This window comes from Leopardus geoffroyi, chromosome D2 (genome assembly GCF_018350155.1).
Source record: "Leopardus geoffroyi isolate Oge1 chromosome D2, O.geoffroyi_Oge1_pat1.0, whole genome shotgun sequence".
Lineage (NCBI taxonomy): Eukaryota > Metazoa > Chordata > Mammalia > Carnivora > Felidae > Leopardus > Leopardus geoffroyi.
In genome coordinates this window covers 45,273,885-45,850,600 of record NC_059334.1, presented here as the reverse complement: position 1 = coordinate 45,850,600, position 576,716 = coordinate 45,273,885, and the positions used below count along the sequence as shown (strand labels likewise).

The 576,716-nt window shown below is 45.2% G+C and overlaps 11 protein-coding genes, 5 long non-coding RNA genes and 3 pseudogenes across 37 annotated transcripts in view; 8 read left to right on the top strand and 11 right to left on the bottom strand.

The window, feature by feature from the left end:
* Positions 1-36,491: 36,491 nt before the first annotated feature.
* Positions 36,492-55,591, bottom strand: GPRIN2 (G protein regulated inducer of neurite outgrowth 2). Of its 2 annotated transcripts, none has more exons than XM_045437940.1 (2): positions 55,488-55,591; positions 36,492-40,999 (listed from the first exon to the last, which is right to left on the bottom strand). In XM_045437940.1, exon 2 carries the CDS (start codon positions 40,992-40,994, stop codon positions 39,627-39,629), a length of 1,368 nt encoding a protein of 455 aa, XP_045293896.1. In that variant the 5' UTR covers positions 40,995-40,999; positions 55,488-55,591; the 3' UTR covers positions 36,492-39,626. The 2 variants fall into 2 exon arrangements, with proteins under 2 accessions (XP_045293896.1, XP_045293895.1); XM_045437939.1 differs by lacking the exon at positions 55,488-55,591 and adding an exon at positions 46,568-46,741.
* A 12,403-nt stretch (positions 55,592-67,994) lies between these two features.
* Positions 67,995-87,060, top strand: LOC123576717 (synaptotagmin-15-like). Of its 5 annotated transcripts, XR_006701554.1 has the most exons (9): positions 67,995-68,091; positions 69,008-69,206; positions 69,703-69,845; positions 71,036-71,322; positions 72,853-73,023; positions 73,649-73,769; positions 74,723-74,902; positions 75,313-75,661; positions 86,948-87,060. XR_006701554.1 is itself a non-coding variant. In XM_045437938.1 (8 exons), exons 1-8 carry the CDS (start codon positions 68,085-68,087, stop codon positions 86,998-87,000), a joined length of 1,161 nt encoding a protein of 386 aa, XP_045293894.1. In that variant the 5' UTR covers positions 67,995-68,084; the 3' UTR covers positions 87,001-87,060. The 5 variants fall into 5 exon arrangements, 4 of the variants coding, with proteins under 4 accessions (XP_045293894.1, XP_045293890.1, XP_045293893.1 ...); XM_045437938.1 differs by lacking the exon at positions 75,313-75,661; XM_045437934.1 differs by lacking the exon at positions 86,948-87,060 and having other exon boundaries at positions 75,313-76,862.
* Positions 87,061-91,441: 4,381 nt separating this feature from the next.
* Positions 91,442-175,303, bottom strand: SHLD2 (shieldin complex subunit 2). Of its 7 annotated transcripts, XM_045437928.1 has the most exons (10): positions 174,892-174,980; positions 160,935-161,070; positions 125,929-127,464; positions 121,767-121,874; positions 115,567-115,761; positions 115,270-115,404; positions 108,559-108,765; positions 102,380-102,608; positions 94,254-94,369; positions 91,442-92,442 (listed from the first exon to the last, which is right to left on the bottom strand). In XM_045437928.1, the coding sequence occupies exons 2-10, from the start codon at positions 160,969-160,971 to the stop codon at positions 92,243-92,245; spliced, it is 2,763 nt and encodes a 920-aa protein (XP_045293884.1). In that variant the 5' UTR covers positions 160,972-161,070; positions 174,892-174,980; the 3' UTR covers positions 91,442-92,242. The 7 variants fall into 7 exon arrangements, with proteins under 7 accessions (XP_045293884.1, XP_045293881.1, XP_045293887.1 ...); XM_045437925.1 differs by lacking the exon at positions 160,935-161,070 and having other exon boundaries at positions 174,892-175,303; XM_045437931.1 differs by lacking the exons at positions 160,935-161,070; positions 174,892-174,980 and adding an exon at positions 151,640-151,689.
* LOC123576716 lies at positions 114,916-128,239 on the top strand. Its single transcript, XR_006701553.1, has 2 exons — positions 114,916-115,009; positions 127,828-128,239. It is a non-coding gene; the product is annotated as an uncharacterized LOC123576716 (long non-coding RNA).
* Positions 175,302-213,559, top strand: GLUD1 (glutamate dehydrogenase 1). Its single transcript, XM_045437933.1, has 13 exons — positions 175,302-175,767; positions 191,562-191,642; positions 192,153-192,208; positions 193,017-193,080; positions 198,249-198,343; positions 202,657-202,836; positions 203,568-203,705; positions 203,911-204,048; positions 204,718-204,798; positions 206,141-206,264; positions 207,035-207,126; positions 211,204-211,266; positions 212,137-213,559. The coding sequence occupies exons 1-13, from the start codon at positions 175,302-175,304 to the stop codon at positions 212,254-212,256; spliced, it is 1,698 nt and encodes a 565-aa protein (XP_045293889.1). The 3' UTR covers positions 212,257-213,559.
* Positions 213,560-222,902: 9,343 nt separating this feature from the next.
* On the bottom strand, positions 222,903-227,973 carry FAM25A (family with sequence similarity 25 member A). Its single transcript, XM_045437924.1, has 3 exons — positions 225,764-227,973; positions 224,035-224,097; positions 222,903-223,092 (listed from the first exon to the last, which is right to left on the bottom strand). Exons 1-3 carry the CDS (start codon positions 225,834-225,836, stop codon positions 222,959-222,961), a joined length of 270 nt encoding a protein of 89 aa, XP_045293880.1. The 5' UTR covers positions 225,837-227,973; the 3' UTR covers positions 222,903-222,958.
* Positions 227,974-234,814: 6,841 nt separating this feature from the next.
* ADIRF (adipogenesis regulatory factor) lies at positions 234,815-237,132 on the bottom strand. The gene is made up of 3 exons (XM_045437923.1): positions 236,989-237,132; positions 235,210-235,272; positions 234,815-235,007 (listed from the first exon to the last, which is right to left on the bottom strand). Exons 1-3 carry the CDS (start codon positions 237,047-237,049, stop codon positions 234,904-234,906), a joined length of 228 nt encoding a protein of 75 aa, XP_045293879.1. The 5' UTR covers positions 237,050-237,132; the 3' UTR covers positions 234,815-234,903.
* Positions 237,133-240,770: 3,638 nt separating this feature from the next.
* Positions 240,771-245,484, bottom strand: SNCG (synuclein gamma). 2 transcript variants are annotated; one of them, XM_045437921.1, is made up of 5 exons: positions 245,117-245,476; positions 244,241-244,282; positions 243,799-243,926; positions 241,304-241,375; positions 240,771-241,061 (listed from the first exon to the last, which is right to left on the bottom strand). In XM_045437921.1, exons 1-5 carry the CDS (start codon positions 245,235-245,237, stop codon positions 241,041-241,043), a joined length of 384 nt encoding a protein of 127 aa, XP_045293877.1. In that variant the 5' UTR covers positions 245,238-245,476; the 3' UTR covers positions 240,771-241,040. The 2 variants fall into 2 exon arrangements, with proteins under 2 accessions (XP_045293877.1, XP_045293878.1); XM_045437922.1 differs by lacking the exon at positions 244,241-244,282 and having other exon boundaries at positions 245,117-245,484.
* A 321-nt stretch (positions 245,485-245,805) lies between these two features.
* MMRN2 (multimerin 2) lies at positions 245,806-263,402 on the top strand. Its single transcript, XM_045437920.1, has 8 exons — positions 245,806-246,239; positions 246,348-246,590; positions 255,687-255,815; positions 255,908-256,014; positions 256,111-256,191; positions 256,946-257,098; positions 257,265-259,010; positions 262,175-263,402. The coding sequence occupies exons 2-8, from the start codon at positions 246,427-246,429 to the stop codon at positions 262,558-262,560; spliced, it is 2,766 nt and encodes a 921-aa protein (XP_045293876.1). The 5' UTR covers positions 245,806-246,239; positions 246,348-246,426; the 3' UTR covers positions 262,561-263,402.
* An 8,020-nt stretch (positions 263,403-271,422) lies between these two features.
* On the bottom strand, positions 271,423-411,683 carry BMPR1A (bone morphogenetic protein receptor type 1A). 2 transcript variants are annotated; one of them, XM_045437917.1, is made up of 13 exons: positions 411,581-411,683; positions 330,299-330,413; positions 303,816-304,034; positions 295,835-295,997; positions 294,920-295,022; positions 290,471-290,567; positions 290,209-290,308; positions 284,606-284,750; positions 280,292-280,484; positions 278,488-278,785; positions 276,374-276,549; positions 275,240-275,370; positions 271,423-275,155 (listed from the first exon to the last, which is right to left on the bottom strand). In XM_045437917.1, exons 3-13 carry the CDS (start codon positions 303,880-303,882, stop codon positions 275,030-275,032), a joined length of 1,599 nt encoding a protein of 532 aa, XP_045293873.1. In that variant the 5' UTR covers positions 303,883-304,034; positions 330,299-330,413; positions 411,581-411,683; the 3' UTR covers positions 271,423-275,029. The 2 variants fall into 2 exon arrangements, with proteins under 2 accessions (XP_045293873.1, XP_045293875.1); XM_045437919.1 differs by lacking the exon at positions 411,581-411,683 and adding an exon at positions 399,309-399,402.
* An 18,286-nt stretch (positions 411,684-429,969) lies between these two features.
* On the bottom strand, positions 429,970-494,330 carry LDB3 (LIM domain binding 3). Of its 9 annotated transcripts, XM_045437908.1 has the most exons (16): positions 493,768-493,895; positions 493,560-493,675; positions 482,715-482,866; positions 482,135-482,210; positions 476,285-476,307; positions 475,009-475,212; positions 472,691-472,705; positions 469,806-469,975; positions 469,274-469,310; positions 456,860-457,042; positions 453,427-453,569; positions 446,661-447,081; positions 444,810-444,990; positions 444,045-444,165; positions 438,367-438,482; positions 429,970-432,850 (listed from the first exon to the last, which is right to left on the bottom strand). In XM_045437908.1, the coding sequence occupies exons 2-16, from the start codon at positions 493,650-493,652 to the stop codon at positions 432,761-432,763; spliced, it is 2,025 nt and encodes a 674-aa protein (XP_045293864.1). In that variant the 5' UTR covers positions 493,653-493,675; positions 493,768-493,895; the 3' UTR covers positions 429,970-432,760. The 9 variants fall into 9 exon arrangements, with proteins under 9 accessions (XP_045293864.1, XP_045293868.1, XP_045293865.1 ...); XM_045437912.1 differs by lacking the exon at positions 456,860-457,042; XM_045437909.1 differs by lacking the exon at positions 472,691-472,705.
* On the top strand, positions 473,073-498,166 carry LOC123576708. Its single transcript, XR_006701552.1, has 3 exons — positions 473,073-473,188; positions 481,607-481,615; positions 498,154-498,166. It is a non-coding gene; the product is annotated as an uncharacterized LOC123576708 (long non-coding RNA).
* On the bottom strand, positions 495,959-507,578 carry OPN4 (opsin 4). Its single transcript, XM_045437916.1, has 10 exons — positions 506,629-507,578; positions 505,163-505,308; positions 503,741-503,874; positions 503,213-503,416; positions 502,400-502,571; positions 501,782-501,946; positions 500,741-500,848; positions 499,643-499,823; positions 498,664-498,807; positions 495,959-496,350 (listed from the first exon to the last, which is right to left on the bottom strand). The coding sequence occupies exons 1-10, from the start codon at positions 506,755-506,757 to the stop codon at positions 496,270-496,272; spliced, it is 1,464 nt and encodes a 487-aa protein (XP_045293872.1). The 5' UTR covers positions 506,758-507,578; the 3' UTR covers positions 495,959-496,269.
* Positions 498,709-505,136, top strand: LOC123576707. The gene is made up of 4 exons (XR_006701551.1): positions 498,709-498,835; positions 501,886-501,990; positions 502,393-502,559; positions 504,459-505,136. It is a non-coding gene; the product is annotated as an uncharacterized LOC123576707 (long non-coding RNA).
* A 24,223-nt stretch (positions 507,579-531,801) lies between the features above and the next one.
* Positions 531,802-532,155, top strand: LOC123577504 (annotated as a pseudogene).
* A 9,645-nt stretch (positions 532,156-541,800) lies between these two features.
* LOC123577299 lies at positions 541,801-542,552 on the bottom strand (annotated as a pseudogene).
* Positions 542,553-551,031: 8,479 nt separating this feature from the next.
* Positions 551,032-553,163, bottom strand: LOC123577503. The gene is made up of 3 exons (XR_006701884.1): positions 552,952-553,163; positions 551,943-552,103; positions 551,032-551,185 (listed from the first exon to the last, which is right to left on the bottom strand). It is a non-coding gene; the product is annotated as an uncharacterized LOC123577503 (long non-coding RNA).
* A 367-nt stretch (positions 553,164-553,530) lies between these two features.
* On the top strand, positions 553,531-554,748 carry LOC123577298 (annotated as a pseudogene).
* A 14,073-nt stretch (positions 554,749-568,821) lies between these two features.
* Positions 568,822-576,716, bottom strand: part of LOC123576703 — an 11,301-nt gene continuing 3,406 nt past the window's right edge. Inside the window, exon 2 of the long non-coding RNA XR_006701550.1 lies at positions 568,822-569,881. This is a non-coding gene — a long non-coding RNA (uncharacterized LOC123576703). The remainder of the gene's footprint in view (positions 569,882-576,716) is intronic.

The window sequence follows — 576,716 nt, the reverse complement described above, 5'->3', positions numbered from 1 at the left end:
GTAGATGACGCTTGTGGCCCCATCCCCCATCACTAAGTCACCAGTGTCTCCAAAGGAAGGCAGGTATGCATTTAATGGGACCTGATCATAATAGTGGCTTCCTGGAGTCTAAAGCCAGGAATATTGTCTATGCAGAAACTACCCAACTGGCAGGAAGCCCTAGAGACACCTGTTCTCTGTAGAGGCAAGAATTCAGATGCTGTCACCGAGCAGCTGTGTAGGCCTTGCTGGTGAGCCCTTTCAGGTAGGCTGCCACACGGCCGCATCTGAGAACCACTGCCCCGTGGGTCAGACAAGGGCCGAGGAGCTGAGACAGCAGGCCAGGCAGTGGCTCCTCTGATAGGGGGAGGGAGCGCCTCAGAGCAGAATTCCTAGTTAGACGGACACTAAGGGAGCTGGCAGTCAGACCCTGCGCCTCTGCTGGAGAAGGAAACAGCACCCTCTGGCGGCAGAGCTGGGCACCCAGCAGAGCGGGAGCATCTGAAGCTCCCCTCCGAGAAAGCGGAGGCCTCAAGCAAGAAGCTGGCCACTGTACCTCCCCTCTCGTGGGAGCCTGGGGCCAGGACCCCAGACTGGGAGGTCTGGCCGGCCGGGCAGGCTACATTCTGCAGTTTCTGAGGAAGGGGCTCGGTAAGGTTCTCCCTGTGCCACAAAAGTGGCTGGCTTTTGGTCTGACCTCCTAGACGTGGAGTCTCCTTAACAGCCTGGTGATGGACCTCACTTCCTGCTCCCTGAGGCATGTTCCACGTGAATCACCCTGGAGATGAGCGCCAGCACTAATCCATCAGGCGTGAATGGCCCTCAACAGTTTGCAGATTGACCCCTTGGTCCACTGCAAGCTCTCCTTGGTCTGATGAGAAAGCTGAGGGTCAGGAAGGTGGGGGAAGGATCCCCACTACTTCTTAGCTGGCAGTGCGCTGAGACTTGAAATCAGGCCCATTTCACTGTTACTGTCACCACCTTAAGACCCAGTGTGGCGGGTGGTCAAAAGCTGGGCGCAGGAGCCAACTCTCCAAGCCTCAAATTCTCTTCTGTAAAATGGAGCTAATAAAATCCACCTCTAGGGCTGTTGCTAGCGCAAACGAGATGAGATGTGACCGGCTCCTAGCACAGGAAACAAGCCCTAGAGATCTGTGGCTGCCGTTATTCCGCCCCGGGCTTCTGTGTGCTCGTCCACCTCCCTGAGCGCCACCCCCACCCCTCTCCAACCCAGCAGTCTTCAGACCCACACTCCCACCAGAATTAATCCGACATGGTGCTGACAGGCCCCATGCACATCCATGGGCAGCTTTTCACGCCAGTCTGTTTCTCCTTAAACCCTTCTAGGGTGTCTCCCCCAGACTCCTTCTCCACTCACTCTTCATTTTTAGAGAATTTCATGCATTTGACATATCCAGGCTTGTGTCGATGTTACGTCCACAGCCGGGACTCATGGGCTCACTTTTCACCTGGAAAACTCCCACTCGTTCTTGGAGACTGAGCCCATACGGCCAGGCCTCTGTGAAATGTTCCTGCCCCTCCACGCGCTCACTCTTTCTTTTTTAATTTTTTAAATGTCCTTTTTATTTATTTTGAAAGAGAGAGAGAGAGCACGCAAGCAGGGGAAGGGCAGAGGGAGAGGGAGACAGAGAATATGATAGTGCAGAGCCTGATGTGGGGCTCGAACTCGCGAACCGTGAGATCATGACCCGAGCTGAAATCAAGAGTCGGAGAGCCTTAGCCGACTGAGCCACCCAGGCGTCCCCACCGCGTGCTCATTCGAATGGCAAGCTGACACAGAGAGCTCCTGGGCAGCTGTCCTGCTTTGTTCCTGGAAGAGCTACAGCAAAAGAAAGCCACATCAGCTATCCAGGAAAATCTGCTTGTTTTCCCATTCTTGTGACAGAAAACCAAAGAATCCCATACATTTAGGAAATCAATAGCACAGAGGAGACAGGTCAAGATAAATAAACAAAATAACTGACCCCAAATAAAACTGAAGGAACTAGGGGACCAGAAAAGAACTTGAAGAGATCAAACACTTTCATTAATCCTTAGAGAGATTAAAAAAGTTGCTGGAGTTGTAAAACAGGAGCAGAGTGCCAGGAAACAAGAGCGATCTAGAAAGCAAGAAAGAACCGTTCGAAATGAACTATATGATGGCTGAAGTTAAAAAAAACAAAAACATTTTATTGGAAGGGATGGTTGGGACAAGGTAGGGAAATGTCTCATAATATGGAGCCAAAACCACAAAAAGATGGAAAACCTAAGAGCAAAAACAAGAGACATAGATGATTAATGCAGATGATCTATTATCCAATTAATAAAATTTCCAGAAGGGAGAACCAAGAAAACGAAAGCACAGCAGTGATAGACTCAGTGGGAAGCCGAATTCACTCCCAGATAGTCAAATGAAGAGACATTATTCGAAAAGTAACTTCTAGAGGTGTGGACAGGGGTAAGGGGAAATACAAGAAGTGGTGAGGCACTCGGAGGTTAGCAAAGGCAGTTACCACCCTCCAGCTAAAAGAATGAGGGGAAGAAAATCGTGTCATCAAAGCCAGGGGACTGTGGAAGAAAGGCCACCCAATGAGCTGCTGTAGTCTGGAAGCATGCCACTGTCGCCAGAGACTCAGCATTGACACAAAAGGAAGTAGGGCAGAAGTATACCAACTTGTCTCGGTCCACTTCTGGTCTCCTGTGGGTTCCTGCCATTGATCAAAGCCACCTGGAATCCAGCCTCTCTGGGCACAAAGAAGGCCAGAACCATGGTGGAGAATGGACCTGGGTGGAGTGTAAACAGAGAGTACCCAGCACAGGGAATTCTCAGTAATAAAAGAAACTTTCCCAGAGATGCAAATTGAAAAGATCTCCTGGGTGCTGCTCAAAAAAAAAATTGGGGGGGGGGGGGCGGGGGGACCTCTGGGTGGCTCAGTCTGTTGGGTGTCCGACTTCAGCTCAGGACATGATCTCCCGGTCTGTGGGTTCCAGCCCCACCGGTACTGTGCTGACAGCTCAGAGCCTGGAGCCTGCTTCAGATTCTGTGTGTGTGTCTCTCTCTCTCTCTGCCCCTCCCCTGCTCACCTTCTGTCTCCCTCTCTCTCTCAAAAATAAATAAATAAGCAATAAAAAAATTTTTTTAAATAATTTTGAAGCACATGTGTTGTTCTTCTTCCATTCCCTTCCCTTCCAAACACCCATATCCATATCCAACATTAGTTCCAAATGCCTGAGTGTAGTCCAAAAGCCATTAGGTGGGGCTGAGCAAGATGGTGTCCCATGAGGGAAGGTGAGGCCAGAGTTATGGAGACTGGTGGCCAAGAACAGGGAGTTGGAGCCCAAGCAGAGTGCAAAGATGCCCCCATGCCCCCAACCAAGGGACATGCCAGTGGGTGTTGGAACCTGGCAGGGGAGGAGTATATCTGCAGAGGGCAGGACAGCAGCCCCAACAGCCCAGCAGTGTGGGAGCCAAGCCCATGGAGAACGGCACCCCATGGAAGGGCCTGGCATAGGGTGTCAGAACAGGACAAAGAGAGTGTCCACGTGGGGAGGCGGGGAACCGGCAGCCCAACACAGGGCATCAGAGCTCAAATACAAGGTGAGAGAAGAGGACAGCCGGGGTGGAGTGCCAGAGCCCAAGTAGAGTGAAGTGCTGGTCGGAGGGAGTTCTGCTACGGGAGCCTGGCTCCACGCAGCGGGGTCAACCAAGTAAAGGAAGTGTATCAAAGATAACGGAGCCGGGTTTCTCACCGATGGAGAAGGTAGTTACAAACACAGAAGGGGAAGAATAGAATGAGCCCTGTGGCTTGAAATTAGAATTGAAGGTAGCATATCAACTCACGGCTTTCAACATACAGGTGGTCCCCAACTTATGATGGTTCATCTTAAACGAATTTTCAACCTTACGGTGGTGTGGAAGCCATACACATTCCGTAGAAACAGTACTTCAGATTCCGAATTTTGATCTTTTCCCGGGCTAGCAATATGTGGTACCGTACTCTCTTGTGATGCTGAGCGGTGGGCAGCTCCCGGTCCGTGACGCAATCACACAACTGAACAACTGATACCCAAACAGCCATTCTGTTTTCACTTTCCGCACAGTATCCAATGAATTACATGATATTCCCTTTATTATATCCCTTTATTATAAAATAGGCTTTGTGTCAGATGGTTTTGCCTAACTGTAGACAAATGTTAAGGGTTGTGAGCGTGTAAGCGTCGATGTTTGATTTAGGTGTTAGTTAAATGCATTTTCAATTTACGTTATTTTTTTAACGTTTACTTATTTTTGAGAGAGAGAAAGAGTGCGAGTGGGGAAGGGACAGAGAGAGAAGGAGACCCAGAATCTGAAGCAGGCTCCAGGCTCTGAGCTGTCTGACAGCCCACCAACTGCAAAATCATGACCTGAGTCGAAGTCAGACACTTAACCATCTGAGCCACCCAGGTGCCCCAATTTATGTTATTTTTAAATTACAGTGGGTTTATCAGGACATAGAACCATTGTAAGTCAAGGAAGATCTGTATATATAAACATGAATGTAGTTGTGAGATACACACACACACACACACACGCACGCACACACTCATCTCCTTGCTCTGTCCACTGACAGAGCCTTGGAGTGGTGACACCAATAACAATGAGCAGTCTTAGCACCCATACATGGCTTCCAATGTCATTCTCCATTAAAAGAATCCAAAGGACAGGGAACGTACAAGAGGAGCCCGAGAGATCCTTGGAAGCTAGAAAGTAACAGAGTGCTCTAAGAATGATGGGGCATGTTAAAAGGACCCAGAATCCAGCCGGAAGGGACCTTCACTGGCCAAATCTGGGACACTGTGAGCAGTAAAATAAATAACGATTGTGATAGATAATAGCCCATGGAATAAAATAGGAACCAATGAGTCCACTCCAATATAAATAATTAAATGAATAAAGTGAAAGTTTGATGAATGACAGGATATTTGCACGGCTTCAGTGTCCCTCAGCATAAAATGATCATTAATTGCAAAGAGAAAATTAGTTGCTTTTCAGTGGAGAAGCCCAGAAGACACCACCCTAATCAAAGTGATCAAAACAACCACCTCACTAATGCTACAAATTGAAATCATGTACCCACGATAGGATACAAAAAGAGCACATCATTGCCTATGATAGTCCTGCCAACGGTGCATAAAAATGACCCCAATCCTGAGGAAACATCAGACTGGCACAAAGCCAGGGATGGGCTACCAGTAACTGGCCTCGTAGTCTGGAACATGTCTCGACCATGAAACTCAAGGAAAGACTGTTCCAGACTAAAGGAGGCCAGATTCAGGAGACCTACATCTGAACACTTTGGGACCACTGATAGATAAAGCCTAGGGATGAGAGGGTAGTTATATGTCAATGCTAATCTCCTGAATCACAAGGGTTGTGTTTTGGTAAGTAGGAGAATGTCCTCCTCTGTAAGAAATATACAGGGGGCGTCCAGTTGGTTAAGCATCCCACGTTAGCTCAGGTCATGATCTTAGTCTGTGAGTTCAAGCCCCGCGTCGGGCTCTCTGCTGTCAGTGCAGAGCCCTCTTTGGATCCTTTGAACCCCTCTTTCTGCCCCACCCTCTCTCACACACCTGCGTGCTCTCTCTCTCTCTCAAAACTAAATAAACATTACAAAAAAAAGGGGGGGGGGGAGTCACCTGGGTGGCTCACTTGGTGGCTCAGTCAGTTAAGCGTCTGACTTGGGTTCAGGTCATGATCTCACGGCTCGTGAGTTCAAGCCCCACGTCGGGCTCTGTGCTGACAGCTCAGAGCCTGGAGCCTGCTTCGGATTCTGTGTCTCCCTCTCTCTCGGCCCCTTCCCAGCTCACACTCTGTTTCTTTCCCTCTCAAAAATAAATAAACATTAAAAAAATTTTAAAGAAATATTCAATAAAACCAATCTTTGCGGGAGATGCATCTTGACGCAGTTTACTTTCAAATGGTTCAGAATTTTTTTTTAATGTTCTTTATCCTCACTTGTAACTTTTCTCTAGGTTTTAGATTGTTTAAATCATATATTTTTAAAATAATAAAAGAATTTTGCACCTTCATGGAATAAGACAAAAATAAAAGTTGAAAGTAGTAACCTCTAAAAATAATGGGGGGGGGGGGAGTGTTAACATCAGTTATCTAAGCAATAGGAATATAGCCCATTTGTTTGTTGCCGTCTCTCTTTTAAAGAAGAATAATTGTAAGTATTGAAGAAAAGAATAAATCAAAGAAATGAAATAGCATTCCACAGCACAGAGGGTAAAGAAGCTTGGTAACAACCATCCCAGCCTCAGTTTCATCATCTGTAAAATGCAGCCAAGACTGGTTTCCAGCTCATGACAAGCTGGCAAGGATGCAAAGGTTTAAGGGAGGGGATACATTCAAAGCCACCTGAAAGGAAGATGTAAACGAGGGACCTCAAGGTCAGGCAGCCCCTAAGGCCTGGTTTTCCACAAAGTGCTTCAGGTAGCAGGCAGGGCTGCTAAAGAAAGCACATCTGCTGTGGGAGGTGGCTCCCTAGACCCTGCAGGATCACTCCTTCTTTGTTTGCCTTTGCTCCCTACTGAGGCCATAAAGAGGCTAGGCTGTAAATTAACCTATACTGGCCGCAGGAAAGAAAGATAAGGGATGTCAGCTGGCAGCCAACACCTTTCCTGTGACCCACCCCAGGCAGCTGGCCTTTCCCTGGCTTTCTCCAGGTCAGGCTGGATGTCCGCTGCCTTTTCCCTGCCTCTCCTTAGCAATGCTTCGCTCCTTCTCTACTCCATCTCCAAGAAAGGCAATGCGAGACATGCCCACCAGCCAGAGAGAAAGGAGGAAAAGGGCACAGTTGCCCCCTGTCGCTAAAGCTCCATTTCCCCAATACAATCCATGATCTTGAAGGTGACCAGCTCAGAACAGCATTTTTTCCTCCTTCGCAGAGATTAAGAAAAAGACGAGGGAAAAGGGACATCATTCCCCTAGAGGCTTATAGTCCTTGCCTTTTGCTACCCCAATGGACTTACTAGCCCACAGTGCATCGACTGCCCCTCTGTGGAAGACAGGGGAGAGATATCAAAGCAGTCCATCCTACACTGTTTACATCAGCCCCCCAATCCCCATCCCTGCCTTCTGGGACCTTCTGGGATTCATTCAAACAGTCCACAGTTATTTAACAAGTATTTTTAAGTAGTTCTACATGTGCTGTATGCTGGACATACAGTTAGCTCCCCAAGACATGTTACAAAAGGGATTTTGAGGGGCACCTGGGTGGCTCAGTCGGTTGAGCGTCCGACTTCAGCTCAGGTCACGATCTCGCGGTCCGTGAGTTCGAGCCCCGCATCGGGCTCTGGGCTGATGGCTCGGAGCCTGGAGCCTGCTTCTGATTCTGTGTCTCCCTCTCTCTCTGCCCCTCCCCCGTTCATGCTCTGTCTCTCTCTGTCTCAAAAATAAATAAACGTAAAAAAAAATTTAAAAAAAAGGGGGATTTTGATCCAGAAACTCCCAAAATGGATACAGATGGGATTTTAAGTATAATATCCACCAGATTACCATATGTCTTGGATGAAGAATCCACTCTCTCATCTGAAATTGTGCTCAGCTGTGCTGTCCTAACATGTTTACTTGATACAATGATGTATGGGTCAGCTATTGCTGAGTAACAAATAACCACAAAACTCTCAGTGGCATACAAACTACTACAGGTCACCTGGGGTTTAGCTGACCTAAGCTGGGCTCGATGGGGAAGCTCTGCTTTGGGCTGAAGGTCTGACAGGACTTGGCTCCTCACTGAGGTTAAGGCTCCTCCATCTGTGTTCATTCTGGGCCCTCAAGAGATGGGCAAGTTCAAAAGCTTCACTCATGGAGACCACAGAAGGGCAAGGGGATAAGCCCAACTATGCAAGTTCATCTCCAGCCCTATTTGAGTCACATTTGCTAACATCCTTTGGCCAAAGCAAGCTGCATGGCTGAGCACAAAGTCAGGGGGCAAGGAACTGTATTCCACCCACTCTAAAGCCAAAACAAGTCACAGAGCTGCCACCAACATTAACAGAACCAGGAACTCTTCTCATGAGATGTGGGGGGAAAGAGTAAAATATAGGAACAATAATTTATATCCCACCCAAACGAGAAGAGAACCATAATGCCAAAGATAAAATTCTTAATTGGGTTATACGTATAGAAATTCTCAGAAGCACATTTTTAATGGAAACTTATTTGAGGGGCACCTGGGTGGCTCAGTCAGTTAAGCATCTGACTCTTGATTTCAGCTCAGGTCATGATCTCATGGTTTGTGAGTTCGAGCCCCACGAGGGGCTCTGTACTGACGGCGCAGAACCTGCTTTGGGATTCTTTCTCTCTCCCTCTCTGTCTGCCCCTCACCTGCTCACTCTTGCTCTCTCTCTCAAAATAAGCAAATAAACTTTTTTTTTAAAGAAACTTTCATTTGAGATCATTATAGAGTCACATGCAGTTCTAAGATACAACACACAGATACCTGTGCCCTTTATCTCCATCCGTCATGGTGAAGCCACAGTGTAATACCACAGCCAGAATATCGCCATTGAAGCAGTCAAGGCACAGAATATTTCCACCACCACAAAGATCCCTCTGTTGACCTTTGATAGCCACACCCGCTTGTTCCCACCCTCTGCTCCCACCACCTCCTTAACCTCCGACAAGCACTATAGTTCTCCATGTCTATAATTGTGTCATTTCATGAATGCTATATAAATGGAATCATGCAACAGATAAGCTTTTAGGATTGGCTTTTTCATTCAGCATAATTCTCTGGAGATTCACCCAAGTTGTTGCACGTAGCCATAGTTTGTTTCTTTTTATTGCTGAGAAGTATTCCAGAGTAAGGATGTACCATATAACTAACCGTTGACTTGTTGAAGGACATGTGGGTTGGTACCAATAGTTTGGGTCTACTACAAATAAAGCCACTATAAACATTTGTGTTGCATTTTGGGGTGAAAATGTTTTTATTTCTGGGGTGAATGTACAGGAGTACAGTCCTGGTCCAAATAGTAGTTGCAAGTCTAGCTTGTTTGTTTGTTTGTTTGTTTGTTTATTTGTTTGTTAAGAAACTGCCAACCTGGGGGCACCTGGGTGGCTCAGTCGGTTAAGCCTCGGACTTCAGCCAGGTCATGATCTCGCGGTCCGTGAGTTCGAGTCCCGCGTCGGGCTCTGTGCTGACGGCTCAGAGCCTGGAGCCTGTTTCCGATTCTGTGTCTCCCTCTCTCTCAGACCCTCCCCCGTTCATGCTCTGTCTCTCTCTGTCTCAAAAATAAATAAATGTTAAAAAAATTAAAAAAAAAAAAAAAAAAAAAGAAACTGCCAACCTGTTTTCCAGAGTGGCTGTACCATTGTATGTTCCCACCAGCAATGCATGAGTAATCCAGTTTTTCCACATCCTTGCCAACATCTAACATTGACACTACTTTAAAAAAATTTTTTTTTAATGTTTATTTATTTTTGAGAGTGAGAGACAAAGTGTGAGAGGGAGAGGGACAGAGAGAGAGGGGGAGACACAGAATCTGAAGCAGGCTCCAGGCTCTGAACTGTCAGCACAGAGCCCAACGTCGGGCTCGAACTCACGGACTGTGAGATCATGACCTGAGCCAAAGTTGGATGCTCAACTGACTGAGCCACCCAGGAGCCCCAACACTACTTTTTTTTTATTTTGCATTTGTTTTTAACTCAAGTTTATATTAAATATGTATAGCCAGGAGAACTAGCAGAAAAAACTATTGCAACTCCCAGCAATAACACCGTAGGAAAACAAAACGTTGAGTGCTAACCTGGAAGGAAGGAAAGGAAGTGAGTCAATTACCTCTGGAGTGATTAACATTAGGTACAATTTTTGAATAACCACTGTCTCCTTTGGTGGTCATGTGTTACAAAATTGACTAAAATGTTTCAAAAGCCTTGAAGTGCATACCATTTGTAAGTTAAGAAATTACACTTTTGATGAGTAAAGACATGCTCAGTAGAAAAACAAGTAGATAACAAGGGACAACTTTATAACGAAGATAATTGTTATATCTTTATATTGAACATCAGGAAACACAGCAGGGAGGATCCATGACTTGTGATAAAGTTAGAGCAGAATAAAATTTCATTTGACTTGAGACCTTGCCATCAATCAGATTTGTCAGCAAAATGATTCTATGTTTTAGTTCACCAAGTCATAAATATACTACATCCTTCCATTTTCATGGTAGCACAGAGAAGGCAACTTACAATATATTGAAGTGATCTGCTTCATAGTTTCCCTTTAATTAAATATGACTCCCCTCTTAAAAAGAGTCTTGTGTTTCTGATCTCATATTTTTTCCTTTTTGAAAAAAGGGGGATTACTACTTCCTTTTTTTTTTTTTTTTTTTTTTTTTAGTTTTACTTATTTATTTTGAGAGAGCAGGCAGAGAAACAGAGAGAGAGGAGAGAGAGAATCCAAAGCAGGTTCTGTGCTGACAGCACAGATACAGCCCTGGTGGGGCTCAATCTCACAAACCCCGAGATCATGACCTAAGCCGAAATCAAGAGTCAGACGCTTAACTGACTGAGCCATCCTGGAGACTCCTATTATAGCCATTTTTAACATGTTTTTATTTTCCTCATCACTTCACCCCAATGTTGAGGTTATTTAGAATCTTTGTTCCAGATTATTATAATCATAAGCAATATAATCAATACGTTATACTGACAGTATCATCAATGATTTGGAATTACTGAGTTTTACTGGTAGCTTTATTCATATATTTCTTGTAATACATTATCTTTTTCTTGGGTTCATGCCTCATTTTGCTGAAGTACATCTTGCAGCAATTCTTTCAAATAAATTCACAGATAATAAGATCAGTGGTAAACAAAACTTTCTCCCTTCAGATATCCTTACTTCACCCTTGCACTTGACTTACCAGACTGGCTGGGTATAGAGAGCCTTATAAATTCAAAGCAGTTTTCCCCAGAATTTCAAATATACTGCCCCAAAACTTTTGTATTCAGTTTTGCCAAGTGAGAAAATTGACGTTAGTTTAATCCTCATTTCTTAAGTTTATTTATTAATTCCTTCCCCTTCTTGGGATGTTCTCTCTATCCTTTGTGTTTTGAAATTTCACAACAAAGATTTAAGTCAGCATTTCTTTCTCTTTTTCTTTCCTTTCATCCTGCTTGACCCTTAATGGGTCCTTAAATTTAGTCTTGCCTTTCTTCACGTCTTGGATATTTTCTTCCACTTTCTACTTGATTAATTCTCCCTTCCCCTCTCCCCAGGGGGACCAACAGCAAGGGAGCAGACCCTTAGCCCAGAAGGGGCCCAGCCCCTCCTCTTGCGTCCATTGGACAGAATTTAGTCACGTGGCCACATCTACCCGCTGTGAGTACTGGGAAACCGTCCAACCTGAGCTCTGGAAAAGGGGAGGCTGGAATGCGGTAGACCTCCAATGGTCTCTCTATGATGTTTGCCCTGGGTTCTGGAAATACTCCCTGTCTTGTTCTTCCAGCTAACTAACTCCCTCTTCACTACTGTGGCTAGGAGTCCCTCCCTTTCATTTTTTAAATGTACTTTGACAATCATATTTTTCATTGCCCAAACCTCATTACTTACTTTCAAAATAAAATTGCTTGCTCTCATTTAATGGGTTAGATAAACCCATCCCTCTTAAATATTTTTTTTCTTTTAAATCTCCTGCTTGCTCATTTAACTCGATTTCCTTGGTGTCTCTGTTCAATTGTCATTTTTTTCCCACAAATATTTGGAGGGTGTTGTTTGACGGCCCATCTTAGACTTAGACTAGAAGCCTGCAGTGAGCATTATCAGCTCTGTTGCCTGAAGGGAATGAAGGCGTCCTCCAGGGCTGGGGGCTTATAGAGAGTGTTGTTGGACTGGATGTGCCAACAGTTAGCCTTCTGGGGGGGGGGGTGCTCCCCACTCCTCCTGGGTGCTGCCCTCATGCTCCCACCCTAGTATCCACTGCCTGCGGTTCAGGGAGGGAGGTCAGAGCCAGCAGTCCAAACTCTGGTTCCCAGGCAGCCTGCCTGCTGCTGCTCTAGGGCCCGCTGTTCCCTCCATGAGTGTCCCCCAGCTGGAAGCCGCCCGACAGCCACTCTTGCCTCTCAGCTGTCCCCCATGACACACAGTGGGTGGTGATTTCTGCTACTCACCAAATCCCATGTTTCACAATTCAGGCAGCCCTCGTACGTTCTGGGCCGTCAAAGGTAATATGACATAATTACATCTGGGACATAGGTGACGAGTCCAGGATGCCCCTGATTCAATCTCATCCCCACCCCATCATAATGTTTAGACCAGCATTCCCACCGCCAGCCAGAGACCTTGGTAAATATTTGGTGCCATTTTGGTAAGAGGTCAGACAGAGGCAATGAAGACAGCTCCTTGGTATCAGCTTCACTAGGGTGCCAGTCAATGCACGACAATTGCCAGGAGCCCACCCACCCTCTGTGAGCCTAAAGCTCCAGTGGAAGAAATGTCCTATCGGGAGGAAAATGGTGACACTTTGCCTTTCTTCTGGAGATCACTGTCTCCACTCTTAAAGAGAGTATCTGAAAGGCTCCATTCATGTTAAACAATTTAGAAAAAACAATAGCTCAGAGAAGGTAACTCACTTGCTCAGCGTCATGTAGCTGCAATGAGACAGAACCCAGACTCAAACCTCAGCCTCTTCTGGTTCCTGAGGTAGTGCTCTCTCCACTCGCTCTGTCCTCTACGTTCAACATCCCATAACAAGACCACAGTGAACCACAGTGCTGGTCACACTCAGGCATCGTCCATCTGTGGTATCTCCTCCAGGGGTTCAGGCCGAGAATACATAACGACGGCCTCCATCTTGGGTCTGGAAGGTGCCAAGCGCTTCATACTGTATCTCTCACTTAATCTTCACATCATCCTGGGAGTTGATGTTATTACCCCCATTTTACAGGTGAGGAAACAGACTCAGTGAACAGAAGTGATGTGTCCAAGTGCGGTCAGTAAGCGACAGCCTGGAGCTATGGCACTTGGGCCCCCCCCCCCGCCCCGGTCGACAACGCCAATAGTGTGCAACCCCCTGCTGCCTGGACCTCTGCAAACAGCAGAAGCACCCTCCCCTCTCCAAGGTCACTGCTGTTGCTCTCTCTTCTCACCTGGCAGGGAAAATGCTTTGGAAACAGCCAGCATCTCTGCATCTGGCTGTGAGGAGGAAGAGGAGAAGGATGCCGGGAGGGACCCTCAGGGTGATACAAAGAGGAAAGACGGGAGCCCTTCACTCCCACCTACAAGCGTTGATCTCCATGCCCCTGGGGTGCTCCCTTTTCCTTCTCCCTCCCGCCCTTGGCAAGGCACCCTGGCGCTCCTGTCCAGCACCGCGCCCGGCACTGAGGACTCAGAGGGGAGAGGGGGCTCCTAGACGGCTCATCCTCTCAAGGCAGAGACCTAGTAATGAACGGTTCACTCTAGGAGGTTCTAAGTGCCCCAGGAGAGGGGCAGGAGGCCCTCTGGGAACAGGGCCAAGGTTGCTCACAGCCTGCAGAGGGGAGAGGCAGCCTCTGGGAGGAAGACACATTTGTGCAGGGCAGTTAACTCAAGTAGATGCAGGGGGACAACTGCTCAAAAGAGGGACAGCTAACGAGCAGTTAACCTATCTGTCAAATGAGCCTCCATGATATTCAAACCTGCAAACAAAATTCCTCCTGTTCTGCAGCTCTGTCAGCACGGACAGGTAAGAACTTCCTTCTGTCCTACACAAACCCTGGGAATACACCACGTCTGCCACGTTCTGTCACCGCAGCGGAGGGCGGCCCGGCCCCTGGCTTCAGTCGCTCCTCCCTCCCACTCTTGCTTCCTCTTTCCTCTCCCAAGCCCCAGTCCGCCTCACCGCACAAAGGCTTCTTTCCTGCATTCCTCTCATTTCCCCTATTAAGTAGCATTTTCTCTGCAAGTAAACTACACTCAGAGGAGCCAGGGGAAGACCAGTCTGACTCTCAGAATGTGTGTGTATAGAAACACTGAAATCCAGCCCCTCGCTCAGAAACCACAGCTTTGGGAGGGTCCCAAAGAGACTGCTCCAATCAATAGACGGTGATGTGCTTTAATCACCACCTAGGACTTTCCACCCCACATGATTTCTCCGCTGTGGCCATGAGCTCCTTGTGGGTGAGGCCTGCTCTGAGTCATTTCCAGGTGGCCAGGCACACAATAAATGTTTGCTGAATGAGTAGTTCACAAATAGGTCAATTGATTATTTTATGAATAAATGTTTTGGAAATAGAAGCTGTCATCAGCTTCTTCATGTTCTACTTTTTTATTTATTTCTTTTAATGTTTATTTATTTTTGAGAGAGAGAGACAGATCAAGAGCAGAGGAGGGGCAGGGAGAGGGGGAGACACAGAATCCAAAGCAGGCTCCAGGCTCTGACCTGTCAGCACAGAGCCCGACGCGGGGCTTGAACTCACAAACAGGGAGATCATGACCTGAGCCGAAGTTGGACACTTAACCGACTGAGGCACCCAGGCGCCCTGTCACATGGAAATTCAAACGCAGGGACTTTACTGATAAGTGACAGGTAAAGTGGACATTCCGAGGCCGGTGGTCACTATAACCATGGCTCTTCTGTGGAGCTGAGTGGCCGGATTCTTGGCAAAGCTGGCTCTGGAGTGTAAGAGCCCAGGGGCTTCCCTGGACAGAGCCAGGCTCCCACGGGCCAGCCCTGTGGACCCCAGTGCATTTACACCTCATGCTTTGCCTGCTTGCTCTGTGCCTTCGGACCTGTGCCCAGTGCCCCAGGCTTCCTTCCCTGTCCCGCCCCACCCAACACAAAGCCTCTCGTTTTTGAACTAGGCCCCACATGTTCTACTTTTAAACGACCTGCCCTTTAGTGTATCTGGTATATGGGCTTGCCTCTGCCTGATTCAGACTTTCGCTCACAGCTGTGGGAGGGGATGGGGGTGTTGAGTTCTACTTGGCCCACCCCATCCAGACTGAAGACCTCCACGTCTGTATAGCTGTATTTGTCCATTATTCCAGTGCTTTCTTTCTTTTCCCCTGGTTTTATTAAAATAATGGAAAACTCTGGGGGCGCCTGGGTGGCTCAGTTGGTTGAGTATCCAACTCTTGATTTTGGCTCAGGTCATAATCCAAGGGTCGTGGGATCGAGCCTCATGTCAACATGGAGCCTGCTTAGGATTCTCTCTCTCTCTCTCTCTCTCTCTCTCTCTCTCTCTCTCTCCCCCCCCCCCTCGGCCCCTCTACCCCACTCACAGTCTCTCTCTCTCTCTCTCTCTCAAATAAAAAGATTTTAATAAAATATTAAAAATAAATAAATAATAAAATAAAATAGTGGAAAACTCTAAATTAAAGTGCTCAGGACTCAGGAAGGATGCATTCAACTGAGATGAGAGTATAGGTCTTCAGGCATGCCAGAGCAGAAGTCCACAGGCCACACATGAAGGAAAAGAGTAAAATTAAAGTGTACGTATGAAATGCTAGCAATGCAGCCGGGAGTCCTGTATCCAGATGTGGAGGAAGAAGCAGGGACTGTACCATCGGTCATCTCTTCCTTACCTCCCTGAAAGGGTCCCCCTCACCCCCACACACATCGGTCTGTTCTAGGCCTCCACGCATTCCACTCCCTGCCCACTCCGTGTTTGAAGATTGCTCATGCCTAGGGAACACATTACACGTGGCTGGCTGTGGAGTACTGTATACATTCTTCAGTTACTCGGTAAACTCTTTGTTTCTGAGGAGCAAAGGTCATTGGCAGCCCAACCTCTGTCTGGACAAGCAGAAGGGCAGAGGCCGGAAGAGCCCAGGAAAATGGCCGTAGCGTGGAGTCCTGGCTCTGCCCCCAGGAGCTCGGGGATCTCGGGTGATATGTTCCAATTCTCCAAACCTAGGTTTTTTCCAGCCTACAAAATGATTACACAAATAACATCCTCTGTGGCTATTATAGGGATTAGATGAGATAACAAATGTGAAGCACTTTGGAACCCATAAAGTGTTGTATCAATATTAGTTGATCCTGCTGCTATTAGGGCTATCCTTCTATTAATAAATCGTCGCCAATAACATATTTATGGAGAATGAGCTTGCACCTCCATTGGGCCAGCCGTTCTCCAGGTATGGAAGCCAGAATGATCTCATGGGGAAGCTGGTCCTCAAACATCCCTGGGCGCTGAGTATGGTCTGAGCAGGCCTCTCCCAGAGGGCACACAGCTCTCTCACACTGCCCCCAGGCACGATGACCCCAAGAGCGGCCCTCAGAATCGGCAGCAGGCCTGGCCAGCTCAACCAGAGAGGGTCATGAGCTTTTCCATGGCCATTTCCCAGACTCCACTCTAGTGATTCTCATGTCTTGCACCCTGGCTATGCACTAAGACATGCGCACCGGTTTCTCCCAGCACCGACTTACTCACCGGTTATTAAATTATAGATTGCCACATGTTTACTGAGCACCTTTTCGACACCATGCACCACACCACCTGAGTACCTGCTGCACGTAAAACCCAGACAGGGGCGCCTGGGTGGCTCAGTCGGTTGAGCGTCCGACTTCGGCTCAGGTCATGATCTCGTGGTTTGTGAGTTCGAACCCTACATAGGGCTCTGTACTGACAGCTGGGAGCCTGGAGCCTGCTTCGGATTCTGTGTCCTCCCCTCTCTCTCCCCCTCCCCCACTCACGCTGTTTCTCTCCCTCTCTCCCTCTCTCTCTCTCTCTCTCAAAAATAAATAAAACATTAACAACAAAAAGTAAAAATAAAATCCAGACAGACATGGAACCAGATCACCTCTTGAACAATCATGACCTGTGCCTTGGTCTCTACAAATGAGGAGGAGAAGGTGACCTGAAGTTGGGAGGGTGGGGGGACTAACCTGGTCTTGGCGGGGTCTCTCTCTCAATTTCCTTATGTTTATCCTGTTCAGCATCCTGTGCATGCTTTTACTCTGAAGTCATGTCTTTCTTAAATTATAGAAGATTCTCAGTCATTCCCTCTTCTACTCCTCTGTCACTTCTGCCCTACCTGCCTCTTAAATTCTTTCCAATCTTTTCATCTCCTTGTACCTGTGAGTGGTTTTCACTAATTCTATCTTTGACTCTTTCATCTATTGATTTGATTAGCATGGCTTTTATACCCAGATTTCTAATCAGTTCTTTCCCAAAGCCAATCTGTTCTGGATTCATATCTTTCTGGCTTCCTTTTATCAGTTCCTGTTATTTTTTTTTTCAACATTTATTTATTTTTGGGACAGAGAGAGACAGAGCATGAATGGGGGGGGGGGGGGCCAGAGAGAGAGGGAGACACAGAATCGGAAACAGGCTCCAGGCTCTGAGCCATCAGCCCAGAGCCTGACGCGGGGCTCGAACTCATGGACCGCGAGATCGTGACCTGGCTGAAGTCGGACGCTTAACCGACTGCGCCACCCAGGCGCCCCAGTTCCTGTTATTTTTGTAAACACTCTCTCCTCTTTGAAGGTCTCAAAATGCTTTTTTTTTTTTTTTATTTTCCCCTATTTCCATTCCCCTGCAGTGAATTCATCTCCTCATTGTTGATTTTATTTCTCACTCTTCTTATGATTAGTTTTCCTGTGTGCTTTGGAATTTTAGTTGGCAATAGAAGTTCTGTTTTCTTTACTGTTCTCACTACATTCACCTCCCGTGCCCACACGCATCTTCCCAGATCTTCTCATTGCTCCCATCTGGCCTTCCAGAGTACTCATCCCCAAACCAACTTTTGCAATGGCAAGTTAGAGCTTCCAAAATGCCAATATTGGAGGACAAGGCTGATCCAGTCATTGGCCCAGGGCCTGGCCCAAGAGCTGTCTTCCCAGCTCTTCCTCTGGACCACTTGCCCTCTTACGGATGCAGGGTTTTCAAGCCTTAACCCCAAGTAGCAGTTCTAGTTTGTTCCAGACTCCCTGCACAGGTGGCTCCCAGTTCCTGACATCCCCACCACAAACAAGCTGCCTTTAGTTCCTGGTCCTGCCCATGTCAGAGCCCAGAGCCAGTAAATCCATGGTCTCACTGCTCATGCTGTGGAACCCCAGAGGACAGAAGCACTAACTGTCCAAGAGAGTCAAAAGGGGCAGAGGAGAGAAGACAGGTTAGTGTAAAGGTCCCTACTCTGAGCCATGACCAAAGAAGTTGTGACCTGTGGAATGGACCTATTAGAAGCCTATCAAGTGAAAAGACGTGAAAACCAGAAGTGCCTCTCCATCTTTGGATGGGGAAACAGCATGAGCTGTTTGACACTCCAGAGTTGGAAGTGGGAGGGTTCATACAGGCTCCTTAGCCAGTGATCTGCCCTGAGGCAGGAAGACAAGAAAAAAACTATACTTTGTGAAAGCGCCAGAAACGGACTGGTGACACTATGAGGCCAAACCACAGAACTGCACCCAGGAGGCTGCCCTTCTGCCAACCTGAGACCTCCCATCATCACCTGCCACATCATCTTGGGCAGGTCCCTTGTCCCAGGTATGTCATGACATCTGGGCTAGTCACCCAGGTCATTAAAATCTTTAACATGCATGTGTCATTGACCAGTTGACATTTGGATGAACACTTTTTCTGTAATACGTGTGGGCCAACCCCCATTTGGGACAGATCTGAAGGATACACAGAAGCTCTTTGGGTTTGGGATGGTGCATTTCAGGAAGACAGAACACCAGGATTTGGAGTACTGGACAAATGATGGGATCAGAGAGGAGCAGTGCGGGGTAATGGGCTGACACCAAAAAGGCAGACAAGATTCAGAATTCTAAGACTTATCCTGCATTGTTGAGAAGATATGGAGCCTTTTTAGCAGAGTAGTAACCAGACAATATTTACATCTTAGAAATAAAACTGCAAGGTGCGTGGGTGAGCTGTCAGAGGTGGGCGGTGAGAGGCAGGGCAGTTGCAACAGTCTAGATGAAAGTTGATGAGTTGGGGAGAGAAGGAAGAAAAGGAGGGAAGGGGAAGGAGAAGTAGGAAGAAGAGGAGGAGGAAGAGAAGGGAGGAGAGGAGAGACTTAGTAGGAAGTGTCTGATCCTACACCAACCCAAGCAGGAGACATTGTGTCTGCTTTCCCTTCCTAACCATGCCCTATTTCTCCCCATCATCTGTCTCTTGGCTCCTAGCCCAGCCCTCATCAGGAAGTGGCCTGTCACATGCCTCCCCCCAGAATCTGGATCTGGGTCACAGAGTCAGGGCTGGAAGGGGTTGGCTTTCTTCCAGCCACTCCTTCTAGCATCTTCACCCGCTGACGAGACCGCTCATGAATGAGGCCATTCCCCACATTGCCTTCCGTAGTGCCTTGGTTCAGACCCGGGGCCCAGTTGGCCCATCTCCCTGCTGAGTCTGTGAGCTAAATTCCTTCCTAAATTCATCAACATTTCCATGGCTTGAACTCAAAGTGGTCTAACAGACCCCATCCTTTATGTATATTATCCCCCTTAACTGTCACATCTTCACAAAGCGGGAACTGAAGCTGGAGAGAGCAAGTCGCTTGCCCAAGGACACCGCTGTCAGAGGGATGTCTGGGATTGTGAATTGCTGCATTACTCCTCCCTCTTCCTGATGCAGATGCTGAGGACAGCAAAGGCGGGGGGGGGGGGGGGGGGGTGCTTCAAGTGGTGATGTGATACTCCTGCTGCAGCCTAAGGTCGGGTTCCCCTCCAGGTCCTGATGTTGATTCAAAACCTAGGACAACTAGAGAGGCCCTGGTCAGCCTCCTCTCCATCACGCCCTTCCAGTCCTGTGCCCCTCCCCTCCCCCAGCCCAGCCAGCAGTCACTGAGGCCACGTATCTCCATCCCTCGGCTTTGCTTGAGTCCCCTGTCTAGGCTGCCCTCCCCACGTATCTGCCTGGAGGCCTCCTGGAGACACAACTTCTGTTTTCAGACTCCAGAGTGGGGAGGTAGATGCTACACGTGTGGCCTCCATCTGAGTTGGGATCCTGGTTCAGCCTCCATCCAGGGAATGCGGTCATGGTCACGTGACTTCACCTCTCTGAACCTCAACTGTCTCATCTGTAAAAGGAGAACAGCAAAAGCTCTCCTAAAGTGGTTTTAAGCTGCTGCAAAGTGCTCTGTATTTGCTAAGAACTACTGGCATCTGCAAAGTCCTGAGTCAGGGTTAACAGCTTTGGTGAGCATTCATTGTTTGCGCACCCTCCCCCCATCTGCCTGTGACTTCTTCGGAAATAGCAACCACGTTTGACTGACACTTGCGAGGCACACCCCAGATCTGCTCATTAAACAAATCAAGAAAGGCACGAATACATGATCAGAACTCTCTTTGCCAAACACATCACCAATGGAAGCACTGACAGCTATGCCCTTGGGAAAACTGATAGCAATATGGTGAGTTTCATCAGGCATAGGAACAAGTAGGCGTTGCTTCCTTCTGTGCTTTGGTGGGTGAAGAAAAAAACCAAGGCAGAGCAGGACAGTGAGGACCGCTCCAGTCCACAGCTCCCCATCAGGAGCCCTTCCTTCTCTCCTGACTAGAACTTTGGGAGCGTGCACTCTGAGAAGGTTCCAGGCTTCTCCTCCTCCCTAGCTGCTCCAGAGTGACCAGGCTCTGGGCTGACCCTCCCCCAGCTCCCACCTGTGGAGTTGTAACTGGCTCCCAACCAAGGTTGACTCTGAGGCGGGAGCATTGCCCAGGCTGGACCCTGACAGTCTCTGCCCTTGACCAAACTCTAGTCAGTCTCCCCTAAGCCCTCAGGGCCTGGACCTTGGCATGTGTCCTTGTCCGGCCTGCATTGCCCAGTTTCAGCCAAAAGCCTTGCCAAGTCAGCTCAGTGAGAATCCCCAACCCTTGATATCTGATCGCCCTCAATATCCGATCAAATTCTTGCTGCCCCGTGTTGCTATCTGCTCACCCTGGCCTGCCTTCAGCAGAATCCTGTCAGGTAGATTTAGTGGAACCCCCACCCTCACCCCTAAGGCTTCCCCTCCATAACTTTCCATCCACTGACCCCCACCCTGCTCCTTGGCAGTAAATTCACTTGTCCATGCTGTATTTGCAAGTGAGCTCACTTCTATTTACTAAGTTCTCTTATCCCCAATTGCAATAGTTCATGAATCAAATCTATCTTTTTAACTGCTGTCCAGCTCTGGTTTTCTCTAACAGCCCCCACAAGCCCTGCCCAGGAGGTCCTTCTGACAAAAGCACAACTCCCTCCTGGCGTGGGACACCCAGCTTATGGCCGGGGCAACTACGTTCCACTGAGGACCCAGGTGAAGGCAGCCCTACCCTGCGTACCAGGCACCTTGGTTCTTGCAGAAGGGGCTGGCCTCTCCATCAGGACAACTGAGCCATGTTCCCTACTTATCCAGTCACAAGTGCCCAGAGCAACACCCTCTTAGTGGCCCGCCTCCCACTCTGGCCCCATCTCCCAGCATCCATCCCTCCCCCAGGTGCCCAACAGCCCACATGTGCCTCCTTTTCACCCACCAGCCCACACCACCAACATGCTGCACCCTCACTGGCCCCCAAGACTTTGCATTTTCTAGGCTGTTACTCTGAAACTCTCCTCAGCCTGTTCCTTCAGTCTGCAAGCCTCCGTCTCCTCCTAAAAGTTCCCTTTAATCAGCAGGATCAGGACCTGCTTTCTATGGGTCACAGCCTCCCTGGCATTGTCAGAGCAGAGACACATTTCAGTGTTCATCAGGTGAGACTTGTCACCTTGTCTTCCTCTCTGGAAGTCACCCATGGATTCAAACACCAGCAGCCTCCCTTTACCCCTGAGTGCCACAACTGTAGCCAGAGCACCGTGGAAAAGCCATAAAATATGTTTACACAGAGATTCCCTCTCTGCAATCTCAATAACCCTGTACATTCCCAGCCGGTGGGAGGTTGCCACAGCCCGCAGGAGTCTGGACCTTCCTCTTAATCTTGGGGCTGTGACCATCACACCTGCTTCACCTAGGCATCCCACCTGAACAGGCCACCTGGATATCTCACCTAGACATCCCACCTGGGCTTGGCAGTCTTTTATGGAAAATGTTAGCCATTGCTGTCATTTGCAGGTGTCATTTGCATTGCAATGAAATGAGACCCCCTCTCATGCCTCCCATTTCTCTTTTCCCTCATCTAAATGATTAACCTCACAAACCAAGTGCCAGCAGGCCCAACCCCAAGCTGGCAAGGTGCCCGCTTCTGTGTCCTCCCAAACCCTGTTCACACCACATATATCACTCCTGCGTGTGATCAGTCACGTGCACAGCTGCCCACAGCTGTGAGACCATGCCTGACTCACCCCCAACGTCTTCAGCACCATCCCAGGGCCCAGCCACCAGAGGCACCGACAAACAGCTTTAAATAAGTAAAAGAATAACTTGAATGAACTTTTGCATAGTGCATCCATGCTCCCAGGCCTGACAACATAAAAACTCAGGGCCTGTCCCTGTGGAAAAATATCCATCTCCAGAGCTGAAAGTTGTGGGAGTTTCCTGTTGCTGCTGTAATAAAACTGTCACAGACTTAATGGCTTAAAACAGCACAAGTCCATTATCTTACAGTTCTTGAGGTCAGAATCTAAGATGGGTCTGCAGGGCTGCACCTCCATGAGGGGCTTGGGGGCACCCCAAGTTTCCTTGCCTTTCTCGTATCCCCTGGCTCCTGGCCCCTGGACCCATCTTCAACCCAGCAGTGCAGCATCTTCAAATCTCTGTTTCTCCCCCCTCTGTTTCTATCCTGGCATCTTCTCGCTCTGACCCTGACTCTCCTGCCTCCCTCTTACAAAGACCCTGGTGATCACATTGGACCCATCGGGATCATCCAGGATAATCTCCCCATTGTAAGATCTTTCACTGAACCACATCTGCAAAGTCCCTTTGCCAGGCATGGGAGGGGACCCTTCACGGAGTCCGGGGATTAGGAGATGAACACCTTCAGGGAGCCATTACTCAGTCTACCAGAAGTTCTGAGTCAGGAAGCCCTAAAGATGGCAAAGGAAGGTTGGCATGCTATCTTCTTGTGCTAGGAATGTCTTTGCATGGGGTTCCCTGCACCAGACTCTCCCCTCTGCCCCGACTCACCCACGCTCCTAGGAGGGAATGGGGGAAAAAGCCCCAAGGGACTTCTACTTGGCAGGTGTGTTCATACGTGTTGCCCTCAAAACCACTGTCTGAAGAACCTGCCAGGAGCTCCCCTGACACCCCACCTGGCCCAACCTCAGCTGGCTTGCCTGAAACCAGCCCCCATGCACCCCAATAGGCCACCCATCAGCACCTGGCCTCCTCAGTGAACATCATACCCAAGAGTAGAAGAGGTACCAAAATGCCAAGCAAGCATGGGTGCCCTCATTAAGGACCTGCCCCACCCAACCCCACATAGGATGCTTCCTCAACACCACAGTCCTAGGTTGTGCTTTCCAGCAGTCAGCATGGACTCCATTTTCCCCCCCCCCCAGACCCCATCTTCTGGGTGTTCTGGGCCTGAGAGCATCCATCATGGCCTGAAAGCCCCACCCGCAAGGGGTGTTCTGGCCTGAACCTGCTTTCCTGGCTTCTGGGAGCCCAAAACCAAGCCTGGCCACACCCTAGGAATAGCAGAGTCTGGAGCCCACAGAGACAGAACTTTGCTGAAGCCCGAGAACTTGGCTTTGAACCCAGCTCTAACTGGCATGTCACCTTGGGCAACTTGCTGAAGCTTTGAGGGGCTCAGTGTCCCTTTATCTAAAGTAGAAATAGTACGAGCTGCTGCTTTCTGGGCACTTATCATGTCTCAGGACAGCAGTCTCATTATTGCTAATCTGCCACTGCCTTCTTCTTGAGCTCGGGTCCTGGGTTTTGGAGGATCCCTGAGCACAGGGAGCCCAGCCATGTAGGAAGAGCTGAAGAGAGAGACGAGAAGGGGGAAGGAAAGGAGGGATGGGGGCCACTGGGGTCTCTGGCACAGAAACTTGATGGAGATTGGAGAGAAAGGATTTCACGTGGGTGGCAGAAGAGGGAGAAGAAATGGGCAAGTGGCAGGTGGTGAGGCAATTTCCATGGAGGGTACGGCATAACCCACTCGGGCCCCTACAGCATCTTCAGCGAAGCCAAGATTTCTCACCAGTGCTTTGGAGAGAGGAGCTCCTTCTGGAGACTGTGAGGAGAGGAAGAAGCTGATGCAGAGCCAGGCAGAAACTGCCCAGGGAGACATGGGGACCATGCCGCACTGGCTCCTTAATGTATCCTCAGCCCCTAGGAGGTACATGCATTTAGACCTATTTTACAGAATGGCAACTGAGGCTCACAGAGGCCCAGTGACTCATCCAGTTTTGCACAGCAGTTGCAGAAGTGGGGGAGGCAGGCAGGATCCAAGCCCAGGTCAATTGGGCTCCAAAGCCTATGTCCCCAGCCCTGCACGGTGCTGCCTGGCTGGACTGTTAGAAAAAATGTTTGTACAAACACATCTAGCAGGGCAGGTAAAAAGCTTGGGACCCAGGGATCCCTGCACCCAGCTCTGCCATTGCCTTGGGCCCCCACCTGCAAGTGTAAGGTCCCACCAGAATATATCCAGCCCTCAGGAGGCACCTCGGAGCCCCCAAACCAGCAGACACAGGACACCGGGGCCAGGTTGGGGACAACAGATCCTACGGTAGCCAGGGAGCTGTTTCAGAGGGTCGCCACACTACACCTGGACCACACCCTGGGCTAGACCCTGGTGATGGAAGTGAATGCTTTGTGGGGAGAGACAGTCAGAAAGCAGACAGTGACAAGAGGGCAAGAACCCGACTGAACTACAGGAGGGTAGGAAGCCCTTCCACCCAAGGTCACAGAAGAAACTCCACGGCAGCCCCTCCACCATTCCCTGAGAGAGGCAGCGGGAGCCCCTCAGGCAACATACTGGCACAGGGGTGCTTGAGCCCCCCATTCCCCCCAGCCTTTGGGGAACTGGGGACTGGCCTCAAGAAGCCTTCATGTCAGCGGTGAGACGACCCGTCCCGGAGAGGAAGTCAGAGGCGCCAGCAGACTGAGAGAGAACCCTGGACTACCCACCAGGGTTTACCGGTGCCAGGATCTCCAGGGAGATGGCTGAGCTCGACACGGTGTGGGCTCACAACCACTCGAATCACAGACCCCTGTGAACAGTCCCTGCCACCTCCATGTGCCAAGCATCAGGACCTACTCCTGCCCTCTGACCCCAGCACTCCCTCAGGCCTGGGCGTGGGACCCCAGATTTCAGCTGTGGGCGGCCTCTTGGCTGCTGGCAATGGTTCCACTGAAGCCCACAGGGGCCCCTTCGTCATGCTGACAGAAACACTGCCCGCCAACCTCTATCTTACCAGCAGAATCTTCCCCACCCACAGTCAGCTCTAACTGGGCCCCAGGACTCCATCTGAGGCTGGAGTCACTGATCCACTTTCCTACCAAGACCCTAGCTCCCCGGGGGGCCAGCCCCTTCCTCGCTGGTACCTGCCACCCCCATACCAAGGGCGGATCTTCCTGGCGGCCTGGTGTGGGCCCCGGCACCTCCACCCCAGGTTTGCTCCTTCTCCACCCCACTGCCAGAATGATCCTCCAAAGCCCAAACCTGACTGAGGTCCTCCTTTTCTTCATAGTCTTCGGTGACTCCCCATGTCCATGGAATGAAGCCCGGCATTCAAGACACCCCTGATCTGGCCCCTATCTACCTCCAAAGCTTCAGCCTCCAGAGATTCCTTATTCCACCTCCTGCACCCTGGCCCCACTAGACATCTCCCCGCTCCCTGGAATCCCCCGCATCGTCCGCACCTTTGCACATGCGATTCCTCAGCCTGGAATGTGTATTCTCCCCTCCCAACACACACCCCCAATCACCACCCATTCATTTTCTCTATGACCAACTCCCATTTATCTTTCAATGTCCTAGTCAAATGTCACCTCCTCTGAAACTTTCCCCAATAGCTTTAGAAATTTAGTGATTTTATGGGGCGCCTGGGTGGCGCAGTCGGTTAAGCGTCCGACTTCAGCCAGGTCACGATCTCGCGGTCCATGAGTTCGAGCCCCGCGTCAGGCTCTGGGCTGATGGCTCAGAGCCTGGAGCCTGTTTCCGATTCTGTGTCTCCCTCTCTCTCTGCCCCTCCCCCGTTCATGCTCTGTCTCTCTCTGTCCCAAAAATAAAATAAACATTGAAAAAAAAATTTAAAAAAAAAAAAAAAAGAAAAAAGAAATTTAGTGATTTTTCCCTCGCTCTGGGTTCCCACAGTACCCCGCTGGATTTACTGCTGTTGCCATGCTTTAGAGTACTGTTTCATTTTGTTTTCATTTCATCTCCTTCCTTACAAGACCTAAGACTTTCCCTGTCATATTACCAAAATATAGAGCATACTTGCTGAATGGATAAATGGAGAGCTGGGACAGATGGGACGGGATGGATGGTGGGGGGGTGGGTGGGTGGATGGGAGGACAGTCAATGATGGATGGTGGGTGGAGATATAGACGAATGGATAGAGGGATAATGGTAGTTAGATGGGGATGGGTGGTTAAGTGATGAAGGTGTATAAATAAATAAATATCTGGATTGTGGTGAATGATGAAAAATGGATAGGTAGGAAGATGTATAGATGAATGATTAATGGATGGATTGTGAATAAATTAACATGTGGAGAGATAATGGGTGGATGCATGGGTGGATGGCTGGCTGGCTGGATGGATTATTGATGGATGGGAAGGTGGTGAATGATGGGTAATGGAGATGCAAGTGGATGGATGAGAATATCCATGGATAAACTGAGTGGTTGGGAGAGAAAACAGCAATAACAAAGAGGGAGGAGACAACAGAGAAACTTTTGCTGGAGCCAGAGAATCCATCTATCGGTGCCAAGATCCCCAGGCTAAACGGAATGAAACTCAGCACTAAGGCTTGGTGTTAGACCAAACCCCACCTCGCAGCCAATAGTTCAGAAATGGACTGTAAGCATGCCGAGTACTCCCCGACACCTGTGAACAAAGTCAGAGAAGCTGCGCAAGACCTGTAGGTTGGAATGGTTTGTTTGTTTTGTTTTGTTTGGGATTACAAATCAGCTGGTAAGTGAATCCCAGCAGACAGGATTACATTGCCCATAACCCGACTAGGTCTGAAAGTGGGAGGTAGGGTTGGGGGTGGAAATGGCAAAAATGTCGGACCACAAATGCCCTGAGAAGAATGAGATTCCAAGTCCGGTGGCCCAGGGGGATAGATGGTCCCTGGCGGCACCCCGTGGGACGGGGAGTAGCAGGCCTTGCCCAGGAGCAATTCTGCAGGCCAGAGATGGCCGTGTAGGATGGCATGCCATAGCCCATGGGCTCAGAGAAGCTGCAGAGGGACAGAGGTGGCACTGAGGCTCTGCGGGGGCCACTACTCCTTGCACTTGGGAACTGGGGGTGGGACCATACCCCACATGGAGTCTGCAATGCGATGACACAAGGCCCCGGGGAGGGCCCTGGGCTGGGATGGAGAGTGGAGGCAGGACGTAACTGGGAGAGATATAGACTATGGACAGAAGCCAACTGTCAGGAGAAGAAACTGGTTGTGGTGGGTGGTCACTCCCGGTCCTCAGTCCCCTCACTGTCACCCACCACTCTCCTCCATCTGTGCCCCCAGCCTCTGGGTGTCTCTCTCTGACTTCCCATCAGGTACAAGCTGAACTGTGTCCCCCAAATTCATTTGCTGAAGTCCTAGCCCCCAGTACCTCAGAATGCACCCTTCTGTGGAGACAGGATCTTTACAGAGAAAATCAGGTTAAAGTGAGGTCATTAGGGTGGCTTCTAATCCAATTTGACTGGTGTCCTTACAAACGGGAAATCTGGGCTCGGAGACAGACATGCACAGAGGGAAGATGATGTGAGAACACAGGAAAAAGCCACCTACGAGCCAAGGAGAGAGGCCTGGAATAGATCCTTCCCTCCTGGTCCCCGATCGAACCAGCCCAGCTGACACTTTGATCTTTAACCTCTCACCTCCAAAACTGTGAGACAGTAAGCGTCTGTTGTTTAAAGCACTCAGTGTGGGGCGCCTGGGTGGCGCAGTCGGTTAAGCGTCCGACTTCAGCCAGGTCACGATCTCGCGGTCCGTGAGTTCGAGCCCCGCGTCAGGCTCTGGGCTGATGGCTCAGAGCCTGGAGCCTGTTTCCGATTCTGTGTCTCCCTCTCTCTCTGCCCCTCCCCCGTTCATGCTCTGTCTCTCTCTGTCCCAAAAATAAAATAAACGTTGAAAAAAAAAATTAAAAAAAAAAAAAAATAAAGCACTCAGTGTGTGGTGCTCAGTTACAGGAGCCCTAGCAGGGGGTGCACCATCTCTGCGCGTCTGTCTCTTTGCTCTCTGTTCCTCGTTCTGTCTCTACCTCATTGTCCTTCTTTAGGGTGGCTGACAATTTCAGGTTCCCAAGCCTATAGGGCTCTCCAGGCCATGGGTCTTGGAGGCGAAAACCAGGAAAACTGGGACAAATTAACCATCCTTTCTCCTCCTCACTGTCTCTGTTTCTCCCTCTTTTTCCCTTTCTCTCTCTTCCTTCTCTCCAGTTCTCTTTCTCTCCCTGTCTCTCTGTGAGATCTGCCTTGTTCTATTAATGCCTCTCATAAACATTTGTTCTACGCACAGTATCCAGGCCTGTGTGTGGTGTCTGGGATGATCAGTCAGGTGGGTGCACCTGGAAGGCAGCAAGCTGGCCAGGGCAGACGTCTTTATGCCCCGGTGACCGTAGCGCTGCTCAAAGTGGGCAGGGCCCCCAGTATGCCTGGACGGCCAACCCAGATCCCTGCCCAGGACAGGCCTCCTTCACGCCGCAACTCGTAAAATGCTCTCCAATGCTGGTATTAGCAAACACTGTCCCCAGTTGAAGGTGACAAGATGTGCCTGGTATCTTAAGCTGCTGCCACTGTTTGCAAGGCATGAGCTTGACATACCAAAAAGTGTTTATTGAATGAATGGATGAATGGGTCCATTAGCTCACTGGATTAATTAAGAATATGGGAATCTGGGTACTTTTTTCTCAATTTAGCTGTAAACCTAAAATTGCTCTCAACAATAAAGTCAATCAGAAGGCAAACAAAAATACTTGTAATACACGTAAAAGGAGCATGTTATTGATATACAAAGAGCTCTAACAAATCAATAAGGAAAAAAGAACCCAATGAAAATGGAAAACAGATATGAATAGGCAAATCACAAGCAGACTCAAATTGTCAGTAAATATATGACATAATAATAATAATACCGAACATTTACTTAGCCCTTGTTTTGAGCTAGGAACTCTGCTAGCAATTTATATGTATGACACCATTAAATCCTGAAAACCAACTAATAAGGCTAGTACCATTACTGTCCCCGTTTTACAGATGAGGAAACTGAGGTTCAGAGAAGTACAGCAATTTGCCCAACATCACGCAGCTTGAGAACACCGGAGAGGAATTCTCACCCAAGCAGCCTGGCTAAACACAACCTCACTCACAGTAAAGGAAGTGCAGATCAAAATAACCATTAAGATATTAGTTTTCCATTTATCAAATTAGCCAAAATATTAAAGTGTGGTAACATTCGAATTTGGCACAGGTATGAGAAAATAAGGATTTCCATGTGTTATTTGTACAATCTTTTTGGAGGACAGTTTGCCAATATCCATAGACATTTTGTATATACAATCTGATAAAAACTTCATCCAAAGATATTCTCACATATGGACACAAAACTATATATACAAGGAAATTTACTTTTCCATGGTTGTTATAAACACAAAAAATATGAGAAATGACATAAAGACCAGCAGAAGAGAACTGGAACAATATCAGTAATAATTCTTGTATTCTATGCAATACAATACACCCAAGAGAACGAAAGAGGTAGACTCTATTATACAGCAATATTACTAGTAAGATGTATTAATATTCTTTCATTTTCTAAATGTCTTATTTATTTATTTTCAGAGAGAGACAGAGAGTGTGAACCAAGGAGGGACAGAGAGAGAAAGACCCAGAAGCCAAAGCAGGCTCCAGGCTCTGAGCCATCAGCACGGAGCCCGATGCAGGGCTCAAGCCCACGAACCGTGAGATCATGATCTGAGCCAAAGTTAGATGCTCAACCGACTGAGCCCAGGCACCTCGCAAGATGCACTAATTTTTTTTTTTTTTCAACGTTTATTTATTTTTGGGACAGAGAGAGACAGAGCATGAACGGGGGAGGGGCAGAGAGAGAGGGAGACACAGAATCGGAAACAGGCTCCAGGCTCTGAGCCATCAGCCCAGAGCCCGACGCGGGGCTCGAACTCACAGACCGCGAGATCGTGACCTGGCTGAAGTCAGACGCTTAACCGACTGCGCCACCCAGGTGCCCCGATGCACTAAATTTTAAAATGAGTGCAGAATAGTATCAGAGTTGATCTCATTTGTATAAAATATTTAGAAGTCTGAACTTGTGACTACAGAGGAAATCTGGAAGATTCACTGAAATTACAGCGGGAACTACAAAGAGGGGCGAGAGGCAGATCTTCACTGTGCCCTTTACACTATTTGAAATTCTTATCATGAACATATACTGTTTCAAAGCAAAAAGCCAAGATCTGCATTGTTTGAAATTCTTATCATAAATATGTATTTCTTTCATTTTTAAAGAGTCAAATGAAAAGCCAGGCCTAGAGTCACACAGACTGGAGTTTGAATTCCAGCACTGTCAGTTGCTGGCATAAAACAGGGCAAGTTACTGGTCTTCTCCAAACCTCGGTTGTCATTGTGAAGGGAAGTAATCGTGAGCAGTGAAAAGATAATGTATGCAAAACATAGTCAGTGCTTCTGCCATTTGTTTAGTGTCAAACTGTGACAGCCTTCACTCATCTGCGAGCTATGAAAAGCTGACATTTTCAATCAATTGACTATGTGCACCAATAACCTTTTGTGGCAGATTTTTGGTTTCTTCCTTCCCATCATAATGCGATATCTGGAGGTGCAGCAACCATTTTGTGACCATGAGGACAGCCCTCATTAATACTGTAAAGATGACAGAGCAGAATTAAGAGAAGAACCTGAATCCTTGATGTCTTTATTGAGCCATGGAGACTACTCTAAAAGTGACTCAGTCAACTCTGAAATGAAGTTAAGAATTAAGTGGGAAATTGTGGCGCCTGCGTGGGTCAGTCAGTTAAGCGTCCAATTCTTGATTTTGGCTCAGGTCATGATCTCATGTTTGTGGGTTCGAGCCCCAAATCAGGCTCTGTGCTGACAGTGTAGAGCCTGCTTGAGATTCTCTCTCTCTTTCTCTCTCTCTCTGCCCCTCCCCTCCCTCCAAAAAATAAATAAACTTAAAAAAATTAAGTGGGAAATTAAACATCCTAATTGTTCAGATACCTTTGGTTCATAATTCAGTTACTTGCAGCCAAAAATGTCCTAAGGGAGATACCACCTTGGAGAGGTTGTGTGGGCATGGAATGAGATGGGAACACCTGCCTGGCACAGCCACTTCCCTTCTCTCCCTCCCACCCTCATGCCACCAAAGAAGAGAAGCACCTCCCCCTCAACTCCCTCTTTTAGTCCCAGGCACACCTCTCAGCCACACTTCACATGTGAGGTTCTCTCTCCAACCTCTCTCTTGGCTCGCATGACCTCTAACATGTTCAGCTGGCCTTGGGGACCACAGGGAGTCAGTGAAGACAAGGAATAACAGGAATAAAGGCTCTCAGGACAGCCCCCACCGCAACAAACTTTAGACCCCAGTCCCTCTCTAGCAGTCAACTCCAGCTCAGAAACCCCCTTCTCAGCCCGCTGCCCCCCATCCTCCCTCCGCCAACAAAGTCAGTGACTCATGAGGGAAGACACAATCCTGGCTGTCTACACCTGCTCCCCCCAAGGCCCAGGAAGAGGACCCCCCTTGGTGGGACCACCCCGCGTTTAAAGGCTCCAGGTAAATTTTAAGACAAAGGCAAGTCAAAGAAGGGTTATAAAAACACACCCAAGTTCAGGGTGGAATGACAAAGGGTCCCAGATCCAGCCCCCTTGGGGAGTATAACTCACAATTGGAATCCAAAACTTTGTAAAATGAGGCTGTATTCCCCTCAGGGCTTCTGGTGCCTCCCCACCTCCGCCTGGACTCCACTCCCTCCAGCTTCTTCATCGCTATCCTCCCGTCGGAAATCTTCAGCCCCCGTAATCCTGGAGCATCTGGAGGAGGAGAAGAGCCAGGAGCAGGGCGCAGGCACGGGGTGAGATGGCTGGAGGTAGCTTGAGGCTGCTGGGGAGGGGACAAAGTCATTGGTTCCCAGCCTGCGCCCCCAGGTGTCTCTGAAGGAGTGGCTCTGAGGCCACTAGGGGGCGACCGAGCTCCTCCCGCGGGCGGCACCTCTGGCTTTCCTTCCCCGCACTGGAGCCCTCACTCAGGTGGCTGGGTGCCCAGGGGACCTAAAGCTCTAGGAGAGGAGGGTGCCAGGCAGGGACAAGGCACAAAATGTAAGGGGATGGCAAAAGGCTCGGTAATCAAGATAAATAATGTTTTAGTGAATACTTTAAAATCAGAATAAATGCAAAAAAATAAATGACAAAATACCAAAAAGCCAAATAAAGGCAGGATCCCGCTTTGCACCTTCAGCAAGACTCAGGCAATGTTCCTGGTGCCTCCAGTAGTGCCCAGTTGCGTGTCCAAGCTCTCCTGGGCCCAGAGCCCTGCTGGTTCCTGCCCACTCCCTCCCCAGGCAAGGGGTGTGACCTGGTAGGAGTCTGAACCACACCCTGAGTTGCACCAGGGCAGAAGGGAGTTTAGGGGTTGGAAACTTCTCAGGAAACCCCTTCCCCTCTCCCTGAACTGCCTCAACTCTGAAGGGAAAGAAAATCAGACCGCATAGTCTTCCTCAAGGGACACAGGCTGGGCTTACAAAGGCCACAAAGCCTGAATACAAAATGGCACCCTTGCCCAACACCTCCCCGGATCTTGACTGCTAACAATAAGAAGAGGACAGAGGGAGGGCAAAGCAGAAGGTTACAGGTAAGGGTCCAAGGGGACATGGGTGAGGGGAACTCCAGTCCTCCCTGGCAGGGCTCCAGCACCCCAAATTTAGTTCCATGATGAGTCACAGAAAATACCAGACCCAACAGAGCTACCTACTTGGGCTTGCTCAGGCTTTCTCAGTGGGCATTTTCTCAGGTGCCTACTTGGTGTCAAAGACAGAAGTCTCATCCCCCTGTCCCCAGCCCTGGCTCCTAGACACAAACCAGTCCCACACAGGAGAGAGGCACAGAGATGGGACAGCACGCTGTGTCCCCAATGAGGCCCAGGACATGCCCCAATCTCCCAATCTAATTACAAGCCAAGCAAGAAGAGTCTGAAAGCACGAAAGAGGAGATGGCATGCCTAAAACTAGCAGATGGAGACCACACATCCGGTGTGCCCCTCAGGTGACCTAACCAGCCAGGAGCCAATAAGGGCCACCAAAACTGAAGATTGATGGGATACCAAAGCTTTGTATTCCTCCACTTACCCAGCAGGACAACTGATTTCCCTTTTGGAGGCAAAAAGGATGGAAACTTGACAATGTGATCCCTGGTTAGCCCAAGGAGGCCTCCTTCTCTAGGGAGATGCTCAGAAGCTCTTTGGCACGCTCAGATGTTTTGTTTTTTACCGAGACAGAGAACAGACAGGTGGATAGGAAGAGCCCAGACTTGTGAAAAGCAGCAATGCTGAAACCCAGACCCAGCCATGGCTGGGGGAGAAGTGGCCACGAGAAGAGCAAGCAGCTGCTTGCAGCAGGAGGATTAGGGCAAGGCAGACCCTTGGCAGCAGGGGCAAGGACTGCGGGACAGTGCAGAGACACAAGGCTTCTGGAGGGCACAGAAGACCAGATACAGAAGAGGAGAAGGGAAAGACTGAGATTAAAGAGAAACAGGGGATGGGGAGAAAAACACCAAGAGCAGAGCCTTCCCACTGGGCCCTGTCTGGACATCCGGGGAGGCACTGCACTCCCATGACCACATTCTTGGGTGCCCAGTGTCTCTTCTCAGGAGTGTTTCAGAAATGGAAAGCTCCAGGCCAGGACAGACTGGGTGAAGCATACATGGCTAAGAGCCACATACCTTAAAATGGGACACACTCACCAGCCCTGAGCCCCTCAGATGTGGACTGCCATGTTCGCTCAATTCCCACATTCCGTCCTATAAAGTGGGGCCATAAAACATGAATTCTAGGACACCCATTTGGGAGCACATGTTTCAGGGTACAGACCTGCCTCCTTGCTGAGCTACCCCACGCTTGGAGAGGGAGAAATGACGAATGAGTCATGGAGGGTCACCACGGAAGGGAGCAAAGGCAATGTTTGTTTACCCAACTCTTGGAGCAAGAGAGTCAGACCCTACCTGTCCACCTCCAGTCCAATGCAACTCTGATTTGGTTTGGTTTTCTTTAACCAACATCAACTTTCCTATTTTTCATGGCTTATTATCTTTATGTAACCACAGCAACAGAACTAGCCCCATGTCTATCCATTAGAGAGACCTCCACCCAGCTTCAGAAAGACTCTTATCATAAAGGGTGAGCAGCCCCACGGAAAGGCCCATTGAAGAAGGTGCTAGATAGAGGCCAGCTGTGATGAGTGTCATGCTCCTCACAGCCACTCCCCAGGAACCTCGAGGTGAGCCCTGATGTGCCTGGGGCGGGGGGTGGGGGGATGAAAAGGAGGTGTGCCAGCACACAGTGGGGTGGCTTCCCATCTCCAAAAAGGTTACAAGGGAGAGTCTGTGAATCTTAGCTTGCTGCAGATCTCAAACTTCTAGAACAGCTTGTTAAACAGAAGTAAGATGTTAGAAAGGGAAGCAGCGATCACCAGAACCAGAACCGGCTATGTGGACAGCGAGGACTCCGGTCAAGCCCCTATCCCCCTTCCTTGTTTGGATGCGAGGGTCCCTGGGCCGGGACTTGGGTCAGAAGAGTGCTACTGATGTTGAAGACCCAGATTTGCACAAATTCACCTTAAACGGACTTGCCCATGATGACTGTTGATTCACAGGGACCTGGGGACCAGTGCGGACCTATAAGATGACTCAGTGACAGGCCGTGGGCTCTGTGTGGCCCTGCTCTGCCTGACAAGTTGGTTGGAAACTGATAAAGGACTAGTCATAGCTTCAGATGACCAAACTAGGCCAGGCCAGAACGACAACCAAGAAGGAATTTAGCATCGGCAAACATAAAGCTCTGCAGTTGAGTGACCAAGGTCACTCAGCATGAACACAAAGGAGACAACTGTTTCCTCCGAGCTGCTCACGGAGAGAAGTTCTGGGCACTCTGCAGGCTGTGGACTCCATACACATCTACTGGGTGAGAGGGCTGCTCAGGGCACGAGTGCAACCGTTGATGAGTGTGCCCCCCAGACCCCACAGATACCCTTGGTTTCTGTGCACACCTCCCCTGGGATAAGGGGCCTACAATGCCATGCAGAGACCTTTCCCAGGGCTCCTGGAGCCTCATAGCCTGCCTGCCACAGCCAGGATGCCTGGAACTACCCACACACATGCACAGACCCCTGGCCCCCATGGCAGGCATGCCTCAGGTCTCCCCTACGGGACCTGGCCAAGGCCAGGACTCTACCTGAAATCACACCCTTCTTGACTTGCACTCCCCACTCCCTTTTCCTTAGTCAATCCAGAATCCTCATCCTAGCATGAGCTTCTGGGAGCCCAGCCCCAGACTAGCCTCCTCAGCATGGCTCCAGGAACCACAATTTCAGAAAGCCAAGGCCAGAGTACATGTGACCTAAGCAGGGTATGAAGCACAGGGTAAAGGACCTTGAAGGAGGCTCTAAATGAGGAATGGCCAAGATGGGACGTGGACCTTGATCAGAGCCAAGTTGGCCAGGCAAGAGCTAGCCCTTGACTGTGGCCATGGAGGTAGGCCAAAGGAACACTGGCACACGTGGTGAATGCCAGCTCGGTGCCAAGCGCTTTACGTGGGTTATTCCATGTAATCCTCAGAGCAAGCCAAAGAAGGAGGCACAATTATCATATCATTGTGAGGAAGTCGAGGATCAGTGAGGTCAGTAACTTGCCCAACATGGCTACGGGTGAGATCCGGGATTCAAACTCAAATTTTAGACCACTAAACTGTAGTGCCCACCCTCCCCCACAATGCCCAAAGTGCCAGGATCTGCACTGGGAAGGCCCCGTGCACCTGTCAAATAAGAATCCAGCACTTCTGGGGACAGAGACCCAATCCAGCTGACACAGGAGGTGATGTCACTGTGGGACAGGCCCATTCTCTGCTTTTCCAGCCCCACCCCGTATACACATTGTGACCTCAGGCGGGTAGTAGCCTATACTCTGGGAGCAACGCCTTCTCCCTTAGGGTGGACTAGTGATTCCCTGTGAAGGTATCAGCAGCCTGGGGCTTGACAAAAGATGCCTGCTCTGTGACCTGGCCACGCCCAGAGGTGATAAGCTCCCGGAAGCCGGGCTTCAGCTGTTGGGGGCCCGGAAGGCTGCCAGAAAGGAGAGAACAGTGGACAGAAGGGAGGAGTCCCTGGAGAAAAAAGAGGGGGGCTGCTGCCTGGACACGGAAGCTCAGAATCTAGGGCGTATGTTCTGAAGGACAAAATCTGTCAGAAAAAAACAAGACCAGCCAGGACCATGGACCCTTCCCTAGCAAAGCTCTGACCTCCAATACTTTATTCCAAATTCAAAACAAAACAAATGTACAAATAATGAAATCCATCACCTGCCAGAGCAGGGCCTGAAGGGGACCCAGAAAGTCTGGTCAGAAATCTGGAATCTGAAGGGAGATCTGTAAACTAAGCTGGTGGCCATGTCTTGAGACCCTAAACCACTGCTGGTCAGGCCCAGCCAGGGAGGGGCCACAGCAACGGGATGGGGGCCAGGTGGACCCACTGGCCGAGGCTGTGCAGTCTGGCTAGTGGAGCCACGGCCAGGACAGCAAGCTTAACCAGGAAGTTATGATGGGGTCCCCAGCCATGCACAGCCCCAAAGCTGGACACAGGCCAGACTGGATTCCAGCACCACGTTGCAAACATTTATCTTGGTCACGATGAGTTGGATGGAAGGACTGGCTAGGCCTTCCCACTTGGGGCCCAGCCCAGCCTGCCATCCTGGCCCACCAGGTACAGCCAGGAAGGGGTACTGATTGGCACACAGCAGCCAAACAGAGAATGAACTCAAGGGAATTTGCATGTGACAGAGAAAGTCTCTAAGAGTTTCAGCCAAATATCCTGGCATGTGGCCCTTCGCCTGCCTCTTCTTGTCCCAGGTAGTGGCCTCACCTCCTTTTGCTCAAACTGGAAACCAGCCTCCTAAAACTCTTCCTCCTTTCTGAAGCCACTGCAGGCCCTGTGTGCACCCGTGTGTGCACATGTGTGTGCGTGTATGTGCACGAATGCCCAACCCCCAGCTCCCTTTCCATCTCCCCGACAGGCCCCTCCTTGGCTCGCACACCTATATCCCCCTGGGCCCCAGCCTCCCACCTCTCCCACACTAATCTCTCCAATGGCAGCCAAAGGGATGTTTCCAAAATGAAATCTGGCCCCATCACCCTTTCCGCAGCTCCCCGAAGTCTGCTTCCTTAGTCACACAGGGACCCTCACCACGGGGACCCCTTGGCAGCCTCCCAACCCAACAAACACCCCAACCCAACGTGCATTGCAGTGACTCACCACTGCGCAGGCAGGACAGGGGCCTCCATGCCTCTGACCAGGCTGTCCTGTCTGCCTGGTACGCTCCTTCCCACTGCCACCTGTCTAGCCTGACTGTGTCAAGACCCCACTCAGTTGTGGCCTTGTGTGCTGGTGCCCTCCCCACTCCGTTTCATCACCTGTCACCTCATGGCCCCACAGCTGGGGCTCCCAGAGCCCTGGTGCAGCGCCAGGCACGTGGGCAGCCTGGTACGCACGTGTCATCGCCCAGAGTGTGATGGGCCTGCCTCGCAGAACACCCAGAGGCACAGACGCGCTGCGCAGTAGCCAGAGCCTACGCGTGCATGAAAACTTGCTTGTGCACATTTTCACCGCTCACCACGCCAAACCCCTCTGCCCCAGCCCCACCCTCAGAAGCAGTTCTGATGTGCTGTCATTTTTTTTTTTTTAAGCAGAGCAGGAAGGGTGCGTTTGGGGGTAAGAAAGCCCCACCTCAGGGCCATGGGAGGCATTCAGACCTCATGCATGCCTTCCTCACCTTGTTCCTTTGGCCCGTTAGAATGCCAGCCCTGCTTTCCAACTCAACCCACTTTTGGAGGAGTCATTTCCACCACAGTGAGTACAGGGTCCTTGAGGTAGGGAAAGCTAAGCCAGCTGCCAGGTCCCGGGTTCCTAAGTGCAGGAGGCCCAGGAACAGGGTCAGGTCATGGGCAGGGCTGCACATGGGCCCTTACTCCACCCTCCCAAGCCAGGGGACCCTGAGCAGCACACTGACCTGGCTCCCTCTTCAGGGCAGGCTGGCGGATTGTCCCAGGAGCTTAGGATCTTCAGCGCTAAGCCCCAAGATGAGAACACAGGCCCACTCCCAAACTCCACAGGTCTTGGGAGGTCCTTGGGCAATGAAGCCAGGCTGTGCCAAGCCTGTGTCCTGGGTTCCTCACCGCATGACCCCAGCCCCCCGTTCCTGTCCCACGTCAGCTCACATGGGCAGGGCTGGGAGGACAGGCTCACAGGCCTCCCAGCTCCCCACAGCCTCACAGCTCTGGCCATTTCCCACCAGGTGAAAAAACACCCCAGGCTCCTTCCCTCCTCCTATCCATTTCTGCCTTCTCTCCTTCCAAGAACCACACTGGCCAGGAATAAGTCCTTAAGCCAAAGGAATGAGGTGATAATGGTGTCGTTTCAGGCACTGCAACGTATTTGGGGACAAGTGGCCACCTTTTCTCCCCTTCCTGAGGCCAGCCCCTGACCCGATAACCAACAAGGAGGGCTGGCTCTTAGCAGCAGCCCCAGGCCCTTCTGGGATGCCCGGTGCCCTGGTACGGATGTAGACCCCGCCTCCCCAACCCTGTCAGCTCAGTGAGGGTGCAGACAGCCCATCTCATTCCCCAAGGATTCCACAGAACCTAGCACAGGATACGGACTCAATAAATCCTTCTGGTTCATGACTACACGGCACTGACCACCAATGTGCTGCGGGAAAGCAGCCCAGGCTTCAGCCAGCCCTGGCTCTGAATCTCAGCCCACCACCTCCAGCAGTCCAACGGGCATGTCAGCCATGGCCTTGCCAAATGCCTGTGGTTTCACCCATAAATCAGGGCAAAGAGGCAAAGACTCAACAAGGGAATGTGACAAGCACCGTGTGCGGCACATAGGAGGTCTTAAACAGTGTCGGTGGCCATCCCCAAAGACCCAGCCAGTCCCTGTGTCACATGGGGCCCCAACTTTCATGTCAGGAATTGGTTGTATCTGAGCCCTGCTTTAAAATACAGCCACCAAGAGTCCCAGGGGAAATCATGGCAGAGTTCTGAGGAGACACTAAACAGAACATCGAGAATTTTTACAGAAAAATCAGGATCACCCTTATGCACAGTGCTGAAAGTCTGTCCCAAAGTTCAGAGCCTGGATGTGCAGGGATGTGGCTGTCAGGAATGAAGCCCTTAAAAACCAGCCCAGCTGCAAGGAGCAGGAAGTCCCCAGGCTGCAGTCCTGTGCCCTGCGGTCAGCCAACAGCAGAGACACATCCACGGCTGCCAGGAGGTCCAAGGAGCCCGGGGCCCCCACTGTCCCTGGCCTGGGGCTGAGTCCACAGGCCCAGGATAGCTCTGAGGGCCACAGCTCCTCACTCGGGAGCTGCACTGGAGCAGCCGCAGCAGCTGGGGCGCCTCAAGGACTGCATGACAGCACGCAGAGGCCCCCTCCGGCCCTCCGCAGACAGGCTGTCCTCGCTGGTGGGTGCCCGCTGCAGCTGCTCAAACTGCATCTCCAGATGCTTCTGGATGGCCACGCCAAGTACCTCAGGGTCCACTGCAGCTCCATACACCTCCCAGGTCATGCCCTCAGCATCCCATCGCACATCCCGCACAGGGGATGGTGCCTCCTCCAGGTCGGACCCCAGAGTTACCTCCGGGAATGTGTGCAGGGCCACGGGGGCTTCCAGGGGTGGGCTGGTGGCCACAGCCTTGCAAACCGCCATGGGGGCTGCCTGTACACCAGCATCCTGGGCTGACAGAGAGGATGCCAACACAGGGGCCAAGTCACTGGCTGAGGTCATGGTCCATACATCCTTGGTCCTGGTACCAGGCTCTGTGACCAACCCGGTGGGACCCCAAGGGTGGGCACAGCAGTGGGAATGCCCAGGGAGCCCCCCAGGCAACCTGCACTGGAACCTCACCCCATGCTGAGCCTGCAGCCCAGACTCACTTACCGATGCCACTAGTTTGGGAAAGGCCAGGATCCCCGGGGCTGGCAGGGCATGACAGCAGCCACCGGTCCCCACCTCTCTTATATTGCAGAGGAGAGTTGCTGGGGACAGGGCATGGCAGGAGGTCGTGGCTGGCTGCCCAGTGGCTTTGGGCCCAGCCTGGGGGCTGCTGCTGTGGGTGGCTGTCCCTCCCAGGTCTAGTGGCGCCACCCACACCTGACTGTCTCCCAGTGTCCAGGCTGAGTTCGAAGTCCCTTCCTCTGGAGCCAGATCCCTCTCTAGGCCTGCAGGGGCCCGGCCTCCCTGGCCAGAAGTACTACTGGGCTGCAGCTGAGCCCTGTGGACCGGTGAGCTGCCAAGGGCCGAGCAGCTGAGGCTGGCTTTATGGGCACCACTGTGGCCCCGGGTCTGGGTGCTGCGCACCAGGTCCGAGTGGCTCCTCTGCATGGCAGCGGCACCGGGGGCCCTCAGGCGACCCAGTTCACCACCACCCACGGTAGACACATTGCCCACAGTGCTGCTCCGCCAGTGGCCCACAGCACGGGGCCGGGGGCTGGAGGCGTGCGTCTGCGCCGTGCTCTCAGCGTGGTGCTCCTCTTCCTCCGGGACCTGCGGACTGGCGCTGGCCTCGCCTGGCTGGGCCTGCCATACGGTGCTGCTGGCACTCTTGCGGAGCTCTGGTCTCTGCCCCTGGCCTTCCAACAGGCTGGAAGAGCTCCGGGACAGGGGCTGTGGGCAGGGACTCCGGGGAGGCCGGGCACCCTGGTCAGGGCGGCTGGTGCTCATGATGCCTGCAGGAGAGAGAGGGAGGGAAGGGAGTTGAATGGACTCCGCTCTGGGCTCACATGGTACAAGGCACACAGCGGGGCACAGCTTCAGCGCTAGCCTGGATGATGGCTCGGAGCCAGGAGCCAAACAGTGACAGGACACCAGACACTCCAAATCAAGATCATCACACATCATACACAATATGACACTGCAAATATCTAATAACCAGTACCAAGTGATTAGAACCAGCCCTAGGGTAGGGTCCTGGATTATGTGGAGGGAGGAGAATCCAGGGGAGAGGCCAAGGCTGCCAGGACACTGGGGGCGGGCGCTTTGGGACAATAACTCTTAGTCAACCAGCACAGGAGTATCGCAGTATTTTAATAACCAGTAAAGCTTGACTGGCAAATACTAGCTGGGTTCCTCCCAGAACTGTCCGTATCCATCTTGCTTTGGACTGGGGCCTCCCGGGTACAGAGTTGTCGTTCAAAAGAGGTTTGTGAGATAAATGAACAATGAATAGAGGGCACACAGAGGACAGGCCCTGGGTTCTCCCTTGGCCCCCTCCCCACCCTCTCAGGCCTAGCCTGGTTGGGCGATCATGTCTCTGGGACTGTCTTGGCAGCTGTGAAGGGGAAGGGGTTTTCTGACTCCCTTGTCTGGCTCCAGGGTAGGGAGAGACCCCACGCACCAGCCCTTTACACACAGGACACTTGGCAAATGCTCACTCATTCCACAGCCGTCTTCAGAGCACACACTGCATGCCCGGCCTTGGAGTTAGGGGACATGGAACTAAGATCCTGTGCCTCCAAGAATGTGGTCTGATATCACCAATCGGAAACGCCCTCCATCAAATTTAAATGCCCTCTTGCCAAGTGTGCTTGCACCCACCTTGCCTCCCTCCTTCCCTGCCTTTCCTGTCTCTTCCCAGCCACACAGACCCCTCTGGACCTGCTCACCGACTCTGGCCCTTCAACATCAGCACCTCCTCCCAGAGAAGCTCTCCCAGGCTGGGCCGGCCCCATCTCTGGTTGAGCACTGTCTCGCCTGGATGCAATAACCTGGCCACCCCACCAATCCGAAGCTGTCAAAGCAGGCCTGCGCCCTGTCCCCCTCTATCTGTCCAGCACCTAGCGCTGCCCTGACACACAGCTGGCCCTCAGAGAATGTCTGCCATGTGCCTGGCCGAGAGAACAAGAGAATACAAGAGTAAACCCACAGAGGAAAGTGCTGAGCACCAAAAACGGGGTCTGAGAAAGGGCATTTCCAGGACAGCTCACTTTGTGTGACGGATCAGGAAAGGCCTCCTGGAGGTCGGGCCTGGAGAGAGAGGAAGGAGAGGTGCCGGGAGAGGAGGAACAGGATGAGCAGAAGGCAGGAGGCACATGAGGGGAGCAGCGGGCTGAAGGCCGGGCAGGGCCCGAAGGGGGAGGAAGTGGGGTCAGGGCATGTGGGCCAGCCTGGCCCTGGCCGAAGCTGTGAATGAGGAATATCTCCCAGAGACTCCCTGCCAGGCAGGACCAGCTGCAGAAACAGGGTGGGGGAAGAAGCAACAGCCGCAGTTTGGGCAATCCCGGTCCTGCCCTCCCACCCCCGGGGCTGATAAGAACCGCCAGGAAACCAGCCACCTTGACCAGGGGAGCAAGGCCGCCTGAAAGGGAATTCGGAAAGGGCTCTCAGAAACTCCTTTTCTGTATAATGACAAACTTCTTCTGCCCCAGCACTCAGGAGACAGCTGCTGACTATTCAAGCCAACAGTGAGGATGCTTCTGGAGCTGCAGTCCCCTGAGAGCTCGAGGCCTGCTGTGGAGTCCAGTTCAGCACAGCTTCCGGGCCGATGGAAAGATCTGCACTGTCCGATTAGATCAGCACTGGCCACATGTGGCTACTGAGCACCTGACAGACGGCTAGTGTGACTGAGAAACTGGCCTTCTAATTTTACTTAAATTGAAACCATTTAAATGGAAATGGCCACATGTGCCTAATGACTACCATACTGGACCGTGCAGCTCTAGACACAGCTCCTGCCTGGACAGGAGTGTCCCATCCCTGCTGCTCCTTGGGGCTGAAGCCAGACTGGTCCCTGGAACAGCCAACAAAAGGATGAGTAGCCAAGAGAGGACTAGAACCCAGTCCCTATTCTCAAGGAGCTCTAAGATGGATGTATAAAGGGCAACAAAGCCATTAACCATCACAGTGATGATAATAACAGCTCCCAGTACCTACTCACCTTGTGCCAGGCATGTGCCACATCCTTTGACACACTGTCTCATTTAAGTGTCAGAGCAGGCTCATGAGATACATCAACCCCATTCTACAGATGAAGAGGCCAAAGCTTAGAGAGGTTTACTGACTTGCCCATAGGCACAGTGAGTGCTATGTCAGGAAGCAAACCCAGGAGTGCCTGAGGTTCTCTGTGCCCACTCTGAGCACGGTGCAGACCTCCACTGTGGCCATCTTTTTACTTGTCTGTTGCCCTGACTCAGCTGAAGCCCCAGCACCCAACACAGCATCTGGCACTTGCAGTGGCTTCCATGACATGCCAGTGGGACTGGCTGAGTCCCGACTCAGTCCATGACTGAATGAGTGGGAACAAAGCCTGGACCCCCACCCACCTGGAGTCAGGAGAGCAGGGGATATACCTGCTAGCTGGGAAAGCTGTGGTCACCAGCAGCTCCGGGCAGGCGACAAGCACCCAGCTACAGGTCCAAGAACACCAAGAAAGCCCTATCTGGACAGCCTACACAGCTGCTGGCTGAATCCCACCTACCCCAAACCCTCCTAGGGAGCAGGGCCATAAAGAGCCAGGCCAGGCCCTGCCCCCTGCCCTGAGGAAACAGGTGGGATGGGGCTGGGGATGCCCTCAGACCCCCCCAGGGGCTAGTGAGAAGCCACCAGTGACAAGGGTCCCACTGTCCCTGCCTCACCAGATGGCTGTCCAGTGACCAGGACTAGCCATGACCCAGAGAGAGCAGTGATCACAGAGACCCCAGTTGGGTGGGTATCTGTGGCTTCCCTTCCTCACCTCACCTCCACAAGTGGCAGGTGACAAATCTTAGGCCCAGAGCAGCTCAAAAATTTCAGAGAGCCCACAGCTGAACCCCAACAGGATATTTCTCCTTCCATCTGGCCTTCCCAGCTCTGAAGAAGGGAAGTACTCTGAGGAACGCCACTCAAGTCATCCCAGGGAAAGGAGGTTTCCCACACCCCCTATCACTAAGAACAGGGGCCTCCAGGGAGTGAGGGGAGCTGACCAAATGACCTTGGGAGTTGTGGGTAAGCAGGAGGGACAGGGGTCTGCTTCTAACGCTGACTCTTCCCCTTCCTGTGAAAGCACCCGCAGGTGCACACCTCCCTCCCTGAGCCTCAGTTCCCCAGTCTACAGAACGGAAGTAAGTCTCCACTGCAAGGTTGCTGTGAATCCTAATATGATGGAACAGCAATTGCTAATAATAACTTTCTCTTTCCTCCTCCCATCAGGAGTGGCCTGTGCTCAAGGTATCACAGAGACTAGTACTGGTGGACAGAAAGGCCTTTTTAGGAAGCCACTGAGACACCCAACAGGTTAGCCCAGTCTTGCTTTCCAACCCTTCCTGTCTTCGTCTCATCCTAGAACCCAGTCACCACCCGTGTCCCCAGGTCTCCATCACCATACGAAGCTTCCCAAGCCTTACTTTGGGAGGATACACATGCACATGCTTACACATGCATGCACGCAGACACACACATGTGGAAACACACAAGTGTGGAGTCTGCCTTCCAACTGGCTTGAGTGGCATGCCCACCTGCCTTACAAATCATCTAAAAGGCTCTGGGTTCACCCCCAAAGAGACCCTAGGAAGATGTTTTAGCACCAGGTAAATGACAGGTACGTGGAGGTAGCCAAGACCCCTGGTGTTCTTTGACACCTTATTGTTCTCTCTCCTGCCCCATTTGATGCCAAAGTTGCAATGTGGCCGTGCCTTGTGGCCAATACAGGACTCTCCTGGTGCCTCAGTTCTGCTGGTCAGTAAATGGAAGAACAGCCAGTTTCACATTCAGCAATCAACCAATGTTATTTTGAGTAAAATCTCCCAGTTCTGCAGAAACTTTCAAACTGGCCCAACCAAAGAAACTGTTAGGTTGACTTGGTCAGAGATTCTAGCTCCCACCATATCACCCAGGCCTTTTGGGGTGTGCCCAGGGGGACCACCAAAGCCACTGCAAACAGGCCTTGTCTCAGACCACACTGTGGCATCCATATACATCTCTTGTTAAGCGACAGGCATTTGGATGATGACTTCTGCTTCCAGCAAAACCAAAACCGGAAAAGCAAATCCAGGTGGTCAGGAGGGGAAACGGCTCCAATGTTAAAATATGGACTTTAACCCTCAGGGACCAGGTAGGGCACCACACAAAATCCTCATTGGATAGTGGGGGCATGGCAACCTCCAGCAGGTGGTCTGGTCCATCCCAGCGGCAAAAGGGGGCCTGACGGGACCACTCAAGGCCAAAGTTGGGCAATGCAGCAAGAAGCATTCCTGAGCTACCAAGTAGGACTGTTTGAAGGGGACAAAATCTGCTCACCACAGAGAAGACGAAGGGGCCTTAAGTACAAAATGCCCAGGTCACAAGTTGTGCCAGTAAAGGGTTCTGGGATAAATGTGAGGCAAAGGCCCAAAGGACCCCACTCTGCTCACTAGAGAGAGGCCAAGGCCCCCACCAGCCCCAGAGCTTTCTCCCCTGAGGAGGATTTGCCCACACTTCCCAAGTGGTGTCTGGGGTGGAGAAGGTAAGCCTCCAGGCCCAGGTGCCCCAAAACAAAGGCAGCCCGGGGAAGCTAGTGTCTCCCTACCTGCATGCTCCCAGGCACCCGTGCACCCATGCACCAGCATGGGCCGGAGCCCCACCCGTGGCCACATCAGAGGCCGACGCACAGGCCCGTTTACTGTGGGAGCCGGCAGGAAACAGCATCTCCACGGCTGCACGCCAACCGTGCAGGCCGCCTCTGGCTGTGGGGCCAAAGGCCTGAACACACCACACCATACACTCTCTCCCAGGACAGGGTTCCCTTCCCCGCCCCTCCACACCAAGCCCACCCGACTCGGGGAGAAGGTCCTCAACACAATCCCCCAAACTCGGCTACAGATCTTCCCAGGAGCTAAGGCAATGACTGAGGGAAGATGAAGCTGTGGGGCAATGGGGTAGGGATGGAGGGCAGAAGGAAGGAGAGGGAAGGGAGGTCTGGGGCTGGGGGCAGCAGGGAAGAGTGGAGAGGGGTGGGGGTGGAAAAGGGAGGAGGAATGGGAGGGGACGGCGACAGCAGCGGGGGTGGAGGCAGAAGACGACGGGGTCCTAGGCAGAGGGCTGGAAATGGGAGGATGGGCAGATGAGACGTGGAAGAGGGGATGGGATAGGCAATGAGAGGAGAGATGAGAGGAGGGACGCGGCCATGGGGGGCGCTGAGCACTAGGCGGGGCCTGGGATGCGGAGGGTCTGAGCGCACGACGAGGTGAGGAGTGGGGTTCTGGGGCGCAGGAAAGGAAGGCGCCGCCCATCCCACCACCCTCCCCTACCCCCCACCGCGGGCACGCACACAGCCGGCCTCTCACCCACTCGCCCGCCCGGAGCCGCGCAGGCCGGCGGAAGCGCTGCTCCTGCGGCCGCCACAGGTGCCCGGCGCAGCGGCCCAAGATGGAGCCGGAGCCGGACCCGGCCCGGGCCGAAGACGCCACCCGCCGCCGCCCGCCTGGCCCGCGGAACCAGCGTCAGGGTGGCGCCCGGGGGCGGCTAGGGGACCCGGGAGGAGGGGCGGAGGGGGGGCGGTGGCCCTGCTCACCTGGACCCGCCCCCGCGCTTCAACGCCCGCGTAGGCGTCCCGGCCCCGCCCCCTGCCCGCGGCCACGCCCCCGGACACGATCCACCCCGCCCCCACGGCCCCTCCGCTCCCCGCACTGCCCCTAGCCCACTGCGCCGGAGCCCCACCCCTCTGTCCACGAGCCCCCGGTCCTCCTTCCCGTGCTCAGGACATGTCCCCACTGTCCCGTCTCTGCGGCCCCGCCCCCACCACGATCCCTTCTTTTACCGGGCTGCCCAACAAACCCCCCCAAGATACCCATCTTCCCGACCTGCCCCCACCCTCCGAGTCTTATAGGCTTGGCTCCCCACAGCCCTCCAGCCCCTGACCCAGCCCCCAAGCCCAAGTACACTTCCTCATTGCCTCGCCCCCTCGATCCCTGTTTACCTTCACCACACCCCTCACCGAAGTCCATGGGTCCTCCGTCGACCCCCTTCCTCACGGCCCCGCCCCGTGTCCTTCGTTATCCTGGCCCCGCCCTTCACAAGTTTCCGGCCTCCGACCCCACCTTCGAGGCCCCATTGCTCCAGGGCCACCCACCCTCGGATACCAAGCCGGGTCCCCCATCGTCCCGCCGCTATGCACCCCGTTCTCCAAGACTGAACTCCACAGTCCCATCCTCCCAGATCCACATTCTCGGACTCCAAGACTGACCCCGGTCTTTTGAGCTCCGCCTGCACGGCCCCTCCACGCAGCCAGCCTTGTCCCCAGAGCCCACTGCCCAGCTCCCAGAAGCCCAGCCTGGTAGACTCCATTTCTAGAATTGCGTCCCTGGCCCCGTCCCCAAAGCCTGTATTTTCCCACCCTTTTCTCCCCGCCCGTGTCCCTATCCCCACCTTTGCCCCCCAACCCAACCTCACTCCAGGCATTCAGTCGCCAACCCGGCCGCCATGGACCCCAACAGCTGGCATGTGCAATGACCGTGAGTGAGAAGGTGAGTCAACCCCACCCAAGCCCACACCCCATCTTGCCGCTTCCTCTAGCTGGCAGTATGCCCTCCCACCGTCCCTCCCTCCCTCCCTCCCAACCTCTCTGCCCCGCTCCAGAAAGCGTCCAGGCCCTGGGAACACCTGGTTTTGCCTCCGTTCCCTCTATGTCCCCCAGTATCTGGCAGAGCTTGGGGTTCACAGACTCACAACAGGTAGCCCCCCACACAGGCCTGCCCATGACACCTTCAGCTCTTGAGCGGTTCCTGCCATGCACCCCCAGAGCCACACAGTAAGAAGAGTGTGACCTGTCTCAGGGTCCCCGTCTCTGAGAATTGGGTCCCAATGTTGTATCCAACTCCAGGAATCCCTGATTTGCTTGCCCAACCTCTTGCTGAGGGGGTCTGCATCCCTTTGGTCCAGTGCCCCCAGAAGCCAATGCCTCTCTGCCCCCCCTCCAGTTTGGGAAGACCCCGGACCCCAGCCTCACCTTTCCAGCCTCTCCCAGCCCTGCTCTGAGGCCAGAGCATCAGGGGAGGGTCAGCAGAAAGCCCCTCAGCCCCTGGATTGAGGTGGAGAGTAAAAGGCCAAGGCAGGAAGGTGCACCATTCACTACCCTTCCCCCAGCCCCTAGCCTGGCACCTAGTCCAGAACAGTGGTGTGCAGCTCTATGCAACAGGTGTGGCTGGTACCTCACACCCAGCTGCCCCCACCCCACGCCACCCCGGGTATATTCCCTGCATGTGAGACCCCTCCCAGCCTCAGTATCCCTGTTTGTAGTTCTGAACTGCCCCTCATCAGATTATCTCATAGACCAAAGGAGACAACGATACCACCCTGTCACACACAGCCTTTGGGCCCACAGGTCATACCCTCACACTTTTCCACCTGGCTTTTAACACAGGCATCCGTGCCTCCCCAGGCTCCTCCTCTCTGACCTGGAATCCTGCTGCTTAGGGCCTGGCTGGAAGCCTTGGCCCTACCTCCTCTGCCCTTCTCACCATGGTCAGTTACAGCTTCCAGTCAGGGCTCACTCACTGGTGGAGTCGGTGACATTCTGCTCAGGAAGACTCAGACTGCCCTAAGTGCCCCTTTCCAGTGGGGTCTTAGAGCATTGACCCAGAGTCTCGCACAGAGCTATGGAGGGGGCAGTAAGCACTGAGGGGTAACAGGAATGTCCAAGTGGAGGCCCCAGGCCCTGTCCTCCCACCACACACAGATGGGCAGAGGGATCTTGCCCAAAGGAGGCAAATGGGAGATTTGTTTGGTGAGGTCACCAACCCGCTCCTGCTCCCGCCTAGCAATTAGGGCACCTCCTTTCATATCTCAGGAATCTTACTCATATTCCCCATTTAGGGAAATAAGCTGAGCCCCAAGAAGGGATGAGCTGCCTGGGGTTACACTGAGAATTGGTGCCAGTCCCTGGGACTTCCTGCTCCCTGGTTATATGAGAGCCATCTGAGAACCTCAAGATGGATGTTTCAGGGAGGTGGCTCGGAGTTGGGTGTCCATCTGCAGATGCAATCTGGCTGGACCTGTCACCGGGGTCTCTGAGAATCACCCTGGCCTTGGCATCTTGTCCAGCTGGTCCTCTTCTTCCAATTGTGGCTTGGCCAAGAAGCTTCTCTGGCTGCAGTGGCTGCCCAGGGAGAGTCAGCCATGAATTGCAATCCTAACCGCCCCCACATATTCACTTGCTCTGCGATCCCACACCCAGGCAAAACTGTTCACCTTTCTGGGCATCGGTTTCCTCATCTGCACAGTGACAGTAATTGTACCTCCTCCCAGGGTTGTGGGAGAGACAGGGTTTGTGAAAGTATTCTGCAGAATGCTCTTGCTGTCGTCAATATTTATCAAGCTCCTCCTGTGTCAGGTTCAGGAGATAAAAAGCCAGGACTGCATGGTGTGGGACAGGAGTGGGGTTTGTTGACTGCTTTAGTGGAGAGGGGAGGCTCTGGTTTAGGACCCCATGGGCCAAGTGCCATTTCCTGAGATTTGGAATCTGGCCGAAGAGAAGCAAATATGGCGTACTCAGGAGTTCTGTGGGGGTATGGGCGACACCAGATGGAGAGGCGAGTTGCACATGAGGAACTGGAGTCTCCCAGAAGGTCTGGGCATCATGGGCACAGGGGTCCCTGAAGTCACAGGAGTGGGTAAGGTCTTCAGGAAGAGTGTAGCAAGAGCACCTAGGACCCAGCTATGAGTAACCAGGTAGCAAAGAACTGAGAAGCAGCAGCCAGAAAGGAAAGAGGGAAACTGGACACTGCTGTGACATGGGGCACTTAGAGCAAGCAGCTTCAGCAAGGTGCTGGAGGCAGAACCCAAGGAGTGCACTGAGGGAGGAGTCAGAGGGGAAAACTCTTTTCAGCAGGGCCATAAAAGGGAGAAGAAAAGAAAGGTACTACCTGGGAAGGGATATGGGGTCATGAGAGACATTTGGGGGACTTGGTTATGGGTTTTTTTTTTTCTGGTTTGCTTTTTATTTTTTTTAATTTTTTTTTTAATTTCTTTTTTTTTTTCAACGTTTATTTATTTTTGGGACAGAGAGAGACAGAGCATGAACGGGGGAGGGGCAGAGAGAGAGGGAGACACAGAATCAGAAACAGGCTCCAGGCTCCGAGCCATCAGCCCAGAGCCCGACGCGGGGCTCGAACTCACGGACCGCGAGATCGTGACCTGGCTGAAGTCTGACGCTTAACCGACTGCGCCATCCAGGCGCCCCTCTGGTTTGCTTTTTAATATGCTGCATCATGGAATAGGATTCCTTGATTCCAAGCAACACGGAACAACTCAGGCTAAGTTGGACACAAAGGGAAGGTGTTGGGAGACTGCAGGGAGCTCAGAATGGAATCTAATGTGGAGAGCTAGCCTTGGTCCTTTAGGATGGGAGCCAAGTGACTCCAGACCTCAACAACAGGAGCCATGCCACAGTCTTGCCCTGTCATCGCCACAGAAGGAAGGATTCTGATTGTTTGTCCTTTGCCTCTCAGCTCAAGATTCAAAGTCTCAGGGAAGCAGGAGCTCTTTTGGGCGAGCCATGGTCATATGCCTTCTGTCCTTGGACGATAGAGGAATACCTGTCTGAGTGTATCTCTAGGAGTACCTACAGCCTACCAGGATATTTTCCCCCAGAGGGCGCAATGGAGTCCAGGTCACCAGACAGACCCACTGCACGTTGTAACAAACTGAGCACGCTTGACAGTGGAGGGGGGGCAGGGTGGTGATGGTAAAGGAGCCATAAAGAGGGAGCAGATGAAGAGGTGGAAAGAGTGGGAGCCGCTGCTGGTATAAGGTCTCTATGTAACCGGAAAGCAAGCAGAAATGACAGGGGTAGTACCTAGGTAGGTTACTAGGCTTGGAAATCTAAGTTTGATGGTTTCCATCTTCTCTGTGAAAGAACAGGCAAGCTCTTGTTCTGAGACAGAAAGGGGAAGATGGAAAGATCGGAAGGGGTGAGAAGAGCAGAGGAGGTATGAAATAGTGATTGCAGAGGGGGGACGAGCCTCTGTGGGCCAAAGAAATGCAGTAGAAGATTGCCAGGCAGTATTGGGGCCCAAGCAAGATTCGTGACCAGCACTAATATCCCCCAGAAAGAATCATCAAAGAAAAACAAATCCTAATCAGGACTCACAGTTGTAAGGGTGAAAAAGGGAGTCGAAGACCACAGCATTTTGGAAGCTGGTGGCCAGAAGGATACAGCTGAGCCGGCTGGCCCTTCTGCCATCAGTGGTGGAGACGTTGGCTTACCAAGAGTCAGCTGAGTTCATATCCAAGTTACTTACTCCAACTGTACATGCTGTCATTATGCAATTACATAAATAATTAAATCTAATTCAATTAAATAGCACATGAATGGATGGACTATGCATAGAAGAAGAAAGTTCTGTTCCTGTGAAAACTAGGTTAAACGCTTTGGAAAGTGAGTCACAAAAACTGCTGTCAGTCGAGTGTGGGAAGGGCAACTTGAAACAGAACAGGAGGAAAACCATAACAATCTAGAAAATTCTTGAATCGGATTGCTTCCCAGGTGTCTTGAAGTTAACTGACTTGCCTATGAACCAATCATTTATTAGACCTGAACGCTGGATAAGAGGGCTAATACTGTATAGTTTAAGCAAATAAGAGAATTTTTTGAATACAGCTTCAGGCAATTGCTGAAGTCAAAGACTCAAATGATGTGGGCAGGGCCCTCCATCACCTGTTCCTTCCCCCTGATTCCCTCTGGATTAGATTCATTCCTTTTTTAAAATTTTTTTAAGTTTATTTATTTATTTAGAGAGAGAGAAAGACAGCACGAGCGAGGTAGGAGCAGAGAGAGAGAATCCCAAGCAGGCTCTGTACTGTCAGAACAGAGCCCAACGCAAGGTTCGAAACCACGAACTGCGAGATTTTGACCCGAGCTGAAATCCGTCGGACACTCACCCAACTGAGCCACCCAGGCACCCCACTCTGGGTTAGATTCATTCCTACATAGACTCTCTCCTCTTGTGAAACAAGAAAGCCAGCAGCCCCAAATCTATGTCCTCACATCTCTGGATCCACAAACCAAATCTTACTGACCCTGCCTGACAATCCCAGGCCAGAGGGAAAGAGCTCTTTGATTGGCCAGCCTGTGTCATGCACTCTTCCCAGGACAGTGGGGGCACTGTCCCACAACTGGCAGCCCCTCAAGGGTCACAGAGAGTGGTGGGCCGGCAAGATGCTGTTGCCAGACTACAGGGAAAGTGACACTGAGCTGTCCCACAGCGCAGATGATCACGGGCAGCAGGGTCTCTGGGAGTCTCAGAAAAGGGGCCACTGGGAGCCCAAATGTGTCAGTGTGTCTTCAATGCCTAAGGAAGGGAGAGCGTTGACTAAATTCAACAGTGTCTGTTTTTCAGACAAGAAAATCCCTAGAGTATGAGAGACTCCTGTACCCTTAAGATCCGTGAGTGAAAAGACTGTGTCTTTTTGTCTGACAAAAGAAACTGACTTCCCAGGACCTGTCATATAATAGATGCTGAAAGAAAGGGAGGGAGGGAAGAAGGAGGGGGGGAAGGAAGGGAGGGAGGGAGGAACTAGTTTACCAAGATATACCTATTACCTATTAATTACCACCTCAGTTTCATCCACAAACATTTTACTGAGTCCCTAGTAAGTGCCAGTCCTACATGATGAGCTGGGAAGGCAGGCTGTATCAGAGGTGCCTTGACCTCAGAGACTGTGTGATGGGGCATTCAGGGACAGCCCTGATAGACACACAGACAATTAGATCAGAGTGGTCAAAGGAGACAGATGGGGCTGGGGCACACAGAGAAGAGGCCCTGTGGTAGACATCTGTTACTTTTTAGCTCCCCACAGTCCGCAACCCCACTTCATTTAAGGGATCACCCACTACAGAGACTGCCAGTTGTCCCCCAGTACTCATTCTCCCCTTCTGTAGGCATAGAACTGCTCTAGCCGGGAACATGCCCGCCCAGAGCAGAGAGCACATTCGTCAGACACCGTGCAGCAAGGCATGCTGTGTGACTGACTGGGCTCTGTCCAGTGAGATGTTAGCAGAAGTGATGCATGAAGTTTCAGGGATGTGCCCCTCAGCAAGAATGTGCTTCGTTCTTTCTCTCTCCCCTGGTTGTCATGAAGTCAATATTGCTAGGCAACATCATGCAAGATTTGTGACCAGCAGTAATATCCCCCAGAAAGAACCATCAAGGAAAACCAAGTTTTAATTCTGACTTACAGTTGCAAGAGAGAAAAAAAGAGAGTCAAAGGCCACAGTATTCTGGATGCTGGTGGCAGGAGGATACAGTCTAGGTGGCCAGGACTTCTGTTCTCAGGAGTCAAGTCAACTGGGGTTAGGCCAGTTTGGACCATTCAGATGAGGGCAAGGCCCCAGAGACATCACTACAACAGGATAGAAGGGCCTAAATCTCAACACTATACAGTTGTCTATCAGCCCGGGACCATTTATGACCGAGCTTTGCATGAAAGAGAAATTAGCCTGTAGTCTATTTTAAGCTGCTGTTTGGAGTGAGGCTCTCCTACCAAAGGAAAGCCTATATACTAATTGAGACAGAATTTTGTGCCTGGAAGAGAGGTACACGAGGTAACAAAACTTCAAATGTGTTCTCAACACATAGATGTTGTAGGCTGGAAAGCTGGAAACCCTTGCTGTAACATGCTGAAGCAGCTGATTAACTGATTTCCCCGCGTACCCTGGAAAGTCGTCTGTAGCTGTAAGAACACGGTGGAATATTTTACAGTACTTGTGTCTGCTGCCTGCATCTTGCCACTCTCAGCAAAGCCCTACGTGAGCCAGAAGAAGTTGACCAGAGCTAGCCAGCATGCCGGCAGAGATGGGAGGGAATGCAGGGGGGCTAGGAGGAGCTCTCTTTCTATGACCACAACCTAAGTCGCAAAGTTTTCTGCAGTTGGAAACTCCAACTGCTTCTATACCCCAAACTGAAGCAGGTATAGAAGATGTTTTTGAAGAAGTAGCATTAGCAGGAGACAAGACTATGGACACTAGTCTTTGTCAAGCACTTTGAGTTAAGAGTTCTCAGCCTGACAATGACAGCCAGCTCCACGGCAAAGACCAGACCAAAGATGTTGCCTTCCAATCTAAGCTCAACGTCTTTGCTGATGCAAGTTCAGAGGGAGGTGGTCAGGTGTCTGCTAAATGAAAGACCAGAGCTTTTAGGCTTAAATCTTAAATGTGTGCCCATGAGAACAGCTGGGAGCAAACAGGCAGAAAGCCAACTAAGATTTTGAGGGACGTGTATTACCAAAGAAAGCATGAGCCTGGCCAGTACAAAGCCTTCATTGTTGACTCCATAAAACAACCAACCTCCACAGGGTAATGTATGGAACTGTTGAATTACTATATTCTACACCGAAATATAACACTGTATGTTAACTAAGTGGAATTAAAATAAAAACTATTAAAAAAAAAAAACCCAGCCACCAACTTCTTGCCACCAAACCCATACAAGGAGGAAGTGGGCTGCATAACCGTATAGCCCCAAGAGGTGTACATCTTCAATGCCAGCTTTGGATTTGGCCACAGATGGCAGTAGACAAAGAGGGGACCACCAGGGCCCAGAGGGACAGTCATAGAGAAAGGGCTGTCATTCAAGGAATTTGCTCTACTCCCTGCCCAATTTCTGCCCAGCAGCCAATGAGTGGCTTCAGTGGGTTCCCATTTTTCCTTCATCTGGACGGGGGTTCCTACTGTGTTACCCTATTCTTACCTGTTGTATATTGGGTATGATGGGACAGTTTGTATATGAGTTTACAGGACACTGCACTATGATGAACCATACCCATACCTGGCACTGTGTAGTCCATGCCCAGATGCTAGTCTAAGAGTTGTGTGCCTGCCCTGGATGCACTCGGGAGAGGGCATTCCAAACTTTGAAGAATGGGGGACACTGATATTTGGATGGCTAAAGGAATAGATTGCTATATAGACTGCTAACTGCCCCTAGTAGTCATGACCCCTCATTTGTTTAAAGAATCCCTGCCTTTTACCTGGCAACAGGAAATCCAGGGGGAAAAGCTATATTTGGCCAAGTAACTGACCAGTAGACCTGAAGTAGGGAGAGGTGATGTCTTTAACCAGAAGTGGGGGGGGGGGGGTGCCCTCCTCTTTTCTCTTTCCACTGGCTGGGTGGTAGAGATCGTGCAATATCTCAAACCACACAAATACACCATACTTGCGAGTACTGAATAAACAAGATAAGAAGAAATCTGGGCTCCCAGGCTGCTTACCTGCAGACAGGTGAGAGAGAAAGAAACTTCTGTCTTGCTTAAGCCAACCTTATGTGCAGTGTCTCTTCCAGCAGTTCAACCTATATTCTAAAAATTACTCACCCTCTCCTTTACGCCCATGTGCTTTGGGTGCGTCTCAGAAGAGGAGCATATGACTAGGCCCAAGCCAGTCACTGTATCACATTACTCTGGCTCCAGAGATCGTTCAGGATAAGCATGTGTCCCACTTAGAGCCAATGATGTGCCATAAAGAATTTCTCTGGGAGTCCGAAGAAACTCGCTCTTTTCCCTAAGGAGATGTGGGGACTGAAGCCACCACCTGACAAGGTAAAGATGTGAAGAAAAGCAATGTCCCAGGTGTATCATCTGAGCTTTGAATGCAGTTTAGGCTAAGACTGGTCTCATTCCCTGACTTCTCAACTAAGGAAGGCAATAATTATCCTTTTTATTTAAACTAGTTTGGGTTAAATTTCCATCCTTTTCTACCAAAAGTAGCCTCAGTGATAGTCTTCAGCCAAGCCTTGGAGTATTATGGAGGCAACATGGAAGGCAGCTACCTGAGTTCAGTCTTATAAGGGAAGTCAGAGACCACCTGAAGTTTGCTTGGGAAAACACGGATCCGTTATAAGAATACATCTGAGCTTTAATTGGGAAGTCTTTAGGAACTAGCAAGACAGATCCAGAAATATCCATTGTTGCATTGCTTTCTTCCTGGAGCCTGGGAGCACCATCTTCCTCCTGACTTTCCTCTGCTCCGTGCTCCCTGCCAACTAGTGCCCTCTACTGATGCAGAATTTCTGTTGCTTGAATACCTTGAATCACCAAGGCTCCAGCTCCTCCTGGTGGCATCTCTTAATGCATCCTTCGCACTCATCCCGCTAGCTGCCTCACTCCTGCCATTTCCCCCAACTCCCAGTTCAAACAAGAGAAAGCTGATAGACATAGGTCATCTTTCATGCCAAAGGAACACACAAGTCCTGGCCAGCTGATGGATTCAGCACCTAGGTCAGGGGCCTCCTCCCACCCAAAGGTCACATGGTCTAAAACATGTCCACCTATTGGTTGTTCTCCCTGCTAGGGCTATGGGCATGGCAGGTACCACTACTGATGTGTCTTGCATGTCTACACAGAAATATTGTATTAGCCAGTACTCTTTTGACTTTGAGAAGCAGGAACCCAACTCAAATTGGCTGAACCACCCAAAGAACATTGCTTGGGCTCTTGTAAGTCAAGAGTCCAAGGCAGTGAGTTTGGCTGGATCTAGGTGTAAGGGATGTCATCAGAACCTGGCACCTCACCATCTCTTTTAGCCAGACTTCCCATACATATTTGGCTCTCAGCAGCTCCTGGATTTTATCCTCACACCTATAAGTCTATGGAAAATAATTTAAAGAGTTGAGAATGATGCCAAGTTATTGTATTGCTATTATTGTTGTTATCCCTCCCTACAGTTCCCCCAAAATTCTAGGTTTGAGTTACAGTAAACTAATGTGAGTCACCACCCAGCTCTCAACCCATCACTGTAGCCTAAGGAATGTGAGGCTCTCTGACTGACCAGTTCCAGATCAAGTTGAACTCTGGAGTTAAGAAGTCAGCCCACCCTATCACATAGTCTGAGATTAGGTTGAATCGAGCACCAACTCTTAAAGCTTCCATTAGAGAGTGATACATGTCACTTCTGCTCATATTTCATTGGCCAAAGTTAATCATACATCCATGTCTAAGCCCAAGGGGGACTTCATACCACCTGCATGAAAAGAAGAAAGTCAGACACTGCACTAATGATAACCACTACCCAGTTTCTCTCTCTTCCTCCTTCCTAAAAGAGTCACAGTTTTGTCCAGGGTGACAGTGTGACCAGCTAACTGTACCTTTCTAGACTCCCTTGTAACTAGAGATAGCCATGTGACCTTGTTCTGACCAATGAGATGTAAAAGGGAACCACTGGGAAAGAAAGATGCCATGATGCCTCTGAGATGCGGTGGCCATGCTGTGAACATAAGGATGGAAGCCACATGATAAGGAAGGTGAAGGAAGGGGATGGGGGAGCCTGGAATCTTGATGAAATCTCTGAGCAGCTGCCTTGTCCCAGGCTGCTAGTCTGTGGGCTGCTTGTTACATAAGAACAATAAACCCATATCTCTTTGATCCACTGATAGCAGGGTTGTATGGGATCTGCATTCCTTACTCTTTACCCTTTCTGTGTTTGAAATTTCTCAACATTTCAGTTTTGTTCAGTTAAAGACTGTGTGTTCAGTCTTTAACATTCAGATGGTTCACGGTGCAGTGGAAAGAACATGGGCTTTGGATCAGTCAGTGAAGGCTTCAATTCTAGGGCCAGCCAATTTCCAGTTATGTGTCCTTGAATGGATAACTAAGGACATATAACTAGGCTCTTTGAGCCTTACTTTCCTCATCTGTAAAATGGGAATAAAAATCCTGTGACATAGGCATTTCCCTTACTTACCTCCCACTGTAAGACTGAAAAGATCAGATGCCCACTTTCTTGACCCCCTTGAAACCAGCTTGGCCATGTGTAGGTCTAGCCAATGATGTATAAGAGTCAACGTGCCGGGAGCTTTCTTATGAAAGGAGAGAAGTGAGTGAGGAAAGCAGCACTATTCCCACCCAATGTTCCTTTCCTTCTTTTCTGCCTTTGAACTTGGTGCTAGAGGACACCAAGTTTGGTACTGTGGTAACTATCTTGCAACTTTAAGGTGTACATGTTGAGATGGCAGAGCAGAAAGACACAAGGAGCCTGGGTCTTGGATGATAACCTTCAGCTGCCCAACCAAATCTGAAGCCATCTAACTACAAATTTCTTGTTAATACTACATTTCACCAGTCCTAAGACCCACATTCTCTTTTACATTTAACACCTCTGAAATCAAGTCACATCTTACAGCTGATTTGATAGTAAGGTATTGCTTCATAGTTTCTTTTTTTAATGTTTATTTTTGAGAGAGAGAGAGATAGAGTGAGAGCAGGGGAGGGGCAGAGAGAGAGGGAGACACAGAATCCGAAGCAGGCTCCAGGCTCTGAGCTGTCAGCACAGAGCCCGACGCGGGACTCAAACCCACGAACCGTGAGATCATGATGTGAGCCGACGTCAGAAGCTTAACTAACTGAGCCACCCATGCGCCCCAAGAATTGCTTCATAGTTTGACATCATTTTTTCTAATGCAAGGAAAGTGATACAATAGTGGTACATTTTACAATCAAAAGCATCTTAGAGTTAAGTATGATAATAAATCTCCTTATTGTTTAAGTCACATTAGGTCAGGTTTTATGTAAGCTGTAGCCAAAAGAATTCTTAACTGAGAAAAAAATGTCTACTATAGAGGGTGGTTGTGAAGAATGAATAAATAAAATAATCTAAGTAAAGTACTTGATGTAGATTATTTTAAAGGGATGGTATTTTTGTCAGGGGCTCAATATCTAGTTATATAAATTATTTTTTCTACCATGTCCAACTGTAAACACACACATACACACCTCTAAGAGAGGTATATATCCAAAAAATAAGTCCAAGGTAAGCACTGAGTTACAAATCTGGGCAACAGAGAACTCAAAGCAAGTGGCACTCTTGTATCATTTGAGACTTTTGATTATGAATGGTAGATATCTACTCAAACCTGTTTAAGTACAAATGTGAATTTGGTGACTCACCTAGGGGAAAAGTCTGGTCATGCTCTGGCTTCAGACACAGCCTGATTCATCTGTTACTAAGACCCAGTAATTCCCTTTCTTCCCTGGGCACCAACTGCCCTTAGCTGATGCTGATTCTGTTCTTAGTTAGGCTTTTTTTTTTTTTTTTTTTTGGTTAATAAAATTTTATTGACACAAACCACACCTATTCATTTACATATCGACTATGGTTGTCTTGCACTAGAATAATAAGAGTGGCAACTAAGATAACTTGTGGCTCTCAAAGCTTAAAATATACATTATCTGACTCTTTACATGTAAAAGCTTGCCAACCACTGTAATAAGTCATGGCATTCTGTTTGATTGTGCTCAGATCTATGAAAGACTTGCCTGCCATATTGGTACAGAAATTTAAGACAGCATCCCTTAGTACCACAACCAATTTTCTGAGGCTATTATAATTTGCAGTGGTAACTGCTTTTATATTTATTTGTTAGTCCTATCTGCCTTGGCTCACAGAAAGTACATAATAAATATTACCTTGATCTCAAGAAAATCTTATTAGGCTTACTTCTATCTACAGAATTAAGTTCAAAATTATTTCTGTGTCATACAAAGCTTTCCATGATTTGGGCCCAGACTTCTTTTCCAGTATCACCTACGGCTACTTTCATTCATATGGAGTCAGGCTCTTTTCTCATGCAAGGTTCCCTGGTGCAAGGCCCATGCAAGGCCCTCTGGGAGGCTTCTGGCCCAGCATTGTCAGGAAAACTGCCCCTGGTCAGTCCCTGTGTCTGTGTCTCCCTGGACCCATTACTACAGCAGGAGAAGGAGCTTCAGAGGAATCAAGGCAGAGGGATGAGTCAACCACACCTGAGCCATTGGCACTGACAGGAGAAAGGTGCTCTCCCAGAACACACTGGGGTACCATTCTACCAGAAGGACAAAGGATGCTGTGCTACAACAACCCCAGATGTCCTCCCCAAGCCCTCTTCTCTCTCTCCCCTAAGCCCACTACCACCACCCAGGCCTCAGCACTTTATCACTCCCTCGACAATGAAAGCTGATCCAGAGAAGACCAAAGTCAGCCAGTAAGGAGAAGTGGCAAGCCCATCCACCCCAGGGCCCCAACTTCAAGAACTGTGGAAGAGGAGATAGAGTATAGCCCTCCAGAAGTGAGCCCTGCTCAGCTCATCATTCTGGTTTCACTCTAGTAAACAAAAAGAGTGTGTTTCAGTCAACTTTTGCCGCTTACAGAATCTCTATGGCAATCATCCATGAGCGTTTGTATCTCCCGCCCATGTCTGTGGGATTGGCTGGGGTCAGCTGGTGTAGGGTTGGCCCATTGATTCCAGGCTCCCACTTGGGTTTGGATCCGCCCCACAGATCTTTCACTGGCCTGCAGCTACCTGGGGCATGCTCTCCTTACCACAGTGCCAGAAGCTCAAGAGGACAAGGCATTTCCAGCCTTGCATCATCTCTGCTAACATTCTATCGGCCCAAGCTCGTCCCATGGCTAAGCTCAAAGTCAAGTGGTAGGGAAGTATGCTTCCCCACCATGTTGCAGGGATGGGGAAGTGCAACACTAGTAACCAGGAAGAGAGGGCCTGCGACCAACAATTTACTTTTTTTTAAGTTTATTTATTTTGAGAAAGAGAGATGGGGGGAGGGGCAGAGAGAGAGAGAGGGAGAGACAGAATCCCAAGCAGGCTCCAAGCTGTCAGCGCGGAGCCCCACATAGGGCTCAATCTCATGAACCGTGAGATCAGGACCTGAGCCGAAATCAGGAGTCGGACGCTTAACTGACTGAGCTACCCAGGCACCCTGGGACCAAAAATTTAATCTGCCACACAAAGTCACCAAGGAACAGCCTTCCCCACAGGCTCAGCACTTTTAATTGATTTCCTTGTCATAGCGAAAGCCCAACTGCAAGCACTGAAGCCAAATAAAATGGCCTTGTCCATGATCACATGATCTCTCTGTGAGAAGGGAGGCGGGGGGGGAGGATATAGGAGAGCCCTAAACTCCACACGGAGGTCACACCTGGAACGGAGCAACGTCCAACAGAGGTTACCCCTCCCCCCCTCATTCTGTCCCTCAACAGTCTGGACCCAGGCTTCAGAAGGCCCAGCCCGGATAGTCATCATACCTGACAACTTGAGTTAGAGTTAAGTCTTCCTCCCTCCCACAGCAAAGGCCAGCTTCAGACAAGCCCCTGGTCTCTGACACAGCGGCATGGTCAGCACCTTCTCTCCTCCCGCACCTTGCCTACACGGACTCCTGAGGTCAGAGCACGTGGAGAGAGGAAAGGGAAGAAATATGGAAAGTTCTTTCTCGATGGTCCCATAAGATGGCTTTATACTTTCTGGATCTCAAAGAGGCTTACTGCCATCATGGGCACTTTCAAAAGTCTCTTATAGACCTTCCCCTGCCACTGCCACTCCCCACCCCGCCGTCCCCACCCCCAGCTCCAGCTGTAGTCCCTGATCCCAGCATATGAATCCGAAGCCACCTGCTCCCTCTTCAGCCCCTAGAAAGCTCACCTCCTCCTCCCCTCTGCTGTGGTCCCATCAGCTCCGGGCAGGCCTTGGGGCAGGGTCTGAGACAATGGCACGGTGGCTCTTTCGATCACATGGCTCACCTCTAGTCATGGGGAATGTGCCACACATTCCCCATCCTGACAAGTACCTGGATCAGGCTGATGGCAATTCCCCAGGCCCACACTCCCACCATGAGTGGCTGATCTGACCCCTAAGGTCAACAAGTCTTTGACCCGCCTCCCTCCCCCCCCCATCAGAGGGAGGGCACCTGCCTCCCAATACAGCAGCAACGCACCTGTCACTCTGCCTGCACCACCTCAAGCCAAAAGCCACAAAAGCCTGTGTGCATCAGCTGCCGGTCAGGCTCTTTTCTTTCAGACAGACTCCCTGGCAGGACTCAAGGCCCTCGGGAAGAGCCTCTGGCCCAACACTGTAGGAACACTGATGTTGCCACTCATTGGCCCTGGTCAGTCCCTGTGCCTGTGTCTCCCGAACCCATCACTGCAGTGGGAGAGGAAGCTTCAGAGGAATCCCAAATTTCTGGGGACGCAAACCAAGCTCTCAGAGTGGTCCTGTTCAGGTACACGTTCTCTGGGCTTGCGGGGGATATGTCTACCCACCCCGTCCCCCGTGCTGGGGGTCCCCTTCTCAGCTCCAACCTTTGCCAAAGTCCTGTCTCTCCCCTCCACTCGCTCAGCTTGTCTTTCCCCCAGTGGGACAGCTGGGTGGCTGGTTCTCAGCCACCTTTGAAAACCTGCATCTCTATCACCCCTCTTTGGAGTTGATAGCAAACTTCTTCGTATCTTTGCCAAAACATCAACTTAACACCTTGACACATCAAAATAAAAAAAAAAAATTTAAGTATTTCCCAACAGCCCCCTGAAAGATGTCCTCACGTGTCTCATTGGCTAGAACACTGCCATGGGGCCACCCGTAGCTGCAAAGATGGCTAATCGAGTCAGAACCTAGCAAAGGGGGCCGAGAGCACTGTGAATATGGCCCAGACCATTCAGATTCATCCCCGGGCCCCACTGTGTTGCTGCCCTGACAGAGTGTGGGTTCTGGTGTTATCAACAAAGCTGGAGGAGGTGGGGGTGGGCACCGAGGGCTGAGGAATAAATTCACTGCTGTTGGCCACAACAGCCCTGACTGATTAGACCCCGCCCCCGAGAGGCCAACAATCCTTGGGACAGCGGCAGGGCCAGAGGTGACAATTCAGAAATGACAAGCCTTGCCTCCATCCCTGCCTTCTGCATCGTCTGAGGGGCAATGCTGGTGGTCAGGAGACAGAGCAGCTGGTGTCAAGACTGGCCAGTCACTTCCTAGCTCGGTGGCCTCAGGCAACTCATCACCCCCGAGTCTCACTTTCCACCTGACTGAGATGGGAATGAGCCTCACAGACCTTGCCCACCCATTCGTGGCCTGCCTCCGTTAATGATTAATTACCACTCTTAATTGCAAGTGGCAGAAACCACCTCATACGGGCTTAAGAAAAAAAAAATTTTTTTTAATTTAATTTATTGAACCATCTGGGGAGAGATGGCCGCCAGGGTTCCAGGACCAGGGGTCAGACAGCATCATGAAACCTCCTACCCTACTCTGTGCTCCTGTGCTGGCTCTGGTCTCACACACCCTCCTCCACACAAGTGCTCCCAACCACCCCGGACTTAGCTCCTCCAGCTCCACGGGGCCTGCGAAGAAGGAAGTGTCCACAAATGCTGATTCCACAAAAATTCCAGAGTGAAACATCTCATTGCACCAGGGAATGAAGCACACTGGGTGGCCTGGCCTGGGTCATGTGCAAGGCCCCGGAACAAGGGTGAGCCGGTGATGTGGGCAAAGGGAAGAGACTGTCTTCCCTCAGCTACCATGTGAGCAAAGAGGGGAGAGGGTAGTTCCTGAGAGGAAAAGGCAGGCTATTGTTACCAGTAGAGAGAAAAGCTGCCAAGCAGGGGCAGGAAGGAGGGAGAACCGTGCAGGGCAGCAGAGAAAACTCCCAGGAGGCAGGAGTGAGCCAGGGGTTCTGGGCCCCATTCTAGGACTCCGAGTGGTTGTCCACAGGATGGGACATATTTGAAACAAGCATGGTGGAGTGGGGGACAAGGCAGGAGCTTGTGACCCGATATGGAAAGTTATTTCCTCCAATCTCCTCAAAAATAGGAAAGTAAGGCCAATGTAGTGGAACCAGAGAAAATCTATGATGCTGGTGTGGGGAGAACGCTTCCACACCTCACAGAGAGAGATCTGGGCTGACCAGGGTGGAATTTACATAACTGTGAGAAACACAGTCTTCCACATGCTTCTCGGAGTGGCCTTTATCCTGCTCTGGTCTCTCTCTCTGTTCCTAGGTGACAAGAGATGACACTTCCTCAGACGGGCCGATTCTTAAGGTTAATTGAAAGTGGCCTTTCTCTTGAATCATCCATTGCACTGAATTATTAATCACCTGCAGGCATTTGCAGGCCTTTAAACACTTGGACTTCCTGCAACCCTCCTTGGGAATGCTTTCACCAATTGAAATATGGCTTCCTTTTGGCCACGGCAAAGAGAAACCTAGTCTGCCACTGTTTCCAGATTTCCCAGCTCCCAGAGACCTAGGGAGGAGAAAGATCTGAAAACAGGAAGCAGGGCCACGGCTGCAGCTAGATCTGGAGGCCATTGTTATGTGAGCAGGCTCCAGGCCAGCAGGGCTCAGAGCCCCTGGGGGCCAGTGGAGAGAGGGGATACTGGCCATGGTGCCTGTGGCTTTTGGCCTAAGTTCACAGTCATCTCCACAGGAAGTAGTTTCCTGGGGCCTTGCTTGGGCCGCTCAGCTGGCCAGTGGGGGGAAAGGAATGAGGGGGTCCAGGAGCTGAGTCTAGCCTACCACTTACTGGGTAGTCCATGGAACCTCTTTGATGTGGTTTCCTCATCTGAAGCAGTGGCCCCAGCTCTGCAGGGCTGACACAATGGAGGCCTCAACGGGTCAGGTACGCTGAGCCTGCATTGTGATGCCCAAAACATAAGAAGCAGCAAAAAGGTGAGCTTCTCCCCTGACACTTGCTCTCATCTTCCTGTGGAGGAACAAAGACTCAAAATTCGGAGGGCTGGGTGCACACGTAAGGTGCTTGCAGGCCGAGCTAGCAACGTGAGTGCAGGACCCAGCAGCTGGTCTCCAGGGCAAGGGAAAGAGATCCTGGTGGGCCCTGAAGTGTGGGCCCACGGTGTGTGCGATGCACGGATAACACTGGCAGAAGCCAGAAGGCAGCTCATCCTGAGGGTGCAAGCCTTTCATCCATCATTCAGCACAGCTTGGCCCTGGAGGCAGATACTGGGATGCTGAGCTGAATAAGGCATGGCTCCCTGCCTTCATGAGGTCCTGGTCTGCTGGGGAGAGTGGGGTGGGGTAATCATCACAGGCTCTGAGCACTGCAGAGGGATGGCAGTGGGGAGGCATCCAGGTGGGTGAGACCAGGGAGGGGAGCCTGGAAGACATAAGCTGAGGAGAGGGTTTAGGGATGAGTCTGAAGAGCAGAGAGGAAGCTGGTGCAGTGCTCCAGGTTAGAGATGGCGGAGACCTGGGAGAAGGTTTTGGTGTTGATGGAGACGGACTGAGGAAGAAGAGCCGGCAGGAGCGAGCCACAGCTTGGAGGTAGGTGGTGAGGAAAGGAAACAGATAGGAAGCCAGAAGGCCTTGGAAAAGCACAGCATGGGGCTGGGGGGAAGATGGGCAGCTCCAGACCTGGCCAGAGTGGCCACAATGCATTCGCTTTTCCAGAAGTACCCACTCACACAGGTTGGGGCCAATCATGGAGGTGGTTGGGTGTGGATGGGTGCCATGCCCTGTCAGGGGTAACCAGGCCAGGCGAAGCAGCTAGGAAGAGGCTCATGGCAACTGGAAAGTTACCACGCAAGGGGGTATGTGGGCTTTGCTAGCTGCCTGGTCCTAGCCTTCGGGCCCACTGAGAGCTTTAAGCAGCAGGGGGAGAGAGAATGTAAACCATCCCTTCCCAGAGGGCTCCGTGGACACTCTGGCTCCAATGATGTCCATGTCCTCATTCTTGAAAGCTGGGAATGGGTTATCTTCCATGGCAAAGGGGACTTTGCAGAGGCCATTAAGGTAAAGATCTTGAGATGGGATAATTATCCTGGATTATCAGGGTGGACCCCACAAAATCACAAAGGTCCTTATAAGATGGAGGCAGGGGGGTGCCTGGGTGGCTCAGTTGGTTAAGCGTCCGACTTCAGCTCAGGTCATGGTCTCGCGGTCCGTGGGTTTGAGCCCCGCGTTGGGCTCTGGGCTGATGGCTCAGAGCCTGGAGCCTGCTTCAGATTCTGTGTCTCCCTCTCTCTCTGACCCTCCCCCGTTCATGCTCTGTCTCTCTCTCTGTCTCAAAAATATATAAACGTTAAAAAAAAAAAAAAAAAAAGATGGAGGCAGGAAAGTTGACGTGAACGTGACTTGGATTCAGAGAGGTTAGAAAATGCTGCTGCTGGCTTTGAAGATAAAGGAAGCAGCCACATATAGGCAGCCTCTAGAAGCTGGGAAAGGATGCGAAGTGGATTTGCCTCCAGCCTCCAGAAGGAATACAGCCCTGCAGACCCATTTCAGCCTTCTGACTTCAGACTGTAAGAGACTACATTTGTGTTTTTAGCCACTACATTTGTGGTCATCTGTTACAGCAGCAACAGAAAACTAACAGACATTCAACTCAGAGGTGAGGGCAAAGATGAGGAGGTTTTGAGGCAGACCCAGACTCCATTTTCTGAGATATCATCAGCCCAGCAGAAGCAAAGGTCAGAGTCCCAGGTCTCCAGAAACTCCAGCCGAAATGGTATGCAGGAGGGGGCAGGCTGGTGGAGGAAAATGCCCTGCCTCCACCAGGTTCCAGCAGACTCCCAGCAGGCTTCCGGGGTGGAGTGGAGAGACATGCCTTACTGGACAGAGATGCAGGGACCCACCTTCTCACCAGACCCCAGAAAGAAAAGAGCCACTCTTCCCCCTGCCCCTGAAAGATGAGGGGGACCCAGGCTCACCTCACCATCCCGCCTCGCCTCGGGTCAAGCATTGCTTGGGCAGGGTGGAACTCCACACTGACAGCCTGGTGGGCTGTCCGTCTTGTCTAGTCAGCCTCCTCCCTACCGGGATGGGCACAGATGCCAGGCTGGAGCAGGGCCCAGAGTGGGTCTTTGGTCAAAACCTTCAAGGCTGTAAAACAAGACGGTCCCTCCCCCCACCCCCACCTCACCAACACACACATATTCATCTCGGTCCCCATCTCCAGACGCCCCCTCAAGGTCTCAGATGCTCCCACCAGAGCACCCCTCAGGGACACTCCATGGGACGCGCCAAGAGGGTGCGCGTCCTCCAATGGGATGCACGCCGGGTGGAAGCTGGCAGAGGACCGGAGCCTCTGGTCAAGGCTCTGGCTGCCTTCACTAGTCCCGACTGACACTGCCCCGGCGGTCTGATAATAAGCATTTCAGTAATAGGGGCTGCGGGTGTCCAGGGGATCCAGGCGACGCCACCCTGAGTCAGATAATCACCATAGCGGTGGCTGGCACGCGCTGTGCACCACCCACTACCCCCCCCCCCCCGCCCCGCGCACCGTGGGGCCAAGTCACCTCCGTTCTAAGCCCTGTCCGTTACATACTTTAACCCCAGAAGGATTACTATTACTAACCCAATTGAAGACAGGGAGCCCAGAGCGCTGAAGGAAATTGTCCCCAGTGTCACAACTGGCTAGTGGGGAGCCGGGGTAGGAACCCAGGTGGTCCCGCTGCAGAACCCGGGCTGTCCAACGCCTCATTACTTTGTGTGCTGCCAGGGCGGACCTGTGAATTTCAGCCCCGCACCCCTCGCCCCCCGCGGTCAGGCAGGCGGCGTGGGGGCCCGGGACCGCGCGCGGAGAGTCCAACCTGGAAGCCCGGCAGGCCTCGGGAGCAGGAGTGGGCGCAGGCCCGGGGTCGGGGAGGAGGAGGGGGGAGGGATATGGGGGGAGCCGGGGAGGGAGCGGGGGGGCGCAGCCACAGCCTGCAGAGAATCGCGGAAGATGGAGTGGCACTCCTAGACCCGCGTGTCGCGTGTCCAGGCGGCCGGGCGTCAGACGCGGCGGCCAAGGCGTTGGCGCTGCCCTCCCGGAGCGGGGCGCCCTCGCACCCCACCCCGCCCCAGCCGCGCAACCCAGAGTCCTGCACTTTCCTGGCGCTCACCGGCGGCTCCCCCTTCGCCGGCGACCCGGGCCTGGCCGGGGCGGAGCTGCGGCCTCCGGGGGCGGGCTCCCTTCCCCCGCCGACTGCCGCCAGGACCCGACGAGGGACCGCCCCCGCGCCCGCCGACGGCACCGCCGCGCTTTAAAAGCCTGCCCCGCGGCGCGTGGAGGCGCGGAGACCAGTGCGCCCCAGCCCCGGCAGCCCGCCGAGCAGTGTCATGGCGGGTAAGTGCCCCTTCCCCACCCGCGCCCCCAGGGCGGCGTCGGGGGCCCTCGGCCCCCAATTCTCCCCGCCCCCCCTGCCCCGCTGGGGCGCCGCCCGCACCTGCCTGTGGCTCCTAGCGCGGGAAGAGGTGGAGAGGGAGGCCCGCTCCTCGAGGACCTTTGGGGGTCAGGAAGGTGGGGGGGAGTGTCTCCTTCTCACCACTCCCCTCGTCCAGACCCCAGAGCCCCGGAAGCCCCAGGTCCGCACGTGACCCGAAGGAGGCCCCTTCTTTGTCAGAGGAAGGCAGCAGGCGCCTGGGAGCGAGCGTCCCAGAGAGGGCGCTGAAACGGGAGTGGATCCTGCCAGGTCCCCGCAATTGTAGGGGTGCAGGCAGCAAAGGGTACTTGTGTCTCCGTTTCTCACGCCCACTGCCCTTTTCTTCATCAACACTCCCGTCGTCTCCAGCGGACTCCCCTAAGAGGGTTCATCTTGATAGAGGGTTGAACAAAGGATTGGGTTGTAGAGACAGTTACAGAATTCAAACGTGAGTCCGGCCTCTCAGCAGGTTCCAGGACCCCAAAGGATAGGGCTGGGAATGGAAACCAGGACATCACCCCTTCCTGGGCTTTCCTTACGTACATGATGCCCACACTCGGGTTTGCTCTCAAGCCTGAATAGGAGTCCAGGGAAGATAAAGGTTCTGGTAAGAGCAGATTTAATTTCTACTCAGAAGCACAAGAAAATGGTTCATTTCAGCCAGAATCTCAAGTCCAGGGCCAGCTGCTTTCCAAGGGAACAGGAAGCCTGCTTCTGTGTCGCTCCTGGGGTCCAACTCAGGGCATGTGGTTGCTGCCCAAATCCTGCCCCCAGCAGGTCCTGGTGTGAAGGGGAGTGGCTTTCTCCAGGCATCACAGTCCTAGTGGTCTTTGCCCCCAGAGCAGGTGGCCCTGGTAATCGGGGGCCTCGCTGGGGGGCTGCTGTTGCTACTGCTATTGATCTGGGTGAGCTGCTGTCTCTGGAAGAGGCTTTGTGCCATGTTCACCTATGAGGAGCTGCCAGGGACCACAGCTGCGTCCAGCACACAAGGGAACAAGCTCTGCCCGCCATATGCAGGACCCAGGACCCAGACAAGCAGGTAAGGCAGGGTGTGGGGCCAAGCAAGCCCCTGGCCTTGCTTAGGGCCCTCCCTGTGGCATTGCCCTTGGAGTAGGGTGGGAAAGGAAAGGTTGTTTATGGGGTGCCTCCTGTATGCGGTCATCATGCTGGGAGCGATCATGAAGAAACCCCAGAATTGTCACCACAAGCTATGAGGCAGGCATTATGAAGCTCGTTTTCCAGAATGAGCTTATTTCCTATAGGCTCAGAAGACATAAGTAACGGGTCCAGGGAACACAACCAGTAAGTAGCTGAGGCAGTGCTGGCCCCACTGGCTGCAGACAGGCAGAGGTATTGGCTGCGGGTGGGGGTGGGGGGCAGGCGGGGGCAGATGTGGGCCCAGAAAATGGTGCTCTTGCCTCCTCCTGGCTCCTGCTGGCTTTTCCTCCCCCAGCCTCTGACACTCAACCCCTATGGGCTGTGGGAGCCACACCTTCCACCTGCCACCAACATGTCATCTTCCCGCCTCGGGACAGGCCACCAGGTGTGCCATTCGTGGTGCCCCCTTCCTTCCAAGACCGAGACTGGGTACCCCTGAACAGTGAAGAGTGGGCTCAGGTCCCACGGGACCCCTGCCCAGCCCCGGAGCTCCTGCCCCACACCTCCAGCAGCAACCTTGGTGAGTGCTCCCGCCAGAGCCTGCCTGGGGTCGGGGTCTGCTCTGACCGGGGTGGAACCATTTGGTTTCATGGGCCTGACCCTGGAAAACAGCCTGGACCAGCAGCCCTCCAGTGATGCCCCCAATTACCAGGTCCACTTGTTCTGGGGGCAGAGACCACCAGGATTGTGGTGCCTGGGGAAAGCCCATACCACTGGCCTCCTGAGGGCAGAATTTAGGCAGCAGCCCCACCCCCTGGGTTGGACCCCAGGAGTGAAACAGAAGCAGGGGTGCTGCTGGCTGGGCTCTGCTGAGTCTCAGCAGTAAAGCCATTTCCCTTGGGATCCTAGTGCTCTGGGCAGAATCTTCTGGTTTCCCTTGGGAAGAGTGGCCCAGTGACCATTCTTTCCAGGTACTTGGGTTTACCAAATGCCTGCTGCCCCCTAGCCTGTACCAGATATGGCCTCATGTGCTATTGTGGAGTAAGACATCACCCTGCCTCTTTGGGGGGAGAGATCCTCACCCCATTTTGCACATTCATAAACAGAGGTTCAGAAGGCTAACAGTGCCTTGCCCAAGGTCACAGAGGCTGTAGGCAACAGAGGGATTGGAACCTTGGTATGCGGGTGCAGAACATTTGATGGGTTCTTTCCTAGACTGATTGGTTGGCTGATCCAGAGTTCAGAAGGGTGGGAGCTGGGTGCTCAGCTTTCTGCCCATACCTTTGCTCTGAACACCTTCCAAGATACCTTCCCAGGAACCACTCAGTTATCAGCGAGGCCCTTCTAATTTCAACGGGAATAGAAGAGGCAAAGTTTTATCACTGAGACATCCTCTGAACACCATGGACAGGGGCCAGGTCAGGTCCTGGGCACTATGAACCCCCTGCCCAACAAGCAGGCCCCGACCTAAGGGGCAGGGATTAAATGAACACTGTTCACTCTGCTGGGAGCCGCAGAGGGAAGCAGGCCTGGATATGCCCTGCCTTAGTGCTGGCAGGAGCTGTACTAGAGAGAGAGGTTGTGTTCAGTCTAGAGAAGGGCAGGGGGTGGATGTGGTCTGGAGAGGCCAGTGAACTGCCCACTGGAGGCTCAGCCAAGAAGAGACAAGCAGGGGGCAGGGGTGGTGAAGCCCAGAGCTCGCTGTCCTCCATGGCCTTGCCTTCCTCTGGCCTGGCAGACCACCCCGCCCCTGTGTCATTGAAAATACAGGCATGGTGGGGACCATCAACCCAGAGCTATACAAGTTTCTAGAGGACACGAGTGAGACGGACTTCCCTGAGGGTTGCCTGGGGCGGCTGTGGTTCTCCTTGGAATACCAGCAAGAAGCCGAGCGGCTGTTGGTGGGCTTGATCAAGGCGCGGAGGCTGCAAGGCCCCTCAGAGACCTGCAGCCCCCTGGTGAAGCTTCATCTGCTGCCCGACGAGCGGCGCTTCCTCCAGTCCAAGACCAAACGCAAGACCTCCAACCCACAGTTTGATGAGCACTTCATCTTCCAGGTAAGGCCTCTGGTGCAGACAGGGTCTGGCCTCCTGGGAAGGAGCAGACGTCGTGCAGGTGAGCTCCAGCCTTCTGTGCTAGCCAGGGCCCTGCAGCCCCCCAAGACCCCTGATGCCACCAGCTGTGCTTTCCCCTGCCTGCCCTGTCCTGACCGCTGATGATGGGGGTAGGGCAGAGACTAGGGAGGTGAGGGGGTAGAGGGCTGGGCTCCTTCTGGCCAGGCTGCCTGGATGAGAGAACGAGAAAACACATTCCTGGAGCACCTACTGAATGCCTCGCTCTGGCCCATGGGGCTCTGGAAAAGTGCTCCAAGGCTTTGGAGCACTGTGAGGTTTCTGGCAAGGTTATCTAAAGAAGGCAGAGGGCAAGCCCCCCCATGCCCCTTTGGGTGGGGGCAGGAACTTGCCTATCCCATCAGAGACCGGTGCAGGACCCTAGAGCCATCCTGCAGCAGGTGGTGCGTTTGCTGGCCTGTGGGCGGGCTGGCTCAGGGTCTGGAGGTGCGGAGGCTGTCTGGGCACTGAGCCAAGCTCACAGGTACCTGGGAGCCTGAGCAGGTGACTGGGGGCCCCTTATGGGAAACCAGCCATCAAGAGCTGCCTTGAAGCCTTGGGCAAACATTTTCAAGAGCGGACAGCAGGCTGGCTGGCAAGGTAAGGACAGTCCGGGCAGCATCCAGAAGAGGGTGATTGCTGAGCCAGAGCCCTGATTCTTGCCTTCTTCTGGGCCGAGAGCTGTAGCTGAGAGGAGGGGTGGCATGGGGCCCATCTCCCAGCCTCCTGCTGGGGGCCAAGTCTGTGGGAACTCACAGGTGACCTCGCCCTTCTCGGGGCATGAAGCCTTGTGACATGAAGGCATGTAGCCTTGCTGACCGGCCTGGCCACATGTCACGCTCACAAACTGATTTTTGTTTAACCATCACTCTCCTGCCCCGTCCCAACTTGATTCTGCCTCTTTGTGCTTTAATGGGGGAGGGGAAGGAGAAGAGGAAGAGAAGCAAATCAGTATTAATTGACCATCTGCCAAACATCAGACCCCGTGATTGTGTGGGGAACTCAAAGAGTAAGAACCACTATCCCCATTACAGATGAGGACACAGCCTCAGGGAGAGGGGTGCCCAACTCAGATGGCAGAGACGGGCAGGTTCCCTGGGCTCCGGTGTGAGACCTCCTATACATTTATGTGCAGGCAAATCACTTGGAGGTCCTGTTAAATGGGAGATTCCCTTCATGGGCCTGAGGTGGGGCCCAGGTCCTATATTTCTAGCAAAGTCCGGGCGAGTGGTGAACGCTGCTGGTCCTTGAAACACACCCTGCAAGGCAAGGCTGTGGCACACACTCCTGCTTCCCAGGGGTACTGGGCTCACTGCTGGAAAGGGCCCCCTGAGGATGCCTGGGTTTGGGGTGTGCAGGTCCCTGGTTGAGTCACCTGTCACCAAAAGCTCCTGCGTCCAGAACAGCACGCCATCCTATCCCATCCCCTGTCTCCACACCTGACCCCAGCGCAGACCCTCATCTCATCTCCTCCAGGTGTCCAGCAAGAGCATCACTCAAAGGGTACTCAGGTTCTCCGTGTACCACGTGGACAGACAGAGGAAGCACCAGCTCCTGGGCCAGGTGTTCTTCCCCCTGAAAAACGAGACCCTGGCAGGTGACTGCCGGCGTCTCATCTGGAGAGACCTGGAGGCTGAAAGCCTGGAGGTAAAGGTCAAGGTCACCAGGCATATACCACTGTGTGTCAGACTACCGTGGGCAGGTGTGACCCAGCACCTGTCGGCCAGCGACGGCCTTCAGCCTACTGCCCACTGCCCCTACCGGTGTGACTCAGGGTTCTGGGCCTGGGCCGCAAGTGCATGGGACAAGGGGGCAGAGTGGAGCCGCTCCTGGGCAGGGAAGAGCCGCCTGAGGTTCTCTTGCCCTGGAGATCAGAGACTTGTAAAAAGTCCACACTTAAATTCCCACCCAGATCAGACAGCTGTGAAAGGTGACACCCCAAATGGTCCAACCGAGGAAAATATTTACCCTCTATCTTCCTGACCCCCGAGAGGATGGTGGCAGCTTGGAATAGGCTTTGGAATCCCCTAGACCTGGGTCTGTGTCCGAAGCTCTGCCCCTCACTACCGTGTGATCTTCAGCAAGTCCCTTCAGCTGGCCAGACCTCAGTTTCCCCATCCAAGCCCAAATGAGGGTGGGCTTAAAGGAGAAAAGCGCCACACAGTACCAGTGCCTGACTGCCGGGACCAAGGAGGAAGGCACTGCCGGGAAGGCACCGTGGCTCCTCCGGCACCTGCTAACTGACCCGGATGCCTTCCTCTCGGCCTCCCAGCCTCCCTCTGAGTTTGGAGACCTGCAGTTCTGCCTCGGCTACAACGACTGCCTGCGCCGCCTGACCGTGGTCGTGCTGCGAGCCAAGGGCCTCCAGCTCCAGGAGGACACGAGTTTTGTCAGTAAGTTCTTCTCCCCCAGGCAGGTTCTGTCCTGTGAACTTGGGGCCGGGAGCTGGAGTCTGCCCCTTGCCCCTGGCCATGCAATTCCTGCCTGTGTCTGAGCCGCCACGGGAGTGCTCACCACCCTCTGTGGACAACTGTGATGTGGGAAACCACTTCCTTAGATTGAACCCACCTTAGATTGATCCCGCCTCTACCTCTGCCCTTCTGTGAAGGACTCCAGTTCCTCCAGGGCCAGACCTCGCACCCCCTTGCCCCCAGGGAGGGTTCCCCTGCACACAAGGCATGGCGCCCGGCTGGATGAAGAGGCATCCTGGGCCGACAGGCAGCATGGGGTGCTGCTTCCTCTAGCCCCCCCAGAACCCAGCAGCTGGAGGAGCGAAGGCCCTGCTCTGGCTCAGCATAATGTCCTGCCCTTATGTGTCCTCCCCGCCCCCCCCCCCCCCCAAGCAAGGTGGTGGCTGTCTGCCATTTGTGTGTCTCCGCATCTGGGTCACTGTAAGCAAGTTGTCATTCAGCCTTCCACTGTGGATCCAAAACCCATATGAGCCCCACTCCAAAAATTCAGCCCTCTGAAGCAGAAGGTGTTTAAGGGGCCCCAGGGAGCCTGAGCAGTCAGCAGGCAGAGAGGGCCCCCCTCCACCAAAGGGAGGGATGGGCGTGTGGTGCCAGGCCCTGGTAAACAAGGGCCAGCCGAGCTGTGGGCGCATTCAGGAGGCACAGAGGAAGGAAGAGGAAGGGAGCCCAGCGTTTCCTCTGGCGTGAGGCCATACGCTAATCAACCCTGGCTAATCAACCCTGTTTCCTCTCGTAACGCCCTCTGGCTATAGTGGCTGTGAGCAACGGGGGTCCTGGCGCCCAGGGTGGGCCGCGCCCTCCCAGCCAGACCTCCCACAGGCCAGAGGCTGGACCCCGCCCGCTCCTCCCGGCCCACGGTCTGCACTGCCCCGCAGGTGTGTGTGTCAAAGTGTCTCTGATGAACCACAACAAGTTTGTCAAGTGCAAGAAGACTTCGGCTGTCCTGGGCTCCGCCAACCCCGTGTACAGCGAGACTTTCAGCTTCAAGGCCGACCCCGCTGAGCTGGACACTGCCAGCCTCAGCCTGACCGTGCTGCAGGGCGCCGAAGGAGAGAGTAAGGCTGCCCCCCAACCCCGGCCGGGCTGTTGGGGACACGGGCAAAGGAGGAGCGTTCAGGCAGCGTGAAGGTGATGGAAGAGGGCTTCTTTCCGGAGGGACCCCTTTCTCCCTCAGCTCTTTGGCGTGAGGCTGGCTTAAGATGTCTCATGAGGAGGGTGAGAGGCAGAGTAGGTGACCCCATAGCATAGGGCTGGCTCTCCACCTGGGCTCCCTTTCCCATCTCCGACTCCAGAGCAAAGGCAGGGTCCTTTGGGGGCTGTCAGCTCCTGCTTAGAGAGGGAGGGGGCTTGCTCCACCCTTCGAAAGGAGGAGTAAGAGAGACAGAGAGAGAAGGCACGGGGGATGTTGCTAAAGTGATGTGGTTTCTGTGGTCCAGAGAGTGACGACGTTTTCCCTCCCCCGCAGAGAGCCACACGCTGGGCCGGGTGGTGGTGGGCCCCTACATGTATGCCCGGGGCAAGCAGCTGGAGCACTGGAACGAGATGTTCAGCAAGCCCAAGGAGCTGGTGAAGCGCTGGCATGCCCTCTGTCGCACCACTGAGCCCTGACCCGGCTCGCGCCCTCGGGTCTGCAGGGGGAGCCTGCTCTCCTCTCCCCTGTGGCACCCGCAGGCCTGGATGCTCCAGCCAGCATCTTGCTGGGCTGCCAGGCCGGCCGGAGCCAGGGCACTGTGAGTGCCACCACGCAGGAGAGAAGGGACGAGGGAGCCCCAGCCAGCTTGGCAGCATGGCTGGCTGCCACCCGCCAGCCTCAGGTACCCTCCCGACTCACTCCATCCTCCTCTCCCCGTGGGGCTGCCTGGGCTCCGAATCCCAGGCACCACAGTCCCGATTTGGACCGGAATCTCAGGCATTCAGAAGAAATACTCTATTCAGCGATAGCAGAGCTGTGTGTGCTCACTGGAAACTTAGGCTCCACCATCCCAGAAAGCTGATGGCATGTTGATGCTAAACCTATATGGGCTCTGGTTTCCCTGCCTTCCCCTTAGCAGAGAACACAGACTGCGCTGGGGGAATAATGGGGTGCAGGGGGCTCCCAAAGCACTGATTTCAGTTGGTCCACAATAAATAGCACAGTCTGAGAGTTGGGTTGGGCAGTTCAGTGTGGAACAGCCCCAGGATTCCTGGGCAGCACGGCGTGCCCACAGCTCAGGAGAGAAAGCTCTCAGGGATCAAGACTCGCTGGCTTTAGGACGTGGGAAATAACATTGGGAACAGCCCACCCAGGTACCAAGTGGCGGACGTGTTCTCAGCATCCTGTCCCTGTGCCAGGGAGGAGGCCTTCACCTGTGTTAGGTCCCTCCCAGGGCTGGGTCAGACCCTGGCCCACATCATGCCACATCTTGCCCATAATCCAAGCCTCACGCCCCTGGTCTTACAGGTGTTCTAGTGGCTTCTGTGGTCTCCCTGGTTGACAGCATTCAGTTCCTTGGGGCTCTCACTTTAGGCAGGAAATGGTGAAAGCATGCGGTCAAAAGTGTAGCCCGCAGGGCTGAGAGCTTTTCCCATAAACCTAAGTGATTTCATTATGGGGACTGTGTTGTGGCAGGTGTCTGTGTGAAGTTCATTAAAATGGAAGTCCCCACAAACCACCGTCATCCGATCCCCGTGAAGTTGTACTCAAGGTAATGAGCGGCCATCGCGTCTGTCTCTGTTAACAGGCAACCTGCATTTTCACCCAAATGCTGTTGAACTTGCGGGGTCAACACACCGTATTGTGAAAATGGAACAAACTTTAAACTCGTGTTGTCTCTTTTCTTATGCAGTGAAGCAACTTCAGCAAAAGAAAGTAGCCATCATTATTCTCCGTTTGTGCCTCTTTCACTTCGCTTCCGATCTGATCTCTGTCAATGCACAAAGACTCACTTTACCTGGCAGTGGTCCAAACAGAATATCTTGTTTACTTTTTCTCATTTATTGTACACACACATTCCAACAAAGCCCACACTCCCGTAATTTCTTTGTTTTTAGTTTTTTTTTTATGTTTTATTTTATTTTTGAGACAGTACAAGCGGGGGAGGCACAGAGAGAGGGGGACAAAGGATCTGAAGTGAGCTCTACACTCACTGCAGGACTGCAGCGAGCCGGATGTGGGGCTGGAACTCAGGAACTGCAAGATCATGGCCTGAGCCGAAGTTAGATGCTCAACCGACTGAGCCACCCAGGCACCCCTCCAGTAATTTCTAATAACATCATAGCACACACGTGATAGGGGTTCTCTATATGTTTGGATAGCAGGCTACTAAACTGGGACTATTTCCATTTCCCCTGGGGTCCTGAGACAAGAGGTGCCAGCCACCCTACCTTTCAAGGTGATGTTCACGCCTATCAGTGGCCTTTCCAGGGCCACTTGGAAAAGTTGTTAAGTATCCCCTTTGCAGGACAGAGTGAACTGGTGCAACTGACTCACAACTGAACATTCTCAATGGCAAGAGATCGGCAGGCTCTCTGGTCTGATGGGGAAGAAGAAGGGATTGCTGTATTGGGCTGGAATGTCTACAGACATGGTCAGGGCAAAAAACACACAAGTGCTTCCACTGGACGAGCGAGAGGTGACCTGAGTTGTCTCAATCCTGTCCTCCAGGTGATCCCTGCAGAATGAAGAAGGCCTTTGCATTTCCACAAAGCATTGTAGAATCAGCTTGTCAGTTTCCACACCAAAGAAATGCTAGAGTTTGACTGATTTCCATGGAGTATACAGACCAGTTTGGGGCCATTTTTTATCCCTACAATACTGAATCTTCAATCCATTAACATGGTATATCCCTCCGTTTCTTTTGGTCTTTTGCAAGTTTTCTTAAAACCATTTTGTGGTTTTCAGGAAAGTATTTTTGCGCATCTTTCACTAGATTCTTAGATGTTTTATATTTATGTTTGCTGGTATGTAGAGATTCTATTAACTTTAGTATGTGGACTGTTTCTATTGAGTGGTCTTACTAAAATAAATTGTAATACTTGGTAGATTCTTTGTATTTTCTTTGCATATAGCTATGACCTCTGCAAACGACAGTTGTGTTTCTTCCTTCACAATCGTTATGGCTTCTTTATCTCGTCAAACTGCAGTGATTGGGCAACTGGGCAAGAAAAAGAAACAAAACCAACCAGATTGTAAAGGAAGAAGTAAAACTATATTTGCAGATGACATGGTCTTGTCTATAGGGAATGCTAAGGAATTGTCAAAAACTGTTAGAGCTAATAAACGAGCTCAGCAAGGTTACAGGGTACAAGATGGAAACCCAAATTGCACTGGCTGGGACCTCCAGAGAGTGCTGGCTGCCAGTAGGGAGAGCATGCAGGTAGCCTTCTTAGTCTTAGCGAGGAAGCTTTCAATATTCACTACTATGTGGAATATTTGCTATTGGACCTTTAACCTACTCATGATTATGTGTTCTCAATTTGTTAAGTTTTTTTTATGGGGTACCTGAGTGGCTCAGTCGGTTAAGCATCTGACTCTTGATCTTGGCTCAGGTCATGATCTCATGGTTCATGGGATTGAGCCCTTGTCAGGCTCTGTGCACTGAGCTTGGAGCCTGCTTAGGACTCCCTCTCTCCCTCTGCTCCTCTCCCGTGGTCTCTCTCTCAAAATAAATAAATAAATAAAAATGTTTTTAAGTTTTTTAATCATAGCGTTGTTTTATCAAATACTTTCTCTGCATCTTTTCAGTTAATCATACTTTTCTCCTTTTTTTAAATGTGATGAATTGTACTGATTTCTGAATGTCAAACGAGGGGCACCTCGGTGGCTCAGCTGGTTACGCAACCAACTTCAGCTCAGGTCACAATCTCATGGTCCATGAGTTTGAGCCCCAAGTCAGGCTCTGTAATGATAGCTCAGAGCCTGGAGCCTGCTTCAGATTCTGTGTCTCCCTCTCTTTCTCTCTCTCTGCCCCTACCCTCCTTGCACTGTGTCTTTCTCTCTCTCAAAAATAAACATTAAAAAAAATTGAATTTCAAACCAAACTTACATTCTTGTAATAGAAGCCAGTGGTGTTTGTGTTCCTCTGTCTGTCTGTATGTCTGTGCGGACACACACACACACACACACACACACGGTAGTACTTGGACTTATTTCTTTAAAATCTAGATTTATTTGCTATTATGTTTTTAATTACTTTTTAATATCCTTACATACCAACATCATTTTTTAAATTATTTTTTTTAGGACTTTACATTTTTAGAGCAGTTTTAGGTTCACAGCAAAATTGAGGGGAAAATACAGAGATTTTTTTCATACACATCCATAGCCTCCTCCCATTATCACCATCCCTCACTAGAGTGGTACCTTTGTTACAACTGATGAACCTATATTGATACATCATAATCACCTAAGAAACACAGTTCACATCACGGTTTGCTCTTGATGATGCACATTCTATGGGTATGGACAATGGTGACATGTTATTACATTTTTAGGTGTTCTTGCAGTTATGTTCATAAGAGATTTTTCTATAATTTTTTTTATTGCAATGTCCTCACGCTTGAAACGAATCTGTATTCTGTGTGAGCAGGTGTCCTGTGTTATTCTTAGGTCAAGTTTATGAATCAGATTGGTCAAATCATCTATTTTTACTGATTTGGGGGGAGGAAGGTATATTTTCTATTCATTATGGAGAGAGGTTAAAGTCTCCCACTGTGATTGTGGATTTGTTTGTTTCTTCTTTTAGTTTTATCAATTTTTGTTTTGTATATTTTGAGGCTGTGTTATTAGGCTCATATTCATTTTCAGTTGTTTTTTTCTGGTGGATTAGGCCATATATTATTGTGAAACAGCTCTAACACTCCATTTTTCCCCATATTTTTCAACTTTCTTATGTTCTCATAATTATCTCTTGAATATAATCAAGTCTATCAACCTCTGTCTTTTGTGTATTTAGCTCATTTACATGTAATTACTGCTATTTATTCCCATTTGTCCTGTTTTGTTTTCTCTCCTTTGTTGCCTTCTTTTGTATTAATTCATATTGTAACTGCATTTTTTTTAATCTTAAAGTTTATTTACATATTTTGATGGGGGGAGGGCCAGAGTGAGAGGGAGAGAGAGAGAGAGAGAGAGAGAGAGAGAGAGAGAGAATCCCAAGCAGGCTCCTCACTGTCAGCACAGAGCCCAATGCGGGGCTCAATCTCATGAACCATGAGATCATGACCTGAGCCAAAATCAAGAGTTGGACACTTAACCCACTGAGCCACCCAGGTGCTCCTGCATTAATTCATTTTTTAATCCTGCCACTTCCCATCTGTATGTTGCTACTTACACAGTTCATTATTCCTTTAGTGGTTCCCCTAGAGATTACAACTTATATCTATTGTATATTATAGTCTAAGACAAATCTTACCTTTTAATCACTTCCCAGACAATGTTCTGATCTTAGAAAACTCAATCTCTGTTTCCCCCTGTTTTTTAATGGTATTGATATGATTCATTTTAATTCCACACATATTTTACACCTAGCAAGACATTACTATTATTGCTATGTTCAGTCAATATTCATTTATATTGACGCACATAGTTGTTCTTCCTTTTGCTTTTTATTCTTTCCTACATTTCTGGGATTCTACCCGAGATCATTTTCCTCCTACTTAAAGATTTCTTTTTAGTATTTCTTTTTGTGCAGATCTGCTCACAGCAAATTTTCTTAGTTTTGAATAGAAATGTCTATTTCAAATTCATTTTTAAAGGATTTTTTGTGGAAGTAGAATTCTAGGCTGACATTGTCTTTCTGTCAGCAGTTTAAAAATGGTATGCATTGTCTTCTTGCTTCCATCCTTTCTGTTGACAAGTGAGTTATCAGTGCTATTGTTTCTCCTCTGAAACTAATGTATCTCCCTCTCCTCCCCACCCTTGGCTGTTTTTAATATTTTCTGTTGCTGGTTTTCAGCAGCTTGAGTCTGGTGTGCCTACATGCAATTTTCTTTTTATTTACCCACCTTGGGAGTAATAAAGCTTCATCAGTTTTGGAAAATTCTCATCCCATATTTCTTCAAATATGATTTCTGCCCCATTCTTCCCCTCCTCTTCTTCTGAGACTCCAATTACACACATATTAGATCTTTCTGTCAGTTCCCACAGGACTCCTATGCACTCTGCTGTATTTTCCATTCTCTTTATGTCTCTGCTTCAGCTTAGAGTTTTTATACTGCCCTCCTACATTTCAATAAATTTTGTTCCACTCAGTCTAATTGTAGTTAACCTATATGCTGAGTACTTAATTTCGATTACTGCATTTTTCAGTTCTAAATTTCCATTTGATACTTTGTAATATATTCCAGTTCTTTGATGAAAGTCTCTAGTTTGTCAGTCACACCAATATCTGTGTCATTAGTGGGCCAGTTTTATTGTGTATGTTTTCTCCCTTTAGTCCTGTTACTTGGTATGCCTGGCAATATACTGTCAAATACTGACCATTATGAGAAATTATAGTAGCCCCAGGAGACATTATTCCTCCAGAGAGGGTTTACTGTATCCTCTGGCCGCCAGAATGGGGAGAGGTCACCTTAATCCAGTCCTGTAATGAACTCACTGGAGTCTGGGTTACAGTTTTTGTAAGGCTCTATCACCACCTCTGGTTTTCCCACATTTCTAGAGGGTAGTCTTCCAAGGGTACTATTTGGATCACTAAAGGAGACTCTGTTGTTGTTTTGTTTTGTTTTTTTTGTTGTTGTTGTTGTTTTTTTTTTCCAACGTTTAGTTATTTTTGGGACAGAGAGAGACAGAGCATGAGCAGGGGAGGGGCAGAGAGAGAGGGAGACACAGAATCGGAAACAAGGCTCCAGGCTCTGAGCGGTCAGCACAGAGCCCGATGCGGGGCTCGAACTCACGGACCGCGAGATCGTGACCTGGCTGAAGTCGGACGCTTAACCGACTGCGCCACCCAGGTGCCCCATAAAGGAGACTCTGTTGTATTCAGTGGGCCCCTCTTCCTTGGTGGGTCCTGAACTCTAGTTTTTATCTCCTTAGTATCATGCTATTTTCAGGGAAGGAAGGAAGGAAGGAAGGAAGGAAGGAAGGAAGGAAGAAGGGAGGGAGGGAGGAAGGAAGGGGAAAGGAAAGAAAGAGAGAGAGAACAAAAAGAAAGAGAAGAAAAGAGAAAAGAGAAGAAAAGAGAAAAAAGAAAAGAAAAGAAAAAAGAACAACAGGAAAGGAAAGGGGAAGGGGAAGGGGAAAGGGAAGGGAAAGGAAAGAAAAGGAAAGGACCTGCCATCTTTCATAGGCTTTCTGCATAAATTAATTCACAGCTTCATAATTCGGCAAATGCCTCAGAGTGGAAAACCGTTAAGTGTCAGAATTACTTTTCTACTTCCTTTCTATTCAACATCTTGGCCCCTTCTGTCCTAACTGCATTGGCGACCCCAATCTCCAATTTCTTGTCTCTCCAGCTCCAGACACTCAGCTGCCTGTTCTGTCTCATAGCCACAGCTCTCTGGCCAAATGCTCAGCCTCTTGACAGGAATCAGCACATTTCCTGAAGGAAAAAGTGGATCACAGAATGTCGGCTCACCTCCTTGTGTTTTCCTTCTTATGAGATCATGGCCTGTCAAATGCTTGTCAACTTAGCAGCTCCCCGGTAACTAACAAGAGGTTTTCTGTATTTTATTCAGCTTTTCTAGGGGTTCTTGCCATGAACATCGTTCTGTCTCAAGCAGAAAAGTAATTTTTTTCCTCAGAATTCCCTGAAAATGAATGTTCTTCAAAGACTGATTTTATACAGGGAATTTCATTACACAATTCATGGGAAGGCTGGTGTAGCTAAAAGGAGAGAAGCAGCTTGTATCAGTTAGCTGTTTTTGCAGTAATGGTGCATAACAAACAATCACAACATCTCAATGGTTTGTACAGGGAACTTGATTACACAGTTCCTGGGATGGCTGGTGAAGCCAAAAGGAGAAACGCCACTAATGTCCTCTGTTTCTGCAGTAATGGCGCATAACAAACAATCATGACATCTCAGTGTCGCACTAGAATGAGCATTTACTTCTCATACATCTATGGCCAGCTGAGTGTGAGCCAATCTAGATTAGGCAACTCACTTTCAAACAATAGGTCTGCCTGGCTCCAGGTCCTCACCCAGGCCTGCTCTGTGTTTGTTCATTCCGAGCACAAGTCCAAGGGGCAGCAGCTACCCAGGAGAGGGTTCTTTTCCTGGAGAAGGCAGAAGGGCAAACACATCTCTACCTTCTGCTTATGCTGTTACTTAATATCTTGTTGGCTGAGGCATGTTCAAAAGTTCAAAATCAAAGGGCACGGAGGCAAACTATGCCTTTTTATGAGAGGAACTGTAAGCAACATAGCCTTGGACATAGCTGCCAAGAGGGGTCAAGAATTGGGATGATAATTCAATGCACTTTGCTGATATGTTCTAGCAGTGGGGAACTCCAGGGGCCTGTGCTTGGCTGCACAGGTGCTCTCGGTGAAGGCGAGAATCTCAGATCCTCTATTTCGGCCGCTGTTGCCCACTCACTATCCTGTAGTGATTAGTGACGAGAATTTGCACAGCCATCTGCCAGTTACATTTTTTCTGATTTTTCACTGTAGCATTTTTTGCCCAAATTATTGCAGGAGCTTGGAGCATCTTGCTGGCCTAAGTTTCAGAGTCAAAGGAAGAAAAGGATGATTTTTACCCTCTTTCTGCTTTCTCTCTTTTTTTTTTTTTTAATTTTTTTTTCAACGTTTATTTATTTTTGGGACAGAGAGAGACAGAGCATGAACGGGGGAGAGGCAGAGAGAGAGGGAGACACAGAATCGGAAACAGGCTCCAGGCTCTGAGCCATCAGCCCAGAGCCTGACGCGGGGCTCGAACTCACGGACTGCGAGATCGTGACCTGGCTGAAGTCGGACGCTCAACCGACTGCGCCACCCAGGCGCCCCTCTCTTTTTTTTTTTAACGTTTATTTATTTTTGAGACAAAGAGAGACAGAGCATGAACGGGGGAGGGTCAGAGACAGAGAGGGAGACACAGAATCTGAAGCAGGCTCCAGGCTCTGAGCTGTCAGCACAGAGCCTGACGCAGGGCTTGAACTCATGAACCGCAAGATCATGACCTGAGCCGAAGTCGGACGCTTAACCGACTGAGCCACCCAGGCGCCCATTTCTTGTCTCACCCAATTATCTCATGTTTGGCAAACTCAACCTGGAACACTGTTCATAAGAGTGTCTGGGAAGTATAATTTCCAGACAATGTAATGAAGACCTTTAAAGGGGTTGGGGGTGGTGCTGTGTGCCATCCCACACTCTGGGGCAAACCTGGGTCAAGGGGACCTTAGGTGAGGGATCCACAGGGCAAGGAGGCTCTTGAAGTCCCCACGTGAGTACTGCAGCTCATAACCGTACCAGTCACGGAGAACCTCTCCTGCCCCTTCAGTGGCCTCCTGGCCGTGCCCCTTCCCTGCCCCTGCTAGGACAGCCAGGAGCCTCTGTTAGTAGGTTGGGGAAGGTGTGAAAGCACAAGATGGAGAAACAGGAAAACAGTGCTACCTGCCCATTTCCTGTGGCAGCCTCCTGCAGGCAGGAGCCAGGGTGAGGGGAGGAGGGAAGGGGAAGCTCAAACTTTAAATGAAGTTGGGAATTCAGACTACATGAGATTGGACATTTTAAGTGCTGAACACAGCCTGTTTGGTTTTTTTTTTTTAAGTAGAAGTTACAGGAAAAAATTATTGTTATCTAAGAGTGATCAAAAAAGTCATGGGCCTCACCCCAGATTTTTATCCAAAGGGCAGGGAGAAGCTACCTGCCAAGCAGGTTCAAATGGGTCACTGGGGAAAAAACAAAAAAAGGATGAAGTGGTTTGCAGATTACATCCCATAGTTTCAACATAATGGATATAAATAAATACACAAACAAACAAACAAACTTTAAAAACAAGGATAAATGCAAGCATCAGGGAGGGGTTGCCATTTCTCAGGGCCCTATAGCCAGGAAGTGGTGAAGCTGGTATTTCTATGAGATTCCAGTTGTCTGAAATGGTGTCACTGTTACACACTGCCAGAGAGACCCCAAAAAAGACCCAGGCAACACAAAGTGCCATCAAGTCCCACCGCTTGGGATGTGTCAAAGGACCTTTGTGTGCCTATTAGATAAGCCGTTTCTGTTTGTGCACCTTTAGCTGCTAGTGAGGCTGTGCATTTCTCCACCTTTCCTTTTTCTCCCTTTCCTCTTCCTCCCCTCCCCCCCTTTCTCTCCTCTCTCTCTTCCTCTCTTCTCTCTCCTTCCTTCCTCCTTTCTTCCCTCTCCCCCCTCTTTCCCTTCCATCTGTGTAAATTATGTGCTCATCTCCACTAATGTAAAGTATAATCCTGCAAGTGACCAGATTTGATTCTTGTCTTCCCTTTGTTTCGATAACATGCTCTTACCAGTTTGCGATTAACTAACCTGATGAGACAAATTTCCAGAAGGTGGAGAGAGGGCTGAAGCTCTGGTTTCGAGGTCAGGAGGGTCATGGGAACATGATTGACAGGCCAGACATGGGTTCAACGTGGCCTAAGAACCGCGAGCTCGGGCCGTGTGGCAGGCGCAGAGCGCCATCCAGTGTCCTCACACCCTTATCGTGACTGATGTACAGCTACTAGAACTAGCAAGAAAAGCGCTTGCCTCCCGCAGTGTGCCTCTCGCGCCCTCTACTGTTCAGCAGCGTACTCACTGCAGAGCATGTATTAAGTAAGGATGGGTGTGGAGTGGTTAGGGAATTGGTAACTGGTAAACCAGCCTCCCCAGACTCTTCCCTTGTGCCCCCGCCCAAACACACCTCTTCCGCCCCACCAAAATAACCACTAACTTAGTTTTTGTGGAAATCACTTCTTTGCTTTTACTACTTGACTACGCAGCCTTAAATGCTCCAGGTTTTTTTGTTTTGTTTTGTTACAAAATTTATATAAGGAATTGGAAAGGACGCATTCTTTTGTATTTGGCTTCTTTCGCTCCACATTATGTTTTGAATTCATGATGTATTTGGCGGGGGGGGGGGGGGGGGGGCATAAAATCAGAAGTAGAGTTGCCGGATCATAGGGTTTGCGTATCTTCCAATTTGGTAGGTAAAGCCAGACTGTTCTCCAAAGTCAATTCACATTCTCACCAACAGTGTGAGTTTCGCTCCCACATCCTTGCCAACACTTGGTATCCTTGGTATTGTCAGTTTTTTTATTTTAGTCATTCTTTTTAGTATGTAGAGGTACCTCATTGTGGATTTAATTTGTACTCTGCTGATGGCGAAGGAGGGTGGACATGTTTTATATGTTACTTTGTCATTCCGAGTCTCCTCCTTTATGAAGTGCTGACTCATGGATCTTACCTGCTTTTTCTACTGGGTTGTTTGTGGTTTTCTTATTGATTTGTAGGAATTCATTTTGATTAGATGTATTGCAAATTTTTTCTCCCATTCTGCTTTTTTTTTTAATTACTAATATATTTGTGGTTGATTTCCTCCCATTTTATGGCTTTCTTTTGATAAATAGAAGTTTTTAATTTTAATGTAGTGAAATTAAACAATTTTTTTTGAAAGAGAGAGAGAGAGCAGGGGAGGGGCAGACGGGGAGAGAGAGAGAGAGAGAGAGAGAGAGAGACAGAGAATCTCAAGCAGGCCCCAAGCCCAGTGCAGAGCCTGATGCAGAGCTCGATTTCACAGCCATGACATCATGACCTAGGCCAAAACTGAGAGGCAGTTGCTTAACTGACTGAGCAACCCAGGCCCCCCTTGAAGCCATCTTTTATATTGATGGTTTTTGGTCCTCTTTTTAAGAAGTCTTTCTGTAGGAGTGCTGACAATTCTGACTCCACCTCGGCCCTCCATCCTGTCCACACAATGACCTCTCTCGGGCTACGTATTCAGCCCTTTGGAGGTTAAAGTATGCCCCGACCAGAATGTGGGAAGACTTGTTCTGGTCCTCCCTGAAGTTGTTTAGAAAACTAACAGAGATAACAGAGTTTCTAACCACCTCCTCCCACCCCCACCCCCGCCCCTGCCTCATTCTGGCACAGATGATGGTACGAGGTCTGTTAAGTGTTAGACCCTTTGTCCTCACCACGGTGCTCTCTGCACATCCTCTCACTCTAGAAAATTTGTGGACTAAGGTCTGGACCTTGGGGAGAATCGCTGTGCGGCTCTGATCATCACCTACCCAATTCCCACATCAGTAAGTTACCCTGAATAAAACTGTGTAAACTGTATGGAGCTGCCTGTTTCATTTTCTGGTCTCAAAGCGCCTTCTCAGTTTAGATGATACTTTACTGCCCCTCCTCCACCTTCTAACCCTTTTCCTACCTTGAGAACATGAAGATATTCTTCTATACTATTTTCAAGAAGCTTTTATTATTTTTCCTTTCACATTTCGATATAGAATGTACCTGAAATAGATGTTTGTATAAGTTATAATTTGGGGTTCAATTTCTTTTTTTTTTTTTTCCATAAGGATACCAAATTATCCCAGCACCATGTATCGCAAAGACTATCCTTTTCCCCACTAGTCTGCGGTAGCACCTAGGGAATAAATCAAGCATCCATGTTATGTTTGGGTGTGTTTCTGGGCTCCTTCTGCTACATTAATGAATCTTTACCTTTATATTAATACCATCATGTCTTAATTACTCATTTTCAGTGCAGAGCCTGACACGGGGCTCTATCCCATGAAATGTGAGGTCATGACCTGAGCCAAAACCAAGAGTCAGATGCTTAACTGACTGAGCCACCCAGACACCCCTATGGTACCGTTTCCTAAGGTGATTTTTCACTTAATACACTGTACACACCAAAACCCTGGGTCTTTTTCATTGTTTTGCTTACTTTATTTTTGTTTGTTTTAGCTTTAAATTGTTTTTCCTGCCTATTCTTTTCTCAACAGCTTCATAGAGATATAATTCACAAACCATACAATTCACCCATGTAAAGTGTACAATTCAATGGTTTTTAGAATGTTTACATTCCTTTTTATTCTTCTCAACTAATTTGTAAATCAATTTATCAACTTCTATAAGCCATCCCTCAGGGACTTTGGTTAATACTGAATCAACTCTGCATATCAGATCTTTTCAAACAGCAGGAATATGGTATAATGTTTCATGGATTCTTATCTCCCTTTTATTTCCTTTATGGTTTATAAATCATTTCCTTTGAATACATAAACGTTTCTGGCTTTATCTGTAAGCATGATTATTTTTACTATATTTAGAACTATATATTATTGTTATGTAGTAGTATATTACTACATTTAAATTTTTTAAGTTCATGTTACATTTAATTAGTTTATGTTATATGTAATTCATATATTACCAATATATTTTTGGTTGGTTTCCTAAGATTATTTTTCTGTGTATTCATTCCAGCCATTTAAAATAGCGACATTTTGGGGCGCCTGGGTGGCGCAGTCGGTTAAGCGTCCGACTTCAGCCAGGTCACGATCTCGCGGTCCGTGAGTTCGAGCCCCGCGTCGGGCTCTGGGCTGATGGCTCAGAGCCTGGAGCCTGTTTCCGATTCTGTGTCTCCCTCTCTCTCTGCCCCTCCCCCATTCATGCTCTGTCTCTCTCTGTCCCAAAAATGAATAAACGTTGAAAAAAAAAAATTTAAAATAGCGACATTTTAATTTGTTCAAGACTTTCTGTTTCCCAAATACGCCATGCGATTTTATGCACAGCACCATTTTCGTGGTGAACATATCTCGTATTTACAGATGCAGGTTAAATATTTTCCCTCTGAAGCCTTCTTGGATCTTCCATTGCAGCAACACGTCTGTGTCTGCCTAGAACTCTCCTTCCATTAAGGAAAGGCTTCTTTCATCCTATGTGGTTCTAGCTCTCTCAAACCCAGTGTCCCACCCACCCCTGGTTACCGGGGGAGATTCAGAGTCCTTCCATGAAATTTGCTATGTGGATACTCACAAAAAGAAAGTCTCTCATTCTGTATTTTTTTTTTAACATTTATTTTTGAGAGACAGCGAGACATAGCATGAGTGGGGGAGGGGCAGAGGGGAAGTGAGAACACAGAATCCAAAGCAGGCTCCAGGCTCTGAGCTGTCAGCACAGAGCCTAATGTGGGGCTCCAACTTGCAGATCAGGAGACATGACGTGAGCAGAAGTCAGAAGCTTAACCGACTGAGCCATCCAGGCGCTCCTCTCATTCTGTAAAGAAGAAAGTTTGGGGCTTCCTACAGCCATCTTTTCTCCATGTGGATAGGTAGGAAAGACAGAAGGGGCACCTGGGTGGCTCAGTCAGTTAAGTGGTCAACTCTTGATTTCAGCTCAGGTCATGATCTCAGTTTGTGAGTTTGAGCCCCATATCAGGCTCTGAGCTGACAGTGTGGAGCCTGTTTGGGATTCTCTCTCTGCCCTCCTCGTCTCCCTCTCTCTCTCAAAATACATAAATAAACTTCAAAGTAAAAAAAGATAGGAAGGAAGAGACAAAAGAAGGGGAAGATGATAGGAGGGAAAAGACAGGAAAGGGAAAAGGAAATATGGGATGGGAGAGCAGGAGAGAACAGGGCAAGGAAAGAAACAATGGGAAAAACTGAAGGGAAGGAAAAGAAAGAATTAGTGGGTTGGGGCAACCAGATCACAAAATTTAAGCCAATGGATGCAACTGTGCTTTAAGCCAGTTATGTGAGCCAGTAAATCTTCCCCTTGTTTTTGCTCAAGCTAGTGTGAGTTGGGTTTTTATCATTTGCAACCAAGAGTCCAAATAAACCCATCCTTCTATGACTTCTTTTGCCTTTTCCACACTGATAAACTTTTGTTTAAATATTTCTTTTTTTTTTTTTTAATTTTTTGTTTTTCAACGTTTATTTATTTTTTTGGGGACAGAGAGAGACAGAGCATGAACGGGGGAGGGGCAGAGAGAGAGGGAGACACAGAATCAGAAACAGGCTCCAGGCTCTGAGCCATCAGCCCAGAGCCTGACGCGGGGCTCGAACTCACGGACCGCGAGATCGTGACCTGGCTGAAGTCGGACGCTTAACCGACTGCGCCACCCAGGCGCCCCAAATATTTCTTTTTTTTTTAGTTTTTTAATTTTTATTTTTGAGAGAGAGACAGAGCATGAGCAGGGGAGGGGCAGAGAGAGAGGGAGACACAGAATCCAAAGCAGGCTCCAGGCTTCAAGCTGTCAACACAGAGCCTGACACAGGGCTCGAACTCATGGACCGCGAGATCATGACCTGAGCTGAAGTTGATCGCTTAACCAACGGAGCCACCCAGGCACCCCCTGTTTAAATATTTCTTCACCAGCTTGCCTATGAACTCACTAAAAGCAGGCCTTCTTATTTGTCTTTAAATTCCCAGTGCCTTGACCACAGTGAATTCTCAGTAAAAGTCTGCAGGGTGAATCACGTGTCCAATTTTGTTACACCTCTTCAAGATCAGAAACCCCACCCCTTAAAATATACCGCAAGATATAAAAGGAGATTTAGCACAGATGTCACTAGTGTGGAGAAAGGTGAGTGCTTCTAACAGCTGTTGGAGAAGCTGTCGGTTAATACCAAGTACGAATGGTTCTCGAAGACGGGAGAACTGTCCCTCTCAGCTGGACTGTCCAAAGATGAAAAATTAGATTTGCCTAAAATGTCTACAATGGGGTTGCCAGATACAGATGCTAGATTGGCTGCCATTCTTAGGATACCCAAGTGAATGTTATAAACATTTATGGAGTAGGTTAAATACAACTACTTGTACATCTCAGGTAAGGAATATACCTGGGAGCTGTGGCTCCCCTGATCCCAATTAAATAGATGATAATTTCCTCAGGACATAAGGAAGTCATTTTCAGCTTAAATAAGGGTTCATGGAAATATGTGTTAACCCATGAACTATGTACCAAACTCTGTGAAGGCAGATTAGTGTGACCTGCTGTTCTTGGTGTCACTTGAAATGGCTTAAAGACTTCTTCCCAACAAGGTGTGAAGAGCCATCTACTCCAGGGAGCTATGCTTTGGTTGATAAAAGGATTAGGCCGCATCTTGAGGACAAAGTGGGGAAGGGCAAGTTTAAGAGAATAGTGCTCTCGGTGGGCTTACACTGACTGGGTGCATTTTATATCAGAACTCCGGCTTGGCTTCTACTGTGGTTATCACTGAAAGAGCATGGCTTAGAAGACATCAGCTCTGGGCTTGAGACTCATCCCCCATCACATGAATTATCCGGGAGAGCCAACTGTTTTGTTGTTTGAATTCCACTATCTCCAGGTACACACGGGGACAACTCCTTTTGTACCCAGCTTACTGGGTGCTGGATAAAACCTTAGCAATCATTTCATTTAATCCCTTTACTTCCCCAGGAATTAACTCACCAAGTAAAGTACCTGTTCCTCCCCTGCCCCCCTCCCCCTTTTTTTTTGGTCAAGGCTCCCTCCAAGGATTTGTTGAAAACTACTGACCTCCTCCACAGAAAGATGTGCTTCTGTATGTGTGCACTCTCTTACACACATTTTTCCATTTTATTTCTGGGAGGATCACAAAAGCCCTGAGGTTCATTTTTAGAAAAGCCAAATTAAAAAAAAAAAATCTAACAAACCCTGAATTAGAGAAAACAATTTCAATGAACCAAAAGAATTTTTAAAAGTACATGCACGGAAAAACAAACTGGTTCATTTAATTATGAATTTAGTTATTTTCCAGCAGTATTATCGCTCTACTAACCCTCAGCATACTGCAAACGTCCGGGTCGAGCACCATCTCCTCATCAGTGACGACCACTTGACACGAGCTCCTTCTACAACCGTGAGAGCACAAATGGGTGTTTGTTACTATGTCAGTTCAGTAAGGTGATCGGATCCTAGAGATGAACTAGCAACGCGGCTCTCTTCCGCCGTTTATAAAACGAGTTGAAGCAGGATCTTGTTGCCTTCATTTTCAAATGCTTCTTCTCAGACATGCTTGTCTTGAACTTGTCTAGACACAGGCTTAGGCAAACTAACCCATTATCATGTGTGGTTATAACCAAGGAAATCATTTCACATCGACAGTTTATTCAAGCAGGACTAAGGGAAAGCACGGAGAGTCTGTAAGCATGGCAGAAAAGCAACTCCCGAGGAAATGGCTTTCATCTGTGTCCTGTGGCCTTAGTATAGCTCTCGAATGGTGCAGGGACCCGTAGAGCGAACCTTTAATTCCCAGGACACTGCTGCATGTTGCCCTTATTACTAGAGCCCTCCTCTAGAAGCAGGAAAGGAAAAGGCCAAAAAACAGAAAACCTTGCAGAATTCTCTTTGAAAAAAACTCTCAATTTATATATTGAACACAATTCTCTTTATTAAATTTTTTTTTTTTTTTTTCAAAACCCAAGGAAAAGCCCTTGCCAGACATTCATTTCAAGACACAAATCATTCCAGCGGTCCTCCTTGAAGTACTTGCGATTTCCTCACGTGGCCTCAGAGAAGGGCACTGGGCACGGGCTTTGTGCCGTCCGGATAGACATCCAGGAGGGAGAACTCTTGCTGCAAGGGGAAGCTGTTTTCATCCAGCACAAAGAGGCTCTGCAGCTTCACCGCACAAGGCGCCCCTCCGCCTGCCAGCAGCGCGTGGAACAGGTCCGCGGCGACCATGCCGTACGTGACCTCTGACGAAGGGGCTGCGGAACGAGGAAACGCGCACAGCCTCAGCATCCCTTCCGGGCGACGGAAACGCACAGGGCTAAGGGTTCACTGTTCCCCTTGGTTTCTCAAGCCCCGAACCCACTTTACAGTTAGTTCTCTTTCTACCCCTTCTCCTTCTAGTCACGGGCGCTGAGGATACTCTAGAATTGATGACCCACAGTTCCTGCCGCTCACGGACAGATTGTTCAGACTGACGGCACTTCCTACTCGGCACAGCTAAGGGCTTCTTAAAACAACAGAGGAAAGAGCGGACATTAACATCTTCTTAAGTCAAGTCTGAGACAAAAAGAGTGTGTCCGGGTCAGAAAAGAACTCTTATTTATCCAGTCTACAGCCCTTATCATAGGTATAAATTTATATAACAGAACCCTGAAGCAGCTACGCAATGAGCATCAAATCTTCATAACACAAAAATACTGAAATTATAGATACAGCTATGTCACTCTATGTTTGCACTTGTCCTATAGGCTTCCTTTTATTTTTTTAGGACACCAAATCCAGTTATTGAGCGGGGTGCCTCCATACTAGACTGACCAGGCACACGTCAAGCTACACTCGCTCCCTGACCAACACCACCAGCCTTTCTTGGATCGGGTCTATAGACTCCTGGGCAGCCAATCACAAACTTTTGGAAGTGACAGAATTCTCTTAACGATACTTTTCTTTCTTTCTTTCTTCCTTTCTTTCTTTCTTTCTTTCTTTCTTTTTTTGTTTTTTGTTTGTTTTGTATTTTCACTTGGATAAGCTTAAAAGAAGTCAAGATTAGGGATCATTTGAATGGTCTGATGACCACTTTAGAACTGGTACCCACATGTTCCCTTAGGGTTACAATTTAATTAATGCCAGGAAGGACAACTTTGACTCTGTGGACAAAACAGACATATATTTGATCTGAGGATGATGGTGCTTCTGTGAGAAACGAAGACTAACTGGTATTGTGCCTAAAATGAAGGGACAAGACTGAAAATACAACAAACAACCTTGAGAGAAGGCCTGAGAGAGCCAAAAGAATGCAAGTTAATAAAGACAGTGACTAAAAAAAGAACAGAGAGCCTTCCAGTTAGGATGTGAAAAGCTGGAAAGAACATGGCTCCAACCTTAACAATTATTAGGAAAACTGAAGAAACTACAAAATCACAATTTATTGAGCCGCTAAGAAGGCAGAGGCAGTGAGACAGCCACACCCATCGAAGTGAGCGGGGACAGAACAGGAGTACAGGGGAGCTACAATTTTAACGACTTGCTAACAGCCAAGTGTAGGCCAGTGCACAGGCGAGGGGAGTCCGTACCCTCAACTGTGCTTCTCGTCCCTACCAGGTGCCCACAAGCCTGGACTGAGGGCAGGACAGAGAGAAAGCTTCCAACCTGGTGAGGCCAGAGAAGGGGAGAAGTGGCCACAAGGAAAACACAAACCACCCCCCACCCAGGACCCCTCTGCCCTCCTTTAAGGAACAAGAACCTTAAAGTGCTCCAGCAGGGACTGGCAAATCCTACTGCTCCAGTGCTGAAGATGGGAGAGGGGCGGGGAAGGTGAAAGAAAAATCCCCCCATTCCTGGGGGAGGAGCAGGAAACCGCCCAGGATCAAGACCATCAGGGGTGCCCTACTGCGGGGAGAGGGACAGGTCTTATCTTCCAACTGACGTCCCCTTTGTTTCCTTTTTACGTGGATAGAAAAAAGACCTTAATTTACAGCATAGTGTTCTTTCTGCTCCAGTATACTGTGGACACCCCTGAAATGAATGGTCTCACCAGCAGCAGCCCCTGGACGGCGTGTTGATACCTTACCGACAACTCTGCTGAGCCAGTCAGGAGAAATGTTGAGTAGCATCTTCTCAATCAGCTCTGATCCTACATGGACGCACACCTTATGTACTCCATCAGTGATGGTCATTAAAGCTGGCCTACAAAAGAGCAAATAACACACAACCCTCAACAAGGTTTGCAAATTAAAGAAATGCTTAAATACAAGGTCATTTTAAAGAGCACTGGGTTTTTATTCAGAGTCCATTTTAATTATTAAAATGACTCTAGGATGCTCTGAGACATCCTAGGAATAAGAGAAGGGCTTTTTGTTTTTTTAAGTTTCAAACAATAAATGGATAAATTTGATTTATTCCAGATTCATTTTAAGATTTCAGATACTAATATAAGAAAACATATTTTTACACCATTGTGTAAATTATTTTTAGAAATAAAGATAATCACACATTTCAAAAATCACAATTTCAAGTCATTTTTCCCAACTGGGCTCTTTCCTGTCAGAACCAAACTATTAACCAAACTGTTCTGCATGTCACTAAACAGGGAACAAGATAAATCATTTCCAGTGTGTCCTACAGCAGAATACTATGTGGGTGTTAAAAAGAATGAGGAAGGGTTATAAGTGCTATTAGGGAAGGAATGCCAGTCCTTAGATGGACTCTAAGGAACCAACGACATGAATAAAACAAAGTGAATATTATTCTATCTATGCATTTTTTTATTTATTTGAGAGAGAGAACATGAAGGTAGGAGTAGGGGAGTTGTCGTGGTGGGGGGAGGGAGGGAGGGAGGGAGGGAGGGAGAGAGAGAGAGAGAGAGAGAGAGAGAATCCCAAGCAGGATCCATGCTCAGCCTGGAGCCCAATGGAGGACTTGATCTCATGACCCTGAGATCATGACCTGAGCTGAAATCAAGAGTTGGATGCTCAGCCAACTGAGCCACCCAGATGCCCCATCTATGTATTTTTATTTTTTTTTTAATTTTTTAAAAATGTTTATTTAGGGGCGCCTGGGTGGCGCAGTCGGTTAAGCGTCCGACTTCAGCCAGGTCACGATCTCGCGGTCCGTGAGTTCGAGCCCCGCGTCGGGCTCTGGGCTGACGGCTCAGAGCCTGGAGCCTGTTTCCGATTCTGTGTCTCCCTCTCTCTCTGCCCCTCCCCCGTTCATGCTCTGTCTCTCTCTGTCCCAAAAATAAATAAACATTGAAAAAAAATAAAAAATAAAAAAAATAAAAATAAAAATGTTTATTTATTTTTGAGACAGAGAGAGACAGAGCATGAACGGGGGAGGGGCAGAGAGAGAGGGAGACACAGAATCTGAAACGGGCTCCAGGCTCTGAGCTGTCAGCACAGAGCCCGACGCGGGGCTCGAACTCACAGACCGTGAGATCATGACCTGAGCCGAAGTCAGACGCTTAACCGACTGAGCCACCCAGGCACCCCTGTATTTTTAAAGAAAGGACCAAAACCCATAAAATACCTAGGAATAAACCTAACCAAAGAGGTGAAAAATCTATACGCTGAAAACTACAGAAATTTTGTAAAATTGAAAAAGACAAAAAAAATGGAAATACATTCCATGCTCATGGATTGGAAGAACAAATATTGTTAAAATGTCAATACTACCCAGAACAATCTACATATTCAATACAATTCCTATCAAAATAATATCAGCATTCTTCACAGAGCTAGAACAAACAATCCTAAAATGTGTATGGAACCAGAAAAGACCCTGAATAGCCAAAGCAATCCTGAAAAAGAAAACCAAAGCTGGAGGCATCACAATCCTGAACTTCAAGATGTATTACAAAGCTGTAATCACCAAGACAGCATGGTACTGGCATAAAAACAGACACTTAGATCAATGGAACAGAATAGAGAACCCAGAAATGGACCCACAAACATATGGCCAACTAATCTTTGACAAAGCAGGGAAGAATATCCAATGGAATACAGTCTCTTCAGCAAAAGGTGTTGGGAAAACTGGACGGCGACATGCAAAAAATGAACCTGGACCACTTTCTTACACCATACACAAAAATAAACTCAAAATGGATGAAAGATCTAAACCTAACACAGGAAGCCATCAAAATCCTAGAGTTTTGAGAAAGCAAGCAAAAACCTCTTTGACCTCAGCTGTAGTAACTTCTTACTAAACACGTCTCCAGAAGCAAGGGAAACAAAAGCAAAACTGAATTCTGGAACCTTGTCAAGATAAAAAGCTTCTGCAGAGCGAAGGAAACAATCAGCAAAACTAAAAGGCAACCGACGGAATGGGAGAAGATATTTGCAAATGACATATCAGATAAAGGGCTAGTATCCAAAATCTATACAGAACTTATCAAACTCAACACCCAAAAAACAAATAATCCAGTGAAGAAATGGACAAAAGGCATGAATAGACACTTTTCCAAAGCAGACATCCAGATGGCTCACAGACCCGTGAAAAACTGCTCAATATCACTCATCATCACAGAAATGAAAATTAAAACCACCATGAGATACCACCTCACACCAGTCAGAATGGCTAAAATTAACAACTCGGGCAACAACAGACGTTGGCAAGCATGCAGAGAAAGAGGATATCTTTTGCACTGCTGGTGGGAATGCAAGCTTGTGCAGTCACTCTGGAAAACAGTATGGAGGTTCCTCAAAAAGTTACAAATAGAACTACCCTATGACTCAGCAATTGAACTACTAGGTATTTATCTAAGGGATACAGGGATGCTGTTTTGAAGGGGCACATGCACCCCAATGTTTATAGCAGCACTATCGACAATAGCCAAAGTATGCAAAGAGCCCAAATTTCCATCGATGGACGAATGGATAAAGAAGATGTGGTATCTGTATACAATGGAATATTATTCAGCGATCAAAAAGAATGAAATCTTGCCATTTGCAACAGCGTGGATGGAACTAGAGGGTATTGTGCTAAGCGAAATTAGTCAGAGAAAGGCAAATATTATATGACTTCACTTATATGTGGAATATAAGTTACAAAACAGACGAACATAAGGGAAGGGAAGCAAAAATAATATAAAAACAAGGAGGGGAGGAAACATAAGAGACTTAAATACAGAGAACAAACTGAGGGTTGCTGGAGTGGTTGTGGGGAGGGGATGGGCTAAATGGGTAAGGGGCATTAAAGGGGAACACCTGTTGGGATGAGCACTGGGTGTTATACATAGGGGATGAATCACTGGAATCTACTCCTGAAATCATTATTGCACTATCTGCTAACTAACCTAGATAGAAAAAAAAAAAAAAAAAGTGCTCATGTCCTTTAATAGAACGTTTCCTACAAGTACCCATAGGAAAATGGCAAAGGCCATGAGGACACAGAAAAAAAAAAAGCTTTGCAGGAAAGCAAAAGCAATAGCTCTTAAACCACCAACAATAAAAGTTCAACCTTACTTCTAACTTGTAATGAGAGAAATACAGTTAAAGGGCCACTGAGGTTCCATTTGCAACTACTAGACGGTCGAGGAGCATGATTCTTGTTGGCAAGGTTGTGGGGCGATGGGTACTCTCATACATTGTGCAGGAAGTATGGAATTGATCCAGTGTCGATGGAAGGCACTCTACCAGTATCTGCCAGCCCAGAAATTATCCTGCAGCCATACAATCACTCATAGGAGGGGCATTTGTCTCAGGACGTGCACTGCAATACTGTTAGCAGTTGCGTTACATTTGGACACATCACTGTCTACCCACAAGGCACCAATTAAATATATGCCGATCTATTCAGGTATGGAATATGAGGCAGCCAACTAAAAGTGTGAGGAAGCTCCCTAACTGCTGACATGCACTGATTTCCAAAGTGAAAATGATAAGATGGGGAGAGAGTGCTGTGTGTCGCAGGGGAGTGAAATCTGGGCAGGGACGCGCACAGCCTGTGTCTGGACGGAGGCCCAGGACACAGTGGGTGGGGGGAGGGAGGGAGGGGATACTGTCACAGTAAGGCTTTTGTATCTTTTAAACATTTCTATGTTGGTATTAGGAATGTCTTACACATTAAATTTTACATATTAAAAACAATTTTTAAAAATTAAAAAAAAAAAGAAAGGGATATACATGTGCTGGTGTTAGCAGAATAAATTACTAGACGAATATACAAAAAACTTTGACAAGCATGGAATCAGCACTGGTGGTGGACGGGGTGGGTGGGGAGGAACTTTCTGCTTTGTATCTTCCTCTACTGTTCGCATTTTTACCATGGCTATATTACCTCTTTTAAAAATAAATTGTAGGGGCACCTGGGTGGCTCAGTCGGTTAAGCGTCCGACTTCAGCTCAGGTCACGATCTCGCGGTCCGTGAGTTCGAGCCCCACGTCGGGCTCTGGGCTGATGGCTCAGAGCCTGGGGCCTGCTTCTGATTCTGTGTCTCCCTCTCTCTCTGCCCCTCCCCCGTTCATACTCTGTCTCTCTCTGTCTCAAAAATAAATAAACATTAAAAATAAATTGTAAAAAATAAATTGAGAACAGGTTTTAGAAACAGACTCATTAATATAGAGGAATTTAACATAACAGCTAAACCACACTCCTGATTTTCCCCCTTTACCCACGTGATGATTCTAGGTCTTCCCTCTTTTTCACTCTACTCTTTCCCCCATGCTGTCTTTCCTCCTTCATTCTTTATTTCAGCAAATACACACCCAACATCTACTATGTGCCAAGCACCATGCTAAGCACTGGGTGCTTGCTAGGAAACAAGACAAATCTGGCTCCCTCACATGAGGAGTGTAAGAGTTTAGAGGGGCGAAAAGACAGTAAGAATTTTGACAGTGATGCCAAGATGATTCAACAGGGAGAGAATAGTCTCTGCAACAAATCATGCCGGGACAACCGGATATCCACATGTGAAAAAATGAAGTTGGACCCCTTCCTTATAATCCTTACAACTCAAAATACACTATGGACCTATATGTAAGAGTCAAAACCATAAAATTCTTACAAGTATAGGAGTAAATCTCCATGATCTCAGCTTAAGAATGATAGCTTTCTTAGCTATGATACCATTTAAAAGCACAAGCAACAAAAAGAAAAACACATAATAAAAAAATGTTGGCAAGGATGTGCAGAACTTCATATACTCTTGGTGAGAATGTAAAACTGGGCAACACCTTTGGAAAACAGTTTGGAAGTTCCTCAAAAAGTTAAACATAGAGTTACCATACAACCCAACAATTCTAAAACGTACATTCACATGAAAATGTGTACACAAATGTTCACAACAGTACTATTTATAGCAGCCAAAGGTGGGGAGCAGTCCAAACGTTGAGTTGGGGGGGGTGCCTGCTAATGGAAGTGGGGCTACTGGGGGCAGGGACGATGAAAATGTCATAAAATTGGCCATGGTGACAGCCGCATAACTCCGTGAATACACTAAAACCATGGATTGTATATCTTGGATGAGTTCATTTGATGCTACGTGAGTTCTATCCAATAAAGACAATTTTTAGAAAAGACAGAACACAACTAGACAAGTACAAATTGCAATGTGCACACACCTGGTGCTGTAGCAGAAAGTAGAGGGATTAGGAAGGCCTCCTGATGAAGTACCATTTGAACAGAGATGTGAGGGAGCCAGACTGGTGGAATCAGGCAGAGGGAAGAACACGCAAGAAAGCCCACGGAGAAGAAGAACGAGTGTCCAAGAACTGCCCGAAGGCTGGGGTGGCTGGAACACAGTGAGCAGGGGGAGGCGTGGCAGCAGACAAGGTTGCGGGCGCGACACGGGCACAACAGTGTAAGGGGAAACTCCTGGAAGGTGTTTAAGTGAGGCAGCGATCACCCAGTCAGCTGCATAGAGAATGGGCTGGAGCGGGCAAAGGCAGAAGGAGACCAACTGAGAGACGATGCTGCTCTGACAGTTTGAGCAAGACATAGCAGCAGCTTGGACCAGGCCCACGTGCTGCTGGACCAGAACGCACTGACTTCCCTTTCTGGTTTCACAATCACTGGGGTTTCAGCAAGGCCAGGTGAAAAGGATGCCACGTGCTCTGCAATGTGTGGGATCCCCTCTACAATTGGAAAGTGTCCTGCCTGAAATGTCAATAGTGCCCCTGAGTCTGAGGAACAGGACTAAGATGCCAGCAGTGGAGACGGAAAAAAGCAAGTGAATTTGTGATACAGTTTTGGATGAAAATTTGTAGGACTTGCCAGTAGATCAGACATGAGAGGTAAGGAAAAAGAAATGATTTAAAGGTTATGTGCAGGTTTCTACGTTACGGGGGTAGACGGTGATGCCATTCACTGGGAAGTATAAAAATGGGAAGAATCCAGTTTGATACAGATGGGAAAAAATAAGAGAGTCAATCTCAGGCATTTTTAATGTGGGATACCTGACAAATATTCAAGTAGGGAATTCAGCATCTCAATACTTGAGCTTGGAGAAGAAAACCAGGGTAAAGATGCAAATGAAAGTCACCAGCACATAGAGAATCCTTTGAAGGCAAGTATGAGACTCAAACCATGGTACCTAATGTTTCCACTGGAAAAGCAGCTCCAAGTTGCAAGTAACCAACATAAAATGTGATTGATCCACTCACAGTATGGGACTGTCCTGCCATAGGAATGTTCATTAAGTATTTCATAAAAGACTTTTAAGTACAAGAAGTATGCTTGTATCAATCAATATAACCTCCACAGCACTAAGTATCAGGTGAACATACGTAGACACCTAATAACTGCCTAATTTACGGAGTCCTTGAAAAATAATCAGAGCTTTTTCTTCTTCAGTTTGCTGACTGAGTTATGTAGAGTCCTAAGTGATGACTTATGCGATGTTTTCTGAATCACGTATGTGATAATTTGAAAGAACCTGTCATTTAATATCTCAAAGTTTTCTTTTAATCTGGATCCTAAACCTAAGAACAATTTAAAGACTTTTAAATAAATTTTTTAAAAAACCCAACTCTTACTTTGTCTATCAACATTCGAGTAACACAAAGAATTAGCACTACCTCTTCAATGCAGTATCGTTTAGGATTAGACCTTATGTACCTCATACTAGATTATACCATAATCGGGCGATATTGATCTGTGAGGTCCTTCTCTTGAACAGTTATTCTTTAGACTGAATATTCAAAGTCTCTCTTCTCTTTAAGGGATATTTATTGGGTAATGTTTTTGTCCAATAAACAATATATTGATTAGGAACATTAAGAATGGCATAAAATAACACATATACTCTGTAAGGAGCCTTAACTGTTGCTAAGAAATCAATTTTAATTAATTATGTTTCTTATATACCATGCATCTTAATTTAATTTTCTTTCCCATACAAGCAACCTTCAGAGTAAGAGCAAAATGTACTTACTTATTTATAAGGTTTATAGATTAAGCTTCTGAAAATGTTCTTAATGTATACCATGATAACATGCTGAATACATGTGCATTTAGTTTTTAGATACTGCAGTGGTTAGAAATAGAAAAGAGCATAAGACACTGATGGCTATTCTGTAAAGCCATATAATTTACAAGATAAAAAGAAAAATATTATCCATGACTCTGAACATTTATTATTTGAAAAATGTGTTTTCCACTGAGCTGGTTTGCAATTTTACCAAAGAACATTTGCAATCCTTAATTTCTAATATAAAGTTGGAAAAACTGAGGCACAGAAAAGTTAAACATCTTATTAGCTTCCGTAACTCAGAGGTTAGATCATAGAATACTTTTAACTTTTAAATTCCAAGTATATGTTAAGGTAGGGAAATCAGTTTCTCATGAGCCATTTAGATCTTGGTTAAAAATATAAACCAAGTAAAACTTTTCTTCAATATAGCTGCTTGAAGACAATAAAAATCTCCCAATTACTGCTTTTAAAAATCCCTGTTATGATTACTGGATAATTTTTGCTTTCATAAATAACCATTTGTCATTCAAGGGAAAAAAATGTATTCTCTTGGATTTAGCTCTAGTTAGTTCGCATAGGGTGATGCGCGCTGAGGAGGGCACCTGTTGGGATGAGCACTGGGTGTTGTACGGAAACCAATTTGGCGATAAGTTTCATATATAAAAAAAAGAAACTTTAAAAAAAACCCAAAAAACCAAAAAAAGAAAGAATTGATATATACGATTTGTTGGTCATTTCCGGTCCTCTAATAATAAATATCTTCCGTCCCACTGGCTTGCCTGGCTGCCTCACCTGTAGTACAGCTTCTTCATCGTAAAGGGCAAGCAGCTGTAGCACTGTTTATAGATCTTATTCCCATCAGTTTCCAGTTCCGATCCGCACTTTGCACAGCCAGTATATACGATGTCAGGAAGGGAAGAGAGGATGCTCCTCAGGGAGCTGTGGTCATTCAGAGTTATCTTCTGAGCTGCTGTAACAGGTATCACTAGCTCTAAAATCTGGGCTTTGATTAGAATCACTCCTACAAGAGACCAACAAAAAGACGTATTTATAAATGATAGGACCAAAATTATAACTGCAGTTTACAAACATGGTTAATGATATGGTTGATTCAGTTGCTTTTACGTTGAAGGATATCCCTGAGGACTCGCTTTTGGTCTTCTCTTTTGTTCACTCTTTCCCTGGACAATCTCACCTGCTTGCAACTTCAGTGTTTACTCTGGGAAGTGAGGGGTGAGCTGCCGGTAACTAAAAGTGAAGATTTATTTGGAGAGTTTGGTTGCAGAGGTGGGTGTTTTCTTCCTCTCTGTTCTCTAGCATCATGCAAAATAAGGTCTATCCTTCTTTCAGGGGAAATTCCTTCAAACACTTGAAACCAGCTAATATACCCTCTTTCCCTGTCCTGTCTTTCTTCTGATCATTGCTAAAAGCCAAGTGGCAGGTCAGCTATTCTTTCAGTCTCTGCTTTATCCAAAATAATACACCACTAGCTTATCCTCTGTTTAAACTTTGTTTTTGTTTTTCAATTTCCTGCCCATCACCATCCATTCTCTGGGCATAGGTTACACAGCACATGAGCACCGAGAGTCTGCATTTACGAAATGTGTGACTCGCCAGGACATTGAGCATGTTCCTTGACTGCTCACTGGCTCACGCATTCACCTGTTAGACAAATACTGAGTATCTGGTATCTATCAGGCATTCCCTTTTTCTAATTCACTTTTGCCTTATTATATACTAGTGAGGTCTGTGAGTTCATCTGAGTTCATCTTCTCCCCTCCTCTCCAGATTCAGTTTAAAGCCTTTATTTAAGCCTTTGGATTTGTTCTTCTTCATCCTTTTAGCAGGGAGTATACTCCAGGTCAGGAACTCATCCTTCTGGCTACCTATGCTCTTTTTGGGTTATCTTCTTTAAGACTCCCACTAATGGTGACTTTCCTATTCCTAAGTCCTTCTGTTTGCTTTAGTCTTTTGGCACCCAAAGATTTTTCCAATCATGTTCTGTATCCCTACATGAATTGCAAGAATACGTAGTGGTCAGCATACTTAATAAACTACAGCAGACTCTACATCACACCTTTCCACAGACATGTTGAATCACTAAAACATTGATGAAAGAATTCAATAATTTTAGAAGAACACTAACATCACTCCTAACATTTTATAAATTTACACACCTCTATATAAGAATTAAAAGTTCATTATTAATGTAGCTTCTGTTTCAAGGGGGCTTATAGCCTGCTGGGTACTGACATTCTGCTGATGGAAGGACCAGATGCTGAGTAAGCATCTTCATTTCTTTATAAGGAGCCAGGCACAGCCTCACCCCATCCAGCTTCTGTGAAGTTTTGTTAAGAGAACAGACTTTCTTAGGAAATTGTCCCATGTTAAGCTCCCTTTCTCCCTCCTTTTATTTAACTGAAACATGTCAGGAAAAAACTGCTTGTACTTCTATATACTCTATCCATTTCTGTCTTAAAAACACATAAACAATGAGAGAAACAATGAATTTAGCCCTCATAAGTGAACACAAAGAGAAGGAAAAATGGCTAAAAGGACCACTCTGAACACAGCCTAACCAGGGACTGACTGTACAGCACAAAGTCTCTGCATGGTTTAACAACAGGGAGTCCATCTCCAGAGTTTGCAAGGACATGCCCAATCCTCAGCCTCAGCCCCCAAACCAAATCTCCAGAGCTGTGAGCACCTATTTTGTTAGTGTTTATGATAGTCATTTTTATTTTAAAATCTATTTCTATGTCTTCAATTCCAGCAGGGAGCTGCTCTGTGTAAGAGTAGATAATAGAGCTGACTTCTCCATGACACCAAGTTAAACGTAGCCCCTATTCTACCTGTGGCATACTTTCTTGCAGCAACCAGCTGCATAAGCCTATAGTGCTCTTGGAGGGCAGAGGAGGGGTGCATAAATATGAAGCAGTATAAAAATTTGCATATTCTATCATCTGTGTTCATCTTCCGGGAATGTTAACTTTTTAAGGTTTTACTTTTAAGTAATCTCTACACCCAACATGGTGCTCGAACTCATGACCCCAAGATCAAGGGTTGCATGCTCTACTGACTGAGGCAGCCAGGCGCCCCCAGGAATATTAATTTAAATTAACTGTTAGTATTGGGGTGCCTGGGTGGCTCAGTCAGTTACGCATCCGACTTCAGCTCAGGTCATGATCTCTCGGTTCATGAGTTTGAGCCCTGCATTGGGCTCTGTGCTGACAGCTCAGAGCCTGGGAGCCTGCTTTGAATTCTGTCTCTCCCTCTCTCTCTGCCCCTCGCCTGCTCACACTGTGTCTCTCTCAAAAATAAACATTAAAAATTAAAAAAAAATTAATTAACTGTTAGTATTAATAAATGTTGCAATGTAGAACTAGGCATATGGAGTTCTTCTCTAAGAATAAATCTCTGTATTCCATTAAAAGTTGGGTTTTTTTTGTTTTTTTTTTTTTTTTTTAATTTTTTTTTTCAACGTTTATTTATTTTTGGGACAGAGAGAGACACAGCATGAACGGGGGAGGGGCAGAGAGAGAGGGAGACACAGAATCGGAAACAGGCTCCAGGCTCTGAGCCATCAGCCCAGAGCCCGACGCGGGGCTCGAACTCACGGACCGCGAGATCGTGACCTGGCTGAAGTCGGACGCTTAACCGACTGCGCCACCCAGGCGCCCCTAAAAGTTGGGTTTTTTGAGAAGTGTTACTGTTTTTGTTTTCCACTTGCATTCTCCTTAGACTTATAATGGTCATATCTTGGAGAACATATATGCATACATATGTGAATTAACACTACACAAGTCAGAAAATTTTAATCTGGCATTTGCCAACGTAGAAAAAGGGACTGGATTTATGCTCCCATCTTATGATATAATAAAAAATAAATATTTAATCTTTGTCCCTAGTTCCTGGCACAGAGCTCTAAAAAATGCTTGGATCTCCAAGTGATAAGAGTGACTTCCGTATGCTAATAAGATGATGACGGGTGGCTGGGGGCCCATGGGCAGCTTCAGGTCTTGGTGGGGAAGGGGGCTGATGACCAGAAAGACCAAGGCATGGTTAGAGAGTTGGAACTTTCAGCTCCACCCCCCCAAACTCTGGGGAGTGGAAAGAGGTTGGAGATTGAATGAATCACAAACAGCCAGTGGTTTAATCAATCATGCCTACACAAGGAAACCTTGATAAAAACCCTTAAACAAAAGGGTTCAAGGAGCTTCTGGGTTAATGAACATGTTGAGGTACTGGGAGAACCTGAAAAGGGTGGAGGCTCTGTGCCCCTTCATCCATACTTTGCCCTGTGCATCTCTTCCATTTGGCTGTTCCTGAGTTGTATCCTTTATACCAAACCACTAAACGCAAATAAAGAGTGTTCCGGGGGCACCCGGGTGGCTCAGTTGATTAAGCGGCTGACTCTTGAGTTAGGCTCAGGTTATGATCTCACAGTTCAGTTTGTGAGATGGAGCCCTTGTGTCAGGCTCTGCATTGACAGCACCAGCACAGAGCCTGCTTGGTCTTCTCTCTCTCCCTCTCTCTCTCTGCCCCTCCTCTGCTCACGCGCATCCTGTCTCTCTCTCAAAATAATAATTTTTTTTTTTTAATGGATACATTGGAGTTCATCAAGATTCAAAACTTAGGGCCTTCAAAAGACCTGGTTAAAAGAACAAGTGAGAAGATAAGTGATAGACTAGGAGAACATCTTTGCAAAGCATATATCTAATAAATAATTTTTATTCAGAATATAAAGAACTCTCAAAATTCAATAATAAGAAAATAATCAGCCCTTGTTTTTTAAATGGGCACAAGATTTCAGTTGACACTTCATCAAAGAAGACATATGGATGGCAATGAAGTACATGAAAAGATGCTCAATATCATTAGCCAATAGGGAAATGCAAATTAAAACCACAACCACCTATCATTACCTAAATTAAAAAGAATGCTCATACCAAGCATTGACGTGGATGTGGGAAAAACAGAACTCCCACACACTGCTTGGTGGAAATGTAAAATGCTACAACTACTTTGGAAAACAGTTTGACGGTTTCTTAAAAAATTAAACACACATCTACCATACAATACAGCTATTTATTCAACTCCTAGGTACCTACCCACCAAAAAAGAAAGGACTATGTCCATCTAACACTTTATACATGAATGTTTATAGAAGCTTTACTTATAATATCCAAGAACTGGAAACAACCCAGATGTCCATCAGCAGATGAACAGACAAATCGCAGTGCATTCATACAACAGAATAAAAAGGAATGAATTAGTGATATGCACAAAAGCAGAGATACATCTCAAAAGAATTTGCTTAAAGATGCCAAACAAAACAGTGTACATAATATATGATTCCATGTATAAAAAATCATAGAAAAGTCAAACTAATCTCTGGTGATAGAAGGCAGATTGATTGCCTAGAAGGATCAGGGGGCAGGCATGCATGGAAGGGAGAGATTACAAAGGGGCAGACTGGTGATGGTTTAATGACTGTGGTGATGGTTTCATGGGGTTCGTGTCAAAACTCACCAGTGTGAATGTGTATACTTCAAATAAGGGCAGTTTACTGTATGAAAATTATGCCCTAAAAACTCAGTTAAAAACCTTTTTAAATCTGACACTCTGAGCCGTATTTGAAAAGCACTCTGATAGATCCTCTGCTCTGCCTATGATACAACTTACACGTTTCTGTGGATGTACCAAAAGGGGGTATAGCGTGCCAGCAAAAAGTCCCAGAAATAAACTTGAAAATCTTAGCATGTGATCTCTTAGGAGCTTCAACCCATTTCATTTTGGAACAGATTCTTTTTTATTAGAATTGTAAAAATAATCTTATTTCACTTAAACCACACCTAGCATTTAATAAAATCTAAAACCATCTATAAGAATTCAGAAAATTACTCATGCAAACGGGAGAATAAAATTAAAACTTACTATCAAGATCCAAAGTTCCTGAAATATTCTTAAAAACTTAACCTACAAAAGCACCAAAAATGGTAATCTTATATAAATTCTGAGAAAAAAAATTTGACCAAATATTTTCTTCTTCATTAGAAAATTTAAATTATGTAACAATAAACCTACAGATACATTCCATTTTTTTCAACCCTCATTTCCCCTCTAAAAACAATTGCTACAATAACCACTAGAAAACATTCTATTAGTTTCCAAGATTGATGATCACTGACATTTACTGATTGATTATCGGCATTTAGCAACCTTAAATATAGCCTTGAATGCCGTCTAATTTGTTATACCTTTAACTAGGAGTTAGCATACTTTTAGCATCATCTCTGTACTTAGGAAGCCAATGCAATTTATGAGAAGTATTTTCCACTTAACTTGTATCACTTTATCTAGTTATTTTCACTATTTGACTCTCTTTATTCTGAAGTGTATAACATATTGAACCTAAAGCACATTCCTTTTACTACTGCACTCTAATTACTTTAATGGTATTAACTTCATGGAAAGCGTGTACGTGAATAAAATCCGTTTCCAAAGCCATTCTTTCATGTAGTGTTTCTGAGGATTAATTTTATACCCATATATGCACACACACATACAAATACGTGAGTTCAGAAAGTACATTATATTTTACTAAGCAGTAAGCAAATTGCGTGGATTCTATATCAATGCTAAATTTTAACAACCATGTATGTACAGGTGGCAGCTTAGTAACTTGATAAAATGCTTATCTCAACAGTCACTCTGGTTAGGGTCATTTTTCTATTTCCGGTTTATTAAATGATGAATGGCTTGTATAAATATGCAAAAAATATTTTTAAGTAATTCTCTAATAATTACAACTTAACCTCAAAGGATTGGTAGGCAGAAAGCTCAGAAGATGCAAATATCTGGTTCGGCTATTTATGATGATCTGTGTTTCACTTTTATGTTCAATTGTACATTTTTCCCCACAAATGGCAGCTTAAACTAGCAGTGTCTTACATATATAGAGATCTTACCTGAACGCTTATCCTCTAAGTGTGTTGCCAAATCTGACATCTTCACAAAGGAGGGCATGCTTTTTTGGAATTTTGCTTTAAATTTAACCGCCCTTATATCATCATCAAACAGGCACTCACAGGATGACCAAGATGTTGTATGCAATTCTAAGCTTTCTAGGATGTAATTGCGCTGAACAAAAAGATATTTAAATTCCCAAATATAATCTTAAACAAACAAACAAACAAAAACAAAAAGTCACCAAAAAAGAAATAATCTAGGCTCAGAATCAAATTAAATAGATCAATCTGATTAAATCAGTTAAATGCAACATTTATCGCACTAAGGAATTTGGGTGTAAAGAGACAAAATGTGAACGCTGTTTTAAGGCAATAGGATAAAGATGCTGGAGATAATTTTAATAAAAATGTTTTCTAAAGATTTCCTGATCTCTTAAACAGTCATAATTTATCATAACCAACTGCTTTTCAGAGTAGCTATTTCCTGTTTTGGTATCTACAGGCAAAGATTTTTAAAAATAGTAAGGCATAGAAATGGACACATGTCTGCCATAAGTAATACCTCTCATTGATTTTCCAGCACCTTTGTTTTCTTATTTAGCTAATTTTTCCAGGACCAAAAAAAAAAAAAAAAAAAAAGCATTGAGAGACAATTGCATGTATTTTTAGCTCCATCAGTAATAATTTGAATACTTAAAACCACAGTAGCACAGAGCTCCTTCCCAAATAATCACATTCTATATTAATAAATTCAACTTTATAATAAAACAAAAAGATTTCTTAGCACTAAGTTTTCTTTTTTTTTTTTTTTTAATTTTTTTCAACGTTTATTTATTTTTGGGACAGAGAGAGACAGAGCATGAACGGGGGAGGGGCAGAGAGAGAGGGAGACACAGAATCGGAAACAGGCTCCAGGCTCTGAGCCATCAGCCCAGAGCCCGACGCGGGGCTCGAACTCACGGACCGCGAGATCGTGACCTGGCTGAAGTCGGAAGCTTAACTGACTGCGCCACCCAGGCGCCCCTTAGCACTAAGTTTTCTAATAATAACAGCTATTTTTATAAAACAGTATTTTTAGTTTCTTTCAGGCAATAAATGTAATTCACACCCCTCCCCAACACTGCCTTAGTTTTTTTCCTTAGTTTCTTTTGGAAAAATGGACAGTCTTAAAAACGGTAAATCTGTACAGACAGAGCATCGTTAGGAAGAGCTAAAGCATATATATTCCAAGTTATTGCTTAAAAACAATTGCTATTTTTAAAATGGTTTGCTTGTCTTATCATAAAATACATGCTTAGAAATCAGAGAAGCTAAATAAGCAAATAAATAACACCTGGAATCTCAACATCCCCAAATCAACACAGTTAACACTTCTGTGGACATCCAGTTGTTTTCAATGTGATTTTTACTTAATATGTTAAATATATTTTGTATGTCCTTAAGTATTATTCGATATTAATTTTTTTAATGTTTATTTACTTTTGAGAGAGAGAGAGAAACAGAGAGAGAGCAAGCAGGGGAGGGACAGAGACAGAAGGAGACACAGAATCCAAAGCAGGCTCCAGGATCCGAGTTGTCAGCACAGAGCCCAATGCAGGGCTCAAACCCATGAACCATGAGATCATGACCTAAGCTGAAGTCAGATGCCCAAATGACTGAGCCACCCAGGCATCCCATTATTTTATACTATTTTAAAATACTACATAATATGTCAATACTTTGGCACAGATATTCCAAAATCTTAAAAATTATTATAGCAATTCCCTATTTAAAGCATGTTGGTTGTTTTTTCAATTTTTTACTATTATAACAATACTGTGATAAATATATTTTTAGCTACATCTCTATAGCCATGAGAAATTCCTAGAAGTATAATCATTAGGCGAAACGTATTCCAAATTCTGAGATTTTCAAACACATTATCAGTTGTCCTCAAGAAAGGTTTTGCCAATTTACATTTCCAATAGTTTATGAGAGTAGCTGTTCCTCCACATATTCTCTAGCCATTTCTCAGGAGAAAAATCACGGGCTGTCATTATCTTATTTGTGTGCCTTCAATCACTAGTAAGTAAATTTTTTTCATATATTCATTGGCCGTTTTTATTTCTTCTTTGGGGGACTTTCTGTTCATATCTCTTGCCCATTTATCCTTACAGATATTTGTCTTTTGCTTATTGCATTATTTTCTGACAAAATGCAATATTTTTTTCTGGTTTTTCACTTTCTTTTTAATTTGGTATATGGTGTTTTTATGTACGGTTCTTGTTGCTGCATTTTTTTAACCTTCTAATCTTTTTTTTTTTTTTTAACGTTTATTTATTTTTGAGACAGAGAGAGACAGAGCATGAACGGGGGAGGGTCAATGAGAGGGAGACACAGAATCTAAAACAGGCTCCAAGCTCTGAGCTGTCAGCACAGAGCCCAACGCGGGGCTCAAACTCACGGACCGTGAGATCATGACCTGAGCCGAAGTCGGACGCTTAACCGCCCGAGCCATCCAGGCGCCCCATAGTGTTATTTATTTTTGAGAGAGAGAGAGAGACAGAGCATGAGTATGGGAGGGGCAAAGAGAGGGAGACACAGAATCCGAAGCAGACTCCAGGCTCTGAGCTGTCAGCACAGAGCCCGACGCGGGGCTCGAACTCACGGACCGCGAAATCATGACCTGAGCCGAAGTCAGCCGCTTAACCAACTGAGCCACCCAGGCGCCCCTAACCTTCTAATCTTTAGATACCAAATAAGTTTGCTTATATTTTCTTCTACTACTCACGGTTTCTTTTTTTAAAAGATATTTGAAACTTTAATGCATCTGGAATTTATTTTGGCACAAATATGAAGTATAAACTTAATTCTCCTTTTTCTCAAATTGTTAGCTCGATATTTCAAACATTACCTGCTCTTTTTCCAAAAGGAAAAAGTCTCCTTTATTTCTTAATTATAAATAAAATATATTTACTATAAAATATTTATACAATAAAAGAGCAGTAATAGATAAAATAAGATTGGCCAATGTTTTAATATAGTAGATAATTATCTGGGTACTGTAGCTCATTTTATTATTTTGTATATATTAAGTTTGAAGTTTTTACTAAAGGTTTAAAAAATAAATGTGGATTCACACATCCATATAATTCAAACTAGAGGCATAAAGAAAAAAAACACACATAGCATTTTAGTATCTCCAATTCTTTAGTATTTAGTATTTCCAATTCTTTTAATGTATACGCATACTTACATACCTGCTTTATTAAAATGGGATCCTACTGTACATGAAACTATATAATGTACTTATTTTTTTCCTTTTTCCATGTTTTTAATTGCCATTACTGCACCAATACGGCATATGCTTTATATACATATATATTTCATTTTCAATTTTATCATGTACTGTTTAAACTAAATATTAACATCATTTCCATCTCTCCAGGCTAATGAACATACATATCTTTGGTAGTGAATACCTTTCTGTGTCCACCCAGACCACAAATGACCTTCTCAACTGCTCCTTCACCCTCTGAAATAAGCTCAGGCATTCCTATTGTACTTCCCCACCCTGTCCCTGAGGCCACAGTTGATTGAATAGAATTCAATCCAGGCAATCAGATTTTCTGTGCTAGGAATTTGGAAATGGCACTGGTCTAGGTTAAAAGGAAAAGTAAGAGCAGGAGCTACAGAGTAACCATCTCCTGCTGCCTTCCCTATGGTTGAAAAGCAGAGGAAGTCTGCAAGGAGTGAATAAAGCAGACAGACAGAGAAGCTGCCTGGTACCCACAAAGCTTTTCAGCTCCCAGTCCCAAGAACCCCTGAACCCATCAGCGCTCTTGCTCTCTGCACCCTGAGACATTCATTCCTGTATACGTCAGATACATCCCCCTGAATTGTTGAAATTACCCAGAGAAGAGGTCCAGTTCTAACTACAAGCCCTCTGTGCCCAAGTTTAAATGTAATTTCTTAATACATTCCATGGATGGCAAAACCTCTGTGCACAGACATTTTCAAATGTGTGGGGTTTTTTTTTCTTATCATTTGAAATGAAGTTACTTCCTCCTCAAACTTGAGTCTCTTCTTAAAGACTGGGAATTTTGACTGGTTGCTTAATCTGTATTTTATTCTTAATTCATTTATTCATAAAGAAAACAGGGGCACGAGGGTGGCTCAGTCGGTTAAACATCTGACTTCAGCTCAGGTCATGATCTGGCGGTTTGTAGGTTCGGCCCCACGTCTGGGCTCTGTGCTGACAGCTCAGAGCCTGGAGCCTGCTTCGGATTCTGTGTCTCCCTCTCTCTCTGCCCCTCCCCGCTCACACTTTGTCTCTCTCTCTCTCTCTCTCTCTCTCTCTCTCAAAAATAAATAAACATTAAAAAAAGAAGAAAACATCTATGAGGGCAGGCACAGTGCTGTGTAATGAGCATACAGTGGTGAACAAGCATGGCAGGATGCTTGTATTCATAGAAATTTTAATCTATGGAGAAAATCAGTTTTCAAGCAAGCAAATAAGCTGGATAATCCTGATTGTGTTCAGTGGCACAAATGGCCTTCAAAGAGTTGATCTGATAGACAGTGGTTATGCATATGTGTGTGAGGCCCCTCTGAGAATATGAAATTGGGGTTGAGAAATGAAGGAGCCATCCACGCAGGGAGCTTCAGGGGAAAGCACTCTGGACAAAGGAAACATGTAAATTCAGGATCCAAGCCAGGAAAAAGATCAGCAAGTTCAAGTAACAGAGAGGAGTCATGTGCAGGTTGGACTAGTTAGTCTGAGGGAGACTGGTATTGAGACAATTTGTAATACATTTTTATATTGAATCATGAATTAAGGATGTGAATAGATTTCAAACTTCCATGCAGACCTAACTATGATTTTGCATGAAGTATAATCACAAATGTTGGGATCATTTGCATTACTCTGCCTATTTAGTAATATCACAAGAGTGATTTTACTATAATTTGTTACATTTTTAAAGTATTAGATTTCTATTAAATACTTTCAGGTGAATATTGCATTAGAATGGCATTCACTTCTGAATAGCTTATTTTATGTACCCACTTATCCCTAAGAAGTCCACACTCATTAGGACCTAGACTGTGATCAACACTTGCTACATATGAGGCATCCTAAATTCCCATGCATATTTCAAAAGAATGTGAATTTGGGATTTCTTATTATTCTTCCCCCAAAACATCACCTCTGTGATCTCCAGTATTCAGTAACAACTACCTGACGGTCATTTCTGATTATATCACCTACATGTGAGTTTGTTATTCTCAGGAACAAGTAAAACCAGTGCCCAGTGTGGAGGTTAATATACACAATGCCTCAAGAAGTCCTAAATGAATACATAAAATGCTAACAATTTCTGAAGGGAGAATCACTTACTTAGATGATCCTTCAAAATTGGTATTATCATATTTTAAAAAGAATAATCTTGAGGTATTGAGGTGGATATCATAACTTAAAAGTGATGGTAATGAATAAAGTATGCTAAATGAATGAATGAACAAAGAACAACTGTATCTTAATTCCTGGACTCACAAATTTTCAATATTAACCTAAATACCATAGAATTATCTAGAGACAACTGGAATGTCTCTTCTATTAACCAAAGAACTACTACTTTTCAAAGAATATCCACATTAAGCACAGAGCAGTGTGCTTGGCTACAGCTCCATTATCAATGGAATAACACCTTTGACCTACATTTTGTCCCACATGCACTAGACTCATGTTCCCAGCTCTGACATAATGGTCAATAATGATGGCTGGTCTACCACTGACACGTGTTTGTCGGATTTCTCAACTGAACAAATATTTGTTGCTGTTTGATCCTAACATGAAAGTCAAAAGTCAGACTTATCTCAAATCTTGGTTATGGGTTATTAATGATTAAAAGAGAGAATGTGACAGATCGTATCCTTAGATAATTATTTTGTAGGTAGAAGTTTGGGAAGAGGCATTAACTCTTTGGGGTAAAAAAAAAAAAAGTCACACACCTAATCAATCTGTAGATTAATTTAGCAGGATAAAATGACTGGTAAGCCACTAATTAAACTATCTCTGACTGTTACAACTAAAGAATCTCACAATATCAAAATGAAGATACATCATTTTCTTGAAACATCAATTCCATTTAATTAAATACATCATAAATTATTATTAAGTCCTGCTTTAAAGAAAACGGAATCGTGGGTCATATTTTAAACACGAACATTCTATGGATGGCTAATAGTCCGCACTTTTAGAACAACTGGTATAAAAGCCTGGAATGCACTCATTTATTAAACAGTAACATTGAGACTTGAAAGGGTTAATGCAGCTCCCCTAACATCTGCCTTATAACCAGGGAGAAGTTTATTTATCAGGGTACTTTGGCTGAATAAAAACTGTAGAAGCTTCTCCAGAATTCAATTTTAAAGAACATTTCCTGAAGGAGATAAGACCTTCGCTAAAAAGGTAAAGTAGTATACCTGGGAATAAGTAGAAGCTTTTATTCTACCACCGTTAATTATAGAGGACTTTTCAGATCACTAAACTGCTTACAGGAGGTATAAAATTATAACAGAAGAAATCTCAAGAAGAATAGTCAATTATGACCGCCTACTATTTCGAACACAGACCTTCTTAATCTCTTAAGAAGTTCCTCATCTGAAGCTCATAAGCATTAATCATTTACCTAACTATAAATAAATTAAATGTTTTTTTGGTGTATTTACCTTTTTTCCTTTGAAGTTGAGGGTACCAGGCTGCTCCAGGACCCCATAATACAAGCACATAATGTTGACCTTGGACCTGTTCCACTGTTAACATAACTTTCCTTTGCTTCTGTCCTCTATAACTGTATAATGCCTCTGGAAAAGAAATATTTTAGTTGGCATTACTCTCTCACAGGGGACGCCATACTCTAATGTCTCATGATAAATACAACCGTGATACCCAAATGATATCCTAAGAAAGTCTTGTATCTTAATTATTTTATAACCTAAAATTGAGAAGGAGCCCCCAGTGTTTACCTGTCAGTATAGTGATATCAACAACCCTCAGCACCGCGTGGACTAACATGTCCGGCTGCAGCTCCTCCAATTCTACAAATTCTATACTGCTCACTCTCTGAGGCTGCCTCTGAGGAAGATCTCGGAGATAGGAATGTTTTGAAGACACGTATGCCAGTAAGTCTTGAAGTACAGCATCACTGACTATCTTGGAATCTAAGAAAGAAAAACACACGCATGCAGAAAAGATGGCAAAATTATATTTTCTTGAAAACACAGTATTTTCTTAGAAATGCATTTTATCTTGTAAAGTGTGATTAAGTGTAAAAAACACGCTTTCATTTCTACAAATATGTAACTTATTCTTAAATGTTTAGATGCAAAACATAAGCCTGATTATTTTTAACCAACGGAATTAGAATTATTTACTATCTCCAGAAATAACTTGCCCTGTTCCCTTCTCGGTTCCATTTTTCTACCAATTAACTAAGACCAGTATTTCTTTTCTTTTTTTTTTTTTTTTACTCCTCCATTACCCTCTTACACCCAATCGGTCCCCTAATCCCTGCAGTCTGATTGGCTCACACCTTCCACGACCATCCCAACCACTGCTATTCTTCCTCAAGGCTCTCACATTTCTCACGTGAAATGCTCTTAAGGGTCACCTACCTGACCCTCCCTGAACACATCTTCCTTTTCCCCACTTCTATGCCTCTGTCCTTACGATTGTCCCTGGCTACAATGCTGCCATCCTCTCAACCTATCCAAATACCACACCGAATACACTATGGAGAGGCTCTCAGTGATTTCTTCCCCTGAACTTAGAGGGTTTTTATCTCCAGCTCCCGCGTGGCATGTGAGCGTGTGCTACACTGGCATATTCCCTTGATTATTAGAACAGTTATTCAGTTCTTTGGTCATTATGCCATTTACATGTTTTTCTCCTATGTTTAAATTATTTGTCTCAACGTTTCTCATTTTTTGAGATACATTTACATATAATAAAATGCACACATTGATAAGTTTGCTGATTAAAATTTAATTTCCTTGAAGGAAAGGGAGGTGTATTTGAATATATGGTGGATTGTTGATCAAAATACAATCTTAGCAAAAGGCACTTACGTACTTTTTTAGAAGGTTGGGTCTATTTGCCGATTTCAGTAGAAAAAAAAAAAAGTAATTCTTCTTTCCTTCTCCCTTTAACACCCTCCTCCTAATGTATTTCTTATGCCACACGAAAGCCTCATTATTCATTCACTCATCAGAAGACCATCCACTGTGTGCCAGGCATCATGCCAGGTTCTAGGGATACAAAGATATACCTTGTCTGTATACCTACCATTATACCTGCACAGAAGAATTATCAACCTAGAGACAGTCAATAACAAACACAGGGCTTAGAGTATAAGAGATACATGGAAGCATTCTAACAACATACAAAATCAACTGCCCAGGCAAGTGGAAAGAGGCTTTATTGAAGAAATATTTGAGCTGGGTTTTGGAAAAATGTCCTAGAGTTTTCTAGGTAATAATTGGAGGAGGGGGTATATCTCCAGGTAAAGAGAAAGGGGTCTGTATCCCTTTATGTATTATAGATGCCTCTGGCAGTCTGATGAAGTATAAATCCATTATCAGAATAATATTTGTATAATAGCCTTATTGAGATATAACTCACATGCATAAAATTATCTTTATCAGAATAGTATTTTTATAACAGCCTTGTTGAGATATAATTCACGTGCATAAAATTCACCTTTTTAAAGTGTATAATTCAGGGCACCTGGCTGACTCAGTCAGTAGAACATTCAACTCTAAACCTCAAGGTCGTGAGTTCAAACCCCATGTTGGGTGTGAAGTCTACTCAAAAATAAAATTTTAAAAAATGAAATGAAATGAAAAGAAAGAAAAGAAAAGAAAAGAAAAGAAAAGAAAAAAGAAAAGAAAAAAGAAAAGAAAAAATAATGGGGCACCTGGGTGGCTCAGTCAGTTAAGCATCCTACTTCAGCTCAGCTCATGATTTCACGGTTCATGGGTTCAAGCCCCAAATCGGGCTCTGTGCTGACAGCTCAGAGAATGATTCTGTCTCCCTCTCTGCCCCTCCCCACTCATGCTCTGTCTCTATCTCAAAACTGAATAAACGTTAAAAAGAATTTTTTTTTAAGGGGCACCTGGATGGTTCAGTCAGTTAAATACCTGACTTCGGTTCAGGTCATGATCTCACAGTTCATGGGTCCAAGCCCCTTGTCAGGCTCTGTGCTGACAGCTCAGAGCCTGGAGGCTGCTTCAGATTCTGTGTCTCCCTCTTTCTCTGCCCCTCCCCCGTTCATGCTCACTCTCTCTCTCTCTCTCAAAAATAAATAAATATTTTTTTAAAAAATTTTAATTTTTAAATAAAATATAATAATAAAAATAATTTAGTTCTACATAGTATTCCACTGTGGAAATGTAACACAATTTAATCAACCATTCTGCTATGTACAGGCATTCCAATTTTTCCCTCTTGCAATTACAAATACTGCCTCATGTTGTTATAATCGTATCTTTAGGACAGATTCCTACAAGTAGGCTTGCTGGGTTGAAAGCTGAGTACATACGTACTTTGTAATTTTGTATCACCAAATATCTCTCCAGAAACTGCAGCAATTCTCATTGCCTCCAGCAATGTGTCAGAGGGCCTGTTTTCCCACAGCCTCATCAACAGCATGTGTTATCATATTTTTAAATTTTTGCCAATCTGATAGTAAGAAATAAAATTTCTGTGTAGTTTTAATTTGAATGACTCATGTCTTTTTCCCATTTTCCTATCACTCAATTTGTAAGAGTTCTCCCTATACTAGGAATATTAGCCTTTCGTCTAGGTGTATGTTGCAAATATTCTCTCCAAGTCTGCCGATTGTCCTTTGGCTTTGTTAATGGTGCTTCTGGGTATGCAAAATTTTATTTTTCTACAGTCAAATTTATCTGTCTTTTTTTTCTTTAACTGCTTCCGAATTCTGAGAAATAATAAGAAAGTGTTCCCTACATCAAGATGATAGAGAAATTCATCCATGTTTCCTTCTAGTAACTGAATGGTTATATTTTTTATATTTAGATTTTTAATCCATTTGGAGTTTATTCTTCTATTTTGTGTGAGATACTGTTCTAATTTTGTCTTTTTTCGAAATGGCTACCCAGTTGCCTCACCACCATTTATTAAAAAGTTTACCTTTACCTCAGTGATCTCAGATAACATCTTTGTCATATACTAAATTATATGTATACAGGTCTAATTCTGATCTTCCTGTTCTATTCCACGGGTCCATTTGTCTATTTATGTACCAGTATCACACTGTTTTAATTATAGAGGCTTTACTGTTTAATGCCTGTCTCGTAAGCATGGTCCCTTATGCTTTTTCTTTCTGAATGTTTTCCTGGATATTCCTGCATGTTTGTTTTTCCATACGAAGGTTAGTATTAAGTTGTGTATGCCATAGCATGGCTTCCCAATATTGTTATTGAGACAGCCCTGAATTTATAAATTCACTTATGGAGACCGGATACCATTATAATGTTGAGTCACCTTATTCAGGAACAGGGAATGTTGTGCTTCCATTTCTTCTTGTCTTTCTTTCTTTCTGGAGTGTTTAAATTTTTTCCTTATATAGGCTTTGAAAATTTCTTGTTAAATGTATTCCGAAGTATCTTCTTTATTGCTTTCACCAATGACTTTTGCCCTACCATCATGTCCTCTGTTCAGTGTTTGTGTATGGAAGGCTAGTGGCGGTTTCAACATTAATTTTAGTATCCTGCTGCACCACTGAATTCCTTTATCGTTTGAATTGATTCTTTGGTTCCCTGGAGTGTTTCTGATATGTTATCAAAAGCATTTGCACGTATAGTTTTTACTCTTCTTCACCCATCCAGATACCTCTGCTTGTCTACTTGTATTGGTTGATAACTCCAGTATCATGATAACGAGCGAACGAGCAGCAGAAATAGTGTACATCCTTACCTTGTTCCAGATTTTAGTGGAAATGCCTCTAGTGTTTCTCCATTAAATAAGATACTGGCATTAGGACTAAATACATCTGTTTTAGTGACACAGTATCAACTGTATTGTAACTGTTACCACTGTATTGATATATTATATTTATTGATCCTGAAGGAGAAAGTATCCCTCAACTCCATTTCCTGGAGAGCTTCTTATGATAAAGGGGTGCTCAATTTTGTCAATATTTATGGAGATAATCATACAATTTTTCTTTCCATTAATATGGTATATGATAGTCATAGATCTTCTAATATTGAAACACATCTTTCCATTTCTGGAAAAAATCTCACTTGGTCATTATTTCTTTAAGGTAGTGTTAGATTTGGTTTACTAATATTTTGTTTAGACTTTGTATGCGTGTACAATACTAGTCTGTATTCTTATTTGTAATGTCTTTCTTTGGTTTAGGTGTCAGTGTCTTACTTTATAAAAGGAATTAGGAAGTTTCCTTCTTCAATATTCTAGAAGAATTTTCAGAGCACTGGAACTATCTGGTCTCTTGGTAGAATTCTCCTGTGAAACGATGTGAGCCTGGCAACATTTTTGTATAATTTTTAAACTAATTTTGAATAATTTTCTCTATTTCTTCTATAGAACTGGTCTAAGCTATATCTCAAATCCATCCATTTCTCATTATCTCTGCTGGCCACCCATTATCTCTCAACCTTGACTACTGCAGTAACTTCCTAACTCCCTAATTCAGCTCCATGAGCAGCCCTTCGCAGCCAGATCTATGGTATTCCCATCTCTGCCCTTTGTTAGTTTCCGTCATAGCATTCATGATCACCCTCATGTCTGTAGGTTCTTCCTTATCGGCCCACCACACAGGGACATCGGTGCCACGAAGGCTGGCACCAGGGGGACACTGTTCACCACTGTACCCCCAGTGCACAGTGCCTCAAACAACGTCAACACTTCATACATATAAACCGGGTAGGTGAAGAACTCAACTTTAGTTATTTTATGAGATCATGTCAGTGCTGATTGTCTGCTGACTAGTTTCCCTCAGAAACAGGGAAATCTTAACCCTTTCCAAACACCTTTGTTATTGTTCTAACTGTTGTTACTCTCTTCTACTTACCCTGCCTTCCTTTGAGAATACTTATTATTCACGGGTTGGAATATGCTGTACCTTCCATACATGCCACACAACTTTCTTGTTATTCTAATTAATCTCTTGTAAAATCAGTGTATTCTTATGTACTCATGGCTATCTTTCTACGACACTGTTTCAGTATTCCATCAGATACATTTCGCTTACTATTTCTCCATTAATATTTCTGTATTGTTATTATATATTACATGCAGGTTCAATACCTCATGGTTCAATATATTACATGCAGGTTCAATACCTCACATTTAATCTTCACAGCAACCCTATAAGCTACGTATGTATTTTAATTTCCATTTCACAGATGAGGAAACAAGGGTACAATGAGGTTAAGTAACTTGCTGGAAGACACAGACTGTGCAAGTGGTAGGGCCAGGATTCAAACCTTGCTCTGACTCCAGAGACTATAGCTACCAGTTTATACTGTCTCCCTTACTTTGTTTTCTTTTTTTTTTTTTTATTATTATTTCTTGGAGAAAAAGATAGCTTCTGGGCTCTTCAGTGCTGATTTTAAAGAAGAGAAAAATGGATGTCAGAGAAGGAAGGTAGTCTTTCCTTGCAGTGCTGGACTGAAGAACAAGGATTCGAACCACAACTGGCTGACTGGGAGGCCCAGGCTTTTCTCATGACCTCAAGGGTTCCTAACCAGAGGCTGGGCAACCCCACAGAGAACTTTAGCCTGGCAATAGAGAACTTTAGAGGTCCAGGGAACCATTTGGAGTTATGTGCAAAATTCTGTGTCTATTTACCTAAGTCTATTTTTCTGGAGAAAGGGAACATAGCTTCTCTAAGAGAGCTAGGACTCCCTAAAAGGTTAAGAACTACCACTATGTGGACACTCTAAGAAAAGTAAGAAAATGGAAACTGAACCCCAATATTTCTTAAAACAAATATGATTTACAACGTACGAGTTTATTTTTATAAATTCTATTTTCAGTCTTACTAAAGAAAATAAACCAATACTGTCCAGCTAACCTGTTTAGAAAACATTTCGTAAAATTACTATTTTAACTTTTTTTTTCTAATATGTATATATACTTTTGAATACTAAGAAATGATTACATTTAAAACGTGTCTTACATTCTTCAGACTGGACAGACGGGTAACTCCCAAGATTTAATAACTGACTGGTAAAAGTTGATTGTAGTACTGTCTCACCAACCCAATGATCTTCATGAACAGTAACATCTAGACAGGGGGAAACAAAAGTTCTGATCATGTCATAAATTCCTTCACACTGTGGTTAACTTGCCAATCATAGCAAAATATTATTAACATCTCTCACAGGCCAGGCAACTAAAGTTCAAGTGGGTTAAATCATCTGCCTAAAGCCACAAAATGATAAAATAGCAACAACAGAATTACTTCTGTATATTCGAACACTATCAATATGGAAGCTCATTGCTCCACAAAGAATGGTTTAATGGCTTTTGTTCATGTAAAAAAAAAAAAATGTTATAGTGTCTATTTTGAGAAATTAAAAGGAAATCATTTAGGGGCAGGAAGCAAAGTAATGGTTCCAAAACAGTAGTGTCTAACAGAGTAAATAATATTAGTATGCATTTACCCCTTCTGCCACAAACACATATGAATATACGACATCCTTAAAGGACTTGGATTATTTTCCCCTCAATAGCATGGTAATCTTCATCTACAGATGTTAAAAGTGAAAGGTTTTGGAGGTAAGGAACACTTTCCAATAGGAAAAAGAGAGCTCTATGATCTAAGATGGATACAGAAGAATCATAAAGTGGAACGAAATATACCAACAGGTAGAAACAATTTCAAGTAGAGCAAAACTGTAAGTTAGAGACAGAGACATATCAATCTCTGGAAGAATATAAACAGTGCATAAAAGAATATAAACAGTGCATAAAATGCTAGAGGTATAAAGATATCCTAATAGTAGCCAATTTTTGAGATAATAAGGAAGAAAAACAAGGATGCACACATTCCAAGTAGTCACTTCCAAATTTACACCCAGACCCTTTCCCCAGCTTCAAACCCACTTACCCATTTATCCACAACTGCCTCACGGGCATTCCTGACTGGATATTCTATTGGCTCTCCAAATTCAAAAATTGCTCAAACCTGCTTTTCTTCTCACATTACCCATCTCATTTGTTGGCACTGTGGAGCTAGCCAGGTAAATTAAAATGTGAAGTCATTCTGAACGTCTACCTCTCCCTCCCCACCTTCTGTCTCCAAACCCCCACCTGCTGAACACTGCCCCGTGAGTCTTCCCTCCGGCCCTTGACAGCACTGTTTTATATCATGCATTCCTTTCTCTCCTGGTAGGTCCCCTTCCCACCTCCAATCCATGTCCCCCAGGGCCAATGAGTAATTTTTCACGAACATTAATGTGATCCATTAACTAGTTTAAAAAACACTCAGCTCCCCTCTGCCTGGTCAGAAACAGCTAGGACAGCATTTTAGACTCTTCATAATCTGACCATCAGGATGCCTACTCTTCAGGAAGGAACAAATAAGAAATTTCAAGGACAGGCTTCGGAAAACTAGGTTGTAAAACCTATGTTGGGTTAGTGACTTGCTAATCACTGGTGACAGGGTGGAGTGGAATCAATGGCCCAGCCCTTGCCTCCTGGCTGTCCTGATTCCCTCTCACTTATATGCCCTAGAGCCTCTCCAATTTGTTCTTAAAAATCTGTGGTTTCCCACAGATAGGGCCCAAGGTCCTCTTTGAATTCTGGTCAGCAGTCTCCCGTAGACCATCCTTACTTACAGCATCTCTTCATTCTATTGCTGAAAGTCTAACAGCAAAAGGTCAACTGTGTTACTGAATGGAACGTGATCTAGAATACATCTGCTGTGGGAAAATTTTCAGTTTTGGGGTGTATATCAGTAGATAGTATGAGATATCCAACATAGAGATATAATAATGTACAATTGGATGCTGTTAATTAAAATAGGATTTTACCTACAAATTTCTATGTAAATATAATTTTACTACCTAATTAGGAAAGTATAGGTTTCTCTGTTTTCCATGAAGTTTCCATCTGTCCACACAAACAAAAGAAACTTATTCAGAAATTGATGAACTAGATTACTTTACTAAGGAAATAAGGTAAAAGAGGGGGAAAAAAAAAACCCTGATATTATTTTTAAAGGTGCTGATAGAAATCATCCAAATATCCTATAATGAGAAAATGGCTAAGTAAAGCAGTAAAGTCACTTAACAGGAGGTTACCTAGTTGCTAACAACCGTATGGACATTAGGGGAAAACACAGAGATGGCAGGTCTGAGTTTCCATCTGCCAGGAAAAGTCCTCCTATGGGGCCCACACAGTGACAGTAATTGCCTTGGTAAAATAACCAGTCCAGGGCTCAGCTCTCTCTTTATAGTCTGGGGAATCTGATTTTGTCAGCATCCCCAAAATAGATTTCAGCTCTGCAACATAAGCTCACATTAAACAGGTTCATGAGACAAACAAAAAAAAACCAGAACACAATTTTTTTTTTCCACTGAGGCATTAATTGCCACAGAAACAACATTGGCAGCCAATTCTCACCTTGTAGGCAGTTTCACACCTGGGAAGCCAGATCATAAGCAAAGGGCAGCTCAGTGAGCACTGAATCAGAACAGAGGGAGCTGGATGAACCGCCTTGCCAACAAATAAGATGACATTGCCAGTGGGACGGGACCGTGCTGGGCCTACGGGTTACAGCCCACGTTTATCTCCTTATTAGAGGCTGGACCTGATGTACAGCCTGATGCATCTAATGTACAATAGCCAAGGCTCTCATTCCCCCAGCAAGCCATTAGGTGGGAACCACTAATGATTGCCTTCATGTTTTCTTTTTCCAAGCTTCTAAGGCTCACCCACTCTTCTTCTCTACCACATTCTTTCTTTAGACACGTTATTGAGCTTAATCAGTTTCCTCCCAGTCTGGGACTCATCCTTAAAATGACTGGTATCTCCGGTCTAATACAATGTGTATTTATTTTCAATTAATGAAGAACCTGTAACACAATGTTAGATTTCTTATGTCAGAAAAAGAAGCACGGTAAAAACCGTTCCTTGGAAGGTATTATGCTAAGTGAAATAAGTCAGTCAGAGAAAGACAGATGTCATATATTTTCACTCATATGTGGAACTTGAGGAACTTAACAGAAGACCGGAGGGGAAGGGAAGAGGGGGAAAAAATAGCTACAAACAGAGAGGGAGGGAGGCAAACCCTAAGAGACTCTTAAATACAGAGGACAAACTGAGGGTTGATGGCGGGGGAGGGGGGAGGGCACCTGTTGGGATGAGCACTGGATGTTGTATGTAAGTGATGAATCATGAGAATCTACCCCCAAAACCAAGAGCACACTGTATACACTGTATGTTAGCCAATTTGACAATAAGTTATATTAAAAAAAAAAAAAAAGAATGTTCTTAATGATTACAAGTATATAGTAAGAGTATGGGTTCCAGAGTCTAGGTGAAATCCCGGCTTTGCCACTTCCTAGATGTGTGAAACTGGTGGCTTTACTTTTCTGGGTCTCGGTTTCCTCAAAGTAAAAAATGGGGATAATAATCCATACCTTTTTCATACAGTTGTTGTAATGAGTTGACATACATGCAAAGTTTAAAACACAAAATAAGTTCCCAATAAATATCAAGCATCCTCTGCGTACGTATACACATTCTAAGGAGCACAGGGAGAACAACGGGACGGTAACTCTCCGAAACATTACTGGTGGTTACGTGGGGCTGGTTTACTATCAAAAGGTCTTCCTTTCCACATTTCCAAATGTGATTAATCAATTTTAGTAATTAAAAACACAATAGAAAATCTGTCTCTGATCCCTCACTAAGAATGCAATGTGCACAGCATTATCAGGGAGTAAGGAGTAGAAACACTGTCCTTTCATAAGACTGCTAATATAAAGAAAAAGCTTAAAAATAAGACACACGTAGACAAAGCCATAAGAAAACAAAGAGCAAGCCTGATGATATGACCTGATTGCTAACAGAGCAAATGAAGGAGGGGTGCAACCAGGGAAGGCTTCGTAAAAGAGGAGTGGAAGGGAGGTTCAAAACAAAGCAGACTAGAGCACAGGCCCAGATACAGCAAAGCACAGGATACAGGGCAATGGTTAGGAGACCAAAGCAGATGCTGGAAGGGGCTGGACCACGCTGGCTCCCACAGAGGCAAACGGTAAAAAGGTGGGGTAAAAGTGGGAGTGCAGAAAAGCCTACAGCTTTAAGCTACCACCATCCCATGATGACCTTACCTGTGAGCAAAATTATATCTCCAAGAAACACTGTAAGTGCCCAAAATGCTGCAGTCCTCCACAGAACGACCTTCTTCTTAATTTCTGATTGGTCAGTTACCACAATCGTTGCTAAAGGCACTTGAGAGCCAGAATTTGGCCCAGATTTTATATTTATTTCTTTCACATGACATGGAGATAATACCATGACTAAACAATTATACTTCCGACCTTTAGAATCACAATTTTTTATTAATGATGTCTTTTTAATCCCCTTAAAACTAGACACATGCCTCTGGCCCACTGCTGCAGTAGGATCTCTTGCATCAGAAACCAACTTAATTTTCTTGGATGGTTGGAAGGCTTTAGACAGAGCTTTGGAATGGCCCAATTTATCTTCAGAGGTCCAACTTCTTTTAGTAGAACTTTTGTGGAAGGTATTTAGTTGGGAACACAGTATTCCTGAGCAATAGGACTCAATGCATACATCACTGGGGGGCACTTTGTCTTCAAAACTGAAAAGTTCCTGAGATCCTATATTTTCTTCAAGACCTTTATCAGGCTTCACGTGAGTGTCACCACTTTTTGTTTCAGGACAAACAGGACTGAAGAGTTCAAGGGAATGTGCTTGGTTTTGTCCACTTTCATCTCCTGCAAAATCATTATTAGGCTGAATCAAATTATCTTCAGTTATCCTTATTTCCCCATGACTTGCCTTTGGTTCAATCTCCACGCTTATGGGCCCTTTATTTCTAGAATTTTGTCCTTTATACTTCCTCTGAGATAGAAGAACAACCTGGCTGGCAGTCATTATACTAAGAAATTCAGTATCAGTAGATATTTTAAGGTCTGAGACCCTTCTAACAGGTTCAGACCTTGGCTTATCTTCCCTCTTCAAGGAAAAGAACCCTAGACACTGGTTTTGTCCCTCATAATGTCCGGTTGGCACACATTCTGTTTCAACAGCTCCCGGCCCTGTATGAATGTGTTCTGTACCACAGACCAAATCCAGTGCAGCGGCATGCTTATGATCTAACTGAAAGACATTTTTGTGGAAGTTTTGACCACATGTATTTGACTGATCTTTGTGCTGTTCATCTGTGATTTTCTTATTGTCACTGAAAAGCTTTGGATACTTTTCTCCTTCAGTTAAATGCTGAACTCTGCCCTTAAGTTCACGTATTTGCACATCAGAACTAGTTATATCACTCACCCCTAAGATGTGACTCTTCTGGGATTTTCCAGTCTCCATTTCAGAAATACAATGTGTAAAGTCTTCTTTCACATGAACAGATTCATTCATTGCCTTTGTTAAAAAATGACCACGAGGGAGATCTGGAGGGCCAACAGCTTCTAGGACTTGATAGTCTTCAAGAGTTTCGTGCATGCCTTTTTCATCCCTCGGATGTAAAGAACGGTGATTGTATAAAAGTTGAATTTTTTTCCAGGGGTCATCATCAGATATTAAAGAAGTTCGCTCCTGTGACATTGTCATGTTCAGTGGACCACCTGGGGCACCCCAAAAAATGTGGACTTGAGATCCTCCACTCATAGTTTCTGAAAAAAATTTAAATGAGTATTTTGTCAGATTTTTTATATATTAACTTATTATATGCCATCAAAAACATAATTAATAAAGGTTGTTTATTTTGGTATTCCATTAAATTACGAAAGGCACAAATATACAAGAAATCATAAAGGAAAATCAAAATAGCCAGAAAATATCCTCACATGAAGACTCTTTAATACATTAAAAGGGATACTTAAAAAAAGACTACAAAAAAAAATAAAGCTAAGTACACTGACATCAAATGGTGTTTAATTACATTTAAATAACAAGTTAGTAGAGAAGGAAAAATAAAGCATTGGCTTAATTGTACTACAATCACCTTTAAATTTCCTGTTTTCTTCACTCCATAGACTATCTCAGTAACTTTGGGGCCTCCTTCCTTCAACTGTGAACTTAGTTCCTGAGACCAAAATAGAAGGTTCAAACGGGAAGGGAGAGAAAATTAAAAAACTGAGGCTTGAGGCTGTCTTCAAGATGTAGAAGTGACTGTCATCTATGCTCACTCCAATCTGTTAGCATAATAATTACTTCTGTATTTTTAAATCTTCTCTGAAATACAAAGAATTAAGAGTAGTCATTTTGTAATACATGGATAAAAGAAACTCGTTATAATTTAAACTTTTTTCATTAACTGTGGCACCTGATATAAGTACATCTAAGAAAGCATCTTATTCATTAAGGTAAAAATGAAGAATTGTACCATGATTTACTTGATCATAACTGACTTTCAAAAGGAACTTATTAAAGAGATCCAGTCCTGGAGTTTGTTGAGAACTCTTTCACAGTGCTCCAGGGACAAAAAGACGGATAAGGCTCTTGGCCTAAGGGAACTGTCAGCCTGGTTTTAAAAAAACAAAATGGAGGGGTGCCTGGGTGGCCTAGTAGGTTGAGTGACTGAGGGTTCAACTCTTGATTTCAGCTCAGGTCATGATCCCAGGGTCGTGGGACTGGCCCGTGTCAGGCTCCACACTCAGTGTAGAGATTCTTGAGATTCTCTCTCTCCCTCTGCCCCTCTCCCCCACTCACACACTCTCTTTCTCTAAAATAAAAAAGTTAAAATAAAATTAAAAAACAAAAACAAAAAGGAGGGAAAAATAGTGAGTATAAACTAACATTCTCAAAATAATGTAATGGATACTATAGACTATAAACAGGAAACGACCATCAGCCAGGGAAGAACGCAGCTACGGAAAGCAAGCATTGTGGCTAAGAGCATTTAAACAAAGGAAACAGCATCAGTAACAGGCAGAGTTATGAAAAACCATGGTATGACTAAGGACTTTTGATTAGAGTATAGGGTCCTTTGTAAAAAGATAAGTTTTCAAATCGTGAAAAGTCCATATAGAAGTATGGAAGTATATAGGAAGGAGGAACCATCAAGAAATGACAACTATAATCTCCCGTCACTCTTATCCTTGAAGATTCACTCATTGTCACCTTTTCCAAATCTAATAATTTATCCAATTATAATTCTTATGATTTCAATATCAGTGTGGATGATCCCTGGCCTCTCGGCTCCTTGACCTCTTCTCCTCCATTGACTGTATTCTCCACCTTATCCCAGTTATCCATTCGTATAGTCATGTACCCTCCCATTATCAATAACTGCACACCCTTCCCTAAACTCAATTTTAAACATTCAACTCTCTGACTAGCTTCTCCCATCTTCCTACTCACCCCCTCTAAATGCACAACTCCAACAACTTTCTGAACGTGCGGGATCTACAACTGATCATACATACCACATTTTTACAGCTTCATTCTTCACTTCCCTCCTTAACCAGCTCAGCCACTATGGTCCATTATTATAATCACTCCCTAGCACACATCGCTAATTCTACTGCTCTCCTCACTAAGATATTTGCCCAGCTGAACTCAAACACTGGTTGAATCACCACCTACTCTGCACCTATAGCCCATGGGCTAGAAGTAACTAGGAAAAAAAAAAATTGCACCTTCATCTGAAAACTAGCCTCATTTTAAGTTCATTAGCACTAACTTCCAGGTGGTACCTAGGAATCTATCTTTCCCTATCTGCTCACTCACTAAGGAGCTCTTTCATACCTCTTCATTCTCTAAGTCTCCAGAATCTCTTCCCCAGTCCTCGAGTACAGCTGGTGACCATGCTACTACCGTCTTCATTTACAAGCTCTCAACAACATTCCTACCAACCCATCCCTGTCATGTTATATACTGTGCCCACCTTCCTGTTACTATGGATGGACCGTCCATGCTTCGATGCAAGGCCATCTCTTCCTCACTTAGACATTAGATCTTATTCCCTTGTGCTTCCTCAGGTTCCAATAATTCTCCCCTTCGCTCCTACGTTATTTTTTTTGCTCCGTACTGGAGCATCTCCATCCACATAGAAACATGCTACCATTCCTTCTCATGTTGTTATTCCTCGCCTTCTTTGCCGCTCCAACTGTTGCACCATTCTGCTCCCTTCTTCAGCAACATTCCTTGAGAGAATTGTCTATACTCCCTCTTCTCTTGTTCTCTCTTAAACCCACTCCTCTCAAGCTTTGGTCCAAACCACTCCACTAAAACAGCACATTTCGAGGCCCCCAATAACCTCCACATTGCCATGATGAGTCAACTCTCTATCTTCAGCTCACTCAAGCCCATCAGCAGCATTTGACACTGCTGACCATGCCTTCCTTCTTGAACACTCTATTAATTTGGCTTTAGGGATACTACATTCTCTTGGTGCCCACTCCACTCCATTCTATTTCGGCAGTTGCTCCTTCTTGATCTCCTCTGCTAGCTCCTCCTCATTGCCAAACTTCTTGCTCAGGGGCCTGTCCTTGGATCTCTCTCTATGCTCACTCTTGAAGTGACTTCACTCAGCCTCAGGCTCTGAATACCTTCTATACACGAATGACTATCACAAGTTTACCTCCATCACAACCTTTCCTCTGAACTCCTGACTCTTCAACCCACTTTCTACGTACTCCCCACCACCACAAAATGTCTAATAGTCAGCTGTGCAGAAAAGAGGTAACACAGTAAGGCCTGAGACTCCCGTCATTAAAGACGGCTTGCTTGCAAGGTGGGCCCAGGTTGGCATCTAGGAATTTAAATTCCAGGAGGGTTCCCACCATTCCTTGATAAGAATAGCTCAGCCTGCCTAAACTATCTATGTAAACAATGTTACAATGAGCTGGAAACATCAATGTGTGCGCTATGCAGATGGTAGCTACGTAACCAGCACTCCTTAGAGAAATGGCTGATTCCACGTCTGGAGCAGGAAGAGTACAAAAGAAACCTGAAATATCTCATCACACCAGGCAGCAGTAAAACTAGCAAAGACTACTAGGATGGTGTAAAAATAACTCAGGAGCCAACTTAAAGAGGTTCCCACTGGCCAAAGTTGAGCAACCAATAAGAATAATTACCATAATAGGTTGAAACACACCAAATCACCAAATATGTTTAAGCCCATGAGTTCACAAAGATAACTAAAACAAGCTCACTCAGTGATCACCTTGGAGGATATTGGTGACTAAGCAATTGTTTTAAAAGCTGGTGAGTGAAAAGAAACTTTATCCTTTCTTTACTAACAGTATTGTAAGATGACCAACTATTTAAAGAGAAGAAATCTCTCTTTACAGAGGTATCCTGCTAATAAACCAACAAATAAAAAAGAAATGACAGAAACACACCACTTTGCCACTCCTGATGAAGTAGCAGATTTTCTAGGCAATAAGCATAAGTGACTGCTAACATCGCAAGGTAGATGTCATAAGGGAGAATGGAGGGAATCTGTAGACTGACATCAATTATAATGTACAGACCTTATTCAGATTCTAACTTGAAGACACAAATGTAAAAATATCTGTATTACAAGACAGCTGGAGGAACTGAAACTCTAATGTTTAATAACATTAAGGGGTTATTGTTCGTTTTTAGTGAGATAACGATACCGAGGCTATGTATGAAAGAGTTACGTGCTAGAGACGCAGGAGTGTCTGCAGGCAAGACAGCGTGACATCTCAGATTCCTTTAGAACACTGGGAGGGAGAGGGAGGGTGGGTGTAGATGAAGCAAGATGGGCCGTGTGTCATCAGGATGACGAAACACACAGAGGCTCACTGCACTAATCACTCTCCTTTTATATGTTTCAAATATCCTGTAATACAAGTCTTCACTTCTGTGTTGGCTTTTTTTACTATTTTATTTTAGAGAGAGGAAGAGAGCATGCACATGGCATGTGCACAAGCAAACACAAGGCAGGGAAAGGGGCAGAGGTAGAGAGAGAGAGGATCCCAAGCAGGCTCCATGTTCAGCACAGAGCCCAATGCACGGGGCTCTATCCAACGACCCTGAGATCATGACCTGAGCCAAAATCAAGAGTAGGCCACTCAACCCAGGTGGCCCTCTTTGTTGTTGCTCTTAAGAAATACTGTTTCATACCCACAGGACTGCAAAAAGGTTTATGCAGAGATACCTAAGATTGGGGAACTCTCACACTGCTGGTAGAACAGGAAATTAGCATTCTACCAAATAATTCCACTTCCAAGTTTCTGCCCTGGAGAACTCTGGTCATATATACGTATACAAGACAACATGTATGAGAATGATCATGGGATACTTTATAAGCAAAAACAATTTGGAACCTAAAAGCCCTTGGAGAGGAGAATGGATACATCGTGGAATATCCAGAGAAAGATTACTGTACTATGTGGCAGTAAAAAGCAGTTACAGGTCAGCATGGATACATCTTACAAATATAATTTTAAATGAAGGAAACAATTTGAAAAATATGTAACTTTTGGTATCAATATATTGAATATTTTTTGTATTTTTTTTAAATTTGAGTATAGTTGACACACAATGTTACATTAGTTTCAGATGTGCAACTTAGTGATTTGACAAGTTTACACATTATGCTATGTTCACCACAAGTATAGCTACTCTCTGTATTGAATTACAATATATTCATTTTTAAATATGCCTGAGTACAAAACACCAAATTCAGGATTGTGGTTAACTTTGGGAGAGAAGAATGGGGATATAATAGGTAAAGAGTAAAGGGCTTGAACTGTTCTGAACACGTTTTTTTTTTTTGTTTGTTTTTTAGTGTGGTGTGGTTAAAGAGGTGTTCCTCATATTGTTCAAAAATATTTTAATATTAAAAAATCCTAGAAAGAAGAACATTGAGAAGCAATATTAAGGATGATTTTTAAATTTTTTCTATATCTTAAAAGTTTTATTGTGATGAATAATGAATATGCATTATTTTCATTCATTCATCAACAATTAAATCTTTTTTGCTTGGTAATTCAGGTTTTCCTTTTACAATCTTCAAACTGAATATGATGTTCCAATAGTTGTAGAACAAAGGACCCAAATCTAACATTGCAGAGTAAGAATTGAGCACAATGATGGCAGTTATTAATGCGTTAGCAGCTAAACAAAGATACACTGCAATTTTCAAGGTTCACAATAATGAATTATTACCATAGAAACAAAATTATAGTGTTTAGGTGTCAAGTTTTGACAAATAAAAGAGAAGTAAGCATCACTAATTACCATAACTACATATCCCACCCTTGTCTAATCCACAGAAAGAATAACCTGTGTAAGGAATAACTTATATGTTGGACCAATCAACAATTTACTACTTATATATCATTATCCAGATTGGCCACTAGGGGGCCCCCAAATAGCAGAGCAAAAACCTTCAAGTTGTGAAGATGTGTTCAAACCAAGCAGAAGGAGAAATAAAACAGACTGACAAGCAGGTGAGAACACTCATTTTCAAATAAAATGTATAAAATTACTATGATAATGACCTCCCTTCTCTTAAATCTTTGGGTTTCTCTCCAATGGTTTCTTCCCTTTAATCTCAAATCTTTAAAAAACAAAACAAAAAAGCAAACTTCTATTTTGTTTCTATGTTCTTATTTCCCATTTATTCTTCAACTCACTTAAATACAGCTCTTACTCCACGCATCTTGCTAGAACACTTTTTACTATGAAAACCAGTGCCCTCTAATAGCTAAATCCAAAGGTCAGTATTTGATCCTTATCTTACTACTACTTGAAACTGTAAGTCCCTCTTTCCTGAAACATTCTTTTTTTTTTTTATTCTGTGAGAGCATCAAATTGGAATTACTTTGTGCTTAAGAGACAGATAATTGTTGGTTTCTTCATTCAGTCATTCACATAACAAATACCTACTCAATACTATGTGCCAGACATTATGCTAAGTAGTGGGAACTCAGCGATAACAACAGGGAGTTTTAATAGTCTGATGAGAGAGATAAAATGACAATTCACAATAGTGACATTGAACTGCCATGGGATTAAATGCAGGGGTGTGCCTAGAAAGCAGAAGGTGGGGGCTACCAACCAAAATAGGACTGCCTATTATCTGCATTGGACTACAGTTAACGACAAAATTTTGAAACTAAATTTAAATAAATACAGAAAAAAAAAAAAGGAGTACAATACAGCCCCCAAGTCCCCTTGCCCCCACTCCAGCACAGGACCCAGGAAAGCAGCTTTAGTTGCCTTACCAAAGAGACACCAGCTACAGAACGTTTTTAATCTCCAGAACGTTTTTACAGATAGTTTAAGACACTCACTGCTTCTGTGTCCTTTCTTAACCTTTTCTCCTAAATGTCCTGCAAACGGACTTCTATTTCTTATCTCTGTTAAGACAACAGTGAAGTCCAAATTGTCAAATAAGCACTCACAGTACAGGACTACTCCAATCATAAAACTCTCTTTCCTTCGTTTCTAGAATGCTATGCTTTCCTGTTTCTTCTACCTCTCTGGTTCTTCTTTCTTTTTCCTTGGACCATCTTCTTTTCACCCCACACAACTCTGCAGAATTTCATCCAATCTCCTTCATTTAACTACTAAATATCCAATTATGCTTTACCAATCTATATTTAACCAACCACTCTCCCTATTATCAGACACATTTCTAGTTTCACTATATTTGACACAATCACAGTAGACAAAAAAAAAAAAAAAAAAAAAAAGCAACGTTCTATTTAGCTTTCTTGAAGGGAAAATCTGACTAAATGACCTTATATCTAGCCTGGATTACACAGTCCTTGGACTCAACTCTAGTATGGTTTATGGTTACAGGGCCATGAGGCCATAAGTCCCCAAGATTTAGAGCTCTATGTGCCCTGTAGACAGGGGAGGATGGGGAAGTGCACAGAGGTGACACAGGGCATCTTGAGAGTTCAGAAAAGATCTCCTGGGAAAAGAGATGTCTGAAATGAATCAGTTCTATAAAACACAAGTGTGGAACTTCCCACACACACACCAAAAAAAATGGACTAGAAAGTATGGTCCTGTTAATTTAAAAAACAGTAATTTTTTACAAAGTCTTTATACCTAAGGCTGCTGCTATGAAATCCAGTAATTTATAGGAGTTGTGAGTATGTGAACAGGGGAATGGGATGTGGGCATCCTAGGTGAGGGCAGGGGAAACAAAATATTTATCAAAGCAAAAATACACAGACTGGAGAGTTGTTATAGACAACTGATAAATTTCAATGATTCTAGGGTATGTTTTGGGTGCACTCAGAGGGTTAAAGCTCATTAAGATACCAGATGAAACTTGCAAGTACATATCCATTACCGTAGTTAATAATTACACAATTTCTCAATCTGCAGAAGGCCACTTCAGTCAGAAAGACCAATACAACCATAATCCTTTATCTTTAGAGTGGTCAGAGTCTGATGAATGGGTCAAAGATTTATAAAGCAGGATGAACTGTATCAGCAAGTTTTGTCTTTGCAGAACACTGCAAGTAAAAATACTTATTACAAAATATATGTGGTTTAAAGAGAGTGCTTTCTCCATCTTATTACCAACCTATAAACTTCAGTTATAATGCCTTTCTACGTCTATTTTACCAAAACCACTAAGCATCATAGATATTCAATAGCATCAAATGACAAAATGAAGAGTCAAGACAGGACTGTAATGAGAAACATGGGTTTTAGAGTAGGGTATATGGGTTACAACTCTATTCTATGACTTTGCTAAAAATGTAAACTTGAAATTGTAGAAGCTAGGTGATCATTACACAGGGTTCATCTTGCTACTTTTATATATATTTGAAAACATCCAAAACAAAAAGTTAAATTTCTTTATAGGTCACATGGGAATCAAGTTTCTTTACCTGTCAAATGAGAATAACATCAATCCCTGTCTTACAGTGTTGTTGTGGGATGGACACAGTACTCACTCAGTAAATGTTAGTCTTAAAACCTGGGCACTCTATACACACACACTTGGTAACACAAACAAAAACCAAGCCATTGTATTTCCTCCAAGGTTTTGTTTTTTTAATGTATATTTTTATATAGTTATAACTATAAAATTGAAATAAGTTCGTATTCTGTTTCCACGGTTTTATATGGCCACCATTGTATGTCAATCTATAATGTTCCTAATCATTTTTAATGCTAGCTTAATAATTCAGTGATGAATCTAATTTAGTTAACCATTAATCTCCAATTCATTAATTTGTTTCTAACTTGTCACTATTATAGTCATTGCTGCAATAAATGATTTGGGGCATTGACCATCACGTTTCAATTATTATCTTGTGGTAATCTTCCAGGTGCGGGATTATTGGGTCAAAGACATGTCCATTGTTACCGCTCTTAAAATGTATTATTGTGTCATTTGCAAAAGAACTGAACAGTTTATAAAGCCACACAGGACAGCTGAGGGTTCCAGCTTTATACAACTTTGTTAGCGTCTGAAAAAAATAATTGTACTAGTAAGGGTATTGTGAGGTAGTTTACTGCTGTTTCCTTTGCATTTCCCTAGATATATCTAAATAGAAAAAAATAGTAAATTTTAAATTATATTTGGATGACTATCCTTAATTTATGAGGAGCTATGCAAGCATGTGTGCACCCAGGCACACAAAGTAATAAGAAAATTAGATCAGAAGATGAGCAGATACATAGTACAGAAAAAAATACATGGTTAAAAACAATGAAAACTTTTGTCCTCCTAATAACATGAACGAAAAATGTATAAATTAATGAGAAAACATTACTACCTATCAAACTAGCAGGGATTCATTTAAAGGATACAAAGGTACAGGGAAATGACTTCTACTGACGGGTTTAAACTAGTAAAGCCTTTCTGGAGGACAACACGGCAATATATGTTAAAAGTCTTGGGGCGCCTGGGTGGCGCAGTCGGTTAAGCGTCCGACTTCAGCCAGGTCACGATCTCGCGGTCCGTGAGTTCGAGCCCCGCGTCGGGCTCTGGGCTGACGGCTCAGAGCCTGGAGCCTGCTTCCGATTCTGTGTCTCCCTCTCTCTCTGCCCCTCCCCCATTCATGCTCTGTCTCTCTCTGTCCCAAAAATAAATAAACGTTGAAAAAAAAAAAATTTAAAAAAAGTCTTAAAATTCTGCATCCCTTTGGCCCCACAATTGCACTCCGAGGAGTTTAACCCAAAGGGAAAAACATCAGATACACTCTCACATATTTAGCTACAAGGATATTCATAGCAGCATTGTGTAAAATGTTAAAAAGGAGAAAGTGAGAGGGTGTCTGGGTGACTCAGTAGGTTAAGCACCTGACTTCAGCTCAGGTCATGATCTCATGGTTCATGGGTTCGAGCCCCACGTTGAGCTCTGTGCTGACAGCTCAGAGCCTGGAGCCTGCTTTGGATTCTGTGTTTCCCTCTCTCTCTGTCCCCCACCCCCGTTTGCTCACTCGCTCTCTCTCTTTCCCTCTCTCTCTCTCCCTCTCTCAAAAACAAACATTAAAAAAATTTAAAAAAAAAAAAAGTGATGAAAATGTGCATCCATTGAGGTCTGTTAAATAAATTATGGCACAGCCATACAAAGGCAAACTCCACAGCCATACACAGTCATTAAAAATCACAAAGGGGGGTGCGCCTGAGTGGCTCAGTCGGTTAAGCATCTGACTTCAGCTCAGGTCACGATCTCATGGTTTGTGGATTCAAGACCTACATCGGGCTCTGTGCTGACACAGAGCTCCCTCAGAGCTTAGAGCCTACTTCAGATTCTGTGTCTTCCTCTCTCTCTGCCCCTCCCCTGCTCATGCTCTGTCTCTCTCTCTCTCAAAAATAAATAAACATTAAAAAAAAAAAAAATCATGAAGAGGGGGTGCCCAGCTCTTCAGTGGAAAAGCATGCAACTCTTGATCTCAGGGTTGTGAGTTCAAGCCCCACATTGGGTATATATTACTTCATGGGCCCAGTACACTTCTGCTGCGCCACTCTGCTCAGCACAGGTATAGATTACTTTAAATAAATTGAGGAACCTGGGTGGCTCAGTCGGTTAAGTGGACGACTTCGGCCCAGGTCATGATCTCATGGTTCATGATGAGTTCAAGCCCCGCATCGGGCTCTGTGCTGACAGCTCAGAGCTTGGAGCCTGCTTCAGATTCTGTGTCTCCCTCTCTCTGTGACCCTCTCCCTCTCTCTCTCCCTCTCAAAAATAAACATTAAAAAAAAATTTTAATAAATAAAATTTTTAAAAATCATGAACACATGTAATATCATATTTTTCCTTAGTATACTGATGTATAAAACAAGGAGACTATAGAAAATTGTATATGGAAGAATTTTATATTTAAAAAAAATTTTTTTGTTAATGTTTATTTGTTTTTGAGAGAGACAACATGAGCAGGGGAGGGACAGAGAGGGAGACACAGAATCAGAAGCAGGCTTCAGGCTCTGAGCTCTCAGCACAGAGCCCGACGCAGGGCTTGAACTCACGAACTATGAGATTATGACCTTAGTCAAATTCGGACACTTAACCTACTGACCTACCAGACACCCCTATATTTTAAAATACAGTACTCAATGTACCACCATGTACCTTGAAGTTAAAAACCATTTCCCCTCCTATGTCAGAAAAATATGTGTTCTCCATAGTAACTGATACAAGTGGTAGTAAAAAAAAAAAAAAAAAAAAAATAGCTTTTCTACACTTTAACCTCATTTAATTAATCCAATTTGTTACCTTATGTCATTGTGCTAAGAAGTGACATGGAGTACTAATAACCCATGTATTACGTACATTCATGCTGAACTCTACTCCAAACAATCATCAATAGCTACTAAATGCTAGTACCAGAATTTCCCATTTAAGATGACAGAACAGTACCATACTTTAGGTCACTTATGAAAGGTTAAAAGATACAGTATTTGTCCTAAAAACAAAAGCAGTTGAAGTTTAAAGCTATTACTCATTCTTTCTTTTTTTTTTTTTTTTTTAAAGCTATTACTCATTCTTGTAGCTAAACTAACAGCTACTAAAACAAACCTGTGAGCAGACAACTGATTCCCTAAATCTCCTTGCATAACCTTGACTTAATTTGCAACACTCTGGTCTTCAAGTGAGGCGTCCGTCATGGGCCCATAGCCACGGAAGGTCCACAGAGTGCAGGGAGCGTCCTTAGTCCTACGGCGACACTGCAGGACTTTCTCCTTCCCGCTCCCTGTTCCAGGCATTCACCCTTCTCCCGGTCAAGTCCAAGAATTTAAACAGGAAGCAAACCTTAATCTAGCTGCTTTTTTACCATAAGAATGTGGTGGCCAGACATTTGGCTTTGCCCAGAAGAGTCCTAGGTTAAGCATGCTATCCTGGTGTCCTGTTCAGTTTCCCTTTTCACTGGTTTAGAGATAAATTATACAGTCACCAAGTTAAGAACCACACAACTACATGAATAAATGCTCTAGCAGTGAAGAGTGTGCTTCCTGATACATTTTATCAGAAACATTTTAATAATAGGAACAATTTAAGGGAGAAAGGAAACATTCTGTTCAATTTTCCTTTATGACTTCTTAAGTAATGAAATACTAATGGAAATTAGGTTGAATAGTATCTAAAACTTATAATATGCATTTGAGAATGTCACAACAAAGAATTAAATGAGGTAGAGAAAAGAATTAATATGTTTGGTAACTAAGGGGAAAAAGGGGACTATGGCTGTCAAGTTCTGGGTAATGAAGCAGCAGACAATGGTACTAAAACTTCCGGATCCAGTCTTCCCACAAAACATCTCAGACAGCAAGACGTTAACTTGTCCAAGGCTCATGCTTTCTCAGGAATTCCAGTCGAATGAGAAATCCTAAATATACCCTAAAATATCACACTTCACATCCCCCTCCCCCACAGCAAAAGGACTAAACTCTGAGAAAGGAAATCACAATCTCATACACACAAGGTGGGTCCCAGGGGTCTGCCTGCCAACTCCTGTGCTTGCTATCATCTCCACCCACTCCCTAAAAATATGAAAAACAAAACAAAATCAAGGGAAAAAACAAAACAAAACAAAAAACAACTTTGCAACTTAAGCCATGACCTTGCTTTATAAAACGTCACACTCAGCAAATGGCAACTTCATCCTTCCAGTTCCTCAAGCCAAAGAGCCTGGCATCCTCACTGATTGCTTTCTTTTTCTCATAACTTCCAATTGGTCATCGAATGCTTTTAGCCCTCCCTTTAAAATTCATTCAGAATTTGGCCACTTTGCTCCACCTTCGCCTGCCACTGCCCTGGTTCAAACCACCATGGTCTGGATAATTGGCAATAATAGTCTAATTGGTTTCCCTTTTTCCCCTCCGGCTCACTCTGAACACATGCCCCGGGTCACACAATCCGAAGGTAGTGGAGCAGGGACTGGAATGCAGGAAGTAGGAGCCTATGTTCCTAACCACAGTTCTCGATGTCCCTTTTCTGTCTTCACACATCTGTGCACCTAGAATCCAAGCTAGGACCCTGCCATTGAATCATGAAATATCCTCACAAAGCACTGACTTATCTAAAGAGGTGTGAAAAAACAAAACTTCAGTATAAAGACGCTTCACTGTCAAAGGATTCCACTGGGAAAGTTCACTGTAACTTAATAATGAAGTAAATAATAAATGGCTTTTAAGAAAACATCTTTTTTTTTTTTATCCCTTCCTTCCTTCCTATCTGCCCCAATCCTCTCTCCCTGCCTCCCATCCCTTCCTCCCCCTACCCCCCACCTCTTCTATCTTCTCTCTCACTTTTTACTTTAACCACCTGGCAAGGAGATGATAAGCTTCCAAGAAATTAAATATTCAAAATTTTAAAACCTGTTGCTTAGCTGGTTGAAAAAAAGAGTTTCGGATGACAGAGCTACCTACCTGACCTAACCTTACACTTTCTCCCTTTTACCTTTAATATCCTTAAAGTATACCCCAGCACCCAAGCACACTTGCATTAATATTCTTCCCCCAGACTCTTGTTTATTATTTTTTAAAACCTGAAGTATAGTTAAACATTCAATAATAGGCACAGAACTTACAGGTTCTGTTCAGTGACTATTGACAAGTGTCTACACCCATGTAACCATCACCTGAAACAAGATATGGCACATTTGCATGGACCTCAGGAAGTTCTCTCCTGTCCTTTTTTTTTTTTTTTTTTTTCCCCAAGTAATCTCTGTACCCAACATGGGGCTCAAACTCATGACCTGAAGATCAATAGTCAGATGCTCTACTGACTAAGCCAGTCAGATGCCCCTTCCCTGTCCTTTTCTAAACAATTTCCCTCCCTCTCCAGTCTGTAATTATTTCCTGATCTCTATCAGTGTAGAATAGTTTTGTTTTTTCTTGGATTTCATATAAACCATATACTCTATGTTCATTAATGTCTAATTCCTTTCACTTCACACAATGGTTTTGAGATTCATCTGTGTTGCTGGGCCAATCTGTTGTTGGCTACTGTGAACACATCGCAATTTTTTTTCTCCATTTTGCTATAGACAGACATTTCAGTTGCTTTCAATTTTTTTAGCTATGGTGAATAAGGCTGCTATGAACAGTTTTGAATTCATAATTTCAAGGACATATTTTTCATTTCCCTTCATTAAATATCTAGGAGAACTGACAAATCATCAGACAGATATGTATTTAATTTCATCAGAAACTGCCAAACAGTTCTCCAAAGTAACTGTACCCTTTTGCACAACCACCAGCAATGTATGGTTCCAGTTGTATCACATCATCCCCAATGCTTAGTATACTTAGTCTTTCTTTTGTTAGTCATTCTAGACGGTGTGAAATGGTATCTCAGTGTGAGTTTACATTGCATTATTTCCCTGTTGACTAAGTGATGTTGATAGCCTTTGCAAATGTTTATTGGCCATTAGTATATTCTCCTTTGGGAAGTCTGTTCATGTCTTTTCCTCATTTTGTTACTGGACTATTCCTCTTTTGCTCATTTTGCTGTTGGGCTTTTGCAGTTCTTTATATGCCCCAAATACAAGTCCTTTGACACATAAAAGTGGTAGAAATTATTCTTCCATCACTGGACATTCTAATTGTTGGGTGTTGGCTTTTATGTGTTGGCTGTATTCCTTTAAAGAGCGATGGATTTAGTTTGGGTACACGGTTGAGTTACTTGCAATTCATTTGACACTTTCCTAACTTGCTTCTGAGCTTTGTTAGGGTAAGTTTAGATAGGGCTGCAGTCTATGGCTAATTTAACCCCACTCCAAGATTTCCAGCCAGTGTCCATGTATGAAACAGTCCCTCCCTTCATGCCAAGTAGAAACAGACACTATTCCAATCTCTGTGTGAGCTCCTGGAAGTGTTCGGTGTACTAAGTTCCAGTGTGGCTTTCTCCAGCATTATGTGGTTTCATACTGTGCATATGCAGATGAGTATTCAACAAAAGATTCTAAAGGACCCTTCTATAGATCTCCAGAGATCTCCTAGTTCTATGAATTTCTGTGTAGTACTCTCTACTCCAGTTTTTTTACCCCACAAATTCTAGTTGTCTTAACTTCTCTAATCTCTCCTGGGTTCCACTGGGGTTTCCTTACTCTGTGCTGCAATCTAGAAAGTGCCTACAGGCAGTATGCTGGGGCACCTATAGTGCTCATGTCACTTATTTCAAGGCTTGCCATCCTGCACTGACTGTTTTCCAATGTCTAAAAATACTTGTTTCGTATATTTTAATCCTGTTTTCTAGTTTACAATAGGAGGGCAATTTTCAAAGCAGTTGATCCTGCACAGGAAGATGTACCATTTTTATAATAACTCTGTGTTATTTTTTAGTGGTTGCTCTCCAGATTAAAATATGCACCTGCTGTAAGTTATTATGGTCTACCTACAAATAAAAGTGTACTAATTCAGTCTATGAAATTTATGACAGCATAATTCCATTTCCCTCTTGTGGCATCCTCATGGTATTATACTCTATTTCTATATAAGTTGTGAACCCCACATGTTAATATTTTTGCTTTAAATAGCCAATAGTCTGTGTGCATATATTATACATAGCCAATAGCCTATGTGTATACATTACCCAAAAAGGTACCAAAAAGTTTTTCTATGTATTTGTGCCATATTTACCATTTCTGCTGTTCTTTGTTGTTTTCTGTATACCCAAGGTTCCATCTGGTCTCTTTCATCTTTACCTCATAGAACATTTTTTAGCACTTTTTGGCAGTTCAGATCTATAGAGACAAATTCTTTCATCTTTGTTTTAAGTCTATTTATTTTGAGAGAGAGAGAGAGAGAGAGAGAGAGTACGCCATGGAGGCGCCATGCACGCCAGGGAGGTACAGAGAGAGAGAAAGAGAGGGGTTCCCAAGCAGGCTCCGCACTGTCAGTGCAAAACCCGACACGGGGCTCAATTCCACAAACTATGAGATCATGACTTCAGCTGAAATCAAGAGTCAGATGCTTAACCGACTGAGTCACCCAGATGACCCAAATTCTGTCACTTTTTAATCTGTGTGAAAATATCTTTGTGTTACCTTGATTTCTATAGATTATTTCTGCTCAACATAGAATTCTAGGTTGACAGGGTTTTTTTTTTTTTTTTTTTTTCCCCTTCAGCACATTTATGGCTATCATCCCATTGTCTTTAAGCCTCCAGTTTTCTTTTTTTTTTTTTAATTTTTTTTATGTTTTTACTTATTTTTGAGAGAGAGAGAGAGAGAGAGAGCGAGCGAGCAGGGGAGGAGCAGTGAAACTGGGAGACACAGAATCCAAAGCGGGTTCCAGGCTCTGAGCTGTCAGCACAGAGTCTCACACGGGGCATGAACCTACAGACTGCGAGATCATGACCTGAGCCAAAGTCAGATGCTCAACCAACTGAGCCACCCAGGTGCCCCGCCTCCAGTTTTTTTTGATGAGTAGTTAGCCATAACCCATACTGTTATTCCCATGTATATACTGTATCTTCTATTCGGCTGCTTGTGCAATCTGCTCTTTAGTTTTCAGTAGTTTGATTATGATGTGCGTAGGTCTGGAATTTTGTTGTTGTTGGGTTTGCTTTTGTTTTGTTTTGCATTTAGACTACTTAGGGCTTGCTGAACTTCTTGATTCTGTCAACTAAAGTATTTCATCAATTTTAGAAGTTCTTGACCATGGTCTCTTCAAATATGTCTTCTGCCACTTCTCTCTTCTTTCTAAGATTCCAGTTATACACACATTAGACTGACATTATCCCATAGGTGGAAGAGTTCTTTCCTCCCTCTCCCCAACTCTCTGTTCTCTTGTTTATCAATTTGGATATATTCCATCAACAAGTCTTCACATTCACTGATCCTTTCTTCTGATATGTTAAGAAGATATTAAGCCCATGTGACACATTCTTCACTTCTAATATTGTATTTTTCGTATCTGGAATTTTGTTAAGTTTATTTATTATTTATTTTTTATTTATTTTGAGAGAGAGATGGAGAGCAAGCAGAGGAGGAGCAGAGAGAGAGAGAGAAGGAGACACAGAATCCCAAGCAGACTCCTCACTGTCAACACAGAGCCTTATGTGGGGATTGAACCCATGAACCGTGAGATCATGAGCTGGACCAAAACCAAGAGTCGGATGCTTAACCAACTGAGCCACTCAGGTGCCCCTTCGTTTCTAGAATTTCTGTTTGGTTCCTTGGTAGAGTTTCCAAGACTCTGCTAAAAATCCCCATCTTTTCATGCATAATGTCCACCTTTACCATTAGATCCTCTAGCATTCTTTTTTTCATAGTTATCTTTAAATCCCTATCTGATAATTCCACCAGCTGGATTATCTTTGGGTCTCTTTCTACTGGCTATTTCCTCTCCTGATATTTGGCCACATTTTCTTGCCTTTTCTTGTGTCTTGTAATTTTTTATGATAAGACAGACATTCTGTATAAAAATACATTAATGATTGAGGTAAGTAATATTCTACTTCTAGAAAGAGACATTACCCTTCTGTCAGGCCACTAGAATGTCCTCATATGTAAGTAATCTGGGCCTGGGCTTGGATGCAGCATTAGATTGATACAGTCTACCACTGGCTTCAAATATTTAGAGGGTGGGAATCAGTACTTTCACTAGAGCAGGGCCTGGGATCCAAGCCCAGGTAGGATTTCAGAGATCTGCCTGTGCTTCACGGCTAAGCCATGGGCTTTCAAAACTGTGGGAGTGCTTTTATGTGTACACTGTGATTGAACAATTTAAGTAAACAGATGGCAGATGGTGTGAACCAGGTTTCTCACTACTGGAGTAAGAATTTACAGATAAACAAGGGGAGGAATTTAGAATGATCTATGTGGCAATGGATTTGAGTTGGATATGTCAATATGAACTCATTTGTATATATACAGATTAGTATACTTCCTGGCTCTGTCAGCTGAGAGGGCCTACAGGCACAACATCTCAGTAGCAACAAGCACATCTAACACCTAGATCTTGGTTTCTCCATTCTCCAATTAAAGCAACCAGGGCTCCTTGGAGAAAAGGCTGACTCTAGGACCGTGGCAGGAAATATAGAAGATAAACCTGGAGCATCAGCAGTGCCAAAAAGTAAAAAAAGTGGCCACACACACACACACACACACTGATGGGGGTATGTCAAAGAGGCATAGGAGCCAACTGAACCAGCTCCCAATGGCCAGAAGTGGAACAATTTCACCAACAAAACACAGTAGTATTGGATTATAACCTCAAGTATAAAATAAATATCCATGAGTCCATACTGTTAAAAGACTGATTGGACAAATAAATAAATGAGGGGAAAAGAGACAAATTTCCCACACAGGAGGACTCCAAATAATTTACACAGATACTCCACCCTTAAGGACAGGAAGCGTAACTACCCACTTCTTAAGTGTGGGCTTTGCACAAGTGACTTCCTTCCACAGAGTACAGCATGGAAAGAGAGGGAAAAGGAGAAACTTGAAAAACACTACCTCCATCACATGCTCAAGCTCAACATCAACGCCACTAAGTCATGTACCCTTACTACAATGTGTAATAAATGACAATTAATCTCTGTGGTCTTCCTCCCCAAAACCTAAAACCCCATCCTAATTATGAGAAAAATATGAGCCAAATACTAATAGAGGGAACATTCTACAAAATGCCTCAACAATACTCCTCAAAACTGTCAAGGTCATCAAAATCAAGGTTAAGTTGAGAAATTGCCACAGCCCAGAGGAATCTAAAGAAACATGAAAACTAAATGTAACGTGGAACCGTGGATGGGATCTTAGAACAGAAAGAGGACATTAGGTAAAGTCAAAGAACATATGAATAAAGTATGGATATTAGTTAAAAATAACGTATCAATATTAGTTCATTACTTATAGTACATATACCATACTACTATAGGTGTTAATAATAGGGGAAATTCAGTGTGGGGCATAAGGGAACTTTCTGTACTACCTTTGTGATTTTTCCATAAAACTAAAACTATTCCAAAAAATAAAGTTCATTTTAATTTTTTTTAAGTTTATTTATTTATTTTGAGAGAGAGAGAGAGAGAGCCAGAGAGCACAAGTGGGGAAGGTGCAGAGAAAAGGAGGCAGAATCCCAAGCAGGTTCCACACCATCAGCACAGAGCCTGATGCAGGGCTCGAACCCACAAACCATGAGATCAGGACCTGAGCCGAGATCAAGAGTCAGATGCTTAACCAACTGAGCCACCCAGGCACCTCTGAAGTTCATTTTAAAAAAAGAAAAAGACTGGGAACTCACTCTCTGCTTTAAGCATGACTGCCAGATTTTCCCATCTGTTAGGGAATTCTCTTTACTTTCCAGTCCCACACCTTGCTTTCCACAGCACACGTGATCTCTCTCAACCCTGTTCTTCCTCCCCAGCCTTCCTTTTGGAGGGCAGCTTCCAACGTTGTGTGAAAGCCTGGAATGAATTAGAGGAGTTTCTCTCACCTCTCCTGCCCCGTCCCCATTCCTTGGGGACTGGAAGCATCGAGTTTTCCATTAGAGTAGTTCCAGACTCTTGGGGGGAGGTCATCTCCAGCTGTTTCCCTGCTTTCAGCCCTCCTCCATAACTGAAAACCTGGGGTGCTTCTGGGGAGTTTCTCTCATCTCTCCAGGTCAACGCCCTGCTTGCTGAGGGTGGTTGCTGTGCACTAGGGGGGAGTTCTGTGGGCCTCGGGTAGGGTCTCTGTCAGCTCCACTTACTTGGTCCAGGGGTGTGGCTCATTACCCCTGAGCATTCAGGGAAGACCTGTAGGTGAGAGCTGGGGCCAGGTGCAGACTTGCCCTTTGGTATAAGAGCAGCCGGGGCTCCTCAGGATCCTAGCCCGTCCACACTAGCCCATCCACACCAGCCCGCACCAGCCCACCCTGCCAAAGTGTGGCTGGTTTCTCCTCTCCCCTCATCTGCTGCTGGAAGGTTCCTCCTCTGTGGGCTGTTCTATCCCAGAGCAGCGATGGGTTTCTTCTCTAGTGTGAAGCTTTCATTACTTTCTGGAGTTTGGTTCATTTAGGTTTCCTTGTATCTTCAATCTCTTCCAACTGAGCCAGCCAGGCACCTCCAAAATACAATGCTTTTTAAAAGAGACCTTGGGAGGGGCTCCTGGGTGGCTCAGTCAGTTAAGCGTCCGACTTCGGCTCAGGTCATGATCTCACAGTCCGTGAGTTCGAGCCCCGCGTTGGGCTCTGTGCTGACAGCTCAGAACCTGGAGCCTGTTTCAGATTCTGTGTCTCCCTCTCTCTCTGCCCCTCCCCTGTTCATGCTCTGTCTCTCTCTGTCTCAAAAATAAATAAAGATTAAAAAAATTTTTTTTTTAAATAAAATAAAAGAGACCTTAGGGGCGCCTGGGTGGCGCAGTCGGTTGAGCGTCCGACTTCAGCCAGGTCACGATCTCGCAGTCTGTGAGTTCGAGCCCCGCGTCGGGCTCTGGGCTGATGGCTCAGAGCCTGGAGCCTGTTTCCGATTCTGTGTCTCCCTCTCTCTCTGCCCCTCCCCGTTCATGCTCTGTCTCTCTCTGTCCCAAAAATAAATAAACGTTGAAAAAAAAAAAAAGAGACCTTGGGAATTAAACTTAGGGAAATTTATCAGAAAGAATAGAGAATAAAATAGATGATAATAAAAATAAATAAATAAATAAATAAATAAGGAAATTGGAAGTCCAGTCAAGATAATTTAATATCTGTATAGTAGAGGCTCTAGAGGAAAAAAAAGTCAATTAAATAATTCAAGAAAATGTCCCCAAGTTAACTAATGTAAGTTTGCTAACTGAAAATACAGAATGCCGTCTATGACCATACCACCCTGAATGCACCCGATCCCGTCTGAAAACACAAAATGCACAGCATAATGGATTACAAAAGTACACTTATACTAAAGCATATCTTTTTGAAATGTCAAAGCAGTAGAAACAAAGAGAAAACCCTACAAGCTTCCCAAGATGGAAAAATAGGTTACAATGGGTGAGGAGTTAATGATTTCAAACTTTCAACAGCCACAGTATAAGCTAGAAGACAGTGGAATAAAATCATCAAAATTCTGAAAGAAAATGATTCCAGTCTGACGATCATACACAGCCAAAATATTAATCAAGGTTGAGAGAAAAATTAAGGCCCTTTCAGACATGCAACGTATCGAGTAATATGTTCCTATTCCCTTTCTTCAGTGAAATGTGGGAGTGAACCGGGAAAAAAGACAACTCAGGAGAGAAGAAATAGAAGATCCAACACAAAAGAAAAGAGAACCCCTGGAATGATAGCTGGGCTCTCAGAAAACAGAAGCTACCCCACACCAGAGCACCTTGCCCTGGGAGGCATTTCTTCAAGATGACGATGCTAACAGAATAAATGATGTGAGAGAAAACAGAACTTTGGGCAACTGGTAGAAATTTCTGAGTTGAGTTAGTGATGATAATGACCCAGAAATTCCTATACACAAGTTATCCCCTCAACTGAAAAGTCAGGTAATGTCAGTATGTCAAAGATATTACTTAAAAACCCACAGGTAAATCCCAAATAGCTAAGAGTTGAGGATAGCTACCCCAGAGAAAGGGGAATGAAGGCGGGGACTGAGAATTCCTGTTTGAACAATCCCTGACAAACTATTTAACTTGCTGAACTGTATAAACTTGAAAAAATATATACATAGAATAATATGGAAGATGGGGAAAGAGTATAGAAAATCTACCTTGACAACTAAATCTGACCTCTGGAAACAAAGAAGTCTGACAAAATTGTCCCATAAAGTAAAAAATGACAAGAATGAACGAGTTTGGGTGGGGTGGGGGAAGAGTAAGAAAGAAGTAACATTACTTCCATGCTACCAAAACTCTGGTCCAATGCTCAGCATCAACAACAGAAATCCGTAAGTTTCTGGGCTCCATGTCCCTAGCCAGTAAAGTGGGTGTAACAGTATCTCTCACAGGACCACTGGTAGGCTTAAATCAAGATAATGCACATGAAGTGCTTATAGCGATGTTAGATATAAATATTATTAACACAGTTAATAATTCACTCTTCTTTAAATAACCGAAATTCTTTTTTGATATCAAATCAGCCAATTCAACTATCACAATACTGAAGAGTTTACTTGAAGAGTTACCTTGTCTACTCAAACATCAAGGCTTCCAACCCTTTCACAGATGTCTCCTAAACAAGAGGGAGGGAGATAAACTGACTATCCAAGAGAAAGAGAAATTGTTTTAAAAAATACTTATCACACTAAAACTACCCAGGTCACCATGCTTTATCTTACAGGTTTTCGTTGATTATGATCAATCATTCACTCACTAAGCAAGTCAGCAATTAGAATTGAAAACTTTGTACCAACTGTACATTAACGCAGTAATCCTGAGGCAAGAATTTTTCCATTTCAAAATAAGCAAAGTCTCCAACTTATGCACAGATTGTCTTCTCCAAGTTCAATTATACGCTGTTAAAAAGCTTGAGAAGCATTTTTCCAAAGAAACAAAATTATGAAATAAAGTTGAGACCCTGAGCAATCACCATAGTAACTCCATAAGTACCTAAAAACCATAGAAAAAGAAATAAAACCACTTCTTTTGTGCTCCCACAGCTAGTAAAAAAAAAAAAAAAAAAAAAAAAATAGCTCTTATTTGAGATTAGACATTATATGCCACATCTGGTTTCATTCATCTTTGTATCCTTTTAAACATAAACCATATAAAACAAAGTAGCCGCCTTCTCTCAGGAGCTTAAAATATTTACTTAATGAATGAATACCTAGAATTAAGAGTCCAGCTTGAACCATACTCTTTCCTATGGAGAAATGCATTACAATTTCCAACTGAAGGAACATCTTCCTTTATCCTGGCAACGAGCCCAGTTTGAACACCAAGAATAATACAGTGTCAGCAGATACTCCATCGACATAATAGTCATTCCTCCTTAGAAATCATATTTTGGTCAGAGATCACTCATATTATTGTTAAGTATATAAAAATCACTAAATTGGGTTTTCCAAATATAAAACTTGACCTTCAAAACTTCCCTGATTTCTTTCCCTTTTAATAGCAGCCATCAACATTTTATCTGGAAAGGTTTTTCCCCTAGTTTTATTGGGATTAATTGACATATAATACTGTATTAGTTTAAGGTATACAGCATAACAATTTATGTACATATAGTGCAAAATGATCATGATAATTCTAGTTAACACCCATCACCATACAGTTACAATTTTTTTTTTCATCACAAATGTGATGAGAACATTTAAGATCTATTCTTCTCTTAGCAACTTCCAAACATGCAATATAGTATTTTTTTTTTAAGAGAGAGAGCACACGTGAGCTGGGAAGGAACAGAGGGAGAGAGAATCTTAAGCAGGCTCCATGATGAGCACAGAGCCAGACACAGGCTCGCTAGATCTCACAACCCTGAGATCATGACCTGAGCTGAAATCAAGAGTTGGATGCTTAAGCGACTAAGCCACCCAAGGTGCCCCTCAATACGGTATTTTTAACTATAGTCACCATGTTGTACATTACACCCCCAGAACTAAGTTATAACTGGAAATTTGTACCTTTTGACCACCTTTACACATTTCCCCCATCCCCCACCTCTGGCAATCACAGATTGGTTCTGTGTCTGGGCCTTTGGTTTTTTAGATTCCACATGTAAATGAGATCATACACTATTTGTCTTTCACTTAGCATAATGCCTTCACGTTCCATTTTTTTTTTTTTTTTTTGCAAACAGCAAGATTTCCTTCTTTTTTATGACTGAATATTCCAATGTGTGTGTGTGTGTGTGTGTGTGTGTGTGTGACACATTTTCTTTATCCACTCAGCCACTGATGGACACTTAGGTTGTTTCCATGTCCTCAGTATTATAGATAATGCTGCAGTGAATAAGGGGGTACAGATGACTCTTTTAAGATAGTGATTTCATTTCTTTCAGATATATCCCCAGAAGCGGAATCACTGGATCAAATGGTCATCCTATTTTTAATTTTTTGAGGTAGACGTTTGATTTGCAGTTTCTGTACTACTTCAAGTTAGTACAGAAGCTTATCAACTGCAAACTTAATACCATGTTCCCCAAAAATACAAAAAAAAACACCCCATATTAAAAGAAACAATATTCAAACAAAAAGATCTGATTAAAACCCAGTATTTCTGTAGCTCAAATGGAACTACCTACTCTTTGATATTTCAGAAGCAAAATAAAGTTACCCAACACAAAAACAAATTATTTTAGGCACCAAAATAATTGCAAAAATAACTGAAAATTATAGGTTAAAATTCTAGAATTTAGTAAACAACATATCCAATATGGACAATGATACTGATTTTCATAGTTTAAAACCTGAGAGAAATTTACCTTAAAAAGAACTCCTTTAATTTTTCATTACTCTAAAAAAAAAAATTCAATCTCTATAATATACCCAAACAGGAATAAAGATTAATTTATCCTAGAGAGAGAGAGAGAGCTCACTTCAAGCTTTTTTGGAATGACTGATCATCACGTTTCTTCTTCCAAACACAAAATTCGTATAGATTGTCACCTTAAATGAGATAAAGCATAGAAACTGCTTAAGCTCCAATCTAGTATCATAAATTACTCCATCAATGTTATTTCTCTTGAGCACTCTTTCTACTCTAAAATTCTAAACCCCCAATAAAACCAACTTACTTTATTTCTTTATAATGCTTTCATCATATGTAAATGTATGAAGGCTATCTAAATATTTGTTAGAACAAATGTAGGAGGCTGAAGACTACTTGATGATGACTACTGACAACAACAGAAGCAGAGACACAGGTCATGTCATCAGCTGAGGAGACAAAAGCATCCCAGACCACCGACTACATGAACACAACTAAAGATTTTTAAGTGAGGTCTGTATGTGATATTTTTGAAAAATATTTGTACATCCAAGAAAATTTAATCATAATTAATTAAATCTATGTTGACTTTCGTTTCAAGAATGTTTTCTGTAAAAAGAGCAATGTACAATGTCTCTGCATTGGTAACCTATGTAATAAAACGTGAAACTCACTAAGGAAAAGCAGAGCAGGAACCATTAATGTATCACTTTTAGAGGTCTAACCTTATATGAAAAAAGTAAACATCATTAATTGCAAGCATATTCCAAACTTTTAGGAGAATTAAGTGGATTAAGAAATAAAGATTAAGAGGGCATAAAGAATTTGACACTCGTTCTATGATTTCAATATATTTTATAGGCAAATTGACACATCCATCTGGCTTGTCAGAAGGGCTGTCATAATATTCTCAGGTTAACATTTTAATAAACGTTTTTCTCATTTTTCCAAGTATCTTAGACAGCATTAAAAACTTCATAACACGATGTCACTGCTTTGGAAAAAGTCTGGTTGTTCCTCAAAAAGTTAAACATAGAGTTGCCATATGACCCAGTAATTCCATTCTAGCTATATACCAAGAAAAACTGAAAACATACGTCCACACAAAAACTTTCACAAATGTTCATAGTAGCATCATGCACAATAGCCAAAAAGTGGAAGCAACTCAAACATCCAACTGGATGGATAAATAAAATGTGGTATATCCATCCATACAATGGTGTGTTATTCCACCCTAAAAAGGAATGAAGAATTTGATATGTACCACAACAAAGACAAAACCTGAAAACCTGCAAAGTGAAAGAAACCAGACACACCAGGCAGTATATGGTACAACTCCATTTACATGAAATATTCAGAATAGGCAAAGCCATAGATATGTAAGTGGATTATTGGCTGCCACGAGCTGGCTGCCACGAGCTGGGAGAAAGGGGAAATGGGGAGCGACAGCTTCATGGGTACAGAGTTTCCTTTGGGGGTGATGAACAAGGTCTGGAACTAGATGTGGGGTGGCTGCACAAGACTGTGAACATCTTAACACCACTGAAACTTTTCATTATGTGAATTACATCTCAATTAAAACAAGAAACTCTATGTTACAAAAAATAGACATTGACATCCTATCAGAGAAACACAGATTATTTTGGCAGCCATTTAAAAACCTTATGGCTGCAGGGGTGCCTGAGTGGCTCAGTCAGTTAAGCATCCGACTTTGCCTCAGGTCATGGTCTCACCATTTGCTCCAAATGGAGCCATTTGCTTTATATACATTATTACTTATTTCAACCTCATGATACTTTACAAGACAGGTTAACTAACTTATCTAAGTTCACAACAGTAAGTTGTAAAGCCAGAATTGAAACCAAGGTCTGTTGGGCATACAACTGTTTTTGCCAAAACATTCTGAGTGTTGACTACAAAAGAATATATTTTCAGTTTAATTGGCAAACATTCATATTTTCTCCTGAACACGGTTTCCAAGTGGTTAGGAAATGAGAAAGAAAAAAGCAATTGAAAAGAACATTATTAAAGAGTAAAGTGAGGTGTCTGGAAAAACATGCAATGCATTCTGTGCCCACTATATGCCACATGTGTGCTGGCATGACCATTGAACTGTTACAACAATCCCGGGACATAAATACCAGTATTTCATTTTTTACATAAGAGGAAGCTGAAGCTTAGAAAGTTCAAGAAGGTCCAAGTTTAAAGACATCACAAGGCACAGAACTGGGATTAGAAATCAAATTCAGTTCATCAATACATATTTACTCGGTGCTTACTAGATTTCAGGGCTAGAAGAGGCACTTAGAATAGAATATTAGAGATCCCCCCACATACAGCTCAAACCAAACCCATTTTCTTTTCACTTGAGTGAGTCATTGTGAAATTGAAAAATCCCTGTAGATTTTTTCCTTTAATAGCTTTGTTTTAAATAATTATTCATGCTGGGGCACCTGGGTGGCTCAGTCAGTTGAGCATCCAACTTCGGCTCAAGTAATGATCTCACAGTTTGTGGGTTCGAGCCCCACATCAGGCTCTGTGCTGACAGCTTTCTTGGAGCCTGCAGGAGCCTGCTTCGGATTCTGTGTCTCCTCTCTCTTCCCCTCCCCCATTCACGCTTTGTCTCACTCTGTTTCTCAAAAATAAATGAATGTAAAAAAAATTTTTTTAATAATTATTCATGCTTTGGTTAGATGTGTTAAGTACTGCCCCCTCAACTCCAAAGCTGACTGCCAGGAAAACTGAACAAACCTCTAGTAGCAAATGTAAAAATAGAAGCAATTCTGTCCTACATGCATGATTTTGAACGTACTGCTGGATGGAGAAGACCACTTTGGAAAATATACTTCACGTGTTCTGAAAGATGAATTAAACCCTTTAGCATTCTATGAAGCTTCTAAAGGTCTATCAGATGTTAAGTGACAACAGTGAAATTTCAAAAAGAACAGGATAAGTCAGCACCAGAGCTGGTTTAACATTAATAATAAGTGATCTAATAAATAGGCCTATGTTTGCCCAGTCAGGCTTTGCTTATTATGTCAGTTGGAAAGCCGGAAGGAAACTGGTTTTAACTCCCATACAACCTGTATCAGGACAACATCACTTTATCAGAAATGGAGCTGATGTCAGCATAACATTGAGACAGTTCAAATTTAAAACTGACCTTTCTTTTCTAATTGTTTTTGCAATTCAATCATAGTATAGAATTGAGGGCAAGCAACATTTACTGAGAGCTTTCTATGTACCAGACATGACATGAATCTTATTTAATTCTCACAGCCACCATGCAAGATATTAACTTTGTCTTTTAGAGGAAGAAACAGAAGTTTTGAGAAGTGAAATAAGTTTTCTAAGGTCACACAGCTTTCAGAGAGGCAGAGCCAAAGCTCAAATTCAGATGTTAGTTATCATCATGTTCCAGAGCACTAAAAAGCTATCAGTTTCTTACCTTGTAAAGAAAATTTTATAAAAAAAAAAATAGTAATAGCAGAGAAAGCAGAGTAACATAGTGATTTGGATTATAAACTGATTTAGTACCTCAAAAGTAGTATAGGGTGATGTTGACCTATTAAAAATTCCTGGGAAGGTCACTGTGAAAGAGAATATAAAGTGCCTTAAAGTTAAAATAATAGTCTTTTAATAACATTTAAAATTAACAAATAAATATAATACTGAATACTATCAACAGAGAATTAAGTTAAAAAAGAAAAAAAGGAAAAGGAAAAGCTCTATTCTAAAACAATGGTGTTTAAGAGACTGGACCAGTGTAGGCTGGCTTAAGGTAGCACTTCCTGGTTAACCCCATGAAAAACCAATCCCTATAAAAATATGGAAAGATAATGAGATAACATAAAGATACGGAAAGAAATGCCAGACTTAACACTAGGCCAGTCTTCTTTCCAGTTACAAATAGTACAACATAGTGCTTAAAAGTCTTCTGGAGTCAGTCTCTCTGGGTTTGAGTCCTGGCTCTTCTACATACTAAGCCATGACAGTGACTTTGGGCATGTTATTTCACCAATCTGGACCTCAGTTTTCTCCTCTGTAAACAAAAGGAGGTAATTGCAGAAGACAGACTTGTTGTAAAGATTAATATATATGGGATTGTTAGAACAGAGCCTCAAAATACTAAGTACTCAATAAATGTGAAATTGTCAGTGGTAATATATCATTTCCCTGAGTCTTTACTAAGCTGCTGAAAATTGATGCTCATTATTAATCACCAAATGGGGAAGGGATATAGTATGCAGTTTCCTCTCAAAATTACTTGATGGAACCCACTTTTTCGCAGCCCATCAAAAAGACTGGTTAATGTTTTTTTTTTTAATTTTTTTTAATGGTTATTTATTTTTGAGAGAGAGAGAGAAAGTGAGCATGAGTGGGGGAGGGGCATGACACAGAATCTGAAGCAGGTTCCAGGCTCCAAACTGTCAGCACAGAGCCTGATGCGGGGTCACATCCACAAACCATGAGATCATGACCTGAGCCAAAGTGGGACACTTAACTGACTGAGCCACCCAGACACCCTGGTTAATGTCTTTAAAACAAAAAACAAAAACCATACTCTGAGAAATAATAGAGAGTTCCATCACTTAAATAAAATGTTAAAAAAAAAAAACCAAGAACAAAAACAAGATTGGTGCTTCCCAGTTGGTGAACACATCAAGGTGCTGGAAGGGTGACGTGTCCAGAATGGGAGTGGAAGTGCCGTTTCCCCCATGCCCTGCCCTACCTGTCTCTTCCATTTGGCTGTCCTTAAAAATAAACTAGTAATACCTCCTTACAGATTCCAGCACATGGATTCAGTGCCCAGAACCTATACATGTAGTGGAATGAAATACCATTTTATTTTCCATTCCATAGCCTGCATTGGCTTCAATCCGTTAAATACTGCCCCCTAAACTCCAAAGTTAACTGCCAGGAAAACTGAATAAACCTTCTGTAGCAAATGTAAAAATATAAGCAATTCTGTTCTACATGTATGATTGTAAACATACTGCTGGATGGACTGATCATCAGATCATTCATTCAATTATCCAAAATATTGTGTGTTACCTACTCAGTCATCATCCAGCCTGCAATCATCTGAATAAGAACAAAAAATGTTTCCCATTATCAAGATATGGCCGTCTATGTAAGTCTCATATCCCCGGTATAGATTTAAAGTCAATATTCAGATGGTGTTTTTGCATTTGATGTTTACTGTGCCCATTTGTGAAATTTACAGTCATTGCTGGAAGTGCCAACCATGCCACCCTATCACTAAGAATTTTTCTAAGCAATATGTGTCAGGATCTTCAGAAATGCATACAGCCTTTGATCAAACAAATCCATTTCCAAGAATCTATACTATGCAAATAAATAAAGAATACACAATAAAATTGTATGCAATACACATATTGTAACATGGTTTAATATTCTAAAAAATTAGAAATACAGTTGACTCTTGGGGTGCCTGGGGTGGCTCAGCTGGTTGAGTGTCCAACTCTTGATTTTGGCTCAGGTCACGATCCCAGGGTCATGGGATCGAGCCCCATGTCAGGCTCCGTGCTGAGTGTGGAGCTTAAGATTCTCTCTCCCTCTGCCCCTCTCCCCTACTTGCACACTCGTTCTCTCTCTAAAAAAAAAAAAAAAGAAAAGAAAAGAAATACAGTTGACCCTCGAACAAAGCAGAGGTTAGGGGCATCAACTCCCACACAGTCAAAATTCTGACCATAACTTTTAACGCCCCAAAGACTTAACTGATAGCTATTGTTGAGCTGAAGCCTTACCAATAACATAAACAGGTGATTAAAACCTACTGGTAGGTATAAAAACAGGTGATAAAATACCTACTGGTATGTAGTATGTACTATATACTGTATTCTTAGAATCAGTAGGTTAGAGAAAAGAAAATGTTATTAAGAAAATCCTAAAAAAGATAAAATACATTTACAGTACTACATTGCATTTGTTGAAAAAAATCTGCATGGGCATGCCTGGGTGGCTCAGTTGGGTAAGTGTCGACTCCTGGTTTCGGCCCAGGTCAGGATGAACCCCACATTGGGCTCTGTGCTGACAGCATGGAGTCTGCTTGGGATTCTCTCTCTCCCTCTCTCTCTACCCACCACCCTGTCCCACCCCCCACCCTACCCCTGCTAACATGTGTATGAGCTTTCTCTCACTCTCAAAATAAATAGACAATTTTTTAATCTGTATATAAGTGGACCTGCGTAGCTCAAACTTGTTTTGTTCAAGGTCAACTATATTAGAGAGTCTAATTTTAGGGGAAGGGTTAAATACAGAGTGGTATATTCGTCATATTGTGCAATCATTACAAATGATGTTATGAAGGTTATGAATAATGCTATGTGAAAAAGCAGATTACTAGTTTAGGTTTACAGTATAAGCATAATTATTTACCTAAAACAAACAAACCAACAAAACACCAAATAATCAAAATTTAGAGAAAAACTCAATCTAAAAAGAAAGACACCAAAATACCAAGTGTGGTTGATTTGAGCCATGGGTAACCCTTCCTTCCTTACTTCTTACATTGTCCAAGTTTTCTTTACTGAGTGTATCTTACTGTTAAAATATTTCTTGAAAACTCAAAAAAATAAAAGGTTCAATTTTTTTTAAAGGTTGAATTTTTCTCTCCAAAATTGTCATTAACTCTTACTTGCCACCACTTGCCTTTGAGCTAAAGTTCTAATATGACAAAAGAAACAATGTGAGACAGATCAGCCTAGTGGTTAAAAAGATTTTAAAAAATTGTGGCATGTGATTTCTTTTGAATATTATCTATTATTTTGTGAGAGGCAGAGATAGTTATACATCTAAAGAAATCATGTTTTCTGCTGGGAGAACTGTTCTTGGTTTGTATAGTGAAATCATACATACCAATTATTTCTTTTTTTAATTTATTTTCTTTCTTTTTTTAATTGAAGTATAATTAACATACAGTATTATATTAGCTTCAGATGTACAATACAATGATTCAACAATTCTATCTGTACATTACTCAGTGCTTATCAAGGTCAGTGCTCAAGAGTACACCAATATTCTTAGGGCTGCGCAAAAACACCATGCATCATGCTTCTAAGTATTCCTTGCCCCGAGGAAGTCTGAAAGCATATTTTAAATATGCCAAAGATTGGGCGCCTGGGTAGCTCAGTCGGTTAAGCACCCGACTTCGGCTCGGGTCATGATCTCGTGGTTTGTGAGTTCCAGGCCCGCGTCGAGCTCCGTGCTGGCAGCTCAGAGCCTGGAGCCTTCTTCAGATTCTGTGTCTCCCTCTCTGACCCATCCCCTGCTTGTACTCTGTGTGTGTGTGTCTCTCTCTCTCAAATAGGAATAAACATTAAAAAAAATTTTTTTAATATGCCAAAGATCAACGTAAAACCTTTGGCTTCAAGAAAGGCATTTTGGGAGAGGTAAAATTTTGAGAGTATTATTTTGCAACTTTGTAATTTGACACATTTTCTAATTTTAAAAATAGACATTTAATATGTAGCATTTCAGGTTATACTTTTTAACTTAAATATGACTTAAATACTGCTGCAATAGTATTAAATTTTTAAGTCATGAAGAAGATCATTAATCATCCTTACTGCTAGTCCCTCCTTTTGGGACTCAGAATTTTTTACATACCCCTTCAAGCTGGCATCAGGTTTTCCAAAGGACTGATGACCTATGATTTCTCACCCCAATTTGGACTCAGGATTATCTCTACCTACCTACCCACCCCTTAGAGACAAGTTTGTCCTGGTCAAAAGATCACGTGACCACCAATCGCTTCTGCCCTGCCATGCTCCTTACCAGGGCTAGGCCTTGCCAAAGAAGAAAACACCTCCATGCTAGGGTTCTTCATGACATGCTGAGCAAAGGCCACAGATTGCTAAACATTGCTAAGTAGACCTGAAAATAATGAAGTCATCCAGTTTTGTGCACAACCAGTATCTCAGTCTGTCAGCATAAATACATTTTCCCACAAAATCAATAAAAATTTTGAGACCAGCTAAGACTACCATGTTTTTCATCATTACCACAATCATCCAAACCTAAGCCCCTCCAATTTAATTCCTCTTTGTCGCTGCACTCTGATCTCATTTCTGGTGTGTACTCCCCCTCCTCGACTACCACACATGTCCAATAGCTATATTTCCTGATAACCCTTTACATGTTCCACTGTAAACAAATACCCTAAACCTTGAACCAATTTGAATAACATTCCAGCAGTCTTTCTGTCTAAACTAAAATCTGAATGCAAGCTATTCTTTCTCCTGCTCAGCCAAGGTGAGGCATGGAGGTCATTCTTTATTCACCAATGCAGTTCTTTACCCTCATATAAAAGTACCTCTGTAGAGGTTTATGTCCTGTTCCTGCCTTTCTCTCCTTGTTTCTGTCATCGACTGACCTCTTGGTCACTCTCCCACGTTCATTAAAGACTTTGGAACAAAGTTCATAATCTTCCCAACCCTTGTCCTAGAACCATTCTGAGCAACTTACTTCCTCTGTAGCTGGCTCCTGTTAACACCCTAGCTTTACAGTTCCCTTATCTGTTCAACCCCCGTAACCTTCACTTTCTCTCTACTTCAGAAATCTGCTCCATAACCAGCTCTTGCAGTCAGTCATAACCAGCAACTGCTCCTCTTATTTAATCTGAAATTTAACTTAATCTTAAATTCCAATATCCAGTCTCGACACTTCATATCCCAGCTGCTTTCCGGTTTCAAAAGTTACCCCCTATTCAGCTTAGCCTCAATGGCCCATCGCTTTAAACCCTGTCACTGCTGAAATCTCTTGCCTCCCTTTCTGCCACACTGGCCCATTAGACAGGGACTTGTTCAACTTGTCTGCTCACTCAGGTTGCTGAGCCCTGACATGGGGGGAGAAGATCACTCACACAACTATATACACCAGAGCCATGAAATATGTGTCATTACAATTCGTCTAAGTAGTCCATTCTATTAGCCCTCTCATTTCCACCAATGGTCTTCTGAAAATGCTCCCTTCTCCTCAAACTCTCCCCTACAATCACTATTTTCTTACTTGATAAACTCAGCTAATGACTTTAACCTCCCCACACTTTACTGAGAAAATTAATCAAGTGTAAGGAGGCCCCAAATCCCTCACCTACCACCCAAACACTTTTCTTCCTCAACACCATCTCTCCTTCCGCGACTCCTATGTCAGTAGAAACTATACTCTTACTCCTACTCCAGCCCTATATCTTCCCTCCATTCCCACTAATCCTGAGGATAACATTCAGTCTCACATACTTCCTTTTTCCTGAATCAACTTCTCCCTTTCTGCCAACTTCTGTGTAGTGCATAACCATGTTGAAGTCACTCTCATCTTGATACAGCATGCCCTCTACCTACTATCCTTCAAGTTTTTTTTAAAAGAATGTCTGCACTTACTGTCTCCACCTTCTCGCAACCTTTCACCCTTCATCATCAGCAATCTGGCAGTTATCTCCACCACAGACGCTCCATCGATGCTCTTCTAAAGACCATCAATCAGCTCCTTGTTTGCTCAGTCCTTATGTCCGTTGACCTATTTGAGACATTTGACACTGCTGACCACTGTTCCTTAAGACTTCTCAGTTTTCATTTGACAACCGGAAACCTACTTTATGACCAGAACTGGGGATAAAATGAGGAACATGACAGAGTTAAGCCCTCAAGGAGCTTAGAGTCAAGTGGGGAAACTTCTATGATAACTCGTACTCTTCTTTCAACCTTGCAGATCACTCCTTCCTTTCTCTACTCGGTGCTCAGAGACTGACGTTCCCTCAGGACTCCTTCCTTTGCTCTTCTCACTTCCAACCTGGGATTACCATGTTCACACTGCCTACTCACTGATGACGACCAAATGTATATCTCTAGTTTAGAATTCTATCCTGAATTGTGGACTCACTCATTCTATGAAAAGATATTGGTACTTCAATATCTATCTTGAGAGTACTTCTGATGTACAAAAGTTTTTAATTTTGATAAAGACAAATTTATCTACTTTTTGTGCTTCTGGTGTCATATTTAAGTGTTTTTTTAAGTTTCTTTATTTTGAGAAAGAGTGCACGTGCCTAAGCCAGGGAGGGGCGGAGAGAGAGGGAGAGAGAGATTCTCAAGCAGGTTCCACGCTATCAGCACAGAGCCCAATGCCAGGCTCAGTTCCATGAACCATGAGATCATGACCTGAGCCGAAATCAGGAGTTGGATGCTTAACCCACTGAGCCACCCAGGCATCCCTGGTGTCATATTTAAGAAACTGTTGCCTAATATAAGATGAAGAATATTTACATCTACATTTTTTCTAAGAGTTTTATGGTTTTGGCTCTTACATTTAGGTCCTTAGTCCAATGAAACCACAATTCTTGAAAGTTAAGAATTTCACGTGCAAGATCTAGGGTTTTTTTTAATTCTAAATTAAAAAAAAATTTTTTATGTTTTATTTTATATTTGAGAGAGACAGAGACAGAGCGCACGCAAGGGAGGGGCAGAGAGATGGAGACAGATTCTGAAGCAGGCTCCAGGCTCCAAGCTGTCAGCACCGAGCCCAACGTGGGGCTCAAACTCACAAGCAGTGAGATCATGACCTGAGCTGAAGTTGGATGCTTAACTAACTGAGCCACCCAGATGCCCCAGGGTTTTTTTAAGTTCTAAAACCCTGACTTCCAGCACCACAGACCAAAGCAAGAAAACTTTCCTGGTAGAGTTTATACTGTAAACTACAGCATAGAGGAAGTAGGAGGTGCTGGCGTAAATGCAATTCTCCCACAACAATTGAGAGGACATAAAAACCTGAAGGAGGAGTACGGAGAGAAAGGGGAGCTAGAAAATAGTTAAAAGTTTGGAATTTTTCCTATCCCATCTGCGACTATGTCTTGGGGCGAGAAAGGGTGAGAAAATGTTTGTGGGTAAGGACTCAGAAGATAACTGTCTTTCCCTTTTGCAAGTTATAGTCCAGGGAACTGTATGTCTTTTAGCAAAAATCTCGCACCTGCCACTATATTAATGTGGTAGGTCAGTAACAGCCAAGGACATGCTCATACTATATTCCTGAAAAGCTGCCTCAAAGACCCAAGCACACCAGCATGCTGTAGAAACCATTCAGAAGTTTGTTTGGGGCCACTGGGCCCAAAAGAGCCCGGAATTAGGGTGGGTCCAGCACACACAGACCTGCTGACCAGAGGTCAGTAGTAGCAGGGACATCAGCTTCAGACACAGCACAGCAGGCAGTGCCAATCAAGACTAAGCCAGCCAAGGTACAGCTCAGCAATGGCCAAAGTCAGAAAATGGCACAAAGATGAGATGCCCCCTCCTCAATGCCAGGAAAAATTATAAAGCTTCTCTACCAATAGCCCCAACCCAGAAGAAAAAAAGGAGAGCTATGTGGAAAACTGAATCCTTGTAGAATGAAGCACAAAAAAATAAAAAGCTGAAAACACAAAAAGAGTAGGTAAGAAACACAGAAGATAAAGTGAAGGAGGACAGAATGGGGTAGAGACAGTATTTGAAGAAGTAACAGTTGAAAATGTTCTAGAACCTAACGGGGCCCCTGGGTGGCTCGGTCAGTTAAGTGTCTGACTTCGGCTCAGGTCATGATCTCACGGTTTGGTTCTTGAGTTTGAGCCCTGCGTTGGGCTCTGTGCTGACAACTCAGAGCCTGGAGCCTGCTTTTGATTGTGTCTCCCTCTCTCTCTGCCCTTCCCCCACTTGTGCTCTGGCTCTCTCTCTCAAAAATAAACATTAAAAAAGAAAAGAAAAAAGAAAAGAAAATGTTCTAGAACCTGAAAAGATTTGCATCTCCAGATTCAAAAATTGCAAAGACAAATATACAACAGAAGATATCAGTAAAGCCAATAAAGTAGTCAAATGAAGAGACACACTGTCTGGTGAGCTGCCTCCCTAATCTCTTGCCATTTCTTCGTCTGCCTCTCCCTCCCTCCCCAACAGACCTACACATACACACACTCTAGCCACAATGAACCAAGGTGCAGTTACCTAACGCATATCATTTTGATCAGGCTTTTTTGGTTTAAAAAGACATTTTGACCAGCTCTGTAAGTGGGTAGGATATTATTAAGAGACACATGGATTAGAAATAAAACTAAAATTGGAAAGCCATCCTTCTGACCAAGTCACATCACAGGTTTCTGGCCAGCATTTAGACTGGACATGGTTGGGTATCTGCCCAAAAGGCGGTCAGTCATCTGTAACCTGAGGAACAGGATGAAGGTCACAGGGTACCAAACGTGACCATCAGAAAGAGCTAAGAACACAGATCACGAATAAGATCAATAGACAGCTCCAGGTAATTCAGCAAAAGCATGTTGGTCAATATGACAATTTGGCTAACATGACAATTAAAAAAAAATCAATCTGTACCAATGCTAATTTCTTAATTTTGATAAATGTATTCTGGCTATATAAGATGTTATTAGGGGAAAATGGGTGAAGGGAACTCTGCAGTATCTTTGCACCTCTTCTATATATCTAAAATTATTTCTAAAGAAAACTTGTTTCAGAACAAATTATGATTAGCATAATCACTTCAAAATAAAAATAAAATTTAAGAAGTGGAAAAAATGAATGTATCTAATCATTGTTTTTTCAACTGTTAGTATCTTAAAATATATCCTGGAGTGCTTTTATGTGCCTAGATACTGATTTTTAAGCATTCTTCTTTCCTATTTCAGAATTTTCAGGTCTTAATCTACTCTTTAAAATTCAAATTCAGGGGTGCCTGGATGGCTCAGTTGGTTAAGCGTCTGACTTCAGCTCAGGTCACGATCTCTCACGATTTGTGAGTTTGAGCCCCGCATCAGGCTCTGTGCTGACAGCTCAGAGCCTGGAGCCTGTTTCAGATTCTGTGTTTCCCTCTCTCTCAGCCCTTCCCCCCATTCACCTTGTCTCTTTCTCAAAAATAAACATTAAAAATTTTTTAAATATGTATATCTAAAAATAATAATAATAAATAAAATAAAATAAAATTCAAATTCAGAGTCAGGCTGGGGGATTGGTGGGGGGCCAGGGGTAAAAACAGAAGAAAAAATAAATAAAAAATCAAATTCAGTTTTTGCCAGTTATTACTATTTTAACTAATAACTATAGAGAAAGATTAGGAAGATTTAAGTGTTTCATCATAAGAACCAATATGAGAAAAAGTGACTTGGATTAGAAATGACATGAGTCTGCAGAAATAGGTTAGGAATAAATGTAACTATCCCTTGTTGTCCCATCTGTTATGTTTCTGAGTTCAGACAGCAGATCTTGGATCAGCGAGGAATGCCTGTAGTTGAAAACGCACAGTCATTGCAGACTGATGGGGCAGTCTTCCTATTATTTTCATAGGCACACTTTTAAATTTTTCTCTAAGAAAATGTTAAAATAAATGACAACCATAAGAGGTAAGGAACTGGAATTTCTCAAGGTTCAGGTCTTTTAGTTTTTTGCTTTTTTTTTTCAATTTAATTTTTTTCTAGTTACTTTCAAGCCAAGTGTGATTATTTCTCTCATGTTTCCTTCACTTTTTTTGGTGTTTGTATTGCATAAGAAAAGAGGCATGGCAATATGAAATTACACAAGATAGTCAAAGTCTGTCATTCTTTAGAATACTTATTAAAATACACCAAACAATTGTTATTCAAAAATAATTCCATTTTATATCTGACCTAGAAAAAAACACATGAAGGTATGGATAAATACCTGCTTTCAAAAGAGCCTTTCAACACAACTTCCCTTGCTCTTGAAGTCCTGACACCTCTCCTGTCTCTGTATCAGCACTTTCGCACTGATACACTGCTACACGCTGATACTTCATTTTTTTTAATTTTATTTATTTGCTTTGAGAGAGAGAGAGAGGGAGGAGCAGAGAGAGAAGGAGACAGAATCCCAAGCAGGCTTCATGCTGTCAGCGCAGAGCCCGATGACAGGCTTTGAACTCACAAACCGTGAGATCATGACCCGAGCTGAAGTCGGACGCTTTACCAACTGAGCCACCCAGGAGCACCAATACTTAATTTTTTTTTAAGTGTATTTATTTTTTTTGAAAGAGAAAGAGAGCACGGGAGGGATAGAGAGAGAGGGAGAGACAGAATCCCAAGCAGGCTCCGCACTGTCAGCGTAGAGCCCAACCTGGGTCTTGATCCCACAAACGGTGAAATCATGACTTGAGCCAAAATTGAGTCGAACGCTTAACAGACTGAGCTACCCAGTCACCCCAACACTTAATTTTTTTTTAAACAGCTGGCCAGAACTTCCACTGTGGGTGGCTGGTGATATCAATTTCTAGAATCTAGAAACCTTTGTGTTTCATTGGTTTTATGTGGCCCTCCAGGAATACAATGATAAAGATTCTGTCTCTGACAAGAAAATTGTGGAAGACAAATATATGTAAAGGGCATCTTTACATATCTGCCCCAAGTATCTTCAAAATAGTCTTATCCCAAACTGTGTTTCTTCTGATAGTATGTCCTATAACATAGAGGCTCCAATGAAATGGTCACTTCTGCCCTTAGCACAACAAAAGAACTTCCAGTTTCAACATAAAGGCCAGATTAGCCCTCCTGTTGACTTAAGCCACTTGCCTGTGTGTTACACCATTGACAAAAATTGCTGGTGGCAGCTTAATTTGAAGAGCTCATGAAATCATCTGAGCATTTTATATTTCATTATATTTCCCATATTGTCCCCCAGAAGCTGAGGATGGGTTTCTGTTCTGTTCTCTTATCTGGCAACACAGTAAATATTGCCTTACAAGATGTCAATGGCAAAAAAAAAAAAAAAAAAAAAAATTGAGGCATAATCTTAAAACTATAATCATTATATAAAATCTCAAAGGGAACTAGACTCAGCAAATGTCTCAATGTAGAGAACATGAAACATAATGATAGTTTTCAAAGGGAACTAGAATCTGTAGATTTCTCAATGTAGAGACATGAAACCACAGGCATAATTCCCAGTATTATATTTAAGAATGTTTAACCCCTCTGAAACTGTGTTTAAATTCTAAGGAAATATATTATCACAGTAAGAACACAGAGCGGGCGAGCTATTTTCTGAAGCAAATACAGCAAACACTGCTGGTTGCCAACTTCACAATTATTCCTCCTGCTGTTTCTTCCTTGCTGGCAGTGCCTATCTGTACCTTAGAAGTTCAAAGTGTCAGAAAGCCCTACTTCTGGCTTCCTTCACAGCAAGGGCATGGCATATAACCCATTCCTAGCTACTGAGGCCCGCCTGAAAGAGCTGAAGCTGGCTGGCAGGCTTTTGGAAAAGATTTTCTTTTTAATGTTTATTTATTTTTGAGAGAGTGCATGAGCAGGAGAGGGGCAGAAAGAGAGAGAAGGACAGAGGATCCAAAGAGGGTTCTGTGCTGGCAGCACAGAGCCGGATGCAGGACTTCAACTCATGAATCATGAGATTATGACCTGAGCCAGACGCTCAACTGACAGAGCCACCCAGGCACCCCTGGAAAAGATGTTTGTTTTTTTTAATGTTTGTTTTGAGAGAGAGAGAGAGAGAGAGAGAGAGAGAGAGAGAGAGAGAGAGCGCGGGCGCATGCGTGTGTGTGTGGAGGAAGGAGCAGAGAGAGAGGGAGACACAGAATTGTAAGCAGGCTCCAGTATCTGAGATGTCAGCACAGAGCCTGATGCGGGACTCAAACCCACCAACGGTGGGATCATGACCTGAGCTGAAGTCAGATGCTCAACTGACTGAGCCACCCAGGTGCCCCAAGATTTTCTGTTACCAACAAAGAAATATGTATGGGAGGAAACTGCTGTTCCTACATAGCATAGTGCTATGCTCTACATAGCACTTAGTTGTTAACTTGATGTGACCCCTGGAACTGATATAGCAAACTTACAACCATGAAGAAAGAGACCACCAACTTGCTGAATGTAACACAGAAAAGCTCTTGGTTCCCTGATAGAATCACTGAGCCCTATACCAATAACCTACGGGAATAGCCTTGCCCCCAGGCTTCTTGTTAGATTATAGTTATCTCATTTAGTTTGCAGCTTCAGTCTAAGGCACTTTTATTTGGATAATGTCCCAACTAATACAGCTAGCAAATATCTTGTTCACTTCAAGGCCAGGAAGTTAGGCCACTGCTACTTAGCTGACCCCAACCATTACCAGTGTCTCTTCCTGGATCCATACTGCCTCATTCATGTTTTTCTTTTCTACCTTTCAATAAGAGCAGACTCAGTGCCATTACACTCATAGCTATGCTTCACAATAAAGTCTGTTTCTTCCGTAACTCTTCCATGATAGTCAATGAGAAGGTACTTTTTGCTTCTCTGACCTGCTTTTCAGTTATGTCTGCTTTTAACAGCATCACAGACATGTCTCAATTTTTAGTAAAAATTTTTACACTTTTTTCCTTACTATTCTAACTCCAATCCCATAGTAAGATCACAAGTGATCTAAAATTTCCAAAATGGAAATGCAAAACCTAGAATAAAGATTTGCTTTTATAATGGGTCATCTACATAGATCAATAAATAGAGCTGAGGGGTGAGGCACCCTTTTAACATACAAGGGAAACAAAAGATCTCAATTTTAAAACAAAGAAAAGACAGAGACATAATGAATTACGTACAGGTGAGTTCAGAATCCCTTCTTAGTACAGTTAATTTTTAAGAGACCTATTTGTTTCTTGCATACTATGCTTAAAGAGATAAAGTTCCTACAATGAGTTTTTATGTTTATCCACAACATGGAAAGAGCCCTTAAGCAAGAGTTGATAAAAACCTTTGTTGAATATTATTCACCTTAACCAAACTAGACAAGTAGATATAAGTGACATTTAATTTATTAGGAAAAAAGTTTTTTTTTTTTTCCAACGTTTATTTATTTTTGGGACAGAGAGAGACAGAGCATGAACAGGGGAGGGGCAGAGAGAGAGAGGGAGACACAGAATCGGAAACAGGCTCCAGGCTCTGAGCCATCAGCCCAGAGCCTGACGCGGGGCTCGAACTCACGGACCGCGAGATCGTGACCTGGCTGAAGTCGGAGGCTTAACCGACTGCGCCACCCAGGCGCCCCGGAAAAAAGTTTTTTTAAGAGGAAAAAAGACTACAAACTCAGATCCTTTTCTTGGATTTTCTTTACTGTTTTTTGCTTACTAAAAAAACATGCTCACTAAAGGGGAAAAATGAAAATGACAAACTTTTCTGAAAATCAATTAGAAACACAAAAGCAAGTATCAGAAAAAATTTTCCTGACAATTGTAGCACAATGGCTTGAAAAACAATCCATGATGCACCCAAATTACCAATATTGGAAAAAAAAAAAAAAACAGAATTAGAGAATACTAATTTTCAACCAAATTGCTGCTTAAGCCAAACTGTTATCATGATCAAACTGGTTTCACCCAGAGTGTATGCTACCCTATATTCTCAAATCATTGTCTCATTTACCTTCACGCCTTTGCATTTGGTGTTCCCATAACACAAGGTTCTCTTCTCTCCTCACACTCAACTGGCTGATTAATGAAGTACTAATAAGCACTTGTGTAAAACCTCTTGAAATATAGGGTGCCTGGCTGGATCAGTCACTAAAGTATGCAACTCTTGATTTCACGGTCAGGAGTTCAAGCCCCATGCTGGGCATAGAGCTTACTTTAAAATAAAATAAAAATAAAAATAAAAATAAAATAAAATAAAATAAAATAAAATACAGTAAAGTAAAGTAAAATAAAATAAAATAAAATAGGAGTGCCTGGGTGGCTCAGTTGGTTAAGTGTCTGACTCCAGATTTCAGCTCAGGTCATGATCTCAGTTCATGAGCCCACATTGGGCTCTGCACTGACAGTGTGGAAACTGCTTGGGATTCTCTCTCTCCCTCTCTCTTTGCCCCTCCTACACATGCAGTGCACTCTCTACCCCTCAAAATAAATAAACATTTAAAAAATAAAATAAAATGTTGTCACAAAATAATCTTAAAAAAAACTATTAAAATTAGAAAGATAGTGACCTAACAAAAGAAACATCAAATTCTTTAGTTCCTTGTTTAGAAGCTCTTATTTAAACTTCTTTTTTAAGTTGTATTTATTTATTTTGAGAGAGAGAGAGAGAAAGTAGGGGAGAGGCAGAGAGAGAGGGAGAGAGAGAGAATCCCAAGCAGGCTACTCACCAGCAGCACAGAGCCCAATGCACGGCTTGAACTCACGAACTGTGAGATCATGACCTGAGCCGAATCAAGAGTCAGACGTTTAACTGAGCTACCCAGGCACCCCAGAAACTCTTGTTTAAAAAATCAAATATTTGACTTTTCTACTTATGTCAAATGAGAAGTAAACAACTTCATAGGAAAACAAAATTCTGGTGGCTATTAAATTCTTCCTAAGTTCAAAATCACTGCTCATACTTAGGAAGATAAAGTCATCCTGAGAGAAAAAAGTCTGAAAACAGATGTTCTATGTAATAGGTTATTCATGGTTGCACTGCTGTGACTTCAAGGTATTAGAAGCAACTTACATGCCCATCAATGAGAGACTAGCAAAAATAACTATGGCATGTACATACAACGAAATACTGGGCAGTAAAAGAAAAATAAGGAGCAATTAGGCAGTGAAATAAAATACATCTATTGGAAAAGAAGTAAAACTATCGCCCTTCGCAGATGAGCTTGTAAGTAGAAAATCCTAAGAAATCCACTAAAGTAACTAATCATAAGTAATAAATGAGCTCAGTAAGGTGAAAGCATAAAAGATCAATATACAATAATCAGGGCACCTGGGTGGTTCAGTCAGTTATGTGTCCAACTCTTGGTTTCAGCTTAGGTCACAATCTCACAGTTGTTGAGATTGATCCCGGTGTTGGGCTCTGCACTGACAGTGCTGGCGATTCTCTCTCTCTCTCCTCTCTCTCTCTCTCTCTCTCTCAAAATAAATAAATAAGCTTTAAAAATAAAAATATACAATAATCAATTATATTTCTATAACGTGAAGTGAACAACCTGAAAATGAAGAAAACAATTTGAGTTACAATAGCATCAAAAAGAATAAAAGGCTTAGTGATAAACTTAACGAAGGAAGTACAGAACTTCTACTCTGAAAAGACAAAACACTGCTGAGAGCAATTTTCAAAGACCTAAGCAAATGAAAAAACATCTCATGTTCATGAAGCCCAGATGGGATATTGTTAAAATGGTACAACTCCCAGGGTGCCTGGGTGGCTCAGTCGGTTAAGCGTCCAACTTCGGCTCAGGTCATGATCTCACGGTCCGTGAGTTTGAGCCCCATGTCGGGCTCTGTGCTGACAGCTCAGAGCCTGGAGCCTGCTTCAGATTCTGTGTCTCCCTCTCTCTCTGCCCCTCCCCCATTCATGCTCTGTCTCTCTCTGTCTCAAAAATATATAAACATTAAAAAAAAATTTTTTTTTTTAAAAATGGTACAACTCCCCAAACAGATCTACAGATTCAACACAATCTCAATCAAAATTCCAGCTGGAGTCTGTGCAGAAACTGATCACTTGATCCTAAAATTCATATGAAAATTCAAGGCACTCAGAAGAATCAATCTTGAAAAAGAACAAAGTGAGAGGGCTCACACTTCCCAATTTCAAAATTTACTACAAAGCTACAGTAATCAAGATAGTGTGCTACTCGTGTAAAAAAAGACATATGGGCAAGTAAAAATGAACTGAAGAGTCCAGAAATAAATCCTCACATTTAGGTCAATTAATTTTTGATAGAGTGTGTAGACAATTAAATGGGGGGAAGAAACAACCTTTTGAACAAATGGATATCCACCGACAGAAGAATGAAATTGGATTCCTTCCTCATTCCATGTACAAAAATCAACTCAAAGTCCATTTTGAGACCAAAATGTAAAAGAACTAAATGTAAAAAGACCTAATGTAAAAGCTAACACTATAAAACTCTTACAAGAAAACATAGGTGTAAATCTTCATGACCTCCAATTAGACAATGACTTCTTAGACATGACACCAAAAGCACAAGCAATAAAAGATAACATTTATAAATTGAACATCATCAAAGTTAAAAATGTTTGTGCTTCAAAGGACACCACCAAAGATGTAGAAAGGCGACAACAGAACAGTAGCAAACGCCTACGAATCAGGCATTTTATAAAGGATTTGTATCTAGAATGTATAAAGAACTGTTACAACTCAACAATAAAAAAGACAAATAATCCAGTTAAAAAATATGAAAAGGAGGAAGGCCTAGTGGCTGTCGGTTAAGTAACCAGGTCTATTCAGGTCATGACATGAGTTCAAGCTCTGCCTCGGGCTCTGCACTGACAGCTGTGAGCCTGTTGGGGATTCTCTCTCCCTCTCTGCCTCTCCCTGGCTCTCTCAGGCATGAGTGCTCGGCCTCACTCTCCCTCTCTGTCTCTCTCAAAACAAATAAACTTTAAAAAAAAAAATAGGAAAAGGAAATGAACAGACATTTCTCCAAGAAAAGATATGCAAATGACCAATGAGCAGGTGAAAAGATGTTCAACATCATTACCTATCAAGGAATTGCAAATCAAAACCAAAATGAGCTACCACTTAACACCAGATAGTAACAAGTGTTGCGGAGGATGCAGAGAAATTGAAATCCTAATATACAGCTAGTAAGAAAGAAAATGGTGCAGCTGCTGTGGAAAACAGCTTGGCAGTTTCTCAAGGTTAAGAAAGCTTTTTTTCCCCCAAAGGTTAACAGCAATTCCACTTCTAGGTATATACCCAAGAGTTCAGAAAACCTATGTCCAAACAAAAACTTGTACAAGAATGTTCATAAGAGCATGATTCACAATAGCTAAAATGTCCATGATGAATGGATTTAAAAATGTGATACAGTAACACAATACATACTATTTAGCCATAAATATGAAATACTGATACATGCTACAACATAGATGAATCTTTAAAACACTGTCCTAAGTGAAAGAAGCCAATCACAGAGGGCCACATATTGTATCATTCTGTTTAAATGAAATGTCAAGAAGAGACAAAGAGAGACACGGTAGAAAGTATGCATTTTTTTCAAATCATTTTTTTAAAGATTATGTTGTTCATTTATTTATATGCTATATCTTTCTAAATCCTAAAACTCTTCTTCTGAAATATTTTTAAAAGCACTTTCAAACACAAAAGCATGCAATGATCAAAGAGAAATAACCTGCAATTTTAAAACAGCTAAGGAAAACTCATAAATGTCAAAGGCAGAACATGGATTTGTTTTTGTTGAAGGTTATCAAGTGACCAAAATTCCCTTCAAGTTAAGTTCTGGCCTCCTTTTGAAATGGAAATTACTAATAATAAAACTTTAATTTACAAAATAACTGTATATTTTATAAAGGCAATCATCAATGTAATATATGGAATTGTTCAATCACTATATCATACACCTAAAACAAATAAAATACTGTATGTTAACTATACTGGAATTTTAAATAAAATAAAATAAGAAAAAATCATCAATGTAAAGCTGAAACTTACTAGGCTTTATATCACAGTAGTTTAAATGCAACAAATACTTAAACTATTTCTTGGACAGTAGCAATAGAATAACTTTGGAGTTGAATACACAGGTTTGATTTCCAGACTGCTATTTACCTGCAAGGTGACCATCAACAATGTATTTGGCCTCTCTGAGCCTCAGTTCCCCCTTCTGTTAAATCGGGAATTACAATACCTACTTTAGTTTAAAGAGAAATACTCCCAACTACTTACTAAATGGGGGAAAGGAAAGTAGTGTTTGGAAAATATCACTCTTTTACCTATACCATTTGAATTTTCTGTATGATTTGAATTTTTTTTACAACTTATAATTTTAAAACACAATGGAAAATTTAAAAATAAAAGCATCCACTTTATAGGGTACTTATGGAACCATTTTGTAAGATATTTATACATAGGAGGCTCTCAAACATTATTTCCTCACTACTTCCATAGCCTTTCCAACTTTTGAATTCAGGTGAATACAACTTGGAAGAAGTTAAACATTTATTTTTCAGAAGGCTATGGCTATCAAGAAAGAGATAAACAAGGTAATAAAACTAAGCTTTCAAACCACTTTCCTCAAAACATACCAAAGAATTTAATCTGAAGAGAAAAAAATGTCCACATATTTACTGATGTTAATCACTTTATTCTAAAATTTTAGGATTTGGGGTTTGGTTTTCATGGTGGTTTTTTGCAATGTAAAATGATAATACCATCAAGTGAAAAGGAAATCTGGTACCTTGATTGTTTTTTTTTTTTACCAACAAGACAAATTCAGGATTCAGTTCAGAGAGTATTTTTCACTGAAAAACAACATACAAATATAAATAATGATACATTTATCTAGCAAATAAGATAAAGTATCAGCTGCATCTTCTTTGAGAGCACACTGAGATAGATGAATATAATCTAACCATCTAGGTTGTCGCTTTATACTTTGTGGTATATTGTAAGAATTAAGGACATTCTTTTCCATATTCTAATAGATGCATAAAGTGAATGTCAGGAAGTTGTTTTGCAGATCAAAAAGGTGCCATTTTAAACCACCAAAGTACACTGGAGCCACTAAAGTTGGTACTGTGGCCTTTGTTTGGTAGCTTTTCAGAAGACTGAGTCATAGGACTTACATGCGTCTTACCTACCCATAGGAGCCTATAACTTTAGCATTGCTCATCACATATGTGTAAGTACAAAATTAACCCTCATGTAGCTTAAACTTTACAAATCCTATTCTGGACCACTTAACACATATATTACTGAGAACTTCCTGGAGTATTATTATTCCATTTCTATAGTGCCTTTTTGTTTTTAAACTATTTCAAGAACATACTTCTGAAAAGGGGAAACACGGTCAGTAAATGTTACAAAGATACAATGATTCACATAACTTTTATCTTGACATTAATGAATGGCTGCCATGAAGCAAAATTAAAAACTTGGTTTTTTGACTAAGGCCAGTGGGTAAGGGATTCCCCAGCTCCCAGGCTTTTTCCTTTCCTGAAAGCCACCTCAAAAATCCTACTCCGGATGACATTAAGTCCTTCGCAGTCCCCGCAGTCAGAGCCAAGCCCACAGCCCGGCTTTCAACCGCCGCTCCCGGGTCGCGGAGCCCAGCCCCGCAGGAACACCAGAGGGCAGGCCAGAGAGTGCAGGCCGGCCACCCAGCCCGAGGGAGTGCGGGCGGAAAGGAGGGACACCCGTGACTCACCAGGCCCAGCCCGCCGCCAGACCGCACGCCTTCACACACCCCACCCCACTCCCCACCCCCCACCCCCGGCGCGGCCCGCGGCCCGGCCTGTCAGCGCCCCCCAGAGGCAGACAGGACCCTTCCCGGGGCAGGCCCCCTCCCGGAATGGGCCCACTCCCCACGAAGGCCCGCTCCCCTGGACGCGGTGGGGGCGCGCACTGACCAGAGACACCGCCTCCCTGCAGATCCGGCAGCCGGTGGGTCCCTCGCCCCGCCCCCAGGCCTGCGCGAGCATGCGCACTGGGCCCGCCCGCGCGCCTGCGCGCCCCCGAGCGCCCCTGCAAGGCACGCGCCGCCGCCTGGGAGGCCGGGCGAGGCCGCAGCAGAGGCGGAGGCCCGGCTCCCTGGGCGGCGCGCACCTCCCGCCCCCAGCCCTGCCATTCACTGGCGACTTGGGCCCGCGGCCCCCAAAGTCCGTCCTCCCCGTTAGGCGGCGGGCGCTGGAGGGGAGGGGACAGCCCAGGGGGCAGGAAGCTGCAGCTTAAAAGGGCAGCCCGCGCCGGGCCCTTCCTCCCTCCCTTCGTCCCCGGGCCTCCGAGAGCGCCTCTGCCCCGCGGCCTCCGCCCCGCCGCCATGTACCGCTGCCTGGGCGAAGCGCTGCTGCTGTCCCGCGCCGGGCCCGCCGCCCTGGGCTCCGCGGCGGCCGACTCGGCCGCGCTGCTGGGCCGGGCCCGCGGGCAGCCCGCCGCCGCCGCCGCCGCCGCCGCAGCAGCCCCGCAGCCGGGGCTCGCGCCGACCGCCCGGCGACACTACAGCGAGGCGGCGGCCGACCGCGAGGACGACCCCAACTTCTTCAAGATGGTGGAGGGCTTCTTCGACCGCGGCGCCAGCATCGTGGAGGACAAGCTGGTGGAGGACCTCAAGACCCGGGAGAGCGAGGAGCAGAAGCGGAACCGGGTGCGCGGCATCCTGCGGATCATCAAGCCCTGCAACCATGTGCTGAGCTTGTCCTTCCCCATCCGACGCGACGACGGCTCCTGGGAGGTCATCGAAGGCTACCGAGCCCAGCACAGCCAGCACCGCACACCCTGCAAGGGAGGTGAGCGCCGGCCGAGCCCCTAGCGCCCTTCCCCGCCGCCCTGCCTGGCCGGGGATCTGGCCCTCTCCCACGCTCCCCCCCCCCCCGCCCCCCGTAGCAGGCGTGTCAGTCTCGCGCGGGTGGTGGGTTTTCCTCCCGAAATCCGCCACGTAGTGGTCCTGTCTTCCTCCCCCGTAAGCCATCATCCCGGGTTCCTGCAAGTGTGAACACTGTATGCTGAATAGATGCTGCACCGCTCTCCTTTTGATCTTAGTGTAGGTGACACCCAGGGTGGATCCTGACGAAATGCACTTCTAGAAATGGGAATGACCGGCCCATCTGATTGTGCTCTGCAAGTTTTTGTGAGCATCTATGACTCACCGAACGAAAACTATGAGATAGTTATTTCCAGCTCTTTTTTTCCCCACTCATTTTTACATCAGTGGCAAATGATACAGGAACTTACAAAGTGAATTGTCTTGTGGATTTGAAATCTAGACAGTTTTACTAGCCAAACGATTTTACTAATTACACCATTGGCTTTTTAAGTTGTTTTTCTACCCTGACAGCCTCAGTTTTGCGCGCGCGCGCGCACACACACACACACACACACACACACACACAAAGTAATACATGAGCAACGTAACATCTCCGACAAATAAACACCGGGCGCCCTGACAGTAAATCTTAAAGGGTGTAGAATGCAGGACAGCCCGCCAGCCAATGGAATGAAATAGCCCTGGGGGTGTGGACTGGTCCTGGCTAGCACCAGATTTGAGCTTGGGTAAAAGATAAAGTACTGAAGGAAAGGGGTTGAATCGGTTACAATTTGATAGTCACCAAGTTATCCCGTGGTTTAAATTTTCGAATATGTGTAGATTTGCCCTCTGCAGTCAGATTGCTTCCTTTGGGCCAATAAAAACTTTCAAACATTTCTCCTCAATACATCTTTAAAGATGTATAAATGTAACCTTAAAAAAAAAAAAAAAAAAGGTAAAACCACTTCTTTTCTATTAAAAAAAAAAAATGATGTTTAATAAAGGCCCCAAGGAGGTGAAGTCTTGCTTGAGGTTGCTTGGCTAATAACCACAGAGAGGATGTTGGGCTGGACCCTTTGTCTCCATAAGCCTGTCACAGTGTTCTATTACACTAGCTGACTTGTAATGATAATTTTTAGAAATCTCTCTACTAGAAGAATTTGAACTCTGCTGGCATTCCCAGCCTGGGAACAAAGGTTGCCTGAAAGTGTTTAATGATTTACTTGTTAAATTTGCATTGGCCCCACCCTCTTCTAGGACATACCTTTAGAGCTTAATTATCCTCTAGCTCTGTTTCCTCTTCTCAAACTAATGTTTGAACCACTTTGACTTCTAATTTCCCTTTGCAGCTCCAAAATTACATAAAAGGTACACAGTCAGTCTCCTACATCACCTTCCTTCTTCCTACCACTCCCTTATTCTCTAAACCAAGAATACAAGTTTAGACTCCCAAGAAAAGCAAACAAGGATGACGGAGGAAGAGAGGTTAGCAAATACTAAACTGCAATGTGTCTTTAAAATGGACGTCTAGTTTATATTACTATTCTGCTGGCAGTATTTTCCAGTCCCTTAAAAGATACACAAATAAACCATTATGTAAATTTCCGGCAGGATCTAATTTAGTTTCCCTGAAGTTCTTTACATTCCTGTTCTTTTTATGCCAAGCCCTCTCCTATCTTTATAAATCACAACTCCACAAACCCACTAAAGCAGCTAAAATTTACCATAGTTTGTCAGTCCTTATCCTCTTGTTTCCTTGGCAGTTTCGTACCAAATTATTGAACCTAGCAATAAATCACATCAGCCCTCTTGAGACACTGTTATTGTTGCACTTGCTTGCACTGGAAGTGTAAGAAACAGTTCTCTCTTCAGTTTATCCCATTTACCAGAAGGCATATACTAAAAGCACTATTAACTCCCAGCATATAAACATGGAGAAACCTATTTGCAACTAATGATTAATAACAGGCATTGAAAGATAACAGAACGTGTAAGAAAATTGGCCACTATAAAGTGATAAATGTATTATCTTAAGGAATTTGAAAGACATCATGGAGATGAGATTGGGAGGATTATATAGCCCTGAACGCCCTTAAAAATATTTTAGTGTGCTTAACATAATGAACAGTGTGCTAAATAGGTGATCATCAAAATTTGAACATGCTTTCCTTTCATAACACTCCAGGATCTTTCTCCCCATTGCCACCTTCATCTCATTGCAGAGAATACATATTCTAAGAGCACTTTATTTTTGGTAGTTTTTGTCTCCAATTAAACATGAAAGCTTTATTTTGTTTTGCTTTGCTTGTAAGAAAGTTGTTGACCTCCTTGGTTGTATTGTGGTCTTAGAAATACAGAATACATTAGGTGATTGAAATTTTTAAGGATGCTTCGAATAATCCCTGTGACTTCAGTAAATCTTTCCCTTTTAAGCATACTTTAACACACTCGCTCTCACCTCAACTGCCTTCTCTACCATAGTTCTTCTCAAAAACAAACAAACAAAAACCCAAAAAAGCCTTGTCTGCTCCTCTTCATACTTTTCATAACCCTCAGTTTTCTGCATCTAATCTTTCCTGGACCTTCTACCTGAGTTTTCAGAAATAAAATTTTCAAGGTTGAAAGTAACAATCTAATTATAATCTGTGTAAGGGAAACAGGTGGTTTTCAGACCTGAGGTGGCTGACGTGTACTTTCTTCCAAGTAAATATTTAATAATACTTTTTAGTTTTTTTGCTTCTTTTCCCGCAAAGCATATTTAACTGAAACCATCAGATTGGTACCTATTAAGGATTTGCAAAAGAGTATGCTATAGGCTTTGAAGGGAAGTTTTAAGAGCAGTCTTAATATTTTCAGCAAAGATGAATAGTGTGGGAATTTCTGCTTTGAGAAGACTTTTTCAAAGTTTCTTACATGTTTGAAAACATTATCAGTGATTGTTCCTGTTATCTTTCTCAGAATAAATTCTGTATATTTTTGGCCATGCTTCTGCCCATGTACCTTTTTAGAAAGGAAGTTTATCATTTAAAAGTCAGTTTTGAGGGAGAAGTACAGATTGGTAACAGCAATTCATTGATATAGGAGCAATTTAACTTTCTCTCCCAACTTGTCCTCCCCCACCTCTTTTCGTCATATTAAAACTATTAAGCCAAAATTCTGTTACTGATTCTTCCTTCTATCATAGAACTTTCTAAAGTTATCATTATTGAAATGAAGTTGATTGACTGTAAATGGAATGTCCTGATATACTGACCCTGAATCTTTTGTTTAACTGTAAATATCAGTATCAAAAAAAAAAAAGTATAAACTGTGTTAACCCATTGACTTGTTTTTTAAGAGCCAAAATGCAAAAAAAGAAAAAAGAAAACAGTGGGAGGTAGACAGGCTTTGTTCTTGTCTCTGGGGGACAGGATGCAGGCAGGGGTGGAGGGCAAGGGAGGCAACAGGATTGGAGTCTGTGTAGTATTAGTCCACTCGTCCTCTGGAATATAATTGTCTGATGATGATGGTACTTTGGGGCAACACTACAGAAAGTACTTTTACTGTTTTAAAAGGACACATCCTCTGTCTTCACTGAAAAAAAAAAAACCGTTTCTGACTTATTTCTGCTGGGTCGAATTGACAACCATCAAAACTTGGGTAACTTTGTTTTTTTGTTTTTATTTTTTTACAATTTTTCTAATGTACATTTATTTTTGAGAGCAAGAGACAGAGTGTGAACAGGGGAGGGGCAGAGAGAGAGAGAGAGACACAGAATCCGAAGCAGGCTCCAGGCTCCGAGCTGTCAGCACAGAGCCCAGTGTGGGGCTCAGACCTTCAAACCATGAGATCATGACCTGAGCCGAGGTTGGATGCTTAACCTACTGAGCCACCCAGGCACCCCAAAGCTTGGTTAACTTTGAATAGACTCTCACACTTTCTAACATTCTCAGAGTATGACTGTGTGTCTGCATCTACTTCCACAAGATAAAATGTAACCTTTGTAGATAGATTGAATTTAGGATTTAATGCATTCTGAAAATTCAGTTAAAAGACAAGTAATTGTATGGGGTGCCTAGGTGGCTCAGTTGGCAAGGTGTCCGACTTCGGCTCAAGTGACTTTGGCTCAGGTCGTGCTTTCACGGCTCATGGGTTCAAGCCCCGTGTCAGGCTGTGTGCTGACAGTTCAGAGCCTGGAGCCTGCTTCAGATTCTGTGTCTCCCTCTCTCTCTCTGCCCCTACCCTCTCGCATGCATGCATTCTCTCTCTCACTCTCAAAAATGAATAAACATTTAAAAAAAATTTTTTTTTAAGGTAATTGTAATGTGTTCTTCTCCCTAGCCTTCATCCCTAAGGTTTTTGTTGGTGGTGCCACTGCTGTTGTTTTTAATGCTTTTTAATTAAATCCAGAACTGTTTTGCCATGATAAAGGCCTTTAATGTCATGGAAGCCAAATAGCTCAAAGCCTCTAAACCGCTCCCCTCTCACAAATATACTAGAGAACGAAGAGATCGCCATTCAGTCTTGCTGTCATTTGGTGTGAATCCACGTAGCTGGTTTGCTTTGGCATTCAGAACCCCATATGCAGGAACACAGACGCTGCCCACTGCCCACTCATTATGCAGAGTACACATTGCAGGAATTGGGGCATCAAAAATTGGAGGACAAGCACCAGTATGTTAAACCCCAATAAAACTTGCAGTGTTTAAATTTTAAGCATAAGAAATAAGAATTAAACATGAACTTTCTGGCTTATAGGGGAAAGAAATTGGCCTTACAACTATTGATGATAATTTAGATTGCTTAGGAAAATTGTTTTTGTCCAGTGATGTTAAAGGTGCTGAGGATTCTGCCAGGAACCAATAAAGACTAAACTATCAGCTTGTGGATGCTAAAAAATTCTGGGATGTTGTGGGGTTCTTTCCTGTTTATTTTGCATAATAATCAGATTTTCATAATACAAAAAAAACTTGTTTTAACCTCTAATATCACTTAGCGAAGAGCATCAATTCATAAATGGCCCATGATGACTCCACCCAACAAACTCCTGTTAAAATACATGTATGTCTTTCAAATACTCATATAGTGATAACAGTTGTAAAATGACAAGTAAAACAGCTCTACCCCCAGTTCTTCCCCAGGAAATAACCGTCAACAACTTTAAATCCAAAGCCATTATCTAAAACTGACCTAGCTATTCTGAGGAACCAGTGTTTTTTCCCCTTTGCAGGAATTGATACAGATTGCAGTACTCACTATCAAGACTGAAGCATCAATGTAGGAAATACTACTGATAAAGGCAGGAAAGGTTTTGCAAAGGGCAAAAAGACAGCCTGGAAAAGGGCTGCTTCGAGACCTTCTAAGTTTCCTTTCACAAGGTAACAACACTTGGGAGATCCTGCCTCCACAAAGTCAACTGGAAAGCAAGGGATAACCTAACATCTAACATTTATTGCGTTCTCCGTGTATACCAGGCATTTTGCTAAGAGCTTTTCATGCATCATCGCTTTTATCCCTCATAACAACCTCATGAGATACACTGTTGGCCCTGATTTTCAAATGCAAATACCAAGGCTGAAAAGTGGAGGACTCCTGGTAAGGTTACACACCTAGTTACCTAGTGGAGTTGGGCCCTGTTAAGAGTCCCGTCCTCTGACTCTAGCACCCACTTTCTTAATAATTATTTTATGGGGGTTTTCATGTAAAAAATTATACATTGTATCATAAGCAGTGATTGAGAACCATGCCATGTCATCCACACAATAATTCCCAACACTGGGGCTCATTCGAAATGTGTTAAAGGTTATTAGAAAGCCTGCCTTCTTCCTAGAAAAAACAAGTATATGCCAACAAGTGTGCATATAGAACTCACTCGTATATGATATCTTTATGGGCCCACTTATTCCAGTTACTTAGGCAATGGAAGAACATTTTAGAGTTTTCCACTGAAAGAGGTTTGAAGAGCTCTGATGTTGAACAGTGGCTCATTTCTCTGCCAAAGTGTATGACATGTATCTTTAAGGGTTTTCAGTGGACTCATTTTAACATGGCTTGCTTCTGAGTGTCTCTTCCTTAAAAACGAAGAAGTTATAGTTTGTAATGAATTGCTATTTCTCCTGGTTATTTATTCTTGGAGAAAGTCTGTCAGACCTTTTAACTTTTCTGAATTGCTTCTTGGCTAGAGGAAAATGTGAAAGATGACACAAATGGAAATTATAAAGGTTGTCAGTAATATGACTCCTTTTGCCCACGTATCGTTATCATAAATATGTGAACACAGGCCTTCAAAACATTTTGTACATTTGCGCCTTAGTAGGATTTAGGACTTTTTTTTTTTTTTTTTTTTTTTTTTTTAATCCCTTTTAGCAAGAGAGAAACAGCAAGGGAATAGTCAAGGGTGATAGTACCCCCATTAGGGGTTTACTGAATAAGCTATATGAGCTATATAGACTATATTCCAAATAAATCAGTTTTTCCATTATGTGTTCATTTTCTCTGCAGGCAAGAGCTTTAAACTTTATGCTTGATTAAGGAACATTCCTTAGCTCATGGGGATTTCTGATAGTTAACCTGTTCATTACAGGTCTTTTAATTGCCTACTCTGTGTCAGGTACCCTGCTCTTTGCTAAGGGAACTACTCACAACAAAGCTTTAAAAAAGAAGAAGAAAACAAAGCTGATTTTTTTTTTTCTTAAAATGTTTTTAATTGATTTCCTCAAAATAGAGCAGAATCCCAAATCCCTTCTGGTATGTATATCATTCTTCTTTTGCTTTTAGTTCAGTATTCTATTTCTACATTTTCCTTTCCCAGGAACAGTCAATAAATGACACAGTTGAAAACACTAAACAATGCATTGCTACAATAGGAGTCCAAAGGAGATACCAGGGAGAGACAGTCTTGATCTGCAGGTAGGGAAGGCTGGATAGGAGTTGGATGGGGGAAAAGGTCATTTAAAAAAAAAAATTTTTTTTTTTTTTTACATTTATTTACTTTTGAGAGACAGCAAGTGAGACAGAGCACAAGCGGGGGAGGGGTGGAGAGAGAAGGAGACACAGAATCTGAAGCAGGCTCCAAGCTCCAACCAAGTGTTCAGCCCAGAGCCCAACACGGGGCTCAAACCCACAAACCTTGAGATCATGACCTGAGCCGAAGTCAGTCACTTAACTGACTGAGCCACCCAGGCACCCTGAAAGGTCATTTTAGATGAAGAGAAATAAAGGCGGTGACTGATTCAGCCCAGACAAGATGCAGGACTGTGTGTGATGGAGTCATAGGGACAGACTGTGTTTATAAATAGTGGAAAATGAGGTTTTATGACATAATATTTATTTGGTCTCTGGTCCCAATTCCTGACATAGAGCTCTTAAAATCTTTGTAATTTCCCGAGTGATGGGGGTACTTGGAGCCTCCTTTGTCCTAATATTTGGTCTTGGACTCCAGTTCCTGATACAGAGCTCCTAAATCCCTTGGAATTTCCTGGGTGATAGGAGCATCTTTTGTTCTAATGAGGCGCTTCTTGCTGGCTTCCTGGATAGCTTCAGGATGGCAGCTGGTGACTAGAAAGACTAAACCATGATTAGTAGCCTAGAACTTTCAGCCCCATCCCCCGCCCTCCATGGAAAGGAAAAGAGTGGGACATTGAGTTAACGCCCATCATGCCTCTGTGAGGAAGCCTTCATAAAAATCTGTAAACCACTAGGTTCTGAGAGCTTTCCTGATATCTCCATGTGTCAGGAGGACGGTGCACCTGTTACCTAGAGACAGGCTCCTGTGCTCAGGACCCTGATAATAAACCATTAAACATATGTAAAGTGTTTACTTGAGTTCTGTGAGCCATGATAGCAAATTATTAAACCTGAGGAGAGGGTGTGACAGCGTCCAGCCAAGTTGGACAAAAGTATGGGTACTGTGGGCACCCAATACTTGAGATTAAAATGAAGGCCAGTCTTGTGGAACTAAGCCCTTAATCTGTGGGGTCTGCGCTAACTCCAGGTAGTCAGTGTCAAAACTGAATTAAATTGTGTATGACAACCAGTTGGTGTCCACAGAGAATTAGAGAGCTGGTTGTTGGTATGGAAAACCTGCACATATGGTGTCAGGCGTATGCGAGCAGAAACAGCTTTTTCCCTTTATGCTTGTTGGGTGCATAATGGTAAATCCAGGAGAGCTAGGCTGTAGAGGAGCTGAGGATGAGGTGATAAGTAATAGCAGAAGAAATGAAAAGCAAAGGGCAGCTAAAAACATTTTGAAGGAAGGACAGTATTCCCCAACAGGTAGGATGTATCAATGAAGGAGAGAAAAGTCAAAGATAACTCAAGTTTCTAGCCTGAGGCACTGTTAGGAAGAAAAGGTGATATTATTATTAGGAAAGAAGACTGGATTTTGAAAATAAAGGAGATTTGGTGTAAAATGATCCTTAGCAAAACTTGGAAATACAGGCATATATATTTTCCCGATCTTACTCTTGCAAAATATAGTCGCTCTACCTGTAGTGCCCATCTATCCCTTATCTCCTTTCTCCCTTTAATTCTCTTCTTCCTCTTCAGAACCATCTCAAATATCACCTAGACTTGTAAATAATTTATATGAAACTGGATATCTGTAATTTCAATACTTTACCCTTTGAACCTTTTTATAACAGGTTATCGTTATGTTTTACTAAATGTCCAGTTTTATATTCACCACTTTTACTAGCATCATTTCCAAGACCGGTTTGGTAGGAAGGTGTGGCTAAGTTTACTGCTATTCTCCCAATAAGTCGATGAAAAAAATGAACAGGATCCCCCTCTTAATGTGTAATCCTTCCTCCATCCATTGGGCAGTAAGTTCAATACTTAGGCACACAACAGAACTCTGTGTCCTATAAATAATATGTACTTAAATGCAGGCAAATTATTTGGAAGGATCTATATATACCCACTTCAATCACCAAGAATAGTCCCCCATAAGAGAAGACTGGGATTACATAGTGGTATGTAATGGGAGGTCAGGGGAGACTTCCAATTTTTTGTTTTTAAGTTTTGATGAATGCATACACGTATGTGTTGTATAATTTTTTAATGTTAATGAAAAGAAGAAGTGAAATGTCCTTTTCATTTCTCCAACATCAGCTAAACATATGCTTCCCAGAACTTATTATGAAGTTTGTCTCTTTGTTTGGTTCCTTGCCTTGCTGCATAGACATGGACACTGTCAAAAGCAGTTAAAGGGTATGATATTCCTTTGTTCCTATGTGGCCTGCTTCTTGCAGTGCCAACTGAATTTTTATCTGAGACTTCCCATGTTTTCCGAGGTCATTACATGCTGGAGGGTCCCAGTTCCCCACTGCCCCTTGCCCTCCTCTCCTCATTTGTAACTATGTTACTCTGTTACACGTTAGGAAATTATATTAGCATTAAGTGAGAAAAGATGTTCTCGTGAGTAAATGGCAAGAGTGCTAGGGCATGCATTTCAAGAGTTCTGAGGTCTTTATGCTTTTCTGTGAGTTCTGTGCTTGTGGTAGAACTCTTGGTTTTCTGAAAAGTGAGAGAATGCAGTTGGAAATTGAATTTGTGATAAATAAATCAAAGACCTCTTAAAAGATCCAGGCTCAAGTAATTTTTAAAACCATTTAAATTGTCATGAATGTGTTTTGTTAATGATTCATCACAGAAAAAAACAATGGTGACTTAGTTGCTAGGAGCTTTTTTGTATGTTTTTGGTTTTGAGTCAGCTCGCAAAAGGAAAAAAATTCAAGCTGCTCAGTTGTGGTTTTCACTGAAATTTTTCAAAGTAAGGAACTGGTGTGGTTTCTTCATCACTATAGCAGCTTTAGCTAATTTTTGCTTTTGATTTTGATTTCTCCTAGAAAAACCTGGTGTAGTAAGGAATATCTTTGGTCATTAAGTCAAAAGGCAGAGAAATGCTTTGTGCTGTGTAGTGTGCAGATGTCTGCATTTTATTAATGTTCTTTTGAAACATCTGGATACCAGTTAGCTCAAAATAACTATGTGGCAGAGTTAATTACTCTTCAGAATAAGAGGTCTGATTTCAGACTTCTACCACCAACCCTTCCTCCAGCTCTACCAGGTTTGATAAATAATAAACGCTGTCATGGGTGGTGGTCAGTTTCTGCTGGCGAACTGGAAGTACAGGTTACTCTCTGGGCCAATGAGAATGGGGTCTTGATTTGGGGTCCTTGTTTCTAAGGACGCCTGCCGTGTGGTCCATACCTGCGTAATCACCCCATTTCCTTTCTAGTTCTGCCAGCTGTGGACTCTGCTTTTCGTTGAAAGCACCCACCTCTGTCATGATACCTACTAGTGCTGTTGCTCACAAACCCCATCCGTCTCTTCCCAAACACTAGCAATGCTAGCGGCAACATAGGCTAATGGGTAGTGCTACAGGACTTTAGAATAGAAAAAAGCCTAATTTACTCCTTTCCATTTCTGGAATAAAATTCTTGGCCCTTTTAGTTTCTGCCCTTGTGCCCCCATCCTATCCCTATCGGCCCTGCTCACTGTTAGCCTTCCCTGCCACCCCACAGAAAAGTAAAGGCTTGCTGTTACGAAAAGTGAAAACATTCAGACTGCAAATAAGATCCTTCTTGCCTCACTTTGTTTTAAAATATTTTAAGGTTTCTTGGTTTTCTTCTGTGCATGTGTGTTCTTACCTGTCATTTGGCTTTATTGAACGACTTTGTTTTCAAATTCTGTGTTCTTCAAATATGGTAGGTATTCAGAAATGCTACGTTTCCCCCCTCCTTTACAACTTTGCAGTAGTCTGAGGTCTGCCCTAACTCCAGGTACTCAGTGTCACGTCAAGTATGTTGCATCATTTGTCCCTCACATACCCCAGTTGTGCTAATATCTCATAATCCATTGGATTTACAAATATGGTAGAGAGTGGCTTCTTTTTTGTGGTCATACTCTTAGTGTCCATCAGAATGTGGTTAGGATTTTTTAGGTGACCGCATATTTTTAGTAATTATCTTTGGCTTCCAGTCCCATGAGAAGCAAAGCAACTAGCCTTCCCTTAGGTGTAAGCTCCTGTACGGGAGGGAGTTTGTTTCATCTCAAGCATTGTTACAACACAGAGTATTTTACTTACGGCTATCCTTGAAGGGTTTTGGGGGGTTTTTTTTGTTTGTTTGTTTTTTTCCAGACTAACAGTTAAGTAACCCTGTGCTGGTATGTCTGCCAGCTTCCAGAAGTAACAACATTTATGTATCACTGATTAATCGGAAAGTTGAAATGAAAACCTATTTTTTCTTTAGCCCAGGCAGTAACCGACCACCTGCATTCCTTTCTGGGTACCTCCCTGCCCCCTCCTTCCTCTGCTCCAGAGCTTCCCCGCCCTGCTAACGCTTCTGCTCCTTTCCTTATTACCCCTCCGTTGCCTCAGTTCACTAGAAGCCTTTCTTGGCTCATAGCCTGCAGAAAATGCTGATGTGAAAGGTAATTTATGTAACTACTTCTCTTCTGTATCTTGCAGTTGAGTTTTCTGATTGGGTGTGGCTCGGAAAGAAAATTTCACTTTACACACAAGAATGCCTGGGTTCCATCCAGTGGAAACATGTTTTTTTGTTATACATACACAGTTTCTGACTCATGGTTCTAGAACTGTTGCAGTAACATAGGCATTTTGTTTACACTGTCTTGTACTAGGAGGAGTCCAGTTTCTAATTAGCATCAATGTCTAGAATAACAGGATTATAATCAGATTTGTAAATGTTACTGTTTCAGGCTGTGTTTAGTTTCCCACCGAATGTATTAGTTTGAAACACTGGATAAGGGAAAGTAACTTTTCCCTTCCCTTAAGAAAGCAAGCAAAATGGTAGCTACACTTGTGAGCATGCTGTAGTATATAGAATTGTCCAGTCACTATGTGGAACACCTGAAACTAATGGAATATTTTTAAAGAAAGCAAGGGAAATTGGGGGCACCTGGGTGGCTCAGTCGGTTAAGTGTCCGACTTCAGCTCAGGTCATGATCTCTTGGTGGTGGGTTCCAGCCCGCATCAGGCTCTGCGCTGACAGCTCAGAGCCTGGAGCCTGCTTCAGATTCCGTGTCTCCCTCTTTCTCTGCCCCTCCCTTGCTCGCGGTCTCTCTCTCTCTCTCTCTCCCCCCTCCCCCCTTTCTCTCTCTCTCTCTCTCAAAAATAAACATTTAAAATTTTTTTAAAAAGAAAGGGAAATTAAAATAACTTAATGACTACTTCCACAGACTCTAAAAGAGCAATGAAGAAAGTGCTTTGTGTATGATAGAAATACTAATTCTCAATAGCAGACTATCATTCTGCCCTCATGAATTTATCTTAAAGTAATGAAATCAAGGTTTATTAAGCTGTTTGTTTAAACTCCTATAAGTTTAGCCTTTTTAAGACATAGATTTCTTTGTTACCTGCCACTGCTTCGTAATACTTACAATAGCAGTGATAATATAGCTGAGATTGAACTGTTGACCATGTCAGCTGCTTCACGTGCATTGTCCTGTGCGGTCTTGATGGAACCTGAGAACAGAGGCTGTGCCTCCCCAGGTAAGCAAGTGCAGTCACCACAGTAGTTGCCACTGAGCTGGGTCCACTTGGTCGGGAAGTACCCGGCCCAGATCACTGGCCTAGCACGGCCTTCACTGAGGCATTTGCCACATTGCATAGTAGCATTTTCACTGATTTTAAAAACATATTTTAGTGTTTAATTTTTTTTTTAACGTTTATTTATTTTTGAGACAGAGAAAGACAGAGCATGAACGGGGGAGGGTCAGAGAGAGAGGGAGACACAGAATCCAAAGCAGTCAGCACAGCGCCCGACGCGGGGTCTAACTCACAGACCGCGAAATCATGACCTGAGCCGAAGTCGGACACTTAACCGACTGAGCCACCCAGGCTCCCCAAAACATATTTTAGTGTTTAAGCCAAATTTTTTTCTTATTTTTGAGAGAGAGAGAGAGGGGATCTTTAGCAGGCTTCACACTCAGCATGGAGCCCAACTCAGGGCTCAGCCTCACAACCGTGAGATCATGACCTGCACTGAAATCAAGAATTGGACCCTTAACTGACTGAGCCACCCCCCAATTTTGCCTTAAAGAAACAAATGTTGGGGCGCCTGCGTGGCTCAGTCGGTTAAGCGGCCAACTTCGGCTCAGGTCATGATCTTGCAGTCCGTGGGTTCGGGCCCCGCGTCAGGCTCTGTGCTGACAGCTCACAGCCTGGAGCCTGTTTCAGATTCTGTGTCTCCCTCTCTCTGACCCTCCCCTGCTCATGCTCTGTCTTTCCCTGTATCAAAAATAAAATAAAAATGTTAAAAAAAATTTAAAGAAACAAATGTTTAGTTGTAATATTACTTACAATTTTTTTTTCTTTTTTTTTTTCTGGAGTACTTTTTAGGACCTGGTGCTTTTGCCTCTTACTGCTTTATAGTCCTTTTGTGATACATGCAGTGTATTTTGAATTGTTTAGAACTTATAGTCCTGTAAGAATTTTTAGAGACTACGGTTTTTCTGTCTTAATACCTTAAGTTTTAAGAGTCAAGAAATATTCATATATTTATTCATCCCGTATTTGCATGCCTAATACACGCATGCCATTTTCTATGTTAGGGACCAGGAATTGAAGCATTGAACAAAATACAGTCTGTCCTCATGGTGATAACTTCCCACGTGGGGAAGCCAAGACAGTAAACAAATCTATGATATAAAGTCAGTGGTAAAACATTAACGTAGAGGGGGCTAGAGAGTAGGAATGAGAAAGGTGCTGTTTTAAAGAAGGTGGTCAGGGAAGGCCTCTTGGAATGAAGAAAGTTTTAATAGAGGCCTGAACAAAATAGGGAAGCAAGCTCTAAAGCAACAGGTAGCTGCTCTATCTTTAAAAAGACTATCCCTTCTTGGGGCACCTGGGTGGCTCATTTGGTTGAGCATCTTCAGCTCGGGTCACAATTTCACGGTTCATGAGTTCAAGCCCCATATTGGGCTTTGCGCTGACAGTGCACAGCCTGCTTCAGATTCTCTGCCTCCCTCTCTGCCCCTCCCCTGCTCTCTCTCTCTCTCTCTCTCAAAACTAAATAAGCATTAAAAAAATTGTCCTTCCTTATTCTAAAATTTCATTAACAAGTAAATTTGTTCCAAGAGCTCCCTTTTCTAAATACAATCATTTTATTTTTCTAATAGGCTAAAGAAATATGTTCAGCTTTAGAATTTGCTCTTTATGAACTATGTACCACAGATAAAATTCTCTTAAGTCATATCATTGGCGTTTAGCTTTGTGCAGTGGCAGTATCATAGCCAGTGAGATTTATCCAAGGTGCAGTTATTGCTAATTGGAAAAGATATCATTTGTGTTTAGATAGATGTTTGCAGAAATATACAAGAAGCCATCTTTTAAAAATGACGGGGATGGGGGGCTTGCTTGGGTGGCTCAGTCAGTTAAGCATCTGACTTTGGCTCAGGTCATGATCTCGTGGTTTATGAGTTCCAGCCCCACATTGGGTTCTCTGCTGTCAGCACAGAGCCTGTTTGAGATCGTCTGTCCTCTCCTCTGTCTCTCCCTCCCTCTCTCTCTCTCTCTCTGTCCCTCCCCCGCTCACGCATGCTGCTATCTCTCTCTCAAAAATAAACATTTAAAAAAAAAAAATGACTAGGGAAGTTTTCTCCAACCACCAGTTTATGAGATATTGTATATTGCTGTCTGAAAAACTTTTGTTCCCAAAATTCTTTAAGAGATGTCCCTGAGGCCCCCCATTACTGTAACTCAGTGGAAGTTGTGCCCAGCATCATTCAAGAATCCTTCATCGCTCACAAACACACATTGTGCCAGGGAACGCCAGGTAGTATGCAGACATTAACCTCACCCTGGCCTTCTTCCTTTGGGTTGAGAAACAATGAACTGCAGAGGACAAAGGGTGGCCTAACCCTGAAAACCTTGGGAGGGTGAGTGACCAGGACCCACAAAACCAAAGTAGTGGACATACTCACTTTCCACGTCCACTCTACCAAACACCTAACACTACCAAGTACAGGCGCATTGAGACACAGTTAGTTGTCTGTCGCTTGGCCTCCTGCCATCCTTGCAGAAAGGATAGAGGGAATTGCTCATCTCCAAGAAAAAGAAATGACTTGTCAGCTTCTTGTCTCTTGGTTGACAGGCTGACGGTGAATGAAGGGAGGAAGAGACTGGGACATCTGGGTGTACTCGTTTGAAGCCAGAACTTCTATTTAGACATCTAATATTAGGTTGAATCAATCTGTTGACTATCCATTTGCTCATATTTGTATGCTCTCAGAAAGCAAAATTTTTGAGCTCCTTGCTACCAAATCACCTAAGTCAAATCATGAAAGAAAAATTTTAAAGCCTTCCCAGAGTTAATTGCCTTCCTAAAAGTGTAACATTCATTTGAAGGTGGTTTTTGTCTTGTGAAATCATAGTTACTGGTGTTTCCCACTGGGCTGTCAGTCCCCAGAGGACAGGACTGTGCCCCATTCATATCTTAATCCCCAGGAGCCCTGCTCCACGGTCTCACCCTGAGCTTGTACCAGAACACAGAAACTGCACTCCCTTGTACCAGAACACAGAAACTGCACTCCAACACCAGTCTTTCGCTCATAACTGTCCAAATACTTAAATTCAGTGCTCATTCTGTAGCTCTTGCTAGGTGACTCCTTAGATTTCCCTTGACTTTTTATCATAAGCTTCTTTAAGTGTTCTTGGAAATAACCAAGGTATTGAAATGCAAAAAGTGTGGACAGTTCAATTTCTAGCACTTTTTTTTTTTAACCTGCCAGAAGGGTGTTCTAAATGCATCCCCTTCTTTCTCACCCCCTCAGGTATCCGTTACAGCACTGATGTGAGTGTAGATGAAGTGAAAGCCCTGGCTTCTCTCATGACCTACAAGTGTGCTGTGGTTGGTAAGTGATCTCCTTTGTTGCCACCTAATGGCGCTTGGGGAAATATGTTTACATACAGGGTTTCTGTTAGGATGTTATTCAAGGTGCACAGTTTAATGCCCACACCATTTTTCAATCAGCCTTAATTAAGAGTTAGTCTTTTTTTTTTTTAATGGAGGACTTGTTATAGGAATCAATTGGATTTTCTTGAAGTGTAAATCTTTTTTTAAATCCCTTTCTGTACACTGTAAATAAGACCAAATCATAGTAGAAGGGAAATAAATGTTTTTTTCTTTTAGAATTAGGAAAGCACACTGATTACGCATCGTAACTTGCCTAGCCTTATCATTTCTGTTCCTCTAGAGTTTTAGTTAAAGTACAACATTTTAGAAGAGATTGATGTGGGTTTATTTCTTGAATTTTTTGAAACTAAAGCTTAAAGTGTCATATTTATACATTGCATAGTGCTTTCTGCATCTTTAATTTTTTTATCCTTTGTATGGAATAACAACTTGCAGCCTTCTCTTCCAGATGTGCCATTTGGGGGTGCCAAGGCTGGTGTTAAGATCAATCCCAAGAACTATACTGTAAGTAACAAAATGACATTTGTGCACATGATACACTGATGGGGGACTTGTAATTACTGGGCTTCTTTGTGTCCCCCATATCAGTGAGATTAATGGCCCCTATTGCTTTTTAAAGGAATGGAAAAACCAGTAAAGAATTAACACATTGAGTGTTGTGCCATATAAAGGTCACCTGGCTTAACATCAATGATCAATGTCCTTTTTTTCATTTTCTCACTTGGTTAGAAGGTAGTTAATACCTTCATATTCTTAGGCATTTATATCCATGTTGTGTATTCTATAACATAAATATAATATGCTCTATATAAATATAGTATATATTACTATGAGATTTTTGTGTTGGGTTATCAAGGTCCAGTGACAAATGTCTTAATTCAGTAAAAATCTTATTGTTTATCCTATCAGTTCCAAGTTAATTTAAGCCATTACTATACTTTACAGCACCAAAGTAACATCTGTTACAAACATAACATGTATGATTTCATTCTTTTTAAGATTAACCATTTAAATGAAAATATACCATAGGGATTGCTCATAGGGTCCTATATTAATACAAAGAGAACAGGAACTGAGATCTGAGCCCTAATTCTACTGTCTGTTGTTTATATGACCTAATTTGTGATCTGTCATTTTCTCATCTTTAAAATGGAAATGCCTGCTTTATGAGCTTTGAGGATTACACAAGAAGATAGGTGAAAATGTCCTATAGATAGAAAATATAATCCAACTATTACCTATCTCCACCAGTAGTTTTCTGTCAAAAACATTTGTTTCATTGTTGTTTTGTTTTCATGTTTTTCCTTTATAGGATAATGAATTAGAAAAGATCACAAGGAGGTTTACGATGGAGCTGGCAAAGAAGGGCTTTATTGGTACGTATTACCATGCAGGTTTCCGCAGAGTAGGAACATCTAAAAAGTAATGTTCTTAAGGTAAACTCCTGCTTTTACCTGTGTGTACATGGGTAGAACTGCCCTTTTACTCTGAAAAGCTGGGTTCTGTGACAAATATGGTGGACGTACATGGGCCTGTTTTTGATACATCTCTAATAGCAAAGTTCAGGTTCTCACTATGTAGTGTGAACACCAGACGGATCGCTTCCACCTCGTCTCCTTGTACAATCTCTGTTGTGATGTCCAGAAAGATTCTAGGAACTGAATAATACCTGTATTATAAACATTTTTTTAATATGTAGAAATCACTTTCACAGTAGTGATCCTGTTCTGAAAGCAGTGGGAAATCTGATGCCTTTGGAATTGGAGGTTCAGCACAGTGGGCACAGGCTGGGAGGTGAGGGGCCTTACACTAATAGCTCACGCTGCCATCACCGGCTGGTTTGGAGGGTTCCTGGGGCTCCTAATGTTTGTTACTAGGCCCTTTCATCAAACACTAGATCTCTGAGGTGCTGATCTTCACTGGCTTGATGTTTCCGTATCATACTGTCATCTATCTCATGTGCTCTTTCGTATGAGATGTGAATTCTTTGCTGTGATGTGTAAATATTCATTTAATCTTTAATTTTCAAGCAAATTAAGTCTTTATATTTCTTTTGTTGATCTAGAGGGATTCTAATTTGTTTAAATAAAAAAAAATATTTAATAGAATGTTTGCCCTTGTAACATAAAGAAGACTGACTAAAATAAGAAAGAAAATCTACTCTTTCTCTGTTTTCCAGCCCCTGTGTTTTTATTCCCCAATATTCTCCCAACTGTTGGTTGACAGGTTCCTATGAACTTAAGATATCTTTATTTTGAAATGCCCTCTTTTTAGGGGAAAAAAAAGGACATGAAATAAATAAACTAGCATAGAAATAAATAAAAGTTAACGCTAGAACTTTACCAGATTCAATATGTCTTTCATCATTTAAAAGGCATGCAGGGGTGGGGGGCGCCTGGGTGGCTCAGTTAGTTGGACATCCAACCTAGGCTCAAGTCTTGTCTCGCAGTTGGTGGGTTCGAGCCCCTGTGCTGAGAGCTCAGAGCCTCAAACCTGCTTTGGATTCTGTGTCTCCTTCTCTCTCTGCCCCTCCCCTGCTCTCTCTCTGTCTCTCAAAAATGAATAAACATTAAAAAAAAAATTGTAAGTAAACAAACAAAAGGCATGTGGATTCCTGGCATGCCTCCCCCTCAGCACTGCTGTGAGCTCATACTACCACCATACCGGCAAAGCAAGGCACTGGGTAGCTGGAGTTGACTGCCTCCTTTACGGAAATGCCCACTACTTCTGAGATTTGGGGAACTGCTGTCATGTTCAGCCTGTTGACAGCCTTCATGATTTTTATATCATATTTCCTCTTAGCTTAAGTCACAAATGTATTTAATGGTCTTGAGTGGTTTCAGACTTTATTCAGTTGTATTTATTGCCCTTATCTAGAGTATAACCAGCTAATTTTCTCTACATTTATATTGTCAAGTACCTTATAATTCCAAAGGTTAGAAGCAGTTTGACTCCTTGGTTTAAGTACTGAGGCCTCATTGCCTCACACTGCAGCTAACCCGATTATGGCACGTAGAGGGAGGTGAAGGAGTTCTTTCTCTTCCCCCAGGACAGAACTGGTCCTGAGCAAACTTCTGGAACTGATGTCATTTCTCCATTCTTCTCCAACTTCTCTTTCCACACAGTTTGAGAGTATGAGTTAAAGCTGGCTTGGAGTCCTGGCCCTGTCACATTGTGTGCATTTAGGATTAGCTTTTGAGTTTCTGCAAAAACGGTCAGCTGGGGTTTTCATAGGGATGTTGCCGTCCTCACCATGGTGAGTGCTCCAGTCCAGGAATACTGACTGTCCACGGACTTGGGCGTCCTTTAAGGTCTTTCAGTAGTAGTTTGTAGTCTTCGATGCACAGATTTATACCACTTCTGACAAGTTCATTCATAAATTTGTGTGTGTGTGTGTGTGTGTGTGTGTGTGTACGTGTATGCATGTGTGTGTTCTAAGGGATATTGGTCTGTAGGATTCTTTTCTTGCAATGTCTATGATATCAGGATAATACTGGCCTCATAGAATGAGTTAAGAAGTGTTCTCTCGGGGCGCCTGGGTGGCGCAGTCGGTTGGGCGTCCGACTTCAGCCAGGTCACGATCTCGCGGTCCGTGAGTTCGAGTCCCGCGTCGGGCTCTGGGCTGATGGCTCAGAGCCTGGAGCCTGTTTCTGATTCTGTGTCTCCCTCTCTCTCTGCCCCTCCCCCGTTCATGCTCTGTCTCTCTCTGTCCCAAAGGTGAATAAACGTTGGAAAAAAAAAAAAAAAAAAGTTCTCTCCTCTTGTGTCTTTTTTTTTTTTTAAAGCTTGTGAAGGTTGGTGCTAATTCTGCTGTGTGAGTTTAGGTACCACCTTTGCAAACCGTGAAGTTCCCTTGCAATAACCTGATGTCTCCCTCCTTTTATTCCCCTAGTGTATCAGGCACCAGAATTGCCCTTTCAGCTCTTGCTCATGCTCTGTTAAAGCAACTGCACTCTCCAGCCAGTTTTTCACCTTCTTTATACTATTGTGGGATTGAGTGATGGCATTTTAGCTTTCCTGAGGGTAGTTACATGTTCTACAAGGTATGGACTTTCAGACCTGTTCTCTGTAAGATATTTGAGAATTTTTCTGCCACTCAGGAACTATTTGTGATCTGAATGTCAATTTTTGTGTGGAATAGAAAACTCACAAGCCTAATAATATTTTGTGACTTTGGCGTTGGGTAGAGAGAGCTGTCTCACCTTAGGCTGTCTAGATGAATTGAGGTTTTTGAGAAGCAATGTATCATGGTACATTTCTGATTTACAAACTATATTCCTCTTACTTGCTCCTTGCCAATAGCCCTTCTCCAACTGGAATTGTTATTTGAGCCAACAAGGTTACTTGACCCTTGATATTGCTAAAATACTTTTGTAGATACCACCAGAAGGATTCAGGAGCAATTTGTCATTGATACCTTGGGAGAAAAGCAGTATGATTAAACAAATCTTTACTGACATCCTCGAAGTATGTCACTGTAAAGGAATGGACATCATGAGCAAATGGGGATGGTAGAGCCCTTTTGTCAGAGGATGAGGCTAGAATGTGGAATGAATCCTTCCAAGTAGGAGAGTTATATGGAAGGAGAGTAACTTTGGGGAAGTCAGACTTCATGAGGTTTAGAAGCTGCCTAAAGGAAAGGGTACTCAACTCAGGAGGGTAACAGATTGCCGGGAGGAGGGGCAGGACTGTAAAAAGCAAGACTTGACCACTTCGCAGTTGTCTTATGCCATCTTGTGTCCATCGCATCACAACTTGTGCAGAGAAACACATCACCTAGGATCTGGGCGTCTGAGATGGAGGAAGATACTAAAACGTACCTTGTTCTATTGGTTAAAAAGTAAAAAATATAGACTCAGGGACAGCCCTTAGAAAGAACTTTATTTGAGAGACTTAATAGTTTAATCATTTGGGGTGCCTGGGTGGCTCAGTCGGTTAGGTGGCCGACTTCGGCTCAGGTCATGATCTCGCGGTCCGTGAGTTCTAGCCCCGCGTCGGGCTCTGTGCTGACAGCTCGGAGCCTGGAGCCTGCTTCATATTCTGTGTCTCCCTCTCTCTGACCCTCCCCTGTTCATGCTCTGTCTCTCCCTGTCTCAAAAATAAATAAACATTAAAAAAAATTTTTTTTAATAGTTTAATCATTTTTAAAGTTGTGTTTTCCTTTTTATGAAGGTAATGAGTTTGTATGATACAATTGACACAATATAGAAAGTTATAGGGGCGCCTGGGTGGTGCAGTCAGTTAAGCATCCGACTTCAGCCAGGTCACGATCTCGCGGTCCGTGAGTTCCAGCCCCGCGTCAGGCTCTGGGCTGATGGCTCAGAGCCTGGAGCCTGTTTCCGATTCTGTGTCTCCCTCTCTCTCTGCCCCTCCCCCGTTCATGCTCTGTCTCTCTCTGTCCCAAAAATAAATAAACGTTGAAAAAAAAAAAAAAAAAGAAAGTTATAAACAAGGCCGAAATGGAAACCTAGTGAACAAGTGTGAGCATGTCCTTCCAAACTTCTGCACGCAGACAGTGTATACACGTGGAAGGATAGATGCTTAGATATTACACAGATCTAACTAGAGAGGGAAAAAGAATTTTATTTAAATAGGAACACACTATATACGTGCTGTATGAAACCTCCTTTTTTTCCACGTGTGTTTTGGTGAATATTTTTTACATAGATACACTGTATTTTATTTAGTTGACTCACTAGATACTTAGGTTGTTTTGATTCTTACTATTTCGGGAGATGTATTTCTGTGTATCCCTACTTTGGCCGATTTGAGTAGGCATCATTTAACGCATTTTTATCTGAGATCTCAGTGTGGCCATCAGTATTAGTGCTGTCACTAGACTTTTTGTTGTTGTTGTTGCTGCTGCCTGTGGACTAACTTCTTATTATCCTCAAACTTTTTAATTTTCTGTGATCTGAGGAATTGAAAACTAAGGTTTAAAATTGCATACACTGAGTAAGCTTTGAACAACAGGCCAAAGCACAGGTGTAAAGGTATTAATCGGACTTAATTCAGTTGCTTCAACAATGTGTCTTTTTCTTCTTTTCCTACTTGGTGGGGAGGGCTTACCCATCCCTACCCCCGCCCCCAGAAGTGATGTGTTTCTGTGTTGTCTCAGACTCATACACTCCCTAACCGTAAGAGTCATCCTTCTGTAGGGCAAGATGGTACTGTTTACTCTAACTGCAGTTCAAGGAACTGACGTCAAGAGGGGTACACTGATTTGCTTATGCTCACATGTTCAGAAGTTCAGTTGAGTGGCTCACATCTGTCACAGCAGAGGTAACCTCCAAACATAGAGCCAGGAAACACCACCGTAAGAAATTACTATGTAACAGTGTGTGTGTATAATTGTGTAGTGAAACATTTAGCAAATATTTCAATTAGTGGCTAATTTCAACTAATGGCTTCAATTAGTTACACAGATGAAATCTAAAGTTTTCTAACAGTGGTAGCTTTGTTATTATAGAAAATCCCAAGGATCTATGTGTTTGAGAGGAGTTTATCTTAAAAGCTGGCACACTGCCCTTTCCTTGTGCCCCAGGTCCTGGCATCGATGTGCCTGCCCCAGACATGAGCACGGGCGAGCGGGAGATGTCCTGGATTGCTGATACCTATGCCAGCACCATCGGGCACTATGTAAGTACCCACCGAAGGTCCTGAGGGCCTCATTCGCCATCTACGAGAAATAGCAATTAAGCTCATTGTATGTGGAAGGTGAGAATTCTCTGGGTTTTTCTCCTCTCCTTTAATCATGTCTTGATTGGCATATTATTTTACTTCCCTCTCTCCAGTCACAAACCATAAATGTAGTGAATATGGCCTGAGCTTTCATTTACATGCCTCCCCATCCTGAAAGCTGGGATGGAGCCTCGAAAGCGGATCACCTGCTAGGCAGAGCAGGACATGCTGCAAGACACTAGAAGGGAAGTAAAGAAGCAGATGAGGTCTGGAGATAGTGTAATACAGAGATAGAGTTACATCTCTGAAAGAAGGCTTCCTGGATGAGGTGTCTGGGCTAGACCTTAAAAATGGGCAGAATTTGAACACGGAGGTTGCGGGGATAGGAGGAGAAACAGGAGAGCTCAGACCGTTAGGAGATGAGGCATATTAGAAAGGTGATAGAAGAGCGAAGAAATACATGAACTAGGACAAAAATACTCAAGGCCAGTGAGAGGGGAGCCTGTGGTGCTGACCCTGTCTTGGGGGCTGAGGGGGCTGGTGGTGTTGGGCTGCCCTGGAGCCCGGGGGCCCTGGGGGCTAGGGAGATGCAGTGGTGCATGGCAGAGATAGGCTCCGCAGGACTGCAGTGGATGTGTGTCATCAAGGAAAAGGAGACCCGGGAAGACTGAATCTAGGGGACGGAGCAGAAGTAGTGCCACTAATGCAGAACACAAAAAGAAAAGCCAACTTTCCGTTCTTGGAAAAGGGTTGGAACCTTGAAAAACACTTAAGGGGTAGGAATCGAAAGGGAGTTGAAACGACGTACATTAAAAATGCATACATGGAGTACCTCTGCCACGCAAGCAGGGTTTCCAGTACAGTTGGGATAAATGAGAGCAGGGGAAGTTCTCATGCTGTGAAAAGGTGTAAGGGGGCCTGGCCAAGCCTTTGCAGGTGACATCAGAAAAGGCCTCCGTGAAGGAGTAATCTTCTATTCTGCACTCTGAACATTGAATAGGATCAGCTGGGGAATGGGTGGGGGTGCGAGTGTGGCAGGCAGAAGGAACCACTGAGCAAAGTTCTGGAATGCAGAAGAGGGGAACCTGAGACTGAGAGGAGACCGTGGTAGTCAGAGGGGAAAGTGAGAGAGTAGGGCACAGGAGAGGCCAGTTAGAGGAAGGTCGGACTAGATCATCACCCCACGAGTGACAGCAGAGACTCTGGTTCTTTGTCCTGAAACCAGAAGGAAGCTGGGGACTGCTAACTATAAGCAGGTGTGAGGCATTTTGAGCGCCACTCTGTGTGCAGCAGAGAATTGGGACTGTTGGGGGCAGGACACCATACAGGAGCCCAGAAGAGAGGGGGTACTGGCCTGCCCTGGAGCTGGGGAGAAATGGACGGACTAAAGAGGGATTTAGAGGGAAAGCAGTCAGTCATAGAAGAATGAGAAGTGCTGAGAGTTCCATGTGGTGATGTTAAGGGAGGGGTTTCTGGGAAGAGACCAGTTCAGCAACTAGATCATTCATGGGACGGAGATTGGAGCCAGGCTGCAAGGGGGTGTTGAGAGAGGGAAGTAGGGCATGAAGAGTAGCCTTCCCTGAGAAGAATGGCACTGGACAGCAGAGAGAAGACTTGAAAGGTGGCTGTTGCCCAAAGAGAAAGGTTTTTGTTGTTTTGTTGGCAAGTTGACTGGCTATGGCCCCAGATTCCTCCATGTGAGAGACGATGGGAGAAAGGTGTGAACAGTAGAGGTAGCAGAATCTTCCAAGGGAACAAAGTCCTCATGAATTTTCCTTTTAAGGCCCTTAGTGGAAAGATGAGCCTTGGAGAAGAGAAATATTCCCTCCTGAGAAGAAGGAAGGGGGCTGCAGCATGCAGGGGAGGAATTCAGACCCCGGGCTGATGTCTGAATTTCTGAGGGAGTGCAGTCTGTGGGTGGGAGCACGGGTGGGCAGCCCGGATTCTCACGCTCCCTCACACACCAGCTCTGTGACCCATGACAGGTGCCTAGAGCTCTCTGTGCCTCCGTCTCCTCGTGTGTAAGACGACAATGTAATAGCACCCAGTGGGGGTTAAGTGGCTAGTAATATAATGCACTTAGAACAGCGCCCACTCCTTAGTAAAACACACAGTATTACATCAGGTGAATTGCATAAATCCCTGAAATGAAACAGGAGCAGTATGAGACTCTTGAAAGAATTTTTATTTCAACTGCCACTCCCTAAAATGATGCTTTTCCATGTCACCTTTTGATGTTAAATGAGTTCTGGATATGGTCTCTCATTCTTTTTAAGCGAGACACTAGACTGAAGAGTGCAGAGTAGTGGGCCATGTATCAATCATTATTTGTGGCTCATTCCCAGTGGTTAACAACAAAAGGAAATTTTGTGAGGCTCTGCCAGCAAACCCCGGCGAAAGACTTCCTTCTTAAAGTGACACCAAAATCAGGGCCTAAAAGTAAGGAAGCTACAGTTTTTCTGATTTAGATGTAGACCTGAACATGCTGCAACTTGTGTCTAATCCTGCCCAGAGGCACAGGCCTGGGAGGGAGGGGTGTTGTCGGTGGGCTCCCGGGACAGTCAGGTGTGCTGGGGGGCTGGGGGGCTGGGGAGCTGGGCAGCTGGCGCTGGGCCTGACCTCGACAGGACTGTGGCTCCAGCATTTGCATTTGCACTGTTTAAAAGCATTTGGCACTAGGTTTGCAATTCTGCGTTCACAAGTGTTAATTATTCATGAAGGCAAACTGTGGGAAAACTACTAATTTCTGTAAATCACTTTACTAACTACTTTCTCTTTTTTTAGCTTTTATTCTTTTTGCTGGCAGTTATGCAGCTAATATAATTCTAAGTTGTCTTGGTAAAAATAGTTAAACAATACAGATAAAATCCAGGTCACTTTTTAACTCACCCAGCTAGAACATCTATTGGAGGGTAGGATTATGGTGTGAAGTAAGGCACTTCATCTTACTTTACATGGGTAACAGAGTGCCCCACGAGTTTATTAAGTAGCCATACCATCCATACTTTGTCCACGAATTTGAAACGCCTCTTTCATTTTGTGTGGGTTTCCTGTATGTGGTAGGACTGTCCAGTTTCTCCTGCCCCACTGATCAATCTGTCTCTCCTGCATGTTCTGGCTGATACAGTTGACGGTATATTTGATATACCTCGGAAAGGACGCTCTCCCGAGCCCTTTCATTTTCCTAATTATGGTTGTTTCTGAACAAGAATACATGGTCAGTTCACAGACTACAGAAAGACGGGTGGTGAAGACAGATCCTCTCCCACCCTGCTTTCCAGAGCACACTGCTGCCACCAGAGGCCCTCCCCTCACGGTGTAGGCAGGAGCGGCTCCGTCTCACCCACATATACCTTTCTGCTTCCCTAACCCCAACGATACCATACTAAGTGCACAAAAAAATGTGACTTCCTAGAAGTAGAATCTTTGGATTAATGGGTATTTTTATTTGGTAGGTATTCCTGCAAACCCCTTAGTTATTTTGTCTTTTTTTTTTTTTAATTTCTTGAATACTTTTGTTAATCCACTCTTATTTGAACTTGAATATTATCTTTCAAAGTTCTTTTTTTTTAGGGGCGCCTGGGTGGCTCAGTCGGTTAAGCATCCGACTTCGACTCAGGTCATGATCTCACAGTTGGTGAGTTCAAGCCCCGCATCGGGCTCTGCACTGACAGCTCAGAGCCTGGAGCCTGCTTCAGATTCTGTGTCTCCCTCTGTCTCTCTGCCCCTCCCCTGCTTGTGCTCATTCTCTCTCTCTCTCTCTCTCTCTCTCTCTCTCTCTCTCTCAGAAATAAACATTTTTAAAAAATAAAGTTCTTTTTTTTTAAGTGGCATTTTATTGAATTTCTAAATTAGTTGAGCAGAAGAGTATCTTAACCATATCGAGTGTTCCCATCTAACCAAGAACACCATAATATCTCTTCCTACTTAGGCTCCATTTTGGTGACGAGCTCAAGTTTTATAGTAGATTTTAAGACACATGTGAGATGTGTACTCCAACTTAATAGGGCTTAAATATTTTTAAGGGAATAATATTTTAAGCAGAACTATCTCTAGTTTCGTGATATTATTATTTGTACTTGATGATGTTAAATTCCTAAAAACCTTGTTTATCCCATTGGACAATATAGTCTATTTTATTATATATTTTCTAAGAATAGAAATCTGAAAAAGTAAGTTTTCTCCCTATTGGTGAATGTGTACCATGAGCACACACATAGTCTTAATGAGCATATTAGTTAGAAATGTGACATCTTGACTTTTTCTTGCAGGATATTAATGCCCATGCCTGTGTTACTGGTAAGCCCATCAGTCAGGGTGGAATCCATGGACGGATCTCTGCTACTGGCCGGGGAGTTTTCCATGGAATTGAAAACTTCATCAATGAAGCTTCTTACATGAGTATTTTAGGAATGACACCAGGGTTTGGAGACAAAACGTTTGTTGTTCAGGTAAGAATGTTTGCTTTTTTAAAGAATAACTGATCTACATAAAGGAAGTTTTTCAGTGTTTTTAGATTTACAGTTTTTAAAATGTCATTCTTTTGAATCTTTTAAATTCCAGAGTGAATGTTTTCAGAGTAATACATGCCTTATTTTTTGAACCTTGGTATAATTCGTGTGACTAGTACCAATTTAAGTATCTTGCAGATACATATGAAACTATCACCAACTTCTTTGGGTCAAAATTTAAATTGAAATTTAAACTTTGAATTAAAAGTTGAATATTTCAACTTTGAGAAAGAATGGGCTTGCTATTTGGATATTTTACTGAGTGGAATCTAAATTAAGTTGAATGCTACTTTTTTATTTTTGTTTTTGAATCCTCTTTTGAAATAGAATAGAATTCATATGCCTCCCAGTGAGTGACTTTATGTTGTTGCAACCATAGGACACCTGGTCATCAGGGCCTGAGGATTTGGGTGGCATGACTGACCACTGCCAGTTCTTTATAAGCCACAAGGCTGCACCAAACTAAAGTTCTTTGGGACCCATTATCACAAATTAATGGGTTCTATGTTCTGAAACAAATTGCTAAAGAGAAGCCATTTAGTACATTGTTTCTTATGGCAAAGGATTCTGAGAATTCTTCCTAAACTTACAGAAGGGGTACTGGTCAGAATCGACTTTACCATGTGCACTAAGACTTCAGTTTCTATATCACGTGTAATTGTTCTTTACAGGGATTTGGGAATGTGGGCCTGCACTCTATGAGATATTTACATCGTTTCGGTGCTAAATGTATTGGTGTTGGTGAATCTGATGGGAGCATATGGAATCCAGATGGTATTGACCCAAAGGAACTGGAAGACTTCAAATTGGTATGTCAATCTAATATCTCAATAGTCTGACTACCGTGAATATTGTAAAGTTGAAATAAGTCTTATTAAAATCTATTTCCATTGTTTACTTTTTAAAATGTAACCCAAAGAGCTCTTAATAGATGAGTCTTCATGTCATAGGCTCTAAACATAAACATTTAAACAGTGATGTAGCCATTAATTCTGATTTTTCAATCAATTTCAGCAACATGGATCAATCCTGGGCTTCCCCAAGGCAAAACCCTATGAAGGGAGCATCTTGGAGGCTGACTGTGACATACTGATCCCTGCTGCCAGCGAGAAGCAGCTGACCAAGTCCAATGCACCCAGAGTCAAAGCCAAGGTGAGAGCATGATAGAACCTGAGCTCAGCCTTACCAATGTAGAATGCCCTGAGGGTCATAGAAAAGCTCTTAGTTGGCTTTCCTTTTTTTCACACCTTTATTGGGATGTAATTCACATACCATACAGTTCACCCAAGTGTAAAATTTCATAGCTTTTCGTATATTCACAGTTATGCAGGCATCCATCACCATGAGTTTCCTCTTAAACCAAGCTTCCAAAAAGCAGTTAGGAAAATAGAAAGGTAAAAAATAGAACGCTTTATAGAACAAAATAACTCTTAATAATTGCATTCAGGGGCGCCTGGGTGGCGCAGTCGGTTAAGCGTCCGACTTCAGCCAGGTCACGATCTCGCGGTCCGTGAGTTCGAGCCCCGCGTCGGGCTCTGGGCTGATGGCTCAGAGCCTGGAGCCTGTTTCCGATTCTGTGTCTCCCTCTCTCTCTGCCTCTCCCCCGTTCATGCTCTGTCTCTCTCTGTCCCAAAAAAAAATAAATAAACGTTGAAAAAAAAAAAATTAAAAAAAAAATAATTGCATTCAAACTGGAGTTCTGCCTCTTCCCGCCCCCACTCCCCTGCCCATCCCCCTGCCCATACACACACACACCTCTTGCACCTGCTGGAGGGGTTTGTGGTGATGTTGGTATTTCTGTATGTCCTGACTCTCTTGCAGATCATTGCTGAGGGTGCCAATGGGCCGACAACTCCAGAGGCTGATAAGATCTTCCTGGAGAGGAACATTATGGTGATTCCAGTAAGTCATCTATCTGTGTTTACCAGGTTTTAAATGTACTTGAAACCCTAACTGTCTTCTGTGAGGAATTGTGGGGAGAAGAAGATCATCATTCATTTCCCAAGCTATAGTGAATTCTTCATCTGTATTTTGCTTTTAAGTAAATAAAGTAGAAGCATGCCTAGTGTAAAAAGCCTATCAATTTTCACTTTGACCTGAACTTTTTCTTCCAACTTCAGGCTCTTTCTTGAGTATGTATTTAGCCTTCTTAAGAATCTAATCATAGGGCGCCTTGGTGGCTCAGTTAGTTAAGCATCCGCCTCTTGATTTCAGCTCGGGTCATGAGCCCATAGTAGTGGGATCAAGCCTTGTGTCAGGCTTGTGCTGACAGTACTGAGCCTGCTTAGGATTCTCTCTCTCTCTCTCTCTCTCTCTCTCTGCCCCTCCCCCCCTCGCTCATGTGCACACTCTCACTCTCAAAATAAATACATAAACTTTAAAAAAAGAATCCAATTATATAAATGTATATTGTGCTAGAAATACAAATTCTAACGTGAACAATGAGCTTTGGTGTAATTTCTAACCTTATGCATTTCAAATGTCCCTTGCTGCTTTACTCAGAAAGCGAATATGAGGAATATGTGTTTTGGTTTTCACTGGGTAAGCATGGGGTTATTTGCAAGTGGAAGTTAGTGTGGACTTACGATGCATTTAGGACTTTTGCTGAAAACACTTAAGAAATTCAGTTTAGCTGAAACAGACTGCCCTTAGGTAGTAGGAGAAGGAACGCTGATCTGGTGAGGCACTCTGTGGACAATCCAGTGCATCGTTGAGTGGGCAAACAGTTTTGTCTAAATACTTCTTTGGGAAAGAAGCTCTAACCATAGTTGATCAAATGCTTGTTAGTTAATAAACAAAAAAGTTAATTTTTTTCAAAATGGAAAAAAAAAACTTAAGTGGATTGGGAAGGACGTTAGTTGAATTTAAATGTGAAATTCCTTTTTTTTTTTTATATATATTTATTTATTTTGGAGAGAGTGCAAGCGGGGGAGAGGCAGAGAGTGGGGGACAGAGGATCCGAAGTGGACTCTGCACTGACAGGCTGACAGTATCGAGCCGATGCAGGGCTTGAACTCACAAACCGTGAGATCATGACCTGAGCCGAAGTCGGACACTCAATCGATTGAGTCACCCAGGTGCCCCTGAGTGTGAAATTCCTGATACAATCTAAGATATATTTGGGAAGTTTGAAGCTTAATCTGCTTTGATGTTAAAATGGATCTCTGATGTTCATGAAAGCTTTCAGTAAAGCCATGATCTTCTCATTTCTTTGGTGTCTTCCCTGTCACATTTTTGTGTGTAGGATCTCTACTTGAACGCCGGAGGAGTGACAGTATCCTACTTTGAGTGGCTGAAGAATCTAAATCACGTCAGCTATGGCCGTTTGACCTTCAAATATGAAAGGGATTCTAACTACCACTTGCTCAGTGAGTTCTGATGACCTTGTTCAAAAACAATCTTTGGGGCCAGCTAAAAGGCTAGAACTAGCTTACACTTGAAAAGGACTGTTCGCTTTTTGTAATCCTAGAGAATTTAATCTCAGAAAATCATATTCTTCTCTCTCATGAGTCTTAGGACCAAAAATTATATTCAGGTGTTTACCCCGTGATATAATGTTTCTATAACATCATCTATAAGTTAATAAATATAAAGAGTATCCTTTTAAGCCAGGAACTCCTAGTGAGACTCATCCATTCCAGTCTCTGGTTGCTCCTAGTAAAGGCCTTTCTAGCGTCAAGAATTTTTGGAGTCTTCTGATGCAAGTGTGGTTTTCCTTGACGAGAGTAGCTCCAGAGTTAATGGTCCAGTCTCATCAAGCTGGAATAAGACCAAGACCTCCAACCGAGCTTTACTCAGCCCTCTCTGAGAATCTGGGTGAAGTGTTCCATCGATTTCCGTTTCTTTTTCCCTCAGCATTTTCTTTTTAACAGAGCCAAGGAAAAACCGTGGTAATGGGTGTTATGGAAACAGAGCAGTGACCTAAATTCACATTTATGTAGGAATTTGGCAAAGTGCTTTATTCCCTTTTAACAGAGTTTTAAATGATTAACCCTTTTATGTCATTAGTGTTGAAGGTTTCTAAACTCTGTATTCATTTTTGGGTTGTGGATATAGTTTGAGACTACTTTTGGTTGTACTTCAGTTTTTTTTTTTTCCTACTAGCAATGTCTTAACTTCATCTCTTGGTTTTTTATAGTGTCTGTTCAAGAAAGTTTGGAAAGAAAATTTGGAAAGCATGGTGGAACTATTCCTGTTGTGCCCACGGCAGAGTTCCAAGACAGGATATCGGTGAGTGTGCTGTGACAGGATTACACTTTCCACACCCAGCCAGCTCTTACTTTAGACCCAGGCCAGTTGATTGGGGTTATGGGTGGTCAGCAATATGACAGTGATGATAGGCTCTATGTGTGCTTTGTACGCTCCTCTCTCGCTACATTCCAAATGTGGAGTAAGAAATTTAGTTTAAAATAAATATATTTAATGGTCCTTCCAATCTTGATCCTTATGCAATACAGATGACTCAACAGGTGGTTCTAACCTAATTGTGCAGAATTACTATGTATCTCTTTAGCTCCAGAGAAATAGAATAGAGAAGTAAACATTAGGGGCGCCTGTCTGGCTCAGTCAGAAGAACATGGGAATCTTGATCTCTGAGCCCCACGTTAGGTGTAGAGATTACTTAAAAATAAATAATTAAATGAACTTCTAAAAAAAAAAGAAAATCTTTAAAATAAAAACAAAGTAAACATTAAATTGAACTATATGAAGAATTGAAATTGCTATGTGGGCATGAATAAGAGTGAAAGAAAGCAGGTGTGTGTGAATTAGCTGTTGACGGGACTGAGTGGTAGTGCTCACACGCCATGAAGGGAACTTCCCCAGTAAATGCCAGAGACTTGAAAAGCAGAGTCAGGGGCGCCTGGGTGGCTCAGTCAGTGAAGCGTCTGACTTCGGATCAGGTCATGATCTCACGGTTTGTGAGTTCGAGGCCCATGTCAGGCTCTGTGCTGACAGCCTGCAACCTGCTTCGGATTCTGTGTCTCCCTCCTCCTCCTCCTCCCCCTCCTCCCCCTCCTCCTCCTCCTTCTTCTTTCTCTCCCTCTCTTTCTCCCTCTCTCTCTCTCTAAAATAAAAGTAAAACATTAAAAAAAGAGAAAAGTCATAGGAAATAGGCCTAGAAAGGAAAGTGTTCAATCTCATTGTTAAAGAAATACAAATTAAAATAAGGTTTCTTTAATGTATTAAACTAGCAAAAACAATCGATCATGACTCACCATGTCTGTAGCGAAACAGTTGTACCTTTATTTTGATGACAAGGCAGATTGGTGCAGCTCTTTAGAAATTTGAAGAGCTATTACAGTTTTGCTGCCCGTTGACACTATCCTAACATCCCCCCTGCAAATTTATCCTAAGGAAATAATTCTAAAGGAGAGAAATGGCTCCATGCAAGATGATGTCGTTGGAACGGTGTTTGCAGTCAGGTTTTTTAATTAGGTTTAATAGTCTACATATACATGGCAGGGAAATGGCTAAGTTGTAATAGATCTTCTGAAATATTCAGTCATGGAAAGTAATGTAAGATTATATTACAACATGGGGAGCAGGGGAAGTTAAGGTTTTGTTTTGCAGAAGAAAAGATGCTTTTGCCACTCAGGGTATTAACCATTCCCCTAAATGAACCTTCATCTTTCCCGGACCATGTCTCTGTTAGCTGCAGTCCCTCTGTCTGCGGTGCCCTGACCCGCTCCCTGCTCAGGTAGCCCGCCCCTGAAGATCCCTCTGTGGGCCGGAATCGCACACATCCTTCCACCACACGTATCCAGGCAGCCCTTGCTATGGCCACCACCCCTAGATGGGCTTCTTGCTCCTCCCTGTGGTCGCCTGTGTCCCAGCCCAGGCCTGGCATGCAGCTGTCGCTCAGGCCGAAACCTGAGGAGGAGTGCAGCGGAGGACAGCCAGTTAGTTAGGGAGGCAGCCCGATGGCTTGCTGTTTGTGCTGTCTGAAAATAACCTTTGCCAGGACACTGGCCTTTCAGTGCTTCAAATTCCGGACCTTAATCCTGTGTCTCACCTCTTACTGAATGACTTGTCACAGGAGTTTTGTAGTAAGTTTAAAAAACAGGGTTTTTTTCCCAGCTGCTTCCCTCTAGTTCCCCCTCCACGGCCATGCTCTGGCCCTTCCAGGCCCCACATTATTGACCGTCTTTTCACTGTCCCCCGTCACCCCGGGATGTCCTCCGTTCTCTGAATTCCACACTCCGTCATTAGTCACTCCGGCTTGTTTTGCTCAGCGTACCCCTTGCTGACACCCGGACCCTCCTGAAACCCAACCGTGCTCCCTCCACACCTGCAGCCCTGTCACCGTAATCCTGACCACGAAACTTAAGTGCGCAGCCGGTGCTGTCCGGCAGTCATCCTACTTTTTCCTGGTCTTTCACTTTCTCATTCTTCTGATTGGCTGTATCACACGTTCTCCTCTTCTCTGTCCCCTGCACTCCAGCACCTGACCTGGGATCTGCCCACAGAGAAAACAGCAGTCAGAGAACTTCCCAGCACCCAACCCAACTCCGGGCACCTGCACCCTGTCTCCTGTCACAGAGCGACTCCGTGTGCCTGCATCTAAGCCCATTCTCAGCTCCCCGGGTGCACTGCTCGAGTGCGCATCCTCCCCCTCCTCCATCATCAGTCACTCCTATCAGCGTGCCGAATGCGGTCTTAAAACAAAATGCATCTCAATCCCAGCTCTCTTCCAAACTTTGTTCTTGCCGTGTGCATTTCCCTTTCCCTCACAGCAGACGCCCTGAAGAGTTGCGTCCATTGCGTCTCCAGTTCTCCTAGGCTCAAACCTGCCCTGGTGCCCGCCACTCCGCCACAACTCGTCTTGTGCAAGCACCGGCATCACTAGATCCAGTGACCGCTTTTCTGCCCTCATCTTACTTCTCCTGTCAGCACCTGCTGTCACGAGTGATCGTCCCCCCCTGAAGCTAGTCTCCTGGCTTCCAGAACCCCACATCCTCACTGATTTTCTTCCTGCCTTTCCCTCACATTGCCTTCTGTGATCCTCACCACCTCTCCACACTCTTAACATGGGAAGGCCCCTGGCCCTGAATCACTGCTCTGTCTGAATTCAGAATCTTTGTGATCTCACCCAGACTTCCGGTTTTCGGTCAACGTATAGGCTGCCTCCCCCGACTAGAATATAAACTCCACGAGAGCAGAGAATTTTCATTATTTGTTTTCTGCTTTGTGCCCTGTGCCTAGAAGAGTGCCTGGCACGTAGTAACCACTCCATAAATGTTTGATGAGTAAATGAATGAGGGAGAGAAAGGCAGTACTGTACCTGTAGAACAAGTTTTTTCTTCCTCACTTAGTAGGACAGATCAAGGTTTGACCCAGCTGTTTGTTAACAGATACAAATGTATATAGAAATACACCTCCTGGCATACAGAGTGCCAACTACGTGAAGATCAGAGTAGACACATTTGGGTGGTGATCCACTTTTAAGTTTTCATCTCGCATAGCAGGATATATGTTTGATAGCTAGGTAGGACAAACTGGAATGGGGCAGTAGTTAATTGTCCTAAAATTTTATTGTAATTTATTTGTTTGTTTGTTTATTTATTTAGAGAGAAAGAGTGAGGGCACATGTGCACCTGTGCACAAGCAGAGGAGGAACAGAGAGAGAGAATCCCAAGCAGGCCCCACTCTGTCAGCACAGAGCCCAATGCGGGGCTCAATCTCAGGAACTATGAGATGTGTGACCTGAGCCAAAATCAAAAGTCAGACGCTTGACCAACTGAGCTACCCAGGCTCCCCGTCCTAAAATTTTAGAAAGCGTTCCAAAAAACAAATTAGGTACTTAGAGGAATCCATTGATACAAATTGACTTACAGAAATAATTGGCATTGGAACGAGATGAGCACTCCTGAGTACACAGCCGGGTTTCTGCCACAGAGCACCTGTTGGAGGGGGCCACACTCCTTTCTGTGCCTTGTGCGGTGTCCCTGTTAGCTGGGAAGCAGAGATGAACACTTGTTGCTGTGGGCATCTGTGAATCGGGTGGGTGACCAGTGCTGGCCTCACTACTTGCCCTCCTGTTTCTTGTGCATACTTTCCTGTGTACGTTCATTTTACCATGATCTTATTTCAGGAGTATCTGTTCACGGTCAAATGCAATGAAAACTAAACTGGGGTTAAAGCACAACTATTTAGCTATCGAGATACTGTATGGAAATTAAATGTATCTTTGCCAAAAGACAAAACAATTCTGTCTGGCGGTATATTGACTTGAGAATCCCTTGTGCTCTTACAATTGAAGCGTGTCTTTGTGTGGTTTTGTTAAACTTCTGGTCTTTTCCCTAACAGGGGGCATCCGAGAAAGACATCGTGCACTCTGGCTTAGCTTACACTATGGAGCGTTCTGCCAGGGTACGTGTGCAATGCTGTTTGCCTTTCTGCTGGTGACCTGCAGCACAGCTCAACCGTGTCACCTCAGCTGCCAGATTGTGTGTGCTGTGGTCGAAGACAGCAGTCTGTTTACACGTTCTTCATTCGTGTGTAGCAAAATGCATGCTTGTTCAGTCTTAAATGACGGGCAGTGTTTTCAGGGTGTTCAGTATGTCTGCCGGGCTTTGGGAAATAAATGGTAATACCAGGTTAGGCGGGAATGGTGTTCGGCAGTTAGCTTTAGCTAGACATCACACAGTCAGCCAAACTGGATTGCAGTTGAGTACACCACTCTATTATCGCTACAGGAAACTACCTCACTGGAGAATTTGGTATAAACAAAAGGTTTTTTGACCCCTTGCTCCTTATTTCAAGACCTTAAACGCACTTTGATGCATTTCCCTCATTTCTTCTTGAGTTCAAACTCTGTCTACCCACCCTTAAGTTGAAATAGCATAAGCAGCCATTGATGATGGTGCTCGTTGTTAATTTGTTATAGCAATTTGTTGTCAATACAACTGATATACCGTAAATTCACCCTTTTAAAGTATACGGTCCACAACCTTAAACATATTCACAAAGCTCCAGCACATTTTCAGCACCCCATTCTGAGTTTTATAAAATTATCACCAAGTCTAACAAGGAGCTTACTCCAGATAACAGGGCGTCTAAAGGCCGGAGACAGCTCACATCTAAAGAGCAGCTCCTTACTGCTGCCTAGTCAGTGGCATACTTTGGTTGCAGAGAACAGGTCCTTCCTGACGGGTTCTATGCCTGAGTCCTGCGCTGCCGTGGTGGCCGAGGCTCCTCGCACCGCATGCACACTTCACCGTGTTTTCTCCTGCCTTTCAGCAAATCATGCGCACGGCTATGAAGTATAACCTGGGGTTAGACCTGAGAACGGCTGCCTATGTCAACGCCATTGAGAAAGTCTTCAAAGTATACAATGAAGCCGGTGTGACCTTCACCTAGATGGAGTGTGGCTGACCTCTTCACTGCCCTCTTCCCTCTTCATCTGCAGGCCCTTCACAAGTTTACATGTAACCACAGGAATCTGTCTCTCTCTCTCTCTCTCTCTCTCTCTCTCTCTCTTGACTTCATAGATAATGGACATCATTCTCAACAAGTCAGTCCAAATCAGGCCCTTTGAGAAAAAAGAAATTAAGGTTAGGGGATCATGTACAAGCTGATGAATATGAACATAGAAATTACCTAAGCCAGAGAGCGATTTGGGTATTTTGCCTTTAAATGAAAAGTCCCTTCCATCCGGCTATACCGCCTTGCTCCGCAGCTGCTTCCCAGTACAGCCAGAGCTGTGGCCAGGAAAGCACCTGTCATCCAGGAGCAGTCAGTTGCTTATTACTTCAGCTCTGGACAAATCTGAGACGTGCTGTAACTTTGACACATCTAAGTAGCAGGTGTGTGGCATTTTCAGAAGGTGGCATGGTCCTCAAGTGAGTTACTGGTATTTTTACATCAGCAAAATAACTCAATTTTACAGATTGCAACAAAAATAAAAGCTATTTCTCTTTATGCATTTTATTCTTTTAGAATAAAATAAGTATGTGCTGCTGTAATAAAATTGCCTTTAATCACTTAATAAGCCTAACCTTGACTCAAGCAGTGAATGCCTATAAACATAATAAATGAAAAAGCTAGTATTTTTATAACATAAAACAGTATCATTTATAGCTTATCAATCATGTATTGTCCAGCAAAAATAAAAGGCCCGATGGAGAATTAAGTTATCTTCATAACTGCAAATGATGGAGGCTATTTTTGTTAAGACTGTCAGAATTCACTAACCACAATTACGACATATAGTCCAAAGAGTGCAGTAACCTCCTTATCATGTTAATTAATTGTTCTCTGTTGAAGATCTACTGTGTTGTCTAATTGAACAATAATTCAAGTTGAGCGTCCCAGAAAAAATACCACTTGGGCTCCCACTTTGGAGTCTTGCTGGCGACTCTGAGCCGTGCCAATGGCCCCGACTCGCCCTGACTTTGTGTCCTCTGTTAGAGGCCTGTATTCTGCACACAGCTTCATTACCAGTGGGCTGAAAACAACCTTGGGTTGAGTGTTTTGTTTGGGGGTTATTTCGCCAAGGCCTTTTGAACAGTAGTGTCCCAATGAAGTACTAGATATTATTTATGTAAGAATGAGCTTTTTTTTTTTTAAACGACAATATCCTTTCAGAAATTTCTAACTACTTTGTAACTGCATGACTTAACCTGGTGATAAAAGCAGTTATTAAAAGTCTACCTTTTCCAAAGCTTATGTTTCTCTTGTGTGTTTTTATATTTGATAGTATCTCTTTTAGTAAATAATAAAACTACAGTTGGGTTTCTAAGGACTTTTGCAACAACCACCTATATAACACTTTTTTCCACTACATTATGAGCTGCCCAGATTTTATTAGTGAATTCTTTTGTGTTTCATTCTGTTAAATAGTATCAATGGCTATTCTTGGAAGAGGTTTTAGTGCTCAAAGCTGATATACTGAGGTAATTCTTAGTGTCTCTTTGTAATGAAGGACATTTTCATCGATTGGGGTTTTTGTTTTTAATAATTTAGCCACAGAATGTAACAACTTAAGACAATACTAACCGTGGTCAGCAGAACTGGATCCTAGATCCGACTCTGCCAGTAACTTAGCTGCCAAATCTGAAACTTACAGCTGGACTCTGTTTTGTCCTGATTCTGTCCAGAACATCTCTTCAGTTCTGAGTCGGGCAGTGGATGAACAAGCCCCCTGGGCACCGTGGACACAGTGAGCCCTTCCCCAGCTGGTCTGTCTACTTGCACTCTGGGTGGAGCTCTAACATGTGGGGTTGCAGAGCGATAGGCAAACAAGTCCCAGCATATTTGGAACCGGGCGGGGCAGTCAAATCAGGTCATGTGCAAGAGGGATGACAAGTAAGTCTTCGCTGTGGCCTGTGGCTAACATTAGGACTGATTTATAAGTGGTTTTTTAAAGATTAGATACACATCGATGTGTTACCGAGATTCGTGTGAGAAAACCGGTATTGTGCTTGCTGGCTATATAAAGACAACACAGTGCTGGTGTCAGCCTTGGCTTCTGGGGATTTGAGTTTGAAAATTCTGGTCAATTAGTCTTTCAGCTTCACTGAAATTTTCTAGTTTATTTACGTTTATAATTCTTTCAAAAACTTAACATATAATACTCTAAAGTTAAATTGCTTCTGAAAGAGCCATCGACAGCCTGTGTTACACTTGAAGAATGCTGCCTCACGAACCTCTGCCCCAGAATGTGTTTAATTACCCTGATAGGGAAATGAGACACAAAAGCTTGGCTTTTGGGTGTTGTTATTGTTGTTTTAAGCAGTGCTTCTGGCAGCTCAATTACTAGAATTGGTGATTTACTTTAAAAAAAAAAAAAAACCTTAGCATCTTAACTCGCAGGCTTTAGGTAAATTCATCAATCCCTAAACATCTCTGGTAGACCTTCTTAGCTGTGCTACACATTAAAACAGTCAAAACATGGCACGTGGAGAAAACTACATCTGTGAAGCTGGCACAGAGACCCCTGCAAAAGAATCTTCTTTAATTTTTTTTCTTTGTAATATGGGCGTTCTGATTTGTTTTTGGTTTTTTTTTTTTTCACAAATAACTTTTATTGGCTTCTTTGTTTTTTAATCAAAGCTTCCACAGTGGTTTAGACAGTTTCTTAACCTCAACACTATGGACGTTCGGGGCCAGGTAGTTCTTTGTTTTGGGGCTGCCCTGTGCTTTGTAGGGTGCTTGGCAGCACCCCTAGCCTCTGCCCATTAGATGCCAATAGCATCTGTCAGATGGGACAATCAAAAATGTATTCACATTGCCAAATGTCCCCTGAGGGGTGCCTGGTGAGAATTACCGGTATAGAGAGCCAAGTAGTTCTACAAGTCTTACCGTGAACAACAGCTTTTCCCTCCCATCTGTACACCCCACCTCACCATTCTCTACGCCCCACAGGCAACCACTTTCAGCAACTTTAAATGTTTCGTTTTCATTGTATTTAAATCCTCTGCTCATTTTTTAATTGGGTTATTTTTTTTTAATGTTTATTTATCTTAGAGAGAGACAGAGTGTGATTGGGGGAGGAGCAGGGAGAGAGAGGGAGACAGAATCTGAAGCAGGCTCCAGGCTCTGAAATGTCAGCACAGAGCCCAATGCGGGGCTCAAACCCACGAACTGTGACATCATGACCTGAACCAAGTCAGACACTTAAACAACTGAGCCACCCAAGCGCCCCTAATTATATTTTTATAATATAATTTACTATGTAATATATATTATATCATTTTTATATAATTATATTTTTGTTGTTGGTTTATAAGAGTTCTTTATATTTGCTGGATATGTGACCCTTATCAGATATATGATTTGTAAGTATTTTATTCTGTTGGTGTGTCTTTTCCATTTTTTGATGGTACCCTTTAACACAAAAGTTTTTGTGTTTTTTTGGTGGTGGGGCAGGGGGGGATTTAGAGAGCAGAGAGCAAACTGGGGAAAGGAGCAGAGAGAGAGAAACTCAAGCAGGCTCCACACTCATCATGGAGCCTGATGTGGGGCTTGATCCCGAGATCCTAGGATCACAACCTGAGCTGAAATCCAGAGTCAGATGCTCAACTAACCAAGCAACCCAGGTGTCGCTGTTTTGTGTTTTTTTGACAGAGTCCCATTTTATTTTTTCTTTGGTTGCTATGCTTTAGACGTTACAGCTAAGACACCATTGCCCAATCCAAGGTTACACAGGTCTGATGAATAATAACAAATGTTTGAAGAATTAACACAAATCCTTTTCAAACTCTTCCAAAGAAATAGAAGATGAAGAAACACCTCCTAACACCTCCTAGGAGGCCAGCATTATTCTGATACCAAAGCCGGACAAAGACATCACAGGAAAAAGAAAACCACACCAGTATCCCTTATGAATGCGGACACAAAAATACTCAGCAAAAATACTAACAAACTGAATCCAACAGTTCATTACAGGTGTGTTACACATCATGACCAGGTAGGACTTCTCAGGAATGCAAGGGTGGTGCAACATAAGAAGATCCATCACTGTCACATTACGCTCCATTAAAAGAATAAAGGGAAAGAAAAAACACCTAGTCATCTCAATAGATGTGAGAGAAGCATTTGACAGGATTCAAGTCCTCGTAAGAAAACAACCAGCTAGGAACAGAAGGAACTTCTAAACATGACACAGGCATTTGCAAAAACCCACAGCTCCCATCATGCTGGTGAAAACCAAAGTGGTATCTGCATGCAGTGGAATATGAATGAAGCCAGATGCAGAAGGTCACATGCTATATAAGTCCAGTTATGTGCCATATCCAGAATAGAGAAATCCGTAGATACATAAAGCAGATTTGTGATTGCCAGGGCCTGGGGGGACGGACGGGGATGGTCAGGAGTGATTACTTAATGGGGAGGGGGTGTTTTTCTGAGGTGATAAAGTTTTAAAACTAGGAGTGACGGGGCACCCGGGTGGCAGAGTCAGTTAACCTTCAACTCTTGATTTCAGCTCAGGTCACCATCTTGTAGTTGTGGGATTGAGCCCCATGTCGGGCTCAGCACAGCACAGAGCCTGCTTGGGGTTCTCTCTCTCCCTCTCTGCCCCTCCTCCACTTGTGCTTGCTCTCTCTGGCACTCTCTGTCTCTCTCAAATAAACTTAAGGGGCGCCTGGGTGGCTCAGTCGGTTAAGCATCCGACTTCGGCTCAGGTCATGATCTCACAGTCTGTGATCTCGAGCCCCACGTCAGGCTCTGTGCTGATAGCTCAGAGCCTGGATCCTACTTCAGATTCTGTATCTCCCTCTCTCTCTGCCCCTCCTCTGCTCTCTCTCTCTCTCTGTCTCTCAAAAATAAACATTAAAAAAAAATTTTTTTTAAGTAAATAAACTTAAAAAAAAGACCTTAAGAGTGATAGTTGTATAACATTGTGAATGTGCTAAATGCCACTGGACTATACTCTAAAACATTTAATTGTGCATTATATAAAATTCACTTAAATTAAAAATTAGTGAAGCACTACCAAAAAAAAAAAAAAAAAAAAAAACCCACTCAGCATTGAACCTCAGGAAGCATCCAGGGAGTCTAGTTGCAAGTTGGCCAAAGTTTCTGAGGACACATGTTCACAGCAAGTATCCTGTGGGGGGGAGCGGCAGTGGGTCCTGCTCTAAGCACACCCTCCCCTGGGAAGCCTGGAGTACCAAGTGTGAGCACAGACCGCTGTGCTCAGGGAGTTGCAGGAACCCGGGGCTGTGTGGACCTTTTGAAGCTGGGGGACAGGTTGAGGCCTGGGTCTGCCAGGTCTCCCCTGATGACAGCAGGGTCAGCAGCATGGAGTGGTGGTCCTATGGGTTAAGGGGACTGTGCCAATGTGAGGTGAAAAGGCTGTGGTTGCTGGATATTAGAACTCCTGGTAGACGTCTCTCAGCACTTCGAATAGGTTACCCTATTGCCTCTGACCCCTGGTTTTTGATGAGAAGTCACCTGTTAATCTCATTGAACCTCCCTTTTCTGTGATGACTTCTTTTTCTGTTTCAAGAGTCTCTCTTTGTCTCTGGATTTGAACAGTTTGATTAGGATATGCCTAGGTGATATCTATTTGAGTCTTCCTCCTTGGAAGTCTAGGTTAGTTAAATTTTCATCGAATTTGGTTTCAACCATTATCTCTTCAAATACTCTTCCTGCCTTTCCTCTCCCTCTGGTACTCCCATTGTGCATAAGGGAGCATTCTTGACAGTGACCCATGTCTCTGAGTCTCTTCATTTTTTTTGGTTCATTTGTTTTGCTTTCTGTTCTTAAGGTTGGATAATCTCACTTAAGGTATCTTCAAGTTCGCGGAATCTATCATATGTCTGCTCACATCTGATATTGGGCCCTCGAATGAATGTTTTCTTTCAGTTGTGCTTTCAACTCTAGAATCTCTATTCCGTTATTTTCGATAATTTCTATCCCTTTGTTTGTATTCTCTATCTGGTGTTGATCTTACACTTTAATTCTGTAAATGTGGTTTCCTTTAGCTCTTTGAACATGTTTAGAATAATTGATTTAAAGTCTTTGGTAATGGGGCGCCTGGGTGGCTCGGTTGGTTAAGCATCTGACTCTTGATTTCGGCTCAGGTCATGATAGCATGATTTGTGGGTTCAAACCCCACACTGGGCTCGGCGATGACTGCACAGAGCCTACATGGGATTCTCTCTCTCTCTCTCTCTCTCTCCCTGTCTCTCTGCCCCTCCTCAGGTCTCACTCTCTCAAAATAAGTAAATCAACTTGTTTTAAAAATTATATAAATAAATAAACTTTAAAAAATAAAGTCTTTGGTAAGTCCAATATTTGGGCTTACTCAGGCACAGTTTCCATTCCCCCCCCCCCCTTTAAATGGGTCATAATGTCTTTCCTTGCGAATCTTTTTTTATTTTTTCCAGAAAACTAGACGTATTAAATAAGACACTGTGGCCACTCTGAAGTTGGATTCCACGCCCTTCCCCCTAGATTGCTTGTTGCTTTTTGTTGTTGACTGTTTGTGTAGTAAACTTTTCTGAATTAATTCTATAGTCTTTTGTTTTTGTTTTTGTTTTTGTTTTTTGCCATTCAAGTTTCCACTCAGCTTATGATCAGACAGATTTCTTTAAGTACCTAGAACCAACAGGTCTGCCTTCTTTGCCAGGGAGCTCGTGCAGGTTGGGCCTCACCTCCAACACTCAGTTCAGCGGTTTATAAATCTCCGCCTTGGTTTCACTACCTGCTTGCACAGAGCCTCAAGATTGTTTAGAGGTGAGAGCTTTGAGCCTTCTCCGGTCTTTACTGAGCACGCGCACAGCCCTACACATGTGCATGGACTTCTAGATTCCCAGGAACATGTTGGAATTTTCAAAGTCCCTATGGATATCTCTTTCGCCAGGTTTTCCTTTTAAGCTTTTTGCTTAGCCTATTTTCCCAAACTGTTATCTACCACCTTATGCACCCACCAACTTAAAAAATTGACTCTGTTTTATGACAAAGCCCGAGGGAAAAAGCTGCTTACATTAAGTGAGCTTCTAGTCTGGACAAATAGAGGCAGCCTTGCAATTGGGTCTTCCTAGGAACCACCAGTCAAGTGAAATAATCACAGTTCTCTGGCAATGAGGCTTTGAAGGAACTCCAACTCTGTTCAGTGCTTTCCAGTAACTGCCAGGCTGTCGGTTTTCAAGGCTACCATGGAGCTGGAAAAGGTGGGGGTGGGGCATGGGTGGCACAGAATAGGGTAAGCTAAAAACATCACGAAGCTTGCCATTCTTAACAAGGTTTTGTTTATTGAATGTATTCTACATAAATGATCCCTGGATGGCTGTAAGCCTTTGGTTAAGAATTCTGAAAAAGTTGATGGGAATGCAAGCTGGTGCAGCCACTCTGGAAAACAGTATGGAGGTTCTTCAAAAAATTAAAAATAGAACTACCCTATGACCCAGCAATTGCACTACTAGGCATTTATCCAAGGGATACAGGTATGCTGTTTCGAAGGGGCACATGCACCCCCATGTTTATAGCAGCACTATCAACAAGAGCCAAAGTATGGAAAGAGCCCAAATGTCCATCGATGGATGAATTCATAAAGAAGATGTGGTGTATATGTACAATGGAGTATTACTCGGCAATCAAAAAGAATGAAATCTTGCCATTTGCAACTACGTGGATGGAACTGGAGGGTATTATGCTAAGTGAAATTAGAGAAAGACAAAAATCATATGACTTCACTTCTATGAGGACTTTAATAGACAAAACAGATGAACATAAGGGAAGGGAAACAAAAATAAAACAGGGAGGGGGACAAAACAGAAGAGACTCATAAATATGGAGAACAAACAGAGGTTACTGGAGGGGGGATGGGCTAAATGGGTAAGAGGCACTAAGGAATCTACTTCTGAAATCATTGTTGCCCTATATGCAAACTAATATGGGTGTAAATTTTTAAAAAATAAAAGTATTCTGAAAAATATTCTGACTATATTTTTGCCAGTTTTCTCATTATTTTTATGGAGGAGGGAATTTTTGGAGGTCCCTGCTCCACCAGTTTCTCAGACGTCACTGTTGCTTTTTTTTTTTTTAATTTTTTTTTTAACGTTTATTTTTGAGACAGAGAGAGACAGAGCATGAACGGGGGAGGGGCAGAGAGAGAGGGAGACACAGAATCAGAAGGAGGCTCCAGGCTCCGAGCCATCAGCCCAGAGCCTGACGTGGGGCTCGAACTCACAGACCGTGAGATCGTGACCTGAGCTGAAGTCGGACGCCCAACCGACTGAGCCACCCAGGCACCCCCACTGTTGCTTTTTATAGCACATTTAGAGTTTGTCTGAGGCTGATGTCATACCCTCATTGCACAACACACACAGTAAAGAGAAAGTGAAGGATGGAAGGACTTATTCTAGAACAGCACACTGCAAAGTGATGTTAAGGGAACATAGGGAGTGCTTCTCCAACTCTGTAGTGAAGGACAAATTTGTTTGTTTATTAATCTAATTCATCATTGTATGTTGTCCTACTTCATGTGACTAGTTCACATACAACTTGCCTTGCAAGTTCAACAACCAGAGCCGGTCTCTACCCTGTTCAACAAGAATTGTCTGCTGATCACACTCCTGGAGGTCCAGGCAATGTCAAATTGTTAGGAAAGTTTCTGAATGCTCTGTTTTTTCACTTATCTTGTCACCACGTGGGAATAACAAGGTTTGCAAACCAGTAAACTTTGAGTAGCACTTAACCTGCAAACGATCTTGAATAAGCTAGTACGAGGCCTCCTCGACAACATTTAAAAGTCTATCTGTGTTGGTTTTTCTCTTAAATTCAAGCATCACGGAACTATGTAATGCAGAAAATGCAGATTCCTCATATTCCCAAGGACACAGAGATGAGCACTGTTAATATGTTTGCTATATATAAACTACCAGTTTCTTTTTCCCCCATTCTTACACAAGTATGTGTTTGCTTTACAAAAACGAACTCTTTCTACATATGTATTTTACAACTTATAACTTATTTGGACATGTTCTTATATGGTACGTGCACATTTTCCTCATTCTTGACAGTTATAGGGTATTCCATTTCATATATACATGCAATAATTGCTAACCAGGCCCTATTGGTGGCCATCCAGGCCCAGGTACCATTTTCAAGCTAAGGCATTACAGTCCACTAGAAGTAAGAGGTGTCAACTCTATATTATGCATTGCACCTAATAAGCAGAGCAAAACTTGCCATCCAAGTGATTTTTAAAATTTTTTTTAATGTTTATTTTTGAGAGAGAGAGAGAGAGAGAGAGAGAGAGACAGAGGACAGCATATGAGTGGGAGAGGGGCAGAGAGAGAGGCAGACACAGAATCCGAAGCAGGGTCCAGGCTCTGAGCTGTCAGCACAGAGGCTGAAGCGGGTCTCGAACTCACAGACTGAGAGATCATGGCCTGAGCCGAAGTCAGATGTTTAACCAGCAGAGCCACCCAGATGTCCCAGCCATTTAAGTGATTTCCGACTGGCATCTTAGGGTGTTTCCAGCTCTTACTATTACATACAGGCTGCAAAGAAGCTGTGTTCACCGTCTAGGCATCGGTATGCACCTGTGCACACCTGAAGACTAAGGTCTGGTAAGAGGAACTGCTGTCCAAAGACTGTCCCAGATGACACTGCCACCCACAGTGCTTCCATTGATTTGAGCTTGAGTTTAGACTGGGGGAATTAAAAAGTCTTCAGGAACCAAACCAAGATATAGAATCCAGATCTAACTGAACAGTGGCAGGACATTGGATATTCCTGGGCTGTTCAGAGACTTGTAAAGCCAATTCTCAAAAGAAAGCCAGAAATGTGGCGAGCCAGTGATACCCTCCTTAAAACACCTTTTCTCCTCATTTCTGCTAAGAACGAGGCAAGAGAAATCAGCAATGCCTTTTCTTTACAAATCATTTCCTTTCTTAAATCCCAACTGTGAAGCTAAATGCTGCTTACACACACGTTTAACCTTTAGGGTGCTGACCACTCATGGCGGGAAGAAGGCCAGGTCAGCATTCTTGGTCGCTGCCACCATTCAGGCCTGACCAGTCTCCGGGGAAAGATCCAAACAGCGGCTTCAGCAGCCAATAAGCAGAGGACTCAGTTACTACTTGACCTGATTCTGTGACTGTCCGGCAGAAACACATCTCCATAGTCTCTTTCAGAACGTGAAGCATCTCAAAATGTCTGAGCCTGCCCGGGCTAAACTCGCAATCAGGTTAGTCTATTGTCTTCCCTGAATCCTCTAAGGATTTCTTTGGGAAAACCCAAAGCACGTGTGAGCTGAATTCTGTTCCTCCCTTGGGATGTCCTGAAGGTGAGGACACGTGCTGAGGTGTCTGAAAGCTATATATAGTGTCTGGGGAAATGATCCCTGAAAAAGTATAGCACAGACCCTAACAATTCTTCAAGAGCTCCTGGCTGATGTGAGAAATCTCAGTGTGAGAGCAGCACAGCTGATCAATCATGGGGACCTACTGCCCCCCAGAAGGTGCATATGCCGGCCCCCTGCCCCTGCAGACACTCGGGACATAGGCAGCATTGCCGTCCAAACAGGAATAAACCCAGGGCTCAGTGCACACATTTCACAGCTTTTTATTGAGATTCAGGAAGAGTCCGCTGGAGGCGGGTGCGCTCACTGTCCCAGCTTGCCCAGGCCTTCCGCTGCATGGGTGACAGCGCTTGTGACTGTGTTGGTCACCGTCTCAGTGACTTCCTTCACCGCTTTGTCCCCTGCCTCATGGGCCTTCTTTAAGGCTTCGCCAATGGCTGTCAGGAAGAAAGAGGAATAACGTCCGGTGAGCAAAGTAAACATTTCCAGCTAGCAGGGCCCGCGTCAGCTGGAGTGGCCTGCGGGGATGCGGCGATCCTACTGGACGGTGGCCTGGCCTTGCTGGATTCTGCCCCGATGGGACAGAGGGCAGCGGGGCTCCCGGAGGAACGCATTCAAACGTGGTCTCGGTTCCCTCCACAACTCGCGTTTCCCCAATTCTGAGTGAGGCGGCACCTGCTCCTCCCAAGGGCGCGCTGCCTACTCAGACCTCTTTTCTCTGTCAACTGCCTGCTTGTGTCTTCTGTCGTTTTCATATTGGTCCATCGTTTCTATTTACAAATGTTTTTCCTCCCTTTGTGGTTTTTCTCCTGGCTTGGCTTATCGCATTTTTTTTTTTATTATGGAAAAGTTGCAAGTTTTATATTGCCAGGTCTATCTAATATTTCCTATGTGGCTGTCGGGTTTTCCGTCACAGTTAAAAAGATCCTCTCCTCTCCCATATTATCCCCAATCCACCACCTTCTCTTCTAACATTTTAACGATTTCATGTATCTAATACGTGAGCCCTGGATCCATCTGGAACCTATCATGTTGTAAGGAATGAGGCACTTTTAGTTACACTACAGCACACACACATAAACATTTATGGAAATATACATGTAAATACACAGACAATCTCCTGTCTGAAATGTTTTGTCAGAGCGTGCTGCCACATACTCTTCTGTGACCCCGTCTCCTTAACATCCCACGGAAAGGACTGTCTGGATGGATCTTGTTTTATTAGCAAAGTACAGTCTGTGGCCGCAGATGAGCGTAGATAATTGCATACCAAATGAAAGGATGCAACATCAAGGTCAGGGTTTGACCGGGTTAAGCAAAGAACGGGTTGCTCCCAGCATCTAGCTTCCCTCCTCCCCTGGCCCCAGCCTCAATGATACCTTTCTCTCCGGCCTCCTTGGCGTGTTCCACCACCTCCTTCACCACCTCCTCAACGGCATGAACTAAAAAGATGAGAAGCCCAGAGTGAGCGCAGTGCAAGCCAGCTTCTCCTCAAGGCGGAGCCCAGGACATCTGGATGTCCTGGATGCCGCCCCCCCCCCCCCCCCCCCCCCCCCCGCCAACCTCCCGGTGAGACCAGGCAGCTCACGAGCAGGACCCTCAGCTGCCTTAATTCAGAGACTCCAGCGGGCCTGGCTGCCAGAAGACAAACCTAGGCAGTCAGATGAGAGCACAGGGCCCTCCGTGCCCCTTGGCCTGGCAAGGCCTGGAATGCAGATGAGCAGGCCCTCGTGCCAACGGGGCCCCTGAGGCCAAGGCGGGGCTTGTCTCCCAGGTCACCACACCTCTCAGGTGAGCTGCTGTCCCACCACAGCTCCACTGGGGATGCCAGATCCCGAAGTCTCCTCCAGCCAAACCCGAGCCCCCAGAGCAATTCCTCCAACAGGAGGAACTCTCCCACCACCTCAGAGTTGTCTAAAGTTCGTGCAGCAGTTGCTAAAACTGGAAGATTTTGTAGTCAGAAGAACGGCTTCTAATTTTACCTCCACTCTGCACACTTGGTTCCCTTATCTGTGGAGTGGGGATGATGCCGAACTCGGGGCCAGCGAGATATGCAAGAGAGAGGTCAACCCCAGCTGCAGAGCTAACATACGAAATACAGACATGTTTGCGGCCATGCAAAACCCGAACAGCCAACGCGGACACCAGTTGTTTTTCACAAAACGGCAGGACTAGCTTCCCGCACAGAGCTGCTGGTGCATACGCACCAAAAGGGTTTTGGGGCGCCTGGCTGGCTCAGTCAGAAGAGCACGTGACTCTTGATCTTGGAGTCATGAGTTCGAGCCCCATGCTGGGTGTAGAGATTACTTAAAAATAAAGTCTTCAGGGGTGACTGGCAGGCTCAGTCGTTTAAGCATCTGACTCTTGATTTCGTCACAGGTTCACGAGTTCGGGCTCCATGTTGGGTTCTGTGCTGACAGTGCAGAGCCTGCTTGGGATTCTCTGTCTCCTTCTCTCTCTGCCCCTCCTCTGCACTCTCTCTTTCTCTCAAAATAAATAAACATTTAAAATATATAAAATAAAATCTTTATTTAAGAAAAGGGTTTCTGGGGACTTTGAAGAATTTGAAAACGTCCTTTGTATAAACCCAGGGGGCTGACTTTGAACAGAATCAGACTTGGTGGTTTCTTAGTAAAGAAATCTTTGAGGCATTAAAGTGATGCTAAAAATAAAAACCCATTTTCTTGTTTCTGTATAGGACATTCAAAACAGGCTGCTTTGATATGGAAGGACTCCCGGGTTTCCAGAGGGGAGGATTCTAGCCACTTGAGGCTCACCCAGCACCTGGGCTCCCTTTTTGCTCCCAGGGACCTCCTCTGAGCTGTGTCCCTCCTGCCTCACAGACCCCAGAAATGAGTCCGACCGAGGGAGGCCTGTTTGGGGGCAATGGACCCCTCATGACTCCACCCAAGCTGCCCTCTTCAGCTTCCACACCCCTCACTTCCTTTCTGTCCTTGTGGGATTGATGTGTTCCTCAAGGGGCCAAGGCCTGCCCCCAGTCTGCTGGGATCAGCTTCCAACAGGCCCCATCGAGTCTGTCCCCACTGTCCCCCTACCCCTCCAGCCTAGGGAGAAGGGCCAGGTGGAAACGAGCCTCTGGGTCCTTACCAGCTTCTTCGGTGGCCTTCTCGGTGCGGTGGGCCAGGCCCTCAGCAGCAAGTTTCCCCAGACCTCCCAGCATTGTGCGGTGACAGGTGGCAAACCAAGCAGGATGCTGCGGTCTGGATCAGCGTGCTTTTATAGATGCCTCTGATGCCTGCCTGGGCTCTGGGGCAGGAGCCCCCGCCCCAGCCAGGTAGGAGATCAGGTGGTGAGTCAGCGCAGGCGGCGGCAGGAAGACGAGGCTGGGTGGGGCTGCCCCAGTGCCGTGACTGCAGCCCTGCCCCTCTGGCAGTATGAGACCCTGACACCCGGTACTTGGGGACCCTCTGAGGGGCAGGGACAGGAGCAGGGCTGAGCCTGGAAAGGAGGCCTGACTGCCCTGGGAGATGACAGGCCCTTGGGGACAGCAGCCCTTCCAGTCCCCTGGGCTTCAACCTTCCCATAGCCTGGGCACTGCTGTGTATCCAGACAGGGCCTAGGACTTCCAGCCTGCTATCCAGGATCCTTAGGGTGCCCCAAGTCAGGGGCTTGGGGGTCTGTGGGCCTGGGGACCTGGACGGTCCCTCAGGCCAGGGGCACAAGTGGAATGGGCACCACTGACCTCCCCATTCCCAAGGACTTCAGCTCTGCAGTGTCTCTGCAGCTTTCATTGGAAATTTGAGGGGCAGGGGAAGGGGGCTTCATGGTGGTACCTTGCCTAAGGCTGAGGAGGACGTTGCGTTAACCGGAAACCCAGTCATCCTGGCTTGCAGTCAGCTGCTTCTCACTCACAGGAGCAACTGAACCCCTGCGCGGCCCCATTCAGGGGCAGGCAGCACAGGAGAGAGCCCAGCACCCCTGCACCTCAGGGCCCGGCTTCTCGGAGAGGTCCTGTGAGGCCAGCAGTGTCCCCCAGGAGGTCCTACAGGAATAGCTGGAGGACCCCAGCACCAGTAGGGGAGGTACATCTGGCCCTGGCCAGGATTCCCAGAAAGCCACTCTACAGGCCCCTGATGCATCACATGCTTAAGGGGCCAGGCTGCCTCCCTAGTTACTCAGGTTGAAGAGTGATGCCTCAAGCCACGTGTCACATGCCGCTTCCCTTACTCACCAGCCCAAACTTGAGCCTCAGTTTCCTCATCTATAAAATGGGGACAGCCACACCTTCCTGGCGATGTCACTGATAGAGGGATCAAGTGTGCAAGTTCTTGGTAAACTTCTGTTCCCTCCCTCTTGTCACTGTGCTAGAGAGGGGCTGTTCGGGAGTGAGCCCTGACCGACCAGTAGCGGGGGCAGAGGGCCGGGGACTATGACCCCAGTGGCCAGGAGTCATGGAAGAAGTCCTCCCAAGTCCTTGTTCATGCCATCCAGGCCAAAGGCAGGAGTCTGAGGCTGCCTGCCCCCATGCCTCTTCTCTCAGCCTGTACAGATGCCCAGGAGGGTGTGGTGAACCCTAATTAGTGTTTACCCGACTCCAGGCCCTCACCGCCTGGGTCCTACAGGGCTGAGGCCCTCCCACATTCCTGATTGGTATTAGGAAGCCCCAAGCTGTGGCCGGCCCCCATGGCGGGGGGCGGGGGGGCAGGCAGTGGGTGCTGTGGCAGCAGAAACTCTGGGTTACAGGGCCACGCACACCATTCTTCACTGGCAGGAGTGGTCGGTTATTAAACCGTCTTTGAGAGAAAGAACACAATAATACTACTCTTGCAACTATTACAGATGGCTATGTGTGACCCTGTGGACTCAGAAGAGGCTGTGAAGTGAGGGGCTCTGGAGCTTAAGCAGGTCCAGAAGACTGTTCTCCCCTCAGCACAGGCGAATTCCAGAGTCTTCTGCTCAGGGCAGTGCTGCCAAGGGTGGGGGACTTTGGGGACACAGTTGGGGGGAGTTAGGCTGAGAGGCCCACAGGGATCTCCCTGGACCCAACAAAGCTCTTTCCCTGTTTCCTCTGAGGTGGTGTGTGTCCCCCAGCCCCACAGGGTCCCTCGCCGTGCTTGTTCCCCTGACAGGATGGTGGTGTCATCCAGTGTTTCCGGGACAGATTCCAGACCCCACAGACCCCTCCACACCAGTTCCCATCCTGGGATACTGTTCTCCCTCTCCTCTGGAGCTCACTAGCCCCTCAATAGGTCCTTGCTAGGACTCAGTCTTTCCGCAGGACTCCGGTCCCAGGGCTAGTCCAGAGCCCCACCCAGTACAGCCTCTGGATATGCTTTTCTTCCACTGTTGGCTACTATTGCCCTTACCACATCACCCTCCCTGCCCGTGAGCCCCTGCCCCTCCTCCCCTGCTGCACTGCCCTGGGAGGAGCACCCTGGCTCCAGTGACAACATATTGTGGCCCCAGATCTCTGGGCAAGACTGGGTCCAGACAAAGATCCCAAATGCCCAGCAAGGGGAAAGCGAGGGGCCTCGCCAAGCTGCCTAGGACCAGATGAGGGGACCCCTGACCTTGGTGCTCTGGCCCAGGGTGATCCCCTTTGGCCTTCCAGCTCCTGCTGTGACCAGCTTCCTGTTCTCTCAGCCCCGCCTGTGGATCACTGAGGGTGGTCTTCTTTCCAGGCAAAGAAACCCAAGACAGCCCAAGACCCTCCTAACCAGGGATGGATCCAGATGTGAGGGGCTGGGCTCCAGTGACTCCCGCAGGGAACATTACTGCCTGGATGAGTTGAAGATGACTCAGGTGGGAACCATCCCATCTTAGAAGAGGCCTGGCTCACCCTGCACCCCAGCAGAGCAGCCCTTGAACACAGGCACCTGTCCTGAGACAGAAAATCAAGTCCAGCCCCTGGGGCAGGACCATCAGGCCTTCAGAGGAGCCAACTAATCCTCCAAGTGGAATTTGTGCAACAACCCAGTTTGGCAAAGGATCAACTGGCTGCATCATCAAGTCACGGTGAGCCAATTTCTCATATGACAATTTGCCAACTTGGCAATTACCAGTTCTGAAAAATAAAAATAAAAAATGTTTATTTTAAGTGTTCAAATACTCAGGGCTGTCTTACGTCTAAAGCGATAACTTCTTGTGTGATCTGAACTATGGTTGCCTATCCTCCTTCCACTTTCTCCTCCTTCTGCTTCAGGGATTTGAGCTCACAGTATATACTGAGCCCACATACCCTGCACACACCAACCCCTCCCAGCCACAGGGAACCAAATCCTGACTCCTGGAGATGTTTTGTGGTCCCTCGGCATGTCAACATCACACATCCTTGGATGTCAGTCAGGATTCTGTTGGAAATCAGAGGGCACATCAAAGGGGTACCTAAGGAAGGGACTGTTCACAAAGCTGTGGGGAGACTTAAGAGAACCAATAAAGGATGGCAAGGTGCCCGGAGACCAGTCATGGTGACAGTTGTCACCACCCTGGGCCTGGAGGGGTAAGGGTAAGGAGCAAGGCCATACAGATGCCAAGGAGAGTTGTGGCTTTACAAGAAGGTCATTCGACAGGAGCAGCAGCAGAGGAACCCAGCCACTGCCAAACCACGTCAAGCAAGGAGGGTACATGGGGAACAAATACCTCTCCTCTCCCTCTGTGACCTAGCCATGTGTCGCCCATTGGCTGAACCCAACTGGGACTGAGGGCAAGGGAGCCCTGGTGATGCAGTTCAGGAGGACAGGTTCCTGGGGCGAGGGCAGGGAGGAGCAGGCAGACAGTGGATATGGATTCTCTGTAAACAGAATACCAGCTCAGCCTGCCAGACTGCCATGTCTGGAGGCAACAGGGCAGCAGCTTAATTCTAAATAGTCCCATTTCTCCTTCTTGAAACCATATGAAGGAGGAGAGGGGGAAGGAGGAGGAGGAGGAGGAGGGGGAGGAGGAAGAGGAAGGCACCCCATCATCAACACACACATCAAATTTCTCTTCAGAGAAGCTGGGAAACCATGCAAATCCAGGAGCAGGTGCGACCAGCAGAACCAATGTGGGAAGGCAGGCAAGTGCAGAAGAGTGGGAGAGACCCGGGGAGTGGGGGTGGTCTCAGGTGTTGAATGAGAACTCTTCGGGACAGAACTAAGAACCTGAGCAGGTGAAGGAGGAAGGAGAAGATGCCCAAGGAACTCCAGAGGTGTCAGACATAAGACCACCACCTTCCAAGAGTGAAGAGAGCCTTTGAGGAAACAAGGGCTAAACAAACCCCTGGAGGCTGCAACTGGGAAAAGAGAAGGCTGCCCGTAGAATCTTCTAAAAGTCAGTTTGGTTCTAAGAGGCAGAGGGGTGGAGGGGTCGCTGCTACACAGGTGAGTACAGCACTTAACATGAAAAAGGGGCAGGCTCCTGAGCAGAGGAGTCTGGGTGAATCCCCTGCCCCTACCCCCAACCCAGACTCCCACTGCCATCTAGGAAATGCCATTTCAGATTTGAACTTCAGATTCCTGACAGCCTCCAGCGTCAGGAATACAAGGGTTTTACGATTAATAGGGTAGTTTCTCTCTTCCAACTCAGTGTTAATTGAGTTACAAAAGTAATATAGTTTTCCTGTCTTCCTCACCCAGACTCCCCTGACGGGGGTGTTCACATCTCACACAACCACAATACAACAATCAGAAGCTGGGAATTAACATTAGCATATTTAGCTAAATTAAAATCTAAATTTAGTCAATTTTAACTAAATAAATTAAAATTATTTCAATAATAATTTTAAAAGTTTTTATTTTAACTTTTTAACATTTTTAAAATAGAAAATGCCAGGGTGCCTGAGTGGCTCAGTCGGTTGAGCATCTGACTTCAGCTCAGGACATGATCTCGTGGTTCATGTGTTCGAGTCCCGCATCAGGCTCTGTGCTGACAGCTCGGACCCTGGAGCCTTCAGATTCTGTGTCTCCCTTTCTCTCTGTCCCTCCCCCCTCACGCTCTCTCTATCTCTCTCTCTCAAAAATAAAATAAACCCTAAAAAAAATTAAAAAAAAATTTTTTTTAACGTTTATTTATTTTTGAGACAGAAAGAGACAAAGCATGAATGGGGGAGGGTCAGAGAGAGGAAGACACAGAATCTGAAACAGGCTCCAGGCTCTGAGCTGTCAGCCCAGAGCCTGACGCGGGGCTCGAACTCACGGACCGCGAGATCATGACCTGAGCCGAAGTCGGCCGCTTAACCAACTGAGCCACCCAGGCGCCCCCAAAAATTTTAAATATTAAATGCCACACACAAAAATAGAACACAATGAATCTTCATGGATACATTGCAATAACCCAAGAGGCCTAGCTATAACAATTATGAGCTCAGACCCCAAGTCTTCCTAGTCCATCTGTAAATATTTTATTCTTGAGGAACCTTCTATTTTTTTTAATGTTTATTTATTTTTGAGAGAGAGAGAGAGAATGAGTGGGGGAGAAGCAGAGAGAGAGGGAGACACAGAATCTGAAGCAGGCTCCAGGATCTGAGCTGTCAGCACAGAGCCCGACACAGGACTCAAACTCATGAGCCGTATGAGCCGTGAGATCATGACCTGAATTGAAGTCAGGCGCTTAACCAACTGAGCCACCCAGGCGCCATGAGGAACCTTCTAGCAGACTAATTCCAACCAAGTAACAGATAGCAAAACATGTTTTAGCAACAGGAATAGCAGAGAGCTTATAATATTTTCAGTTGCAGATCTAAGAGAAAACAAAGGTGTGGCTCAGGGTAGAGGAATGGAATGTAAATGCTTTCAAAAAGTAGAAACTAGAGGGGCACCTGGGTGGCTCAGTTGGTTGAGCGCCCGACTTCGGCTCAGGTCATGATCTTGCTGTCCATGAGTTCGAGCTCCACATCAGGCTCTGTGCTGACAAGCTCAGAGCCTGGAGCCTGCTTCAGATTCTGTGTCTCCCTCTCTCTCTGCGTCTCTTCCGCTCATGCTCTGTCTCTCTCTCTGCCAATAATAAATAAACACTAAAAAAAAAAAAAAAAAATTTACAAAAAGTAGAAACTAGAATGAGACAAATAACCAAAAAAGAGAGAGAAAGAGAAAAAGAGAGAAGGGGGTTGAAAGCAGAAAATAGAAAACTGCTCCTTGTCTCTCATAAAATTTGCAATTCGACAGGAATCAGAGCTGAGAAGTCAAGTGGAACCAAAATGGAACCTGCCCTTGTCTCTCTTTTTAGTGACCTTGCGTTTAGCTAGTTGAGGAAGTAGAACCTGGAGAATCAGGAATCGTTTGGAGGAACTGCTAATGGAAGAATTGCTCTTTGGATCCTTGACCAGGACCCAAAGGTAGAGTGGCCACAGTCTGGGCTCAACTAGTTTCATGACCCTCATGGAGACAGGCCTGGGCTCATATAGGCTCCCATGGGCTCCCCTGGTGTTGCACCCACTGTGTCCCAGACATGTAGCAAAACCAAGCCCAAACTGGCCTTCCCCCCATTCCCACGGTTTGCAATGTTGGGAAGAACAGGGCACATAGAAACAGGCATTTGCATGGTGCATGGGACATCAGGAGTGTGGAAGGGGCTGCACCAAAGAGACGGCACCCAGGGTTCATCTGACAATATGCAAACTCATTGTTATCTGGTAGGAGAACCAAAGGAGGTCAGGCGTGTGTTCATTTAGCAGATGTTGCCAGAGCACCATTCTAGGCACTGGCGTGCACTCATCAGTAGAAGGGACTTGGTTGCAGCCCCAAGGACAACCATCAGAGAAGCATACTGGAAGGGTCTCGTTAGAATAACTGTGGAAAAGGAGGACAAGGTGTGAGACTGTATCAGTGGTTGCTGGACCCATCCTGAGTGTGTGTGTGTGTTGGAGGATGGACAAGGGAACTGAGACCTGAAGAATGAAAAAGTAGGAGCTCTAGACAAGAATGGTTAATGGAGGAGGACAGAGAGTGGTATAGGCAGTAAAAACAGCACATGCAAAGACCCTGTGGTGAGCAGCAACATGATGTCAAGGGAAATGGAAAAGGGCCAATGTGGCTGAGGCAGAGAGGGCCAGGGTGTTGAGAGAGGAGGCTGGGGAGGCGGGTGAGGCCAGCCAGTGCAGGATGCTGGCTGGCATCCAGGTAACATGGGGATGACAAGCTTTTGTTTGTAAGAGAAAACCTGATTCACAGTGGCTCAAACAATGAGGGAAACTGCATCCTCTTGCTAGCATGGCAGGCTGAAAGACTGGTTAGTTTAGGGAATGAATAAAGTTGTGTTTTCCTTAGGCTTGTTTCTCCTATGGTTACATGTGGCTGGCACAGTTCTAAGCATCATTTCCAGCCACAAAAATGTCCGGTGGAAGAGGGGGGACTGTTTCTTCTCTTGTCTGTCTTTTTTTGAGGATGGAGAATATTTCCTAGAAGCTCCCAGGCCCTCAGATGTGACCTCCCTTCTCCTTGGCCAGAGCTGGGCCCCACACCCATCTCTAAGGCAATCTCCTGGGGAGTGCAGGATGAAAAGGGGTTGCTGGACCCACGGGGATTTCTCTCTGAGTCACCAGGGGAAGGACTCACACCAGAAAATATGTGTGGGCTCTGCCACCCCAGCCCATCGGGTCTCCCCCAAGCTGTGCACCCCCCTCCCCAGGTGGTCTCTCCTGACCCCGGCATTCACTTCTTGGAGGCAGGGGCCCCTGGAGATGCTGGAAGTGCCCTCACACTACCCAGGTGTCTCTTTGAGGACCTTCTCTTTGGACCAGAGGGAGCAGCCTTGGCCCATTTTGCAGATCAAGCGAGGCCTTCTTTCCGGTACAGTCAGTAATAAGGAAACAAGAATGGAAGCTGGTTTGGCCCCCGGGTGAGGATGGGAGACACTGACGGGGAGCGGGAGAAGATCTGTGGCCGGCCTGGGAGGGTTCTCAGGTTGGAGAAGAGAAAGGTCGCTGGAGCAGAGCTCCACCCACAGGGACACCTGGGCCTGGGCGGGGCGCCACACGACGACACTGCTCCCTGCTGGCGGCCGTGCGAAGCCTCCCATGAAGCCGGCCTCGTGTCCACGCGTGAGGGGAGACTACTCTTTTCTCTCTTATCTGCCCAGAATTGGGACGTGTAATTAGTATCTTTGAATGGAAACGGCTTGGCTACGTACGTGCTCGTCCAGAGAGAATAAGATCCTCACGGGTGGAGGGAATAACGTGAGCAAAGGCTCGGAGGTGGGGAAGGGGAACGCGGTGTGGCAGGGGGTCCGGATGGAGGGGGCCGCCAGCACCAGGCGCCAGGGCTGGGCCTTATCCTGTGGCAACTGTGAGTCACCCTGCAGCGGGGCGTACCGGGGCTGGTGTCGCGTGCGTGGACACGTGCTGGGGGGGGGGGGGGAGGGACTAAGTTTGCGGGAAGTCTCGTCCCTCTAGGGGCCCTGTGGCACGAAAGGGCCGGCCTCCATCCTGGAACAGAAAGTCCTGGTACGTCCAAGCAGGAAGGGGTGCTCGCGGGAGGGGTCGCGCGCGCACGTACACCGTCCTGTAGCCCACTGCAAGCCCACGTGCACCGCCCCCCGCGCCGCTGTTCCTCCCCCAGGGGGCGTGTCGTGGGCGGGGCTACTCTCGGCTGCAGCTCCGAACCAGCTCCAGTCCAGCCGCTGGGTGCGGCGCCTCCCGGCGTGTCCTAGCCTTCTGGGTCCTGCCCGATGACTCACCGCCGGGTGGGGCAGGCACACAAACACCCCGCGGGCGGGGACCGGGGTGCGGCGAGGGCTTTAAGTGCTGCTCCTGCGACTCTGCGTCGTCCCCAGAGGTCCCGCCACCTGAGGTCCTCACAGGATCCCAGCGAGGGAGCCCCGGTGCTCGCAGCCTCCAGGCACAGCTAGCGGGGAGAAGTTCCCGAAGCCCAGCCCTTGGAGCCCCTATTCCCCTGCCCTGAGCTGAGCCCCTCAAGCATCTAGGGACCGAGTATCCCCTCCTAGGAGGCGCGGGGTTCCTGGAGCTGAGGGAGCGATTTGGGAACGGGGACCAGGTGGCTCCTGAACAGAGCGGGAGGCACACATACCTCATTGAACTTCGTATAAGGGAGCGTCTGGATTTGCGGTTGAGACCATGGGAAAAGAATTCTTGGACAGTTCGTCTGGGTTTCCGAATTTGGAATGCCAGAACTCTGGATGTCGGGGCTGGGTTTCTGCACACTGTGCAGGGCGGGGGCGAGAGAGGGCTGGGCCCGGCTTGTGGGGAGGAATGAAGTGGACAGGAGGTAGGAACATGTGCTTTAATAAGGCAGCAGGCCAAGGGCCCGCCAAAGCCCAGGGGCTGGAAGGCAGTCACCCATGTCTCCCTTCTGTCGTTATATGAGGCCTAATTTTTTCCCAAAACCTGAGAAAGTCTCAGAGGCCTGGTTAGCAGTCTTGTCGATGGTTTCCTGGGTGGCCTTGGCCACCTGGTCCATGGCTGGGGAAGGAAAGGAGAAAGCAGGTGAGGGCCAGGCCCTGGGAACCAGAGTCTTCTAGGGTTAGCCTGGCCTGGGTCTCCATCCCCAGGAAGCAATGTGGGCAGAGGGGCTTCAGAGTGGAGGGTATGTCTGGCTGAGGGCTGAATAGGGTGGGGAGTGTTCTGGGGCTGCCCGCCCTCCTGCCCACCAGCCCCACCAGACCTTTCTGCCCTGCTTCTGTAGCTTGGTCCACCACTTGCTGGGCCGATGATCCTGCCGCAGTCACTGGAACAGAGAGATGTGGCCCTTAGCCCCTATTGAGACACTGCCAACCACAGGGGCCCCACCATTGCCACCTCTATCTGTTCTCTAGAGTAGTGTGTCCTACAGGCCCAAGGGATGAATGCCATCAAAGTCAAGTCCTCTGACTAAAAAGTCCTGTGCCAGTGAGGCATAGGGGCCCTTTCCATGCCTCTGGGGTATTCTTGTTTATTTATAACTCTAGGCTCCTCCCCTCTGGCCTGCTTCTCTCTTCATCTCCAGGATTGCAGAGAAAACATCCCAACAGAGGCTGGAGCTGGCATCTGGGTTGTGGCTGCTCCTGGGCACGGCCCGGGAAGAACCCTGTCCCTCTTTCACAATTTCTCCCCCCAGAAGCCTGGCCCAGATGCCTGAATTCCCACCTCCAGTGCACCGGGGGCCCCACCCTTGCAAGGCCCTTTCACCACTGCTTCTCTCCCATGCCTCTCCCCAGAAGGCACACAAACAATGATGCTGGTGCCTCTGTGGGCATGCAACTTAAGGCATTAGGAAATGAAGTCCAGAAAGGAGGTGACACTTCCAAAGTCAGGCCATCTCCCCTGGACCAGAGTTTGTGCCTGTGGTGAACAGGGCTTCCAGGGGCTCAAGTGGGTCCCACCTGCTAGGGGAGCAGACAAGTGGCTCCAGCCTCCAGAGACCTGACTCATCCTTGCAACTGAACCGGAAAGAAGCTGCTTTTACTCAGACCCTGGGTCAGGGAGGTGTAGGGGGGTCAGGCAGGCCCCGGGACTGCGGCTCACAGAGGCTCCCGTGGGTCCTTATATGACAGAACCAGTCGGGGCCACAGAGAAGGAGCTTTTGCACCCAATTTACAGATGGGGAAAGTGTGGCCCAGAAGGAAGGGTCTTGTAGACAGGCTTCCTGGTAGCATTTTAGTTTCAGGGGAGCAACTGTGGGCATTCCCTGGGGCACTGATGAAGGAGGGGATTAGTTTGGGTGTTGTCTGTTCGTTGGGATATGTGCAGCACAAATTGGGAGCTGGAGTCCCAGGGGAGGCCGAGCTGGGCTGGAAAAGCCACAGCTGGTGGGCCTTAGGGCAGGGGTCTCCACACATTTCCTAACCCCAGTCCACCCTATGCCACCCCAGCTGTGTAATCTCAGGTCCCAGGAGGAAAGAGCTGGAGGTGGAGAAGCAAGGCTGGGGACCTACCTTCTGAGGTGAGGGGTGAGAAGGCCCTCTGGGTGAGGACTTAGAAGGAAATGATTTTTTTTCGGTAGGACGGGGGAGGTAGGGGAACTCAAAGCTGGGTGGTGGCAGGAGGAGCCCCTTCTGCCATCCCCTCCGGTCCAGTGCGCCTCTGAGACCCCAGCGAGCAGAGATGGATCTCTCGGTGCACGGGGTGCGAAGTGCGCTCTCTCCGTGGACCTTCACCCTCCCCTAAGGACCGAGGTGGGGCTCCTCACGATCGGGGTGTGGCCGCTCCCCTCCCGCGCAGTCTCTTTATATTGGCTCCTGGCAATGCCCACATCGGCCCCGAACTCCTGGGGCACCAATGTTTCCCCACCTCCCTCAAGGCATCATCCCTTGGGCTGGGCGGGGTGGGCGTCCTGCCGGATCCCTGCATCTCAAGGGAGGGCCCTCAGGACCCGGAGCGGCCCACCGACTTTCGGGATGCATAACCCAGGACTTCTGCCTCCGTGAGTCCCTGCAAGTGCCCCGGGTCGCAGCACTGTCCTCACCTGCTTCCTGGGCCGCCCCCTGCACTTGCTGCTTCAGGTCCTGCAAGCTCTTGCTGGCCATGACTGCCGGGGGTCTGCGAGGTCGTCAAGGATAGCTGCAGCGAAGTTGGATCCTGTTCACCTTGGCTGCGACCGAAGCTCCAGCTCTGGTTTTTAAGGCGCCCCAGGGCTGTCCCGCCCCGCGCGGGGCGGGGAAGAGGGGGCGCGGGGCGTTTCCCAGCAGACGGGCCCCGGGGACTGACTGGGCCCTGCTCCAGCCTCCACGGACGGAGAACACATCCTGGCCTCAGGCCGGCCGTGGTGGGAAGGCGGTGCGGGGTCTGAAGAGGGGCACGGGGCTGCAGGGGGTGGGGGTTGGATCAGGGGTCCACAGAGGGGCAGGAGTGGAAGGGGGCGCACACACCAACAGCCTCCACATCGGCCCGACTCCTTGTCCCTAACCGTGAGGATCCGGTGGGTGCTGGGTGAGCGCCAGGTCAGAATCTCAAGGCTGGAATTGACATTAATAATAGCAGCTGCCTTTTATTGAGCATTTACCTTGTGCCAGGCTCTGCCCTCAGGCTTTTCAGCCTCTTGTATAATCTTTGTAACAACTTGGTGAAATGAGTTCATGAACTCACCTGGCAGGGACTCGAATCCACGTGGGTGGGCTGTAAACCCTAGGGCCCTGACAACAGGCAACCCAGCTGTCCCCACACACTCAGCCTGGACACTGTAGAGGCCGTCTGTCCTGCCGCCACTGGGACCAGGCAGGCTCAGAACGGAGAGGGTCGAGTAACTCCCTCTCACAGAGAGCCAGTCACTGGCAAGCACTCCTGGGGGAGGAAATAGCCCAAAGTGGAGGGGGAACAACGGAAGGAGCTGCAGGGTGTGCCCAGCCCAGGGCGCAATCTAAGGTCACCAAAGCCCAACGAGTTAGGCAGGAGGCGAGGCTCAGAGAGGGCAGGGACGTACCCCGGTCCACACAGCGAAGAAGCGGATGGCCAAGCCTCAGACCGCTCAGTTACCCTTTCCCTGGATGGAGCGCACGCAGGACGGACGTGGTGGCCACGTGGGGGCGCTGGGAGAGGGGTTAGAGACCTGGGCATCAGCAGGGGAGCCAGAGATCCCGAGGACAGCAAAATGACCCAAGAGCCGTGACCCCCTGGAGCTCAAGTGTGCACGTAGGGCCTCCACTCCACCCTGCATTCTCCCACTCTGGAGCCCGCCTGCGCAGCCTGGAGGCCTCCACCGCACACCCTTTCTGCCGTGGGTGCTGCATCTTAACCCTCCCTTTAATGCCTGCCCTCTGATTCTTCCTCTCTGGGCCTGTCTCTGCGTCTCTGTGGAAGCTTCTCCTATTCTGGAGCTCTGGGGAGGCCTCCCCTATCCAGGTCCACTCCGCTAGGGCATGCCCTGCCTCTAACAGTTGGTGGCGGGGAGAGGGTGGGGGGAGGCGGCAAGGAGAGGCCCGGGATAAACCTGGGAGCAGCAGCTGCGGTGTGGGATGTCTGGAGGCACCCGTGCACACACAATGAGAATGGATTAATGGAGATAAGGGCAACCCTGGTCAAGTAGAAGGGGCAGGCACTGAGATCAGAAGGGGGGAGGGGACACCACGCCCTGAGGAATCCAGCCCTGCCCTCCCCCGCTCTTCCTGGCCTCTGGCAGGGCCAAGCCCAGAGCCCAAAGGCACTGCAGGAGCCAGACTGCTGCCTGGGGGACTCCCCGGAGACCAGCCTAGCCCCTGCCCTCCTGAATTCCCACCAGTAGCACCAGTCTCTTTGGCCAGAAGGGTCTTTTCACTGCAGCAGTGAAAATAGCAGTGGCTATTAAAGTTATTCGATGCCGGTGCTGGTCCCAGTGGGCAAGAACAAGACAGGGAGGCACAGTCTGGCCCAAGCAGGTGACAATAGAGACAGCTGGTGGTTCTAAAGCCGCAGGCACTGCAGTCATACCTCTTGGGTTCAAATACCCCTTAGGGCAAGCCCATCTCTCTGAGCCTCAGTGTCCCCATCCTTGATGGGGAGGGGGAAGACTATAACAGAATCTCCTCAAATGCTATTGTGATCATTTCAATGGACTGAAGGATGTCCAACACTCAGCCCAGCACCCCACAGTTCACCTGGGGCTTCTCAGGTGAGGAGAGGGGTAGGGAGAGATCAGTTGTTCCTCTAGCGAAGTCACGTGCAGCTGCAACAGCAGAAAGCGCATAACATGGGTTTAAAGGCTGAGAGCACTGCAGGTGCCGTGGGGCAGGGAACAGGCTTCCTGGACAGGGTGAACCTAGATATTTGGCATATGACCCCAGGAACAGGCCCTGAATATGTGTCTAGGGTGGGGGTCAAGCAGCAGGGACCCTCCCAGGTTCCTTCAGCTGAGGCAGAGGACACTGGGAGCCTGGTGATGCACTGTCCCCAGGGGCTGGGTCTAGGTGTCCCCTTCCCCCTGATACCTTATCGGGCCGGCTCCTCTCTTTCCCTTACAGTCCAAAGAGCTCTCAGGCACACCCAGGCCCCAGATGGACTCCTCCTGGGCATGCACAGGCCTGCTTGTGTGCCTGCCTCTGGGTCTGGAAGCAGGGAAACCCCTGACTGCCCTGAACCTCCTCCAGACCCTTCACTCCTCCCATGGTAGGTTTGGGGGTCTGGAGGACCCGCAGCCTCCTGCTCTTCTCAGCCTCCACAGCAGTGGGTGCCCATGGCCAGCAGACTGGGATACACTCCTGCTCGGCTGGGCTCAGCTGGGTTCCCAGCCCCCAGGGCTGCCTGGCACCCCTGCTCCCCACCCCTGAGGCAGTATGGGAAAGTGCTGTGGTCTCGGGAGTGTCTGCATCAGGATGTGGACTGAAGCTCTGGCTCTGGCGCCCAGGGCTGGAGGCATGGGGCAAGTCACTTAGATGCTCCGAGCCCAAACCGTCTGGGCATCAAAGGGGATGCAATCCGCCCACTGCCTATGAGCGAGCCCCCAGGGCATGATGCCAATAGCCCTTCGTGTAGGACACCTACCAGCCGGATCCCCAGGTGGTTTTGAAACATCTGCCGTAAGCACCTGCGTCCACCCGGTCAGGGTGGCCGGAGCAGAGCATGGGACTTAACTGGGTGGCTCTGGAGCCAGGCCACCTTGCCTTCTGCCCGGTCTCCGCACCTCCTAGGCTCTGTGCCCTTGAGCAAGGTATTTAACCTCTCTGTTCCTCAGTTCATTCTCAGGGACACTGGGGTCACCTGAGACACCACCGGTTTGTTCTGAGGATTAAATTAGGTAAAGTGCTCGAGGCTGGGAGGAGCTCACTTTTACTACTTTCGAGGCGGAGGCTCACTCTCCTGCATCTCAGCTGTCCTTTTTTCTAATGATACTTGTCAGGACTTCGTGCCGAAGGACAGGAAAGCCCAGCTCCAAGCGGTGGGAGCTTGAGGCTGGGTGGGGCCAAGCAGGAGGAGCCGTGGGGTCACAACCTTCTGTGCTGAGGAGGACTCAGACAGGTCTTGCTATGGGTTTGCACTTTAGATCTTTGAAAGTTACCATCTGTTCCAGGAGGGGTGTTAGGTTGTCTGGGGGAGCCAAAAGCAGGGCAGCTTCCTCCATTATAAAAGGCAACTTGTGCAGGGGCCCTGAAGGCAGTGCCTGTGTCAGAAGGTTCCCGAAACGCCCAGGGCATGCCAGACCCACCAGCAGGCTGGCCTGGCTCCTGTTCCTCGGGGCAGGGTGGGGTGGGGGAGGGTGTTGGGGGGGCGGTTGAGGGGGGGTGGGGGTTAGGAGATTTCTTCATGAATGAGGCAGCACAGAAAGGAAGCATGGGCATGTTATGGTCAGGAATGAGGACTTGAGTTTTATTTGGAATCATTAAAAACAAAAATTCACAGCAGCATCTGTGGGGTCAGAAGGACCAGGGGGCAAAGCGACTGATTGAGGGAGGTGAGGGAGGTGAAGGCAGTGTAGGAGGACAGGCCCTGTGGGTGGTCAGGTGTGGGAACATGGGCAACCCAGGTCACGCTCCAGGGCTGGGCAGTCCTCATGCCCGGTGGGGTCCAAGGCAGAGGGCTCTTCCTCCTTCATGGCTGACTTGCATCCCTCTAGTCTCCTCCACTCTTGACCTGGGAGAGAGAGTGACCTTCACACACAGCTCCAGGCTCCCACCCTCAGTGGCCACCCTGAGTGGGGTGGGGCTGGGAGTCATCTCTGCCCCTCCGCCCTGAGGAGCCTTTCATGAAGGGACCTCACATTCAGGCTGAGGGGGCTGCAGAAGGTCACAAGGCTTCCCGGAGGGCTCGGGGGACCCTGGGAGGGAAGCAGGATTGCCTGGGTACCCTCTGTTCTCTGGGAGCCCAGCACCTACCTCCTCAGCCACTTCCTCTTCCGCTTTGGCTGCCTTGTCCTCCTGTGAGGGAGCTGGTTGCTCCAGGTCCTCCTGTGAGGGAGAAAAAGGGATGTGGGACAGTGTGGAGGGCGCAGAGGCCCCAGCTTCTCTGCACCCACGGCTCATCCACCTGGCCTCAAAGAGGAGCAGAGGCCCTTATCACCTTGCTGTATGTGGTGTGTCATCACCAGACTAACCAGAGGAGCGACAGAGCCTCATGTGAGGACCCACAGCGGGGGCTCTGATGATGCCGAGGCCTTATGGGGGCACCATGTATCTTGGAGCCCAGCTTTACACACCCCTGAACTAATGTGGAGTCTCTGGGCAGTCTGTGGTTGGGCCTTCTTATGGAGGAGGACTGGTGGGGTGGGGTGGAGTGAGGTGGGGGTGGGCCATGGCCCTGAAGCCCTAGGCCTGACCCCACCCTCAGTGTCCCTGCATCATATGATCACACACTCTTGTCCTACTGAGCTCCCAAATAGCCCTAGGAAGAGGGGTGTTTTTACTGTTCATACGAGGCCAGGGAGGCCACGTATCCAGCTAAAAGCCTCACAGCTCAAAGCAATGGGGCTGGTAGAGATCAAGTTCGGCTTGCTCCAGGCCCATCCCTATCCCTAGTAGCAGCTTTCTCTCTCCCTGCCTCCTGGATGGGCTCCGGGCTCAAGCTGGTCCAGTTGGGGCCAGCAGGCATTATACAATCCTCCCCACTTCCTGTCTCCTACCACCTTACCCCCGCTCAGACACTTGCCTAAGGTGACCTGCCTGGGAGGTAGTCGAGTGACAGCTGTGGGCAGGGCCAGACTGGATGATCAGCCTGGATCCCGGTCTTAGCACCAACCTCTGGAGGATTCTGCTGTCTCCATGCTACTTCTGGGACATCCTTGGTGGATTGGGGCTTAAATGGGCACTGAACTCTGTCAGTCACAGTAGGGGCAGCTTTCCAGACAAAGGGTAGGTGGCCACAGGCCAAGCCCTGCCACCCAAGGCAGATGCATGAGGCCAGTGGAATGAAAGGGCTGTCAGACAGCAGTGCTGCATCCTTCTTTGGTTCACTGGAGGAAGAGTTGTGACTGGTTTCTGGGTGTCACCAGGAAATGTCTCCCTTGGGGCAGCTACCCCCACTCCAGGCCCGGGGGTGGCTCCATGGGCTTACCAGCCCTCCTTCAAGACCAGAGAGGAGTGCCCAGGCTCCCTCTCAGAGGCCCAGTGGCAGCCTGACCCCACGCCAGTGCCTCCTTTGCTCTCCCGAGCACCTATGGGTCCTGCCCGGAGGCACAGATGATGATGGTATAGTCTCCTGCCTCTGTTGGGTGCTCACCATGACCCAGGTGTAACAGTTTCGTGGGGGCCATTTCCCTGCACGATCACACAATGTCATAATGAAACGGGGACGGTCACCCCCTCCCTTGTTACAGGTGAGGTAATGGAGGTGCCAAGGGGTTAAGTAGCTTCCCAAGGTCATATAGCTGGCAAGGGGCAGAGCTGGGAATGAGCAGACCGGTTGCCAGCTCTAAAGAGGTGGAGAACCTGTGCTGACCCCAAAAGTGGACGCCTAGGCGCTGCCTCCTGGCAGGGGGGCTTCCTCCCCTTCCTCCCATCTGCTCCCTGAAGCAGGGGTCCTCATTGCTGGGTGCCTCAGAGCGGCCCATGCCTGGCCCCCATATAAACCGGGCTCCCACCACGGCCTCACACTCATGCAGAATCTCTCCGAGCACAGGCCCTGCAGCCAGGCTGCCCTGGGAACCCCAGGCTTGCGGGACTAGCCCCTGGGACCTTGGGCACATAACGTAACCTCTCTGGGCCTCATTTCCACACCCGGTCTCTGCAGATTCTGTGCCGATTGAATGAGTTAATACGTGTAAAATGCTTCAAGCAGAGCCTGCTCTGTGGTGCGTGCGGGAATAGCTCACCTAGCAGGCCTCCACCTCCTGGGGGCGCCCAACTGCGCCTGCGCCCTCTGCACCTGGCAGCCCACGGGGGCACACGCCCTCGCCCGTGCACAAAAGTGGAAGGCGGGGTCAGGACCCTCGCTGCTTTGTCACGAGGGGGCGCTGCTTCCCTGCTCCTCCCACCAGGCCTTGGAGGGAGGCTGGACAGCAGGCCGGTGGGCGGTGACTTTGGCAGCTCCAGCCTGGTGTCTTCTGCCCCGGGAGGCCGCCTATCACTGCGTGAGGCCCACAGCACCCTGCTTTCACTAGTGAAATGTGGTACCTCCCAAATGCGGAGCCTCAAGAGGACGTGGTTTTGAGCCTCACTTTCCAGGTGGGCCCCAAACTGCCCCCCTCACAAGAGGAATTATGAGGGTTCTAGGTGTTAATGGGTGTGAGAAACACCAAGCACAGACCATGGGCCCCTTCAATCTCTGCTTCCCTATATGTCATGAGGCAATACTGCTTTCTCCTCAGCTAGCCTCTCTGGGGCCCAGGAGAAAGGATGAGACTGGCCCCAGAGCCAGGGCCACGACTGGATCTCACCTTTCGAATCACTCCGGAGGTGATGGCGATGTTCTCCGCCTCCTCCACCGTCTTGATGGCCACTGTGTTGACGCTGGTGACCACGGCCTCACTCACAGCATTGGCCTGCTCCTTGGTCTTCTCAGCCACTGCAAGAGGACTCTGGCTGGCCGTGGTCCTGACCCCTCCTTGTCCGGGCCTGGCCTGCCCAAGTCAGGCTGAGCAACCCCTTTCTCAGGGCGCTTAAAACTCTGCCTCTACTGGAGGCCCTGGACTGCCCCTTTCTCTGACTCCGGGGGAGCCCTGATGCAGGAGGGGCACCCTGGGTCTATCTAACCTCATGTGCATGTACAGCTTAGGCTTCTAGTTGGAGGGTAGGAGGACCCTGGGCTTGAGCCTTCAGTACCAGGTTGCAGTCCCTGGAGGTCCCAACCCCCATATCCCCTGGTCCTGGGCCCCTTACCTGAGGTCACACTCTGCACAACATTCTCCTTGGTCTTGGCTCCTGGGGAGGAAATGAAGGCGTCAGCCTACTCCTCCTGGTGTTGGGAGCGGGGTGGTCAGGGCAAACACACAGAACAGCTGAACAAGCTGTGGGGTTAGTAGGGGGGTGAGGTGGTGTCTGGGGGCCGGCAGTCCCTTCAAAGGCTGCTTCCTGCTGTGTCTGGAGGAAGGGGATGGATGGGAAGTGGATAGGACAGGACAGGGGGATGAGAGAGACCAGGCCTGAGGTAGGGTCCAGGCCCACCTGGGTGTGGTCTGGGCCTCGGAAGCAGCAGCAGGACTGAGCTGAGTCACCAGCTTCCGAGGGGCTGAAGGGGGTGGGGTTGCACAGGACACTGGGGCTCAGGCTCCTCTCCCCTGCTTACCCTTCCCTCTGAACAGGGTGGGGACCTGGGGCTCCGCTGCTGAGCACCTTCCTGCTCTAGGCTCAAGCTGGCTTCTTATCTGAGCACAAGGGCCTGGAGGGGATGCTGGCGTGGGGGACACTGGTCTGCATCTGTGCACTTGTGTGTGTGTGTGTGTGTGTGTGTGTGTGTGTGTGCGCGCGCGCGCAAACAAGTGTGTCTGAAGGCCGAGTGCCCCTCTTGCTGTTCTGCTTCAGAGACCCTGGAGCCCTGAGGAGGTCAGAGCAGACACTGTGGGGTGTGGGGGATGGTATGCAGGGGGATGGGGTGCTCCAGGGCATGGAGACCCTGACCCAATGGCCAGGACCTCATCCCCACCCAAAATGCCCCCCTGGGGCTGGGGGAGAAGGTTGGCCCAGGGTAACCGGGCACCCCCGCCTCTGGCCTCCCGGCCGCTGCACCCTGCCACGCCCTGCTTCGCCCAGACTCACCCACATACATGACCCCCTCCTTGGTCTTCTCAGCTGCTTCTGTCACCCCTTGCTTGGTCTTCTCCACAGCGCCCACCACACCCTCCTTGGCAATGGAGAAGCCCTTCTTGAAGACGTCCATGGTGGTGGGCAGTGCCAGGAGCCTGACTCTTCCAGTGAGCTATGGCTAGAGCTGGCAAGAACGCTGCTGCAGCCGCTGTCCCCGCTGCTGCCGCTGCCTCTTATTGACGCCCATGAAATATTGATGATGCGGCGGTGGCTGGCTGGTGGGAGCTCAGCCAGCAGGCCAGGGAGGGCGGGGGAGGAGGCCCGCCCTCACCTTCTCCGGGGGTTGGGCAGTGGGGTCCGGCTCCCCTGGGCCCCTGCTGCCCAGCCCTTCCCTCCTGCCCCCTGCCCTCCAGGGAGTGGCGCAGGGGGCTGGACACATCCTAATCCATCACTGTCCCTCATTCATTCGCTGCCCTGCCCACCCACAGCCTGGCTGAGTGCTCTCAGGCCTGGGGCTGTTGCGTCTGCATACATCTGGGACAGAGGTGGTCAGGCAGGGGAGGCACCTTTGCTACCAGCTTCTCAGGTAGGGCAGGGGGGCAGGGCCATGTAGGCCAGGGGTTAAACAACAGTGGCCAACTTCCCAGACCGGCCCGGCCTGCCTGGCTACTCACTAGCACCGTGGATGCCCCCACGTCCCAGGGCTCCATCAAGGGCATCAAGGGCAGTGGGGGAGATGGGGCAGAGGAGCACACAAAGGGCCTCCCCGTGTCCCGGCCTCTGGCTAACACTGTGTGACCCTAGGACAGCTTTCTCTCTCTGAATCTCCGCCCACCTGCTGGCTCCCACCCACAGCCCAGTGGTGAAAGGCGCTGAGTAGGCACGAAGTGCCCCTCGCTTCCTGGCCACCAGCATGGATGGGCAGCAGGTTCCCTGAGACTGAGCCGACCACTTCCTGCAGACCCACCTCGAGGCTTGTGTTCTTCTGCTGACTCCTATGGGGACGTGTTGGTGGGGCCACCCCCCCCCCCCCCGTGTGTTCCACACACACCTCCAGTGTCCCTGACCTGAGTCCTCTTAGAGAGGCACAGGAACCGGTCTGAGTTGTTGGCTGCCTCTGCAGGGGATGGTGGAGGTAGCTGGGGGGGGGGGGGTGAGGGGGGTGCCGGACGAGGCTCACCGGGTGGGCCGGCCCAGGCCACTTCCTCTCTTTGTTGTCCCTGTGCTTTCTTTTCCTTCTCAGGCTTAACTTGAAGACGACGTCAACATCACCAGCAGTGTGTGGAGTCACTTGCTGCGGCTGAGCCCGTCCCACGGCCAAGATGATCCTGACGCTGCTGCTCGGTCTCGGGGGGCCCCTAGGCTGGGGGCTGCTGGGGGCCTGCGTCAACGCTTCAGGTAGCAGGCTCTCTGATCCACATAGCCCAAGGCCGCCTGCGGTCTGGAGGGCAGAGGCTGAGGATATCGGCGGGGACCCCGTCAGACGGTAAGGAGGACCTCGACCTTGGGGGGGAGGTCATGGTACAGGATCTGAGTCCCAGCTCAGCCAGAACAGAGTCTCTTGGAACCTCAGTTACCCATCTGTGAAATGACCTAATATTATGTACCTGCTGGGGCCAGCTGTGAGGCTGAATGAGGTGCCTGGTGTCAGACTCCCTTCAGGAGGCCACCACCCCTCCAAGCCCAGACTGGGCACCCCAGGGCCCAGCCTAAGGACCACAGGAAGTTCCTCACCTGGCCCATGACAGGGAGCAACCTGGAGGTCGGGCAAGAGCATTTCTTGCCATCAACCACTTAGCAAGGGGTGATGAGGGGCAGTAGTTCCAGAAGTTTCCAGCTGGCCTGGCAGTGTCTCCCCTTCTTTGAAGTAAGTCAACTGACATTTGAGCCTCCGTGAGGCTGGCCTGGCATAAGTCATGGAAGAGAGACACTCCTGGGGACTGGATTTTTATCTGAGTGCCCAGGAGGACTGGTGTGGGTCTTCAGCCTACCCCTGAGAGACAAGCAGTGAGCAGACAGGGTACTCTGCCCTATTTCCAGACAAAGAGGGAGCCACGGCATCCAGTGAGTTCTGCTTCAGCGCCCCTCTGGAAATGAGTGGAATGGTCTTGTGACTGAACCAGGACACCATTTCCCAGTCTTTTATTTGTCCAGACTCAGGTGCCCCTGCTGATAAGGTGCTGGACCTGTGGGTTCCTCCTCGGGGTGTTCCACAGTCAGAACAGCAGGTGCCCTCATGGGGTCCCCCTTGGGGCTAGGCACTTTGCCGGGTGTTAGCTTGGTTAATCCTGCCAACAGCCGGGGTTACAGGGGAGGAACCCATGGCTCAGAGAGACTAAACACCTGACCCACGATCATACAGCTAAGGGGATCTAGAACCAGGATCTAGGTCTGACTTCAGAGCTCATGATCTGGTTCCGGAGCACTCAGAGGCAGCCCCACCCCCTAGACGCACTTTATATGCCTACCACACTCCCGACCACAGACACACACACACACCAGACTTGGTGAGGGTGTTTATATGGGTTTGGAAGGTGAAAGGGGTCAGTTTACACCCACCCAGAGCCTTCCACCTGGCTCCCTGAGATTCACTATCACATTAGCTTATGGAATGAATCTGCCTGGGACAGTTGTCCTATAAGCTCTGACACTTCAAGGTGAAAGTGTTTGTTGGACACTTTCCTGAAAGTGGATTTGGCCATGGAGAGGAAAGAGTAATAAGCAAGTGCACACCGACTCTCAGGGAGGGAGGGGCTGGCCAAGTGGGGAGGAGGGGGCCCATCTCTGCCCCACCACCAGGTCGGCTCGGGGCTGGGTGGAGCAGGTGATTCTTGGTGGGGGGCTCCAGCCACCGAACTCTGATTTCAGGTGTAAGAACCAAGCCTCCCTGCCCCAAAGCTCCTTTCTTCGGTGACCTGCTTCCTTTTGATAAAAGGGAGGCTCAAGGTCCCAGGTGGATCAAAAAGAGGTAGAAGACACCCCTCTTTCTCCCTACCCCGTTGGCTGTGGGGAGAGGCTTGTGGGCTGCGCTCATCCACTCCCTGGGTGGTCCCAGTGTGTGCACAGCATGTGCAGATGTACGTAGAAGGGATCCCCAGCCCAGGAACACCCGGGTCCCAGGGGAACCCGGGGGGTCCCAGCAGGCCTGCTAGGTCTCCGTCCCACAGCCCAGAAGCGGCGGTCCCCACAGGCCCAGCCCAGGTTGTCAAGGCCTCCAGAGGGGCTGGTGTGAAAGGAAGGAAATCCTGCTCAGCTTCCTCGGGCTGATTGCTTCCCGTGCTCTGTAAAGGGACAGGCGGAAATGCTGCTCCAGTCTCCCTCCTGCAGCAGGGGAAGGGGAGGCGGGGCCCCTGCACCATCATCGACAAGACTGCTGGGCCTTGGCCCCCCACACCTCTTTCTGGAGCTCCAGGGCTATGGCAGGCCTTGGATATGGGCCCAGATTAGACCCTTTGCAAAGAGAAGTTTGAACAGAACAGTTGGGTGCCGGATGCCTGGTCCCAGGGTGAAGGCAGGACGTGGTTGAATGCTCCCCCTGTCCCTGGGTGCCCCAGTCACCCGTGTATTTGGACTCCATGGGGAGAAGGCTCTTTGGATGCCCCCTGGCTTTGGTGGGAGTGGGACGGAGCGGCAGTTAGGAGGTAGGCTTCTCAGAGCCTGCACTTGCTCCCCCTGCAGGACTGAGCCTGCGTTGAGGACCAGGCTGAGCCCTGGGCAAGGTGCCCCATCTCTACATGTCATGAGAGCTCTGCTCTCTCCACTTTCCGTGCTGTGAGGCTCAGAGGGATGGGGATGCCACCCTGGACCACACAGCTAAGTGACCGATCAGAGCAGGGGCCTGCAACCACCGGGCTGCAAACTCCAGGTGTCTTCTGTCCTGTCTCCCCCGGGATGGTGGTAATGTAGGGAGGCTGCTCCCAGCAGCCCAGCTGGCCGTGGCCACCAGCATCAGCTTCTCTTGACCCATGTACAAGTAGGTAGCATTTGTGATTTTTTTGCAACTGAGAGCTCGTAGCCCAGAGGAGTCAAGCATACGGCTGGAGGTCACACAGGAGCAGGGTGGAGCCCAGGCCACCAGCCACTGCCATGGCTGTATCTCCTGCACCTGTTCCTGTTGTCAGAAGCACAGGGCCCTGGGCACACTCAGGGAACTCCCACTCTGGGCATTGAGTGGGCTTCAGGCTCCTCTGCCAACCAAAGCCCCTTTCAGAGACAAAGCCCTGCAAAATTCTCCCCTGGAGTGGTCATATTCACGGCTGCCTTCAGGGTCTCAGAAAGCAAGGATACCGAGAACACACCCTCCTTCCCCAGAAAGCCTTAAGGACTTAAGGGGCAGTCAGAGGTGAGGTTTACTGGCATTTAAGTGTCCCAGTGGACAATAGCAGCAGCACACCCATAATTCAGAAGGCCCCAGCTAACAGCCCTTTCCCAGCTAGAGGCTCCTCAGCCTCCCACGTAGCCCCTCCCTTTGCCCCCAGGGAGGGGCCGGAAGTGGGAATTGGCTCCACATTTCCAGGACTGGGGGAAGGGCCTTGCTCAAAGTCAACCTGAGTCCCGGAAGGGGGAGGGGAGGAGGGCCCAGCCTTCTCATCTCCAATTAAAAGCTCCAAAGGGGTCAGCAGACGCCCTCCTGACTGGGGCAAGGGGTCAGGTGGGGGCCGTGTCAGAGGCTCAGGGTAGCCCAAACCCAGCTGGCCCCAGGAGACGAGGGTGCAAAGAGCGCCCAGGCCTGAGACCAGGAGGCAGCGAGAACAATGGGTGCCTCAGCGAGCCGGGCTGGGGGCTCGGGCGCAGAGGGCCAGCATGAAGCTGCCAGGAGCTGGAGGAAACCAAAGCAAAGGTCAGGAATGTTCCCAGGGCTTCTGGGCCAGGGCCTGCACTGTGCCAAGGGGGTTGGGCTGCCAAGGGAGGGGGAGTGTGGGCAGGGAGAATAGCTGGAGCCTGAGGTTTGGGCAGGTCAGGAGAGAAAGTTCCTGGGCAGGAAGGGTGGGCGGCACCGCTTCCGGTTCCAGGAGCTCCAGATGGAAAGTCCCAGTCACTCCCTGGCAGGCTGGACCAAACCCAGTGCGCCTGGGCACAGGCCTTCTGGACCCTCAGCAGCAGTTTGGAGCAACGAATGGAACTGTGTTTTGAGTGGGTGTTTCTCAACCTTGGCACGCCTGGCATTTGGGACTGGCTAATTCTTGGTTGTAGGGGTGCCGGGCTGTGCTGCCCACATTGCGGGGTGTTTAGCAGCATCCTTGGTCTCCACACACTGGATGCCAGGCGCTCCTCCCCCCTCCCGGTGGTGATGACTGTAAAGGTCTCCAGAGGTTGACAAATACACCTAGCGGCAAAAGTCACTTCACCCCCTGCTGAGAACCACTGGTTTAGAGAAACAATTTTCCCCAGGCCTGAGGCCAAGTTGCAGAATTTCCAGGGAGCCCAGGGTGGGGGTGGGGTGGGGACTGGAGTTTCTGGTCCTGGAACAGTCCGTGAAGGTGGCCATCTCACCCGTGGTCCCTGAACTCTGGACCCAGCAACTTCGAGGTCTCTCTCTCTCTCTCTCCGTGTTGAGTGAACAGTCTTTGCTTAAAATCAGGGCCAGGTCCACGGGCACGTGACTTGAGCAGTCACATAGGGTGCATCCACAGAAGGGCCTCACACTTGGTTTCATCTTTATTGTTGTCCCGTATTTTTATTTTGCACTGGACACTACAGATTATGCAGTTAGCTTTGTGTGAAATATCTACTATCTGTTCCTTTGCAGAAAAACTGCATGACCCTCTGGGTTAGAGTCAAACCTTCTACAAAGTTTGTTGACATGACCAGAAGCCTCTGCCCTCACTGGTCCCCACAGGCAATAATTTTCAACTATTTAGGTGATTCCTTTGGCATCCGTCTCTATGTCTCTAACTAACATGTTTATATTGCTGCTTCTTTGGGAAGCTCTCATTCCCACTCCATACCCTAACCCCAACATGCACGCATAGCAAGCATGCAAGAGCACACCCGTGTGCATATGCACGTGCACACACACACACACACCCTATCCATCATCCTCCCACATTGTCATTTTGAGTGATTACATTCATGTGACTATGTATGCTATTCAGAGTGGAGACACTTCATACTTTTGGTCTTCCCTGGAGCAAACAACGGTTTCCATTTTTTGGCTTCTTTTGCTTAGTTTCCTGCGTCTCTGTCACTGCTCGATCCCAAACTCTTGGCCAGTTTGTCCACACCTGCTCTCCCCTTTCATCCATGTCAGGTGTTTGACTACCTGTGTGTTCTTGGTGATTGCTGGTCTCAGAGCTCTAGCTCTGGACGCTGGCCCTGCACCCACTGCCCATCGTTGACCTGGGCTCGCCTGCACCATCTTCCTGGGGGCTCCCTTCCCCTCAATTCTCTGATGGAATTCCTGTCTCCTGATGCCCTGCTTTCCTCTTTCTTGGTACCCTGGCTTGTGTCGGTGGGGCACTTCTGGCACAGTGGTACCCTGTCCTGGGCTGTTACTTAGAATGCCACAGAGAGCTTTAAAATGTTGATGCCCAGGCCACAATCCCAGAGAATCTTGTTTCATTGACTTGGAGTGGAGCCCAGAGGCTCTTCTTTTGAAAGTGCCACACAACGGTTTTGATGTGAAGATTTGATGGCAAGATTGCAAACCACTGCTCTGGTAGCTCCCTGATGTGGGGTCCTGGGGTAGGCAATGTTTTGAAAACTGGTGTGTTGAAAATGTTTTTATTCTTGCTCTCTTTGCTTTGACTGATAGTTAGGTTGGGTATAGGATTCTAAATTGGAAATATTTTTCCTTCCGTATTTTGAAGGCAGTTCTCCACTGTGTTCTAGTTTCCAGTACTGCTGTTGAGAGGCTCAAGGCCATTCTGATTGCTGGTGTGTGTGTGTGTGTGTGTGTGTGTGTGTGTGTGTGTGTATTGATTTTTCTCTCTAGAAAGTATAAAATTACCTTCATTCCCAGAGTTCTACAATTTCATGATGATGTGAGTTTATTTTCATCACATTGTGGGTAATTAGTGGGCCCTTTGCATCTGAAAATTCAAGTCCTTCACTTCTGTAATATTTGATTTTTTTAATAAACGATTTCCTTCTTCTGTTCTCTTTCTGGAACTCCTGTTATTCAGATGTTGGATTTCTGGTGTAGACCCTGGGTCTGGAGTTCTCTCTTGTCCAGCAAGAGAGAGGACACAGGTTTAAAATGCAAGAGAGGCTAATGCCTGGGAGGAGACAAAAGCCCTGAGTAAGGGTCCTTGCTCTGTTTTTTTTTTTTTTTTTTTTTTTTTAATTTTTTTTTTTCAACGTTTATTTATTTTTGGGACAGAGAGAGACAGAGCATGAACGGGGGAGGGGCAGAGAGAGAGGGAGACACAGAATCGGAAACAGGCTCCAGGCTCTGAGCCATCAGCCCAGAGCCCGACGCGGGGCTCGAACTCACGGACCGCGAGATCGTGACCTGGCTGAAGTCGGATGCTCAACCGACTACGCCACCCAGGCGCCCCTCCTTGCTCTGTTTTTATTAGGATCAGAAGGCTTACAAGCGTGATGGATGTGCACAAAGAGACAATGAAACCGTGAACATTAATTCACAGGCATGAGGGAAAGGGGGTTTTGAAGATATGTGTTGTTAGGGGTTTGGGTCAATACGAAACAAAGTCCTGGTGCCAGGCAGATGGCTGTTTACAGCAGGCATGATGCACCATGTCTGTTTATCTTAGCTAGCTTAGGGGACAAGACAGACAGAGCTTGCTACCTCAGGGTCAACAAAGCACCTTTCTTTTGCTAATTAGCTCCACTCTGGGCAACTTTGCCCTGCTGCCCTGCCTGCTGCAGTCTATAGTCCTGTTTACTGTTTACCTATTTCAGTCCTTCCTTCCTGTGAAAGCAGCTTTCTGCTATTGTACTAAGTTGGGGAGCAGTTTCCTCCCTGAATACCTAATCTTGTTTACTATTCTTGGATGCTTTCATCCTGAGGTTTCCTATTTCTATACCTTTGTTCTATACTGGGGGCGCTTTGCCATGTTTACCTAATCTTGTTTACCTAATCTTGGATGCTTTCATCCTGTGGCTTTCTATTTCTTTATGCCTTGTTAACCCATTGGTGCAAGCTCTGGGAATTCCTAATCTTATTCCCCACAGATTTCCAACACTGGTCTTCAGTTTTCCTGAGCTTTCCTCTCCTGTTTTCTTTTGCCCTTTGCTCTTCTTTTGGGGAAATTTTTTGAACTTTACCCTCTAACATTTTTATTAATTTTCTTTTGCATTTGTACTGTTATATTTTAAATTTCCAACTGTTGTATTTTTCATTCTCTGTATGTGCTTCCATTAAAAAATTTTTTTTAATATTTGTTTTTGAGAGAGACAGAGTGTGAGTGGGGGAGGGGCAGAGAGAGAGGGAGCCACAGAAGCTGAAGCAGGCTCCAGGCTCTGAGCTGTCAGCACAGAGCCTGATGTGGGGCTTAAACCAATGAACCACAAGCTCACGACCTGAGCTGAAGTCAGACACTGAGCCAACTGAGCCACACTGTATGGCATCCCTATATGTTCGTCCTATTTTTTAGTAGTTTCCTGTTCTTGTTTCTTGGATGCAGTAACTTCTCTTATAGATCTGGAGCTGTGAATACAAATTTGGGAGACTTCTCTGCACAGTGTTGGTTTTCTCCAAGTTGATTTTTTTTCCAGTTGTTTGTTTTTGATCTCCCTCTTTTGTACTAGAGATTTTTCTCAGGAGTCATCTTGGACATCTGCCCACTTGAGAGCAAAGAAGCCCACTGGAAGCTGGATGTGTGGATGGGTCTTTCTAACCTCTTTTGTCATAATGTGCTCTGCTGGGCTATTTCACTGGGGGAGCCCCTGATGTCATTGTTTTTAGGTCTTTCCTCTTGAGTGGGGTCATTTTCCCGATGGGCTTTTTCAGTTTGCTACCAAGAGGGTAAAGGCTGGCTGCCAGGCTTTTGGGAGCCAAGCAGGAAGTCAGGCTGGGGGTCTCAGCCCTCAAGACAGATATGGTCACTCAATTCCCCTCAATCCTACCCCCTGCCCTCCTTAGCAGAATCCCGGTGTGGTGGTGCCTGGTGGTCCCAGGACAGAGACCAGGTCCAGAGAATAAAATCCTAACCTGACGGCCACTCCGTCTCCAAGGCCCTCGAACACTGCCTCCTAATATCTGACAAGTGTGGCCATTTCTCTCCACATCCACCACCATCACCCATGGAACCTGCCAGAATCTCCCACCTAGATCCCTGACACAGCCACCTATACCTCGCCTCTCCCTGGCCTTTCTGTACCCAGGAACCAAGGTGGCCCTTCCATGTGTGATGTCTCTGCTCAAACCCCTCCACAACTTTCTGTCCCTTCAGGACACAGTCCAGCTCTTCTGTAGGAGCTCAAGGCCTCCACAGTCTGGCTTCTCCTTACCTCAGCAGCCCCTTCCCTGCCCCAACCCTCTGTATCTCAGTGGGCCACACATCTCTGGCACAGTTCCTGGTGCCAAGTTATCACCTCCTTCTGAAAGTCTCCCCGGGTCCTGGCACCTTCCACACCATCTGAGATGGCCTGCTCTCCCTGGGGACCCTGGAAGGAAGGTCTGTTACTCCATATTGGCACTGAATCCTGTTCAGCTTGAGCCCGGTACCCAATACCCAAGGGGTGCTGAGCTGAACTGAGCCCTGGAGGTCATTGCCGCTTGCAGCACTGGAGAGCTCCGTTCTGGGAGCTGATTGCTGGGGGAAGGACCCTCTGATCTATTCTACTGACCCCATCAAGCCTGCCACCGGGTCAGTGAGCTGGGGCTGTGTCAGCCATGAGCACTCCCTGCTCCTGGGACTTGCAACAACACGCACTCGTAAAGAATGTAGATGGAGAGGCTACCTCTCAGGCATTCAGGGTGCTGAATGTGACCCCCAAACTACCCTGTAGGCTCTTTCCCAGAGAAGGGGCTGCTCCACTCAGCTGCCTTCTCCCACAGTTGTTTGAAAGTCCATTTCCATAATGGCCATAATGGGGAATCACCAGGGAGCAGGTGTCCTCCCTGAAGCCTGGTCTGTGGTGAAGACAGATGTGAGTGTAACGGGGCAGGGCGGCAGTGATCGCCGAACACTTGTCAGGATCCCGGCACTTGGTACCCATCCGCCCACTTGGAGGAGGGTATTATGATCTCTATCTGATAAATGGGAGAGTGGAAACTCCCTAAGTGCCTCACTCAAAGTCAGAGTGTGAAGGACTTGAACCCAGGACTCTCCAGCCCCAGCAGCATGATGCTGCTTCCCTGGCACCAACAGAGACAGCGAGAGGCCTTCCTGGCTCTGTGTGATTTTGGGGGTGCTTGTCAACCTCTCTGTGCTGGCCCCTGGAAGCCAGTGGAGCAGGTGCCCTTGCAGGCAGGGTTTGTGGAGCCTTTGTCCGGGGGCCGAGGGATAAATAATGCAGAGTGCTCCCTTCTCAGGATAATGGATTCTAGAATCCCAGGCATTGGGTGGGGCAGGGAGGCAGGAGTGGGGCACTGGCACCGCTGTTGGCATCTAGGAAGGGTCATGTGAGACCCGGGTGTGGCTCAGCAGCCCTCTCCTCTGGCTTGTTTTTCCAGTAACTGGTGCCCTTACCAGAAGTCTAGGCTGGTCACCTTTGTAGCTGCTTGCAAAACAGAGAAATTCCTTGTCCACTCGCAGCAGCCATGTCCACAGGAGACTCCGGACTGCCAGAAAGTCAAAGTCATGTGAGTGGGGGCAGGATGGGGCAAGGGGGGCCATCCACCCAAGTCCTACACTGGCTCACTCTGGAGTCACTGAGCTGGCCATCTTTCCCCAGGTACCGCATGATACACAAGCCGGTGTACAAGGTCAAGCAGAAGGTTCTGGCTTCCGTGGCCTGGAAGTGCTGCCCAGGCTTTTCAGGCCCTGACTGCCGACACTACGGTAGGGCTCCCTGTGGCTCCCTCCCCTTCAACCTCTGACCCAGAGGTCAGGCAGCTCCCTTGACCTGTGTCAAGATCTGTTGCCTCCTCTCTGCAGATCCCACGGCAATCCTTGAGCCCGAAGATCCAGGGGATGGCCTCCAGGAGTCTTGGGATGGGCCAGTCGGCTTTGAACCAGGTATGCTGCTTTCCTAGAAGGTACAAGAGGGGCAGGCAGGCGGGCAGGCAGAAAGAACCCACATGCCCAGGCCATTTCAGGAAAACTCTGTGCCCAGAATCAGCAGGGGTCCCTCTGTGGCCCTGTATCACCCTACCCCCCCCCCCCACACCAAGGAGGGCAGAGCCACAGGGCCCTTGGTCACTACCTGTTGGCTAAGCACACACACCCTTTCCCTTGACTGCATTTTCTGGGAAGGATAGCTTCATCCGGCACCTACCTTGCCCCTTGAATGGGACAAGATCCCATGGCCTGGAAGAAACTTTCCCCCATGTCTCCTAACCAGGGCCAGAAAGTCGTGCTAGCCTTGGTGTATAGTCAGCACAGAACCACCAAGAGGCACCAATTAATTGTGAGGCCTTTCAAGGCTGGACCACGGCCGACGTGGCAAATAAATTTCATCGTGCGGTGAACTCCTACCTTTAGACAAGGGCTGCCTAGGATGATTGTTGAGAGGCCATGTCCACACAGGTGAGGACAAAAGTGTGCCATGATTGATCAGGCATGTCTGCTGTGGGTGCCCAGTGAGGGTGAGGGCTCAAGCGCCAAGCATTCCCCCTCTGGAGCTAAAGGCTTCTGAGCTCCCGCTCACAGGACGTCAGCACACAGCTCCCTGATATTTCTATCCGAACCTGGAAATTTCTTTCTCCGTACCTCACGATCTCCCCAGGTCTGGGGAGTGAGACCTCGACACTTACCCCTTGTGTGTCTTCAGGCCACCTGGCTGCAGAGATCAGCGACACCATGGTGCCACAGGAGGATCTCCAGAACGACATTCACCAGGTGGCAGACAGCCTCCCAGGCCTGTGGAAGGCGCTGGAAAGCAACGTCACAGCTGCGACCATGGAGGCAAATCAGACAGAGCCTGGTGAGTGGCAGGCTCCAGGGGTGGAGGAACAGCCTGTTCACATCTGAGGGGAGAGAGGAAGGCGGGGCAGGAAGGCCCAGATCTCAGAAGAGCCCCCTCTGGTCCCTGCCTGGGGAGGGGTGTCTGGTCCTTGCAGGGCTTGTGTACAAACGTGTCTCTGTTGCAGTGTTTCCTGGCAGATCCCTGGAGCAGGTGCTACTGCCCCACATGGACGCCTTCCTGCGTGTGCATTTCAGCCCCATTTGGAGCAGCTTCAACCAAAGCCTGCACAGCCTCTCCCAGGCTGTAAGAAACCTCTCTCTTGATGTGGAGGCCAACCAGCAGGCCATCCGGGGGGTCCAGGAGAGCACGGTGGCCAGAGCTGACTTCCAGGAGCTTGGTGCCAAATTTGAGACCAAGGTGCAGGACAACGCCCAGAGAGTGGGACAGCTGCGGCAGGACGTGGAGGAGCGCATGCACGCCCAGCACCTTTCCCTGCAGCAGTCCGTCTCCGAGGTCCACGCGGATGTGGACGCCAAGTTGAAGAGGTTCCTTAAGGCCCAGGGGTCCGTGGGGGCCAACGGCAGCCTGGTCCCCGCGGCGGCGGGGGCAGCGGCAAGGCCGGAGCCCGAGAGCCTGCAGGCCAGGCTGGGCCAGCTGCAGAGGAACCTCTCAGCGCTGCACGCGGCCGCCGGCCGCAGGGAAGAGGAGTTGCGGGGCATCCTGGCGGACATGCAGGCCACCCTGGCGCAGCACGTGGAGGAGATCAAGGAGCTGTACTCGGAGTCCGATGAGACCTTCGATCAGATCAGCCAGGTGGAGCACAAGCTGTTGGAGCTGCAGGTGAACCACACGGCGCTGCGCGAGCTGCGGGTGATCCTGATGGAGAAGTCGCTGATCATGGAGGAGAACAAGGAGGAGATGGAGCGGCAGCTCCTGGAACTCAACCTCACCATCCAGCACCTGCACGGCACGAACGCCGACCTCATCAAGTACGTCAAGGACTGCGACTGCCAGAAGCTCTACTTGGACCTGAACGCCACGCGGGCCCTGGAGGAGGCGCAGGTGGGCCCGGACGAGCGGCGCCGGCTCGAGGGCTCGTCCCTGCAGGCCCTGAGCGACGCCGTGGCCGCCCTGTCGCGGGCGGTGGACGAGCGGCGGGCGGAGGGCGAGCGGGCGCGGGCCGACGGGGCGCGGCTGCGGAGCCAGCTGCGGGCGCTGGACGGCGAGGCGAGCGCGCTGCGGGCGGCGCACGGGGAGATGCGGCGCGAACTCGGCCAGCTGCATGGCTACTTCAAGGCCCTGCTGGACGACGCGCTGCGGCACGAGGCCGTGCTGGCCGCCCTTTTCGGAGAGGAGGTGATGGAGGAGATGTCCGAGCAGGCGCCCGGCCCGCTGCCGCTGCGCTACGAGCAGATCCGCGTCGGCCTGCAGGACGCCGCCAGCGGGCTGCAGGAGCAGGCGCTCGCCTGGGACGCGCTGGCCGCCCGCGTGGCGGCCCTGGAGGCGGCGGCGGAGGCGGCGGAGGCGGCGGGGGGCCGCGATGCGTCGCCGGGGGAGGCCGGCGGGCGGGTCCCCGCCGGGCTGGCGCGGGAGCTGGAGCGCCTGGACGCCGACCTCCAGAGGGTGGGCCGTTGCTGCGAGGCCTCCGGGGTCTCCTCCTTCAACAGCTCCCTGGAGGGCCTGCAGGAGGCGCTGTCCGCCACCGAGCGCGACTTGGAGCAGCACCAGCGCCTCTTCCACAGCCTCTTCGGAAACTTCCAAGGGCTTTTGGCAGTGAACGTCAGCCTGGACCTGGGGAAGCTGCAGGCCATGCTGAGCAAGAAAGGGAAGAAGCGGCAGAAAGGTCTGGAAGCTTCCAGGAGGAGGGACAGGAAGGAAGCAGAGCCCAGGGCGGATGCACATATCAAAGGGCCCGTGCTTTGGGAAGCAGGTGAGTTCCTGAGCGGGGGAGGGGGAGGGGTGCGGCTGGGTAAGTCGGGGAGGACAGGGCTGGCTGCTGGCAGCTCTTTTGCCTCGGAGAAGACCGGATGAAAGAGAACAGTGTGAGCATCCTTCAGGGGTACTCAGGGCCCGCTTTGCCCAGATCCCCCTTTCATTGACGGCCAGGGGCCTCTTAAGCTACCGGAAGTGTAAGCAGGTAGAAGTCACCAGAACCAACCATCAATGAGCAGGCAGAGGCCCTCCATGTAAACGTTTGAGGCCCGTATATACACCACGGAGCTGTCTGCCGCTCAGCCACTAGAGCAAGGAGGGGGATGCCTCCCTTCCCCGCAGGCCACAGCCTCAAATCTCTCCGTCCCAGCTCTTCCCCTCCACCCTGCTTCACCCCCTGTGTCTTTAATCAGCTCCCCTGTATACAAATATGTGACTAGGGACTGGTGTCACCGGCCATGGGCAGCACTCGGCAAGAGGATAATACAGGGGAAGGCCTTGGACCCTGAAAGGAGCTTGTCCTGCTAACATAGTAGACCCATGTTGCTGCTCTGCGCCAGGCCTTCCGTGGGCTTTGCCACGCGGAGTCATCATAACAGCTCAACAGTCCGTCATCACTGCCATCTTACCTGAAACTGAGGCTCGGTCAGGGCAAGTGTGCTGCTAGTTCGTACAGCTAGTAAGTGGCACAGGGAGCCCTGAACCCTGTCCAGCTGTCTCTAGGATGCTGGTTCTTCTCCTGTGAAAGGCCCTTGACGACGGGTCCCTGCAGGGCCCCGGGACCCTGGGCCTGGGAAGCTGGCTCTGAGGCCGATGTGATGTGCAGCCGGCCATCCTGGCCCCTCCCTGAATGTGGCCTGGGGAAGGAGACCACTAGACTCCGTGCCTCAAGTGACTGCCCCCTGCCAGAGAGGCTGGCCCTGGGGCTATGGCCACATCCTCATCCAGACACAGGACTGAGTACAGGGCTGCCATCTGGGCTGTCTGTATGCTGGTGTAGCCTGGCATGTGGGAGGTCTGAGGATCCCATCCCAAGCTCTTCCTGCTCCTGTCATTCTCCATCACGGCCCTGGAGGCCTTTGTGTGCCTGGGGGCAGTGGACCGCCTCTAGCACCACTTCCTTGTCTCAGTTTCTCCCTCTGTAAAATGGGAGAATCACTTTGTGCCCTGCAGGGAAGCCCACTGTCAGTTTTCCAGCTAGCAAATCAGTGAAGCACAGCCCTTCAGCCTCCTGCGGGACAGGCTGGGCCCCGGGGGTCGGTAAGGCTGAACTCTGGGCGGCAGGCCGGCTGAAACATGTGGAGAGAGTGCCGAGTACCGGCAGAGGGCGCGCCGGGCGGGCATTCCTTCGGCTGGCCGAGCGCCCCACCTCCTGGACGCTGGGGGAACTGCAGAGCCAGCAGCGGGCCTGTGATCTTCCACAAATGGGAAAGCTATTCCAAACTTCCTAATTCTCAGAAAATCTTCCAGAACTAAAGAAGAGCAGAAATTTGACATTCACAAAACTATTGCTGGACCGGGAGCCAAAGAGCTGGGGCTGTAGGTGGGATCAAGTCACTAACCACTATGCCGCTTGCCCCTCCTTTAGGCTTTGGTTTTATCCCCTAAGAAATGGGGAAGTTTGGTCTCCTCTGAGAGACAGAGAGAGAGAGAGAGATACAGAGAGATAGAGAGTTGAGGGAGCACGTGAGGAACATCACCTCATTGGTGCCAAGGCCAGTGTCATGGCCAGAACCCCAGTGGGACTCACCCTTCCCGTCTCCTGGCCCTGTCCTCCCCTGCCTGAGAGTCTTGGCCAGGCAGCCAGGTTGGCTCCTTCCTCACTGTACGCTCACCCCCCTACGCAGAGTGGCTCCTTCTGGCTCCAAGCCTGCACGTGGCCCTGGCAGGCCTCACGCCTATGTTCTCTTTGTCTCGCTTGTCCTCCTATAGTTAGCTAAAATGCTTCTTTCTTTTTTTTTTCTTAAAAACATTTTTTTACATTTATTTATTTTCGATAGAGACAGAGCACAGGTGGGGGAGGGACAGAGAGAGAAGGAGGCACAGCATCCGAAGCAGGCTCCAGGCTGTGAGCTGTCAGCACAGAGCCCGACGCGGGGCTCGCGCTCACAAACCGCGAGATCATGCCCTGAGCCGAAGTCGGACGCTCAACCGACTGAGCCACCCAGGCGCCCCTAAAATGCTTCTTGCAATAGGAAGAGCACCAGAGATCAGGAGATCCAAAGACAGCCGCCAGTGTGGTAATTTATGATCTATGTCACCTGGAGCAAGTGCTCCCTCTCTGGGCCCGTGTCCCCATCTGTAATCCCGGAGCTCTGTGCAACGGTTGGAAAACGTTAAGATGACCAGCTCGAAGAGTTTTCTTTCCCAGCCCTACCTGCTGTCCTGTCTCTAAGGTCTTGTGCCAAACATCCAGGAGGAAGGACCCTTCAGGGTTCTTTCATCCTCTCACCAGCGTTAGCATGATTACCTTGAGGATAGGGGTTATTTTCTTTTGGAGAGATCTCAAGATCCCCAGTAGGTGGCAGTAGTCTGGGAGTCGGAGACCCGGGTCCTGTCCCAGCTTGCCATTGGCAAGCCACGTAGCTTTGGACAACCGGGTAAGCACTCAAGACTCAAAGCTTCCTCAAAGAAGGGTACTTACCTCTCAGGATGCTGGAAGGAAAAGGGAGCAAAGGAGGAAGTGCTTTTTAAAAACGTACACCAGCAGGGGCACCTGGGTGGCGCAGTCGGTTAAGCGTCCGACTTCAGCCAGGTCACGATCTCGCGGTCCGGGAGTTCGAGCCCCGCGTCAGGCTCTGGGCTGATGGCTCAGAGCCTGGAGCCTGTTTCCGATTCTGTGTCTCCCTCTCTCTCTGCCCCTCCCCCGTTCATGCTCTGTCTCTCTCTGTCCCAAAAATAAATAAACGTTGAAAAAAAAATTTTTAAAAACGTACACCAGGAGAGACAACAGACTTGTATTTTCCTTTCTCTCAGTGACATGGTGAGTGCTGGCCCGTTGGCTCCCACTCTCTGAGGTTGCTATTGGGAACACGTAGGGTATCTGGAAATAGTGGCTTATTCCTACTGTTAACAAGGTGAGAAAGGCAGGTCTCAGGGTTTAACTTGTCGTCTAAGGGAGTGAGGGATTGAGTCGCTGAGCGCTTTCGTCCTGCATTCCAGGCTCCCCTGTGGCCTTCTATGCCAGCTTTTCGGAAGGGACGACTGCCCTGCAGACAGTGAAGTTCAACACTACCTACGTCAACATTGGCAGCAGCTACTTCCCCGAACACGGCTACTTCCGAGCCCCCGAGCGCGGGGTCTACCTGTTTGCAGTGAGCATTGAATTTGGCCCCGGGCCAGGTACGGGGCAGCTGGTGTTTGGAGGTCACCAGCAGACCCCTGTCGGTTCCACTGAGGAGCGGAAGGGCGGAAGCACGGCAACAACCTTTGCCATGGCCGAGCTGCAAAAAGGCGAGAGAGTGTGGTTTGAGTTAACCCAGGGATCCGTAGTAAAGAGACACCCGCCAGGCACGACATTCGGGGGATTCCTTGTGTTCAAGACCTGAACACTGGACACGGCCCCGACCAGATGTTGTGGACTCGCCCAGCTCTCCTTGGCCTGGAGCCCTGGCCAGGGGTGGTCTGGAGACCATCCAGCCGGTCCAGTTCTTCCTGGAAAACTTCTGCAAAGACAATGTGGTGTATGTGGCCTCCCTCTAGATGCGCTGGGTTTCGCTATTTCTTACTGACAAGAAGCACCAGAATACTCCTCTCTGGGCAGAACCCGGCCCGGGACGTGTGAACGTTAGCTTGGCGCGCCTTCTGAGGCGGCATGGCTTGGACTCCGGCTCTCTGCCACACCCTGTGTTTTACGGCATCTTTGGTGTGCTGCTCCTCCTGGGGTTGGAAACTTGAAACCTTTCTCCCGCTTCTTCTCCCTGACCTTATGCCAGAAAAGCGTTCTTTCCCGGAAGGAACGTTCCACACGGAGGTGACATTTTGGACAATGTTGGAAACCGGTCTCTACCCACTACAGGGCAGTAGGAGAAAACCAGCCTGTTTGGCCTTTACTAGCAACGGGGACAGAGGCCTCATTGAGTGACCAAAGGAACAAAATTATTATCTTCTCTTCAGTTTTAGTCCTTCTTTGAACTTATCTGTAGCCTTAATTTCACTTCTTTTTCTCCTTGCCGCCAGAAGATAAAGGCCAAGCATGCCAAACATGAACTAAAATGTGTACAGCCTTTACCTTTTTTTTTTTTTTCCCCACTTCCTCCACTAGCTAATGAGTGCCCTCATTCTTATTAGCATCTCTCACCAGGAAGGAGGCTGAGGGAGGAAGTAAAGGAAGATGGTCAAAATCTTCCTCAATAATGATCAGCTCTGGAATAAAGCAATGCCCTTCAAATCTCTGCCTGGTTTACTTGTGGAGAGCAGAAAGATTTGGTAAAGTAAGTAGAAATGGAGGAAATGAAACTCTTTGGGATAAACGTGACTCTCATCATTCCAGGCCGTGTTTGACTACACGACTTCAGTTAAGTTCCACATAAAACACGCAAGAGTCCTCCACGGTAGGCGGTGATGTGAATCTTGGGAGGAGACAGCACAGCCCAGAGTTGCCCCTATTCCCGCAATATCGATATATGGTTTTCAAAACATTACAGAGCCTGGAGCAAACTGGCTTGAGAAAGCCGTCATCGAATTGTCAGGAAATGTTTGTAGGTGTTCAATATTTGGGGTTTTTTAATTAAAAAAAAAACATTTTTTTTTTTTTTAATTTTAGAGAGAGAGTGCACGCAAGCAGGGGAGAGGGCCAGAAGGAGGGGGGAGAGAGAGAAAGAGAGAATCCAAAGCAGGCTCCGTGCTTAGCTCAGAGCCTGACGCCGGGGTTTGATGCCACAACCCTGGGATCACGACCTGAGCCAAAATCAGGAGTCAGACACTTAACCGACTGAGCCACCCAGGAGCCCCTCAAAACTTGTTGAACACACTCTTCCCCATAAGCAAATTGGATTGGACTGGGTAGTGAACAAGGACGGGAGTTGGTTGTCAGGGTTAACGAGGTTCTCAGCCCTTCTCCTTGTTTCCTAAGGGTCATTAATTCAAACAGTTGTCCCTCAGAATTTATTTACCACTAAGCTCTGTGTGCTCAGTGTGCTCAAACATTAACGTTCAAAGAAGTGTGCCAGGCCGTTCTGCCACTGACAGCTTGACCCTGGAGTAAACCACCACCTCTCCTGAACTTTTCCCATTGGTAGTATGAGGTGGCTAGGCTAATAGCTTTCATTAAGTATCTTGGTGTTTCATTATCTCGACCACAGGGCTGACTCTGGCCTTCCTGCCCTTCGCTCTGGCCAGGGCCTCTTGCCCAATGTGGCTCTCAGTTGCCAAGACTAATCCCAACCCAAGGCATGATGCATTTGGGCCATTCCCGACCAAAGATTGGGAAGCCAGTACCAGGCCCCCCTTGCTGCTAGAAAGACCTCACTGTGTCTTCTGCTCAATCTGGCTACTATTGGTCAAGTACTAAGTGGAAATGTTAGGGTAGCGTGGTCTTACCATTTAAGATGTTCATTTGGAATGTATTACAGATAAACAGAGTGAACTGATCTCCATAACGGACATAACGTCCTCTAACCCTCACGTGGCATGGTGCTCTTCAACAGGAAGGTTGTAAATGCAAGTGCTAATTGGTAAATTCTGCCAGCAGCATGGATGAATCGCTCCAGAAGTTTCTGGGATGAGAACTGGAGAAAACAATGGTTTATTTATTTATTTTTATTTATTTATTTATTAAAAAAAAATTTTTTTTTCAACGTTTATTTATTTTTGGGACAGAGAGAGACAGAGCATGAACGGGGGAGGGGCAGAGAGAGAGGGAGACACAGAATCGGAAACAGGCTCCAGGCTCTGAGCCATCAGCCCAGAGCCTGACGCGGGGCTCGAACTCCCGGACCGCGAGATTGTGACCTGGCTGAAGTCGGACGCTTAACCGACTGCGCCACCCAGGCGCCCCTATTTATTTTTAAATTTTATTTTGATTTTTGAGAGAGAGGAGAAAGTGGGGGAAGGGAAGAGGGAGAGAATCTTCAGCAGGCTCCACGCTCAGTGCAGAGCCCAACGCTCAACCAACTGAGCCACCCAGGCACCCCAACAGTGGTTCTTTTAAATAGGATGCTTTCCAGTCAACAAAACCAATTTCACAAAACCTTAATATTATGTTTAAGTACTTCTATAATGAAGACACCAGATTAGCAAGAATTCTAGAGTTCATTTGACAGATTTCTGATCTCCACTATGGCATCTAATATCTCTGGGTACAGACTCTTTTTCCATTGCCCACCAGCCGTAGTGTTCCCCAGGGGTTAAAACATACTTCACTGTGGCATCCAGAACGAGGCAATGGTGGTATCCTACCTCCCCAAATTTGATGGGGAGAAAAAAACCATAAATATATTAAAAAACAATATTGAAAAACAAGAAAGGGTACCATAAGCAGATCAGAAAATTTTCCTAGTTCCTGAAAAATGGGAAGTAGAAGGGATCAAGTATAAAATGAAATAGGAGTAGGAAATCATAACCCAAAACCTTTGAGACTCCTGGAGATGGGAGTGATTTCGAGGGAACCCCAAACTGAAACTCAGCCCCTAAGACAGTTGAGGGGATGAGCAGAGGCGATACAGCTGAGGGGCAGCAGGCCCGGGGTCCCAGCCGTCCCCTGCCTGTGCGAAGCGGCTGGCGGCGGTGGCCTCTGCCCCGACCTAGGCAGTGCGGGGCGATCCTGGGCCTCCTACTGCAGGCTGGCTACTGCCCGTGGAGGCAGGAAGCTCCCAGAAGACATAGATAACCTTACCCGCAGCAGTCCAGACGCATGTTCCCAGACCACAACATACTGTCAAAGTAACGCCTGACCTTTACTTTTATTTCAGAAACAACTTTTTTATTTCAGAAACACTGTGGAGAGGATATATGGTCTGTAAAAGATGTTCCTTTAAAAATTTTTTTTAATGTTTATTTTTGAGAGAGAGAGAGAGAGAGGGAGAGAGTGGGGGAGGGGCAGAGAGACAGGGAGACAGAATCTGAAGCAGGCTCCAAGCTGTCAACACAGAGCCTGACATGGGGCTCGAACCCACCAACTGTGAGATCATGACCTGAGCCGAAGTCGGGGGCTGATCTGACTGTTCTTTTTTTTTTTTTTTTTTTTCTTAATATTTGTTTCTGTGAGAGAGTTTCGATCACAAGTAGGGGAGAGACAGAGAGACCGGGACAGAAGATTCAAAGCGGGTGCTTTGCCAACAGCAGAGAGCCTGATGTGGGGCTCGAATTCACAAACTATGAGATCATGACCTGAGCTGAAGTTGGCGTTTAATCGACTGAGCCACCCAGGAGCCCCTGTAAAAGATGCTTCTTAAAGCTCTCCTTTCCTCTGCCGCTCTGCAGCAACGCTGGCATCCTAGGTTTCTCTTGAAAATACCAAACATCATCAGCTCTGGTCTGAGCAGCGTTTCTCCATCCTGCATCAAGAAAGCCCCCCCAAACCTGGCCTAACAGTGACAAAACTTGCTGAGGGGCGGTGGGGGTGGGGGGCGAGCTAAATGTGGAGTGGGAAAAGCCTGAATCCTCTTGAGTAGGCAAAGAGAAAGTATCACTTCTTTTTTTTTAATTTTATTTTGAGGGGAGGAGGGACAGAGAGAGAGAAAGAGCATGAGTAGGGGAAGGGCAGAGAGAGAGAGGGAGAGAGAGAATCCCAAGCAGGCTCCTCGCTGTCAGTGTAGAGCCCGATGCGGGGCTGAAACCCACAAACCGTGAGATCATGACCTGAGCTGAAATCAAGAGTCAGACACTCAACCGACTGAGCCACCCAGGTGCCCCAGAAAGGATCATTTCTCAATTTTTGCTCTAACAAACAGCTATTACCCCATCACTTCCTGATAAAAACAGGAAGCTGAGGAACACTGAACTGATGGGAGCAGGGGTTCAGTAACGCAAAGATTAGCAACTACACCAAAGTGCTAAATATTTGTGGAAAACTAACATCATGAACAAGAGAATACAAAACTGAAAAAACGTGAAGATTTTGGAATATTCAAGTCTCTAAAACAATACAGGAAACTGGAAATCTTATTTGCCACTCAGATTCTGGTTTCTAAATACCATCCTCTCTAAAAGGAATCAGAGTGCCTGGGAGCATGGCTGACGCAGGTACAGTACCAGATGACCCTGGAACATCTTTTCAGCCCCCCCAAAAGGTAAGAAGTGCTCAAAAAAAGATGGGCATGTGGAAAAAGCCTCAAGAGCCAACTTGAATTTCCAGGGGTCAAGTCTGAATCAACTTGAGCATCAAAACAAATAATGACCTCATAGACTATAACTCATTGTATAAAATAAGAATCCATGAGTCCCTACTGATAATAAAAAAATAAACAGGAAGGGAAGCTAGACCTCTTCCTTACAGAATGCCAATCAATAAATGTAAATGTAATAATGCAAGCAAAAGTCACTATTTTGTAACCACTGATTCACACTGGAATTACCAATGGCTGGAACAGTCTCAAATTATCTCCATAGCATAGTAATTACAAAGGGAAAACAACCAACTGTGCAGTGAAGACAGTAGGCATCGCCTCGAGTAAGGGATCAACAATGACATTACCGATAATGGCCTCCCAATGCGACACAAATATGTCCACAAACCCTCTGGCCTTTTTACTCTAGAAAATGTATCACAGAAGACAGAAACTGGAGAACTGTTTCAGACTGAAGAGTAAGGAGACATGACAACTAAATGCAATGCGACAGATTCTGGGCCCAGAAAGTGTGCTCTCGAGGACTTTATTAGAATAAACTGGCAAAGGTCTGCAAGTTACAGTATTGCTGATGATTATAGTGTCAATGTCAACTTTTATTTTGAAAACTGTACCTAATGGTTATGTAATAGAATATCCCTGAAATATTGAAAGAAACATGAGCTCTGTAATTTAATCCAAACAGTTCAGAAAAGGTGTATGTATGCACGCACGTGTGCATAAACATTCCAAGACAAGCCTTTATGCCTGTACACACACACACACACAGACTGATAAGGCAATTGTGGCAAAACATAGTAGTTTATGAATCTGGGTGAAGGGTAAATGGCATTCTTTATACTATTTTTACAACTTTTCTGGAATTTTGAAGTTATTTCAAAAAAAAGCTAAAATCAAATTTGGTGGAGGGGCACCTGAGTGGCTCAGTGGGTAAAACATCTGACTCCTGATTTCTGCTCGGGTCACGATCTCACAGTTCATTAGATCAAGCCTCGTGTTGGGCTCTGCACCGACAGAGTGGAGCCTGCTTGGGATCTCTCTCCTTCTCTCTCTCAAAATAAAGACATTTAAAAAAAAAACTTTGGTTTAATAAAACAACTTAGTAGATGGGCTGAAAAGAAGAAGGTAGGAGGGAACAAAGGAGAGACAGACTAAGAAATATGGAAGAAACATCCAGGACACCTAATATTTGCCTAATAGGAGTTCTAGAAAGAAAAGTAAAAGAAGGAAAGGGAGGAAATAGTGGAAGTTCTCAGGTTTAAGGAAAGGTTAAAAACATGCAGTTAGTACTAACACAAAGAAATGTATCCAGACATGGCAAGTTTAAACTTCAAAACATCAAAAAAAAAAAAAAAATCCTGCTTCTTGAATGAAATAAATTAAATTACAGTGGAATGAATTAGACACATCAGACTTCTTACTGGCAATAGGGATGCTGGAAGTATCTTCAGTTAGATTCTATCTCCAGCCAAAGTCCTAGCCAAGAAGGAAGACAGAACCAAACAATAAGCTTTGATTTTTAAGTGTTTGATTGAAATGTCTTCCATAACAGTGTTGGTCTTTTATTTTGCCACGGCCTTTCGATCGTCTTTTTAATAGTTTTCAACGCTTACTCGGATTTTAGTCATGCAGCAAGTAGCAGCGAGCAGAGCAGCAGGTGCCCATCACCAACCTCAGTCATCAGCCAATTTTCACTTTGCTTTAAAAACGGCTCCCCTCTCAACGACGAAGGCCTTAGTGCTTTCTTCCTCTAGCTTGAAAACATTTTGAGTATTTCATACTGACCTTTGACTTTCAAATAACGGTAACATTTCAGGTTCCCTGTAGAAGGGATATTTAGAGCACTGAGGTGGAGGTAGGAAGCACTGGGGAAGCTGGAATCACCTTGAACTTCGTTCTGAGCAGACATGTGGACACTCAGTAAAACTAACTGGACAAAGGCCAGGACTATCCGGTTTAGAGGAGTAAGAGGCAGGCCACACATATTCCATCTAAACAGGAGAGTAACAATCTCTACCTCAAAGGGCAATTAGGGATTAACCTTTCAGCCCCAGCCTTGGCTTCGATCTGGAATATTTTTTGGGTGTACCTTTGCACTTGAACTAAGCCTCCTCTTGCTTTCCAGCTTTAGGGGGACTTGTCTCTTTCTGCTCTTAACCTGAGCTCACAGGACTGAACTCCAAGACCAGGGCAGTGCCGCTGCCACTGGGTGGCCTCTGCCTTACACTGCTGGCTGGCTACCTTCGGTGCACCGTGTCTGCTTAGTCACGGCTGGACTGCTCCAAGGGCTGAAGCAAGGATTTGCAGGAACACGCATCTAACTTCATACAGTCTAAAGTGCCAGAAATGGTCCTTGTGCTAGCAACAGGCAGATAACTATTTCTCCAAGTGAGCGAAGATTTAATGACTGAATTAGCGTCTGCTTGAAACTATCTACAAGGATTATTCTGAAAGAATAGTGTCCTCATCCCTTAATGTTTACTCTAATAGTCCTACTACTACTATTAAAGAAACCTTGGAAATAGTCACTATTCCAACTAATCAGTGAGAGTAACAGATTATGCTGGGAAGGAAAAATGAATATACTGATCCAGGTTTTGAGTCAGCCTTTAACAGATGGAAGGAAAGCTAGCAAGTATTTGATAGGCCCAAGAAATGCCTGATTCTTCTTTCCCAGGCTGCAGGAGAGTGTGTGCTATTGTTTCAAGAAAGCATCTTACAGTGAAACTAAATGGGGGTTCCTGTAAGGAATCTAGAATAGGCTATCTCCAACCATGCATCTTTTTTGGCAAGGAGACCATTGACTAGTCCCAAACCTTTTATGATGATTTAACAAGTTCAACTGCCTAAGGCATCATAAGGTACATTGAATTTACACACAACTGCCCACAGCTCTGATTGGTGTTGGGAATATATGCAGGAGGGTAAATGAAACTGCTGCAGAAGAGCTATTGTCCCTCCTTGCATTTCCAGCTTTTAACAAAGCATTTGCTGCAAGCAAGAACACTGTAAAGCCAGATAAATGGATTCCATTACTCTCAATAAAGAAATGAGTTACTGGGGCCACCTAGGTGGCTCAGTCGGTTAAGTGTCTGACTTAGGCTCAGGTCATGATCTCATGGTTTGTGAGTTCAAGCCCCACATTGGGCTCTGTGCTGATAGCTCAGCCTGGAGCCTGCTTTGGATTCTGTGTCTCCCTCTCTCTCTGCCCCTGCCCTGCTCGCACTCTGTTTCGGTGTCTCAAAAAGTGAATAAACGCTAAAAAAAAAAAAAAAAAAAAAAAAAAAAAGAAATGAGTTAAATGGCAACAAACCAGGCACTATGGTAGCAGAGAGAGATGGAAATTGGAAGCAACGTAGCGAGATGAACCCTCTCTTGACATGACTAGTATGAGTGTCCACGAGAAACCCTCCGGGCAGAAATATGGCAATATTTAACCAAGAACCTTTGATTTTTTTCATCTTAAATATTCCTTTAAAAGTTCATATTCACTAGTCTCACTTTTAGGAATGTAATGTAAGAGAATAAATTCATGATTTAAAAGATTTAGGTATACGGATGTGCAATACATTCGTTATATTTTTGAAAACAATGGAAATAACCCAAATATTCAACAGGGAATTACAAAAATAAATTATTCCATCTACTTGTTGAAATATTATGCATTCAACTTTTTTTTTTTTTAAGTTGTTTTGATGGATATTAATGACATTCTATGGTCTTAATTTTGTAGAAAGTATGCAGTAGAAAAGAGTGAAAGGCAACATCCAAAAGTGAATAGGGGTAACGTGGCAGAATTGCGAGTGATTTTATTTGCTTCTTTATGCTTTTCTATGTTTTCCAAAGTTTCTGCAATGAGTGCATAGTTTTAGAATTAGAAAAAAAGTTTTTTAGAGGGAAACAACCCTTCATTGTAATAGGTTTGTAACTTCTCTATCTACATGAAGGAAAGAGTGTGTGGTCACTTACCTGCTGTGTGTCCCACACTGGATTTCCAGTAGCTGAAATGCACATCTCAGAGACACGTGTACATACACTAACTTGCTATAAAATCTCACCAGACATGTGACTTTTGACACACAATACCGTCCGAGCAGAGTATCACAAAACACATCACTAAAGTATACTAAAATAAGGTTATTTACTTAAAAATGATACATTGGATGTAATCTATATATAGAACAAAGCAATTAATGGTAAACTTAATAAGGCACCTTTTAAACCAGATGCTGTACAAAATACATTTAGTGTGTTACATATCAAAGATGAATCTATATTTTTGGTGTTTTACAATTGCATAATAAAACTGCTTGTTTTTAACCCTTCTTTTGATGTCTATGTACAACTTCCCTAATTAAGCTATAATGATATTTTCATTTATACAATATATATACTACATTTTAGTTTTTAAATGGGCAAGGACAATGGTCACTAAAAGAGCTTAAATAATTCCACTGAAAGCATAGTACAGAGCACAAGCTAAAATTACAGTAATAGATTTACTCCTTTGCAAAAGCAGTATTCACATACTTTCCTTACGGGATGATCATCACACGTGGCTTCACGTGCTGCCGGCCGGAGATTTAATTTGGTGTTTATGCACAAGTCAGCTCTGTGCGGTTTTCCACTGTAACTCTCATAACAGCACTGAGGCAATACGATGAACTGCTACCCTATTTTAACACCTGACCCAAGCAAGTAATAAATACCACCCCTTTCGACAGTACAAGAGCTACAACAATCTTTTTTAGAAAATCCATTAGTATTTCTCCTGTTGAGGTTAATTTAGGTATTTGGAACATTTCCAAACAACTTGTATGAAAAGAAACATAAGTGATTTAATTTAAAACATCTTGCCTGGAATAAATAATTCAATATTGAATTTGATCTTGGGCCAGTTTAAGAGATACATGATTTTTTAAAAGTTGTATTACATTTTTGTCCTAAATAGAAGTAAAACGTATGAAAGAAAAAGGTACTGAGTATTTTTAGACTGCATAAATAAAAAATCTGGCACGTTTTGTAAAACATAATTTTCAAAAGCTATAGGCCACTCTCTAAGTTTAGGGACACTTCTAATGTTGACCGAAATATCTTTTGTGAAGACATTTCCAGAGAAACTAGATTCAAGCTAAATTGTAAGTGGGGCCAAATAATGGCTCCTGGGGTTTTACAAATTATTAACTATATAGTACTATGTAATACTTCCTCTTAGTCTTTAAATATTTCACTTACTGGATGAACTTAGAAATTTAACAGTGAGAGTAGGAAGGAGAGAAGAAAATAAGTTTCATGCATATTTTTTGGACTTTAGTATTTCAAATATGGCATCATTTGCTTTCTAAAGAACATGCTATCTTAGAAAATATTTTAACTGAACAAGCCGCTGAAGTTAATTCTTGATACCACTTTTCATAGATCTATTTATTTAAAAAAAAATCATTATAGTGGTCTTCTACTTATATACTATCTGTAATTGTCTGCTCTCACACACTATTTTAACATTACTAAGAATAGAGTTTGCCTTTCTTTACATACTTTGTTATTAAAATGACAAATAATTTCCAAGATCTATAGTTTATCCAATAAAAAATAAAGCAACCTTAGATTACGATCAGAGCTCAGAATTGTTCTTAAATTACATGGCAACATGGATTAGAATCGGTCAGTACAGACACAGGGAGAACATTCTGAAAGAGCACGTTATTGCATACTATCAATATATACATTTACTGATTTTGATGAACACTTCAAACTTTAATTATGTTAGATGAAAACTACTAAGCTTAGTCAAAACTATTCAAGAAAAGCTCAAATTTGTGAAGTTTCATGTATAAATAAGTAAGAGTTTCATCCTTAAACGCCAGTCAGATTTTTGGTAATGGATGGATACGTGCTCTGATTCCTCCCCTTTAAAGGTTTTTAACTATGTTGTGATATAATCACATTTATTTTATGTTACATTCAAAAAAAAACTATTCACTTTATGCACCCATGAGCTGTTTGTTCAGGATAAGACATTAACAGGAAAAAGGCATTACAGAAGTGTAAGTTTAAGTAAATCAGAATTATTCCTTGGGATAACAAGGCATGCATAAAATATGTCGCATTGTACTGAATAGCTCTATGGAATAGACACAGGTAATGGCTACAGACATTTCATAGTCTATAGTCATATATCACTAGATACTGAGCTTTTTTTGCCTGACTCTTCATTGTCATCACAAGTTATGGAACAGAAATCATAAAACCAAAAGTCTCAAATGATTTAAATGCCCAAAATAGTTGTTGGTAAGTTTCTATCAGCCCTGAAATAGAAACTTCTAATTGGAGGGTCCCTTCACAAAGAAAACATGAGATGACAGCATCTTATTGAAAATCTATGCCTGAAATAACAAAGTCCTAGATTTGATATATGCTTTTGAATGCATTAATTCTGAAAATTTATATGTAGTTCTACTTTATAACTTCTTTTTTTTCTGATGATCTCTTAATTTTTTTCCCTTAAGAATGGGATATGAGGTACACAGGAGCTGGTTTCTACAGTATACATGTATGTACATATATAAAATATGGTTGTAAAGGAGGTGTTTTGCAAATAAAGCATATTACACACAAAATATAAATAACTTCCCTTTTAAAAGTTACTGAGAATAAAGAATATAGAACATGGTTATAGGCACTTACATTGCTATCAAATGCAGTAATTAGTAGTTCACTTCAATAAGAAGTGTTTTTCTTTAGAAGGTTCATGGCATTGGAAGTTCCAACTTTGGATAAGATGATTCTCAGGACAAAAGTAAGAATTACCAAAAAGAAAGAAAGAAAAGAAAGAGATGGAAAGAAGGGAGGGAGAGGAGGGGAGGGGAGAGGAAGCAGGTGGGGAGGGAGGGAGGGAGGGAGGAAGAAAAAGATGGTAATGAAAGGAAAACAGACCAAATTTACAGACACTTTAAACTTCTTTTGGCCTTTGTATCAACTTTCATGTTAAAAAATAAAGTTGGCAGAGAAGCTTGCTCACTTGCAAGGTAAATGGCTTTTATGTGATTGGAGAATCTTGGTCAGATAATGCATTTTTAAAGCACAAAACCAACAGCCATCAATATCTTCCTGTGCATCCATAAATTCTTTTCTTCTAATTCGAATGGCAGCAGAAGAATCCTGGTGTGTGTGTGTGTGTGTGTGTGTGTGCGCGCGCGCGCGTGCACGTGTGTACACACCACCATCAAAGCATGACAAACTATCATAAACTAAGGAGTATCCCCAACAGATCATAATCCATAAGCTGTTTACAAAGGTGGGATACAAACAGATTAAACTTCCTCAGGTAGAAGGCAAAGTGTGTATTTCTCCATCTCCGCTGAATTCATTTGTCTTCTTAAGGCTTTCACAGAAAGCACCATTTTATGAACAGGGAATTCAGTACCCAGAGTCTGGAGACTTATTAATCAGGATTGAAGTCTTGATGTAGTTCATAAAAACCCAATTAAAAAAAAGGCATCAAAAACCACATTTAAAACAAAGCCGTCCATATATAAAGAACAAAGTGTTTAGAAGTTCCCAGCTTGTATTCTACAGAGTACTGAAAGGTTTAATATTAGCAGCCAGTGAAGGTGTAGTGAGGAAAGAGTCTGAGAACCAAGTTAGCATCCTTATTCTACTCTAATTCCACCCATTCCTTGGGTGAAAACAGTTCCTGCAGTCTAGAATTTCTCCTCAGGACTGTTTATCAAATCTTTACATCCTGGGATTCAACCATCTTGGCAAGTGTCTTCTTGATTCTCAGAGCTGTAAGTCTGGAGGCTGGATTATGGGCCCAGCATTCTGACATGAGCTTCAAAACTGCTCGTAGACACTGAAAAGTAAAGAGAGTGTGGTGAGCACATGAAGATCTTTGACGACACTTACCAACCACTTCAGGGGACGGAGCTCTGCTTACTTCATCACTGTTCCATCGATTGGACACAATTGGCCGCAAACGTTTGACACACACAACCTCACGCATATCTTCGTATGATGGATCATTGGGTACCATATTGTAATAAGGCAACTGGTACTCTTCTACTATCCCTGTAGGGAGTGAGAAAACACAGTGGGCACAAAAAATGTCAACCTACTCAGCACCTCTTACTCAACTATGGGAGTTAAAACAGATTCCTACATAAAGAAGAAAAGAATTAGAGTAACTGATACACTTTTAACAGTAAATGTATGTTCTTCTCTTTTTCATGCCTAATTATTTTCTCTACCTCCATCTGGGTAGGGTCCTATGAAACTTATGGACTTAGCTATGTATATCCCTTAAAAAAAAGTAAGGTGAAATGCTCATTTACCTTTTTAGTCTAATTATTTACATACATATTTGTTCTTACTAATGAATGCAGTTTTTATTTTTTGTTCTACAGCAGAAAGACAACATGATTTGTGGGGAATAGTGAACATGGCAGGCCTGAGACTGCTGTCCTGAAAAGGCCTGCGTAGAGGGCTGGCGCTGGGCCAGTGTCTGGGAACTTGCCAGGTAAACAGTCCCCTACACGCATATAAAACTTCTCCTAAGTGATAAGGTCGCTCACTGTGCCTAGACGGTTTGTGCAAACAATATGGTTTATGCTGAACACCTGTTCTCGTTCTAGGAGTTTGGAATTCTGGTACTTGCTAGGTGGAGGGTGCCCATGTAACCTGGCTCTAAAAATATCTTTGGGTACTAGGTCTCTCATGAAGTTTCCTAGATGACAATATTTCACAAGTGTCCTAACTCACTGCTGGAGGGATTAAGCACATCCCGTGTGACTCCACTGGGAGAGGGCTTCTGGAGGCTTGTGCCCGATTTCCTCTGAACTTTGCTCCGTGCACTTTTCCCTTGGCTGACTTTATCTGTATTCTTTCACTGTAATAAATCTTAGCTGTGAGGACAACTATATGATGAGTCCTGTGAGTCCTTGTAGTGAAATCACAAAATGTGGCAGTGGCCTTGATCCCCAACATATATGACATCTAAGTTATATAAATGGAGCTGTTGCTTTTTCAATAATGAGGATATAAACATAACTGGAACCACACTAACTAGTCTTACCTCCTGTGATACAACGACGTGCCATTTCCCAAATGATCAGGCCAAAGCTATAGATGTCGGCCATTATGTAGGGTTGGAAATGGTTTTTATTCAAGCTTTCATCCAGCACTTCCGGAGCCATGTAGCGTTTGGTGCCCACCCTGGTATTCAAGGGCACATCAACTTCATTTGTGTCGCTGAAACAGAGACAATGTTCAGGTTGAGGGTCAGGAACAAAACAGTTTATCTACATGTGTACACACACACACACACACACACACACACACACACACACACCCCATAAATATATAAAAAATAAAATTAAAACAAAACCTATCTACCTATCTACCTACCTACTTAATATCTCCACATTCCCTTAACAGAATTCCTTGGGGCCAGATAGACTTTAAAAGTTAGCATTTTCCAGATTTTAGAACAGTAACATACCCTTTAAATATGTTACATATCAAGTCAAGTTTTGTCACCAAACAAGTTTAGTGCCTCTTTAAGAAAAACGATAGTACTGAATATAAGAAAAAGTGGTAGATAATTATATCCCAGAACAAGTGAATATGAAACTAAACTGAGAGGAATCATTTGTTTTTACCATTCCCACATGATAAACTCAGTCTCTGTGACACAGGATTACATTTTCTTCTTCTTTATGGATCCAATCCACTTAGTTCTGTTGTGAGTAATGTTTACATAATCATATTGACAATCAGTAATAAATGATGTTTATTGGTTTTTCAAATCTTGGACTACATTTTAGAGTTGGAAGACATGAATGCTTTGTTGCTCAGGCCCCCAATTCTGGCAGGTTCTGGAAACTACTCTGAAGCTGAGATTAATATAATGTATTTTAGGTTTTCTTTTTTTCTTTTTTTTTTTCTTTTTTTTTTTTTTTACATTTATTTATTTTTGAGAGACAGAATCCGAAGCAAGCTCCAGGCTCCGAGCTGTCGGCACAGAGCCCGATACGGGGCTCAAACTCACAAACCATGAGATCATGACCTGAGCCAAAGTTGGACGCTTAACCGGACTGAGCCACCCATAAGCCCCTATTTTAGGTTTTCTTAAACAGCACCTGATGAATAGTTGAGCCAGTGAACACTACAATGGCAAAGAACAACAGGATCAGAAGACTGTAACCACTAGGGAAGAAGATTTTAATTTTAATATTAATTTATTACAGATGGACAGATGGAGTACTTTTATTTTATAACCTGAAAGGAATTCTGAAATGTAAATTGCCTGCTGTTTCCTAGAGTTATAACAATATAAAAATAGTTTCAATGGTTTCCTAAAAATTTGGTAATTCTATTTAAAAAATACTGACAATTTCAAATGGTGATGGAGAACGGTATACTGTTGTGGGAGTGTAAAGCAATGCATGGCCCCTGAAGGGGCAGCCTCAATCACACTATCCTTTGATAGGCACCTACTCCTTGTTTAGCCTCCTCTCCAGGAATCCACCACAAATACTTGTACAAGTGTTCGAGGATATTATAAATGGGTAAAATACAATGTTTATTAAAGTATTTTTTAAAAAATAATAAAATACAGACAACTTTGATGCCCATCAGTTAGGTCATAGATGAAATAAACTATACTACATCTATATAACGGAAAACTTTGTATCAGCACTGTGAAAAAGAATGAAGCAGGGGTGCCTGCCTGGACGGTTCAGTTGGTTAAGCATCCAACTCTTGGTTTCAGCTCAGGTCATGATCTCACAGTTCATGAGTTAGAGTCCCACACTGGTTCCACGCTGACCGTGTGGAGCCTGCTTTGAATTCTCTCTCCAGCCCCCTGCCCTTCCTCCACAAGTGTGTGCATGCCCTCTCTCAAAATAAATAAATAAACTTAAAAAAAATGAAGCAGAGCTACATAAACTGAAATAGAATGATGTCTAAAACAATAAAAAGCAGGAAATCAAGAATTATGTACGGTAGGATGCAATTTTTGTAAAAAAACAACAGAAAAACAAAACACCAAGACCAAAAAATCCCCACTGTTTCTTTAGAGAAGTAAGTACAAATACGTGTTTGGAACTCCACTATCCTGAATCCAAACAGGCAAATATCTTTTGGAGATTAAAATGACTTCAAAGCAGCAGGCAAAGAACCACTTACCTATTGAATTTAACAGCAAGGCCCAGGTCAGCAATACAGCAACTTCCATTTTTCTTAATGAGGATGTTTTTGCTTTTTAGGTCTCGATGAGCAATTGCAGGCTTTCCTTGGGTGCCATAAATTTCTGTGTGGAGGTGGCACAGACCACAGGCAGCTGAATAAGCCAACTTGAGCAGGGCTCTGGTGTCTAGTGTGGCACATTTCAGGAAATCATAGAGAGATCCGTTTTCATGGTAATCAGTAATCAAATAGAGCTGAGTCCAGGAGCCCGTACCTTTAATGTCTGCTGCTATAAAACCTGTTCAATTGACGAGTTTAAAAGGTTAGTTATCGGAGGTGTGTAGGAAGAATAATGAATGTTCATTCAGGATACAGAGAATAACCTAGGCATCATGTACAGATAAAAATTTAATTTGCCTAACAAAATCTCTTGAATGTGTTACCAACTTTTTCCTGCCATTTATACACACACCTCTACAATTCTGTAATACTTTTAAAATAATCTTAATGATAATCATGAAAACGACAATTATATCACTAAGAAAAAGATCACATATCAGAAAATAACCTGGGGGGATGTTATCCATATACATGATTCTCTAAGCATGAAGAACTACAAGAAGAAGGAATGTGGAAAAGCTCTGAAACTGAAAAGTGGACACATTACAATAATAGAGTTAAAATGTTCAACTAAGAGTCTGCTCCTAATTAAACCAACTCCCAATTGTCCATCAAGCCTCATCGCATCTGCCTTTCCGTCTGGCTCACTGACAAGCAGGTCCATGATACTAGGCTCCTTTCCTTCTTTTTTCTTGTCCTCTTTCCCTTCAGAAAAAGGTCAGTGAGTGCTGGGTTGAACAGCATTGCCCTCCCCCCCATTTCAACTCATGTCCACTTGGTACCTGTAAATGTGACCTTATTTGGAATACGATCTTTGTAGGTGTAATCAAATTCAGATGCGGTCATATGACATCAGGATGCACCCTAACTTAATGACCAGCATCCTTACAAGAGGAGGGAAATTTGGACAGAGACACACAGGGGAGAAGGCCGTATGACAACAAACAGCAAGAGTGTGGTCTCCAAGCCAAGAAATGCCAAAAATTGCTGGCAATCACCAGAAGCTGGGAAGAGACAAGGAAGGGGCCTCTCCCAGAGCCTTCAAAGAACATGGCTCTGCTGACACCCTCGCTTTAAACTTCTGGCTTCTAACTCTGGGAAATAAATTTCTGTTGTTTTAAGCCACCCAGTTTGTGGTAATTTGTTATGACAGCACGAGGAAACTAATAGTTAAGTGTCTGGAATACTTGTGGCAATGCGCTATGCACTCTCGAAATTAAAGGGTAGGGAAATAGTAGCTGAAAAGTCAGGAAAGCTAAAGGAGTCTATGTACCCTACTGATCAGATGATACCTAAATTATTTTTCTACTTTGTAAATGAAGGTGGGGGGGTAGTTTAATTTACAAAAGGCAAAAAGGTACATATAGTTAAAGTTATACTAGAAAACTGCTTAAATTACCTTTCAAAAACTTGGGTTTTGTTACTGTATGAGTAAGTCCAATAAACTAACACTACTTCCAATTTGAAACTCACTCTTGTTTTCTTAGTTGGACAGTAAATAAAGTGGTTGGTGGGCATTCAGGATTGTTTTGTACTTGAACTGTTGTATTCTCCTGGGTCTCCTTCAGCCAAACACACATAAGCGAATTCATGTATATTTTCAAAGCCCATGTAGCAGGGTTCTATCTGCACCCCACTAACCGTGTCAGAGTATAGAATCGACTGAAACCGAACGCGTACCCACCAAGTATGTTTTCATGGCGCATCAGCACTGTCTGATAGATTTCCGTTTCTCGAAACCAGCTAGCTTCTTCAGTGGTGAAAAATACTTTGACTGCCACTTTTTCACCACGCCATTTACCCATCCATACTTCTCCATATCGGCCTTTACCGACTTGCCGGACCATCTGAATCTGTTTGGCAATAGTTCGCTGCACCTTCATAGAAAAAGGTAAAATGTTTGTGGAGTTCCTGATGAAAGGAACCTACTAAGACTGAGAAAGTGGTCTGATGGCCCATCCCAACAAAAAGGATGGGATGTACGACCAGTCAATAGCCCTGTTAGAATTTATAACATATTTAAAAGTAGATGAAACAATGCACAACATATTTTGTGAAATCACACACTAACGGATTGGTCAATGTGGCAGACCGTTTGCAAAAATGGTCAAAATAATTCCACTCCTAGTCCACACCCCCTTGGGTAGTCTCCTCCACAGACTCTGGGCATGGCCATGTGACTTGCTCTTGGCAACAGAACAACGTGATACAAGTGGACACCTGAAAAGTGTCTGTGCTCTGGGGCTCGCCCTTTCTTGCTGAGCTGGGGAACTCTGTGACTGATGAACGATACCACGGGAAGCCCTGGCCATGTCTGGGAGCATCCAGCTCCAGCCGGGCAACTCTAGAGAAGGAACTGTCCAGCAGACCCACAGAATCATGAGGGATAATAAATATTTATTGCTCAAGCCACTAAGCTCGGGGTGCTTTATCATGCAGCAAAATCCAAATGACAGTTACCAATCTTCCACTCAAGTCTGGAAGACCCTACGTGATCTGGCTCCCACCTGACTCTCCAGCCTCATCATCTGCTATAATCACCCACCCACCACCCCTCTTATTTCTCTTATTTCAGCTTTCGGAATTCACTTAAGGGTGTTATTTCTCTGTGGAACACCTTCATAGCATACGTATACCTCACAGCTGCTACACTTCTCACAATTATAATTTTATTATTATGTATACATGTATTTGTTTGAACTCTATTCCCTTCTACTCACAGAATATAGGGATTTGTTTAGGGCAATACCTAAAGTACAAGTATTTTCATTTATTTTCATTGAATCAAAGATGCACACTGATTGCTACCTTTCATTTTCAGAAGCACTAGTGGTCATTCTAAATTAATAAGAACCCTAAGGTCCACGTTGGAAATACAGTTAAAATGGACTAGATTTTGTGCATACCTAAACTGACTTAACTTTATGTATCATTTATTACAGAATCCTTTTATAGTTTTTAAAGAAAGTCAGGACTATTGAGGCATAATTTACATACAACAAAATCTACTCTTTTTGAGGACTGTGTTTTGACAAAGGTATACAGTAATGCAACCACCAACACCCCAATTAAGACATAGAACGTTCCCAGGACCCAAGAAAGTTCCCTCCTGCCTCTTTAAAGTCAACCCCTCTCCGCCCCCCCCCAAGGCGCTGATATCACTGATCTGTTTTCTTTCCCTACAGTTTTGCCTTTTCTAGAATATCACATAAATGAAAACACACAATATGTAGTCTTTTGTCTGGCTTTTTCCACTTAGCATAAAACACTTTGAAATTCATCTGTATTGCTGCTGCCTGTATCACTAGTTTCTTTTTATGGAAGAGTGGTATTCCACTGTATGAATATACTATGATTTGTTTATCCATTTACCAGCTGATGGATTTGGGGGCTGTTTACAACCCTATGTCTTACAAACAAAGCTGCTGTGAACATTCACATTCAGGTTTTTGTGTGGGCACGTCTGCATATCTCTTTGGTAAATACTTAGTGGAAGAACTTTCACTGTACAGAAAGTATAAACTTAACTTTTCAGTCAACTGTCAACCTGTTTCCCAAAGTGGCTGAAATATTTTCATTCTCTTCAGCAATGTATGAGGTATCTAGCTGATCTATATTCTTTTCAGCACTTAATGTTCTCAGCCTTAGCCACACTAGTGGATGTGCAGTGTCTTGCTTTAATGTTTAATTTGCATTTGCCTGATGCTGCTGAGCACCTTTTCATGTGCTTCTTTGCCATTCTTTTATCTTCTTTTGGGAAGTATCTGTTCAAAATTTTGTCCATTTTTAAAAACTGGGTAGCCTTATTACTGAATTATAAATGTTCTTTATACATGCTGCAATAGAAATTCTTTCAGATCTGCATTGTCAGTTTGTGACTTATTTTTTCCTTTGTTTAAGTGTCTTCTGAATAGGAAAAGTTTTAAATTTTGAGAAATCCCAATTCACCGGGGCGCCTGGGTGGCTCAGTAGGTTAAGCATCCAACTCTTGGTTTTGGCTCAGGTCAGGATCTCACGGTTTCGTGAGTTCAAGCCCCACGTTGGGCTCTGCACTGGCAGCACAGAGCCTGCTTGGGATTCCCTCTCCTCCCCTCTCTCTCTGCCTCTCCCCCACTTGCACTGTCTCAGTCTCTCTCAAAATAAATAAACTTAAAAAAAAAAAGTCCAATGTATCATTTAAAAAAATGATTCATGCCTTTTGTGTGCTAAGAAACCCTTGCTTAACCCAAGGTCACAATGATTTTCTAAAACATTTTCTTTGAAGGGTTTTATACTTCAACTTTTACATTTAGGTCTATGAACCATTTCAAAGTAATTTTGTATTTGGAGATACGGGTTGAGATATACTTTTTGGCAAACGTATGCCCAATCTTCCCTGCACTGTTTGTTGAACAGACTGTCTTCTCCCCACTGAATTACTCTGGCACCCAATTCAAGTGATATTTGTATCCATTTCTATACTCTCCATTCTCTTCCACTGATATACATACTTATATGTAAGGATCACACTGTGCTGATTATTGTAGCTTTATAGTAAGTACAGAAATCAGGTAGTGAATCTTTATTCTTTTTCCAAATTGCTTTGACTCTTCTACGAAGTCCTTTGCATTTCCGTATAAATGTTAGAATCAGCTTATCAATTTCTAAAAAGTTTGCTCTGATTTCATATTGAATGCAAACCATAAATCAATTTAGGATCATTGAAATTTTAATACTGCATCTACTGATTCACAGACAGGATAGACATCTCCCTTTATTTAGGGTTTTGTTAATTTTTTGGCAATGTTTTCTAATTTTCAGTGCACAGGTCTTATATACATTTTGTTAAGCTTATTCTAAAATATATGATGTCTTTTAAAGCTATTTTAAATGACACTGCTTTAAAATTTTTAACTCCTGGGATGCCAGGGCAGCTCAGTTGGTTGAGTGCCTGACTTCAGCTCAGGTCATGGTTTCACAATTCGTGAATTTGAGCCCAGTGTCGGGCTCTGGGCTGACGCTCGGAGCCTGGAGCTGGCTTTGGATTCTGTGTCTTCCTCTCTCTCTGCCCCTCCCCTGCTTGCACGCTCTCTCTCTCAAAAATAAACATTAAAATACATTTTTAAAAATAAAACATTAATTCCTAACTACTCGTTGCCAGTGTACCTAAATTCAATGATTTCTGTACAGTGACCATATATTCTGCAACCCTGGTAAACTCACTTTATGGTACCATCCTTGAGATTTTCTATGTAGATATCATGTGGTCTGCATATGAAGATAGTTTTACTTTTACCTTTCCAATTCAATTACAGAATTCAATAAATTTAAAAATCAGAGATCAATGTATTTAAACAAATGCAATTAAATTAAAAATATATCTGGGGCGCCTGGGTGGCTCAGTCGGTTGAGCGTCCGACTTCAGCCCGGGTCACGATCTCGCGGTCTGTGAGTTTGAGCCCCGCGTCAGGCTCCGGGCTGATGGCTCAGAGCCTGGAGCCTGCTTCCGATTCTGTGTCTCCCTCTCTCTCTGCCCCTCCCCCGTTCATGCTCTGTCTCTGTCTCAAGAATAAATAAACGTTAAAAAAAAAAAAAATTAAAAAAAAAAAAAATATCTGGATCTCTAGTACTTATTAATTTGAAATAGTTATACTTCTCCCAGCCAATGAGTTTAACCTTAGATGCAAAGAATTTATATCTGATTCCTCTACAAGTTGGCTGTTAAAAGCAAAACTTGAGAGTTAACTCTAGCATTTATATAGCGCCTCATGATCACATTTTTCCCCCTAATTTTGTTTGAGACTCTATCTTAATTGCCTGTTCTATTTTTCTTGTTTCATACTTCTTGTTTTTAACTGATTTCTCCTTGCATTACGGTAGCTATCTTTCTAAATAAGAAGGGGAAAAAATGTGTGTTTAGTAACGTTCCCTACTCTGTAACAAATATGCTGTGTATGATCATATGAGGACAAATTCTGTATCGATAAACCATTTGTGTTTGTATGACATTTTATCTTACCAATAAGGGTAGTCCAGATCCACTACCAGAACTCTGTGACTGGTCAATAAGGTCTTTTAATGATTCTCCAACCGGAATAAATGCTTCATCTTGTTCCAAATCACGATTGTAACGACGTCTGCTTGAGATGCTCTTGCAATAATGTCTTTTGAAAAAGCAGAAAATAAGCTACATTAAAATTCTAAAACTATAAAATTTTAGGGTTAAGAAAAATGTTGAGGTTGTCGACACCATCTTTCCTTTAGATAGGATCACATCCAAATTAGTCTTACAGGATAATATATTCTCTGTTAAAATAATATCCAGAAATGGAGCTTGTGAAGTAGAGTTCTATATATATGTTAAAATGCAATTTTTTTTCTACTTAAAGAACATCCTTTAACATATTTTGTGGTCCAAATCTGCTGGATATGAATTCTTTCAAGCTTTTGTATGTGTGTCTTTAGTTCACCTTCATTTTTTTGTTGTTTATTTATTTAGAGACAGAGACAGAATCCCAAGCAGGCTCTGCACTGTCAGCACAGAGTCCCACACAGGGCTCGATCTCATGAACCTCGACATCATGACCGGAGCTGAAACCAAGAGTTAGATGCTTAACTGACTGAGCCACCCAGGTACCCCAGTTTACCTTCATTTTTGAAAGTATTTTCTCTGCATATAGAATTCTAGGTTTATGACTTTTTACCCCTTCAGTACTTTAAAGATTCTGCTCTATGCACACTGTTTCCCCTGAAAAGTTGGCTACCATCCTTACCCATCTTCCTCTGCACGTAATCTGTCTTTTCTCTGGCTGCAATTAAGATTTTTTTCCTTTATCACTGGTTTTGAGCTATTTGATAATGATGTGCCTTGGTGTAGATTTCTTTTTGTTGCTTGTACTTTGGCTCTATGGGTTTACAGTTCTAATTAAATTTGAAAAAAATTTGGTCATTATTTTTAAAAATAATTTGCTCTCTCCCCGCTTTTGGGAAGTCCAATTATATATACAGTTGACCACTGAAAAAAACATGGGTTTGAACTGCATGGATCCATTTAAGTGTAGATTTTTTTTTCAATACAGCACAGTACTACATATACGTGTATTTTCTTTTCCTCATGATTTTCTTGACACATTTTCTTTTCTTTAGCTTACTCTAAGAATACAACATATAATACACACAACCTAAAAAATATGTGTTAATCAAGTGTTTATGTTATTGAAAAGGCTTCCAGTCAACAGTAGGCTATTAGTAGTTAAGTTTTGGGGGAGTCAGTTATACACAGATTTTGACTGCACAAGGGTTGGTTCCCCAAACCTCTGCACTATTCAACTGTCAACTGTATATACATTAGGTTGCATGAAGTCCCACAGTTCACTGGTGCTCATTTTTTTTTTCATTTTAGTTTTGTTTTTTTTTTTTTTTTTTTTTTTTTTTTTAGAGAGAGAGAGGACACGTGAGGAAGATGGACAGAGGGAGAGAGAGAGAAAAAACCTTAAGCAGGCCAAGCTCAGCCTGATGCGGGGCTTAATCCCATGACCCTGGGATCATGACCCAAGCAAAACCAAGAGTCAGACACCCAACCGACTGAGCTGCCCAGGCGTCCTATCAATTTATTTTTAAAATATGTATTGATGGTTTAGTTTCTCTTGCAATGTCTTCATGTCTACTCTTATTTTCTTCTACAGTATCTAATCTGTCATTAATCTCATCCAGTGTATATTTCATCTCAGGTATTATAGATTTCATTTTCTAAAGTCTGATATGGGTCTCTTTTAGATCTTCCAAGTCTCTATTTCACTTTTTGAACATATAAAATACAGTTATAATAACTATTTTAATGCCCCTATCCACTAATTCTAAAACTTCGATCAGTTTTTGGTTGGTGTTTTGATTCCTCATTATTGGTTGTATTAGTTGTATACCTGGTAATTGTTGACTAGATGGCAGATACTGTGAATTTTACCTTGTTGGTGTTGGGTGTTTTTATATTCTTCTAAATATTCTTATTTATTATTTATAATTTTAAAGAAAGAGACAGAGAGCATGAACGGGGAAGAGAGACAGAGGAAGACTGAGACAGAATCTCAAGCAGGCTCCACACTCAACAAGGACCCCAACGCTGGCCTTGATCCAATGACCCTGGGATCATGACCTGAACCAAAATCAAGAGTCAGAAGAGTCAGTCAACTGACTGAACTACCCAGGCGTCCCTCTAAATATCCTTGAACTTTGCTCTAGGATGCAGCTATTTGCAAACAGTATACTCCTTTTGAGGTGGGACCAATGTCATGTTTAGTTTAGAGCTAATTATTCCCCAATACTGAAGCAAGACCCTTCTGAGTACTCTAACCAAAGCCCTGGGGATTATGAGGTTTTCAATCTCCCAGGTGATGGAAACAGACACTATTCCCAGACTTGTGTGAGCACTGAACACTGTTTCCTTCGATCTTTTCAGGCATTCTTACCCAGTCTTGGGCAGTTTCCTCACTTGTACATGCTGATAAAGATTCAGCTGAATATTTGATAAGAACCTTCTGCAGATGTCCAGAGTTCTTTCCCTGTGAAGTTCTCTCCTCTTTAGTACTCTGTCATTCATACCCCAGACTCAGCTACATCTCCTTAAGCCAGAGCCTGATGGGCTACACCTGGGTTCCTCCTATGTCCTACAGCTAGAAACTCTCTCCAGGCAGTATGGTGGGCAATCATAAAGCTTACTTCATTTGTCTCCTGTTTTTCAGGGATTAGTGCCCTCACTGCCTCATTGGCAACTACTGATACATGAGTGGAGCTTACTGATTACAGACTTCACTGTGAGATCTGCCTGGGCCATTGCACTGGGCCCATGGAGGTGAGTATATTTAGGTTTTTTCTCTTGGGCTGGATGGATTTCCCCAAGAAGATTCTTCCTATTTCTTGTTTGAATAAGTCTGTCTAACAGAGTTCTGGGAGGGTTGAGAGGCCCACCAATAAGTATATAAATGTTCACTTTACCTCCATGTTTTCACTATAATATCTCACCCTCAATAATGGGATGCCACAACTAAGAATCTTATCTTTGCTCTTTTTTTTTTTTTTTTTTTAAGATTTTTATTTATTTTTGAGAGACAGAGATAGACAGAGCATGAATGGGGGACGGACAGAGAGAGAGGGAGACACAGGATCCGAAGCAGGCTCCAGGCTCTGAGCTGTCAGCACAGGGCCTGATGCAGGGCTCGAACTCAGGAACCTCGAGATCAGGACCTGAGCTGAAGTCAGACGCTTAACTGACTGAGCCACCCAGGCGCCCCTCTTTGTTCTTTACAGAGAAACTTCTAGCTTTCTGTCAGGGAGATAGTAGGGGTGACTATTCTGAACAAGAGTAGGGGTCTCAACATCTGTGGGACTTGTCATCCAAGATGGACCACAACATTCTCACCTCCCGGTATGTAAGTCCCTGTTTCCCTTCCATAATGTTTTACGGCTGACCTGTGTGACCAACACAATGTGGCAGAAGTGATGGTGTAACTTTGGAGTCTAGATCGTAAACAGCATTGCAGCTTCCACCTTGATCTCTTGAATCACTCACCCTAGGAGGAAGAAGCCAGTCTTCATGCTGCAAGGATACTCATACAGCTCTGTTAAGAGGCTCACATCAGAGAAACTAAGCTCCCCTGTCAACCTGTGAGCATCAGAAGTGAGCTACCCTGGAAAGTGATCTATCAGCTCTAGTCAAGCCTTAAGGTGAGCACAGCTCCTGCTGACATCTGACTGGACCTTATCAAAGATTCTGACGTGCAGTCAGTCACTCCTGAATTTCTGACCCACAGTGAGAGATAATAATTGCTGTTTTAAGCCACTATGTTTGGGAGTGATTTCCTAATGCAGTATTGCGTAACACAGCATCTGACTTTCTAAAAATAGACTTTCAAGCAATCCTCTTGGTTTTACTGCCACTCTCAGCTTTACTCCCAGAGGTAACTGGTGCTGCCAATTTTCGAGCTTCTTGGGGAATTCTATAGTATAAACTGGTTGCACCTTTACTTTCTCAAATTCTAGCCTAGGAGTCTGATTTTGTAGGTCCGCAAAGTCACTTACTACTCATCCAAAAGTTTCCCAAGTTCCAGAGGTTTTTTTTTTTTTTTTTTTTTTTTTGTTGTTGTTGTTGTTGTTTTGCTGTTATCTGGTATCCCATTCTCCTTGTCCTAGCTGGACAAAGAAGGTAAAAACTATTGCTTTTTTACTGGAGGCAGCAAAAGGGAGATGCTCAATCTGTCTCTTTATCTAAGAATTTCTGCCAGTATTACAGGTGGAAAACAGTATCTCAGTATGATTTTAATTTCTATTTTTCATATTGTGAATATTCTTGAGTCATCTTTTTATTTTTCTTTTCAGAGCTGTAAGTATTTCCTTTTAGATAAATGTGAGTTCAGTTTGGGGGGAATGTTTTCCCATTGAACTGCTAAGTTTTTTGTTTTTGATTTATAAAAGCTCTCTATATTTGAGAAATCAGCTCTTTGTAATATGAGATACCAATATTTTTCACTCTTTGTCTTCTGTTTATGGTGGTTTCTGCCACACAGTAAAGTTTTATTTTTATGTATTTGACGTAAGTTTTTCTTTTTTAAGGTTTTATTTTCTGTGTATGGGGTGTTTTTCTTTGCTTCTTGGTTTTATGTCAGTCACAGGTCTTCCACACTGAGATTATTTTTTTAAATTCTTCTATGGTCTGTTCCAGTGCTTTAATCAGTTAATGTTACGTATTTAGATCCAAGATGGGTAAAACTTATTACGATGTAGGTTACTGACTGAACTTCATCTTTTTCTTTTTTTTTAAAGAGGGGGTGGAGGGAGAGAGGGAGAGAGAGAGAGAGAGAGAGACAGAGACAGAGACAGAGACAGAGAAAGAAAATTAAGCAGGCTACACACCCAGCCTGGAGCCTGATGTGGGGCTCGATCCCACAACTGTGAGATCATGACCTGAGCCAAAATCAAGAGTCAACCAACTCTCAACTAAACGAGCTAACTATACACCCCTCATGTTTTTCTATATAGCCACCTACTACTAAATCCATTTGTCAAATAATCCATGTTTTCCCCAGTGATCTGGAATGTTACCTTTACCATATACTAAATTTACTTATATACTGGGGTCTATTTATGGGTCTAGGAACCTGTTCCACTGATCTCTCAGTCTATTCATATGCCAATAAGATAATGCTTTATTATTGAAGTTTATCCCCTCCTCTTATTCCTCTTCTCTTTTGGCATCTGTCTTCTGAAATCATGACTAACCACAAACAATTCTGAAGCCCCAAGTAACTAAAGAACGATAACGCAGTTGTCTTCTTGGGACAGATTTTAAACATTCAGATACAAGAAGTTCAATATTCCATAAATAAGAAAAATCCTAAGTACTCATGAACAAGAGGTAGAAAGTTGGGTTCAATTAACTGATTAACAGTAAGGTCCTCTTTTTCCTTAAGAAAAATATAATCTGGTTAGTTAAAGAAGACAGACCCAGAGAATACAAGTTAATGGTGTTTGAACTGCATTCAGTGGTCTATAACTATGCCCATTGCCTTTTAAAGAACTACTTACATCTAATATTCAACAACATATTTTATATAAAAATAATGATCTTACTTGTAACAAAAGCAGCTGGAGAAGATGATCATAGCAACTATGCAGACAGCCATTGAAATGAGCACAACCAGCCAGCGAATGCTGCCATCAAAAAATGGACCTGACAAGGGAAGTGAACAACAAAGCACACATTTGATCTCTTCATCACATACGAAAGGAGAAAAATAACTTGGGAGTGTTAAATTCTAGAAAGCTTGCTTACTGTCAAAATCAGAAAATATTTTACTCAAAATCACAATCACCCTCTTCTAGGCGAACCTACCTATGACAACAGGGGGCAGTGTAGGTTGTAAATACTGGTTACATAAATTGGTCCGACAACATTCTATCGTCCGCCGTAGCTGTGCTTTTGGTGAATCCTAGAGGAAGAGTAAGGACAAAATTAAAAATGGCTTGATATTTTCAGGTGAGAATGAGGGTTTTTTTTTTTAATATTCATGAACACAATTTCTAGCTCTGTTGAGTGAAAAGGACCTGCAAGTTTTATGTGTTAAGAAAAGATTATCAAAAATTTATTTGTGTTGAAATAGTGTTGTAAGGATTGTAAAAGGGTATTTCTTAAGAACATATGTATGTGGATGATGTGTTGGAACACTGGACTATAACTAAATTATAAACAAAAGTTCACAAGTATTTTTCACCAAAACTTTGGCATATCTTAATGTATTACTATTCACCTGTTTGTAGTAGTAAAAATCTAAGTCATGAGATCTTTTCCTAAAAAACATGGGTAATACACTTTATTGCAGTGATGAACTAGTAGGGTGCACAGGATCTCACAGCAGCACCGAGACGACTTAAGTGGAGGGCGTTGTAGTCTAAAGAAAGGAGACGTGAGGAAAAGTAGTCGAGGAGGTAGAAGATACTGCAGAGTCTGCACAGAACAACTATGTTGAGACTAAGGAACCCAATGCAGAAGCAAGTTAAAGCAGATGTGGTGAGGACAAAGGCAAAATGCAGAAACCATACTCCTGAGAGTTTCTTAGAGACCACCGACCAGAGAGGAGATGTGTCCCTGACAGATCAGAAAATGAGCACAAGAAAAGACTTCAGTCAAGAGAGCAGACATCAACAATTATGTGTGAAGTTTTACGTGATTGGTACAGTACTTGACAAGTTATTAACTTGAATGCTGACATTTCAGCACTGCCTGGGAAAACTGCCATTCTGGACCAAAATAGCAACAGAAAGGAATTGCTTGTCATTATAAAAGTAGCAGGAACATAAGCAGAAACTGACCATGTTATTCTTAAGTATCAGATGGCCAAAACAGAAAAACCTCAGTATAATCAAGTATTACTTTAAAAAGGTGAATGAATAGGAGTCCACGACTTGATCCTACCAGGAAAGATGGGTTGAGAATATTGGGAAACTTCCAAAAGCACAAATTTTCCATTTTAACTAAATTTTTAATGTTAAAAAAGTTTTACTTAAAAAAAAAAGTTATTTTTTTAGTGTTTTATTTTTTGAGAGACAGAGACAGAGGGTGACCAGGGGAGGGAGGGGCAGACAGAGGAGACACAGAATCTGAAGCAGACTCCAGGCTCTGAGCTGTCTGCACAGAGCCCGATGCAGGGCTTGAACCCACAAACACGAGATCATGACCTGAGCTGAAGTCAGACACTCAACTGACTGGGCCACCCACATGCCCCCAAACAGTTTTACTTTTAAATGACCAGAAAGAGAAAGAAAAGAGAGAGATGTTAGGAGTTACACAAGTGACTCTGAAATAACCCCAGATCGAGAACATTTACATGAAGGAGGGAATGGAGAGTATATTAACTGAAGGTGAATAAAAGGACTACGAAGCATCTACAAACAGTTGCAGGAAGGCTAATGTTCAAAATGAGCTTAGCCCTGCAGAAGACAAAATGTAAAGAACAACCAAGAAGGGGTTTCTCTAGCAATGCTAGAAGACCGCCAAGCAATGGATGTGTTGCTGAAAACCAGGAGGTGATGGAGGACAAGGAAAAAGCACTGTTACATGGCAGCTGCTTTCCCAGATGCCAGAAGAGACCCTCCAGGGCTTCTGTATTCTTGGTGAGTGGCTGCCCTCATGATCACGCCCTGGCAAGAGAACACTTTGAGAGGGCTGGAAGGCAGGTGTGACAGGAAGAATTTAGAAAGGACAAGTGTTGGAAACTGAAGAGCTAAATGTTAGACTCTTTCTTATGTTAAAAGAACACAGACTGTGACGTTTAACAACTAATTTATATTAGTGAAGTCAATTTGTGATATGCCTCGTTTAGGGGCATGCAAGATACGGGTTATTAGTACTGAGCTCACTGCTCTAACCATAGTTCTTCCTTCAATATTTTTAGTGATTAAAAAAAATGTATAGAATATGTGGTTGATAAACATGCAAATGGCATAAAACTGCAAGAAATAATTAAATTATCATCCCCCCCCCCACAAATCCTGCCAAATTACAGCAAAGGGCTAATTCTTTTTTTGTTTTTTGTTTTTTACATTTATTATTTATTTTTGAGAGACAGAGAGAGACAGAGCACAAGCAGGGGATGGGCAGAGAGAGAAGGAGACCTAGAATCCGAAGCAGGCTCCAGGCTCCGAGCTGTCAGCACAGAGCCCGACGCGGGGCTCAAACCCACAAACTGTGAAATCATGACCTGAGCTGAAGTCAGATGCTCAACCGACTGAGCCACCCAGGAACCCCCAAAGGGCTAATTCTAATATGATAAAATTTAACATAGACAGGTATATAACAACTATTTTCAAAAACTCATTCCATTTCCATCCTCTTATTTGTGGCAAGAAACCAAAGAATCAATACAGAATCTAAGAGATATGGTTCAGCAGTAGCATAAGTGGAAGACGGGGATTTTAGCTGACAGGAAGCTCAGTATGTTTCAAAGTGTGGTGTAACAATCCAACATCCAACATCCAACATGAGATCTGGCTGTATTTAGGAAAAGGAAAGGAGTTACTTATTCTCTGCTTTCCCCCCTCCCACCCCAGGTCGGACCACACTCAATTCTGCATATTACGCTGAGAAATCAGTGTTAACTCTGAAGCTGATCAGACATGGAGCAGTGGAGGGGACTGTGAGCTATCATTTTCACCAGACAAAGACTATAGGAATGGGGAGGAACACAGGACCACACAAACAGACCAAAAAACTTCCTTCACACAGTAAAAGGCTGTCATATGAAAGAGGCTTTAGATTTGATCCAAAGGGGCAGGGAGAGATTTGTAGTCATCAGGAGGAAAAGCTTTGTAAAGATCATGTCAGGTCATTAGTACAGATGAAATAGATGGTCTTGGGAGGTAATGAGCCCTTGTCACTAGAGGTGTCACACCTAGAAAATAGATGGGATGAGGGGTGCCTGGGTGGCTCAGTTGGTTAAGCATCCAATTCTTGATTTCAGCTCAAGTCATGATCTCACAGTTGGTTATGAAATAGAGCCCTGGGGTTGGGGTGGTCTTAAGATCAAGTCCCACATCGGGCTGGCCATGGAGCCTGCTTAAGATAGTCACTCTATCTCTTTCTCTCTCGGAGGAGGAGGAGGGGGAGGGGAAGAAGGAAATAAATTGGCGGGCCGGGAGCGGGTGCCTGATTGGCTCAGTTGGTTAAGCATCTGACTGCAGCTCAGGTCATGATCTCACGGTTCGTGAGTTCGAGTCCCGCATCGGGCTCTCTGCTGTCAGTGCAGAGTCTGCTTGGGATCCTCTGTCTCCCTCTTTCTGCCCCTTCTCTGTGTGCTCTCTCTCTCTCTCTCTCTCTCAAAAATAAACATTAAAATAAAAGAAGTAGATGGGATGCAATATATGTGTGTGGGGGGGAAGGGAGCTGTGCAGAGGGGGCACATGGATCCCAAACTTTTAGCAGAGATTGGAACATATATCAATCCTGAGAGGTCCTTAATAATGTGAATCATTTCCTAAAATAGTTGAAGCTTAAATTTGTGTACAACGGTTCTATCTAAAGCTGGAAGAATCCCTGGGGCAAAATTACTACACAGGATTTTGAAGAGATTAGGTTTATAACCAAGAGCCATGAGGATATTCATAAACTCTTTATTACCAGCCCTTGGATGCCTTTGCTGCTGCTGTTAAAACAACTCCACTGAGATTTCCTTACAAGGACTTAATGTTTCTGCATTGTCTCAGAGTGATACAAAGGTTATTATTGCCCATCACCTTGAAGTCTTTCCAGTCAATTTGATAATCCACAGGTGATACTGTAACACTTTTTTTTTGCAGTCACGACAATTTAGAAATAGGATAGGATTTGAAACGTTTTTTTAAAGTAAAATAGGGGCGCCTGGGTGGCTTAGTTGGTTGAGCGTTCGACTTCGGCTCAGGTCATGATCTCTCAGTCTGTGAGTTCAAGCCCCGCGTCAGTCTCTGTGCTGACAGCTCAGAGCCTGGAGCCTGCTTCGGATTCTGTGTCTCCTTCTCTCTCTGCCCCTCCCCCACTCATGCTCTCTCTCTCTCTCTCTCTCTCTCTCTCTCTGTCAAAAATAAACATAAAAAAATTAAAAAAAATTTAAAAAAAAAATAAAGTAAAATAATCTGGAACTTCAATTACCACAGTCATATTACCTGAAGTAAGAGCTAAGCTTCCTCCAATATACTTGGTTTATAAGAACATAGAGTGACGTGCAGATCAGGCACACTTCTCCTGGGGAAATGAATACTTTTCACACGGCCCCTCCCTTCTTTATTCCACAGGCCCCAAATCAGATCTTACCTTGCACTGAAAGTCAGATCCTTCATATTTCATACACCCTGAAGCTAATGTGGTTTCTCCTTGGTCATCTTCTTCTATGATGGCAAAGCAGTGCCCGTTCGTTCTGAAAGAAAAAAAACCCAAAAACCAAAAAACATAACTTCACATTGAAGACATGATGAACTATCATATAATTTCAGTATTTTACATATATACGTTTTTGCTTTCTATTTGGTGATATTCAAAGAGCATACAGTTATTAGTAAAGTACAAAAACAGGACATTATCACTTTCATAACAGGGAGACAATTAACTGATGACACTCAGTTGTTCAGGGAATTTTTTTGGCTAGTAAGCCAATTCTTCAATGTCCCCAAACAATATGGAATAGAATTACATGATCATATATAAATGTGTTGAATAGTTACCATAAAATAAAGTAGGAAAATTAAAATGGTTATATAAATCAGAATTGGACTGGGAGCTCACTTGTATCAAAATAATATAAAATTAATTAAATATCACAATATCACGCCTATCTTTCTGTAAAATATTTCGACCAATTTAGAATTACAAGATTTTGAGTGAGTTTGGTTTTTTTTTTTTTTTGGTAATCTCTAAATTTTCTACAGTAAGTATCAGTAAACTTTATGATAAAAAGATCATTAAATAAACTCAAAACATTAGACAAATACCAGATTCAAATCCTTCTATCTCCTTTAAAAAGCTGTATTACAACGTTAACTCTGAGAAAAGAAACATCAATCATTTAATAGTACTAAATGTTCCCATACAAAGAAGTTTTTTGGCTCTTTGTAAAAGATATCATATAAAATTAAAGAAAAAAAAAAAAACGAAGACAATGTAAACAATTCTTAAAATAGCACTAAATGCAATCCTATTCTCATAACTTTAAGGACTACATAAAGTACTTACATGCATGTGTTATTAATAGCATCATCCGGGCAGTGTCCTGAGCAATAGCACTTTAAAAAAGGCAAAGTATCCTCTGGTGCTAAGGTTACTCCATTTTCTGATTTTTTCTGGTCAGAGTCTGATTTCATCCCAGTACCATGGAGCATACTGTCCAGATTCTGCCCTGTATTCAAGTATGAAATTTGTGAAAACATCATTTCCGAAAAGCTAATTCTTCCATTTCAATTTTCAATGAGAAATTTCTAAGCTTTCTTAGTGTGTAATTATTATGTAATGGCAGCTTTCTTATGTAATGGCAGCTAATGTGTTTAATTAAAAATACATTTCATTCAGGGATGCCTGGGTGGCTCAGTTGGTTGAGCGTCCAGCTTCGCCTCAGGTCATGAACCCACCACCGTCTGTGGGTTTGAGCCCTGCATCGGGCTCTGTGCTGACAACTTGGAGCCTGGAGCCTGTTTCAGACTCTGTCTCCCTCGCTCTCTGCCCTCTCCCGCTCCTGCTGTCTCTGTCTTTCAAAAATAAATAAACGTTAAAAAAATACATTTCATTCATACATTTAACATTTGTTAATAACCTATGATGCACAGAGTACTGCCCCAGGTATTGTTGGACATATGGAGAAGATTATGTCACAAGTTTTGCACCAGTGGAAGACAAGAGTGGCAGATATACAATATGGTCATAACCTACAAGAAAGGTACAAAATGGGAAATGGTTTCAGGGAAGGCTGAGATTATTTACAATTATTAAAACATACACAAATTATGGGGCACCTGGGTGGCTCAGTTGGTTAAGCGCCTGACTCTTAATTTCAGCTCAGGTCATGATCTCAGGGTTTGTGAGATTGAGCCCTGTGTTGGGCTCTGCACTAGCAGAGAGGAGTCTGTTTGGGATTCTCCCTGTGCCTTTCTGTGCCTCCCCTACTCACATGCTTTCTCTCTCAGAATAACTAAATAAACTTAAAAATATATATATACAAATTATGGTTCTTAAGCTCTTTGTCTCAAAACTTGGGACTAGCTTAAAAACAGTAAGTCCTCTATTTGTGCCTCGATGCGGAAGTGGAGTTACTAAGCATCTCGCTTTGGACTTTAATTGCTTAAGTAAGGGTATTGTGAGAGCATGGGGACTAATCATATTATCTGGTGCCCTTTATCTGAAGGTCACTGGTTCGAATCCAGACTATGCTGCCAGAAACTGAAGGTTACTGTAGGGCAGTAGTTAGCTTATGAAAACAGAACTGTGTTTTTGCATTAGAGTCAAGTAGCCTCAAATGACAGATACTGTCATATTTGGTACTGAATCTTTCAGGCTGAAAGCAGAACAGAGCTTCTTAAAATGTGTGAGTAATTCTTCCCTCCCTCTGAATCAGCTGAAATTGGCTAGCTTATTCCTTGGAGGACTGACCTCCAAGGAATAAAATGTAGAGCCAAACAGGTATAAAATATTAAGAGAACTGCGTATAAGCAACATTTCATTATAACGTTCAAGCATAATGTAGACTTGACTTAAAATGTAGCCATACTGGTGAGATGAAAAGAGAAAAAGTAACACATATGCACACATTTGATAACAGGAAGAGAATGTGCTGCTAATTAAGTTTTAGCGATTCCATGCCCGGAATTTTTTTTTTAATGTTTACTTATTTATCTTGAGAGAGAGCGAGAGTGGACAGGGAAAGGGGCAGAGAGAGGAGGGGAAAGAGAACCTCAAGCAGGATTGTGGGGCTCGATCCAACGAAGTCTTGAGATTATGACCTGAGACGAAATCAAGAATCACTTACCGAATGAGCTACCCAGGCGCCCCTCCATGCCTTGCATTTTAATAATCTTCATTTAATCCTTTAAACTGATAACAAAACTTAAAGACCTCATTTATGCTAGCAATGTCAACTGCAAAAATAAAAAAAGGGAGGGTAGTGGCCAGGAAAGGAAGAAATCCACTAGGTTAAAAACAAGGAGACCTGGATTGTGGTCTACTATTCTCCTACTGTGGTCGTACCACAGTTTAGTTCACTGGGTGATCACGGAGAAGCCACCACTTCTCCAGGCCTCATTTAGCGAATAAGACTCCAGGACTAGAGGACACCTGAAGTCTCTTAACCAGCTTTCAAACCCATCACAATAACAGAAGGAAGCATCCGTTTAACTATGGAGAAAAATCATCAAATAATATACCACATGCAATTAATTTTCCAAAAATCTAATGATACACAGAGAAAGTGGTAGTCTTGTAGAAATGACACTGAAATAACAGTGAGAAGTTAAGGGTTCAACGCCCAAATATGTCCACAGGTGGTACTCTCTGAATCTCATTCTCTAGCTCTAAAAAACAGTAATAATAATTCCTTCCCAATCCACACCAAGAGGCTATATACAGAAGAAATGAATAGACAGTAAAGGGCTTAATTAAATATAAAACAAGGTACAAATGGAAATATTATTTATTTACAAAGATTGTACTGTACTTAAAGATCACGGATACCTAGACTATGCAAAGTTCTATGATGGTTAATACACACAATTTCCCAAACACTATCTGAATTTACGAAATAAAAAATCCTAATTATAATAATTTGCATTTGGGACTTATATTACCTCAGATATTTATTTAACAAAACACTAACTAGAGGCCAGCTATGTGCAGGCAAGTTACTGAATGCTGGAAACTGATGGAGTCCTTGGGAAACTTGGAGGGCAGTGAAGGGGAGGGGCGGTAAGCACGCAGATAAACACAGTGTGAACAGGGATACAATACAAAGGTAAACAAAAGAAGGAGCCTGTAACACAAACTCAGCCTGGGTGTCAAAGGCAAGAAAAACTAAGCTGTATCTTAAAGTTATAAACTTTCCCAAAATAGAGGCCTAGATGCAAAGAAAAATAGGTAGCAACAGCTTCTCTGCACCACCTCCCTAGGTGACATCGCCCATTCCCACAGTTTAAGCAAATCTGTTTATGGTTCCTAGATTTACCCCTCTAGCTTTGAGCTGCTTGTAAGTAATCTCAAAATTAGCTTGTCCAAAATGGAACTCTTGACTTTTCTCCTCAAACCTGTCTCCCCAAGTCTTTTGGCTCACTCTCCAAAATAGATCTCAAGTTTTTCCCATTTTTCTCCAGCTCACCTGCTATTACCTGGGCCCATCATGGCATGCTACTTCTGAGATAGGAATCTCCACACTGACCTCCCTATTTCTGGTCTTGGCCCCTCCAATCTATTTCCCATACAGGAGCCAGAGTTATCTTATAAACATAAATCTGATCCTGTTCACTCCCCTGCTTAAAACCAATTAATGGCTCCATATGCACTTGGAATAAACTCCAACCTCCTTCACCATGCCTACTGCCAGCAGGATTTGGAACCTCTGTACCTCTCCAACATCAACTTCTAGCACCTGTCCTCCACCATGCTCAGGCACGCGGGTCTTCCGTCAACTCCTAGAATTTGCCAATCTCTTTCAAGTCCTGCATTTACAATGGCATAAAACTATGAGGTCTGGGCTGGGCTGAAGCTCTAGGATGTATCTCAAAACAAACACACGCAAAAAATATTTAAAGTTTGCACGCTCTAGTGTAACAGCTCAGAAAAAAAAAAACACACAAATATATACGAATATGGAGACCAATAGCTAAAAGATACAAGTAACTACCTATAGGCACATTTACACCATGTTCCTTTGTCATTAATGGTAATTTTTGGCATCAATGATTTTACTACATTTTTTAAAATGTTTATTCATTTTGTGAGAGAAAGAGACAGAACATGAGTAGGGGAGGGGCAGAGAGAGAGGCAGACACAGAATCTGAAGCAGGCTTCAGGCTTTGAGCTGTTAGCACAGAGCCCGACGCAGGGCTTGAACCCATGAAAGGCAAGATTATGACCTGAGTCGAATTCAGACAGTTAACCAAGTGAGCCACCCAGGCGCCCCTGATTTTACTGCATTTTTATTCCCGCCTAAATAATTTTACTCACTTTCCTAGTAATCTATGGGTTTCCTTTGTACAAAGCACAGAAACACCTCCCCTGTCCTTAAAGCAGAATGTCTAGAATAGGAATAATTAGAAAGCAAAAGGCAGGAGGGCTGCAGAAACCAATGGGACATCAATGCATTGCATGTATGAAGTAATCAGTAACAGTTCTCCTTAATCTATGTGCTACGGCGCATGAGTACTGAAGGCTGCTTTCACGTCGCCCTTCTGAATGGGAGTTTATACAGCACTCATCCTATTTCTTCTTCATCACTAAATACTGGGTGTGTCGGGCACCGACAATTTCTCCCTTAGCCACACACTGCTGGACCGTGAAGAGGCATATATGAATCTGATGGACAAGGCTATATACTACATACATACTATATGAGTGGCTGAGTGCAACATGTGGATAAACCTCTGGGTTATATGTATATACCCCTCTGAGCACGAATTGAGTATTTCTACCAACACCAGCACTTTTAGTATATGCATGTAAGAAGGGTATGTATGATGTTAGGTAGACAAATGTGGTACCCTGCAACAGATGCCATTAGTTGTTTTCTCCCCTCTACCTTGCTGGCAACACACACACACACACACACACACACACACACACACACACACACACCCCACACCCCTTTTTAAGTATTTGCTCCTCCTCCTGTGATTCAGAGAAGCACAGACCTACCCTCAGTAGAGACAATTATTTTGTCTAATCCAACAATTTCAGTTCCCTTCCCCTTGCCACTGTTTATACAAAAGCATAAATTAATTCTGGCCAATAAGGTTAGAAGGAAGTCTGCTGGGGAGGGGAAGGGAGGGGAAGGGGAGAGGTGTCTGAGGAAAGATTTCTTTACCAATTAAAAAGAGCCACGAGGAGGGTGCCTGGGTGGCTCAGTTGGTTAAGTGTCCAACTCTTGATTTCGGCTCAGGTCATGATCTCACGGTTCATGAGATCAAGCCCCGCATTGTACTGTGCGCTGACAGTGTGGAGTCTGCTTGGGATTCTCTCTTTCTCTCTTTTTGCTCCTTCCCTGCTCATGCTCGCTTGCTCTCTCTCAAAATAAATAAATAAACTTCAACAACAACAAAAAAAGAGCCATGAGAGACATCCACTCCTCTTCTACTTAATGTTGTCAACCCAAATTTGCCACATCTGCATGTGACATCTGGCTCCACAGTAGCCACCTGTGGCCATGAAGTAAGTTAACCCAGGACTAAATTAATAGGTGGAGTACAACACTGTTGAAATAGAGAAAGAATGTGATGAGCCACAGAATTAACTTACCGAAGTTGCCCTACCTTCAGACTTCTCGTTTTGTGATACAACATTTTCCTTATTGTTTAAGCTATTTTGAATTGTTTTGTTTGTAACCTAAGACTGAAAACATCTTAAATGACAGAAGAGATAAAATCTGTCCCAGACTCTTTTAGTTGTCCAAAGGATATCTATTTTCCCTGTCTTCTCAGCTGACCAAACTCTGGTCTTGGGAGGCAATGGACTGAGATGAATCTGAGCTGACTATGACAGTCAGTCCTGTCCCTCAGTTTTCTAGTAGCCTTAGCAACTGTCTCAGTTTATCCAACAAAACAAGATAAAATCTGCCAGCAGAAGGTTAGTTTCTGGGGACAGTTTGCTTTCCTGAAGTAATGTCCAGTTGAGGTCAGCACTGAATCTTTCCCCATTTTTCCTTCCTCCAGTGTAGGTACAGAAGCCATTTTGTAACCATTAAGGAGAAGCCAAGAAAATTATAGATGTCAAACTCGACACCACTGAACTACTGAATGAACACCAGGAAATACCTACCATCTACATCAAAAATTATTTGTTCAAGTCACTGTTTGTGGAGTAATCAGTTACTTAAAGCTAAAATCCATTTCTAAAATGTGTGACCAAGCCAAAAACAAGGACTAAATAGCTATTAGATGTTAATATCAAGTGACTCATTCTTCTGTTCCAACTTGAGTAACTTAATCGCAACGTAAAGCACTTTAATCTTAATCATAACATTTAATGTTCAAAAAATTCCTGTTTACATCTAGGATATGTGTTATTGGTTCTATTTTATAACAAGAAAACCAACATATGGAGAAATTTACTTTCCTAAAACACAACTGACGCCCAAGTCAAAAGTAATTTCCACTAATAACCACTCTGCAATCCTTCTTAGAAACAGCATTAGAAATAATCCTCTAAGAAATAACATTTTCTTCTATGTTGGTTTAGTTCTTTTAAGACTGAAGTTTTTTTATGTTTATTTTTGAGAGAGAGAGAAAAAATGTGAGTCGGGGAGGAGCAGAGATGCTGTCATGCTGTCGATGCAGGGCTTGGACTTATGAACCACGAGATCACTACCTGAGCTGAAGTCCGACTCTTAACCAACTGCACCACCAGGCGCCCCAAGACTAATTATTTTTATCTTATCATTTTTTTATACTGAAATTTATTGAACAATTTTTTTTAATGTTTATTTATTCATTTTGAGACAGAGAAAGAAGGATAGTGAGAGGGAGACAGAGAATCCCAAGCAGGCTCGGCACTGTCAGCACAGAGCCCAACACAGGGCTTGATTTCACAAACTGTGAGATGGAGACCTGAGCTGAAATCAAGAGTCCCATGCTTAAATGACCGAGCCACCCAGGCATCCCTTTATCTTATCATTGGAACCAACTATTAAACTAATCTTTTTGAAAGGAAATGTAACAAATTTTGCTCTTCGTCACAGAAATATAATTCTTATTGAGATTTTTTTATTTATGCCTGATAACTAAATATCAATTTATTTCATCTAATGAAAATTTATTATAGAGCAACTTGAATCAGGGTAGGGAAAGAATTTTGTATCATATTGCCTGTGTGATCTATATAGATTTTTAGAAAATTTAACATCAAATATTGATTACCTGGGGGTAAGGTAGGAAATGTTATTATTAATTTAACTCATCTTCAAAACTATGACACTTTGGTTAATGCTGATCAACAAGACATACAACAAGAGCTGTTAAAATAAAGGTGTTTTATTAAATAATTTGGTATTTCACACACAAAAAAGTGGCTTTTGGAAGTTGGCTGTGTTCTGAGCAAGAAAATAATAAAGATATTAATTACACCTATGACAAAATATGGAGAAGCTCTAGATTTTATTTTTATGTTCACTCTTTAAAACGAAAATGTTAAAAAAAAAATTGTGCTCTTAATAGTATCTCTTGTTGGTAGATATTAACCTTTGTCGCTGTGAATGAAGAAACATTATGAAAAAACGATCTGTGAAGACATAAACTTAAATGAAGATGCCTAATAACTTTACTCTAAAATCCTTTTGCAAAGTAGTACTATCTCTTCAGTATGGAATAATGTCCTAATTAAACCATACAGGAAAAAGCCCACATGCAAATATAGCCCATATGACCCACAGAGTCATGACAATAATTTCCTGTTTGGGAGTTACAAGCAGTGAACACAAAATTACAATGTTGTTAGTAAGTAAAACTTCGAGTATTCTATGAAAAAATTTTAGTATTAGCACACACAAGTGCAACTTACCATTCTGAAGATTTTTAATGACAAAATGACTTTTTAAATTATTTACATTTATCCCTTATTGTATTTTAAAGAGGACAGGAATTTGAAAAATTAAGTCTTCAGTTTCTACTACCTGTGTCTTAGTCTTACTAGGTCAGATACTTTATTTTATACTTTATCTCATTTAATCCTCACAAGACTTAATATTGCACATCGTAATACCTATGTTACGGATAAGAGAATAGGTTCTGAGAAGCTAAGATTTTACAAATACTTGAAAATGTTTCTATCACAGTCAAGTTCAAAATTACCTGGCATCTATTTGTTCTGTGCCTCACTCTTTGCCTCTTTATTTAAAAGCTATGCTGGCACATTAGCCTAACTGTTCAAAAAGGGACATCAGTTGAAAGATCAATTGCAAGAATGAGTGTTTCAAATACAGAAATAAATTACTAAAAAAAAAAGATTACTTAAAAAAACACTGATTTACCTTGAACATAAGAAGTGATGAACAGATAGGCTCCCAATAATCTGATGTAAATATACAGCTGAGTCATTGTTCAGTTTTAATGTTTCCTGTATACTGTGACCTCTAATAACTGGTCTTGTTATGTCGCTAATTTTAATTACTCTTATTCAAAGAGATTTTCTTGTAAAAGGTCTCAATCACTTGATAATGACTCCAACTTCCACTGCTTTCTCTTGACTCCTGAAAGATAAAAATTAAAAAAAGGTAATGAATATAACTGAATTCTGGAAAGTTTCAAAACTAAGAGAGAAAAACAAATGCTCAAACATACCTTTAAATTATGAAATACATTTTTAAAGATTAAAGCTATCTTTATTTACAACAACAACAGTAAAAAGGCACTGTAGTTCAGAAACTTAAATAATTCAGTAATAGGTTGCCACCATTCCTGATCTTAGATTAACCACAGGTAAAATAAATACACTAAATAATCCCAATAGTCTTTTCTGGCTGCTCTAAAGTAATTGTTTTACTACTAACAAGAACATTTCTAAATATACTAAGAATAAAGCAGGAAAATTTAACTTTAAAATATGAAGCTATTGGGGCACCTGGGTGGCTTAGTCGGTTAAGCATCTGCCTTTGGCTTAAGTCATGATCTCACAGTTCAGTTCGTGAGTTTGAGCCCCACACATCGGGTTCTCTGCTGTGCATGCAGAGCCCACTTCAGATCCTGTCCCCCCTCTCTCTGCCCCTACCCTTCAGATCCTCTGTCCCCCCTCTCTCTGCCCCTACCCGGCTTGTGGGCTTGTGCACAAGTGCTTGTGCACACATGCTCCTTCCCTCTCCCTCTCCCTCCCTCCCTCCTCCCTCCCTCTCTCTCTCTGTCTCTCAAATAAAAATAAAAACTTTAAAACACGAAGCTATTCATCATAATCTTTCAAATCCTAGTAGATGTGACAAAAACACCTCAAATCTTTATAATAATTCATTCTATAGAGAAAAAGCCTACCAAGATAATCATTCATATTAAAATATGCAGTGTGTGTCATCATTAAAACAGAAATATATCTTAAAATTATTTTCCTAAAATATTGCAAATCTGACTTCACTAGTATAAAACTGAGTTTTTAGGATGGATGATGTGAAACATAACCTCCCCAGTTAAGGTTTGGTTATAATAAAATAGTTAAATAGGTAACAAAAAAAGCCACACTAGTTTGTTTATAGACGAATATAATTCTGTTTTTCCTCCCATCCTATTGGTTCCAGCAATTTGATTTTACTGATTTCAGCCTAAACTATTCCTGAATGAAAAATATTTTATTTATGATGCAATTACTCCTGGCGTGATTTCTACCATAAATAACCTGAACTTTCTATTTTATCAACCTAAGAATTTTCCACTTTAATTGGCTCTCCAAAGACACTGACAGGATTGAGGAAGTAAGGTTTACAGAGTGTCAATTATATTGTGTATTTTACATATGGCTTACTTCCAAAATCTCTGCCATTTCTCACTTCTCTACTATGAAATTAAACTGCTTCCCATCTTCAGAAGTGCTGAGAGTGTAGGGTGTAAAGTGTAAAATAATTACAGAACAACATCTACACTGTGACTTAATTGCATTTCTTGGGAAAACTCCCTTCTTGAAATTATACAATTGTGATTCTAGGGATGCTTGTTTCAGGTTTCAAAGTCAAAAGACGTTTGCAGTGTAACTCCAACCGGGATCTCTCTCCATACTTCCATTTGCCTATTAAGTGTCTCTGCTAGGATTACACACCACGTGTCTAAATCAAATGTATTAACTTTGCTTCCAACCCTCTAGGCCTGCCTCCTCCTCCTCCACTTGTTATCACAGAGGGTGGCGCCATCTCTTCAGTCACCCAGGCCAAAAGCCCTGACATCACTTCTGCCTCTCGCACTAGCTCTCCTGCCTCCATATTTTCACTCACTTATTCACTCACTCCCTCACCTACCCACCCACCAACAGCACTTTCTGAGTGCATATGACAAGTGCAAGGTACTAGAATACAAATACGAATATGACCGACCATCTCTGCTTCAAGGAGCTCACAGTCTTGGACAGGACACTGACTGCTGTGACTGGTTCCATATTTCAGTGCTACTGTTTTTCCTCATCAATTTATTTAAAGATAGTATGTGGTCTAGCCTCACTACAGGGACAACCAAGGCACCTTGCAAAGCAGCCGGTGAGGCTCTAAGCACCTGCCACTTTCAGTCCCTTTCATAGGCAGGGGATTATGTGTGATTTCTTCCACATAAACATCTGTGACTGTTATCCTGGGCACAAGTTCGAATCCTGCTCTGCCGAAAATAAGTAACCTAACCTCTCTGGGTGAGTTTCTTTATCTGTAAAACTAAAATTACATTATTAACTCATAATTATTTTAAGAACTAAATGAGGTAATAGCTAACACACAGTCACCTCTAATTACGTACCAGTGCCATTATAAATGCTTTGAATATATTAATATTAATTTATCAAATCATCACAACCACCTTATCAGGTAGGTGCAAGTATTATTTTAATTTCACAGCTGAGGAAACTGAGGTAAGCAGAGTTTAAGAAATTTATCAAAGATCATACAATTGGTAAGTGGGAGGGCTCCAATTCTAATCAAGGAGATCTGATTCCAGAGTCCATGTGTTACCTACTACCCTAGACTGCCCTGCTGGATATTTTATGTGCATTATACAATGTAAATTATACATCATGAAGCCTGGTATGGAAGAGGTGCTCAATAAGTTTCCTCCCCTCATACAGGTTTATACATGGCACAGGAAGTAACAGGTATGATCTATGCCACTCCCAACTTCAAGAAATTCTGATAGCTTAAAACCCTGCAATAACTTGTATGGAGAACAGCCAACAGCCAAGGGAAGGCTAAAGGTAAAATGGCTTCAATTGCCTCAGCTGTAATTCAACAATCGGAAGCCTTAATCTTTAAAAGTAAACTAATGGGTTTTAGCTGACTACCAGCTCAATATGCATCAGCACTTATGACAACTGCTAAGACATAAAGGCAATATTATCAAGCAGGGCTAGAAGCACACTGCTGTAATCAAAGAGGGTCACCACCTTACTTTATTCCACCTGATCAGGCCCCTTCAACACTTTAGAGAAGAATGACAGGAATGCAAAGGATAGGGAAATAACTACACTTGAGATACAACTCAAAGAAGGCGGGGGTGGGGGGGTGGTCTTTGCTCACAGAATATCAAAGGAACAAAGTGTGAATGCACCTCTGTCAAGGACAGACAAGCTGGAAAGGAGACTACACCAAGTAAGTGATTCATCGGGTTCCTTCTAACTCTGAAGTCTCACAGGAATGGTGTTCTTGTCACTGACTATTAACTTATTTCCTAAATATTTATTAAGTACCTATTACATACCTGATTCTGTATTAGACACTGAGAATATACTGATGAGGGCAAAATGGACCCAGCCTTCATGGAGTTCATAGTCATTAAACAAGACAATTAAGACAGGCACTGAACAAGACAGTACAAAGCATATGTAATCATAACTTGTGGTAAGTGTGAGGAAAGAAAAGTGCCAGGTCCTAGAGAGGAATGGGGTAGGGACTTATTCTCATCTGGAGAGACTAAGGGAAGCCATGCTCAAAAGTGACATTCAAGGTGAGATCTAGAGAATAAAAGAGTTAGCCAGATAAAGAAATGGGGGTGAATTCTAGGCATAAGGAACAGCCTGTGCAAAGATCTTGAGGCAGAAAGGAGCAATGGAACAATGATATTTCTGAAATGGTGAAAATAAGGGATAGTTGGTAGCACGGGGGTCTGAAGAAACAAGAGAGACAAGGCCCAGATCAGGCAAGGGCAGATGAAGGATTTGGGCTTTAAATCCAAGTGGGATGGGAAGGCAATTACCTGGTTTCTATGTAATGGACTGGAGGGGACAAAAGCAGAAGCTAACAGAACAGTAAGGACAGTGTAGTAGTCAGGGGAAAGACAATGGTGGTTAAGATTTGGGTGGTGGTGGTATAGTGGGTGGATACTTCACCAACAGACTTGGTAGGGCTTAGTAATGAATTAGATGTGGGGGTAAGGGAGAGTGAGGGGTCAAAGAAGATCTCTACATTTCCGGCATGAGCAATTACTGAGATGAGGACAAGTGGATTTTGAAAGGAATGAGGGGAAGAGATCAAGGGTTCAATTTTAGACATTGGAGATTACCCAAAGGGAAATGTCTAATGGGCACCTGGTCCTGAAGCTTAAAGGACACACTTGGTATTGAAGATATAAATCTATTACGTCAATAGCACAGAGGTATTTGAAGCTATGGCTCTGTATGAGATGGCCTTCTAAGAATGAAAAGAGAAGAGGGTCCCAGAACACCAATGTTTGTTTAAAAACTGGATTAATAAATGCATTAAAACCACAGGGGCGCCTGGGTGGCTCAGTCGGTTCAGTGTCCGACTTTGGCTCTGGTCATGATCTCAAGATTCATGGGTTTGAGCCCTGCGTCCGGCTCTGTACTGACAGCTCAGAGCCTAGGGCCTGCTTTGGATTCTGTGTCTCCCTCTCTCTCTGCCCCTCCCCTGCTCATACTCTGTCTCTCTCTGTCTCAAAAATGAATATACATTAAAATAAATAAATAAATAAAAGCATTAAAACCATATGCATTTATTTGTCATTCAGTGATAAAATAAGTTCATGGTCCAGGATCTATCCTGTGCAATATTAACATAGTGTAGATTAGCACAGCTGGAATATAAACTACTATTCACAAGTGTTATGTTTTCACAGGTCAAAAAAAAAAAATCTATCAAAAAACCATTGTGGTGACCTAAAATAAATCTACAAATGCTCTGACAGTACCTTCAATAGGTGGAGCCTAATTCCATGCCTAGAATTCCCACTGGTCTTAATGAGTCACTGTTAACAAATAAAATGAGATGGAAACAACAGGGTATGACTTCTGAGGCTGGATCATAAAAGGCATTTCAGATTCCTCCTTGTTCTTTCTTGAAACACCCACTTTGAGGGAAGCTAGCTGCCATGTCATAAGGACACTCAACTCAAGCAGCCTTACAGAGAAGGTCCCGCAGAAAGGAGCCAAGGCCTCCTGCTGACAGCATGTGAGTGAGCTACCTTGCACGTGGACCTGGCAGCTTCACAGGTACAATTCATGAGACCCTACACTAGACCCAGCCGGCTAAGCCCCTGGTGGATTCCAGACCCTCAGAAAATGTAGGAGATGATAAATGGTTGTTTGAAGCTGCTAGGTTTTGGCGTAATTTGTTGAGCAGCAACAGAAAACACTCACTGCTATATAACACAATCATTATGAGAAATTTGCTGAAATAATAAAAAGCCTAATCACTGTAAGTTATTGTGCAGCCAAACAAAAAACAGAAAAGTCTGGAAAGCATAGTCAAATCAGAGCATAACAACGAAAGTATAAGATAGTTACAATGCCCAAAGAACTGGTTAATGTAAGTAACATCCATCTTTCTTTCAAAGGAGTAATCAATATATGTTCTTTGTTTTAAAATTATCTCAACAAGTAAGGTTCATTTTCGTGGGGAGAAAACAGTCCCTGGTTCTACTCTATATACTGTTAAACACGTGCTCTTTTCTTTAGCCACAAAATGGGAATGATATTACTAACCCAAACAAGTTAGCAACGTGTCTCAGTATTAACCATTTGATAAATAACAAATGTCTGTTTTATTGTTGTAATTACTGTTATTCATAATACAAATACTGATGACCTTCCCTTTATTTGTCCCACCATATTAACTGTTTCTGTAATCACGATATAACAAAACAGTAACCATAGTTTGCAACCATTCTTGAAACAGGGTATTTTATAATTCGAACATCTGAAAATAATGTATTTTTTAAATTCCTAGAACAATTTGCTGGAATTTTTATATTAAAATTTAAAATACCTAATCTTGCCAAGCTAAGGATATAAGGAAATGCAGATATTTGAAATGTGACATGATCAAAATTTTTAAATGATGCTGGTGTTTAACAGTTATTTTAAAATATTTAGTCCAAATATGCATCTAGATACATTTACTCTCCTTTGCTATACACAAAGACTGGTGCCGTTTCTTCTTCAGGAAAATAAAACTAAGGCAAATTATTCAATAAAATATAAATAATTTCTTTTTAAATAAAAAGTTATAAAGCTTTGCAAACAGGAAGAACCAACAGTTCAATCAGAATTTAAAAAAAAAACAAAACAGGAAAAGGCTGAAGTCAGCTGAAAAAAACAGACTAAAGTCATTCTTTCCTCTTCCCGTTAAGCCCCCCACCCTTAATTTTTACTTTCTAGTAGTGAGGTTTGGGAATTTTCAACAAGCTGGCCAGCTGCCAATTCCATAAAGTAGTGAGGAGAAAACTCCCCCTTCCAGGGGTCCCTCCCCCTAAGGCAGCTCCAGGCGCCTGGTCTGACAAGCTTTCTGAGAAGGACTAGACTCACTGCAGACTTTCTGGCTCCACAGCCATTGTTTGCATGGCTGCTGTGCTCCTTATCCAGAGCTTGGATTAGCATAAGAATATTGTCTTTTCTCTTAACGAGCAACCCATCCATTCCTTCCCCATTTCTAACCTCTACCCCCATCAATCCCTAAGCTAATATATACACATGCAACCATAGTATCACCATTCACGGTTATTTTTATATCAGTGTAAAAAACAATCTCACCCAAATCTAAACATAAACCCTTAAGAAAATAACATGCTTAAATAAATAGTTATGTAAGTGTATCTGTGGTAATACACAGGAATCTCACCAAAAAGCCTGCCTTGGAGGCTATGCTGTGAGAATTTGTGATGAGTGAGACATTCATAATAAGGTCTTTTGGAAAGTCTTACTAAATTCCAAGCTACAGTGGGGATAGAGAAGTTCCACTTTACAAAGACATTTCTAACTGCCATGTCTTCCAACACCTTGAGGTCACTAATTTCATCATCGCCACTGAAATTACTTCCTAACTAGACTTAACTTTTCCTCAAAGCTCAATTATTTATTCAAAGCAAATTTAACACTTTTAACCTTTGTATTCCTGCTTAATCATCTCCTCTTTATTCAAAACCTTTCACTTTCCTTCTGTGCCAAGAGACCATTCTCCCCAACACAAGTATGAATTCTTCCAGGAACAGAAAGGCAATTCAAACTAGGATGGTATTATACATTGGTGATGCATTTATATGCCTTACACCCTCACCAGGGGCCTCTATAGTAGATGCACAATAAATGCTTCTTGGTTTATGAAGTATTTTCCAAAACAGGAGCTATTCTGTTTTCAACCATTCAACTTTATACTACAAATCCCCTAATTTAATGACTCTAGTTTTTCTGTTGGTTTCATTTTATTAAATGAAAAAGCTCACAAATAATTAGAACTAGATCATGCTATACACCAATCTTTGGCACATCCACACTCAGAAGAGATTCTTACTGCCAGCTGTTAATTGAAATGGTCTGGGTGTTGTTCTGTCTCTCCTCTGGAATAAACACAAATGACAAAAAAACAAAAAAACAAAAAAAAAAAAAACCAAAGTGAATTAGTGGTTACAGAGATGCCCGGGAGGGACAGCGTTTGGTCACCCCGCAGGTGCATTAGAGGTAATGGTGAGCAATACTGTCTGCGTTTTCCGCACAGTATTTTTACACGGACAAAATCAGTATAATGTGGCAGTGAAGAGCTCAGGGTCTCGCATGAGACAGATCTAGGTCTTCTGTGCAGATTAAATGAGAGAAACTCAAATACTATTTAATGGTAACTTTATGTTACCATATCATCATCTTTATAATTTGCAAATTAGTTTTACATGCATTATACCATCTGTATGACCCTAACAGTGAGTAAAATTATTCCTACTTTGACAGAGAAAAGACAGGCTCAGAGAGCCAAAGCAACTTGCTGAATTTCAAATAGCTGGCAACTTGAAGGAACAACTAAAACCTGGGTCTTCGAACCCCAAAGGCTGTGTTTCATCCAGTTAGTACATGAGTAAGTACGAACAGGAAGTTATTTTTTATTGAGCCACGTGAGATTTTATTTCATCTTCACAACTCTACAAGGAAAAGGTGAAGCTCAGCAAAGTTAAGAAACTTGCCCAAGTGCACACAACCAGTAAGAGGCAAGTCTGCTGCTGACAAAGCCCAAATTCCACTTGTTACTGCAAAGTCAGGAGCTGGTAGGTAATGAGAAAAAAAGAGAAACCAGTATGCCTCTTATTACACACCACTGCTTTTCAGAAAGAAAAAAAAAACCTCAGTACTCAGCTCTGTGATACTGAGCTGGGTCTTTCACCAGCTGGCTCCCTGACAGGCTCAGCCGACAAGGAACCAGGGGAACAGAGAAAGCTGGAAGAGGGAGAAGGGACTTCCTTCTTCCCAACTTCGCTGTTCCCACCATCTACTTGACTCACACCCTCCACACAGGCGGCAGAAGTAGGTTCCAGGTTTCAGCTTCCTTCCACACTCCCAGAACCAGCCCCAGGGCCCCCATTCAGACTCACTGGTGCCTGCACTCCAAGATCTGAGTGCCAGCTCCTCAAGATCTATGCTCTGAGCTCCTGAGGTGCCAGCAGCAGCCAGGCTCTTAGCTGCCCCCACAGGGACACACTTTCTCCTCTAGGTTCTGAAACCTCAGTCTCCTAGGGGTGGTATCTGCTTCCCACAATGACCATTTCTGCTTAATCCCAGTGTTCCTTTAGCTTTTTTCAATTCTCTAATACCTGGGTAGTCAATTCCCTATACCAAATTCTTCCTGTGAAAACAGCCAGTATGGTTTCAGGGCTCCTGACTGGGCCCTGAACGATACAAATACTTCCAGAAGACATATCTCAGAGAGTAACTGACTATACACACACTACACACATATTTTCTATGTATTCACTTCATCAAAGAGGAACCAACAACATAGCTAATATTTCCTAAGCTATAAAGTGTGTTTTAATATATATTCAAAGAGATTGAAGATATTTTGACCCTAGGAATGAATTCTTCTAGGCTCATTACATTTCAATTTTTCTCCCACAAATAATTATAACCCATCGAAGTTAGATATTTGTTCAGGATTGGCTAGGCTTTCTATTCTAACCTATGTGACCCCAAATCAAAATGCTTGAAGAATACCAAAATTTTGGTATCAAAACAGATTTTTCTTTTCCTTAAGCAACACTACATGTAATCAAAGACTTTCCTGAGTTAACTCAATCAATCCCTCTGGCCAAAAAATTAATTCAAATGCTAAATCAATCTTTTTTAAAAAAATATTTATTTTGAGAGAGAGAGAGAAAGAGAGAGCGAGTGCAAAAGCTGGGGGAGCAGCAGAGAGATAAGGAGGAAGAGAATCCCAAGCAGGCTCCGTACTGTCAGTGCAGAGCCTATTGTGGGGCTCCAACCCATGAACCATGAGTTCTTGACCTTAGCTGAAATTAAGACTCAGATGCTTAACCGACTGAACCACCAGGTGCCCCTAAATCAATCTTTAAGTGGAATATAACCAACTTCCAGAACAAGGAAAGAAAAAATCAAGCAGAACTTCAAAAATAACAACCAAAAGCCCCCGTCTATATTTCACTCAGGAAACCAAATCATGCCCTCAGTATGAAACAACACCCTTTCAAAAACAGTCACGAGTTTCTGCAAATGTGTCCCTTCCTAAGAAGATCTGGAAATATGCGAGTGACTTTTTGGTTGGTGACAAGGGACCAAAATAGAAAATGCAATTCAATGTGCAGGGACGATCCCTTAAAGAATCGGTTCAACCCAATGTCCGTAGTCCTCCCCTCGTTGAGAAATATGGATTCTTGACTAAATGACCTGACTATCATTTTTCATTATTATCCGAAGGCTCCTCTGAGGTTCTAGATGTTCAAGAAGCAACAGCATTAGACCTCTAAGAAGAAAAATTATCTTGATCAAACTAACCTCTGAATGCAATTTTACTTTTACTGTTTTTTCTTCTCACTTGACCACTTAAAAAAAAAATCATCGTCTTGCTGTATTAACCACAGTGCTTACACAATGTAAAAACAATTGAAAAATCAACCGAAATTTCTTCTCCACTTTATTCTCTACTTACAAATTTTTTTAAAAAAAAATTCAGAGCACACAGGTTCCCCTGAGGCTCAGGAGTACAGGCGTCCCAGGCTCGGCCACTTGGCATATTCTATCCCCCCACGCTACAAGGAGAGCTCGTCTAATACTAGGACTCAGGACTGTGGCTGTGCCTGCAGAGACACAGTCACTCTTTCAGACTGAACATGCATAAGAAAACAGAAGCCCAAGAGGCTTTTGGCAGCTATGCTGGGACTCGGAGGGGAACCAGAAGGCAGAGCCAGGACACGAAAAGAAGCCAGGTCCTTATGGTCAGTTGAGCAGCAACCTTGCCTGAAGCCTGAATTACTCAGGCACTTGTCAGTTTACAGTCAATAAATTCCCTTTATTTTTTTAGGTCAGAGAGAGTCAGTTTTTCCGTTACAACCAAAAACATTCTAGTTGATAGGAAGGCTTAAGGGAAAGGCACACTTGAATATTCTGGGTTAGCATAAAATCAGTAATTCTGAATAAACTCAACAACAACAGAGACTGGTGTGAGAAAGAGTTACTTTAAAGATATCTCAAGCAGTATACAAATTTACTTAAAAACGTGACCAGCAGCTACCTAAAGAGAAACTCTTACTCCCCAAATCTGCTAGCCCCTCAGTCTTTCCCATGTCGGCTAACAGCCTCTCTACTTTCCAAGTTTCCCAGGCCTAAAATCTTGGGACTCATTCTTCACCACTCCTTCCTTCTTTCTCATATTCCATATCCTACCTGTCAGCAAATCCTGCTCGTTCTACCTTCAAAATATACCCAAAACATATGAGCTCCTCACTACCTCTCTCTAGTCCAGGCCACCAACACTGTTTACCTGGATTACTGAGACAGCCTCCTAACTGGTCTCCCTGCTTGAACCCTTGTCCACCTACAGTATATTGTCAACACAGCAGAGTGGTGACAGGAAGCATGTTAGGTCACATCACTCCCCTGTTCACGCACAGTATGGGCTGACGTCTCCAATGGCCCACAGGACCCCAGCTCCTCCACTCCAACTGCACTGCGCGCCCCCCGTCCCAGGACACGCCAGGCCTGGCCCTGCTGCAGGACACCTTGATGTCCGTGGGTCCCTCCACCCAGAGCGTTCCATCCCCTCCCCCCCCCCAGACATCTGTATGAGTTGATACCTTACCTCTTCCAAGGATTTACTCAAATATCTCGTTCTTATTGACAGTGTTGGTGTTCACCCCTGGCACTCATATCCTCCTTCTCAGATTTATATCTGTTTTTTCTCTTCAGCACTTGTCACCCTATAATTTGATATACATTTTACGAATTATCTCGCTTACTGCTTGCTACCTGCTCCAGAATGTACGCCCCATATGGGCAAGGGTGTTAGTCTATTTTTTCACTCTGTATTGCCAGCACCAAGAAGAGTGTCTGGCCAGCACCAAGAAGAGCTGGTACTCAGTATTTGCTGAGGGAATGACTCAAATATAGCAGAAAGAATGAAAACATTATGCCAATTTCTTTTATATACAAATGAAACCTTCTCAAAAGGGCTGTACTCTGGATAAACTATTCCATTTCCTTATCTCAACACAACTGAAATGATACAAAAACCACACCACTTCCTTCTGCTCACTTTGAGCCCTGACGTGTGTCAAGATCCTGTGGGGAAAATTTTCCACTGTTTTCACTGCATATACTCAAGTCTGAGATATAAATTAAAAGGTCTTAAGAAAGTCTTGTATAAGTAAACGTAACTTCTCAGTATCTAAAATATTGCTTAAGGCAAACAATGGCTTGGGTTATACTTCTGACAGTACCACATAGTGTGGAAATAATCACAGAGAAAGAGAAAACACAGCCCTTTCTTTCGTACAATGTGGTCTGACAAAGGGAACTGCAAACCGTCCAAGCTCGAGTGCAATACTTCAGTAAGCAGACACAGTAAGTTTCAAAGGCAATACTTAAAGTAAACTGCAGGTCACCAAAGGCCCTGAGTAAACCAGAAGGCGGTGCAATCAGATCATCCGTAATTCTTCCCTGTATTAAACCACAAACTACAGAAAACTAAACCTTGTGAACCAGTGGGTCTAAGAAAGAGCACCCTCGAGACTATAAATCCCGGTTTATTAACATGAAGCACCTGGAAATCCAGGAAGCGCTTCACCCTGTGGACGAACATTTAGGTTTTATTTTTGTTACTCTGTGTCAGAACATTGCTTCAGGTTAAAACATGCTGGTTCAGAGTAGTTTGCTGAAGAAGTTCTGTGGCGTGGGATGGACTTTTTTTCCCCCCTTTTAGTATCTTTCAGCTGAGATACCTAGTTTAAATACTTATCAACTTATCTTTTATTTTAAAGAAAGTACTATAGGTAAGCACTGTCTTCAGGTCAGGCGGCCTGGCCTCTGAGTTAATTCGAATTCTGCCTTAGGTGCCTAGCTGATCCTGACGAATTCATTTCCCTCTGTGGGCCTTGGTTTCCTTATTTGTAAAATAATGCCATGAAGTCTTCCACATCTCAATTCTGTGAGTCTATGAACTGTGCTCACTCAATACAGTACTTCAAAGATTTAACCTAAGAATTACCTAGATGTTACTGTATATACCTGCAACTAATAGAACACTGTATGTGAACTGCACTGGATTTACCACCATGGCTTTAAAAAAAGATTACCTAGGTGCTGAGTAAAGGAGGGCAAAAACCATGAATTCACATCCCCTCCCTCTGAGGTAACCACTATTCTGAATGTGGTATTTAACACCCATGTCTTCGTAGGCTTTTGCCGTATATAATACATACCCCAAACAATACACAGCATTGCTTTGCCTATTTTTGAATCTTCTATAGCTGTATAAAAAACTGTATCATTCTATATGTATATTTTTATATTTGCTTATTTTTCACTCAACATTGTGAGTGATTTCCACAATATTTTTGAATTTTTCATTCACTGTCATTGTTACATAGAGTGTTCATTCTATGAATACCTTACAGCTGTACTGATCCATTCTCCTGTTGATTGATGATGTAAGTTGTTTCCATATTCTGGTATAAGCAGTGCTTATAATAAGCATAAGCATAGTAAGCAAAGCACTTGAATAGCTGCTTCTGCTGTTGCTGTTTGAGCAAATAAATCTGTAAGGCAGAATCCCAGAAGTAGGACCCTGGGTCCAATGGTAGTGCTGGTAGATATTTTGGTAACTTCCCTGGGACTGTGACATTTTGCACTTCCAAATACAAAACACTGATGTAAGGACAATGTTTAAATACTCCTAAAGGACACAGAATAAATGTTAACACATGGAAAGACATTATATTATGTATAGAAAGCCTCAATATCATGACTGCTCATTTTCCCTACGTTAATTATAAATTTACTGATACTCTTTATCACATTAAAGTTCCATTCTCTTCTTAGTTTGCTAAGAGTTTTCATCATAAATGGGGTCAAATTTTATTGTGTTTTTTTCTCCATCTACTGATATGATCATAGTGTTTTCCTCTTTCCATGTGTTAATGGATAAATTAATTAGTAATGATCCATATTAAAAGCTTTCTTAAAGAATAAATAATCTGTGCTTGTATAAAAAAATTTTTTGTTTTTACATTTATTTATTTTTGAGAAACAGAGTGAGACACGGCATGAGCGGGGGAGGGGCAGAGAGAGAAGGAGACACAGAATCTGAAGCAGGCTCCAGGCTGTCAGCACAGAGCCTGATGCGGGGCTCGAGCCCACGAACTGTGAGATCATGAACGGAGTCGAAGTCAGACGCTCAACTGACTGAGCCTCCCAGGTGCCCCAATGTGCTAGTTTTTAAAGATGTCTACAAATTCTTTCATATTCCTTTTTTCAAGAGGTGGGACCTAATTACTTTGAGTGTGTGCTGGACTGACAAACAGATGAAAGTGAAAGAGACCAAGTATGTGCTGACAGTAGGTCTTAAGAGGCAATGCAGCTTTCTCCTTGCTCTCTTTCTTGGGTCATTCACTCTGGGGTGAAGAACTGAGAGGCCTCCTGCCAACAGCTGTAAGAGTGCACCATCTTGGAAGCAGATTCTCCCCCAGGAGAGCTTTCAGGTGAAGGTAGCCCCTGCTGGCATCCTAACTACAACCTCTTGAAACACTCTGAGCCCAAACCATCCAGTACACTACTTTTAAATTCATTTAAGGGGTGCCTGGGTGGCGCAGTCAGTTAAGCGTCCGACTTCAGCCAGGTCACGATCTCGCGCTCCGTGAGTTCGAGCCCCGCGTCGGGCTCTGGGCTGATGGCTCGGAGCCTGGAGCCTGTTTCCGATTCTGTGTCTCCCTCTCTCTCTGCCCCTCCCCCGTTCATGCTCTGTCTCTCTCTCTGTCCCAAAAAAAATAAATAAACGTTGAAAAAATAAATAAATAAATAAATAAATAAATAAATAAATAAATTCATTTAAGTTTTTGTTGTTTCAAGTCCCTAAGTTTTGGGATAAATTGTTATGCAGCAATAATTTACACACCATCCTTGGATTCCTGGGATAAATTCAATTTTGTCATTATTGAATAGTAAATCGGTCTTTGTCCCTGGTTCCTAGAAGGGAACCTCTAAAGTAAATTTTTGGAATTTCCTGGGTAACAGGAGTGTCTTTGTTATGTATGAACCTCACAAATCATACCTGAGTTTATGACTCAGGATGGGGGCTGGTCACCAAAAAGACCAACCATGTGATTATAGAGGATTGGGGCACTGAATCGGCCCCACCTCTGGGGAGGGGACAGGGCTGAAGACTGAGTTCAATCATGTGGTCAATTGTTCAATCACGCCTACACAATGAAACGCCAATAAAAACACTGTACACCCTAGCTGAGATAAGTTTCCTGTAAACACACCAATGTGCCAGGAAGATGACATACCCTGATTCCAGGGGGACAGGAGGCCTCACCTTTGGAATTCTCATAGGCCTCATCCTATGTGTGTCTTCATTTGGCTGGTCTCAATATGTATCCTTTATAATAAAATGATCATTGTACATGTACCACTTTCTTGAATCCTGTGAGACATTTTAGTGAATCATTAAATAAAGTCTGAGGGGATCAGGGAATCCTCTGGGATTTGCAGTTCGTGAGAAGTCCAAACTTGTTACTGGCATCTCAAGAGAGGGCAGTCTTTTTTTTGTTTGTTTTTTAAATGTTTCTTTATTTTTGAGAGAGAGTGAGCACGAGTGGGGGAGGGGCAGAAAGAGAAGAAGACAAAGAATCTGAAACAGGCTCCAGGCTCTTAGCTGTTAGCACACCACCCGATGTAAGGCTTGAACTCAAACTACGAGATAACCTGAGCCAAAGTCAGATGCTTAACCGACTGAGCCACCCAGGCGTCCCACAAGTGAGGGCAGTCTTGTTGGGGGACTGTGCCCTTATACCTGATGCTGACGTTGGGTAAGTATTATCAGAATGGTACTGCAGTATTGTAGATATAATTATGTTTATTTTTTTTTTTTTAATTTTATTTTTGAGACAGAGAGAGACAGAGCATGAGCAGGGGAGGGGCAGAGAGAGAGGGAGACACAGAATCCGAAGCAGGCTCCAGGCTCTGAGCTATCAGCACAGAGCCTGACGCAGGGCTTGAACTCACAGACTGTGAGATCACGACCTGAGCTGAAGTTGGACACTCAACCGACTGAGCCACCCAGGCGCCCCAATATGATTATGTTTAAATATACTCTCGGATTTGTTTTGCTAGAATTTTGTTATGTTTTACATCTGTATTCATAAGCAAGACTGGCCTATCACATTATCCATGTCTGGTTTCGGTATAAAAGTTATACTAGCCACACAGAATAAGTTGAGGAGCTTGCTTTATTTTGCTGTTCTCTGGATCAATACGTGTAAATTTGGACATATTTACCACTAGAATAGTTTGATAGAATAGTTTGAGTTTGATAGAACTCAGTTTTAAAATCATCTGGGCCAATGTGGCGCCTGGGTGGCTCTGTCAGTTGAGACTCCCAACTCTTGATTTCGGCTCAGGCCATGATCTCACGGGTCCATGGATTTGAGCCCCGCATCTGGCTCTGTGCACACAGTATGGAGCCTGCTTGGGATTCTCTCTTTCCCTCTCTCTGGCCCTCTTCTGCTCACTGCCTTCTCTCTTCCTCTCTCAAAAGAAATAAAAACAAAGAAATAAAAATAAGATAAAATCATCTGGGCCAAGAGGTGCCTGGCTGGCTCAGATAGTATAGCATGTGGCTCTTTTGATTTGGGGGTTGAGTTTGAGACCCACATTGGGTGTAGGGATTGCTTACAAATAAAATCTTTTAAATTTCTTTTAAGTTTATTTATTTATTTTGAGAGAAAGAAAGAGAGAATGAGAACGAGCATCAGAGCTGGGGACAGGTAGAGAGGGAGAGGGAGAGGGAGAGGGAGAGGGAGAGAGAGAGAGAGAGAGAGAGAGAGAGAGAGAATCCCAAGCAGGCCCTATGCCACCAGTGCAAAGCCTGACATCGGGCTCAGTCTCATGAACTTTGAGATCATGACCTGAACTGAAATCAAGAGTCAGACGTTTAACCCACTGAGCCACACAGGTACCGCTATTAAGTTACTTTTTTCTTTTTTTTATTATTTTTTTTAATTTTTTTTTTTAATGTTTATTTATTTTTGAGACAGAGAGAGACAGAGCATGAACGGGGGAGGGGCAGAGAGAGAGGGAGACACAGAATCGGAAGCAGGCTCCAGGCTCTGAGCCATCAGCCCAGAGCCCGACGCGGGGCTCGAACTCACGGACCGCGAGATCGTGACCTGAGCTGAAGTCGGACACTTAACCGACTGAGCCACCCAGGCGCCCCGTTACTTTTTTCTTTTAATGTTTATTTTATTTATCTTGGGAGAGAGAGAGACAGCGAGCGAGCAGGGGAGGGGCAGAGAGAGGGAGAGAGAAAATCCTAAGCAGCCTGTGCTCTGTCAGCACAGAGCCCAATGTGGGGCTCAATCTCATGAATCATGAGATCATGACCTGAGCAGAAATTAAGACTCGGACACTTAACCAACTAAGCCACCCAGGCGCCCCTATTAAGTTACCTTTTAAAAAGAAAACTGTCATTTTATTTAAATTATAAAATTTATTGACATAAAGTATTCTCTTATTTTTAAAAAAATCTCTTCTGTATTTGAAGTCACGTGCCCCCCTGTTTACATACCCAATACTATTTGTGTTTTCTGGGTTTTTCTTGACCATTTAAATGATTTATTTTATCAGCCTTCTCAAGAACCAATTTTTGGCTTTTGTAATCCTTTCCTATATATCTTAAAATATAATTTAAAACCCCAATTCTATCACTTATTACGTAGAAGCTTGCATAAGCTTCTCTCTGTGACTCAGTCTTCTCATCTATAAAGTGGGAATAATAACCGTACTTACCCCACAAGGTTATAAAGATTAAATGAAATAATCCCTGTAAAGCATATGGAACAATACAAGGGCTAAATAGCAAGTGCTGGCTTTTATCTTCATCATCTGTTTACTTCTCTTGAATTTATTCTGTTGTTCTTTTCCTAATTTAGGTTAGATGCTTAGCTTATTAATACTTTTAATTTTTTTAATTTGAGTATTTAAGGCTTCAATGTGTCAGACAAGTATTAACATCCAAGTTTGCTTTATTGTTCAGTTCTAGATGTTTTCTGATTTGTATTGTCATTTTATTTTTGAGCTGTAGGATTTACAGAAGTCTGTTTTAAAATTTCCAAACATGGGTGTGTATATACTGTTTGCTATTCATTTTTAGTTACATGCACTTGTTGGCAAAAACTGTGGCTGATAACGATTACTTGAAATGTTTTAAAACTATCTATTTATTTATATTTTAAAATGTATTACAATTTGCTGTACAGCCTAGTAAATGGTCACATTTAATAAAATGCTAACTTCTAGAACCAAATGACCTTGTCATGCTCTCTGCTTTAAAAATCTATGAATATTCTCATTTTAATAGGGTAGAATTAGCAAGACACCAGAAGTTCATAACCTGGCCTCTGCCAGCCTTTCGAATATCCTCCTCCTCCTCCTCCACACCCTTCCAATGCTCTAACTGTACTGAAATCACAGTAGCGCTCTCTCTATAGGCATTCCCTCCAGACTTCCATTCCTTTGCACAGCCTCTGTGCTTCACCAGGTTGAGTCTAATTTATTCCTCAAGAATTGGTCCACAAGAAATCCTGGCAGGTAACCCCTGATCCTTCCTCAGCAGGCTGAGTGAGGTCCCATCTCTACTTCCAGCGCACCCAGAACATTGACCATAGTTGCTTCACAGCTCTTGGCTAACATTCATTTAAAAACTATTTATTAATCCCTTGGTATGTGCTCTATGCTGATTACACAACAGTAAATGAAACAGACATGATTCCTCCCATTAAAAGACTTATATAGTTGGGTGAGTTTTTGACTTATCTTGAAGCATCTGTAATCTCCATTTTCTGGCACACAACTAAACAAAGCAATAAATGCTCAATAAATGAATAAAAGGAATAAAAAATTATATTAATCTCTTAAGAGAAACATAATTGAGGAGTTAAATTCACTATAAAAACCACATAACATACTCTAATATTCTTTATAAGTATGCTGGCATCTAAAAATGCATTTCCAGGGGCGCCTGGGTGGCGCAGTCGGTTAAGCGTCCGACTTCAGCCAGGTCACGATCTCACGGTCCGTGAGTTCGAGCCCCGTGTCCGGCTCTGGGCTGATGGCTCAGAACCTGGAACCTGTTTCCGATTCTGTGTCTCCCTCTCTCTCTGCCCCTCCCCCGTTCATGCTCTGTCTCTCTCTGTCCCAAAAATAAATAAACGTTGAAAAAAAATAAAAATAAAAATGCATCTCCAAACCTTACAGTTATGCCAGTAACTACCAATCCAGTAATCTCTACCTTACCTCTATCCAAGTACTAGCTAAGAAACTTCACTCCCATAATCACCTCTGGTGATTTCTAGATAATCAGAGAAAAGAAATTTAGATCCAAGTCATGAAATAGGGGAATCTCCATATATTCAAAAGCCCTCTTCCTAAAATATTTCGGGCTTATTTCATGTTTTGAATTATCTTAGCTCTAAGTGTATTAGCTTTTACTTATCACACTTTCCTTTAAGTTTATTTTGAGAGAGACAGACACAGCGCAAGTCCAGGAGGGGCGGGGGGGGGGGGGGGGGATGAGAGAGAGAGAGAGAGAGAGAGAGAGAGAGAGAGAGAGAGAGAAAGAGAATTCCAAGCAGGCTCTGTACTGGGTCCTGATGCAGGACTCAAACCCATGAAGCTGCGAGATCACGACCTGAGCCGAAACCTAGAGTCAGATGCTCGACCGACTGAGCCACCCAGGTGACCCTCTTATCATACTTAAAAAAAAAAAAAAAAAGTTTATTTATTTTGAGAGAGACAGAGTGTGTGTGGGTGAGTGAAGGAGGGGAAGAGAGAGAGGGAGAGCGAGAATCCCAAGCAGGCTCTGTGTTCATGCAGGGCTTGATCCCACAAACTGTGAGATCATGATCTGAGCCGAAATCAAGAGTCAGACACTTAATAGAATGAGCCACTCAGGTGCCCCATCATACATTTTTTTAGTACTATGAAATAAGAAATTTAATATATTCTACATACTCTACATATATTAATTCATTTAATCTTCTTACTAACTTTACGAGGCAAGTATTCTCAGGGTGTCTGGATGGCTTAGTCGGTTAAACGTCCAACGTTGGCTCAGGTCATGATCTCGCGGTTCGGGAGTTCGAGCCTCACATTGGGCTCTGTGCTGACAGCTCAGAGCCTGGAGCCTGCTTTGGATTCTGTGTCTCCCCCTCTGTCTGCCCCTCCCCCACTTGCACTGTCTCTCTCTCTCTCTCTCTCTCTCTGTCTCTGTCTCTCTCAAAAACAAAATAAACATTAAAAAAATAAAAAAATAAAAGCCATACTAATGAGGCAAGTATTCTCATTATGCATAATTTTATAAGAATAAACCTGAAAATGAAGCATGATTTTTTTAAAGAAAGGTATTAAATACTAGAATTAACTCAAGAGGAAATAGAATACCTAAATACACCATAACCTGACTATAAAGTGGTGGTCAACAGGCTGGAAATGGGATGGAGGGGAGGGTGGTAAAGAAGGCAGTGGGGTGGGAGGCAGTGAGGAGGAGCCCAGGCTCTGGTGTACATTGTTCAAGATTTTATATAGTATGAGCTTATCAGACCTCCTTATTAGTCCCTTACAAACAAAGACTGGGTGGGAAGGAGCAAGGAAGGGGTGGAAGAAAGGGAGAAAAGGGAGGAAACTGATGAGCTCGAGTTAAACTGGAATTTCTGAGATACTTAAGATTGGAAATACCTCACAAACAGGTGAAAATATAAGATAGGAGAGCAGGAAGCAAGTATTTCAGATGGAGGGTAAGGATAGGAATTGTCACTACAGAATATGAAAAGATGCTACTGGAAATCTTGTGGCATGCTCTCCCCACAGTATCATATATAGCTGCAATAACATAGACAGCAACCCAAACCCAAAAGTATCCAAAATTGAGAATGACCAAATAAGTTAAGTCAGGAGTGTATCCACCAACTTAAATTAAGAATAATGGTATCTTGGGACACCTGGGTGGCTCAGTCGATTAAGCGTCTGACCTCAGCTCAGGTCACGATCTCACAGTTGTGAGTTCGAGCCCCGTGTCAAGCTCGGTGCTGATAGCTTGGAGCCCGGAGCCTACTTAGGATTCTGTGTCTCCCTCTCTCACTGCCCCTTCCCTGTTCACTCTCTTTCTCTCTCAAAAATAAACATTAAAAAAAAAAAAAAGAAGAAGAATGGTATCTTAGTTATGAGAGGGCAGTCCTAATTTAAGACAATGGGAATAATCGTTCTGCCTCCCTTTGAAGGGGGTGGGTAGCATAATACGCAAAGAGCCTGAGGGCAAGGTCCACAGATTATCTACAGGATGAGTTCTAGATTTCTCTACAGCAGAGAGTAGGAATAAGACTAAATTTTCAGTGGTGTCCAGGGAGATACCAACAGTAAGGGCAGAGCACATCTTTTTTCCAAGCCTGGAGCTGTAACTGCTTTTCTGCAATGCAGGGTTTCAAAAAGCTGCTAGATCTAACAGATCTGCTACCTTGCTAAAGAATCTCCCAGCTGCCGGTGCCTGGAAGCACTGAGGACTCCTCCCAGAGTGCCAAGAAATCACTAACAATTTGTTGACTCCTCTGTTATCAGTCAACAGGACAGAAACAATTCTGCCTTCCCATGCTGCCTGGTTTGTCAATGAACAGATACCTACAGCCAGAACTAAATGAGTGCTTAGGGAACCCAAGACCCCCATAAGTGGGCGCAAAATAAAACGCAGTTTGTTTTAAAAGGAACTCTGCAACCAGAGGAAAGGCTAAGCTCAAAATGAGAACAGGTGGCTTCTACTTAGGCAGAGCTAACAGAAGACAGTGGGTGACAGTGCACACGCGAGACCCCAGGATGGTGTCTGTCCTCTCAGTAAAGAACACTCACGGATGTCCAAGTACCGGAGCTGCCAAAAAGGACACCGATGCAGGACTGCAGCCCCAAAGACACTGTCACAGCAGCTCAAAGAGGATACCACCATTACGACAACAATGTGTCAATGTGAAGAAAGGGGAGCATCCCTGGGTGTCTATAGTGCGGGCAGTTGATGTGCTTATCAGTTACTGCTTTTCTCCTAAGTAACTCAAACATGAACAGCTCCACAACCACTGAAGAGCCACTGAACAGGACCCAATGAGAAGGGTACTTTGCATTCCTTATCATGACCTTTGTCCTGCACCTTCCCTCGAGGAACTCCATCTTTGGTGAATCCTTTTATATCCTAATTGAGAATTAATGCTCAGTGGAAGATGACTGTACATTAACAAACTTTTTTTAAATTTTGGGGTGACATAGAAGGCTGCCAGTTTTGATTAGGATGCAGAGGAGAAGAGGCTCTCAGCAGATCAAGCTCCAATACAAGCTGCCCTGATGCTCAGACTCAAAGGTACAAGAAATAATCTGTGGTAGATTCTCTGACAAGTTCCAATAGGAGTTGGAGCACAGACCCCTAGATTTTCTGAGGCAAGGATACGACTTCATAACACTGTATGAAAACTGTAGCTCCTGGCATGACATTGGGCCCAGTAGAGAACCCAACTATGGAACATCAAGGATTTAGTGACCAGAGCTACCCATCCATGATTCACAAGGTCAGGTGAAGCAGCAAGCTATTATATGATAGAAATGGTATTTCTGTAATAGTACCTAGGCAGTGGTAGAGGGCACTAGTAAATCCAAGTCCAGAACCTCATGTCACCTACTCTTATCACAACAGATGTCTTTACTTATGCTCACACCAACAACTTTATGGTGGGTTCCTGGTAACCAATGACAAAAAAGAAAAACCTGGGTCCTGGCTGACAAAGACAGATAAAAAATGACTACTGCTCTACAGCCCTACTTGGATGACTCTGAAAGACAATGAGGAGGCAGAAATTCTCTCAGTGGGCATGGCAAAGAGAGAAGTGACCAAACAAGAAAAAACATGGACTCCTTAGGAGTGGTGAATGGTATGGCTGATTGGGTAGGGTGACGGAAGGAGCAAAAGTGGAAAATAAAAGAGAAGGAACCTGGAGAAGAAGCATGTTGATGGTTCTAGAAGAGCCCAAAGTGCCAACCTTTATATCGTACGTTAATGCCCACCACAAAACACCAACAATGCTTTGATGCATTTAACAATGAGGTGCATTTAACTACATTCCCAACTATAGATGGAATAACTTGTCACTTGACTGCAGTGAGCTTTTGCTCTGGGCCACCTCAATGCTTGGCCAACAGGGTCATGAATGGAGGAGCCACAGTGACAGACAGGAAGGCTTTACACAGGCCCAACAGCATGGGTTCTTCCTTACTGAAGGTGGCCTAATCACTGCCACTGACACATGTGGGTATAGAACTGACACTCCAGATATGTGTTTGTCTTCCTTGCCCACAGTATATCATCCCGCCAGCACCACTATCCCAAGGTTTATAGATCACCTCATGAGGAGTATCAATTATGGCCTCAGGATCAGCTACAGGATTGGGGATTAAGCTTGGTCCACTAACCCTCTTGTTTTGGAGATTTCTTTTAGCGATTACAACCAGCCTCCAATTTGAAGCAGACAAAGTGGGCTTAATGGAACATGAGGCAATCTGAGAAATAAAAAGAGGCTATAGCAAACACTTGTGGTGCTGGCAACACATCCTCTTACCCTACCGGCCTCATTATAGCTATGGTGGACACTGCCTGACAGCATGCACTGCCTGACAGTATCTGATACCAAGTATAAGCCAAGGCACTGCTGTTTTGCTCCTTAGGGTTTTCTCCAAACTTAAAGTAGACTGCTCAGCAGTATGTAGGCACAGCCATACAAACGCTAGAGTTAAAGCTCCAGGAGCAATCTTCAACTAACAGAAGATGAAAAGTCATTGGGGCACCGGGCTTGCTAGGTCAGAAGAGCATCTGATTCTTGATCTCAGGGTCATAAGTTAGAGCCCCTTGTTGGGTGTAGAGATTCCTCAAATAACAAAAACCTCAAAAAAAAAAAGATGATGAAAGTTAGTGGATAAATGTCCCAAGCTCCCTGTCCTTTGATGGGACAATACTACGGTGCATTCAGAGGGTCCCCACGATTGCCCATAGTGATAACCAGCTCCTTACCACACTTTATGTAACTTCTCTCACCTTTCCCTTTCTCCCATTTCTGCTTCTTTGGATCATCTCGCAAATAAACTACCTAGTCGTAAGTCCTTTTCTCAGGCTCTACTTTCAAAGGAGCCCAAACTAAGAAGTGGTGCAGTCAGGACTCAAACTAAAACAATGTGGCTCCACAGCCTGCACTTTAACAAGAGCGTATTGCCTCTTTAAAGCAGCAGAATAGGGTGCGATACACTATGGGATCCTAAATGTAAATACCAGTGAGCAAGCATATACACAGCAACAAAGAGATTTTAACTTTCTAGTGGTGAAGAAAACTGGAAAAAAAGGGGCAGACTATACATAGCCAAACCTAAGTCAATTAAATACATACATACACACACACCAAAGACATATTCAAAGACATATAGCAAACAAATGAGACTGCTTTCCTATGGCAGGAGGAGACAAAAGGAGAGTGGAGATCAAGAAGAAAGTAAATAAAATAAATCAATTGAGGGACCTTATAAAGAACAAAGTAATTTTACTCCTGTAAATGTAAGATATGATTAACTTGAGTTTCTGAGTCACAGTCCGAACATACTGTCACAATATTAAATGGAAAAGTCAACAGTACTTGTTATGAATCGGAAGTTATCAAAATAAATATAAAACTCTGAAAATATTTTTATTTACTTATTTATTTTTGATGTTTATTTTTGAGAGAGAGAAAGAAAGTGTGTGTGCAGGCATGCATGTGAGCATGGGAGGGTCAGAGAAAGAGACATTACAATCCAAAGCAGGCTCCAGGCTCTGAGCTGTCAGCATAGATCATGACCTGAGCCAAAGTCGGACGCTTAACTGACTGAGCTACCCAGAAACCCCTGAAAATATTTTTAAAAATTCACCTGTGTTAAGACCTAAAATCATTCTGAACAGTACTGGCAGCACACATTCCATACTTTGAGAAACACTGTTGTCACTATTCTGAGATAAGAATGATAGAGGGATCTTCAAAATATATATATTTTTTGGGGCGCCTGGGTGGCTCAGTCAGTTGAGAGTTGGACTTCAGCTCAGGTCATGATCTCACAGTTCATGGGTTCAAGCCCTGCACTGGCTGGCTCCCTGTCAGCGCAGAGCAGGCTCAGGATCCTCTGTACTCCTCTTCTCTGCCCCTCTCCCTCTCATGCTCTTGCTCTCGCTCAAAAATAAATAAACATTAAAAACACCTTTAATATACATTTTAATAGTAAAAATATTAATTTGAGAGCTTAACTAGATTTATGTTAAAGAGAAAACTTGAGGGGTGCCTGGATGGCTCAGTCAGTTAAACAACCAACTTCGGGTCAGGTATCTCTCTCTCTCTCAAAAAAAAACACTAAAAATTTTTTTAAAAAGAGAAAACTTGATAAAAGCTGAATCACAAAGCCTTTTCTTATGTGAATGCTTTCCTTCCTCAATAATGTAATGTTTTCCAGTTACACAATGTATAATCACAAAACAGTGACTACTTAATTTTCAATATAAAATGTTGGAATATTTCTAAATATTGCAAAGTCCTAAATCAGTCATCAACTAAGAGCTGAAAAGAACTTTAATAAAAGCACCAAAACTAGCTAGTTTTATATTATGAGGTAACTTATTACCTCACTGAAAGGTATTTCTCTAAGGACATTACCATACTGATGGTTATTTGTTAACATGAAACCATCAAATTCTGCTTCATAAATTTCTTCATTGATCCCAATTCACTGAGCAGTAACTCCATTAAAATAAGATACCATCCTTCAGTAACAGTGTCAGAATTATACCTGAAGGAATATTTTAAACATTTTTTACTAAATCTTGCTTAGCATTTAAAACTATAGCAAAAGACGTAATATGAACAGAACAGTATTTTTTTCTTTAAAAACTGCTCTTTTAAAAAACGCAATACCTTAAAAAAATTAATTTTTAAAAATAAGAATAGGGATGCCTGGGTCACTCAGTCGGCTGAGCATCCGACTCTTGATTTCAGCTCAGTCATGATCTTGAGGTTCGTGGGATCAAGCCCCTCATCAGGCTCCACACTGAGCACAGAGCCTGCTTGGGATTCTCTCTCATTCTCTGCCCCTATCCCATGCACATGTGCTCTCTCTCTCTCTCTCTCTAAAGAAACAAACAAAAAGAATAAAAAAGGCAATACTTTGCTTTTTTTATGGTATCTCCCTTACAATATGCTAAGACTTGAAACATGATGTACAAAAATATTTGTTGTATGTAAACAAATGACAAAATGAAGAGACCAATAAGACAATAAAACATTAATTTTAATGTTTCCTTAAGCTTAGAAAACTTAGGGTGCCTGGGTGGCTCAGTCAGTTAAATGTCTGACTCTTGATTTCAGCTCAGGTCATAAGCTCACAGTTTGTGAGTTTGAGCCCCACTTGGGGTTCTGTGCTGAGGGCATGGAGCCTGCTTGGGATTCTGTCTCCCTCTCTCTCTGACCCTCCCCCACTTGCTCTCTATCTCTAGCTCAAAATAAATAAAAATAAACTTTAAAAATAAATAAATAAACTCAGGAAACTTTGATTTGAAAAATTACTTATATTTGCTATGGATGCTGCCCAACATTATCCGTACTATCCAGACAGAATGCATGGGCATCATCATCTCTTTCCAACATCCAGTCAGAAATTACTGTTGATACAGAAGGACTATTTTCAACTGTTAAGAAAATGAGAATTTTCATATAATTCTAATTATTTTCTTAAAAGTCTTTTTCTTACCTCAGAGATGTGGCTAGATAAAACTGTACTTCCAATTTTCTCCAAACAGCTTTGACCTATGCTTCCATCTCATGAATTCCAAGACAGTATTAAACTGATGCATATTTTCATAAATCTGTTAAAAAAAAAAAAAGAACTTATTTAGACTAAAAGAAACATGCAGAAGCAATACTAAAACTATGTCCTGTGTAAAACTGTACATTTTCAATGTAAAGTCAATGAAAATTCTAAAGTACTTTAACCTATTGCTTTACCATTTTCCCAACCTCTGCCCAAAGAAGTTTCCCATTTTGCATATTTTCAACTTTGCAAATATAATAGTAGTTCTGTGGAAAAAGTTACTCACGTGTAAAATTTCTGTATCAGCTTAGACTTTTGAAAAAAAAAATCACATCTTAAACTGGAAAAGCAGGAGCAGCTAGAAGCAACACTAAAATCTATAATTCTACAACATTCAAACCCCTACTTCAGCAAAACTATATTTGACCACCCAGCTAATATCCCTATTTTCACTTTTATCACAAAATCTCTGTAAGCAGTTTTCATTTCAGTCAAGCTTTCCCCTAGAATATCAGGAACTGGAGGGGTCAGGAATGAATCGCATCGCTTGGTCTAAGCCCAGGGGATGGGTTACAACTATGTGACCCCTGACATTCAGTTCCTCTGCTGCCTTAAGAGACAAAATTCACAAATCTGGAAGAGGGAAACAATGAAAAATTTAAATCTATTTAAAGAAGTGTGTTGTTTACTTAGAGATCTTGAAAATAATTTTGTTGAATGTATCTTTTAACTGAAACTTCAAATAGCAAGGTATTCTGTTTCATATTGTAAAAGGAAAAATTTTAAGCTGCATGAACACTACCCATGTCCCACTGCAAGGTCAAAATGCCTTTGTCTTCAAGTGCATTTAGAAGTATCATTTGTGTCACACTGAGGTTTAATAGTCTTGGCAATAATGACTGAATTCATGTAAACTGGGCAACCTGAAACTGTCTAGCATATCAGATAGCAGGCTTTCTTAAAGACAAGAGTCTCCACTCAGCAGACAGGCTGCCATAGGACCATGCTAAATCTTTCATGGTCCAACTAAAGACAGACTGACCCTGAAAGCAATTAGCAATGCTTTGTCTGCATTTAAGAGCTTTTACTGTCTTCGCAATGCACTGGTTACCTACAACTTAACTGGTCCCTAACATTTTTCAGGGTACTGACAGGACTATACAACTCTTAGACTATCACTTAGAGAAAAGAGGGCAGGAATGGAGATATACTGTTTAGGATTTTGTTTTTCTGAGATGTTCACAGTCTTAAAAAATTTCCCTTATATAATCAAAAAATAAATGCATTGTATTTCCATTTTAGAAATGACAAATATTTTCCTCGAAAGCCCCTCTTTGCCAACAACTCCATTCTTCCCAAATGGTGTGTGTGGAAGAAAAGAGCGAAGGCAATCACTTATATTAAGCAAAGCTCAGATTAACCTATTCTCCTAAAGGTTAAAACAATCCATCAAAATGACTATGTTTAAAAATACATGGCTTGATTCTAATTCTACCAGGTTATTTCCAATGGATCAAATAAAATTAACATGTGAACCACTTACCAACCATTGTTTATTACAGCACTATTTATTACAACACCATTTCCTTGGTGTGAAAAAAAAGAAGCTTTAGGCTAAGTCTAAAGTTAATAAAAAGAAAAATACATAACTAAAGAATCTGGAAATATGCCACCTTCAAAGTCCAAGATCCTGCCTGAATTTTCTATCCTCCCTCCATCCTCTCAATGCAGAAATAAATGACAAAAAAATATAACTGTCTAAAGATTGAATCTAAGACCAACTGATGAAAACCAAGTAAATGTGACCTTACTACTAAGAGGTAAATAAAAGATTAATCAAAGGACAGGATATGCTTCACAGTACAGGTCTGCAAATCACTTTTTACAAACTGAAACTGTGTGAGTAAACTAAAGCTTTCCCTAACCTTTGCAATATAGTGCTACAGTCCTATAAGCAGAAATCAGTAAACATGTGCAGCTTTAATCACTTAACTTACAAGGTAATATACCACAGGCTTTTAGCACTATGAACTTGGGTTTAGCAACCACAAAGATCCAGTCAAAACTGAATACTAAACAAGTATGATAATACTTTCATCAAAAATTTTGTGTCTGAAATTTTCAAGCCTGTTAGTGCTGGAAAACACATTGAAGAAAAAATAATTCTTTTAAAAACACATCAGAGCTTCTTAATGATAGAATAAGTGAAAAACAAACCTTTCTAGATATATTCTAATGTTTTATGATTGAGCTAATGTTAGAATTTCAAAGTTGGTAAATATGGGCAAACAAATGTGAAAAGTGCATTTTAATCCCACATTATCTTTACAAAATACCTTTATTTGCCACCAGAATGTACACATCCCTCATGGTTCTCAAAATTATTAAAGTTGTTAAACTTTTTTAAAAATTATTTTGAGAGAGACAGAGACAGCATGATTAGGGGAGGAGCAGAAAGAGAAGGAGAAAGAGATTCCCAAGCAGGCTCTACACTGTCAGGGCTGAAACTGATGTGGGACTTGATCTCATGAAACCAGGAGATCATGACCTGAGCTGAAATCTAGTCAGACACTTAACCGACTGAGCCACCTAGGCACCCCAAAAGTTGTTAAACTTTAAACCACTGGGGTACTGGGCACCTGGGTGGCTGAATCGGTTGAGTGGCTGACTCAATTTCAGCTCAGGTCATGATCCCACGGTGGGAGGATCGAGCTCCAAGTCGGACTCTGCACTGACAGCACAGAGCCTGTTTGGGATTCTCTCTTTCTCCCTTATCTTCTGTCTCTCTCCTGCTCACGAGCTCGCTGTCTCTCGCATGCTCTCTCTCTAAAGAGAATTAGATAAATGTTTTAAAAATAAATAAACCACTAGGGTACTTAAAAGATCACTAACCATACATAACCCATCAGTGACAAACACGAACTAAGGATATTATAGTCATCTTTGACTCTGACGTTTCAGGACATCGACCATTCACTCCTATATAAGATTTGCTTTACAGAAATAATAGTGTACATATGCTTTTGATAAATATACTCATAAGACAAAATTTAAGATTACTTTTGAGTTTGTACAAAATGTCAAAAAGTGGTCATTTCCTAGTCTTCACAAAATCAGCAATACTGACAGCATATTTTTTTCTTTCTACCACTCCAAATCCTCTCCTTCTCATCTTCATTTCTCCTCTCCAAGCACCATAAAAAGTACCCCAAATGTTGGACAAATATTGCTGTTAACACTATCACTGCATTCTTACAACCGTTTTAAAAAATCAGAACCAAACTACAAAATAATATTTGACAAAATATTCCAGCTGGGCTCTTAAACTAAATGCATTAATATTACAACCTTTGGTACATTAACTGGAAAATTCCAACATCATGCTTCAGAAAAATACAATACAGTTTTAGCTATAAGTAACTCAAATGAGCAGTGTAATTTAGGTTTATCATGCATTATTATTATTATTATTATTTTTTTTTTTGGAGAGAGAGAGAGAAGAGAGAGATCGTGAGAGCAGGGGAGAGGAAGAGGAAGAGGGAGAGGGGGAGAATCCCAAGCAGTCTCCATTCCCAGCATGGAGCCTGACCATGGCGCTTGATTTCACAACCATGAGATCATGACGTGAGCCAAAATCAAGAGTTGAATGCTTAACTAAGCCACCCAGGCGCCCCTATCAAGCACTTCTATAATAAAGCAGGTTAGTACCACATAACACAGAAAGGAAGGGTCAACTTATGGACGGGTTGTGTTCTAAAACATCACTTACAAATTGAATATAAGCATGATTTTACAACTTAACATGCCTTTCCCATAAAAGCAAAGATTTAAACAGCAGTATTAAACCCACAATACAAATGAACTACAGTGCACGATTCTATGTAGCACTCTTCTGCTTAAGCATATTTCCATACCAAACTCTAAGCTTTTATTCACTGTTGTATTCTAGAATCTAGCACAGTTGATGACACAGAGTAGGATTTCAACAAATACTAGCTGATCTGAAGTACTGAATAGCAACAACTCAATGATATGAAACCAGCCTGTCTAGAAAACCTTACCTATCTTAATTATATCAGATAACCAAAAGGCAAGGGGAGAAAAGCTCCTTCCAAAAGATATGTGAAAAAGATTCTCAACACCAGGCTTGGAAAGCTCTGGTCTAAGCCAATTGTGGCAATTTCCATTCTCCTTGCCAGTAAGACAAGAGACTAAATTGCTGGGGAGCTTCTGGATGATGAAAAAAAGACACTTGGGTGAAAACCCCTTCCATCCCCCAACCTTTTTTTCCAGGCAACTCTGGGTTTGAGTTTGTCAAGCAGAATGAGGCAGCTATCTTAGGACCATAAGGAAAGAGATGGCCTAAGAAGACAACCCAACAAATAATGAAGCTTCTGCACAGCTAAGGAAACAATCAGCAAAAGTAAAAGGCAACGAATGGAATGGGAGAAGATATTTGCAAACAACATTTCAAGTAAAGGGTTAGTATCCAAAATCTAGAAAGAACTTATCAAACTCAACACCCAAAAACAAATAATCCAGTAAAGAAATGGGCAAAAGACATAAATAGACACTTCTCCAAAGAAGACATCCAGATGCCCAACCAACACATGAAAAAATGTTCAACATCACTAATCATCAGGGAAATACAAATCAAAACCATAATGAGATACCACCTCACATCTGTCAGAATGGCTAACATTAACAACTCAGGCAACAACAGATGTTGGCAAAGATGCAGAGAAAGAGGATCTCTTTTGCATCGTTGGTGGGAATGCAAACTGGTGCAGCCACTCTGGAAAACACTATGGAGGTTCCTCAAAAAATTAAAAATAGAACTACCCTACACCCAGCAATTACACTACTAGGTATTTATCCAAGGGATACAAGTATGCTGTTTCGAAGGGGCACATGCACCCCAATGTTTACAGCAGCACTATCAACAATAGCCAAAGTATGGAAAGAGCCCAAATGTCCATCAATGGATGAATGGATAAAGATGATGTGATATATGTATACAATGGAATATTACTCAGCAATCAAAAAGAATGAAATCTTGCCATTTCCAACTGCATGGATGGAACTAGAGGGTATCATGCTAAGTGAAATTAGACAGCCAGAGAGAGACAAATATCATATGACTTCACTCGTAGTAGGACTTTAAGAGACAAAACAGATGAACCTAAGAGAAGGGAAGCAAAAATAATATAAAAATGGGGAGAAGGACAAAACATAAGAGACTCTTAAATATAGAGAAAAAACAGAGGGTTGTTGAAGGGGTTGTGGGAGAGCGGATGGGCTAAATAGGTAAGGGAGCATTAAGGAATCTACTCCTGAAATCATTGGTGCACTATATGCTAACTAACTTGGATGTAAATTAAAAGATAAATTATTAAAAAAAAAAAGAATGGCTGCATCAAAAGACAGAAAGAATCTGGGTCCTTGGTGATGCTATAATGCTTGAATGTTTTAACTAGGTTGGATCTTTTTATTATATTAAATCTTTTTATTGTTTAACCAGTTTTCAATTACCAAAAGTAACCCAGCAAATACAGTGATTTAGAAGCCAGTACGCCATTTACTTTCATGAATTCAACTTTTATTTATACAATGATAACTCATCTAAATTATATCTCAATCCTGGGGCGCCTGGGTGGCTCAGTCGGTTAAGCGGCCGACTTCGGCTCAGGTCATGATCTCGCGGTCCGTGAGTTCGAGCCCCGCGTCGGGCTCTGTGCTGACAGCTCAGAGCCTGGAGCCTGTTTCAGATTCTGTGTCTCCCTCTCTCTGACCCTCCCCTGTTCATGCTCTGTCTCTCTCTGTCTCAAAAATAAATAAACATTAAAAAAAAAAATTAAAAAAAAAATAAATTATATCTCAATCCAGATCCTTCTCTTGAACTAATACAAATTTCCAAAGTACTAAATATTAAATAGTTATTCCAGTGGCACATTAAGAGAACAGAAGTGATATAAAAGCCATCATCTACCAGCACAAAAATTGTTTATGCACTCATATTCACTTGCATGGCTAACAGCAGCACCACCACCTACCCAACTGTCAAAGTTGGAAATCTAGGAAGCACTAATCTCATCTCCCTCTGCTTCATCTATTATATTGAGGTAATTAAGAACTGCTGCCCATTCTGATATATCTTTAAAATCTGTCTCCTTTATATCTATACACACCTAGTACAGGCTCTCATCTTTCACTGCAGCCTGCCTTCATTCTTACCTCCTCCACTGTACCTTTGTTTCTAAAATACAACTGTGCTTCTTGAAAAGATTATAAACACCATAAGTTATCAGGAAAATAAAAATTAAAACTATAATTAGAAACCACTACATACCCACCAGAATGGTCATAATAAAAAAGACAGACAATACCAAGTGTTGGTAAGGACATGGAGAAACTGGAACTCTCACACACTGCTATAAAATGATGCAACCGCTTGGAAGAACCGTTCAGCAATTTCTTGAAAAGTTAAACATAAACTCACTATACGATCCAAAATTCCCTCTATGGAAATACCCAAGAGATATGAAAATGTGTGTCTATACAAAGACTTATACACAAATGTTCTCAGCAGTAATAGCCAAAAGTGAAAACAACCCAAAGGTCCATCAACTGGTGAATGGATAAAGTGTGGCATAATCATACAATGGAATACTATCAGGTAATAAAGTACTGGCACATGTTACAACTTGAATGTACCTCAAACACGTGCTAACTAAATGAAGCCAGTTGCAAAATACCATGTATCATATGATTCCATGCATACGAAATATTTAGAAAAGGCAAATTTAGACAATCAGACCAAAGCAGTGGTTACCTAAAGCAAGGGGTAGAAGTGGGAAATTTGGAGCAGTGATGAAACGTTCTAAAATATTTACAGCACAACTCTAAAATTTTACTATAAATAAAAAAATACAAGTGTGCTTTAAAATTTTTCAACAATTTCCACTTGTGTATAAAATGAAGGCCAAAATCTTTAGAAGGCTATCTATAGACTGCTATAATCTGCTTTCCATCTATTTAACCTGCTTTATCTTCTACTATAATCTCTGCCAAAAAGCCTCCTGCTGGTCATTATTAAACTATTTGCTATTTCCTAAATATGCCCAGTTATTTAAGGCTTCTCCCTTTCTTTGAACTTGCTATTTTAATTCAAAAATCAAAATGTTATCTTTATATTTTGCCAAGTGAACTTCCATTTGTCCTCACAAAGATCCATCTCAAATACCTCCTTTCATTGAATCCTCTCCACTCCCTACGTGTTGCTAACTTGCTGAGTCTGGTAATAACACACTTAGTGCTTAGCACACTGAATTCTGATGATCTATTTAAAGGTATGTCTTACTTATTAAGATAACCCCGGTGTACAGCAACTGCATTTTACTAATACTTGTGTTCCCTGTGTTTTAAGCACAGTCCAGTGACCAGCACAAAGGAGATAATCCATGTATTTTTGAATAAATGATTGATGAAGAATGACAGGAAAAAGAAAAATCCCAAAGTAGGCAAAATGAGCTCTGCACCACAAAGACCCTTGTGTAAGTATGGTTAAAGCTGGTTACATAAGAAAGAAAAACAGAAAACCATCCAATCTCACCTAAGTGTTTATCAGGGTGGGATCAGTTAAATAGCCACAATGAACATTACACAGTCCTTTAAAAGAATGAGAATCATTTATTTGTGCTGATATAGAATGATATCCCAAATATCCTGCAGTTATAAAAATTATAAAAAGAGTCACTTTTTACACACAAACAGCAGTGTGTGTGTGTGTGTGTGTGTGTGTGTGTGTGTGTATGCACACACATGCAACATGTATGAGGAAGGTAGAGATGAAAAGGTACACACCAACTCATCGGAATATAGGCAAAAAAGTGGAAACAACCTAAATGCCTATCAACTCATGAACAGATACACAAAAGGTGGTATATCCATCCAACTAAATATTATTTATCCATAAAAATAAATTAAGCCAGGGGCGCCTGGGTGGCACAGTCGGTTAAGCGTCCGACTTCAGCCAGGTCACGATCTCGCGGTCCGTGAGTTCGAGCCCCGCGTCAGGCTCTGGGCTGATGGCTCAGAGCCTGGAGCCTGTTTCCGATTCTGTGTCTCCCTCTCTCTCTGCCCCTCCCCTGTTCATGCTCTGTCTCTCTCTGTCCCAAAAATAAATAAAGGTTGAAAAAAAAAAAAATAAATAAATAAATAAAATAAATTAAGCCATAAAAAGAATCAATTCCAATACAACATATGAACACTGAAAATATTACGCTAAGTGAAAGAAGCCAGACAAAAGGCCACGTGTTATATGGTTCCATTTATACAAAATACCCAAAATATGCAGTTCCACAGAGACAGAAAACAGATTAATGGTTGTGTGGGATTGGGAGTGGAGGGTGGGAATGGAAAAAGACACCAAAGGGATGATCTATATAAGGAAAAAAAGGATAAATTTGAATTCATCAAAATTAAACTGTTTGCTCTGCAAAAGACCCTGTTAAAAAGATGAAAAGACAAGACACAGAATAGGAAAATATACTTGCAAACCATAGATGTGACAAATGATCCGTATCTAGAATATATCCAGAAATATCAAAACTCAACATTAAAAAAAATTCACCTAGAAACTGGGCAAAGAACATGAAGAGCGATTTCACTGAAGATATTTGGATAGCAAATAAGCACATGAAAAGATATGGTCAACAACAACAGCCATCAGGGAAACGCAAATTAAGACTACACTGAGATCACTAAGCACCCACTGGAATAACTAAAATAAAAAACAGGACAATATCAAGTTCTGGCAAGAATATGAAGAAAATGAATCCTTCCTACGTTGCTGATGAGAATGTAAAATGCAACAGCCACTCTGGAAAATGGTTTAGAAGTTTCTTTAAAAACGAAATACACACTCACAGGTAACCAAATGCACTCCTGGTTACAAAGAAACGAACATGAATGTTAGTAGCAGCTTTATTTTTAATAGCCCCAAACTGGAGAAAATAAAATGTCCTTCAAAAGGTAAATGGTTAAACTATGGTACATCCATACAACAGAATCTTATACTCAGCAATAAAAAGGAATAACTACTGTTACACAAAACAACTTGGGTGAATCTCAAAGGATTAGGCTGAGTGCAAAAAGGTCACATAATGTAGGATTCCATTTACAAAACACTCTCAAAATGATAAAATTATACAGATGGAAAAAAGACTAATGGGGGCAGCTGTGTGGGTGGCATAAGGGAGGTCTTTGCGGTGACAGAATCTGTACCTTGTTGCTGACGTGGTTACCTAAATCTACATGTATACTTAAATGGCACAGCACAATACATATAAAATGAACCAATGTCAATTGCTGGTTTGGTATTGTACATCATGTAGTATTAAGTAACCACTGGAGGAAGGTGAAGGGTACAAGGGACCTCTCATTATTTTTGCAATGTCCTATGAATCTAGAATTACTTCTAAGCAATTAAACATTTTTAAACTCTATTTCCTAAAAATGTTTTACCTCTGCTTTAAATTAGATTTTGAACAAAATAACTGTTCAAAGACTATTCAAGATATATTACTTCTTTCCAATCAGCTAAAAAACTTCAATTCTGCAGTGGTTTCTAGTATCCTATGGAAATGAGGAGTGCCCATAATAGAAGTCTAAAGAAACCAGCAGTTCCTAGACCAAATTCTGGGTCTGGGAAGCAGTGACTGCTATTTCAATGGGTGCCCATCTGTTCTAAGAGTGACACACATAGGAAGCTTGATGCAGCCACCTGCCCCAGGATGAACCCCCAAATAATCATCTATCCATATATTCTTTTCCAATTTATCCTTCCTCACAAAGAAGCATAGAAACCACCTCTATGTTTTCATTTTAATTTTTCTCTATAATTTATTAGCACAATACACACTGTACACATGGGCATTTAAATTGCTTGATATATCTTCTTCCCCTTTCCAAGTAAACCTAACTCAGTCAGTGAAGAAATATGTATCACCCATTTATTTCCATAAAATGATAAGAAATTGCCAACAGAACATTTATTTTATTAGTTGTAAAAGCACCCACGGGGCAAGTTCCTCTGGATAGTTTCACTACATTATATAAACAGGAAAATTTCTATTCTGAGGAATCATCAGGAATTGATTTTAGACTGCTAAGAGTCCATCAATTCTTCTAAAAATGGGTATTGTTTATACTTTTCAATAAAGCATAAACATTATTTAGAATTAACATTATGAACACCAATTACAGCGTTACGCTACAATATAGTGAATCGCCACAGACTATTAGTAATTTACTTCCTCTCCTGATATAATCCAATGGAAAATACACAATGCTATCTATATAGCATTCATCCCCCCAAAATTTAACTTTAATCTAGTCATGAAATACAAAAACACAAGCAGCAAATTGTGGGATATCCTACTTAAAAAAAAAAAAAAAAAACAACCTTGGGGCGCCTGGGTGGCTTAGTTGGCTAAGTGTCCAACTCCGCGCACGTCATGATCTCGTGGTTTGTGGATTCCAGCCCCACATTAGGCTCTCTGCTGTCAGTGTGGAGCCCATTTCGGATCCTCTGTCTCCCTCTCTCTCTCTTGCTCCATCCCCAATTGTGCTCTGTATCTCAAAAATAAATAAACATTTTTTAAAAAATCATTTAAAAAAAAACTAGGTAAGATTTCAGAAAAGACCACTGGGGGGCGGGAGATAAGAGGCAGTAGAATAGTGATAATGGAAACTCTCAATCAAAGAAAACTAAAGATGTATGACAACCAAATGAGAAATATATTCTTTATTTAGTTCCTAGATCAAATATCAAAATGGGGCACCTGGCTCAGTCAGTAGAGCATGCGACTTTTTCTTTTTTAATTTTTTTTTTTTTTTTACCGTTTATTTATTTTTGAGACAGAGAGAGACAGAGCATGAACGGGGGAGGGGCAGAGAGAGAGGGAGACACAGAATCGGAAGCAGTCTCCAGGCTCCGAGCCATCAGCCCAGAGCCCGACGCGGGGCTCGAACTCACAGACCGCGAGATCGTGACCTGAGCTGAAGTCAGATGCTTAACCGACTGAGCCACCCAGGCGCCCCGAGCATGTGACTTTTGATCTAAGGGTGTGACTTCAAGCCCCATGTTTGGTGTGGAGCCTACTTAAAAAACAAATAAATAAAAATAGCTACAAAGAACTCTTTTGAAAAGAAAGTATAAGAAATTTAAGTAAGGGAAGTATATTACACAATATTATATTGGTATTACATCTCTTAGCTATGATAATGTAGCTCTTAAGGAAAACAACCTGTTTCTTAGGATACACTTGCTAAAATATTTAGGGGTAAAGTTTCAAGACATTTGCAGATAACTTTCAAATGGTAAAAAAAAAATGTATATGTGTTTTTATAAACAGAGAAAGTAGATGAAGCAAAAGGTTATTAGCAAGTGAACTGGTAAAATGGGTTTTTACTATTTGTTCAAACTTTATTTTAAAAGTTTTTAAAGTAAAAAAATTGGGGAAAATATATACTTTATCAGTTATGAGGGTTTTTTTTTTAATGTTTATTTTTGAGAGAGAGAGCTGGCAGGGGAGGGGCAGAGAGCAAGGGACAGAAGATCTGAAGTGGGCTCTGCACTGTCAGCGCAGAACCCCAGGAACTAAGAGACCAGGACCTGAGCCAAAGTTGGATGCTTAACCAACTGAACTACCCAGAAGCCCCTTAATTAGGTACGAGTTTTAATTCCACACATGATTTTAGTAAACAATGTCAGTACGACAGAAGTTACTAAAATCAAATACTGACAGATCTATAAGGAAGTCCCAAAGATCCTCCCTCCATCGACAAATTTTAAAGCTTTTTCCTAGAAATTGTAAATTATGAGTTGTTCAACAGGATGAAAAATTACATTTTGTTCAAAAGGTCAAAAATTACAGCTGTGCTTCCAACACAGAGCACTATAACCAGCCTGAAGGCATATGGCTTTAAAAGAACTGCAAATCAATTGTACTATGTAAAATTTACAAAGGTTTTATTTGATCCTGAAGTAGAGATAGCCACACTGATATGTTAGAACATATTTTCAAATGTTCTATTTAGCAAATAGAAGAATGTTTTAAAATTTCTTTCTCCAAACAGATCTGTTTCCTAATGATGGATACCATATTTATCAGGCTGCTAAAGCAAGGTAAAAAGGATAGAATGAATTCCTCTAAAACATGGGTAGTCTCCTAAAACAACTAATTACATCTCATGAAAATAGGTAACACTTATCACCTCAAGGATGTACTGGTTATGTCAGACTTTAATCCAATAATCTGTTATAAAATATTTGACTTAATTATTATTTATTAAAAACAAAAATGCCTTCATTAAATACCCAGCTGTCATTCATCCAAATGTGTGCATCAGGGAGACTGAAGAAATGATATTCCAGAAATTATAGAAAATAATTTTTGATTAACAGCATCCATATAAAATCTATCACTGTACAGGAATATGCAAAGGAATCACATCCAACAGGAGGGGAAATGGACTACAGCTATTTCCTCCAAAGGCTGGGCGTGGGACAGTGTTGCTACATGTCCGTAGGTGGGTAAAAACATAGGGAAGAAAGTTTTAGCTGGGAAGCCTGCATTGAAGTTCTCACCTCTATGTAATGAGAGGCAGGTAGTTAATTACTAAACAGTACTGTCTTTTAAATCAGTGAGTCACATGCCTAAGGGAGGAGCTTATAAGCAGGATGAGCAACAACCAAGGCAATGAAGTAAGATTTCAAACAGAAGCAACAACAGGTTTTGAAAACTTTCAGACAGACAATTAGAAGCACCCATCCCAATATAATGCACATAAACCAACAGCAGGACTATGGACTAACCAACCACCTTCTTGTAAGACATGTCATGCACTTTTGGGACTAAGTTTGTGAAGTTAGATAGGTCTGAATTGCAGAGAATAGATCTATTGTTAACAGGCAAGAGAGACTCAAAGAGAAAGGAAAACAAGATCACTTGATAAGACTTCTGAGGACACGATAGTGTATTTTAAAACATTTAAGCCACAGTTTCCTGCTGGTAAGCAACATTTAATCACCTTGAGTCAGCCATAAATGTATTAAAACTCAAACAATAGTACCAAGATGATAATACAAATAGTGCCATACCACCATACATGATGATTATCTGAGAAGTTTCAAAGACCATTGTTTCACAGGGGGAGAGATCACTGGGGGCTGAATTTAAACTGGCCTGCCAAAGACTGACATGGTTTGACAATATTCAAGGAGGGAGTAGTGTATGTAGGTTAAAATGGGCATTATGCCAGGAGTGGGGCCCAGGGAGGGTACACTGTGCCTGGCCACTGTCCCACCTGAGGCCTGGACTCTAGAGGGGTAGAGCAGGATAATCAATGTATGGTCTGACCCAGATGATACATACAAAACCACCCGTGAAGCTCATGTCTGTAGCAGACATCAATGCTCATTTTAGTTCTCTTTCCAATCAAGCACTGAAGACTTCACAGTCCTCCTAAATACAGAACAGCCAAGATGTCAAAATGTTTGAAATTCACCTACCATTCTTCTAGAAGGAGAAGATAAAGAGAATACAGGGTTAACAGCATGGCCTCTGCAGCCAGCCTGAGTAGCAAGGTTAGAATCCTGGCTCCACCACTATCCATTATGATACTTTGATCCAAAGTTGCTTAACCTCATCTGTACCTAATGTGTAAAATAGGGACAATGACTGCATGTATCTGAAAGACGACGATCGAAGGAGTTACTGTAGGTATGGCACTTAGAACAGTGCCATGGAAACAGAAGTACTTCCTAAGTGTAAGTGACTGTTATTATTTTCTATCAAATAAAAAAATCAACTGTATTCTCAAAGTAATTAGAATTTTAAATGAGGGGTAATAATATAAAATGCATAAAAACGCTGCAAAGTACACAAAACATTTGAATCACTGACAGAAACACCTTTCAATATTCAATAACAATGCCTAATAGCATCAAACACTTGCTAGTTGACTTAAGAACAAAAGTACTGGAACAAAGACATCGTTCTCTAAATTCACTGAACTCCGGTTTATTGAACATCTTCTAGGTGCCAATTACTGTGCTAAAGTCTACACATTTATTATCTAGCTTAATCCTCAAAGTAAACTTATGAGGCAGGTACTTCTACTAATTCCACATTACATATAAGAAACTGACGCTGAGTGGTTAAGTAACCCATCCAAAGTCACACGGGTAATAGATAATAGAGATGGAATTTGAACCCAGGGCAGGCATACTCCAGAGGGTGCACTTCTAATCCTATACCCTGCAGTAGTCCCTTTCTTCTTCTCTGCAGGGAAGGTGTTCCAAGACCCCCAGTAGACGCCTGAAACCACGGGCAGTATCAAACCCACTATATACTATGCTTTTTCTTAGACATGTATTCCTATGATGAAGTCTAACATACACAAGTTAACTAATAATAAAATAGAACAATAATATACTATAAAACAGTTACATGAATATGGTCTCTCTCAAGGTATCTTCCTGTTCTGTCTTACCCTTCCCGTGGTGATGTGAGATGATAAAACGTCTATGTGATGAGATGAAGTGATGTGGATGATGTAGGCGTTGTGACACCATTAGGCTACTACTGACTGGACATCTGCTTCCCAACCCCAGTTAACCACAGGTAACTGAAATCACAAAAAGTAAAACTGTGGCAAACCCTGGACAACTGGTCATGTATAACAATAGGATAAATATAAAATACTATATTAAAATAATAAAGTTATGGAAAGGGAGGTGACAGCTAAAGGGTATGAGCTTTCATTCTGAGGTGATGAAAATGTTCTAAATCAGACTGCAGTGATGGTTGCACACATTTGTGAATATATAAAAAACCACTGAAGTGTACACTTTATTTTTTTTTTAAGTTTACTTATTTTCAGAGAAAGAGAGCGAGCAAGCACGAGCAGAGGAGGGGCGGTGGGCAGAGACAGAATCCCAAGCATGTTCTGCACTGTCAGCACAGAGCCCCATACGAGACTCAATCTCATAAACCATGAGATCATGACCTAAGATGAAATCAAGTGTTGGACGCTTAACTGATTGAGCCACCCAGGGGTCCCTGAAATATACGTTTTAAATGGGTGAACTTCAAGACAAGTGCAATTTAAATTCACTAAGAGAGGGGCGCCTGGGTGGCGCAGTCGGTTGAGCGTCCGACTTCAGCCAGGTCACGATCTCGTGGTCCGTGAGTTCCAGCCCCGCATCAGGCTCTGGGCTGATGGCTCAGAGCCTGGAACCTGTTTCCGATTCTGTGTCTCCCTCTCTCTCTGCCCCTCCCCCGTTCATGCTCTGTCTCTCTCTGTCCCAAAAATAAATAAACGTTGAAAAAAAAAATCAAAAAAAAAAAAATAAATTCACTAAGAGAGATTTTTCTATTTCACCAATAAAAATCTATCAAAAGAATCATGATGTGCATTTAGCTCTATCAATGGTCTTACAACATTCTTGATAGCAAAACAAAACAAAAATAATCTGAATAAAGTTCATATTCTATAGTAATGATAGCTAACGTTTATTAAGCTCCAAGAATTTTTTTTAATGTATTATCTCATTTATTACAACAACCCTAGGTGTGAGAAAAGAATGTTATCTTCATTTTCCAGAGGAGGAAACAGAAACACAGACGAGTATCCTGCTTACGGTCACACAGCTACTGAGTACCTGGAGCCAGGATTCCAACCTGGGCAGTCTCAACACTGCTAGTTTGTGTGAATAGTAATTCATACTGCAGAAGAGTAAGTGCTTGAAAATATACTCACAATATATTAAAATAGAAAAAAAATCAGAGATCAGAGAAACAACAGATAAAGTATGAGCCTGCTTTTGTTTAATACACGTTAAAAAAACAGATGGAACAGACATGGCCCCCAATTTAACATTGGGTATCTCCAGGAGGTAGTATTACAATGGATAATTATCTTCTTTATACTTTTCTGTATTTTCCACATTTTATATTGCAAGGCAATTTTTTTTAAGTGAAGTTCTTTAAAAAAAAAGTAAAAAGATAGTGACAAATTTACATACTACAGAAAGGACAAGTAACAAAACATGGAAGAAGCTGCTAAATTTGCTAAATGGGTCACTGACAAATTCAAGGTAAGTGGTAGAAGGCATAAATGACAATGGCAGGGAAGATGTAAAAAAGGGGGGGAGGGTGCCTGGATGACTCAGTCAGTTGAGTGTCCAACTCTTGACTTTGGCTCAGGTCATGACCCCAGGGTCGTGGGATCAAGCCCTGCTTTGGGACTCCGCACTGAGCGTGGAGCCTGCTTGGGATTCTCTCTCCCCCTTTCCCTCTGCCCCTCTTCCCCACTCGTGCGCTCTCTCTAAAATAAAATTTAAAAAAATTTTTTGTAAGGCACTATTCAGGTACACACTAGCATTCTGAGAGGTTTGGAGGCTATAAAAATGGCACATAGCTTCAGTAATAGCAGTGTCAAGGAAAGGTTTTGCTGGTTTGTTTTTAATCTGAAGGGAATTTGATCAGGGTTATAATTGAACTGGAAATAGTCTGTCAAGGATGGAAAGAGAGACAAGGAAAGGGAGGTCTCAGAATATAAGAACTCCGTCTTAGAAAAAGGGAAACTACTTGTGAAACAGAAGAGAGAAGAAAAAAACTCATAAAAAGAGATCTTTGAGATGGAGAAAAACCAGAACTTCCATCTGGTACCTTCAAACTTTTCTAGAAAATATAAAGTGAAGTCATCTTCCAAAACCGAAAGGGTGGAGATTAGGCACAGGCAGAGAGGTATGGAGTAGTGGCAAAAATGCCGGAAAGCAACTCGATTCACTAACTGGCCAGAACTAGCAGTAGCCACCTAACGATCTCATGACATAACAGAAAGTACTGGAGGAAGCTGGGAAAATCGCTTCTTCCCCACAGTTAGCGTGCACATGAAGCTGCACCACACAAACACAGGAGAATCCATGGGTGCCTGGAGACTATTACTCTATCAGTAATCCCTAGGGTAACAACCACGTAATAGTCTATGAAGCTGATGTTACAAAGTGCTATCATTTTTAGATGACGTGAATCATCTAAGGAAGCACCAGAGTTGAAGCATAAATTTCAAATTTGACAAAAAGAAGATCGTTTTCTAGGAAAAATCAAGTTGCAAAGATCTTAGCATGTATTTTTTATGTATGTATAAACTTTGTATAATTGAAAAGTTTTCCCCAAACAGGTAGATTGTTCTGAAACATGGTGTTTTTAGTACAAATACCTTTCCTTTTTTTTTTTTTTTTTTTTTTTTTTTTTAGTACAAATACCTTTCTAAAGCAGCTCTAAAAAAAACTAAGTAGCAACAGGGTGCTGTTCACATAAGGATAAGGACCCTGACTGGACAACACTATAGGTACAGGACAGGCTTGTTAACGAGGGGGCTTCACCACAGGGTAACTGGGCAGTCACCTGCCGGTGTAGATATGGAGACCCTCAAATGTCCAGTTCTGTTGCTCTCTTCTCTGGAGTCACTGAGTTTCTTAGAAAAAAGAGTCCTCCAAGGGCACCTGTGGCTCAGTCGGTTAAGCATCTGACTTCAGCTCAGGTCATGATCTCATGGTTTGTGGGTTCAAACCCCTCATCGGGCTCTGTGCTGACAGCTCAGAGCCTGGAGCCCACTTCAGATTCTGTGTCTCCCTCTCTCTATGCCCCTCCCCCACTCGCACTTTGTCTCTGTCTCTCGAAAATAAATACAACGTTAAAAAAAAAAAAAAAAGAGTCTCCTAGATGGAGGGTATACACTTCTGACTGCCAGTGTTCTACAAATAGGTGAGGAAAGGGACAAAGAACAGAAAGGACACATCACCTGATGTGTAGTGTACAGACCTCTGCTTAATCCCCATTTACAGTGTATTTTTCTGTATACTCCAAATCTGGAGCCTCACTGGTGTAGTTTCTCTAGACAGTCAAATTCCCAATTTCTGCTGGGATACTGAATTAGACCAGGATGGGTCCAGCACAGTTCAAGATAAATATAATACTACAAGTGCAACCACACATATAACTTTACATTTTCTAGTACCCTCGTGAAAAAAGAAAAAGAACAGAAATTAATTTGAATGTATTTTATTTAACTCAAGAGACCCAAAATAGTACTTCAATGCAAAAAATATAAAAATTATTAAGACATTTTCCACCCTTTTTACATACTTAGACTTCCAAATCTGATGTGTACTTTACATTTATACTTGAGATTTAGCACAACCTCAATTAGGACTAGCCACATGTTAAGTGCTCAACAATTACATGTGGCTGGCTAGCGGCTACCATATTAAATAGTACAGTCTAAGTTATGCTAGGGTAACATAGGAGTCCAAAATGTCAATGGCTCAACATAACAAAAAATTTACTTATGTCTCATGTAAAATGTCCAACATGGGCAGGCAGAGTCCACTTCACAGTCATCCACGGACCCAGGCTGACCATCTTGTTCCTGTACCATATGAAACACATGGCTAGGTACTTCCTAAGTAAAGACCAAAGAATCTTCATGGACCTTTCACCGTGTCAACCCAGAAGCAACATGCACTTCCCCTCAAAGCCCACTGGCCAGATCAGTCACATGATACCTCTTTACCTGAAGGAAACAAAGGGATTAAATGTTCCCATATGGGGGCGCCTGGGTGGCGCAGTCGGTTAAGCGTCCGACTTCAGCCAGGTCACGATCTCGCGGTCCGTGAGTTCAAGCCCCGCGTCGGGCTCTGGGCTGATGGCTCAGAGCCTGGAGCCTGTTTCCGATTCTGTGTCTCCCTCTCTCTCTGCCCCTCCCCCGTTCATGCTCTGTCTCTCTCTGTCCCAAAAATAAATAAACTTTGAAAAAAAAAAACTTTAAAAAAAATAAATAAATAAATGTTCCCATATGCTTGAAATGAAAGAACTGGATGTAAAAGAGCACTAAGAAGTCATTAGCACAGGCACGCACCTGGCTATGTGGACAAGTGTGAGACGAAGATCTAAGCCCTAGGTTCCAGGGTATAACTGTTTCTTATAGATTTTTAAACCAGTTTTTAGCCTGAATTCTTAACCCTGTTCCATAAAACTGATGCCTGCAATTCTGGGACACTTACAGGGGTAAAATCCAGTTTGCTTGTGAGCACATACCTCTAGAAGCTAAACACACTGGAGGGAACAGCAGGCAACTTTGAAAATATAAGTAAAACTAGGGAGGGTGCAAGAGTTGATGAATCTAACTGCAGATAATGTCAAAGAGCCTAATAGCAAATGGTCTGAAGTTGACGTAGTGGTCCAACCTCTGAATTTAGAAAATACCCAACCAGGCCTCCCTTCCAGCACAGAGCCTTTCACTGGAGAATAAACTGTTAGGAATAAAAACAAAATTGAACAGAAAAGGTATAGCTGAGGCAATGGAAAAAGAAAGCTCACGGAGAAGTAAAGGACAGTGATAGAATCAGGGGATCCTTGAAGGTAATCAGCCAACTTCTGAAATGTAATTGAAAACAATTCTGGGGGTGCCTAGGTGGCTCAGTCGGTTAAGTGTCCAACTTCAGCTGAGGTCATGATCTCGTAGTCTGTGAGTTCAAGCCCCACATCAGGCTCTGTGCTGACAGCGCAGAGCCTGGAGCCTGCTTCAGATTCTGTGTCTCCCTGTCTCTCTCTCTGCCCCTCCCCGCTCACACTCTGCTCTCTGTCTCAAAAATAAATATTAAAAAAATTTTTTTAACAAAAAAAAAGAAAAAAACCCCAATTCTGTGAAGTTAAAAATGCTATCCTGAATCACTATATTTCCTTCTAAAAACCCAGGGAAACTAATTTCAAAATGTCCCATGAAGAAGTTTCCAGAATCAAATCTCATACAAGTTACTATAAGGTTAAATAACATCCTTTTATGCAATTAAAGCAAACCGGAAGAGCAGCAACACAAAACTGATAAAAACTGTAACCTACTAAAAAGCTAAAAGTGTTAAGAAAACTATATAAGGCATGGAAAAAACAACATCAGATGGAGAACCTCAGAAATGTGACTCAAAAAAGAATCAGAATTTTAAAAATTTTATTTTAGATACAAAGACTAAAAACAAAAGAGCCTAAGAGTAGATAAACACAACAGGTAATGTGAAAAGGAGTCTATCCCTAAAAATTAAAAATTTTTTTGTATGAAGAAATAAAAAGAATTCTAGATTCTAGGAAAAGTGAAAAATATTGTTCTAACTTTTGTTCAAGATAGTAATCACTGGGGTGCCTGGGTGGCAGGGTGAGCGTCCGACTTCGGCTCAGGTCACGATCTCGCGGTCCGTGAGTTCGAGTCCCACATCAGGCTCTGTGCTGACAGCTCAGAGCCTGGAGCCTGTTTCAGATTCTGTGTCTCCCTCTCTCTCTGACCCACCCCGTTCATGTTCTATCTCTGTCTCAAAAATAAATAAACGTTAAAAAAAAAAAAAAAAAGTAATCACTGAAGAAAACCCAAGAAAGGGAACTAAACACTAAAAGCTAATTCAAGAAAATTTTCCTAAAAGATCTAAAACTACATGTTTATGGCATACAATGCATACACTTGAGAACACCAACACAAAATAAAACCAAAACATATTACAGTAAAATCACAGAACTTTTATAAGAATAAACAAAACCTGGGGCGCCTGGGTGGCGCAGTCGGTTAAGCGTCCGACTTCAGCCAGGTCACGATCTCGCGGTCCTGAGTTCGAGCCCCGCGTCAGGTTCTGCGTTGATGGCTCACAGCCTGGAGCCTGTTTCCGATTCTGTGTCTCCCTCTCTCTCTGACCCTCCCCTGTTCATGCTCTGTCTCTCTCTGTCCCAAAAATAAATAAACATTGAAAAAAAAAATTTTTTTAAAAAAAGAATAAACAAAACCTATGTGAGCATCTAGGCCAAAATGTCAAATAACTAATAAGGAAGAGAGAATTACATTATCGGCAGGTTTTTCCAAAAGCAACAGTTTATGACAGAAAAAAAGTTAAAATACTCAAGAAACAAAATGAGAGCCAACAATTTTATAGCTGGTAAAACTAATTTTCCAATATAAATGATACACATTATCATCATGCAAAAATTCAGGGAATAATGTTCTCACGAGTGTTTCTAGAGAAATCTCCTAGAGAATAAGCTTCAGAGAGCCAATATGATTAAAGGAATACGGACATAAGGACTGGAAGTGAGCATTAAATAGCAACTGGGGTGCCTGGGTGGCTCAGTCGGTTGAGCGTCCGACTTCGGCTCAGGTCATGATCTCACGGTCTGTGAGTTCAAGCCCCTCATTGGGCTCTGTGCTCAAAGCTCAGAGCCTGGAGCCTGCTTCAGATTCTGTGTCTCCATCTCTCTCTCTGCCCCTCCCCTGCTCACATTCTGTCTCTCTCTCTCTCTCAAAAATAAAGATTAAAAGGGGCGCCTGGGTGGCGCAGTCGGTTAAGCGTCCGACTTCAGCCAGGTCATGATCTCGCGGTCTGTGAGTTCAAGCCCCGCGTCAGGCTCTGGGCTGATGGCTCAGAGCCTGGAGCCTGTTTCCGATTCTGTGTCTCCCTCTCTCTCTGCCCCTCCCCCGGTCATGCTCTGTCTCTCTCTGTCCCAAAAATAAATAAACGTTGAAAAAAAAAAATTAAAAAAAAAAAATAATAAAAAAAAAAAAAATAAAGATTAAAAAAAAAAATTATAAATAAATAAATAAATAGCAAGTCACAGACTCACTAAATACAGTGAAAAGGAGGAAAGTTATAGCACATAATGGCTATATGACCTGATAATATAGAGGGTATAACTACCAAGAAATAAAGAGCATATGAAAAAAGTATTAACTCTCTTCAATAATATTGGTGGTTGGATGTATTAGTTCTGTTATTGTGAAACTATAAGATATATAATATGATAAAATAAATGAGGGTAGAATATTCTATTGCCCCTATATCCTTGAAAACCAGGATTCCCAATATGTATTTCCTAGTACTATTCAACTAAAAGACCTACAAACGAAGACAAAACAGTAGCAATGAGCATCCTGAGAGTCCAGATCATGGTTTTGAAATACTACTTCCCAATGAAAGAAACCAGGATTCATAGAAATGTTTCATGTTTGAGGCAGAATTGTTTCAAGATGTTCTTGGAATGTCTTGTTTTATAAGGTAGTGAAGAAGCTAACCAACAACTATTTGAGTGATGTCAAAGGACTCAGGAACCAACCTGAAGAGACTCCTAATGGGCCAAAGATGGGATACTTTGGGCTTTAGCAAGTATATAAGAATTGGAACAGACTGAATCTCATCAAATGTGTTTAAATCCACGATGGATGAAGCGGCAGAGGAGGGAGGTTAACAGAGGAGGGGGAGGAAAAGGTGGGGTGGAAGGAAGGGAGGAAAGCAGGAAAGAAAACCAATCACCTTCAGAGAAGATACGGAGCCATTTCAACATTTTAAAAACTGTTGTGAGGGACCAACCCACTGATAGGGGGACCCCCATGCTTTATGAGTTTAACCTTCGGGAGTTCTACTAGGTCATCACAGTGAATATCAAAGAAAAATCCCCTTGACATTCTGCCAGAAAGAGGGGGGAAAATACCATTTTGAAATACATCACAGCATTCTATCATTCGTAAGGCCTGCCTTTTCAAGAAAAACTATTTTACCAGAGCCTAAATTATGTTTTTTTGTTTGTTATTTGCCAAAGCCTAAAAAGCCTAGGACAAGGGAAACACCCAACTCTAGCCCAGGCTAGCCTTCCATGTGCGGGAGGGAGGAACACAACTAAGAAGCACTTACGAAGTTCAAGGTCCAGAGACACCGGCTCACTAAAAAAATGAGACTTCATCAGCGCACCTGGGTGGCTCTGTCCGCTAAGCGAGTGACTCTTGATTTCAGCTCAGGTCATGATCTTGCAGTTCCTGAGTTCAAGCCCCACGTTGGGTTCTGAGCTGACAGTGCAGAGCCTGCTTGAGATTCTCTCTCTCTCCCCCCCCTCTGCCCCTCCTCCACTCACACACTCTCTCTCAAAATAAATTAAAAACAAAAAAATGAGACCTCATCATAAGACTACAGAACACTTCCTCTCCCCCCAGTACCTTAATACCACATTACTAAAGGCCTATTTACAGCAGTTTCTTTTTACCTTGTACATCATGTACAGCCAGCAAGAAAAAAATCACAAGGCATACTAAAAGGCAAACACCAGTCTGAAGAGACAGAGCAAGCATCAGAACCAGACTCTGATATGGTAGAGAGAACAGAATGATCAGACTGGGAATTTAAAACAACTACAATCACTATGCTGTGGACTCTGCTGGGCAGAGTAGCCAGTATGCAAGAACAGATACATAACAAAAGCAGAGACATGGAATGCATAACAAAAATGGAAGAATGTCTTTGATGGGCTTATTAGTAGACTAGTCATGACTAAGGAAAGAATCTCTGAGCTTGAGGATATCACTGTAAAAAAATCCCCAAAACTTAAAAGCAAACCAAGAGACTGAAAAAGATTTTTTAAAAGAACAGAACATCAAAGAACTGTGGGACAACTACAAAAAGTATAACACATATAATACAAGTATCAAAAGAAGCAGCAGCAGGAAAAGGAAAAGAAAAAGAGAAAGGAACAGAAAAAAATATAGGAACACTAATGACTGAAAAATTTTCCAAATTAATGTCAAACACCAAGCCACAGATCCAGAAAGTTCAGAGAACACCAAGCAGGGTAAATGGCCAAAAAAACTATGCCTATACAGCTCATTTTCAAACTACAGAAAACCAAAGATAAATAACTAGAAAGAAATAAACTTGAAAGAAGAACACACACAAAAAAACACTTTACCTATACAGGAGCAAAGATATGAATTACATCCAACTTCTCAGAAACCATGCAGACAAGAAGAGAATGGAATGAAACATTTAAAGTGTCAAAATAGGGGCACCTGGGTGGCTCAGTCAGTTATGCATCCAACTCTGGCTCAAATCACGATCTCACAGTTCCTGGGTTCAAGCTCCATATCAGGCTCTGCACTGACAATGCGAAGCCTGCTTAGGATCTTTCTACCTCTCTCTCTGCCCCTCCTTGGCTTGTACTTTCTCTCTCTCTCTCAAAATAAATAAATAAACTTAAAAAATAAAATGAAGTGTCAAAACTTTTCAAAAACAAAACAAAGCAAAACAAAACAAAACCACCAAACTTGAATTCCGTACCCTGTAAATTATTCTTCAAAAGTGGAGCAGAAATGGAGATTTTACCAGGTGTACAAAATTGAGGCAATCCGTTGCCAGTAGACCTGCCTTGCAGATAACACTGAAAACAAGTTCTTTAGAGAGAAGGAAAATGATATAGTTCAGAAACACAGATCAAAATAAAGAAAGGAATAACACTGAAAGATATATGTACCCCTATGCTTATTGCAGCATTATTTACAACATCCAAGGGATGGAAGCAAGCCAAGTGTCCATCAATGGATGAATGGATACAGAAGATGTGGTGTATATGTATATACAATGGAATACTACTCAGCCATAAAAAAGAATGAGTTCTTGCCATTTGTGAAAACATGCATGGATCTAGAGGGTATTGTGCTAAGTGTAACAAGTCACAAAAAGAGAAATACTCTGACTTCTCTTAAATGTGGAATCTTAAAAATAAAACAAACAAACAAAAACCAGAAAGAGACTCATAAATACAGAGAACATGGTTGCCAGAAGGTCGGGAGGAGGGGGAACGGGTAAAATAGGTGAAGGGGATTAAGAGGTACAAACTTCCAGTTATAAAATAAGTAAGTCATGGAGATTAGAGGTACGGCATAGGGAAGATAATCAATATTATAATAATGCTGTATGGTGACAAGTGGTGTTTATACTTATCATGGGAAGCAATGAGGAATGTACAGTAGAATGTAGAATTCTTATGTTGTACAACTGAAACGAATATAACACTGTATGCCAACTATACTTCAAAAATTAAAACACACACACACACACACACACACACACACACACAAAAGAAAGAAAAAGAGTGGGACAAAAGGGGGAACAAAAAACATGGGCAATATGGTAAATTACATCAATAATCACTGTAACGTCAAAAGTCTAAATACACAAATTAAAAAGACAGGGACTGTCAGAATAAATCAAAAAACAAGTGGTCTGTGATATATGTGGTCTGTAAGAAACCCACTTTAAATATAAAGACATGTTATTAAATAAAAGTAAATGGATGCAGAAAGATTCACCACACTAACACTAATCAAAGAAAGTGGGAGTAGCTGTATTAATTTCAGACAGAGTAGACTTCAGAGCAAGGAAAGTTATCAGAAATAAACAAAAGAATTACATAATCATAAAGGGGTCAATTCTTCAAGACAATTCTTTTTTCTTTTGATGTTTATTTATTTATATTTGAGAGGGAGAGAGAAGGAATGAATATGGAAGGGGCAGAGAAGGAAAGAATCCCAACCAGGTTTTGTGCTCTCAACACAGAGAACCGTGAGATATACCTGATCTGGAAACAAGAGTCGGACACTTAACCAACTGAGCCACCCAGGCACCTCAAGACACTATTCTTTTTTTTTTTTTTTTTGAAGACACAATCCTTAATGTGTATATATGCACCTAACCAGGAGGCATCAAAATACAAGAGACAAAAGCTGATAGAATTGCAAGGAAAAACAGACGAATCCACTATTACGTTGATGACTTCAACACCCCTCTATCAGAAAGAGACAGATACAGCAGGCAGAAAATAAAAATAAGATTACAGTTGAACTCAACAGCACCATCAACAAGCTGGATATAATTGATATTTATCAACTACTTCATCCAAAAATGGCAGAATATATATGATTCTCAAGCTCATATGGAACATTCACCAATACAGACCACAATTCTGGGCCATATATACCTTAACAAATTTAAAAGATCCAAATTCATCTAATGTCTCTTCTCAGACCACAATGAAATTAAAGTAGAAACAAAACCTGAAAGATAGCTGGAAAATCTCCAATACATGGAGATTAAACAATTTATTTCTAAAATTTAAAAAAGGCCAAAGAAGAAACCTCAAGAGAAATTTAGAAATAATTTGAACTAAATGAAAATGTAAATACAACTTTTCAAAGTTTGTAGGATGCAATGAAAGCAGTGCTTAGAGGGGAAATGAGAGCACTGAATGCATATATTAGAAAAGAAGAAAGATCTAAAATCAATAACATAAGTTGTCACCTAAAAAACTAACAAGAAAAGCAAATTAAATTCAAAGTAAGCAAATGAAAATAAACAATAAAAATTAGAGCAGAAAACAATGAAACTGAAGCAGGAAAAAAAAAAATCAATGAAACCAAAAGCTGGTTCTTTGAAAAGATCAATAAAATTGATAAAAAGAGAAATGATACAAAGTACTAAAACAGCATAAGAAATGAAAGAGGGAATTATCACTACAGATCACACGGTCACTACAAGAATAATCACAGTATACCATGAACCTCATTATGCCCACAGATGAAATGGACCAATTCCTTGAAAGGTACAATGTGCCTGATGAGATGCTTAACATCATTCACCATCAGAGAAACACAAATCAAAATCACAAACACAGGAAACAATAGATGTTATGTTGACAAGGATGTGGAAAAAGGAAACCCTTTAACACTATTGGTAGGAAGGCAAACTGGTGCAGTCACTCTGGAAAACAGTACAGACGTTCCTCAAAAAGTTAAAAATAGAACTAACCTATGACCCATGACCCAGCAATTACACTACTAGGTATTTATCCAAAGGATACAAAAATACAGATTCGAAGGGGTATGTATGTACACCCTGATGTTTTTAGCAGCATTAGCAACAATAGTCAAACTATGGAAAGAGCCCAAATATCCACTGACCAATGAGTGGGTAAAGAAAATGTGGTATATATTTACAACAGAATATTACGCAGCCATCAAAAAGAATGAAATCTTGACATCTGCAACAATGTGGATGAAGCTAGAATATATTATGTTAAGCGAAGTAAGTCAGTCAGAGAAAGACAAATACCGTATGGTTTCACACTCATATGTAAAATTTAAGAAACAAAACAGATGAATATATGGGAAGGAAAAATAATAGAGTGAGAGGGAGAGGAGCAAACCATAAGACTCTTAACTATAAAGAACAAACAGAGTTGAAGGAGGGAGGTGGGTGGGGGATGAGCTACAAGGATAATGAATATTAAGGAGGGCACTTGTTATGATGACTACTGGGTGTTATATATAGTGAATGAATCACTAAATTCTACTTCTCAAACCAATATTACACTGCATATTACCTAGAATTTAAATAAAAATTTGAAACAAATGAAAGTCAATGTGCCAAAACACACAAATGAAAAAATGAAGAAACAGACAATCTAAACAGGCTTGTCTCTACTAGAGAAATTGAATCATAATTAATAAGCTTCCAAGGCAGAAAGCACTAGGTTCTGATGAGTTCTCTAGTGAATTCTAGCAAACATGAAGATATTATATCAATTCTCTACAATCTTATCCAGAAGATAGAAGCTAAAGCAATACCTCCTATTTCATGCTATATACTCCAATACCAAAAAGACAAACACATTACAAGAAAACTACAGATTAACATCTCTCATAAACATATATACAAAAGTCCTGAACAGAATATTATCCAAAATATATATATAAAGAGTTACATACCACAGCCAAGTGGGATTTATCCTATGTATGCAAGGCTGGATCAACATTTGAAAAATCAATTAATGCAACCCATTATATCCACAGACTAAAGAAAAATCACATGATCCTATCATTAGATGCAGAAAAAGTATCTGACAATATTCAACATCCATTCATGATAAAAATTCTCAGAAAACTAGGAATAGAAAGGAACTTTCTCAATTTGATTTAAAAAAAATTTACAAAAACCTACAACTACTTAATATCATACTTAACGGTGAGACACTCAAAGCTTTCCCACTAAAATCAGGAACAAGGGAACAATACTCTCTCTCACCACTCCTTTTCACACTGTAAGTCCTAACCAAGGGAATAAAAGAAAAAGAAATAAAAGGTATACAAATTGGAAAAGAAGAAATACAACTGTCTTTGCTCATAGATGACATGACTATGTAGAAAATTCAGAAGAATCAACAGGAACAACAACAAACTCCTAGAATAGTGACTCCAGCAAGGCTTCAGGATACAGGGTTAAAATATAAAAGTCAACTGCTTTCCTATATACCAGCAATGAACAAGTGGAATCTGAAATGTAAAAGCTATCACTTATATTAGAATCCCCCCAAAATGAAATACTTAGGTTTACACAAATGTAACAAAATATGTACAGGATCTGTTATGAGGAAAACTACAAAACTCTGATTAAAAAAAAAAAATCAAAGAGCTAAATAAATGGAAAGATGACCCATGTTCACGGATAAGAAGACTCAATACCGTCAAGATGCCAGTTCTTCCCTACCTGATCTACAGAGTCAGTAAAATCCCGGTCAAAAGCGCAGCAAATTATTTCGTGGATCTTGACAAACTGATTCTAAAGTTGATACAGAGATTTAAAAAAAAAAAAACAAAAACAAAAAAAAACTAGGCTAATCAACACAGTATCATAGGAGACGAATAAAGTTGGAGGACTGATGGTACCAACTTCAAGATTCACAGTAAAGCTACAGTAATCAAGACAGGGTGGTACTGGCAATAGAACAGACAAATAGATCAATGAAAAAGAATGTAGAGCCCAGAAATAGACCCACATAAATATACTCAACTGACACTTGACAAAGGAGCAATAGCCATAACAACGGGGCAAAGTCTTTTCAGTAAATGGTGCTAAAACAATTGAACATCCACATTTTTTTAAAGCTGGGGCGGGGGGGGGGGGGGGGGGGGAGCGCCTAAACATAGACTTTTCATCCTTCACAAAAATTAACTCAAAATGGTTCACAGACCTAAATGTAAAATGCAAGACTCTTAGGAAACAGTGTAAGAGAGAACTTAGATGAGCTGGGGTTTGGCAATGACTTCTGAGATGTAACACCAAAGGCGTAATCCATTAAAGAAACAACTGATAAGCTGGGCTTCATTAAAATTAAACACTTCTGCTCTATAAAATACAATGCCAAGGGAATGAGAAGACAAGCCACAGACTAAGAAAAAATACTTGCAAAAGATATATCTGAGGACTGTTTTCCAAAATATACAAACAACCGTTACCAGTAAGAAAAGAAACAACCCAATGTAAAAATAAGCAAAAGACTCAAACAGAACTTTACCAATAAAGATGTACAGATGGCATATAAGCATATGAAAAGATGTTCAATATCTTATATCATTAAGGATTTGCAAATCAAAGCAACAATCAGACAGATGTCACTACACACTTAGAGTAGTCAACAAAACACTGACAACACTAAACACTGATAAGGATATGGAATAAGGACTCTCATTTATTACTGGCGGGAATGCAAAATGATACAGCCACATTATAATAGTGTGACACTTTCTTACAAAACTAAAAGTACTAGTAGCAAAAATCTAGAAATCATGCTCTTTGGTACTGCAAGTGAGTTAAAAGCTTACGTCTACACAAGAATATTTATAGCAGCTTTATCCATAATTGCTGAAACGTGGAAGCAACCAAGATGTCCTTCAGTACGTGAATGGATAAATAAGCTGTGGTACATCCAGACAATGGATTATTACTGAGCACTAGAAAGAAATGAGCTATCAAGCCATGAAAAGACATGGAGAAAACTTAAATGAATATTACTAAGTAAATCTGAAAAGGCTATATACCGTATAATTCCAATTATATGATATTCTGGAAAAGGCAACACTATGGTGTCAGTAAAAAGATCAGAGGTTGCCAGGGTTAGGTGGTAGGGAGGGATGCACAGGCAGAACACAGAAGAATCTTAGGGCAGAAAAGCTATTCTGTATACTACTGGGGTGGATTCATGTTATTATACATTTGTCAAAATACATAGAATGTATAACACCAAGAGTGAACCCTAATGTAAACTAAGGACTATGGGTGATGATGTGTCAATGTAGGTTCATGAACTATAACAAATGTACCACCCTGGTGGGGGTTGTTGACAATGGGGGAGGCTATGGAGGTACAGATGGTAGGTATATGGGAAATCTCTTTACATTCTGCTCAATTTTGCTGTGAACGTGAAACTTCTCTAAAAAATAAAATCTATTTACAGTGTGTGTGTGTCTGTCTTTATGGTGTATTTTTCTTACATTTTATTAATATAATGTAATTCATCAATTCTAAGACACACATCTCTTCACATATTAACAAGTGTAAAATCAGGAACATCCTAAAATCAATACAGTATTTAATAGGTGTCATTTTTTTTCTCAATGGTTAGAATAACAGTATTATCAATACCTGCAGATTATACAGATATATGTGCTATAGGGTTGATGAAACACATTCCAGAATATATATAACTTCAGAAAGAATTAGATGAGTTTGCTAGTACTAACCGCCAAATGTTTTTTCATATACAAACCTTGTAAAATGTAATAAATATGAGTTTTCCACTAGCAGCAGACTGATTTCTAATTAATTCATCGGTGGATTAATATGTTCAAAATCCTCAACTTTAGTATTACTTAATATGATTGATCACCTCTATTTATGTATCACTCACGGTGCTACATTTTTCTCCCTAACCTAAATAGAATTTCTTCATTCAGATGCTCAGTCACTCAGATGTAAGAATCATCACATGCACAACCCTTAGATGCATTAAGAGCTGCCCTCATCTCTTATGCTAAGCATGCTTTGGAAACTCATCCATTCTAACACATTCCATCAGATTTGTAAAGTTATTAAAGTTATTTTTTTTAGTATTTAATGAATGGATAGTTTGTTTTTGGAATCCTATAGGAAAAAGGCTGGCTTTTTATTCACTACTGGTCCTTCGACCATAATTATTACATTTTTGCCAATTCTTTCTCCCCACCCACTTCTGGTCATTTCTCCAGCCCTGCAAAATCTTACCCATCTGGCTTTACAGAGTAAGCTGTAAAATTAATTTAAAAACTCAGATAGATTCTCCACTCTAATATACCCTTTTAAAATCAAACTCACTGAAAATTAGTCAACTCTGTCCATTCCTGTTCTACCAGTTTAAAAAAAAAAAAAAGGATGCTATTGAAAGTTATAAATTTCTGTGGACAATGCCACCAACTAATAGGAGGGTTCTAAGAAACACATGGTAAAACTCCAGAAACCACAATGTACTTCACCCACTCATAAGGAAATGCACACTTTGTTTTCTTCACCATCACAATCTGGAATTTAGAAAAATGTAGTGATAACAATCCTTAAAGAAAAGTCAACATTTCTGCAGCCCATTTCTAACAAAATAAAATGCAAATGACAGGTGAGAAATCATTATTTCTGCATGAAGCCACAGAATATGACCCTTTTTTGTCTGTTTTCCTAGAGCAATACCAGTAAAATTACTTATGCCTCTGCCTGTTCAACTTCAGTGCACATGAATTCGTGAATGAGCACATTCAAGAATATCTAAAAGTTAATAAATATTATGCACAATGGAAAACACTCTTTAACAAATTATAGATCATGGGGTGCCTGGGTGGCTCAGTTGGTTAAGCATCTGACTCAATTTCGGCTCAGGTCATATCTCACAAGTTCATGGGATCAAGCCCCACATCGGGCTCTGCATCAACAGCATGGAGCCTGCTTGGGATTCTCTCTCTCCCTCACTCTCTGCCCCTCCCTCGGTCATCCTCTCTCTCTCAAAATAAACAAACATTAAAAAAATCATAGATTGGTATTATGACAGGGGTGTGGGTTCCAGAGATCTGTGCATTTTTCGAAACTAATTGGACTGTACACATAAGCCCTGTGCATTTCACTTTATATATGTGTGTGTATATATATATGAGATATATATCTCATATATATATATATATTGGTTGGATTACAGTTGAAGGTATTTGTACAAACTAAAATTATTTTTGAAAAAATAATAAAAACATCTATTTCCTAAATATGTTCACTGAAAGGGACTAAAAGCAATGACAGCCAGTACCAATAAAAAACACCTATAATGGCCATATCCTGGTTCCTATGTATTGTTTCCATTAACTCTAGGGGTGAGTTAACTAGAGATGACCATTTTCTCCCTGTCTCCCTGGCAAAAATGTAATAATTATGGTCGAAGGACCAGTAGTGAATAAAAAGCCAGCCTTTTTCCTATAGGATTCCAAAAACAAACTATCCATTCATTAAATACTAGGACACAGATCACATTGGATTAGGGCCCACTTTAACAGCATCATTTTAATTTGATGATGTTTGCAAAGACATTATCTCCAAAAAGGTCACATTCTGACATCCTATGGGTATTTTATAAGAGAATATATGGAATTTTATGGAGAAATTTTATGAGAAATAAGAAATCTGCCTGGTCTTCAAGTATCTCCCCATAAATTGCTTATTAGTTGTAAAGGGGAAAGGAGTAACTCTACGATGGAGAAAAAGGAGGACATCTTGACCAGGCAATCAAAATTAATATTAGCAATTCACATTACCAACGTAGGACAAACATATTAAGCCTCTGAATACGATACCCTAAGAAAGGACACATCTCCTCATTTATGTAAAATTCTGGCCAGAGATGCATCATCTAAATCCAATAATGAGAAAATGTCAGATGACTCCAAATGGTGGAATATGGCATAAAATAACTGGCTTATATTCTTCAAAAATGTTAATGTCATGCAAAATAAAAGACAACTAAGGACCTGCTCCAAATTAAAGAAACAGGAGAACTAAATATCATATGTGATGCCATGCTTAATCCTCTCTGGAGGAGAAAAGTCAAAAACCTTTTTTGACTGCTTAGTTGAGACAAGAGACAACACAGGAAGGAGACTGTAGACTAAAGTATTGTCTCAATGTTAAGTTCCCTGAATTTGATAACCTAAGTGGGATTACATATGAGAATATCCTTGTTCTTGGAAAATAGAAACTGAGACATTAAGGGTAAAAGGACATAATATATACAACATTACTCTCTCAAACAGTTCATCAAAAATAAATTGCATGTATGTAGGTGGGTGATGGAAAGAGGGAGAGAAGCAGAGAATGACACAAAAGTGGAAAACTGTCAAAAAGTGATGAATGTAGGTAAAAATATAGGGAGTTCACTGTGCAATTCTTGCATCTTTTCTATATAAATAAAACAAAATAAAACCAAAATAAAACCAAAAATGAATTATGGTCACCTGGGTGGCTCAGTCAGTTTAGCGTCAGACTCTTGATTTCAACTCAGGTCATGATCTCACATTCGTGGGATTGAGCCCCATGTTGGGTTCTGCACTGACAGCGCTTGGGATTCTCTCTCTCCCTCTCTGTCCCTCCCCAACACACACACACAACACACACACACACACACACACACACTCTCTCTCTCTCTCTCTCTCTCTCTCTGAAAATAAATAATAAAATAAATTTTAAAAAAAACACAAAAATGAATTAAGTTCGTATGTTGTAGCCCTAAGCCCCAGTACCTCAGAATGTGACCTTATTTGGAGACCATGTCTTTGCAGAAGTCATCAAATTAAAATGATATCATTAGAGTGGGTCCTAATCCAATGTGATTGGTGTCAAAAGGGGAAATTTGACACAGATGTGTCCAAAAGAGAGAGAGAGCAAACAGCCATCCACAATCCCATGAATGCTTGAAGCTATGAGAAGTGAACGTAAGAGGTCTGGAACAGAACCTTCCCCTGCACCTTCAGAGACAGCACAGCCCAGGCAACAACTTGATTTTGGATGTTAGCCTCCAGAAGTGGGAGAAAATAATTTTCTGCTATTCTAAGCAAAAACAAAAAACAAAAGAATTAGAATAGCAAAAAAACTACCTTTAAGGTATTATGCTAAAATAAAATGCTTTTCACAGATATATGAGATATGCTTTCACCAAATTACAATGTTTAAAAAACACAAATATTTGTATTCACTGTTGTTCACCAAAAATGGAAGAAATCATCAAACACCAACCTTGCAACATAAAACTGTGATGTAAAAAGATTAACCAAATTCAATGCACTATCCCTAAAATAAGCACTTTTAACACAAACTAAATCCCAAACTGAGAATACATTAAAATTGGTTTAGCAAAGTTATCATTATTTAAAGATCATATTATATATATATTTTAAATCCTCACTTCGGATCAATGGAAAAAGTATCAAAACTAAAAAAAAAAAAGTTAAATATGTTGAATGGCTTAAATACACAATTGGTAAGTTGTATATCAACAGTTTATAAAATATAATGGAAAAACAATCTCAAAATGGCACTTAAAAATAATACTACAAAACTTTACTGAATGTCAAAGAAGACTAATAAAAGAAGCTATGCCATTTTAGGAGTTAGAAAAGTACAAACACTGTAAAAATGTCAGTTCTCTCCAAATCTATCAATAAGTGTTAACAGGCTTTTAAATGGAATCAGACAAAAGGAGTCTGAAGACATTTGAAAAAATAAACATTGGAATATCCTACCTTTTTAGAAAAACACCATTTGCCTCACCAATTATTAAAATACAGTGAAAGTTGGGTGCCTGGGTGGCTCACTCGGTTAAGCGCCAGACTTCAGCTCAGGTCATGATCTCACAGTTTGTGAGTTCAAGCCCCGCATTGGGCTCTGTGCTGACAGCTCAGAGCCTGGAGCCTGCTTTGGATTCTGTGTCTCCCCCTTTCTTTGCCCCTTTGCTACTCACACTCTGTCTCTCCATCTCTCAAAAATAAACAAACATTAAATAAATAATAAATAAATAAATAAATAAATACATACATACAGTGAAACCTACGTCAATATAAAGAGTGTGACCCTACTATCACAAGACAGATAGATTACAAGAGAAGATAAAGGGGCACCTGGGTGGCTCAGTTGGTTAAGCACCTGACTCTTGATTTTGGTTCAGGTCACAATCTCAGTCGTGGGATCAAGCCCCATGTCAGGTTCTGCACGGACAGCACGGAGCCTACTTGGGATTCTCTCTCCCCTCCCCTCCCTGTCCTTCCCCTGCCCTAGCTCTCTAAGCAAATAAATATTTAAAAAATATAAGACAAGATCAAGAGTAGACCAAGAAATAGAAGAATATAATAAAAAAACATCTCAAATCAATAAAAGGTGTTGACAGAACTTGCTAACCATTCGGGAAAAAACTTAAGTTGGATCCTTACCTCACGCAACAAAATTAATTCCAGATAAATAAAAGGTTAAAACGTAAAATGTGAAGCTATAAAAGAACTTGAAAATAATACTGCAATGAGGAAGGAATTTCTAAGTTTGACATCAGAGGTAAGGAAAGGCTGATGTAAACTTATTGAAGGTAACACTGAATACAATTTTTTTCTGTTTTATGGATCAGTCTTAATAAGCCTATAACATTATTACAGTGATGTTGTGTTTTCAGAGTAGTGACTAGGGCAGTAAGATCGGAGTACTGTATTCTACCTATTTGACTTCATTTCACAGAGAACAATTTTCCACTTTGATTTGACAACTGGCTTTTCCTGTAATGGTTAGGAGGTTATTGAATAATAAAAAGTATTTAACACCTTTTTTCCCACATTTCTGTGATTGCTATCTTCAGTTGGAATGAAAAATTATCTAAAAATCAGGTAACTTCCTGTAAGTTGGTACTGAGTTATTAGAATAAACATCAAATTTTAAAATTAATATTTTAGGTAGAGAAATAAGAATTACCTACAAAAATGTTTTTTCTCCCTCAAGCTAGTACCACTGGATCCTAGTGTCACTTGCACCGTGACTGGGTTAAATCACTTGCATTATAAGCCAATGTCTGCAGGGAACCTGGGTGGCTCAGTTGGTTGAGCGTCTGCCTTTGGCTCAGGTCATGATCTCACGGCTCATGATCTCACGTCGGGCTCTGTGCTAACAGCTCAGAGCCTGGAGCCTGCTGTCTCCCTCTTTCTCTGCTCCTCCCCCACCCAAGCTCTGTCTCTCTCAAAAATGAATAAACATTAAAAAAAAAAAAAAAAAAGATAATGTTTACTCTTCAGGAAAAGGAAAAGAAAAGCCCTTATTTAAATGTGATATCCCATGTCACATACCTAGATTCTTCTCCCTTTTTCTTCCTTTCCTTTCTGAGACAGTCTGAGTAGGGGAGAGGGGCAGAGGAAGAGAGAAAGAGAATCCCAAGCAGGCTCCATGCTCAGTGTGGAGTCTGACATGGGGGCCCACAACCCTGAGACCATGACCTGAGCCAAAATCAAGGGTCAGACATTCAACCGACTGGAGACACCCAAGCACCCCATTTTTTTTTTAGATTCCCTTTCCCTTCTGCCATAGTCACTCAAGCATTGTGCCTGCAGTAGTATTCCTAGTATTCCAAGAAGTATTCCTAATCTAGTTCAGGCTTAACGTCATTATTTTTAACTTTCCAAATCCTCTTCTGTCCTTTCATAAATTAGCCCAAAATGCAGCATATAAGGCATAAAACCTCAGTGATGATACCGAATGCACACAGGGTTTAAAGGCGTAAGTATAAGGGCTTGAACCAGCAAGAGTCCATCCTCAGCCCCAACTCAGTATGTCCCTCAGTCACCACTTGGACTTAGCTAAAAGATGTGCAAGGCTGTAGAGTCCTAGCACAGCAGGTGAGTTTCATGCAGAGGAGTCAGCTGTGGCAAACACCACTGAGATGCGGAAGATGAGGACAAAAAATGTGGCACCATGGAGTCCATCAGTGATACCGACAAGAATGGGTTCTGAGACACTAATGACTGGAGCGACTTAAATAATCTGTATGTGACTTTTATTCTCACAGCAGCATCATTAACTTTCTTTCGTTTTCTTTTTTTAGAAGAATCTCCGTTGATGTTCGAGTTCTTGTTGTAGGCAAAGCTTTTCATCACACATCTTTTCCACACATCACGCTAATCACAGCTCTTACCAAAACTTGTTTCTTAGATCCTAACCTGTGGTCTTTTGAACATGTAAAAATGTTCTTTATCTTCCATAAAGAATTATACGCTCTCCTATTTTTCCTGAAACACAAACAGCTGAGGTTTCTCTCTTTTGACAGAGACATTGGCACTGTCAGTTCAGTACTAGGGAGACACCAGGGGAGTGCCAGAGATGACGGCATCCTACCCTTAGTTCCGTTGATTGTTGTAACTGGGGAACAAAGGACCTGTGCTGTCCATCACCCAGTTTTTCTTTTTTTAAAAAAAAAAATTTTTTTTAATATTTATTTATTTTTGAGACAGAGAGAGACAGAGCATGAACGGGGGAGGGTCAGAGAGAGAGGGAGACACAGAATCCGAAGCAGGCTCCAGGCTCCGAGCTGTCAGCACAGAGCCCGACACGGGGCTCAAACTCACGGACCGTGAGATTATGACCTGAGCCGAAATCGGACGCTTAACTGACTGAGCCACCCAGGCGCCCCTGTCACCCAGTTTTTCCAGATGAGCCAAAAATCTGGATTTTCTTTTTATGAAATCTCCCAATTTTTAATTGTTTGCAACTAATTAAAAACAAAAATACAGTACAGGCCAAACATAAGATGCCTGCAGGCTAAATCGAGCTGAAAGGCCATTGGTTTCCAACCTCTAGGGAAGGAATCATAGTGGGTCTGCCTATTTCTCTTTCACTTTTTTTCTTGATTTTAGGTAATTCTTCCTTCCAAGCAGGGATTTCACAAGCCTTTAAGGTACTCATTCAGAAATTCAAAGTGAGGTTAAATGACCTACCAACATTACCAAGTGCCATTAAACACTTCTCTCTTTGAAAGTAATATACCATTACTTGCATGTCGATAACTGGTTTGGGATGGGAATGAAATTCACCTTTAAATTTACACTTGTTCTTGAGAAGTTTTCATATATCTACAGAAGTATGACAATTAGCATTTACAGAGCACCTACAGTGTGCCAGGCACATTACGAAGCAGTTTCACACTTTGGTATTTCATTAAAGCCTAAATTACCTTGTAAAGTAGATTTTATTAACTCATTTTACAGACGACTTGCAATAGTTCACAAAGTTCTCAGTTTTGTTTCTCTGCCCTCAGAAGCCAGCAAAGTGGTTGGTTAGGCTTGCTTTTTTGACAGGTATCATCAATCGAGAATAATTACAACCGTCTTAAATCACAATAACAAAAATGCGAAGTAAAAGTATTGAAGGATGATATCCTTTGAAAAAACAACTAAACCTTAATTTCAACTCCTTGAATTCCTTAGTTTTGTTGATCTTCCAATCACTGAAAGAGTCATAGCTATTTTCAAGATAAGTAAAATTGAAGTCAGCTCTTCTTTTTGGTTAATGTTTCTTTTCTAGGGCCTCAAAAAACACTGGCCATTTTACAAAAACCGAAGCTTTTCATTAATTAAAGAGGACCACAAAAAGAACATGGGCTGCTGCCACTAAGGCAGCAGCAGGCAAGTGTGGAGGTGAGGCCGTGTGTTAGGCCCAGTAACACACAACCAAGGAGGATTCCCTACTTACGTGGACCTCACAGTTTGTAGGAATGGAAACAGATCTTAAAGAAATGTTCATACAAATTACAATTTAATTACAGTCATAATAAGTGCCACCAACGAAATTAAAAATGGGGTGCTATGATAGATAGCTTTGATAAAGCTGTGTAAGTTTAAGTAAAAACTGGGCAAAATCTCAATCTAACCAGGGAGGTAAAAAGACAAACTGCTCTGTTCCAGTCAAGTGGCTCCTTTAAGAATATTAGTCTCGGGGCGCCTGGGTGGCGCAGTCGGTTAAGCATCCGACTTCAGCCAGGTCACGATCTCGCGGTCCGTGAGTTCCAGCCCCGCGTCAGGCTCTGGGCTGATGGCTCAGAACCTGGAGCCTGTTTCCGATTCTGTGTCTCCCTCTCTCTCTGCCCCTCCCCCGTTCATGCTCTGTCTCTCTCTGTCCCAAAACTAAATAAATGTTGAAAAAAAAAAAAAAAGAATTAAAGAATATTAGTCTCAAGGATTACATTAAACTTCTATAAATAACCAATTCTACTTATATTTTATATATCCTAGCATAAGTTTAAGTCTTCATTTTAACATCTTCAAAGCTACTCACTTCCCTACAAGACAGAAAGATAGAGCACGAGTGGTGGAGGGGCAGAGAGAGAGGGAGACACAGAATCCGAAGCAGGCTCCAGGCTCTGAGCTGTCAGCACAGAGTCCAATGTGCGGCTTGAACCCACAATACGTAAGATCATGACCTGAGCTGAAGTCAGATGCTTAACTGACTGAGCCACCCAGGCTCCCCAAACCTCAATATTTTATTTATTTTTTCTTTTAATTTTTTTTTTCAACGTTTTTATTTATTTTTGGTACAGAGAGAGACAGAGCATGAACGGGGGAGGGGCAGAGAGAGAGGGAGACACAGAATCGGAAACAGGCTCCAGGCTCTGAGCCATCAGCCCAGAGCCCGACGCGGGGCTCGAACTCACGGACCGCAAGATCGTGACCTGGCCAAAGTCGGACGCTCAACCGACTGCGCCACCCAGGCGCCCCCCCAAACCTCAATATTTTAAAAAGCTGAACACTTATCAGCATTTAAGTCCAAGGCTCAACAAATATTTAAATAATTAAAGCATGTTATATATTTATAAAAACAAAAAAAAAACAAAACCAATAAGATTTATCAAATAATGTTAAAATGCAACTTTTATTGATGCCATGTAGAAAAATTTAATGTTAATTTTTTAAGTATGGAAACTGGGATAAATGGGTCAATTACTTGGCTTTTGCAAAAACATAAAAATAACAAGGGGTCAGGAAGGTACAAAAGCAACAAAGCACTAAAACTGGTCATGGTCTTCGAGTAAAAAAACAGACACTTAACATAAGGAATAAATACAAAAAAAAATTTTTTTTTTTCAACGTTTATTTATTTTTGGGACAGAGAGAGACAGAGCATGAACGGGGGAAGGGCAGAGAGAGAGGGAGACACAGAATCAGAAACAGGCTCCAGGCTCTGAGCCATCAGTCCAGAGCCTGACGCGGGGCTCGAACTCACGGACCGCGAGATCGTGACCTGGCTGAAGTCGGACGCTTAACCGACTGCGCCACCCAGGCACCCCACAAAAAATTTTAAAGTATGCTTAAGAAAACGTGTCCAAGGGGCACATGGGTGGTTCAGGTTAAGTGACTTTCTTAACCCTCTCCCTCTTTGCCCCTCCCCCCACATGTGTGTGCTCTCTCTCCTAAAAATAAACACCAAAAAAAAAAATTTTAAGAAAAACAGAAAATGTGTCCAAAATGTGTCTCAAATCAATTAGTGATTTTATGTCAAAATAACAAATAACAAATGTATAGACTGTTCAAATATAATAAGTACATATAAACATAAATACAATAAAGATCTCTCATGAGATTTATCTCCATTTTCCTATTTTCTCCAAGGTTTACTACATCTAATTTTTAAATATATATATATTTACATTTTACTGGTTTAAATAACATCCTACATCAGCATACTCTACTCTCACTAGTCGCTTTTAAACATTTTCCCTGCTTCATGGAGTCATAGATTTGTTAACAATATAGGGAACCACATGTCAATCTGTTTGGAACAAGGTCCATACCTAGACACATGAAGTTCAGAAAAAAGTCCTAAGTGGTCCTGACAAAGCCCTATGTAACTTAAAGAATGAAAAATTCACAAATCCTAACAAACACAGCTTTTCTTGCCCCTTCCAAAAACCACCTTTAAAAGGACAAGTGAGGGGCGCCTGGGTGGCTCAGTCAGTTGAACGTCCGACTTCGGCTCAGGTCATGATCTCACAGTCTGTGAGTTTGAGCCCCACATCGGGGTCTGTGCTGACAGCTTGGAGCCTGGAGCCTGATTCGGATTCTGTGTTTCCCTTTCCCTCTGCCCCTGCCGAGCTCATGCTCTGTCTGTCTCAAAAGTAAATAAAAACATTAAAAAAAAATTAAAAAGGACAAGTGAACCAAAAAACAGAAGTCATCTTAACATCCCATATTTATTAAAAATCTAATACATTTAAGGTACTCAGTACATGTGATGTGATTGGGGCCAGACAGAAAGACACATAACCAAACTTCCAGCATAGTGTGGCTGCCTTTCACTTTCTTCGTGTGTAAGCTAATACCTACTTTACAGACTATTTTAAAGATCCTCCACAATGGCACTGTATTTGGCATTCTGTAAGTACCCAAGTGGTAGCCAGTATAATTATTTTAAATCAAATTAGAGACAGGAAACAAATAATCAGGAAGAAAATGAACAGTACAAACAGGCATGAGAAGCCCCAAAGAAGCACAGAAAAGGAAGAAATGCCCAGGAGCCCAGCTGAAATTAAAGTTTCACGGAGAAGGTAAGAGACAGGCTCTGCCTGTCAAGAAGTCTGGGACTTAGCAGACAAGAAGGGAAGAAGGATTCACAGAGAAGTGGAGATAAGACTACAGAATTACAGCCGTAAGAGTACAGAATTAGGGCCACAACATAGAAAGCCAAATCCAGTATCGTTATTACTAAGAAAAAAAAAAAGTAAGTAAATCAGAACTAAATCATGAGCTAGAGACAGCAAAACCTATATGAACAGGGCAAAACAGAACATCAAGTCCCAATGCCCAATCACAAATTTTTACCACAGGTGTCTTTTCTCTTTGAGAAAAAGTGGATTAAGACAAGTCTGTTTAGCAAATGCAACACCTACTCTCAAATTACCAAAAAGACTGATACAAATGTGACTACGTATTTCTACAATATGATCTGACTACTGATTATAGTGACCTTCTTTAGAAGACTATTAAGCAAATTGATGAACATTACTAATACTTAAAATGACCTAAAATGAGGGGGAAAACGCAATACTTTTTAATGGGCTGATAATGCTTAACAGAGGTATATAAGCTTCTTAACCCCTCAGAAACGGGGTTACACATAAACATATTTATGAAATGTAAGTATCCCCTGCTCTTTGAAAGTTCAAACTAGGCCACTTTGCTTTTATGAAAGACCTGTATTAGCACCTGTTTTCACTAACCGAAAGAAATCCAAGGAGGATTTTCGCTTTTATGAAAAAGGCAAAAGGCAAAAATTAGCGTTCAGTGTTTGTTTCACAGCGAGCCATTCTAGAAGCAGTACGCACCCCAGCAACTAGAGTGGCGCCACCAGGCTCCTTCTCCAGGAACTACACTCAGCATCTGATCGGCAGCAAGCTGCCGTGCTTGGAACCGGGTCCGTATGCATTTGTGCTGTAGCTCGACTTGTTTTGTGCATGTTAGCAAAATGTGTCTTAAAGTATCAAAAAAAAAAGCCTAAGAGAAGTTATTTTGGGGGTCTTGGAACACTCAAAAAAATGTCCATATAAATTACTGTAACTGCTTCTTCACTTCATGCCATTTTGGTTTTTACCAGGAAAGGTCTCATAGGTAACAATCCACTTTCAGACAGCAGGGGAAACATACATACTTAAGTTTTAATAACCATTTTTTAATGATTCCTTAAAGGTTAAAAAAAAAGTTTATATTCTTACTTAAAACTAAACTGGGAAAAATTACAACATAAGTCCAATTGACATTCAGAATATGGCACTAGGATTTTTAGGAGTTTTTATGTGAAAAATCTTTTTAAAGTCTTCATTTATCTAAGAGAAGCAAGGATATAGAACAAAAGAAATACTGTAACTGCTTTGGGGACTTTTTACCACCATGTTTCAAAAACACACAAACAGTCCAATTCATGCCATTCTGTGCCAAGAAAGCTATTTTTCCCCTCAAAATACAATTTAAAATATGCTAATTTTAACTCAATTTAAGTTGAATTTATGTTTAACTGCAATATTAAAATATATAACTTGTAGGCCTTTCAAAGAAAATATCTTTTTTTAAATACCTCTGAATATACCAAGACATAATCTTCAGGCTTACTTGGACCCTAAACTACATAAAGGTATAGGCTTTAATAGAAAAAATAGTGACTTTTACAAACATTTAAGTTAAAATGACTCTCTTCTAGAGCCGTCTCAGAGAAGGTACCTAAGTCTCTTGCTCCCCAAGTGGGGGCAGGGTTGAAGATATTGTGGCAAAAGCGATTCTAGCCTCACCAGTGTGGCTCTAAACTTGAAGTGCAGTGGTAGGCTCTGGAACAAAGAATGTGTAACTTGATCTCTTTTCCTTCTCTCCTCCTTCACAGCAACATTTAGAAAGTAATTTAACCTCTCAAAATGGCATCTTTGTGCTGCTTAGGGGAAAAACATCTATTCACTATTACAGCATAAGGGAAAAAATGAGAAATCAAATCATTTTTAAAAATGGTTCTTGCTTTATAGTGATATTTTTTATGTCAAAACATTGAGTATATAGACAAGCCAATTATAAATGAAGCCTTTATTTTTGCTATTTGAAGGTCCACAACACAAGATTAAGAAATACAGCTCAGGTTTTAAGAATAATTGGTCTTATTAATACAAGGTGGACTTAGTATTTTGCTTCTATAAAAAAGGGAGTAATTAGCTCCTAAGAAGTTTTCAGAAGAAAAAACAATTAAGAATACAAATAATCTAGATAAATTTGAAATGTCTAAATGAATCATGCAGGTTATAAATACTTTAAATTTTTGTATTATCTTTTCATTTATCCTAATTTAATAAAGAAGACAAGTCAATCTGAAAATCTAGAAAAGAACAATAAAAACCTGAAAAAAAAAATTTGCTAGCCAGGTATCAAACATGTACTGAACATTCTCATCACTGTCAAAAATGTTTAAAGGTATTCTCAATCCACCAAAATTTTATATGACTTTTATACATTTCAAAGCAGTCCTACATTCATGATGTAATCTGATCCTCACAAAAACCTTGTGAGTTAGGTGATCACAAATTTGCTTAGTTGAGAGTCACAAAAAGGTTGGTCGAAGTCTCTTGACTCCAGTCTATAGCCCTAAACTATTTCTATTTCAGTACATACTAGTAAGTATTATTATCCCCTTTTTACCAGAGAAGAAACAGGGTCAGAAGTAAATAACTTGCCTAAAATCACAATGCTGACACATGAACTGTAGTCCTTACACCTATGAAAATAAATATATAAAACCAAAAGTTTAATGCTATGTAACTGACAAAAAAGCCAACTGTGGTAGAATCATGGTGATTCCGCAGATGCGATTAAGGGCATGGACTCTGAGAGAGATTATCCTGTTGGCCTCAGTCTAATCATGAGTCCTTAAAAGCAGAGAACCTTTCCCAGCTGTGGTTAGGGAGAGACAGAGATGACAAAGGGTCAGAAAGACGAGATCGTTTGGCTTAGAAGATGAGGAGGCAGGAGGCCGTGAGCCAAGGGCTGTGGTCGGCCTCTAGAAGCTGGAAAAGCTGCAACGGGCAAAGAATCAGATTCTCCACTAGGAGCCTCCAGAAAGGAACACAGTCCTGTGGACACCTTGATTTTAGCCTGGTAAGACCTGGTGTTGGACTTCTAAGCTGTAGAACTGTAATATAATGAATCTGTCCTCTTTAAAGCACTAAGTTTGTGGTATTACAGCAGCAACAGAAAACTAATATACTAGCTGTACTATCTAACTGACTGCTATAGACTGAATGTTTGTAGCCTCCAAAACACATGTTAAATCCTCATGCCCAAGGTGATGGTATCTGCCGGTGGAGCGTTTAGGAGGTAATTAGGTCCCAAGGGTAGAGAGCTCAAGAAGGGACTGGAGTCCTTATAAAAGGGAACCCAGAGAGCTCCCCTGTTCCTCCTGCCATGTGAGGATGGATACAGAGAAAAGATGGCATCTATGAACCAGGAAGTAGGTTCTCACTAGACACCAAATGCCAGCACCTTGATTGTAGGCCTCTCAGCCTCCAGATGGTAAGAAATAAGTTTCTGTTCTTATAAGCCACTCGGTTTATGGTATCTTGTACTAGTAGGCTGGACAGACTAAGACAATAGACTATTCTGTATTTTTAAATCTTACGATATTAAAAAACAGTCTGTCAGTGAGCACATGTGTAATCAGAAATCCTGCCCTGTGTATGGATGAAATAAAAACATAGGCATCTGTCACTACACAACTGGATATGGTTTTGCTGCTAATGATATTCTGGCCCAATGTTATTTCTATAAAGTCTATTACAAATCATTCAGTCATACATGTCTGCAGTTTAAATGGAAATTTTTAGAAATTTTCCTTTGACCATCAATAAGCCTCTGTTTAAAAATTATTTGGGATTCAATTATCATTACTATTAGCATACACAATGGATTTAAATGACAAGCATATTACAGATTTGATAAGAAATTAACAACATTAAAGGTAAAAATTTTACTGGAAATGTATCTGTTAATGGATGGGGCTTTCTGTTTTCAATTAGATCATTCATCTGCTGACAGTTCAGCATATTGTTATTAATTTTTGTCAAAGAAAGCACTGAGAAATTTTGTTCATATAAATAGGTGAATGGGATGGGAATGAAAGGTATTTTGTCAGCAGTCACATAATTTTCAAAATTCCTTCTGAGTTATTTGTTGAAAAATTCCATACTGATTTACCATCAAAAATATTTTTAATGATTAAGCAGCTGATTATTTCTGAATACTGGAATTGAGAAATCTTTCAATGTCATTGGCAAAAAAAATTGGAAGCCATTAATAGATTTATTCCCCAGAAATTAGAGCTAATTACTTTCTCAATACTAACACCAACATTTGAAATTACCACTTTTAGGGGTCCCTGAGGTTTTGTTTAGTTTTTGGAAATATATTAACATACCATAAAATTCACTCTTCTAAAGTGTTCAATTCAGTGGCTATCAGCATATTCACAAACTTGTACAACCATCACCACTACCTAATTCCAGAACATTTTCATTACCCTAAAAAAGAACCGTACAACCATTAACAATCACACACAACCCCCCCCCCCCACTCCATCTAGTCCACTAAGCCATTTTTTGTCTCTATGAATTTCCCTATTCTGGACATTTCGTATAAACGGAAACACACAATATTTGGTCCTATGTGACTGGCTTCTTTCACCTAGCATAATACTTTCAAGTTAACCCATGTTGTAGCATGAGACAGTATTTTCCTTCATGGGTGAGCATCCATTACATAGATAGAGCACATTTTACCTATTTATCAGCTGATGGACATTGGCTTGAATCCACTTCTTAGCTATTAAAGAATAATGCTGCCAAGAACTTTCATATGCAAGTGTTTGTGTCAACATATATTTCTAATTCTCTATGGCATATACCTAGGAGTGGAACTGCTGGATCACATACCAACTCTATGTCTAACCTTTTGAGAAACAGCTGATCTATTTCCCAAAGCAGCAGCAGCATTTCACAGCCCCACAAACAGTATGAGGGTTCCCATTTATCCGCATCCTTACCAACACTTGTTATTACCTATCTTTTTTTATTCTCCTCATCCTAATGGATGTGAAGTGGTATCTCACTGTGGTTTCTCTGATGACTCTGATGACTAATGATATTAAGCACCTTTCCATCTATCTTACTGGCCACTTGTACATCTTCTTTGGAAAAACAACTGTTCAAATCCTTTCCCCATTTAAAAATTCAGGGTATCTTGGGGGCACCTAGGTGGCTCAGTCGGTTAAGCATCCGACTCGGTCAGTGAGTTCAAGTCCCGCGTCGGGCTCTGTGCTGACAGCTCGGAGCCTGGATCCTGCTTCACATTCTGTGTCTCCCTCTCTCTCTGCTCCTCTGCTCACATGCTGTCTCTCTCTCAAAAATAAAGATTAAAAAAATTTTTTTTTTTTTTAATTTTTTTAAATAAATAAATAAAATAAAATTCAGGGTATTTTTTTGTTTGTTGTAAGTGTTCCTATGTATTCTGGACACAAGTCACTTATCAGACATATGATTTACAAATATTTTCACCTATTCTGTGGGTTGTCTGCTCACTCTCTTGATAGTATCCTGTGATATATGCAGGTTTTTCATTTTGAAGAAGTCCAACTTATCTACATTTTCCTTTTGATTGCTTGTGTTTCTGATGTCCTATCTTAGAAACAACTGCCTAATCCAAGACCACAGAGATTTACATCGAAGTATTCTAAGAGTTTCATAGTTCAGCTCTTAAATTTAGGTCTTTGATTTATTTTGAGTTAACTCCTGCATATGATATGAGGTAGGGATCCAACTTCATTCTTTTGCAATTGTTGTCTCAGAATTATCTTGATATCCTTTTTTTCCACAGAAGTACTTCCACCAGAGGACAAATGCATCATGATAACAGTAAGAACAGGGGAAGTGTTATGTCATAAATGTCATAAAATGAAGAAGGACAACAGTGGAGAGGATTATGGGAAAGAAGGAATTGCTTGAAAGACCAGTTCACAGAAAAGATCAATTTTAAGAAAGAACACATGTAGGGGCCCCGGGGTGGCTCAGTCAGTTAAACATCCAACTCTTGATTTCGACTCAGGTCATGATCTCATAGTTCGTGAGTTCGAGCCCTGGGTCCAGCTCTGCCCTGACAGTGCGGAGCATGCTTGGGATTCTCTCTCTCTCCCCCCCACCTCTCTCTCTCTCTGCCCCTCCACTGCTTGCATTCTCTCTCTCTCTCTCAAAATAAATAAATAAATAAACTTCAAAAAAAAAAAAAAAAGAGCACATGTAGAAGTTTAAGGTCTGGAAACTGATTCACTTAAAACTATCCATGTGCTTGTGTACCACCAGGAGTTTGCGTCTCCACTCAAAGTTCAAGACCAATGTTTGAATGCTGCCCTATACTACTGCCTCAACTCTGGGGGTGGGGATGGGGGATCATTTGTGAACAGTATTTTTATATTTCAATTGTGTAAGTAATAAAATGAGACAGAGCTTAGGATGAATCTAGTGATAAGAGGAAGTCTAGAGGAGTTTCACCCTATATATACCACTCAGCCAAATAGAAAAGTTCACTTCTATTCCCTGTTTTACATGAAATGTATTTGGTTCAATGCATGCATTAAGGGAATGGAATTCTCTTTTAAATCTTATTTTATTGATGCGAGAGTAATAACAACAAAAAAAGCACTAAGAAAGTCTACTTTGAGTCTACTAGTTTACTCACTTTATGCCTAGGCTCCCTTGAAACAAATCCTCCTAGGCTAGGGACATAGTACGGCATCGGTGAATAGAAATTTTTAGGTCAAACCCTTGTCCCCATGATACACCACTTCCCTTTCCTCTAAAATGTATGTTTAGTCGAATTCTTTTCCCCTGAGATCAGTCCAATTTGTGACACTGGCAAAACAGATATGCTATCTATTTCCTCTTATCACGTAACTCTGACAGTTTAATAGGTTTGTAGTGTGACTTTGGGGTTATTTCATTTCCTATGCCTTTAATTGGAATTAAGCACAGACAGCATTTTCACACATGATAATTTACTAAGTATTTCTGCCCATGTCCACTAACTGTTCACCACCCTCTAATCCTAAATACTTATTCAACAAATCTGAATATTTTATTTTGCATTAAAAGCTTCCACCTGTTGGTTATATATCTCATACCCCACTGTTGCCTTCCACTATAATGTTATTGGTTTTACTGTACAAAAGTTACTTATTTTTCAAATTAAAATCCAAGTATCCAAACATTAATTACTGGCCCTTTTCTCCACAAGTGTGTTGTTCCTGGTGCTAAATTTAAAACCTGTTTCTGTACTCTTCTACAATTTATTTAATTAATGCAATTTTTAAATCTATTATCAGTTATTCTACTTCAGATGGTTATGGTCTGAACTGAGACAACATGTTTTAAAAGAATGTGAAATCCATAATGCAAACATTAGGTGGTATTGTTATTTGTAACTTTTAACTCTGACATCACTCACAGAATGATAAAGATGATATGTCAACCAAGTAAAACCTTAATATCCAATAAAGTGTGTTGAGAAACTGGCTGTCTGGCTCAAAATAAATAAATTAAACAAACAAACAAACAAAGCCCTATCTCATTCCTTAAACCAAAAATAAATTGTAGATTAAAAAGATATTTAAAGTAGAAGAAAATAGTTTTGTTCTCATTATTTAATATTCCCCAACAAGGGAAGGCCATTCTAAGCATGACACATTAAGTTACTGAGGGAAAGAATGGTAAGTTCCTTTCAGGAAAAGTGACATTTCAGTTGCCAATTAGACATCCAAGCAAAGTATAAATCCGTATTACTCAGGAGGTATTCAGAACTGGAGATTAAAAGTTGGACATCATCCAGAGAGAGCTGCAAAGCCTTGAGGTCAGATCAGATCAAGGGAAAGAGTACAGAAAGGTGTAAGAACTGGCCCCTTGACGTGCTCCCTGAGAAAAAAAGACTGAGATGGAAACAAAGAAGGGGTACTCATCCTGGAAACCAAGTGAAGAAAGTGTCCTCACGAGGAGAGAGTAAGTGACCACCTGTGTCAAATACTGTTAACGGGACAAATAACTGGAGAATGAGAAAGGAAGAGTCATGGGTAAGGTTTGTAAGAGCGGTTTAGGCAGGGTGCTGGGAGGGAAAACCTAATGAGAGGGGGCAGACTCATAAGATATTGGGAGAAAAAACCCTGAAAACAAAGTACAAACACATCTTTTGGAAAAAAGAGGTGGGAGGGGGGAGCAACAGTTAAAAGGGAAAGTGGAGTTAAGAGAGGTTTTGTCGGAGAACCTGGCTGGCTCAGTCAGTAGAGCATGTGACTCTTCATTTCAGGGTTGTAGATTTGCGCCCCACGTTGGGTGTGGAGATTACTTTAAAAAAAAATAGAATCTTAAAAAAAAGAGAGCGAGAAAGAGAGAGAGAGAGAGAGAGAGGTTTTACTGTTGTTTAAGATGAGAGAAGAGTATGTTGGTGTGCCGATGAGAATGATCCTGCATCACGTAAGAGAGGAGATGGAATGAAGCACAGTGCAGGCTGTGGCCCTTGCTAGAAGCATGGTCAGTTCTTTCCATTACGACAGAAGGAAGGCAGGATACACGGGGTATCTATCTTCTTAAGGCATCTATTTTCTCAGTCAAATGAAAGGCAAAATTGTGTATGGAGAGTAAAGAATACAAAAGGTAATGTCAGAGGTCTGAAGAGGAGGAAGTTTAAATGACCAGCTAGGTCACACCAGGAGAGTAAATGAACTAAGAGCAATTGTTGACCAACACGAAGGGCTCATCTGACCTCAGTAGTCATTAACTGGAAGTAAACCAATCAGCAAAGAAATTCTCCAACCACTTGCAGCAGCAAAAGTGCAAGTGTATAATCAAAGCACCCAAATATAAGCAAGCAATGACAAAACTGAAGACAGAAATAAATAGTAAAACAAAACAGTAGATTTCAATATCCCACTTTTAATAATGGATAGAACCAGACAGAAGACCAATAAGAAAACAGAATTTGAACAACACTTTGGACCCCTGGGCCTACACAGAACATACACAGAACACACAGAGAACACTCCACCCAACAGCAGCCAAACACACATTCTTAAGCACACATGGAACATTCTCTAGGATAGATCACATGTTATACCACAAAACAAGTCTTGACAAAGTTAAGAATACTGAAATCATACCAAGTATCTTTTCCAACCACAATGGAATGAAGCTAGAAATCAAGTGAAGGAAAACTGGAAAATTCACAAAGATGTGAAAATTAAACAACACACTCTTAAACAACTAATGGCTCAAAGAACTAAGGGAAATTAGAAAATATCTTGAGACAAATGAAAACAAAAACACAACATACCAAAACATGGGATGCAGCAGAAGTAGGTCTACAACGAATGTTTGTGGTGGTAAATGCCTACAATTAAAAAAGAGAGGGTCTCAAATCAATAATCTAGCTTCATACCTTTGAGAACTAGAAAAAGAAAAACAAACTAAACTCAAAGTTGTACAGAAGCAACCAATAAAGATTCCACTAGTAATAAAACAGAGGACAGAAGAATAGAAAAAATTAATGAGTTTATTTTTTGAAAAGATCAAAGAAACTGACAAACCTAAGAAGGCCTAAGAAGAGAGAAGGCTCAAATAACTAAAATCAGAAATGAAAGAGGAGACACTACAACTGATGTCACAGAAATAAAGATTTAAGAGACTATGATGATTAATTATACATCACCAATTTGGATTGCCTAGAAGAAATGAATACATTCCTAGAAACATACAACCCACCAAGACTGAATCATGAAGGAAATGAAAACCTAAACAGACCTGTAACCAGTATGGAAATTGAATCACTAATCAAAAATCTTCCAACAAAGAAGCCCCAGACCAAGCGGTTCCACTGGAGAATTCTATATAACACTTAAGGAAGAATTTATGTCAATCCTTTTCAAAGTCTTCCAAAAAACTAAAAAGGAAGGAATACTTGCAAACTCATTTTACAACCTCTGATACCAGAGCCAGACAAAGATAGTATTAGAAAAGAAAACTACAGACCAATATCGCTGATGAATATAGATGCAAAATTCCTCAACAAAATACCAGCAAACCAAGATGAACAGCACATTTAAAGTACTACACACCATGACCAAGTGGGATTTACCCTTGAGGTGCAAGGATAGTTCAGTGTAAAAAAAAAAAAAAAAAAAATCAATAAATGTAATACACCACATTAACACAATGAAGAACAAAAATCACATGATCATCTCAACTGGTGCAGAAAAATCATTTGACAGAATGCAACAACCTTCCATATAAAAAACACTCAACAAACTAGAAATAGAAAGTAATTACTTTAACATAATAAAGGTCATATATGAAAAGCCCAACATCACACTCAATGATGGAAACTGAAAGCTTTTCCTGTAAGATCAGTAACAAGAAAAGGGTGATTGCTCTCACCACTTCTATTCAACATAGTATTGAAAGCCCTAGCCACAGCAATTAAGCAAAGGGGAAAAAAAGGCATTCAGATCAGAAAGGAAGAAATAAAATTATCCCTGTTCACAGCTGACATATTATATGTAGAAATCCATAAAGATTCAACACAGAAAAAAAAACAAACCTGTTAGAATAAATGAATTTAGCAAACTTATAAGATATATGATATATAATCTACATTCAAAAACTAGTGGTGTTTCTGTATACTAACAATAAATAATCCATAAAGGAAATTAAGAAAATAACCCGATTTAAAAAGGGGGAGGGGGGGCTAGAAAACAACCTTGTTTACAATGGGGGGAGGGATGGGCAAAATGGGGGAAGAGGAGTGGGAGATACAGGTTCCCAGTTATGGAATAAGTACATCACAAGAATAAAAGACACAGCATAGGGAACAGTCAATGGTATTGTAGTAACACTGTATGGAGACACATGCTCACTTGTGGTGAGCACAGCATAATATATTAAAACTTGTCAAATCAGTATACCATACCCCTGAAACTAATGTAACTTTGTGTGTTACCTATATTTCAATACAAAAATAAATATTAAAAAATAAATAAAATGGAAGACAAAAAGAAAAATGCTGAAATAATTTTTGTTTTGAAAGAAGTATACTTACAAATTCACCAATATAGAGATTGCCAATATTATTTGTAATAATAAATTGACATGAAGCAGATTATATTAAAACATAATGGCCTATTTTTTTAAAAACTGGAAAGGTGGGGCACCTGGGTGGTTCAGTCAGTTAAGCATCTGACTCTTGATTTCGGCTCAGGTCATGATGTCATGGTTCGTGGGTTTGAGCCCAGCACAGAGCCTGCTTGGCATTCTCTCTGTCTCTCTCTCTGCCCTACCCTGCTCATGCTCTCTCTCAAAATAAATAAATTAAAAAAAAAAAAAAAGGAAAGGGGACACCTGGGTGGCTCAGTGGGTAGAGCATGCAACTCTTAATCTTGGGGCTGTGAGCTCTAGCCCCACACTCATAGAGACTACTTAAAAAAATAAAATCTTTAAGAAAAGAAAGAAAGAAAATACTTAGGAATAATAGTTAACCAAGGAAGTAAATGAACTGTGACACAAATTAAAGATGACACAAATAAACACAATGTCCACACTGCCCAAAGCTATTTACAGATTCAATGCAATCCCTGTGAAAATCCTAATGGCATATTTTGCATAAACAGAAAAAACTATCTTAAAATTCATACAGAATCTCAAACGACCCCAAATAGCCAAAACAATCTCAAGAAAGAACAAAGCCGGAGGTCTCACGCTTCCTGATTTCAAAACATATTAAAAGCTACAGTAATCAAAAAGTATGGTATAGGCATAAATAGAGACATGTAGACCAAGAGAAGAGAAAAGAGCCCCAGAAATAAACCCTCACATATATGGTCAAATTATCTTCAATAAAGGTGCTAAGACTACACAGTGGGGGAAGGCCAGTCTCTCCAACAAGTCGCGCTGGGGAAACTGGATATGCTCATACAACAGAATGAAGACAGGTCCTTCCTTACCTTCCACCATAATTCATTTAATTAATTATACTTAATTCAAAATGGATTAAAGACTTAAGCATAGATCTGAAACTATAAAACTCTTAGAAGAAAATATAGGGAAAAAGCTTCATGACACTGGAATGAACAATGATTTCTTGAATATGACGTCAAAAGCAAAGGCAACAACAACAAAAACAGACAAATGGGACTGCATCAAAACTTAAAAACTTTTGCAGCAAAGGAAGCAATCAACCAGATTAAAAGGCAACCAGCAGCATGGCAGAAATATTTGCAACCATATAATGGATAAGTTATTAATATTCAGAATATACAAAGAATTCCTACAATTTGGTAACAAAAATAATAGTAACCTAATTAAAAAATGTACAAAGGACTCGCTTGAATGGACACTTCTCCAAAGAAGATACACAAATGGCCAACAAGCATATGAAAGATACTTACATCACTGGTCACTGGTGAAATTCAAATCCAAACCACAATGAGATACCACCTAATACCCATTAGAATGGCCCTTATCGGGGCGCCTGGGTGGCGCAGTCGGTTAAGCGTCCGACTTCAGCCAGGTCACGATCTCGCGGTCCGTGAGTTCGAGCCCCGCGTCAGGCTCTGGGCTGATGGCTCAGAGCCTGGAGCCTGTTTCCGATTCTGTGTCTCCCTCTCTCTCTGCCCCTCCCCCGTTCATGCTCTGTCTCTCTCTGTCCCAAAAATAAATAAACGTTGAAAAAAAAAAAATTAAAAAAAAAAAAAAAAAAAAAAAAAAGAATGGCCCTTATCAAAACAATAGAAAATAACAAGTGTTGCAAGATGTGGAGAAATTAGAATCCTTGTGCACTGCTGGTGGCTGTATAAAATGGTGCAGCTGCAGCACCTGGATGGCTCAGTCACTCAAGCATCCGACCTTGGCTTAGATCATGATCTCATGGTTGTGGGTTTGAGCCCTGCATTGGGCTCTGCACTGAGAGCTCAGAGCCTGGAACCTGCTTCAGATTCTGTGTCTCCCTCTTTCTCTGCCCCTCTCCCACTTGAGTGTGCACTCTCTCTGAAAAATAAACAAATATTTAAAAAAGAAAAAGGGTATAATCTATTTAAAAATAAATAGGGGAACCTGGATGGCTTAGTCAGTTAAGTGTCCAACTTTCACTCAGGTCACGATCTCACAGTTCACGCGTTCAAGCCCTGCGTTAGGCTCTGTGCTGACAGCTCAGAGCCTGGAACCTGCTTCGGATTCTGTGGATTCTGTGTCTCCCTCTCTCCCCTCCCCGACTCACGTGCGCACCCGTGTACGCGCTCTCTCTCTCTCTCTCTCTCAAAAATAAACAAACATAAAAAAATTGTTTTAATAAAAATATATAAATAAAATGGTGCAGTCACTATGGAAAAACAGTATGGAAGCTCTTAAAAAATTAAAAATAGAAGTATAGAATCCAGCAATTCCATTTCTGGGTATATATTCAAAAGAATTGAAAACAGGATCTCAAAGACAGATTTGCGCACCTATGTTCATCACAGCATTATTCACAAACCGAGAAGTGAAAGCAATGTAAATGTCCATCAAGAGATGCACAGATAAAGAAAATGTGGTATACACATGCAATGGAGTATTATTCAACCTTAAAAAACAAGGAAATGTTGTCATATGCTACAAACATGGATGAACCTTGAGGACATTATGCTAAGTAAAAAAAGTCAATCACAAAAAGCCATATACTGCATGATTTCACTTACACCTGCAGTACCTAAAGTAATTAAATCCACAGAAACAGAAAGCAGAAGGGCAGCAAACTGCCAGGGGCTAGAGAGAGAGAGAAATGGGAAGATGCTGTTCAATGAGTATAGTTTAGTCAGGCAGATGAAAACAGTTCTAGAGATCTGTTGTATGACAATGTGCACATAATTAACAATACCATACTGAACACTTAAAAATCATTAAGAGGGTAAAATTATAAGTTTCTTACCACAAACTACAAAGTACAGAATAGGCAGATTTGGATTTATCCAATATTGGAGTTTCTCAACTAAGCAATGTAGCAAGCGAGGACAAGGGTGTTGAGAAGATTTGCAGCTGAACATTTATGACTGGCCACAGAATTGAAACTGAGAAAGGAGAAGAGTGAGAACATAAGGGGCAGTGTAATGAGAAATACTAAAAAGGTAATAGGGTCAATGGGTTCTGTAGATCTCAGGGAAAAGGACTGTTTGTTCTAGAAGGCATGGGCTGGAAAGATCAGAAGTGATGGATGATCAGAGAGTAGGGTTCTTGAAACTGAAATTATGGAGGTTACAGTTACTATAATTATGAGTACATTATTATCGTATAACAGATCTGAGGTATGATGAGGTGGCTGAGGTAGAGTGGAAGACACCGGCAGAGGTCAAGAGACAAGAGGCCAGGAAGGTTGTGGAAGAATCACCCACCTGGATGTTGAGATAGATCATCAAGAATTAAAATAAACTGCTATTGGAGACAGTGCGCCATATAAAATAAAACCTTCACAGAATAAAGGAGGCTGGGGAGAGGAGAGAGTAAGCCCAGGTTCCGTGGAAAACTGGGAGGAGCAATAGCAGTAGACAGTATTATCTGATGAGGAGACTGAAAAATCACGTTTTCTGTTTGATGTTAAGTAAAGTGAGAGGGAGAGTGGTGTTAGAGTAGCGAAGAAGGGCAAACAGATTCATGTTTAGGTCCAAAGGAGAGGTGGTCTGAAAGAGAAAAATCACAACTTAAGTGGGCTGCAAAGAATCAGGGTTTTCCAGTGCGACTCAAGTTTTAGGACGTCCATGAACGTGATGTTTAGATGGGAAAAAATTACATCTTCAGTTTCATTAACCTCTAACTTAAATTATTTAAGTAGGAGAGTAGGCAAAACCCATAGTAGTATTAGCAGTACCTACAACTTTGTAACTAAAAAGAAATTGGATATTTTGATCAAATTACATTGTTGCAAATAATTTAAAGTATTATTTATGCCTCACCATTATTTAAAAATTAGGGTAGTTGTAAAAAAAATTAGGGTAGTTGTTAAAACCTGCCATTGGGTTATTTAATAAGTTAATAAAAGAACATCTGTATTAACTACATCTAAAAAAAAGTTTAACTACTTTAATAGCTACATTTCAATATAATTGGTTTCCTTAGTAATCCAGTGTGTTTTATTTTATACATTTACAAACATTAGTCTGAAAAGGGGGACAGACTGCCCCCAAAACTTCAGAATGCCTGAGAGCAAGAAGGTGAATAGAATGGTCAGAAATGCAAACAGAAAGGCTCCAGGGATTGGAGGGCAGTGGAAGAAAAGGGTCTGCTAAAGAGATTAAACACAGCTTTATGTCCCCATAAATTCAATGTGAAGTTAAACAGAATGAGGGAGATGTAGAAAACGTTATGTGAAAAAGGCAAGCTGCGACACATAATGCATGAAGCCATTGGTATAAAACACACACACACACACACACACACACACACACACACACACACAACAGAAATAAACTTTTGTAAAGGAAAATTTGAGGAGGATATATAAAGTGGCAGCCGTGGTTTAGAATGAGAAGAAAACTCAGGAGAGAGCAGCAAGAGAGGAGGAATGGGGAGGGACACCTGGGTGGCTCGGTCGGTTAAGTGTCTGACTCTTGGTTTTGGGTCGGGTCATGAATTCAAGCCCTGCATCAGGCTCGAAGCCTTCTCTTCCTCTCTCTGCTCCTCCCCCGCTCACTCTGTCTCTCTTGAAGTGAATGAATAAACTTAAAAAAATTTTTTTAAAGAGAGGAGGAAAATGGAAAGCTCGCTTTTCTGTGTGGTTTGAACAGTTTGCTGCAAGTATGTATTACATTAAAAAAACAAAAACAAAAAAACAAGGGGCATCTGGGTGGCCCAGTCAGTTAAGCATCCAACTTCAGCTCAGGTCATGACCTCTCAGTTCGTGAGTTCAAGCCCCACATTGGGCTCTGTGCTGACAGCTCAGAGCCTGGAGGCTGCTTCAGATTCTGTGTCTTCCTCTGTCTCTGCCCCTCGCCTGCTTGCATGCTTGCTCTCTCTCTCTCTCTCTCAAAAATAAACATTAAAAAAAATTTTTAAACTTACTTTGTAGAGAAATCTTCTTTTCCTTAGTGTATTTTTCTTTTGTATTCTTGCAGGACACTAAGGGCTAGGCCTCTGGGTTCTCCAGGGAACTCAGTGATGCATTATTTCACAGAAATGTTGTCTAAAAACAATTTTTTTTATATACCAGGGGGAGATGGCCATCATAGAGAATAGTTTTAGCTATGTGGGGCTGTCATGAAGCAATCTGCCTTGCATTAGGCCCTCGAACATTTGACTTCTGTATTAAGACAAGTAGGAAATTGGAAGCTTCATCTCCTGGAGCTTTCTCTTCATGATCAAAACATGTCTGGGACAGAAAACTGCAAAGCAGTCCATGCTTAATAGACACTTATCAAATGTAGCAAACATGATAGTACTTCTCTCAACAGCTACTGCTGATGTATAGGGAACCCAGTTATTTTTTAGTTCACCATGTATATGCCATCTTACTGAACTCATTTATTAGGTTCCCAAGTTTGTCAACGGATTCTCCTGGTTTTTCTAGAGCATATGCAAGGAGTTGAAATTTTGACTTTCCCTTTCAAGTATTTATATGTTTTTTTTTTTCCTTTGTCCTCTCTTACTCCATTGGCTGGGGCCTCTAGTTAAATGCTTAACAGAAGCATTAAAAATGAGCTTAGTAAAGGGGCACCTGGGTGGCTCAGTCGGTTAAGCATCCGACTTCGGCTCAGGTCATGATCTCACGCTCCGTGAGCTCAAGCCCCACATCGGGCTCTGTGCTGACAGCTCAGAGTCTGGAGCCTGTTTCAGATTCTGTGTCTCCCTCTCTCTCTGACCCTCCCCCGTTCATGCTATGTCTCTCTCTGTCTCAAAAACAAATAAACGTTAAAAAAAAAATTTTTTTTAATGAGCTTAGTATTATTCTTTTTTTCATAAAAAAATTTTTACCAGTTGGGTTTACTACATTCTTTAAGTAGTTTTACCCCCTCTCAAATTAAGGAAGTTGCCTTCTTTTCCTAAACCTAGTCTATCAGAAACGGTTACTGAATTTTATCTGGTATCTTTTGTCATCAATTGAAATGATCGTACTGTTTTCCTTCTTTGATTTACTAATATAGTGTAAATGACACTGAAAGATTTCCTAAGGTCAAATCATCCTTGATTCCCAGGGAGAGTTTTTCCCTATATAGTTTTAACACACTGTTAGATTCAGTTTCCTAGTATCTTATTTTGGATCTTACAACTATGTGATAAAGGAAAATAGCCTATTGTTTTCTCTTCCTGTGCTATGCTAGCTTCAAAGGGCATCTTCTCTATTACATTTCTCTTCTTTCCTCTGGAAATCTGTGTAACACAGGGATCATCGATTACTTTAAAGTCCTGTAAAAATATCTGGCCCTTTTAAAGGCTGTATCTTGAACAGTTCCATCTACTTCTTCATCAGCTACTGGACTATCAAGCTTTTCTATTCCTTCTGAAAATTTCAGTAATTTATATTTTCCTAGGAAATAATCGGTTTCATTAATTTCTAGGCTGACTTGCATGAAGTTCTGCAGAGTGTCCCCTTCTGAGGCTCTCATCTCGGCACTTATAGAGGTGTCCACGGCTTGTGGTGTCTGCCTCCAGCTTGTTTTCTTCTTAACCAGACTTGCCAAGAGTCTGCCAGCTCTGATTTTACTGTCAAGAGAGGGTTTATTCTGGGGGCGCCTGGATGGCTCAGTTGGTGAAGAGTGTGACTCTTGATCTCAGGGTTATGAGCTCTAGTGCCACAGTGGGTGTACACATTACTTACAAATCAAATCTTAAAAAAAAAAAAAGTTGTTTTACTTTTCATTAACTTATACTTTTACATTTATTAATTGCTTTGTTTTACATCATTTGGTTTATTTTGTTTTTAATCAGTTTAAACTGAATATCTTGTCCATTCAGCTTTAATCTTTCCTGTTTATTAATTCATATTTAATTGCTATGAATTTTTCAGAAAGTTTCACATTGGCAACATTGATATGTAGTGCTTCTCTCTATAATGTCTAAATTGTGTGACTTCACTTACGATCATCCCTTTAAGCTGTTTAAAAGGTATGTCTCGGGGCACCTGGGTGGCTCAGTCGGTTAAGCGTCCGACTTCAGCTCAGGTCACGATCTCGCGGTCCGTGAGTTCGAGCCCCGCGTCAGGCTCTGGGCTGATGGCTCAGAGCCTGGAGCCTGCTTCCGATTCTGTGTCTCCCTCTCTCTCTGCCCCTCCCCCGTTCATGCTCTGTCTCTCTCTGTTTCAAAAATAAATAAACGTTAAAAAAAAAAAAAATTTAAAAGGTATGTCTCTTCCCTTGCTCCCAAAGAAGGTAGATGGTTTTTGTTTTGGATTTATGTTTTTGTTTGTTCTGTATGATTTTATATGGGGGGGGGGGGGGGGCATCCTATTGCTGTTAATTTCTATTGCACTATGGTCAGAAAATATAAATATAACCTACTTAAGTTTTGCTTTCTGAAAATCTGATTTTCTTTGCAGCACAAAACAGGCTCACTTTTTGTGACTCCCCATGTTGGGAAAGAAAGCATACATATTCTTAAGAAATCTCTGCAGGAACTACAGCCAGTCTTCATTAATGATCTAGAACTGAGAACTGTAAACCCACTGAATACCAGTAGTTATTTCTTTCTCCCCAAAGTTCCACAATACTTTATTTCTGCAATGCATCTGATTCACTGTTCTCTCTAGATCAACTTCTGATCACTCAGCTACTTGAATCCCACCCCTGAATCTGTGTCTAATGACCTGAGCACTCCAGTGCTAAGTCCCATCAGTCTCCAGTACCCAAAGCAAACTCCTAGGCCTAACAATCCAACTGGCCCCACTTGGATCTGGATTCCATCCTCACTCTACCCAACTACAGCCAGGAACAGCAAGGTCATTGTTGTAAAGACCTTATAAAGCTCACCACAGCCAGGCCTCCTCTACTTCCAGGAGCATGGGGAGAACTACACTCCTCCATCACCTTGCTGTTAGGTAAGTCAAATGACTAGTTTTGACTGGAGAAGTTACATAATTGCTGGTTACAAGACCCTCCAATGTTTTCTTCCCTTCCACAGCAACCAAGAAAGCCATGTGTTCCAAAGGTACAGCTGCAAGAGGGTAAAACCTGACAGGCTTTATCTCAACTGCCTACTTCCCTCAAGCTGAACATGGGATGATAAATAAACTTTTTGCTCTGTCCAGCCAATGAAATTTGAGGACTTTGTTCATTAATGAGGCATAATTTAACCTATCCTGATTAATATAGTCCTGTTAACCAATACCTTCCAGAGCTGTGGGGAAGTCAAATTCTCTGATATATTCCCCATTTATAATAAAATTGACATCTCTAGTACAAATGAAATTTGGGAGAGAGGGTCTTTCTCTTCTGTAGTCGCTACAATTTTTTCTAAAAATAATATATATGGTTTTCATAATCATAAGAAAAATACTCTTTAAAGTGCTCATGAAAGTTTCAATGGACTTAGCACTTTGGAACTACACACTTTAGCCATCAGCTAGTCTAGTCCTGACCACTTTCATTCAGAACAGAGACAAGAAGCATGTACTGAGGACTATCCAACTAGTCGGTACTGGAAGAAGGATAATTACTCAGGCCTCTGGATTGCCGAATTTAAGTCAGTCAACATAACACACTTTAAGATTTATTCTCTCAGGGCACCTGAGTGGCTCAGTCAGGTAAGCATACAACTTCGGCTCAGGTCATGATCTCACAGTTCAGGAGTTCAAGCCCCACATTGGGCTCTGTGCTGACAGCTTGGAGCCTGCTTCAGATTGTGTGTCTCCCTCCCTCTCTGCCCCTCTCCCGTGCTCACTCCCCCTCCCCATTCCCCCTCCCCTCGTGCCCTCTTGCTCTCTCTCAAAAATAAATGAACATTAAAAATTCTTTAAATTTTTTTAAATGAAAAAATAAAAATAAAATAAAAAGATGTATTCTCTCATTTTTTAAAAACAGACTTCCTATGAATCTCCATGGGTCTATTTCCCCACTTTATCCTAATCAGTTTTGTACATTATCTCACCACATTCTCAACATAAATAAGTTTAGGTCTCCTATTACCACTCTTCTAGTCCTCTAAACTTGTCTTTCCTAGCAGCAACATTACACTGTAATTGTATACCTGAGTAGGTTTGTGGTTTTATTGATGCTGGTCTCCCCAACTAGAACATAAGCTCCATGAAAGCAGAACTCAGGGCTATTTTATTCACTATTATATAACCAAGTCTGGACAGTTTCTGGTCTATCACAGGTGCTCATTATATACTTACCAAATTGAAGTACACTTTCCAAGTCTTAAAAACTTAGAAATAATTACCAAGACTAAAACTGATCATCTCAGAGTTCTTATGTGTTTCTTCAGAAAGCCTGTTCTCCTTAAAAAGTTAAGGGTTCTATGAAAGGGCCAAAAAAATGGGAGGTTTTCATAAGGGGTATATGTTATAGATACACATGAAAATAACGATCCTATGATAAAATGTTTTCCCTCAAGCAGAGAAAAATTCTACTGCAACAGAGCCCCCCCCCCAAAAAAAAAGGAGGGGCGCCTGGTGGCTCAGTTATTTCAACCATATCTGTCCCCCTTCTTTACAAAAAAAAAAAAAAAAAAAAGGAGGGGCGCCTGGGTGGCTCAGTCAGTTAAACGTCTGACTTCAGCTCAGGTTATAATCTCATGGCTTGTGAGTTCGGGCTCCCACATCGGACTCTGTGCTGATAGCTCAGAGCCTGGAGCCTGTTTCAGATTCTGTGTCCCTCTCTCGATCTGCCCCTCCCCTGTTCATGCTCGCTCTCTCTCTCTCTCTCAAGAATAAAAAAATTTTCGGGGCGCCTGGGTGGCGCAGTCGGTTAAGCGTCCGACTTCAGCCAGGTCACGATCTTGCGGTCCGTGAGTTCGAGCCCCGCGTCGGGCTCTGGGCTGATGGCTCAGAGCCTGGAGCCTGTTTCCGATTCTGTGTCTCCCTCTCTCTCTGCCCCTCCCCTGTTCATGCTCTGTCTCTCTCTGTCCCAAAAATAAATAAACGTTGGAAAAAAAAAAAAAAAAAGAATAAAAAAATTTTCTTTTTAAATTAAAAAAAAAAAAGGAATCTGATGTAAAATTTAAAACTAAAAATTTCCCTCAATCCAATCAAAAATAAGAGGAATTGCCAATCATTTTCATTTCTTGAGATGGACACTTAAATTATTGATCTTTAGCCTTTCTACTTTTCTAATACATATTTTTTAAGCTGTAACATTTCCTCTAAGTATAGAATCAAGTGTATCCCAAATTTTGCTATGAGTCTATTTTTATTATGATTGAATCCTATTGCTTTCTAATTCCTCTGTAACTTTTTATTTAACTCACGGGTTTAGAATTAGAAGTGCACTGCTTAATTTCAAAGATTTTCTCACTATCTTTTGTAATTGATTTCTAACTTAATTCCACTACGGTCAGAGGACACTGTGAATGATTTCAATCTTTTGATATCTGTTGAGGCTTGCTTTAAGACCAACAAATGGGTCATATTCTATCTTCACTGGGTGTTGTGTTCTATATTACATTTTTTTAGTGTTCTCTGGCTTTCAATCTCCTTACTAATTTTCTGTCTGCTAGTTAAATCAGTAGTCAGTGATTGATTATGGGCCCTGATCTAAAATTTCAGGTAACTTATACACTGCTTACTATGGGTCGGGTATGGTTCTAAAATATAAAACATATGTATAGGCTATATATATATATATATATATATATATATATATATATATACACACACCTAAAACCACTCCATGAGGTAAGGAGCATTATTACCAATTTACAGATGAGGAAACCGACACAGAGATGTTTGTCAAATCAATCTGCCAAAATTGCTGGTTGCACAGCTAGAAAGAAGCAGATCTGGGATTTAAACCCAAGAAGAGTTGGGATTTAAACCCAAATGGAGTCCATGCTGTTAACCACTAATTATGTAATATTAAATTATATACACACATACACATACACACACACACACACACACACACAATATAAACACATGTATATAATATGAGCTTTAATATATATATGCATATAGAGTGGTTAAGAGCATGGATATATATCTTTGTATATATATTTTATATATGTTATAGATACACACAAAGATAATGATCCTATGATAAAATGTTTTCCCTCAAGTAGAGAAAAATTCTACTGCAACAGAGCCCCCAAAAATAGTTAAGAACAATTTTTTATCAGAAGTACTTAACTATGTGAATTTGAAAGTACATAATAACTATTGCATCCTCAGTATCAGGGCAAACTATGTAAAAAATAAGAACAGGAAAAGAAACTAAAAAGAATTATATGAAATAAGATCCACAGTTATTATGAGATGTTGACGAGTCTTATGCTCTTTGTTCTCCTATCCCACGACTTCTAAATACTGTGTATCACCCTTAGAATGAAGAACACAAGAGCTTACTACAGTCCCTAACTGAACTGACAATGTTCTGTGTTAATTCTCAAGTGAAAAGAGACAACGTTAGCAAGACCATGAAAATCACAGGAGATAATGGATATAAAAGTGCTCTGTAAACTATGTAATATACAAATGTTAATAATTACAAAGCATCCTAGGACTAAATAAAAGCTTTTTCATGTCTTTCCCCTTTTAAATTTCAGCTGCTAATTTAAAGTGCCTAACTTTGAAAACACAAATATTTTTTTAAACAAATTCAGAAGAGTTGGTTTTTGAAAGGCAGAACATTAAAGTGCCACATATCCTTGAACACTGACAAAAAGGAAAACAATGACAAATTTACAAAAGAATTACACTCTGTCAGTATCACTGAAAATACCCTGATCTGTAATTTAATAAAATGTTGATTCGGTGCTGAAGATACAAATAGGAACTCTAAATTTAACCCCAAAAAGTGATGTTATTTCTAGAAAAGAATTTTTATAACTCATAAAAAAGAGGAATAATTCATTTAAAGATGAATTAAATATACATTATATAACAAAAAATGTACACATCACAATTAGTGATAAGAATACATGCTCAATCCATTGAGGACAGGTTTTCCTTTCAAAGTTTCCTTTGCTATTTCTGCACGGAACCTATGAATAAAGAATGCACAGCTGCCTAGCAGATGTATAATTTCAGTGTTCAGATTCCATTCTTTCTAGTTTCATTCTGCTAGAGGTTTTGGATGTTCTATTTCCATATGGTTTCTGACCTCCCTCAGTTTGGGTTCTACCTCCCCACATCTTATTCTATTTTAGTCCATTATTACAGAAAAACACATCAAATTTGAAACATCTTAACTTTGTTTTAAAGCTTAAAAGTTGCAAAGCTGAAAAAGAAAGGGAGAATATACAGACAAAAAGATAATCAGGTAACTAAAACAAGACAGCCAAATTTCCAAACCTGCACCAAAACCAAGAGTCAGACGCTCAACCAACTGAGCCACCCAGGCACCCCAGAACTTTCTATCTCAATAGCCCTACTCCATGCCACCTTGTTTCTTCTATTTCAGGTTCGGACACTCGGCTTTCACACAAGCAGAGAATTCCAGTTTTACTCACCTGATTTCCTCAAACTCTTTAAGTTATGGGAGAATCGTTAAGCAATAAAGTTTTTGTTTTAACTGATACTGCATATACCAAAAGGTTTACTAGTGTTCTTGCATAATATGAATAAGAGGGATTTTTACTTTTTTTCCTCAGAGCTTCTCTAAGTTTTAAATTTGTTCAGTGAGCATTACTTTTGTAATCAAGATGCAAAAAGACTTTTGAACAAAAACTTGCAAGGAAAGAGATTATGTTTAAATGTCTACATGTCTAACAAATTGTGTTTTAATAATTTCTGTGGAACACAAGCAAATTAGTAATATTCCAGAGGACAATATCGGCATCATTAATGGGTAAAAATCAGGTTTCATTCCTCAGCCTATCTGACTCCCAAAACGGCCCCACAGATGGACTTACTCATTTTCTATTTTCAACTGATGTGGCAGTTATTTTTTATCTTTTTTCCTTCCTGTTCTCTCACAGGGCAGATTTTCAATGTATTCTAAGAAACAATACAAATAACATGATTATGTTAAGCAAAACTCTGCCCAGTTTCAGCTACTTTATGAGTAATAGTCAAGGTAAAGCAGTGAAAAAAAGCCTAGCTGCGTGATTGCTAACAATTAAACGTGTCTATATCTCAGAAATGAGATATATGATACAGCACTAATTTTTAAAAACTGTTTATGGGAAGCATTCTGGATAAATGCTGTAAAAGCAACTGCTCCACTGGACTTTGAATACTGTTTTCTCCACGATGCAAAACATCAGGGAAGCAAAAAAACTTAATTAATTAATTAATTAATTAATTAATTAAAAAATACCTATGAAAAGTTTCTGACAAATTTTAGTATTAAAAAGAGAAGTAGGGGGGTGCCTGGGTGGCTCAGTTGGTTAAGCGTCCGACTTCAGCTCAGGTCATGATCTCAGTCTGTGAGTTCGAGCCCCGCATCAGGCTCTGTGCTGACAGCTCAGAGCCTGGAGCCTGCTTCAGATTCTGTGTCTCCCTCTCTCTCTGCCCCTCCCTTGTTCATGCTCTGTCTCTCTCTGTCTCAAAAATAAATAAAAACATTAAAAATAAAATAAAATTTAAAAAAAAGAGAGAAGTAGGTGTTAATTGTCAAAAGTCAAGTATAACCCATCAAATACGTATATTTAGACCATGAGAGGAGAGAACGTTTTACCAGGTACCTCAGTTAACACACCAGCAAACAGGCAAATCCATCTACTGTATGTGAACAGGACTAGAAGCAGCAGGTGAAAATCAAGTAAAACATGTGCGTGTGTAGAGTACACATCCTCATCTTAAAATTGTCCTACTCCCTTTGAAAATGAACATAATTCTGTGGTTAAGAACACGGTCTCTGCAGTCAGACTACCTGGGTTTGATTCCTTAGCTTTGCCACTTACTAGCTGCACAACCCTTGACAAGTTATTCCACCTCTGTGGCCTCATTCTCCTCTCATAACCGTACCTATCATAGAACAGCACTTAAAATAGGGCTAGGCGAATGTAAGGAAAATAGGTATTATCTAGTCCCTCTTTATTTTATTGCTCTACAGCATTTAAACTAAAACCCACTCACCTTTTCAACATGAACAGCTGAAAGTTAATTTAAAACTTCATGAATTCAAAATCTCCTATACTGAGTAAAATATATTACACTAATGCTTTTTACTGAGTACTTTTTACTTTAACGTTTCTGAGGCTTGATAAACTCTTACAACTCCATAAAAACTAAGGAATACCATATTTTACTTAATGTTGCAATTAAGGTTAACATATACAGTTTATAAATTTGAAATGCACTAGTTAGAATTAAATAAAATATGTTTAATGTTAAAATTATATTGCGCAGAACTGGAATGCACTTGGAAACAGAACCATTAAGATGATCAAAGGATCATGTACAACTCTAAAAGCTTTGTACAGAAAAAAGAATGGGGGCTGGTGTCAGAGGGGCTTTAGTAGGAACTTAAGCTGATACTTCTATGACTTTAATAAGGGATCTGAAATTGGTACAAACATGAGAAAAGGTTTTATTCTTCTCCAGCTTCCACCTCCAACTATGGTTGGTCCAATTTCCTTTCACACACCACCACCCCTTAATGACATCTGGAACAATTCCTACAGCTTTCCAGTAGTTTTCAGTTATAAAAATGTCCAGTCCAGTTGACTGCTGTTTAAAACTTTAATCTTCAAAAAAAATTTTTTTAACATTTATTTATTATTAGAGACAGAGAGAGACAGAGCATAAGCACAGGAGGGGCAGAGAGAGGAAGAAACACAGAATACAAAGCAGGCTCCAGGCTCTGAGCTGTCAGCACAGAACCCGACGCAGGGCTCGAACTCACGGACCGTGAGATCATGACCTGAGCCGAAGTCAGACGCTTAACCAACTGAGTGAGCCACCCACGCGCCCCTAAAACTTTAATCTTCAATCTTGCAATCATCTCTTTCCCTTCCAAACCCAGGCTGGGTCCATGGTCCATGAAAAGTTCAACTGGGGAAGGGGTGTGGTCTGACCTGTTTTGGGAGGAGAGGGGGATGAGGGAGAACAGAATACACGTCTCAACATCTGAGCACTCCTGCAGTCCTCTGGGGTGGCTGCCACCACCCGGCTAATACGGACCATGATACAGGCAGCCAAATGATGGCTTCTCCTCTGGGGACAGGCTGGAGCGCTCTGGTGACCGAGAGGTGAGGGGCTCAAACCCAACTGCACATTTCCCTTCCCAAAGACCTGCTTCAGCTCAACCTCTCCTACTTTTGCTCCCCTCTCCAGGAGAGCCAGCCCTGTCAAGATGCCTAAAGCCTAGTTACCTTCTGCTTTACCCACGTGAACAGAAATTCGAAACAAGTACAGGGTGTTCTACTGCTACCCTCAGTCCACAAGGAGATTTCTCTGCACTTTTTTTTACCCTTTGCTCAAGGAGGCACAGATCATGACTACTGGCTAGGAAATTAGATGTGCTGGTCTACTTTTTGCTAGCACTCCTAACCTCACAAGTGGCTCTCTTAGACCTCCCCGCACTAAGCTTCTAAGGAAAGGCCACCCCAAGGGAAGAGGAACGGAGCAAAAAGTGTACAATGCTCCCCACCTAGGCAAACTAGCCACCGAGGTGACTGCTGTGCACAATTTCCCTCCCCTCCATTCTCTGACAGGTTTCTGTCACACCCTAATTAGCTCTAGAAAGGATTCAGGCCACTAAATGCTTGGGCTTTCTTTAGACTGTAGAATCACTGACTTATCCTTAACCCTAAGGTCCTAGTCCCCGTTCCGAGCTAACTGGGAAAGTCTGATTCTACTTACTTCTTACTCTTACCTCTCTGACCTTGTTGGGGCAATTAACCCTCATTAGCCTCAGATTCTTAACATATACAACCGGAAAAGCCACAAAACTTCCCAGTATCAACTTACCAGTACTGCCAGTACACAAAAGTACTTTGCAAATTCAAGCGTTAATAATGCTAACAAAGTAACACTTTCAGAAGGTATCAGGATTAGATTTCATCTTCAAGGACCCTATATATACAGCCATTCAAATTGCTTTTGAAGACAGAACTGACCTCATCTTCCCCCACACAAATAATTCATCTTCGCTTACACTTACTAAGCATTACTATGTGGCAAAAATAGTGTTTAGTGCTTCACTGCACTCACTCACTCAGTCTTCGCAGTAACTCTGTGAGAAAACGATTATTACCCTCATTTGACATACAAGGAAATAAAGCTTAGATTAACCACTTTGGTGCAAGGTCACGAACCTAGTAAACAGAGTAGTAAGGTATGGAACACAATAAATGTGAAGCTAGATAACATGTCAATAATTCAAGGTTTAATAAACATTTCAAGTTATCTGGAATACAGGTAAACGGGAAGTCACTGTAATCATCTCAAGAGCCCTTTACCGGTTTAAGAAATTAGAGGCTTCTTTGTATATTTTACTTACTTAATCTTAACTGAATGACCTTTTTTGTTGTTTCTTCTGATTGTGACCAGTGGAACCTGTCACAAACCATCTTCTACGCAAATTGATAAGATGCTAAGAAAGAACAGGAAACAGTGAATAACTTTAGAAAGAACAAAGGCTTAGTCAACACAATTAGAGCAATTATGCCACTTGATTAAGAAATAGCATTATAATTGTAGGAATATATTCAGGAAGAGGGGGATGTCTCTCTAATTGTACATTCTACCTCATTTAACAAATTTTTAGTTTTGAAGAATACATTTTGAAAACTGTAGCTTAAAGAAATTTAACTTATGCTCTTTATATTTAAAATACTTAACTTTGTTTTTAGACAGTGAAACTTCACTTGCTTATTATCCCTTGCCCCAGCAGTCAGAAACAACCTGCCACTGCTAAGGAGGAAAAACTTTTCTTCTACCCTCTTAGGTTCTGAATTTGGGGGCCTGCAAATTACACTGACAGAAGTCAGATTAGCAAAAAAAAAAAAAAAAAAAAAAAAAAAAAGCCAGATTTTTATTCATTCACCACCATTTACATACAAGGGTGACTAAAAGAGGCAGTTAGAATTTGGGGCTCCTGTGTTAATATGGGGAGAGGGGAGGAGGACACTTACAGGAAACAAATGACTTTTAAGAAAGATACATGGGCCCCTAGGAAAATGAATATATGATACGATGTGTGACAATGTCAGCTTAGATGTGGTGCCACTTTTTCTCTCTGCTCTCTAGTGATAAAAGTCAATCTTCCCTGGTTTCAAAACTCTGGGGAGCAGCTTTGTGATAACTGTTTTCTCTGCGAGTCTCTGTTTTTAGGCAGATCAGGAAGTTCCCCAGAAAAGCCTATTCTCAAATACCTTCAGCGCAAAATAATTTTTATGCCACAGTGATGTATTCTGTACCCCTTCACCACCAACACAAATATCTGAACGCTTACTGTGTACAAGGCACTGAATTAGTACCGATGGCAAAACAAAATATTTTAAAACAAAATTCACTCACCAAGGAGCTTATAAAATAAATTGAGAGTATGAGACAACTTAAACTTTTTATTTTTTTGTTTCTAAATACTCTTACAACAGCAAAAGAATCTTTATATATTATGAACAAAAATAAAAAACAAATGACAAAAAAAAAAATGCATTATACCAAGAGTTAATATCCATACCCCAAAAAAGAGTTTCTGCAAAATGAGTAAGAAAAAAAGATTAGAAAAACAAAGGAGAGATAAATGCAAAGAACCAACAAACTATAAAATTCTCCTCAACCTTAGTCAATCAAAGAAATACAAATTAAAACTACAATACTGTTTTTTCAGCTGGCAGCCTGGCAAAGATTAAAACAGACTGATACTATGATGTGTTGGTGAGGGGTTAGGGGAAATACTCTCAAACACTGTTGGCTGGAATGTGAATTGTTACAAAGATTGTGCAGAGCAGTTTGGCACTATAGGCATTATACATAGCTTCTCTTACATACAGTAAACACATGTCTAAGAATTCATCCTATAAAATAAAAATAGTCTCAGAGGATATGTACAAGCACCACAGCACTGTTTACAATGCAAAAAAAAAGGAAAAAGAAAAAGAAACAAGAAAAATACCCTGCAACAAATTGGAAACAATCTAGTCATCGATAGGGGGCTGGTAAATGAAATGACGGTATATTCATAAAAGGGAATATTACATGGCTACTAAAAAGAATGAGTAAATCAACACCTAAAGACAAAAAGAGTACTCTATATTCAGTGAAGACAGAGTTAAAGAAAAGGATGCATAGTATCACCTCATTTTTTGGAAATGGGGATAGAAAAAGAAAAAGAAATGAAGACAGTGGAAGAGAAAGATTACATTTACCTCTATACTCTTAACACTGTAATCCAGGGGGGACGTGGGGGCAGGATTACAGAAGACTCACTTTATGCCTGAACTTTCAACCAAATACGTGTAACTTTTGTAAACAGAAGAAGCAAAGGAAGGTGCTATGGCAATACAGTTAGGGAGACTATATTGGGGTTTTACAAGACTAAAAGCTGAGAAGGCTTATAGTAAAGAAATCTAATATGTTAATAGATGGTACAAGAAACACCAAAATACTGCCTTCAAATAATGACACAGAAGGGGTGCCTGGGTGGCTCAGTTAGTTGAGTGTCCAACTTTGGCTCAGGTCATGATTGCATAGCTCGTGAGTTCGAGCCCCCTGTGGGCTCTGTGCTGACAGCTCAGAGCCTAGAGCCTGCTTCAGATTGTGTCTCCCTTTCTCTCTGCCCCTCCTTCTCTCTCTCTCTCTCTCTCTCTCTCTCAAAAATAAACATTTAAAAATTTTTCAAAAAAATAAAAAAAAACAAAAACAAAGTAGAAATCAATGGAAGAGGGGCGCCTGGGTGGCTCAGTTGGTTAGGCGACTGACTTCGGCTCAGGTCATGATCTCACAGTTCATGAGTTCGAGCCCCGCATTGGGCTCTGTGTTGACAGCTCAGAGCCTGGAGCCTGCTTCCAATTCTGAGTCTCCCTCTGTCTCTGCCCCACCCCTGCTCACACTCTGTCTCTGTCTCTCTCTCAAAAATAAATAAACATTAAAAATTTTTTTTTTTTAAATAATGACACAGAAGAGCTCTTTTAAGTGTGGACCACTGAGGAAGGCTTCACAGAAGAAGTAAGATTTTGAAGCATTTTGATAAGCACAGGGGGAAGGAAAGTCGAAAGCAACACCGTACAATTTAATGTATAATTTTAAGTTTTTTCTAGCCATATTTCGAAAGAGAAAATCTGATCCTTTTTCTTTGAAAGTTAATTTTACTATTACTTAACCCAACATATTCAAAACAGTATCATTTCAATATGCAATCAGTATTTTAAAAGCATAATGAGATACTTTACATTCCTTTTTTTGTACTATCTTCAAAATGTGGTACGCAATTCAGACCAGCCACATCTCAAATGTTCAACAGCCACGTGCGGTACTGGCTACTGACGTGGACAGCAGAAGTCTAAGGACTCTGAACGGAAACTCAGAACTGGATATTTCAGTGACTTAAGCTAATAAAATAGTAGTATGAAGTGAATAAGGCAAAAAGGCAGACTAGGCCAGAGCAAGAGGCCAGTCTGAGAGAATTTGAATTTTATATTGTAAGCAAATAAGAAACCAGTGGAAAATATTTATCGAGTAGGAATGATGACTAAGGCACTATTTCAGGAAGATTAACTTCTTTTTCTTTACTCAGATCATACATAAATTCAACATGCAGTTTTTTTCCCCAACATTTTTATTCTGTGAAAGATTACTAAAATGGAGACGTAAAACAGTATCTGTCATCAAGCGACTACATTTTGTTGATTTAAGATGCTTCTGAATAGCTACTGTTGAAATATTTTTATTTCATGGTACCTTTATTTTTTTATTTTTTATTTTTTTTAACGTTTATTTATTTTTGAGACAGAGAGAGACAGAGCATGAACGGGGGAGGGTCAGAGAGAGAGGGAGACACAGAATTGGAAGCAGGCTCCAGGTTCCGAGCCATCAGCCCAGAGCCCAATGCGGGGCTCAAACTCACGAACCGTGAGATCATGACCTGAGCCGAAGTCAGACGCTTAACTGACTGAGCCACCCAGGCGCCCCTATTTCATGGTACCTTTAAACAATTTTTTGAAAAACACGTTGGTAAGAACTTTATCAAAGTTTAATGGCCTTTACTTTAACACTCCCTATCAACAGCTCCCTTTAGTTAGAAATCTAGATTATTCTTAATTAAATGCAAAATTCAGACACTCAAGATGTTAAACTGATGGACTACATCACAAAAAATTGTAACTGCTAGTAGGAAAACTACCCACGAATTTTACCTTACAGAAAACAGTATCACAACCATGCAAGTTTCCTCCAGATTTCTCAACTTCAAAACTGAGAGCCTCTAACATTTCAGATAATCTACCTAAAGGCTAAAGAAAAAAAAAATTTAATGCTCAAGAAATGAGATAAGAAAGCAGGGCATGAAAGAACACCACTGGCCACAGGCCATTCCATTCGTTACTTACAATGACTGCCAAGGCAGGAAGAGGGACTCTGCAGCCAAGAGTCAGAAACCCAGTGATGTCATCATGACCAAAAGCATTACATGACCTGCAATTTCAGCAACTAACTGCTCTGCATTAAAGCCATGGAATTTTCTTTTTTCTTTTCGCCAAGTCCCCTTCAGTTTTTAAGATAAGGAAACAGAGATCCAGACAGGTTTAGTGTAGTATTCAAAACTGCACAGCTAACTTAGTGGTAAAACCAGTACTAGATTTTAACTTATAAAAACTCAGGGGTTCCTGCGTGGCTTGGTCAGTTGAGCGTCTGACTTCAGCTCAGGTCATGATCTCACGGTTCATGAGTTCAAGCCCTGCGCCAGGCTCTGTGCTGACAGCTCAGAGCCGGGAGCCTGCTTTGGATTCTCTGTCTCCCTCTCTTCTCTCTGCCCTTCCCCTGCTCACACTCTACCTCTATCTCAAAAGTAAATAAACATTAAAACAATCTAACAAAAGAAAAACTCAGAAGCCAAAACTTAAGTTTTCTACTGCTGCTTTATAATTTTTCATTATTTCTCAAGTTATTCACATTAGATGCATTCCTTTCAGAACTTTTTTTTATAAATACTTTTTAAAAAAATATTTATTTTTGAGAGAGAGAGCACAAGAGGGAGAGAGGTGTTGGGGGGGGAGGGTTGGGGGGACAGAGGATCTGAAGCAGGCTCTATGCTGACGGCAGAGAACCCAATGCGGGTCTCAAACTCACAAACCATGAGATCATGACCTGATCCAAAGTCGGATGCCTAACCAACTGAGCCACCTAGGTGCCCCTCCTTTCGTAACTTTTAAAAAGCAGAAAAGCGTTTGCTTCAAAAACTACTGAATACTTCCAGAAACATCCTCCCTCTTCTTCCTGATCTACAGTGTCACTCTACAGACCATTTTCTCAGGAAAGCCTTCCCAAGCACCTGTACCCTAAATAGACCCATTCCCTTATTACACACTAATGAGCTCCTGTACGTCCCTTCTGTAGATCTTAAAATAAATACAAGTAGACAATTATTTCTGAAATTATTTAACGTCTATCTTCTCTATTTAGGTCTTAAACTGGTGTTTCTCAGGGCTGTTCTAGGCTCTTTACTGTGTATAGCAAGAGTTCCTGATATGAAATCCATAACATAACCATGAAATTATACACAAAATTGCTACGTTTGTGTATTTTTCTTCAGATACTCAAAAAAAAAAAAAAAAAAGATCTTAAAAAACGTTAACAACCAAAAGACAGTGGATTTGTGTTGTTCACTGCCCAAAGCCATCCTTTCTTTGGGGGAACAACCACTTTCCCATCTCTCATGGTTCTAGGAAGGCTATGAGTGCCAGTGTTTAACTGGCTGACTGCTCCGGGGCATGGAAGCTAGGCCTGGCGGGTGTCGGCACCCCAGACTCCAGACGGTCCCAGTAAGAATCTCTCCTTGGGACAGAATATATGCACCTGGGAAAGAGGTGCCCTTTTTACATCTTGAATCCATATGGGCCACATAAGCCTGGAGTTGACACTGTCCATCCTCTGCCAAATGAAAAGTATCTGTCTGAAAATCAAGCCCAAAGAGTGGAGAGCAGACAGACCCTTGATTACATCATCTGAGCACTTCTATCCAAACATGAGTATTTGCAGTCTTTTTAAAAACATGAAGGGGGGAGAGGGGGTAATGGCCCCTTTTCACCTTTAAGCTAAGAGTTGAATTTGTCACTTTTAAGCAAAAGTCACTTGAGAAAGCCACCCAATTTCCACTGATAGAATTTACAACCTACATGGCAATCGCTCCCAAAGATCTACCTGCAGTCCAAACCTCTATCAAACTCCAGCCCCATACATGCAACTGCTAAGTGGAAATCTCTACTTGGTATTTCAGAACTCTGTATTATCAAAACCAAACTACTGTCCTCCACAAACCTGGTCTCATTTTTCATCTCGACCAACACACGTTTACCCTATCAGGTTTCCGAGCTAGAAACCCGCCATTCATTCAGGCCAATCCCATTCCTTCTCTCATCCATAGCTAACTACCAAGTCCTGTCCATTCTAGACCCTAATTATCTGCCACCATCCTAGCCTGGGCCAAGATGGAACAGGTTTCAGTGTCCCCTACAAGTTTCAGTGTCCTGTGTCTTCCTTCCTTCAAAATGATTCCCCACTAACTCCTCTCCCCAAACTGCAAATCTGATTATTTTATCCCTACTCCTGACATACCCGCATCCTCCTTAAATCAGTAGTAGCCAATTACATATGACTAGACCAATAGTCAAGCTCCACTGTTGCACGTTATTTTTTTTTTTTTATTAAAAAAATTTTTTTTTCAACGTTTATTTATTTTTGGGACAGAGAGAGACAGAGCATGAACGGGGGAGGGGCAGAGACAGAGGGAGACACAGAATCGGAAACAGGCTCCAGGCTCCGAGCCATCAGCCCAGAGCCTGACGCGGGGCTCGAACTCACGGACCGCGAGATCGTGACCTGGCTGAAGTCGGACGCTTAACCAACTGCGCCACCCAGGCGCCCCCACTGTTGCACGTTATTAGTGGTATAACAAATGTATACCATAAAAAAAGTTCATCAGAAACAAAGAAGTATAAAAAAAAAGAACATCCATGGCATCGGAGTAGCTCATATTCACCTGTTTTTAATAAAAGATACTCAAAAATAATGTCCTTAACTAGTCAAGGTCTGTATGAACCTGGCTTGGGAATCCACTGGGCCCACCATCATCTGATCTAAAGCCCTACTCTAACCTAGTGCTGTTTTCAAAAACCACAACACTACTGGGGCTCTCCAGACATATCATTTTGTTTCTATTTTTTAAAAACTGACAGCCTTTAAAATATTAACTATAAAAACTATCAAAGCGCCTCACAATCAGACTGGCATATCGAGTTGTGGGAGACCCCATCCAAAAATAAATATTTCTCTATACCGCCTGAAATGCTTTACTCACTAAAAAGGTTTAACAAACACCCTCCTTTTAAAGAAAACTTTTCATAGTAAACAGCACAACTAATAAGTCTCTCCCACATAAGTCTGGCTTAAATTCTTCTTTCCAATATCTAAACTAAAGGAATGGTAGCTTTGGTTAACGGAAAAAAACCATATTCAATTCTATGGCACATATATTTTTCATATTTCAGTATCTCTGAAATTAGACCTTACAATCAATGGCTTCTTAAAATTAACTAGAAGCATATTTTCTTTATGAACGGCTCAAAAAAGTATGGTGCACCTTGTAAGATCTAACTCCATACAACTCAGCATTTAATCTTGTAAGCATTAAAGAGTTGGACTGACCTGGTCATTTGGACCTAAGATATTTAAAAAGCATTTTAAAAGCATAAACACTAATAAAAGGTGGAAGAGGGAAGAAGGAAAGACTTTCTGGTTTAAACTTTGGCCTAAGAGGAAACCCATTTTCCTTTCTCTCCATGACTCTCTGCTCCCAAAATCCAAAAATGAGAAGGTCTTTCTCCTCCAATTATCCATTTTATATGCAACAAAGTCAGTTACACACCCAGTCTGCAGTTTAGTAGCTGAACCAGTATTTGTATACAAATCGCTATAAAAGACCAAATGACTCACGGAACTGCATACTTAACACGTGCATATCACTGTATAAAAATGACACTTCGATAAAGTTGATTTTTTTTTTAGAGATTTTATTTTTGAATAATCTCTACATCCAACAGGAGGCTTGACCTCACGAGCCCTAGATCAAGAGCCACATGCTCCACTGACTGAGCGCCCCAATAAAAGTTGAATTTTTTTTAAGACAAATCAGTAGGGGTGCCTGGGTGGCTCAGTCAGTTAAGCATCTGACTCTCGATTTGGGCTCAGGTCATGATCTCATGGTCTGTGGGTTCGAACCCTGCATGGAGCCCCACGCGGTGAGTGCAGGGCCTGCTTGCAAATCATATTCATTCTCTCTCTCTCTCTCTCTCTCTCTCTCTCTCTCTCTCTCGGTCTGCCCCTCCCCCCTCATAATAAATAAATAAATTTTTAAAAAGAAAAAGACAAACCAGTAAGTGCAGGAAGAAAATATTAGATACAAATTTTGCCTTTAAAAAAATCCCTTCCTTCAGGAGCATCTGGGTGGCTCAGTCAGTTAAGTGTCCTACTTGCACTCAGGACATGATCTTGCAGTCCATGGGTTCGAGCCCCGTGTCAGGCTCTGTGCTGACAGCTCAGAGCCTGGAGCCTGTTTTGGATTCTGTGTCTCCCCGCCCTTCCCCTGCTCGCACTCTGTCTCTCTCTCTCTCTCTCAAAAATAAACAAACACTAAAAAAAAAATTTTTTTTTAATTAAAAAAAATATCCCTTCCTTCAGAAGGGATTCCACTCAGAAGAAAATGGGAAAGATTTCAGAAAGGGGACAAAGCGTATGTGCAGGAAACAAAAATAATGGGAGACGAGAATGAGGGAAATCTGGGTAAATCCTCATGAAACGACTTCATTTCACAGAAGACACTGGAAACTTGTGAGTAGAGAAGTGACACAAACTGGGCTTCAAGATTAACTTCAGCAGAACTGCATAAGATAACCCATGTAACAGTGGAAGTGAAGAAGAGCACAGCATTAGCCCAAGTGGGATGAGAACCTGATTCAGTAGGCAAGAAAAAAAAAAAAGGAAAAAGGAAAATTATTAACTATACTAATATATATACAATCTGTAACACTGCATACAAATATATATTCAATCAAAGAAATTTAGGGGCCCCTGTGTGACTCAGTCAATTAAGCATCCGACTTGGCTCAGGTCTTGATCTCGTGGTTCATGAGTTCAAGCACCGCATCAGGCTCTGTGCTGACAGCTCAGAGCCCGGAGCCTGCTTCAGAGTCTGTGTGTCCCTCTCTCTCTGCCCCCTCCCCTACTGGTTCTCTGTCTCTCTAAAATGAATAAACATTAAAAAAATTTTTTTCTTTTAAGAAAAAGAATTGTGTTAAAACCAAATAACAGTAGATTTGAAAACTCAACAAATAAATTTCTGGAGAAAATATTAAACACTAAAGTTCACACAAGAAATAGAAAACCTAAACAGACCAACAGTTATTAAATAAACTGAAATGGTATTCAGAGTCCTCTACAGGAAGGAAGGAAGGAAGGAAGGAAGGAAGGAAGGAAGGAAGGAAGGAAAGAAAGAAAGAAAGAAAGAAAGAAAGAAAGAAAGAAAGAAAGAAAGAAAGAAAGAAAAAAGAAAAGAAAAAAGAAAAGAAAATCTAAGCCTGAATGGTGTTACAGGTGAGGTCTGCAGAACCCGCAAGAAAGATCCTTCCGGTCTAAACCACTCCTGAAAAGAGGAAAAGGAAAGGTGCCCAATACATTTTATGAGTCTATTATAACCTTCATACCACCATGTATCAAGAGCTGTACCTAAGTCAGCAGGAATAAAGAGGGACAATACCATGAAAAGCAGAAGCAGTAGACGCTGGCTACAGATACGATGTGACAGAATGGGGAAAGGTCTGGATTTGGTATGACATCAACAGAAATAAGGAACACCAGGGAAACAAGTTTGGTAAGGAAGGAGTTTAGTTTCAACCAGAACAACCAGGCAGAGGTATGCATAAAGCAACTGGGAAAAAACAAGGATTCACGTGCAGAGGAGAAATAAAGAATAGAGGTCTGAGAAGTATTCAGACAGAAGTGTCTGAACAATAATAATGCAAAGGGACTAGTGACATACAGAAAAATGAACTGACCAGTAAAACCTGGAGAACACATATTAAGCCAGAAGAAAAGAAAGGGGCAAAGAGGAACAAAGTCAGTATGTCACCAAAGCCCTCTGTCCATCTAGTTAATTCTCACTCATCCTTCAGAATCATCTTGAGTTACAAAGTGACATTTTTAAGGCCTTCCCCCATTCTCCCAGCACCAGGTCAGGTCTTCTAACACTGGGCACTTTAATTGTAATCACAATACGTTTATAGAATTCATTCTTCAATCTATGTGTCCTCCAATAAACTTGGTGCTCCATGAAGGCAAGGGCATTGTCTGTTGTAGCATCCCATAGCCTTGCACTGGAAGTATTCGTTGAATACAATGGATAAATGAACAAAAGCCAAGGAAAGGCATTTCAAGAATGAGAAGTTGATGTTAAGTATCACAGAAAGCTCAAGGAGTTGATTTAGAACACATTAATAAATGTGCCACTTAGCTTATAGGTGAACCTTGTGAGGGTGAAATCCGGGTAACAAGGAGTTAAGAACTGAATGCCCGGCCAGGAAGTAAATGCAGGAAAAATAAACTACTCTTGACAATCTCCAGAGATGGGATTACGAAGGTATGAATTTTAATTTTACTTCAATTTTGCTCTATTTTACCATTTTTTAATGAACGTGTATTACTTTTACAAGGAAACAACGTTTTTTATTTTTTGGGTTTTTTTTTAAATTTTTTTTTTAGCGTTAATATGATTTGAAAAGGAAAAGCAGCAACACATCTTGAGGGAGTAGCACGCCCAAGGGAAGGTTTTTGTAAACTGAAAAAAAACCTTTAGCACATCTGTACTTCTAACATCTCTAAGACAAAAGGGAGTAACTCCTATTCCATTAAGCAGGAGAGAGGAGAAAAATGAAACAAGGTGTTAAACTGGTAGGAAGGACAAAAAATGTTCCACTGAAATGGAAGGAAAGAAAGCACATGATAGAAGTAACTCAGTACATTCTGGCAGGAGCTCCCTCCCACTGAATGCCTCCAGCTTTTCAGTAAAGGGTGTGAAGAAGTGAAGCAAGCAGAAAAAAGTTTGAAATGAGTTCCACGAATAATATGAATCGGATGGGGAACCCAACAACCGTGAGTGGAATACTGGTTCTCTGAAAAGTGTCTTCTAAATTTCAATCACCCTTTGTAAATTCAACCCCTTTCTAGGTCAGAACTGCCGGTATTTTAACTTTAAGTTTAAATATTTAAATAATTCTGGCCCACACACTTTTCGTTTCAAGAATTGAAAACAGTGATAAGCATTAAAGTTACATCGTAATTCACAGTTTTAATTCAGACGTGAACTCCTAAGTAAATACAATAAAGGAGTTGTTTTCAACTCAAGCAACAAACATCATTTCAAGTATGAGTAATTGAAAATGCTCCTAACCATAAACCTGTTTGCAGAAAGAGGTTTTGCTGTTTTCAAACTCCTAGTACATCTCACTTTGACAGTTCCTGATTAGCAGAGAAAATTCAGAGTTCAAATCCCAGCACACTTAGACAAATTACTTAACCTCTTTGCGTCTCGGTTTCCTCGCCTAAAAAATGAACACCATAACCAGGGTTATCACAAGGATTAAATGACGTCACACAGGTAAATGTGCCAAGTTCGCACTGTGTACTCAAAAGAGTTTGCTAGCCGTTTGAAAGAGAAAAACTGCAGCGCTCTGACCAAATTAAAACATCCGAGAGCATGAAAGAGTATACAAGTCACAAAACGCCAGACTCTAACACATAGCACATTATTTTTCTTTCCTGACTCAAGCTATTTTCTTTTCTTGCCAAATCTTTCCACTAGGAGTCTGGAAAGAAGGGGGGGGGGGGGGGGGGAAGGTTACATTCACTCCGGCAGAAAGTTTTCAGAAACTGAAGCGCAGAATCACAACAGACATGGCAGCGGAGGCCGCGCAGGACAACAGGTGAACCTCCGAGAAACCTGGCACCTTCCCGCGGACAAGTTTTCAGGGAGGGCTTGCAACTCCCCCCGACTCTACCACCCCACGAAACAGACATTTTTTTTCCTCCTTCGCAGCAGCGTAGAGAGACAGAACGCGAACAGCAACCTCGCAGCTCCTGGGAGAGAGAGGTGAGCGCCTTTCCCATTTAAGGATTCAAGAAGCGTCCTTGGAGGCGGCTTTCGCCCACATCGCCTCCCCAAACTCGGCCTGAAACCCAGGGGGTGGGGAACAAAAGAGGGGCCGGGCGGCGGGACCGCAACGGGGAGCTGCAAGGAGCCGACGTCGGGAGTCCGGGGGGCCGGGGTCTCCGGCGGGGTCGGGCCCGGGGTGGGGGCGCCGGACGGCGGGGCCCAACGGGCCGCGGCCTGACAGAGCCGAGGCGGCGGGGACCCCGCGAGGCGGCCGGACCGGGCCGCCCCCAGCTCAGGCCTCCCGCGCGCGCCCCGCTCCCCCCGAAACTTCTCCCGGAGCCCGCGCCGGCCTCCCCGCAGCCGCCGGCCTCTCCCGGCGCACACACGCACTCTCGGACGAGCCAACTCACCCGGACCCCGGGGAACTCATCGTCCAGCCCTCGGCGCGGAGCGGGGTGGGCGCGGCGAGCCGCCGGGGCGCGGCGGGGGCCCGACTCGGCCTCCGCCCTCGGCGTGCAGCGGCCCCGGCCCGGTCGCCCCTCGAGCGGCCGTGCGATCCTCGTCTCGCGCGGACGGACGCGCCGGAGCCCGAGCCTTCCTGCCCTTTCTCCCCGCCCTCCTCCCTCCTCCTTCGCCGAGAGCCAGCAGGCGGATTCCAATCTCGGCAGCCGCCGCCGCCGCCGCCACTGCCGCCGCCGCCGACACTCGCAGGGGTGGGGGGGCGGCGCGGGCGCGGGGGCCTGGGGGAGGGGCGGGCCTCCGCGGGACTCGGCGCCGCGCGCGCGCACTGGGAAGACGCCCGCCCCGCCCCGGACACGAAAGGAGCCGAGCGCGCGGCGGAAGCGCCCGAAGGGTCCCCGAGGTCCGGCGCCCCGCTGCCGGGGAAGAGGGCCCGCAGCCGGCAAGGGGGCGCCGGGCTGCGGTGGGGGAACTTCTCCTCCGCGCGGCCCCACCGGCCCCTCCCCATCAGGCAGCCCTACCGCCGCCGTGGCAGGGCCGGCTGGTCTCCGGGAGCCGCGACCCACCGACTCCGCGTGCGGGACGCACATGACGGAGCGCGGTGGAGGAGCGCGGACATCGCGGACGCGGTCTGGGCCCTCCCGCGTCCCTTCGCGTGGACCCCCTCTGCGACACGCTCTAATGCTCCACGTGGGCGCCAGCACTCACACGCCACGGCGGGGAATTGCCGGGTCGTGGTAGTGGTCGTGGCGACAAAGAAAGGGAGATGTAGCCACACCGCTTCCATTATCCACCCACCGCTCCCCGGCTTCTTGGTCTGGGCTCTCTGCCAAGGTGCCGAGGCCTAGGTAGGCAGGCGCAGGTGGGCGGGCTCCGAGGGAGCGGCTGGGGGAAGAGGCCTCTCCGCGTGGACCCCCGCAGCTCCGAGCCCCGGCTGTCCCGGGCCCTGTGACCTACGAGTCGGTGAACTCCTAAAGCAGAAGAGGAGCGGCGGCGTTACCCCGCGCCAGCTGAAGTCCGCGGACTATAAATACTGCTCCCTCCTCTACTTTGGCTCACTCTTAGGACCTTGCGTGCCCTCCGGAGTCCCGTTCCCTCCTTTTGGAAAATGCAAATAATTGTCACTACTCCTTTTCTTCCATTTCCCTTCATTTGGGGAAAATGCTGGTAAACGTATTCAGTGTCCTGCATGTGAAGAAAGAACATAGGCTCCCTTTTAACAACCAAATGTGACCTTAATCATTTTGATAAGGGTTGCAACAGTGTGTATGGTGTTAAGTATCTACAAAAGATAACTTTTTTTTAACTTGTTTTATTTTTTATTTTTTTAAATTTGCATCCAAATTAGCATATAGTGCAACAATGACTTCAGGAGTAGATTCCTTAGTTCCCCTTACCCATTTAGCCCATCCCCCCTCCCACAACCCCTCCCATCACCCTCAGTTTGTTGTGCATATTTATGAATCTCTAAAAGATAACTCTTTTTAAGGTCCTTTCATAAAATCACTTTTTCAACTAGGTAAAAAGAAAGAGGGAAGAAAAAGAATGTGCCAGGCACTGGCATTTGTTGTTACACACATTCTCCCTAAAGAGATGTTTGGATTCCAGAGTATTCCCTAATAATCTTGTTTAAATGTCTAAATTCTTTTACATTCTTGTTTAAAGAGGTTTTTTTCTCTCCTCCTTTTGATGCCTTATATATCTTCTGTGATTCCAAATTATTTTTCAATTCTGGTTATTCTCTTAAGTTTTTTAATGAACTCTTGAGCTGTCTCAGATTTGAGTCATGGGTGGTTGTATCTTGCTTTACAGGGGGAATGTATGGTATATGAATTTCCTGGCATCAACTATGAGTTTCCTTACATCAACTAAAACTTGCCACTTTTTCAAGTTTTCTACATACTACACGGCTTTAATTTTAGGGGCAAGGGTCGACCTTTTGCTTAAGGAGATTAAGATTCATTGACCAAAGAAATCAATGATGTATGCTGAGTAATGTGTCATGGCAGATAAAATCATGACAGGTGTGTTAATATACCCTCTGAAGCCTAGTCCCATTTTTAGGCATATGAATCAGACCATAAAATAGACAAGAATCTCAGTTTAAAACTTTAGTACATCAAGGTCCTGAAATGTACAACTTGGCATTACCTGGGTTTTGTTATATGCCACTGCAGAAATGGTAGCAAAATAGAGGCAATGACATTTTAAGTCATGATATCTTTACATCTCTACGAAAGGATCTCCTTTTCAAGTCTTTGGGACTTTACTTGACATCCTTTTGCTCTCCTTAGATAAAGCCCGCCTAGTGCCCAAGCTTAAATCCTTAGCCTTTTCATAGCAGGCAACCTACCTACCTACAACAGAGCAGGGCATAGTGTTCTCTTCGGTTTCTGGCATGTGTATGCATGCCAGCCTGTTTCTCCAGTTTGCCCGCTAAATGAACAGAGCAGCCAGGAAGCCCAAGGAAACATCTGGACACGTATTGTCTGGCCCCCAAACTCAGACAATACCTCAAAGTCCAAATTTAACATTCTCTATAATGTGATGGTTTTCCTTTAAGTAGATTAATAGAATGGGCTGGAAGTGAGCTTTTTTTTCTCTGTACAGTTTGAGGTGTAGGCCCCCAAGAGTGGTAGTTGTGTACTCAAATCACATAGCCTTAGTTTGGAAGGTTCTCAGATCCTCAAAGACCTTCCCTGATCATCTGACTTAAATTAGCACCCAACCTAGCCAATTTTGTTTTCTTTATACCACTTTTTACTAATTTAAATTACCTTGTTTGTTCAGTTACTGGTTTATAGTCTGAGTTTCTCTGCGTCACTAGAATGTAAACTCCATGAGAGCAAAGACTTTGTCCATCTTATTTTCAGCTCTTTCCTCGCTGCTTAGCTCCTGCCACACAAGTGCTCATATCTGTTGAACGAATGAGCGAGATAAGGGTAGAATTTCCTCTAGGCATTTCTGAACCTTGGCATCAAGACCTAGTTTTAGAGGGTGGCGTGGACTATGTTGAAAAGGATACGAGCGGGTCAGGAAAACTGGGTTATACCATCTTTAGAGAAGGCAATTGTTCTAGATAGATCCAAGTTAATCCATTCACAGTCATTTTCCTGTTGTAAAGATTTTGTGAGGCAAAGGCAGCATTAAGGCTTTTGGATAGGGAGATAAGTTAGAGCTCAGTAAGGAGGGACTAGTGAAGGAACTCCCTTGGCAGGCTTTAGTTTAGTTTAAGACTCAGTGTTAAACAGACAGAAACATTGTAAAGAGTAGAGGAAACAGCTGTATTTTTCAGCATGGACACTAATACATTATCCTCTTGGTTAATAATACCCTGTCATGGGGGCGCCTGGGTGGCTCAGGTGGTTAAGCATCTGACTCTTGATTTTGGTTTAGGTCATGATCTCGCAGTTTGTGAGTCCGAGCCCCACATCGGGCTCTGCGCTGACCATGTGGAGCCTGCTTGGGATTCTCTCATATATATAAAATTCCCTCTCTTTGCCCCTCCCCCACTTGTGCGCATGCATGCTGTCTCAAAATAAGTAAATAAACTTTAAGAAAAGTAAATAAAAATAATACCCTGTCATGGTTTAGAAGAAACAAGCCGAAACAGAAATTGTGTTTAAGAAAAAGAGCTATCTAGGGGCGCCTGGGTGGCTCAGTCGGTTAAGCGTCTGACTTCAGCCTAGGTTGTAGTCCCGCATTTCGTGGGTTTGGGCCCCGAGTCGGGCTCTGTGCTCATAGCTCGGAGCCTGGAGCCTGCTTCAGATTCTGTGTGTGTGTGTCTCTCTCTGCCCCTCCCCTGCTTGCACTCTGTCTCTCTGTCTCCCCAAAATAAATAAATATTAAAAAAAAAAAAAAAGAGCTATCTATAAATCAGTGCACAAAATAAAGTTTAAAAATCCAAATTTGTTCTTTTCTTTGTAATGGATTTTTTTTTCCTTCTACTTTTGCTTCTCAGTCTCTCCTTTTTCCATTTCCATTTCTTTTTGCATCATATCACTTGTTTACTGTGATTAAAAGATCATTTACAGAGCCACTTGCTGCAAAGTAGCCACCACTTAGTGCTATGGCCCATGGTCACTATAGTCTTCCTCTCCCTGCTATCAACACACCCCTTACCACAGAACCTAATCCTTCCCTGGCCCTGTGGCAGGAAGAATTCTCAGAGCTCCGGTCCCAAGCCAGAACCCAGCCTCCCGCTGCCTTTGCTACTCACTTGGGAAGCCCCAACCTTGGCCCCTAAGGACTGACTCACAGTCCTTTTCTTGTGCTTGAAGCCCTGTCCTGTTAACCTGTGTGGAACTTGATTTTCTCTGCCTGTTTTCTGGACTCTGCTCTCTAGAGTCTGCCCCAGCCCTGCAACAGATAGTTACCCCTGGTGCACTAATAGTTACCCCTAGTGGCAACACTTACTTGACCTCCAGCTCTTTGTTCTAGATTCTCTGTCCATATTCTGTCCCTCTGTCAGTCCTTTTCCCATTACCTCAGGTTGGACATCCTGATGCCTGCTGCTGTCCTGGACTACCACCTGTTGTTTGCTCATGGCTCTGGCTATTAGGTGCTGCCTGGAGGGCTGGGGTTCCTCCCACCGAACACCTGGAGCTGGGGCCTCCCCACCCCAGCCCATGGTAAATCTTGTCCTTCTCCATCTGATAGCAATCCACCACCCTGCCTTTCCCTTTCCTGAGAGCAGTGGGTTTGCGACTTATTATACTTTGATTATCTGTTAACCAGATAAAAACAGAAAACAACTGTATATTTTTATGCATATATGTGTGTATATTTTCTTTCATCTGGTTAACGATTAATCAAAGTATAACAGGTGTGTGTGTGTGTGTGTGTATGTACATATAAATATATATAAACCCATACCTGATTCTACTTAACTACTCCTAAACACTGATTCCCCTCAAGAATTCCTTTGGGACCAGTAGTCCAGAAATCCCGCATCTAGAGCGAAGTATGATTACCTTGTGCATGACTAGTCAAAGGAAGACAAGGTGTCGTGATAAAAATTCAGGTTGAGATAACTGGGGAAAAAAACAATCCTGGATCAGGAATGCTGAGTCATTAACAGCCATATTGTACCTACTGTCCATGGTCTACACGGTAATCCAGATGTATTTCTAGGTGTGGTGTGGTGCCACCAATGCGACCAGGCATACTAGTTTATCCGATACCACATATGTTGGGGGTACCTTTCCTTGTACTCGACACAAAGTTCTAGAGGATAGAAACTATCTTATTTTCATTCCATTATATCCCTGGTACCTAGCATACTGCCAGGCACCCCTGAGGGTGGTCAGTAAATACTTATTGAATGAGTGACTGTATGTACTAGGCAGTATAATGGACTCCTGTCCTCTAAAAGCTTAAAATCTTGTAAGAAAATAAGACATGCAGATAATTCCTTCATTTGATATTTGTTTCCGAGTCATGATTTATTGCCCTTAAGATAGTTGACATTTCATTTCACTCATTTATTTTTATCAACAAAGACGGGGTTGTATCATTGACTTTAAATTCTGACCACTGGTTTTCAACAAATAATGTTTGAGTTCTAGAGTTCTATATGCTCTTTAAAACAACATCCTTACTTCTTTCATGGGGAAGCATAATCACATATATTCAACTAGGAACCAATACCTGTCAGTGTTTTTTAAAAATGTAGATTATTTTAATTTTGTTATTTTTTTAATGTTTATTTTTGAGAGAGAGAGAGAGAGAGAGAGAGAGAGAGAGAGAGAGACAAAGCATGAGCAGGGGAGGGGCGGAGAGAGAGAGGGAAGCACAGACTTTGAAGCAGGCTCCAGTCTCAGAGCTGTCTGCACAGAACCTGACACAGGACTTGAACTCACAAACCATGAGATCATGACCTGAGCCGAAGTCGTATGCTTAACCGACTCAGCCACCTAGGCAAAAATCTAGATTCTTTTACATTTAGTTTGCCCCCCATTTTAACACCTGTCTTCCTCACTGTCTACCTGAATTGGACTAGCTATCCTTCTAATTGGTCATTCCCTCTTTAACTGATCTTGCTCAGTTTTTCCAGATTTCTCTTAACGGAACGCCACTGTGTTCAAAATCTGGGAGCCACTGATGATTGGCAACGTTCTGTTCAACTGGTCTAAGTCCTGCAAAATGGGCCACATTCATTCTTTTGATGCCATTCTCCCTCCCTCAATGCCCAAATACCACCTCTTACAGGAGGTAGTCTCTGCTCCATCCTAAATTCCTTAGGCTTTTCTCTCTATATCATTGACTTCTTCGCATAGTTTCACAGTTCCTATGTCTTTCTCCTGAGTAAGATTTCATACCTTTATTCACTTATATGTGAATAGGGGCTTCCAAGCTTCCCAGCCTAGGGAAGGACAGTTTAGGGAGTATCAAAATACACAAGGATCAAAATAGCAGCCCCAAACTGGGGCCTACCATTGTAATTATCAAAACCTTTGCCTCTGCTAGCCATTTGTTTTCAAGGTCCACCTGGAGTGGGGGGGAGGGGGGTGTCACAAACTCCTCAATGCATCTGCTGTCCCGCTTCATCCCTCAAAGTCAAAGAGGGCACTCCTCCCTCCTTTCTGCCCTCCCCTGCCCGGATTCTTACCACAGTTGGCTGTAGTCACTGCACTGAGCATCACGGTGGTTACACCGCAGGACCATAGGGACGCCGTTTGTGTCCTGCTCTGTGTGAAAGGTGCTCCCTGGAGGTGTGAAGTGTAATACCTGCCCCTGGTCCTCCTGAACACCAAATAAGTACCAGTCCAATTGCAGGCAGGGAGCCTTGTCACTGGCTTGCTTGAAGAACCAGCATTTTTATTGTTCAGCATTATATATCTATATATACAACATTATTATATTATACTTCATGTATAACAATCTATACTTTCAGGGCATTTGGGGGAAATGAAAGTGGCAGGATGCATATTTGTCAGAATTAAGTCAATTAGAATCCCATGTAAGATGTGGGGGTGCCTGAGTGACCCAGTCGGTTGGGTGTCAGACTTTGGCTCAGGTCATGATCTCCCTGCTCATGGATTTGAGCCCCGCACCGGGCTCTGTGCTGACAGCTTGGAGCCTGAAGGCTGCTTCAGATTCTGTGCCTCTGTCTGCCCCTTCCCCACTCTCCCCCCCCTTCGAGAATAAACATTTAAAAAAATTTTTTTTAATCCTGTGTAAGATGTGTAATTAATCAAAAATTTTATTTGATCAAGGTGGATGTTTTCATGACAAATGTTGTTCCACTGTTATATTTACAATAATACACCACTCTAGTCCAATTTTAACCATATGTACACCGTATTTCATCAAAACTAACATGGTATTCATTATAAGAAGCATCATTATTTCATACACAACTAGGGAAGGAAAACACTACCAATTAAACTGTGACACATTATCAATTGTAAGACATCTTCATTTCGAAGATGATAAAATGTCCACAACTGTGCATCTAAGAATTGATGAAATACAATGTGTTTTAATGCATCCTAAAGGAAAAACAACACCATACAGGCCCAATGGATTGAAATGTTGAGTTTCTAGGTTTTTCACATATAATCTTATTTGTTTGTTATGCACAATCCTCAGATAGCCACCCTATGAATGTTAACCACGAAAGCAGAAACAGTACAGTTCAACTGCATATAAACATGTTAAACAAACAAAAGTGAATGAGTTAGGATGCAGTCACTAAGTTTAGAAGAAACACTAGCATCGAGTCACGTGCATGGATTATATTGCAAATAAAAAATTAGCTTTTTCACAGTTGCTGATACTGAAATCATACGATGACCAGAAGAATTGAAACGTGAGTGTTCCACAGGTTTTCGTCTTTGGAAAACTCAAACTAAACAATCAGAAAAATCTCGCCAGCGCAGTAAGAATGACTTTACATCTATCCCGGAAGCTGAACAATAGAGCTTGTTGCTTATGGGGCCATCAGGAAAAGCCAGCTGTGGATTTCTTTCTAGTACAATTAATTGCTTCCGCTGTATATAAAATTGAAAGAATTGGGTGCTTTAGTGCGGAAAAAGGATATCCTGCTACACTGCTTCTATTTCCTCACAAAGGCTATTAGTGAGCCTTTTGCCATTAATTCACATGCATTGGATTATCCTGTGATGAAAGACTGAAAGGCTTTTCATTTTTATAGTCTCTTATCTCCTATTTATTTGGCACCTCTCTGGAGATACCTGCTCTTCTCCCAAGACTGGTTAATTGCTAGGATGTCAGAATGTAGCTAATGACTGACTTCCTTTTCGGAGACTAATTGTGAGCCTGTCTCCATATTTTTTCTTGGAGCCGCCTTTCTCATTGCTGAGAAATATTCTGAGCTACGTCATTATTTGAAATGACAGATGCAGCATTTTAATGCCAACTCTCAATCCCTGGCCCTCGTACTCTTTGAGACCAGCAAGTAACCCATTTATAAATCTTCTGTGTAGACCTGCACTGTCCAACACAATAGTCATTTGCCATCCATGACTATGTAAATTTTAAATTAGTTAAAATAAATAGAATTAAAATTCAGCTTCTCAGTCTAGGGCCACTAGTGCTCAGTAGTCACATGAGGTTAGTGGTGACTGTTTTGGGAGAGCACAGATATAGAACATTTCCATCTGCACAGAAAGTTCTATAGGGCAGGGTTGGTATAGACTGTGACCTGCTCAGTTCAGGTCTTGTGAACAGTATCCGAGCCCATCTGCTGAACTGCTTCTGTTCCTCTGTTTCTGTTTTCACCATTCAGAACAAATGGTAGAGGGGTGCGTGGGTGGCTCAGTCGGTTAAGTATCCAACTCTAGGTTTCAGCTCAGGTCATGATCTCGTGGCTTCATGGGTTCCAGCCCCACATCGGGCTACATGCTAACAGCACAGAGCCTGCTTGGGATTCTCTCTCTCCCTCTCTCTCACCTTCGCCCCCACTCATACTGTGTCTGTCTCTCTCAAAATAAATAAATAAACTTAAAAAAAAAAAAAGGTAGACTACTTCCAGGGATCATTTTTATGGGTTGCAACTAGAGAAATTTTTGTGAACGTGTAAAGACCCAGAAATAGAGGGTTGCTGTTCAACAGCTATAAAATTAGTTATGTAAGAAGTGTTCATACCACAGTAAACTAGTTTTTTTTAAATAGTAGAAAATAAAAATAAAATAGTAGAAAATAGGCCAAAATACTAATAGTGGTTGTCTCCATGTAGTAGGATTATGATTACTTTTTTCTTCCTCCTATTTATTTGTGTTTTTTGGAATTTATTAAGTATATATTGCTTTCTTAATTAAAAAATTACATTTAAGATCCTTAAACCCATTCATTTCTTTTATCACCAATTTCAAACTAGGGTGGCTTTATCCAGTCCCCGTGTCTAACAGAAAAAGTAGTCCTTTTAAGCAACTGTTTCTTTAAAGATGACTCTCAGCCAGCAGCTTTTAGTTGAGAGATCTGTATTCCCTCTGATCCTAGCATGAAAAGCGTCCAAGAACCTGCATTTGGGGTGCTCTAGAGCCCTGCTAAATGGAATCACAGAACATCACTCTGGAAGAAATGGCTCGTGATTACTAGCAATCCCCTCCCCCAAGCGTTTGTCAAGCACTTTGCATTTCTAGACTGTAGAGCAGAGTCTTAGGATCAAGGCCTCACAGGTTAAGGAGACTCGTGGAGCTGAAGAGGGCTCTGATTTTACCACTGAGAAGAGAACCATAAAAAGAAGTCCTCGTTTCCTAAAAGTTCAGGCATGATCATACAGGTTTAATTAGGAACAGCAAGCTGTTTACAGCAAATTATAAACTGTATAAAGCAGACCTCAGTGGACACGCCCAAAGGATGTCCCATGAACCCTTACTTCTCCAAGTCCAGATTCAGCAGATCTGGCTTGGTGAGGTAGGGTGCTGCCATGTCAGCCAGAGGAGCCTCCCAGAAATCCCTTTCCAGAACTTTCCATGACCAAAGGAGATGGCCGAATAGCTCACAGAAAAAGTCTGTTTTTCTTTCCTTTTATCCTTAAAACTTGAAGCCAGTCTGCTATTTGCTTGATTGCTATTGCACCCCCCACCCCAGTAGAGAGACACTGCAGAAACAGGCTAAGCAATACGATATGGTGGGGAGAACATCAACTTTGCAGTCAGAATTCTGGCTGAACTTCCTAATTTTTGACCTTGTGTGAGTTTGTCAACCTCTCTAAATCCCAGTCTCTTCATCTATAAAATAAGGATAAATAATACCAATCTAATGAGACAGATGTGAAAATTAACTGAGAATAGGTGGAAAACGGTTGGCATAGAGTCAACACTCAATTAATTGTCGTTACCTTTCCTTTTCCTTCTAGAAAGTGATTGGTCCATCTGTGTTTATGTTGAAGGGGAAAGAAAACAAACTGTAAAAGTCTTAATGAGCCTTACTTCAAATACAGCCCAGTGCAGTTCAGTAATTAGCATGTTAAGTTCTGCTTCAGCTTGGGCTGGTCTCCAGTTCTTCGTTCCGGCCTTAGCTCAGGAATTTCCTTCTCTAGAAAGCCTTCGCTGCCCACTCCCAGGCTGAATTAGTGTCCCTCCTGATTAGTCTCATGGCACCTCAAGCTTATTTCTGTCCTATCATTTACCTTGCATTCTGCTTCTCAAACCAGAGTACTCAGCATTGGGCATGGAATTCGTGAGGTTATACAGCATCTTTTCCACGGCATCAGTTTTATCATTAGATAAATAATGACTTTAGATAATAAATGACTTAAAGCAAAGGGCACGCTTTTTTTTTTTTTAGCTAAAATATTAAGTTATAAAAGAAATTTCACAATTGCAGAGGGTTCCCTAGAGTGTTGTTTTTTGTGTTTATGATCCTTTGCTTTTAGATCTGCCTTGCAGAAAAGTTGGAGAAACACTTATTGCCATATGACAGTGAAATGACATGGTAACTTGTCAGTTTCTTCCACCAGACTGGAGCTCTGTGAGGGCAGGGGTTGTGCCTCATTCACCTCTGAAACCACAATACATAGGTACTTAGCATGAGGCCAGGCTCCAAGTAGAGGCTTCATGAATGTGGACCTGAACTCAACTCTCTTCTCCAAGTACTTTGAGGAGAATAGAGCATTTCCACTCAAGACAGGAACTTTGAAAGTGTATAACTGATGGGACTTCACACTGAGTGCCTACTGGAAAGAGTACAATTCTATCTGTCCTTTTTGGGAAAGGTATATCTGACCTTTGGCTTCCCAACCTGCCAGGGTTGGGAAAATTCAATGAGAATTTTTCATTAAGTGCCAGGCATTGTGCTTGACACACAGAAGGCACATGAAGGGACATCTGGGTGGCTCAGTTGGTTGAGCATCCGACTCTTGATTTCAGCTCAGGTCATGATCGCAGGGTCGTGGGATGGAGCCCCACGTTGGGCTCTGTGCTGAGTGTGGAGCCTGCTCAAAATTCTCTGTCTCTTCCCTCTGCCCCTCTCCCTCATTCACTCTCTCTCTCTCTGTCTCTCAAAAACAAATAAATAAAAGAAGGTGCATGACTTAACTTTCCTCTAAAGTCATATTCTGGTTATTAATCTACAAGCTAAGAAATGATTCTTACCTTTGTAATAATTCTAAGCAACTCCAAAAGGTCCTGATATCCATGACTCAGGCTGAGCCAGCAGCTGGGGCTTCTTCTGCAACACTTTGGTTCTTCCTCCTAAACCTCTAACCTAATATTACCATACTATCCCACAGCTTATTTACTGTCTCAGTTACCTTCACATGAAACCTGGGCTTGTAAGATGGGAATAATTTAAGAAGAAGGTGGAGAGACACAGCCACCTGTTAGGAGGTCTAGGCTGCAGAGTCAGGGTCCATTTCAACCCTTGCCTCCCTCACTAATCTGGTTTACTCACAACTTTGGGGCATAGCCTGGTCTTGGTTCTGGAGACAGCCCTGGACAAATGTTGCCAATTCCTAACAGAGCCTGCGCTAGGGAATCAGGCTCCCCAAATGGCTTTGTCCTTCATTCTATTGGCCTGAATCCAGGGCAGTTTCATCAGGAAACTAACAAAGCTTAAGCTTCAGGGTCCCTCACTTTCACAGGCCCCTGTGAAAGCTAAGAGTCACTGGAATGTTCTAAATTGAGAGAGGGAAGTCAGATTGCAATCCAGGAGCATTCCTTTGTAACTTTTCTGATACTTACCTGAAGAGATTTCAGAAGAAAGAGACCTAGAGATCCACGATTCCAATCATTTCTTCTGATTCTTTTTCCCTGTTTTAAATGACTGCTTGAGGGCCACCTGGGTGGCTCAGTCAGTTGAGCCTTCAACTTCAGCTCAGGTCACGATCTCAGTTCATGAGTTCCAGCCCCGCATCGGGGTCTGTGCTGACAGCTTAGAGCCTGGAGCCTGCTTTGAGTTCTGTGTCTCCCTCTCTCTTTCTGCTCCTCCCCTGCTCACACTCTGTCTCTATCTCTCAAAAATAAATAAACTTAAAAAAAATTTTAAATAAATAAATGACTGCTTGGTTTTATAATTAATTTGGTGTTTGAAATTTTATTGTATTCTTTTCCTTAAAGATAGCCCCACAAAACCTGGATACCATGCTAGATCAGGTTCTTATCCAATCTTTGCCTACTTTTTCTTCAGTGCTTCCCTGTCCTACTGTTCACCAAAACATCACAAGTACGGAAGGAGACTCTGCAGGGGTCTCTGTAGTGATGACTACATGGAGGACGGAATCACCCTCACTATTTGCTTTCTATCTTGAACCGCAGGCACACATTGGATGCCTTACACCAATTCTACAAATGCTAGGACCCTCTCACGTTGGAAGTGCTTCCTTTGAAGTAAAAGATAAGACCTCTATGAGCTGGCTTCTCCCCCGAATCTGAAAACAATTTTGAAATAGTCTCTTTATGCTTACTTTTTTTCTTTAATATTTATTTATTTTTTGAGAAAGAGAGAGAGAGGGAGCAAGCTGGGGAGGAGTAGAGAGAGAGGAAGAGAGAGATTCTAAGCAGGCTCCATGCTGTCAGCCCAGTGCTTGATGCAGGGCTTGATCTCACAAACTTTGAGATCATGACCTGAGCTGAAATCAAGAGTCGGACGCTTAACCAACTGAGGCGTCCCTCTATGTGCCTACTTTTATGCATCAATGAGACTTTCAGTTAGGTTTAGATAAGGGGATAGCTGATTTGCAAATGGAAATGCAGCCTGAAGAATTTACTTAATGAAATGCCCCGGCTTTTTTTTCTTTACCATATATTTATTTTTGAGAGAGAGACAGAGCACGAGCAGGGGAAGGGCAGAGAAAGAGAGAGGGAGACACAGAATCTGAAGCAGACTACAGACTCTGAGCTGTCAGTACAGAGCCCAACGCAGGGCTGGAACTCACAAACCATGAGATCATGACCTGTGCCTAAGTCAGATGCTTAACTGGCTGAGCCATCCAGGCTCCCCAAATGCTCTGATTTTTCAATAGGATATGTTTGTGAGAAAAGGAACTCAGTTCCCAGCTAACCAATGACAACGTTGGCATCCTTTTGTCATTTAAGTTCTAAGGAATCTCTCCAGTTTACTGTCTAGCTATAGATGGGGAAAAATAACAATCCAGTGCGTGCACTGCTGTGGAAAAGCATTCAGAGTTTTCAGTTTGGCTAAAAACGTGCTCCAAAGAGTCATTGCTTATAGCCACTGCTTGTGTAAACAGGTGAGAAAGATATACATAAATGGTCAGTTATTGAGTAATGGGAAAATGCAAGAGTGTTGTGGAAACACCAAGGAGGGAATGCTGGCCCACAGAGAGGCCAGGATGAGAAGGTAAATCCATGACAGGTTAAGAAGCTAGAAAAATCAACAGGGCTGGGCGTAGGGTCTTGTATGCAGATTAGTTTGGGCTCTATTGAAGGATAATGGGAAGCCATTTATGAGTGTTAAACAGGACCATTCCGTGGCCAAATTTATTTTTGAAGAGATCTCTCTACCTGTGGTGTGAGGGATGGGTTAGTGGTAGATGGGGGACAAAATGGAGACAAGGTCAGGAAGCTGGAAGAGAGACGTTTGGAGGTAGGAAGGGTCCTGAGGATGGAGAGGAGGGAATAGATCCAAGACAGATCAGAAAATAATTTGGAAGTCTGTGGTAATTATTGGTTGTCAGAAGAAGAAGTTGCAAGAGAAGACAGACACAGGGTGACTCCCAGATTTCTAGTTTCGATGACTGGCTGATACCTGCCACTCGCTGAAAGAAAGAATACAAGAGAAGAAGCAGGTTGGATGATAGGGTGGTAAATTCAGCCAGTGTCAGGTCCAGAATTCCTACATAGAAGAGGTGCAGGGCAGCAGGGCTATGGGATTGGTCTCGAATCTATGTTTACAAAAATAAGCACTCTGGGGACACTTGGGTGGCTCCGTTGGTTAAGCTTCCAACTCTTGACTTCAGCTCAGGTCATGAGCTCTCTCCCTCTCTCTCTCTGCCCCTCCGCCACTCCCTCTCTCACACACTCTCTCTCTTAAAATAAATAAATAAAATTAAATAAAACAAAACAAAAATCTGGATATGTCAACCGGAGGATCAGAGGAGAGCAGTACACGGAAGATGTAGATGTCTAATGGTTCAGAAAAGTAGTTGATCACCTTGACAAATTTAATGGCAGTATTTACTCCACACGCTCCATAGATTCACTTGAGATCACTATTATTCAGATAACACTTAATATGTACTTTATAGAGGCTTATTTTATTTTTTAAAGTTTATTTATTTCTTAAAATAGCTTCTATACCCATTTTGGGGCTCAGACTCACAACCGTGAGATCAAGAGCCACAGGCTCTTCTGACTCAGCTAGCCAGGCATCCCTATAGAGGTTTAAATAGGATCAAACATTGAGAGGTGCCTGGGTGGCTCAGTTGGTTAAGTGTCTGACTTCACCTCAGATCATGATTTCATCATGGTTTGTGGGTTCGAGCCCCACATCGGGCTCTGTGCTGACAGCTCAGAGCCTGGAGCCTGCTTTAGATTCTGTGTCTCCCCCTCTCTCTGCCCCTTCCTCTCTCTCTCTCTCAAAAATAAATAAACATTAAAAAAATTTTTTTAATGATCAGTGAAATTCATACTTAAAACATAAATTGTTTTTAAAAGAAAGCAAATCTCAGAACAGTATGTGTATATGATTCCAATTAAGTAAAACATAATGTGTGTGTGCAATTTGTGTGGGCGTGTATACAAGCATGGGTCTGTTCCCCAGATTGCAGAAAACAATGCTGTGCCATATCTACATGGGACTGTCTTCCAGACTTCACACAACTGCATAGAACCAATTTTGCCATATTCATCCAGGACCGCTTGACGAACAGCTTTGAATTTTTTTTTCAAGTGAAAAGTATTATAGGAAAAGTAAAATGTAGTCTTCTATCAAAAGTGAAGTTCCTGGAATCAAATATTTATTTTATCTCCTTTCACCTGGCAGGCATTTGAAGGCGTTATCTGGCGTGTCTTAATGAGGCCTACAAGGTTGTCGGTGCTCCTCAACCCCTTTCCTACTACTCTTTCTTCACTTGTCCTCTCAAGCCCTGTGCCTCATGTGCCAAGATTGGTCCCTTAAGGCCTCCACGTTTATTTTCCCCTCTGTCCGGAACACTCTACCTCATACTTTGGTATGGTTGATTTCTTCTCATCATTCAGACCTCAGCCCAAATGTTTCCTCCTCAGTAAGGTCTTCTCTGACGACCCAACCCAAAGTAGCTTACTCCACCCCCGACACAATGCACCATTTTATTCCGCCATAAGGACTCACTGTCTCAAATTATAGTGATTATGTATTACTTGCTTATTGCCTATCTCTTCCCTTAAAGTGTAAGCTCTGTGAGAGCAGGGACCTTGTCTGAATTGTCATCCCCTGTCCCTACAACAGAGCCTAGCCACTCTCTGAATGTTGTGGAATGAAATGATACACTGATGGAATATCATTCAGCACTAAAAAGGAATGAGCTGTCAAGCCATGAGAAGACATGGAGGGAACTTAAATGCATGTTGCTAAGTGAAAGAAGCCAATCTGGAAAGGCTACCTGCCATATGATTCCAACTATATGACATTCTGGAAAAGACAAAACTATGGAAACAGTGAAAAGATCAGTGGTTGTCAAGGGGCCAAGGGGAAAGGAGGGATGAATAGGTGGAGTACTGAGGATTCTTACTGCAACTCTGTATGATATTGGAATGTCCTAATACATTTGTTCAAACCCATAGAATGTGAATGTATCAAACCCACTAAGAGTGAACCGTGATGTAAACTGTGGACTCTGGGTGATAATGATGCATCAGTATAGGTTCGGCGATTGTAATAAATGTACCACTCTGCCGGAGGACGTTGGTATGAGGAAGGCTATATATGAGCTGGAGCAAGGAATATATGGGAAATTGGTGTCCCTTCTGCTTAATTTTGCTGTGAACCTAAAACTTGAGAAAAGGAACATATTTAAAAAAAAAAAAAAAAAGTACGTGGCCCAAGTTGTTGAAATGGTTTAAGTGTGTGAGTAGAACATTGAGAAAAATTACTTGACATCAGGATTGGCCTGGGAAAGCTTGAATCAGGAAAGCCTAAGCCAAAACGTTAGGCAGTGTTTCCCAAATTGGAGTTCCATATTCTGTGTTTAAATAAAATTAAGCGGGTTTCTTTATTGAGAGACTGCGTACTTACACAGCTCACATGTGTACTGTGACTCTCTAGGGTGAATAGCTTATGTAGTTACTTCCTAAGATTTGATCCAGAACCCATTCTTCATGCCATGTCTTTATCACGAATGAGCCTAAGTCCAGATGAATGCCAGTGGTTACCCTGCAGAGCAGCTTTAAATAGTCAAATATTTCTCCTCAGAACTAATCCAACATAATTTAGTTATCTTATTTTGCTGATTTCAAACCACTAGAATCCAACTTCCATGACAATAGTGGTTTTTGTCTGTTTTATTCTCTATCGTGTTCTCAATGTCCATAGCAGTGCCTGGCATATAGCAGCAGGTGCTCAATAAATATTTGTGGAAAGAACGAATGAATGAGCAAATGAATAAAAACAATTCTTGTTCTGTCTAGAAAGTCCTCTGTGTAAAGAGCAGAAATTTTAGTACAAGGTAATTATACATTCTGATCCATGTGGTTTATATTTCTGGGCTATTTGTGTAATATTTATTCTTGCTGCTGTTTTCCTGAAGCATTTCTTCCTGAATGGACACATTGAAGGAGTTAAAATGAAGGAAGAGTGAGGGCCTTGGGTTCTGACCCCACTCTACTGGTGATGATGGTAACTAACATTTGTGTTGGAATTCTTCCAAAAGTTATTGCATTTGGCTCTCAAAACACCTGGGAGGCACGTGTCATTACCTCCATTTTCAGGTGGACAGGGAGGCTGAGAGACACTCTCCCAATGCCACTCTGGAGGTATTAGATCAGCTTTGATCTAAGCCTTGGTCTCACTTTGTCAAAGTCCATGTTCATTCCATGGCACCGGGCTGTCTCTCCAGCTGACCGTGTGCTGGGAAACCATTGCCCCTTTCTTGGTTCCCACATCTGAAAAATGCCCACGGGATTTCTTAGGTTCCTTCCAACTTTACATTCTATGACTCTGTGACCCTTTTTTTTTTCCCCTCCATCTAAATTGCCAAACATCCTACTCTTGATCCCAGGGTCATGAGTTTAAGCCCCATATTGAGCATGGAGGCTACTTTAAATAATAAATAAATAAATAAATAAATAAAGTGCTATAGCTTTAAAAAGTACTATAATAATATTTTATTTCTACTTGCAATTGCACAGCTCTTTTAAAATCTGATTGAGGTGCTAAAGAAAATTAAAGAAATTATGAAAATTTTCTTTCTTTTTAAGTAATGCCTGCAAACAATACCTTACCAAAGTGAATTGGTTTTGTTAAGTGTAGTATCCTCAGAAAGGTCTTCATTATTAGAAAAGAAAAAAAATGCCATGAGAGGATTTGTCTCTGAGCTTATTTCAAAACAAAAAATATGGAGAAAATATAGCAATGTTTCTAGAAATGAAGCTATTTAGAACAGAATAAAAATAAATAAATATGAAATATTTAATCACCTAGTAGCTAAATAAATAAACCTTTCCAGAAAGAAAAGGCAAAGCCTGGTCCTCACTGTGTTTTTTTACCTGATAAATTCCCTTTGTATGCAAAACATTTGCATTATTCACATATCTTTGTCTGTTTAAGGCAAGGCAATAAAACTACTATTGGGCTACACAGCCAACAGAGCAAGTGAGTTGTTTGTGTTTCTTCTCCACAGGGCATTTTGTTTGGTCTCAAAAAATTTTTTGTGGCCATATAGAGATAATCTACTTTTGGTGTCATGTGAAAAAACTTTACACAGAAAAATCTATACTTATACATTCTTTTTTTGGGATTTTATTGTGCTAAAAAGTAGAATTCACACCGGCCAAAAAAAAAAAAAAAAACAACCCCAAACATGCAAAATATTTTTGTGCACACACCTCGAACATACTACATTCCACCATTGAAGATTTTGAAATCTTAAAATTAAAAAAAAATCCCAAAGCAAGAGTACCTGGGTTGAAAAGTTAACATTATACAAGCTAGATTCCTAACACAAACACTGCAGACACAAGTCACTCCATTGCAAAAAGTTAATGTTTATAAGGCTTAAATAAATGTCAACAATGAAGAGACAAAAACCGTAGATCCAAAGTGTACTCCCCACCAGGAAGTATTAAAAATTGATGTTGTAGTACATCCATGATATTAACTTCAAATAGATACCACCTTAGCCCCAAAGTTACGCCAAACTCGCAAACACCGAGGGAACCATATTCAAAACTACCTTCTTTTTCTGCTACCTTTAAAATGGTTTTATATTTGTTTTGTGTATTTGGTAAATAAGAGTCCCTCAGAATCTACACTAGCTCTGAGATGTAGAAAAACCGATTCGATCAATGACCTCCTCTGAATGATGAAGTTGTCCTCTGAGATTCGTCACTTTTCTGTTTAATGATCATGTACTTTGTAGTGATCACGTGTGTGTGTGTGTGTGTGTGTGTGTGTGTGTGTGTGTCTGTGTCTGTGCGCGCGCACGTGTAAACCCTTTTAAAAAACTCTAAACTCTAGGGAACATTTTTTTTCCTTTCCTCGAGACCAGTCCCTAAAAATGTGTTGTTTTGTTTTTGTTTTTGTTTTTGTTTTTTAAAGAAAACCTGCCTAGAGCTTTTCCGTACAGTCAGCAACCTCCTTATCCCTGTATATTTGAACTTTCCCAAAATAACAGAAAGCTCCAAGGTACTTGTTGGCAACTCCTGAAAAATCTCCAGTCACTCCCAACAGATTTTACTGTCTGGTACGTTTTAGATTCACTTTCTTAAGGCACCACAGAAGAAAAGGAGGGCCCTGTGGTAGAAGCACGTTCACGTCCCTCCTGGTGCTCCCTCGGGGACATGGCTCCACCCTTGGGAAAAAACACGGGCCTCCTGCTAGGGATGCATCCTGCCGTTTCTCTCTCCCTCAGGGAGAAGGGACACACGCTGGTAGAAAGGCAGTCCCCTGGAAGCCTCAGTTCTCAGAAGAAAAAGTGTTCTAATGCATTCTCATAAAACATGCAAAGAGAAAATCCAAAACAGGAGTGAGGAGAAAGTAGCAGTGAGTTGGAAGAGTGCCTAAGGATTGTGTGCAAGTGAGAAACACCCGGTCAAACTGCCTACTTCAACGCCTTGTTCAATGAGCGTAATAACAGTGCATCCTAAAGGGAAAGAGAAGGTACCGTTTCTAACCTCAGAAACTAACAAGCTTCTCTCTTTATCACCCAACAGCTTTAAAATGCTTACTTAACTCAAACTATCACCAACATTTGAAAGAAGTTTGAAGACTCAAGACTATTTCAATAAACATTTCAATAATTGCTAGATCAACTCAGCTCCTACATTTTCAAAACGTCGGCCAAAATGGCAAATGAGTACGTATCGGTCCATCTTTCCCTTCCAGCGGTCAACACAACTGTACACAATCAGTGTGCTGCACTTAAAGGAACATTTGTGAAGGACGGCGCAGCTCAGAGGTGGGAGGTCCTACCAACACTTGCGTTTTTACTGAGGCTGGCAGAGCGCAAGGTTCCTCCTCCCCATCCAGAGTTTGGGCATGTTCTCAGCCCATCCTGCCATCCTGTTTCAGACACTGTCTCTCCCTTCTTGTCCACAGGTCATTAAGCCTGTTGGGGGAAGGGGTGCTGAGGAAGACTTCATAAGTGAGCAGTCATGGGATTGGGAGTGAAATACATGCACAAGACCGAACATTCATGCTCACGAACTTCATGAAGCAAAACAAAGGCTTGACACAACCCGGAGTCGCTTTAAAACCTCCTCTCACACACAGCAGAGCAAAACTGGAAAAACCCAATTACACTTTCCCATCAAAATTCAAAAAAGAGCTAAACCTTCTGGGGACATAGGATGTTTTAGACGGAAAGAAGGTGGCTGAAGGGCCCTTCTTTTCTCAGCTGTGTGCAGCATGAGCCAGAGCCCTTCCTGAAGCCCTGTCAGCTGCCCAGCGGCTCCCAGAAAACACCTCTTAGACGCCTGGACTCCCTCAGCACGCTCGACTCTGCTCAAGGTCTGAAGAAGTCTGATGCTCAGAGGTAGCTCCATGACGCTAGTAATAGAATAACACTTCCTTTTTTGGTGAGGAAAGCCCAATCGGTCTTAGCTAACAAGCCCTCAGCTATGGCTCTAAAAATACCCCGCAGCAAGCACTGCTTGGCACTTCATTCTGTTTGCCAGAGAACTCCACAGAACGTTTCAGATTCTCCATAACTGCTCTGAGCTCTGTCCCTGCTCTAGTGACCTCGGGAAAGTGTATCACTTCAAGAAGATGACTTTTTGTTTTTCACTTTAGAGTTCTTGGAATTCTGTCCCGAACGTCTGAATTACAACTCCAGCCTTGGATTAATTACTAGCTTGGTTTAGGAATCTTCGTTTGGCTTCTAGTCTGAACTATGCAAATACACGATCTGTGTGCAGAAGGAAGGACTAAAATTACACTTCAAAAGGGCTCAGTAGCTTCCTGTCTTCCCCCTTTCCCCCCAAAAAGAAACATCAGCCTCCTTGAATCCTTTGTCGCCAGCAGCAGGAGCAGCTCCCGGCCTGTCCGCGTCAGACGCTCCGGGCTCTCTACACGTTGATGGCGTGTGCGTGCTTCTTGCACAGGGGTTTGTCCTTCTTGGAGTAGAATGGCTGCCCCTCCAGATTCACGTGGCAGACCTGGGGACAGAGAACAGACGGCCATGAGGCAGGCCCTGTCTCTCCTCACTACAGATTCTTAATGACGTAAGCAGCGGAGATGTTCGAATTATGGCATATTTAAGGCTTCCAAAGAGGAACGTGGAACTAAATTCCAATTAAATTAAATGGCAGACACAAAATTTGCAAGATGAAGATGACTGACCAATGCTATCCAAAATTTACAAAAGGGGCACCTGGGTGGCCCAGTTGGTTAAACTTCTGGCTTCAGCTCCGATCATGATCTCATGGTTTGTGAGTTCAAGCCCCATGTCGGGCTCTGTGCTGACAGCTCAGAGCCTGGAGCCTGCTTTGGATTTTGTGTTTCCCCTCTCTCTCTGCCTCTCCCCTGCTCACGCTCTGTGTCTCTCTCTCTCTCTCTCTCTCTCTCTCAAAAATAAATAAATAAATAAAATGTTTTTAATTTACAACCAGTAAATTACAAACCAGTATAGAATCATGAGTCAATATCCACACAGTTGATTAACATCCAAGTAAATAGCATTAGTAAATTAGCAAACACATCAAAGAAGATGATCCTCATCAATAAGTAAAGGAAAAATAAATCAAAATCTCCATGAGAGACCACTAGGTATCTATTAATCTAACGAGATAAAACAAACAAACCAACAAAACCTCCCCAATCACTTGCTACCATTAATCTTACATGACTGTAGCCAAAAAGTAAAAAAAAAAAAGTATCTATCAACAGTCAACAATGCCAAAAGGGAATCAAGCCTACTTGTGCACTGCTAGGGACACAGGTCGGTGAATCAGCTCAGTCTTCTGCAGGGGATGTGGCAGCGGCACTGAAAAGGAGCCATAAAGATGTGCCTGCCTGCCTGGTACCACTGGGGAGGAGTTTATCTTATAGAAACTATTGCACAGAACAACGTGTGCTGAAGCAAAAATTCAAAACCACTAAAACATCTCTCTATAGGGAGGTAACTAAGTAAATTCTTTTGGTACATTTTCCAATGGAATGCCATCATGCAAAAGATAAATCAAATGTGGAAAAGTGTATGCAGGGAGATATTATATGAAAAAAGGCAAAATTATACATCCACATGATGACAACATATGAGGGCAGTTTGAAGATGGAGACATCACAGAAAGAAGAAAGCTAAGTAACATTTGTTGAGGCTACTATGGGCCAAGCAGGAGACCCGACACTCTATATACATCATCTCATTTAATCACAAAATCTTTTGGGAAGGTATAACTTTTTCTCATTCCACAAGTGAAGAACTGTAGCTCAGAGAGCCAAGTGTCTTGCTTAAGTCACAGACCTAGCAAGTTATAGAGTTGGGACTCCATGTCCAGATCTGCAAGACTCCAGTTTCAAGCTCATTTTCCCTACACCTCACAGCAAAGAGGAGTTATACTTACCTGAAATTGTTCTGGGCTTATGGACTTGGGTAGAGGTAGCCCTCCACGTTTGTTGGACTAGTCGTATATACAGGCTGGCCCTGGGTGGGCAATACGCCAGTGTATCAGAGTCAGCTGGGAGGTCACATTGGCTGGGATGGGCCCCAGTGTCATAGAGGTCACTGAACATTTCAGATGGGGAGAAGAATTGGGGACCACATTCAGGACACTGACATCAGAAGGAGAAGTGTAGGTGCAGTTCCCACACAGAATGCATGAGGATTGAGAAATCACCCTCTTGAGATGAGTGTAGGTCAGTGAGCATGTGGCCACTCCAAGACAGTTGGAAAGAAAAGTGGCATCACGGTGGGCCCACGTGCAAGTCCCTAATGACCCAGTTGAGGATGTTATACTTGGGATCACACAGGGCTACCAATGGGCCCCAGAAACCAATGACCTAGAAAAGTGACTGAAAATATCCCAGGTGGGTACAGTGATATTGAGTGTAACCACGCTCTTGTGTGACCTCAAGCTGCTGGTGAAGACAAGCCCAAAATCCAACAGTGAGGTTGGTTTCAGGGAAGACAGAAGGCAGCTCTGGAGTGAGTTCTCACGGAGCTGCCTGTCAACATCTGGGGTTCCTGTTCTAGTCTGGGACAATGCTGGCTACTTGTGAGAACTTTGGTATAAGTTGGAGAGCGTGTTGGGGACTAAAGACCAAGAAGTGAGGAAGGGCCAGAGCTTCAGGGGTGACTCATTGGTAAGAGATGGAGCTGAGGGCAGAAAACATCATAGAGAGGTCATGCTCATTGTCTTGGGCTAGGAGACCCTGTATGGGATACAAGGTGGCTTCGTGGTGGAGATCCCCAGACTACTCAGCAGAGGGGCACAGCAGGGATGGTCCAACCCCCAGGCTCCATGGTCAAGTGGCATCAGGGCCTGACTGGGAAGGAGTGGGGGTCATGGACAGTGCTGGAAGGCAATGAAATGGGCCAGCTACAACAGCTCCTATGAGGGCTTCCTACAAAAGTTACACCACTGTCCCCCCCCTCCTGATACCCACACCAGTGAGGAAGGTCTAGAAACCCAACAAGACTTAGAGGAAAAGAGGGGCCACAGTAAGACACCTTTGTCCCACATCCTTTCCATTGGAACTCAAGTGCCAAAGCCAGACAGGAGCTTAACCTTCATCCTGACCCACACAGCCCTTCTCAGCCATCATTTTATATGCATGGGACTTTAGAGGGGCTGTCTTCTCCTGTTCTTTAATTGCTCATATACGTCCGCTTTGCTTTCCTTTCAAGATTCCAAACTCCTTGGGGCGCCTGGGTGGCGCAGTCGGTTAAGCGTCCGACTTCAGCCAGGTCACGATCTTGCGGTCCGTGAGTTCGAGCCCCGCGTCAGGCTCTGGGCTGATGGCTCAGAGCCTGGAGCCTGTTTCCGATTCTGTGTCTCCCTCTCTCTCTGCCCCTCCCCCGTTCATGCTCTGTTTCTCTCTGTCCCAAAAATAAATAAACGTTGAAAAAAAAAAAAGATTCCAAACTCCTTGAAGGTGGAGACTTGTTCTGGGATACTCTTGTAGTCCCCAAGCTCAAGAAATATTTGGTAAATTGAATTAGTCTAAAGTTATGTGCTCCCCTGAGATCTAACTGATAGGAAAACAGCATATCAGCTGGGAGAGCTAGTTTTTGATCTTCTTTTCTTACTAGGTTTTTTTTAAGTTATAGGAAAATATACGCTCATCAAAGTTGATTTGGAAATATAAAGTGGTGGATAAAGGACCCCCTCCCCACAAAAGACCCTCACAGTTTTCCAATCAAAAGATTGCTTTCCAAAACTTAAAACCAAAACCGTGCTTCACTTCGATATATCTAAACAGGGCAGTGAGCGCCACACAGGACCACTTTGGAGGAAGATGTAATGATTCACCACACTGATTCTCCAAAGAACAGGATGAGCCTGGCTTCTTTGGGTGGATTCTTTGGGCACTGCGATGGGTCTCTCACACCTGACTGGAATTTATTTGCAATCTCAACCTGAACAACCCCATGCTTTACTGCTTCTTCTGGTCTCTCTCTGGGATTTATGCCACTGTGACCCTCAGCCAAACATAGTGGGCTTGAGAGAGGAGACCCATGCTCACCCCTCCATGTGACACAGACCTCTTGTTATCCTGCCCTCAGAGAATAGGCCTTCTGTGCCACTGTCTGCCCTGGACCTTCTCCAAGTCACTTGGATTCTTCTGCAAGTTGGGTAACCAGACTTGCAGGCAGCATCTTAGGATAAGACAAGCCATGGCTTGAATATAAGGGTCAGACAGCCCTATGTGCCTTGCTGAGCCATGGCTCTGTAGGGGACAACCCAAAAGCCAATATATTCACATTCTTACTCCTTTGCAGAGGGGAGGACCTGATGTATTTAAAGGACCCTAAAAGGCAAGGAGAAAATCTATTCCAAAAGCTGGAAAATCAGTGTTTAGATTGAATTGTGTGTTTCCTTCCCCAAATTCATATGCTGAAGTCCTTACTTCCAGTACCTTCAATCTACCCAGCGCAGGGACACAGTGGTGACCTTATTTGGAAGTAGGATCTTTGCAGATGTAATTAAGATGTAAGTTAAATGAGGTCATATTGGAGTAAGGCGGGCCCTTAATCCAATATGACCAGTGTCCTTATAAGAAAACGAGAAGCGTATAGAGAGACACACACGCAGAGGAGAACGCCACGTGAGGACACAGGCACACAGAAGGAAGGCGGCCATGTGACTGTGGAGGCAGAGACAGAAGTTCCGTAGCTGTAATCAAGAAACGTCAGAGATTGCTGGCAACCACCAGAAGCCGGGAGAGAGAACGTGGCCCTTGAATTTGCATTTCTAGCCTCCGGAACTGTGAGGGAATACACTTCAGCTGTTGAAGCCATCAGATTTTGGTATGTTGTTGCAGCTGCCCTAGCAAACGAACACACCGAGTCAATACAGTGCACCCCACGAATGGAGGCGTGGAAACCTGAAGCGCATTGCAGTAAACTTTATGGCGAGGGTTGTCCTATCTCCTCAGTCTATAAAAATTGCTCAAGTTTAAACTGCATGGATATTTCATACATTACCACACTTTACCTTGGCAGCTCTGGTTTTAAAAAAAAAGTAAAGAAAAAAGAAAGTAGTAGCAGCACATTAATTTTCCCAAATAAAGTTCAGGCAATTGCAGACTCACGTGACAGGACTTACTCAGGGCTGAATATTCCCTAAATCTAAGGCAGAGTCTAAATGTCGGTGACTTCTTGCTGTGTCTCCTCCCCAACCCGAAGCCCTTGGAAGGAAAGTGCCAATCTCATGGGAAAAATGACCTGGCTGTTTGGCAGAAATAAATGGCACGTGGTTAATAGTTAATCTAGTGTTTATCTCCTGGCAACTATATATCAAGAACAAGACCATTTAGGAAAATAAAATGATACTCAGCCCCAATTCCTAAAGATTCTCTCAAAAAAAGCCTTATCTCAGCTTTTCATAGGATGAGTCAACAAGCTATAATCTGGTGTTTCACGGTGAAAATTTGGGGGAAAATCCTTAAATCACTTCATCATATCTAACACATCTTATAACCATAGGAAACCATCCATCTCTATTTTAACCCAGGCATCATTCACTGCTCCCAAGTATTTTATTTATTTATTTGTTTGTTTATTTATTTATTTATTTTTCAGGGAGAGAGAGAGACAGAGCATGAGCAGGGGAGGGGCAGAAAGAGAGGGAGACACAGAATCCAGAGCAGGCTCCAGACTCTGAGCTGTTAGCACAGAGCCTGACACGGGGCTCGAACTCACGTCGTTGCTCCCAACTGTTGAGAGCACTGCTGGTGAGGCCAGGTGCTGGTCTGACAGACCCTGGGAGGACACTCTGCTGTCCTTATGAGATGGAGAGTAACAAAGCCACATTGCTTTATACATACTTATTAGTAATAAAACTTTGCCTGACTGTGACATATCAAGGCATCACAGTACTTGCCAGCTTTTAAAAATGACCAGAGTATCAGAAGGCCAGAGTTGAAAGGGGTGTAGAGGGTTGGTCACCTGGCCCCACTAGGTCCCTCCTGCCCCTTCTCAGAAAGTGAGAACCCCAGGCTAAAAACATACCGCACAGATGAAGCAGGTGTCATGCCAGGTGTGGCCCAGGGCTTCAATAAACTTGTCTCCAGCCTCCACAGGGAAATCACAGCCATGACACTTGGTGCTGAACAGATTGACGTAGTCTGAAATGAAAGGCCGAGTGAGGACCTGGCATCCAGGCAGGCTGGGAGAAGCATCCTGGACGCACTGACCCAATGCCAGGAGAACACCCCATATCACTGAACTGGGACAGTGGGTACAACCGAACTGGTTACTTGTCATCCTGCAGACAAATGTTTAGTTACATGATTGGGTTTCTTTCCTTTTCAATACTTTGTCGTGGTGTTGTATGGATTCAGGCTTAGTTGCCACTCTTGGCTGGTTTGATTTGCAAGCACTTTCTGGATCTGTCACTCACTTTCTGCAGGGTGATTTTCTCCTCTGTCTCTGTCAGCTTTTATAGGCTAAACCAACCAATCCCAAAAAAGAAAAAAAATCATATTTCCCAATAGCTATGCTTAGTTTGGAAGAAGGAGAGCCCTTAACATTTTTAGGAATTATAGTATGTTCTTTGTGTGGAAATTCTTCTGTCATTGGGCATTTGTGTTGATAACGAATTTTCACTACTAGAAACAATATTTGAACTACTATGTTAAGACATGACCCCCATCCCCCACCCCAGCCAAAGAGATAATAATACCAAGTGTTATTTGTATAATGCTTTGCAGCCTACCAAGCATTCTCACATAGATAGTATTATTTACTAGTATCTCAATGTCATGGTCTATGTATAAGTTTGTATTAGCTTTCTTTCCACCCTCAACACAGTGCTTGACACACAAATCCATACCCAACACATACGTGTTGAATGAATGCATGAATAGATGAACCAGTGAATCAGTAAGTCAATGAATAAACTTAATCTTCAAAAAACATCCCTCAGAGATGGAACTATAATCATTTTTTGTTTTGTTTTGTTCTGTGGATGAGGAAACTGAGGCTCACCAGAGTCACACAGCTGAGACACAGTGGGCCCATCCTTCTCCAACTCAGGAGCTGCCTGTCTGGGTCCCAGGGGCAGCAGTTCCACTGCACTCACTGTAGAACTCTTCCAGATTCTTTTAGAGAAGTTAGATGCCTTTTACAAAGCCTTCATTCCCCTAGAGGTACACTTGTCTCTCCACAGTTGGCTTTTCATTTTATCATTTTTCTGCTCAGTTCTCCTTGGGGACAGTGAGCCTGTTTGCCATTGTAGGCCACATGCGGAGAGGCAGTGAGCCACGGGGTGTTATGAACTTGGGTTCTTTTTGTTTTGAGAGAGAGAGAGAGAGAGACAGAGTACGAGTGGTAAAGAGGCAGAGAGAGAGGGAGACACAGAATCTGAAGCGGCCTCTAGGCTCTGAGCTGTCAGTACAGAACCCGATGTGGGTCTCAAACTCGTGAACCGCGAGATCATGTCCTAAGCCAAAGTTGGACATTTAACCGACTGAGCCACCCAGGTGCCCCATGAACTTGGGTTCTGAAGAAAGAAAGCACTGAGCCCAAGTCCCAGCTCTATTCAGGAATTGTTCATACCTGGGACAAACCACCCAACTCCTCAGTGTCTCATCTTTCAGTACCTAAGTTGTGGAGTGGTTGTACAGATTAAATAAGATAATGCATGTGAATGTACTTGGCACAAACACTCAGAAATAGTGGCTCTTACTGTGAATGTCTTTATAAATGATAAAAGGAGGGAAGGAAACGTGATCCAAGTGTCTATTATGCACCGGTCCGATATTAGTGCTTTCCTAAGTTTCTTGGTGAATCTTCACAGCAGGTCTGTGAAGAAGTATTATTCCCATTTTAAAGACGAGGAAACTGGCCGTAGAGGTTCCAGCACACAAGCAGTAGGAGCCTGATGGACTCCAAAGTTCATTCTCTTTCCACAACTTTATGCGGTCTTCAGTTATCTATTTGCCATTGAGCTTTGATAAGTTATATCTCTTGCGTATTTTTTCCAATGTATGGTTTTCCCTTTGGGGTTTAATTACAGTTTGTCATGCAAATGTCGTTATAAATATCAACAGTCTGTTAATCCTATCTCTGACAGGATTCTTAATTTGTTTGGTGGGCAGAAATCTATCACCAGAGCAAAGAAAACATTATTTTGCTTCCTTTACAAAGTTACAGTTTACAGTTGACTCTGTGCTCTGTAAGAACTAGTGTGGGTGAGAAACAGGATCATAGGCTACCCCATCTCCACAGGAGGGCCAGCCCTGCACCCCCACTTCTGACTTCTCTCTCATTACTCCCAGCCTCCAGATGCCCTGGGCTCTGTCTCTCTCCTTTACCTCATCATGCCTGTGTATGAACCAGGCCCTGGGCTTGGAAAACCATCCCCACTTTGTCTACCTTGGATCTCTACAATCCTTTGAGCCAGGCCTTCCTCCTGGGAAGGCTTCATCCTCTACCTCAACCAAGAGAGACAAGATGACCTTCCTGGGGGCTTCTCTTGGCTTCCCTGCCTTCTCATTCCATTCATTCATCCATTCAATCATTATCGCTGGACTATCCATTTATGTGATGGCATATCACATGATGATGTATCTGCTTGAGGTTTTTGAGGACAAAGACCCATTCCCAATGCACAGTGTCTTTCATAGGAACTAGCATATACTTGATGGATAAATGATGAATGGAAAAACAAAAGAAATGTTCAGAAAACCTTATTAAATACTGGTTCCTTTTCTCGTTGTGCAACCTAAGATTAAGCTCTTAAAATGGAACGTCTAGTCTTGCCTACTGATCAGTTTTTCTGTTTTATATTTGATTCTGTATGGTCTTAAGAAGTGCCTGCCACTTTGTTTTAAAATTTGGTAGCACAAGTCTTGGCCCTAATACGTTTTTTTGAAGTTAATATATTTCTCATTTATCCTAAAACAATGAGAATATAATTGGAAGTAAGTTTGTGCATGAGTCTTTCCCACCAGGAGCATAATCTAGCTCCTCATTTATTTATTTCTTACTTTATTTCTCCTATTAGGTCTTTATAATTTTCTTTGACTTACTCTCTTATGCCCCAAGTTGAATTCATACCCTGTATTTAATGGATTTTATTGCTATTGTAAAAGGGTTTCCATCCACCAAATCACAGGTGCTCTCTGTTGAAAAAGGGCTTAGCGCTTTCCTAGAGCAGTCGTTCTCAAACAGAATCATCTTGAGTGTTCACTAAAACACAGATTGCTGGGCCCCACCCTTCAGAGTTTCTGATTCAGCAGATCTGGGGTGAGACCCGAAGATCTGCATTTCTCTGATCCTGATACTGCTGGTTGGGATCATACCTCAATTCTCAAACCTAACTGAATATAGGATCATCTGTGTGGGGGGAGAGTGATGAAATTCTGCATCTGTAGGTCTGAGAATTGATCTTTCTAGTACCTTTATTTTTTTAATTTTTAATTTTTTTTAGTGTTTATTTTTGAGAGAAAGAGCATGAGCAGGGGAGGGGAAGGGAAAGAGGGAGACACAGAATCCGAAGCAGGCTCCACACTCTGAGCTGTCAGCACAGAGCCCGACACGGGGCTCGAACCCACGAACCGTGAGATCATGACCTGAGCCACAGTCAGACGCTTGACTGACTGAGCCACCCAGGTGTTCTTTATATCTTTAAAGTTTCCCAGGTGGTTGTGACACCCCACCAGTCTGGGTCACTGCTCCAGGGCAGGCCCCTCCATGAAGGGCTGACCTTCCTACCTCTCTTACTTACGTGCAAGGTATCATATATAAAAGTGTCAGCTCATCATGGCAATTGATGAAATCTTTTTGAGTCTACATCCTATCATTCTGGCATTCTCCCTTCTGTGTCTTCTTCCAAGTTGCTGATAAAAATGATGATAAGAGATACCACCTCACCCTCATTAGGATGGCAGCTACCAAAAAAACACAGCGACATTTGCAAAGATGGAGTGAAATTGGAACTCTGTGCACCGTTGGGATTGTAAAAGGGTGCATCTAGTATGAAAGTTCCTGAAAGCCTCAGAAAATGAAATACCACATGACCCAGCAATCCTACCTCTGGGTATATACCCCCAAAGAATTGAAAACAGGGTCTTTTAGGGGCACCTGGGTGGCTCAGTCCGTTCAGCGTCTGACTCTTGATGTCTCATGGCTTGTGAGTTCAAGCCCCACATCACGCTCTGTATTGACAGCACAGGACCTTCTTGGGATTCTCTCTCTCCTTCTCTCTGCCCCTCACCCACGTTCTCTCTCTCTCTCTCTCTGTCTCAAAATAAATAAAGAAATAAACTTAAAAAACAAGAAAACAGGATCTATGGACACCCGTGTTCATAGCAGCATTATTCACAATAGCCAAAAAATGGAAGCAACCCAAATGTCCATCAGTTTTTTTTTTTTGCCGGGGGGTGGGGGCTGGTTACTATGGAGAGGGACAGTGGTGATAGTGGAAATCTGTTGTTCTTTTGCAAGCCTCAGACACAAATTATGGAAGTTGTAATGCTCTCAGCCAATGAATAATAGCAATTTGTATTGACACAACTGCACGCTTATCCATTATCTACTAATTATCTAACAATTATCACCACACACTCATAAGAAAGGAAATGACATCATTATCTGCTCCCTTTTACAGATATGGAAACTGAGGCACAGAATGACTCAGTAACTAAGTCATTCAATTAATAAGAGCTAGAAAGAGAACTTGCCAGTATACAAGAACCCAAGAAATTTCTTTTCTAACTTATTGTCAGGGGAAAATAGTTTTAGTCTACTTTGCTTTTCCCCTTGAGGAACTGGAATGTTTTCTCCTTTCTGATTTTAAAGTAAACTAACTTACTGTGTTTCTCTTTCTGCCCTCAAATTGGCTGCCCAGTCACTGTTGCTCTGTTATTCTTCACAATCAGCCTGCTTGCTTTTCCCTTTTCTGCTTGGTGCTGATTTTCTAGTTCTGTTGTATTAACCTTCATGTCCACGTTACCTTTGTTGGAACCTGCCTCAAACCCTCTTCTGAAAAAGGCAGGCTATGCATAAATGAGTGAGTGAGTGGCTGATTAGCCAGGACAGCAAATCTCTAGTAGAGTGCTTTGTCTTCAGAATTTACAATACTTTACTCCAAGTTTAAGGTAAAATGTAGCATTTGGGGAAAAGAGAAACTCTGAATTCAGACAGGGAGATCATAGGACTCTGGAAGAACATGAGAGGGGCAGGGAAAGGGGCTTTCACGTGTTTGATGCTTTACACACTTTCTCAGGTTAAATCCTCACTACAACTCATGAGGCAGGTTGTTCATATGCCCCCTTTTTACAGATGGGGAAAGTGAGGCTCAGAGAAGTTTAATAACTTACTCAGGGTTACAAAGCCCGTCCAAGGTGGAGCCGGGGACAGAACCTAATTCAAAGTCCAGAGCCAAAGCCTTTTCAGACTCGACCTTGTGGTCTCCAGATCAAAATCATCTGAAGGGTTCCCAAGTGGTTACAAGATGCCAACTTGTGATCCACATATTTGGTGCAGGGAAGGGAGCAAAGATTGAATGTGGTGGTGGGGGGGGGGGGTGAGGGGAAGAAGCTATAGACCCGACTCCCAGAAAACCATGATTCTGCCATTTGGAGCCTCCTGATGGTCCCATGTGAACAGAAAAAGGCAGGAGTTCCCCGTACCTGCCCCATTCTCCCACACCACCAGGCCTCCCCGCAGCACAGTGGTCCTACCTTTCTCGCAGTAGGGCTCCCCATCTTCCATGTGGAAGAGGCTGTTCCCAAAGGGCTTTTTGCAGGCTGCGCAGACAAAGCAGGTGGTGTGCCATGTCTGTCTCAGGGCATGCATCACTTCCTGGGGGAAAGAGCCTCAGCTCAGGTCAGAAAGCTCCCGGGGAGAGAGGAAGCTGGGCCTGCTCTCCCTCACCAGGCCCCGGCTACTGCTGGAGCATCCCAAAGAGGAGCAGGACTAAGTGGGCCTTGGACGTGCTCAGGAAAGGCCTGGGAGTGGAGGGGTGAGGGCAGTGGCAGAGGAGTTCCTGCTCATGCAGCACTTGCTGGGTACCAGGTTCTGTGCCAGAATCATCTGGAAGGTGGTTACCTAAGCTGTGATTCTTAACCCTCCCATCAAAGCTGGTGGGGAAGTACTGCTTATGGCCGCCATTTTCCCAAAGGAGCATGGGGGGGGGGGGGGGGCGGGCAAGGCCATATGTGGGTGGATGGCAAGGTCAGTCTATGAAGTGATAACTTGTTTTGCAGAAGCTCTGCCAACGCTTCAAGCTGTGTGGCCCGGGGCATGTAACCATCTCTCCCTTCAAGTTCATTTGCACCCCAGTCCCTTGGTGGCAAACCAACTCTCTTGTAGGGATAGAAAGAGAGTTGTTCTCTCTCTGTTAGCAGCCCCTTCTTGGCTTCCTAAGGGGACCCCACAATCCTGGGGATGGGAAGAGACTGGTGGGGAAAATACAGGGTCAGAGGAGAGGGATGCTGCCCACTTACCCCCATGATTTTGGTGTTGCATTTGGCACAGACTGGGGCAAAGAACTGCTCATAACAGCGCTCGCAGTAAACATTGCTCTGCTCCTCCACGAAGCACACGTCCGCCAGGGAGGTCTTGCAGTAGGCACAGTTAAACTCCTCCGGGTGCCAGGAACGGCCCATGGCTACCAGAAAGGGGCCCCTGGAGAAGCAGAGAACAGCACCAAGCTTGAGACCAGATATTTCAGGACCCCCCAACAGTATTCATGCTGTGACCCCATAACCCTGACTTTTGTGACTGTTCTAATGAACTAATGTGAAATTCAGAGAAAGCTCTATGCAAAAAGATATTCGTTGTTGCATCAATTACAATAAAGAGAAAGGGGAAAGCGGCTCAAATATCTGCCAGTAGGGGACCAGGGAAGCATACTGTAGAATATCCATTCAGTTGACGCCTGATAATTATAATACGAAGAGCAAAGATGACCATGTCAATGGTGGAGGTTTATTGAGCGCTGACTCTGTGGCACTACCTAAGAGGAAATGTGCATTTACTGACTTATTTAGTTCTTACAACAATCCTAAGAAGTAGAATTAGAGTACCCATTTTCAGATAAGGAAACTGAGGCACAGAGAGGTGAAGTAAGTTGTTCAAGGCCAGTACAGTAGACCCAGTATATGAGCCTGCGTTGCCTAGTTCCAGATTAGCAGTCGGAGCAGTGGGACTACAAGGAAATGCTTTAAATTTAAATTTTTACTTTTTTGAATTAAAAAAATTTTTTTTATGTTTATTTGTTTTTGACAGAGAGAGAGAGAGAGAGAGACAGAGCATGAGCGGGGGAGGGGCAGAGAGAGAGGAGACACAGAATCTGAAACAGGCTCCAGGCTCTGAGCTGTCAGCACAGAGCCCAATGCGGGGCTCGAACTCACATACCGGGAGATCATGACCTGAGCTGAAGTCAGACGCTCAACCGACTGAGCCACCCGGGCGCCCCCTGAATTTTTTTTTTAATCTTTTAGTTTATTTATTTATTTTGAAAGAGAGACAGCACAAGTTGGGGAGGGGCAGAGAGAGAGAGGGAGAGAGAGAGAATCCCAAGCAGGCCCCGCGGGGTCAGCACAAAGCCTGATGCGAGGCTTGAACTCAAGAATCATGAGATCGTGACCTGGGCCGAAGTTGGATACTTAACCGACAGAGCCATCCACATGGCCCACTTCTCTGAATTTTCGAATTCTTCTCTAGTGAGCAAGTGTACTTTGTTTCTTTCTTTTTCCTTTTTCTGTGTTACTTTATTTTTAAATAAAAATGTATTTATCACATATATAAGCTTACCTCCCAAACACACACGTACTATAAACACACTATGTTCCAACAAGTATCACCTATGGTCCATGAAATGACTTGTTTTCCTTTTAGTGTAGTAGATGCCCACCAAAGCCCTGAGCAGCACAGGCCTGTCTGTGGAAAGACCCAGAAGTAACCCTGAAGGAAAGCTGGGTCAAAACTAGCACTGTCAGCCAGCTTGCAACATGCCCTATAAACCTACTGACAACAAGAGCAACAATTCCCAGAACCCGGCCTTAGCCCAAGGGGGAGGTCCTGGCACCAGGCACTGCGCTGGGAGCTTCACTCACTTACCTCATGGAATTCTCCCGACTCCCCAGGGATGTGGGTGTCACACAGGTATGGAAGCTAAAGCTCAAAGGGGGTCAGACTAGGTGGCAAGCCAGAGGTACCCGAGGCTGCCCCGCAGCCTTCTTCCTATACCTGCCCTCCCTCCCCCTGTCACCCCCCACCCAAGGCTCAGAGAGTGGGCGAGCCTCCCCACTGCCCTTCTAGCACCCCAGCTCACGGCCAAGGCTGGACCATACCTGATGACGTTGTTGCAGTGGCCACAGAGTGGAGTCCGGCTGCTGGCTGGGAAGCGTTCAGCCCGCTGAACGATGCCCCTGGCCAGGGGGGACACCTGGGGCCCTGCTGGGGTGTAAGCAGGGGCCCCTCGGGGCAGGGTCTGCTTGCTGATGGAGGTGGTGCTCCTGCCAGGGGCAAACTTCTGAGAGAAGCTGTCGTCTGTCACCCACGGTGGGCGGCTGCCAGACTCCACAGGGCCCCCGCTGTAGGTCACTGAGGATGCAGGGTTATAGCTTGGGGCTGGCGAGGGGGTATAGGTTGGTGCCGGGGAAGGGGAGTAGGTGGGGGCGGGTGAGGGGGTGTAGGCAGGGGTAGGTGAGGGGGTGTAGGGAGCTGGACTGTAATTGGCCCCTGGGGATGGGCTGTAGGTAGATGTGGGCGCTGCAAGGCAAAAATAGCCAAAGAAAATGTATCAGGAATTCATTTCCCCCAACTTCCCCCGCCCCCACCGCCAGAAAACTGTAAAAGGTGGCTGAATATCAGAGCAGTACAATTCCAATTCCTATGGAAGACACGTTCCTGAACTTCTTGATGCCCCAGATTTGATTTTGCAGCAGGGAGCCAAGGGAGATAGAGAACAGCCAGAGCAGAGCCCTCGGGAGCTGGGACAGGGCTGGGAAAGGGACATAGCTATAAATATCTGCAGCTGTGTGGGGTGGGGCTCGGCCAGGCCTTGGCTGCCAGAGGCCTGCAGAAGACAGGGAAAGGGGGGTGGGGGTGCCAGGCAAGCCTCATATTTGGGTCCTCTGGGCCGGGAAGAGGGTGGGAGCGGGTCGGCTTGGCCTTGCCTGGAAGATGCTTTTGGTTGCGCTCTGACCAGCGATTTGACATCTGACATGCCTCAAATGTGTTTGCTGAACCTGGACCTAGTCCAGCCTTGGGGACAGAGCCGATGACAGGGCAGTTGGGTTTTCAGGTTCAGGTTTCATGTTCAGCTGCAATTGTTTTCTTGAAAAAGAGTTTGGCTTGATTTGTACTGGGGGGACATTTCACCTTGGTTTGATTGGGATGGGGGTTGGGGGTCTTAAGAGAACCGCACAGAGGAAGCCTGGGCAGAGATGTCGGGGGGACAGCTCACCCCAGTCTGTGGCTGCCTCTGGGACACCCATGCTCTCCCACATCACTTTAGTGGAAACCGAGAATGTCTGAGTGGCTGTGCAGAAATTACCATGGAAGTCAGAGTGCAGGTCGAGAATGTACTGCCTCAGTTCTGGAACCCCCTCTTCCTGCTCCCTGAGAGCTGAACACGCTTTTGGGGTGACAATGCCAAAGAGCACTGCAGCTGCTCACCAGAGGCCCTCTGAGGCCTGGACCCTCAAAACCCAGATCTCTCAGGTTTGCTGCTTCTGCTGTGGAGCCTGCACACATATTCCAGCCAGCTTCCTCTTCCAGCCAGGGAGGTTCCAGAAGCCTCACCTCAGCTCACAGTCTGAGCCTCTGGAAAGAGGCCTCATTCCTCTTATCCTGGGAAACATGTTGGGGCAGCCTCCCTCCATTCCTGAGCCTGCCTAGGTGGATGGACTATAGTGAGGGGTGCTGAGGCAGCCCCCATCAGTCGCTAGCCTGGAAAGGAAGGTCTTGCTCAGGGCTAAAGTTCCCCACCTGGCCTCTGATCTCTCCCACCTGGTTCTCCTGGACCACCCTGGGGGCCTGCTGCTCCAACTCTACTTCTGCTCCCAGATGACTGGCCCTTCAGAGCAGGGTAACATGGGAACCCCTGTGCTGTGGGTGGGTAGGGATCAGGCCTACGTTATTGAAAGGTAAAGGGGTAAAATCGTCCACAGCCCTGCCCTGGAACCATCCCGGGAGTGATGCTGGCTTCTAAAGGTAAAACTCTCTCCATGAGGAATCAATCTTCTTCCCACTTATTAAGGGAATAGGCTTGGCACATAGCAAGTCACCTGGGTTAGTTCCCTTGACAGTTGAGGTCACTGAGGCTCAGACAGAGCCAGTAAGTGGCAGAGTGAGTCTCCAAAACCATTCTATTACCCCAAGCTGCCTCTGTAAAGAATAGGAGTCTGATTTCCAGAAAATCTCGGTGTACTGTGTCATTGAGGAGGAACTATCCACCTGGAGGAGGTCCCATGCTCTGACATGTAGCACAACCATCAAGAGCCCTAGGTTCAGGTCCCAGCACTACTGCATCCTGGCTGTGTGTCCTTGGGCAAGTTCCTTAACGTCTCTGGGCCTGAATTTTCTTTTTTTTTTTTTTTTTTTTAATTTTTTTTAATGTTTATTTTTATTTTTGACAGAGAGAGAGACAGAGCATGAGCAGGGGAGGGGCAGAGAGAGAGGGAGACACAGAATCCAAAGCAGGCTCCAGGCTCTGAGCCGTCAGTACAGAGTCCGAGGCGGGGCTCGAACTCACAGACCACGAGATCATGACCTGAGCCAAAGTTGGACGCCACCCAGGTGCCCCCTGAATTTTCTTTTTTTAAAATGGCATTAATAATTCTTAGTACCTTACAGGAGGATTAAAGAAGACAAGAAATATAAAGTGCTTAGCCTAGTGTATGCATCATTTCACATTAGTGAGGATGGTGAGGATGATGCTTCCTGGGTCTCAGGGTCTGGATGAACTGCCTGATGGTCACCTAGGGGAACCTGTCCAGGGAGACCACAGGATGCTGGGGGTGGGGGTGGGAGATGTGACACCCTGTAATCAGATAACCTGGGACTGAGTCTACTCACCTGTGGTGGAATGTATGATGTTCCTACCTGCCTCAATGGGAGTGGTGAGGACCTACTGGAACAACATTTGTGAAGCCCAAATTTGAAATGCTGTCATCCTAACAACCTTGCATAACAGCCAAGTGCTCAGAGCAAGAGGGTCTCAAAGTGCTGGGGGCGGGGGTGATGAGGGGAACACCACCAGGGAGGGGGTGTGGGGAGAGGTGATCTAGAAGAACTTCAGAGCAGAGTCATTCCTCTCTAGTATATATAATGGGGTTCTGTGCAAGATTTTGTCCCCACTCTTCTCTTTTTTTTTGTAAAGTGTGGGATCTCTGCTAAAAGGATTAAAAACAAAGCCCTAATCCTGTGCCACTGCACAGCCCTATGTGGCTACTAATCACTTGAAATGAGGCTAGTCCAAATTGAGAAGTGCCAAGAACATAAAATACACACCAGATTTCAGGGCTTAGTACAAGCGAAGGATATAAAGTACCTCAATAATTTTATATTGAGTATATATTGAAATGATGCTTTGAATATACTGAGTTACATAAAATATGTTAAAACTGATTTCACCTGCTTCCTTTTCCTTTATTAAAAATGTGGCTAACAAGAAGATTTATTTTCATTGGGCAGTGCTGCCCTCAACAGAACAGCGGCTACCAAGTACTGACTGCTTCCACATGCCAGGCCCTTTACCTGCACTACTGCATGTAATACTGCAATCCAAGGAGACAGATATTTTCTAGTCCATTTTACAGATGGGGAATGAAGCTTGGTGAGCCTAAGTGATTACGGCAAAGTTAGGGAGCTAGTGAACTACCTATCTCAAACTGGAGCTTGGGCAGTTGGACTCAACTCCAGATTCCCTGCTTAACCACCCCCTGGGCAGCAAAACAGGCTTTAGCACGCCCCTTCCAAATCGGGCCCTTGCCCACTTTTCCTTCTTCCCTCCGCCTGCCAGACGTTCTCTGCCCCCCCCCCCCCCCCAAGGCCTCCCAGACTCCCAGACTCCCAGATCCAGCCTCCTTTTCTAAACCCCCAAGAAAGTCTCCTCAGGTCAGAGGCACGCCAGAGTCTGGACCCCGGTGGGCCGCTCCCTTGCTCAGATATACGCCCACCCTTCCCCCCCAGGCTCGGGCCGGCAGCTTGCCCCTCCACATCGCGTCCCCCAATTCCAGTGGGGTGAGGGTGAGAGCGCGAGCAGCAGCTGCTTTCACAGTCCCCTTCCCTCTGCGCCCTTCCTCCTGGCTGGTCGCGTCACCCCAGACGTGCCAGGAGAGAGACTTGATATCCCATCTCCGAGCCCGGGGCTGTTGCTATTTCTGCTTGACGGAATTAAGCCCGTCTAAATTAGAAGGTGATATTTCACCTCTAATTGGCAAGTTCAAAAGGCCCCTATCGCACTCGGCGGCCTCGGGAATGTGTAATTAAACAAGGTGATTTCTGACTCATTCCAGGTCGGGCCTGGCTCCCCGCGAGCGCTGGCCCCCGCCCGGCCCGCGGGCCGACATGGCCTCCCCCGGCCCGCGCGGGGCCCCTCCGCCCACGGTGAGGCCCGCCCGGCAGCCTCCTCGGCCCCAGGTGCTCCTGGGGAGCGGCCGCCCAGCCCCGGCGCCAGCTATAAGACCCGGGCTGCGAACGCCACGCTCGGCCCGGAGGAGCCCCGCGAGGAGCTGCGGCCGGACCGAGGTCGGCGAAGGACGGGAGCGGCTCGGGCCCGCTCTCCCCGCTTCTCCCCGGGCCTCCTGCCAGCCGCCCGGCCTCCCCCTTCCCTGCGGGCAGGCATGAGTTAACGTCTGCACGGCCTGGGAACGCCGCGGAGGGAGGCCCGCCGCCCCGGGGCTCCGGCCCGTCTCGCCCGCCTAGGCCCCAGCCCTGGAGCGAAGAGAGGGGCGCCGGGCGCGCCCAGGCAGCGCGCGCCCCCGGAGCCCTGCCGCCCCCTGGCGGGCCTGCGGAGGAGAGCCGGCGGCCGGGGCGGGGGCGCCGAAGCCCGGGGTCCGCCCCGGAAGGTGCTCGGGAGGACCCGCCTGGGAAGGGAGCGCGGACTGGGCCGGGACGGAAATGCGCTTCTTGCGCCGGGACAGAGCCGCGCCTCCACCCGCCGCGGCTTAATCCAAACAACTCTCCACCCTCCCTGCGGTGGTCCCCGTCCCCGCAGGGCACCGCGTCCTCCAGCTCCCTCGGAGATTTTTCACCATTGCAACCAGCTCCGAGTTGCTCTCTAACCCTGTGGATTTTTAACCTCAGAACTGTGTGTCCCTGCCTCTGAAAGGACAGGGAAGGGCACCTCCTGTGGGTCAAGTACCCTTCATTTCTTCCCCAGAACCGGAGGTCTACATAGTTTCGCGTTCGTTTTCAGAGCGAGAAACCCAGGCTGCAGAGATGAAGCGCTTTGACTTCAGAGAACCCCCCCCCCCCCCCCCTCCCGCACAGGAACGTGCCTGATGCCCAAGCTGCTTCTACCACCGCCGCCGTCAGACTGTCAGACTGGGCTTTCTAACCGGAAGGCTGATGAGGGCTCCTCGGCCCTGCGCATCAAGTCAAGCTCCCCAAAGCAGGGCCCTTCCCGCTCACTCTCTGTCTTACCTCCCCAGCTCTCCAGCTTCATTGAGGATCCTCTCTGGAGTCTCTCATTTTCCTTAACAGGATATGCTCCTGAGTCCAGACTTTGCTGTTCCTCTACCTCATGACTGCTGGACCAACTCCCCATCTCTTGCAGGACACACAGAAGCCCCCTCCCTGTTCCCTTAGAGTTAGCTACCTGCTTCCCTAACAGGTCATTGGCTTCCTCACTCCATCGCTTTTACCATATGTGAAGATGGTTGTGTGTGTAACGATTTGGGAGCAGGGCAGAGAACAGTTTGTATACTACTGCAAGTGGAAAATGTCATTGTTGCTGTATTCAAGATGGCTGTACAGAGAAATATGTTGGAAGTACAATGCTTTAAATGAGAAGCGTGTACCCACCTAAAACCCTATCTCACCCACCCACGGAACTTGCACCAGGGTACCACTCTGGGAACCCTTGTGATCCATTACCCCGTGTGTTCAACCACCAGAGTGCACAGTTCACAGCCTCTCTCTGTCCATTTCTCACCCCCAACTGGAGTTCCTCACCAGCGTTCAATCATTCATTCATTTATTCCTTCATTCACTACCTTTGCTGAGCACCTCCTCTGCGTCGGGCCTGAGTCAGGTGCTGGGGATACAGTGAAGAAAATCTGCCACCGCCCTGCCCTCCTGGAGTTCAGAGTCAGAATCCAGTGGGAAGGATGGTGATGTCAGCCCTGGATGGCTGTAGTTGCCCAGAGCCCTCCTGTGGGCACATCCTATAGACCAGGGCACACAGGACCCTCCCCCAACCTGGGAAATTAGCTAAGGAGCCCTCAGGTTCACTCAGCAGGGGCAGGCAGGGGAAAATGAGGTGCGAGCCAGACTGAGAATTGCCCTCGGGCTCTGGGGAGCAGGCCAAACTTTGCCAAGGAAAGAGGGAAGTGGGACTGAGTCCTCATCCCTGTGAAGCGGCCCTGGGCAGTGATGAGAATGGGGACCAGAGCAATGGAACAGACAGTCAAGGGAGCTCAGCCACCAGGAGACCATTTTGTTGCTTATTATGTGAGCTCTCTGAGCCTCCATTGTCCTGCCTCAGCTGAGGAACCCAAAGACCAGACAGAATGAACAGCCTGCCCGGGGTCACTGGCCAAAGCCCATGGCATTTTCGTTATAGCTGCCTGTCTTCCAGCTTGAGCTAGACCCAGACTCTTGGGGAAACAAAACTCCTTCCCTCTAAACCCTCTCATCCTTTACCTTGAGCCTGGAAATCCCCAGCCAGGAACCTTATCTGCCTAAGAGCCGGGAGGCTCCACCCCTGGCTGCTACCGCTCACCTGTCTCCCCAGGGCCAGAGGCAGGCTCCATAGGATGCTGGCCCACATTTGGGGGAAGAAGGGCTGAGCCTCATTAGCAGGACCTCGCTGGCCACCATCCTTCTTGGGATGTGGCCTAGAAGCCACGTCCAGCCTAACAGCTTCCCCTCCAATCTGCCTCTCACCTGGCTGGTAGACAGAAGGCCGGATGCTGGCGGTGGTGACAACTCGGGGCTTGGGCGCAGGGGCAGCTGGGGCCTCACTGTATGTATGAGTGGCAGGTGCCGGAGAGGTCGCCTTGGCGGGACTGTAGGCAGAGGCCTGGGGCCTGGAACCAAGGGGGGAGGAGTTAGCAGCTAGAAGGACAGCCCCACCCAGGCCCTGGGGCCTGCAACCATGGCAGCCTGGTCTTCAGGAGCCTCTGTGAGGAGGAAACCTGACAGAAATGCTGGGGATTTGCCAGGGGCTGTGAAGGAAAGACTGTGGGGGTCTTAGAGGGGAGGAAGCTGCTCCTTGGGGGCTGAGTCTTCGTGAGTCTGGTTAGAGCCATATGGCCCATTGCTGGTGTCACCACCTTAGGAAAGAGGGAGGAAAACCACCAGCCAGACAGGAAGACAGACAGGAAACCCTTCACTTCCTGTGGAGAGACTACCAGGGTGAGGCTGGGGTTGGAGGGGCAGACGCAGGAGAGAGGAGACAGATGGAGGAGGTCAGAACTACCCCTCTCCCTCAACCTTCTGACCTCCTGGGGCACTTCACAGCCTCAGACCACTGGCCTCTTCATTCCCCTTTCTGCTGGTGCTGGAAGGAGCCGCCAAATCTCAGGTTTCTGGATAAGAGTGCTCCAGAGAGGTCTCATGGGAAGCCAGGAGACCAGCCCCCCAGTATGTGCACGCGCACACACACACACACACACACACACACACACACAGGCTTCTCCTTTGCACAGCATTCCTGTTGCCCTCTCCCCACTGAGTAAGCTGCCAAGAGGTCTTAAAGCCTTTTCCCACTTGTGACCCAGGGACCATGGGACCAAAGTGATAGAGTGAAAGTGTCCCAGTTCGTTGCCCTCAGGAAATGCCGTACTTGGCCTTTTCCCTTGGAGAACTAAAGGCTCCAAGAACTGGAGTTAAGGGGCATGTTTGACTTTGTCTTATTCAGTGTTTCCCAATTTCGTTGTCAGTGAACAACTCCCCACCTTTTTTCATTTAAAGCTAAAGACCACCTTATTGAATACACCTTTGGCTTCTCCCTGCATCGTTCAGATCCCGTTGGGGACCACATGTCCACACCCAGGGCAAATGGGTCATTGATGGGGATGCTAGAGAAGTGAGCCTCTGAGAATATACCATCCTCCCCCAGTCCAAGGCTTCCTGCCTTCTTTCCAACTGTTCCCCACGGGCCCAAGTGCTGGGAAGAGTCATAGGATAAGGAAGTAATTTCTTCTCCAGAGCTCTGGGAGGGGGTGGCCCGGAGCTAAGGACCCACTGCCAAGCTCCTTAGTGGATTCAGAAGGGTGTGTAGTGCTGCTCAGACAGTATGGAGGTAGAATGAGCCTCAGACAGCCAGTATCCCAGACCTAGGGGGTGTGCAGACTTACCGGGCCAAGTTATTATGTTTCTGGTTGGGTGAAGCCATTGTCTCCCCTCCCTGGGCCTGTCTGCTTCTCTGATAAACCACAGTGGAGCAGGGGCCTCAATGGAGGAGAAAGAGGCAGTGTCGAAGGGGTGCCCAGCTTCCACTGCGGTGGGAGAGGGCTGAGGGTCAGTGGGGCTTAGCCAGACTCTCCCACCAGTGGAAGAAGATTTCCCAGCAGCCCAGGAGCTACAGGTCCTGTGTCCAGGGTTGGTGTTAGGGGAGGAATCAGAGGCTTATGACATCTAGCAAGGACTCTGAGGCCATGCCAAGAAAGGCTAAGGTGTCCATTTGCCCCCCACTGGCTTCCTCTAGCTCCATCCCAGCCTTGTGTAAGATAGGGAGGTAGCTGGTGTGGTCCCTGGGTTCCTTCTGCTCCAGCCTGATGCTGGGAGCCCTCCAGGTATCTCTCCAACCTCCACCCAGGCCTCATCTCCCTTTGCAAGGCCGAGGAAGGAAGGGTTTGCCCTGTTGAGGGAGTCCTGAGGGCCCCAGGCCACTGAGGACACCGAGGCCTGAAGCATAGTGCTGGAGCTTGTCCTTAAGCAGGGCCCCAGCATCTAGAGCTTCTCCATCCAACTGGGGAGGCATCTTCCCACTTAACAACAGGGACGTTTCTTACCCTTTTCAAAGTTTCTTCTTGGTGCCCTTAGCTGAAGAGGTCCTGGTGTGTAGAGGGGGAGCAACTTGCTAAGTGACCCCAGGAAGCTGGAATAAAACAACCCCTGGAGGCCCAGACTGGGCTTACCCTTGAGGCTTGAGCTGGGCTGGGCAAAGGCTGGGCTTGGCACCACCTAGGTCCTTGTGAAGCCTGGGGGTAGGGGTGCAGCACACAGGTCTGCAGGCCACTGTGCCCACCCTTTATCCTGTCTCAGGCTGTGCCAGGGACTTATGAACCCTGATCCAGAGAAGCATGTCCTTTCCAGCAAAACCCTGGGAGGGGAGCATGGGAAACTGAGAAAGCTGGCTGTGACCTCAAACACCAACTTGACAGCTCCATGAAGCCCAGAAAGAGCTGGGCCTGTCCAGCTATTACACTGCCTGGCCATTCCAGAATGACTCATCCAGCCTGCCCTCTGCACCTCCCCACACCTCCCTACATCCTTTGCAAACTGCAACCCCCACCCACCCACTCCCGCCATCCCCAGCCCTGCCTTTTCTGGGTATCCAGGAGGTCAGGTTGAAATGCAGTAACTCCTAACACTCGAGAGAATGCTAGGTGATTTATGTACACTTTTTCTGTCCCAACCCTAAAAAAATAGATGTTGCATTAAATATCTTAGCAGATGAGAAACCTAGCTTCAGAGAAATTAAGTCACTTTCTGTAGATTACAGACAGTAAGCGGTGGAGCAGAGAGTTACATCCCATGACATCGGGTGCCTCTGGAGTTAGCCTCCATCAAGAGAAGAGAGGGTAAAGGAAGAGGACAAGTTAGTGCTAAATATCTGCCCAAATCTGATCTACCTTACCTACCAAGGTCAATGCTACATCTGCTCCCTCCTCCAGAGAGCCTTTCTTGACTTCCCCGGACCACAAGGACAATTTTCATTCTCTCCCTTATTCTAGTTCCAGGAACAATGGCTGTGCACAAAGTCTCTCTTTGTTATCTAATTGCATGCGTGCATGCATGTGTGTGTGTGTGTGTGTGTGTGTGTGTGTGAGAGAGAGAGAGAGAGAGAGAGAGAGACAGACAGACAGACAGAGAGACAGAGAGAGAGAGAGAGGCACTAGGGGGCCAGGCAGCGCATTCCAGTCTCTGTGCTGCACTGCACACAGTGTGCTCCCCTGCAGTGACTCCCAGTCTCCCCTTCACTCTCAGCACCAGGCAGTGCTAGGTTTGGCTTTCCAAGGACCCCGGGGTCCTAACCACCTTGCACGGACTTTTCAGAGGGCTGGATACAGTTGCCAACAGGTGGACCCATGTTGAGGACTTTCCTGCCTCCCTTCCCTGAGGTCAGGGTCGGCACCTGTGGGCCCGTTACCTTGGACTGTCCGCAGGGCTTGAGGCAGGGGCTACAGCAGAGGCGGTGGCAGCATGGGCAGTGGCTGCGGTCAAGGGTGGCGAGGCCGCACTGGGAGGGGCAGCAGCAGGCAGCTGGGCAGAAGCGGGCAGCAGCGGGGTGGTGGCCTGGCTGGTGCACACTGGAGCATGCTCAATAGGGGTGCTGATGAGGCGGGACCGAAAAAGACAACAGGTCAAGGGGGTCCTCTGTATGGGGATGGTGGCTGCAGCAGAGGCAGGCTGGGTGGAAATCACCATCCATTCTGTAAAACGAGCATGATCTTCCGGTAGGCGTGTTTCCAGCCTCAGGGAAAGAGCCTCCCAGGACCCCAAGAGGGAAGGGCTCAGAGCACTTGGAGGACCACAAGAACATCAAAAATATTCTCAAGCCTGGTGAGTTTCCACACACACCACCATTTTTGTGGACTTCCTAATTTTGCTCTCTCTGTGTATATTATAAAAACACAGTGTGGTGGAAAAGTAGATTGAAGTATCAACCAAATTTCCTCCCCCATCCTGTTTTGCTTTTTCTTTTGCCCTTCCCCATTTAGTTAGAAGCATGCATTGCATTTGAGAAGGAATGATACAAGGCACAAAACAGAGGTAAGATATTTGCATATCAAGGGCCTAGGCTGTGGAGGACCCAGGGCACTGAAAGCATTTGGAAGAGGGATGAAAGCTACCTGCCAGGAAGATCAAGGTCATCTGAACCAGAAAGGAGGCAATGTGGAACGAGGGATTCAAGAATAGAGGTAGCTGTGCCCCTGTTCTGGATAAATCCTGGGGAAGTAGCAGGACCCCAGGGGCCCTCATGCCCATGGTGAAGGGGCAGGCCGACCCCAGACAGGCCAAAGATCCCCAGGCCATCATCGAGGGCTTCCCATACCCCCGGGTGACATGGACATGGTCCTGAGTACCTGCACATCCTAGAAGCCTTGTAACTGGGAACAAGAGAGGTCACAGCTCTTCCAGTGTAGACCAGCGTATCCTCACGGGTTGGGAATATCCCAGCAGATGGCAGCACAGGCAGACCACGACCAAAGACCAAATGCCCACGTGCCCAACCCCCCGCCCCACCCCCACCCCTTGACATCCTGTAAACGCTTCATCCCCAGAAACACTCCAGGAAAAAAGAGCATCAGAGCCTGGGGTGATGGGATTAGATTTCTGCCATCTGCAAAGCAAGGCAGAGACTAAAATTTAAATTATAGGCAAGCAAAGAAATGCACATTCTTTGCTCATTGGACTAAGATTTGTACTTGCTACAACAGCGGCAGGATATGCAGCGCCTGCGAGTGGAAATGACCTTGCCCGTCCTCTGTAATTCATTTATTGAACTCATACTACGTGCCAGGTATATGTCTTTAATTCCTCACAACAACCCTCTGATTATCGACTCTGCTTAATAGACGAGAGAATGGAGACTGAGAGAAATCAATCGCTCAACCTCCTGGAACTTATTGGCAGTGACAGAAGGATCTGAGTGAGGTGCCTTTGGATTTGAAGCCTTACCGGGTACTTCAAGTGGCCCCTGATGGAGGAAGAAAGACATTTCTTCTTGTGACTAGTCAAGTAGAATCTTTCCCCAACAAAACACACTCTTATTTGAAAAGAATTCAAATACTAATCTTCCCTCTGTGAGTGTTTACTGTATGCCAGGCCTTGTGCCAAACAACTGTACAAGCATCACTCCATTTGATCCTTTCAACCTCCCTGAGCGTTTGGTATCATGATCCTCATTTTACCGATGAAGAACCTGAGGTCTAGAGAGATTGAATCTCTGCTGAACATCACACAGCTGCCAAGGGGCAGAGAAGGGTGTGAGCCCTAATCACTACAAGGCTACTCAGTCTTCAGTATGAAGATGAATCGCCTGGGAATCTTGTTAAAATGCAGCTTCTAGTTCAGCAGGTCTGGGGCAGGCTGTGAGTCTACATGTCTAACAAGTTCCCAGGTGATGCTGCTGCTGCTGGTCTGCAGACCACACTTTGAGTAGCAAGGTGCTGCGGAGGTCTGTCCCAGGTAGCCATGCAAGTGGGTCATGAGCGGTTTACCAAAGCATTGCCGAAGTTCTCTCTTCCATCCAGCGAGGCACGGGGGCAGAGAAGGGCATGAAACAGTGTGAAAGGGTTGGGGAAGAGAACCAGAGGCACGGTGAGGCTTTAGGTTGACTGTCCCAAGAAAGGGAGTGCCATTCTTCTCCATCGACTGTGTGGGAAGCATTCAGGGTAGACAGAGCATTGGCCATGTCCTGTCCAGCCCTTTCACAGCTCGGTGGTTCTGACAGAAAGCCTCAGAAAGCCCAGCTCTCAGGCCTGCGGCAATGCCATGAGACCACTCACCCACCCTCCATGAAAGAAGCTGATTTCCGGAAGCCATTGCCTGGGAAGGCTCAGGCCGACACAGGACACCTGGTCTCCTTTATTGGTTCTCCCTGACCCTGTTGCATGCTTCTAGTGGGCTTCTGGGAACTGAGGACACCACTCAGGACAAGAGTGATGAAAATATCTGGGCTAGAGACAATAAATACTCTGCAGGACAAATAGAAAGTCGGCTTTGCCTGTCTCTTTTGCTCCAATTCTCTGTCAGATCAGCTTACCTGGTGCTCTCCCCAGGCATAGCTCCAAATGAACACTGAATTCTGAGTTGGGCGTGGGGGGATGTGTGCCCTAGGAAAATTCATGATCTAGCATCTTATTTAGGGCCACTGTTGACAGACACCAAGCAGCCAGGGCCTAGGGGAAGTAGGAATGCACTGAGGGAATCCTGAGGATCTTGGGTTCTTGTCCAGGTCAGCTCTGGCCTGAAGCTCCACAGGCCCCCCAAAACCCCAAGGAGAGTAGGGAACTTACTTGGCCCTGGCTGCGGTCCCAAAGAGAGTGCCCATGAGATCACTGCAGCCTGGTCTAGGATTCGACAGCTGCTTCCTGACTCGATCATAATCCACTTTAAATATCAAAGCAAAACCAAAACAAACAACAGTACTCAAATGCTCACAGCTGCATGGGAAGTATATGGCCAGAGGGAAAACACAGCCTGGCTACAGACCCCCATCAGCCCACATCTTCCCTCAATCTGGTCGGCATCAAGGAGAGCGTGCCAACCCCGTGCCCCTGCTCTGTTGTGATGGCTCTTGATGGAGAGAATGGCAGGACTTGGTTAATGTTCTTATTGATGGTGACGATATGTATGGCAAGGATGAGGATGGTCTTGGTGATGGTGCCAGGTCTTGGGTTTTACAGTCATGGGCTCTGGTTGGAACTGTGGGTGATGGTGGAGGTGTGATTGATCGTGCTGGGGGGTGGTTGCCATCATTTAGGTGAGGATGCTATTTGTATTAGTTAAGAAAATGGGATATGAACACCTCTGTTGATTGCATGATGGGCAGAACACCAGTCAGGGGGCTGGTCTTGAAATGACTCACGCTGCCACCTACCTAGCTGGCATTCCATCTTGCAACCTAATGGCTAGTGCTCAGGGAAGCCCTGCCCATATCACTCTGCAGTGAGGCCACTGCACCGCACAACTCCAGGGGCCCTGTTGTCATTGGAGTCTATGCTAATGACACCCCTCGAGAACAGTGTATGGCGATCCCCACAGACTGTAGTGTGAATGGGGCCTTACAGCCTTTGCTAGTTCCACGTTGTCTTCAGAATACAAAGTCCCCGAGGCTGGCATCCCAGCTCTGGACCACAAACCATAACATCCTCTGCATTCCTTCCATTCCAGCCAAAATGATTAACTTGGGGTTCTGGGACACCCCTTCTTCTCCTCAGCACCCTTCCTCTCTGCTTAGAGCACCTGTCCAGCCTTCTCTACCTGCCCTTGTCCTAATCCTAACTGCTCATGAAGCTCAAACACGCAAATGCCTTCTTCCAGGAAGCTTTCTCTGACCCTCCACTTGGTCGGAGGGTGGGGGGTGCTCCTTATTTCTGGACCTCACATGACCAACCTTGCATCATGATTAGCTACTGCCCACATTGGTCCTTTCTGATTCCTTTGGCACCCACAGCAGTCAGGCATGGTGCCTTGACTAATGCCCACAGACGTTGAATGCCAGATGAGGAAATCTCTCCTATTTACTCTAGAGGGCTTTACATAGACCCCTGGCCTGGGGCCACCCAATGTGCTTGTGCAGGGACCTGGGGTCATTGGGAAGACACCAGGCAGGCTAGAAAACAAATAAGGACCTTCTAGGGCTTCAAGAGGGCTCCAATGGGCAGGGGCTGAAGACAGGGGTCTGTGAGGCTACCAGATCTGACTAGTTGGCCCAGGTCCTCCACCAGCCTAAGGATAACCAATGCCTGGGACTTCTCTCTGTCTAGCAGCTCATGGCCACACAACCTACCCTTGGGCCTTAGAAGTCCTTAGTAAAAGGTCAGCTAAATATGGGTGTGCTACAGGATGCCTAGATGTAAGCAGGAGTCCACAACAACCCTCCCCTGTTGATCCCCCAGCCAGCCTGCCCTGCCTGGTCCTGGCCTTGGCCCTGGACTCAGACTGCTAGAGGCAGGAAGAGATGGGAGGCCAAAGTGGAACAGGCTGGTGGGGGATTTGGGGGAGCATCTCAGTGTAGTTGACAGGATAGAGCTCTCTCCCTGGTCATCTCTTCCAGGTGGGATTGCCAAGTCCCTAGAGGCAGAAAGAAAGCCTGTGCCCAGGAAGTGGGAGACGGAGCAGGTCTCTGGCTCAGTCTAGCAATGAGGGGTAGGGTGGGGGTGGGCGTGGTTTGAGGAATCCTGAGGGATGGACCTTGGCATCTGCCTTTATTTACCAAGTGCTGCTGGTCTCACACGTTCAGCCTGTGGTTCCCTCAATCAGGGGATAGGCTGATGGGTGGACAAGTGGGTGGGGGGGACATGAGCCTGTCAGCTGGGCCCTTCCTGAATGGTCAGGACTAGAACAAGGCCACAGGTGGCTGGGGCTGACAGCAAGACCATGACAGGTCTTCCACATGCACCTGCCACCTGGGCAAGGCTCTGCCAAACACATCTTCCACCTCCTCTCCTCTCAGCCATGGCCTTGGCCCACCGAGGACTCCCAGCAATCCCCTTGTGAACTGCTCTTTAGTCCAGGCAAGTCCCTTTTCTCACTTCCTGGACCAGGGCTGAGCTTGACAGCGCCTTCCTGGGAGAGGGGCTTGCAGCATGCTAGGGATGGGGATGATTTCTGATCAGTAGGGAGGGCTGGCTCAGCCTGCTGGTGTGGCTGGGTGTGTGGGGGGGAGGCAGGGGGCATTCCAGAACGCCCCCACCCCTACTGCCCTGTGGGAGGCTACAGACTCCCACCCACCATTCGGCCCACCTGAGCTCCACAGCCTGGGTGGGGCCCTCAAGTCAGGAGATGCACAGCAGGCAGAACTGCGCCGGGGTTCCAGCCCCAGCGGGCACTGCCCCTGCCCCTGCCCCTGCCCCTTTCCTGGTGGTGCCTGTCCTCTCCCCATCTTGGAATGCCCCTCTCGAGTGGTACGCACACAGGCACAGCATGACGGGGGCTGGTTTGATTCATTTTCAATCCTCTTTATTTCAGAACAAGCATGCTTATATGTACAGGAGAGAGAACTAGGGATCCAGCGCATACAGCACAGAGAGGAGAGCACATGCCCAATCTCACCACGGCCAGGAGGGGCCTCTGCCTCATCTACCCTGGGGTTTCCACTTACTCTGCACAGAGCCCTGCTCCAGGCTGCCCAGGTTCCAGAGGGCAGCGAGGGAGCGAGTAGGGCCAGGGGTTGGCCTCTTCCCGGGACCCTGATCTATAGGTGGCTTGTTCCAGGACAGCACTAGGCCAGGCTGCCTCTCCTAGCAGCTGAGGGGGGTGGGAAATCAACCAGTGGCATGTTCTGTTTCCCTTGGTTCTGGGGCATGATGCCAGCAAACCCTGCCACGTCCTCTCTGATCTATGGCTAAGGCCCTGGGCAGGGGAGCAGAGGCTGGGGCCACATGGGGTTGGGGAGGGTTGCACTCGGCGGGTGGCCAGGAGGGGGTGCAGTGCTGTGTGGGGCTGGGCCTCGGCCATCAGCTCTGGGGGAGCAGAGAGCAGAACTGCCACAGTTGGCTGTCAAAGGTGCCCCCCAGCACCCCTATACATTCTCAAGCATCACCATGGGGCTCACATGCCAGATCTGTGTGGGGGGGTGGAAGGTGGGGGTCCAGCCTGAGAGGAGTGGGGGGATTCCAGATAGCCTCTTAGCTTTTAACATTAAGGATTTGGGCCGAAAGGCCATGGTGCCAGTTGCGCAATTTGGCAAAACGTGGGCTGTTACGTTCCGTTTCAAACCTTTCCCTGTGGCACAGAGAGAGAGAGAGAGACAGAGACAGAGACAGAAAGAAGAGAGGAGGAGAGAAAGGGGTTAGGGGATGTGTCCCATTCCCCTGTCTGACAGCTCGGGCAGGGGGCACGGGGCGGGCAGGAATTTGGTTTGGAGAGGCTTTGCCACCCATGGAGTACTTTCCAGATAGTCAGGACTGGTTTGGGGCAAGACCAGAGTCCTAAGGGCCAGGACTGAGGGACTGAAGTCCCTGAGCTAAGTGAGTAGGAAGCCATAGAAAAGGGGCCTGGCTAGTGGGCCTGAGGGCAGGCTGGGCCAAGTGGGGGGGGGGTGGTCACTGGTTCTCCCTGGCCCGTGTGGTTAGGGCTGGGCAGGGCTGCTTTGGCTGTAGGCTCTCAGGACTGAACCAAATAGGCAGGTGGGCCTAGCATGGTCTCTGTCCCCAAGCTGGGCATCAAGAAAGAGGAACGCCTGTTCCCATGATGAGGTTTGGTGAGCAGACCGTTCACCTCCCTATGCTTCCCTGGCCTTTACCAAGCCTTCTCTGTCCCCAGAGAGAGGCCTTCAGATACCACCAATTGCCCCCATCTGCCCAGGCCTGAGCACGGCCAGGCAGGCACCTGTGTGCACACACATACTCACGAGACCACTGGCACACAGACAGAGGACCAGGACTTGCCAACACTTCCCATCAATAGGGCCTCTGGGGCCCACCCCACAGTCTGCTAAGTCGAGGGCATAGGACGAAATGGGCAAAGAGCAGCCAGAAACATAGGAATGGAGGAGAGGGCATGCCTGGGCCAGGCCAGTGCCACAGATGCCAGAATCCTACATCTTCCAGGCCGGAGGGGCCGCTAACATCCTCCAGACCAGAGGTGCAAATTGGTGGCTCAGGGGCCGCATCTAGCCACAAACGCAGTGTTTAGCCCAGATAGTATTTAAAACTCCTTTTAAAAATTAATTGCTACATCCAGACCATGGAATACCACTCAGTAATAAAAAGAAATGAATGAACTATGGTACACGTGACAGCTTGGATGAATCCCCAGGGAACTGGCCTGACTGAAGAAAGCTAATCCCACAAGGTCACAGGCTATACAATTCCATATATATAACATTCTTGAAATGATAAAACTATAGAAATGGAGGACAGATAACAGATTAGTTGTCGCCACAGGTTAAGGAGAGGGTGCCCACGGTAGGGAGGTGGGTGTCGCTGTAAATGGGCAACAGGGGGAGATCCTTGGGGTGATGGAAATAGTCTGTGTTTGGCTATACCAGTGTCAACAGCCTGGTTGTGATATTTTACTATAGTTTTGCAAAATGTTACCATTAGGGGATAAAGGGAGCGTAGGATCTCTCTATATCATTTCTCACAACTACGTGCCCAAATCTGCAATTATCTAAAAATAAGTAGCTCAAGAAGTGAATTGCCAGCATATAAAAGCCAGGAAGACCCAGTTTAGGTCTCTAAAAACAGAGATGGGGCAATGCTGGTCTTACGTTTCCCCAGTAGCTCTGCATCCCCACATACACACCTTGCCCCCTTCCCACATCTACATTACGAGGTAGACTCCCTCGCTACACCTCAAGTCCTGATATTGTGTCTCTGTAGAAGATTCTGTTAGACAAAATGGGCCCACTGCCAACATAGTTGAAAACCACTGTTCGGGACCAACCTTTCCTGATACCAAAGAAGAAACCAAGGCCCAGAGACGTCATGTGAATGGCCTCAAACCGCACAGAAACTCAGCCGCAGAACTATGATCCACCTGCCGGGCATCTCCTGCTGCCTGCCTCTCTGAGGCTGGGGAGGGAGGGAGGGAAGGAAGAGAGCAGAAGCGGGGGCCCTGCCGATAGCACTATGCGTGGCAACAATCGGCCATCCCATAGGAATGGGATGGTCTCATCCCATAGAGACCACCCAGGACACGGGTGTGACCAGTTTGCCCAGCCAGGCCCACAGCCTTTGTCATCAGTGCTCAGTGACGGGCTCAGAGACAGTCCTGGAGAGTCAGTGGACCCTAGTGAGCCTGCTCTGCTTGCAGCTGTTTGTAAATTCACAGCCTGCCAAAGAGAGGAGCCGGGAGAGGAAGGAAGAGATGGGGCAGAGAGGGAAGGGAGCTGGCAGAAGAGAATGGACGAGAAGAACTGGGACACCCCACAAGGGCTTCTCAGGGACACCCCAGGGGGGTCCTGGGTTCTCCAGGTGTGGTTTTCAAACTTGCTAGGCAGGACACCCGGAATGAAAAATCCACAAAACTCAGGTAACTTTTGTTATCCTCACAAAGGTTCCATTGGAGGGAGGGCTCTGGGCTGTGCTGGCACCGGGAGACTCAGCCACAGGACTGAGCTGGCTGTGCACAAGGAGGAAAGAGGACACTGAGGTGCCCAGGGAGGCCACAGGGACTACAGGGAGGAGCCAGTGAGCAGTGAGTCCCTGAGCTCCATAGGCAGTAGGGGAGGGAGAAGAAAATGAACCACAGAAGGGTACACGATGGAGAAGGGACTTGGGAAGTTTTTACGCTGTTGGTGGAGGAGTGTGCAAGACAACCCTCGCCTTCAGCTCCTCTGTGAACTTGTCGCTCAAATCAACTGTGTTCCTTGACATCTGGGGTCTCAGAGAGGCACAGAGTTCTTTGCACAGGTGAACACTGGGTAAATGCAGAAACTGCTCTTACAGGCAGTTGAGCTACAAGGTGGGGCCAGAGGATGCCTGGGTTTCACATCAGATTCCTCTGGGATGGTTACACCCAAGCAGTGGGAACCCCATGCCTCAAAGATTCAAGCCCTGCTTAGGACAAAGCGAGGCTTGCCCCCACTCCCATCCTCGTCAGGGCTGCCCAACGTGGAGCCGAACTTCTGAGCCATCCGACCCCTGGAGTGCCTTCCCCAAGTCAGGGGGAAGCTTCTGTGACCTCTCTGAGATTAGAGGCTCGGCTTTTGGATGGAAGCACTGTTTGCGCTACTTCAGATGGAGGCCAGGAACCACAGTATTACCTGCACCCATGCAGGAGCCAGCAGGGGGCTGCAGTCTAAGCCTGCCTGAAGGGTTTGCTGACGTGCTGGGGTCTTTCCTGAGAGGGGAGCCAAGTCCACAGCAGGTGCCTGGGCTATTTAGGGACCTGGCCTGCCTCACCTGTAAGGATACGGTCCTTGGAGATTAGGCTCTGCCTTGGGCTGGCCAGCACGTGGGCACTGGAACCTCAGAGAGAAGCTACCTGCTACCAGGTACTGGAGACACCCTGAGTGTCAAGAGCCAGGACCCCAAGAAGAGGGCAGGGCTCTGAGCTGCTCTGGGACTCTACAGGGTTCAGGGTTGGGGCGGGAAGGCCTGGGAGGTGGAGCAGAGACAGGTGAGGGGAGAGTTTGCAGGGTCCTCGGACACACAGACTGCCACCTGCCCCCGAGGCCACCAGTGCCGCCGCCTGGTACAGAACACCTGACACCATGGCATTCCCGCCTATCTCCCCACCACATGGCGACAGGAAGAAGAAAGCACCTTTGCACACGTACAAGCCTGTAGAGGCTACCTGTCACCTTGGACAGGTTGCCAGGCCCCAGGGTTGGCAAACTCAGGTTCTGTGGGAGTCAGCTACATGGCAGCGGTGTGCAGTGAAGCCCACCCTGAGGAGGCAGCCTTCCTAAGAGACCCTAAGATTCCTTCCTGTCAGTGCTGCTAAATTGGGAGAAAGAGGAGGCCAGCTGCCCTCAGCCAACAAGATGGGTCAGCAGGGTCTCGGAGTGCAGCTTCCGACTTGGCAGTGGGGAAGGCTGGGATTGGGGCTTAGCCCCCTGGGGAGCAAGGACCCTGACCAGCTTGGACCCAGGGTGAGAACAAGCATGATCCCTTCTTCTCAGTGGGCCACTTGGGCAGCCCGGGGCCCTTGCTGTGACCAGTGGCCACAGTCACTACTTCAGACTTTAATCACAAGCAGAATTGAACCACTGTGCCCACTACAAGCCTCACTCTCAGGTCCTCAGGCTGCTTGGAATTCAAATGAAAATGTCCACCCCCTCCTGCGGCCGTGGGGGGAATGGGCTTTTGGGGGAAGGCTTTGAGGACAACTTTCCAGAAATTACAGTCAGGAAAAGGGAGAGGAGCAGAAGGCTTATGCCTGTCCAGTCCTGGGTTGTTGGGTGTCCCCAAAGCCTTCACCGCAGGGCCAGAGATCCCAGGGCAGAGGGCTGACAGCGATTCAGCCTGTGGGAGGAAGGGGAGCTGCTTTGAGCTGGGGGGGGGGGGGTAGAATTGGGGGGGTAGAATTGAGGGAGAAAGCAGGATGGAGCCTCTTGTTAGGCCCTCTTTCCAGATTTCCCTACAGAAACCCCTGCAGTAGCTGAGGGAGAGGCTCTAAAACCTGCAGCAGAGTTCTCAAGACCCCAAGGTCCTGTGCCTTCTGCTGGGGGCTGAGCCATGCTCCTGTGGGGTTAGGCCATGGGGGGAAAGACGAGCCTGCCCTCATATCCACAGGACTGGGCAGAACAGTACCGAGGAGATGCTTCTAAAAGGAGGGAATGGCCCATGAGGACTGGAGACTGCCTTTAATACTGTCTTTTGTGTTCTCACTCAATAACTTTGCAGAGCCTGAAAATACTCCAGGGGAAACACAAAAGACAGAAGTCCCACCTTCTAAATGGTGTCTGGTTAATGAGGTGTGAGCTCAGAGTGGTTGGTCACCAGAAGTGCTCCAGAGGAGACGGTCAGGGCCTGAAAGGCGGGGCTCTGTCTCATGGGAAGGAGAGAAAACACCCTGCTGGCTTCCTGATGGAAGGAACCTAGGGATGCTTAAGCTGTTTGCTGGGGGTGAGGGGTGGGGGGCTGTAAGACCCCTCTATCAGTGAGCTGCATTGCTCCCTGGGTGTATATGGGTGGCTTCAAGGAGGAAGGTGGAAAAAACAGAAACAGCACGCGGGAGCCACAGAGCACAGGAGCAGGACCGCTGAGGGCTCAGTCACACTTAAAATAGCTAGATACTAACTTTTGAGCTAAATCACACATCATCTCAGTTCAGGCTCTGTGTAGACACGTTGCAGGCATTGGAGGGTTAAGAACCGTTACTGGAACTGCATGCCATCGTTAGCAGGCCTGGGGGACCACACTTTAGGCTGGGGTGCCCCAGCCAAAAAGTGGAAGCAGCTTAGATTGGCAAAAATATAGGTTCAAAAATGAAATCTACATCAACTCTGAGCTGACCCCAGAGCTCCACTCTCCACACGATCCTGTGATCACTACATGCTGATTAGCAAGTATGGAAAGCTTGGCCCCAGGTAAAAGAGCACCTCTGAGCCCCAGTCCCGTGCGGAGAGGCCGCCCAAGGACGCTCTGGCCCAAAGCAGACTCTCCCAAGAAGAGCATGCACAACATTTGCCGCCGGAAGTGGAAACACAATCCTCAGGGGCTCCATGCCTCACCATGGAAGGCCCCAGCAGGTTCCAGTGGGTTCCAGGGCAGCGTGCCCCCCTCAGGCCCAGGCTCACGAGCACCTGGCAGGATGCAGGTGGTAGGTTAGCACTTGTGGTCCCAGGCCTGCCACTGGTGGGAGACCAGACCCTGAGACACTTCGCCTTGCAGAAGCCTCTTCTCACGCCCAGGCTTGTCCTTCCTAGCAGAGCTATTGTGCTTTGAGCGATTTATGGAACTACTACATTAGCATAGGTCTGGACAGGTGGATCCCGAGGTCAGATGCCCATGCCCAGCACAGCCCTCCCCGTGCCTGCTTTCCAGTGCCTAGCCTCCAGACTCACAGGGGACAGACCCTGAGATGAGTGGGGCAGGCAAGGCAGCCGGCCCGGTGCCCTCACAGGGAGAGATGCCCTCATTCTCAACAGCCCAGCAAAGGCCAAAGCAGCCCTGCCTCTGCCCAGGGACAGAGCCAGGAGAGCCCAGAATCCTTACTCCTGCAGCCTGGGCCCAGGGGTTAGAGACAGCTCCAGGCACCTACCTCAGTGACCTGGGACGAAGGCCCCAAGCCAGCATCTGCTGGGGCCCTTTAGGGGCCAGGAGCTTCCAAATACATGAACTTGAGAGGTTCCTTCCATGATTCATGTGATCTGGGGGCTGCCTGGGGAGGGATTGGATTAGGAGGGACAAGGCCACTGAGCCTGAGTCCAGGCACTTACCTTGACCTTCGCAAAGCTTCTTCGTCAGGATCTTGCACTGTGGGTAGAAAATTGCTGATCAGGAGGAATCATAGGAAACATAGGAAGAAAACCCTCCAGAGCTATGGACGTTGAGTCCCCTCCAATAACGGAACAATTTACTGCCCCCAGCCTGAAAATGGTGGCAGGGAAATGCTGAGTGCTGGGCAGAGGGCAGGGGGAGAGGGGGACACAGAGGAAAGGGTACAGTTGGGAGGGAGACCTCTGAGGTCCTCTTATCCCAGCTCTGGGCCATCATTTTGCCCACAAGCCACCTGGCACACGTATGGCCTAATGTTGGAGTCAGGGAGCTGGGCAGAAGGCCGGTGTCACTCAGTAACCTGCCCCGAGGGGCCCAGAGGGGCTCAGCACATCACTAGCTCTCTGTGGAAAGCAGCTCATCTTCAAGGGTCAGGGGGCTTGACTCCCTGGCTTCTGTGGGCCTTAGGACTGTGGGACAGGTCCCTCAGGGCCCCTCAGCATCTCTCGTGCTCCACCCCCCGGCCTCACTTACTGTATTCCGTCCCTGTCATCTGCGCCAGGATGCGGAAGGAGCGAGACTGCAGGTTGGAGGAGCGGCGGGCCCACTCATCAGCCTCATCTTCTGGCTTGTTCTGGTTCTTAATCACCGCCTGGTACACGGGAGAGGCGCTGTCTACCGTAAGGTCTTTAATAGGAAGGCTCCTGCAAGGCAGAAAGAGGCCATGAGTGAGGGCTAGGCTGGAACCCTGCTCCTGTCCTCCCACTACCCCCATGGCTCATCTGCTCGCACCCCCACACCCAGCACACCGGTTGGTGGCCCCTACTTGCCTCAACCCCTCTCCCGCATGCCCTTTACCCACTGCCATCTGAAAGCCTGAGACAAGGGCTTGGCCTGGGTCCTCAGTGCTCAGGGTGGCCAAAGCGAGACGGTGATTCCTCTGAGATCCCTTTTGGCAAACCTCTGCCCTACCCCGGGCTAACCCCAGGCACAGGCCTGAAGACCCATCCACATCCCAGGCCCCACCCCCTTGGGATCTCCTTTAAGGAAAGAGGAGGCAGAATAGGTCTTTTGAAATAATTTCAACCTCCCTGAACAGCTCCTGAGTTTGGGGCAGGGTGACAACAGACCATTCGGGGGACTCAGGTTTCTTCAGGGTCAGTTCCTTGTCCTCCTCATACCTTTGGACCCCAACAGCGAGCCCCCAATGCCAAGCCTGCCCTAAAAATGGGCTGGGGACTTCTGCTCAGCAAAAACGGGCAGGCTTGGTGGAGAGGTGGTGTGAAAAACAAGGCAACCAGGCTTGTGTGGTCTGGAACTGCCCGCAGACGGGGGAGGCAGGGTGGTTCTGGCCTGGGGTCCTGGGGGAAGGTCTAAAGGAAGGATCACTCTTCCTCTGCTCCAGGGCAGTGCAGCCTTTGGAGAGGAACCTGGTGACCTTCCTACAGACTCCCAGTGTCTTGCACAGAGCAGGTGCTCAAAACTTACTTAAATGAATGAATCCTACAGCAGAGCCACAAGGGACCACAGAATCTCTTGGGTCCAGCGCCTCCTAGCCTTAACCAGACTGCAAGGCAGGTTGTGGGGTACCCACTCACCCTGGCTGGCAAGAGCTGGAGGGTTCTGGAGCCTCCAACCTACCCTACCAGGAATCAGGGTGGACTTGGGATGAGTTCTCAGCCAGCACAGCCTGGCTCTCTACCCTATGGACCAGTGGCCCAGCACTCTCCTCTTATAGATGCTGAAACTGAGGTCCAGAGCAGCTGACCAGCTAGCTCCAGGTGTAGGGGCCTTGCTGAGTCAGAACTCAAGCTTCCTGGCTCCCCACCCACTGTCCTTTCCATCAAACTGCAGTGATGTGGGCTCAGAAAGGCCACTTCTGCCCACTGGGGCCTTGTGCACCCCAGATGCTCCATGCCTGGAAACATGGCCCAGCTCAGACACTTACTCTGTCCACTGCCTCTGCCTGCCTTCCAGAGGGCCAGCTGGCTAGGAGAGGGACCTCTCCAGTGCCCATGTCTTGTAGCCTCTCTGCAAGGAGCTAAATGCAAGCATTGGCCTGCTTTCCCTGGCTTGGTCCCCAGTGTCTGGCTCAGAGAATGCTCTGAGAACAGAGAGGAGGAAGGTGATGAAAGGTGGCCAAGACTGGGGCAGAGCCCCCACCCCAACTGCCCTGAAGGCTCTGCCTTGCCCTGGAGAGCTACAGGTACTGGCAGCCTGGGATCAGATGGGGAAGACCAGCGGATCCCTCTGGGGTCCAGCAGGGAGGATCCTGGAGCTGCCCACAGAGCAGAGAAGAGAGTGGGGTCTCACTGGGAGAAGCCATTTCTGGCATAAGGAGGAGTCCCAAGGGCTCCCAAAGCAGAGGCAGGATCCGCTACCTCTGGGTGAGAGGTGCAGTAGGAACGCACAACCAGGACTCCTTGGTCTGCCGGAAGGGAAGGAGGAAGTGTGGATTGTGCCATGGGAGAGAGAAAGTATAGACCCAAGCCCAGGTCCTGCCCTTGAGCCTCGCTACACAGCTTTGTGGTCCAGAAAGCAGACGGAAGGTGTTTGCTGCCATTTCTCCAGAACATGCCCTGGAGGCGCTCCCCTGTTCCTTCCACAGCTCCAAGGGCTCGAGAAAGCTCCCAGTAGTGAGTCCTCTGGGACTCACATTATTGGCACCATTTCCCACAATGCTGTGCAAAGACCAGGGACTTGTGTTGCTGCCATGACAGATACTGGGGGTCAGATGAAGGAATTCCCATTCCTTTTGAGACTCCGGGCTTCAGGGAGAATATGTATAGGCCCTATAGTCCTGGGACCCTGGATCTGGGGTTACTCTGGAGCCACTCCCAGTACGGTCTTCTTGCCACCAAAAACATTCCGTGGTCACCACAACATTCAGGTCACCTCTGGACACTTAATTCCACTGTACGCTGCTCCCCGAAACTGACTCATCTTTCACCTCCCACGGGTGGTACTGGCAGGTGCTGGCTCCTCCAGATCCACCTCCCGTGAGGGTCCTAGGAAATGGCTTCCAAGGGCCCCCTCATTGCCCTCTTCCCTGAATAATGGTCCAGTGTGCATTCAGACATTCAGGTCTATGCTGTCCCAGTGCAGACAGGAAAGGCTACCGGGAGCCCCCGCAAAGCACAGCACAGAGATACGCTTCCAGCCTTGGGTGCAAGGGAGGCGGGGTGATGTCATCACTCTGATTTCTGTGTCCACAGTGACATTAGTTGAGGCCAAGCCCCAAAGCACTTGCCTGCATAGGCTGCTGAGCATGTCGTTTGGCTGTGAGGTGGGTGTGAGGAAGAACATGGACAGAACCACTGTCCTCAGGCATATCCCACCAAACCCACACACCATCCCTCAACCAGACAGACGACGATGACGACGACGACGACGGAACAGACACTGTGGGGTCTACTTACGCCAGCGGCGATGCCCTGCCAAGCAGAAGAAAGCCCAGCAGTGAGTGTGTGTCCATCAGGGGATGGCAGAGGGGCGGCGCACACGCAAGGGAGCAGGGTTAGGGTCAGAAATGAGTTATGGGAGTGGGGCGGATAAAGGAGGAAGAGAAAGAGACAAAAAGAAAACTGTCAGTGAGGAAGGAATCGTGGGCATTAACAGCAGAAACGGAGCACCTTATGGCACAGAGGGCTAGCTCTTACCCACCGGTACCATGGTAGCATCAGCCCGGCAGGACCAAGTTAGAAGGAAGGGGAAAGCATGTTGCTTCCCAGGCACACAAGGGAAGGGAAAGGGAGGGAGGGGAGGGGAGAGGAGGAAGGTAGGGGAGGTACTCTGAGAAGCCTGGATTAGATCAATGGTGCATCATGTTAAAATAAATCATGGGTGCCCTAGTGGTAAAACCAAATGAGAGCAGTCGCTTTCCCAAGGTGCAGAAAATATAAACTTAGCGAAGAGCAGTTCTTCCATTATTTTCCACTGAACTTCCCTTTGGTGACGTTTGCGACGTTACCGCTTTTAAGAGCACAGCAAGGACACACATGGCAAACAAATGTTAACAGGAAATCCCTGTTAACTTTTTGGCTTAGTCGAGCAGCCTTGTTTTCCTGGGTACATACGAGCTAATGGTTGTGTTTTTAAAACTTGCGTGGTCATAGTTTCTGCTTTGAATGGTGGGATTAAATAAATCAGCACTGTCCAGAGTTGTGCAAAAGAGCGATAGCTCTGAGCCTGGCTGGTTTCAGACTCATGGCTCCAGGGCAAGGAACCTCTGCCCCCTGGTGGTGGCCCAAAGGAAGCACTGTGTCCCTTTGGGGGGTCCCCAAACCCCCACACAACACTCCATCCCTTTGGCCCCTGGAGCCTGCCCTTATAATGTGTACGTACGTCATGGCCGCAAGGGCTGGATTCTGCCAAGGTCAAACACTATAGGAGTTATCTGGGACTTTTAAACCACTTTACCCCTCTGACAACATCTGTTTTTCCTAGCTTCAGAAAAAAAGTACAACCATCGTTTTAAGATTTCTTGCCTTGAGGTCTGTGAGTTCGAGCCCCACGTCGGGCCCTGTGCTGACAGCTCAGAGCCTGGAGCCTGCTTCAGATTCTGTGTCTCCCTCTCTCTCTCTGCCCCTCACCTGCTCGTACTCTGTCTCTCTCACTCTCAAAAATAAATAAATGTTTATTTTTTTTAATTAAAAATTTTAATTAAAAAAAGATTAAAAATTTTTAATTAAAAAAAGAAAAGATTTCTTGCCTTGAGTTGGTTGAGATCCTGACTTGGGGATAAGATGTTGCCCAAAGAGATAATCAGTCAATTCTGAAAGTCAACAGCAATGATATTCTCAAATAGAAAACAGTGCGCATGTGTGTGTGTGTGTGTGTGTGTGTGTGTGTGTGAGAGAGAGAGAGACAGACAGACAGACAGGGAGCAGATAGAGAGAAAGAAACAGAGACAGAGAGGAAGGCAGAGATAAAGAGATAGAGAGAGACACACACACAGAAAAAGACAGATACAGGGAGAGAGAGACACTAAAAGAGACAGAGAAAGAAAGAGACTTTCTTATTAATGTTTGCACTATTAGCAGTTTTTTCCACAAATGATTTTCAGCCAACTCTTTCCCTATTCAACACTCAAGTTCCTCAACCATTGCTAACAGGCAAATTCCAGGAAACAAGGATGTCCTAAATCCCATTGCCCTGAGACTGGGCTTCCCTGGAACAAACGGGAGGGCCTGGGTGCTTCCCAGGCTCTGCAGTGGGGCTGACTGCCAACAGCACCTTGGATGGTTGGTCCAGAGGCCCCTTCCCAAACAAGAAACCTGGTCACATGTTTGCATTGCTCTCATCATTGGAAGAACGCAGCAACTTCCCCCAAAGAATGGCTTAGTTTGTGAGAAGACTGGTTTATCCAGAATGTGGCCCAGGATTCCAGAAGTCTCTTTCTAAGCTGACCCCCTTGTGGAGCCTGGGAAAATGCAGAGGCTTTGAAAAGCACTCGGAGCAACCACCATATTCTTCAATCCTCCACCCTTCTAAAGCTGACTGTGAGACTGATTCTGAAGAGAGAACACCGTGTTCTGGAAGGGCCCTGGCAAAGGCTGGCTCCCTTCGAACAGCTGTGCCCTGAGAGGCCCAAGGTGAGGGAGGAAAGCTGGTCCCGATGCCTAAAGTCTCTGATGGCGCCCGGCAGCCTGGTACCTTGGCCTCCACTAGTGAGGAGGCCCAGCCAATGGTGTAGGCGGTGAACGATGAGCAACTGTGGAGGAGGGGAGGCGCTTACCCACTGAAGTCACTGCCCTGGGCCTGGGCCTGTCCAGCAATGGCGTCCATGATGGCATCCTGGGAGTACATGCTGATGGGTGTGTTGTACTGCGCGTGGATGATGGTGGCCTTGCCGCCCAGCCCCTTCACCTCGATGGGCTTGTGGGTGGACAGGGCAGAGTCCTTCAAGGCACTGGGGTTGAACCGTTCCTGGTAGTCGGCGCTGGGGGAGGGCAGCAGGGGGAGCAGAGGAAGAAGAGGAAGGAAGGTAGAAGGAGAAAAGGGCAACAGGTGGTGTTACACAGGAGGTCAAGGTGAGGGCTGGTGGTGGAGAGACCTCCCAAGGCCTGATCCCAGGTAAGTTACCCAAGCCCCCTGAACTGCAGACAGCTGGGTCTGGTAGGGAAAATCCTCAGGACCCTCCCCAAAGCCCTTTGCAGAAGGTTTTCCTTGCCCATTTTGGCTTTCCCAGTTCCTGGGAGTTCTCAGCTCAGCCTGAGCCACTTCTCAGGGTCAGCAGGGGGCGCCAGGCATTGAAAGCTCTCTCACCACATCAGCAAGGAAGCAGAGACAAAAGGGGTTGGGGGTAGGCGACAGGAGCTGGGCCACGCGTGAAAGGCAGCGGCAGCCCAAGCAGGGTCCAGAATGCCCCAAAGGCGAAAAGCAGCCCCACTGGGCACCCATGGGGATTCTGAGTAAGGTTCCTCCACGAAGGGGCTCGTCCTGCTGGCTACCCTCTCGGTTGCCCAGGGCTCTGCTCCTCCAGATGCTTCAGTGCAAGTGCTTCTTCCTTGGAACAGGACTCAGTCTGTTCAGTCCCCCTCTAGTCCAACTAGCTGTGTGGCCGCCAGTCTCTGCCAATCGAGGCTTTTCCCTCCAACAGATGAATGCATTCCTGGGGCAAAGAAGGTCAGGCGCAGCCCTTCTGCGAGTCCCGTCAGGACAGAACTGTCTTCAGGTTCACGTGGAACCCAGCATCAGCTCAGCACACGCTCCACCCCCCGCACCCCGTCCCCCTGAGCCGGCCTGCTGGTCTTAAGCAGCTGCAGCAGGAAATGGGGAACGGAAAGGGCACATCAGACAGAGCCCTAGCACCCCTCCCCGAGGCCTCCACTCCACACTTGCAGCTCCACACGCATGCAGGCTCGCTCAGGGACGCGAATGCACCCCCACTCACACATGCACACGCATGTACCCATGCTGACACAGGCGCACGCTGTCCAGGCTAACTGACACGCGGACGCATGCGAGGACAGGCACACAAGCGCACGCACATGCTTTCCTTTGATACTAACTTGGCTGGAGAGTTGGTTACCACCTGAGGAGGAGAGAAAGAGCAAAGAAGACAGGGCTATCAGCATGAGGTCCCACCAGGGGTTCTGAGAGCAGGGACCATCCTCAGACCGGCCATCATGGGGGCCGCGCCAGCCCTGACTGGCATTGGGTGAGGAGAGTGCCAAGGAGAGGTGGCAGAGCTCAGAGTCAAGGTCATGGCCTGTGAGTCTGGGTCAGAGGTGCTGATGGCAGTGTTTCCCCCTCAGTAGGTTCACAGCACCTGAAGCTCCGCCAGGGATGAGTTTTCTAGTCCATCTTCGTGGATGCTTGCGTACCATGTATGTGACTCCGCCACATACAGCCCGGCTGGAGAGCCCAAGAGAGGAAGATGGAGAGGGAGACAGGACCAGCTGTGACTGCTCCAGGCAGAGTCAAGGCCGGACGTGCCTCCCAGCCAGACAGCAGCTCTGGACTTGCCCTTGATTAATGGGGACCAGCTCTGGGAGTTCTGTTCCCTGAGCAGGACTGGCAGTACGGCGGGGTTATCCACAACCAGCTGCCCCAGGATGTACTTTCCCTCCCAGAGGAGGGGCAGGCAGTCCTGGCCCCTAAAGGCCCTGTGCAAGGTCACCGAGGCAGGATGGAGGAACGCGAAGGCTCAGGAGAAGTACGGGTCCAAGGCTAATTGCAGGTAGGGCCCCAGCCAAGGCAGCTTGGACACAAGATGAACCCCACCCTCACTTTTGTCTAGAGCGAGCCTCCTGGAGCATCATCTCCTTGGGGCAGGCATTGCCTGCATTAGGTTTCCTTAAATGCAAATTCCTTGCAGGGCCGACCCTGACAGCACCAATGGCCCCGTCAGAAGAGGGGAAAGAGTGCAGAGAGGGGTGTACCTGCCCCCAAACACTGCCGCCATCCCAGATCTGACCACTCCGGGCTCTGGCTGCCAGAACCTGGGCCCCAACTTGCCTGACCCCGGTCATTCGTTGGCCACCACTGAGGGGAACCAGGTCAAAGCCAGAGGGCCTCTAGCCCCAGGCCCTACACTGTCTCAGAACTGATAAAATTCCCTCTGTCCTCTAGCTTCAAACAGCGGCGAGAGGAGCTATATTAGGAAAGGTCTTCTATCCCTTCTCCATTTCTGGCCAGTGCCGACAGCTGCAGGGTCAGCTCTTGCCCTGGCCAGCCCAGTGCCCCCTGCAGAGGGCAGTGTTGGCCTGGAGGCACAGGGTGGGGGCGGGGGGCAGCACGTGTCAATTAGAATTAGTCTGGGTGTGCTGCCTCTGCCCTTCCCTGTCCCGGCAACTGGTAGCCGGCACCTTCTTTGGCATTGACTCCCGCCCCCTGCTTCGCTTCCTCCTGAAGATTTGGGGGCTGAGAGGCCTGCAGCAGACAGCTCAGAGAGGAGCCAGCACCCAGGCCTTGGGGAGAATAAATCAAAGGTGTAAGACCTGCCCAGGGGCCCTTGCATTTAGTGACTTGGCGGGATACTGCCCTTCAGGGCCAGCTCACAGAGGATGAGAAGGTGGGCGGGGTGGGTGGGCTGGTACTGCAGGGATGCTCCAGCCCAACCTTTGTTCTCTCCACTCCTCCCAAGAGGATTCAAGCTGCCAAGAAATCACATCGCAAGCTGCCCAGAGAGGAGGGGAAGGAGCTTCCTTTTGGAGCCAGGCAGGACAGAGTTCAAATCCTGACCCTGCATCTTCTTAGCACTGTGACTCTGCACTGTTCCCCACCCGCCTCAGCCTCAGTGTCCTCGTTCACAAAATCGAGATGGTGGTGCCCACCGTATGGGCGAGCTGTGCGGATTAAACAGAATCCTGAGTGTAAAGCCCTCAGCATGGGTTTGGGGTGCAACGGATGGATGTGAGGATTAGCATTTGCCAACCCTGTCACTTTCGAGCACTCAGACACTCAGCAAAGGTGGTGGCCTCAGCCCATCAGAGGCTGGCTTGGCTAGCCCAGGTCAGAGGCTCCACCCTTCCAGCCAGCACTGCCCAGAGACCACGGCGTCAGCCTCTACTGTGGATGAAACGCTGCACTCCTTCCCCTAGTCTGTCTACCTTGGAGAAACTGTTGACCTGCTGTTCAAGTAACAATTTAACCCTTGTCAGGTTCTGCACCAACAGGAAAGCACCACTGGAGCCATGGGAAGCAGGGGTGGGACTGGCCTTTGACTTTCCTGGGCAGGTAGTTAGGTCCCTACCACCAGGAGTCATGCTGACCTGGGTACCAGCCCCATCTGCCACTCATGAGCTGTGTGTGACCTTGAGCAGATTACCCACTCTGGCCTTCTATTTTCCAGCTATAAAATGGGGAGGGGTGCCTGGGTGGCTCAGTCGGTTAAGCGTCTGACTTTGGCTCAGGTCATGATCTCACAGTTCGTGAGTTTGAGCCCCGCGTAGGGCTCTGTGCTGACAGCTCAGAGCCTGGAGCCCGTTTCAGATTCTGTGTCTCACTCTCTCTCTGCCCCTCCTTTGCTCATGCTCTGTCTCTCTCTGCCTCAAAAATAAATAAAACATTAAAAAAATTTTTTTAATGGGGAAAGTGATACCCAACTCTGAATTTGCTGGGAGAGTGTGTTACATAAAGCACAAGACTGCCTTAGGGCTCCAAGTCCAGACTGAGGGCTCAGTAAGGGGAGACACTACGGTCACTGACAGTGGGCCTCATGGAGGTCTCAATCTGTCAGAGGCTGACTACCCTGCCAGGAGCCAATCCTAGAGAGGACCAGAGAAAGCTACCAGAAGGACGCCATTTCTACTCTGCCATTCCTTGAGTTTTCTGGCAGAAGCCCCTTGCTGGAAAAAGCCCAGGGGTTTACGGCTTTGCCAGTTTGGTCCAAGGAAGCCTGGATCCGGGTGCCCGGCCTGTGAAACATCCAAGGCCAGCTTCACTCAGGATCCCAGGAAGAGCTGAAGGGTATGGGGAAACTGGGAATTGGAGGGGAGCAGTGAACTGGTGGGGCACAGGTACCTTCTGTAGCAAGAGCAGTGGGAGGGCATGGGCGTGGGTCAGACTGACTCGGGTTCTAATTCTGACTCACGAGGGCAACAGCTGCGTGACTTCAGGTAGCACACGGCAAGTGTTCCAGAACAGAGCTCAGTGCTGCAAATGTGGGGTCTCTTTCCATCCTCCCAGTAACCCTGAGACATGGACAGGCTCATGTCCCTGTACAGAGGAGGAGCCCTGAACCCCTAAGCACTCGGCCCTATCGCCTTGCCTCAGCCTGCTCTGCCTCTAGAGCAGGAGAAGACAATTATACCGAACGCACGGGCAAAGTTAGAATGAGATATAACAAGCATGAAGGGCTTAGAAGCTAGGACGTGCTCAGCTTGGGGGCTCCCTCCCCGCAGCCTCTCCGTGATGCCCACCCCGACTGTAGGTTCTTTTAGCTCCTACACTTGCAGAGTCCATCGGCTAGAGCTCAGGGGGTGGAGATTAGGCTACTATTCTCCTGCACAGCCCCTTTCTCCTCCCGGTCCTGCTTCCTTGCCTTGTTCTATCGAGGGTCAGTCCTACAAGCCCGACACTCATTCCATCACTGAATCTTCTGCACCCAGCTCAAGTGCTCCCTTCTCCAGGCAGCCTGCCCAGACCACTCCCAGCCTTAAAAAACTTGCCTTCCCACCTCTCTAGTTCTTCCCTGCTCCTGCCTCAGGGCTCCTAGAGGCCACCAGCCTGAGGCTTGCTCCAGAGTTCCTAGAGGGAGCAGGCTTCATCCCATCCTGGGAAACGGGCTGGTGTGAACGTTTTGAGAGTCAGTGTCTCACATTCAGGCTCTGCTCAGCCACTTAGAAGCTGGACAGCTGGACTTCGACTTAACCTTCTCTGAGCCTCAGTTCCCCCCTCTGCAGGAGCCAACACGTCACGCCAGGCTGTGTAAAGCAATGACACATCCAGCTCATGGCAAATATACCAACAGCATCATTACTTGTGTCACTCTCAGCTTGTGCCGCCTCATGAGCCGATTGAGGCCAGCTCCTCGCTCTGACCGCCCGGCCAGGCCTCTGTGAGCACTGAGGACCCCGGTGGCCCCAGACCACCAGCAGAGAGCTGCGCACCCGTTACCTACCCTCCTGGGAGTCCAGCACCTGAGGCCTTCCCTCGGAGGCTCATCTGATACATCTGAGCCATCTCCCTCAGGGTCTCTGCCGAGTACAGGCCAATGGGGTTGTTATACTGCCTTGGCTGGCTCGAGCCCTGTGGGACTTTCGGGCTGAGTGAGTCCAGGGCTCCCTCCAGGCTGGCCTTGGCCCGTGGGCTGCCCCATGGAGGGCCGGGGTCAGAGGCCTCTGTGTGTGAGGAGAAGACGGAGGTCTGGGAGAAGGAGGAGCTAAAGGTCTGCCTGAGCTCCGGGGTGCCCGGGGTGCCCGGGCTGGCCCTCGCCTCAGGGTTGGGGCTGAGCGCCGCCAGGCTGCCGTTCGTGTCCCGAGCAGGGTCCTGGCACAGGGCAGCGCCATGCAGGGGAGAGAGAAGAGAGCAGTTAGAGGCCACACGTGTCCCAGTGCATCTGCATGGACCTGAAACAGAGGTGTTAGTGCGAGCTCCCAGCAGCCTACCACCCCGCAGCCTGCAGCCCGCTGCACAGAGCTCAAGAGGGGCCGCCCAGACTCCTGAAAGGGAAGCGTTTGGCCGAGGGGAGGGCGGCGAGGGAGGGAGGGAAGCATACAGTCCCTGGCCCTGAGGCTAACACCCACTTGGACAAAGCTCAAGCCCCACACAGAAGGCCAGGCCAAGCCAGCCTGCTTACAGGGCTGGAGGGAAGGGGGGGTGGGTCTCAGCTGGTTGGGGGCAACTCCCTCCATCCTCTGTCTGCTCCCTATTCCCCTGAGTGGAAGAACCTGGTGGTGCTTCCTGGCCTCCTGGTGGCGGTGGGCACAGCCTGGCCTGCTCCATTGACCCCATGTTGAGATGCCCCCACATGGCCAGTGAGAGGGCCCCCAGGGCTGGCGGTGGACAGGCAGGGTGGAGGTGCAGGAGGGTATCTGGGGGCTGCCATTTGGTTCCCACAGGCCACCTCTGCCACTTTTCCCAAGCAGCCCTCTGCTCACTTCCCCAATCTGTCACCCACCTCAGACTCTGGGTTAGCCTCTTCCTGTCCCCTGCCCCAACCCTGCCTATCGCCCACTCTGCCCCACTGGACAGACAGGGGTCAGTCTGAGGTCATTCAGGGATGGGTGGGGAGTGGGTCCCTGCAGGACGGGTGAGGCGGGCCTCTCATGCTCTGGGCCAAGTCGCTTGGGCCCAAGGGGCTTATCTGCTTACAGGGAGCTGGGAAGGGGTGGCAGGCACGGTGGTGAGGTATGCCCACCTTGTACCCGCTGTTTGGCTACCACTAGCACTTCTGAGTGGGCTAATGGGGCGTGTAGTCAGGAGGGCAAGTGGAAACCAGAAACAGAGATCCTATGTCAGAGGAGAAGCTCTGAGGGGCAGCAGGTCCCTTCAAGCCTGGGGTGGCTGACTCAGACTGGGGCCTCTCGCATCATGCCCCACTCATCCCCCCTCCCAGCACCCTCAGGAAAATGAGGGTCCGAGCCTCCCGGACACTTGTCCCCACCTAGTTGGGAGGATGATCCCTCTCCTGCGAACACCACTTCCTAAGCTGGTTTCCCACCGGCCCAGCCACAAGATCCGGGGTGTTGGCTAGTTCCCCCACACTCGGTAGCTTGGTATTTCATGGGAGCTCGGATGCCTCTCCCTGGAGGCCTGCCCCGCCATGGCAGGGGCAGCCATGGCAGGGGCAGGGGTAGGGCAGGGCTGATCCCACCACCTTGCCCCTGTGGGGCAAGGGTCAGGCAGGCAGATCAGGGGCTCCACCATGGGACCACAGCGGAGACTGGAGCCTGCTGCCGCCAGTCAGCACCTACCTTCTGGTGGGGGATCACCGGCAGAGGGGACTGGACCGGGGGTGCTGTTGTGGAGATGGGGACGGGGCGCTTCGACCTGGAAAAACCAGAAAGGGCACCAAGTGAAGACAATTGCTGCTAGGACCAGGACCAGGAGCTCCTGCCAGGGCAGAGTTGGTGACAGGAGAGGTCAGAGAGCCTGAGGACACGCCATGAACCGGGCGACTCCAGAAAGGCACTGGGCCCGACCGGGTTGGAGAAATCATGGCCCTTAAGCACTTTGCACTCATGAGCCTCTGTTAGGTCCTTGGGAGGCCGTCTGGGGTGAAGAGAAGGCAGGGAAGACCCTGACTTTCAGGCCTGACTGCCCAAATGCTGGCAGCAGTGTGACCACCCCCACCATACCCTCAAACCTCATCTGTGAAGTGAGGCACAGATGTGGCAGGTGTTTGATGGTGACTTGGGCCTGTCCTTCTGGTCCAGAGGCTGTCCTTACTTTCCTGTGCAGTCCTGTAGCACAGGCTGGGCCCATGTGACTGTCTCGAGCCCCTGATGCCCACACCCCAGACTCCACCCCCTGCTCTGGAGAGCTCCCACCTACTTCTGCAGCGTGAGACTCAGGTTGTAGCTGGCAGACTTGATCTTGTTCTGGGCTTCCAGGTGGGTCATGGTGTCTGTGTTGATGCCGTCAATGGCCACCACGAGGTCACCCTGGCTGAGCTGGGACTGGGCGGCCTTGCTGCCCGGTGTGATCTGAGAGAATTGACAGATAGGGGATGAACATACGAAGGGTGGGCCTGAGGATGGGCCAGTCCTCGGGGAAGAGTCGCCTGGGATCATGCAGTTGAGGCCCTCCGTTTCCTCTTTCACTCACTGCGACCAGTACCCACTGCTCACCAAGCCTGATTCCTCTTCCCGGCACATGGCCACCTCATTTCCTAGTGCTCTGTGTCTGAATGCAACCATGATACTAGCTCGGGCTAGGGGAATGTGGGTGGAAGCAACGTATGCCACTTCTAGGCCTGCCCCTAGCAACCATGCTTGCCATCCTGCACTCTCTCTGCTTGTCAATTGATTGGATGCAGAGGACCCAGAAGAGGACAGCTGAGCCACCAACAGAGGGACCTGAATCCTAGAGTCACTGCTGGGAGGAGAGATCGTTAAGAAGTACTCCATCAGATGTTGCATGAGTGAGAAATAAGCTTCTGCTATTCCAAGCCATTGAGATTTGGGGGCTGTTTGTTACACCAGTTAGCCTACTATAACATCTGTATCCTCAAAACCCATGGAGCACTTTGCAGGCTCCAGGAGAGAGGGTATATGAAAGAGCTAAGATTGAGCATCACCACAGAGACTCTGCCAGGCGAGTAGGCAAGACAAATGCACCCTCACAAAAGCATCCCAGGGCAAGTGCCTAGTGCTCCCGTGGCAGGAAGGCAGAGAGCTGGGAAAGCCATCAGCTCAGCCTGGGGAAGCAAGATCAGTTGGGACATGGGGCAGGGTCCAGTGCTCTGTGGTTGGCTTCACACTTCCAGAAAGGTGGGGGGTGGGGAGTGCAGGTATGGGGCCCACATTCCAAATCCTGCACACTCATGACATCACAGAATGTTAGAGTCTGGGGGACCCTACCCCACATGGCATGATCATACAGAATGCGATAGCTGCGACACACCAAGAATACCCAATCTGATGTCAGGAAGGCCACACTCCCAGTGTGGGACATCCTGTGGGATGTCACGATGGCTCAGACTATACTCCAAAAGACATTGTGCACAAAGCCAAATTCTGCCTGCCTGGCCCTCAGTACTAGCATGCTGAATTTGGTCGTGGTCTCCCCTGCAGTGACGTCACTGGAAATGCAAATTCTGGAGGACCTAGGTGTATAACTTGATGGCTGGCCCCTAGGGACATTACATGGAATGTGATCAAGCTCCACTTCTAAAGCTGTATCATAGAAAGTCATGGAGACTGGCTTTACCCCAACCACCCTCCCCCCATGACACCACATGAAATACCATGCAAGCCCTACCCTCTACTGATAACACAAAGAATGACTTTATGACTTGATCCCCATGACATCATGTGGAGGCCCCCCCCCAATGACATCATGTGGAATGCCATAAAGGCCTCACCCCCAGTGACATCATAGGAAAGAGGAGCCTCTGGGAGCCACCCCCTACCAAGTTGTAACTAGAGGATATCCCTTGGCTTTTCTTCCACAACATGCCCACCAGCCAGCTTTCTTTCCTGGCTTCTCTGGGCACACCCCAGTTACTTCCGTGTCTACACCCCAGGGACAAGGCTGGCTTCTAATGCTGGCAGAAGCCACTTTCTGGCCCCGGCCTGGGGGACCATCCTAGAAGGAGTCCAGAAAGGACCTAGGGAAAGTCCCACACCCTGGGTGCCAGGTCTGGGTGGGCCTCTGGCCAGGCCCTGGGCTCCCAGAGATGGAGGAAAGCCTCCTACCAGGCCCTTCACAAGGAACTTTTATCCAAACCAGGGCCACCTGCAGTCACCAGTCTCCAGCCCATTCCCAAGTGGGCTCTACAGGGCAGGCCAGGAAGCGTGTGTGCTAACCTGGTGATAGCAGGGAGAGCAGGTGAGCCCCCACTGTGGACCCGCTCTTTCAGCCCCAGGGATTGTACTACTTTCTTAAACACTGACCACCCTATGCCCAGAGTAGCCTCCCCTCACCCCTAAATCTGCCGAGACGAGGCAAGGATAGTAGAGAAACAACCCATAGACTGCCAGGAAGCCACGTTGTCTGGTTTGCAAAGTCCAGCCTGCCTTCCTGGCTCCCACTGGGGTATCTTGGAACCACTTGGGCTTTCTCAAAATACACATCCCATATCCCGAAATTCGTGGCTGCAGGGAGCCTCTACTGATGACAGGAATACGTTGTTGCCTTTGATTTGGGTTGAACAAAGGGTAAAAAACAACAGAGCAAAAGAAAACACTTTCTAGGCTAAGAGGGGACTCCTGAGAGCAAGCTGAGTTGCCCAGCTGGGCCCATCTGCAGAAAATCACCTTAATGGACACCTTCTGGCTTCACGTTCAGGTCAATGCTATCCCAGACACTTTTTTTTATAGACATCTGAAGAGTTCTACAGTGAGCACCCACATAACCACCACTGAGGTTCTACTAGCATTTGTTCAAGTTGCTGTGTCACATGTCAGTCCCCCTGACCATCCATCAGTCCATCTTAGCTGGGAAGCATTTCAGAGAAAATAACAGTTACCAGTGTGTCTCCATTCAGGGTGAATTGTGCAATGCCTCTGTTGTCCTAGTGGACTGCCCACAGGGATCCCCCACAGCAGGACACCTCCACACCAGGGCTCCCCTACAGTAGAACACCCCACACCAGAGCTCCCCTACAGCAAGACATGCCCACACCAGGGCTCCCCCAGATGCTTCTCACCGTCTACAGAGAAGGGGGCCATTACTCTGCAGCAAGGAACTCCCAGGTTGGGCCACTACAGACCCCGAGACAGAAGGGCAAGCCTCATGCCTGCAGAGATGATGCCTGCCAGGGAAGACCGGAGCTGTGTCCAGAAGCTCATAGAAGCCGGTGTGAGCAAGGACACCAGAATGACATCCAAGAGTTGCTGGGGCCAGATCAGCCAGGACAAGCCGTAGGACTATCTGGAATGCTCTCCCTTCAGAGTTGCCCTCAGGACATCTGTCACCCTCGGGCGTGGGGTAACACCATACCTTCCTACCGTCATCCTCTTGCCTGGTCCTGCCTGACTCCCCCTCGTCCTCAGTTATAGACTGAGGTGATTCTTGTTCCCTGGGAAATGTTCAGTCTCCCCAGAGCCTGGTCAGTAGCCAAACTTCCTGAGGGGAGCGCCGAGCTGGCTCCTGTCTGCCCTGGCGCCTCTCTTCCTGCACCTGTGTCTGCTCATCAGGGCTCAGCTGGCCTGGCTTTTGGCTGCCCTGAGCAGGGCCCATGACCCCTGGGGCTTATGGGGTGGAGGGTGCTGTAATTCTCTGCTAGGTGGGCGATCTTCTGGATCTGCCTGGGTCTCCTGAGAGGAGGCAGGGACCCTAAGGAAGTCACCCCTGCTCTGCCCAAGAGCCATCAGATCCTCATGCCCTTCTCAGGAGCAGCTTGCCCTGCAAAAGGGAGGGGCCACCCTGGGACCCTCGCCTGGAGCCCAGGGCTCGTGAAGCCTGCAGTCCAGGCACGGTGTGCCCCGTGTAGCTCTTGTCTGACTCTGCCCCTCTCTCTTCGATCCTTGTCCTACAAAGGACCCAAAGCCACTACATCCTCGGAGGATTTTTTTTTTCTTTGAAGTCTTTCTATCCTCTTTTGAGCATTTGAAAAACTCTTCATAACCACTGTTTCGTCCCCATTCCACTTTTTCAGTCATCCCCAATCACCAGCTACCTCTCAAGTAAGGGCCCAGCTGTGGGCCGAGCTCCAGGAGCACCGGCCTGTCTCAAAAGCTCCTTAGGACAGGCTTTAGGTGGTTGGGGGCCAAAATTGCCCCCAGGCTCACCTCACGGGAGCCCTTCCTCTTTATTGGGCTATGGTTTAGGGCACCTGACGGGGCACAGGGCTAGCTGGTGCCAGGGAGCAACTGTGGCCTCTGCAACTGTGGGTGCCTTGAGGAGAGGCAGTAAAGCAGAGAGCACAGACTGGTCTGAGCCAGACCTCAGGGTACGGAGCAGCCTCCATGCCCTCTGTGTAAAGACACAAATAATGCCTTTCGCCTAGGATTTCTGTGAGGATTACATTTTTAAATAGGTTATTCTGTAGGGGCACCTGTGTGGCTCAGTTGGTTAGGCATCCAACTTTGGCTTAGGTCATGATCTCACAGCTCATGAGTTCGAGCCCCGCACTGGGCTCTGTGCTGACAGCTCAGAGCCTGGCGCCTGCTTCAGATTCTGTGTCTCCCTCTCTCTCTGCCCCTCCCCCCTGCTCATGTTCTGACTCTGTCTCAAAAATAAATAAACATTAAAAAAAATTAAGCAGGTTATCCTGTAAGGAGGTGCAGAGCTAAGAAAGTTTCAGGGAAGCTCCCAATGGAGCGGGTACAGGGGCTGGCCCCTAACCCCTATCCCCCAAGGGTGCCAGAGGGGTGGAGGCTGGGAAGTTGCCTCCTTGGTCCCCACATGGAAATAAGATCTGGGGCTGGCAGAGAGTGGCATGTAAGGGGCCAGCCCCAACTGACCAGTCCTGAGCCAGTCTGCTGTCCCTAGAGGGGCCTGAGCATCAGCTGGAAGAGTGGAAGTTCTGTCCACAGTCCCAGGGAAGCAAGGCGCTGGCCAGGGCTCAGGCACATACATGTAAGGTTTTTATTTCCCTAGCTCCCTGGCAGCAGAGGGGTAGCTGGGCTCTGCAGAAGTGCTCAGCCATCACTCTCAGTGCTCAAAACCAGACAGGCGCCTGCCTTCTTTCCCTCTAGATACGTACGCTTGCCCCCCGACCAGCCCCTGCCAGTGTAGGTGGGGCAGGGGCTGGAGGGGAGGGCAAGGGTATGTAGTAGGTGCTGTGTACTGTGCAACTTCCAGCATCCCCTCCCAACCAACCCAGGCTGACCACCCCAGGAGATTTCCCATGGAGCTCGAAGTGCATTTAACATTATGTGATCAAATTACTGTCACGCCATGCTCTGCTCCCTTCCCATCTGGCCTCCCCTGGGGCATCGCTCCATCCTTCATCCTCTAGCTGGAAGCTTCTGTCTCCCCATGACCCCGCTCCCCAACTGCACCCTGGCTGATAGACAAGCCAGAGTCTTGTCTATGCTCAAAAAGCCTCTCCTTGCCCAGAGAAGATTTGTAGGGCAGTGAAAATATTTTCTATGATACTACATGGTGGATCCATGTCATTATACCTTGGTCCAAACCCATAGAATGCACAACACCAAGAGTGAACCCAGATGTAGACTATGGACTCCGGGTGATAATGATGTGCCAATATAGGTTTATCGTGTGCAACAAATGTGTCACACAGATGGGGGATATTGATAACAGGGGGAGGCTATGCATGTGTGGGGCTGGGGGTATGTGGGAATACACTGTACCTTCCACTCAATTTTGCTGTGAACCTAAAACTACTCTTAAAAAAGTAAGTCTTGGGGCACCTGGGTGGCTCAGTCAGTTAAGCGTCTGACTTCACCTCAGGTCACAATCTCATGGTTTGTGAGTTCGAGCCCCGCATCAGGCTCTGTGCTGACAGCGCAGAGCCTGGAGCCTGGAGACTGCTTCGGATTCTGTGTCTCCCTCACTCTCTGCCCCTACCCCGCTGGTACTCTGTCTCTCTCTCTCTCAAAAATAATAAATAAACATTAAAAACAATTAATTCTTTTGGGGCACTGGGGGGCTCAGTTGGTTATGCATGTGACTCTTGGTTTCAGCTCAGGTCATGATCTCACAGTTCATGAGTTTGAGCCCCACGTCTGGCTCTATGCTGGCAGCATGGAGCCTCCTTGGGATTCTCTTTCTCCCTCCCTCTCTGCCCCCCACCCCACTTGCATGCTCTCTCTAAATACATACATATATACATACATACATACATACATACATACATATTTTTTAAAGATTAAGTCTTTTAGGGTGCCTGGGTGGCTCAGTCAGTTAAGTGGCCGACTTTGGCTCAGGTCATGATTTCACAGTTCATGGGTTCAAGCCCCCATAGGGCTCTGTGCTGACAGCTCAGAGCCTGGAATCCGCTTCGGATTCTGTGTCTCCCTCTCTCTCTGCCCCACCCCCGCTTACTTTCTGTCTCTCTCTTTTTCTCAAAAATAAACATTAAAATTTTTTTAAAAATTTAGGGGCACCTGGGTGGCTCAGTCAGTTAAGCATCCGACTTCGGCCCAGGTCGTGATCTCGTGGTTATGAATTCGAGCCCCACATCGGGCTCTGTGCTGACAGCTCAGAGCCTGGAACCTGCTTCGGATTCTGTGTCTTCCTGTCTCTCTGCCCCTGCCCTGCTTGCGTTCTCTCTGTCTCTCAAAAAAAAAAAAATTAAAAAGAAGTTAAGTCTTTAAAAAACGGATCACCCTGCCTTCGTTGCTCCAACCAGCTCCTGTCATGTCTCTCCTTTCCTTCACCTTCAGGCTTCTCCAAGAATGACCAGCAGATCCTGCCTCTGACTGTCTCCCATCCCTCTCACACCCAGCCATCTAGCATCAGCCCCCACCACTCCACACATGCAAGTGACCTCCCTGTACCCCAAACCAGGAGTCACTGGTCCCCTCTCTTGCGGATCACACCCTTCCCTGCAGGACCTTCTGAGTCTCTCTCTTCTTCTCCTCTTTTCCCACAGTTCTCTCCTGGATGTCCTAGGTGTCACTCTCAGTGGGCCCCAGACAACACTGGGGCATGGTAAAGTCCACTTCATGCCTCTTAGGATGGTCCCAGCATAGAGGTGTTTCCTGGCTCCAAAGAGGTGGCGAAGCTGTGTTTGGGAATGTGAGGGCCTCCGGTGAGGGGGCCTTTGCAATCATGGACAGTCTCTGGATGATGGGGGACCATGCAGAGAGGGACGGAGACTCAGGGAACTGGGGACACATCTCCCAGGTGGGAGGGCTGCCCCAGAGGGACCTAGCAGGCACTACTCAGGAAGCCCGGCCTTCCTCACACTTGCTGCTGTCCTACAGTGGCTTAAGCCTGAGGAGCCCCGAGGGCTGTCCATGAAGTTGCCCTTGTCCTAGGTCCTGGCCCAAGGCTTTGGAGGGTCTGCTCCTCAGGGCCCAGCCAGCTTCATGCCCACTCCCTTCAGGGCCCTCACAGAGTCAAAGACATCTCTGAGTACCTGGGAGGGAAGCAGGGCCTGGGCACCTCCAAGAATGCATTCCCCAGCCATGGGCCTCTGTCCGGTTATCTTCCCTATTCCTTCATCTGGGAAGGCCCCGGCCAGCCTCCCAGCAGCCCTCCGGAGGCTTGCCTGACCTTCAGGGTGGCTATAAACAGCACAGCCTGTCAGCACTGCTAGGCGCTGCCCAAGAAACAGCAACTACGGCCTCGAAATTCCAGGAATTGCCGGCACAGTTGCCCCAGAATAGTCTCGGCCTGTCCCCCTCCCCCTCCCAGGGGACCCTCCGTCCTCTTCGTCCCCACTGTAGCTAGGAGATCTGACAAATACTGGAACCAAAAACAGCAAAGAAACAAAGGCTTCTGGGCTGGTGCCCCAGGAGAGCCTGCTAGGCCGAGCGAATAAGGCTGTAAGAGATAGAGGCATTGGTGCAGAGAGACGGGCACCCTTCCCCCCTCCCCCCACCGGGGTCCAGGCTCAGCCCCACGGTTCCCCCATCCTCACCACCACCTCAGTGGAACAACAGGTGCACAGAATTTTATAACTGTGAGCAGCAGAACCAGACAAAAACACACACTTCTTCAATAGAGTCAAGGGCTGCACGACGCACCAAGGACAAGGCCCCAGACCACAGCCCCTGCCTCTGCCCCAGCTCTTGGACCGGAATGGGCTGGGCCTTTGGAGCTGCTCCTTAGCGACTGCTCCCACCCCTCCCCCACTTCCTGGAGAATTGGCTGCCGCTGGATGGAGGGGCGGGGGGAGAGGGGAGCTCATGTTGCAGGCCCAGCCGCACCTGTCCAGGATAAATAAAGGCATTTCCCCTCCACCCTCCCATTCTCCCTCCTGAACCCACTTCTCTGTGGATCCTCAGAAGGGAGACTGGGTGAGGGAGGGGGGCTGCTACAGCCCCAAGGTTGATTCTGGTGGGCAGGGTCGGGTGGGGACTGGAGGTACCACCCAGTGTGAGGGTGGCAGCCTTCTTCCAGGAGGAGCAGCCTGTGTCTACAGCTGACAGGGGACAGGCCCCATTCAGTACTTTGTTACTAATCCCCAGCCAAAGGGCTGAGCGGCAGGTCAGGGAGTTAGGGGTTCCTAAGGTCACAAAAGCTCCTGAGCAAATCGAGCCTCGGTTTGCCCCGCTCTGAAGTGAGACGGTAATCGCAGCCCCGCCTGCCCAACCACCTCTCTCAGGACTGCAGTCCAGGTGCCCAGGGCTGTTGGCCCTGCTGAGAATGAGCGGGCCCTGTTGAGAATGAGCGAGCCCTGCCTTTGCTGCCCCCATCCCTACCCCGCTGCAATACGCCACCACTGCCCTGTTGCAAAGGCTCAGGCCAGGACACTGGAGCATCCGCTGGCCCTGCATCCCACTGGGGAAGAAGTTCCTGGTCCAGAAGGGCCTTGAGAGCCCCAGCAGAAAATACCACAGCCTGGTGGGAGTGTCTTGGGCCCTACCTGGCCAGTAGCACTGAGCCTGGGATGCCCAAGCCCAGGATATCAGTGGCCCACCTGAGAAATTTGTGAAGAGGTTCTAAGCCCTGGGGAGGATCCAGCATCCATCCCAGCCTGTTCCCAGCCTTGATGACTTGGGGCATGGCTCTGAAGGAGGCTGAGAGGCCATTGTACCTATCCCCCGATGCCCTGCATGAGCCGCGGGTTCTATTTTTAAAGGTCCCCCTAGTCATTGGTTCCATGACATCCCAATACACCCTTTCCTTGCAGTGAGGACATTCTTCCTGCTGTCTAGCTTAAGGCCTCTGTGCTGCAATATAAGCCCTGGGCTGGCTGAGGCCAGGTGGTGCATAGATCCTGGGTGAGGTCATTGACTATCCTGGGTGCCACTGCGACAGGAGGCTAATTTCCACCCGCAGGGATGGGGCAGGGAGCACCAGCATGAGGCCTGGAGGACTGTAGGGCTGGGGGAGATGTGGGTTCAGTCTGAGGCATGGGAGGCCTGTGGATCCATGACAGTGAGGGTAGACGGCCCCTCCTTGGACATACAGGAAACTTGTAACCATCTGAGAGCAGTGCAGAGTCCAGTGGGGGAGGGGCAGTGTCCACTGGGACTCAAATGCCCATGTATCACCACATCATCAGGCAGGGTGTGCAAGGCTCTGGGTGTCCTTTTGGTACTGCACCCTGTGGTTTCTGGGACAGTGGGTCTGAAGGGGTGGAGACTCAAGTCAGATGAACAAGATCTCCGGCAGGATGGAGAACATGGCCATTTCCTGGGACTAGAGCTGGGCCAGTGCCCCCCGCTGGAGGAGTGTGGCTTTTGTAGCTATTATGAAGTTCCTATGTCACCCCTGAATGGGGCTTCTCCTTCTTCGGATCCCCCCCAAATACCCACACCAAGTTCCACAAACAGGATCGCTCCTCCATGGGGGCACTGGCTCCCTGTCCCCTCTGCCAAGCACTGACTGCCCACCTCAGTGCCTCCCTGCCCGCGCCCACCCTCCACCCCCAGAACCACAGCAGAGCTCTGCTGCCCTGAGAAGACACTGCCTCCCTGTCCCCCGGTGGGTAGCAGTCCCAGCTCCCTGGCCCATCCATCACCTTCCAGTGACAGCCTGGAACCTCAGCCTGCCCCCTCGTGCCCACACCAGCAGCACAGGATCTCAGCCTCAGCCCTACCCCATCAGGCAGGGCTTGCCTTTGCCCTCCCACATCTCACAGTCCACCCTGAGCCTCAGGGCCTTCAGACTCGCTGGAGAGAGGGTCTGAGACTCGCAGCTCAGCCAGACTCGCTGGAGAGTCCTTTGACAAGTGTTGCCTGAATGCTTACTGTGTTCTAGACACTGGTACAGGTGCTGGGAACACAACAGTGGTTAAAACAAAGACAGATTCTCCCAAGCAGATCTAGCTTACCGCCTCTCTGGACTTGAGTGTTCCTGGCTAGGCAGTAGAGCTACTCAGACAATCTCCAGTGATCTGTGACATCCCCAGCAAGTTGTTCCCTGACCACAGACACTCCAGAACATGTGGACCATTTGCCCACGTGAGCATGAGGAATAAAATGTCAAACAGGTAGGCAGAGCCGCTGTGGCTGAATGGGTAGGGGCCCGGCCAGGTGAGGGAGGAAACCAGTAGGAGATCCCCAGCAGGCCCAGGAAAGGGGGTAGAGATGAGGCTGCTACCTGGGGCCTGGGATGAAGGGGGTACTGGAGCCCAGTTACCAGCCTAGCCTAGCCCTGAGCCCCAATGGCAGGGCAGCTGAAGCCACCAGTCTGTCCACCTATCTATGTGCTGGCCTGTCACCTGCCCTCTCCATGCTAGGAGTGCTCTCTCCCCAAAGCAGCTGCCCCCTTCCGTGGAGATGGTCCAGGCTGGGGAGCACCTTGAGCCCACCCTCCCCAGGGAAGGGCTTAGGAAGGCACTATACTCTGTTCACCAGCCTGCCTACCCAGCAAACTTGGCCTTTCCTTCTTGGCTCAAAACACCCACCACTTGCCCATGTTTCACACTCACAACAGGTTGGCGAGCTCAGGTAGACAACAGCTATGGCCAAAACCAAGGGCCTGTGGCCGGCAGTATCCAGTTGGAGCCAGTCCCAGCCCCAAGTCTGCGGATGGGACATGCTCTGCTCTCTGAGAGCCTCAGGGAGGACAGCAGAGGGATGCGCACACCCTCCTCAGAGTGTGCCCCGCCCCTGTGGGTGCCAGGCTGTGTGGGCAGTGCACACTCACCCGGGAGATAGTGAGCGGCATGTTGAAGTCCTTGCCCCCCTGGAGACGGAAGCCCCAGGGCCCAGGCCCGGTCAGGGTCACGCTGTAAGACATGCTGGTGCTGACAGCGGCAGCCTCTGTGAACAAGAGAAGAGAAGAATGAGAGGGCCCTCACGCACCCACCTCCCCAGCCTATACCTGGGCCCCTACCCCCGACCCCCAGCCTTGCCTGCTCCGTCCCTTGCTGCCTGGCCAGGCTGTGTGGAGCTCCTGAGAGGCTCCTAAGAATAGCTGGGAACGAATGCCATCGACACTGATATCTGCCCTCTGCTGCGCCCATAAATGGACTGTAACCCTACACTCTGCCCGCCCGCAGCCTCCCACCGTGACTCACACGGCTAATATTGCCCCTGGGGAGGGGTGTCCAGCACCCAGCACCCCCCAAGGGGCAGGATGGGGGACTGGCCAGGTTAGTGATAATGCTCTCTCCTCCTTGCTCCCTCTGCCCTTTAGAGAGCCCAGATGTGTGTTCTCTCGGCCCAGCTCAACCCACCCGTTTGCCCAGAAGCCTGGGGCTTTGCAATTTGTGTCTTTCTGCCCTGTGCTCCCTGGTGAGGACTCTGAGGTTGAAGCTTACCCAGTAGAAAGCCTGGGACCAAGCTGAGCCTCCAGCTGGTCTGGACAGAGCTTCTGTTCAGGAGACTGGCAATTGGTCCAGGGTTGTCCAGCCGTAAAAATGATCAAATAATAACTGTGTCTATGGTCATGGCTGAGCTCAGCTCCAGGTCCCTCATGCCATTATCCCCTCAGATTCTGAGAGGCTGCCACCTTGGCCTGCAGGAACCAGGGTTCAGAGAGGTTAAGTGCCTTCTCCAAGGTCACACAGGGAGTGGACCCAGGCCATGCTGGAGCACCTGAATGGTGCTCATTTCTATTGAGCTTGTGCCAGATAATGGGTTCCTCGTGGCCGCAGGCACCTTCCGATTCCCAGGCCAGGCATGGGGGCGAAGGGCACAGGGTCTTGGCACAGGGTCTGAAAGCAGGTCTGAGGCAGGCCCACACCCTCCAGACCCTCTAGGGGCCCAGAGGTTATTCCTGGCTCTCCTGTCTCATTTGTGCTCTGGAAAACTTGACAGCAGCATGGAAAGCTCCAGCTGCCAATGTCGCACGCCAGGCCCCCATGCCCTTTGCACTGGAATGGCAGTGGGTAGGGAGGAGGGGAGGAGATGCCATTTGCTCAGCTGCTGGGATGTGGGGCCAGAAGGCATAAGGAGGGGGAAGTGCGTGCGGTGTGTGTCTAGCTTGTAACCCAGAGACAGTGTGTTCTGGGTGGGGACCTGGGGGCCTAGGCCCCTTGGGACTCCAGCCAGTGTGTTCTTTGGGCCAAGATACCTCCAGAAGCCCTTCCTCAGAAGACACTTCAGGCCCTGTGTGGTCTGGAGATAGATCAAGGCCCAAACTGGCTCTGATTGGAGAAACTGAGGCTCAGGGAAGGTGAAGGTGACAGGGCTGGCAGTTCTTTGGCCCTCTGGGAAGGCTCTAGCCTTGGCTAGGCCCTGAAGACTCAGAGTGGGCCTGGGGTGTGACATATTCCCAGTTGCCATCACCCCACCTCATGGCCTGTCACATACAACATGCATGGTAGCATCCCCACATCACAGGGACATTTGGTAACTTGCCCAAGTTCACAAGAATATCAAGTGGAAGACGCCAAAGAAGGACCTGTATTCTTTCCCCCATTACACCACCTCTTCTGCTGGGTATCAGACAGCCCAGGCTGCCCCCCTGCCCAGGCCTGGCCTGGGAAGCCAGGAAGTCCAAGAAGCTCATGGCCAGCACCCCACCCTCCCCATACCATCCCCTACCTCACTCCCAGGCCCCCTCCCATCCATCCCCACCTCCAGGTTTACCCCCTTTCCTAGGAGGGGTCTGTCCTGCCAAGCTGGAAAGGACCCGGCAGCAAGGTATGACCAGTGTGGGGAAAGAAAGAAGCCCACCCTGTAGCGGGAGGGGAAGCCCCGGGCTAGGCAGTACCTGGAGCTGCAGGCTCTTTCTCTGGACTCTGGCACCCACACTGCCTGATGCTGCCTCTGGGGAAAGGGAGGGGTGATGGGAAGCATGCTCTTAAAGGGGAAGGCCAGCCTCCCTCCGTCTGCCTCCCCTGGGAGACCCAGCCAGAGAGGAGCTGGTGCCCACAGGCTGGGCATGAACCCCCTCCTGATAACAGCAGCTCACTGGGGAGTGGGGGTGGGGACAAGCCTGGTCTTTGTCCCTCCTCCATTCTTCCCCTCACAGTTTGAGGTGGAGGCTTCAGGAGTGAGAGTTGCAAGGTGGGGGACAGAGGGAGGGGAGAAAGAGATGCTGCGGGCATCAGAGGCCAGGCCCTGGGTCTCTCTCCCATCGCGACACCAACAGGTGAAGACCATGCTTCTCTGCTTTTTATTTTCCTATACGCTGTCAGAGCGATACAGCCCTGGGATGATCTTAGGTCACTGATTTGAGACACGCCACAGGTGCAGTGTGTGCACACGTGTGTTTGGTGGGCATGCAGACATGTGCAGGTAGAAGAGTGTGCCCGAAAATGTATGTGTGCACAAGAGGGTGGGCCATGGCAGAAATAGCACTGGGGAAGCAGGAAGGGGATAGCGGTGAAGAACAGATTCCGGCGCATGAAAGTCTGTGCTCGGCTTCAACTGCTGGCCGCGGGAGATGCAGTGCTGGCCTGCCCACGTCAGTGAAATGCCCAGCCCGGGTGCAGCGGCAGCTCGCAATTAGCTGGCGTGTCCCACGGAGCCATCGCCATTGTCATCGCCTGGACAATCACAGCACACAGCATTTGAGGAGAGGCAGATGACTCCGGGAAGCAGGAGGGCCTGGGCTGAGCCTGGGGTGCAGGCTGTTGAGATGAGAAGTGGGTGCCGAGCACATGGCAGGGCAGGTGTTTTGGGGTGTGGGGCCCCGAATCCAGCACAGCCTGGGTGACAGGGCCACTTCCAAAGCCTGAAGGCTCATGGGGTGATCTTGGGTCTGTGTGTATGAGGGGGAGGTGAGGGAGCTGGCTGTGTCCCAGAAGAAAAGGTGAGCCAATGGGCACCCTACATCCTGGGGTCCTGGCTGGGGAGCAGCCCTTTGGTCTGAAAGCAAACAGCACACATATGTTTAGCTCCAGGAGTGTCCCACTGGGAGCATTCTCCCAGTGACCCTCCATGTTTAGGGTCACCAAGCAGTGAAGTGCGGTCACATGGAGAAGCCAGGTTGTGTCCTGGCTGGGGGATGGGCCTTCTCCGAGGCCACATTGTGGCCTGGAGGATGGAGCCTGCAATATCTAAGGCCACCAGCAAGACCTCCCCCCCGGGGCCGTCCCCTAGGCTCTCAGACTCCTGCAGTCAGTCAGAACTGAGCTCCCCTCACCCCCACCGTCCAGTTGTCCTCTTCCTCTACTCCCTCTGGGGGGCCTGCGTATCCTCTCGCTCTGCGGCCGCAGTCGCCTCATTTCTTGCCTGTCTTACAGCACCAGCTTCCTCCGGGCTTCTCCCTGCCCTCTCATTACATTCCAGCTGTCCTTCTCCAGCCGCTGCAGGGAACCCAACCACCCCGCAAGGTCAACCGAGCCTACCTCAAAGCCCTAGCTAAGTCCTCCAAGGACTCCCTGCTCCCCCCAGGGTCAAGGCTAGAGACCCCTCAGGTCAGTATCTGATTGGGCCTCCCCACAGTTCCTACCACCTCTTGCCCTTCTTTTCTCCTCTTCTCTCCCCACCACTAGCTCCCGGAGTCCCTCTGGCTGCTCCTGGGTCACAGAGCAACATTCTGTTCCAGGACACGCCAAGCTCCCCAGTGGCCCCACTGTGTTCACACAGGCTCTTTTCTTGGCCTGGACTGCTCAACATCACCCCCATCCTGCCTGGCAACCCTTGCTTCACCTCCACCTTTCCTGGGGAGGCCTCGGGGACTTGCCTCTGCTTTCAGCACCCTGTGTGCTGATACCTCGATGGCAGTGCTTATCACACGTGTTAGGTGATGGCTGATATGCTGTCCCTCCCTGCCCAGTGCCCTAGCCCGGCCCAGTATTCCCTCCAGGACATTCCCTCCACTGCCTTTCCTCACTGCTTGTCTCCGTCCTGGCCTCTGTGGCTGTTCACAGTGCCCAGGGTCAGGGCTGGGGGGTGAGTCGTCCCTGGAGCTGGAGCATCGAGGGAGCTGTGCTCCTGGGAGAGGCAGGGATTCCGCAACTGCAGGGGGCAGCCCAGGGCTCCCCCTCTCTGGGACACCCAGGGGGCAGCCTTGGGGACATAAGGCAGGACATGGTCTTAGGCTTGCTAGGGAAGCCCAAGAGATCCCAAGAGCTGGGGGTGTTGCACCAGTGTGAACAGAGGGGCTGGGTAGAGAGCTGTCAGCTGAGGGGGAAGGGTAGCCTTCGGGGCCTGTGCACACGGCATTTCCAGCGTTCCAGAATATGGCCTTCTCTAATCGCCATCGACATTCCGTTCCATAGGCACTTGGGCTGACAGCTGGCCTTCTTTTAATAGCCACAAGTATTCTGGGTGACATCCTAATCTCAGGGCATTCATAGCGAGCACATAACAGCTTACAACACCCACCCCCCAGGTACATCCAGCCTCCAGTCACGCAGACAGCGTGGTCACACACAGTTTAGAGCAGACAGGTTGGGGCATACTCAGTCCTATGCCCTGTGGTGTCACAGAGACAGAGAATATGTGCTGGGCACATGGTCACACACATGCACAAGTTACACTCCACTGACTCACTGCACACCACATACCACATACTGTCACGGTCACACATACTTACACACACAAGCTATACAATCATCACAGCACTGTAGAGCTACCACCACCTGCCATGCATGTGCATAGTCAGGGTCACGCAATCACAGACACTCTCAGGTACAGTCACAGACCACATTCAGGCATGCTCGGAGCATCTTGGAGTCACAGAGACCCCCAGGCACCCCAGGCAGGCAAGGGAAATCTGGGTGGAGAGGGAGTGATTCCCAGAGGGCATTGGGCCCGCCCACAAGAACAGCTCCCCTTTCCGGGCCACTCCCTGGGCTACTTGCCCCCTGTCCCCACCCCCTTATAGACTGGCAGGTGCCAGGCCCAATCACCTGCCCAGGCGTCTCTGCTTCCCGTCCCTGGGGCCTGACAGGGGCCTTGGCTTCCATGTCCTCCAGGCCCTGACTGCAGGGGAACCGTCCACTCACTTGCTGCGCAGCCCCCCACACAGCTGCCGCCTCCGTGTCCATCCAGCCCTGGGGAAGGTGAGAGAGTCACTCTGAGGTGAGAGGGACATTCCAGAGTCTTGCTCTTGCCCTCTTCCCCAGCCAAGTGTCTCTCCGTCGTCCACACAGATATTCACTGAGGCAGGGTCTGTGATACTATAGGCTTGCTGGTCACCAAATCCCTGCAAATTCTGAGTGCATGTGTTCGTGTGTGTGTGTGTGTGTGTGTGTGCACTTGTGTGCCTTCTTAAGCATGTGGGATGGGTCTGTCTTCACTCTTTGATGTCGTGCACTACAGTGGTTCAAGACAGGGACCGCTGGCAGCTCCTCCCTCAGCCCCTTAACAGAGACCTCCAGGGATGGAAGCAGTGGCAAAAGGTCAGTGGCGATTCTTGGTGAGGCCCATGGTGGGCCCTGTAGTTACAGTGATGGAGAAGCCCAGGTGTGTCTGGGAGACAGGAGCCCACAGCACAGAAGGCTCTCCTGGGGAGAGCTAGCTCCTGCCTGTCTCTTGGGAGGCCCCTCTAGGGCCACAAATGCCTGTCTTTTCAAGCTGTGGCTCTAAGCTCCTGGAATAATGCCAGCATGGAAGAGAGATGGTCTAGAGCTGGAAGATGCATGTTCAGTCCTGGTCCTGCTCCTGGGTGACCTTGGGCCAATGCATTGCCTCACCAGGGTCCCTGCCTGTCAGGGGCGGATGGTGCAAGGGAAAGCCATGGAACAGTTGTGAAGGGCTCTTCCTGACCGCATCCCAGGGTCCTGAGGGTCCCTGAGTCTCAGAGGCAGCCTTGCCCAGAGGCCTGAGGCTGGCCTGGTTGAGGAAAGGAGGGCAAGGTGCTAGCCAGCAAGGGCCCAGCATTCTTACCACCTCGCTCTCTGAGCCTAGGGATGCCTGGCGTCTCCGTCCAGAGATCCAGCTGAGGTCCGAGGCCTGGCTGCTCAGTGTGGAGCGGTGGGTAGAGCGGTAGCTGGCGTAGGGGCCAGTGCGCTGGCCCGACACGCCCAGCAGCACCCCCAGGCAGGGCAGGTGCTGGGCAATGGCCATTCTGCAAGAACAACACATCTGGTTAGGAGATGGGGGTGGACCAACAGACTGATACAGGGCTAATGGGATTGGAGAGAAAGCCACTGGGGAAATGGGGGAGTTTCACACATTGTAGTTATGAGGACAGACAATTGATAGGGTGATGGCGATGGACAAAAAGACACTGGCAGTCAGAGGAGGTGATGAGGAAGGACAGACAGATGCTGGGGTGAAAGAGACTGACAGGCTCATAGTGTTGGGGATGGACAGACACTGAGGCCATGGGCATGGAGGGAGAGGCTTTGGGTAGCAGGTTCAGCAAGGTGCTTGGTTTCAGCTCTCACGTGGCTGGCCCAAGGCACATCTCTTCCAATGGGGACCAGGGACGCTCCTCTGAGCCTGCAGCTGGCCTCAGCAGGGTGGGGAGTTACTGACACCACCAGGCAAAAGAAAGCACTGAAGGCCTCCTCATGCAAGAGGCCAGCTGTGCCGGGATTCCATCAGCAGAGAAGGCTCTGGGCCAGAACCAGTCCCAGGCCTCTGCTAGGGCCCTTGAACTCTCCCAACTGTGGTCTCTCTAGGACATTGCTCTCTGGGGGCTTCTCTTTCTAGCGGGTATCACTGCTTATTGGCCATCTTGGCTGCTTTTGGGCCCTGGCTCCAAAAATTCCATAGTCAGGATTGGACACTGCCCAGGGAGCTCTGATGTCCCTCCAAGCTGAGCCCCCTGGGAAACTGGGGCAGTGGGTGGGGGGGGGGGTGCACAGCAGCTCCAGACCCCACCTAGTGTCACTGGCTGCTCCCAGCTGCTAGAGCTCCCCACATATACGAGAGATAGGAAAGATGGCTGGCCTCTGCCCCCATTCACCGCTTCAGGCCCTCTGTGCCCATGACGGTGGGTCTGGAGACCTGGGGCTGGGTCCCGGAGGAGGGCCGCACCTGTACTTGGGGTGGGTGATGGCATAAATGATGGGGTTGTGGATGGCAGAGGCCTTGGCGATGACAGCTGGCACCGAGTTCATGTAGGGTGTCAGCACATGCGCGTACCTAGGACAGAGAAGCAGTGGTCCCCCTGCCAGCTGGACCTCCTAGAGCCTCCACAGCCCACCTTCCCACTCAGGAACCTTCTTCCTCTAGGCCAGGCCCTGCAGGGCACAGCCCAACCTGGCCCAAACCAGCACAGCCAAGTCAGCCCCCCAGGAGGGACTGCCATGCAGGGAGCGTTCTGACCGGAGGTGAGCGGGAACCAGGGGAGCAGTTGAGGGAGGGCGGCTGAGAGGAAGATGTGCCAGGTTGGGAGGTTCCGCCAGGTCCACTATAGCTTGGAGCCTGTGCTGCTGGCAATAAGCCCTCCCCACCCCCAGTGACTCTGGCCCTCCGCCCATCTCCTCCCCCACCCCACCCAACCCTGAGACCCACTGCTTCCCTGGCTGCCTTAGAGTGATTTCACCAGAGAGCTTTAGGGAGGACCAGGCCATTCCTGCACAAGGAGGTCTCGTACCCAAACAAGTCCCAGGATTAATAAGTATCACTGTCTCAAAGTGCTTCTGCATTCTGGCCTATGTCCATGCTGCTGTGGACATCAAGGTCCCCAGACTCTAGCCACAAAGGACGAGCAGGCAGGGGGTGAGTGGCTCTCCTGGCTGTGTGTCCACAGGTGAAGAGGGAGCCAGAAACTCAGGGAGAGCCAAGTGTTCCCGTGGGATCTGGCAGGACCTGGTAGCCCTTGTAGGCCCTCAGGTCAAATCCACTGTGGTCCAAAGCTCCCCGCACCCCTAACCTGGTATGTGTTCCAGTGCCTCCAGGAGCGGGTGGGCCCATCTCCTGCAGGGAACCTTACAGCCCGGGGAGAATGAACAAAGTTCTGAGGACTGACTTCGGTTGTGGGGATGGCTGGCTTGGGCTTAGACTGAGGAGGGTCCCCTTACCCTCCTCCCTCCCCTCTCCGGCCCCTGCCCCAGCCCCTTGGGCACTGCTCACCCAGCAAAGGCCATCAGGGCCACAATGGAGTAGGGGGCCCAGGAGAGCACGAAGAGAAGGATGACCAGCAGCTCGATCTTGGCCATTTTCCACTCTCTCTGTAGCCGCTGCCGTTGCCGGGGGGACCTACCACCACCCTCGCAGGCCCTGAAGGTCTGGAGAGCCCTAGGACAGGTGCAAAGTCCGAGTCTGACCCCACTCTGGATGCAGTGAGTGCCATGATCATGGCCGCTGTGGGGGAGGCTGCCTGGACCTACCTGGTCATTCCCTCCAATGCAGGAAGCCCTGACTCCCAAAAAGTTCTCCACCACATCCAGCCTAAGCTGACTCCTTGTGGTTCCCCCTGTGATGTCTTCTCTACCCCCACAGACCTCCTGACCAAGCCTAAAGGTCCCCTCCTCAGAAGTCTCCATCTTCTGAGACTCCTCTAAGCACCCAGGTTGCTCTCATCTCTAGACATCCCATCTACTACGCACGTGTGCTCAGCTTGTCCTTGCCCACCTGGAGCTGGGAATGTCCTGGGTGGGTGCACATGTGAGCCTGGGGGCAGGGTAGGGGCACCCTGGAAAGGGGTATGGCTACCCTCCCATCCAGCCCCTCCTCGCACCCAGCTCTTACTGGCCTGTCTCCCGGATGGCCCTGAAGATGAAGATGTAGCAGTAGACGATGACCAGCAGGGGCAAGAAGAACACAAAGCAGAAGAGCAGCATGGTGTAGGCTCGAACTGATGGCGTGAAGCTCATGTAGTCCCAGGAGCAGGAGGTCAGCAGCCCCTCTGGTACGTAGGCGCCTGGAATCCGGGGTGGGGGGCAGGTGCTCAGCCTTCAGGGTAGTGTGATTCAGGCTCCTCCTCCAGCAGGGGCTCTGGAGGTGGGGTCTGGGATCCCTGAACACTGGTCCCAAGCCCCGCCCTTCCCAGTTCAGTACGGAAAGCAGGGCACCTGGAGGGGAGCTTTCCAAGCCAGTTCTAGCAGGCAAAGCCCACTGCTGCCCATTTTTGCCAGTTTGGAACAGAGACCTCACCATAGCCCCAGGGTCTCACTCCACCAGATTTGGCCAGGTGCTCGATCCTGCCACAGAAAGGTGGGTGCCTTCCTGCTAACTCTCCTACCCGCTCAAGCCCCACACCCCAACGCCTGCGTGTCTGACTCTGCAACTCAGCATTGGATACACCTGTCACTTCCCACCACCCAAAAGCCATGTGGTCTTCCCCTGTACTGGGAGAGGGGAATCCAGGTCATGCTCTGATTGCTGATGGCACATCAGTTTTCCCTGCTGCTAGTCGTGTGCCCTGAATATCCATCTGCCTTGAGCCTCAAGCACTCCCTTGGCCCCACCTGCCAGCTGGCCACCCCGAGTCTACCAACCCGCCCCTTGAACATGCCCTTCCCAGCTTATCTTCCCCTCTCCCGATTCCCCCAGTCCACTTACTCCAGCCAAAGAAGGGTGGCAGACTCCAGGCTAGGGCGTAGAGCCAGACGCCCAGCAGGACAAGCGCCGCCCGCCTCTTGGACACCACCCCGATGGTAGCCAGTGGGTGCGTGATCACCAGGTAGCGGTCCAGAGCAATGGCCATCAGGGTGATCATGGAGGTGATGCCAAAGAGAGCCCCACAGAAGGCATAGAACTCGCAGCCTGTGGGCACAGCTCCCTGACCTCAGATCTTGGCAGGAGCCCATGAGGTACCCCAGGGGAGGGAGCGTCTGAGGATGTCGCATACTCAGCTCCTGCCTTCTCTCCAGAAAAGCAGCCCTGAGCCCCTCTCCAGCCTGGCTACTTGCCACATCTGGCCCAGAAGCTGAGTTTTCCCTCTTGCTCACTCATGGGATTGAGGGCAGCCACCCATTCTCTGCCCAGGAAGAGCAGATCACCTCCTTGTCCAAGGCCACCCTCCACTGTGGGCATGGCCTGCCACAACCCTCCTCCTCCCTCCAGCATAAGGGAACCCTGAACGTCTACCTGCCTCCCCGAAGAGCCACCGCTTATGGAGGCTGCTGGCGAAGAAGACAGGGGCCTGGGTGAAGGACATGAAAAAGTCACTGACCGCGAGGTTGATAATGAACATGTTGGCAGGTGTCCTGAGTCCTCTGCTCCTGTGGAGGGTCAGAAGCTGTCAGGAGGTGCCTCTGCTGGGGAACTTCCCTGAACTACATGTGCACACACACATGCGTGCCCACGCACACATGTGCACATGTACAGTCACCAGCCACTGGGCCACAATCCGTCTTGCTGCCTAGCCAGCACCAGCCAGACAGCTCTGGAGCCTGACAGTGTGGACTAAGAAGTGAGGTCCCCTGAAAGACAGCAACTCTTGCCCTGTATGGAGAGCAATACCACTCCCAGAGTGTCGTGCAGCCCAGCAGAAGCAGGAGCTAGCTCTAGGGCTCATCTGTTTCCTCCTCTCTCCCTCTGGAACCCTCTGCATGACCCACACTCTCTCCTTGGACACACCCCTCACTCCTCTGAACCCCTCCAGGCCAAGTTCTCCCAAGTGCTCCTCCCGCGGAGCTTCTCACATCTTCCTCCTCAAGTGCCCCTCCTTGTCCCCCTCATTTCAGTATTTCTGCATTCTTCACCCTCGGGGATGGCTCAGGCTGTGCCCTACAGGTCAGGCACTTTCACAGACTTCTCTCCCATAATTATCCATCTTTGCATCTATCCCCTCCCTCTTTTCCAGATGGGAACACGGAGGTTCCCACCCAGGAAGTGTCTTCCTCCAGATAACAAGGCTCAGTAAGTGGCACTGCCAGGATTCAAACACTTATTTGATGGGCACTGCACAGGCGTAGATTTACTTAACCATCACATTGACTCCGTGAAGTCAATCACAACTCCATTTTGCCAACAAGAAAAACGGACTCCCAGAGGATAAGTGACTTGTTCAAAGTCGGTTCAGCTAATAGGTAGTAGGGTCAGAATTCACTTCTTCACCTCCCGTCTCACCATTCAGCCCAAGAATGGGGCAAGTGGGGAAAGAAGCTGGGGGTGGTTTCCAAGGGTGGCTGCTGAGAGTCTTGAGGATTAAGGGTCCTGTTGCCTGGGCTGCTCTTTGAGGCAGAGGAAGGATACCCACTGGGGCAGGTGACATTGAGGTAAGCTGAGAGCAGGGTAGAATGGACAGAGGCTCGGGTATTGTAGGGACATTTGTCTTACAGAAACTATGCCTGGGGCCCATTAGCATGTTCCACTCAAGTTGCCCTGGACTACTCTTTGGCCCCTTCCCTGAGCTGGAAGATGGAGGCCTGCCCTGAGACCACTGAGGGCTTGGCCGTGGTGTCCCCACCCAGGCTCAACGGAGCCCTGGCAGAACTGGCACTAGAATTCCTGCCCTGTCTTTGCATGGCCAGCTGCCCTCAGTGCCCATGCCCACCAACCACGTACCTGCAGAAGGTATAGATGACCATCAGATTGCCCAGAATCCCCGTGAGCCCCACCAGCAGGATCACTGTGCCCAGGGTGTAGTGGGCATGGTCCGGAACATCAACTGTGGGGAAAGGGATCCAGGCAGCAGCCTGAGCCCTGGCTGCCTGCGGAGAGACAGAGAAATAAGAGCATCACGTTATCCTGTCATCTTCAAATAACCCCAAGAAAGAAGGGTTAGGGTTCCCATAGGGTGGGTAGGGAGACTGAGGCTCAGAGTGGCACAGCCACTTGCCACACTACTAGGAAGCGGCTGAACCAGAGTGGAAATTCAGATCTCTCTGAAGTCAAGCTCAAGCTCCTATACCATGACACAGAGGCACAAGGATTCTAGGATCATCTGTTGGAGGCTGGTCGGACAGACAGACACATGTCCGACAAGGAGGAACATGGCTGGAGTAAGTCTACCTTTCCTTGGGGAGAAGGCAGAGCCATCCCCTGGGTGGCTTTTTCTCCACTATATGGCCCTGACCCAAGCACTCAAGATGGTCCGCAATGGTATTCTAGGCCCTGTAGACTCTGGGGTGGTGGGGTTGGGTAGAGCCCCTCTCCTCAAGACCCCCAGCCTCAAAGACTGCCACAGTATAATGGAATGGGGCTGAGTTTGACGCCTGGCATGGGAGAGAGGAAAGGAATTTCCCTTTAAAAAGAAAGCTTACGGGGCACTTGGCTTGCTCAGTCAGAATAGCATATGACTCTTGATCCCGGAGTCATGAGTTTGATGTTGGGTGTAGAGATTAATTAAATAAATAAACTAAAAAAAAAAAAAAAATAGAACACTTAAGTCTCCCAGGGTCACTGCAGGGAGGTCATGACCCCATAGGCCAGTACAAAGGACTTTAAAGACCCTTCTGCCCTAGCTCCTTTCCTGGGAAGGAGGACAAGTTAGTCTCTGCCTTGCCTCCTATAGCTACAGAGCCTTTCCATCCTATCCAGGATATAGGCCTGCATCCCAGGGTCCTAAGGTCCAGCCCTCTCCAGTTAAAAGTGGGTTTGGGGGCTATGGTCCTGGGGCCCTGGCAGGATCTTGGACGCAACAGAAGGCACCTAACACCTCACTCTGAGCTGGACAAATCCAGAGACCTAGGGTATGCCTTCCTCTCTGGAAGGCTTCATGGGACATCCAACCACCCTCAGAAAAGAATGGATGCAGCCAAGGACAGATCTGGGCCATTCCAGCCCCTTGTCCTTTAGGGCTGGCCTTTCTGTTCCTCGAATGCACTCCACAGGGAAAGACATTCCCCACACTGTCTTCCTTGTCCTCTTTGTGGGATAGACTCAGAGAGGTCCAGTAACATGCCCAAGGTCCCACAGTAGAGCTCAGGCCATTTCTATCTCCCTGTCAAAGCCCCTGTGTGTTCCCAACATGGAGGCCAGGGTGAGGGGAGGGGAGGCTCTGTGTGTGCACACGCTGGCCTCTGGCTTACCGTGGGACTGATGGGTAGAGGTTGGTCCAGGCTGGAAGTGCTGCTCCGGTAGCCGTCCCACCTGCTGGGTGAAGCTGGGGTGGCCACACAGCTGGGCTCCTGGGTTCTGGGCCCTGAAGGAGGGTTCATCCTGAAGTAGGGCCGTCCTTTCTCAAGCCCACAGAGAAATCAAGGGCACAAGGTGCTCAGGATATTAGCTGTGCCCCGTCTCCCAAACTTCCTCCTTCCTTAGCATCCCTGCTTGATCGGTTGGCTGCCTGTTCCTGCATCCAGCATGGACCGAGCCTGGAGCTGCTCTTCGAGCTGATGACTGCTGTGTCCAGTGAAGCACAAAGGAACGAGTGTCACAGCTATGGCGACTCACAGCCACGGGGTCTGTCCCCACCTTTAAGTAGCGGAGCGGGGAGTGCACATGCCCAGTTGCTCAGTCCTGCGGGCTCCCTGAGATACAGGTCCCTGGGTATCTGTCCACAGAAGGTTTGATGATGATAGTATACATGTGTGAAAGTGTGTGTGTGTGTGTGTGTATGTGTGTGTGCGCGCACGTGCATGAGTATGAGAGTGTGTGTCAGTGTGAATGTGTGTGTATATGTGTATTTCAGGGGAGACTGTTGTGCTTGGCCTCCTGGACATTGGACAGGAGCCTTTGTCCTCCCCTCTGACAAGGCTCTCTCTCTTCCCCGAGCTCATCAAGAACAGCGTCCGCTCCCTCAATGATGCCCGGGGTTACCCAGTGGCGCCCAGCTTCACCCTTTCCATGGGGTGCCCTGCCCTCAGGTTCAGCCCGCATGAGTCCATCACATCTTCACATCCACCCCCCTCCCAGAACCAAGGCTGGTCACCCACTCCACAGATGAAGAAGCTGAGGATGTGCCAGGATATCACACAATCAGGGTGAGATCACATCACAAGGCATTTTGTTTATTTCTTGCCTTTGATAATAAATTTTTTAAATTGTTATTCATTTATGTTGGGGGGCATACAGAGAGAGGGAGAGAGAGGATCCCAAGCAGACTCCACGCTGTCAGCACACAGCCTGGTGAGGGGTTCAAACTCACAAACTGTGAGATCATGACCTGAGCCGAAACCAAGCGTTGGATGCTTAACCAACTGAGCTACCCAGGCGTCCTGATAATAAACTTTTTCATTGAAGTATAAAGACTTTAAAAATCCAAAAAGGCAAATCTGGTAGAGACCTGGGGACTCAGGCCTGGCTGAGATGAGTGAGTGTCGGGGTGGAAGGGTCCCCTCTTGGAGGAGGCAGCAGGAGCCAAGTGAAGAGCCCAGAGCTGAGCAATCTACGCAGGGGGCCCACTTGGCTTCCAGGAACATCCTACTTGGGAGTGTGTCCAGAGGCACAGCGCAGAGATTTGTAGAGCCCTGCAGTGGAGACATATGCCATCTCCTCCTCCAGGACTCCCCCCACCCCCAGTCTCTACAAACAGTTTTCCTTAAGCCCCAGATTTGGGTGGGATAGGGGGCAGGGGGGAGCACCTACACTCGGAGAGAAGCTACACTTCCCAACAGGCGCCAGCTCGCGGTTCAGACACACTTCCTCCTGGGACCTTCCATGTCAGTTTTAGGCTCACAGAGGCTCACTTGGGTGGTGGGTGAGGCTGGACCCCGGCTTTGTTTCTCCCTGTAGTGCCCAGCATGGACTTACCAACTGCTGGCCTTTGAATATGGGGTTCTACCTACTGATCTCATCTGGGAGCCACTCTGAACTGACACCAAGTCCCATTCACTGTTCTCCCCAATTTTCTACCCTGATAATTAGGAAAGAATGCAGGTGAAGTACCTAGCACCAGGGGCCCCCAGAAGTGTTTGCCAGTGGACAGATGAGCAGGGGCCATACCCTGGGCACCACAGGCCTCAAAACAACTCCTAAAGTCCTGAGATATTGAATCCCCCACACCTGGGGCCTTCAGAAGCCCATGGCCCATTTTACATCATCCTTCTCCGTGGCTGATGCACAGCTGCCCTTGGAGGTGATGCTGAGATGTCCCACCCTCTCGTCCTGTGCCGCGACTCTTCAGGAAAGGGCCCACCGCAACCCTCCGGCTCCACACCTCTGCGCCCAGCTTCTGCTCAGAGCCTGCTGTCCAGGCTGAGCCAAGAGAGCCACGTGAGCAGCCTCAGCCTCCAAGGATACAGTGTTTAACTGTCCCCCTTGGGCATGCCACTGCCCAAGCTGTCCTAGTTACAAGCCATGGGTCCAAGGTGGGGAAGCCCTTGGCTTGCCATCACTCTCCTCAGACCTCACGGGTGCCCAGCTGCACTCCCACCCCTGAGCCCCACTTCTGCTCCCCACTCTGCCCCCTAGATCTCTCTCCAGGCCTGGCTCAGAGTGGAACCCAGCCTTCCCATGCCCATCCTGGCTTCTCTGTCCACAGTCCCAGGGGCCCCACTCCATCCAGGAGTGAGCACAAGAACAGACAGGGAGAGGTCCTCAAACCCTTCACAGGCCCCACCCTAGTTAGTGCCCATTTCCTCGGAGGTCGGTCAGGCATCTCTTCCTCTCCCAGTCTGGTTGGTCTGATCACTGAGGGCAGGCTGATCTCAGTGCTCAGGGCCAGTTGCTGGCTCTGGGGGCTTCTAGGTCCCAGGCCCCTGGAGCTGATAGCAGGCTGCCATCCCCACATATGGCTCCTCTCTTCATGGCCTTGCCTTTTCTCTTACCTGCCTCCTTACAGCCCATTCTTCATGCTACAGCCCTAAAGTCGTTTAGAACCACAAAGTCAGTCAGATAGCCTCATGCTTCGTCCTTTGGTGGCTTCCGTTGCTCTTGAGACACAGACAAAGCCCCAGTTTGGCAAGGAGGTGAAGGAAAATAACACAGCACCACCCAGCACATGGCAAGAAGAGGCCTGCAGTCCCCCACCGGATGCATGCTCCAGAACAGCCTTGTTTTCAGGAAGGAGCCACCAGGTGTAGGTGCCAGGCAGTCTGGGTGTGGCTGCCTGCAAGCAGGGAAGTATCTGAGAATGCCAGCTTCTGGTACCTGAAGACCCTACTGGGAGTTGGACTTGGGCCGTGTGGGAAGGGGACGCTTGATCGCATGGGGAGTTGAGTTCAGGTGCAAACCCTCCTTCTGGGGGAGGAGGAGCCAGCTTGGTGCCTGGGCCTCCGGGCTCATTCACCAAGGAGTCCTTATTGTGCCCCAGGTGAGCTGGCCTCCTCTTGGTCCACAGACCGCACACAGTCCCTCTGTCACCAGCTTCTGCTCATGCATTTCTCCTGAAACTTTCCTCCACCCCTTCTCTAGGTCTCTGTTCAAACGCCACCTCAAGGACGTGCCTGAGGACCCAACTGTTCACAGCCTCCTGTCCATCCTATGGGGCACTCACTAATTGTGTCATTTATAGTGATTGTCATCTGATTGTGTCCTCTCCCTCCCTGGATCACGAATGGGTCTGTTTGTTTCATCTTTGTGACCTAATGCCCTGCAAAGTGCCTGCACATTGTCTCTTGCTCCATGGTCCTTGCTTCTCAAAGTGCTGTCCAAGGACCGACCATATCATTGTCACCTGGAGCTTGCTAGAAACGCTCCAGACCTACTGAATCAGCTGACCCATCCACATTAAATGGGTGAGGTGCTGATCTAGACTCTTCAGAGGATGTAGGGGTGGTGGAAGCTGCCCTGAGGGCACACCGAGGCCACCCAGGGATTAGCAAGAGCAGTACATGCTGCCATGAAAGCTGGAAGGACAGCAGGAGGAAGGTGGGCCCTGGGACTCCAGGGGTGGGAGCGGTCCAGCAGGGTGCTGTTGATTGTGCTCACGAGTGGGAGCTGGAGCCTAGGCGGGGATGCGGCTGCTGGCAGAGGTGCCATGGTGAGCAGAGTGTGGAGCATGAACTCCCATCCCTCCTTTCTGGTCTCCTGTCTTCTGCACCTGCCTCCTACTGGCCAAACCTGCCTGGAACCCAGAGGTAGGGGGGCTTGACAGGTGTGGCTCCCTGGGAAAGAGAACAGGATAGGGAAGGGCAGTGGGGCACATAGGTTATCGCTCTTCGACCCCACTCCCAACCTCCCACTGTAGCCAGTAGATGGTGTGGGTCCCCCACCCCAGCAGGCAGATCAGCTCTCTCAGCTCACCTATAGGTGCTCTTGCTCCTTGATTTGTTTCACCCCTCTCTAGGGGCTGCTCATGGAGGGGTGGCCTGAGTCTTGGGTGGGCAGAGGTAAGAGCTGTTTGCCTGGCCGGCCTCTGGGTTCCCTGAACCAGCCAGAGCCACCCTTATGTCCAGCATGACCTAGGAGTCTATGCACCATCACACGCATCACCCCCCACCCCACACACACACACACACACACAGAGTGCCAGGAGAAAAAGGGGTTGTGTGTGCACTGTGGTACACAATGGAGCCCTCGCCCACAGCTCACCACTGACATGCTGCTTGCTCCTCATACCTCACTGGCATGGCTGGAAGTGGGAAAAGCTTTCTAGGCCCCTCATCCTCAGGGGAGTTTTAGAAGCACAGGAAGCAGGAAGCCTGAGGGCTGCCCTCGGTGGCTTAGGGGGCCTGGGTGTCTGCACAACCAAGGGGCCAGGGAGGCAGGGGGTATGACGTTTTATGTTAGATCAAGCATGAGTTAGACACAACTCAGTCTTGAGTCATCAGCCAACGCATAACCCACACTTGCCGGGGGACTAGAATCAACCAGCGTCATGGAAACTGTCCACAGGGCCCTGATGCCAACTTTACTTTCTTCTGAGCCCCAGAATTCCTGTCTATTATGGAGAAGTCCTGAAAGGTCTTATAAGAAAAGCCAGGAGGGCAGGCCCCTGGCCCCTGCATTTCTGTCTTTCTGGCCACAGCACCAGCATCCAGGGAGACAGGTCTCTCTGACTGGTCTAGCAGGCAGTCCTGTAGTGCCATTCCCATGTCATTCCCATCCTCTTTACTGCTAGGGATCAGCTTCCTCATCCTGAGGCTGGCAAGGGCTATCTGGTTACCCAGAGACTCCTGGGAAACTCCCAGGAGCTGTTGCCAGGGGAATATTAAATGTCTCAATGAGTATGTTCCTGTAGGCACCTAGCCAGCAGCTCACCTGGGCCGCCCCTCACCTGGAACCGGTGGGGTTACAGACAAACCCTGTCAGGATAGGGTCCTCTTTCCCAAGACCCAGAGTGGGGGTAGAGGGCATAAATTCAGAAATCCAGAAAAGCTTGCTCTTCTGCTAACCTCTGCTGTAGGGCAGGAGGTGTAACTCTGCCCTTTCACCTGCTGTGAGCGCCATCCGTGCCCCTCCACCAGTATAGGCCTGCCCATAGGGAGCCAGCTGAGTGGCCCACTGGTCCTGCTAATGTCCCCAGAGGCATCCCAGAGTCCTTTTGTTCCCTGGGGCCCACCTCTTTGTGGCTCCTCCCGCCCTTACTCCCCATTCTGGGGTTCTACCACTGAGGAGCCTCCTGTGCAGCCTGTGAGAGCCAAAACAGGGACTAGCCTGCGTACAGCCATGGGGCAGAGTTTACACAGCACTGTGGGACCCTTTCCTGTACCTTCTGATGCCCACATTCTTGGCCAGGCACTAAGAGGTATTCCCTATGCCCATCTTGCCAGGTCCATGTGTGATGTTTCAGTAAGTCCAGTCTGGGGGTTCCAATCCCACACCCACCCAAGCACCATGCACTTATCAAACCACAGCAGTGTGCCAGGTTCTGGGCTAGCATCAGTTACAGTGGCTGCCCTAGGCATGCTTGCTGTGTTATTGGGAGGCAAATGATGCAATCCTCCCCCCTAGACACTGGCCACTTTCTCCCCTCAGCTGGAAGTTTCTGTCGAAGGGAGTCAGAGCCGGTTAACAGGTACAAGAGAGGAATTGGGAAACAGAAAGTCAAGGAAAATTGAGTAAAGCCAAAAGAACAAACTTCTAACTTGAAAACTGATTACACACCCTAGAGAGGCATGTACCTCGGGCACGCCCAGCCGCCTGTGTAAAGCAAGAACTTGCTACAGATTTCAACAATGAGATTCATTCCTAAGAGCCTCTGACATTTCCTAGCGGCATGCAGAGCACCCCAACTGGGTCACACAGAGAGAGGCTTGAACCACCCTAGGCACTATACACTTTTTTTTGACCTTTTGGTAACATGCTGGAACAGCAGGAGAAGCAATTTTCTTCCTCTCAGTGTTTTAACTGATCTCGACCAAGTTCCTGAGCTCTTCCCTACAAAGTGGAGCATTTGTCTGGCGGGGGGTGGGGGTTGGGGGGAAGGGGAGATGGGAGGAGGGTATCCACTTTAACTTCTGAGAGCCCAGAGCTATTTCTGACTGCTCAGAGATAACAAGGTATGCGGCAGGATGGAAATCTACACAAGACACAGAGATGTTCTCAGTGAACAGTGATTCTAGCCTATGATGCATGTCTGGGTCCGTTCTCAGTGAGTAAACCCATAAGCCCTCATTTATTTGAGCACTGCATGCGTGGACCTGGAAGATTTTGGATGAAATCCCTGAATTTGAATTGGCTTTGTCTTTTTATGTGACTGTGGACCTGTTACCTTTGCAGGAGGATTCCCAAAGCTGTAAACATTGTAAATTTCCTCTCATGCTGGCCCAGCAGGTCAGGGGACCTTGGCTGGCCTTCCAGCTCTACCCCTATCTGCTGTCAGGATCTGGAAGTCACAAGGAACAGAAATCTCTGAGACTCAGTTTCTTCATCCATAGAATGAAAGTGTTAAAACTTGCTTCATTCATGAGGAAATGTCTAGGGTGCCCTGGCCTGCCTCACACATAATTGGGGCCCCAAATTTACAGGGGCTGCCGAGGCAGAAGAGAGGAAGCCTTGACTTCGATGTTGGCACAGTACAAATTTTGTCACCTGGAGCCCACCCCTGGAGTCTCTGATTTAGTTAGCCTAGGATATGGCCTAAGCACCGGGATTTTTTTTAAACATTTTTTAAGCATAAAGACCTGCATCTTTATGCTATTGCTTTACATTTACACACCTGGACTCACAGGTGAGCCCTGTCCCCAACCCACAATTCATTCCAGTGCCCTCAGCTCTGGCTCCATCTGCTCTGGACAGTGCTGTGGCTGCAAGCAGCCTGCACCCAGGAGCAAACTCTCCCCCCTCCTCTGACATGCACCTTCTCTGGTCAAGGTCTGAATCCATGCTCCAACCCGACCTACCTGAGCCCCTGAAAAGTACAGAAAATCCCTGGTGCTGAGGAATCCAGGTACATGGCAAGGGCTGTGATGAGCAGAGCTATGAAGTATGGAAGGCAGGCAGAAGAGGCAGGGTTCTTAGCCTGGGGTCTGCAGGTAGAGTTCAGGGCATCCATGAACTTGGGTGAGAAAAAAAACCACAAGCGACTCTTAAACACTGAGAACAAAGTGAAGGTTGATGGAGGGTGGGGGAGAGGGGAAAGTGGGTGATGGGCACTGAGCAGGGCACCTGTTGGGATGAGCACTGGGTGTTGTATGGAAACCAGTTTGACAATAAATTATATATTAAAAAAATGATATTGTTTGTACGGACCTCTGGCTGAAATTTAGCATTTTCCTTCATTACAAGTATGGACAAAACCTATGCCTTGGTCACCAGTGGGTATCACTGCTACTTTTACATGATAGTAGGGTTGTTGCATAATGGCACAAGATTGGTTTTACTCAGCACTACTTCTCAATTACGGGCCCTCCTTACACCTGCCACCAGACCTTGTTGACTTGTTAAGAAGCATGCACATTACTCTCTCACACATTTATTGTTTAATCTTTTAGTAACAATATTTCACTGTGATTGGTTTCCTTGGTAATCTTGTGTATTTGATTTTATGCATTTTATGCAACACGCCTGGAAAGGGTTCCATAGGCTCCCCGGGACTCCATAGTGGTCCCTGGCACCACGGTTAAGAACTGTGGAGTAGAAGTTGAGGCAAATGTTCAGAGACCAGGACGTGGAAGCCACGATTGTGAGGGGCTAGAAGGGTCCTCCCCCGACTACCCCACAAAGGCTGCCTGGAGATCTTGGGAACTGGGATACAACTGCCTGTGACAAGCCCCTGGATCCTTCAGGCCTGGTTATCTAGCTTTGTCTGGATCCCCAGATGCAGCCAGAATCTGGCAAGAACTGCCAGGCCTCAGGGCCCCCCATCCAACCCAGTCCCTGAACCCTGGTGCCAGCCTGTAAGTCTTGCCTTCCCCTTTGCCCAGATAAACTTCGCTTCCTTGCAAGCAACAGAGTTCACCAACATCCAGTGGGGACAGAGTCTATAGGAGGCCTTGGCCACCCAGAGGCGAGGGGACCCAGGGTGTGGCAGGGTGGATCCAGGGTGTGCTGCCCCAAGACAGCAAACTTAGAGATGAATGTTCCATCTGCTATCTTGATCCAGCTCACTCTGAGCAAGTGAGCTTAGTGCCTCACTGGAGAACTAGAAGTGGCCTTCACTGCAGGCCAGGTCCAGAAAGCTGCTGGGCCTCCTGGAGAGGGCTGGACAAAGCATGGGGGTGACCTGGAGACTAGGAGATGGGACCCAGGTGGGGCTGACTTGCAGAACCTGGGGGTCCTCCCTTCCCAATACAGAGTAGGTGGAGGCCCAGACTCATGCCCCAAAACACGGACCCTCCAGCTGGGCCTGCCCCTCTGCTCTTCTCATTCCGAGATGCTGTGGTCTCCACCAAGGGACTCGGCCTTTCCCTCATCATCTAAAAGCTTCTCAGAACTCTAGTTCTGAAAGCAAAGACTTCACAGCTTCTCCCCGAGGACCAGAAAGCCTACAATTTCACAGCAGCTGCTCTGGCCAGCCCTGCCCATGTGTTCCCTGCTCGGGACTCTGTGTCCCCAGCAGTGGTGGGGTGAGTAACCATGTGATGGGTTGGAAGAGTGAGGGCCCCCCCTGCCTCACAAAGCCCCGAGAACAGGCCAGGGCAAGAGAATTCTTGGGATTGTTTTGTAGTTTTTATTTGTGTGACCTAACTGATACCAGCACATCCTTTAACAATGAAATCATACAGAAAGGCTTCTATGAAAACTCGTCCCCTGTCCCAACCCTCCTACTTCCCTAGTTCCACCTCCTGGAAGCAACCATTTTCCATCCCTTAGTATCTCTTCTGCCAGCTATCTCCATATTTGTAAACAAAAGGCTTATGTCACTGAATCTTGTTTAGAAGGATGTGGAAAGGGACTTTTCCTGTTGTTGGGTAAAGACCCAAAGCAGAAGCCAAGAGGCTTAAGGGCCCTCACATTCTAGAAAGAACATCACAGAGCTGCTTGACAGCCCTCCAAGGCCACCTCAGAAGAGCCCAAACTGGCCTTTGGACCTCTTCCCCACCCGGCCGCCATGTTGCAGAAGTACACTGGTGTTTTTCCTCCCAAGAAGCTGAAGGCTCAGTGAGTCTCCTCACCCCTACTTCTTCACAGGGATATCTGGCTGGGTTCTTTGTTGGGGGACCCTGATACCAGTTTTCCCAGAGAGGAGCTGAGTAGAGAAGAGGGATGGTGGGAGAGAACGCATCTCAGTATTTACTTAGCCCCTGTTTTGGTTCAGTAGCCCCATGCTCAGTACCTTTGTCTGATGGCCACCACACCCCCCCCCCCGCCAGTGCAGAGATCCCCCAAGTACCTCCCTTGCCCACTCCAAGGATACCCTTAAGTCTTCTACATGATGGGGAGACAGCTGTGCAGAGTGGGGAAGATGCCAAGGGCTCCAAAAAGCATCCTGCGATCCCCCTGTTGGCCTCCTCCCTCCCCCTCACCTCTTCCGAGGTACCTGGTTCTGCTCACAGTGAAGCCTTTGGTGGATCCCACCACATAATCAAGTGATTGTGGGTGATTCATGGTTGTTCCCATTGCTAGTTTTGGTCTTGGCTTTCTCAGGGTTACTGAATCAGTTTCCACTTATCCACCTGCTTCTAGGTTCCAGATGGTTTGTGGTTTCCTCTGCCATTCTCCCCATCTTTGGAGGTTGATGCCTTTCAAATATCCACTGACTGTGATTTTTGTGGAAGTTTTGGAGAGACAACAAACTTAGATATGAGTGTTCCATCTGCCATCTTGATCCAGAAGTCTCCAGTTTGCTTTCTGCTCTGAGGTGCACTGCAAGGCTGGGTCTTTTATGTTCTTCCCCTTCTCTGTAGGTTGAGGGGGCACAGGTAGAGTCAGGAGTTGGCAGGGAGCACCACACTGAGGCACTGCCCATCTTTGTTAGGGCGTCTGTATTCTGCTCTCTCTTCTAAAAATGATTAACTATTCAAAAAGCTGGAGTTTTGTTATTTATTTTGTAGCTCACATTGTTAGTTACCAGGGGACAGTTATGATGGGGAAGTTTTAATTGACTGTTGCGACCCATGACTTGGAACTTTCTCCATAAGCATCTTTGTACATCAGCTTGGTCCTTTTGGAGGCTTATATTCCCAAAGTTCCTGAAACAAGATTCTAGCAGGATCAGGGATCCAGACCCCTGCTCTGAGGGTTGGCATCCCCCATCATCTGTGGCCTCCCCTCCCCAGCGTGATCCCCAGCATGGCCACCCCTACATACAGCACCTGGATGGATTGTGCTGAATGGAAAAGCCCAGATTAGAACAAACTTCCTAAATGTGGAGACTTGACAGAAAAACATTATTTGATTTTACAGAACCCTGAGCCTAAAAACCTGGGAGTTTTTAATACATGCCCTCCCAACCCCAGATCTAATTGGAAAGCATAATAGGAGCTTCAAACTCCTCTCCCCAGAAGCCCAACCCTGAGCTGGAGTGTCCTTGGGTTCAGGTTTCTGATCTTTAGACTTGTTGTACAGAAGTGATGTGTCCCCGTGAGAAAGGATCCAGACCTGGGGATCCCCTGACTATTTTGTTTTCAACCCCATGGCAGACAGCTGATCTGCATTTCTCTCCATTACAGATCTTGCTGTTCCTGCCTCTGGTTAGTGCCCCTGGAAAGGCCAGAATCAAGGAGGCCTAGGTGCGAGGCATTGGGCACCTCAGGCACCTCTGAGCCTCACAATTAGGACAGTGCTCCCTCCCGGCCCTCCTGGGTCTAGTGCCTGTTGAGGACACAAAGACAAAAGTCTGCAGGAGCTGGGAGAAGGGCTGGGCTTTGAAGAGGAAACCCATATCAGGAGTGACAAAACCTTCCCTTAGAGCTGGGCCTTGGGGGCACCCTGAGCAGGGTGGAGGTACTTAGCTGAGCACTTAGTTACCTCCCTGAGGGCCACAGCAGCAGGAATTGTCTGGGAGGTCCATTAAGGAACCACCTACCTCCACATCCCTGTTCCTCCCCCTCTGCCCTGGACTTGGCTCTGGCCTCAGCCATCCTGTGCTCAGAGCTGGCTCCTGATGGGACCATGAAGCAGCACTGTGTTTGGGTATGGCTGACTCAGGTGAGGCTCAGGAAAGGGTCCCTGAGCCTTCCTTCCTGTAACCCTGCAACTTTACAAGAGGAAGGACTGTGGATCCTGTCCCCTACACATTGGCATAGGGTTCTGGGAGCAGGGGCACTCTTGGCCACCTCTTGAGGGCCCACCCAGATGATGCTCCTGCCTCTTTTGATTTGGAATTCCCAGGACTTCAAATGCAAGAACAGTGAAATGTCAGTTTGGGAAGGGTCCAGCTAGACCTGGGAGTAGTATAAGAGGAGGGAACATGAAAGGCAGCCAAAGGTGTCATATCAGGCAAAGTCCCAGTCTCCACCAGATACTACTGGGAACTCTTGAGTGTAAACTATCTACCCTTGGAATTTAATCCAACCTCAGGACAAGGAGGCTGAGTGAGCAATTCTTTGCTGTGGGCTATCCTGCAGGTACCTAAATACCCAAGCATTGAGCTCCCTCCAGGGGTGAAGAACTCCCAAAAGCCAGCCGTTAGAAGCAGGTGGGTGGGTGCACAGGCCCAGTGAATGGTGGCCACAGGACCTGGGCAGAGCACCAAAAAATGTCTGCTGCATTGAACAAGCAACTAGAATGAAATTCTGCCAAAGACTGGTGTTCAGTGAGGCACAGAATCCCAGAGTGGGATGGAAGGTCATCACAAGTGGATTCCCAACTTCTGGTCCACCCTCTGTGGGGATAGGGAGGGTCCCCTCCCCTCAAAGGTTTAACATTCCAAACTTGTCATCCTCTCTCAAGTCCACCAGAACGTCCTGTCCTCCAGCCGGTGTGGTAGAGCTGGCCACAAGGTGCCACAAGAGCCTGGGTCAGTGTCTTCTCAGATGACACTGCTGTGACCCCGGCAATCATTCATCAGCCTGGTGGCCCACCCACTCTTGTAGGCTTTCAGGAAAGAGATTATCTGGCAGACAGAATTTGTTTTAATGTTTATTTATTTATTTATTTTGAGAGAGAGAGAGAGAGAGAGAGAGAGAGAGAGAGAGAGAGAAAGCAGGGAAGGGGCACAGAGAGAGAGGGAAAGAGAGAATCCCAAGGAGGCAACGCACAGGGCTTGAGCCCAACACACAGCTCGAACTTACGAACTGTGAGATCATGACCTGAGCTGAGTCGGCTCTCAAGAGTCAGACCCTCAACAGACTGGGCTGTGCAGGTGCCCCGTGGCAGACAGAATTTCTAATGAATCTAGCCACAGCTCCCTTTCTCCTGCTTACAGGCTCTAGAATTGACCACCAATAGACATAAGTCTTCTAGAATTTGCCCTTCCTATTCTTTCAATTTCTATGGCATAGTAGGCTATCTGTCCCCCTCATCTCCCTTGGTGCGTCCCCCACCCCAAGGGCCCTGGGTGCAAGGACCACACCTGCTGTGTTCGCCACCGTGTCCCCGAGGTCTCTCCTGGTGCCCAGCAAACAGGAGGAGGTGCTAAGTGACTTTGCGTTGATCAGAACTGATGTCACAGGATTTTCGTGAAACCAAGTGTGAGCTTTGTTTTAGCCTGTGTTCCCTGGGAAAGAGTCTAAGGCAAACGCTTAGATGCTAACACTTTCTGAGGAGTGAATCCCAGGGAAGCAGGAGTGAGGCAAGCAAAGTGGGAGGGAAGGCCTGAGGGAGGCCTGAGGAAGCTGGCCACAGCACTATAATAGGGACAGTGACTGCTGCTGAGCTGAGTAAGACATCTGAAGGGGGGCTGTATGAACCACCATGGCATCGAGAATTCTGCCTCAGAGGAAGAAGGGGAAAACAAAGTCCCGTCTCCCAGTTGCTGTGTTTATTGGGTGTCCACACCAGGGGGCTCTCTACCCTTGTGCTTATGCGTGGCGCCCCTCTTGGCCCCAGTAGGCACCAGAATATCTGAATCCCAAGGCCGTGGTGGTGCACCTTTGGCACGAACCACAGCTTAGTGGGATAAGCCAGCCAGCGGGTAGGAGCCAGTGGCCCACCCCATCTGCCGTCTTGCAGCCCACAGCTCTGTAGGCTGGCCCAGCAGGCCCACATGCATGCTGCAGTTGCTTGCATCCCAGTAGGGACAAGCTCCAGCACAGGAGGAAGAGACATGCGGCAAGAATGTGGGGGCAGGGGTGCTACAGGGTCAGGTGGGGGGAGCACACTAGGCAGACATGGCCTGCCCCACAAGGCTGAGCCCAGCTCAGCAAACTCGCTCCAATGAAGATCCATACCTTCCCTGTGCCTTGAGGATTTGGCGGTAGCAGGTAGTCCTCCAGAAGGATCACCTATAACATCGGGCAGACAGTGATGGAGTAAAAACAGGGAGGGGCACGGACTGGATCTAGCACAAGCATTTCTCGGCAGCTGTAGGAGAAAAAGACACCTGTCCATCAGAGCAGGGTGTCTGGCCCCACACCCACTCAGGTTCCGTAACCTGGTTCGCATGGGAAGGTGCCGGGAAGTGCCAGAAGAGGGCCTGAGACCCCAGAAGATTAGGTAGTAGACCAGAAAGGGAGAGGTGAGTGGCCAGGTGGGGCAGCATTAAGGAGTTGGAACCCACTGCCCAGATTCTTCCATGCGCAGAGGGCAAGAGTAAACATTTTGGAGATGAGAAATACGCAGGTTGAGAGTGGGATTCACATGGTTTCAGCTGCCCTGACTCAAAGTGGTGTTCACGGTAAGCATTGCCAATGTGGTAGATTCAACGCATGGCTCCAAATTCTTTGACACTCCTCCCATTGAGATGTGAAATGCCCTCTCCTTGAACTTGGGCAAGTTCTGTGACTGCTTTAACCAGTAGAATATGGTGAGAGTCATGTTGTACCAGACAGGGTCCCAGCCTTGAGACTGGAAGCTTGGGGCGTCTGGGTGGCTCTGACTCTCGGTTTCGGCTCAGGTCATGATCTCACAGTTAGTGAGTTCAAGCATCCGACTCTCGGTTTCGGCTCAGGTCATGATCTCACAGTTAGTGAGTTCAAGCCCCATACCAGGCTTCACGCTGACAGTGCAGAGCCTGCTTGGGATTCTCTCTCTCGCTCTTGCTCTCGCTCTCTCTCTCTGCCCTTTCGCTGCTCATGCTCTCTCTCAAAAATAAGTAGACTTAAAATAATAATAATAATAAAAGAGACTGGAAGCTTCCACTTTCTGTCTCTTGGGACACTCTATGTGGGGAGCCCCGGCTGCCTCGCAAGAAAGTCTGATGACTCAGCCTGCCTTGCCGCAAAAGCCACATGTACCTGCTTCAGTTGATGGCCATCAGAGCTCAGACTTCCAGCCACACCTGCCAGGTGCCAGGCACATGAGGGAAGCCGCCTAGGACCTTGCCATCTGCCAGTTAGATAAGAGTGACCTCAGTTCATGCACAGAAGAATCGTGCAGCAGAGCCCTGCCAAATTCTTGACCCATAGAATTGTGAGATACAAGTAAGTGGTTGCTGGTTTAAGCCTCTAGGCTTTGGGGTAGCTTGTTCCACAGTAACAGACAACCAGAACCAGATGCTGTAGTCTCAGCCCACCAGGGCTCCCAGTCTGCTTTTGTATGGTTTTTCTAACTGTGCTTTCCTCTGCACTGGTTTATCATCTTAAGCTTGTGATAAAATGGTTTCATTTATTGGTGAGTGATCCAAGCTTAAGGGATGGAAACATCATTTTCAGAAATGATACCCCAAGGAAGAAGAGGAATGTCCTCTTATTAGGAAGGTCCCATGTATTTTCCCCTTAAGATAGGGTCAAATGCCCATTCCTAAACAAACTGCTATCAAGGAAAATGGCCTTAGGACCACAATTAGTTTAGATCTACACTGTCTAATATGGTAGCCTCGAACCACATATGGCTATTGAAATTAAAACAGAAATTAAACAAATTAAAAATTCATTCCCTCAGTTGCACTAGTCACATTTCAAGTGCTCAATAGCCACATGTGGCTAGCGGCTACTATAGTGGACAACACATATTATAGAACATTTGCATCACTGAAGAAAGTTCTACTAGACAGCAGTGACTTAGGTGGATCATTAAGGGAATTGGGAGAGTAAATTTGGGGAAACCAAGCACAATGGTTACCACACTGGATGGGGGTTACAGGAGGGGTTGGAGGAGGCAGTGATTTTGTCTGTCGTTCCTTATTTCAGTAGCTAGTTTATAATTCCCTATAAACATCAGGGCTTCCTGCATTCTTCCTAAGCCAGGACTCAGAAAAATACAAGAAAACTAAGGCCTAACAGCACTTACAGATAGCAAAGCAAGAATCCAAATTGAATCTAACAGTACATCAAAAATTAATATACCATGACTAAGTGTGGTTTCTACCAGAATTGCATGGATAGATACATTAGGAAATTGATGAATAGAACAGACACAGTGATTGTTCAAAGGAGAAAAATTATGACCATCTTCATTGACAATTAGAGAACATTTGATAAAATTTGACATTTTAGGGGCACCTGGGTGGCTCAGTCAATTAAGCATCTGACTTCAGTTCAGGTCATGATCTCATGGTTTGTGAGTTCGAGCCCTGCATTGGGCTCTCTGAGATCCGTGGAGCCTGCTTCAGATCCTCTGTCCCCTTCTCTCTCTGCCCTCCCCCACTCATGCTCTCTCTCTCAAAAATAAACAAACATTTTTTAAAATTTGACATTTTCATTGTTTTCTAATATGAGCCATACCCCTGCCTAGAGACTGGTCAGGAGCCTCTCTGCTGTGTATTATATGACAAAGGGAGTATACTGGAGAGAACTGAGATGCTCTCAAAGAACCTAGATATCATAGAAAAAGCATTGCCCCTGGAAAATGAACTCATAGGACTTCACATACTCAGGTGTATGAGTACCCCCCACTAACATAAGCAAGCCTGGACTCATCTGTGGTTGAGTGTGGTTAAAATCTTGGGGAGCCCCCATTACTCCTCCTGGTGACCTCAGATCTCCTTGGCAGGCGGTGCTGGGGTGTGACTATGCTCTATGGAGAGAAAGCTACCCAGGTATCATGTGCCTGACAAGGAAGGGGGTGTGCAGGGGTGGTGTCGTGTGAGCAGAGAGGACTGCCTGCCTGCACCCTTAGCCCTGAGCTTCCCAAAGTGGGCTACAGGGAGCTCAGAAGTTGAGTTCCTCAGCCATCTGGAGCCGGGTATGGCCTGAGGTGGCTGGAGACCCTAGGCTGTCCCCTCTGGCCCACTACAAAGCCTCATCAGTTTAACCTGAGTGTATCTTCTAGAGACTAGCATGTTTTCTGGTGTAGACCCTGACTCAGGAAAACATTCTTCTGGGAGACGGTAAAACCAGGCTGTCGGCTTTCTGACCTCAGTTTCTGGTGAGCTTAATGGAGTAAATCCACTCACCCTTAGGAAGGTCACAGGTGAGTGCTGCTCCATCTGCCGGGCTGTGGCACTCTGGGAGCCGCTCAGCTGGCATGCCCCAGCTCCTCCTGGAGACATTCAGCCCACCCATCCCTGTGCATTGGCACCAACACACCTGTTTCTTGGGACAGCTGTGTGCCCCTTTCTTCCCCTCCTTCTTCCTAGTCCTGATCACTGGCTGTCCCTCATACCCCCACTGTACTTCCCCACACCCAAATTCTACTGAAACATCCTAGAATCTGTCCCTGGCTCCCAACAGCCCCTGCAGACCACCAACTCTGCCCCCATTGTCCTCAGTCTCCCCTTTGTCTGCTCTGGAAGTCAGGGCTGATAGTCAAAGTTGAGCTGAGGAGATAAGACTAACACGGGCCAAACAACCACAGGCCATACCCGCCAGAGAGCTCCAGAGGAGGGTGCCCTTCCTCAAGGAAGTGCAGCTAACACAGATTCTGCCAGCATCTACCATTTAATGGAAAATACAAAGGAACAAAGACTTTCCGGCCACTGATGAATACGAGTACACTGTCAGGCCAGTCTGAAACTCCTGGGATGGACTTCTTCTCACCTCCCTGAGCAGGCCCTGGACCACGCACATGGATCCCTCTCTGGGCAGGTTACAGAACCAGCTCGTACAACAATTGCAGAGACCAAGCCAGGCTCCAGGGGACAGAGAGCCTGGCTGGACCTTCTGGACCCCTCTTCTGGACCCCCTCTTCTGGACCTTCTGGTTCCCACTGAGGGGGGAACTGCAGATGACACAGATAGAACATGGATGGCCAGTCAGCTCTGTCCCCTGCATTGCCTGGCCAGGCCCTTGGATCCCCACTGGATCCCTCAGGGCCCCTCTCTGGTGCTTCTGACATTCAATGTGGAGGTCTGCTCTGGGCTGCCGGTCAGTCAGTCACTGGGGAGCAGCCTCGAGAGCCTCTGAGATGGACCCGCCCTTCCCCAGCCTCAGCAGTGAAGATGCCTGCTCACTCTTCAAACTCGGGTCACACGTCCCTTGCCAGGCAACTGTATCTCCCTCTCCATTTATTTTATACAGGGTTCCATTATACACCTTACCTCCCTGTGCTGCCCCTCTCTCCACATGGGTGAGGCCCTCTGGGGTGGGCTCATTCTTTAGTCATTGCTGCAACTTCAGTGACCAGAAGAGGGCCTGGCAGGCCATTGAGTAAGTATACCTGGACAGCAGTGGTGTCCCACCTCGCTGGTGCAGCCATTCATGCAATGTGGTCCATGGAACTGGAGCTAAAGATGTTCCAGCAGCAAAGGGGGATGATACTTGTTTCTTTTCTTTCAGCTAGCCAGCCACTGTGCCTACACCACTTATTGAATACACCTTTCTGTTTCCACTACAATGAGCTACCAACTGGGTTATATATTCTATTCTCATGGGTGTTGCAATGCATTTCCGGGTTTTCTAATTAACTGTTCCAGTGATCCATTTATCTCTGCCTATGGCAATGTCATACTGATTTGATTATAGGGGTTCTAGAATATGTTCTGATATCTGGTAAGCTAAGTCTTACCTCACTATTCTTGTTTCTTTCTTTCTTTCTTTCTTTCTTTCTTTCTTTCTTTCTTTCTTTCTTTCTCTCTTTCTTTCTTTCTTTCTTTCTTTATTCCTTCCTTCTTCCTTTCCTTTCCTCTTCTCTTCTCTTCTCTTCTCTTCTCTTCTCTTCTCTTCTTTTCTTTTCTTTTCTTTTCTTTTCAAGTAGGCTTCATGCTCAGCATGGAGCCCAACACAGACCTGAACTCCCAACCCTTTAGATCAAGATCCGAGCTGAGATCAAGAGTTAGGTGCCCAACCAACCGAGCCACCCAGGTGCCCCTATTCTTGTGTATTTCTTGACTGCTCTTGGGCATTTACTCTTCCAGATAAACTCTTAGGGTTATTTTATTAAATAGTTCTCCTTCCAAAGACAATAATTATCATTTGAGATGGTTGGAATTGCTTTCAATGGAAAATACTGATTTTTTTAAAATTGACATTTATTTTTTAGTTTCCCATCATTATTATGCTTTTCCATTCGGTCAGCTCTTATTTTCTGTGTTTCACTGAGATCTTATAGTTTGTCTAAAATATAACTTATATAATTTTCTTGTGAAATTAATTTATAAAGATTCTTGTTGCTAGAGGAGACAAAAGCCACAGATTTTGGTATGTCTAGGTTGATTGAACAAACTTCCCAGATTCACCTATTCCAGATTTTTTTTTTTTTTTAACTAGGGTCTCTTCAGTTGTCCAGTTATCTGAGAAATAGGTGATTTCACTTCTTGTTACCAGATGTCATATCAGTTATTTCATTTCCTCATTTTCTCTGCTTGAGTGTCCTAAACAATATTAAGTAATAATGATAACAGTTGGGATCTGTCTCTAGGTCCTGATTTTAATTGCAACCGTGGCACGTGGCATCCACAGCCCTGAGGCCGCTCAGAGCCCCACCTGCTGGCCCCTTCCATCCCCAGAGGAGCAGAAGGCGCCCATCCAGATGCACCGCCAGCACGCGAAGCCGGCCTGGGCATTCCGAGGGGCACCCCGCGAGCAAGGACTACCCGCGCGGACCCAGAGGTCCCACTCCTGTCCATCTCCAGACTTCCCGCCCGCAATCAGAGGCAGCCCTCCGGGGAGGCCGTGCACCGTGGCTTGGGCCTCATCACCACCTCAGGGTGCTGCGGAGGCCCCACTTTAGCCAGACCCACGCCTCTGTCCAACCTTACCGACCCCAGGCCCTCACAGGCTGCCTCTGTGGGTAAACAAGGTGAGCAGGTGCCTTAGAGCAGTGACAATCCTGCTAGAGAGGCTTTGCTGCCTGAACCACCGCAATAGAAACAAATTCACACATAGTTTTTATAACCCAAGGGATTGGCTGTAAAATGTCATCTTCAGGAAGAAACACATGCAAACAGAAATTCTTGGAAAAAGAAGAAGAAGAAAAAAAAAAAAAGAACAAGGAGAGGCCGTGTCTTGCCAGATATAAATAAAATATGTACCAGAAAATTACTGTAATAAAATACTGTGGGACTAGCAGAAGGATAAATAAACAGATGAGTGGAACAGAAAGGAGAACAGAGACCAGAAACAGAACCACACATCTAGTCATTTATATGTGACGGGGCTACACTTTTAAACTCTGGAAAAAGGATAGATTTTTCAATAAACGACATAGTTAAACATTTAAATAGGTGATTTTGGGGCGCCTGGGTGGCGCAGTCGGTTAAGCGTCCGACTTCAGCCAGGTCACGATCTCGCGGTCCGTGAGTTCGAGCCCCACATCGGGCTCTGGGCTGATGGCTCAGAGCCTGGAGCCTGTTTCCGATTCTGTGTCTCCCTCTCTCTCTGCCCCTCCCCCGTTCATGCTGTGTCTCTCTCTGTCCCAAAAATAAATAAACGTTGAAAAAAAAAATTAAATAGGTGATTTTGACCCATTTTAAGAAGAGATGTCCCATGGCGCCTAGGTGGCTCAGTCAGTTAAGCATCCTACTATTGATTTTGGCCCCCGTCATGATCTTATGGTTTGTAAAATTGAGCTTCATATCAGATTCAGTGCTGACAGCTCGGAGCCTGCTTGGGATTCTCTCTGTCTCTCTCTCTCTGTCTCTCTTTGCCCCTCTCCTGCTTGCTCTCTCTCACACAAAATAAATAAATAAACCTAAAAAAAAAAAAAAAGATGTCGCTTTCACAAAAATCTCAGAGCAAATCTTAGAGCAAAGATTTAATGGTTTTAAAAAGTCAGCCATGGAGTACCTGGCTGGCTCAGTTGGTGGAGCATATAACTCTTGATCTCAGGATTGTGGGTTCAAGCCCTATGTTGGGTGTAGAGATTACTTAAAAATAAAATCTTAAAATGAAATCAGCCATAACAAAACAGCAAAACTAAACAGCCAAGAAAATATGCAAGAATATATATTTCTTTTTTTTAAAAATTTTTTTTTTTTCAACGTTTATTTATCTTTGGGACAGAGACAGAGCATGAACGGGGGAGGGGCAGAGAGAGAGGGAGACACAGAATCGGAAGCAGGCTCCAGGCTCCGAGCCGTCAGCCCAGAGCCCGACGCGGGGCTCGAACTCCCGGACCGCGAGATCGTGACCTGGCTGAAGTCGGACGCTCAACCGACTGCGCCACCCAGGCGCCCCAAGAATATATATTTCTTAAGATTTTTTTTTTTTAAGTAATCTCTACACCCAACAGGTGGCTTGAACTCACCACAGAGATGAAGTCATATCTATCAACTGAGCCAGCCAGGTGCCCCAATGTGAGTATATTTTCATAATCTTATAGACCTTTCCCAGACATTTCAGGAAAAATAAAGACACATAGGAAAATATTGACATATTTGTCTACATAAAAATGTAAATTTTATCGGGGCGCTTTGGTGGCTCAATTGGTTAAGCTTCCAGCTCTTGGTTTTGGCTCAGGTCACGATCTCAAGGTTTGATTTGATTCATGTGTTAGAGCTCTGCCTCAGGCTCTGCACTGACAGGGTGGAGCCTGCTTGGAATTCTCTCTCTCTCCCTCTTTCCCAATCTCCTGCTCATGCTCTCTCTTTCAAAATAAATAAATAAATAAATTTTAATGTAAATATTATCTATGGAAAAATGCAATAAACCAAGTTAAAAGGCAAATAAAAAGCCAGTAAAGGGGTGCCTGAGTGGCTCAGTCGGTCAAGCGTCCAACTTCCGCTCAGGTCATGATCTCACGGTTTGGTTCCTGAGTTCGAGCCCTGACATGGTCTCTGTGCTGACAGCTCAGAGCCAGGAGCCTGCTTGGATTCCCTCTCTCTGCCCTTCCCCCACTCACACTCTGTCTCTCTCTCTCTCTCTCAAAAATAAATAAACATTAAAATTTTTTTAATTAAAAAAAAAGCCAGGAGAAAGCATTTATGACATGTATGAGAGAAAAGGAGTTGATGTTACTAATATTTAAGTCCTAACAAAAATAAATGAACATCCCAATAGATATCTGGACAAAACACATAATATGGCCAATTTGTAAAAGAAATATACATGGCCAATAAGGAAACAAAAAGCACTACACCTCACTAATAAAGAAATGAGCATTAAAAAAGCAATGAGCAGACTTACAAGTCTTCAGGAGCTTTCCACTTCTAGTTAGTAATGGTGGCTTCTATTAGACTAATTGTCCACTGATAACAATTATGAATTCTGGACAAATAACGGTTTACAAACCAACTGTTTGAAAGAATTCAAAAGCAACCAAAAGTGGGCAGAAACTGAAGGGCATATGATCCTTGAAAAAAAGGGAGGAACGTGGAGTGAGATCCCCATTTATACAACTTTTCTCCCAGGTCACTCAGTCTCTGCAGTGTAGGACTCAGCCGGGTGGGGGTGGGGGGGTCGGTGTGGGTGGAGTGGGGGTGGGGATAGATCTCAAGCAAAAAGAGGCCAGCATACCCAGCTGAGGAATCAGAGGTCAGGGCTTCAGAGCATCTAAAATTGAGGAGAGAATCCCAGAAACAAAGATGTACCTAGAGGGAGAACCCCAAGATCTGTGTACAAACTCCTCTGAAATCTTGGCTGACTCCTACTACACATGTATAGAGCAAGACTCCAAGGAATCCAGAGGAAGGCGAAAGTTGAATGGAAATTTCAACTGCTGTCCAATGCTAGAGAAACAAAAGTTTGGAGCTCAAATTCTGTCAAGTTAGAGAAGGCTGGTAAACATTCTCGCTTTCCGTTGAAACCCCGGAAGGGCCACACCTTAAAAGTAAGGACCACTTCCTGGAATTAAGGACTACATCCTAGGACTAAGGGCAAAATTGAAATAGACCCACTCTAAAAAAGTCTAAAACCAAGCCTTCAGGATCAAAATGATCTGCCTGTGGTTTAAGTTCCTCCAAGAATAACACTTGACATTTGTAAGTGGAAGATCATGAAATTTAGAGTCTTTAAATTGTATGATCCAAAATATTCAGAAGCCATTAAGAATTTGCTGGCCATGCTGAAAAGCAGGAAAATGTGACTCATAATATAGAGGGAAATGGTCACTGGGAGCAGACCAACAGATGATAAAGGTATTGACAGTAGCAGACAAGGATTTAAAAATAAGTATTCCAGGGGCACCTAGGTGGCTCAGTCGGTTAGGCATCCAACTATGATTTCAGTTCAGGTCATGGTCTCATGGTCTGTGGGTTCGAGCCCCACACTGAGCTCTGAGCTGACAGTGGGAAGCCTGCTTGGGATTGTATCTCCCTCTCTCTTTGCCCCTCCCCCCACTAAATAAATAAACTTTAAAGGAAAGTACATTGAAGAATGTATAAAAAAGATAAACATAAAAAGTAAAGAAGTGGGAATTTCAGGAGAGATGTGGAAATTCCACAAAAGAAACCAAGTGTAAATTCTAAAACTAAGCATAAACAATATCTGAAATACTTTATTGCAGAATTTCAGTGACTTGATAAATTAAGTTTGCATAATTTTTAAAGCAATCACTAAAATACAATGCAAAGAGCTGTAGGTAAAATGCCATAAAAGAGATGAAATACAATACTAAAAAAATGCTTGCAATGCTTACAATACTAAAAAATCCTCAGCTGACCCAAAAGAACCCAAGAGAAGTGACACAAAGAACATATAGGACAAATAATAAACAATAAGATGGAATATTTAAACTCAACCATATAAAAATTACACTAAATAAATATTATTAAATACAATTAATTTAAAAGGCAAAGGGTGAAAGGTGGGGGTAGTGAAGGTAGTCAAAATGTACCAACTCATCCACTTGCAAGATGAATGAGTAAGTTCTCTGGATGTAATATACAACATGGTGACTGGTTAACACTACTGTATTATATATTTGCAAGTTGCTAAGAGAGTACATCTTAAAAGTTCTCACTACAATAAAAAAATGTATAACTGTATGAGGTGATGGATGTTAACTAAACTTATTGTGCTGATCATTTCACAATATATACACAGATCAAATCGTGATGTTGCACACCTTAAACTAATACAATGTTATATGTCAATTATTTCTCAATAGAACTGGGAAAACATTAAAAGGCAGAGAGTTCATCTTGGACAATAAAGCAAAACACAACTATCTGTTGTTTATACATAAACTGAAAACAAAATGGAAGCACTGTATCTAAAACACTAATCATTAAAAAAAAAAAAAAAAACAACACCTGATAAGGCTCTACTATGATCAAATGAGATTTAAGGCAAGGAGTACTACCATAGATATGGAGTGACATTTCATTATCATTCTTTTTTTTTTTTTTTTTTTTTTGAGAGAGAGAACATTTGAGGTGGGGGGGGGAGAGAATCTCAAGCAGGCTCCACACTATCAAAGCAGAGTCAGGCATGGGGCTCAATCCCATGAACAATGAAATCATGACCTAAGCCAAAATCATGAGTCTGACGCTCAACCCACTGAGACACCCAGGCGCCCCAGACATTTCATTATCATTCTAAACAATTTGATTCTAATCAGCTTTATTTGCAGTAGCATAACCACAGTTCTTTCTTCTCATTTCCATCTATTTAATTCCAGGTACCTTAAACCCATCAAGCTTGGTGGGAGAGTCTTGTGGGCTGAATTGTGCCATCCCCCACCCAAATTCATATGTTCAAGTCCTAACCCTCAGAACCTCAGAATATTTGGAAATAAGGTCTTTTTTTAAAGTTCTATTTATTTAAGAAATCTCTACACCAGCATGAGCCTCGAACTTATGACCCTGAGATCAAGGATCACATGCTCCTCTGACTGAGTGAGCCAGGCATCCCAGAGATAGGGTCTTTAAAGAGATAGTTAAGGATAAATGAGGTCATTGGGGTGGACTCTACTCCAGTATGGCTAGTGTCTTTATAAGAAGAGACAATTAGAGGGGGCCTGGGTAGCCCAGTTGGATAAGAGGCTGACTCTTGATTTTGGCTCAGGTCATGATCTATGGTTCATGGGGTTGAGCCCTGCACTATTCTCCTACTGAGTGTAGAGTTGGCTTGGGATTCTCTTTCTCTCTCAAAATAAATAAATAAACATTAAAAAGAAGAAGAGGCAATTAGGACATAGACACAGGCAAAGACCTCATGAAGACAAAGGGGAGAAGATGGTCCCTCTACAAGCCAAAGGAGGAGGCCTCAGGATGGAACTAAGACTGCCAAAGCTCTCTCTGTTCCCTTCCATTCCTGCTTACAATAAATTAGTTCATTATTTCCCGAGCATGTCATTTTCTTGAAGTATCTTGTAATACGCAGTCAACACCAACCAACACAAGCTACTAACATATTTTTTTTTAGACTCTTCTGGAGCTACAAGCTACAAGCTTATCAGGTCACAAGCTTACTAGGTTCATTATCTACCTTCCGAGTAATTGCAGGTGATGGTTTTGTCAACTGTATCAATATGAAACAGCTTCCAAAGTCAGCTTTCTTGCTCCATGAGTTGATCCCTAAGTCAAAGCCACGAGAGTCAGGTTTTTGTTGAGGCACGCTTCATCTCCCAGCATCAGTTTCTGGGTCGATCATAGTATGCTAACTCTCTTCTGGGGGCAGCATCCATAGGCATTCAGAATGGTGGCGCATTTGACACATCATCGTAGGCTGTCCTACAATACAACCTCTAACAAAACTAGCCTGTCCTAAACCCCTGGTAATAGAGCCATTTACCTTTATACCAGGTAGGTTGGGAAAGCACCAAAATCTACGTGTGGCACGCACCCAGGCTGACTTGGAGGAGTTTGTGTTGTGAGGTCTACAGTTCTTATGAACTTATGAGGTTGCCTAGAACTAAAAAAACATGTCGGCAGGGCCTAGGGTGACTCCTTGTGTGCTGAGTATGTTTGTGACAGGATCAAGTGTGCTTTCTTTATTGAGGATGTTGTGAAAGTGTTGAAGGCACAAGCTCAGAGTCAGAAAGCTAAATAAAAAAAAGAAGCTTTGTTGAGTAATGAAAAAAAAGGCAACAAAAACAAAAGTACGCTAGATTATGTCAAAATCTTTTTTTAAATTTCTTTAATGTTTTATTCATTTTTGTTCATTCAAAACATTTGAATAAATGTTTTTATTCATCTTATTCATTGGTGGCATGCACGAGAGAGAGACAGAGAGAGAGAGAGAGAGAGTGCCTGACTTTCTTTCTGAGAGGGGCAGAGAGAGAGGGAGACAGAGGATCCAAAGTGGGCTTCATGCTGACAGCAGAGAGCCCAGATGCAGGGCTCGAACTCACAAACCAGAGATCATGACCTGAGTTGAAGTCAAACATTTAACCAGCTGAGCCAGCCAGGTGCCCCGATTATGTCAAAATCTTAATGATATAAGATAACAAAAGTTTATTTCTTGTTCATGTTGTGTATCTATTGCTAGTTGTAAGATCCCTTTCACTTGACTTCCTCACTCTAGGATCTAGGCTGATGGGACCGTCACGATCTTGAACATTGCCAGACTCACAAGCAGAGGAATTGTTCTGAAAGGTGACAAATTGGCGACCAGACGCTTTGGTCCTGAAGTGGCACATGTCATCTGATCATAACTGATTGGCCAGAACTAGTCATGTGTTCCCCACTAAAGCACAAGGGGGTAAGAAGTGCAAACAGGCAGGTGCCCTGAAGGTAGAGAGTAGGAAATATTTGGTCAACAGCATCATCCAACTGCATATAAACTGTATAATCAAATGTACTTTAGGTCTGGTGAATAGAGGCCCAACTTTACTAGAGTTGCAGCCCCTGGTAAGCCTATTTGCAGACTTAAGAGGCCCCTGATGAACTTCAACAGCACAAGTGCATACTATGCACCTTCTTCCTAGTCTTTCACCAAAAACCTGTGGTGATTTTGCCAGGTAACTGTGCCAGGTAGAGAGGATTCCCCCCAAACTTTCAGTTACAATTGACCCTCACTCTGAGATAGAACTGATTCCTTGATACTCAGACCACCAACTTGGTCCACTAATCATGGCCTTAATAGCACCAGGTGACAATTGAAGATTTGACCAGTGTCAACGGCAGGTCCTATGAGGCAGCAGACATTAGGGTCATTTCCCCATGGCCTGACTGCCATGGAGCTGCTCCAGGATTTAAAGAGTGTTTATTGTAATAGGAAACTCCAAGTAGAAACCACTGGAGTATCCCTCCAGGCTAAGGAGGTAATGAAAAAGGAAATTGACTCCCTGACTCCTAATGTTTGAGGTCGTTGGAGTTGGGTTTGCCTTGTCTCCTGCACTTGAGCAATTGTTCCCATGTATCATGAAGGATGTATAAAACTAGGGGAAGAGAATCAGTGAGAAGCCAGCAGAACCTCAGATAAAAGGGGAGCAGAGCCAGTGGTACCTGAGGATGGTCAACGACCGGAGACCAAATCCAGAGCATATTCCAGAAAACTCTTTGTGTGGAAAAAGTGGGAAAACTAATCAAGAGCAATAGAAAGAGGAGTGACTGGGGCACCTGGGTGGCTCAGTCAGTTGAGCGTCTGACTTCGGCTCAGGTCACGATCTCGCGGTTTGTGAGTTGGAGCCCCGCGTCGGGCTCTGTGCTGACAGCTCAGAGCCTGGAGCCTGCTTCAGATTCTGTGTCTCTGTCTCTCTCTGTCCCTCCCCCACTCATGCTCTGTCTCTCAAATAAATAAACATTAAAAAATTAAAAAAAAAAAAAAAGAAAGAAAGAGGAGTGACTTCACAAAGTTAAAAAATAAAATAAAATGTTTAAAAAAATAAAATAAAATGTGGAAGGACCAGGGGAGTCAGAGTCTTCTCAGGAAATGAGTCTCCTTCTGTAACTGAAAAACCACCTTATATAACCCAATGCATGACAACTCCTTACCAAAATATCTCAATTTTCCCAACTTTTATTCATCATGAATATGTAAAACTTTTGAGACATAGAAGAAATAGTTATGTCTGTGTTCATCTAGTTTATTAATTTAACTACTCATATTTGAAACCATGTATTCTACAAAGTAATATTTCCATCTATAAGTGTTTGGGTTTTTTTATTCCACATTTTGTGAAACAATCCCGGTGTTTTTGTGTCCCTTATAGCCTCTTGTTGAGTCACCCAACAGGTTTCTTGAAAAACTCATTTCTCGAGAACAAGCAAAAGCCTTGAGAATTCCAATTCCCTACTTGCCATCAAAAACGTCTCAAGGAAATAAGTTTTCATATGGTACATTTATCATAGGTGGAAATGGGGACCTGCTTGACCCCTCTGTGGAGGTGTGAGGCTGGTGTAACACCCAGGGAACCTTCAAAGCACTGTCTACTAAAGGGTGGGAAAAACAAATGTCCCTGGGACTTGTGACATGGTCACAACAGATTAGGTTATGGACAAAGGATCCATATTGGTTGCTTAGGTTAAAAATAAGGAGGAGGTTTGGGGGGAGGGAGCCAAGATGGCAGAACAGCATGGAAGTTTTTGTGTGTCTCGCGTCCATGAAATACAGCCAGACCAACACTAAACCATCCTACACACCTAGAAAAATGATTGGAGGATTAACACAACAATCTGCACAACCTGAACCACAGAATTCAGCAGGTACATGGCGCAGAGAGGTGAACTTGGGGAGAGAGAAGCTGCCGGTGGGCAGGGAGCCACTTTTGCAGGCGGAGAGAGGACTGGGGGAAGGGAGGAGAATACAGGAAAAGCACCCCTCTTGAAAAGCAGCTGGAGAGAAAGTGGAAAATTGGAAACAGCCGCAGGGACTAAACTGAAAAGGGAGAAAGGAGAAGGTTTAAATTCCATTAAGACTGTAAACAAGGGGAGCGCAAAGGATGCAACTCCACAGCTCAATACCTGGCAGTGCTCTGGTGGGAAGGGTGAATCCCCAGGAACAGAGTGGGGTCTGGGAGGTTCTCAGGCCACACAGGGAAAAGCGGTTCCACTGCTGGAAGGACGTTTGGTAGAGACTGTTGAAGCCCCTAGTCCCAGCAGACCCCGAAAATGGCCACATTCACTGGAGCTGAACAAGGTCGTTAAGGGTCCTGGTGCCAGATGTGTGTTGTGATTTCCCATAATCCCTGAAACACTGCTGCTACACTGTCTTGCGAACTTTTTCTGGGACGGGCTGACACCTGGCCGCAGTCTCTGGGCACCGGCAACAGCAGGGTCCAGCGGGCGTTCCTGGGTGCAGCTGACATTCGGCCATTGCTCATTCGGCCATTGCTCATTTGGCCATTGTTCGGTGAGACCCTCCCTCAGAGGGGAGGAACGGGTCAAAGCCGCAGTCCTTTGGAAGTAAGGGGCTAGGGAAAACAGCCGCATCTGAGACAAAACTCGGGAGAGAGGTATCTGCCTGGGGCCTGGTCACGGAGAGTGGAAAGGCGGGGAGTGGACGAGAGCTGAAGACGGAGGACCGGTGCACCATTGCCGATCTGGAAAAACAGACTGGGTGGCTGGGTAACTCCATTTTCACCACTCCTGCGCATGCGCATACACACCTACAAGCGCTGCAACAATTCACCCCAGTAGGCTAGCAGCACCATCTAGTGGAGAGCAGAGCCGTTACACTGAGCCCCGCCCAACTGGGCCAAATTCGCTCTTCAAGAGCTCCTGTCTCACCGCCGGCTTAATTTATGGACTATAAAGAGCTAGGTAGACTGACTTCTAGGGGAAAACAAAGCAATTTCAGTCCTACTTCAATCTGTTAGCAGGTTCATCTATTCAATTTTCTTTCTTTCTTTCTTTTTTCTTTTTCTCTTTTACAATTCTTTTCTTTTTCTTGAATAAAGAGAAAAAATTCGTTTTAATTTTCAATTTTTATTAAGAATATCTTTCTTTAATTGTTATTACTATGTTTTTTACTTTTATGTAAAGTTTTTCAAATTCTATTTTACTTCCATCAATTTATTTTAGTCTATGACAATGTATTCACTTTTCCAAATTTTCAAACAATTTCTTTTTTTTCCCCTTTTTAATCTTTTTTTCTCTTTTTCATTTATTTTTTCTTAAATACAGAAAAATGAAAAAATTGATATTTATTTTTAATTTTTATTAAAAATATTTTTATTTAAGTTTTTTCTACTATATTCTTTACTTTTGTGTATATTTTTTCAAATTCTATTTTACCCCATCATCTCACTTTAGTCTACTTCAGTGTATTCATTTTTTCAAATTCTCAAATGATTTCCTTCCCTCCCCTTTTTTTTTCTCTAATCTGTCAAACCACTTTCAACACCCAGACCAAAACACACCTAGGACCTAGCATCATTTGATTTGTGTGTGTGTGTGTTTAATTTTTAATTTTAATATTTTTTTAATTTTAATTTTTCTACCTCATTAATTCCTTTTCTCCCTTCAAAATGACAAAACGAAGGAATTCACCCCAAAAGAAAGAGCACGAAGAAACGACAGCCAGGGATTTAACCAACACAGATACAAGCAAGATGTCTGAACCAGAATTTAGAATCACGATAATAAGAATACTAGCTGGGGTCGAAAATAGATTAGAATCCCTTTCTGCTGAGATAAAAGAAGTAAAAAATAGCCAGAATGAAATTAAAAATGCTATAACTGAGCTGCAATCACGGATGGATGCAGCGGCAGCAAGGATGGACGAGGCAGAACAGAGACTCAGCAATATAGAGGACAAACTTATAGAGAATAACGAAGCAGAAAGAAAGAGGGAGATTAAGGCAAAAGAGCATGATTTAAGAATTAGAGAAATCAGTGACTCATTAAAAAGGAACAACATCAGAATCATAGGGGTCCCATAAAAGGAAGAGAGAGAAATAGGGGTAGAAGGGTTATGTGAGCAAATCATAGCGGAAAACTTTCCTAACCTGGGGAAAGACACACATCAAAATCCAGGAAGCACAGAGGACCCCCATTAGACTCAACAAAAACCGACCATCAACAAAGCATATTATAGTCAAATTCACAAAATACTCAGTCAAGGAGAGAATCATGAAAGCAGCAAGGGAAAAAAAGTCCCTAACATACAAGGGAAGACAGATCAGGTTTGCAGCAGACTATCCACAGAAACTTGGCAGGCCAGAAAGGAGTGGCAGGATATATTCAATGTGCTGAATCAGAAAAATATTCAGCCAAGAATTCTTTATCCAGCAAAGCTGTCATTCAAAATAGAAGGAGAGATAAAAAGTTTCCCAGACATACAAAAATTAAAGGAGTTTGTGACCACTAAACCAGCCCTGCAAGAAATTTTAAGGGGGACTTTCTGAGGGGAGAAAAGATGGAAAAAAAAAAAAAAAAAAAAAAAAAAAATATATATATATATATATATATATATATATATATATATATATATATATATCTCCAAAGCAACAAAAGATTAGAAAGGACCAGAGAACACTACCAGAAACTCCAACTCTATAAGAAACATAATGACAATAAATTCATATCTTTCAGTACTCACTCTAAATGTCAATGGACTCAATGCTCCAATCAAAAGACATAGGGTAACAGAATGGATAAGAAAATAAGATCCACCTATGTGCTGTTTACAAGAGACCCACTTTAGACCTAAAGACACCTTCAGATTGAAAATAAGGGGATGGAGAACCATCTATCATGCTAATAGTCAACAAAAGAAAGCCAGAGTAGCCATACTTATATCAGACAATCTAGACTTTAAAATAAAGACTGTATCAAGAGATGCAGAAGGGCATTATATCATAATCAAGGGGTCTATCCACCAAGAAGACCTAACAATTGTAAACATTTATGTGCCAAATGTGAGAGCACCCAAATATATAAATCAATTAATCATAAACATAGAGAAACTCATTGATAGTAATACCACAATAATAGGAGACTTCAACACCCCACTCACAGCAATGAACGGATCATCTAATAAAAAAAATCAACAAGGAAACAATGGCTTTGAATGACACACTGGACCTGATGGACTTAACAGATGCATTCAGAACATTTCATCCTAAAGCAGCAGAATATACATTCTTCTCCAGTGCATATGGAACGTTCTCCAGAATAGACCATATACTGGGACACAAATCAGCCCTAAGTAAGTACAAAAAGATCAAGATCATACCATGCATATTTTCAGACCACAACGCTATGAAACTCGAAATGAACCACAAGAAAAAAAATGGAAAGGTAATAAATACTTGGAGACTGAAGAACATCCTACTAAAGAATGAATGGGCTAACCAAGCAGTTAAAGAGGAAATTAAAAAGTATATGGAAGTCAATGAAAATGATAACACCACAACCCAAAACCTCTGGGACGCAGCAAAGGCGGTCATAAGAGGAAAGTATATAGCAATCCAGGCCTTCCTAAAGAAGGAAGAAAGATCTCAGATACACAATCTAACCTTACGCCTTAAGGAGCTGGGAAAAGAACAGCAAATAAAACCCCAAACCAGCAGAAGACAGGAAATAATAAAGATTAGAGCAGAAAGTAATGCCATCAAAACCAAAAAAAAACAAAAACAAAAACAAAAAAAAAAACAAACCAGTAGAACAGATCAATGAAACCAGAAGCTGGTTCTTTGAAAGAATTAATAAAATTGATAAACCACTAGACAGTTTGATCAAAAAGAAAAAGGAAAGGACCCAAATAAATAAAATCAAGAATGAAAGAGGAGAGATCACAACCAACACAACAGAAATAAAAACAATAAGAGAATATTATGAGCAATTATATGCCAATAAAATGGGTAATCTGGAAGAAATGGACAAATTCCTAGAAACATATACACTACCAAAACTGAAACAGGAAGAAATAGAAAATTTGAACAGACCCATAACCAGTAAGGAAATCGACTTAGTAATAAAAAATCTGCCAAAAAACAAGAGTCCAGGGCCAGATGGCTTTCCAGGGGAATTCTGCCAAACATTTAAGGAAGAGTTAACACCTATTCTCGTGAAACTGTTCCAAAAAATAGAAACAGAAGGAGAACTTCCAAACTCTTTCTATGAAGCCAGCATTACCTTGATTCCAAAACCAGACAGAGACCACACTAAAAAAGGAGAACTATAGACCAATTTCCCTGATGAACATGGATGCAGAAATCCTCAACAAGATATTAGCCAACCGGATCCAACAATACATTAAAAAAATTATTCACCATGACCAAGCGGGATGTATACCTGGGATGCAGGGCTGGTTCAATATCCGCAAAACAACGTGATTCATCACATCAATAAAAGAAATGACAAGAACCATAGGATCCTCTCAATAGATGCAGAGAAAGCATTTGACAAAATACAGCATCCTTTCTTGATAAAAACCCTCAAGAAAGTAGGGATAGAAGGGCATATCTCAAGATCATAAAAGCCATATATGAATGACCCAAGGCTAATATCATCCTCAATGGGGAAAAACTGAGAGCTTTCCCCCTAAGGTCGGGAACAAGACAGGGACGTCCACTCTCACCACTGTTATTCGACATAGTATTGGAAGTCTTAGCCTCTGCAGACAACACAAAGAAATAAAAGGCATCCAAATAGGCCAGGAGGAAGTCAAACTTTCACTCTTTGCAGATGACATGATACTCTAAATGGAAAACCCTAAAGATTCCACCAAAAAACTGCTAGAGCTGATTCATGAATTCAGCAAAGTTGCAGCATATAAAACCAACACACAGAAATCGGTTGCATTCCTATACACCAACAATGAAGCAATAGAAAGAGAAATCAAGGAATCGATCCCATTTACAGTTGCACAAAAAACCATAAAATACCTAGGAATAAATCTAAACAAAGAGGTGAAAAATCTATACACTGAAAACTATAGAAAGCTTATGAAAGAAATTGAGGAAGACACAAAAAAATGGAAAAAGATTCCATGCTCCTGGATAGGAAGAACAAATATTGTTAAAATGTCGATACTACCCAAAGCAACCTACATATTCAATGCAATGCCTATCAAAATAACACCAGCATTCTTCACAGAGCTAGAACAAATAATCCCAAAATTTGTATGGCACCAGAAAAGACCCCAAATAGCCAAAGCAATCTGGAAAAAGAAAACCAAAGCAGGAAGCATCACAATCCCAGACTTCAAGCTATATTACAAAGCTGTAATCAAGACAGTATGGTACTGGCACAAGAACAGACACTCAGATCAATGGAACAGAATAGAGAACCCAGAAATGGACCCACAAACATATGGCCAACTAATCTTTGACAAAGCAGGAAAAAATAGCCAATGGAATAAAGACAGTCTCTTCAGCAAGTGGTGCTGGGAAAACTGGACTGCGACATGCAGAAGAATGAACCTGGACCACTTTCTTACACCATACACAAAAATAAACTCAAAATGGATGAAAGACGTAAACATAAGACAGGAAGCCATCAAAATCCTCAAGGAGAAAGCAGGCAAAAACCTCTTTGATCTTGGCCGCGGCAACTTCTTACTCAACATGTCTCTGGAGACAAGGGAAAGAAAAGCAAAAATGAACTACTGGGACCTCATCAAAATAAAAAGCTTCTGCACAGCAAAGGAAACAATCAGCAAAACTAAAAGGCAACCAACGGAATGGGAGAAGATATTTGCAAATGACATGTCAGATAAAGGGTTAGTATCCAAAATCTGTAAAGAACTTATCAAACTCAACACCCAAAAAACAAATAATCCAGTGAAGAAATGGGCAAAAGACATGAATAGACACTTCTCCAAAGAAGACATCCAGATGACCAACTGGATATATGCCATCTGGCACATGAAAAAAATGCCCATCACTCATCATCAGGGAAATACAAATCAAAACCACAAGGAGATACAACCTTACATCTGTCAGAATGGCTAACATTAACAACTCAGGCAACAACAATGTTGGTGAGGATGCGGAGAAAGAGGATCTCTTTTGTATCGTTGGTGGCAATGCAAGTTGGTGCAGCCACTCTGGAAAACAGTATGGAGGTTCCTCACAAAACTAAAAATAGAACTACCCTACGACCCAGCAATTGCACTACTAGGCATTTATCCACAGGATATAGGTGTGCTGTTTCGAAGGGACACATGCACCCCCGTGTTTATAGCAGCACTATCAACAATAGCCAAAGTATGGAAATAGCCCAAATGTCCATCGATGGATGAATGGATAAAGAAGATGTGGTATATATATACAATGGAGTATTACTCAGCAATCAAAAAGAATGAAATCTTGCCATTTGCAACTACGTGGATGGAACTGGAGGGTATTATGCTAAGTGAAATTAGTCAGTCAGAGAAAGACAAAAATCATATGACTTCACTCATATGAGGACTTTAAGAGACAAAACAGATGAACATAAGGGAAGGGAAACAAAAATAATATAAAAACAGGGAGGGAGACAAAACAGAAGAGATTCATAAATATGGAGAACAAACTGAGGCTTGCTGGAGGGGTTGTGGGAGGGGGGATGGGCTAAATGGGTAAGGGGCATTAAGGAATCTACTCCTGAAATCATTGTTTCACTGTGCGCTAATTTGCATGTAAATTTTAAAAAATAAAAAAAATAAATAAAAAAACTACCTGTCACCCCTTACTAACATGATCTACCTTTAAAAATTGTAAATAAAAATTTAACCCTACTCATAATATAATTTCTTTATACATTTTTTTGTAACTAGATTGAAATTTTAGCTCTAGAATTTTCTAGAGCTTCAAAAGTCTTCAAATCACTTTTTATTTAACAAAAGTTCTTCCAGTAGGAAAGAAGACCTGTCATAGGGATAAAGAGGAATTCCTCTGACTCCTGGGCCAGTTATCTTGAAAATTCCCCCAGCTTCAGGTTGCTGCAGAAGACCCATGCATGGGGCCATTCCATCCTGGGCACAGGTCATAAACATTTCAGAGAAGTCCTGCCCTCAGAAGGAGCATGAAGTTGTTTCATCAACAGGCTCCTTCACAGTTTGGAGTCTTTTCCCTGTCTCAGGATCTAAGTGCATCACTCTTTCTCCATTGTGACAGGCCACCCAGAGCTTCCTCTCAGTATCAATACACATTCCACCTGGGAATTGTTCTTTTTCCAGCTTGTGAACACATCTGCAGTAGGAGATCTTTCCTATCTGCAGGTCATAGTCAAAGGCTTCCACGGAGCAGGACAAGCTGTCAATGTAATAGATTTTTTGGCCCAGGGACCATCCAAACTACTGGTCACAGTACTTTTCCAGGCAGTGGTCAGGAAAGAGGGAGTACAGGGACCCCTGGTGCGACTCCAGAACTGCGGGGGCCATTTCCTCAGCCATGGTGCCAGCAAAGTATCTCTCAGCAGATCAGTTTTCTTGTCTTTATCTACTGTGGCCAGGACAACTGCTGACTGATCTTTCCAGTTCATAGCACAGAACTTTGTTCCAATGGTGGTGACATAGCCTCCTGATTGACAAAGGGCCACAGAGCTGACAGAGGCATCCATGGTCACATGCTGCACTTGCTGAGAGAATCCCACTGACAAGCCTTTTTTTTTATAGGAATATGTATGAAGAGCAGAAAGCTGGATGCCTCCTCCCACACTGGAGATTCACCACGCCTGCAATTCTCCAGCAAAATGCACTCAATTCTAATGGAAGATATTGTCATTGTGGGGAGATCTTGATGCTAATGACCCTTGGAGAGCCAGCTCAGGACTAGATTATTATTTACCATTCTCTGAAAGAGTCCTTGAAAATGAGTAGCTCTCAATATTGGTGTCTGTGTTAGTAATTTGACCAAGGTCACATATTTACCACATGGTAAAGTTGAAATTTGGTTTTTGGCAGCTTCCCTCCAGAGCTCTCTCTCTTAACACTGAGTCACAGCCAACCACCTCAGAACCTCAAACTAGTTTATATGACAGCCCTCGCATCTATCTTGATTTGGGTCACTTTGTTGGCTAGTCAGGCAGACTTGAACACTCATAATGGAAAGTAGCCTACCAGCTTTGGATATTCAATGCCATGGGCATTGTTAGTGTGTGTGTGTGTGTGTGTGTGTGTGTGTGTGTGTGTGTGTGAATATGTTTTAAAGAAGGAAAAGAGAACACTTGTCAATCTGGAAAGTCAGTTAAGTACAGTTCAGTTAAGGTGTATCTGGCTGGTTCAGTCAGCAGAGCATGCAACTCTTGATCTCTGGATCATAGTTCAAGCCCCACATTGGGCATACAGATTACCTAAAAAAAAAAAAAAAAAAAAAAAAAAACAAAAACAGGGGCACAAGGTTGGCTCAGTCAGTGGAGCATATAACTCTTGATTTCAGGGTTTTAAGTTTGAGCCTCACAGTGGGTGTAGAGATTACTTAAAAATAAATTTTGGGGGGACACCTGGGTGGCTCAGTCAGTAAAGCCTCTGACTTCGGCTCAGGCCATGATCTTGCAGTTTGTGAGTTCAAGCCCCACGTCAGGCTCTGTGCTGACAGCTCAGAGCCTGGAACCTGCTTCAGATTCGGTGTCTCCCTCTCTCTCTGCCCCTCCCCTGCTCACTCTCTGTCTCTCAATAATAAATACATGTTAAAAAATTTTTTTTAATAATTTTTTTTAAAAAGTACAATTCAGTGTAAGAGAGTTGCTACTGTATTTGTGAGGAAATAATGTATTAGTTAGCTTTGGTGTGGTAACAAACATCCCCCCACACTAATCTCATTGACTTACAATAATACACATTTCTCGTTCGCAATGCATGTTGGTATGTATGAATTAGTGGTGGTGGCTCTGCTTCATGTTTCTTCTCATTCTGAGACCAACCTGAAGGATCGGTCCCTGTGTAGGAAATGACATTTTTATGGCCAAGGGAAACAAGCAAGAGACGAGACTGAACTATCTAATGGTTCTTAAAGTTTCTGCTTGACTGTGGTATATATTACTCCTGCTCACATTTCATTGGCCAAAGCAAGTCATATTGACAACGGAGTAGGAAAGTACACTCTACCTTTGGGAAGGCACTGCAGATTACACATATAATCCTCTTATAGGGAAGGGAGCAGGTGGTTGGAATTGATAATCCAACTGCCTGCATATCTTAATATGTTAACTGTTGCTGCAGCAGAGTATAGGAATATTACTGTTATTTTCCCATTCTCATATCATCTATTTTTGCAGTATTTGTGTAATTTTTATAATTCAACATCTGTTTTACTAGGGTAAATTATAGTATCCATCACTTGGCCTTTAATATGTTGGAGATATTTTCTGACTATGAAAATCATACCGTTTATCTTGCATCAATCAATCTGTTCACTTGATTTCTTTTCTTTTTTTCTTTTTTTTTTTCATGTTTATTTGTTTTTGAGAGAGAGAGAGAGAGAGAGCAAGCACAAGCAGGGGAGGGGCAAAGAAAGGCAGAGACACAGAATCCAAAGCAGGCTCCAGGCTCCAAGCTGTTAGCACAAAGCCCGATGCAGGGCTTGAACTCACAAACCTTGAGATCATGACCTGAGCCGAAGTCAGACACTCAACTGACTGAGGCACCCAGGTGCCCCATCCTTGATTTCTTTTTGAAAGGAGCTCAGACTGCTTTGTCCCTACTTTCACTGCATTTGTGATTGAACCTTAAACACTTACAAGCATTAATGAAAATATATGTCTGAAAGAAGCTGACATATACTAGATATTCATAAAAACATCTTAAATCTGAATGGTGTATTATTTATGTAGATAAAAATTTCAATGCAACATAATAAGAGCAGCCAATTTTATTTCATAAGTCAACTTTTGTTACAAAAGTAATAAATGTTCATTTTAGGAAATTATAAAAATATAAAGATCCAAAAACCAGTGGGTAAAAATCACTAGCTATCTCACCATGCCAACATAACCAATATAACCATAACATAGCATTTTAGTGAATATATTTTCAGTGATATTTCTAATATATGTAAATATATAAAGAGGGATCATATTGTGATTGACTAGTTTCACTTCTCAATATGATGTGACTAGTTGTCTAAAGCATTAGATATCATCCTACATTATTAATGGCTGCACAATATCCCATCCTATGGAAGCAGTTTAACTAGTTCTCTATTAATTATCAATAATTCTGTTATAGGGACAGACAGCCTGGCTGGCTCAATCAACTGATTGACTCACCTTTCTCTCAAGTCATGATCTCACAGTTTGTGAGTTCAAGCCCCACATCAGGCTCTCTGCTGTCAGCACAGAGCCTGCTTGGGATCCTCTGTCCCCCACTCCCTCCACCCCTCTTCTGCTCATTTTCTCTCTCACTTTTTCTCAACATAAAGAAATAAACTTTAAAAATTCTATTATAAATTTCCTTGTAACATTCACAATTAAAAACATTCACAATTAAACATTCACAATTTCACAATTAAAATTAAAAAACATTCAAACATTCACAATTAAAATTTCCAAAGACCAGGGGCGTCTGGGTGGCTCAGTCAGCTAAGCATCTGACTTCGGCTCAGGTCATGATCTCATGGTTCGTGAGTTCGAGTCCCGCATCAGGCTCTGTGCTGACAGCTCAGAGCCTGGAGCCTGCTTTGGATTCTGTGTCTCCCTCTGTCTGTGTCCCTTCCTAGCTTGCGATCTCTCTCTCTCTGTCTCTCTCAAAAAAATAAATAAAACATTTTAAAAAAAATTTCCAAAACCCAGCTTTCTAAGATCAGAAATCCTGGAGCAAATAGTTACATATAATTTTCAGTGCCTCAGTATTGAATTATAAGAAAAATACTCAAAATCATTGTACTTTGACAAACGAAAAGAGGAAAAAGGAGACAAACTAAAAAAACCGACTCTTAACTATAGAGAAGAAACTGATGGCTACCAGAGGGGAGGTCGGTGGGGCTATGGGTGAAGTAGGTGAAGGGGATTAAGAGGACACTTACTGTGACAAGCACTGAGTAATGTTCAGAATTGCTGAATCACTATATTGTACACCTGAAGCTAATATAACACTGTCTGTTAATTACACTGGAATTAAAATAAAATTTTTAAAAATCATTGTATTTGGGTATCTCATATATGATTTCAGATCATCAGTGCTATCAGCCTTCCTGCATTCCACAATCTTCTAGAGAGATACCAAGCCATTAAACAATTTTAAACCAAGTAAAGAACCCTCACTTTCAGAAATAGTGAGCTAAATAATTCAGAACTACCCTCCTACTGAAGACAACTAAAATAATTCATATGAAATATAAAAAGCTTTTTCCTGTAACAGAAAAAAAAGCTAACAAGTAGCAAGGAATCACCTTGCCAATTATTGGCAAGAGACAATAGCTCAGAAAAGGTGAAATTCCAGAGAGGAGAGCTCAGTATTTGGGCCACTTTTGCAATCAGAAGAGGTGGCTAAAAAGCTGAGGGAGCTAAGGTCATGTAAGTTGGAATCTAGGGCTTTGCAAGGCAGGAGCAATTTTGGAAAACTACCCCATGCTTAGGACTGTAATCCTGAGTGGCTGCACCCTGGAATGAAGAGTAAACTGAAGGAAGGAAGGAAGAGTAAGCTTTCTCCCATATTTCAGCTCAGTTTCAAGTACTCTGGGTGATTCAGAAAAATCTCAGGCACTAAAAATGCTTAAGGTGCTTCTGGATTGCTAATGCCCCTACACATCTGCAAAAGTCCATGAAAATCCTTTCCGTAGGAAGATGATACTATCCTACTCTGAAAATTACCCCACTAGGGGCTCCTGGGTGACTCAGTCGCTTAAGTACCCAACTCTTGATTTCAACTCGGGTCATGATTTCATAGTTGGTTGTGGGATCAAGCCTCAAGTTGTGCTCTGCCCTGACAGCACAGAGTCTGATTGGGATTCTCTTTCACTCTTTCTCTCTGCCCCTCCCCTACTCTCTCTTTCAAAATAAATAAATATACTTAAAAAAAAAAAAAAAAGACTAGGGGTGCCTGGGTGGCTCAGTCAGTTAAGCGTCCAACTTCAGCTCAGGTCATGATCTCATGGTCTGTGAATTTGAGCCCCACATTGGGCTCTGGGCTGACAGCTCGGAGCCTGGAGCCTGCTTCGGATTCTGTGTCTCCCTCTCTCTGTTCCTCCCCTGCTCACACTCTTGTGTGTGTGTCTCTCTCTCAAAAAAAAGAAATAAACATTTAAAAAAAAATTTTTTAAAGACTTAAAAAAATTACCCCAATAAAATTTTCAATTACAATTTTCAGCACACAAAGACAATTAGACACAGAAGGAGATAAAGAACAAGAACCAACATAAACAATAGATGATAGAGTTTCCACAGACTGTCCAGACAGGGGAATTATTAGACATAAATGAGAAAAAAAGCTATCTTAGTATGATCATTAGGATAAAAATTGAATTAAAAAAAATTTTTTAACATTTATTATTGAGAGACAGAGGGACACAGAGCGTGAGCAGGGGAGGGGTAGAAAGAGGGGGAGACACAGAATCTGAAGCAGGCTCCAGGCTCTGAGCTGTCAGCACAGAGCCTGACACAGGGCTCGAACCCACAAACTGTGAGATCATGACCTAAGCCGAAGTCAGTTGCCTAACCAACTGAGCCACCCAGGTGCCCCTAAAAATTGAATTTTTGATACAAAGTTGGAAACTAAATAAAAAAACCAGAAATTGGGGTGCCTGGCTGACTCAGTCAGTAGAGCATACAATTCCTGATCTTGGAGTTCTAAGTCTGAGCCCCATGTTGGCTGGAGAAATTACCTAAAAATAAAATCTAAAAAAAAAAAAACACCAGAAATTGAAGACTCAGAAGGTGAAAAATATAATAGCACAAATTAAAAATTCAAGATATGGGTCTAAAAACAGATAAGGTGAAGAAAATAGCTTTGAAGAATCCATTCAGAATTAGAAAATTCACACGTGTTTAGACCTTTACTTTTCTTTTTAAAAAAGTTTTTCAATGTTTATTTATTCATTTTTGAGAGAGAGGGATAGAGCACAAGTAGGGGGAGGGGCAGAGAGGGAGGGAGACACAGAATTGGAAGCAGGCTCCAGGCTCTGAGTTGTCAGCACAGAGCCCAACGCGGGGCTCCAGCCCCCAAACTGTAGGATCATGACCTGAGCTGAAGTTGGATGCTTAACTGACTGAGCCACCCGGGCACCACTAGACCTTTACTTTCTGTAGGTTATATTACAAATCATAGATTTGTTTAACATAATTCTTCAGCTGCTCGTGGCCCCTACTTCCCCCAAGATCTTGGCACCTTTCATCAGAGAGGACTTTCCTCCTTGCCTGCAGGGTTAGTATCCACCATATTTGTTAGAGTGTTTCTTAATCAGTTCCTACCAGTCTGGAGAGCCCGTACCCAGGCTCAGAAACTGCATACACCAGGGTAAACCCATCCTCTCCTAGACCCAGCTGTGGTGGTCACCCCTTTACTCCTTTACTCCTCCATCTGAACCCAGACCTATGGTGTTTCTTTTTTTTTTTTTCTTTTAATTTTTTAATGTTTATGTATCATTTTGAGAGACAGAGACAGAGCATGAGCAGGGGAGGGGCAGAGAGAGGGAGACACAGAATCCAAAGCAGGCTCCAGGCTCCAAGCTGTCAACATAGAGCCCGACGCGGGGCTGGAACCCACGAATCGCGAGATCATGACCTGAGCTGAAGTTAGATGCTTAACTGACTGAGCTACCCAGGTGCCCCCAGACCTACAGTGTTTCTGCTCCTGGCTTCACCTTATAATAGATACATCCTTCCTAAGAAAGGAATATATCCCTTCCCTTTGTCCCAGAGCTGCTCCTCTCTCTCTCAAAGCCAAAATCACTCCTTCTTCTCTGGAGTACAGCTCTCATCTATTTACCTGGTCAGGGAAGCCTTATCCTGTAACTAAGAGTCTTGCCAATCAAACAAACAAACAAACAAACAAAGGCTTGCGGGTAAGGGAGGTTCAGGGAGGGAAAACGTATCAGGAGGCCTGGGCCCCCAAGAGGGTCAGAAAGGACTTGGAACAGTATAGCCCAACCCCCTCCACTTGCTCATGAGGAAACTGAGGCCCAGAGATGGTGTGACACATCCACGGCCACACAGTGAGAAAGTATCACAGCCAGGACCAGGATGAGGGACCTCCTCTGCCACCTACTGCTCACTAAGACCCAAATCAAAGGCTGCCTGTTGCCCTGCATCTGGCAGATGTAGCACCTTTTGAGTTCCTGGCAGATGCTAGCGCAGTGAAGGTAAAATGGATCTGACACAGTCCTTGCCCTCAAGTGGTACACGTGACTGAGGAACAAAAGTACAAATTAAACCGGCACTACACTTACATGTACCTTACCAGGCTGGGTTCATTTATCCCTCACAACCCCATGGGGCATGTAGTATTATTATTATTATTCCCGTTTTATAGATAAACTGAGGCCAGTGAAGTTAAGTAACTCGCCTGTAGTCTCACAACGGATAATGTGCGAAGCCGGGATTTGAATCTAGGCTGCATAAGCTAGAGATCTGTGGGGGCATGCATGGGAGCAGGGTGGGAAGAAGGCGGTGACTGAGCTGAGCCTTCGAAGTGTATTTTAATAGCCTGGGAAGGGAGAAAGGACAGCAAGACAGGGAGAACCACACGCGCCTCCAGCAGCTACAGCAACATGCAGTCAAGTCTCTGTGCCCAAGGATCCCAAAGGCAGTGGGCATGCTTCTCTGCCGTTCCACTTCCATTTTGCCCTAAGTGGTGGGGTGCCGGAAAGCCCTGCGGGGAAGGTGATCCACCAGTCAACTCGGGCAGTAAGTGGCCCCCACCAGCAGGGGGTGGGGCGGAAGGGCCCTCGGCGAACACCCTCAGTACAGCCAGCCTGCCGCTGGGTGGCACTGTGGCTCCTCGGAGAGGGAACAGCGCCCACAGGGAGACTGGTCACAAAAAAGAGAGGGAGCACCATTCCGGCCCTCCTGCGCTGGGAACTGGGGTTACAAAGAAGTACAAGAAACAGTTCCTGCCTTCGCAGACCCGTGGTGGGACTGACAGACACCTGGGTAACTAATTAATTACTCCAATAATAGACATAATGAATTGCTCCAACAGCCGGTTCCAGTTGCAGAGCCCAGGGAAGGAGAAGGCATTTGAGCCTTGATACAGGATTGGCCGTTCGAGGACAGGACGGCTGTGATGGTGCTGGCTCCCAGGGCACAGGCACAGATGTGGGGAAGGGGGGTTCCCAGAGTCCCAGCTGGGGCCGGGGGCCTCCATCAGCCACGTGCCTGCTGCAGGTGGGAAAGGGTGGGCATCTGTGCACAGGGCTTCAGCACCACTACACTAAGGTGCTTTTTGTCTCCATGAAGCACTTAGCTCAGGCACCTGGTGAGGCCCCTGGTGCTAGGATGACTAGAAAATGCTGGAACCCCCTGGCAGGCACAGAAGACTGCTTGCATCTTGTCCTCTTTCTGTGCATTTCTGAACTCAGCCTCCAGTCCCAGCACTGGTCCCAACTTGCTGCGGGATCTGGGGCCAGACACCACAGGTCTTGGGGCTCAGTGACTGCATCTGTAAAAGTGATCTTTCATGTGCACAAATATGTTGAAAAATGAAAAAAGTTAATCAGAAGCTACAGAGTTGGGGGGGGGCGGGGCAGAACACCTCAGTGGCTCGGTCAGTTAAGTATCTAGCTTCCACTCAGGTCATCATCTCCCGGTTGGCAGGACATGATCTCGCAGTTTGTGGGTTTGAGCCCTGCCTCTGGCTCTGTGCTGACAGCTCAGAGCCTAGAGCCTGCTTCAGATTCAGTGTCTCCCTCTCTCTCTGCCCCTCCCCCCTCTCAAAAAAAAAAAATATATATATATATATATGACACAGAGGGGGAAAAAATAAGTCAAACAGCAATAAGAACTGTCCATGATGTTTCCTGCTGGCCTAAAGGCATGCCCTGGTCTTCTTTTTAGAAGTGGGGCAGTTGGGGAGGAGGACTCCCTTAGCTCCCCTTCAGGCCTGGGCAGGACCCAATACAAAACCAGAATATATCTATTTGTCCTTGGAGAACAATTCATCTCCAAATTCAATAAGCAGAACTTTGCAGCAGGGAAACAATTTAATATCTAGTAGATACATTTTCATTAAATTTTTCAAGATGGAACAAAGACTGTATTTTCAAATTTCCTATTCAGAAGTTAACTCATCATGGTGTTGAAACCCACATCCAAGCAACTGAACTGAAATCAGCTTCCTAAAACAAAACACAAGCAGAGATGGACTGGCTGAAGTTTCAGACAAGACTTCAAACCCTCCCTGGATGATGCGCCCAGGCTTCCTCCCACTCTGGTCCACATGCACCCATCACCAGAAGGGGGCACCCATTGTATCCACTATACCCCCTTCACAGAAACCAGGGGTGGGGCAAGGGCGCTCAGGGTTGCAGGCCAGGGCCCACAGTATCATTTCAAGCAGATACTCCCCACCTTCTTTTGTCATTTAGTAGTGAAGCTGTTGAGAGGTGATAAGGCACTTGGAGGCACCCAGGGTTTGCCAGGGAAGGGGTTTCTCCTCACACTGTTCTCCACCGGTTGTCCAGCCCCAGAGCCAGACTTGCCCAACCCAACTGGGGAGCCCAGATCACCTTTTAGAGAGATGATTCCCTCCACCCAATGGCGATTCCAGAAGAGGCACAGCCACTTTGCATAGCAACGGCATGTAAATCCTTTTCACTTAAATAGTGTATTACTGGGGCACCTGCGTGACTCAAATGGTTGAATGTTTCTTAATTCCAGCTCAGGTCATAATCCCAGGACTGTGGGATCCAGCCCAGAGTTGGGATCTGCAATGATCATGGAACCTGCTTAAGATTCTCTCTCTCTCTCCCTCTGCCCCTCTGCCCCACTCTCATGTGCTCTTTCTCTCTAAAAAAAATTTAAAAATAAATAAATAGGGTGCCTGGGTGACTCAGTTGGTTAAGCATCTGACTTCGGCTCAGGTCACGATCTCACAGTTTGTGAGTTGGAGTCCCGCATCAGGTGAGCTCGAGCCCAGCATCAAGTTAAGCACGAGTCCCAGTTTGGGTACACACGAGCCCCGCTTCCTGTGAGCTCCGCTTCTCTCTCTCTCTCTCTCTCTCTCTCTCTCTCTCTGCTCCTCGCTCACTTGCACCCTAAATAAATAAATAAACAGATAATGTATGACCAGTTCAGTTAAATTGCAGTCTTCCAAAGATGCTTTCATCTACACATTTTACTACAAACAATATACATTTTATGTAATTATTTGAATAATGATGAGAGGACACCTAAGGAGAGCTGATGGGGATTAAGGGAGATAGAGCCCTTTCAGTCCCACTCTCCCCTCTGTCTTGGTCCGTTTGCTCCTAATCAATTACTTTTTTAACATATAAAGAGTCATGCAGCAATAAATCAAGAAATCCTTTTGGCCCAGGCTTTGGGGTACCACACTGTAGGCAGACTGCGCAATTGCATCCCCAAATTGCAAGATGTCAGCTCAGACTAGACTAGGTGCAGAAATGCTTCAGTTTTATGCACAGAAAACTGGCCTTGGAGGAGGGGCAACTGAGTTTCCAGAGGGTATGATATGACCCGCCCCCCCCCCACACAGATTTATTATATGCAACTGTGTCCCAGGAGAGGCTTTTGGGGGACATGGGAATTTATATTATATATCCCTCATCTGTTCTGCAGAATGCTTCTAATCTCTTTTCAGGGTATCCTGGCACCCCTGAGTTCCCTTTATACATTTTAGATATGTAATTTTAAGCAAGTGATTTGTGTCTGGTCTTCCCATCAATCAGAGCTTACTGTTGACTTTGTCAATATCTTGGTGGTGTATTATCTTTAATACACAAAGAACACATATAAGCCAAAAAAGAAGACAAGCACCCTAATTGAAAAATGGACAAAGACATGAAAAAATATAATTCAGGGTTGCCTGGGTAGCTCAGTCAGTTAAGTGGCTGACTCTTGATTTCTGCTCAGATCACCATCTCACCTGTTCGGGAGGTGGACTCCAACCTCGGGCTCTGTACAGAGCCTGCTTGGGATTCTCTCTCTCCCCTCTCTCTGCTCCTTCCCTGCTTGTTCTCTCTCTCTCTCTCTCTGTCAAAATAAATAAATAAGCATTAAAAAGAAAAAGAAAAATACAATTCATAAAAAGTTAAGAAATGCCCAGTGTTAGTGAAACTATCCCTCATCTTCTAGGACTATGCATATAATTTTATACGACTAAGAATAATTTCAGGGGCACCTGGGTGGCTCCCACCGTTAAGGGTCTGACTCTTGGTTTCTGCACAGGTCATGATCTCGCAGATTGTGAGTGTGAGCCCTGCTTAGGGCTCTGTGCTGACAGCTCAGAGCCTGAAGCCTGCTTTGGATTCTGCGTCCCCACCCCCTTACCCTCCCCTGCTGGCACTTTGTCTCTCTCTCTCTCTTTCAAAAATAAACATTTTAATGTTTTTAATGTTAAATTAATAATTTAATAATTTAATTTAATTAATTAAATTTAAATTTTAATAATTTAAAAATGTTTCAAATCTGTATACTCTTCGATCAAGCAATTCCACTTCTCCAAATGTATCCTATGGAAACATCTGCCCAACTAAAATGGACGTACAAGGATTTTCGTTGTAGCATTATTTACTACTGGAAATTTATTATAGGAAAACTGGGGGAAAGTCCAGCAAGAGAGTAGATTGGGACTCCTCCAAGCCTCCGCCCGACGCGCGTTGCTGAGCCAGCCCGACCGAGCGACGAGTGCCCTTCTCCCTCCGGCGGAGCCCCAGCTCAGACCCTTTCCGCGACCGGGACTCGGCCCACAACCGCCTCTCCCACCAGGCCTGCGGGCGGCCGGGGCTGCCCGGGGAATGAGCGCAGCGGTTCGGCCACAGCGGGTGGCCGTTCTACGTGCGCTCGCTGCCCGTGGCCGCGGTCTAGGGCCCCGCCGCGGGGGCCGCGCCCGCCGGCGGCCCCGGGCTCGGCCGGTTAGCTCAGCGGCGGCGTCTGGAAGATCCCGCAGCCGCAGACCGCTGGCGCGTGTCCCTGGAAGTCAACCGCTCCGCCTCCGAGGAGCCGACGGTCGAGAGCGAGGAATGCGTAGTGGATGGAAGATCACTGGCAAGCTCGAAGAGAGGTAGGACGGCCATGGCTGCTTCTCCCCCGGCTTCGCTCAAAAACACACGCTGCCCCCTGGTGTGGACCCCACCCTGGTCTCCTCTCTGTCCCCTGAGGGCAGGCTCGCCGTGGGGGCCTAGATGACCAGCCAGCTTGAGGCCCCAGAAGCTGGGAAGCCGGGAAGCCTGGAGCCAAGTGAAGGCCTTAGCCTTGCTGTACACCCTCCCCCTCAGTAGCCACCTCTGACCATCCCCACCTGCCAACCCGTAAGCTCTTTTCATACTTTACCTTCTGTTTTTGTCAAAGTTCGAAGCAACTCCCCACCCCCACCACACCCTCAAAAAAGAGCACATTGGTTCAACTTTTGGTTAACCATACAATAGCCCACGAAGCTATGAAAAAAAGGATAAGGTAGATCCTTACCTCTTGATGTAGCCAATATGTCCTCCAAGTATTGTCAAGTTAAAAAAAAAAAAAAAAAAGATTAAAAACTAGTATGTTCCCAATGAATCCTTCTATATAAAAATGGAAATCTATATATACATTGAAACCCTGGAAAATTATACAGCTCATTAAACTTTTATGATGGGCTAGCTTTGGGATGGATTTAAATTTTCCCATTCTTGGGGTGCCTGGGTCACTCAGTGGGGTAAGCATCTGACTCTTGGTTTGGGCTCAAGTTGACGTCACAGTTGGTGAGTTCAAGCCTGCATGGGGCTCCATACTTACAGTGTGGAACCTGCTTGGGATTCTCTCTCCCTCTCTCTGCCCCTCCCCTGCTCTCTCTCTCTCTCTCTCAAAATAAATAAATAAACTTTAAAAAAAAGTTGTCATCACACACACAGAATTTGTAACTGGTTGGTGACAGATGTTAACTGAAACTGTATGTCAACTATGTCAATTATACCTCAATTTTTAAAAATGAAAAAGAAAAGGCAGAAACAGAATAGTGTAAATAGCATGCTACCTGTTTTTGTAAGAAAGAGAGAGAAATAAGAAAAAATATGTTTTTAAGCCACTTTATTGAGGTATAATTGACATTAAAAAAGCTGTACAAATTTGATGTATACAACTTCATGAATAATAGAAACTTATCTATATTCACTTTTTTATCGAGGTATAATTGACATATTAGTTTCAGGTGTACAACATAACGACTCAATATTTGTACATATTGCAAAATGATCACCACAGTAAGTCTAGTTAACATCCATCACCACACATAGTTATAAAACAGGTTTTTTATGATAGGAACTTCTAAAATCTACTCTCTGAACAACTTCTGAATATGCAATACAGTATTTTTAAAATTTTTTTTTTTTTTTAAAGAGAGAGAGAATGCATGAACAGAGGAGAGGGGCACAAGGAGAGAGGGAAGGATCTTTTTTTTTTTTTTTTTTGAGAGAGAGATAGCACAAGGAGCGGACAGAGAGAAGGAGAGACAGAATCCCAAGCAGGCTCCGTGCACCATCAGTGCAGAGCCTGATGCAGGGCTTGAACTCACCAACTGCAAGATCATAGCTTGAGCAGAGATCAAGAGTCAGACACTTAACTGACTGAACCACCCAGGCACCCTGAGAGGCAAGAATCTTAAGCAGGCTCCACATTCAGCATGGAGCCCAACGCAGGGCTTGATCCCACAACCGTGACATCATGACCTGAGCCGAAATCAAGAGTTGGACATCGGGGCGTCTGGGTGGTGCAGTCGGTTAAGCGGCCGACTTCAGCTCAGGTCATGATCTTGCGGTCCGTGAGTTCGAGCCCCGCATCAGGCTCTGTGCTGACAGCTCAGAGCCTGGAGCCTGTTTCAGATTCTGTGTCTCCCTCTCTCTGATCCTTCCCCGTTCATGCTCTGTCTCTCTCTGTCTCAAAAATAAATAAACGTTAAAAAAAAAAAATTAGAAAAAAGAGTTGGACATCTAACCAACTGAGCCACCCAGACACCCCTGCAAAACAGTATTATTAATTATAGTCATCATGCTATACATGACATCTTATATGTACTTCTATTTACATAAATAAAAACTGGAAGGATTCACAATATGTGAATAAAAGTGGTTCTCTATAGATGGCAGGTGGGGAGGTAATGAGCTGGCTGGAGGTATAAGTGCAACCAAGACTTCTAAGCACAGACCTTTTAATATTGTTTTGACATTTGAAGCAAGTATTACCTTTATGAAAAAATGAATTATGAAAAACCCAGCAACAATGGCATCATCAAATCTAGTGAGGATGTGATAAACTTATTTTACTCACACACACAGTCATCTCCATTCAAGCAACCATCATTCATTGCCAATGTCAGAGGTCATCCTCCAGTTGATTTTTAAAAATTTTTTTCTTTAGGGGCGCCTGGGTGGCGCAGTCGGTTAAGCGTCCGACTTCAGCCAGGTCACGATCTCGCAGTCCGGGAGTTCGAGCCCCGCGTCAGGCTCTGGGCTGATGGCTCAAAGCCTGGAGCCTGTTTCTGATTCTGTGTCTCCCTCTCTCTCTGCCCCTCCCCCGTTCATGCTCTGTCTCTCTCTGTCCCAAAAATAAATAAACGTTGAAAAAAAAAAATTAAAAAAAAAATTTTTTTTTTCTTTAAATCTTCTGGAATTCTGTGGTACACTGCAAGGAAATGTGATGCCGGGGCAGTGACTAGCCCAGTATCACAGAGGCTGCAAAAAAATCTAGGTGAAGATGGGTAAAATGGAGCTTTCTTTCTTTTAAGGATGCCAAGCATATGAACTTGCCTATGGCTCTTGGTGGAAGGCAGAGATGATCATTTTCCACTACGGAAGCCATAATGGCCAAATACTCGCTTTTCCCTCTGCCTTTGCACATAGGGCATAGGCTCCTAGGACACAGGGTCAGAGCTGATCAGCTGCATCCTCCCCAGAACCTGAAATAAGAGCTAATGGTATGAAGAATCCTTTCTAAGTCATCACCAATAGCAAAGCCACCATCTGTGTCCTGGGACAGTGACAGTATCCTGAAACCAATGTTAGTAGCGTCCAGGGTTAACAGTAGGTCCAATGGTGATATCCTTTGTCCCATGCTGACAGACCAAACAGATTCGTCAGTGGCCTCACTTTACATCTCTGGTTTCATTTTACAGCATAAAATTTTGCTGCATCTCTGACTGCATAGCCTCCCTTGGACCTGCCTATATTCCAGGTCAGTGTCTCCAAATCTCCCTAGTTTCATTCTATACATTCCATTTTCCTTAAATCTGTCAGAATTGGTTTCTGTTGCTTGAAGAATCTGATTCTGGATTGCATTAGAGGTTCTCTAGCTGGAAACCAGAGGAAATAAGGGAACTGACAACCTAGCCAGGATCTCAAGCCTATACCTCTGATGGAAAAGAAATAGAGAAGAGGGTAAAACAGTCCCATAAATCTTAGAATTGTGTGTGTGTGTGTGTGTGTGTGTGTGTGTGTGTGTGTGTGTGTTACAGGGCAGCAGTGGGGGTGGGGGTGGGTGGCTTTCCTGAGAAGACGCTGCTGGGCCTGGGTCCTGGGTTAGGCTGGATCTGAAGCTTGCTGGGAGCGTTGACTGGTACACACATGATGGTATTAGCCAATTAGCGATTGGAGGTAAAAACTTGAGGGTAAGGTAGCATAGAGAAACTGTGAGAGTGAACATTCTGGCACATGGTTACAATTTGAAGTTGTATGATTTTTTTAAAATAATGATCATGAGTTCGTATGGTGCTTCTGAATTCAAAAGACAGATGGATGGGACAAAGGCCTTCGGGGGTGAAGGTATGTGTGATTGCTCCTCTGGGTCTATCCAAAGAAACTTCTTTTAGATGTGACTCATTTATTCATTTAACACATGTTCACTGAGCAGATAGAGAAGTGAATTAAAAACGTGCATCTAATTTCACTCCTCTAAAAACCCCAATAAAATTTCAATAAAGCGATTTATAACTGCTTTTTTTCTTTCATTTGGATCTATACATCTTTTTTATTGTGGTAAAAGACACGGTACAAATGTGTTATCATTTTAAACATTTTTGTGTATACACTTAAGTGACATTAAGTGCAGTCATAATGTTGTTCAGCCATCTCCATTTCCAGAACTTTTTCATCATTCCAAACAACCCACGGTGCACTAACTCCACATTCTTCCCTCCCTCCAAACCTGGTACCTCTGTTCTATTTTCTGTCTCTTATAATTTTGCTTATTCTACAGCCCTCATATAAGTGGAGTCATGTTTCGGTTTTTAAAATCTGGCTTATTTCACTTGGCATAATGTTTTCAAAGCTTCATCCATGTTATAGCATGTATCAGAATCTCTTCTTTAAGGCTGAATAATATTTCATTGTACATCCATCACTACTGGTTAACCTGTTCGTCTGTTGATGGACACTTGGGTTGGTCCCACTTTTTGGCTGTTGTGAAGAATGCTGCTGTGCGTGTTGGGGTACAGATATCTGTTCGAGTTCCTGCTTTCAGTTCTTTTGGGTACATGCCCAGAAGTGGGATTGCCGGATCATATGGTAATTCTATATTTAACTTTTGGAGGAACCACGTACTGTTTTCCACAGCAACTGCATCTTTTTTTGTATTCCTACCAGTAACATACAAGTGTTCCACATTCTCCACATCCCCACCAGTACTTATCTTTCATTTTTTTAATAATAGCCGTCCCAAAGGGTATGAAGTGGTATCTCGTTGTGGTATAATGACTTTTCTTTCTTTTTTGAAAAGTTTATTTGTTTTGAGACAGAAAGAACCAGTGGGGGAGGGCGGAGATTGAGGGAGAGAGAGAATCCCATGCAGGCTTCACACTGTCAGCAGAGGGCCTGATGCGGGGCTCAAACTCATGAACCGTGAGATCATGACCTGAGCCCAAATCAAGAGTCAGAAGCTTTGCTGACTGAGCTACCCAGGTGCCCTCGTTGTGGCCTAATTACTTTTAATGCATAACCTCACTAAACAAGGGATGCATGGCCACGCCTGTCTGATCTGACTTTTTTACTCCACATTCTGACCCTTCTGAGACCCAAGCACATTTGTTTTAACAAAGCAGAATATGGGGCTCCTGGGAGACTCAATTAAGCCTCTGACTCTGGATTTCAGCTCAGGTCATGATCTCAGTTCATGACTTTGAGGCCCACGTCGGGCTCTGCACTTACAGTGCACAGACTGCTTGGGATTCTCTCTCTCCCTCTCTCTCTGCCCCTTCCCCGCTTGTGTGCACATGCACTCACCTCTCTCTCTTAGAAAATGTCTTTTAAATTTAAAAAAAATTTTTTTAAGAAAGGAGCTGAGGATGGAGAATGGGAGAGATATTGCTTACGGGTACATGCTTGCAATAGTAGGTAAGTGTTTCCTGGAGGTCTAAGACACAGTACAGTGATTACAGACAATGAAACTGTATCACATATCGTAAACATTAAACTTGCTAAGAGGTTAGATCCTAATTGTTCCCATCAGTAGAAGAAATGATAATTGTGTGGCATGACAGAGATGCTAACACTACAGTGACAGTCATGTTGCAATATAAATGCATCAAATCAATATGTTGTACAGCTTAAACTTACACCACGTTACATGTCAATTATATCTCAATTAAAAAAATGAGAATTAGGCAAACCATAAGAGACTCTTAATTACAGAGAACAAACTAAGGGTTGCTGGAGGGGCAGTGGGTGGGGCAATGAGCTAAATGGAATTTAGTGCAGAACCCAACATGGGGCTCGATCCCACGACCCTGGGATGATGACCTGAGCCTAAACCAAGGGTCAACAGACTGAGCCACCCAGGTAACTCAGCCCCTGTCTTTTTGAGTTTGTTTGTTTTAGATTCTACATATGAGAGATCTCATACAAGATTTGTCTTCCTCTGTCTGACTTATCTTACATGGTATACTGTTGCCAAGTTTCATCCATATCATCACAAATGGCCGGATTTCCTTCTTTCTTCTGCCAGAAAAATATTCCGTCATATGATCTACCATATCTTCTTTATCCATTCTCCCATTCAGCGATGCTTAGGTTTCCATAACTTGGCTGTTGTGCAATGAACATGGGAGTGGAGAGATCTCTTCTCCATCAGTTTTTATTTATTTATTCTTTGTTTATTTTTAATGTTTATTTATTTTTTGAGAGAGAGAGAGAGAGAGAGAGAGAGGGTGGGGGAGGGTCAGAGAGAGAGGGAGACACAGAATCTGAAGCAGGCTCCAGGCTCTGAGCTGTCAACACAGAGCCCAATGCAGGGCTCCAACTCATGAACCATGAGATCCTGACCTGAGCCAAACAGTCCTGAGTCAGACGCTTAACCAACTGAGCCACCCAGGAGCCCCCATCAGTTTTTATTTTTGTCAGGCAGCACATCTCACTATGATTATGAAATTTATTCTGAATCTTCTGCCAGTGCTTTTCGCCTGGTTGCATCTTTAGATGGGTTCCAAGGAAGTTTTCATTTAAACTGTGGTGTCCAAATTCTGGGAAGCCTGGATAATTCATGAAATTTGGATGGAAACTATTATTGAGGTTTGTAATGGCTTGATAGGGATATCCTGAATATCCTACATTTTTCCATGCATTAAACCACCACTAGATGCTGCTAAAGGCTGTGATATGCCTCAAGCAGGCTATGTTTGCCTTTCCTCCTTCTTATGGGGAAACAACCAACATTCATTTATTTAAATGCTTTGTGTTAGGACACACTCATATGGATTTTTAATTTTTTTTTTAATTAGAGAGAGAGAGGGGCGCCTGGATGGCACAGTCGGTTAAGTGTCCGACTTCAGCCAGGTCACGATCTCGCGGTCCGTGAGTTCGAGCCCCGCGTCGGGCTCTGGGCTGATGGCTCAGAGCCTGGAGCCTGTTTCCGATTCTGTGTCTCCCTCTCTCTCTGCCCCTCCCCCGTTCATGCTCTGTCTCTCTCTGTCCCAAAAATAAATAAACGTTGAAAAAAAAAAATTAGAGAGAGAGAGAGAGAGTGCGCTTGTGAGCTCAAGCAGGGAAGAGGCAGAGAGAGAATTCCAAGCAGGCTCGGTGCGCAGAGCCTGATTAAGGGCCTTGAACTCACAAACCGTGAGATCACGACCTGAGCCTAAATCAAGAGTCGGACACTCAACCGACTGAGCCACCCAGGCGCCCCAGCACTAATGCATTTTAACGCAAGGTAGAGCCCAGTGAATTGGAAACGCCACCTTTTCTACATCTTTTGAACAGAGTATTGGAACTTAGGGCTACAGAGTGTCTTCTCTGGGCCAGTTTTCATTCATTTTTCCATTTAATCTCTGTGACTGGCATCTTCTGTTTGCCCCTCCAGATCAGCTTCCCACCCCTCTCCAACCATTGTGTGCCCCAGAGGCTGAGCTGTTGAGACAGAATTAGCCAGCACACTCCTCCTGGGACTTCCCCTGGGGTTTGGCCAGTTGGGTGCACCTGCAGGAGGCACTACACAGGAGAATGAGCACGTGACAAGTTTGTTCCCAGTTCCCACTGCAGAACTCCCACTGGCTGGCTTTGTCCTGCCACCCATGGTTCCACTGCCTGTAGGGTAGCCCTCCACACAGCCTCTCTGTCTCCAGGTTTTGTCCTTCAGGCCCAGGGGAGGTGACAGACAGCCCTATTGTTCCTAGTCCCTAGTCCCTAGTCGGAGTACTGCACAATCCCCCAGTGGTTACTCTACACCTTATTCACACCTTTGTAAACAGTCTTTTTATTAAACTCTCCTCAGATTACTCAGTTGAGTGTGTCATCTGTTCTCTGCTACGACTCTGGCTGATATAACCACTAGAGATAGGGGGTAGCTTATCCAAGTTTGAGAGATAGTAGCAGCATAACTGGGCTGGGAAACAGGTCTGTCTGAGTCCTTTGCCAGGTCAGACTTCACTGCCCAGGAAGGGGCCTACTTGAACAATGGGCAAATCAGGCATCCGGGATGAGGTCCAGTGCTGGGCACAGCAGATGGACTCTTCTGCTCTGTGCCCTACACCACTGCATGTCCAGGGCCCATCACCACTTCTGTGTCTCCTGAAGTTGGTGTGTGCCCTCCCCATCATTCAGCTGTCGTTGTGTTTGCCCAGGAAGCCTTTGCTTGCAGAGCCCAGAGCAGTCTCCTTTAATGACTCTTGTGGTGGTTTTTAAAATATGTCCACAAATTCTTGAAGATTCTCTCCATCAGGAATGGAGTCTAATTCCCCTTCCCATGAATATAGGTTGCCCCTAGTAATTTGCTTTCAACCAGTAGAATAGAGAAGTGATGTGCCATGAGTTTCAAGACTGGGTCATAAAAGCAGATCAGCTTCTGTCTGCCTCTCTCCTCTTAGGACATTCATGAGACGAAATCCAGATGCCAGGCAACAGACAGGTGAGCCAGCTGAAACCCTCGCTGAGGTTCCAGCCATGAGAAGGACTCAGGCCCCAGCCATGGTTTGACTACAACTACACGAGAGATGCCATTGGGAATTGCCTGCTGAGCCCCGTCAACAGGCACAGGGAGAGATAATAATAAAATTGTTGCCATCATTTTAAGTCACTAAGTTTTGAGATAATGTGTGACATAGCAGAGAAAACCAATAAAGTTCCTTCTGCATAGAAGGGGTAGAACCCTCAATACTGATTCTCTTTGGGCTGTCCAATGTGATCTGGGATATTACTTTAATTCTCTTTAAAAATTTTCCAAGTTTGGAGCCCCTGGCTGGCTCAGTTGGTAAAGCATTCAACTCTTGATCTCAGGGTTATGAGTTTTTGAACTCATATAAAAAAACAAACAAACAAAAAACCCCAAAACTCCAAATTTGAAGTGCCTGGCTGGCTCAGTTGCTGGAGCAAGATCTCAGGGTCATGATTCAAGCACCACGTTGGGTGTGGAGTCTACTTTATTATTATTATTATTATCATTTTTTATTTTGGAGAGAGAGAGCAAGCACAAGCAGGGCAGAGGGGCAGAGGTCAAGAGGGAGAGAATCTTAAGCAGGCTCCATGCTCAGCGCTGAGCCCTGTGTGGGGCTCAATTCCATGACTCTGATCCTGGGATCATGACCTGAGCAGAAATCAAGGGTCAGTGGCTTGGTCAACTGAGCTACCCAGATGCCCCTGTGAAGCCTACTTTAAAAATAAAATAAAATAAAAATGTCCAAATTTCATAAATAAATAACTCTGAAGTTTTATTTTTTCCCCATTATGGTCTTGTGCTGGATTTTGTTCCTGAATACTTGAAAAGTTGATAACTTCTTGGAATTAAATGTAACTGAATTTTTGTTCAGAACAGGTTCATGTTCTAGAATTTGCTTTTCTCACTTAGTAATATATTGTTGACAATTTTCCAAATGAGCAAATACAGATATCCTGCTTTTCAAACAATGGCTTCATAGTATTAAGCTCCAGTTTTTAGGAGCACCTGGGTGGCTCAGTCAATTAAGTCCCACTTCAGCTCAGGTTATGATCTCACGGTTCGTGGATTGGAGCCCTGCATTGGGTTCTGTGCTGACAGCTCAGAGCCTGGAGCCTGCTTCAGATTCTGTGTTTCCCTCTCCCTCTGCCCCTCCTCTACTCACACTCTGTCTCTGTCTCTCAAAAATAAACATAAATAAAAAACTTTAAGATGGTTCCCAAAGCTCCTCCCCTCCTGTATTTAAGCTAGTGTGTGATCCAGATCTAGTGACTTGCTTCTAACAAATAGAATATGCAAAAGTGATGGGATGATTAAGTTACAAAAGACTGTGACAGTGATGTCCATCTTGCCCCATGACCTTCTATTTTTGCATGCTTTAATGAAGCAAGCTGTCATGTTAGAGAGGTCCAAATGGCAAGGAACTAATCAACAGTTCATAAGGAACTGAATCCTGTCTGCAACCAGGTAAGAGACCTTGAACATAGATCCTTCTTAAGTCAACTTTCAGATAATCCCACAGCCTTGACTGATACCTTGATTGCCACCTTGAGAGAGACACTGACATAGAAGATACAGATAAACTGTGCCCAGATGCTGACCCACAGACACTGTGAGATAATAAGTATGTGTTGTTTCGATACCTTAAATTGTAGAGTAATTTGTTATGCACCAATAGATAACTAACAGTAATTATTTAGGGATGGGAACTTGCAGGTTCTGTCATGTGGTGATGAAATCACTGACTTAACTATTGCATAGGGTTACCTGTAATGAAATATCCACTGAGGCAAGGCTCTGGGGCTCCTAGTGACTGACATCAGAAAACATCATAGAGGAAAGAAGGAATTCAAGGACTGCGGGTGATGCCATTGGTTTGGACTCTGCTGGACAATTGAAGGAGGGTGATTGAGAAGCACAAGGTCATAACCTTTTATACCTCTTCTACTTCTGTTTATTTTTATTCTTCTCATCTCATCTCATCTCATCTCATCACATCCCATCTCATCTCATCTCTTCCCTTACATTCCTGGAAAATTCAATCCTAAAGGCATGAGGTAGGACAGAGGAAGGAAGACATTTGTACCTGGAGTGGAAGGAGTGTTGGTGGCACAGAGTGGGGTACTGGTGACTGAATGGATAAGGAGAGCATTTGTGGAGGAGGGTGGCCTGGCATAGGTGTCAGAGACTGAGAAGGGTGAGAAGGACAGCACTGCAGATGGGTAGCTCAGTGAGGATGTCACAACCTGAGCAGGGTAATGAAGTGTACTCTCTCCTGCTGCATTGGAAATTACCCTCAAACCTAGTAGGTTAGAACAAGCACCATTTACTATCTCACAGGTTCTGTAAGTTGAGAATTCAGACTTGAATTCTCTGGCTCGTCTCTGTTCCGCAACGTCTAGGGCCTAGCCTGGCAGAATTGACAGCTGAGGGCTAAAATAATCTGAAGTCCTGGCTGAGGCTTGAGGATCTGCTTCTACGGTGGCTCACTTCATGCCTGAAAATCAACGCTAACAAGCTGATTTCTTTCTATGTGGCCTATCCACACATGACTCCCTCCGCAGGACTGTTGAGTAGCTTTACGAAATGGCAACCGGCTTCCCTGAGAGCCAGTGATCCCAGAGAGTGAGCCAGGAAGAAGAGATCTTTTAAAAAATGAACTAGCTTAGACAGTCATATGGCATCAGTTAAGCATTTGACTCTTTAAAAAAATTTTTTTTAATGTATATTTATTTTTGAGAGTGGGGGGAAGGGCAAAGAGAGAGGGAGACAAAGAATCTGAAGCAGGCTCCAGGCTCTGAGCTATCAGCACAGAGCCTGACACAGGGAACTTCGAGATAATGACTTGAACCAAAGTCGGACACTCAACCAGTTGAACCACCCAGGTGCCCGAGCATCTGACTCTTGATTTGGCTCAGGTCATGATCTCACGTCTCCTGGGTTCGAGCCCCACATTGGGCTCCATGCTGACAGTGGTGTGGAGCTTGCTTGGGATTCTCTCCCTCTCTATCTGCCCCTCCCCACATGTGCTCTCTTTCTCCCTCCTTCTGTCTATCAATAAATAAATAAACATTCAAAAAAAAAAATGAGTTGCTAAATCCAACCCATAGTCAAGGAGGGGGTAAATAGGTTACACCTTCTGAAGGGAGAATATCAAAGAATTTGCAGATCTATTTTAAATTTACAAAAGATATGGAGGGACAGCTCGGTTGTGGTGTTCCAGACCCTGAGCAGAGTGAGGAGGGCATGTACGTACAAGGGAAGAGTGGCATGGGTTTTCAGAGCCTGAGCAGGATGAAGAAGGCATCCATGTGGGAAAGACAGACTGGCGTGGGGGAGTTGGAGTCCAAGTGTATTTGAGGAAGGCATCTGTGCTCATGTGGGGGTGGGAGTAGTGCTGGAAGATGGTTTGCATACAGGGGATTGATCACATAAGTAAATATATTAAGGATAACTGGAGCCAGGCTTCTCACTGTCAGAAGAGTGAGTTACAAATATGGAAAGAAAAAAATAACATAAATCCTGTGACGTTGGATTGGGAACTGTAGGTATGAGTGTGAACTCACAGCTCTCAAGATGAAAAGATGGGGGTGCCTGGGTGACTCAGTTGGTTAACCGACCGGCTCTTGATTTAGGTTCAGGTCATTATCTCACGGTTCGTGGGTGTCTGCTTCCCCACTGTAAAGCACTGTTTTCCCTTTGAAATTAGTAAGTATTTGGTGGATATTTTGAAATTCTGTAAGTACCCCGTTCCTCATCAATTTACTCATTTATCAATGCATATCATATAGACTTGTGCTTTCCTATTTTATTTCAATGGGATATATTTTCTTAATGTGATTTTTATTTTGACTGGCTCAAATTGTCCCAGATTTGATCAGTGGAGCCCCTTCATACTGGCTCATAGGTCTGTTTGACATGTTCCCAACATTCTTGAGCAAGTCTTTGCTTTCTGGTTTACAAAAATGTTTTGGGAGGTGCCTGAGAGGCTGTTGGTTAAGTGTCCGACTTTGGCTCAGGTCATGATCTCACAGTTCGTGGGTTTAAGCCCCGCATCAGGCTCTGTTCAGAGCCTGGAGCCCACTACAGATTCCGTGTCTCCCTCTCTTTGCCTTTCCCCCACTTTCTCTCTCTTTCTCTCAAAAATAAATAAACATTAAAAAATTAAAAAATATGTTTTGGGCTCATCTTGTATGTTTCCTGCTCTAAGCCTGGAATCTGCCATTTCTCTATAGAACACTGGATCCTTTTAGGGGAAATGGTATTTCTGGGTGCTATGTGTGCTCATTGCTATTAGGACTCTGCTCTTCCAGGCTCCTTGGATAGCAGTAGGAAACACACACACACACACACACACACACACACACACACACACACACACCCTGTCTCTCTGTATGTCTATCTATCTACCCATCTTTCCATCATTTTTTTTTTCTTCCAAAGTTTATTTCGAGAGAGAGCGAGAGAGTGGGGGAGGGGCAGAGAGGGAATCTGAAGCAGGCTCTGTGGGTCAGCACAGAGGCCAATGTGGGACTCGAACTCACGAACTGTGAGATTGGAGCCAAAATCAAGAGTCACACGCTTAACTGAGTGAGCCATCCAAGCGCTCCCACATTTAATTTTCTATGAAAGAAGTAAGCCCTAGTATCTGAAGGCATTCCAAATATAATATGCATTAACTCTCTCCTTAGCATAATGCTGCTAATCGTATAACATCCGTGGGAGAACTGGAATAGTCACTCAAATCATTTTCTCCTCTTCTGTCATCCAGCTGACGAACCCTGGTTGAGAGAGCCTGAATTCTAGTATTATAGGATGATCATGTCAGCAACTTATTCTCAAATGGTTCTGGAAAAGAAACAAACAAAAAAGGAAGTCTGAGATTGTGTCAAGGTTAAAAAGAAAGAGAAAGAAGGAAAATGCTGTAAATTCTTAATCTAAGGAACAGCCCAGGGACTTTCTATGATTGTGCTAAAATAATCACTAACCTCTTGTAGTCACAAGATGAGGGAGCCAAAAAGCAGACCCAATGTTTGAACAGTAATTTGATAAAATTACAGTATCAGTTGAATTCATAGGCTTACCATTTCTTGGGTGCAAGTTAAGGCAGTGATGAGAGAACAGGATTCTAACAAGTTCAGTGAGGTTTACAGTACTCCTAACCACACTCAGCCTGGTATGTCTGAGGAGTCACCTCATGCCTGAAGACCCCTTAGAGACCCTGGAGTCAGTCACCTGCAAAAGGAGGCCAATCTCACTGGTACTGGCTCCAGGCCTACCCCTGGAACTGTGGCTGTCAACCTTGGTTGCACATTGGAAATTGGAACCACCTGGGGAATCTTAAAACCTACTGGATCTCTGGATTGCAGGCCCAGATTTTTTTTTAATTTTAATTTTAATTTAAAAAAAATTTTTTTTTAACGTTTATTTATTTTTGAGACAGAGAGAGACAGAGCATGAACGGGGGAGGGTCAGAGAGAGGGAGACACAGAATCCGAAACAGGCTCCAGGCTCTGAGCTGTCAGCAAGAGCCTGACGCGGGGCTCGAACTCACGGACCATGAGATCATGACCTGAGCCAAAGTCGGCCGCTTAACCGACTGAGCCACCCAGGCGCCCCTAATTTTAATTTTTTTAAATAACTTATTCATTTTTTAATTTGCATCCAAGTTAGTTAGCATATAGTGCAACAATGATTTCAGGAGTAAATTCCTTAATGCCCCTTGCCCATTTAGCCCATCCCCCCTCCTTCAACACATCCAGCAACCCTCTGTTTGTTCTCCATATTTAAGAGTCTTTTCTGTTTTGTGCCCTTCCCTGTTTTTATATTATTTTTGCTTCCCTTCCCTTATGTTCATCTGTTTTGTATCTTAAATTTCTCATATGAATGAAGTCATATATTTGTCTTTCTCTGACTGGCTAATTTCGCTTAGTATGATACCCTCTAGTTCCATCCACGTAGTTGCAAATGGCAAGATTTCAATCTTTTTCATGGCCGAGTAATACTTCATCATATATATATATATATATATATATATATATATATATATATATACCACATCTTCTTTATCCATTCATCCATCGATGGACATTTGGCCATGCCCAGAATTTTTTATTTAATTGGTCTGTGGTGCAATTTAATTTGGGTCTTAGCAACTCCCAAAGAGGTTCTAGCTTGCAGCCAAGACTGAGAACTACACACCGAACTAGAGATAAAACCCAGCGTGTCCAAAGGTCAGATTACAGCTGAAACCCAGGAGCAGCATTGCACAGAAAAATAATTGCAAGATTTATCCTACTCATACCAGCAACATACATTATTTGGAATTCTTCTGCATGGAAGATTTGTCTCTTCTTTTCCATGTATTTATTTTTTCAATCGTTTATATCAGCATGACTCATGGATATTTATTTTATATTTTGGGTTATATATAATCCAGCGCTATTCATATCACTCAGGTTCCTCCAGTTTTAGTCATCAGGAGCTCTTTCAGTTGGCGTCTGTGTCCCTCGGACACGTCCAGCATTGGTGGGGTTTTGTTCATTTTTCAGTACTTCCTTTCTGGCACTGGGGGATACTCCAGGCTTACTGTCACCAGCTAGACCCCAAGACCTGACCTGCACTGTCCACCTGCTTGTCCTCACTGACCTTTGTCCCACATTTTCCCTTAAACTCTTCTTCCTGGCTTTCCTCTTAACTCAGGCAAATGGAAAGCAAACTGTCCTCTGAGCCACAGCAACTGCCCTGACAAGACCTCCAGCCAGCCCAAACCACCCAGACCAATTTGAACTTAACCCTTGGCTCATACCTGTGTAGATGGACCATAGAGTGACCTGCAAAATGACTGACAATTACCTTTATCTCATTATAATGCTAAAATCTCTGCCCAAAGAGGAACATTTACATAACATACAATGTGTATAGGCAAGTTTCCTTAAGGCGCATGTGCAACCCCTATGCCTGCCTCTACCCTATGACAAGGCTTCCCTGTCTATTCATCCTAACCCTAAATAAAAGGAACTTACCCACCCTTGCTCAAGCAGTCTCAGCTTTGGAAGCCATTCCCTGTGATCTTAATTGCTGCAAATAAAAGTTTTCTGGGGCACCAGCGTGCCTCAGTCAGTTGAGTGTCCAACTTCAGCTCAAGTCATGATCTTGCGGTTTGGGAGTTACAGCTACGTGTTGGGCCCTCTGGTGTCAGAGCGGAGCCTGTGTCGGATCTTCTGTTCCCCTCTTTCTCTGCCCCCCTCCTCAAAAATAAACATTTAAAAAAAGTTTTCTTTGTGCAACAACTCAACCTGGTGCAATTTCAGACTCACCCAGGAATGAACTCACATTGGTTCAGTTACACAGTCTTACACATTTCTTGCCCCAGTCCTGCAATCAGCCATTTCTCTAGGAGTCTCTGCTTCCTTTTATTGCAGAATGGTATTTGAAACCAAGGTCTGAGAGCTAGGTATAATTTTTATATCCTGCTACACCAAAAACAAACAAACAAACAGACAAACAAACAAACAAAACCAAATAAAAAAACACATGTTAGAGTCCCCAGGGCCAACCACCTCAGATCAGCCAGTGCCTAGCTTTGGAATCCTGTCCCTTTCCTTGATGTCTTTTGAGAGTCAGGGTGGGAAGCTATCCTGACCATCACCTGTTTGGTGGCCTTCCGTTAGGTGGGTACCAGTCTGGCTCTTGTGAGTCCTGATAAAACTAACAAATGATGGGAATGCAAGCTGGTGCAGCCACTCTGGAAAACAGTATGGAGGTTCCTCAGAAAACTAAAAATAGAACTACCCTACAACCCAGCAATTGCACTACCGGGCATTTATCCAAGGGATACAGGTGTGCTGTTTCAAAGGGACATATGCACCCCCATGTTTATAGCAGCACTATCAACAACAGCCAAAGTATGGAAAGAGCCCAAACGTCCATCAATGGATGAATGCATAAAGAAGATGTGGTATATATATATATATACACACACAATGGAGTATTACTCGGCAATCAAAAAGAATGAAATCTTGCCATTTGCAACTATGTGTATGGAACTGGAGGGTATTATGCGAAGTGAAATTAGTCAGAGAAAGACAAATATATGACTTCATTCATATGAGGACTTGAAGAGACAAAACAGATGAATGTAAGGGAAGGGAAACAAAAATCATATAAAAACAGGGAGGGGAAAAAACAGAAGAGACTCATAAATATGGAGAACAAACTGAGGGTTACTGGAGGGGTTGTGGGAGGGGGGATGGGCTAAATGGGGAAGGGGCATTAAGGAATCTACTCCTGAAATCATTGCTGCACTATATGCTAATTTGGATGTAAATTTTAAAAAATTAAAATTAAAATTAAAAAAAATTTTTAAAGAAAAAAAAAGTGTGCTAGGGGCTAGGAATACCAAATTGAAGAACTCAGATCAATATCAACCAGAATAAAAAGAAACACACATAGAACATAAGAAAAAAAAAAAAAAAACTAACAGATGATAGTGGAGTAAGTGCCCCAAGAGAGGAAAGTAAAGGTTCATAGAGGAAGGAGAAACTAATTCAGTGGGGAGAGAAGCTCAAGAACTGCTGCTTGAGAGCAGACAGTATGGCTGACATCTTCTAGACCACAGGCTTTTTATACCTCTATCACTCCACCTGTTGCCTGGCCCGCAGTAGTCCTCCATCAACACCTATTGGTGGTTTTACTCCACTGAGCTCAGAGCAGCCCACAGAATATTAGCAGAGACCTCAATTTGGGACACCCCAAATAGTTCTCCAGCCCTGCTGCTTGTTGTAGGCAAAAGAATCCTGCAGAGTTTCTGGTGCTTAAGAATTTATTCTGGGTGGCTCAGGTCACGATGTCACGGCTTATGAATTTGAGCTCCACATCAGGCTCTGTGCTGACAGTGCAGTGACTGCTTGGTATTCTGTCTCCCTCTCTCTCTGCCCCCCTCCCCACCGTGTGTGTGTGTGTGTGTGTGTGTGCGTGTGTGCACGCGCGCGCACGCGCGCACGTGCACATGAGCAAACGCTTCTCTCTCTCTCTCTCTCAAAATAAATAAAAATAAACTTAAAACAATGGGGGGAGGTACCTGGGTGGTTCAGGTGGTTAAGCGTCTGACTTTTGATTTTGGCTCAGGTCATGATCTCATGGTTCTTGAGTTCGAGCCCCCCATCAGGCTCTGAGCTGACAGCGCAGAGCCTGCTTGGGATTCTCTCTCCCTCTCTCTCTGCCCCTCCCACCCTTTCTCTCCCTCCCTCGAATGAATAAACTTAAAAAAAAAAAAAAAGGATTTATTCTGTGTGCTTTCTGGAGATTTCTGAACCATCCTTGGTGGCACCAAAGCAGCATTAGGGAGATTATCTTGGAGGTGAAGTCATCAAATGGGTCCTAGACCCTTCAGATGTGTTATCAGTGGGCCATATGCTTGGAGTATAATTGCCAACATACATCTTGCCAGATAGAGATAAAGGAAGCTTCCAAAGGAATTTTTATATGTTTAAAGTAGACTCATAGGATTCTGGGGGGTCAGGCTAAGATTGCCCTTTGCCCTTAGCAAAGTGTCAACATGGAGGCAGCTGATTTCTTGGAGGAAGGTCACTCTGCTTATTTCAAGGACTTGTCAATGGGCTGTAAGTAATAAGGAAATTTATTTTCCTTTTGCCTTTGTTCCCCATATCACAGATTACTAAAAAAAAAATAAACTTAAAAAAAAAAAGAACTTATTCTGTGTGTCTTCTGGCAAGTTCTGAACCATCCTTGGCACTTGGGAGATTATCTTGAAGGTCAAGTCATCAAATGGGTCCAGAAGTCACCAGTGCAACCTGATAAACTCTGAGAGTGGGCTGGACTAAAGGGGTGGAGAGGGGACACAGAAGAGGGAAGTCAAGGCCCTGTCCCAAGTGGTGTCAGTCATGGGGACTGAGACAAACTCAATGAAGACAAAGGCTAGGAGGCAGTAGGCTGCAGATAGAAGGTTCAACCAGTCCTGTAGCAGTTGAGGGGTGATGACCCCTGGCTGCAGGGGGGAGTGTGGGGAAAGAACTTCAAGTGGGGGCATTCCTGTAGGCAGCTGACTGCTATACAAAAACATGGAAGCTGCATGGCCCAGACACCTGCTGGAGAATAACAGGTAAGCCAGCTTGGCAGGAGAAAGGAGGATTAATAAGTGGAGCCTGGGAAGGTTCTGAACAGGATTCTTAAACCTGGACCTGGACAAATTTCATGGCCTGGAGCCTGAAGCCAGGTGCAAAATTGGGAGACCACGTGTATTTTTCAGGGCACCGAGTTAACAGAGCACATCCTTTCCTCAAAGTTTGAGACTACTGTGGAGTCTCTGCAATGTCAGGAGACCCACTGCAGTTTCTGGGCAGAGCGAAATAAAACTCAAAAGCCGGCTGGGATAGGACCTTGCAATTTATCAACAGAGCCTGAAGTCGGTGGCCACTAACTCAGAGCTACCTCCTAAAACCCTTGGCGGGGGGTAAGGGGGGACTGGTATAAATTGCCCTCATTTTACCAAAACTGGCACCTCATTCCCTTTCCATAATCCCAGGGGAACTCTGGGAAGTATCTCTGTGATTCTGGAGGAGAGGATGCACAGCCTGAGGTGAGTAGGGGAGACCCCGCATGCAAACATTCATTCTCTGGAGGAGACCCCGGACCCTGTCGCGAGGGAAGCCAAAGCCTGGGGAGGCCAAGGGCGCACAGCTAATTACAAATGTAACCACAATTTCAAGGAGCTCTCTGTTAGGGGTCGCTAAGGGTTTTGAGGGCGGAGAAGACTCCGGGCCCCGAGGCATCCGGTTTGTTGTGTACATCAGCTTCAGCGGGACGGAGGAAGCAACGCAGAAGTGACCGCTGGAGACCTGAGTGCGGCAAAGATGTTCAGGAATCATGTACCTGGATGTAAAGGCCCGGGTGGCGCGAAGCGTGGCTGGATGGGCATGGCAGCTCGTGACGCGCCGCCAGGCGGCCTTGGGCGCCCAGGGCCAGCTCCCGACCGCGGGTTCGCACCCACGCTTCCTTCCTGGAGCGTCATAGGCCGCACCGCGATGGGACTCAGTGGGCAGGAGGAACGGCGTTGCCGGGTGACAGGAGCAGTTCTAGCTAAGCCAGAAACCTCGGGTGAAGAGATCAAAGCCCAGGTGGAGGTGGACGGGCCAATCCCGCCGCCGCTAGGTAGTCCCCCAACCGCTCCCAAGCACCGCGCGGGACAGCAAAGCCGGTGCGCTCGGGCGAAAGCATCCCCGACGCGGTCTCCGGCCCCGTGCAGCTCCTGGATGGGCTTTTGCTCATCACACCACATCCGCTCCCCGGGCCGCGGCCGGACAGCCCCGCTTAGCCCCCCAGGCCATCGATCAGTCTTGGAAGTGCCCGCGAGGTCATCCGCACAACAAAGGCGGCCCCAAGCGGCGCCTTCTGTCTTGTAAATATAGGGTCCCGCCCCCAGGCAAAGTGGAGCCCCTGGTACCAGCAGCCGAGGCACCAGCCCCCACTCCGCACCCCTCCCCCACAACTCCGGAGCGCTTTCATTTGAAATGTTAATGTTTTGAAGCTTCCTTCTAGGACCGGATCTGTGTCTTTGAAAACCGGCTGAAACCTCTGGGATTAATAAACAAACCGGCATTCGGCCTGGGTGGGAACAGGGTAAACATTTGTAGGTCTAAAAGAGAGAGGCAGGAGTGCGTAGACAAACGCGGTAAATTATTACACAGCCCTGGCCACTTGCTTTAAAAAGACTGCTTTGTGCACCGATACCAGGATTTGGAGTTTTCCCAATCAAGAGACCCTTATTTGCACGCTCCAGGCTGAGGACCCCGGCGGCGCTGCCTTCCACCCCCTCCTGGCACTGAGGAATCCAGGTCACAGGTGGAGCACCGGCTGGGCCGCGCTCGGGCGGAGCCAAGCCCAGGCCCCGCCCAGATCCTCCTAGGCTGGAACCCGGCCCGCAGCTCCTTAGCCAGGCGGCCGCTAGGGCTCAGGTGTCCTCGGGTAGCCCTGACCACCGCGAGGCTGGGTTTCTCTGGCCGGGCGGCCTTAGCGTAACTCGCTCGGCTACTGCGCCTGCGGAGGACACAAAAGGGTGTCACAGCGGGTGCTTTTCAAAAGCCTTGGCGTGAGTTTCCCTGTACACATTCGATAGTTGGTCAGGGTTAGTGCCAAAATCTTATCAAGTCGGGTTCCTTGCCCAGCCCAGCTGCTAATGATGATAATGGTGCCCGCGGTCACTTTGGGAGGAGGGCTGACATTCTGCCATGCACTGTTCGAAGCCCTGCGCATGGAGTAACCTGTGATGAGATGACACAAGCCATCAACTTGCTTCTTTCTAGAATGGGAACATCATGTACTCTCCACTCATCCTTGCAGGGAGAGAGCAAATTGGGGCATGTGCCCCCCGCTGGATATGGGGTCCCAATTGTGCAGGTATGACTCCACGTGCCCGGGGAATCATGTGTGCTGGGGAGGGGCTGTGGAGGTGACCAGGGCACCACTGTGGTCCTGGAACGCAGCCAGGTCCCCACAATTCCCCAACTTCAGAATTCTTTAATCCACTAAATCCTCCCAGGCACAGCCTGGCCTTCCAAAAGCTTTTGCCTGGAGCTGGGAAAACCCAATAAAGGAGTGATCATTTTTCAACCATGGGAGTCAGTAACACTCATATAATGAAGCAAGTCACACAAAGGAAAGAATTCTTTCCCATTCTCCTGGGAGAGGCCCCTCAGCCCAGGCAATCTTCAGAGCTGCCCAACTGCCCAGACTATGGGCTCGGGGGGCGGGGGAGTATACAGAGGGGTGAGGGTTCACTGAGGAGATCTCCTACCCACCCAAACGCTGGAGTTGTCACTTGAAGAAATGCCAGCCCAGGTTATTCATAAGCATTTCTTACAGATCCCAATTCCTGCGTTTTCTCTGCCCCAAGTGTCAGTTGTGGATTCCCTGGATCAGCTGAGTGACAGAGAGAAGGGAGGACAAACAGCTTATGGTAGAGGACCCCCCACCTCCATCCTAGTAATAACATCTGGATGTTGTCAGAGGACCTGATGGACGGGGTGGAAAGAGATTGTATATCACCTGGTTAAGACAAAGTGCTTTTGGCCTCCTATTGGTAAATTAGCCTGGCCTTGTAGACACTCATCTGCCCCTCTACCCTCAGTGGTCACAGATACATTATCTCCCAGGTTTGTTAAACCTTCCCGCAGGCACAAGACCATTCTGACTCCAACCTGGTCTCTTCCTCTAAACACCCCTGAGGTCTTAACCAGATCCTTACTCCTCCAGGGGGCATGGACCTCTGGCTGGAAAGGACAGCAAAAGAATAGGGTTCCTCTACCCGGTGTGATGTTAACAACCTAGGGTAGCATATGCTTTATGTCCATGACCTTTGGAGAAAAACAGACACCTGTCAAGTAGCTGAGTGATCTTGGGTAAGTCATTTATCCTTGCTCGGTATTCCTTAAGTTTCCCACTGGCAAAGTGGTCAGAAATTAGAACATTCCTGAAAAGGAGGAGAGGTGGGGAAATCTGCATTGTAAACAGCACCTGGAAGCCTGCTCACTTCCTGCACACTTCACGCACGTTCTCACGCGTTCTCCTGAGGCCCCACTATATGGTGGTAGAAAGGGAAATGCCACTGCCACACTGTCATCTGCTCTGGAAGTGAAATACCTGAAACTCAATCGCCCTGGTATCCTGGCTTGGGTGAGCAGCAGTCAGAGACAGATTGGCTTTCAGAGCAGGTGACAGCCCAGTGGCTTGTCTCCTATCACGGGAGGCGGGCGGTCAGCTAACACCACCTCACTGCTGGGATGGATTTTGCTCCCAGCACAGTATCCCACTGACTCCTTCCTGGGAGATGAGCCCCAGCAGATCTTCACTGACATTAAATAGCCTTGTTCTGCTTCCACTGTTTCCATCTCAAGGATATTAATCCCTAGCCTGCCTGTGGCTATCAGACTTCTTTTTCAACATTTCCATATCCATTTTCCAAACTTACTTAGAAAGAGGCACAAAGCTCCAATATGACCAAACTTCATATGCACATTTTTCTGTACCTACTTTTCATTTAGAATTTATAGAAACAAGGAATAGAGTATGTTCGATTTATATGGGTGGGTGTATGACTCATTGGGTTCCACAAGTAGAGAGGAAGAAGGACTTTCCAGGTCATGGGGGCTGCAAGGGTCAGGCAGTGGGTGGGTGAACTTATTCTAGTAGACAATGGGGAGTCACCAAACTTGTTCTAAAAGAGGGAAGTGGTTAAATTTATGTTTTATTTGGTAGCTGTGCAAGGGTGAAATTTTTTTTTTTTTTTTT

Coding starts and splice junctions, on each gene's coding strand:
- GPRIN2 (XM_045437940.1), bottom strand. CDS start 40,994: ATGAGCACCAGCCGCCCTGACCAGGGTGCCCGGCCTCCCCGGAGTCCC.
- LOC123576717 (XM_045437934.1), top strand. Junction 69,207..69,702: donor CCCAGGACCCAGACAAGCAG/GTAAGGCAGGGT, acceptor GCCTCGGGACAG/GCCACCAGGTGTGCCATTCG. Junction 73,770..74,722: donor GGAGGACACGAGTTTTGTCA/GTAAGTTCTTCT, acceptor ACTGCCCCGCAG/GTGTGTGTGTCAAAGTGTCT.
- GLUD1 (XM_045437933.1), top strand. CDS start 175,302: ATGTACCGCTGCCTGGGCGAAGCGCTGCTGCTGTCCCGCGCCGGGCCC. Junction 175,768..191,561: donor CCGCACACCCTGCAAGGGAG/GTGAGCGCCGGC, acceptor TCACCCCCTCAG/GTATCCGTTACAGCACTGAT. Junction 204,049..204,717: donor CACCCAGAGTCAAAGCCAAG/GTGAGAGCATGA, acceptor ACTCTCTTGCAG/ATCATTGCTGAGGGTGCCAA.
- SHLD2 (XM_045437925.1), bottom strand. CDS start 175,303: ATGGCGGCGGGGCGGAGGCCGCGGGGCAGAGGCGCTCTCGGAGGCCCG. Junction 108,766..115,269: donor TCAACTTCAAAGGAAAAAAG/GTAAATACACCA, acceptor TGTTTGTTTAAG/ATTATATTTGGGAATTTAAA. Junction 94,370..102,379: donor ATGAAGAAGCTGTACTACAG/GTGAGGCAGCCA, acceptor GCTCTTTTGTAG/GCCAGCTTTAATGACCATCA.
- FAM25A (XM_045437924.1), bottom strand. CDS start 225,836: ATGCTGGGAGGTCTGGGGAAACTTGCTGCTGAGGGCCTGGCCCACCGC. Junction 224,098..225,763: donor GAAGGCCACCGAAGAAGCTG/GTAAGGACCCAG, acceptor TCATCTTTTTAG/TTCATGCCGTTGAGGAGGTG. Junction 223,093..224,034: donor CAAGGAGGCCGGAGAGAAAG/GTATCATTGAGG, acceptor TCTTCCTGACAG/CCATTGGCGAAGCCTTAAAG.
- ADIRF (XM_045437923.1), bottom strand. CDS start 237,049: ATGGCCAGCAAGAGCTTGCAGGACCTGAAGCAGCAAGTGCAGGGGGCG. Junction 235,273..236,988: donor GGGGGCGGCCCAGGAAGCAG/GTGAGGACAGTG, acceptor TCTCTGTTCCAG/TGACTGCGGCAGGATCATCG. Junction 235,008..235,209: donor TACAGAAGCAGGGCAGAAAG/GTCTGGTGGGGC, acceptor TTCCTTCCCCAG/CCATGGACCAGGTGGCCAAG.
- SNCG (XM_045437921.1), bottom strand. CDS start 245,237: ATGGACGTCTTCAAGAAGGGCTTCTCCATTGCCAAGGAGGGTGTGGTG. Junction 241,376..243,798: donor CCTCCGGAGTGATTCGAAAG/GTGAGATCCAGT, acceptor TCTCCCTCACAG/GAGGACCTGGAGCAACCAGC. Junction 241,062..241,303: donor AAGAGGAAGTGGCTGAGGAG/GTAGGTGCTGGG, acceptor TCTCTCTCCCAG/GTCAAGAGTGGAGGAGACTA.
- MMRN2 (XM_045437920.1), top strand. CDS start 246,427: ATGATCCTGACGCTGCTGCTCGGTCTCGGGGGGCCCCTAGGCTGGGGG. Junction 255,816..255,907: donor TGCCAGAAAGTCAAAGTCAT/GTGAGTGGGGGC, acceptor ATCTTTCCCCAG/GTACCGCATGATACACAAGC. Junction 257,099..257,264: donor GGCAAATCAGACAGAGCCTG/GTGAGTGGCAGG, acceptor TCTCTGTTGCAG/TGTTTCCTGGCAGATCCCTG.
- BMPR1A (XM_045437917.1), bottom strand. CDS start 303,882: ATGACTCAGCTGTATATTTACATCAGATTATTGGGAGCCTATCTGTTC. Junction 284,751..290,208: donor TCCAGCTGCTTTTGTTACAA/GTAAGATCATTA, acceptor CTTTTTCAAAAG/ACATTATTGCAAGAGCATCT. Junction 280,485..284,605: donor GATCTGGACTACCCTTATTG/GTAAGATAAAAT, acceptor TTTTCTATGAAG/GTGCAGCGAACTATTGCCAA.
- LDB3 (XM_045437907.1), bottom strand. CDS start 493,652: ATGTCTTACAGCGTGACCCTGACCGGGCCTGGGCCCTGGGGCTTCCGT. Junction 482,867..493,559: donor TGCCGCTCACTATCTCCCGG/GTGAGTGTGCAC, acceptor CAATTCTCTCAG/ATCACACCGGGCAGCAAGGC. Junction 469,976..480,339: donor GGTGCTGGACTCCCAGGAGG/GTAGGTAACGGG, acceptor TCTGCCTTGCAG/GAGCCTTCCTATTAAAGACC.
- OPN4 (XM_045437916.1), bottom strand. CDS start 506,757: ATGAACCCTCCTTCAGGGCCCAGAACCCAGGAGCCCAGCTGTGTGGCC. Junction 501,947..502,399: donor GCCATCCGGGAGACAGGCCA/GTAAGAGCTGGG, acceptor CACCTGTCCTAG/GGCTCTCCAGACCTTCAGGG. Junction 499,824..500,740: donor ATCACCCACCCCAAGTACAG/GTGCGGCCCTCC, acceptor TTGTTCTTGCAG/AATGGCCATTGCCCAGCACC.